The 574,111-nt window shown below is 47.0% G+C and overlaps 2 protein-coding genes across 15 annotated transcripts; one reads left to right on the top strand and one right to left on the bottom strand.

Moving 5' to 3' along the window:
* Positions 1-102,820: 102,820 nt before the first annotated feature.
* TRPM8 (transient receptor potential cation channel subfamily M member 8) lies at positions 102,821-142,597 on the bottom strand. Of its 2 annotated transcripts, XM_077180981.1 has the most exons (26): positions 142,481-142,597; positions 138,418-138,522; positions 137,239-137,312; positions 135,666-135,822; positions 132,111-132,288; positions 130,555-130,727; positions 128,844-129,018; positions 127,847-127,914; positions 124,467-124,664; positions 123,572-123,674; positions 122,497-122,615; positions 121,187-121,477; positions 120,761-120,856; positions 120,055-120,184; positions 118,914-119,059; positions 118,317-118,429; positions 117,505-117,721; positions 114,987-115,078; positions 114,121-114,259; positions 113,196-113,367; positions 112,218-112,395; positions 110,705-110,895; positions 108,911-109,010; positions 107,677-107,710; positions 106,311-106,397; positions 102,821-104,528 (listed from the first exon to the last, which is right to left on the bottom strand). In XM_077180981.1, the coding sequence occupies exons 1-25, from the start codon at positions 142,520-142,522 to the stop codon at positions 106,347-106,349; spliced, it is 3,342 nt and encodes a 1,113-aa protein (XP_077037096.1). In that variant the 5' UTR covers positions 142,523-142,597; the 3' UTR covers positions 102,821-104,528; positions 106,311-106,346. The 2 variants fall into 2 exon arrangements, with proteins under 2 accessions (XP_077037096.1, XP_077037097.1); XM_077180982.1 differs by lacking the exons at positions 118,317-118,429; positions 118,914-119,059; positions 120,055-120,184; ... (10 more) ...; positions 138,418-138,522; positions 142,481-142,597.
* Positions 142,598-234,424: 91,827 nt separating this feature from the next.
* On the top strand, positions 234,425-560,309 carry AGAP1 (ArfGAP with GTPase domain, ankyrin repeat and PH domain 1). Of its 13 annotated transcripts, none has more exons than XM_077180978.1 (20): positions 234,425-235,023; positions 335,437-335,495; positions 339,683-339,770; positions 340,426-340,437; positions 353,857-353,942; positions 357,454-357,595; positions 361,246-361,380; positions 379,037-379,164; positions 385,397-385,552; positions 390,102-390,194; positions 427,630-427,734; positions 439,136-439,304; positions 452,220-452,381; positions 470,545-470,706; positions 501,000-501,077; positions 510,059-510,213; positions 512,317-512,407; positions 518,824-519,046; positions 550,675-550,930; positions 552,550-560,309. In XM_077180978.1, the coding sequence occupies exons 1-20, from the start codon at positions 234,861-234,863 to the stop codon at positions 552,751-552,753; spliced, it is 2,667 nt and encodes an 888-aa protein (XP_077037093.1). In that variant the 5' UTR covers positions 234,425-234,860; the 3' UTR covers positions 552,754-560,309. The 13 variants fall into 13 exon arrangements, with proteins under 13 accessions (XP_077037093.1, XP_077037094.1, XP_077037095.1 ...); XM_077180969.1 differs by lacking the exon at positions 234,425-235,023 and adding an exon at positions 302,415-303,947; XM_077180979.1 differs by lacking the exon at positions 340,426-340,437.
* The last annotated feature ends 13,802 nt before the right edge of the window (positions 560,310-574,111 follow it).

The raw sequence follows: 574,111 nt of genomic DNA, 5'->3' as shown, positions 1-574,111 counted from the left end.
CCTGGCTGAATCTGATGATAGTGGAATTCAAGTGACCAATATTGTTAACCCTGCCTCCCTTCTGCAAGGAAAGTCCAAAGCTGAACCTGTAGTACATGACTGCCTAGAGACCATGGAAGCTGTGGGCTCCAGCCGCCCAGATCCAAAGGAACAGCCGCTCCCAGATGCCGTGAACTGGTTCAGCCATGAACTGCTGCTGTGATGGCAGCAGTTTTGGGAGACAGGGAGTGCGAATGGCGGGCTACGCAGTGAGCACAGTCTCAGAGGTAATCGAGTCAAAGCCATTTCCAGCAGGAACCTCAGCACAAGAGGCTGAGCTGATAGCCCTCCCTCTAGCATTAGAAGTGGCAAAAGGAAGGAAGTTAGTGTTTGGATGGATTCCAAACATGCCTATGGAATTGTTCATGCCCATGGAGCCATATGGAGGGAAAGAGGACTCCTGACTGCACAAAAGAAGATGGTCAAATATGCAGCTGAAATCCTCAGGCTCCCTGAGGCGGTGGAGCTCCCACTGCAAGTGACAACTGTACATTGCTGAGGGCACTCTAAAGGTAACACCCTCCTGGAAGCAGGTGACAGATTTGCAGATTATGAAGCTCAAATCGCTGCTGAAAGAAATGAACCACTTGTGGCAGCTCTAATACCTACTGCAGTATCAACTAAGCAGCCTGTAAAATACCAACCTTCTGATTATAAATGGATTAATGAAAGTAAAGGAAAACTTCAGAAAATGGTTGGGGACAATTAGAAACAGGTCAAGTAATAATACCAGAGAAGTAAATGAGACAGCATGTGAAATCTGAACATGATAAGACTGGCTGGGGAGCAGAACCCAATACCTAAAGGTACAAATTGCAGGCCCAGGCTTGCAGAACACTGTTAAAGAAGGACCATCACAATGTGTGATTTGTTTGAGGAATAATCCAAATCCAACAGTCAGGCTAGAACAAGGGGTTTTGAGCAGAGGAGCTTTTCCTGGAGACTTGTGGCAGATAGACTTTGCTGAACTCCCAAGAAAGGGGGGTTTGCAATGTTTGCTGGTACTTCCTGATACTTTCTCTGGGTGGCCAGAAGCGTTCCCTTGTAGGACAATAAAGCTAGAGAATTGATAAAAGTATTGCTGAATGAGGTCATACCTAGATTTGGTGCACCTGGAGAAATATCCTCTGACAGAGGATCTCATTTCTGTGCCATCTCAAATGGTGCAAGCTGTGTGCAAAGCATGAGGAATCAATGGCAGCTTCACACGCCCTACAGACCACAAGCTGGTGGTCAAGTAGAAAGGCTGAATCATATGATCAAACAGCTAAAATTTGTCAAGAAGTGCATTTATATTGATATCAAACTCTACCTATTGCCTTTATCAGACTCAATAAAATGTAGGTCTAAAGAAAAAGCCCATTTTAAATGCTTTATGGCAGACATTATGGATTGTTATGAATAAGAAGCTTGACTAGGCCAATATTCAAGCAGCAATCAATTTATTATTTAATGTGGTAAAGTATGAGCAATACAGCGCTGGGTACAGTGGGGGAAGTTTTCCCTCCAACTGCACACCGATACTTGAGGGTTACAGGTATTTATAGGGGTACTCATCAGGTGTTTGCTTTTTTTTTAACAGTTTCTATTTCCAATTTTTACTCATCAGCAATTTTTATTCCAAATCATTACATCACAATTCTATACACTATTGTGATTTGAATTTCTCAGGATGTATTTTCAAAGGAGTATCCCCAGATGGTGATGGTCCAGTTTCCGAAAGAAGAAAGACGAATCCCATCTGGTGGAGTCCAGCTCCCCAGATGTGGGTCCACCTTTTAATTGCAGAGACTATAAATCTAATAACAGTGATGTCCAGCTTCCCTTTGGTTGAAACTATAAGTCCTTGAGGTGATGTTCATCTTCCTTTCTCAAACTGTTTTTCTCTGCTTCCATAAGGCGTGAGATAAGCATATTTCCTTTATATATATTCCAAAGCTATAGTTTCAAGGATACAAGTAATATTCTAAAATTATACTTCAAAAGGTTATTACTGCAGAGCTTTTTTTTTAATGGATTAAATGCAAGCAAGAAGCAACATCCTTAACACCTTAATTCCAATGCTCCTAAATCAACTAGGGTTAATTTCAAACAAAAGATAGGTTCAAAGGCCTTTTTCCATGCTTTATTTTCCTCAGTTATTATTAGAATTCACAACTATCCCATTGTCGATGTCCACACATTTCGCATTTGCAAGTACACACTTTGCCTGTTTGTACCTGACATGAAACACAGCTTTGCATCTCACAGTCCCCCCTCTGCTTGTATAAATTTTCATTTATCTTACTCATTCGTGTCTGGGCTTCAAATCTGGCCAAAACTTTGGAAGCTTTCTCTTTTTGGTCTCGTCTCTTTAATTTCATTATTTTGGTTATCTTAGCTCTTTTCTGAAATCGACCAACTTCTCCTGTAGCCAATTCCAAGTCGGTTCCCGCAATCTGCATGCTTTGAATAACTGAGTGGATTCGTTGGATAAAACATGGAATAAGGCAAGGTAGAAACAATAACCTAGCCAATGAGCACAATATCAGGTACCTTATTTTCTTCCACTAAGCTCTTCTTCTAAGCATCTGGTCTCACCATGAGGCTTGAAGAATGGAATTCCATTTTTGGACAGGGACATGAGCCACCCTTTTGATCTCTGCTGCCAAATCCTGGATGGTTTCTCCATAATCATTGAATTTCCCACACACTCCCCCTTCTTCGGCGAGCAAATAGTCCAATGCTATTCGATTCTGATACACAAAAGCCCGCACCTGAGTGTGCTGCCGGCTTAACAAGTCCAGGCCCTCTGAGGAGTGATTCGAGATTACCTCTACCACTGCTTGCAGTCTGATCAACCTATTCAACAGGTAAATTGGGGTCCTATGTCCCCAGCTTCCGTCTTGAGCCCAAGTGGCTGGCCTGTAATAATCTATTATTCTTCTCACCGGCCACTCTTCTTCTCCTTATTTTTGGTCCCCTCCTGCCCTTGGAACTTCCAGTTTCAATTCTCTTTTTTCCCTTTTAAGGTTTTCATATAATGGTGCTCCTAACAGGTTACTCTTGGACTTTGGTAGTACAAAGAAGGAGGGTTGTATAATCCCTAAAGTACAGGATCCTTTCCATCTACGGGGCAGTTCACTGTAAGCTTTTTGCTCACAAATCTAATATTTACCATTTGGGGCTTTCCATGGGTCATTTACAGCTTCAGGTTTTTCCCAGTATATTCTTAGGGTCTCCAGGGATTGGTAAGGGTTAGCTCTAGGACTTTTATGCCAGCACAACTTTGTTTTGTTGTTCCATTCGCAATTTTTCTCTTTATTTAAGCTCCAGTATCTAGCAGGAGGTGTTGGCTGCCAAGTTTTAGCATTATTGTTTGAATTCACAGCTAAAGTAGACGTGCAGGGAGTATACCCTACCACTTCAGTATATTTTCTCCCTTCCCTGCTGATGCAAACTGTCTCAATTATTCGTTGATTCAAAATCCATCCTTCAGGTCACTTCAATGTTTTGGAAATTTGAGTATGGTTCCATTTTAGGAATTGCTCTGGAGCTAGACCCTCACCTCTCTATGGCCACTTTTCGGCTGATTTTAATCTCCCACAAATCTAACAGTTGAATAACTCTAATTTTGTGGCAATTTCTTGCATTAGATCTACAAAAAGGTTCTTATTTGAAGTCAGAAAACCCCAATCACTATATTGCTGTTCTAACTGTTTGTATTTTTCACTCAATTTCTTTAGCTTTTCTTGTTCTGCTCGTTTCTTTTTTGCTGCTGATTCTTGCTTTTGTAATTTTTGAGTAATTTGTTTTATTTTACTCTCTGGGTCTCTTCCTTCTCTGTCCCTTGCTAAACAAAAGAATTTGGCGTATTGCAGACAAATTCGTTCATCATCATCTTTGAGAAGGTTGATTAACATGGGCCCATCCTTGGGAGAAACCTTCAGTCCATGTTTTAAATTTTCTCTAACCCAGTATAATTTTCCACCCATAGTGCACATCTTTAATTGGTTATGGTCATAGCACACTTCACTAACATGGGAATGTGCCATGAACATTGATTCCATTTTTCCCCCGAACCAGACAGTGTGATTGCATTTGTCACAGACAGCTGGAGCAATAGGCTCTGATCCTGCAGCTCACTCGTGGATTTTGTGGAGTTCAGGAGTGAGGCTAAGGCCCATTGCCTGGGAGGCAATGATCAATACAGTGAGAATAATCCTCAGGGGGTTTAACTCTCTACCTCTCTCAAGGCCCCTTGGTTTGCATCCAAGGGCCAAGATGTAGATCTTCTCGGTAGCAGAGTTTATACCTTGGGATTTAGTCACTGATATTTTCTGTTTCATTTTTGCCTTTTGCCTCATGAGCCTTCAGATCTCTATTTATCGTGGTTGTGGTCTGATTCTTTTTAATTTAGGCCAATTGGCCCCTGAGTTCGGGGGATGTGTGACTGCAATAGGGTTGGTGTATGTGCCTCCCCCTCTTCCAGTGATACTTGGCTTCCTGCCACTCTTTTGCTTTAATTTGATATTCGTCCAGTATCCAATTGCCCTTGTCACACTCTACTTTTTCTAATTTGGCCTGTGGTACTTCTTGCAAATCAATTCCTGCTCTTGTTCCGTGTACCCAGGTTCTCCACCAATCTTTATCTCTTGTTTTAATATATCCTTTCCTTACTGCAGCCCACAAAGTTTTATCAGTTTCTCTCTCTATTTCTTTCATACAATTACAGCAGAGAGCATTAGGGATCTGACCCCTTGGTAGGTTTGTATACCAAAATTCTTTACACTCCATACACTTAAAATAACCCCATAGATAGCACTTACAGTTTGGAGTAGCACATTCTACCTCTCGTGAGTACAATTGGTTTTGCAGCTTAAGGTAAGAGTGTTTTCGTGACATCCATCAGTCCCTTTTTAACTTGATTTTCAGTTCTCCTGGGGTAGATGCAATTCTCCACTGGGACTCAGCAGGCGTCTCTGTCGGTGGTTCCGTCTCTGTCGGTGGTTCCACTGGTCCTTTGACCCGCAATGCATGGGTCCAACTTTTTTCCACAGTTCGGACAGCTGTATCAATGGTCAGCAGAGTTAAATATGGACCTTCCCACCTAGGAGACAAACTTTCTTCCTTCCAGCTTTTAATCAGCACCCAGCCACCCAGTTTTATTTGATGTATGCTAAATCCGAGAGGGGCTGATTGAGCAATTACCCCTTTCTCCCTTAGTTCTAGGGCATGTTGTCCCATCTTCTGGATGTATTTTTGAATAGTCATATCGGCTATGACTACTGATGTTTGGGGTACTTCTTGGGAATAAGGCATTCCATAAAGCATCTCATTTGCAGAAAGTACTGTATCTGCATTTGGAAGTGTCCTTATATTAAGCAATGCTAAAGGTAAACATTTTACCCATGACATTTGGGTCTCAATCATTAATTTTGTTAACTGCTGGTTTATAGTTTGGTTCATTCTTTCTACCCTCCCAGAGCTCTGGGGGTGCCAAGGGGTGTGATATTCCCAGGAAATCCCCATGGCTTGTGTTACTCCTTTTATGATGCTGGAAGTAAAGTGGGAGCCTTGATCAGAATCAATGGTCCTGATAACTCCAAATCAAGGAATGATTTGTTCCAACAATATTTTAACCACAAACTTTGCTGTGGCTCGGGCAGCCTGGTAGGCCTCCACCCAATGAGTTAGTTGATCTACTAATACTAACAAGTATTTCCATCTGCCCACCCTTGGTAATTCAGTATAATCCACCTGAACCCTTTCAAATGGTCGGTAGGCTATTTTTCTACCACCGGTTGGAGCTTGTCTCATTACCTTTTTGTTAACCTTTTGACATGTCAAACACCCCTGTGTTATTTGTTTCGCTATTTCAAAAATTCCAATACATCCATAATATTTTAAAAAATGATCACATAAGGCTCTTGTTCCCCAATGAGTACATTGGTGTAACTGGCTTAGAATCTTTCTAGCATAAGCTTTAGGTAAAATCTCTCTCCCATCTGATAGTACCCATTTTCCCAGCTCTTTCTTAGCTTCTCATCTTTTAATAGCTTCCTCCTCTTGAGTACTATAACTTTTTGGCAGCTCCTCTTGAATTTCCGCTATAGTGTTCAGCTGGATAGTTTCTTTTAATTTACAGGCTGCATCTTTAGCAGCTTGGTCAGCTGTGTTGTTTTCTCTTGCTAAGTAGCTTGGCCTTCATTGATGATCTCTTACATGTACTACAGCTATTCTCTTAGGCCCTTTCAGGGCTTCAAGCACTCTGATTATTAACTCCTGATGGATCAGTTTCTTCCCTTGAGTGTTTATCAAACTTCTTTCCATCCAGATTTTTCCAAATGTGTGTACAATTCCAAAAGCATATTTAGAGTCAGTGTAAATAGTCCCCACCTTATCTTTTAAAAGTTCTAAAGCTCAGTATAAAGCAAATAATTCACAAGCCTGAGCTGACCAGCTAGCACTTATTTTTCCTCGTTCTATTACAGACAGATTTTCTCCTTCTACAATAGCGTATCCTGAATTTCTTTTCTCTTCTATCACTCTTGATGAACCATCGATAAAATATTTTTCCCCACTAGATAGCTCTGTCTCACTTAAATATGGTCTCACTTTTGTTTGTAATTTAATTAATTCCACACAGTTATGAGCAAGCTCTTCAGCTGGCTCCCCATAAAGAAATTGAGCGGGGTTCTGAGCCAGAGTGACCTTAAGTTCCAGTTCAGGGGAATGTATCAAGAGAGCTTCATACTTTAAAATCTGGCTATCAGTGAGCCATTTCTCTGCTTTTTGATGCAATATGCTTCTGACATTGTGAGGGGTATATACTGTTAAGGGAGCTCCAGAAGGAACTTTCTTTGCTTCCTCTACCTGAAGGGCTGTTGCTACTATGGCTTGTAAACATATTGGCCATCCCCGACTAACAGGGTCCACTAATTTTGAATAATACGCCACCAGCTTTTTGTCTCCTCCCCAGTCCTGGGTGAGCACTCCATAAGCAGTTTGCTCAGCCGTATTTACAAATAATTGAAAAGGTTTATCTAAGTTAGGTAGGCTGAGTACTGGGGCTTGAATTAGAGCATCTTTCAAATTCTTAAATTGTTTTTCATCCTCCTGGTTCCATTTCATTGTATTGACTGTTAGTTTCTCATACAAAAATTTCACCTTTTGACTATATCCATCTATCCATTGTCTACAATATCCCAATAATCCTAAGAGTTGTCGTACCTCCCTTTTGGTATTAGGTGAAGGTAGACTTAGTATTCCCGATATTCTCTCAGGATCTAATTTCTTTGTTTGTCGGGTTCGGCTGTCTGTCTCTGCCCCGACACGGGTAGGGTGGTCCTTGGGTGGCCCGCGTTTCAAAGGACGAGTCTGGACTCTTCAGCTTTTCGATCTTCAGATTGTTTATTGTTTCTTATCTACACAATTTTCTGTCTGCTCAACAGAGGTCTGACCTGCAAGGCAGCCAAGGGCACTCTGACCACCCACCGGGCGGTCATGTCTTTTTATACTAAAATCTACATACATGATATTTACCTTTATTTTCCAATGCTTTTCACTCATGTTAGCAAGTGCACCTTCACTATAAACCAATCTCCAAGTGCCAACATCACTACAAGAAATAAAAGACAAGAAGAAGAAAGAAAAAAGACGAGACATGCCTTGATCTCTCCATCTTATCTCCATAACTCCCCTATACCAAAAACCTTAAAGTTTATATTTCACTCTATAAATGTGTCCTTTTTACACCCTTCACTCTAAAGTGATTCTCATGTCTTCAAACTGCTGTCACTTCTGTGGATGGATCAAAATCAAGCCGCCAAACACTCTTGGCAACATTCTAGGATTTCTGAGACTCCCAAGGGTTCTCCTGGCATCTCTGGACATCGGGAACGATGTGCTGAGATCCCACATCTCCCCCTTCTGTTTGCACTAAGAAGACTTCTTTGGCAACTTGACTCATGACACGTTGCACACATAAAAAGATGCATGGGACGAGGAGCATGAGGACTAAGAGTATTATTAGAATATAAAATCTCATTTTTAAAAACTTTCTCTATAAGGGAGAAAGATCAAAAAATCTCGCTACATCATCAATCTATGACTCAGTGATTTCGCTTAGTTTCTTTATACTGTCTTTTATTTTTTTGAATACTTTCATGAATTGATCTTGAATGATCTGAGAGATTCATGCAGCACATTCTCTCAAACTCTTCACATTCATGTCCATGAGCAAGCAATAGATAATCGATTGCTGCCCTATTTTGAAGAGTTGCCTCTCTCACACCGCTTATGTCTTTTAACATATCACTCAAAGCGAGAGAGACTGATTGAGCATGCTTGCTCAACCAACAACCCATGTGGTCCAGTTGAGTCAAGGCCACCCCCGACGCTGTCTGAGGTGAGAAAATTGCTGCTGCAATTCTCTTTGCTTTGTCTCAGGTGTATACTTCATCATCACAGTCTGCACTGTAATGTTTCAAGGACTTTTTCTCTTTATGTTTTTGCTCTCTCAATACTTTCAAATCTGGTGATAACATTGAAATCTTCTCAATGCTGCATGGACTTCTCTTGTCATTTGCAGGAATGCCATGCCAAATTCTGTCTCTACAAATTAAAAACAACCTACGTGGCAATTGCACTGGGACTTGGATTGATCTTTTGGCTGTCGTCTTGGTGTGATTGCACTAAGCTGACGCGTTTCTATAAAACTTATGATTTGGAGTGACATCAACGCTTTTGTTTGTCCTTGACACATTCGAAATTTCGAATTTCATGCATAGTTCCATTGTTGTGGACTTGAAAATTTCCAATTCCTGCGGTTCAGTAGAAGCCACAGGTAAAAGATGTGTCTAAGCACACCATTCATTCACAGGATTTTTGATGACTTGCAAAATCTCCATTGGAGAATGCCTTGGAATTGGCCATTCGTCTACTGGCAACTCAACCATGCATGCTGTGAATGGTTTCTCTGGTTTCGAATGTGTCAGGCAGATACTTTCTAAATTCGCTGCCTGGGCTAACGTTTCTCAAACATTTCGTTTTGGTTGATTGATGGGTAGATTTGCTCTATTGCTTAAAGCAACAGATGAAAGCATGAGCATCATGAAGCTTATGACTTCACCCTTATGAAATATCATTGTCATGCTCTCACTCAAAGCCACAAAGGAAAAACCTCCAAAGTTTTTATTCTTTTTGTCTCTCTTCTGAGTCGTTGCTCACAACTTGAGTTTCTTCTTTTGTCTGCGTGCTCGTTTCTCTGCTTCTGGGATCGGTGCTCTCTTGCTCTCTTGTCTGAAATGGCTTCACGTGCCGCGCTGACACTCACTTCAGACCTCGCCCTGTGGAAACACAAGCGAAACCCTTGCCCCAAGTGATTAGTTTGAAAGGACTCTTTAAGAATCATTGACACAAGACATTGAATGTCAAATGGTGTGAAATCATACGTATTGAATGTCTTCTTCAGGAGCTGTTTGAAGAATTGTGAATTCAGACCGTTGTTCTGAATGGCCTTTGATAAGTCTTTGATCACTTCATGACCTAACTTTTCTCACTTTGGATTCTGACCTTGTGCATCATATGTCACTGGCATTATTATGTCTCTTGATCTTCTGATCAGACCCTTTTCTTTTGATAATTCATTTCTAATTTCCTTCTAGTCTATTGGTTCTATCGGTCATTCTTCTTCTTCTGGAAACTCCATTGGCCATTGCTTGCACAATGGAATCGTGGAGGCTCTTGGTGATCTTTCGCTCTATGTTCTTTGACTTGAGGTCTTCGGTCTCGCTCCTAAATCTGAAAAAGAAACTTGAGGTTCTCTTGAACACATTCTTTTTGCTGCATCAAAAGACTGCAGAAGATTTCTTGCTGCTTCTGCTGCTGAAAGCATCTATGCTGGAATTCTCTCTCTTGCTGTAATGTGTATCATTTCTTCTCTTTGAGGCTGTGCTTCATCTGAGCTGTCTTCAACTTCATATAATCTTGAAGTTGATGGAAAATTATCTTTTTGTTGTGTTGTTGTTGTTGTTTTTGTTTTCTTTAATGTGATTTTCTTTTTATATATCGTTGGAAAAAATTGTTGCATTGTTGCAGTTTCGCCAGTAGGTGATGTGGTGGCGCTGTCGAGCAGGTCTGACATGTCCTGCAATGTGGTCGTCCCTCCACGAGGTGGCGCTGTCGCCTGCCTGGACGACTGTGATGACGACACGAACTCGATCGGTTCCTGCTTGTCAGACTGCAACGCTTGCAATCGTGTTTGAGACCGAGTTTGCATGGCTGTTAACTGAGCTGGCATTGAGGGTTGAATACTTGAATGTTTCTTTTGAGTGGAAGAGGTTTGAACCATAGGGATTGAGACTAAAGGCATCAGGACCGGAGAGGGGGTGGAGCTCTGGGATATTGAACTCTGAGTGTGGCCCCTCCTCTTTGCCTGAGACGTCACAGGGGATCGGACCCGCCCCCGTCCTCGCTCCGCACGCACCTCCCGCGCATGCGTGACTTTGGGAACGCCCCCTGCCTCCCCTGTACTGACGTCACTGTCTCCGTCCTGCTCCACCTCCGAAGTCTCCTCCCTATTGTCTGTTCCTGTCCCTCTCTCCTCCTCCTCTGATGCTGTATCCACACCCCCCACCGAAGCGCACGGCCCTCCCCTTGGGGGCACCCTCTTTCGCGACGCAATCTGAGCCGATCTCCGCGTCCAGATTTCCGGGTCTGACATCACCACCGCGCGTCCCCTGCGTCCTCCCACGGTAGCCTGCTGGAGCCCTGCAGCCGCCCCGCCCTTGCTGCCCGTGTCTGACGCTGCCGCGTCAGCTTGACAGCCCTCCCCGGCTGTCCTGCGAGCCTTGCTTGTCACGCGCGCTTTTGGCACCACGCCAGCTGAGGCTGCTGCTGCTCTCGACGCTGTGCTCGCAAAAGCCGCACCAGAACCCGTGTCTCCCATCGCCTCCATGCTCCCCCCGCCAGCCGCTGCCGCGCCTGCCGCGAGAGAGCGCATCTTCCCTTCCCTCTTGTCCTCTTTCAACCCCCCTCCCCGACTCTGCCACTTTTTTCACTTCCTCTCCTTCTGACTCCTGCAAATAGGGACGGTACGCTCCTAAAGAGCGACCTGCCACTTCGATATCACTGGGAGAAAACCTCATTTCATCAGGGAGTGGAATGGTATCATCTGTGTCTGAGTCGGAGCTAGAAACCCCTGCACTCTCTGGGGTCTCAGGACGCTTTGGGATTCCCTTGGGTCTTCAGGATGGTGGGACTGAAGGCAATGACATTTTTCCTTGTCTCCCTTTCTCGGGCACTTTTTCCCCTGGGCCAGTCGGGATCAGAGCCAATCTCTGTTCTGAGCCTTGCTCTGCTCCCTCCTTCCCTGTGGGACTCGCAACAAGTTGTTGCCTGGCTGACCCTCTAAATTGAGTCGAGGTCGCTTCTAACATAATTCTTGCTGAAGACAGCAATTTCAAGGCTGTCTTATCATCATTGGTGGCTAAAAAATATAGGTGTCTATTTACTTCTTGCCAAAAACCTACTTCAAATAACAAACGTGTCTCTGAGTACGGGTAATTACACCACACCCACAACAATAACTCTCTAAGTTTTTTCTTTGGGATCCCCTTAGTGTGTGTGTCTGCCACGCCCTGTAGGTCGGACAGAATCTCTATTTGTTCCTGGGAAAGTGTACCCCCCATGTTCTTAATTCTTGACCTTCTTACTGAATTTTGTCGTCAGAGCAGTCCGAAGGCTCTTGGTCACTGGCCCGCAGATTACAGGAGATGGATTCGGAGGCGCCTTTCCGATTCCGGTCCGGGCTGTTCTGCTACGAACTTTCTTCGGCCGAAGTGGAGTGCGATGTTCTCAGTGGCTGCTGCGTCTCCAAACTCTCCTGGCTGCTTTCTGGCTGCTTTCCCAAGGAGTTATCAGTGCTCTCCTGGGAATGAGTCCAGCTCAGGAGCTGCCCACCCGGCACTTCAAGGCTGCCCCTGTGCAAGAGGTGCACACCAGAGCTCACCGTGACTCAGTGAGTGCCCGCCAGATGCTGCTGGGTCGCCGGTCGCTGCCAAGCAGCCCCCCGGATCGCCCACCGGGTGCCCACCCAGGGACGCCAAATGTCGGGTTCGGCTGTCTGTCTCTGCCCCGACACGGGTAGGGTGGTTCTTGGGTGGCCCGCGTTTCAAAGGACGAGTCTGGACTCTTCAGCTTTTCGGTCTTCAGATTGTTTATTGTTTCTTATCTACACAATTTTCTGTCTGCTCAACAAAAGTCTAATCTGCAAAGCAGCCAAAGACACTCTTGACCACCCACGGGGCGGTCATGTCTTTTTATACTAAAATCTACATACATGATATTTACCTTTATTCTCCAATACTTTTCACTCATGTTAGCAAGTGCACCTTCACTATAAACCAATCTCCAAGTGCCAACATCACTACAAAAAATAAAAGACAAGAAGAAGAAAGAAAAAAGACGAGACATGCCTTGATCTCTCCATCTTATCTCCATAACTCCCCTATACCAAAAACCTTAAAGTTTATATTTCACTCTATAAATGTGTCCTTTTTACACCCTTCACTCTAAAGTGATTCTCATGTCTTCAAACTGCTATCACTTCTGTAGATAAATCAAAATCAAGCTACCAAACATTCTTAACAACATTCTAAAATTTCTGAAACTCCCAAAAGTTCTCCTAGCATCTCTAGACATCGAGAACGATGTGCTGAGTTCCCACATTTGTTCCTTTACTCAGCCAGTGACTTAGATATTTCACTTCTTCTTCAGCAAATTGTAACTTAGCCCTCGAAACTTTTAGGCCTCTCTTTCCCAAGAAATTCAACAGACTGATTGTTGCTTCTCTCACTTGCTCCTGATTCTCTCCTGCAATTAATAGATCATCTACATATTGTACTAGTTTAGTTCCTTCTGGTCTTTCAAAATCCTATAAAATTTGTTCTAAAACCTGACCGAAAAGATTTGGGGATTCAGTAAAGCCCTGTGGAAGTACCGCCCACCTTAATTGTTGTTTTCTCCCTGTGTCTGGATCTTGCCACTCAAAGGCAAAATAGTCTCTGCATCCCTCCTCTAAAGGACAGGACCAAAAGGCATCTTTCAAATCCACTACACTATACCAAGTATAGTCAGAGGAAACCTGACTTAGTAATGTATACGGGTTAGCTACCACAGGAAATCTTGTGGCTGTTCGTTGATTAACAGCCCTTAGGTCTTGGACTAGACGGTAGCTGCCGTCACTTTTCTTCACAGGGATTATGGGAGTATTGTGGGGTGACAGACATTCTTCTAACTTGCTCTGCTTTAAGAATTCTTCAATTACTGGCTCCAGCCCTCGCCTCCCATCTAGTGGAATAGGGTATTGTCTCACTCTTACAGGAAACTCAGGGTTTACAATGGTGATTTTTAAGGGCTCTATATCCAATTTACCGATCTCCCCAGGAGTGGACCAGACATCAGGACATATTTTACTCTCATCCTGCTCTGTCAATTTGTACAGCTGTACCATTAGTTGATCATTTTGGGGTTGGATGCTAATTTTTAATGAAAGAATCAGGTCTCTCCCCAAAAGATTGCATTCTGCTTCTGAAACTTGTAATAGATCACTAAAATCCACTTTTCCCTTTGCTTCAATTAATACTTGTTCAATAATGGGAACCTTAAAGGCTTCCCCTTTTGCTCCAATTACTTGAGCTGTTTTCCTGCTGATTTTGCATCCTTTTAGTAATCTTTGCACTGTTGATCTTTCGGCACTGTATCTACTAAAAAGGTGAATTCTTCACCTTCGGGACCTATTCTTTTATCAAGGGCTCTTGTGATGGTCTGGTCCCTAATAAATAGAGCCCCTGACACCATTAATCCTGGTCAAACAGTTTTTGAGCTGCCTCCTGTTTCTTGCAAAACCTTTTAACATGCTCCTCCTAACCACAGTAAAAGCAGGTAGGTTTTTTAGAACCTTCACTTGCTACTTTTCTCATGGTTTTAGCATTCCCTGAAGATGCACCACCGTTCTGTACCTCCTTTACCGCAGCCACAAAGACCTTAGCTTTGGCTTTGGCCTTTTCTTCATCTCTGCAAATATAAATTCTCTGTGCTTCCCTTAACAATTCTTGCTAACCTCTCTCTTGCCAACCGTCTAACTTTTCAAGTTTTCTTCTTATATCCTCCCAGGACTTCGCCACAAACTGAGTTTTGATTAATGCTTCCCCCACCGCCGTATCAGGATCTAATCCCGAATACATTTGTATACTCTCTTATTTTTTCTAACCAATCTGTGGGTGACTCATCTTTCCCCTGACGTTCCTTCAGGGCCTTGCTAATATTTTGCCCTCTGGGGACTGCTTCTCGGATTCCCTGAATAATTATATTCCTGAGATCCACCATATTCTGCTTGTCCTGGTCATTGTTATGGTCTCAGTTAGGGGCTGCCAGGGGCCATTTCATTTCTCCTGAAGGTCCCTGCTGGTGATCTCTATCCCAAAATCTCATGCCAGCCTGCCTTATCAGCTGCCTCTCCTCTGCTGTAAATAAAATACTTAAAATTGACTGAATCTCCGTCCAGGTGTAAATACTGGGTCCTAGAAACTGATCTAACCTTTCAGACACCCCTAGGGGATCTTCAAGTAACCTCCCCATTTCTTTTTTAAAAGCCTTTACATCTCCGGTGTTCAGTGGTGCTGACACATACCCGATGACTGGTCTCCCTTGATTTCCTACTAATGGTACTTCCCTCAATGGGTACAGCTGCCCTCCCTTCCCTTCTTTATTGCTATCCCCACTGCTTTCTGCTCGTGCCCTTTCCTGGCTTCTTGTTCTGTGTGCTGGTGGTGAATCAAGTACCGGGAGCGGAGCCACCGGGGCTTGTGGCAGCGACAGCATAACCACCGGGGCTTGTGGCAATGGGAGCGGAGCCACCGGGGCTTGTGGCAGCGGCAGTGGAACCCCCGGTGCTTGTGGCAGCAGCAGTGGAACCCCCGGGGCTTGTGGCAGCAGCAGTGGAGCCACCAGTGCTTGTGGCAATGGGAGCGGAGCCACCAGGGCTTGTGGTGCAGGGGGTGCTGGAATGGGTGCAAAGGGTGCCAGGTTAGGTGCTGGATGAGGCACCTCTGCCAGTGCAGCTGGCTGTGGTAGATAAGGGGGGAAGGTTATCTAAGGGGTCCTACTGATCCCTTTTCTTTTTGGTTTTTAATGCATACAGAGGAGTAGGCCAGGACCCATGCCATAAAGCAGTAAAATCACTTTCTTCTTGGTTAATAGGGTCCTTTTTGTTTACATAGGCATTCAAGGCCTTACAGATCCACCCTTCAGATGACCCGTGCATTGGCCAGTATAAATTATCAGGTCGTATCATTTCCTTAGTCCATTCTACCATACAATATTGTATCATTTTCTCTTTACTTTTTCCTCTCCTGGATTCACATTTGTATCACAATTTTAACATTACCCCAAGGGGGCTGTCCTGGGGTATATTTGGCAAAATGCTCCTTCTTTTTCCAGTACTTTCAGTACCTTTATTTTCCTGCTGGTTTATACCAGCTCCTGGGTATTTGCTCTGGCATTGACCCATTTTTCCACCGAACGGATGTACCCTCACTCGCTCTGACCTCACTCGTTCAGACCTTACTCCTTTCTTGTCAGGAATTTCCTTAATAACAAGTCCCTTCTAACGCCTCCCGCCTCTGATCCTCTACCGGGAAAAGAAAACTAATTCCTCTTCGTAACTATTATCTTATCTCACCACCCCCGACCTTTCACATACAGAGAATCCTTTTCCACATGCTTCGTTCCTTCACCTGCCGCTCCCCTCGCGGGGTATTGGGACCGAGGTTAGAAGAACTCCTCACTCGTGTCGTGACTAGGTCACGTCTCATACACACACCATTCACACTCTCACACACCTACACCCACCCGTTCTTATTCCCCAAACCAAGTGATACTCACAGCCTCCTTTTCTCACCTGGGTCTTCGTGCATGAGTTTTTACAGGTGAATTTACTGCAGTCTACTCCAGGAGCTCAAAATTCTTTGCTCATAATTTACCTTATGGGTTTCCTCTTCCCTGAGAGATTCCCCCGTCACTCAGGGCCATCGGAGGCAGAAGCCTCCAAGGTGGGGCGCCTCCCTGAGATTAGGAGTCTCCCTCAATGGATTTGGAAATTTCCTGGCCAACGCACCAAATTTGTTAAGAATAAGAAGCTTGACTAGGCCAATATTCAAGCAGCAATCAATTTATTATTTAATGTGGTAAAGTATGAGCAATACAACACTGGGTACAGTGGGGGAAGTTTTCCCTCCAACTGCACACCGATACTTGAGGGTTACAGGTATTTATAGGGGTACTCATCAGGTGTTTGCTTTTTTTTTAACAGTTTCTATTTCCAATTTTTACTCATCAGCAATTTTTATTCCAAATCATTACATCACAATTCTATACACTATTGTGATTTGAATTTCTCAGGATGTATTTTCAAAGGAGTATCCCCAGATGGTGATGGTCCAGTTTCCGAAAGAAGAAAGACGAATCCCATCTGGTGGAGTCCAGCTCCCCAGATGTGGGTCCACCTTTTAATTGCAGAGACTATAAATCTCATAGCAGCGATGTCCAGCTTCCCTTTGGTCGAAACTATAAGTCCTTGAGGTGATATTCATCTTCCTTTCTCAAACTGTTTTTCTCTGCTTCCATAAGGCGTGAGATAAGCATATTTCCTATATATCTTCTAAAGCTATAGTTTCAAGGATACAAGTAATATTCTAAAATTATACTTCAAAAGGTTATTACTGCAGAGCTTTTTTTTTAATGGATTAAATGCAAGCAAGAAGCAACATCCTTAACACCTTAATTCCAATGCTCCTAAATCAACTAGGGTTAATTTCAAACAAAAGATAGGTTCAAAGGCCTTTTTCCATGCTTTATTTTCCTCAGTTATTATTAGAATTCACAACTATCCCATTGTCGATGTCCACACATTTCGCATTTGCAAGTACACACTTTGCCTGTTTGTACCTGACACGAAACACAGCTTTGCATCTCACATGGATTAAATGTCACTCATGATGAAAATTTGGCTCAAGATGGTAGTCAATATATCCATGACTACTTAAGGCTATAAACAAACAATTGCATCAGAAGTTTAGTACTGTGTTTGAGAATCAATCTAAGCAGCCAGATCATAAATTGCATACAATTGATCCAGGTGGCTGGGTGTGTGTTAAGAATTTTACAGGTGATCCTCTGCAGGAAAAGTGCGATGGACTGTTCCAAGTGCTCCTGACTACCTTTTTCCATCTGAGTAAAGACCTGCCTGGATTCACTACACCCCTTCAATCTTCTTGATTCAAGAAATCACCAACTAAACCCTGGACAACCAAACCTGTTGGGGATCATGGACTAAAACTGAAATTCACTCCTAAACCATTAAATTCATATTGTATTTCACTGTCTTTTTCATTGGTTATACTGTCAGTGCCTTTGATGTTAACACCTGTGTAACACTAATAGGAACCCTAGCTAATTATACAGGACTCAGGGATTGCAGGCTTTGCAGAGAGGTGCAACAATGGAACCTTCCCTTAACAGGGCTACCATCAAGCAATTGGTCAGATTTGAACCCCCACAGCTTCCACAATGCTGGTGCTCAATGTAGACAGGCAGGATCTTCTTGGGAAAGCCCCTTTTCCAGTTACAGCCTCTCAACGAGTCAGTCACAGACACACAGGGCTGAACAAGTCTGGAACAAATCTCGGCAGCGTTTCCGCTAACACAGCTGGGTGGGTCAGTGGCACCCAGCCAGTGAGTGATGATGGAAAAACTGTCTTTTTGACAGACATAGGGGAGACAAGTCAGTGAGAATTACCACCAACTGCCTTCTTCCTGATGCATCTGGGTGCCTTTGTGGGAATGGAATAGCATTAAAACAATTAGCAGGTAACTGGACTGGCCAATGCCCCATGGCATCCCTTATCCCTTGGTTACAGGTATAAATCAAACTCATGAAATTACAGGTATTATTTGAGGACTATGGAAGAACAGGCTCACAAAGAGAACACCCAATAACCCAGTGGTGTGATACAGCAAGAGTTTCCACAGTTTTTTGAGGGCGTTGCTCCCAAATTTTGGAATTGCACAACTGGAAAAGGCAATTTCAGACATCCCAGCCGAAATAGAACTGATTGCTAATTCAACAGCAGATGCCTTGGGAAGACTACAAAGAGAAACAGACTCACTAAAAGAAGTAGTCTTTCAAAACCACAGGGTGTTAGATATGGTAACAGCCAAATGGGGGGAGTTTGTATTCTAATTAATGCCAGTTGTTGCACTGATATAAATCAATCAGGGCAAATAGCAATGGATATCTGTGCCATTTGGCAACAGGCACAAGTACTCCCTGCACTAACCCAAGGCATTACATCTTGGAGCAAATATTTGAGGGAAACTCTGACATCTTGGCTACCTAATCTGAACTGGCCTACACAACTTTTGGTAGGAATCTTAGGAACTGGAATACCATTCTTAGGAACCTGCATGATGAGCCAATGTTTCATATGGTATTGTAAACAAACTGCCACCACGTATCACGAATGGAAGCAAAACAAAATGAGGTAAAGGATTGAAACAGGTAAATATTTTGAGAGCACAACAAGACTATAGTTGCCAAAGAATTTGCAAAGGATAAAAGAAAGGGTGGACTTGATGCCTAGGCAATGAGATAATGCTTGAGCTACACAAAAAGCTGTAGCTCTGCAGAAAGAAGTAGCGACTTTGTAACAGGCTATGTGAATGAAGCACCTTTTGGAAATCAGCAGATTTAGCAGAACAAGCTACCTGCAAAAGCTGACCACTGGCTGTTTGAGCAGACAATCCTATAGAGCATGCACAAGAAGCAGGCATGGAGAGCTCAAGCACGAGGAAGACTTATGAGCCTTCATCCAAAACGACCACCAGAGGCTGATGACCACCTTGTGCAGAAACCGTGCATGTGCTACAAGGGCTTGCATCATCATGGGATTAGAAAATATGTTGCAATATGAAGGTGAGGAAAGTATAATGTGCACATGAAGTAAAAAACGTATAAAAGCTAGAACTGTTCAAAGAATGTATGAGTGAGTTTGTGGTGGAGCAATGCCCCTCACTCCCGGCATTGAATAAATACCTTCTCCATAGGCCTTACACTATGGAGGGCTGTTTTCTTGCCAAGTTTTTGGGCACCAGCAACATAATCACAAAGAAAGAATAGCTTCTCCTCCCAGTTATCCCTATCCACTGCACATCCCCATGTGTCAGCCTTGATGTACACTGGGGAACCTCCCTATTAGTGGCCATCCATTGCCACGCTCAGCAGGGACCCAGTTTTGTTTGAACATGAGCTGCCACAGCCAGACAGAAACAGACCAGAGCATAGAATATAAGAGGCTGAGCAGATTGTTTTTATTTTCCAGAATGCAGGAAAGAGAGCCAGAAAAGCACAACATTCCATTGAAATCTGATTTTCCTGGGAAACTCGGAAACTGATGGTGTTGTGGTGCTACTACCAATGCCTTCCATGAGAAAAACTCAATTTGGGAAGGAGCAGCATCATCTGATGTCAGCGCTGCCCGGGCCCCAGGGCTCAGAGCAGCATTCGTGCCCGGGCCCACACGTTCCCCGTGCGTGTCACACCCGCGGGTTTAGGATGGCCACGGGCCGGGATGTGTCCCAAGGAGGCCGTGCCAGCTTCCCTGGAAGGCCCCGGGCCCTTCCCAGCACGGCTGCATCGGCAGCCCTGGGGGCTCCTTCTGCTGCCCTGAGCCCGCAGAGCAGGGCAGCGTTTGCTGATGCTCTGAGCCCTTCCTAAAGATCCTGTGGGGCTGCCTTAGACACCTAGGGCCAGGCATTCCTTCCAGCCTGGGCCACTTTGGCTGGGCTGGGGGCGGCCCCAGGGCAGGCGGCAATGTGTGCAAGGGCCCTGGGTGGCACGCTGCAGCACGGTCACCGTGTCATGGAACGGAACCCGGTGTCCAAGGGCCCTTTGTGACACGTGAGAAATAGAAGCTTGGCCGGGAACTGGGAACACGCAAGGGGGCACAACGGGACAGAGCAGTGCTGTGAGGAGCCCTTGCACAGTGCACTCGTTCATGTCCCACCCAGAGCTTTTCCGAAGCGTTGTTCCTTTAGCTGAGCTCGAGGCCAGACCACAGGACTTGCTGACCCGTGGTCTCCCCGAGGCTTCTCTTTTGCAGCTGCCCTTGAGGGCAGAGTGTGGGACTTGGTGCCCTGGAGCTTTTCCAAGGCACCTCTCCTGCAAGTAGCTCGTGTCACTGACATGAAGCACAGAACCCCAAGAGTACCCAAGATGGCCTGGGTGAAGGAGGAGGCGGAGGAGGAAGAAGGCCCTGGAGCTGCCCCAGCACAGGAGACCAAGGAGGTGGTGCCATTCCATCCACCGCAGGAGGGTGAGTGGCAGAGCTGGGCCGCAGGAATGGTGCCTGCAGCCAACTTCGCGCCATGCCATGCCATGCCATGCCATGCCATGCCATGCCATGCCATGCCATGCCATGCCATGCCATGCCATGCCATTCGCTGGGGAAATGCCCATGGACAGGACGGAAGAGGGCCCGGGCAGACACCCCACAGTGGCCGTGCTCCATCCCCTGGGGCATCCCGGGGCTCTCCCAGCCTGGGGGGCGCAGGGCAGGGCTGTGTTCTCTGGCCTCTCCCGCAGCCCCTCAGCTCTGGCTGTGCTCGCTCTTTGCCAGATGCAGCCCTGGAGCGTATGCAAGAGCAAGAATCCAGCCGTGGCAGCTTCCGCAGCACAGCGCAGGTACCTGCAGCCACCCCCAGCTGGGCTGGGCCTGCTGTCCCTGCTCAGCCCAGCACCGTGTGTGCAGCACTCCATGCAACATCCCCACCTTCCTGCCCTTCTCCTACAGTTCATCTGCAAATTCATGAAGAGAATTCGCCAGGAAGAGACCATCGCCATGGGCACTGGGCTCAGAGCACATTCAGAGGTCCTCGAATGTGAGACCAGTGCTGCCCTCCTGTCTATGCTTGCAGAGGAAGTTTTTTACAATCCAAAGCAAGTAAGCAGCCTCTGGCCAGGGTTTGATCCTGCCAGGAATTTCTTGGCCTCCCAAGCCACGCATGCTGCTTGCTGTGAGCCTTTGAGGCCACATGGCAGTGCGCAGGGAAGGGAAGCACTTCTCTGGGCAAGCTGGGAACATTGCTCCCTCTGGCAGCTTCCCAAGTCTCCCTGTGCCTTCTCCAGGTGCCCGCCATGGTGAGGTTCATCCACCAGTGGCTCGTGGCCAATGATTGTGCTGAGCCCAGGCTGGTCAAGGCCCTGCTGGATCTCACGGAAGCACAGCCAGATGACGCAGTCCTGACGCTCCTGCGTGTGGCCCCGTCCTGTGACAGGTATGGGGCCCACCTGCCCAGAGGGCTCAGGCCTCCCCAGCCCATCGCCCTGTACAGCCTGCCGCAGGTGTCTGAGCAACAGAGACTTCCAGGGCCCTCTGGCTGCTGCCTTTCCCAGCCCTGGCACGTCAGCCCCTGAGCCTGCTGCCATGCTCCCTCCCTGCCCCTCAGGGCTCTGTCCCCACAGGCCTGGGCTGCCTGGCTGCTGCTGGCCAGGGCCAGTGGGCAGAGGCAGAACTGGCAGCCAGCTCAGCTCCCCCCGGTGCTGTGTCTGAGCCCCCCCTGAGACAGAGCTCTGACCCCGCAGAGCTGCCATGGCCATCTGGAAAACCATCATGGGCTCAGCCAGGACTGCGGAGCTGGCACAGCTGACCCTCCTGGATGTGCTGGGGAGCTGGCCAGAGCACAGCACGTGCACCTCCGATGGGGACCAAACGACTGTCTTTGGCCTGGCTGTGAGTTTCTGCAAGTGGCCTTTGCTGGCCCCAAGGCCGCCTCTCCAGAGCTCTCCATCCTCCTTCCCCCCCTGCATCTGCCTGCCTCAGGCGCTGGCCTGAAACCTGGCCCAGGGGCAGCTTCAGGCCCAGCAGGCCCCATGCTCCCCCTGCCTCTCTCCGGGCCTCTCCCTGCCACGCTCGGGCCCTGCCACATGGACGCCTGGGCACTGAGCGCTGTCCCGGGGGAATTTGTCCTTTGCAGGCAACTGTGGTGATGTGGAAGATCCTGCAGGAGCCCCCTGTCCCACATATATTGAAGGTGTATTTCCCCCGCCTATTTGTGCATCTGCTCTTCCAAGTGTTCCTCAGCACAGAAGAGATGCCAGAGGAGGTCGATGCCTTCTGGAAGGGATGCCAGCAAGAGCACGGCCTTGCCACCAGCCCCAACAGGTGCTCCATCCCACTCCTGCTGTCCCTGCCACGTGGCCTGCCAAGGAGCCAGTGCTGCCAGCGTGACCTGGCCTTTGCTGTGCACACAGGTTTGCAGTGCAGACCCTGAAGTGCCTGCTCTGCCTTCTCCACTGTGAGGATGTGGTGGTGGCAATGGAACGCAGGTGTGGCTGGGACACGCTGCTCTCTCTTGACACCCGCCACTTTGCTGTGGGTCTGCTGGCCAGGTGAGAGCCCCTTCTCCCCACTGCCTCTGACATTTGTGCTCCGTGCCCAGAGTGTCCCACAAACTCCCCACAGTCATGGGCCAGAGGGCCTTGTCACTGAAGGCCAAGCACACTGGAAGAGGCTGGGAGAGGAGGATGGCCAAAAGGAGCCGCCTCTGAAATAGCCCAGGTGCACTTCCAGGCTGCTGGAGAAAGACCTGACCTGTGTGAGTCACTCCTGGGACAGGTTTATTCTCCTGGCTCACAGTCCTGCTGACTTTTTCTCCTGCCAGGGAGATGTCCTGCGTCTCCATACCCTCCTGTTCCCGGATCGCTCACTACCTACTCCGCCTGCTCAGAACACGGGAGCCACGCTGGGATCTGCCCGCCCTGGCGTTCCTTGTGGAGGTGAGCATGGTGGCCAGCGCTGCCTGGCTGAGCTGCCTCCCAGCTCGCTGCCCTCTCGTAGGCACACCTGCCAGGACGGTGCCCATGCCCTGTGCTGCTGCCTAGGCCCAGCCCTGTGCGGTTCCAGGCTCCTGCTGGCCGGCTCCCTGTCACTGCCCTGTGCCTTTCAGGTCCTCGAGTGCCTTGACTTGAGGGAACGAGATGCTGACAGAATCCTGCAAATCTTCTCAAGGTACCTGCAGAGCGAGTGCAGGGAGCAGCGTCGCCTGGTGTTCAAGGCCCTTCTCAAGCTCACTGACGATCCCTTGATGGTGAGAAGGGGGCAGTGGCTGAAGCCGTGCAGGCAGCGTGGGGCTGGGCAAGGCAGTCGCTTGGCCTTGCCTGGGCTTGGGGCGCTGGGGCAGCTGCTCCCAGCTCTCCTGCCTCCCGCTTCAGCTGCCCCAGTGCTTTGGGACAGGCCTTTGGCCTCTGGGCCCTGGGGCAGCAGGCTGGCCTTTCACAAACTTGTGTCCCACACAGACCAAAAAAATGTGGAGCTTGACTAAAAGACTTGTGGGGCTCCTGCGGGATGAAGATGGAGACATAGTTAAGATAACAGTCATGGTACTAAGCTTTATAATCTTGGAGAAGGACACGCCAATACCCAGCTTCATCGCCCTGCAGCTGGCTGAGGGACTCCTGCCCCTCTTTGACCATGTAAGGCTCTGTGCCCCCAGCCACAGCCACTGGCAGCTGCCCGGACACTTGGTGCCCTGTGGAGATGCAGGCCTGCACCCAGGTGAGCTCCTCACAGCCCATGCTGAGATCTTTTCTTCTCTTCATACAGGATAATAGCCAGGTGAAGCAGCTCTCCATATTGCTCTTCAAAACATTGCTGAGTCTTCCACTGGAAAAGAAAGAAAAGGCCCTGAAGATACAAGTGCGCCACAGCCTCCTCCCACTTTTCTTCCACTGCCATGATGGGAATCGGCGTGTGGCACAGGTGAGGACTCGTGGGCTGCTGCTGTGCCCCTGGGAGGGGACTTGGCTGGCTCCTGCTCTGGTCACGTCCTGGGCTGCAGCATCCTGCAGGCTGTGCCACTGGGACACGGGTCCTGCACCCCGTGCTGTGGGGCCATATCCGGGACTGTGCTGCTCTCCAGGTTTCTCGGGAAACACTACATTGTGTGGTCAAGTTCCTGAAGATGAAAGATCTAGAAAAACTCGTGAAGAAGGAGAAACTCTGGATTTTTGCCAATTGCCTGGTAAGAGCAGCCTGCAAACCCCAGCCTCAGCCCGGAGAAGGCCCCTGAGGGCGTAGCTCAGTGTGCGGGGACGGGCAGCTGTGCCCCTGCCCGCTGCTGCAGCCAGAGGCCGCAGGGGCTCTTCTCCAGGCTCCCATGGGCCCCAGCCGGGTGCCCAAGGAGCCCCGGCCCGGCGGGGCTGCGGGGCGGCACCGCGGCTCCCCGGGCAGCAGCCGGCCCTCTGCCCCCTGCCCTCGGGAGCCCTTGGCCAGCGGCTGCTGGCCGCGCCTCAGGCCTGTGCGGCCAGGGGAGGCCAGGGCTGGACGCAGGCAGCACCCGGCCCAGGGGCTGAGCCCGCGCCAACCCTTCCCTCCTGCCGCTCTCTGCAGCTGGCAGAGGACAGGAGCAGAGCGGCCGAGCACCTGCGCCAGACCCTGCCCTACCTGGAGAGCCCACAGGAGCCCCTGCGAGTGGCGGCCGTCAGGTTCATGGGTGAGCCACGAGCCCGGGCTTCCTCCCTGGCCCGGCCTGCCGCAGCTCGGCCCCAGCCCCGCCTGCTGCCCCGGCAGCGCCAGCCGTGCCCGGCGCCGTGGAGCCCCGCCTGGCCTGGGCATTGCTGCTGCCGCCCTCTGGCAGCCGTGCCCTTGGGCGGCAGCGTGCGGCAAGGGCCCGGGCTGAGCCCTGCCGGGCCAGCAGCCCGTGTGGCCACAGCGCCGGCAGCGCCGCCGGCAGGGAGCTGTGCCGCTGGCTCCCTGACAGGCTCTGTGTTCACAGGCATCGCCGGGCGGCGCCTGAGGAGGCAGCAGCAAGAGCTGGAGCTGATCTACGCTGGTGAGTGAGGCCAGCGGGCTGACAGCGGGGGCTGCCGGGGACAGCTGCAAGCCCTGCCCTGGCTGTGGAGCGTTCCGCTCCCTGTGCGGACGAGGGCTGGCCTGGGCAGAGCACACACACAGAGATTTCAGGGCCACGTGGGGGATTCGTGGCTGCTCTTCGGGCTGATCCCCTTGGTCCCTGCTTCCTCCTGGCCATGGCAAGAGCCGGCTGGGATGGCCCTGGCAGGGGGCTCTCCTCAGCTCCCCACAGATCCGGGATCTGACCTTGCCTCTGTTCCTCTCTCTTGCAGCCCTGGAAGACATGGCAAATGACATCAGCCTCTCTGTGAGAAGCCTGACAATTCAAACTTTGCATATTCTCAGGGCAGTACACAGAAATCGATATTTCACCTTTAAGAATCTGCCAGATCTACTTTACAGGTTGTGGAAGACAGGGCCACATCTGCTGGGGCTCGACCGGCTGTGCTGCTGGACCTCTATGGAGAGATGATCCCAGAGGCTCTGTCTGCTGGTGGCACCTGAGCCAGTAGGGATTTTTTCAGTTTGTTCAAGACTGTTGTTTTCTTCTTTTTGCTTTTCTTTGTATGTAAATATAGTATGTGTTATAATAGACAGAATCCCAGAATCTTTCTTTTGCTGCCCAGGGTCCGCAGGGCTTGGGGGAGGAGGATGAAAAGGGTGCTTATGCTCAGCCAGCTGCCCAGGCATGCAGTGGGCAAGGGAAAATGGCCAGAAGCCACTTGGCCTTTGGTGGTTCTGCTGAAGCCTTTGTGCTGCCCACAGAGCAGCTGGGCAGGGGCCAGAGCTGCAGGGATCCCAGCCAGAGCGGTGCCTGGAGATGGCCACAAGGCCTGTGCCAGGCAGGAAGCGCCATCCGTGTCCTCCCGCCCGTGTGCTGCTGCCTGCCTTGCTGAGGGCTCCCAGGTGCCTCTGGATGGGGCTGCTCTGGAGCTGCTGTGGGCCTGGGCGCTGCTGCCGGGCAGCTTGGCCGGGCTGGGGCAGGGCCTGAGGGGCTGGGGCGCTGGCAAGCCCTGAGCAATGGGCTGTCAGAGGCCACAAGCAGCCCCCTGGCAGCCACCTTGCTCCTGACAGCCGGCTGCTCTGGCGCTTCCGCAGTGGGCGGGTTGGAGGGACCCCCTGGAATCAGGTGTGGAACCCTGGTCCCAGCCTTTCAGGGCTGTGAGGGCAGGAGTTGTGGGGCTGGGCGTGTGCCCTCCCTGTGCTCCAGACTGGAGGCCTCCAGCCCTTCAGCCTTAGGCATTGAGCTCCACTGTCTGCTTGCCGAGACTTGTTCCTGTTGCTGTGGGGGAGGCCGAGCTTTGTGGCTTTAGGCCCCATTGAGCCAGAAGAGCAGCAGCTTTGAGCCCAGAGGGGCCACAGAAAGGCCCTCTGGACAAAGGGCATTCCTGGCATTCCCTGGGCAGGAACACATGGGAGTGTGGTGGGCACCTTCAGGGTGCCAAGCTGGCTTTGCACTGGGCCACCTCCCTGGGTGCAGGGCTGGCTCTTTGCTTTGCTGTCCTTGGCCTGTTGCCGTTGTGCTCCTTTGGCTGCCTGCAGCAAGGGGCAGCCCTATGAGGAGGGTGAAAGGCCCTGTCTCCAACATCTCAAGGGGGAAATGGAGCTCACCCGGCCCTCAGCCCATGCTGTAAGCAGAGCAGAGCCTTTTCCCCAGCCCTGGCTTTCTGCTTGCTGCTGGCCCCAGGCCACCATGACCCACTGCACTCGCTCTGAGTCACCCATAGGATGGCTGGTGCCTCTTGATTTGCTGGCGGGACGTGAGGGTCACTGAGGGAAAGGTGGGTGTCCCAATGCTGAGGGCACATGTGGGTCACTGAGCAGACTTGAGGCTTCCCCAGCATGTTGCAGTTGCCTTTCTGTGTCTGAAGGGAATGCAGATGCCCCATGGGTCGCTGAGGTGTCATGACAGTCTCTGAATGGCGTGCAGATGCCCTGCATGCCACTGAGGCCAGCGAGAGTCCCTGAGGGGAGGCGGGTGTCTGTCGTGTCCCCCAGGGTACGTCGCTGTCACTGAGGGAACGTGAGCGTCACTTGAGGGGGACACGGGCACGCCGCGTGTGGCTGAGCGCACGTGCCGCTGGCTGAAGGGACGCCAGGGCCGCTGAGGGGCCGTGGGCTCGCCCTGAGGGACACGGCAGGGCCGGGCCGCTCCCCGCTGCGCCGCCGCCGCCCGCTCCCCGCCGCAGGGAGCGTTTCCCGCCCAGGCGCGGGCGGCCCCGCCCCGCCGCTCCCCTCAGCCGCGGGCGGGAACTCGAACCCGCTGGGGCCGCCCCGCGGGGCCGGGTGCCGGGCGGCCTTCCAGAAGCCCTGGGGGAGCTGCCCTGGGCCTGCCCTGCGCTCATACACACCGAGGAGCATGGGCCAGGCTTGCCTCAGCACCAGGGAGTGTTTCACTTGGCCAGGGGTAAAGCTGCAGTTGCTTCCAGGGAGAGAACTTCCTAGCACAGGAATGCTGGAATTACCTGGTGTCACCTGTAGGGCATGAAATGAACATTTGAGCTTTCAAGGTGAGGTAATCACTGGTAAAATTGAAGGTGATCTGTCGAGTACATGTAGTAGATATTTGAGCAGGAAGATCTGAGGTGATCTCCAGGAGAATAAATTACTTTTGAGGAAAAGTCTGAGTAATTTCTCGAGGGCACATAGAGACCATTTCAAGACAAAACCTGAGGTAAATGTCAGGGTAAAGACAGAACATTTGGGGGGTAAAATCTCAGGTTCTCTGGCTTCCCACTACCTCATCCCATGCCCCAGCAAGGGGAGCTTTGCCCTCCCTGTGCCCAGCCAGCCCAGCCTGGGCACCTCAGGGGTGCCCCCACCCTCCTGCTGAGGCCCGGCCTGGAGGGCTCTGCCGCAGGCCTGGGAGACGCTCTGGGGAAGCGCCAGAGCAGCCGGGTGCCAGGGACAGGGCGGCTGCCTGGGGGCGGCTTGTGCCCTCTGACACCCAGTTCCTCAGGGCTTCCCAGCACCCCGGCTCCTCAGAGGCCTCCTGGTGTTCTGCCAATTGACTGAGGTGATTTAAAGGACACATCACTTGAAATAATGTTCTTCTTTTACTGTGAATATGAAGGAACCACAATGTAAGATGATACACTCAATAAAAAATATGCGCTTGGTTTTAATGACAAGCAACAACATGCAAGGTAGTGCACCGAAATCAGTACCGTAAGAGAGAAAGGAGAGCGATTTAAAAAGAATCATCACCAATTGCCTAAATCGTTTATCATCTTGCAGATCTGCACTTGCCGGGGAGCCCAATTTTACACCAAGGACCTGGGGAAGCATTCCCAGCAATTGGGAAAATCCTAGGTGCTCCATCCACCCATAGATGAGGTCTCCAAATTTGCTCCAAAAGTGGCTCCAGCTTTTATAGGCCAAGAAGAGCAAGTCCAGATGACTTGATGATAGTTTTAGCCCTGAAAGCCCTGCTGCTGATGGCACACTTCACAATCAGCAGGGGATGCAGCTAGGCCAAAACCCAGACCTCTGCTGGGAGCCTTTCTCCTCAAACACCCTTCAAACAAACCTCCATGCAAGTCAGTTGGGAAAGTTTCTTCAAATGAGACATTGCTGCCACCTAACTACATATGGTTATGTGAAAGTTTCTAAAGCAGCTGCTTTGTAGTCAAAGAGCCAGCACTAAGAGTCCTTGTCATCTATTTGTAGCTAAATCACACTTAGGAGGATTTGAAGGAGTTTGGAACGAGATAGAGACCGGACCTCTTTGTTTTTTAGATGATGCCGTTTATTTTTCTTATCTTCTACATAGACAGGAAGGGTGAGTTTGGCTCACATCTCCACTACATAGCTCAGAAGGTCACAAGATTCCTAGTTACAAGATCTTAAAAGGATTTATTGGCCAATAAACTTGCCAACAAGGATATCTATCTTCGTTTGAAAAGACAGGTGTCTGCTAAGGATGGCAGGAGCCTCTCCTGAAATGGAAAATGCGAACCCTCTGCTTCTGAACTGTTATAGGTTTGAAATTAAGGGGCTCTCAGGCAAAGATATGGGAGCAGGAATAACAGTTCTTTAGTAGGGAAGGGAAAAACACCCCAAACCAATGCAGTAATACAAAACAACACTGACAGAGTGAGAATACGGCCTGACTCCCTGTGTGTCAGGGTGTTGGCAGCAGTCCCATTAAAGGGTGGCTGCAGCCCTCCTGCAGAGACAGGTGTGGTTCTGCTGGAGCAGGGATCCTGTAGAAGGGTGGAGTTTTCCTCTGAAGATCCAGTGGTGGGGTAGATTGGTCTGGTCTTCCTCTGGGAATCCAGTGGGAAAGGGCTGCTCCTCTGGGAATCCAGTGGGAAAGGTGCTGTGGTGTTCCAACTGTCAGATTATATCCAGGAAGGAATGCTTGGCTCCTCCCCCTGGGCAGAGCTTCTCCCAATGGGATGATATAATTTTATCAGCCATGCAGTGACACTTGTCATGGTTTGACACTGGCACAATGCCAGTGCCCCCATGAAGATACCTTCTCCCTGGTTTCTGCTGTGAGATGTGACCCGGAATAAGCAAAGCAGGCTCCTACTTAGGGAAAAAAAAGAAAACAAAACTTTATTAACTACACTACAACTACAAAGAAAAGGAACACACATACACAGGGAAAATGAAAACCTCACAAATGCATTTCCTCCTCCCCCCACCAAATTTCAACACAATACATTTGATCCTCAAATCACCAACTCTCAGTCCTGCACCACCCTTCAAACAATCAATCCTCAGTTCATCAAGAGGAGAGGAGTCCTTCTTGTGCCATGGGCTTCCCCTGGAAACACAGCTGAAGCCTCCTGTGTTTCCGTGTCACTCGTGGCACCGCCCGGAGTACATCTGCCGTCGTGACTTCTTCCTTTCATGTCCAGTGCTCTCACCACTGAACACGGACCAGAACTGCTTCTAGGGTTGTCTTTTAAGGATGCTCTGTCCCGATCCAAAAAAGGCACAGTCTCTCCTTTGGGACACCTGTCCCCACAATCTCTCCTTTGGGACACCTGTCCCCCCCATATTTTTTCACCCCCTGGGGCCGAGGGGCATCAACACTGAACCCTCTTGGCTCTGAGGCCATTGCCTCCCCCTAGAATGCAGTCTCTGTGTCACAAGGAACATGGTTCTGTCCATGACTATACAAAAAGAGTCCAGCAAAAGCCACTCCATCATCTCTTCCCACTAGGATTCTTCTCTACTCTTCTACTATCTCTCACTCGCCCAGACCTCTCTCACACTGGCCCATTTCCTTTTTCATCTTCCACTCTATCTTCTAGGAAAGGTCAATGTTCTGTAAAGTTCTCATTTTCCAAAAAGGGGTTAAAAGCTCCTACAAGCGGCCAGCTGAACCTCCCCTTCTTCTCCGTCCCAGCCGTGCTGCCGGCACAGGCCCATGTTTATCAAGCTTCAAGGTCACAGTCTCAGGCAGCGGCTCTTTCTCTCTCTCTCTCTCTCTGTCTCTCAGGGGGGGCACCCGATGGCTCCCGGTGTCTCTCTCTCTCTTTCTCTCTTCCACCCTTCCACCCCGGGGCTCAGGCCTACCTCTCCCGGCCACATGGCTTTTCCCCTCCCCCTGCCCAGCCAGCAGCTGGGCCGGGGGAGAGACCCGAACTCTTTCCCGCCGGAAACCCAAGAGGACCCTCCCAGGGGAGAGCTCTGCTTTTAACCCCGTGTTCTCAGAGGCGTGTCCATGTCTCAATGGCCAGGTTAAATGCCAATATTAAAGTCTGAATATCCATTGGCCAAAAACACAGCATCCCGAAAAAACACATTTCCTGTCAAACCACCACACACTCAATGGCCCATGAACACAAGATATTTCCCCAAGGGAGGACTGGTTGGTGGGAGAGATAAAGAAAACTGCCCTACTTCTGACAGATGGCAAATGGAATACGCACATTATCCTTCAATCCAGGACATTATCCACCCCTTCTTCTATTTCCATCTGCATCACAATGAAACCTTACACACACTTCTCACTTAAGACTGGGTTTCCCTGTGGTACACATCGGCTTTCTCCATCTTTCTGCATTACCCACCAAGTGTAACCGGGTCCTTGAGCAAAACCAATCCCACGGATGGGTTTGTCTTTGCCTGAGGTGGGATTAATCCAAACAGTCTTTCCTAAAATACCTTTCATATGTACCACAGGATCTTGATCTCCATCCACTGTGTGCAGGAGTTCAGACTGGGCAGGACCAGCTCGATTGATGGGCCCTTGGGTGTTGACCATCTAGGTGGCTTTTGCTAAGTTCATTTCCCAATTTCTAAGAATTCCTCCGCCATGAGCCTTCAGGGTAGTCTGAAGTTGTCTGTTACACCATTCAACTTTCCCAGCAGCTGGTGCATGATACGGTATATCCATTCAATACCATGTTCCCTGGCCCAGGTGTTGATAAGGTAATTCTTGAAATGGGTCCCTTTGGCCAACTTAGTTCTCTCATGTCTCCACAGCATTTGCTTTTCCAGGCCTGGGATGGTGTTCAGGCCAGTAGTGTGAAGCACAGGGCAGTTCTCCAACCATCCAGTGGTGGCTTCCACCATTGTGGGCACACAGCGCTTGCCCTGGCGTGTCTGGGGCAGTGTGATGTAGTCTATCTGCCAGGCCTGCCCATACTTGTACTTGGACCACCGCCCACCATACCACAGGGGCTTCACCCGCTGGGCCTGCTTGATGGCAGCACACGTCTCACAGTCATGGATAACCTGAGAAATACTGTCCATGGTTAAATCCACCCCTGGGGCTCGGGCCCACTTACAGGTGGCATCTCTGCCCTGATGCCCTGAGCTATCATGGGCCCATCGAGCTAGGAACAACTCCCCCTCATGTTGCCAATCTAAGTCTGTCTTTGACACCTCTATCTTTGCAGCCTGATCTACCTGCTCATTATTTTGGTGTTCCTCATTAGCCTGACTCTTGGGGACATGGGCATCTACATGATGGACTTTCACAGACAGATTTTCTAGCCAAGAGGCAATGTTTTTCCATTCATCAGCAGCCCAGATTGGTTTTCTTCTATGCTGCTGGTTGGCCTTTATCCACCTTTTCAGCAAGCTCCACAGAGCATTGGCTACCATCGACAAATCAGTATAAAGGTAGAGCTTTGGCCACTTCTCTCTTTCAGCAATGACCAGGGCCAGCTGAACAGCTTTGAGTTCAGCAAGTTGACTTGATCCACCTTCTCCTTCGGTAGCTTGAGCAACCTGTCATGTGGGGCTCCATACGGCTGGTTCCACTTGCAGTTCATACCTACGATGCGACAGGAGCCATCAGTGAAAAGAGCGTAGCGTGTTTCATCTGCTGGTAATTGGTTTTATGGTGGAGCTTCTTCAGTCCCTTGTCGCTTGTTCCTGCTCCTCTTTCTCTGTGAGACTACAGTTTTCACCTTCTGGCCAGTTTGTAATTATTTCCAGAATCCCAGGGCCATTCAGGTTTCCAGTACGGGCGCGCTGTGTGATAACAGCAATCCACTTGCTCCATGTGGCGCTGGTGGCATGGTGCGTAGAGGGAACCTTTGCTTTGAACATCCACCCCAGCACCGGGCTGCCAGGAGGAGTTGTGCTTCCGTGCCTATTACCTCTGAGGCAGCCTGGCCTCCTTCATAGGCAGCCAAGATTTCCTTCTCTGTGGGAATGGAGTTGGCTTTGGACCCTCTGTAACTTTGGCTCCAGAATCTCAGTGGTCGGCCCCGAGTGTCCCCAGGCACCTTCTGCCAAAGGCTCCAGGACGAGCCATTGTACCCATCTGCAGAGTAGAGCACGTTCTTCACCTCTGCTCCTGTCCTGACTGAGCCAAGGGCCACTGCATGAGCGATCTCCTGCTTGATCTGGGCAAAGGCTTGTTGCTGTTCAGGGCCCCAGTGGACATCGTCCTTTTCTGCTGATGACCAGGTAGAGAAGGCTCACAATCTGGCTGTACTTGGGAATGTGCCTTCTCCAACATCTGCGGCACCTAGGGGAGCTGGTGTTTCCTTCTTGCTGGTTGGTGGAGACATCACGGTGATCTCGTTGATGACCTCAGTGGGAATCTGACACCGTCCATCTCGCCCCTTTACTTCCAGGCACTTGATCTCTCGGGCAGGTCTCTTGACTTTGTTCTTCCCAATGGTGAAGTCAGATTCCAGGGGAATCTAGATGATCCTCTCTCCTTTCTCAAATACTTTCACTGCCATGTTCCCCCACACAATGATGTCATCCATGTACTGCAGGTGTTCGGGAGCCTCACCCTTTTCCAGTGCAGCCTGGATCAGTCCATGGCACATGGTGGGGCTGTGCTTCCACCCCTGGGGCAGTCGGTTCCAGGTGTACTGCACACCCCTCCAGGTGAAAGCAAACTGAGGCCAGCATTCTGATGCAAGAGGAATGGAGAGAAACGCGCTAGCAATGCCAACAGTGGCGTACCACTTTGCTGCCTTGGACTCCAGCTCATACTGGAGTTCCAGCATGTCCGGCCCAGCCGTGCTCAGCGGTGGAGTCGCTTCATTCAAGGCACGATAGTCCACAGTCAATCTCCATTCTCTGTCAGAATTGTGCACAGGCCAGATGGGGCTGTTGAAGGGTGAGTGGGTTTTGTTGTCCAGCCCTTGGCTCTCCAGCTCATGGATCATTTTGTGCGCGGGGATCACAGCATCCCGATTTGTTGGATACTGCCGGCGGTGCACCGTCGAGGTGGCAGTCGGCACTCGTTGCTCTGCTACCTTCAGGAGTCCTGATGCAGATGGGTTTTCTGATAGTCCAGGCAAGGTGTTCAACTGCTTCATGTTCTCTGTCTCTACAGCAGCTATTCCAAAAGCCCACCTGAGTCCCTTTGGGTCTTTCTAAAAACCCTTCCAGAGGAAGTCGATGCCCAGACTACACGGGGCCTCTGGGCCAGTCACAATAGGAATTTCTGCCACTCCTTCCCAGTCAGGCTCACCTTGGCTTCCAACAGGATCACCTGCTGCAATCCCCCCGTCACCTCAGCAATGGAAACGGGTCCTGCATCCACATGTCCTGAAGGGATTAGAGTACACTGTGCACCAGTATGGACAAAAGCCTTGTATATCTATGGCTCTGGTGTGCCAGGGATCCACACAGCCCAAAAGACACAATTTTCCCTGGCCTCTACCTGGCTAGAGGCAGGGCCCTGGGCCTATATTCTGGATATTCCTTCAAGGATCTGACATATCATGCTCCTTTCTGCTATACCTGGCAGCTCGGTCACGGGGAGCTGGGGCTGCATTCATTTGGGTGTAAATCCCTCTCTTAGTAGTTTCCTCCTTTAGCTCACATACCCAGGCTGCTAGGACTGAGATGAGTTTTCCATTCCACCCTCTCGTGTCTTGCCCATGTTCATACAGGAAGAACCACAGGCCCACTCGTGGGGTGTACTCCCTCTCCCTAGCTGGGGGATGTTGGGCTCTGACACTGGGGCCTCTGGTTTGCACTGGTGCCACACAGGAACTGTCCTTGCTCATCTCCTTCCTCATCGTCTCTCTGAAATTTTCCTGTTCATCCTTGAGACTCAACCACAGCAGAGACATGAGTGTGCATCAGGCCATGGACGATGGTCTCATCATTCCTGAGTTTGCTTGCTAGAGAACTCACTGTCTCTTGGTTACCCACAAAATGCATCGTTCCCATGAAGCTGGAGTATTCAGATGGACCCTGCTGTCCACAGCTCTACCACATTTGCAGTGTGCACCTGACCATGTCCAGGTCATTATTTTGTCCATCCCTTGCAAAAAGTATCTCCAATACTGCCATTTGTTTTTCAGGTCAGATTTCTTCCATTATTTTTTCTTGGGCAGCACCCAGGCCTCTGCCCCCTCCAGAGCCCAGCCCCAGCGGCTGCTGGCTGCCTCACAGGGCTGTGCGGCCAGGGGAGGCCAGTGCTGGCCAAAGGGAGAGGCTGGCCCAGGGGCTGAGCCTGAGCCTGCAACAACTGCACCCTCCTGGCACTCTCTCCAGCTGGCAGAGGACAGGAGCAGAGCGGCCGAGCACCTGCGCCGGGCCCTGCGCTACCTGCGGAGCCCAAAAGAGCCCCTGCGAGAGGCGGCCATCAGGTTCATGGGTGAGCCACCAGCCCGGGCTCCCTCCCCGGCCCGGCCCGCCGCAGCTCGGCCCCAGCCCCGCCTGCTGCCCCGGCAGCGCCAGCCGTGCCCGGCACCGTGGAGTCCCGCCCGGCCTGGGCATTGCTGCTGCCGCCCTCTGGCAGCCGTGCCCTGGGGCGGCAGTGTGCGGCAAGGGCCCGCGCTGAGCCCTGCCGGGCCAGCAGCCCGTGTGGCCGCAGCGCCGGCAGCGCCGCCGGCAGGGAGCTGTGCCGCTGGGGCCGTGACAGGCTCTGTGTTCACAGAGAGGCATCGCCGGGGAGGCACCTGAGGGGGCAGCAGCAAGAGCTGCAGCTGATCTGCACTGGTGAGTGAGGCCAGCGGGCTGACAGCGGGGGCTGCCGGGGACAGCTGCAAGCCCTGCCCCGGCTGCGGAGGGCTCTGCTCCCGGGGGCAGAGCACACACAGAGATTTCAGGGCCACATGAGCCATTCGTCGCCAAGAGCAGAAGCCCTCGAGGCTGGGACACCACCCCAGCAGGAGGGTGGGGGCACCCCTGAGGTGCCCAGGCTGGGCTGGCTGGGCACAGGGAGGGCAGGGGGCTGCTGCCAGGGCATGGCCACTGGGTGCTGCCAAGAAGGGGCAGGGGGCAGAGGCAGGGCTGGCAGCCAGCCCGGGCCCTGGCGGCTGCCCAGGCCACGGTGTGGTGACCGAGGCCCCCCTGACCCAGAGGTCTGGGCCCGCAGAGCTGCTGCCACCATGGGGAGGGCGGCCGTGTCTCCTCCAGCAGGGCTGCGCAGTCGCTGCTGCCCCCGTGGCTCTGGAGCCCACAGAAACAGCAGCAGAGCAGGCTCAGCAACAGCAGCACCCCGAAGGGCGGCACCTCCTCGGCCGGGCATCCGCACCCGCCGGGATGCCAGACGGGGGGTGCCCGGGGGCACCATGGCCCCTGCTTTGGCAAAAGGCTCAGCAGAGTTGGCCACAATGGCTCTCTCTTGACTTGCCAGCCTCACAGCCACGCTTGGCTGCTTCAGCTGCTGCCTGTGGCCCTGACTGACTTCCATGGCCGGGCTTGAGGGCAGACTCGCCTTCCCCAGGCGGAGTCCCAAGGCAGCGGCATTGGTGCCATGGGCAGAGAGACGCTCTGATGGGGCACCAGCCCTGCCCTGCAGCTGCCCTCCCTCTCCTCCATGCAGGCACCTTAAAGGCACATGCCGCAGCTCTGAAATGAAATCCTGGACTTGCTTGGAACAAAGGAGGCGCTGGGGAAAACCTGGGACTTCCATGGGTCAGTTTTCCTCTCCACTTGGGCAATCACAGAATGCCACAACACTTTGTGTTGCAAAGTATCACAAAGATCATCCAGTTCCCACCACCCTGCCGTGGGCACAGGTGCTGTGCAAGCACAGCTGTCACTAGAACTGGAAGAACACTTTTCCATGTTTAACTTTTCCTCCCCTGCATTTCAAGCTAACATGACAAATTCAGCTGCTTACAGCTGAATAGTGTAGCTCCCAGGATTTGGAATAGGAGTCTCCAGTGGGCCACTGTATGTTCATTCAGCCTTTGTTAGACCATCCAGATGGAGCTCAGCCCTGTGCAGCCCAGGCACAAGCAGCACGCTGGTCCATTTCAGCATCCCTAAGTCTTTGGGGCTTCCTCTGCACCCTGAGACTCCTGAATCCTGTGGATACTGAAAGCCTGGTCAGAGAAAAAGCCAGATAAACTTTCCCAGAAATTGTTCTAGCAAGTTTTGGGAAGGCAGAGAGAAAGAATGAAAACAGTCTTGCAGCTGGTGTTTGAAACAGTTCTTTTCTCATCAGATGGTTTATCAAAGGGTGGTCCCTAATAAATCAACGGGTGACAGGTGTTATTAAGAGCCAGTCAGGTTCTGGGTGAACAATGTTGCTTATAAGTGTCGGGAGATTGTAATAAAGGAAGCATTTCTGCCATCTTAAGATGCATGGAGTGTGTCACTTGTTTCCCCATTCCTTACTCAAGGGTGACAAAAAAGCCATTCTTGAATTCCCAGTTAGTGCTGTGCAGCACATTAGAACACAGGAATGGCCTCTTTGGCTCATTCTTGGCTTTGCTGCTCTTGCCTAAAGTAGTCCTAAGGAATATATGCCAATGGAAAAATTGTAGATGAACACCAGGGAATTTTTCTGTATGGTTTAGAACTAAACTCTTGTGTGACTGTTCCGAGACTCCGAAATCCAGTGTAAAAATGACAGCTTTGGTATTTAAGAATCCCAGAAATGTCTCCATGGGATTTTTCTGGTCAAGGATTTGAATGCTAATGCAGAAATTACAAAACGGTTAAAAGTAGTTTTCATTGGCACCCCTTTGAAATGGCATCAGCACACTTCCAAGGGACAGGGTATGGCACTGGGGACAGTGCTTGGCACTTCATGGCTTCAGATCTGGGAGAGAAATGTTTGGCCCAGTTTCACCCAGGAGTTCAGGTTTTCCCAGGGCTTTGATTGACTGGTCACTGCAGGTAGCTTTCACTAAATGCAAAAGGATGGAACAGCAGAACTTCTGGAGAAGGTGCCCTAGAGATAGGGAGAAAACCTTGAGAATGATCAGCAGGCTCTGGAAAGCATTAAATAAAGAATCAAAAAGAGATGCAGCCCTGTGACTTTTCAGGCTCTTTGGGTCTGGAGGAAATATTTATTTGCCTTGTATCAGCTACAACACAGACAGACGGGGAGCACCTGGAGCATTGAGCATCACAGACTGGGCTAGTGTTTTTCCCAGAAGAACTGACAGAAGATCACATTAAACATGACAGTGCCTCTGTACAATCGAATCGTCCAGGGAAACTCAGCAGCTGATGGTGTTGTGGTGCTACTGCCAATGCCTTTGATGAAAAAATCCTTTCAGGACTGACTAACAGCTTCTGCCTTCTGACAGACAGCAAGTGTTGCCAGCAGTTGCTCCAGGTGCTCCTGCCATCAGCCCCCAATGCAGGTGGGCTTTGGCTCCCTGTGGCACAGAAGCCCCCCGGGGGCACAGGTCCCTGGGGCAGGAGATGGGCACCAGCGCTGCCAGGGCAGCGGGGGCTGGCGGGTCTGCCAGGGCAGGGGCTCTGCCACAGCAGCTGCTGTCAGTGCTGCCCGGGCCCCAGGGCTCAGAGCAGCATTCGTGCCCGGGCCCACACATTCCCCGTGCGTGTCACACCCGCGGGTTTAGGATGGCCACGGGCCGGGACGTGTCCCAAGGAGGCCGTGCCAGCTTCCCTGGAAGGCCCCGGGCCCTTCCCGGCGCGGTTGCATCGGCAGCCCTGGGGGCTCCTTCTGCTGCCCTGAGCCTGCAGAGCAGGGCAGCGTTTGCTGATGCTCTGAGCCCTTCCTAAAGATCCTGTGGGGCTGCCTTAGACACCTGGGGCCAGGCATTCCTTCCAGCCTGGGCCATTTTGGCTGGGCTGGGGGCGGCCCCAGGGCAGGCGGCAGTGTGTGCAAGGGCCCTTTGTGACACGCTGCAGCACGGTCACCGTGTCATGGAATGGGACAGGGTGTCCTTTGTGACACGTGGTGACAAAGGAGCTGGCCTTGACAGGAGCAGGCCACAGTGCTCAGAGCAGGCGACGGGACAGGACAGGACAGAGCAGTGCTGTGAGGAGCCCCCACACAGCACGCTCGTTCTTGTCCTACCCGGAGCTCTTCCGAGTTGTTACTCCTACAGGTGACCTCGTGGAAAGACTGCTGGCCTTGGTGGCCTGTGGCTTTCCCGAGGATTCTCTTTTCCAGGTGCCTGCAAGGCCAGACTTGGTGACTTCAGAACTTTTCTGAGGCATCTCCCATCCCTCTGGCCTGTGCACTCGAGGCGTGACCCTGGGACTTAGTGACCAAAACCGTTTACGAGGTGTCTCCTGTCCTTGTGGCAGGAGGCTTTGAGACCAAAGTGCAGGACTTGCTGTCCTGCAGTCTTCATGAGGCTTCTCTGTCTCAGATGCCTTCAAGGCACAACTAAAGGACTTACTAACTCAGAACTTTCACAAGGCCTGTGTCTTTAAGGTGTCCTCAAGGACAGACTCTGGCATGGCAGGCAGATTTCTCAGCCTGTTTAAAGTCTTCCGGAGGAAAAAAGAGAAAGGCCCTGGAGCTGCCCCAGGAAAACAGCCTGAAGAGCCCAAGCACTTGCAGCCACTGCAGGAGGGTGAGTGGCAGAGCTGGCCCACAGAGCTGATGGTGGCAGCCAGCTTGGCCCCATCCCATCCCATCCCATCCCATCCCATCCCATCCCATCCCATCCCATGCCCTGGGGACATACCCACAGACAGGATGGAACAGGGGCAGGGCAGACACCCCGCAGGGGCCGTGCTCCATCCCCTGGGGCATCCCGGGGCTCTCCCTGCCTGGGGAGCACAGGGCTGGGCTGTGTTCTCCGGCCTCTCCCGCAGCCCCTCAGCTCTGGCTGCGCTCACTCTTTGCCAGATGCAGCCCAGGACAAGACACAAGAGCAGGAACCCGGCCCTGGCCGCTTCCGCAAAACCCTGAAGGTACCTGCAGCCACCCCCACCTGGGCTGGGCCTGCTGTCCCTGCTCAGCCCAGCACCACGCTTGGAGCACGCCATGCAATGTCCCTGCCTTCCCTGTCCTTTGTTCTCCTTTAGAGGTTACGGAAGTTCCTGAGCATTCGGCGTAGGAAGACTGGCACCACAGCAGCTGAGGGCCCAGCCGAGCCTGACTCGGGGCTGACTGAGCTCCAGGCAGAGCCTGATGTCAGCCCAGATTCGGCTAAGCGCTCACAAGACTCTGACGCCTCAGTGACTGAAAGCTGGGCAAAGGCTCTTCTCACATCAATGACCGAGGATGTGGCCATCAAAAACACCAGCCATGGAGAGACTCAGGACATCGCAAATACTGACACCAAACCAGATTCGACTGAGCGCTCAGAAGACACTGAGGCTGCAATGAATTCCAGTGATCACAGGGCAAAGGATGACATGGCAGTGACTGAGGATATCATCACAACCGCCAACACTGGAGAGACTCAGGGAATCACAGATACTGACACCATGCCCGCTCCCACTGTGATTCATGTTCCCACTAAGGATTCTTTTGAAGAGAGTTCTGTTCCTTCTCAGCAGCAGGTAAGCAGCCTGGGGCCAGGCCTGGAGGCCTGCCAGGATCGTGTGTCCCCTCAAGCCCTGGTCACTGGGCCCCCTCAGCCTTTGAGGCCAGCACAGTCTCAAAGGGACCGGAAGGGAAGCACTTCTTGGGGGAAGCTGGGCAAGTTGCTGCCTTGGACAGCGCTCCAAGTCTTCCCCCATGGCTCCTCCAGGTGCCAGCCATTGTAAGGAACATTCACCAGTGGCTGGTGTCCCATGTCGCTCTGGATGCCAGGCTGCAAAGTGACATTGTGAGGCTGGCTGAAGAGCACCCTGTGGACGTGGTGCTGACCCTCCTGCGCTGTGCCCCAACGTGTGACAGGTACGGGGCCCACGTGCCTGCACAGCTCAGGGCTCACCAGCCTTTGGGGCCCATGGTCCTTCACAGCCTGTGCTATGGGCTCTGCCAGACAGGCAGAGAGGTCCAGCACCCTGGGGCCCCTCTGTTTCCCAAGCCTGCTGCCACAATGCTCCCTCCCTGCCCCTCAGTGCACCGGGGCTCTGTCACCTGGGCCCCCACAGCTGCACAGGGCATGGTACTGGGACTGAGATGCCCCTGACACGGAGCTCTGATCCCTCAGAGCTGCTGCAATGATATGGAGAACTATAGGATCATCGGGACCAGCCGTGGAGAAAGTGCTGCCAACACTGCTCTGTGTGATGGAGAATTGGCCACTGCACAGCGCATGCACCTCTGATGGGGACGACAGGGACGTTTTTGCCCTGGCTGTGAGTTTCTGGATTTGGCCTCTGCTTACCCCTCGGTCACCTCCCCAGCAGCTCTCTGTCCTCTCCATGCCTCAGGCGCTGGGCTGAACCCTGGGCTAGGGGCAGGCTCAGGGGGCACCAGGCCCGCTGCTCCTCCGGCATCTGCCCTTGGGCCCTGCCCCATGGACACCTCGGCACTGAGCGCTGTCTTGGGCTGCTTCTTTTGCAGGCAGCTCTGGTGATCTGGGTTATCATGCCTGAGTGCCATGAGGCGATGCTGCTTTACTCCTCCCGCCTGTTTGTGGCTCTGCTCTTCCATGTTGTCCTCACCACACAGCAGATGCCACCAGAGGAAGTTGATAGCTTCTGGAGAGCATGCCAGGAGGAACACCGCCTTCCCAGCAATTCCAACAGGTCCCAGTCCTCCTGTCCTTCCCATGCCCTTGTGGCCAGTGCCATCACTCCCTGTGTGACCTGGGCTTTGCTCTGCACACAGGTTTGCAGTGCAGGCCATGAAGGCTCTGCTCTACCGACTGCACTGTGACAATGAGGTGATGTCTATGGAGCGCAAGTGTGGCTGGGACACGCTGCTGTGTTCTCACACCCAGCACTATGCCGTGGGTCTGCTGGCCAGGTGAGACCCCCTGCTCCCCATTGCCCCTGGAATATGTGCCCTGTGCCCCACTCAGTGCCTGTGGTCACGGGCCAGAGAGCCTCGTGTCACTGAGGGACGGCCAAGGAGACTGGAAAAGGCTGGGAGAGGAGGGTGCCCAGAAGGGGCCACCTCCCACAGCGCTCACATCCCTGCCAGGGCTGCTGGAGAAAGACCAGACCTCTGTGAGTCATTCCTGGCAGAAGTTTGCGCCTCCACCTCATGGTCTTGCTGCCTTTTTTGCCCTTCCAGGAAGATGCGCCGTGTCTCCCTCTCCTTGTGTTCTGGGATTGCTCTACGCCTGCTTGGGCTGCTCGGCAGGGAGGAGCCACACTGGGATCTGCCCGGCCTGGCATTCCTTGTGGAGGTGAGCGTGGTGGCCAGCGCTGCCTGGCTGAGCTGCCTCCCAGCTCTCTGCCCTCTCGTAGGCACAGCTGCCAGGACGGTGCCCATGCCCTGTGCTGCTGCCTGGGCCCAGCCCTGTGCGGTTCTGGGCTCCTGCCGGCCGGCTCCCTGTCACTGCCTGTGCCTTTCAGGTCCTCGAGTGCCTGGATTGGAGTGAAGCTGCTGACAGCACACTGGAGATCATGTCAAGGTACCTGCAGAGCACGTGCAGGGAGAGGCGTCGCCTGGCACTCAGAGGCCTCGTGGTGCTCAGCAAGGATCCCTTGATGGTGAGTTGGGGGCAGCGGCTGAAGCTGCGCTCTGGAAAGCAGCCCCTTGGGCTGGCAGGGCTTCAGGAGCTGAGGCAGCTGCTCCCAGCTCTCCTGCCTCACCTGCCCCAGTGCTTTGGCTCAGGCCTTTGGCCTGTGGGCCCTGCAGTTGCAGGGTGGGCTTGCAGTGCCAGGGCGGTGGTGGCGGTGCAGGCGTCCATGGCTTCCTAGCACAGCCTTGGGTTCCACACAGGCCAAGCGTATATGCAGCGTTTTTCAAAGCCTTCTGGAGCTGCTGAGTGATACAGATGGAGAGGTGGTCAGAATGACGCTCTCTGTGTTGACTAACTTGCTGAAGAACAATGACATCCTGGTATCCGACACCACTGCCCCGAAGCTGGCTGAGGCGCTCCTGCTGCTCTTTGACCACGTAAGGCTCTGTGTCCCCAGCCTTGGGCACGGGTTGCTGCCCAGAAACTTTGGGCCCCGTGGATTTTTGTACTGTTCAGATGGGCTTGGAGTAGCTGGTGCTGACTTTTTTTTCCTTTCCTCTAGGACAACAGCCATGTGCAGCTGCTCTCCCTTAACCTCTTCTTCAAGGTGATGGATTTGGTAGTAGACGAGGGAAAAAAGCCCCTTAAGTCAATTGTGTGCCAGAGCCTACCTCCACTCTTCTTCCACTGCCATGATGAGAATCAGCATGTGGCAGAGGTGAGGAATCATGGGCTGCTGCTGTCCCCCTGGGAGGGTGCTGGGCTGCCTCCTGCCCTGGCACCTTGCGGGCTGCAGCCTCCTCCAGGCTGTGGCACTGGGATGCTCCTGTGCTCTGGCCTGTGGGGCCATCTGTGCCTCTCTGCTGCTCTCCAGGCCTCTCGGGAAACGCTACAATGTGCGGCCGGGTTCCTGAAGAAGAGGGAACTCAAGCAGCTGGTGGAGACAGAGAACCTGTTGACGTTTGCCGAGGTCCTGGTAAGGACAGCCTGGAAGCGCCAGCGTCAGCCTGGAGAAGGCCCTTGAGCACGGTGCTCAGTGTGCGGGGCCGGGCAGCTGTGCCCCTGCCCGCTGCTGCAGCCAGAGGCCGCGGGGGCTCTTCTCCAGGCTCCCGTGGGCCCGAGCCGGGTGCCCAAGGAGCCCCGGCCCAGCGGGGCTGCGGGGCGGCACCGCGGCTCGCCGGGCAGCAGCCGGCCCTCTGCCCCCTGCCCTCGGGAGCCCTTGGCCAGCAGCTGCTGGCCGCGCCTCAGGCCTGTGCGGCCAGGGGAGGCCGGGGCTGGGCGCAGGCAGCGCCCGGCCCAGGGGCTGAGCCCGCGCCAACCCTTCCCTCCTGCCGCTCTCTGCAGCTGGCAGAGGACAGGAGCAGAGCGGCCGAGCACGTGCACCGGGCCCTGCGCTACCTGGAGAGCCCACAGGAGCCCCTGCGAGAGGCGGCCATCAGGTTCATGGGTGAGCCACGAGCCCGGGCTCCCTCCCCGGTCCGGCCCGCCGCAGCTCGGCCCCAGCCCCGCCTGCTGCCCCGGCAGCGCCAGTCGTGCCTGGCGCCGTGGAGTCCCGCTCGGCCTGGGCATTGCTGCTGCCGCCCTCTGACAGCCGTGCCCTGGGCCAGCAGCGTGCGGCAAGGGCCTGGGCTGAGCCCTGCTGGGCCAGCAGCCCGTGTGGCCACAGCGCCGGCAGCGCCGCCGGCAGGGAGCTGTGCCGCTGGCGCCCTGACAGGCTCTGTGTTCACAGGCATCGCCGGGGTGCTCCTCAAGGGGCAGCCAGGAGATCTCCAGGTCATCTGTGAAGGTGAGTGAGGCCAGCGGGCTGACTGCGGGGGCTGGCACAGGGAGCTGCAGAGCCTGAGCAGGGAGCTGCAATCCCTGTCCCGGCTGGGGCCGGCCTCGCTCCTTGTGTGGCTGAAGGGTGGCGTGGGCAGAGCGCACAGAGGTTTCAGGGACGCAGGGGAGTGGATTCGTGGCCAGCAGATCCAGTTGACACCCCCTCTCTTGTGGCCGTGGCAAGAGCTGGGTGGGATGGCCCTCACAGGAAGATCTCCTAGGATTCCCACAGATCCAGGCTCTTACCGTGGCTCTGTTCCTCTCTCTTCCAGCCCTTCTAGCCCTGAGGAGAGATGACAGCCCTTCGCAGACAAACATAGTTGTTCAACAGATATTCAGTGAAAAAGCTGCAGAAGTGGCTCAGAAGAGTGAGTGTTTCTTTAAGACCTCCAAATGCAATGGAAGATGAGACTACCTTGAGAGTAGAAGAGACCAGCTGCAGTTCCAGACACAGCTGATGATTGGCCTGCGGAAAACTTGCATTGCTTCAGCCCTCTCCCTGCTTATAGATAGTTCCCTCCCTCCAGCCCTCGGCCTCTGCCCAGCCCTTCTTTTTCCCTCCACTCTCCCTCCCTGTGGACAACTCTTTCCCTTTAGCCCTCAGCTTCTGCCCAGCCCTTCTTTTTCCCTCCACTCTCCCTCCCTGTGGACAACTCTTTCCCTTTAGCCCTCAGCTTCTGCCCAGCCCTTCTTTTTCCCTCCACTCTCCCTCCCTGTGGACAAGTCTTTCCCTTTAGCCCTCAGCTTCTGCCCAGCCCTTCTTTTTCCCTCCACTCTCCCTCCCTGTGGACAACTCGTTCCCTTTAGCCCTCAGCTTCTGCCGATCCCCTTTTTTCCCTCCCAGCTCATCCCTTTGCTTTGCCTTCCATTAATAAACAGTTTGGCTTCTTCACTTTGCCTGCATCTCTCTGGAGCTGAAGCAAATCCGGGGCCCTGGCACACACAGGTCCCTGCTGCCGTTCTCTGCCACACCGTGTTTTGTGCACAGACAAAGGGGAATGAGGGCAGGTCAGGCTGGAAAGGTCCCTGTGCTGAAGGCGCAGTTCTACAGCACTGTGCAGTTCCACATCTTGCTGAGCACCTCAGAGCCCCTGAATTTTGGAAGAGCCAACCTGAGTATGCTCTGAAGCCAGCTGTGAGGGATTCCATGGCAAGCATCCATGGAGGGCAAAGGAGCTTGGAATGCTGGAAGTTTTCAAGAGTAGCTTCCTGAAAGCACAGCAGTGCTCCATCCCTGCACAGGATGAGGAAGAGGGCAGAGCCAGGGTGCTTAGCAGGGAGCTCTGGGTGTGCCTGAGGGCAAATGAAGCAGCAGCACGGTTCCCAAGACTCAGACATGCGGCCGTGCTGGTGCCCGCAGCGCTGTCAGGCAGTGCCGGGATCCCGGCTGTGCTTCTGCTCCCCACAAGTGAGGAATGGCAGCCCCAGGCTCAGAGCCAGCCAGAAAGCCAACCAAGGGAGAGCAGAGGGAGGGCACCCTTCCAGTCTCTCTTGGGCATGGCCACAAAACAGCCCCCGCTGCTTCTTCCTCCGCCTGTGTTTGGGCTGTGCTGGTGGCAGAGCCAGCCAGGTTGGGCTCTGCGTTCCAAAGCCTGTTGGGAGCGGACGTGAAAAGCGCTGTGTGCACAGCGTCCTGAAAGGTGCTGGCAAGAGCCTCTAAAGTAAATATAGGATCTTTCAGTTCAAATATGTGGTTTCCTTTAGCAACAAACAGCTCCTCTGACTCTGTCAGTGCTTGCTCCCCCAGGGCTTCTGGAAGGCCGCCCGGCGCCCGGCCCCGCGGGGCGGCCCCAGCGGGTTCGAGTTTCCGCCCGCGGCTGAGGGGAGCGGCGGGGCGGGGCCGCCCGCGTCTGGGCGGGAAACGCTCCCTGCGGCGGGGAGCGGGCGGCGGCGGCGCAGCGGGGAGCGGCCCGGCCCTGCCGTGTCCCTCAGGGCGAGCCCACGGCCCCTCAGCGGCCCTGGCGTCCCTTCAGCCAGCGGCACGTGCGCTCAGCCACACGCGGCGTGCCCGTGTCCCCCTCAAGTGACGCTCACGTTCCCTCAGTGACAGCGACGTACCCTGGGGAACACGACAGACACCCGCCTCCCCTCAGGGACTCTCGCTGGCCTCAGTGGCATGCAGGGCATCTGCACGCCATTCAGAGACTGTCATGACACCTCAGCGACCCATGGGGCATCTGCATTCCCTTCAGACACAGAAAGGCACCTGCAACATGCTGGGGAAGCCTCAAGTCTGCTCAGTGACCCCATGTGCCCTCAGCATTGGGACACCCACCTTTCCCTCAGTGACCCTCACGTCCCGCCAGCAAATCAAGAGGCACCAGCCGTCCTGTAGGTGACTCATGCGAGTGCAGTGGGTCATGGTGGCCAGGGGCCAGCAGCAAGCAGAAAGCCAGGGCTGGGGAAAAGGCTCTGCTCTGCTTACAGCATGGGCTGAGGGCCGGGTGAGCTCCATTTCCCCCTTGAGATGTTGGAGACAGGGCCTTTCACCCTCCTTACAGGGCTGCCCCTCACTGCAGGCAGCCAAAGGAGCGTGACGGCAACAGGCCAAGGCAAGCAAAGCAAAGAGCCAGCCCTGCACCCAGGGAGGTGGCCCAGTGCAAAGCCAGCGTGGCACCCTGAAGGTGCCCACCACACTCTCATGTGTCCCTGCCCTGGAAATGCCAGGAATGCCCTTTGTCCAGAGGGCCTTTCTGTGGCCCCTCTGGGCTCAAAGCTGCTGCTCTTCTGGCTCAATGGGGCCTAAAGCCACAGAGCTCGGCCTCCCCCCCAGCAACAGGAACAAGACTCAGAGAGCAGACAGTGGAGCTCAATGCCTAAGGCTGACGGGCTGGGGGCCTCCAGTCTGGAGCACAGGGAGGGCACATGCCCAGCCCCACAACTCCTGCCCTCACAGCCCTGAAAGGCCGGGACCAGGGTTCCACGCCTGATTCCAGAGGGTCCCTCCAACCGCCCACTGCGGAAGCGCCAGAGCAGCTGGCTGTCAGGAGCAAGGCGGCTGCCAGGGGGCTGCTTGTGGCCTCTGACAGCCCATTGCTCAGGGCTTGCCAGCGCCCCAGCCCCTCAGGCCCTGCCCCAGCCCGGCCAAGCTGCCCAGCAGCAGCGCCGCAGCCCCACAGCAGCTCCGGAGCAGCCCCATCCAGAGGCACCTGGGAGCCCTCGGCAAGGCAGGCAGCAGCACACGGGCGGGAGGACACGGATGGCGCTTCCTGCCTGGCACAGGCCTTGTGGCCATCTCCAGGCACCGCTCTGGCAGGGATCCCCGCAGCTCCAGCCCCTGCCCAGCTGCTCTGTGGGCAGCACAAAGGCTTCATGAGAACCACCAAAGGCCAAGGGGCTTCTGGCCATTTCCCCTTGTCCACTGCACGCCTGGGCAGCTGGGTGAGCATAAGCCAGCTGAGATTTCAGGGCCACGTGGGCCATTCGTCGCCAAGAGCTTCATGCTGATCCCCTTGGTCCCTGCTCCCTCCTGGCCATGGCAAGAGCCGGCTGGGATGGCCCTGGCAGGGGGCTCTCCTCGGCTCCCCGCAGAGCTGTAACCTGACCTTGGCTCTGTTCCTCTCTCTTGCAGCCCTTGAAGAAATGGCATATGACAGCAGTCCTGCCACCAGAAAGCTGGCATCTGAATCTTGTTTAGTTCTCCAGGCTGTACAGAGAGCTCCCCACTCCACATGGCGTAAGCTGCGAGATCAATTCCACAGTGCATGGAAGAAACAGCCTCGTCTGTGCAGCAGAGGCTTGCTGTGCTGCTGGAGCTCTGTGGAGAGTTGATCTGGAAGACTCTGTCTGCTGGGGCCACTTGAGCCAGCTGGGGTTTTCTTTTTCTTCAAGATTTTTGATTTCTTAGTTTCATTGTTGTTTAGTACGTAAATATAGAATATCTTACAATACACAGATAGACACCAAGGATCATTCTTCTGCTTCTCAGGACTGGCAGGGAACAGGGAAAGAGGGGGAAAAGGGTGCTTGTACTTAGCATGCTGCCCAGGCGTGCAGTGGACAAGGGGAAATGGCCGGAAGCCCCTTGGCCTTTGGTGGTTCTCATGAAGCCTTTGTGCTGCCCACAGAGCGGCTGGGCAGGGGCCTGAGCTGCGGGGATCCCTGCCAGAGCGGTGCCTGGAGATGGCCACAAGGCCTGTGCCAGGCAGGAAGCGCCATCCGTGTCCTCCCGCCCGTGTGCTGCTGCCTGCCTTGCCGAGGGCTCCCAGGTGCCTCTGGGTGGGGCTGCTCTGGAGCTGCTGTGGGGCTGCGGCGCTGCTGCCGGGCAGCTTGGCCGGGCTGGGGCAGGGCCTGAGGAGACAGGGCCACGAAGGGATGAGGAGCTGCAGAAGCCCTGACAGGACAAGGCAGGGAAGGAACAAGGGGGATGTGTGAGGGAGTGGGTGGCAGGAAGCTACAAGGGGACAGGAGGCTCCTGAGGAGCCGGGGTGCTGGGAAGCCCTGAGGAACTGGGTGTCAGAGGGCACAAGCAGCCCCCAGGCAGCCGCCTTGTCCCTGGCACCCGGCTGCTCTGGCGCTTCCCCAGAGCGTCTCCCAGGCCTGCGGCAGAAGCCCTCGAGGCCTGGACACCACCCCAGCAGGAGGGTGGGGGCACCCTGAGGTGCCCATGCTGGGCTGGCTGGGCACAGGGAGGGCAGGGGGCTGCTGCCAGGGCAAGGCCACTGGGTGCTGCCAAGAAGGGGCAGGGGGCAGAGGCAGGGCTGGCAGCCAGCCCGGGCCCTGGCGGCTGCCCAGGCCACGGTGTGGTGACCGAGGCCCCCCTGACCCAGAGGTCTGGGCCCGCAGAGCTGCTGCCACCATGGGGAGGGCGGCCGTGTCTCCTCCAGCAGGGCTGCACAGTCGCTGCTGCCCCGGCGGCTCTGGAGCCCACAGAAACAGCAGCAGAGCGGGCTCAGCAACAGCAGCACCCCGAAGGGCGGCACCTGCTCGGCCGGGCATCTGCACCTGCCGGGATGCCAGACGGGGGGAGCCCGGGGGCACCATGGCCCCTGCTTTGGCAAAAGGCTCAGCAGAGTTGGCCACAATGGCTCTCTCTTGACTTGCCAGCCTCACAGCCACGCTTGGCTGCTTCAGCTGCTGCCTGTGGCCCTGACTGACTTCCATGGAAGGATGGAACAGCAGAACTTCTGGAGAAGGTGCCCTAGGGATAGGGAGAAAACCTTGAAAATGCTCAGCAGGCTCTGGAAAGCATTAAATAAAGATTCAAAAAGAGATGCAGCCCTGTGACTTTTCAGGCTCTTTGGGTCTGGAGGAGATATTTATTTGCCTTGTATCAGCTACGACACAGACAGACGGGCAGCACCTGGAGCATTGAGCATCACAGACTGGGCTAGTGTTTTTCCCAGAAGAACTGACAGAAGATCACATTAAACATGACACTGCCTCTGTACAATCGAATCGTCCAGGGAAACTCAGCAGCTGATGGTGTTGTGGAGCTACTGCCAATGCCTTCGATGAAAAAATTCTTTCGGGACTGACTAGCAGCTTCTGCCTTCTGACAGAGACCAAGTGTTGCCAGCAGTTGCTCCAGGTGCTCCTGCCATCAGCCCCCAATGCAGGTGGGCTTTGGCTCCCTGTGGCACAGAAGCCCCCCGGGGGCACAGGTCCCTGGGGCAGGAGATGGGCACCAGCGCTGCCAGGGCTCGGGGGGTGGCAGCTCTGCTTGGGCGGGGACTCTGCCACAGCTGCTGCTGTCAGCGCTGCCCGGGCCCCAGGGCTCAGAGCAGCATTTGTGCCTGGGCCCACACATTCCCCGTGCGTGTCACACCCGCGGGTTTAGGATGGCCACGGGCCGGGACGTGTCCCAAGGAGGCCGTGCCAGCTTCCCTGGAAGGCCCCGGGCCCTTTCCGGCGCGGCTGCGTCGGCAGCCCTGGGGGCTCCTTCTGCTGCCCTGAGCCCGCAGAGCAGGGCAGCGTTTGCTGATGCTCTGAGCCCTTCCTAAAGATCCTGTGGGGCTGCCTTAGACACCTGGGGCCAGGCATTCCTTCCAGCCTGGGCCACTTTGGCTGGGATGGGGGCGGCCCCAGGGCAGGCGGCAGTGTGTGCAAGGGCCCTTTGTGACACGCTGCAGCACGGTCACCGTGTCATGGAATGGGACAGGGTGTCCTTTGTGACACGTGGTGACAAAGGAGCTGGCGTTGACAGGAGCAGGCCACAGTGCTCGGAGCAGGCGACGGGACAGGACAGGACGGAGCGGTGCTGTGAGGAGCCCCCACACAGCACGCTCGTTCTTGTCCTACCTGGAGCTCTTCCGAGTTGTTACTCCTACAGGTGACCTCGTGGAAAGACTGCTGGCCTTGGTGGCCTGTGGCTTTCCCGAGGATTCTCTTTTCCAGGTGCCTGCAAGGCCAGACTTGGTGACTTCAGAACTTTTCTGAGGCATCTCCCATCCCTCTGGCCTGTGCACTCGAGGCGTGACCCTGGAACTTAGTGACCAAAACCGTTTACGAGGTGTCTCCTGTCCTTGTGGCAGGAGGCTTCGAGACCAAAGTGCAGGACTTGCTGTCCTGCAGTCTTCATGAGGCTTCTCTGTCTCAGATGCCTTCAAGGCACAACTAAAGGACTTACTAACTCAGAACTTTCACAAGGCCTGTGTCTTTAAGGTGTCCTCAAGGACAGACTCTGGCATGGCAGGCAGATTTCTCAGCCTGTTTAAAGTCTTCCGGAGGAAAAAAGAGAAAGGCCCTGGAGCTGCCCCAGGAAAACAGCCTGAAGAGCCCAAGCACTTGCAGCCACTGCAGGAGGGTGAGTGGCAGAGCTGGCCCACAAAGCTGATGGTGGCAGCCAGCTTGGCCCCATCCCATCCCATCCCATCCCATCCCATCCCATCCCATCCCATCCCATCCCATCCCATCCCATGCCCTGGGGACATACCCACAGACAGGATGGAACAGGGGCAGGGCAGACACCCCGCAGGGGCCATGCTCCATCCCCTGGGGCATCCCGGGGCTCTCCCTGCCTGGGGAGCACAGGGCTGGGCTGTGTTCTCTGGCCTCTCCCGCAGCCCCTCAGCTCTGGCTGCGCTCGCTCTTTGCCAGATGCAGCCCAGGACAAGACACAAGAGCAGGAACCCGGCCCTGGCCGCTTCCGCAAAACCCTGAAGGTACCTGCAGCCACCCCGACCTGGGCTGGGCCTGCTGTCCCTGCTCAGCCCAGCACCACGCTTGGAGCACGCCATGCAACGTCCCTGCCTTCCCTGTCCTTTGTTCTCCTTTAGAGGTTACGGAAGTTCCTGCGCATTCGGCGTAGGAAGACTGGCACCACAGCAGCTGAGGGCCCAGCCCAGCCTGACTCGGGGCTGACCGAGCTCCAGGCAGAGCCTGATGTCAGCCCAGATTCGGCTAAGCGCTCACAAGACTCTGACGCCTCAGTGACTGAAAGCTGGACAAAGGCTCTTCTCACATCAATGACCGAGGATGTGGCCATCAAAAACACCAGCCATGGAGAGACTCAGGACATCGCAAATACTGACACCAAACCAGATTCGACTGAGCGCTCAGAAGACTCTGAGGCTGCAATGAATTCCAGTGATCACAGGGCAAAGGATGACATGGCAGTGACTGAGGATATCATCACAACCACCAACACTGGAGAGACTCGGGGAATCACAGATACTGACACCATGCCTGCTCCCACTGTGATTCATGTTCCCACTAAGGATTCTTTTGAAGAGAGTTCTGTTCCTTCTCAGCAGCAGGTAAGCAGCCTGGGGCCAGGCCTGGAGGCCTGCCAGGATTGTGTGTCCCCTCAAGCCATGGTCACTGGGCCCCCTCAGCCTTTGAGACCAGCACAGTCTCAAAGGGACCGGAAGGGAAGCACTTCTTGGGGTAAAGTGGGCAAGTTGCTGCCTTGGACAGCACTCCAAGTCTTCCCCCATGGCTCCTCCAGGTGCCAGCCATTGTAAGGAACATTCACCAGTGGCTGGTGTCCCATGTCGCTCTGGATGCCAGGCTGCAAAGTGACATTGTGAGGCTGGCTGAAGAGCACCCTGTGGACGTGGTGCTGACCCTCCTGCGCTGTGCCCCAACGTGTGACAGGTACGGGGCCCACGTGCCTGCACAGCTCAGGGCTCACCAGCCTTTGGGGCCCATGGTCCTGCACAGCCTGTGCTATGGGCTCTGCCAGACAGGCAGAGAGGTCCAGCACCCTGGGGCCCCTCTGTTTCCCAAGCCTGCTGCCACAATGCTCCCTCCCTGCCCCTCAGTGCACCGGGGCTCTGTCACCTGGGTCCCCCCAGCTGCACAGGGCATGGTACTGGGACTGAGATGCCCCTGACACGGAGCTCTGATCCCTCAGAGCTGCTGCAATGATATGGAGAACTATAGGATCATCGGGACCAGCCGTGGAGAAAGTGCTGCCAACACTGCTCTGTGTGATGGAGAATTGGCCACTGCACAGCGCATGCACCTCTGATGGGGACGACAGGGACGTTTTTGCCCTGGCTGTGAGTTTCTGGATTTGGCCTCTGCTTACCCCTCGGTCACCTCCCCAGCAGCTCTCTGTCCTCTCCATGCCTCAGGCGCTGGGCTGAACCCTGGGCTAGGGGCAGGCTCAGGGGACACCAGGCCCGCTGCTCCTCCTGCATCTGCCCTTGGGCCCTGCCCCATGGACACCTCGGCACTGAGCGCTGTCTTGGGCTGCTTCTTTTGCAGGCAGCTCTGGTGATCTGGGTTATCATGCCTGAGTGCCATGAGGCGATGCTGCTTTACTCCTCCCGCCTGTTTGTGGCTCTGCTCTTCCATGTTGTCCTCACCACACAGCAGATGCCACCAGAGGAAGTTGATAGCTTCTGGAGAGCATGCCAGGAGGAACACCGCCTTCCCAGCAATTCCAACAGGTCCCAGTCCTCCTGTCCTTCCCATGCCCTTGTGGCCAGTGCCATCACTCCCCGTGTGACCTGGGCTTTGCTCTGCACACAGGTTTGCAGTGCAGGCCATGAAGGCTCTGCTCTACCGACTGCGCTGTGACAATGAGGTGATGTCTATGGAGCGCAAGTGTGGCTGGGACACGCTGCTGTGTTCTCACACCCAGCACTATGCCGTGGGTCTGCTGGCCAGGTGAGAGCCCCTGCTCCCCATTGCCCCTGGAATGTGTGCCCTGTGCCCCACTCAGTGCCTGTGGTCATGGGCCAGAGAGCCTCGTGTCACTGAGGGACGGCCAAGGAGACTGGAAAAGGCTGGGAGAGGAGGGTGCCCAGAAGGGGCCACCTCCCACAGCGCTCACATCCCTGCCAGGGCTGCTGGAGAAAGACCAGACCTCTGTGAGTCATTCCTGGCAGAAGTTTGCGCCTCCACCTCATGGTCTTGCTGCCTTTTTTGCCCTTCCAGGAAGATGCGCCGTGTCTCCCTCTCCTTGTGTTCTGGGATTGCTCTACGCCTGCTTGGGCTGCTCGGCAGGGAGGAGCCACACTGGGATCTGGCCGGCCTGGCATTCCTTGTGGAGGTGAGCATGGTGGCCAGCGCTGCCTGGCTGAGCTGCCTCCCAGCTCTCTGCCCTCTCGTAGGCACAGCTGCCAGGACGGTGCCCATGCCCTGTGCTGCTGCCTGGGCCCAGCCCTGTGCGGTTCTGGGCTCCTGCCGGCCGGCTCCCTGTCACTGCCTGTGCCTTTCAGGTCCTCGAGTGCCTGGATTGGAGTGAAGCTGCTGACAGCACACTGGAGATCATGTCAAGGTACCTGCAGAGCAAGTGCAGGGAGAGGCGTCGCCTGGCACTCAGAGGCCTCGTGGTGCTCAGCAAGGATCCCTTGATGGTGAGTTGGGGGCAGCGGCTGAAGCTGCGCTCTGGAAAGCAGCCCCTTGGGCTGGCAGGGCTTCAGGAGCTGAGGCAGCTGCTCCCAGCTCTCCTGCCTCACCTGCCCCAGTGCTTTGGCTCAGGCCTTTGGCCTGTGGGCCCTGCAGTAGCAGGGTGGGCTTGCAGTGCCAGGGCGGTGGTGGCGGTGCAGGCGTCCATGGCTTCCTAGCACAGCCTTGGGTTCCACACAGGCCAAGCGTATATGCAGCGTTTTTCAAAGCCTTCTGGAGCTGCTGAGTGATACAGATGGAGAGGTGGTCAGAATGACGCTCTCTGTGTTGACTAACTTGCTGAAGAACAATGACATCCTGGTATCCGACACCACTGCCCCGAAGCTGGCTGAGGCGCTCCTGCTGCTCTTTGACCACGTAAGGCTCTGTGTCCCCAGCCTTGGGCACGGGTTGCTGCCCAGAAACTTTGGGCCCCGTGGATTTTTGTACTGTTCAGATGGGCTTGGAGTAGCTGGTGCTGACTTTTTTTTCCTTTCCTCTAGGACAACAGCCATGTGCAGCTGCTCTCCCTTAACCTCTTCTTCAAGGTGATGGATTTGGTAGTAGACGAGGGAAAAAAGCCCCTTAAGTCAATTGTGTGCCAGAGCCTACCTCCACTCTTCTTCCACTGCCATGATGAGAATCAGCATGTGGCAGAGGTGAGGAATCATGGGCTGCTGCTGTCCCCCTGGGAGGGTGCTGGGCTGCCTCCTGCCCTGGCACCTTGCGGGCTGCAGCCTCCTCCAGGCTGTGGCACTGGGATGCTCCTGTGCCCTGGCCTGTGGGGCCATCTGTGCCTCTCTGCTGCTCTCCAGGCCTCTCGGGAAACACTACAATGTGCGGCCGGGTTCCTGAAGAAGAGGGAACTCAAGCAGCTGGTGGAGACAGAGAACCTGTTGACGTTTGCCGAGGTCCTGGTAAGGACAGCCTGGAAGCGCCAGCGTCAGCCTGGAGAAGGCCCTTGAGCGCGGTGCTCAGTGTGCGGGGCCGGGCAGCTGTGCCCCTGCCTGCTGCTGCAGCCAGAGGCCGCGGGGGCTGTTCTCCAGGCTCCCGTGGGCCCGAGCCGGGTGCCCAAGGAGCCCCAGACCGGCGGGGCTGCGGGGCGGCAATGCGGCTCCCCGGGCAGCAGCCGGCCCTCTGCCCCCTGCCCTCGGGAGCCCTTGGCCAGCGGCTGCTGGCCGCGCCTCAGGCCTGTGCGGCCAGGGGAGGCCGGGGCTGGGCGCAGGCAGCGCCCGGCCCAGGGGCTGAGCCCGCGCCAACCCTTCCCTCCTGCCGCTCTCTGCAGCTGGCAGAGGACAGGAGCAGAGCGGCCGAGCACGTGCACCGGGCCCTGCCCTACCTGGAGAGCCCACAGGAGCCCCTGCGAGAGGCGGCCATCAGGTTCATGGGTGAGCCCCGAGCCCGGGCTCCCTCCCCGGACCGGCCCGGCCCGCCGCAGCTCGGCCCCAGCCCGGCCTGCTGCCCCGGCAGCGCCAGCCGTGCCCGGCGCCCTGGAGCCCTGCCCGGCCTGGGCATTGCTGCTGTCGCCCTCTGGCAGCCGTGCCCTGGGCCGGCAGCGTGGGGCAAGGGCCGGGCTGAGCCCTGCCGGGCCAGCAGCCCGTGTGGCCGCAGCGCCGCCGGCAGGGAGCTGTGCCGCTGGGGCCCTGACAGGCTCTGTGTTCACAGGCATCGCAGGGGTGCTCCTCAAGGGGCAGCCAGGAGAGCTCCAGGTCATCTGTGAGGGTGAGTGAGGGCAGTGGGCTGACTGCGGGGGCTGGCACAGGGAGCTGCAGAGCCTGAGCCGGGAGCTGCAATCCCTGTCCCGGCTGGGGCCGGCCTCGCTCCTTGTGTGGCTGAAGGGTGGCGTGGGCAGAGCGCACAGAGGTTTCAGGGACGCAGGGGAGTGGATTCGTGGCCAGCAGATCCAGTTGACACCCCCTCTCTTGTGGCCGTGGCAAGAGCTGGGTGGGATGGCCCTCGCAGGAAGGTCTCCTAGGATTCCCACAGATCCAGGCTCTTACCGTGGCTCTGTTCCTCTCTCTTCCAGCCCTTCTAGCCCTGAGGAGAGATGACAGCCCTTCGCAGACAAACATAGTTGTTCAACAGATATTCAGTGAAAAAGCTGCAGAAGTGGCTCAGAAGAGCGAGTGTTTCTTTAAGACCTCCAAATGCAATGGAAGATGAGACTACCTTGAGAGTAGAAGAGACCAGCTGCAGTTCCAGACACAGCTGATGATTGGCCTGCGGGAAACTTGCATTGCTTCAGCCCTCTCCCTGCTTATAGATAGTTCCCTCCCTCCAGCCCTCGGCCTCTGCCCAGCCCTTCTTTTTCCCTCCACTCTCCCTCCCTATGGACAACTCTTTCCCTTTAGCCCTCAGCTTCTGCCCAGCCCTTCTTTTTCCCTCCACTCTCCCTCCCTGTGGACAACTCTTTCCCTTTAGCCCTCAGCTTCTGCCCAGCCCTTCTTTTTCCCTCCACTCTCCCTCCCTGTGGACAACTCGTTCCCTTTAGCCCTCAGCTTCTGCCGATCCCCTTTTTTCCCTCCCAGCTCATCCCTTTGCTTTGCCTTCCATTAATAAACAGTTTGGCTTCTTCACTTTGCCTGCATCTCTCTGGAGCTGAAGCAAATCCGGGGCCCTGGCACACACAGGTCCCTGCTGCCGTTCTCTGCCACACCGTGTTTTGTGCACAGACAAAGGGGAATGAGGGCAGGTCAGGCTGGAAAGGTCCCTGTGCTGAAGGCGCAGTTCTACAGCACTGTGCAGTTCCACATCTTGCTGAGCACCTCAGAGCCCCTGAATTTTGGAAGAGCCAACCTGAGTATGCTCTGAAGCCAGCTGAGAGGGATTCCATGGCAAGCATCCATGGAGGGCAAAGGAGCTTGGAATGCTGGAAGTTTTCAAGAGTAGCTTCCTGAAAGCACAGCAGTGCTCCATCCCTGCACAGGATGAGGAAGAGGGCAGAGCCAGGGTGCTTAGCAGGGAGCTCTGGGTGTGCCTGAGGGCAAATGAAGCAGCAGCACGGTGCCCAAGACTCAGACATGCGGCCGTGCTGGTGCCCGCAGCGCTGTCAGGCAGTGCCGGGATCCCGGCTGTGCTTCTGCTCCCCACAAGTGAGGAATGGCAGCCCCAGGCTCAGAGCCAGCCAGAAAGCCAACCAAGGGAGAGCAGAGGGAGGGCACCCTTCCAGTCTCTCTTGGCCATGGCCACAAAACAGCCCCTGCTGCTTCTTCCTCCGCCTGTGTTTGGGCTGTGCTGGTGGCAGAGCCAGCCAGGTTGGGCTCTGCGTTCCAAAGCCTGTTGGGAGCGGACGTGAAAAGCGCTGTGTGCACAGCGTCCTGAAAAGTGCTGGCAAGAGCCTCTAAAGTAAATATAGGATCTTTCAGTTCAAATATGTGGTTTCCTTTAGCAACAAACAGCTCCTCTGACTCTGTCAGTGCTTGCTCCCCCAGGGCTTCTGGAAGGCCGCCCGGCGCCCGGCCCCGCGGGGCGGCCCCAGCGGGTTCGAGTTCCCGCCCGCGGCTGAGGGGAGCGGCGGGGCGGGGCCGCCCGCGTCTGGGCGGGAAACGCTCCCTGCGGCGGGGAGCGGGCGGCGGCGGCGCAGCGGGGAGCGGCCCGGCCCTGCCGTGTCCCTCAGGGCGAGCCCACGGCCCCTCAGCGGCCCTGGCGTCCCTTCAGCCAGCGGCACGTGCGCTCAGCCACACGCGGCGTGCCCGTGTCCCCCTCAAGTGACGCTCACGTTCCCTCAGTGACAGCGACGTACCCTGGGGGACACGACAGACACCCGCCTCCCCTCAGGGACTCTCGCTGGCCTCAGTGGCATGCAGGGCATCTGCACGCCATTCAGAGACTGTCATGACACCTCAGCGACCCATGGGGCATCTGCATTCCCTTCAGACACAGAAAGGCACCTGCAACATGCTGGGGAAGCCTCAAGTCTGCTCAGTGACCCCATGTGCCCTCAGCATTGGGACACCCACCTTTCCCTCAGTGACCCTCACGTCCCGCCAGCAAATCAAGAGGCACCAGCCGTCCTGTAGGTGACTCATGCGAGTGCAGTGGGTCATGGTGGCCTGGGGCCAGCAGCAAGCAGAAAGCCAGGGCTGGGGAAAAGGCTCTGCTCTGCTTACAGCATGGGCTGAGGGCCGGGTGAGCTCCATTTCCCACTTGAGATGTTGGAGACAGGGCCTTTCACCCTCCTTACAGGGCTGCCCCTCACTGCAGGCAGCCAAAGGAGCATGACGGCAACAGGCCAAGGCAAGCAAAGCAAAGAGCCAGCCCTGCACCCAGGGAGGTGGCCCAGTGCAAAGCCAGCGTGGCACCCTGAAGGTGCCCACCACACTCTCATGTGTCCCTGCCCTGGAAATGCCAGGAATGCCCTTTGTCCAGAGGGCCTTTCTGTGGCCCCTCTGGGCTCAAAGCTGCTGCTCTTCTGGCTCAATGGGGCCTAAAGCCACAGAGCTCGGCCTCCCCCCCAGCAACAGGAACAAGACTCAGAGAGCAGACAGTGGAGCTCAATGCCTAAGGCTGACGGGCTGGGGGCCTCCAGTCTGGAGCACAGGGAGGGCACATGCCCAGCCCCACAACTCCTGCCCTCACAGCCCTGAAAGGCCGGGACCAGGGTTCCACGCCTGATTCCAGAGGGTCCCTCCAACCGCCCACTGCGGAAGCGCCAGAGCAGCTGGCTGTCAGGAGCAAGGCGGCTGCCAGGGGGCTGCTTGTGGCCTCTGACAGCCCATTGCTCAGGGCTTGCCAGCGCCCCAGCCCCTCAGGCCCTGCCCCAGCCCGGCCAAGCTGCCCAGCAGCAGCGCCGCAGCCCCACAGCAGCTCCGGAGCAGCCCCATCCAGAGGCACCTGGGAGCCCTCGGCAAGGCAGGCAGCAGCACACGGGCGGGAGGACACGGATGGCGCTTCCTGCCTGGCACAGGCCTTGTGGCCATCTCCAGGCACCGCTCTGGCAGGGATCCCCGCAGCTCCAGCCCCTGCCCAGCTGCTCTGTGGGCAGCACAAAGGCTTCATGAGAACCACCAAAGGCCAAGGGGCTTCTGGCCATTTCCCCTTGTCCACTGCACGCCTGGGCAGCTGGGTGAGCATAAGCCAGCTGAGATTTCAGGGCCACGTGGGCCATTCGTCGCCAAGAGCTTCATGCTGATCCCCTTGGTCCCTGCTCCCTCCTGGCCATGGCAAGAGCCGGCTGGGATGGCCCTGGCAGGGGGCTCTCCTCGGCTCCCCGCAGAGCTGTAACCTGACCTTGGCTCTGTTCCTCTCTCTTGCAGCCCTTGAAGAAATGGCATATGACAGCAGTCCTGCCACCAGAAAGCTGGCATCTGAATCTTGTTTAGTTCTCCAGGCTGTACAGAGAGCTCCCCACTCCACATGGCGTAAGCTGCGAGATCAATTCCACAGTGCATGGAAGAAACAGCCTCGTCTGTGCAGCAGAGGCTTGCTGTGCTGCTGGAGCTCTGTGGAGAGTTGATCTGGAAGACTCTGTCTGCTGGGGCCACTTGAGCCAGCTGGGGTTTTCTTTTTCTTCAAGATTTTTGATTTCTTAGTTTCATTGTTGTTTAGTACGTAAATATAGAATATCTTACAATACACAGATAGACACCAAGGATCATTCTTCTGCTTCTCAGGACTGGCAGGGAACAGGGAAAGAGGGGGAAAAGGGTGCTTGTACTTAGCATGCTGCCCAGGTGTGCAGTGGACAAGGGGAAATGGCCGGAAGCCCCTTGGCCTTTGGTGGTTCTCATGAAGCCTTTGTGCTGCCCACAGAGCGGCTGGGCAGGGGCCTGAGCTGCGGGGATCCCTGCCAGAGCGGTGCCTGGAGATGGCCACAAGGCCTGTGCCAGGCAGGAAGCGCCATCCGTGTCCTCCCGCCCGTGTGCTGCTGCCTGCCTTGCTGAGGGCTCCCAGGTGCCTCTGGGTGGGGCTGCTCTGGAGCTGCTGTGGGGCTGCGGCGCTGCTGCCGGGCAGCTTGGCCGGGCTGGGGCAGGGCCTGAGGAGACAGGGCCACGAAGGGATGAGGAGCTGCAGAAGCCCTGACAGGACAAGGCAGGGAAGGAACAAGGGGGATGTGTGAGGGAGTGGGTGGCAGGAAGCTACAAGGGGACAGGAGGCTCCTGAGGAGCCGGGGTGCTGGGAAGCCCTGAGGAACTGGGTGTCAGAGGGCACAAGCAGCCCCCAGGCAGCCGCCTTGTCCCTGGCACCCGGCTGCTCTGGCGCTTCCCCAGAGCGTCTCCCAGGCCTGCGGCAGAAGCCCTCGAGGCCTGGACACCACCCCAGCAGGAGGGTGGGGGCACCCTGAGGTGCCCATGCTGGGCTGGCTGGGCACAGGGAGGGCAGGGGGCTGCTGCCAGGGCAAGGCCACTGGGTGCTGCCAAGAAGGGGCAGGGGGCAGAGGCAGGGCTGGCAGCCAGCCCGGGCCCTGGCGGCTGCCCAGGCCACGGTGCGGTGACCGAGGCCCCCCTGACCCAGAGGTCTGGGCCCGCAGAGCTGCTGCCACCATGGGGAGGGCGGCCGTGTCTCCTCCAGCAGGGCTGCACAGTCGCTGCTGCCCCGGCGGCTCTGGAGCCCACAGAAACAGCAGCAGAGCGGGCTCAGCAACAGCAGCACCCCGAAGGGCAGCACCTGCTCGGCCGGGCATCTGCACCTGCCGGGATGCCAGACGGGGGGAGCCCGGGGGCACCATGGCCCCTGCTTTGGCAAAAGGCTCAGCAGAGTTGGCCACAATGGCTCTCTCTTGACTTGCCAGCCTCACAGCCACGCTTGGCTGCTTCAGCTGCTGCCTGTGGCCCTGACTGACTTCCATGGAAGGATGGAACAGCAGAACTTCTGGAGAAGGTGCCCTAGGGATAGGGAGAAAACCTTGAAAATGCTCAGCAGGCTCTGGAAAGCATTAAATAAAGATTCAAAAAGAGATGCAGCCCTGTGACTTTTCAGGCTCTTTGGGTCTGGAGGAGATATTTATTTGCCTTGTATCAGCTACGACACAGACAGACGGGCAGCACCTGGAGCATTGAGCATCACAGACTGGGCTAGTGTTTTTCCCAGAAGAACTGACAGAAGATCACATTAAACATGACACTGCCTCTGTACAATCGAATCGTCCAGGGAAACTCAGCAGCTGATGGTGTTGTGGAGCTACTGCCAATGCCTTCGATGAAAAAATTCTTTCGGGACTGACTAGCAGCTTCTGCCTTCTGACAGAGACCAAGTGTTGCCAGCAGTTGCTCCAGGTGCTCCTGCCATCAGCCCCCAATGCAGGTGGGCTTTGGCTCCCTGTGGCACAGAAGCCCCCCGGGGGCACAGGTCCCTGGGGCAGGAGATGGGCACCAGCGCTGCCAGGGCTCGGGGGGTGGCAGCTCTGCTTGGGCGGGGACTCTGCCACAGCTGCTGCTGTCAGCGCTGCCCGGGCCCCAGGGCTCAGAGCAGCATTTGTGCCTGGGCCCACACATTCCCCGTGCGTGTCACACCCGCGGGTTTAGGATGGCCACGGGCCGGGACGTGTCCCAAGGAGGCCGTGCCAGCTTCCCTGGAAGGCCCCGGGCCCTTCCCGGCGCGGCTGCGTCGGCAGCCCTGGGGGCTCCTTCTGCTGCCCTGAGCCCGCAGAGCAGGGCAGCGTTTGCTGATGCTCTGAGCCCTTCCTAAAGATCCTGTGGGGCTGCCTTAGACACCTGGGGCCAGGCATTCCTTCCAGCCTGGGCCACTTTGGCTGGGATGGGGGCGGCCCCAGGGCAGGCGGCAGTGTGTGCAAGGGCCCTTTGTGACACGCTGCGCACGGTCACCGTGTCATGGAATGGGACAGGGTGTCCTTTGTGACACGTGGTGACAAAGGAGCTGGCGTTGACAGGAGCAGGCCACAGTGCTCAGAGCAGGCGACGGGACAGGACAGGACAGAGCAGTGCTGTGAGGAGCCCCCACACAGCACGCTCGTTCTTGTCCTACCTGGAGCTCTTCCGAGTTGTTACTCCTACAGGTGACCTCGTGGAAAGACTGCTGGCCTTGGTGGCCTGTGGCTTTCCCGAGGATTCTCTTTTCCAGGTGCCTGCAAGGCCAGACTTGGTGACTTCAGAACTTTTCTGAGGCATCTCCCATCCCTCTGGCCTGTGCACTCGAGGCGTGACCCTGGAACTTAGTGACCAAAACCGTTTACGAGGTGTCTCCTGTCCTTGTGGCAGGAGGCTTCGAGACCAAAGTGCAGGACTTGCTGTCCTGCAGTCTTCATGAGGCTTCTCTATCTCAGATGCCTTCAAGGCACAACTAAAGGACTTACTAACTCAGAACTTTCACAAGGCCTGTGTCTTTAAGGTGTCCTCAAGGACAGACTCTGGCATGGCAGGCAGATTTCTCAGCCTGTTTAAAGTCTTCCGGAGGAAAAAAGAGAAAGGCCCTGGAGCTGCCCCAGGAAAACAGCCTGAAGAGCCCAAGCACTTGCAGCCACTGCAGGAGGGTGAGTGGCAGAGCTGGCCCACAAAGCTGATGGTGGCAGCCAGCTTGGCCCCATCCCATCCCATCCCATCCCATCCCATCCCATCCCATCCCATCCCATCCCATCCCATCCCATCCCATGCCCTGGGGACATACCCACAGACAGGATGGAACAGGGGCAGGGCAGACACCCCGCAGGGGCCATGCTCCATCCCCTGGGGCATCCAGGGGCTCTCCCTGCCTGGGGAGCACAGGGCTGGGCTGTGTTCTCCGGCCTCTCCCGCAGCCCCTCAGCTCTGGCTGCGCTCGCTCTTTGCCAGATGCAGCCCAGGACAAGACACAAGAGCAGGAACCCGGCCCTGGCCGCTTCCGCAAAACCCTGAAGGTACCTGCAGCCACCCCGACCTGGGCTGGGCCTGCTGTCCCTGCTCAGCCCAGCACCACGCTTGGAGCACGCCATGCAACGTCCCTGCCTTCCCTGTCCTTTGTTCTCCTTTAGAGGTTACGGAAGTTCCTGCGCATTCGGCGTAGGAAGACTGGCACCACAGCAGCTGAGGGCCCAGCCCAGCCTGACTCGGGGCTGACCGAGCTCCAGGCAGAGCCTGATGTCAGCCCAGATTCGGCTAAGCGCTCACAAGACTCTGACGCCTCAGTGACTGAAAGCTGGGCAAAGGCTCTTCTCACATCAATGACCGAGGATGTGGCCATCAAAAACACCAGCCATGGAGAGACTCAGGACATCGCAAATACTGACACCAAACCAGATTCGACTGAGCGCTCAGAAGACTCTGAGGCTGCAATGAATTCCAGTGATCACAGGGCAAAGGATGACATGGCAGTGACTGAGGATATCATCACAACCACCAACACTGGAGAGACTTGGGGAATCACAGATACTGACACCATGCCTGCTCCCACTGTGATTCATGTTCCCACTAAGGATTCTTTTGAAGAGAGTTCTGTTCCTTCTCAGCAGCAGGTAAGCAGCCTGGGGCCAGGCCTGGAGGCCTGCCAGGATTGTGTGTCCCCTCAAGCCATGGTCACTGGGCCCCCTCAGCCTTTGAGACCAGCACAGTCTCAAAGGGACCGGAAGGGAAGCACTTCTTGGGGTAAAGTGGGCAAGTTGCTGCCTTGGACAGCACTCCAAGTCTTCCCCCATGGCTCCTCCAGGTGCCAGCCATTGTAAGGAACATTCACCAGTGGCTGGTGTCCCATGTCGCTCTGGATGCCAGGCTGCAAAGTGACATTGTGAGGCTGGCTGAAGAGCACCCTGTGGACGTGGTGCTGACCCTCCTGCGCTGTGCCCCAACGTGTGACAGGTACGGGGCCCACGTGCCTGCACAGCTCAGGGCTCACCAGCCTTTGGGGCCCATGGTCCTGCACAGCCTGTGCTATGGGCTCTGCCAGACAGGCAGAGAGGTCCAGCACCCTGGGGCCCCTCTGTTTCCCAAGCCTGCTGCCACAATGCTCCCTCCCTGCCCCTCAGTGCACCAGGGCTCTGTCACCTGGGTCCCCCCAGCTGCACAGGGCATGGTACTGGGACTGAGATGCCCCTGACACGGAGCTCTGATCCCTCAGAGCTGCTGCAATGATATGGAGAACTATAGGATCATCGGGACCAGCCGTGGAGAAAGTGCTGCCAACACTGCTCTGTGTGATGGAGAATTGGCCACTGCACAGCGCATGCACCTCTGATGGGGACGACAGGGACGTTTTTGCCCTGGCTGTGAGTTTCTGGATTTGGCCTCTGCTTACCCCTCGGTCACCTCCCCAGCAGCTCTCTGTCCTCTCCATGCCTCAGGCGCTGGGCTGAACCCTGGGCTAGGGGCAGGCTCAGGGGACACCAGGCCCGCTGCTCCTCCTGCATCTGCCCTTGGGCCCTGCCCCATGGACACCTCGGCACTGAGCGCTGTCTTGGGCTGCTTCTTTTGCAGGCAGCTCTGGTGATCTGGGTTATCATGCCTGAGTGCCATGAGGCGATGCTGCTTTACTCCTCCCGCCTGTTTGTGGCTCTGCTCTTCCATGTTGTCCTCACCACACAGCAGATGCCACCAGAGGAAGTTGATAGCTTCTGGAGAGCATGCCAGGAGGAACACCGCCTTCCCAGCAATTCCAACAGGTCCCAGTCCTCCTGTCCTTCCCATGCCCTTGTGGCCAGTGCCATCACTCCCCGTGTGACCTGGGCTTTGCTCTGCACACAGGTTTGCAGTGCAGGCCATGAAGGCTCTGCTCTACCGACTGCGCTGTGACAATGAGGTGATGTCTATGGAGCGCAAGTGTGGCTGGGACACGCTGCTGTGTTCTCACACCCAGCACTATGCCGTGGGTCTGCTGGCCAGGTGAGACCCCCTGCTCCCCATTGCCCCTGGAATGTGTGCCCTGTGCCCCACTCAGTGCCTGTGGTCACGGGCCAGAGAGCCTCGTGTCACTGAGGGACGGCCAAGGAGACTGGAAAAGGCTGGGAGAGGAGGGTGCCCAGAAGGGGCCACCTCCCACAGCGCTCACATCCCTGCCAGGGCTGCTGGAGAAAGACCAGACCTCTGTGAGTCATTCCTGGCAGAAGTTTGCGCCTCCACCTCATGGTCTTGCTGCCTTTTTTGCCCTTCCAGGAAGATGCGCCGTGTCTCCCTCTCCTTGTGTTCTGGGATTGCTCTACGCCTGCTTGGGCTGCTCGGCAGGGAGGAGCCACACTGGGATCTGGCCGGCCTGGCATTCCTTGTGGAGGTGAGCGTGGTGGCCAGCGCTGCCTGGCTGAGCTGCCTCCCAGCTCTCTGCCCTCTCGTAGGCACAGCTGCCAGGACGGTGCCCATGCCCTGTGCTGCTGCCTGGGCCCAGCCCTGTGCGGTTCTGGGCTCCTGCCGGCCGGCTCCCTGTCACTGCCTGTGCCTTTCAGGTCCTCGAGTGCCTGGATTGGAGTGAAGCTGCTGACAGCACACTGGAGATCATGTCAAGGTACCTGCAGAGCAAGTGCAGGGAGAGGCGTCGCCTGGCACTCAGAGGCCTCGTGGTGCTCAGCAAGGATCCCTTGATGGTGAGTTGGGGGCAGCGGCTGAAGCTGCGCTCTGGAAAGCAGCCCCTTGGGCTGGCAGGGCTTCAGGAGCTGAGGCAGCTGCTCCCAGCTCTCCTGCCTCACCTGCCCCAGTGCTTTGGCTCAGGCCTTTGGCCTGTGGGCCCTGCAGTAGCAGGGTGGGCTTGCAGTGCCAGGGCGGTGGTGGCGGTGCAGGCGTCCATGGCTTCCTAGCACAGCCTTGGGTTCCACACAGGCCAAGCGTATATGCAGCGTTTTTCAAAGCCTTCTGGAGCTGCTGAGTGATACAGATGGAGAGGTGGTCAGAATGACGCTCTCTGTGTTGACTAACTTGCTGAAGAACAATGACATCCTGGTATCCGACACCACTGCCCCGAAGCTGGCTGAGGCGCTCCTGCTGCTCTTTGACCACGTAAGGCTCTGTGTCCCCAGCCTTGGGCACGGGTTGCTGCCCAGAAACTTTGGGCCCCGTGGATTTTTGTACTGTTCAGATGGGCTTGGAGTAGCTGGTGCTGACTTTTTTTTCCTTTCCTCTAGGACAACAGCCATGTGCAGCTGCTCTCCCTTAACCTCTTCTTCAAGGTGATGGATTTGGTAGTAGACGAGGGAAAAAAGCCCCTTAAGTCAATTGTGTGCCAGAGCCTACCTCCACTCTTCTTCCACTGCCATGATGAGAATCAGCATGTGGCAGAGGTGAGGAATCATGGGCTGCTGCTGTCCCCCTGGGAGGGTGCTGGGCTGCCTCCTGCCCTGGCACCTTGCGGGCTGCAGCCTCCTCCAGGCTGTGGCACTGGGATGCTCCTGTGCCCTGGCCTGTGGGGCCATCTGTGCCTCTCTGCTGCTCTCCAGGCCTCTCGGGAAACACTACAATGTGCGGCCGGGTTCCTGAAGAAGAGGGAACTCAAGCAGCTGGTGGAGACAGAGAACCTGTTGACGTTTGCCGAGGTCCTGGTAAGGACAGCCTGGAAGCGCCAGCGTCAGCCTGGAGAAGGCCCCTGAGCGCGGTGCTCAGTGTGCGGGGCCGGGCAGCTGTGCCCCTGCCTGCTGCTGCAGCCAGAGGCCGCGGGGGCTGTTCTCCAGGCTCCCGTGGGCCCGAGCCGGGTGCCCAAGGAGCCCCAGCCTGGCGGGGCTGCGGGGCGGCACCGCAGCTCCCCGGGCAGAAGCCGGCCCTCTGCCCCCTGCCCTCGGGAGCCCTTGGCCAGCGGCTGCTGGCCGCGCCTCAGGCCTGTGCGGCCAGGGGAGGCCGGGGCTGGGCGCAGGCAGCGCCCGGCCCAGGGGCTGAGCCCGCGCCAACCCTTCCCTCCTGCCGCTCTCTGCAGCTGGCAGAGGACAGGAGCAGAGCGGCTGAGCACGTGCACCGGGCCCTGCCCTACCTGGAGAGCCCACAGGAGCCCCTGCGAGAGGCGGCCATCAGGTTCATGGGTGAGCCCCGAGCCCGGGCTCCCTCCCCGGACCGGCCCGGCCCGCCGCAGCTCGGCCCCAGCCCGGCCTGCTGCCCCGGCAGCGCCAACCGTGCCCGGCGCCCTGGAGCCCTGCCCGGCCTGGGCATTGCTGCTGTCGCCCTCTGGCAGCCGTGCCCTGGGCCGGCAGCGTGCGGCAAGGGCCGGGCTGAGCCCTGCCGGGCCAGCAGCCCGTGTGGCCGCAGCGCCGCCGGCAGGGAGCTGTGCCGCTGGGGCCCTGACAGGCTCTGTGTTCACAGGCATCGCAGGGGTGCTCCTCAAGGGGCAGCCAGGAGAGCTCCAGGTCATCTGTGAGGGTGAGTGAGGGCAGTGGGCTGACTGCGGGGGCTGGCACAGGGAGCTGCAGAGCCTGAGCCGGGAGCTGCAATCCCTGTCCCGGCTGGGGCCGGCCTCGCTCCTTGTGTGGCTGAAGGGTGGCGTGGGCAGAGCGCACAGAGGTTTCAGGGACGCAGGGGAGTGGATTCGTGGCCAGCAGATCCAGTTGACACCCCCTCTCTTGTGGCCGTGGCAAGAGCTGGGTGGGATGGCCCTCACAGGAAGGTCTCCTAGGATTCCCACAGATCCAGGCTCTTACCGTGGCTCTGTTCCTCTCTCTTCCAGCCCTTCTAGCCCTGAGGAGAGATGACAGCCCTTCGCAGACAAACATAGTTGTTCAACAGATATTCAGTGAAAAAGCTACAGAAGTGGCTCAGAAGAGCGAGTGTTTCTTTAAGACCTCCAAATGCAATGGAAGATGAGACTACCTTGAGAGTAGAAGAGACCAGCTGCAGTTCCAGACACAGCTGATGATTGGCCTGCGGGAAACTTGCATTGCTTCAGCCCTCTCCCTGCTTATAGATAGTTCCCTCCCTCCAGCCCTCGGCCTCTGCCCAGCCCTTCTTTTTCCCTCCACTCTCCCTCCCTATGGACAACTCTTTCCCTTTAGCCCTCAGCTTCTGCCCAGCCCTTCTTTTTCCCTCCACTCTCCCTCCCTGTGGACAACTCTTTCCCTTTAGCCCTCAGCTTCTGCCCAGCCCTTCTTTTTCCCTCCACTCTCCCTCCCTGTGGACAACTCGTTCCCTTTAGCCCTCAGCTTCTGCCGATCCCCTTTTTTCCCTCCCAGCTCATCCCTTTGCTTTGCCTTCCATTAATAAACAGTTTGGCTTCTTCACTTTGCCTGCATCTCTCTGGAGATGAAGCAAATCCGGGGCCCTGGCACACACAGGTCCCTGCTGCCGTTCTCTGCCACACCGTGTTTTGTGCACAGACAAAGGGGAATGAGGGCAGGTCAGGCTGGAAAGGTCCCTGTGCTGAAGGTGCAGTTCTACAGCACTGTGCAGTTCCACATCTTGCTGAGCACCTCAGAGCCCCTGAATTTTGGAAGAGCCAACCTGAGTATGCTCTGAAGCCAGCTGAGAGGGATTCCATGGCAAGCATCCATGGAGGGCAAAGGAGCTTGGAATGCTGGAAGTTTTCAAGAGTAGCTTCCTGAAAGCACAGCAGTGCTCCATCCCTGCACAGGATGAGGAAGAGGGCAGAGCCAGGGTGCTTAGCAGGGAGCTCTGGGTGTGCCTGAGGGCAAATGAAGCAGCAGCACGGTTCCCAAGACTCAGACATGCGGCCGTGCCGGTGCCCGCAGCGCTGTCAGGCAGTGCCGGGATCCCGGCTGTGCTTCTGCTCCCCACAAGTGAGGAATGGCAGCCCCAGGCTCAGAGCCAGCCAGAAAGCCAACCAAGGGAGAGCAGAGGGAGGGCACCCTTCCAGTCTCTCTTGGCCATGGCCACAAAACAGCCCCTGCTGCTTCTTCCTCCGCCTGTGTTTGGGCTGTGCTGGTGGCAGAGCCAGCCAGGTTGGGCTCTATGTTCCAAAGCCTGTTGGGAGCGGACGTGAAAAGCGCTGTGTGCACAGCGTCCTGAAAGGTGCTGGCAAGAGCCTCTAAAGTAAATATAGGATCTTTCAGTTCAAATATGTGGTTTCCTTTAGCAACAAACAGCTCCTCTGACTCTGTCAGTGCTTGCTCCCCCAGGGCTTCTGGAAGGCCGCTCGGCGCCCGGCCCCGCGGGGCGGCCCCAGCGGGTTCGAGTTCCCGCCCGCGGCTGAGGGGAGCGGCGGGGCGGGGCCGCCCGCGTCTGGGCGGGAAACGCTCCCTGCGGCGGGGAGCGGGCGGCGGCGGCGCAGCGGGGAGCGGCCCGGCCCTGCCGTGTCCCTCAGGGCGAGCCCACGGCCCCTCAGCGGCCCTGGCGTCCCTTCAGCCAGCGGCACGTGCGCTCAGCCACACGCGGCGTGCCCGTGTCCCCCTCAAGTGACGCTCACGTTCCCTCAGTGACAGCGACGTACCCTGGGGGACACGACAGACACCCGCCTCCCCTCAGGGACTCTCGCTGGCCTCAGTGGCATGCAGGGCATCTGCACGCCATTCAGAGACTGTCATGACACCTCAGCGACCCATGGGGCATCTGCATTCCCTTCAGACACAGAAAGGCACCTGCAACATGCTGGGGAAGCCTCAAGTCTGCTCAGTGACCCCATGTGCCCTCAGCATTGGGACACCCACCTTTCCCTCAGTGACCCTCACGTCCCGCCAGCAAATCAAGAGGCACCAGCTGTCCTGTAGGTGACTCATGCGAGTGCAGTGGGTCATGGTGGCCAGGGGCCAGCAGCAAGCAGAAAGCCAGGGCTGGGGAAAAGGCTCTGCTCTGCTTACAGCATGGGCTGAGGGCCGGGTGAGCTCCATTTCCCCCTTGAGATGTTGGAGACAGGGCCTTTCACCCTCCTTACAGGGCTGCCCCTCACTGCAGGCAGCCAAAGGAGCATGACGGCAACAGGCCAAGGCAAGCAAAGCAAAGAGCCAGCCCTGCACCCAGGGAGGTGGCCCAGTGCAAAGCCAGCGTGGCACCCTGAAGGTGCCCACCACACTCTCATGTGTCCCTGCCCTGGAAATGCCAGGAATGCCCTTTGTCCAGAGGGCCTTTCTGTGGCCCCTCTGGGCTCAAAGCTGCTGCTCTTCTGGCTCAATGGGGCCTAAAGCCACAGAGCTCGGCCTCCCCCCCAGCAACAGGAACAAGACTCAGAGAGCAGACAGTGGAGCTCAATAACTAAGGCTGACGGGCTGGGGGCCTCCAGTCTGGAGCACAGGGAGGGCACATGCCCAGCCCCACAACTCCTGCCCTCACAGCCCTGAAAGGCCGGGACCAGGGTTCCACGCCTGATTCCAGAGGGTCCCTCCAACCGCCCACTGCGGAAGCGCCAGAGCAGCCGGCTGTCAGGAGCAAGGCGGCTGCCAGGGGGCTGCTTGTGGCCTCTGACAGCCCATTGCTCAGGGCTTGCCAGCGCCCCAGCCCCTCAGGCCCTGCCCCAGCCCGGCCAAGCTGCCCGGCAGCAGCGCCGCAGCCCCGCAGCAGCTCCGGAGCAGCCCCATCCAGAGGCACCTGGGAGCCCTCAGCAAGGCAGGCAGCAGCACACGGGCGGGAGGACACGGATGGTGCTTCCTGCCTGGCACAGGGCTTGTGGCAATCTCCAGGCACCACTCTGGCAGGGATCCCTGCAGCTCCGGCCCCTGCCCAGCTGCTCTGTGGGCAGCACAAAGGCTTCATGAGAACCACCAAAGGCCAAGGGGCTTCTGGCCATTTTCCCTTGCCCACTGCACTCCTGGGCAGCTGGCTGAGCATAAGCACCCTTTTCATCCTCCTTCTCTAAGCCCTGCCGATCCTGGCAAGGAAAAGATCCTGGGAGTCTGTCGACTATACATAATTTTTATTTACATACAAAAGAAAAATGAAAATATGAAAACAACAATCTTGAAGAAAAAGAAAATCCCTGCTGGCTCAAGTGGCCCCAGCAGACAGTGTCTTCCAGATCATCTCTCCACAGAGCTCCAGCAGCACAGCAAGGCTCTGCTGCACAGACGAGGCCGTTTCGTCCATGCACTGCAGAATTGAAATCGCAGCTTACGCCATGTGGAGTAGGGAGCTCTCTGTACAGCCCGGAGAACTAAACAAGTTTCAGCTGAAAGATTTCTGATGGCAGGACTGCTGTCATATGCCATTTCTTCAAGGGCTGCAAGAGAGAGGAACAGAGCCAAGGTCAGATCCCAGATCTGCAGGGAGCCGAGGAGAGCCCCCTGCCAGGGCCATCCCAGCCGGCTCTTGCCATGGCCAGGAGGAAGCAGGGACCAAGGGGATCAGCATGAAGCTCTTGGCGACGAATAGCCCAAGTGGCCCTGAAATCTCTGTGTGTGCTCTGCCCCCGGGAGCAGAGCGCTCCACAGCCGGGGCAGGGCTTGCAGCTGTCCCCGGCAGCGCCCGCTGTCAGCCCGCTGGCCTCACTCACCAGTGCAGATCAACTGCAGCTCTTGCTGCTTCCCCCTCAGGTGCCGCCCGGCCATGCCTGTGAACACAGAGCCTGTCACGGCCCCAGCGGCACATCTCCCTGCCGGGGACCGGCCGGGGCAGCAGGCGGGGTGGGGCCGAGCTGCGGCGGGCCGGGCCGGGGAGGGAGCCCGGGCCGGTGGCTCACCCATGAACCTGATGGCCGCCTCTCGCAGGGGCTCCTGTGGGCTCTCCAGGTAGGGCAGGGCCCGGTGCACGTGCTCGGCCGCTCTGCTCCTGTCCTCTGCCAGCTGCAGAGAGCGGCAGGAGGGAAGGGTTGGCGCGGGCTGAGCCAGGCTGCCTGCGCCCAGCCCCGGCCTCCCCTGGCCGCACAGGCCTGAGGCGCGGCCAGCAGCCGCTGGCCAAGGGCTCCCGAGGGCAGGGGGCAGAGGGCCGGCTGCTGCCTGGGGAGCCGCGGTGCCACCCCACAGTTCCGCCAGGCTGGGGCCCACGGGAGCCCGGAGCAGAGCCCGCGTGGCTCTGGCTGCAGCAGCGGGCAGGGGCACAGTTGCCCGGCCCTGCACCTGAGCACCGCCCTCAGGGGCCTTCCGCAGGCTGAGGCTGGGGATTCTCGGCTTCTCTTACCAGGCCCTCTCCAAACCTCCAGGTCTGATCCACCTGTAGCATTTTTTCAATATCCCTCCTTTTCAGGAATCTGGCTGCAGAATGCAGTGTTTCCCAGGAGGCCTGGAGAGCAGCAGAGAGGCACAGATGGCCCCACAGGCCAGGGCACAGGAGCATCCCTGTGCCACAGCCGGGAGGAGGCTGCAGCCCGCATGGTGCCAGGGCAGGAGGCAGCCCAGTCCCCTCCCAAGGGGACAGCAGGTGGCCACAGGTTGTCACCTCCGCAACAATCTGATTCTCATCATGGCAGTGGAAGGAGAGTGGCACCAGGCTCTGGCGCACGTGGGACTTCAGGGCCTTTCTTCCATCTTCTGTTAATAAGTCCAGCATCTCTTGAAAGACACACATTGAGCTCAGCTGCACCTGGATATCACCCTGTATGAAAGGAAGGGCAAAAGACCTCAGCATCAGCTGCTTCAGGCCCCCCAGGGCACAGGCCTGGATCAGCACAGGGCCCCAAGTGTCCGGGCAGCAGCCGGTGGCCGAGGCTGTGGGCACAGAGCCTTACATGGTCAAAGAGTGGCAGGAGCGCCTCAGCCAGCTGCAGGGCAATGGGGCTGGGTATTGGGGCACCATTATCCAGGAGCAAATATCGGACTAGAAGAATGGTCATCTTGATCACGTTGCTATCATTTTCCTGCAGGACCCCCACAAGACTTTCAGTCAGGCTCCACATTTTTTCAGCCTGTGTGGGACACAAGTTTGTGAAAGGCCAGCCTGCTGCCGCAGGGCCCAGAGGCCAAAGGCCTGTCCCAAAGCACTGGGGCAGCTGAAGAGGGAGGCAGGAGAGCTGGGAGCAGCTGCCCCCGCGCCCCAGGCCCAGGCAAGGCCAAGCGACTGCCTTGCCCAGCCCCACGCTGCCTGCATGGCTTCAGCCACTGCCCCCTTCTCACCATCAAGGGATTCCAGCCCAGCACTATGCGGCTTGTGAGTGCCAAGTAACGCCTGGCCCTGCGCTCGCTCTGCAGGTTCTGTGCCATGATCTCCAGAACACTGTCACTGCATTCCCTCAAGTCGAGGCACTCGAGGACCTGAAAGACACAGGGCAGTGGCAGGGAGCCGGCCGGCAGGAGCCCGGAACCGCACAGGGCTGGGCCCAGGCAGCAGCACAGGGCACGGGCACCGTCCTGGCAGCTGTGCCTATGAGAGGGCAGAGAGCTGGGAGGCAGCTCAGTGAGGTAGTGCACCTGTAGAAGGCATGGGGAGACTTGGAAAGCTGCCAGATGGAGCAAAGTTTCCAGCTTCCCCAGAAAAGTGCTTCCCTTCCGTGCACACTGCCATGGCCTCCAAGGCTCCCCAGGGACCAGCAGGCGTGGCTCGGGAAGCCACATGACTCACGCGGGAATTGAAGCCTGGCCACAGGCTGCTTACTTGTTCTGGCCTGGGAACACCCTTCTCCACGAGGAAATGCAGCAGGGTGGCACTGGTCTTATGTTTGAGGAGCTCAGACTGTGCTCTGAGCCCAGTCCCCATAGTGCTGGTGTCTTCCTGCTGAATGCTCTTGATGAATTTCCAGTGGAACTGTAGGAGAAGGGCAGGAAGCCGGCGATGTTGCATGGAGTGCTGCACACACGGTGCTGGGCTGAGCAGGGACAGCAGGCCCAGCCCAGCTGGGGGTGGCTGCAGGTACCTGCGCTGTGCCGCGGAAGCGGCCACGGCTGGATTCCTGCTCTTGTGTCTTGTCCTGGGCTGCATCTGGCAAAGAGCGAGCGCAGCCAGAGCTGAGGGGCTGCGGGAGAGGCCAGGGAACACAGCCCAGCCCTGCGCCCCTCAGGCTGGGACAGCCCCGGGATGCCCCAGGGGATGGAGCACGGCCACTGCGGGGTGTCTGCCCAGGCCCTCTTCTGTCCTGTCCATGGGCATGTCCCCAGGGGATGGCATGGCATGGCATGGCATGGCATGGCATGGCATGGCACGGCGCCAAGTTGGCTGCAGGCACCATTCCTGCGGCCCAGCTCTGGCACTCACCCTCCTGCGGTGGATGGAATGGCACCACCTGTTCAGTATCCTGTGCTGGGGCAGCTCCACGGCCTTCTTCCTCCTCCTCCACCCAGGCCAAGTTTGGCACTCTCAGGGGTCTCTGCTCCATATCTCTGACTGGATTTGTGGCAACTTGCTGTAGAGCTGCCTTGGAAAAGCTCCAAGTCACCAAGTCCTGCAAGTCCAGCCCTTTGGTCTCAAGGGCTCCTTCCACAAGGACAGGAGACTCCTGTCAAGGATTGTGGTCTGGCTTCGAAGGGTCCTGCAGAAGAAAAACCTCAGGGAGATCACAGGTCAGCAAGTCCTGTGGTCTGGCCTCGAGCTCATCTGCAGGAAAAATGCCTCAGAAAAGCTCCGGGTGGGACATGAACGAGCGTGCTGTGTGGCGGCTCCTCACGGCACCGCTCTGTCCCGTCCTGTCCCGTCGCGTGCTCCGAGCACTTTGGCCTGCTCCTGTCACCGCCAGCTCCTTTGTCACCACGTGTCACAAAGGGCCCTTGGACACCGGGTTCCGTTCCATGACACGGTGTCCGTGCTGCAGCGTGTCACAAAGGGCCCTTGCACACACTGCCGCCTGCCCTGGGGCCGTCCCCAGCCCAGCCAAAGTGGCCCAGGCTGGAAGGAATGCCTGGCCCCAGGTGTCTAAGGCAGCCCCACAGGATCTTTAGGAAGGGCTCAGAGCATCAGCAAATGCTGCCCTGCTCTGCGGGCTCAGGGCAGCAGAAGGAGCCCCCAGGGCTGCCGACGCAGCCATGCCGGGAAGGGCCCGGGGCCTTCCAGGGAAGCTGGCACGGCCTCCTTGGGACACGTCCCGGCCCGTGGCCATCCTAAACCCGCGGGTATGACACGCACAGGGAACGTGTGGGCCCAGACACAAATGCTGCTCTGAGCCCTGGGGCCCGGGCAGCGCTGACAGCAGCAGCTGTGGCAGAGTCCCCGCCCAAGCAGAGCTGCCAGCCCCTGAGCCCTGGCAGCGCTGGTGCCCATCTCCTGCCCCAGGGACCTGTGCCCCCGGGGGGCTTCTGTGCCACAGGGAGCCAAAGCCCACCTGCACTGGGGGCTGATGGCAGGAGCACCTGGAGCAACTGCTGGCAACACTTGGTCACTGTCAGAAGGCAGAAGCTGTTAGTCAGTCCTGAAAGGATTTTTTCATCGAAGGCATTGGCAGTAGCACCACAACACCATCAGCTGCTGAGTTTCCCTGGACGATTCGATTGTACAGAGGCAGTGTCATGTTTAATGTGATCTTCTGTCAGTTCTTCTGGGAAAAACACTAGCCCAGTCTGTGATGCTCAATGCTCCAGGTGCTGCCCGTCTGTCTGTGTCGTAGCTGATACAAGGCAAATAAATATCTCCTCCAGACCCAAAGAGCCTGAAAAGTCACAGGGCTGCATCTCTTTTTGAATCTTTATTTAATGCTTTCCAGAGCCTGCTGAGCATTTTCAAGGTTTTCTCCCTATCCCTAGGGCACCTTCTCCAGAAGTTCTGCTGTTCCATCCTTTTGCATTTAGTGAAAGCTACCTGCAGTGACCAGTCGATCAAAGCCCTGGGAAAACCTGAACTCCTGGGTGAAGCCGGGCCAAACATTTCTCTCCCAGATCTGAAGCCATGAAGTGCCAAGCACTGTCCCCAGTGCCATACCCTGTCCCTTGGAAGTGTGCTGATGCCATTTCAAAGGGGTGCCAATGAAAACTACTTTTAACCGTTTTGTAATTTCTGCATTAGCATTCAAATCCTTGACCAGAAAAATCCCATGGAGACATTTCTGGGATTCTTAAATACCAAAGCTGTCATTTTTACACTGGATTTCGGAGTCTCGGAACAGTCACACAAGAGTTTAGTTCTAAACCATACAGAAAAATTCCCTGGTGTTCAGCTACAATTTTTCCATTGGCATATACTCCTTAGGACTACTTTAGGCAAGAGCAGCAAAGCCAAGAATGAGCCAAAGAGGCCATTCCTGTGTTCTAATGTGCTGCACAGCACTAACTGGGAATTCAAGAATGGCTTTTTTGTCACCCTTGAGTAAGGAATGGGGAAACAAGTGACACACTCCATGCATCTTAAGATGGCAGAAATGCTTCCTTTATTACAATCTCCTGACACTTATAAGCAACATTGTTCACCCAGAACCTGACTGGCTCTTAATAACACCTGTCACCCGTTGACTTATTAGGGACCACCCTTTGATAAACCATCTGATGAGAAAAGAACTGTTTCAAACACCAGCTGCAAGACTGCTTTCATTCTTTCTCTCCGCCTTCCCAAAACTTGCTAGAACAATTTCTGGGAAAGTTTACCTGGCTTTTTCTCTGACCAGGCTTTCAGTATCCACAGGATTCAGGAGTCTCAGGGTGCACAGGAAGCCCCAAAGACTTTGGGATGCTGAAATGGACCAGCGTGCTGCTTGTGCCTGGGCTGCACAGGGCTGAGCTCCATCTGGCTGGTCTAACAAAGGCTGAATGGACATACAGTGGCCCACTGGAGACTCCTATTCCAAATCCTGGGAGCAGCTGAATTTGTCATGTTAGCTTGAAATGCAGGGGAGGAAAAGGTAAACATGGAAAAGTGTTCTTCCAGTTCTAGTGACAGCTGTGCTTGCACAGCACCTGTGCCCATGGCAGGGTGGTGGGAACTGGATGATCTTTGTGATACTGTGCAACACAAAGTGTTGTGGCATTCTGTGATTGCCCAAGTGGAGAGGAAAACTGACCCATGGAAGTCCCAGGTTTTCTCCAGCGCCTCCTTTGTTCCAAGCAAGTCCAGGATTTCATTTCAGAGCTGAGGCATGTGCCTTTAAGGTGCCTGCATGGAGGAGAGGGAGGGCAACTGCAGGGCAGGGCTGGTGCCCCATCAGAGCGTCTCTCTGCCCATGGCACCAATGCCGCTGCCTTGGGACGCCGCCTGGGGAAGGCGAGTCTGCCCTCAAGCCCGGCCATGGAAGTCAGTCAGGGCCACAGGCAGCAGCTGAAGCAGCCAAGCGTGGCTGTGAGGCTGGCAAGTCAAGAGAGAGCCATTGTGGCCAACTCTGCTGAGCCTTTTGCCAAAGCAGGGGCCATGGTGCCCCCGGGCACCCCCCGTCTGGCATCCCGGCGGGTGCGGATGCCCGGCCGAGCAGGTGCCACCCTTCGGGGTGCTGCTGTTGCTGAGCCCGCTCTGCTGCTGTTTCTGTGGCCTCCAGAGCCACGGGGGCAGCAGCGACTGCGCAGCCCTGCTGGAGGAGACACGGCCGCCCTCCCCATGGTGGCAGCAGCTCTGCGGGCCCAGAGCTCTGGGTCAGGGGGCCTCGGTCACGGCACCGTGGCCTGGGCAGCCGCCAGCCCTGCCTCTGCCCCCTGCCCCTTCTTGGCAGCACCCAGTGGCCGTGCCCTGGCAGCAGCCCCCTGCCCTCCCTGGGCCCAGCCAGCCCAGCCTGGGCACCTCACGGGTGTCCCCACCCTCCTGCTGAGGCCCGGCCTGGAGAGCTCTGCCGCAGGCCTGGGAGACGCTCTGGGGAAGCGCCAGAGCTGCTGGGTGCCAGGGACAAGGCGGCTGCCTGGGGGCGGCTTGTGCCCTCTGACACCCAATTCCTCAGGGCTTCCCAGCACCCTGGCTCCTCAGGGGCCTCCTGGTGTTCTGCCAATTGAGGACAATTTAAAGGACACATCACTGGAAATAATGTTCTTCTTTTACTGTGAATATGAAGGAACCACAATGCAATATGATACATTCAATAAAATATGTGCGCTTGGTTTTAATGACAAGCAACAACATGCAAGGTAGTGCACCTAAATCAGTACTGTAAGAGAGAAAGGAGAGCGATTTAAAAAGATGCATCACCAATTGCCTAAATCGTTTATCATCTTGCAGATCTGCACTTGCTGGGGAGCCGCATTTTACACCAAGGACCTGGGGAAGCATTCCTAGCAATTGGGAAAATCCTAGGTCATCCATTCACCCATAGATGAGGTCTCCAAATTTGCCCCAAAAGTGGATCCACCTTTTATAGGTTAAAAAGAGCGAGTCAATGTGACTCAATTATATTTTTAGCCCAGAAAGCCCTGCTCCTGATGGCACACTTCACAATCAGCAGGGGACGCAGCTAGGCCAAAGCCCAGACCTCTGCTGGGAGCCTTTCTCCTAAAACACCCTTCAAACAATCCTTCATGCAAGTCAGTTGGGAAAGTTTCTTCAAATGAGACATTGCTGGCACATAACTACATATGGTTATGTGAAAGATTCTAAAGCAGCCGCTTTGTAGTCAAAGAGCCAGCATTAAGAGTCCTTATGATGTATTTGTAGCTAAATCACACTTAGGAGGACTTGAAGGAGTTTGGAATGACTTAGAGACCAGACCTCTTTGTTTTTTAGATGATGCCGTTTATTTTTCTTACCTTCTACACAGACAGGAAGGGTGAGTTTGGCTCACATCTCCACTACATAGCTCAGAAGGTCACAAGATTCCTAGTTACAAGACCTTAAAAGGATTTATTGGCCAATAAACTTGCCAACAAGGATATCTATCTTCGTTTGAAAAGACAGGTGTCTGCTAAGGATGGCAGGAGCCTCTCCTGAAATGGAAAATGTGAACCCTCTGCCTCCGAACTGTTATAGGTTTGAAATTAAGGGGCTCTCAGGCAAAGATATGGGAGCAGGAATAAAAGTTCTTTAGTAGGGAAGGAAAATAAAACCCAAACCAATGCAGTAATACAAAACAACACTGACAGAGTGAAAATATGGCCTGATATTAAATATTAGGCCCTGAATGTTTCGGGGTGTGTCCTGCCTGGCTTCGTCTGGCCTCACTGCTGGACCAAAGGCGGCAGCTGTGGCGTTTTTCACCCCAGAGATGCCTTTGGCTGGCTAGGTGCTGCAGCTGGGCGCTCAGAACAAGTCCAGGCAAAATAGGAACTCAGTTTACCTTTGGTGGAAAAGGTTCAGACGGTGAAGAGAAAAGGAGCGGGTTCTGCCGTGTAGCTTAGATCCAGAGTTTATTGTAGCATGGTAGATTTCTGAATGTGGCAACAGCTCCAGACAGAGCCGGCAGAGACCGAACCACGGCAGAGACCACGGCAGAGACCCCGACCGCATGGTCTCGTGTCCTTTTTAAGCCCCGGGGACAGGGGGAGGGGACGGACAGGTGAGGGCCAAGCAGGTGTGAGCAGGGGAAGGGTCAGGGGATGTGGACACTAGGACAACAACCCAATGAGCCCAGACCTGGGGGGCATCTGCCAATCACATGACGCCTTGCTGCAAGGTGCCAGGCAGGAGGGCAAAGGGGGAGGGTGAAAGGTTGGCATCCTTGAGGGGGATGGCATAGGTGAGACAGGAAATGGCGACACACTGCAACATCTCCCCCTAGTTTTGTTTAGAAAGAAGAGGACTGGGTTTTTGGTGCAGAGTGCTTGCTAATCTATGGTTGGTAAATCGGTTCCTCCTCTACAGGAGGTTCAGTGCTTCCCACTGAGGGTTCTATGTCATTCATTGAAGCACTAAGGGCTCCCAAATAGTAAACTTCAGGAGGGGGAGATGAGCTTGAAATCAGCTTGAGAACCATGCGGTCGACTAGTCCAAAAACAATGCTAACAATTCCAACAACAAAAACTAATACAAACAGTACTAAAACTACAGTTTTCAGAATAGATCCCACCCAGCCCGAGAGTTCCCAGTCTTTGAACAGTCCATTCAGCCAGTCGTCAGTTTCTCTCTTGATGTCTGAGGTCTTCTTCCAAGGTAGTCCATACGTGCTTTGGGCTGAGGGACTATCCAGGAGATCGCTGGTGGGATGATCACGAGTAGGACAAGGAGCAGGCTTGGTCTCATGGCATCTTGAGGCTACACACGAACCGTGGGATCTAAACTGGTACAAGGAAACTTAAGACAAACATATTACAAACTATTCCAGAAAGGAGGCTTCAATGGAATTTCCTCCAGAGAACGCGTGCGGCGTTTCCTTCTCCAGGCAGCATTGGCAACCTGGGGCGCTTCTGTTGATTTCTCTGAGACTTTGGGAACATAGGGCCTTACCCATTTGGAAGGAACCCACTTTAACCCAGAGCGGGTGGACACACAGGCGTATCCACGTCCCCAAGTAACCAATTTGTAAGGTCCCACAGTTTTCCGAGTCTCAGGGTCCTTTACTAAAACCGGAGGCTTTTCTTTCAACATCGTATGACTGCTCCCCCCAAAGTGGCGTAGGATGGGTGGGTTCAGGCTGTCAAAGGAACAATTCAGAAAATTTATTGTGAACAATGCCCTGGACAATCGGATGTGGGGGGGTTCCACCTTCAGAACCTGTTGCTGCTGGTCTAGGACTCTTTTAATATTGCAATGAGTCCTTTCTACAATGGCTTGACCTGTAGGGGAGTAGGGGATGCCAGTTTTGTGCTCTACTCCCCATTGCTGCAGGAAGCTCCTGAACTCCTTGGATTTATAGGCAGGCCCATTATCAGTTTTCAATTCCTTGGGGATGCCCATGAAAGAAAAAGCCTGTAAGAGGTGCTTAATGGCATCATTAGATGACTCTCCTGAGTGGGCAGAAGCATAGACTGCTCCAGAAAAGGTATCTACACTAACATGAACGTATTTCTGCCGTCCAAATGACTCTATGTGTGTAACATCCGTTTGCCACAGTTCACAACTGTTCAACCCCCTAGGGTTTGCTCCCGTACTCACTGTAGGGAGTGCATGTTGTTGGCAATTTGGGCGTGTGGCCACAATCGCTTTGGCCTGTTCTCGATTGATGTGAAACTGATGAACCAGGCCAGGTGCATTTTGGTGGAAAAGCTGGTGGCTGATTTTTGCCTGTTCAACAACATTTGGAAGCGTGGCCATCACTGCAGGTGCAGCAAGAGCATCTGCCCTTCTGTTGCCTTCAGCGATAAACCCTGGCAAGTCAGTGTGTGACCTGATGTGCATCACATAAAATGGTTGCTCCCGGCGAGTGACTAACTTTACAAGTTTTGAGAGCAATTCGAAAAGTGCGATGTTAGACACTTCTTGCAGTATTGCTTGATCTGCCCTGGACACTACTCCTGCCACATATGCAGAATCTGTAATCAGATTGAATGGTTCTGAGAACCTTTCAAAAGCCCTAACAACTGCAGCCAATTCAGCAACCTGAGGTGAACCTTCCACCTCAGCAACGTCTGTCTCCCACTGCTGGGTTTGAGGATCCTTCCAAGTCATAACGGACTTGTGGGACCTCCCGGATGCATCTGTAAAGACAGTCAGAGCCTTTTTTAAAGGTCTCCTACTCAGAGCACTTCTCAATTTCAGAATAAATTGAACATCTTGTTGGAACATTTTGTGGGCAGGCCGGTGGACAGAAATTTGTCCTGAGTAGGAATCCAGAGCAAACTGCAACACTTCATTTTCTCGAAACAATTGTTCTAATATTTGCATAGAATTTTGACCAGATTTTAACTCTATTGGAATGTGAATACACTCAAAGTCACATCCTGCTAACTCCCTGATACGGGTCCTTGCTTTCCGGATCAGTTCTGCTACCAGCTCCTGAGGCTTTGTCATTCTCTTGGACCTTTTGTGACTGAGGAAAACCCATTCTATGATCAAGAGAGGGTCCCTCTTGTCCTGGCCCTTTTTAGGTGTGCCCTTTACCTTAGGAGTTTGTTTTTCCTCCCACTGGAAAATGATTCCATGGAGGTGTGGCGACTTACCTAAGATGATAAATTTGAATGGCAGGTCAGGCCGGCATCGGTGGGCCTGTCTTGTGGACATTGCAATCTGAACCTTTTCTAGAGCTTTCCGTGCCTCTGGGGTAATAGATCTAGGAGCACCTGGGTCCTCTCCCCCTTTCAATAAATTGAAAAGAGGGGCAAGGTCTTCATTAGTTAGACCGAGCCATGGTCTTACCCAATTCAAAGACCCACACAACTTGTGGACATCTGCAAGGGTCTTGATCCTTGGATTGATTTCTAGTTTTTGAGGAACAATGGTCCTATTTCCAATTTCTAGGCCCAAATATTTCCAAGGTGGCATCTTTTGAATTTTCTTTTCCTGGAGCTCGAACCCTGCAACAATCAATGCATTGATCGTTAGGTTAAGCACATGTGTGAGTAAATCATCATTGGGGGCACACACAAGGATATCATCCATATAATGAGAGATGATGGCCTTTTCTGCGGCTGCACGCACTGGGGAAAGCAGGGAAGAGACATACCACTGGCAGATCGCTGGCAAGACTTTAAGGCCCTGAGGGAGAACTGTCCAATGGTACCTTTTCATAGGGGCTTCCATGTTGATGGTGGGGACCGAGAATGCAAAACACGGTGCATCGTCAGGGTGTAGGGGAATATGGAAAAAACAATCTTTGATATCAATGACAGCTAATTTCCAGTCCTGGGGAAGCATTGTTGGAGATGGCATACCAGGATGGGGAGAGCCCATATCTTCAATGACATTATTAATTTGTCGGAGATCGTGGAGGAGCCGCCATCTCTTTTTGTCAGCTTTCTGAATGACAAACACTGGAGAGTTCCACGGGGACGTGGTCTCCACAATGTGACCCTTTTTCAATTGCTCTTCCACTAGCTCCTCAAGTGCCTTTATTTTTTGTTTACTGAGCGGCCACTGTTTCACCTCAACTGGTTTGTCTGTTTTCCACTTCAGTTTTTGGGTGGGGCACTGTTGTTCAATGACCGCTGTACAAAAATCCTGTGGGGAGTCTGGAATATCAATTGTGACACCCCACTGGGCCATTAAATCTCTCCCTAACAAAGGTTCCGAATAATCTAACACAAATGGACGTATATTTGCTAACTGTCCGTTTGGTCCTTCGATTTGGATGATGCTTTTGGATTGTTTTGCCAATTGCAGGCCTCCTACACCTTGAACGTGACTAGCAACGTTTTGCAAAGGCCAATGTGCTGGCCAGTCTTGTGCTGGGATCACTGTGCAGTCTGCACCCGTGTCTACAAGCATCTCAATGCGTTTTGACTCTCCACCCCCACTGACATTACACCATAATTTGGGTTTGTCTCTCCCAATAACTTGGACCCGGGCGTCTGTGGGCCCTTGTTTTTTGGTGCCTTCAGGCAAAAACGGCACAGGGATAGCTTGGGCAACAATTTGACCTTTGGGAAGAAACAGCGGTGGGTGGAAACAGTGCAGCCCGAGAACGAATTGCTCAGGATCTGATGCTGTCATTCCTGGAGCAATTTCAATCTGATGTGGTGTGTGTTTGGTGTCCCCAGTGATGATGTACTTACAGTGAATTCGGTGCCAAGTACCCTTCTGTTCTGGATTGACAGAGACAAAATGCCAGTCAGTGTCTTTCAGGTGGAGTGATTCTGTCAGCTGCAACCTGTAAGGCTCATTGACAGAAGACGTGGTTAACATAGGTTCACTTAAATTATAACAAAGGTTATTTTGTTGAATTTTTAACAGTGGACCAGCAGACGTGGTCTTTGAAGCATCTGCTTCACTTACAGAAACAGTAACATTACCGCGCGCTTGGTTTGTTTTGCTTCCCTTATTCCCTTGGCCTGCTCTTTTTGTGTCTGCACGCCTGGCAGGCCGGCGCTCCCCATTTAGTTTTTTTGTTGTTGTTGACCCCCTGGGAGTGTTTGTAATTTCCCTCCCGTGCCATTTCTAAACTCATCAAATTGCTTTTTCAGGGGGCACTGGTTACTCCAATGCCCAAGGTTGTGGCAAAGCAGGCATGGCTTTGTGGGGTCAACCATTGGTGGTCGTCGCTGCTGCTGAGGGAATGGGCGCAGGGCTGGCAACGGCGACACGCTGAGGTGGTCTTGGCAGCAGCCTTGGTCTGGTGTCTTCAGCAACACTCATCAGAGGCACTTTCCTGTTACAGACTAGAAGCATATCTTTTAGTGTAGGGGGGGGTTCGAGAGGAAGGCTCAAAATTGCCGCTCGACACTGTTCATTTGCATTTGTAAATGCCATTTCCTCTAAAACCTCTTCCCTTGCATTCTCTTTTTTAACTTGGATTTCAATAGCTCTAGTTAACCTTTCAACAAATTTCAGAAAAGGCTCGGATGGCAGCCGCTTGATCTTACTGTAGGGCTCAAAAGGCCCCTCAGGTTGGAGGGAAAAGAATGCTTTTTCAGCAGCTTCTTTTACCTTCTCCAGTGCTACTGCAGGTATTACAGTTGCTTGGATTGTGGCTGCAGACCATTGCCCTTCACCCGAGAGATGCTCAATGGTAATTGGCATGCCATTAGCATCTTTCACTGTGTTTGGATCAGGCTGCAGCCTGGGAGAGCCTCTTTTAACAGTTGTTTCCACGCTAATTCCCATAATTGGAATTCTGTAGATGTCATGAGGCATGAGAAAAGCTGTTTTAAATCATGCGGGACTACTACAGTCCTGCTCAATTCAGAATTTAAAAGGCCACGGAAGTATGGACTGTGTGGGCCATACTCCTTGTGGGATTTACAGATCTCTTTAATCAATTGACGTCCAAAAGAGCTCCAATTAGCAGTTTGAGCAGCTCCCCCTTGAGCTGCAGGCTGATATGAAACAGGGGCGAGTGACAAAGTGGGACCCTGTATTGGGTCCGCAGCTTCCTGCCCTGTATCCCTTGCATTGGAATCAATGGGATCACAGAAGCAGGTTTGGGGACATGCAGTGGGTGTGCCCCCACCGAGGGAACCTGGGGAGTGGACGGGGATGCAATGGGAACAGGGGGCGGAGTCAGGAGGAAGGCAAGGGGCGGGGATACCATGGGAACAGGGGGCGGAGACACCTGGTGACGTCACTTCGGCAGACACCCCCTGGGAGGAGTAGAGGGGTGGAGCTGAGGGTACAGCAGGTAGGGGAGGGGGAGGGAAGGTGTCACGAGGAACAGGAGAGGGGGATGGGAAAGGAATTTTGGGATGCTTAAGGGAATTTTGGGAAGAAGGTGACCAGGTCTGGGAAGGTGCCACGTGGCATCCTCCATCTTGGGTAGCCCCTAGGCACTGGGGGCCATTTTGGGGATCACTGCTCTCCGGAAAGCTTACACGAGCTCTGGGATTTAGAGCGGGGGAAACAAGGTTTTGGGAAGATTTCCACGAGACCTGGCCAGGGCCTTGTGGACAAGGGGACTCAGGCATTTTAACCTGCACTGGGAGTCGACTTCCCAGCGCATGAGCAGGGTTTGCTCTGTTTAAAATACCAAGTTTTGGGGTAAGAGGATCAGGGCTGGAAGGGGAGGACACAGGGAGAGCAGAGGTACATGGCTTAACATTTGGCTTTTTCTCCAATTCCCTTTGTTTGAGCAAAGCAGTCCGAATTTGTAAGCTCCAGAACACAAATTTAGCTGAGGATGTATTCCCAGACTGTCCCAAGGTTATCAATTCATGCCCTACTTTATCCCAAAATTGAATACTGTGGACTTCTTCAGGAGAAGTTTGTGGGAAGTGCAGAAAAAGCCACCTTACAAACTGTTTCAATTTTCCTTTTGAGAACTTTACGTTTGCATTAACTAAAATTCCAATAATATGATAATACACTCCTTTTTGTGCTGTGCCTAATTTCGAGCCCATGTTAGATGTAAATGTCACAGAACAAATTCCCGCCGACCGAATACAAAACCAAAATCAGCTATCGATTTCAAAAAAAAACTACGGTTAAAAGGCGATAACAGACGAAAGCTTTCACAATGCAGCTGTATACATTGCTTTTAAAACTGCCGCGGGCAGGAGCAGCAGGGAGTCGGGACCCGCCCCGGCCGCGTCGAGACAGACAAAGCTCCCCCCGCACCACGTGGCGAGCCGAAACCGGGGCCGCCCTGCGCCAAGAGCCGGGCACGCTGCCGAGCTGGGGGGAGGGTCAGGCAGAGCCGTCCCGCTCCTCCGAGCTGGCGCCAATTCCAAAAGCGGCGAGAACACGCCGCAGAGTTAAAGCTTTACAGAGGGAACAACCTTATCACCGCAGGGCTGCGCAGCCTAAAATGCAAAGAGCAAAAAGGAACTCGTCTCACGGCAAAGACGGGTTTTTGAGCTACTACCTCCCGAAGGAGCAGAAATACTCACCGAAATCGAAGCAGTTCTTGGCAAGGTCAGGCAGGCTGGTCTCTTCACTTGAATAGGACCCCTTGGGCAGGAAGGGCTCCCCTATTCTCCCCTGGAAAATTCGCTCACCAGAAAGGAGCTGTTTTTCCAAAGGCGCAATGCGTTCCTCGAGGCTTTTTGTGGGATCAGAACAGTCCCAAGTCTCTCCGGAGAGCTGTGCAACCACAGCTCTTTCCAGTGGAAGCAAAGCTGCTGTAACGCTTTTCCAAGGTTCTGAGGTTCCTTTTGGGGCTGCAGGTCCGTGCAGCCTCACGTTGGGCGCCACTATATTAAATATTAGGCCCTGAATGTTTCGGGGTGTGTCCTGCCTGGCTTCGTCTGGCCTCACTGCTGGACCAAAGGCGGCAGCTGTGGCGTTTTTCACCCCAGAGATGCCTTTGGCTGGCTAGGTGCTGCAGCTGGGCGCTCAGAACAAGTCCAGGCAAAATAGGAACTCAGTTTACCTTTGGTGGAAAAGGTTCAGACGGTGAAGAGAAAAGGAGCGGGTTCTGCCATGTAGCTTAGATCCAGAGTTTATTGTAGCATGGTAGATTTCTGAATGTGGCAACAGCTCCAGACAGAGCCGGCAGAGACCGAACCACCGCAGAGACCACGGCAGAGACCCCGACCGCATGGTCTCGTGTCCTCGTGCCCCGGGGACAGGGGGAGGGGACGGACAGGTGAGGGCCAAGCAGGTGTGAGCAGGGGAAGGGTCAGGGGATGTGGACACTAGGACAACCCAATGAGCCCAGACCTGGGGGGCATCTGCCAATCACATGACGCCTTGCTGCAAGGTGCCAGGCAGGAGGGCAAAGGGGGAGGGGCATCCTTGAGAGGGATGGCATAGGTAAGACAGGAAATGGCGACACACTGCAACAGCCTGACTCCCTGTGTGTCGGGTGTTGGCGGCAGTCCCATTAAAGGGTGGCTGCAGCCCTCCTGCAGAGACAGGTGTGGTTCTGCTGGAGCAGGGATCCTGTAGAAGGGTGGAGTTTTCCTCTGAAGATCCAGTGGTGGGGTAGATTGGTCTGGTCTTCCTCTGGGAATCCAGTGGGAAAGGTGCTGTGGTGTTCCAACTGTCAGATTATATCCAGGAAGGAATGCTTGGCTCCTCCCCCTGGGCAGAGCTTCTCCCAATGGGATGATATAATTTTATCAGCCATGCAGTGACACTCAATGGCCCATGAACACAAGATATTTCCCCAAGGGAGGACTGGTTTGTGCCCTACTTCTGACAGATGGCAAATGGAATACACACATTATCCTTCAATCCAGGACATTATCCACCCCTTCTTCTATTTCCATCTGCATCACAATGAAACCTTAAACACACTTCTCACTTAAGACTGGGTTTCCCTGTGGTACACATTGGCTTTCTCCATCTTTCTGCATTACCCACCAAGTGTAATTGGGTCCTTGAGCAAAACCAGTCCCACGGATGGGTTTGTCTTTGCCTGAGGTGGGATTAATCCAAACAGTCTTTCCTAAAATACCTTTCATATGTACCACAGGATCTTGATCTCCATCCACTGTGTGCAGGAGTTCAGACTGGGCAGGACCCGCTCGATTGATGGGCCCTTGGGTGTTGACCATCCAGGTGGCTTTTGCTAAGTTCATTTCCCAATTTCTAAGAATTCCCCCGCCATGAGCCTTCAGGGTAGTCTGAAGTAGTCTTTTACACCATTCAACTTTCCCAGCAGCTGGTGCATGATACGGTATATCCATTCAATACCATGTTCCCTGGCCCAGGTGTTGATAAGGCAATTCTTGAAATGGGTCCCTTTGGCCAACTCAGTTCTCTCATGTCTCCACAGGATTTGCTTTTCCAGGCCCGGGATGGTGTTCAGGCCAGTAGTGTGAAGCACAGGGCAGTTCTCCAACCATCCAGTGGTGGCTTCCACCATTGTGGGCACGCAGCGCTTGCCCTGGCGTGTCTGGGGCAGTGTGATGTAGTCTATCTGCCAGGCCTGCCCATACTTGTACTTGGACCACCGCCCACCATACCACAGGGGCTTCACCCGCTGGGCCTGCTTGATGGCAGCACACGTCTCACAGTCATGGATAACCTGAGAAATACTGTCCATGGTTAAATCCACCCCTGGGGCTCGGGCCCACTTACAGGTGGCATCTCTGCCCTGATGCCCTGAGCCATCATGGGCCCATCGAGCTAGGAATGACTCCCCCTCATGTTGCCAATCTAAGTCTATCTTTGACATCTCTATCTTTGCAGCCTTGATCTACCTGCTCATTATTTTGGTGTTCCTCATTAGCCTGACTCTTGGGGACATGGGCATCTACATGATGGACTTTCACAGACAGATTTTCTAGCCAAGAGGCAATGTTTTTCCATTCATCAGCAGCCCAGATTGGTTTTCCTCTATGCTGCTGGTTGGCCTTTATGCACCTTTTCAGCAAGCTTCACAGAGCATTGGCTACCATCCACAAATCAGTATAAAGGTAGAGCTTTGGCCACTTCTCTCTTTCAGCAATGACCAGGGCCAGCTGAGCAGCTTTGAGTTCAGCAAGTTGACTTGATCCACCTTCTCCTTCGGTAGCTTGAGCAACCTGTCATGTGGGGCTCCATACGGCTGCTTTCCACTTGCAGTTCATCCCTACGATGCGACAGGAGCCATCAGTGAAAAGAGCGTAGCGTGTTTCATCTGCTGGTAATTGGTTTTATGGTGGAGCTTCTTCAGTCCCTTGTCGCTTGTTCCTGCTCCTCTTTCTCTGTGAGACTACAGTTTTCACCTTCTGGCCAGTTTGTAATTATTTCCAGAATCCCAGGGCCATTCAGGTTTCCAGTACGGGCGCGCTGTGTGATAACAGCAATCCACTTGCTCCATGTGGCGCTGGTGGCATGGTGCGTAGAGGGAACCTTTGCTTTGAACATCCACCCCAGCACCGGGCTGCCAGGAGGAGTTGTGCTTCCGTGCCTATTACCTCTGAGGCAGCCTGGCCTCCTTCATAGGCAGCCAAGATTTCCCTCTCTGTGGGAATGGAGTTGGCTTTGGACCCTCTGTAACTTTGGCTCCAGAATCTCAGTGGTCGGCCCCGAGTGTCCCCAGGCACCTTCTGCCAAAGGCTCCAGGACGAGCCATTGTACCCAGCTGCAGAGTAGAGCACGTTCTTCACCTCTGCTCCTGTCCTGACTGAGCCAAGGGCCACTGCATGAGCGATCTCCTGCTTGATCTGGGCAAAGGCTTGTTGCTGTTCAGGGCCCCAGTGGAAATCGTTCCTTTTCTGCCGATGACCAGGTAGAAAGGGCTCACAATCTGGCTGTACTCGGAAATGTGCCTTCTCCAACATCTGTGGCACCTAGGGGAGCTGGTGTTTCTTCTTGCTGGTTGGTGAAGACATCACGGTGATCTTATTGATGACCTCAGTGGGAATCTGATGCCGTCCATCTTGCCCCTTTACTTCCAGGCACTGGATCTCTCCGGCAGGTCCCTTGACTTTGTTCTTCCTGATGGTGAAGTCAGATTCCAGGGGAATCTGGATGATTTTCTCTCCTTTCTCAAATACTTTCACTGCCATGTTCCCCCACACAATGATGTCATCCATGTACTGCAGGTGTTCGGGAGCCTCACCCTTTTCCAGTGCAGCCTGGATCAGTCCATGGCACATGGTGGGGCTGTGCTTCCACCCCTGGGGCAGTCGGTTCCAGGTGTACTGCACACCCCTCCAGGTGAAAGCAAACTGAGGCCAGCATTCTGCTGCAAGGGGAATGGAGAGAAACGCGTTAGCAATGCCAACAGTGGCGTACCACTTTGCTGCCTTGGACTCCAGCTCGTACTGCAGTTCCAGCATGTCCGGCCCAGCCGCGCTCAGCGGTGGAGTCGCTTCATTCAAGGCACGATAGTCCACAGTCAATCTCCATTCTCTGTCAGAATTGTGCACAGGCCAGATGGGGCTGTTGAAGGGTGAGTGGGTTTTGTTGTCCAGCCCTTGGCTCTCCAGCTCATGGATCATTTTGTGCATGGGGATCACGGCAAATCCCGATTTGTTGGATACTGCCGGCGGTGCACCGTCGAGGTGGCAGTCGGCACTCGTTGCTCTGCTACCTTCAGGAGTCCTGCTGCAGATGGGTTTTCTGATAGTCCAGGCAAGGTGTTCAACTGCTTCATGTTCTCTGTCTCTACAGCCGCTATTCCAAAAGCCCACCTGAGTCCCTTTGGGTCTTTCTAAAAGCCCTTCCAGAGGAAGTCGATGCCCAGAATACACGGGGCCTCTGGGCCAGTCACAATAGGAATTTCTGCCACTCCTTCCCAGTCAGGCTCACCTTGGCTTCCAACAGGATCACCTGCTGCAATCCCCCCGTCACCCCAGCAATGGAAACGGGTCCTGCACCCACATGTGCTGAAGGGATTAGAGTACACTGTGCACCAGTATGGACAAAAGCCTTGTATATCTATGGCTCTGGCGTGCCAGGCATCCACACAGCCCAAAAGACACAATTTTCCCTGGCCTCTACCTGGCTAGAGGCAGGGCCTCTCTAGTCCTGGCTACCGTTCCCTCCCTGGACATATATTCTGGATATTCTTTCAAGGGGATCTGACATATCATGCTCCTTTCTGCTATACCTGGCAGCTCAGTCACGGGGAGCTGGGGCTGCATTCATTTGGGTGTAAATCCCTCTCTTAGTAGTTTCCTCCTTTAGCTCGCATACCCAGGCTGCTAGGACTGAGATGAGTTTTCCATTCCACCCTCTCGTGTCTTGCCCATGTTCATACAGGAAGAACCACAGGCCCACTCGTGGGGTGTACTCCCTCTCCCTAGCTGGGGGATGTTGGGCTCTGACACTGGGGCCTCTGGTTTGCACTGGTGCCACACGGGACCTTTCCTTGCTCATCTCCTTCCTCATCGTCTCTCTGAATTTTTCCTGATCATCCTTGAGATTCAACCACAGCAGAGACATGAGTGTGCAACAGGCCATGGACAATGGTCTCATCATTCCTGAGTTTGCTAGCTCCAGAACTCACTGTCTCTTGGTTATCCGCAAAATGCATCGTTCCCATGAAGCTGGAGTATTCAGATGACCCCTACTGTGCCCAGCTCTACCACATTTGCAGTGTGCACCTGACATTGTCCAGGTCATTATTTTGTCCATCCCTTGCAAAAAGTATCTCCAATACTGCCATTTGTTTTTCAGGTCAGATTTTTTCCTTTATTTTTTCTTGGGCAGTACCCAGGCCTCTGCCCCCTCCAGAGCCCAGCCCCAGTGGCTGCTGGCTGCCTCACAGGGCTGTGCGGCCAGGGGAGGCCAGTGCTGGCCACAGCGAGAGCCCGGCCCAGGGGCTGAGCCTGAGGGTTCACCAAGTGCACCCTCCTGCCGCTCTACAGCTGGCAGAGGACAGGAGCAGAGCGGCCGAGCACCTGCACCAGGCCCTGCGCTACCTGCGGAGCCCAAAGGAGCCCCTGCGAGAGGCGGCCATCAGGTTCATGGGTGAGCCCCAAGCCCGGGCTCCCTCCCCGGCCCGGCTCGCCGCAGCTCGGCCCCAGCCCCGCCTGCTGCCCCGGCAGCGCCGGCCGGGCCCGGCACCGTGGAGCCCCGCCCGGCCTGGGCATTGCTGCTGCCGCCCTCTGGCAGCCGTGCCCTGGGGCGGCAGCGTGCGGCAAGGGCCGGTGCTGAGCCCTGCCGGGCCAGCAGCCCGTGTGGCCACAGCGCCGACAGCGCCGGCAGCGCCGCCGGCAGGGAGCTGTGCCGCTGGGGCCGTGACAGGCTCTGTGTTCACAGGCATCGCCGGGGTGCTCCTCAAGGGGCAGCCAGGAGATCTCCAGGTCATCTGTGAGGGTGAGTGAGGCCAGCGGGCTGACTGCGGGGGCTGGCACAGGGAGCTGCAGAGCCTGAGCCGGGAGCTGCAATCCCTGTCCCGGCTGGGGCCGGCCTCGCTCCTTGTGTGGCTGAAGGGTGGCGTGGGCAGAGCGCACAGAGGTTTCAGGGACGCAGGGGAGTGGATTCGTGGCCAGCAGAACCAGTTGACACCCCCTCTCTTGTGGCCGTGGCAAGAGCTGGGTGGGATGGCCCTCGCAGGAAGGTCTCCTAGGATTCCCACAGATCCAGGCTCTTACCGTGGCTCTGTTCCTCTCTCTTCCAGCCCTTCTAGCCCTGAGGAGAGATGACAGCCCTTCGCAGACAAACATAGTTGTTCAACAGATATTCAGTGAAAAAGCTGCAGAAGTGGCTCAGAAGAGCGAGTGTTTCTTTAAGACCTCCAAATGCAATGGAAGATGAGACTACCTTGAGAGTAGGAGACACCAGCTGGAGTTCCAGACACAGCTGATGATTGGCCTGCGGGAAACTTGCATTGCTTCAGCCCTCTCCCTGCTTATAGATAGTTCCCTCCCTCCAGCCCTCGGCCTCTGCCCAGCCCTTCTTTTTCCCTCCACTCTCCCTCCCTGTGGACAAGTCTTTCCCTTTAGCCCTCAGCTTCTGCCCAGCCCTTCTTTTTCCCTCCACTCTCCCTCCCTGTGGACAAGTCTTTCCCTTTAGCCCTCAGCTTCTGCCCAGCCCTTCTTTTTCCCTCCACTCTCCCTCCCTGTGGACAACTCGTTCCCTTTAGCCCTCAGCTTCTGCCGATCCCCTTTTTTCCCTCCCAGCTCATCCCTTTGCTTTGCCTTCCATTAATAAACAGTTTGGATTCTTCACTTTGCCTGCATCTCTCTGGAGCTGAAGCAAATCCGGGGCCCTGGCACACACAGGTCCCTGCTGCCGTTCTCTGCCACACCGTGTTTTGTGCACAGACAAAAGGGAATGAGGGCAGGTCAGGCTGGAAAGGTCCCTGTGCTGAAGGTGCAGTTCTACAGCACTGTGCAGTTCCACATCTTGCTGAGCACCTTAGAGCCCCTGAATTTTGGAAGAGCCAACCTGAGTATGCTTTGAACTCAGCTGTGAGGGATTCCATGGCAAGCATCCATGGAGGGCAAAGGAGCTTGGAATGCTAGAAGCTTTCAAGAGTAGCTTCCTGAAAGCACAGCAGTGCTCCATCCCTGCACAGGATGAGGAAGAGGGCAGAACCAGGGTGCTTAGCAGGGAGCTCTGGGTGTGCCTGAGGGCAAATGAAGCAGCAGCACGGTGCCCAAGACTCTGACATGCGGCCGTGCCGGTGCCCGCAGCGCTGTCAGGCAGTGCCCGGATCCCGGCTGTGCTTCTGCTCCCCACAAGTGAGGAATGGCAGCCCCAGGCTCAGAGCCAGCCAGAAAGCCAACCAAGGGAGAGCAGAGGGAGGGCACCCTTCCAGTCTCTCTTGGGCATGGCCACAAAACAGCCCCTGCTGCTTCTTCCTCCGCCTGTGTTTGGGCTGTGCTGGTGGCAGAGCCAGCCAGGTTGGGCTCTGCGTTCCAAAGCCTGTTGGGAGTGGGCATGAAAAGCGCTGTGTGCACAGCACAGAGTCCTGAAAGGTGCTGGCAAGAGCCTCTAAAGTAAATATAGGATCTTTCAGTTCAAATATGTGGTTTCCTTTAGCAACAAACAGCTCCTCTGACTCTGTCAGTGCTTGCTCCCCCAGGGCTTCTGGAAGGCCGCCCGGCGCCCGGCCCCGCGGGGCGGCCCCAGCGGGTTCGAGTTCCCGCCCGCGGCTGAGGGGAGCGGCGGGGCGGGGCCGCCCGCGCCTGGGCGGGAAACGCTCCCTGCGGCGGGGAGCGGGCGGCGGCGGCGCAGCGGGGACCGGCCCGGCCCTGCCGTGTCCCTCAGGGCGAGCCCACGGCCCCTCAGCGGCCCTGGCATCCCTTCAGCCAGCGGCATGTGTGCTCAGCCACACGCGGCGTGCCCGTGTCCCCCTCAAGTGACGCTCACGTTCCCTCAGTGACAGCGACGTACCCTGGGGGACACGACAGACACCCGCCTCCCCTCAGGGACTCTCGCTGGCCTCAGTGGCATGCAGGGCATCTGCACGCCATTCAGAGACTGTCATGACACCTCAGCGACCCATGGGGCATCTGCATTCCCTTCAGTGACAGAAAGGCACCTGCAACATGCTGGGGAAGCCTCAAGTCTGCTCAGTGACCCCATGTGCCCTCAGCATTGGGACACCCACCTTTCCCTCAGTGACCCTCACGTCCCGCCAGCAAATCAAGAGGCACCAGCCATCCTGTAGGTGACTCATGCGAGTGCAGTGGGTCATGGTGGCCTGGGGCCAGCAGCAGGCAGAAAGCCATCAGGCCTGGGGAAAAGGCTCTGCTCTGCTTACAGCATGGGCTGAGGGCCGGGTGAGCTCCATTTCCCCCTTGAGATGTTGGAGACAGGGCCTTTCACCCTCCTTACAGGGCTGCCCCTCGCTGCAGGCAGCCAAAGGAGCACGATGGCAACAGGCCAAGGCAAGCAAAGCGAAGAGCCAGCCCTGCACCCAGGGAGGTGGCCCAGTGCAAAGCCAGCTTGGCACCCTGAAGGTGCCCACCACACTCCCATGTGTTCCTGCCCTGGGAATGCCAGGAATGCCCTTTGTCCAGTGTTGTAGTGCGTTTTTATATTTTGTAATACTTTGAAGTAGTTTTGTTTTGTATTCCCATATTTTTCCCAAATGGTTTATCCCAGACTGTACCCCCCTCCCTTTACCTGTGTAATTCCTCTCCCGGGATGAGATCATCCCCAAACCCCCACCCTGGCTCTCTGTCAATCCTCAGCATCCCATCCCCTCCATCCAGAAGTTTCGGTCCAAGTCGTCGAGTGATTAGCCAGAGGCCAGGGGTCAGCCGCCCAAGCCTTACCCACACGCTGTCCTATATGTCTATTCCCCAGTACCCATCCCTTGGAGTTACTTATTGGTTGGTAAAATGTTATCTGCTTTTGGTTTCCACCTCCCTTTAAATGTGACCTTGGCACATCTCCCGGGGCTCTCGGCAGGAGGCCCCCTGAGGTGCAGGAGCTCCTTCGGGACTCCTAATAAAACCTTGGATTAACCCCTGCTAAGAGTCAGCCCTTTCTCTTCTACCAATGCCTCTGGTGTCTCTTCTGCTGCAAAGGCCCCCAGCCCAGGTGCCCTCAGTACCCTCGGGGCACAGAGAGTGTCTCCCTGCTGTCGGCCGTGTCGGGGCTGCCCTCCCCGGTGTCTGCCGACTCGGGACTGGCCCAGGGTTCCTGAGAGGCTCGCAGAGAGACAGAGACAGTCCAGAGGGCCTTTCTGGGCTCAAGCTGCTGCTCTTCTGGCTCAATGGGGCCTAAAGCCACAGAGCTTGGCCTCCCCCACAGCAACAGGAACAAGACTCAGAGAGCAGATAGTGGAGCTCAATAACTAAGGCTGACGGGCCGGGGGCTCCAATCTGGAGCACAGGAAGGGCACACGCCCAGACCCACAACTCCAGCCCTCACAGCCCTGAAAGGCCGGGACCAGGGTTCCACACCTGATTCCCGAGGGTCCCTCCAACCGCCCACTGCGGAAGCGCCAGAGCAGCCGGCTGTCAGGAGCAAGGCGGCTGCCAGGGGGCTGCTTGTGGCCTCTGACAGCCCATTGCTCAGGGCTTGCCAGCGCCCCAGCCCCTCAGGCCCTGCCCCAGCCTGGCCAAGCTGCCCGGCAGCAGTGCCGCAGCCCCACAGCAGCTCCGGAGCAGCCCCATCCAGAGGCACCTGGGAGCCCTTGGCAAGGCAGGCAGCAGCACACGGGCGGGAGGACACGGATGGCGCTTCCTGCCTGGCACAGGCCTTGTGGCCATCTCCAGGCACCGCTCTGGCCGGGATCCCCGCAGCTCCGGCCCCTGCCCAGCCGCTCTGTGGGCAGCATAAAGGCTTCAGCAGAACCACCAAAGGCCAAGGGGCTTCTGGCCATTTCCCCTTGTCCACTGCACTCCTGGGCAGCTGGCTGAGCACAAGCACCCTTTTCATCCTCCTCCCCTAAGCCCTACAGATCCTGGGTAGCAAAAGAAAGATCCTGGAAGTCTGTCTATTGTAACACATACTATATTTATGTACTAAAGGAAAACAAAAAGAAGAAAAGAACAGTCTTGAATACAAGGAAAATACCCGCTGGCTCTGGTGGTCCCAGCAGTCAGAGCCTCTGGCATCAGATCTCCATAGAGCTCCAGCAGCACAGACGGTCAAGCCCTGAGACACGAAGCCCTGTCTTCCATGCCCTGCGGAGCCGATTTTCCAGGTTCTCCAAGATGGAATATCGAATTGTAGCTTCTGCCCTGAGAATGTGTAAAGTTTGAAGAGCCAGGCTTCTGACGGAAAGGCTGATGTCATTTGCCATTTCTTCAAGGGCTGTAAGAGAGAGGAACAGAGCCCAGGTCAGATCCCAGATCTGCAGGGAGCCGAGGAGAGCCCCCTGCCAGGGCCATCTCAGCCGGCTCTTGCCATGGCCAGGAGGGAGCAGGGACCAAGGGGATCAGCCCGAAGATGCTGGCGACGAATGGCCCATGTGGCCCTGAAATCTCTGTGTGTGCTCTGCCCCCGGGAGCAGAGCGCTCCACAGCCGGGGCAGGGCTTGCAGCTGTCCCCGGCAGCGCCCGCTGTCAGCCCGCTGGCCTCACTCACCAGTGCAGATCAGCTGCAGCTCTTGCTGCTGCCCCCTCAGGCACCGCCCGGCCATGCCTGTGAACACAGAGCCTGTCAGGGCGCCAGCGGCACAGCTCCCTGCCAGCGGCGCTGCCGGCGCTGTGGCCACACGGGCTGCTGGCCCGGCAGGGCTCAGCCCGGGCCCTTGCCGCACGCTGCCGCCCCAGGGCACGGCTGCCAGAGGGCGGCAGCAGCAATGCCCAGGCCGGGCGGGGCTCCACGGCGCCGGGCCCGGCCGGCGCTGCCGGGGCAGCAGGCGGGGCTGGGGCCGAGCTGCGGCGGGCTGGGCCGGGGAGGGAGCCCGGGCTCGTGGCTCACCCATGAACCTGACGGCCGCCACTCGCAGGGGCTCCTGTGGGCTCCGCAGGTAGCGCAGGGCCTGGTGCAGGTGCTCGGCCGCTCTGCTCCTGTCCTCTGCCAGCTGCAGAGAGCGGCAGGAGGGAAGGGTTGGCAGGGGCACAGCTGCCAGCCACACACACTGAGCACCGCCCTCAAGGGCCTTCTCCAGTCTGAGGCTGGGGGTTCTCGGCTGCTCTTACCAGGCTGTTTGTGAACATCCACAGCTTCTTCTTCTTCACCAGTTTGTCAAGGTCCCTCCTCTTCAGGAATTCGGCCACACAAAGCAGCGTTTCCAAAGAAGCCTGGAAAGCAGCAGAGACCCAGAAGTGTCCACACAGCACAGGACCCACATCTCTGTGCCAAGGCCTGGAGGAGGTTGCAGCCCAGGACGTGACCAGAGCAGGAGGCAGCCAGGTCCCCTCCCAGGGGCACACCAGCAGCCCATGAGTCCTCACCTGTGCCACACGCTGATTCCCATCATGGCAGTGGAAGAAGAGTGGTAGAAGGGTGTGGCGCAGTTGTGTCTCCAGGGCCTTTCTTTTCTTTCCTAGTGGAAGAGTCAGCAATGTTCGGAAGAGCAATATGGAGACCAGCTGCACCTGGCTACTATTCTGTATGAAGAGAAGAAAAGAAGACCTCATCAGGGGCTGTGAAGGGTTCACCTGGGTGCAGGCCTGCATCTCCACAGGGCACCAAGTGTCCAGGCAGCAGCCAGTGGCTGTGGCTGGGGGCACAGAGCCTTACATGGTCAAAGAGGGGCAGAAGTCCCTCAGCCAGCTGCAGTGTGATGGGGCTGGGTATTGGCATGTCCTTCTCCAAGATTATAAAGCTTAGTACCATGACTGTTATCTTAACTATGTCTCCATCTTCGTCCCGCAGGAGCCCCACAAGACTTTCAGTCAGGCTCCACATTTTTTCAGCCTGTGTGGGACACAAGTTTGTGAAAGGCCAGCCTGCTGCCGCAGGGCCCAGAGGCCAAAGGCCTGTCCCAAAGCACTGGGGCAGCTGAAGCGGGAGGCAGGAGAGCTGGGAGCAGCTGCCCCAGCACCCCAAGCCCAGGCAAGGCCAAGCGACTGTGTTCCCCAGTGAAGCTTCAGCTGCTGCCCCCTTCTCACCATCAAGGGATCGTCAGTGAGCTTGAGAAGGGCCCTTAGGGCCAGGCGACGCCTCTCCCTGCACTCACTCTGCAGGTACCTTGAGAAGATTTGCAGGACTCTGTCAGCATCTCGTTCCCTCAAGTCCAGGCACTCAAGGACCTGAAAGGCACAGGCAGTGACAGGGAACCGGCTGGCAGGAGCCCAGAACCACACAGGGCTGGGCCCAGGCAGCAGCACAGGGCACGGGCACTGTCCTGGCAGCTGTGCCTACAAGAGGGCAGAGAGCTGGGAGGCAGCTCAGCCAGGCAGCGCTGGCCTTGAGGCTCACCTCCACAAAGAACGCCAGGGCGGGCAGATCCCAGTGTGGCTCCTGTGTGCTGAGCAGCCGGAGCAGGTAGCGAAAGATCCGGGAACAGGAGGGTATGGAGACGCAGGACATCTCCCTGGCAGGAGAAAAAGTCAGCAGGACTGTGAGCCAGGAGAATAAACCTGTCCCAGGAATGACTCACACAGGTCAGGTCTTTCTCCAGTATCCTGCAAGAGGACCTGGGCCATTTGGGAGTTGGTTCCTCATGGGCACCCTCCTCTATCAGACTTTTCCAGTCTGCTTGGCCATCCTTCAGTGACAAGGCCCTCTGGCCCATGACCACGGGGACTGTGTGGGTCACTCTGGGCACAGAGCACAAATGTCAGAGGCAGTGGGGAGAAGGGGCTCTCACCTGGCCAGCAGACCCACAGCAAAGTGGTGGGTGTCAAGAGAGAGCAGCATGTCCCAGCCACACCTGCGTTCCATTGCCACCACCACATCGTTGTACTGCTTTTGGCAGAGCAGGGACTTCAGGGTCCGCACTGCAAACCTGTGTGCACAGCAAAGGCCAGGTCACGCTGGCAGCACTGGCTCCTTGGCAGGCCACATGGCAGGGACAGCAGGAGTGGGATGGAGCACCTGTTGGGGCTGGTGGCAAGGCCATGCTCTTGCTGGCATCCCTTCCAGAAGGCATCGACCTCCTCTGGCATCTCTTCTGTGCTGGAGAACACTTGGAAGAGCAGATGCACAAATAGGCGGGGGAAATACACCTTCAATATACGTGGGACATGGGGCTCCTGCAGGATCTTCCACATCACCACGGTTGCCTGCAAAGGACAAAGCCCCCCGGGACAGCGCTCAGTGCCCAGGCGTCCGTGTGGCAGGGCCCGAGCGTGGCAGGGAGAGGCCCGGAGAGAGGCAGGGGGAGCACGGGGCCTGCTGGGCCTGAAGCTGCCCCTGGGCCAGGTTTCAGGCCAGCGCCTGAGGCAGGCAGATGCAGGGGGGGAAGGAGGATGGAGAGCTCTGGAGAGGCGGCCTTGGGGCCAGCAAAGGCCACTTGCAGAAACTCACAGCCAGGCCAAAGACAGCCGTTTGGTCCCCATCGGAGGTGCACGTGCTGTACTCTGGCCAGCTCCCCAGCACATCCAGGAGGATCAGCTGCACCGGCTTTGCAGTGCTGGGTGAGCCCATGATGGTCTTCCACAAGGCCATGGCAGCTCTGCGGGGTCAGAGCTCTGTCTCAGGGGGGTCTCAGACACAGCACTGGGGGGAGCTGAGCTGGCTGCCAGTTCTGCCTCTGCCCACTGGCCCTGGCCAGCAGCAGCCAGGCAGCCCAGGCCAGTGGGGACAGAGCCCTGAGGGGCAGGGAGGGAGCATGGCAGCAGGCTCAGGGGCTGACGTGCCAGGGCTGGGAAAGGCAGCAGCCAGAGGGCCCTGGAAGTCTCTGTTGCTCAGACACCTGCGGCAGGCTGTACAGGGTGATGGGCTGGGGAGGCCTGAGCTCTCTGGGCAGGTGGGCCCCATACCTGTCACAGGACGGGGCCACACGCAGGAGCGTCATCACTACATCATCTGGGTGTGCTTTGGTGATATCCAGCAGCATCTCATCCAGCCTGTGCTCAGCACAATCATTGGCCATGAGCCACTGGTGGATGAACCTCACCATGGCAGGCACCTGGAGAAGGCACAGGAGACTTGGGAAGCTGCCAGAGGGAGCAATGTTCCCAGCTTGCCCAGAGAAGTGCTTCCCTTCCCACTGCACTGCCATGTGGCCTCAAAGGCTCACAGCAACCAGCATGCGTGGCTTGGGAGGCCAAGCAATTCCTGGGAGGATCAAACCCTGCCCACAGGCTGCTTACTTGGTTTGGATTGTAAACATCTTCTCCAAGCATAGACAGGAGGGCAGTGCTGGTCTTGGTTTTGAAGGTGGGCGAGTATGGTCTGAGCCCAGTGCCCATGGCGATGGTCTTTTCCTCCTGAATTCTCTTCATGAATTTGCAAACGAGTGTTAGGAGAAGAGCAGGAAGGTGGGGATGTTGCATGGAGTGCTGCACACACGGTGCTGGGCTGAGCAGGGACAGCAGGCCCAGCCCAGCTGGGGGTGGCTGCAGGTACCTGCGCTGTGCTGCGGAAGCTGCCACGGCTGGATTCCTGCTCTTGTGTGCGCTCCAGGGCTGCATCTGGCAAAGAGTGAGTGCAGCCAGAGCTGAGGGGCTGCGGGAGAGGCCGAAGAACACATCCCAGCCCTGCGCCCCTCAGGCTGGGACAGCCCCAGGATGCCCTAGGGGATGGAGCGCGGCCACTGTGGGGTGTCTGCCCGGGCCCTCTTCCATTCTGTCCTTGGGCATTTCCCCAGGGGATTGCATGGGATGGGATGCGTGGCGTGGCGTGGCGTGGCGTGGCGTGGCGTGGCGTGGCGTGGCGTGGCGTGGGGTCAAGCTGGCTGCAGGCACCAGTCCTGAGGCCGAGCTCTGCCACTTACTCTCCTGTGGTGGCTGGAATGGCACCACCTCCTCAGTCTCCTGTGCTGGGGCAGCTCCAGGGCCTTCTTCCTCCTCCTCCACCCAGGCCATCTTGAGCACTCTCGGGGCTCTCTGCTCCTTGTTAGTGACTGGAGCTACTTGCAGGAGAGATGTCTGGGAAAATCTCTGGGGCACCAAGTCCCACACTCTGCCCTCGAGGGCAGCTGCAAAAGAGAAGCCTCGGGGAGACCACAGGTCAGCAAGTCCTGTGCTCTGGCCTCAACCTCAGCTAAAGGAACAACGCTTTGGAAAAGCTCTGGGTGGGACACGAACGAGTGCACTGTGCGAGGGCTCCTCACGGCACTGCTCTGTCCCGTTGTGCCCCCTTGCGTGCTCCCAGCTCCCGGGCAAGCTTCTATTTCCCACGTGTCACAAAGGGCCCTTGGACACCGGGTTCCATTCCATGACACAGTGACCGTGCTGCAGCGTGCCACCCAGGGCCCTTGCACACACTGCTGCCTGCCCTGGGGCTGCCCCCAGCCCAGCCAAAGTGGCCCAGGCTGGAAGGAATGCCTGGCCCCAGGTGTCTAAGGCATCCCCACAGGATCTTTAGGAAGGGCTCAGAGCATCAGCAAACGCTGCCCTGCTCTGCGGGCTCAGGGCAGCAGAAGGAGCCCCCAGGGCTGCCAACGCAGCCGCGCCGGGAAGGGCCCGGGGCCTTCTAGGGAAGCTGGCACGGCCTCCTTGGGATACGTCCCGGCCCGTGGCCATCCTAAACCCGCGGGTGTGACACGCACAAGGAACGTGTGGGCCCGGGCACGAATGCTGCTCTGAGCCCTGGGGCCCGGGCAGCGCTGACAGCAGCAGCTGTGGCAGAGTCCCCGCCCAAGCAGAGCTGCCACCCCCCGAGCCCTGGCAGCGCTGGTGCCTGTCTCCTGCCCCAGAGACCTGTGCCCCCGGGGGGCTTCTGTGCCACAGGGAGCCAAAGCCCACCTGCATTGGGGGCTGTGCTCCTTCCTGCAGGGGCTGATGGGCAGAGCACCTGGAGCAACTGCTGGCAACACTTGGTCACTGTCAGATGATGTTGCTCCTTCCTGAAAGGAATTTTCCATAGTAGGGATTAGCAGCTGCACAAAAGCACCAACAGCTACTGCATTTCACAGGATAGAGAGACTCTACAGAGACACAATCATGTCTCTCTGGACTTTTCTGCAAGTTTTTTGTGCCTTCTGGAATAAAAAAACAGTCGAGTTTAAAGTTTATTGCAGCATTGTTTGTGTGTCTGAGGCCAGCATCTAATATCCCATGCGCTGGGAAAGTGCGGAAGACAGGGATAACTCTTGGAGAAGAAAGAGAAGGTGTTCTGTGTCTCTGAGTATGGTGCAAGCACCCTAAAGGAGCAGCCAATGCAAGTGCTGAAAGTAGACTTGCTGTTCTTGTGCTTGTTCCTGAGCCCGCTCTGCTGCTGTTTCTGTGGGCTCCAGAGCCGCCGGGGCAGCAGCGACTGTGCAGCCCTGCTGGAGGAGACACGGCCGCCCTCCCCATGGTGCCAGCAGCTCTGCGGGCCCAGAGCTCTGGGTCAGGGGGGCCTCGGTCACGGCACCGTGGCCTGGGCAGCCGCCAGGGCCCGGGCTGGCCGCCAGCCCTGCCTCTGCCCCCTGCCCCTTCTTGGCAGCACCCAGACAGCAGTCCCTGGAGGGCCCCGTGCCCTCCGTGAAGGTGCTGACACCAAGTACTGGGCACTGGGGGGGTCAGGGCTCCACGGCGCCGGGCCCGGCTGGCGCTGCCGGGGCAGCAGGCCGGGCTGGGGCCGAGCTGCGGCGGGCCGGGCCGGGGAGGGAGCCCGGGCTCGTGGCTCACCCATGAACCTAATGGCCGCCTCTCGCAGGGGCTTCTGTGGGCTCTCCAGGTAGTGCAGGGCCCGGTGCACGTGCTCGGCCGCTCTGCTCCTGTCCTCTGCCAGCTGCAGAGAGCGGCAGGAGGGAAGGGTTGGCGCGGGCTCAGCCCCTGGGCCGGGCGCTGCCTGCGCCCAGCCCCGGCCTCCCCTGGCCGCACAGGCCTGAGGCGCGGCCAGCAGCCGCTGGCCAAGGGCTCCCGAGGGCAGGGGGCAGAGGGCCGGCTGCTGCCCGGGGAGCTGCGGTGCCGGCCTGCAGCCCCGCCGGGCCGGGGCTCCATGGGCACCCGGCTGGGGCCCACGGGAGCCTGGAGAAGAGCCCGCGCGGCCTCTGGGAAGGGAGCGGCGTGTGAAGCGCAGGCTGGTACCCCTGGATGCAGCACTGGACCTGGATTGACTCCAGAATTCAGACCTGACAGAACATGGCTTCACAGTTACATTCACACAGCAACAGATCTCCAGAGCTTCGGGCAGTCACACAGCAGGTTTTTGTTTCCACGTGGCAGCGTGGCAGAAATGCTGCAGCCTTCTTTGAAGCGTCTCCTTCAGACGCCGCTTGGAGCAGGGCCACAAGAGCAGCCATTTCAAGTCCTTGCACACACACACACACACACACACACACACACACACAGAGCACAGCTAGCTCAGCAGAGGAAAGACAGGAAGGGTCTTTGTATGATGTATTCCAGCAAAGGTTTATTGCATCCACCATGCCAAAGGGATCAGGGAGAAAGACCTGGACATATGCTCTGCACCAGGTTATGTAGGGGTCAGTGGGCAAATGGGGGCAGCACAAAGGGCAGTGGCTTTCAGGGAAGACAGGGCTGGCCACCAGGGGTACCCCAACCAATGAGGAAACAGGAAAAGGAAAAAACATGAGAATTTGGGACATATGGGGGAAGGAACAAGGGTGGTTCATAGTGTTGCAAGGCTCCATGGCAGAAGTCCAGAAGTCTTCTCTTTCAGTCTAGGTGGAGACTCTATTGTATATTCTTCCAAGGCAAGGCCCTTGGGATTTCCCTAAAGGGTTCAAAGGATTCCACAGGTTTTATATAGGAAGGGAGTGAACAAAAAGCACAATTTTCACATCCAAGGCAGACAGATGATATAGGAAAAATAATTTCCAGAAAGCAACCTTATCTCAAGAATTTATGATGCAAGCTAACTGCCATGTGAATCAGTGAAAGCCTGGCTCCTTTACTTTTCAGCAGGAAGTATTTCCCCATGTAAACAGATACCAGTGCTATTGTTAGTGCTGGATTCCCCAGGATGGTGTCATGCACAGCATACCGTACAGCTGGGTCATGAGATGCAGGGAGAGAAGGGCAGCAACCTCTCTGAACGTATCATAAGGATATAAAGCTAGCAGAGAGTATCCAAAGAGGGGCATGAAGATGATGAGGGGATGGGAGGGGAAGCTGTATGAGGAACAGCTGAGGTGAATTGGCTTGTTCAGCTTGGAGAGAAGGAGGAGGAGGAGGAGGAGGAGGAGAGAGAGGGAGGAGGTCTCAGCATGGCTGGCAGCTTCCTCCTGAGGGACAGCTCCAATCTCTGCTCTCTGTGACAGAGGCAGCACCTGAGGGAATGGCTGGAGCTGTGGCAGGGCAGGGGCAGGTGGGAGACCAGGAAAAGGTTCTTCCCCCAGAGGGTGCTGGGCACTGCCCAGGCTCCCCAGGGAACGGGCACAGCCCCAGGCTGCCAGAGCCCAAGGAACATTTGAACAATGGTCCCAGGGATGCCCAGGGTGGGGTTGTTGGGGTGTCTGTGCAGGGCCAGGGGTTGGGCTCCATGATCCTTGCAGGTCCTTTCCTCTGGTGAGTCTATGATTCCATGATTCCTAGACCCTGGGAAGGAAGATTGATACAGTGCCCTGTAAATAAATGCTCTTTGTAGTGCCTTCACTTGGCTGTGCTCACAGTTGTACCAAACAAATGTGACAGAATTCAGCTGCTATTTTAGACAGAAAGCACAAAGCGCCACCTCACCATATTGAGCATTGCTCTATTTAAAGGTTCCAACAACCTCTTCTCCATTTCCAGATGGAAACATCAGCAAACACACATTGGAAAAGTCAAATGAGTTCCAACATTCCCAGGATGCAAATTTTCACTAATGAAACCAAGCAAGGTTTGCCCACAAAGCCTTTGGAATCACTTCCAGGTTGAATTAATGTCTCTTCCATGCAGGGCTGTAATAGCTGAACTTCTGCAGTGCTGAAAGGTTTCAGGTAGGGTGGGAACAAGTCCACAATGTTCCTGTACAGTCTGAAATAGGGATGCAGGGTTGGACCAAAGGCTTTCCTCAGGGGGATGATGCCAAAATCCATTGCATTCTGGCACACCAGCATTCCAGACCCCAACAGGTCTGACAGACAGCCTCTGCAAGCAACAAGCAAGATCCAGCTACTACAGGATGGAATGGGAAGGGAGGTGGATTCATTCAGACAAGCAATTAGTGCTTGAAGGAAACCCATGCATAGGTCCCTTTGAGTGAAATGGAAAAGCAAAGGGATTTTGGCAACAGTAGCAGAACTCTTGAAAATAGGAGTGCTTTGCAACAGCAGTTTACAAGGACTAATTGCTGCCACTGGACATCAGGGAAGATGAGAAGAGTTTGGGTAATGCAGGAATCGTGTCAGGAGATAAGCAGTCATCTCCTGTTTCCCCACAACCTTGCAACAAGCAGAAAGGGCTGTTTGATCAACAAAAAAACAAAAATAAAAATAGCAAGAAAATCCTGCTGTCTCCTGCTGAGACAGTGATAGTCTGGTGCCTCTGTTGCCATCTGCCTGGGGGTTACTGCCAGCTCTGAGCAATTGTTCTTCATGAATGGGTACCTGTGTGAGCAACAGAAAGAATTGGAGAGTAGAGCTCCCAGCCCACCTCAAGGCTTTGCTTTCATCCTTTCCACATCAGCTCAGGTGACTGGATGCCTTGTCCAGGGAAGGATGTCCCTGCCCTGGCAGAGGGTGGAACTGGATGAACTTTAAGGTCCCTTCCAACCCAAGCCATTCTGGGATTCTAGGATTCTTCTGAAGACACTATCATCTCTAATGAGAGATCCCTTTCCACAAGCTCCATCATAAGCTGCTGAGCCTTGTCCCAGGCTGGCCCACTGTATCTAATTACAGCCTGTTTTCCAGCCACACTGCAGCTCCCTTTGATCTGTGCTGCCCTAAATGGCCTCCAGAGTTCCACTATCTCTTCTACAGCCTGTTTTTTAGGCCACTTGAAGTCCAGCACCTCCTAGAACCAGCCCAGGAACTGGTGATCCTTGTAGATTTTATTAGGTGGTTGCAAGTCATTAATGTCTAAATGGAACTTGGGTCAAGAGAATATTCAGTTTTCCCAGGAAAACGGTGAGCTGCTGACTGGGGAATGTTTGGCACAGGTTTAAGTTCTCCTGGACAAAACCACTCTGTGGAAGGAGAAGCCAGGCCCTAATGTCCAGGCTGATCAAGTTGTTCCAGATTATCCCATTCAGCAGTTACACTTCTCAACCTGCTGTCTCTAAAGATGACAGTGTTCTCTGCATCCATCAGTGTTCTGTCTGCCTTTCACACCCCACTGTGGGATCCAAGCCAATTCTTCCTTAAAACTGGAGGTGAAAGTACAGAAGCTGATGACCAGACACTCAGCTGGACCAGAGGCTTTGGGTCAGCTCCTCACACTGCAGTTTATTGTACAGGACACAGGAAGGTTAATTCAGCCTAATGCCCCACTTTGATAATGGAAAAATAAACCTTACTCCTGCCCTCACTTCTGTCTTTTCTATTTGGGTTGACTGCTCTTCAGAGTTAAAAGGTACCAAGGGTAGAGGATCCAGCACAGCAGCCCTGCATTTTCTAGAGGCCCTCCAACACAAAGGCAACTAAAATAACCTTGGGTTAGTCACAGTTTTTCAAAGGCAAGTGAGCAAAACAAGGTATTTTAAACAGTGCCAAAAATGGATAGAAACCCCAGATGGAAAACTGTATTTTTTCAGAAAGAAAAACACAAATGAGGAACAGAATTCCAGTCTCCTTTCTTTCCCAGTATCAGACAATATGAATACAAGCATCAACAATTAATACTAGCTCTTCTTCCAAAGACACACCTATTGAACACCATAAATGCTGGTAGGCTTTTTCAAGGCAGAGAATGGATTTAAAGAGGGCTTACCCTGCTCCAGTAGCTGCTCTTGGATTTCAGTTGCACTCATTTAATTTTACTGGAAATCTCTTTCAGAAGGCCTTTCAAATCAGAGAGCTTTAAAAAAAAAGAAGAAGGAGGTTATTTTGGTAAAGTCTGTCTAGCTGAAGGAAAGCAATGCTAATGAGAAAAGGAAGTAATGAGTAATTGCCTCTTCAAGTATTGCACCAAATGCAAGAGTGCTCAAGAAGACACTCCCAATTACAGTGTTCATCAGGGCAATTAATGCAGCCAGCCCTGATGCCTCTGTATTTCAGTGAGTTAACCAGCAGTTAGCAGAAGAGGGAAACAAGAGATGGCTATTTCTTTTCAGGAGAGAATTAAGGTTAGGAGGATCTCCTTTCAGTTTCAAGAGCAGCATCACTAGCCACAGACTCACTCACCACTTCCCTTTCAGTCTTGGGAAGCAAACTATCATTTTGCAATCTAAATTATTTGACAGCAACCAAAATATGTACTCTGAAGTATATGTGGCTCTTTTCACCTGTGAGCTTCTCAAAAGTCTGTGCTTCATACCAAAGCCACTCCCCACTTCAGAGGCCAAACAGATAATTCAGTCAAGCCTCAGAAAATACCCACTGGGAAGGTCTTTTCAACATCACAGTCATAAAAAGATTATTTGTATGGCAATTCTCATAATGTGCTCTCTGGTAGATTGGTAGCTTTCTATTGCTTAATTACCCCATGCCAACAGCACCAGAAGCTAAACTTGACAGACACCTTGGCAAGGGGACATGTCAGGTGTGTGACACCCCTTCTTCCCATTGGTGTTTCATGGGCCTGTTACACAGCTCAATGCTGCAGTTTAAGGTGGAAATTGCTTTTATTTTATTCCATCCCACAAGGAATACTGAGAAACACTCCTCCAGCACTAAGCAAGTGTCTTTCTGTTTCATTTTCCTGCACAATATGAAGCTCTTGTGGCTTGGAAGGGACCTGACAGCTCATTGTATTCCACCCCTGCTGTGGGCAGGGACACAGGCTGCTCCAACCCCATCCAACCTGGCCTTGGACACTTCCAGGGATCCAGGGGCAGCCACAGCTCCTCTGGGAACCCTGTGCCAGGGCCTCCCCACCCTCACAGCCAAGAATTTCTTCCCATTATCCCACCTAATCCTGCTCTATGTTCCAAACCATTCCCTCTTGTCCTAATCAGTACACTCCCTACACATTCCTGTCCATGGAATCAAAACAGCAGGGTAAAATTAAAACGGGGCCCTGGTGACAGTGACAAGGACTGCACACAACTCTGGGAGGCTCATTTTCCTTGCCATGGCACATCCCCTGCTTCACCAGAGAGAATCCCATTGCCCAGAGCAGTCTGGGACAGAAGTACCTTTGCATCCAGCTGTCTGAATCGATGCACCATCCTAGAAGCAGAAGGAGAACATGGAGCAAAGGGATCAGTCTGGGTACCAAGGAAAACTTGGCCAATTACCACACCCCACCTCCCCCCAGGGCTCCATCCTCCCAGGGAAGCAGGGCTGCACATGACTGGCATCATTTTTAGTACAAGTGAATGAACTAACATGGAAATTATTATTATTATTATTAGTAGGATGCTATTCCATTTTCCTTTTCAAGACACTTCTGCTTCCAGTACCAAGGAGATGGTTTTGGTATTTGTTTGGCTTCTTACCCAATGCTGGGTGTCTCTGGGTAGTGTTATCCTAAACACTTATCTGTGGACAGCAATGTTCATGCCCATGGATAGGAAGGATATGGTTTTTCTTGCCCATTCCTATCAGCTCTCTCTGATGAAGGGAAATACTCAGGCTGCCAGAAGTTAGCAAAGTTAAACAATCATGCAGACCAGGTTTTGCTCTCTAGCAGCATTCTGTTTTCTTGCTTTCTTTCTGTTTCTTTTTTCTCTTATATATTACTCTGAAAACAGTGAGACAGATCCCAAAGAGAATGTTTTCATGAGCTGGCAGTCAAAGAAACATCCAAGTCTAAGTGTCCAAGCCCCAAATACCATGATTCTTCTAAAGATCATCTTCCCTCCTCAGAGGTCTTCCCTACTCATGTTATTAAGTACACATCTCCATCTGGATTACTGCTATGGGAATGTCAGAGATTCCAGATCTAATGGCAAACATTCTCTGCTAAATGTATAACCACAGAATTTTCTGGGTTGGAAAAGATTGAGTCCAACCAATTCCACCACTAACTTGTGTCCCCAAGTGCCACATCCACACAGCTTTTAAATGCCCACCCTGAGATGGGGGTGCCACCACTGCCCTGGGCAGTCTGTTCCAGGGCTGGACAGGCTGGACAACCCTTTCCATCAAGAACTTTTTCCTAACATCCAACCTAAACTAATCCTACAACAAGAGTCAGCTGTGGCACTGCTTCCCATGATGAGATCTCAAAACACCATGGGAAGACATTTTCCTCTCTGCAGCAGGCAAAACAAAGCACCATTTCACTTTAGAAATAAAAAGCATGTTTATGCTGAGATTGCTTACTTACTCATTAATTTGTAAACATCTAGAGCTGCTGAAAACTTGCCTTCACTAGAAATGTTCAGAGAAAATTAAGAGAATGAAGACAAAGATGGGCAGGCTTACTCTTCTGATGAATCATTTGCTTTTGTATTGATTTTCACGAGGTAATTTTCCTTCATGACAGCTTCCCATGCCAGGATTTCATTGTCCTCATTTCTTGAGCCTGGCAAATTTATTTGAAGAAAAAAAAAATGCTTAATTTGTCTTTCCAAAGCCAAGGTGCAAAAAGGCTGGGTCAGTGTGTGCATTTCTGAGGTTAATGATTCCCTTCTCCACATCCTGAGCACTCACAGCCCCACTGCCCACCCCTGACAGATATGACACCAACACCTTGCACTGAATGCTCCTGGCAACCAGAGTCACTTAAAAATACAAAATATGAGCAAACATAAAACCCAAAACAGCCAAACAAACAAAAACCACCCCCCATCTTCCCCAACCTTACAAGCTCCAAAAGTCTTTCTGGACTTCTCTGAGTCTTGGTTAACACAGGTGCTTCTGCTTCAACAGGTACAGGACATTCTAGCAAGTTCCCATCTGGGTTTGAGCTTTCCATTTGTTTCTACATTATCCCATATTGGATCATTAGGAGTAACACTTCTAAGAACCACAATATAGGATTTTTCATTGAACTGAAACCCTCCAGAATGATGAACAATTGTCTTCTCTAAGAAGCATTTTGTGGTGGTGCTGTAAATTCAAGAGCTGATACAGAGGATCCCACTTTGAGGCATCAAAGCCTTCCAGGGTAATACTTCAGCATTTTATCATGTTCCAGGAGGATAGGGTAAACCACAGGGATTTAAAGAAAAAAAAAATAAAATTAACTGAGACAAAAGAAGCCCAGGGCTGAAGTCCCTTTCTTCCACCCAGTGCTCCTCTGAGCTCACACACCCTTCAGCTGTTCTCCCACATTCCAACAAGCATTTAAGCACCCAAATCCCAACCATTTCCATAAGAGTTAAATGGGAAGGCAGGATTTTATAACAGTCAATACATCAATGTGCTTCCTCCACAGAGTTCTCAGTTCCCATCATCAGCAAAACCACAATAATTTTCTGGCTCTAATTAACTCTCCCATTCTTTCAGAGCTGCAGCATCCACTGTGCATCATTTGAGCAGGAATATCTGCCATCCAACAGCTTCTGGAATGTGGAAGGAATCCACACAGCAATTTGGACAGCCAAAATGATTTAGTGCTAAGCAATTTTATAGCCAAAGCAGGCTCTTCCTCCTAAACTGGTAACAAATCCAGCTTCTGCTGCACAGCAACAGGCAGGTTGCTGATGGATGGGAGCAGGCCTGTCAATTAACTCAACTTATGCTCTCTCAGCTGAGAAAACACTGCATTTGCTGGAGAGGTGGGGGGAAAGCTTGTTAAAACAAATCCTATCTGTGTCCTCTGACAGAGAAATTAAAGGAGAAATAGCTCAAGAACTGATTTGCCATTTTGGAGGTGGTTTGCTCATTTGGCTACATGGAAACTATTTATTCTCTTTCAGTCACTCCCTAGCAAGCAGAATAAATTACAAAAAACCTTGCAAAGCTGGGAAACAGCACAGGCAGTCTTAAAGAGTTAGGATTAATCTGAAGTCTTAATGATTTACACACACAAGGCAATTCTACATCAAAATGGCTTAGACAAGAGAGCACTGGCTAAATCTCACTTGAAAACTTCAATCTTACTGAAGAGATTTCCAGCAGCACAGTGGATTTGCATGACAGATGTCTACATGGCCCTTGGAAATTTCCCAGCACAGCACAAAATGCCTGGAATAAGCACAGGATGCCATGGAGGCACTACAATGCACCTGCTGCAGAGGTGACTTTTGGGCAACGAGGACAAATCCAACTCACAACAAATGGATGGCTCTTTGCTTTCCTTGTTACAGCAGCACTTGAAGCATTTCCTCAGCACCATGTATATGTAGGCAAAGATGACAAAGGGGAAGGGGATGGTCAGGCGACTGCAGTATTCCTGCACCAGGAAAAAACGCTGGAACTTCCACACCTGGTCATTGTTCTCCTGCACTGATCCAACTGTGTAGCTGGTGGGAAAGAGAGAACACACCCAGCATGAGTTATTCACCAAAGAGCTGCAGCAGAGCCAAGAACAGAGCATTCCTCTACTGTACCAGGCCATGGTTTGATAGCCACAGAATCCCAGAGTGGTTTGGCTTGGGAGTGACCTTAAGCTCATCCCATTCCACCCCTGCCATGGGCAGGGACACCTTCCACTGTCCCAGGTTGCTCCAAGCCCTGTCCAGCCTGGCCTGGGACACTTCCAGGGGCAGCCACAGCTGTGCCAGGGCCTGCCCACCCTGCCAGGGAACAATTCCTAATTCCCAATATCCCATCCCGCCCTGCCCTCTGGCAGTGGGAGCCATTCCCTGTGTCCTGTCCTTCCAACCCTTGTCCCTAGTCCCTCTCCAGCTCTCCTGGAGCCCTTTAGGGCCTGGAGAGGGCTCTGAGGTCTCTCTGGAGTCTTCTCTTCTCCAGGTGAGCACCCCCAGGTCTCCCAGCCTGGCTCCAGAACAGAGGGGCTCCAGCCCTTGGAAAATCTCCTCTGGACTCATCCCAGCAGCTTCTGGTGTTAGGGGCCCCAATCATTCATTTATTGACTAGGAGGTTATTTAGCTTGTTCTCCTTCTTAGTAATTTGCAAATAGGTGGAACTACAACAGTAGGAAAAAAACCCCTTGAAGTTACAAATAAACTGGAAAAAATCTGAATAGGAAGAAAATGCTCCATGTAATTTTACTACCTCAGCTCTAAGCAATCTTCTAGCCTAGACACATGAGAACAGGATGCTTCTTCACAAGATATTGTGTCTAATTAACTGAGCGGATAACTCCCTTCTTAGGAAAACCCCCTCCCCCCCCCAAATCTAAAACTAGAACACTAACAAGAAATTTAAAAGCTCCTAAGATTTGTAGTGGAGGTATTAAGGACACTGCAGGCACAGATTAAACCTGCAGCACAAAGCACTGTGGGAACCCAGCAAAGCAACAACCTTTGGAGGAGCAAGTTCAGGTTAATAAAACCACAGTGTCCTGAAGAGTGAGAACAACTCATTTACTCACTCTAGCAAGGTCACTGGGGCAGCAGCTCACACTGGGCAAGGCTCTGACCCAGCATCAACCCCTGTGTGACCCACGGGGGTTCACACCACGCCCACAGCTCAGAGGATGCTCAGAGATGGAGGCCAAGGACAGGCAGCAATCCCTGCCCAGGACACTGCACCAGCTCCCCCAGGCTGCAGGGACAGCTGCAGAGGGAAGGGGTGGCTTCCTGCTCTTTTCCAGCAGTGCACTCCCTTTCCCAGGGAAATGCCAGTGCTGGGATGGCCGGGAAGCTCCTGGGGTACGCACCCGAACATGGCCACGAGCAGGTTGACCAGGAGGATGTTGGTGGAGAGCATGTAAATGCACACCAGGGGAATGGTGATCCACTCGGGGAAGCGGGGCTGGTTGTTGGCATCCAGCTCCACGCACAGGGGCTTGGACTCATTCCCAGAAAAGGTGCAGTGGTCAAAGTTGTAGGTGGTACCTCAGAGAGAGAGGGGAGAGCAAACAGTGAGCTCCTGTTCTGCTGGGCTCTCCTGGATTGCCAAGCAAATTGTGTTCTGTTTACCATCTGTATGGCACTTGTCTGGGGAGACACCTGCTGATAACAGGCCATTGAATGTCACTGGATGATTGATAAGAACTACAGCATCCCACTGGGAGATGTGAGCCCAGAGGGAAGAGCCAAGCATTCTACCCCGATATAATGTGGAGGTTCTGGAACACCAGCATGGCTTTTCTCTACTGGATTTCTCAGAGGAACAGCTGCTTTCTTCCCCTGGATCTTCAGAGGAAGAATCCATCCTTCTCTACAGGATCCCTGCTCCAACAGAACCAGCCCTGACACTGCACGAAGGCTGAGCCACATTTCCAATGGGACTGCCACCAACACCCTGACCCACAGGGTGTCAGATTGTGTTCTGACTCTGTCAGTGTTGTTCTACTGTACTGCATTGTTTATCTTTTTATCTTCTTCCCTATTAAAGAACTGTTATTTCCTGCTCCCATATTTTTTGCTTGAGATCACCTTAATTTAAAATTTATAGCAATTCAGAAAAGGGAGGGGTGGTTTTCCATTTTCCATTTCAGGGGAGGCTCCTGCCTTCCTTAGCAGACACCCATCTTTCCAAACCCAGACATGGGCCCAGCCCCAGCTCCTGCCCTCATCCCTCCATCCCTGCTCCCCTTTAGACTTGGAGGCAAGGGGCCAGCATGGGGCTGGACAACATTTAGGAGTAGAGAGCCTTGGACCCAGCCAGGAGAGACCCCCCAGAAGGTAAATACCATCAATATCATCAGGGTACTGGCCAAACATGGCCAGGTAGGGCTCGTAGATGACCGAGCGGAAGATCCACTCCCAGCGGTGCTCGTTCTTCCTCAGGATGCCTTGCCTGGCCACACCAAAGGCCACCATCCACACAGCAAAGAGGAAGAGGAAGAAGAAGACATCTATCATCTGAAAAAGGGACAACAGGCATCAATCAGTGCCCCACTGCAGGTCTGGTGCAAGCCACACATGGATGGCTTTTTGCTCCTTGTTTCACCAACACACATGGTAACAAGTGACCACTCCCATTCAGAGAACTTCAAAGGTATTTATGCAACCACAAAAGCAACGCATGTTTTGGAATACAGGATATCCCCCTGGCATCACACAGGCTCCACAAAAGCCAGAACCAGGCAAAAAGGACTGTGGCTCACCTTATCCCTGTGAGATGAAAGCTTCTGGAAATGCCACTCTGGATGGCTTCCAACCAGCATTTACAGCACAGACACTCTGGCCAATGGTCTCAGGAATTTCTAGCACTGTAGGAGAGGATCCTCACCACCCTCTTCCTCAGGTACTCATGTGATGGATGCAGTGGAGGACCAAAATCCTCCTCCTGTACCCTCTATCATCACTGTCTTGTTTGGGGAATACTCATGGGAGCAACAGAAATACCACTGAAACCTTCGAGGTATGGAAGACAAAAGCTACCAGGAAGCAAATTTCCTCTTCTGTTCTTCAGCCTGATCCTTATTCTCTCTCTTGACACAGAAAAATGCCCTGCTCTTAATTAGATCCCATTTAAATCTTAATTCATCCTGTTTAGCAGATTAAACTTGCTGCCATCACCAGAACATGGTGATTTCGCTCTTAAGAGGGAAGGGAAAAAAAAAGTGTCACATCATTTATTTAGACTCTCTTGAATAGCTGCCAGAATCTTACCATCCTCTGCAGCATAATAATTTTAGGTCCTAGATTCCTGCTAACTGTGAAAATGTGGATGAGCCTCAGGGTAAAAACTATGTAGTCCAAACAGAAAATTACTCTCCCGGAATACCAAGAGCTTTCATCAGAGTGAAGCCTGATGGAGACAGCAGAAGAAAACAAAGAGAAGCCTTGGGTGAATCATGCAGAAATCAGGTAAAACCACACAGAAACATTGAAATGGAGAGTGGAAGGTGAGTAATTGGAAAGCAGAGCACAGCTATGCAGGGCCCCATGGTCTCCCCCATCTAATGACAGGTGACAGAGATGGTTAAGGGACACTGATTACATCCTTCCTTCCTGACATGCATCATATCCCTGCTCATTTTTTCTCTTACCCTTAAAGCTATTAACTGCACAGAAATCTGTACCTGGAGCTACTCCCACAGCCCTGTGAAACCACCACAGTGCAACAACTGCTCCACTGCCCTGAGGCAACAAGGACTAAGTTACAGCTGACTGAACAATTCCTTTGGAAAACGTGTTTCCATCATTTCTTTGCCATGGTGTTTAACTGACCCCATCGTGTAGAACAGCTTCTGGGAGATAATGACATTGTTGGGCTGCTGTAGGGACAATCCTAGTCCTCTTAAATAGAACACAAGGCTCAGGTGGTCATACTAAATAGCCAGTAACAGGAGCCACAGAAAATCCTAAAGATCCCCTGACTTTTTTTTTTTTTTTCTGTCAGTATTTGGGGCCTTCATAAAGGGAATTTCATGAACACACTGCTCCCCAAAACTTCATTACAGGTTGTAGTAAAAACCCACCTTAAGGGAGGGAAGCAAAGCTGTAAGATGGACACAAGAGAAGGCACTACTCACCTGAACACAATCCCTGCTATGAAGTAGAAGATTGCAAGGGTATCCATAACATTCCACAAGTCTGAGAAATACTTGCTGCCATTCATGTACCACTGGGAAGGAAAGAGAACAGAAAGTAACCTCCACACAGCACAGTTTCCTTGCCCAGTTAGCTTTTTGTCACACAACAGATAACACCAAGTTCAGATAGCTTTCAATTTCCCCAGAAAGAGGGGTTTAGTGTACCCAGCAATGCCACAAGTGACTGGCAAGCTGGTTTTTTGGGTCTTGGTGTGACCCAGGAAGCACTGCAGAGGGGAGGGGTGTCACAGTTTAGGGGTAGCTGATGCATCCTGGCTTCTCTCCGTTCACAGAGCTCATTCACTGATCTGCCCCCAGCTACATGCACATGCTTTGGATTCAAGATGCAGACTTAATTTATTCTTTTAACTACAGAGCTCTCTATTTCTGAATTGTAAGTCTAGTGAGAATCCCTGCTCATTCCCAGACTGACTGGCACAGCAGCCTGGATCCCAAGTCTGTGCAAGAACCAAGCTCAGGAGTCAATTCAGAGGTGACTCATGAGAACAAGAAGCTTCACCAGGACAAACCTCTGCCAGGCCTGGAGAAATAAACTGCATCCCCAATCATAATTCTTTTTAATTTCAAATTTCACTGAAATAATCAAAGTTTTGGAGAGTACTGCTCAGTGAATCTCTAACTGGCATATCAAAGGAAGGCAATTCTGCCCTTAGTGCTTCTATGGGAAACAATCAGAAATCAAAAGGAGTATTCTCTCTCCTAGGTGCTGTCTCTGCCCAGGAGCTCCCTAAATCAAACAAAACATCTGGGACTGAGGTGCAGTTCTCCAAATTCCAAGCAGTTCCTACTGCTGAGAGGTGAAGTGCACAGAGGTTCTGTCCAGATTCCTCCTCCACAGGAGAAAACAGGGCTCTCCTTCACACCCCACCAGTGCACCCACTCACCTGGCTGGAGGCTACCTCCATGTGCCTAAGGAGACAGCAGGGAAAAGGCCTCTCCAATTTCCCTAGGGCTCTAAACAGGACTGGGAGAGCTCCAGCTACTTACAAATCCCTGGGACCACCAGAAGTGAAAGCAGGGCTAAGCCAGTGGCTTACAGTGCAGAGACTGCTCCAGACCAAGGGCTGATTTCTCTCCAGGACTGGGTATCTGACTGCAACAGCTACATGGGAGCCCAGGCAAGCTGCCCTTACTTGCCTTGGATGTAAAAGCACAATCTGAGATACCCCTCTCTTTTATTTCTTTAAATACAAAGGACACAGACACAATTTTGATGCAGAGTTAGAGCAATGCACACATTGTCTATCTCAGGGGAGGCCAGGGAGGAATTTCCCCAAGAAGTTTAGAGGATTGGGACACTGCTCTGCTTTTGTGTTCCATTTCTCCTCCTCAGGAGCCAGAACACTGTCTGCAGATAACTCGAAATCTTCAATTTTTCCCTTACTAAAGGGAATTGCAGTAGTTCTACTTGCTCAGGGTAGTAAGAAAAAGGGACATTGATAGGAAAATAAGGTTTCTATCCCTAAGGTTTTCCCCAGGACTTTTGCTGGGTACACACAGGACGTCCAGAGGACGCAAGGACAGGTCCAGAGACACCAGAACCTAAATCAGCAGAAACAAACACTCCATTAGTGTTTTCATGGCAAAAATGTCTTTTACTTTTCCCCCATTTTCTTAGCAAGTAAAGGTGCCATAAACACGGCTCCACCTTGACTATTAAAAAGGGAAAACACCACAGTAACAACAGCATCAGAAATGTCATCTGAGCTCAAGTAAAAAAACATTATTGCAGGGTGGGATGATCCAGCAGATCACCCACAAACACTCACAAGGGGGCTCAGACCTTAGAGCAGAGTCAGAAAGCAGCACCAGACCCACACACCCACTGCTCTTCTGACTGCCCCAGCATCCTCCCACTGCTCTGGCCATGGACTGGCAGAGAGCAGCTTGCCCAAAACCCACCAGATTCCATGTGAAGTGAGGAGGAGATACCAGCGAAGTGGCTGGCTACAAAGGCAGCCCCACATCACAGCTGGTCCCTGAGTCTGCACTGAGCCACCAAAAGCTGTACAGATGATCAAAAGCTAAATGGAAATGCATAAAGGTATGCAGCTTACTGGGAAAATAAAAAATAAAGTGGGTGGAATGTAGGAAAGAGAGGCAGGCATGACTTAATCTAAAGCTAATCTAAATGATTAATCTAAAGCTCTGCACCAAGAGAAATGCGCTAAATTTAACCCTTTGTTACCAACTACCTTGGCAAGCCAGGCATTCCTGGGGAACATCTGCACTGGCATCATCATCCCCTTGGTGCACAGACGCTGCAGCTACAGGGGCACAGGCAGGAATGAAACACCAGAGGAAAAAACCCCTCACTGAGCCCTGAGCAGCTCTGCTAGGAAATGGCTCCCCTGAGCACCTGCACTGCCTTGGAGGGGAAAAGCCACGAGGCTGTGGCTCTAACACTAAACTCTCTGGGGTTGCAGGAGCTGCCTACTTGTCTCACTTCATCACAAAGCAGAATGAAGACCAGCACGTAGAGGATGATCTCCAGGGCCGTGGGTTCCTTCTGGAAATCCATCAGAAGCACGTAGGCGAAGAGCAGCAGGAAAGCGATGTAGAAGATGACGTTCCAGGAGAAGACCACAAAGGGGGAGGTGAAGAAAGACACATAATATAAGAAGAGTTTCTTACTCTTCTCCACAGGCTTTTTCCTGAGGAATTGAAAGAGGGAAAAGGTCTCAAAGCATAGCTTTTAATGCCTAGAAACATCTGTGTTCTTAAAGGCGAAAGAGCAAAGGGTGCAAAGTCTAGCTCAGGATGTTACTTCAGAGGTAAAGACATCCTGCACCCACTGCCCTCAGGCACTCCAGCAAACTGGTAATCTTCCAGCTTGGATGGGGCTTGGAGTCACCTGGGATAGTGGAAGGTGTCCCTGCTCATGGCAGGAGTTGGAACAACATAAGCTTTAAGGTGCCTTCCAACCCAAACCATCCTGTGATTCTGTGATCTTAAATCCAAGATCAGAGTGAAACACAAACCGTCAAAAAGCTCATTTGGCTTTTCAATCCCTTTATCTAAGACTGACTGAACACTAGAACAGCTTCCCCAGAGGGGCTGTGGAGTCTCCACCCTTGGAGAGATCCAAAACTGGGCACAGTCCTGGGCAACCTGCTCCAGCTGACCCTGTCTGAGCACAGGGCTGGACTGGATGATCTCCACCCAGCCTGACTTGCCCTAAGATTCTACAATAATTAACTTGCTTTCCCTCTGAAAAATTTTCCCACTAATGAAAAGTCAGTTGATTACCTGAATGAGATGAAACCACAGCCTATTAAAGGGAAAAAGAACAGGCACAATATAATCTTCCAGTTCTTAGTGTCTCTTGAAATCTCTCCATACCACTGCTTGGAGAGGAAATTCTGCAGGGAAGAAGGAAACACCCTCATTTGTGCTTACAGCAACAAAATCACCTAGGAATGCTATGTAGAACATTTGATTTGGTAAAAATAAACCTCAAACTTTGAGATTTCAGTCAAAATACTAGAGATTTCTGTTGCAACAAACCAGAAATGTCTCTGTCTCCTTAGGGCAGCCATGCTCCATCTACACGATGAGGAGTTAAAAATGAGGCTGAGCAGGACTTGACCTTATTGATAAAACACTTCTAAACCACTGCATTATATGCAATGCTCATCCAGGCTGGGCATTACATCCACACTGTGCAAGCCAAGAGCAGAAATCACTTCAGGCAGTCTTTATCACCCAGTCCATTATGATTTATAGCCCCAAGCCAAGATTTTTTTTTTCCCCTCCTGATTAACATTTGTGGGTAGAGGAGCCAGCAGCCCCTGTCAGAGCACAAGAGCTGCAGTGACCTGCACACCTTTCCCTCACTGCCATTACCTGCACACCTGGCTGGGCAATGAACTGCTGGTCTCTGGCCTCCACTGCTAGCTCCAGACAGTTGCTCCCTCCCCAGGCTTCACAGGAATAAGTCAGCAGCTGCTCAGCCAGCTCTTCATCATTGCTGTAGCACTCAGTGAACAGCTCTGGAAGGAAGAAGCAGCTCCAACTTCAATTTCCCACCAACTTGGGTGCAAATATCTTTAGTGTAGTATTTGTAATATCACATTTTCAGCACTGCAGAATGAGTGTGCTGAAATCCCTTTACAACCCCACTTGCACATCTTCAACTTTTGATACAGAGTTTGAGCCTGGATGGAAAACTGTAACACTAAATCACACAGAGAGCATTTAGTTCTGCACTAAAAAATTGAGTAAAAAATGTGAATTTCTCCTTAAATGACTCAGTAAATCCACTTGCTTCATCCTCTTTTCTTAAATTCTGTTTGGCACTGATCTGATGGATTATAGTCAGTCCAAAATTGGCAGTAGGATTGAAATAGTCAGAATCTGATGCTTTTTCACTGGGAAATGCACCGTTCACTCCTTAGTGTCCTGCTAAATCATCAGGCCTGAGGGATGTAGATACCTTTGAAAAAGTCTATTTAAGCAGTTTTTGCTTTGTGGAATAAGAGATACTCTCTGGAAACAAGCAAGATATTTCCAACATGGCCTTGAGCTGGTCCTTATAAAGTCACAGAACCATCAATCTACTTTTTACCTGCAACTTGTTCTCACTCCCCAGAAGTACTCCCACAAATCTGAAGGGTGCTTTTTCCCAACCTGAATCCTACCAGTGTTCATTAGGAAAGTTTCCCCTTTTTCCATATTCTCCTTCCTGTTTGTGAGCATCCTTCTTCAGCCTTGCCAGTGGAGCTAAGTAGCTTTTCTTTCCCATGAAAGAAATTCTCCACCCCAAAAAAAGCCCCACTTCACAACACCCAACTTTTGAAGCCAAGCTCTTAAGACAGGACACAAAATTTCTCCTGGGAACAAATGGTGTGGAAGGAATTTCCAAGCAGTAAAATCACATGTTGACATGAAGGAAAAATGTATTTAATGTTGGATATCTAGGTTTTAATTCCCTGCTCTCTGACCCTTCCCACTAATTTTCTAAAGGACTCACAGAGCAGGCACTTACCTACTGCTCTTGTCTCATACTCGTTAGCCAGTTCCTCTGACTCACCAGCAGCATTTATATCATTCTTCACCTTGGCCATGCTTTTCAGGAGCTTACTGGCCCCCAGGGCTGCCAAAGTGCAGCCTCTGGTCTGTGGAGAGAGAGTGAAGTCATGCACATCCCTCTGAGAAGGGAACATGATCATAGAACCCTGAAACCACAATGATTTGGGTTGGAAAGGACCTTAAAGACCATCTCATCCCAACCCCCTGCCACAGGCAGGGACACCTTCCACTACACCAGGTGGAATCCTTTAAAAATTCTCCTCCCTTTTGCACCTTCTCAGTTCCCAGTCCAGAATGATCTATTTGATTCTACAATCATTAAATTACGTTTTCTAATCCAAATTAGAAGTTGGATTTCGATCAAACACCTGGAATGAGAACCCATCCATGCTGTGGAACAGGTGGGAACTCAGCTTAGGCACAGGTTACAACAGACAGTGGATGTGCACTGCTGACTCACACACAGCCTTAGGAAATCAAAGTATCAAGTCCCCACCCAGACACAGAATGGGCAATATAGAACCTACTGAGAGTCATCTAGCAATCATCTCCTGTGGTGGTGTGTTTGAAGCTGGATGTGGAGCCTTCAAAGGCCAATAAACCAAAGACACAGAACCCCAGTGCATTGCCTGCAAGGAGAAATAAAGGAGAACTCAACTTACTTGCTCCCAAATGACTTTGGACAACTCTTTCTTGTTCTGAAGAACTGACCAGATAAACAGAGCTTGCAATGGGTGCCTTGTGATAGGACACTCCTCCTGAAAGAGAGAGCAAGAATTCAGGCCTGAGCTCACCAAATGTTTTCAACTGGAACAAGTCTGAGCATGGACTCTCCTGTTCTTGTATCTTTGTTTCACAGCCACCTCACCAATCCCTTCTCTCAGCTCTCTGCCACTTGTCACACACTACTGTGAGTTAGGCTATATTTGATGTTTCTATTAAAGCTTTGTATTTGACAAGGAAGAATCAGCCTCTCTGTTTTTCCTGAAGCTGGTACTAAAGAATATTTGTGTAAAAGGCACTTCCTGCTTTAACCACTGCAGCCAGATAACCTCACTCAGAGCAGGATCAAGCTGCTCATCACTCACTGAGAGCTGTATCTCCATCTCATCCTTGCTGTTCTTGTAATATCTTTTGAAACCTCTCCGGAAATCCTCCACCATCTTCCACACGAAGGTGAGGAGGGCATCGTTGTAGGAGTTCTTGGCAATCTGCAGGTTCTTGAACACCAGGCTGCTGAAGTTGTTGGTGTAGAGCTCCCTCAGGACCTCTGTGGTCAGGAACTTGCGCAGATTCAAGCCGTTCTCCAGGAAGAGCCGGACAAATTTGGGCCTGTCTTTCACCAGAGCTGTGAACATCACATCCTGCAGGTCAGCAGACTAGGGAGGAATGGAAAAGCAAATGTTGGGGATCATGTGAGAGTGTACACCTTATCTAAGGCCTGACACGCAGTTACTGTCACATTTTCATCACAATCAGGTTTTTCCCTGTACACAGTTGCCTTGGCTGGGTGGCCCAGAGCATTTCTGGCATGGGCAGATCACCTTTGCAACCACTGATTGTACAAGGGATCATCATGGAATGATGGATTGTCACTGTAGGGCACAAAACAACACAATGCAGACTCGCTGCTCTTTCCAAGGTAAAAGGGGCCTTTTTATTTTCTGACTTCAAGATTTATCAATTTCCAAAAGTGACAGTGGAGGGTGTCAGTGACAAGGAGGGTGACAGTGCCACCTCTCCAATGACACTGGACAAACCAACAGTCCATTAAATTTCTCCTCCTCCATAAAAGAATGCAAAACAATGAGTTATTTACAGAAAGTGTGTGAGAAAGTTCATTACTAGAATGTAAACATCAGAAGGCTTAGAAGAACTTAAAAAATCAGGGCGACAATGGATCATTTTGGAATGATCCAAAATGATCATTTATGGATATGGAATACCCTGAGTTGGAAAGGACCTGCAAGGATCAAGTCTGACACCCTTGGCCCTGCACAGACACCCCAACAACCCCACCCTGTGCATCCCTGGGAGCATTGTTCAAATGTTCCTTGGGCTCTGGCAGCCTGGGGCTGTGCCCATTCCCTGGGGAGCCTGGGCAGTGCCCAGCACCCTCTGGGGGAAGAAAATCCAGCCTGAGCCTCCCCTGACACAGCTCCAGCTGCTCCCTGGGTCCTGTCCCTGTCAGAGCAGAGATGGGAGCTGCCCCTTGGGAGGAAGCAGCAGCTCCCAAGGAGGTCTGACCTCCTCTTCTCCAGGCTGAATGGAATGTGACGATCAATGCAGGAGCAGGAGACCCTCTGAGCACAGAGGCTGAGGTGCTGGGACAGTGGGGCTCCTGTTGGGCTGAGTCCCTCCCCAGAGCCCCCTGCACTCACTCAGGAGGGGGCTGTACCTCCCAGTTTCGGTCGTTGGTGAAGATCTCATCGCTGGCCAGGTCCAGCTGGTTCCACTCCAGCAGCAGCTTCAGCTGCCCATTCCAGTTGTCCCTGTCGTGCTCGTTGGTGCTGAAAGCTGCAGAGCAGGAACAACCTCTGGTCAAGGCCAGGCATAGTTATCATCTCTGCTTCTCACACTACTACTGTATTTGTGGGGTTCCCAGACAAAGGAGGGAATGGTGAATCTGACTCCATGTTCTCAGAAGGCTAATTTATTACTTTATCATACTAAATTCAAAAATACTAAACTAAACTATACTAAAGAATACAGAAAGGATACTTACAGAAGGCTAAAAGGACAATAATGAAAACTCCTGACTCTTTTCAGAGCCTCGACACAGCTTGGCCCTGATTGGCCAAAGAGCCAAAACAATTCACATGAAACCAATGAAACAATCACCTGTTGGATAAACAATCTCCAACCACATTCCACATGTGAGCACAACACAGGAGAAGCAAATGAGATAAGAATTTGTTTTCCTTTCTCTCTGATGCTTGTCAGCTTCCCAGGAGAAAATCCTGATATCAGAAACTGTGACTGTGACACGCCACCAGGACAAGACTCCTTCCAAGGGGCTTTCCCAGACTCATGCACATCTTCCCAGCTGGGAGCTGGAGGATGCTGGAGGCTCAGGGATGTATTTATGGTCCAAGACAGGCCACAAAGGAGCTTCCAGGAGCACGTCATGACCAAGATCACCACAACATTTCCTTCAGGCTCCTCAGAGTCCTGCACTCCCTATACAGGAGAGATCCTGCAGGATTCCCAATGGGGCCCTGTCAGCATCCCCAGGGCTCTCCAAAATGCCTTCCCAATTACCTGGTTTGGATCTTTCCCACCCTGAGAGATCTCATACTGCTGCTGCAGCCTGCCCACACCCCTTCAGGGGAAGGCAGGCTCCACACTGTGGCAGGAGCTTAGCTCTGGAGAGATGGCACTGCTCTAAGCAAACTTCTTCTTGAGAATAAACAGCCATCCTTTTGCCATTTATTTTTAAATCCCCAAACAAACTCAGAAGAACAATTACTTGCCTTTGTACAGGGCAAAGGAAATGGCATTGCTCACAATTTCATCTCCAGCTTCTTCTATTTTGATCACTGTCAGTAAATGAGGGCTCTCAAGGACTTCTTTGATCTACAAAAAAAACAAAAAAGAAAAGAAAAGTTGTGTTTCAAAGCTATCAAGGCTGTTTAGTAGCAGATCTTCTATTAAAAAGAAATTTGTCACCACATCATAGCAAAGCTGCTTCTTATCAGTCCTGGGTTTTAACAAATTTAAACAAACCCAAATAGAAGTAGATAATGAGCTTGATTTTAAAGTCACCAAAGGACAACAATAATTATCCTCTGAACATACAGCAAATAACTGTGATTCCCCTATGCAGATCATCTTTAACAAGAAGATATAATCTCAGTAATTAGAAGTGACTCTTAAAGTAGAAAAGATTGTGACAGCACAAGTTTCAGCTTATGTCAAGCAGCTTGCTAGAGAACAGTCTCTAGCTCTATGTGCTTTGTCAAAACCAGATAATTTCTCCCATAATGAAGCTTTGTAGAGTTCATTTCGTTTTAGCACACAGAAGACAAATAATATTGTCCATTTCTGATGCAGGAGGAGGTGCACTCCAAGGCAGCCCAGCAGAAGCTGTGAGGACAGTGGCCAGACAGGGAACAAACACTGCCTTCAGCAGCTCCACCCTCACACAGGGAAGAGATCCTTCTGGAACCTTCTTAGCTGTCCTGTGACCAGACACCTGCTGACCTGATTGCAGCCCCCCAATGCTTTTGTTCCAATCCCTGTAGATGGAGAATAGCTGTACCATGGCCAGGAGCCCTGCACACCCTGTAGGTATCCCCAGACAGCAACTCCCCTGCCTTGGAAGGCACCAGCTGCTCCCTCCAGCCTCCTCCCACAGCATCAACTCACCCACTTGATCCAGCTCTCAGTCTCCTCCTCGGAGAGCCTGGAGATGGTGCGGGGCAGGAACCTGAGCAAGCTCTCCTTGACACAGGAGGAGGCCAGGGTGCCCTCAGCCTCCAGCAGGCTGGCAATGACATCGGCAATGCGCCCCGAGCCCTCCACCACCACACACGGGATCTTGCTCTTGATGGCCACGTTGATGGACTGAGGACACACAGGGAGAGGAGAGCACTTAAGCATGACAGCTACTGGAGCCTGCTATTGAGTAAGGAAGCCTAGAGAACAACAGAAACCCACAGTCCCCAGCAGTATTTTTATTGTTATCCACTGATGCATTACCAGTGACAACTCTGTAAAGCATCATCATCATCTGATGAGAGAGGGCTGTGAGAGCCCCAGAGAGACTGAGGGTCAGAAATCACCATCTGCCAAGTTTTCACAGAATCACAGAACAATTTGTGTTGGGAGGGATCTCAAAAGCACATCTTGTTCCACCCCTTGCCATGGGCAGGGACACCTTCCACTAGGCCAGGCTGCTCAGCTTGAGTGGATCAGCAGATCAGGACAAGAGCCAAGTGGAAATGGCATTCAGGTCGCACAACAGTGCTGCCCAGCCACAGTCACTGCTGCTTTATGGCACAGCATTGCTCAGCTGAGACCAAGGGCTCTGGATTTATTTGCTGGAGGCAGCAGCAGCAGTGTTTTACAGAGAGATCACTTCTGTAGTATCACAAGAACATCAAACTCTAATGTTACTGAAAGTCTCCAAGTAGCCACTGACATAATTTCTCACACAGCAACATTGTACATGGATTAACAGCAGGACAAACATCTGCTGGAATCGTGCTGGAAGGACCATTAACCCTCCTGGTGCAAAGACCATAGGAGACACTGGTTTCATTTGCATCCCTACACTGAGAACAGAGTCACAGCATGAGCTGGCTGCCAGCACATTGCACAAAGGGAGTCAATGCAAGTTATCACCAAGCACTAGAAAGACAGAACAGCTATTAGGTAAGAGAGTTTCTTGAGAACAACAACAAAAAAATCAATTCAGTCATCAAAACCGTGCACACATTCCTCCTGTCAACTGGAGGAGGTCTCTGACAAAGGCAAGGAGGCTTTTCTTATCAGCTAGATGAAAGGGGTTTTCTAAAGAAGGGTTCAGCTAAAGTGCATGTTTTACATCACAGGGAAATTTCAAACAGGAGCTTGGAGCAGTTTTACCTCTCCCTCACTGATGCTGATTCTTGTCATCATGCACCAGCCACAGAAGCTGAGGAAGAGGGAACCTCTCCTGGCCAGCACTGCCAGGACCAAGGCATGGCAAGGACAGACATCCACAGCATGGGCTCTGCTGAGTCATCTGGGCTGGGCAGAGACTCAATTTACTCCTTGAAAAAAGGCTTCACCTCAGAATAGCTCATTGCACTTCCTACACTGAGAAATAATAATAATAATAATAATGGCATAAACCAGCCTCACGTTGCACCAGGAGAGGTTTAGGTTGGATATCATGGAAAATTCTTCACTGAAAGGGTTATCAAGGATTGGAACAGGCTGCTTAAGGAAGTCACCATCCCTGAAGTGTTCAAAAAATGTGTGGATGTTGCACCTGAGAATATGGTTTGGTGGTGAACATGATAATGGTGCTAGATTGACCACGGAATCTTAAGAGATCTTTTCCAACTTCAATGTTATCATGATTCTATGGAATAGCCAAGAGGGTGGCATGAACCCTTAACTGAACCATCATCCAGGTACTTCCCAGAGGAAACTCTTGCCAGGAATTATGCATTTGATTTAACAAGGCTTTTACTCATTCTGGTTAGGCAGCTACTAAGTCTGTGTTATGTATCACTGCTGAACAGTGGGTTTGAGGTCTCTCCAAAAATTGTGAAATCATAAGTCTGCACAGCTACAGCACCTGGCAGTCAGTCAGCTCCTTTCTCAAACATCAGCAATTTGGAGCTAAAAGGAAATGGACATATTCAACACAACCCTCTGAGCACAGCTTTCCTCTAAAACCTGACAGGATGCTTAATTTCATCTCAGGACCTCTGATTAACACTGCATCTGCATTCATCTACAACTGGGCAAAGACAAAATTCATCATGTGAATAGAACCAAACTCCCAGGAAACATGCAGGGAGGCTGGGATAGCAATCTGGAATTTCACACACTGATTCAAACCAACTGATTAACACCAGCAACAAAGTGGTAGCAGAGATCATGCTCTGAAATCACATTGTTTATCCTCCTGACATGCCAAGGTTGATTAACCTTGACAGTGACAGCACAGCTCTGGTGAGAACAGGAAGTACCAAGATAACACCTACAAAAACAAAATCATAAATATAATGCTGCTTCAACTTATTTTTTCTGCATCCTACTCTACTGCACAATCCAGCCCCTTTCCCAGCTCTCTGGACAGGCTAAACCAGCTCTTCCTGCAGTTGGTCAGAGCTTGTCCTCACTGTTCCTGTTCCCTTGACTCCTGACAGCCTGACTCCACATCCCCTCACTCTGAAAGCCCTGGGTCAGGTCCCTTTGCTCCCTCAGGCCACTCATCCTCACTCTGGCAAGGTGGATGGGCAAGTACCAACCCTGGGTTTTAACCCCAAGAGAGATTTAGAAGTGATCTCCCTTTCCCCCTCCCCTCAGAGTCACTTACACATCCTGTTTCAAGGAATTTCTTTGCTCTGTTCAGCCTCCTCCTGACTGTCATCTGATACCTGGTTCTTCTCCTTGTAGGGGTCAGAGTCAGCAGAGCCCTCCTGCCCTGCTCAGCTGCCAAGACTTAAACCAGGTCTAGATCTAAACTGGACTCCAAAGGTATTTCAAATGCACTTATAAGAAACAGGGAGAGAAACTTTTTACATGGGTAGATAGTGATAGGACAAGAGGGTATGGTTTTAAACTACGAGAGGAGAAATTTATTATTTACATTAGGAGGAAATGATTGACTGTGAGGGTGGGCAGGCCCTGGCACAGGGTGCCCAGAGCAGCTGTGGCTGCTCCTGGATCCCTAGAAGTGTCCAAGGCTGTACTGATGGGGATTGGAGCAATCTGGGATAGTGGAAGGTGTCCCTGCCCATGGAATTGGGTGGTCTTTAATGTCCCTTCACATGCTGGGGTGTGGAAGAACTGAGATCACTGAACTGTCCCAGCCAATACTTTTCCAGGATGTCAGCCCAAGGCAGAAAAAATTTAACAGAAACAAACTTAAATTGCAAACAAGGTCCTTCTGTAGCAAGTGCTAGGCAAGCTTCTGTAAATAACAGCACTCTCTACTTCATCAAGTTTCTTTTGGAGCAATCAGTCTTCACTATCAGAGCAATGCCCCTTTTGTCATTCCTGGAAATAAAAAAAAGAAATGAACTTACTTTCAAAGTCTCCTTCCCACCACCTTGGGCAAAACACACAATTGGGATCTTCCCACCATAATTAGATTCTATGAAATATGCAAAAAGAAAAAAGAAGGAAAAAGATTAAATAATTAATGCAGTTTGAACAATTTTTTTTTCCTGAGTACAATGAAAGAATTTCCAAGCCATTAATGCAAATACTAGTTTGCTGTTGATTTTGCCAGAGTTACTAACAGCTGTTTTTAACAAAAACTCAGTTTTGCCTAACATTCAGACACCCTTCTCTAACAGAAGCTTTCTGTTCTACAAATCCTAATTTTTGCTATCTCTGAAGTCCTTAAAATTGAATTTTATTGTATTTATCCAGTCCTTTGACTATTCTGAGTCTCAGAGAAAGGTTCTTATCACAAAGTCAAGATACAGAACCTCTGAGTTCACATTTCTATCGGAAAAGAAAGGTAAGAATTCTCTAACTCTGGCTGCTAGTGTCTGAGAGACATTCCAAAAAAAAACCACCCAAAACAACCAAACCCAAACAACAACACACCCAAAAGCTTTTTAAGAATTTCCTGCTAAGACCTTTGATTTCTCTTTTTTGTTTGGTAAAGAAGTGGGTGAAAGAGAAATTATTTAGCAGCAGGTTGCAGGCAGCTCAATCACCCTCATAAATAAATATTTTGGGAAAAAGCCTAACTTCAGCTCCCGTGTAATTGTGCTCCAGCTATCTGGAATTCAGTGACAGGGGGATGGATATAGAAGGGCCAGCTTCTAAGAGGAAGGGAGGGAAGGGCTGTGTAGCTGAAACGATGCATTTGCTGTGACAAAAAGGACACACAGAGAGGAAGATGAGGGAAGGTGCTGCTCCTGAAAGAGCTCCAGATGCACTGCAGTTCAGACACGTGGTGTGAACCTTCCAGCTCAGCAGCCACAGGATGCGGCCAGTGCTTTCTTGTTCCAAGGAAATGACTGTGGCTCAGCCCCAAAGCATGCAGAGGCAGCAGGAGGAGGAGGATACCTGGGATAACCCTCTCTGAAATGTACTTCTCCAGCTGGGTGCGCACTTTGGCCTCTGTGGTGGGGTGCCCGTGGGTGCCGTTGTCAACCAGCAGCAGATGGGTGTGGTTGTTATCCAGGCAGTACAGGGGGTCTCTCTTCAGGTCATCCATGATGTAGTGGGCCAAGTAGCTCCCCTAAGGGCACACACAGTGTTTGACAAAGATTCAAGGACACACACACACCTTATTTATGTGGTGGGACAGTTTTTTAGAGGTGTTCTGTTGTGTTTGGTGGACAAGAGACAAGGGGGGGCGACCCCAGAGCTTCTGATAGGAAGGATGGCAGTGACAATGAGGACACAGCCTCAAACTATGTCAGGGAAAGGATAGGTTGGATATTAGGAAAAAATTTTTCACTGGAAGAATAATAAAGTACTGGGATGCTCTTCCCAGGGAGGTGGTGGAATCACCATCTCTGGATGTGTTTAAAAAAAGACTGGACATGGCACTTGGTGCTATAGTCTAGGTGAGGTGTTGGGGCATAGGATGGACTCAATGATCTTAGAGGTCTCTTCCAACCTCATTATTCAGTGATTCTGTGATGAAGATCCTAAACAGCAGCAGCACATACCTACCATGTGCCTTAGCTCATGGGAACCCCTGCTGTGGGGGAGTGCATGGGGAATTCACAGTTGGAATAACCATGGGAGTGGGTTATTCCCTAAAGCAATGCCAGACACAGAGTCAGAGCAGCTGAACTCCCACACAAACATGCCAAAATCTGGCACAGCTGAAATCTCCTCACCAGGCCTGATGTGTGGGACTAACTTGGGCATGAGAACATTTTACTTTTCTCCTGTTCCAGGAAGAGCTCTTGACATTTTGAGGCCAAGCCTCCTCTTTCTTTCCCCACCAACCCATCCATGCAGCACTTGAGGATGTGGTTAAACTGTGAATATGGTGGCAGCACTGGGCTGACAGCTGGACTCTCAGAAGTCCCAGTTTGTCCAACCTTAATTTTAAGCTCATTAATAACCCCATTGTAAGAGCCTAAATGAGATATGTGGGACTCCAGGCAGCTCTCCAAAATGCAGTTTATTCCATCCAAGAGGTTACAGCAGTCCAGGGTGGTGCGTGACAGAGCCTGTGCCTACAGCTGTCAGCTCCAGCTGCAGGCAGGCCTGGAGACCCTTAGTTTAGGTTACAATGCATTATATACTTTTCTTTTGATTACAATTCATTATATACTTTTCTTTGCTGAGCATCTTAATACAGCAGAACCAATCTATACCTTAACTCTTATCTATAGCCTATCATAGTTACTATAATTACCATATTCATGTTACTGTTCTCCAATCACCAATAGTCAGTACATTACAGTTTAAGCTGGAAGTTGTTTTTCAGTTTTCTTGCAGTGGGAAATTCTGAGACCTTTTTTCTACTTGCAACTTTGCTGCCTTGTTTGCCTGTGCTATCTTTCTGCTTGGTAAAAACATCTTCTTGTTTGAGGTGGGTTTATCCCTTGCTCTAAGCCATAAAAACCCCTTCTAACTAACACACCCTTTGCCTCCTTGGTTAGCCAGTAAGACTGGCTCTTCTATATCAAAACTTGCTTTCATTTCTATTCCTTCTTCAGATTCTACATGTAAAAATCTTTCTGCCAAGCACATATATCTGTGAGACTTCCTTGTCAAATGTTCACCCTTCCCACAGCCATGCCCCGCTCCTTACGTCGCTGCTGGCCGTGCGGATCAGTGATTCCCGGTTGGAGATCATGCCCCAGGCGGCGATGCCAATGGCCACCACATTCTCCTCGGAGCTGCGGCTGATGGTGTTGTCCCTGACCACCTCCCCAATGTACTTCATCAGCCCGTAGTGCGTTCCTCCGGTGAAGATCCAGGCTCCTGGAACAACACCCGCTCACCTGGGGGAGCACAGCCAAACACCCACCCTCCCACGGCATCAAAGACATAACCAAACCCCTTCTGTGACCTTGGGGGGTGGCTCTTCAAGTAAGCACAAAAGAGAAGCTACACAACTCACCTTATGCTATCACAGGCACCCCTGACTCCATTCCCCTAAATCCCACTCCTGCTACTTCCAAACCATTAATGTCACATGTGTCCCAAGCGAGACGTAAACTTTAATGAATTTAGGGATTTTACAGGAGCTGAGGTTTTAGTTAGAGATAAGCTTTATAAGAGTTAATCAAAATAAATGGGCAGGCCCTGATGAAGTTAAGTGTCACAGACATGTTTTATGGAAAATCCTTTCCTTAGGATTTTTCCTCCTGAGAAGCTGAGAGGCCTCAGGAACAAAATGTAAACATTGATTATCAGCTGCTGTGGAATGCAACAGGTGCATCTGTGATTGGCCCATGTTGGTTGTTTCTAATTAATGGCCAATCACAGTCCACCTGTCCAGACTGTCTCAGTCAGCCACAAGCCTTTGTTATTCATTCTTTTTCTATTCTCAGCTAGCCTCCTGATGAAATCCTTTCTTCTATTATTTTAGAATAGTTTTAATATAATATATATCATAAAATAATAAATCAAGCCTTCTGAAACATGGAGTCAAGATTCTCATCTCTTCCCTGGTCTTGGGACACCTGCAAACACCATCCCACCATCACCCAGTAGTTAAGTAATAATTGATTGCTTGTCAACATAATGTTTGGTTAGCTGGGTTTCTAATGAAGAATATAGGAACTGATAAACAGCTTTTAGCAACATAAGACAATTGTAGGCCTCCTCTGTTCTGAAACCAATTGAAGATGGGGAATGGGAGTTCTACCAGGGGTTCATTTGTCATATTTGCATTGAAAAGGTAGAAAGGTCAGAACGAGGAAGACTTCATTTATTTCCTCATTTTGGGACCCCTCCCCATTAAAGGGACCACCGACCCATTTCAAGGAACAAACTGCACATGCTTAATGGCTTTTGAACTAATTACCATACAGAGTGGAGAATGAGATGTACCAAAGTTATGAATATGTATTTGTATTCTGGGTATTCAATACTTGTATAGATAAAAGGACTCTGTAATCACCTGTAAATCACAGTGTGTATTTGGGAGCTATCCCACAATAAACACACACTTTCTAACTTTAAACTGCTGGAGAGTCTTTGTCCGTCACAGCTGGATATCAGTACTAGATCAATATCCGTATTTTTCATAAATCACAAGTGCAGCAGCCAGATGAGCCCTCTGTGCCCCCCCAGACCCTTGGAGCTGCTGCCCCTGCAGCCCTGCAGTGAAGTGGCAGAGGCCCAGCAGCAGGTGCTTACCCTTGGACTGGGCGATGTAGATCAGCCTGCTGAAGATCTTGCGCATGCGGGGCTTGAGCGCGAAGTTCTTGGCGCCGCCCGTGACGGAGATGACGAGGTTGGGGGTCTTCAGGTGCCAGTGCTGGGTCATGAGGTCGTAGAGGGTCTCTGAGTCTGTGTCACACGACAGGCGGATGTACTTGGGGAGAGAGAACAGGAGAACAAACATAGAGGAAATAAATCGAGGTGGCTGGGAACAAGCCAGCAATTGCATTTTCTTCTCTGCTGCACAGCCTCGTTCCAGCAGCCAGGAGATGAAAGGCAAGGTGATGATGAAATCCTTGTTTCTTCCTCTGAAGCACCTTTATCCTTCCCCTACAACCAGGCACCCAGCCCAGCTTCCTCTAGAGAAGGTAAGAGCAGTTGTGGCATTCACATTCTCTGATAAAATCCCTTCGCCCAGGAGTTTTCTCCTGGGAAGCTGAGGAGCCTCAGAGAAAAGGAAAACAAGTCTTATCTCATTTGCTTCTCCTGTGCTGTGCTCATGTGGAATGTGTTTGGAGATTGTTTACCCACAGGTAATTGTTCCATTGGAATCTGCTGGGAGTTGTTTTGGCTCTTTGGCCAATCAGGGCCAAGCTATGTCCAGACTCTGGAGTCACAAGTTTTCATTAATAACTTTTTAGCATTCAGTGTTCCTTTCTGTATTCTTTAGTATAGTATAGTATTCTTTAATAGACTATAGTATCATAAAATAATAAGTTAGCCCTTGGAGAACATGGAGTCAGATGCATCATTCCCTCCTTCACTGTGGCATTTCCCAGTAAATACAACAGGCAGTGACCTTGGGCTTCAGAGGAGCTCTGCAAGGATGAACTCACCACCACTACAGCAACTAACTCCAGTGGTGCTATTTAAAGCTTGGATTATGAATCAGAGGCAGCATTGTTGCAAGGGAATTAATAATAATAATAATAATAATAATAGTTGTATTTTGATTACACTATTCAAATAAATTCCAGGCTCCATGTGAGAGGTGTCCCTATCACAACACTTACCTACTCCAGTGCTTCAAGTACAAGACAAAACAAATACATCAAATTTATAGTACAACTTGAGCACTCTACAAAGATGCCAAAAAGCACCTAAGAGAGATAATCTGGCTTCAGGTGGACTTAACATGTCTCCATTTATTTAAAAGCTTCTCTGGCCTTGTCTTGCTTTGCTATTCAAAAGCCCCTTCACAGTTTGCTCACTTTTGGAAGACATCCATGGCTGCACAAGCCAAATCAGGAGATGAAAAGGAGGAGCTTGGACCTGAACCATAGAGGATTTAATATTGATTGCCCAGTACTTGCAGGAGAGCAAAATGAAAGGATTACTCTGCAGAGGAAATGTCTCCACCTAAGAGACACTGAACTTGAATAAAAATATTTATGTGCTCCAAGATAGGTTCCCAGAAGGAGTTAAAGCATTCAGGGCATCACAGAGGATGCTGAGCAGGCTCCAGCAGCTACACAGGAGAGCTAATGGACTCCCACAGCTTCTGCCCTAAGAAACCTCAGTCTCATGAAGCTTTGGGTGTTTTTCTGGAGAGGATCCCCTATAGGAGAGGGGGGAGCTACCAGGAAAAATACCTGGGGGTCAGCCCTGCCCACAGCAAAGGTGTGTCAGCTCCAGTGCAGCCAGTGAACTCCTGGGCTCAGCGCCTCCCTCCTGCGCAGTGCAAGGATGCCATCTCGTGGAGCTGCTGGATGCTGCTCCCAGGCCAGGGCTGGGATTCAGGAAGCCTTTCTGGGGTCTGGGCTCCCAGAACAGTAAATGCAGCGACTGAGATGCTCGTGGATGTTATAGGGTCTGAGCAGCACAGCAGAAATGAAGAGCTCAAAAGCTGGACTTAGAGAGGGTGGGATTTTATAGAATCCCAGAGTGGTTTGGGCTGGAAGGGAGCTTAAAGATGCTTTAGTCTTATCCTTGCCATGAGCACCTTCCACTATTCCAGGCTGCTCCAAGCCCTGTCCAGTCTGGTTGGGGACACTTCCAGGGATCCAGGAGCAGCCACAGCTGCTCTGGGCACCCTGTGCCAGGGCCTCATCACCCTCACAGGGAACAATTCCTAATTCCCAATATCCCATCCAGCCCTGCCCTCTGGCAGTGGGAGCCATTCCCTGTGTCCTGTCCCTCCATGCCTTGTCCCCAGTCCCTCTCCAGCTCTCCTGGAGCCCCTTTAGGCCCTGGAAGGGCTCTGAACTCTCCCCAGAACCTTCTCTCCTCTTCTTCACCCCCAGCTCTCCCAGCCATCCTCAAACCTCTTTATGGGTTTGTTCACATCTCATTTCTGCTCAGAACATTTTAGGACTTGTGTGTCCTAAAAAGCACAATGCAGGGTATAAAACTTCCCATCCCTCACTGGTAATTGGCAGCAATTCTCAGGTCACCCTGAGTTTGAAGTCCTCCCTGCTGTGTTGTGCATCAACCGAAAACACTTGGCAATCTTAGGAGCAGCAGGTGCCTTGCTGTGTAGGGGATAAGAACAGGGAATTGAGATGTGATTCCAGCCAACATTCCAGTGGGATGGACTAGGAGAGCTGTGTGTAGTGTTTGAACAAAGAATGCTCTGAAATATGCACAGCGGCCTTGAGAGTCCACGTGAAACAACTGAGGGCCCATGAATTGATTCCCAGAGTTGGAAGTGGAGAAGACACAACCTAAGGAAAGAACATTTAACCTTTGAGAAGTCTGAAATATTGCAAGAGAGCAAAGCACTTTTTGTTCCAGTACAGTCACACAGCAGCTTACAACAAAGCAGTACAAAGCTAAAACCTGCATAGCAAAAAATACGTGAAGTACATGGATCTGTTTAAGCCTGATTTGAAATTTCCAGTCTCATTTCCCACTCAAGTGCTTCTTATTTCTGCTACTTTGCATAAAACAAACCAAATCATTTACATAGCAGGCTCTGATTTTCCTCATTTGTTTTGATTGTTCCAAGCAACCTGCACTGGTGTTAAATATCAGCCATTTAGAGGAGGCAGATGAGCTCAGCCACATGTGACTCGTCACAAGCATCAGTAAAAATCACCAGAAACAGCAACAGCAGCTATTTTCTTCTTCCCACACCTCCACTGTCCACACTCAGAGCAAAGACACAAGGAAAAAAAACCCAACAAATTGAATCAAACTTCTGAAGTTCCACAGATATCTTACATCCCTCCAGAACTCTCCATCCTGGGAAACATTCAATATGCAATCATTTATAGGCCTGAGCAAGCTGGTTTATGTGGATATAAAATAATTCAGGGATTATTTTCTATCCATTCACTCTCATTCACCCATTCTCCTGCCATGCCTGGAAAGAGAAAATCTCTTTTCACTCCCATAACCAGCCTCACCAACAAGTAACACAGAAGGAATTATCCTTTGTTACCTATTTTCAGGGCTTGAAAAACAAGCTTGTGTCCTTTGTAGCTTCTCTCCTGCCATCAGAATAAAATCAATTTCACCTTCCTTGCTTTTGAGGACCTCCCACTGGTACTCCACAGGGCCCTCATGAATATCCTTAATATTTCCACTTACCTTTCCTCTTTTCCCCAAGTTTTCAAACTGAATGTCCCCGAAGGCATCAGTAGGAAGCTCCTTGGTGTGCTTCTTGTAGTTCCATTTCTCAGTGGTGTTAACCTGGGTGCCCTCTATGTGCTGATTTTCAGGGTATCCACATTTACATAAGTTACCCCTAAAAGAAGAGGGAATAGCCATCCCTGAGGAATCCTGAGCACAGGAAAGTGAGCTCTGCCAGCAAGGACAGCAGCAGGTGGAGCTACAGAACCAGTTGTGTGTGGGGCTCTACTGGGATTTAGCACCTAACAATGCACAGCAGCACCTGATCCTGCTTCCTCCTCCCCAAACCTGCTTCTGCCCAGCACTGGGAAGTGGAACCCAGCTCAGGAACCAGGCTGTGCTGAGGGGTTTCTTCCCCTTTTTCTGCCCTTAACCACACAGGACGAGTTCACTGCATCTCCTCTCCCAGGTAACAAGTGACAGGACAAAAGGAAAAGGCCTCAGGTTGTGCCTGGGGAGGTTCAGATTGGATATCAGGGGAAAAAAAAAGCAGGGAAAGGGGTGTCAGGCATTGGTACAGGCTGCCCAGGGTGGTGGTGCAGCCACCATCCCTAGAAGTATTCCAAAATCACATGGATGTGGCACCTGAGGACATGCTTTAGTGGTGGTGCTGGGCTGGCTTGATTTTAAAGGTCCTCTCCACAGCCCACATTCCTGCTTCCTCACAGGACATGGGGAAGGGGGAATTGCTTGTCTCCTTTAGAAAGGTTTCTTTTACTCTGTTGTACCTTGCAAATGAGACCTGCTTACTTTAAAAATATCTAGACAAAAATAACCCAGCAAGTCCTGCAATCCTCTCCCAGAGGGCTTGCAGGAAGAGAAGCTGATGAGCACCAGCTCCTCCATCCGTTGTTGGTGCCTTGCCAGACATCCCATTTTTGGTGGCAGAGGAGGACCCTGAGCGAGACTTTCTGAAATGAGACTAATTTCCCTCCCAGCTTCAGAGAAGAGTGGTGTCAGAGATCCCTCAGAGCTCAATATCAGGATTTCTGCAGCTGTGTTAGTTTGATCACTTTTCTCCTGAGACAAAAAAAAACCACCCCAAAACCACAAAGCAACATTATGGTCCTCAAACCAGCACTGCACTGGTACCTGTGCCTGAAAATGGAGCCAGTTTAATACCCTGTCTTAAGAGAACATCAACCTGAGCAAAACTTAGTGCCTGTGTAAGGTTTGTGCATGAAATTTGTGATTTGGGTTTAAAAGGAAAATTTAAATTATGCAAACCTCTGATGCATACAGCTTGTCATATACCAGTATCCTTCAAGCATCCTATTACCCCAGTTATGCTTCAAATAGGGAATTTGATATTAAACCCTGTGACAGAGCTGCTGGAAGATGAGATCCCTAGTTTTGCATCAAGTTACTTGTGGAGTAACTCAAACAAGGAGACTGAGGTGAGATTGCACTGCTAGATCCAGGCTCTGAACAAAAAACCCCAAAACTTTTCTCCCTGCCTTTGCAGACAGAAATCCCCTCATGTACCAGCCCCCCATTCTTGAAAAGCAAGAGAAAAATATCTCCTCCTTACATGGACTTGGTGTCTTTTGTAAAAAAGACACATTCTCTCTTCTTGAAGTTTTCTTGGATGAAGTTGGCCAAATCCTGGAAGATAAATTTTATAAGTTTATTTCTGATAACTCACGAAACAGAAGAGACCTAAGTAACATCACAGACATTGTGAACACAAAGATACTGCTTAAAACACTATGGCAAACATTCTTCCCAATGGTAAAAAGAAAAAATAAAGATAAAAAAGAGAACACTGTAACGTTCTTCAGGGTAGGGACTGTTTTAATTCAATACACAGACCCCAGCAGGAGTCCAGAACAACTTCAAGTCTTCCTTTATGGGAGCTCAGTGGAATGTGAAGTCTCTCCAGCTTGTTTAACCATTAACTCTGCTATTAACCTTGAAACTCCCCAGAGAAGCTCTCACACTCAGGGGATGCAAATTCATCTCTCATCTGCCTCTGCAAGCTAAGAAAGCAAAGAGAAATTCTCACGTGCTGATGAAGTGTTGGGGGGGTTTTGTTTGCTTTTAGGTACAGCTTAGATTTGCAGGGCAAGATTTCACCTGGGACACAAAGGGAAGACAGGCAGCCATAGTTCAGTTGTTCGACACAACACTCGTGGTTAAACAGCAGGTAGAAAAAGTTATTCCAAGCAGAAAAAACCATGACAAGCATTATATCCAAAACAAGGAAAATGGAAGGGAATGCATTCAACCAGTAAAAGTCACAACCGTGCAAGACCAAAAAAATAAAAGGAGAGGGAAGCAATTGCTGAAGTCCTAAGAATTGGCCATTAAGGCTTTCTGCTAACCCATCAGGAGCAGGGAATCTGCCACACAGTTGCTGGAGTCAGCAATCTTTCAGGCATGAAAGGATGTTTAACAGAACCATATGTTGGCTGCCTTGGCTATCAAGCTGGGGTGGTTCTTTACACACACAAATTTGCCTCTTGCTGCCACGTGGGATGCGGTTTAAAACCAGAAGTGATGAAGAAAACACAATGAAGAGCTGCAGGGCTCAAAAGGAAGGCAATCCACCCTCAGGGTTTCACCATGCCAGCTGCAGCTTGAAGGTCACTGGTTAGGAAAGTGTCTCCAGAAAGGGGAAAGTGACAAATCCATCCCATCCTGCTCCTGACCTGACCGAATTCCCCACCGTGGGCCCCTCCCAAGGCACCAGCATGTACCAGGTACTCACAGCATCGCTGCAAGCCACGTCTATGCTGCGAGACATGCTGGAATAGAGGAGCCTGGAGCTCTCAAAATTGCCATTCCTTCGGTGTCTCATGCTGCCCATGGAAGCCTGGAAAAGCAGGGTAGAGGGGGAGATGGAGGAGAACCAGACAACAGCAAGGGCACTTTGCACCCTAGCAAGGCAAGGAAGAGAGTATTGGAATCCAGCATAAAGAATTAGGAAGAGGATTATTCCTAAAGTGTGAAACAAAAATTCAGAAAAAATATTTTCTATTATTTCATACCACAAAGAGACTTTCTTTTATCTTTCCCCTCTCCAAAAGAACTCCAAGTCAACATCTTTTGAGAAAGGAACATACCTTAAGTGCCATCTCATTCAGTTCATTCCCATATTTTAACTCTTTTGTCTCTGATAAGAAAGCTCAGGTTTCTATATATGAACAGTCCTTAATCCAATGTGTTTGCAAATTAAAGGGGATATGAAAGAAACACTTCAGGCACAGAGGAAAAAGTGCAGTGATAAAGCAGCTGGCCCAGCAGGACCCCAGGAGCTTGGAGGAGCAGCACCACCCACCACCCACCACTGATCCCACTCCTGGAACAAGGACAGTCCATGTGCAAGCCAAAGAGCAAGTGGATTTAAAGAATATTGGAATATTTAGGAAGTGAGCTATAGAAGCAAACACATTTCAATTGCCCTCCAAAGCAGATCTCTGTGTTGAAGTCGCTGTTTTTGAAAGAGCATCACTGCACTTGCAGCAAAGCACAGAACAAAATCATATTTATTCTAATATAAATATTTCAATTCCCTATGTGCTACTCTGTGAATAATATTGGAAAAGGTCTTTTCCTGAAAGAAAAGCTGTCAGCCAGTGAACATGGGGAGCTCAGAGCCTACTTGTGCTTCCATCACTGTTTTCTCTCCTGCCTGTGTGCTCTGGGTTTGCCCCTGGGGTAACACTGCCACTGCATGGCACACAAAGCACCCCTCCCAGGCACAGCATCACTGAAGCATCACCCTGTAAATACAGAACTCCTGAGAGCCAAGAACCAGCAGGTATGAACATTTCCTTGGGACACTCAACACAGGAGGAATGGCACAGGCAGTGGGAAGCTGCAGCTTCAGTAAACAGAATTGATGGGATGTGATGTGAGCAAGCCCCCAAAGCAGTAAGAAACAGCAACTTTCCACAAAGACACAAATATTTATGTGTTATGGCTATTTTAAAAATCCTTTGAAAAACATTCTGTGTTGAGGGGGAGCATGATTGACTCCGTGTTGTTTACTGTGCATGGCAGAAGCTCTCAGCTACTTCCCCCAAATTCTGCAGCATGCCCAGGAGTCTGTGCCACTCTATCACTGGTAAGTGATGGAAGAGCACAGAAAAAAAGCTCTCCTCCTCCTTCCTAGCTCCTGCACAGAACAGGAATGATTTCAACCCAAGAAAAGGAAAAAAAGGCTGGAAAGTGAATGGCTGGAAGGCTGGGCCCAGAAAGGAGGGAACAGAACTAAATCCAGTTGGGATTGGTCACCAGTGGGGCTCCCCAGGGCTCAGTACTGGGCCCAGCTCTGTTGAGTATTTTGATCTTTATCAGGGATGTGGCTGAGGGGATGGAGGGCATCCTCAGGAAGCTGCAGACACAGAGCTGGTGGGATGTGGATTTGCTGGGGGACAGGAAGGCTCTGCAGAGGGATCCATGGGCCAGCAAGGCCAAGGGCCAGCTCCTTGTGAGCCCATGGGACACTGCAGGCTCAGGGAGGAGCAGCTGGGAAGCTGGAAAAGGCCCTGGCAGTGTTGGTGACAGGGCTGAACACCAGGTCATGGCCCCCAGGCTGTGCCAGCCGTGGTGTGACAGAGGAACACTGAGGGGACACTGGAGAATGGCCAGGGCAGGGAATGGAGCCCCAGGAGGGGCTGAGGGAGCTGGGAAGGGGCTCAGCCTGGAGTAAAGGAGGCTCAGGGGGCCCTTGTGGCTCTGCACAGCTCCTGCCAGGAGGGGACAGCTGGGGGGTCGGGCTGTGCTCCAGGGAACAGGGACAGGAGCAGAGGGAACGGCCTCAGGCTGGGCCAGGGCAGGCTCAGGGTGGATTTTGGGATAAATTTAATCCCTGAAAGGGTTGGCAGGCACCAGAACCAGTGGAGGCATCACCTTCCACAGAGCCCCACCACAGCGATTTGGGATTCTCAGCCCAGAGGAACAATAACTACTGTTAAAAGTAGGTTAGAAACTGTTGTAAAACAGTTGATAATTGTTAAGCATGTACCATTAGTTTGGTTGTTATTCTGTAAAAGGGGTTTTAAAGGGTAGTTATAAGAAATCTGGTACTCAACATTCCATAACACACCTCAGTAAAGTGCACCATCCCCAAGCAAAACCAGCCAGCCTGGACAGAACTGCAATGGGCCAATTAAGGTCTAAAACCTTCATGCAAATGAAGGACCCAAAAGGAAACCAATCCCAAGGGACAAAAAACAGGATCAAAAGGGGCTTCTGACCCACTGAATTTGTACCTCTCCACCTGGAACATCGGGGCCATCGCTACTGAAGAAGCCCCAGTGCCATCCTCGACAGGAGCGCTCCTGCTCAGCCTGAGGGTCCCCTTGCTTTAGGCCTTTTCTTTTTATTATAATAAATGCAGAAATCGCTTTTAGCGCCAGGAGTATGGTCTGGTTTTTAACAACTCCCACCCCCTTTACTCTGAACCCCTTTGTTGGGTGATCTCCTCATCCATGATCCCCAAGTGCCCAAGGGGGAAAACCTGACTGGCAGAGAATAAGGGACCCAAAGCTGGTCAGCAAGAGTAATCGATAACATGGGAATGTTTATTCCAAAACTCTTATCTCTGACAGGGCAGGCTTGTCAAATAGGATAATACAGAAAAGGGGGAGCTATACACAAAATACAGAAGGGCTCAAGGCTGGCACACATCATAGAGACATGAAAGAACACCTTGACAGTCACAGACATCAAGAAACTCCATGAAACTGCAACTTGGTTGAAGGACACAGGCAACTCTGCACTGGGAGATGTATTTCCTAATAACCCAGAAAGCCATTCTTAATATTTCATATGATTAATGTTCAGTGTAAAGATGGTTTTAAAGCTGTAATTCAAGCTAAAAGCTCCACGGAGGGAAATAACATTTAGGTCTGGATCTACACAACTTATTTATTGACAGCTTTACTTTCATTGTTGATTTGCTTAATAAAATTTAACACCAGAAAAGTGACTACGGACATAACTGCACAGTGAGGAGATTAAAAGGAAACAAGAACATTAAATTATTAATTCCAAACACTACAGGATTTCAAGTTTGCCTTGCTGCTTTCGTAAATAATTTATAAGAACAAACAAACAAACTGAAGAAAGTTAGCGAGAGTGCAAAGAGCCCCCCTGAAAACCTGGTATTTAATTTTAAATTCTGAAAAGCCTCATTGATAGCACAGTGTTTAGCTGATACCAGTGAGCAACGCTCATTAACTCGGTGAGTGTTGGAGATAACACAGCAATTATACATATTTTTAAATATGCAACACAGCTGCAGTCCACAGAACAGGCAAACTATTCTTTTGCTAACACATTTCCAACCCATTAAATTAAATATGTAAGATACTCAATGCATTGAAGCGTAACTTTCTTGAAACAACATGTATTGAGAATAATAAGCATTGGATAAACTCCAAAATAATCCTCTAAAGGGTGAGACTATAACTTGCACGGCAATTCAAGGAGCATATCCAAGGAAATCTTCAGCCTGAGGTGACTTTAAAAAAGAGAAAAAAAAGACAAAAAATATCTAGTTCTAAAGAGAGAAATTAAGAAGCTTTTAGAAACTTGCCTGCAATTTAAAAAAGCAATACCAGTTCCATTCTCAGGAAGCTCCCAGATACATGAATCCACTATTTGCATTAACAATTCCCGAAATTGGCTTTACGTGAAAACCTCTCCAGCAGCAGAGGATGCCGCCAAACTTCATCTCCACCCGCTTGCACAACTTCAGCAAATCCAAAGTACATTCACTTAACAACATGAAACCCCACATTTAATCAGCAGCACAGACTCACCACAGTGTCCAGAACGTGCCCCAGGACTCCTTCTGCTATCATGACTCCGAGAGGATGCTCTGAAATACTCGGGCGGGCAAAGCCCCACCTTTATCTGTGTCATGCCTTCCTTTTAAGGGAGGGAGGGATCATGGCCAGGAGCAGCAGAGTTACTCACCAGCTCCTAATGAAGGCTTAATTGCAGCAGGGTGCAGGGATGGCAGCTCAGGTTATTTGTGACAGAGATGTTTGCTGTCCCACCTGCTGCTGCCCAGGGGCTGCAGGGACAGATAACATCACAGCTGCTTTGCACCAGTAAAAAGCCAGGAGTAGAAGAAAATGCTTCTGGGAATAAATAATTAGATTTTAATGTAGCAGATGATAATGAAGCAGCTGTAAAATCAACACCTATTAATCTAATTTACTACAAGGTTGTTGAAGCACTGTTGAGTGCAATAAAGGATTTTAGAAGTGTTTTTACTCAACAAAAATCAGACTCAGTTCCCTAATTTTTTGTTTGACACTTGGCATGGAGTAATCTGGTTTTCTCCTGCCTTTGACTTAAAGCTTTTCCCTCAGGTAAAAGCAATTTCTGTTGCTGTGATATTCAGTGGCTCCATGGAGAAATGGATTGCTCCCAGGCCACCTTCCTTGCAGAAAGCAGTGCTACCCCATTTGCTGCTGGAGAACCTTCTACTGCCTTTTAATCACCCAGTTTGGACCAGTTTAGGCCAGGTTGGATGGGGCTTGGAGCAACCTGGTCTAGTGGAAGGCCCCTGCCCATGGAATGGGGTGGAAAATTTGAGCTTTGAGGTCCCTTCAAACCTAAATAATTTAAGGATTTTAAGTCTCAGAGTCATCTTTCCTTCTGTGATGGAAGGTAGGTTTATTTGTCTTAAATCTCACATTACCTTGGCATGTGCACATCTGCATTTTCATGAATGTGAATTCAATGTGAATTATCACTTAGGGCCTTTACCCCACATGGCAGCATCTAACAGCTCCCTAAAACGTGTGGGTGGAGATCACATCCAGTGATCCACTGCTCCTAAGAAACATAAAGAAAACAGATTTCAAGGACTTGAAGGTAAACCTGAGAAGGAGCTAAATAGCTCCTGTGATTTTCTGGCACCCTGTTTCCCTAAAGCAGCGTTTTCATGGACAGCAGCACCATGGTCATGCAGCAACATTCCTGAAGTACTGAACACAAATCTGTGGTTCATACCTGCAGAGAGTCCCTTAATCACTGCCCTGTGAAACCTGCCTGGCTGGCAACTCTCAAGAAAAATAACTACTCAGTACATAAATGGAGAGCTCAGTTATTCCTTTAAAAATATCAATGCACAGTTGAGGAACAAACCCTTCTGCCTGGTCCTCTTAGGTAGAGCCAACCTGGAAAAGAGACAGATTTTTGGGGCTACTTTACTGTTCTCAAGTAAGAAATTTGGTATCCCAAACATAAGTCAAAAATGCTCCCTGAAAGTTTTTAGAGTAATCAATATTTCCCAAGGACAAGAGCACCTCCGTGGGCAATAATTCACACTTTCCAGCATTCCTGCATTCTTGCTTTGAGAATACACATACAGGCATTCCAAATCTACATGAATATGTTAATATTTACTGTATTCCAGCAAAATCAGGGCTGACTCCAGCAGAGATTTCAGTGAGAATTTGCCAAACTGCACAGCATGTCCTGTCTCTCCCAGTTCACAGAAGTTATGTAACTCTGGGTTTGGATCAGACAGAGCTATTTGTGAACAACCAAAAGGTGTTGTTATGGATCCTGGCCAAAGAGCTCTGTGTCTTTCTGGTGAACAAGCAAAAGCTTTACATCCTCAGGATCAGAATCCTTGTGATCTATGCAGGAATCAAAATGCAGCAAGCACTTGTATTACTAAGAAGTGGGAATTCACATAGATACAAAAATATTTTCCATTGTATTGAGAGCAGTGAAGAGATTGTGAAGAAAAAGCTTCTTCTGAATCTGAATGAGCCTTCTGATTGTTTAAAATGAAGTATAAAGCCAGAGAGCAGCTTTAAGGAAAATGGTGCCTGAAGAGCTACAGGGATTTGAGCCCTGCAGCCCCCACTGTGCACAAAAATAGGTACAATGGGATTTAATTCTGTGGCTGGCAGGAAATCACTTTCTCTCCCAGAAAATGTGAAAGCTTGAGAGGGGCTTTTTGTGGGTGAAAGCAGAATTGACAATGTACCTGTGAAATCAAGCGACATCACAGAATCCCAGAATGGTTTGGGTTGAAAGGGACCTAAGAGCCCATCCCATCCCATCCCATCCCATCCCATCCCATCCCATCCCATCCCATCCCATCCCATCCCACCCCTACCATGGGCAGGGACACCTTCCACTAGCCCAGGCTGCTCCAAGCCCCATCCAACCTGGTCTTGGGCACTGCCAGGGATCCAGGGACAGCCACAGCTGCTCTGGGCACCCTGTGCCAGGGCCTGCCCACCCTCACAGGGGAGAATTTCTTGCTATCATCTCATCTAAATCTCTCTTCTCTTATTTCAAAACCACTTCCCCTTGTCTTATTACTATATCCCTGTGTAATATATATTAACTCTCCTGCAGAGCTCATTTGGGGGGGTGGGAGGGTGGGTTGTGTGTCTTTTTAAAATTAAGTTAGTCTCAGTTCACCCCACCAAGCAACATTTTTAATGCCAAGGAGACCATCACTGGCTGACAGCACTGACATCACCATTACTGGCCATGAAATGCCTTTTTAGGAGCAAGGGGGTTTTGGCTAAGCTTTGGGCACACCTTGTAACAACCTGGTCTAGTGGAAGGTGGCCCTGCCCATGGCAGAGGGTGGAAGAAGATGAGCTTTGAGATCCCTTCCAACCCACACCATTGTGGGATTCTATTATTATTATCCCACTGCTGCAAGGCAGTGTCTTACTGGAGGTTTTTGTGTGGGGTTTCAAAGCTTAGGCTCCACAGAATCCAATAGTTAAAAGAAGGATGGATCAAAAAGGCAAAAAAACCTAATACTTACTCTGTGGAGTGCTAATCATGACCATTCCCTCATCTCAGCTCTCCCCATGGACTGCCAGAGAGAACAAAATGTCAAACACTGTCGTAGAACAGCCAGGGCACTTACTAATTACAGCAGCTCAAACAAAGCTTTACATGGAGATTCACAAAGAACATTTCTATCCCCAAAATCCCTCTGGATTTCTCTTGCTCTGGCTGCAAGCTGTTAACACTGCTCCTGTTTCTGAGCAGGAAACTGGCACTGATGCAGCTGCACACAGAATTTCATTTGCTGTGCATGACCTGCCTTCTGCACCCCTTTATTTCTTTGACAAAAATCCACTTCTCCCCTTTTCATCCAAGCTGCAGAAGCCCACCTTGAACTGGGATAATAGTTGGTGTGTGGCTCCTCACTCCCTTCATGTTGGGATTTTGGATTTATAACCTAAATGGAGACTGTAAGATAACATTTGAGCACTCCTCATCCTCAGTAGCATCTGAAACATAACAAGCATGAGCACAACAAACCTGAGGAGAAATACAGAGAATTATCTGCCATAGTAATACAGGCAATTTGTTGTCCTAATTTTGGGTTATATGGAGGCACAGTAAAATGAGGAGCCACAGAATGTCTTCTTCAGTGCAAGAAAGGTCAATGAAACTCCTCCAACTAGACTGGAGTCCTACCCAAAGCAGAGGTGGGATAACTCCTGTTACACACAAATTTGGCAACAAAAGCACATGTGGAAGAGGTTTTACAGTGACTTCTGTGAGCCAGGGAGAAGTTTGATAAGAGGATCCATGTTTGATAAGAGGATCCATGTTTACCCTTGAAAGAATTTCCTACTAAGGTCATTGACAGAAACCAAGAAAGAAAGAAGGATAAATAGGAGAGTAAATAAGAGAAACCTGCAACTGCCTATTCCAATGAGTACTTTGTCTCTTCTAACCAATGAACAAAGTGTAAACTTATGAGCTTTATAAGAACGTATAAAAAGGATGCATACTAAAATAAAAGAGGGGTTTGAAGCTTTCTGAAAATGGAGTGTGTTGTTTTCTATTGTCTCCATTTCCACTATGACTGTCTCAACTACAACAAGCACAGGCATCACAACTTCTTTGGGGTTTGGGTCTTTAAAAATCTTGGAAAAGCCTAAAGAGCACTTTTCTGTGGTGACAGCTGCTCAAGTTCTGTGTGCAGGCAACATTTTCTGGTTCCTCCTTTCTCCTGCATTCAGGAAGGCAGGTGCACTGCTGGGCACAAACCAAGTTTCACAGAAGATTCCCAGCTCCAGTGACTCTTGCTCATTTTAAATGGCAGATATTGTGGAATGGCATATTTCCATCTGGCTGCTCAAGTCACAGGGATTTTTAATTTAATATTAATTACTGAAAGCAATTTTTAGCCATTTACCTAGGGATGTAACAGAACATTCCATCAAGCCTGCAATGACACACTAAAGGACACACCAAAGACAAAAGAGAACACAAGCTGGTGCAAAATGGCAATATTTTGGCAATTAGTGATGTTGGAACTGTTCAAAAAGGGATTTTTAATGGAATTTAAATCTATTAGAAGCACTTCTGACTAGTCTGAGTGTCAAACTAGTCTAGCTGAAAGACAAAAGTCTCCTGGAAAATTTAAGTGTGACCCTGCAGAGATAAAGACCTAATGCTGTGGAATGCTGAAAATGGGGATACAACAAAGCAGAGAGCTGTGGTCCTGCCCTCCCTCATCACCCATCCTGCTGTCCACAAGCATTTAAAACCCTTTTTCACAATTTACATTCCTAAATGCAGACACTTGTATTTCCTTTCAGTGTGAGAGTGCATTGCATTTGAAGAACAATGAAATCATTCCAATGTGCATGTCAGCCCAGAAAGCTCTGAAAGTGCATTTTGGTGTGAAATATTAATAGGTAGGAACAGAACACTGGCAGATTCTTTCTGTAAAAGCCCTAAAAATAAGGAAAAAAAATCCACCAGAAAGAATTATGTAATTTTCAGCTTATCAGTGTTGAGTGACTTGAAATTGTGCACCTCGGGCTTTTATGCACTTTATTTGATGGAAATGTTCTGAGAAAGTGTTCATCAAGCTTTAAAAATGAGGAGAGGTGAGGAGAGGAGATGAATGCTTGAGATGAGCTTAAAAAGCACCCAAAACCCAAAGAAAAAACAATAAGGAGGCTCTAATCAACACAGTAGTCAACTGGAGACTCACTTCCACCAGTGTCAATGCAGTGGGCTCACATCTTAGCTACAGCCCCATGGATTTCTTAGAATTTAGCCAGGATCGAAATAAAAATGTGCATTAATCCAGAATATTCCAACTGATGACAATCACAGGGAAGTCTCAGCAACAAAAACTTTCAGAACTAAAAAAACTTCAAATTAAAAGCAATAAATAAATGAAACTCTTCTCACTTTTGCATCAAAACTTCATGAAAACCACCTTCTTGAAAAGGAAGGACACATTTCAATAATCAAGTATATTTGAATATGGCTAGAATATTTAAGGAAAATACCGAGTTCATTAATTTTTCAAGGCTCATGATAATATTGTTGCAAGATTCAGAGTATTATCCTTAGTAATAACTGCTGTCACTCATTATTGTAAAGTTCAGAATTCAACCAAACTATATAATCTTTCTGCTTTAAGCGTTTATGCATAATTTCCTGTGCCTATTTTGCATGCACTGAGATCATATACAGAAATCAAAGCCATACAGCACAAAGACAAGTGGTAACACCAAAGAAAAAGCTCTCAAATGTTCGATTAATCTGCAGAAACTCCTCCAGTGAAGAAGTACATCTGTTTCCACAGAGCCATATGACTAAAACACTCTGTCAAATTCATCTGATATTCAGTGAAAATTAACATATGCTTGGGACTATTTCAGTCTCCATTCTCTGGGAGTAACATGCAAACCTTGCACATCCATTCCAATCTCACACCACTGTGTGGATAATGGTGTGTGTCAGCAGCAGGCAGTAGATTATCCCACCCCAAAAAGCTACACTTAATCAAATATCCAAAGATACCTTGGGTAAAATGCCTTTAAGCTACGGAAATCAGAGTTTTCAGAGTAAGTGGGAAGGTACCCTCTAGAGGTCCAAATAAGTCAGAATAAACTACATGCGACTCGAGAGCTCAAGGAACAGAAATCCCACAGTTTCTCCAGATCTTTTCTGGCACTTGAATGTGGCATTCACATCCTCTGGAAAAGCCCTTTGCCCAGGAGTTTTCTTCTGGGAAGCTGAGAGGAGAAAAGGAAAACAATTCTTCTCTCATTTGCTTCTCCTGTGCTGTGCTCACATGTGGAATGTGTTTGGAGATTGTTTACCCACAGGTGATTGTTCCATTGGATTCTGCTGGGAGTTGTTTTGGCTCTTTGGCCAATCAGGGCCAAGGTGTGTCAGACTCTGGAAAGAGTCAGGAGTTTTCATTGTTATCTTTTTAGCATTCAGTATCCTTTCTGTATTCTTTAGTATAATACAGTATTCTTTAATATAATATAATTAATAAAGTAATAAATTAGCCTTCTGAGAACATGGAGTCAGATTCATCATTCCTGCCTTCGTCGGGACATTCCCAGCAAATACAACACTTGAACATCCTCAGATGGATTTTTTTTTCCTATGACAAGAAAATCCCAGAATGGTTAGGGTTGGAAGAGACCTTAAAGTTGATCTCATTCCAAGACCCTGCCCTGAGCAGGGACACCTTTCACTATCGCATTTCTTTCTTCTTTTTCTGCCTGGGTCAGGGTCAGGATTGAAGGGCTTTTGTGTTTGGACTCAAATGTTTCTTAATTCTTATCTATGTAACAGTCTTACAAGTTGTGAGTTCTACAGCATTTCACTAACAAGCTACAAAATAGCCCTGTATCTATCTCTACAAGATCTTTTAAGGATAAACTGTCCAATTAAGAAATGACACCTAAATCACTTTCACTTTTAGCCCAATAACCAACCACCCATGACCCACAATGGGGACTTTTTTATCCAATTACACAAAACCACCCAAACCCATGGAGCAGAGAGTGAAGTAGAAGAAGAAGGACCAGACTCCACCCTAAACCCTCCATCTTAGCTTTATCTATATTACTATATTCTAAACCCTTAAACTCTAAGTTTTCCACCCTGTGATATTACACATTTCCATTAAAACTCCACACCCATAATTTTAGTTTTATCATTCAATTTTGGAAGCCTTCTCCATGGCCTCAAGTCAAATGCAGTGTTCTTTTGGGGGTCAGTGCCTGTCAGCACAGAAAGTCTGAAATTCTCAGCATCCAGGGTCCCAACATTCTACTATTCCAGGTTGCTCTCCTACCTATTCCTTTGTTCCAGCTTGTGCCCAGGGCCCCATTCCTGCACACCTCAGACAGTCCTGGATCCATTTTCTCTCCACATTCCCACATGAGGAAGTTGCAGATACAATGAAGATCCCACAGCACAGCACGTTTCCATCTCAAGCTCTCCTTGGGCACTGGGGTTGGAACTAGATGATATTTAAGGTACTTTCCAACCAGGAAGATTCCAGGATATTTTATTCACCCAGGACAGGATTTACCTGGGAGGGGACCAAAAACATGCAGTCAGGCATTAACAAACCTCTAGCTAAGCTATGGAAAAACCTTTCAGCTTTCAGGAATATGCTGCCTGTTCCCAATCCTGACCAGACTGAGAGATAACCTGTACAAGTCCTGTTGGTTTCTCTTCTCCTGCTGCCACAGAAGAAATAGGCACAGAAATAGTGAATCATCAATCCCATGGAGATAATATAAAACAGTGCCAGGAGAAATGTTCAGCTGGAAAGTGTGGCTGGAAATCAAGTGAGCTGTGACATTCACCCCAGATCACTCTGAACAAAAAAAAAAACAAGGGAATGGGAGGCCAAGGACACCTTTGAGTTTTGAAATGAAAAAGCTGGACTCAGTTGAACTTGCTGAAATAGGAAGCAATGAAAAACAAAGTGTCAGAGCATTCAGAGATGAAAACAACACAAGAACCCTAGCCAAATTCACAGGAAAAAGTAAAACAGCCACACTCCAAGTCTGAAGTAGGAAACCCCAGCTGAATTATCCATTTTGAGTGATCTTCACACAAAAGACCCCACTCCTTAAGGCTCTAAAATGCTTTGCATTACTTAATAATTTGTCCTCAGCACAGCTGCTGCTGGAAAATCAGTTTGAGAAAAGTAGGAGGATGGGAGGAAACTGCTTCCAAGAAATTTAGCTCGGGTCACAGTGGGGAAGAACTGGCTGTCCCCCCTCCACCCCAAGATGGGAATGTGCAGGAAAAGTTTTGAGCTAAAGAGTCTTTAAAAAGGAAGCAGTAAAGGTAGCAGAGTTAGCAGCTCTGACAAGAATTTCAGCACAGAGGGAGAGGCAAGGAGGAAGAGATAGAGTCAATGGAAAAAAAATCCCCTGGAGGCTGAGGTCAGACTGATTAAGATGCTGTTTCAGTCAATATCCGCTGAAAACCATAGCTGAAAGCAAACAAACACTAAATATACTTTTTCAGAGTCTTACAAGGAAAAGACTCTCATGGAAAATGTATGAAGAAGCTTCCAAGTAATTATAGATTGGCAAAGTTGTATTTCTTTCCCTGACCATTATTTTAATTAATTATTAATCAGCTGCTGCTGTCAAGCCTGTGTGCTTGAAAACACCGAGCGGTGCCTTCTTTATAAGGGGTAGTTTATCAACATGATTTTATGTCCATCACACAGCATTAAAATGAAAGATAAGTGATTTAGAGTAAACCATGAATTTGATCCACTCACTTAGACATTTCATTGCTTTCCCAAGCCCACAAGGAGCTTGGTGTCTGGGGAGGCTTTGATTGACTTTGAGGATAAGAACAGCATGAGCCCAAGGTCAGGCACCAAGGGGACGTGCATGACTTGTCTGGAGTCCAACTTCTGGAGAGTTTCTGCTTCTGAGAGACCCCCCAGATTTCACATGCAGCATTGGAGGACACAGAGCATCACTTTGACCCAATCAGAGTCTCCCTGGAGTCACAGCCAGGTGCACAAAGGGCACCACAAACACCTGTCTCACTCTCCCTGCCTAGACAGGTTCCACTGACTCATAAATGTCTCTAGAACCCCTTAATCCTGCTTCCAGAATATCCATTTCTGTAAGGCTTGGACTTTTCCCACTGAAAGTCTCTCATGTTTTGATCCTCTGCTTGCCTTTTTTCCACTATTCTTAGCACAAGAGCAATGCACAGCATTCACTCATTCTTTGCCCAAAACATTTTGTTCACAAGGGTAGAGGCCACTCAAAATCCCAGGAGCAGAAGTTAAGGCCAGCAAGGATGTTTGAGTGTACTTTACTTATTCTGTGCTGTAGCTGTCCTGGCTGGCAGTGAAGCTGGAACAGCTCACTGGGTTCTGTGCTGACACCAGCCTTAGGCCCAGCTGGAAGCACAGCCTGGAAAAAGCAGTGGAAAAATTTATCAGGTGGAAAATGTGACCAAGATGGGGGTTGAAAAAATGCAAATATCTTCATCCCCACAGTGGTCACATCAATTGATGGGGGTGAGAATGTTTACTCCAGCAAGGTTATCTGACTGGGGACTCTGTCAGTTGAGAATTCCAAGGGAAAAAGGGAGAAACCACAAAGAAATGTAGTCACAGACCTGACAAAGCCACCATGGAGACTCTGACAAGGAACAGACCCTGCCAGTCCTGCTGGTGGATGGGCTGCTCAGACACCTCAGGCACCACTTCCAGCAAGATCAGCATCAGGCAGGAATGGTAGGTATCCCTAAAAACCAGCTACTGGGGGAGAATGGGGAGCCTTGGAATAGTGGTGGAGAGGAACAGGCTATAAATAAACCCTACAAAACATGAACAAAATTTTGCCTGGATTAACCACCCTATTTGAAATACCAAGGGTTAAGGCTTTTAGGCTTGGCCTTGGTCTGCCTGTGGGCAGCCTTTGCCTAGAGAGAAATAAGATTTCAAGTTACCTTCCAGGATTTCCAACCCTACAGCAAGTTTGTGAACTCAAAAATGCTTTAAAACGTAGATAAGGCAAGGCTGAAGCTGTCTGGGCTTTTTAAGGCAGAGAGATTTTAAACAGGTGTTTACTGAGGTTCAAAAAGCCCTCTAAGAACATCAAGTCCAACCATCAACCCAGCACCAAATGGTGTCTTTAGCTCCAAGACTGCATTGTTTTGAACACTTCTGGGGATGGTGACTCCACTACTTCCATGGGCAACCTGTTCTAATGCCTGACCAACCTTTCAGGAAGAAATCTTTCCCAATATCCAAACTGAACCTTCCCGGGGCAACCTGAGGGCATTTTCTCCAGTCCTGCCACTTGTTACCTGGGAGAGGAGAGACATTTACCACTTCTAGACTAATTTTAGACAACTATTTCTGAATCAGAGTAATGGTAACACAATGGGGCTTTCTTTACAATTGCAAATCTTTCAAAGATGGCCAAATTTTCCAAGGGTTCACCCTTGCTTCCCTTCAGACATCTAAAGCCAAACCTCCTCTTTACTGCTTCACTGCACTTAGCACCAAACACCCCAGGTTTGGGATTTTCTCACCATCACTACACAAATTTTGCACATCCAGTTCTATGTTGATTAGAGTTTGAGGACCCCAAAGAGATTGTGGAATCTTTAGTTTATGGCAAGAGCTGTGTGCTGTGAAGACTTTAAAGAAAATAATTGGGATTCTAGGTTATTTGGGAAAGCCTAGATCTGACAGCAAGCAGAGCTTTATAGCCACTCTCTGCAAAATGCTGAATTAAGGACAAAACATCCTGATCTATTGCAGGAAGTCCTGCCCAGGCTCAGCAAGAGCCTCCAAAGGAGTGAAGAACCACCCAGCTGCATTCCTGCCACCCCTCCATGTGCTCCATTTATCCCCCTGCTTGCCACTGATGCTGTGGGCTCCACAGGGAGTGGGGTAATTGTGCCAGTTCCTTGTTCCTCCCCATTGGAGAGTGGAAGGTGCAGTAGATGTTGAGATGCAGAGAAATCAAACCTGCCCCTGAACCAAAATCTTGTACCAAAGTCTTGGAGAGAGCAACAGCAGCAGTAACTCTCCAAAAATTTGCAAATCTGCAAGTTATTGGCGCTGGGAAGATTTTTTGGTCTCAGGCTCTCACCAGGACACACCCCCCACAAAGACATGGCCCTGAACTTGATGAATAACTGCAATTATTGCTAATTAACAGGCCTTTAAGAGTCAGATAGAGGAAGGCTGTGAGTACACTGACAGAGGAGGACCAGAGACATTCCAGCCAGAGCTGTGGAAGGAAATGAGAAGGGTATGGAATACTGTTGAAATATGAAAAGGATATTAAAGCCAGCTTCAATTACCTAGACTATAATTGCATATACCATCTGCTAGCAATTTTTTGCATCTCAAAAAGGAGTCTCAATCGAGTCAGCACCATTCAGCTTTTCACACACTGCAAGTGGCAGTATTAGAAAGATCCATTCTGAGCTTCCCCATCATCCCCACCTCTCCAGCTTCTCCAGCCTCCCAGATGGCTGAAACCACAAAAGTAAAGAATGTCTTTGAAACCGCTGCTCCCTGATTTAGGAGGGAACACATTCTTGATCAAATGAAAAAAAAAGAATGAAAACATTTATGATTTCCAGCTTCTCTGAAGCTGCAGAGAAAGGTTTTCACTCTGACAACTTGTATTAGCTGGCCTGGAATCTGCAGGCAGCAACATTTAAGAAGTAATTTGAAACTGAAAGAGTACTTTTGGGGAAAGTGTCTCAAATGTCAGACAGATCTATTAAGACAGCTCTTGACAGACTAATCTTTAAGCCTTTCTTTTTTAGTGTGAGATTTGTATCGATTTTTAAAATAGCAATCCCATTACTACACATTAACAGCATGGATAAACATCTCTCCGAGTATTTAGGATTACAACAGGACAAAGGGAGAATGTGAGGGCAGTAATTTTCCATCACACAGTAGGTGAGTTTAACGCGGTATCTGCAAATCAAGTCCACCTCCAAAGCAAATTTTCGGCACAGCAGGAACTCTGGTGACCTTTTTTGTTACCCAAATCCACGCTGTACTCTGCCACTCTGCTCCCTTCCTGGCAGTCAGCTGAACATCTGAACATCCTGTTACTAACCTTACTGCCTTTCCCACTGCCAGAGCTGGAAATTCCCTTTCTAATGTGTCCAGTTGTCACAATTTCAGGAATGACACAGGAAAACCAGGAGCAAGTATACCTGTGCATGAGGCTCAGTTGGTAGGAATGCAGGAAATGGCTCCATCTCAGAGGTCCTTTCCAGCCTAAGTGATTCTGTGAAAAGAAACATCCCAACAGAAAAGGAGAGGCAGGCAGTTCCCTTCATAGCAGTTTGGATTTCTAGGGCCAGAAAGACCAGACCTGACCCTCCCTGAGCCCAAAGGCTGCTCATGGGCTTGTCCCTTGATCAGACCTATAAGACTGACCAGACTCCCAACAGCACCAGTGTCACAGCCAAAATAAATAAACAAACAAATGCTATTGCAGTAAATCCTGCTATTCTCTGTCCCAGAGAGTCCTTGAGCTCAGCAGGCTGGTGCATGCATCAGCCTCAGAGTAGATCACAAAATCCCAGAATGGTTTGGGTTAGAAGGGTTCTTAAAGCACATCTCATCCCAATCCCTTCTGCCATGGACAGGGACACCTTCCACTAGCCCAGGGTGCTCCAATCTGGCCTTGGACACTTCCAGGGATCCAGGGGCAGCCCCAGCTTCTCTGGGCACCCTGTGCCAGGGCCTGCCCACCCTCCAAGGGAAGAATTTCTTCCCCATCTCCCATCCATCCCTGCCCTGTGGCAGTGGGAAGCCATTCCCCCTGTCCTCTCAGTCCAACCCCTTGTAAAAAGTCTCTCTCCATCTTTCCTGTAGGTTCCCTTCAGGCCTTGGAAGGGTCAGTTATGTTACCCTGGAGCCTTCTCTTCTCCAGGCTGAACAATCCTAATTCTCTCAACCTTTCCTTTTGTCTCCACCAGTTGCCAGAGCTGTGTAACAACAACTTACCTGATTCACTGCTGATTCCAGGTACAGAACAAACTACTGTAAATTCAAGATTTCTCTCAAAACCCAGTGTTTATGCCACTCATTCACTTTCTCCTAAACACACACACACATTTAAGGAGCTCATTTGCAAACGAGGCTTCACAACCATGGTTTGGATGATTTTTAAAGCTGAACTTGCAGATTTACAGGTGCTCCTGGCTATCAGGACATTGGACAACAGGAGGATTGCTCAGAGGGGCACAGCAGTAAGGACTGGAGCCCAAGAATGCTGAGCTGTGTAAAACCTGTGACAATGTGGCTGAACCTGGGTCAGGTCAGGGGCCATAACTTTGGATGTGGAAGAATTAAGTTAGAGATCCATGTGGGGCTGCCTACATTGTTCTTTGGTTTAAAAATTGGATTAATCCAAAACATTCAGAGAGATTGTAAATGAGAAAAATTAGATGTTATCAAAGTGTGGTCTGCAAGTGCTATCTGATCAATGAGGGAGGCAGGGAAAATGGGAATAGAGAGTCTGCAGGGAAATCTCTCTCCTGGCCTGCAGTGGAGGGTACCACCTCTCCAACCCCAGCATTCTTAGTGATAACAGATTCCACATTCTGAGTCAGATAACAGACCTGATAATAGATTCAGCATTCTGAGTGTCTCCAAAATTTCTTGTAGGCCTAGATGGAAGCCTTTAAAGCCACTGGACTTCACTCCTGAAGCCTTCCTGGCCCATGGGAAGGAAGCTCCATGTAAGCCTGCTGCCTCCAGGCACATCTCTTTCCCAGATGCTGTTCCCTCTCTTCTACCTCAGACAACCTCTGCTCATGCCCTGCAATTGCTTTTTCCAAGTCCCCTCTGAGAGAACTGGAAGAGAGCCACAAGAATGGACCAAACTGCTGCTCCAGCTTCTTTTGGGTGGCAAATAGCCTTGAATATCAGTGGAGATGGCTTCTCACATGGGCACAGCTCCAGAGCCTCCCACCTTCTTTCTGCATACTTCAGCAACCAGTGCTAGTAGTGGACTGTAGCATTCACATTCTCTGAACAGAGAGAGACATAATTCTCTCTCCCAGGATTTTTCCTGGACAGGCAGTGAGAAAGCTCAGAGAAAGAAGAAGGAAAACAATTCTTATCTCTACTTGCAGCTCCTGTTGTTTGGCACATGTGGAATGTGTTCTGGAGATTGTTTACCCAAAGTGATTTTGTTAATTAGACTCTGCTGATGGTTGTTTGGACTGGTTGGCCAATTGGGTCAAAGCTGTGTTGTGACTGTCTGGAAAGGGTCATGGGTTTTTCTTTAGTATAGTTTTAGTATGAGTATTTAGTATTTAATATAGTTTTAGTATTCAGTATTTCTTTAGTATAGTTTTAGTATTTAGAGTATAGCTTAGTATAGTTTAATATTTAGCATAGTTTTAGTATTAGTATCATAGTAGTAATAAAATGTAATATAGTACAGCTTAAAGCATTTGTTCAGCCTTTGAATCATGGAGTCAGAGCATGTTCCTCTCATGTTGAGGGCACCTTGCATCAATAGTGGACCTTGGACCACCTCCACCTGGTGCTCAGAAGCAGCACAGCTGACCAAAGGGATAGCCCACACCATGTAGCACCGTGCTCAGCCCAGAAAAAGAAAATATTTGGGGTCTTTATTTAGTTCCCCATTCTGCTGAGGGGGACAGGGAACGAGGGTGGAGCTTGTGGGGTTTGTCACAAGAGAGCATTGCTGGGTCCCAGGTGTCCCACCCTCTCTGAAGATGTCACCCATCATCTCAGAGCCCAGGTGTAACCTGGCTGATTGCAAGGGCTGAGCCATGACCTTCTTCAAACTCTCAGTGCAGAAATGTACTGAGAGAGCTCAGAAATTTCAGCTAATCTTTCCATTAGGGCCCTGCTGCACAAACTCCCAAAACTGAGGGTCAGAGGAGTATCAATTTGCTTTCTGAGTGGATTCTGTGCCCTTAAGGCTACAAATCATAACAGAAAAAGCCCTCAAACAAGCCAAGTACTAGAAAGGTGATAAACCCCACACCATTAAAGCAAGAGATTTAAAGGCAAGTACATATTCTACCTGATGTGATGCTGCTGTGAAATACCCAAGGCTGTTACAGAAGTTCACATTAGTTCTTCCAGCTCCATCAAGAAAGAATGTTTGCATGGGCTTTGCCAAGAAGAGAGGAAAGTTCAGAGAAAAAATAAAAGAGAAAAAGGAAGAACATTCCACAGTTTGCACTATTATTCTTACAGAGCCAGTGGAGTGGGACAGCAGAACAACACCCAGGAAAGCTCATGTTGTGCAAGCTCACTGCCACCCTGAGCCCAGGGCTGCTGCCTTTTAGAAAGCTCCTCTTGCATCCATTATTTGGACTGTGCTGCACCTTTCCCTGGCCTGGAAGGAGGAACACAGAAGGGAAAAGGGAGCTGTTCCATTCCAGGCCATACCCATGAAAAGCCTGAGCTTCTTTCTCCAAAATATTTCTAGCAGAATACATTGAATATCCTGCAGGTGTAGCAAGGTTTGAGCACAACACTTCTTTTTTCCTGCTCCCACCTCACTATTCAGCTGTATTTCCAAATTCAGCCAGCCAGGCTGAGTTCTGCTCTGTCTGCTGGAGAACCTGCACAGTACAATACAACAATGGGATATACCAGACAGAGAAACCATCAAGGGGAAATAAAATGTATGAACAGCTTCTGGAAGGAGCAGCTGGGTGTCATAAATGAGACTCAGGGAAGCTGGAACAGAGAGAGGTGAGCAGGAACAGGGATCAGTCTTGATCAGGGCAAACTTTTCTTGAAGCTATTTCCCAACAGAGCAGCACTAAGGAAAGCAAGTTGCAGTTTGTCCCTGCTGCTCCCACACAAACTGCTTTTGTGACTAAAAGCCAAACCTGTTATTAAATATCAATACTAAAAACCCACACAATTATTTCAGCCTCCAACTATAGCAAAGAAAAAGGTTTCAGTGTCCTTTTTAAAATCAAGAATCACATTTTTAAATATAATTTTGTCTGCCAAGATCCAGTCTCCTTTCTGCCACTAGATGTCCCACAAGTAAGGGGAGAATCCAGATGGGAGCACTATGAGCTAATTGTAATTTGGATTTATTTTCATTTGAGCTGCTTTAAACTCTTAATGTGTTATTCAACTCAGTGAAAGCTTTCTCAAATGTGTAAATACAACAAAAGTCTCTTGCTGGATTGATATATTAATTTAACAGCAATTTTGATGGTGTAATATTAGATGTTAATCCCATATTAAGGTTGTTTCTATGCTTTAGTTCTCTAAATTTTAAATATAATGCAATTCTAGCAGGGAAGCATTATAATGAAGCTACTACCCCATAGGAACAGTTTTTGTTGATGTTTATTTCAGCATTAAAATAAACATCAGAGCGAGAACTGTAAAGTATCAGTGAAAAAGGAGGATATGGTGTGTCCCATCAGCCAGGTAATTAATGACAATCAATAGAATCAATCCCCTGGGTACCTTAGCAGCACCTCCTGTGCAGCTGGGCTTTGTGCCCCTGTTCAGCACCCTCTGGTCACTTGTCCAGCTTTCAGTTTTCCCCACTGGCCACTTCCTTGAGCTGCCCTTTGCCAGCCCCTCTGTCAGGATGGTGTGGGACACAGCACCAAAGGCTTTAGTGAAGTTGAGGTAGACACTGGTCCTCCTTCCTCACCACTGAGTAACTGCATCATGGAAAGCTGCACACAAATAAACACAATTAATTCTGCCTGCAGTGAAGATGTTTTCCTTAGTGGGGAGTGGCAATATCCCGAGCCATGCAAGAAGCTTCTCACCCCTGCCTGGCTATAATATCCCAGGGGCTTCTGTGTGTTTTCCAGGAGGAAAACAGAGGCGAGAAAGGACAGAAAAGAACTCCAGAGACAGCAGAAAACTCAACCCCTGAAGCTTGACTTTTACAAGGCAACAGGATTTCATCCACAGCTGGCACAGCCCCGTGTGCAACAGAGATTTTCTGCTACAAGGGGTGGATCATTTCAGCCCAGTGTGGACACCAAACATTTGACAGCCACATAAATAAACCCTATTTTTGTTTCACAGAACAGTTTCCCAATTTCCTGTCACCACTCATGCCTCAGCACACAAAACCCCTAAGTAAACCAAGGAAGGAGATATTTTATTCATGAGTACAAAGCCCAGCTGAGTTCTGAGAAACCTGAGGTGTCTCCTCTGCAGGCATGGAGCTGTGCAGTGCATCACATGGAAAGTGTCACAAGTCCCAGCACAACAAACTTGGCAGAAGATGCACAGGGAATGGCCAGTGTGTGTGAGAAGAGGCTTCTGTGATCCACTGTCAGGCTGGAATTTGGTCCCATCTCTACTTTGTGCATTCTAGCTGCTTAATCCAATGACAAGAAGTGACCAGCTAAGGATTAGGTAAGAAGGAAGCCAAGGAAGTGACTTTGGCCCAGGACTGAGCTGAAAGATGCCAACTTACACAGTGCAATTCCCTTGGTAAACCTGGATTTATTTCTGCAGCACTTCTCTTCAGCCATTGCAAATGAACAACTCAGCAGCATCTTCAGCTCAGGAGCTTTGCCCTCAAGACTGTCAGAACACAGCTAAACTCAGACCCACCTGCTGCTTCATTAAACTGGGGTGCTGACCTGTGTAAGCCACAGAAAACCTGCTGTTGAATTTGTCCTTGCTGTTCCACATGGGGCTGGGAGCACTGCTTGAGTGTGGAAAGTCAGCAACAGGGATCCATTGACTGTTCAATGTTTACCTGTGGAACATTCCCCATTCTCACAAGTGTGAGGAACAGCAAATGTTCCAACAGTATCAGCACATGGAGATAGGAGATGAAGATGGAGCTGGAGGCAGGAGGCAGCCTGAGTGCAGAGCCAGAGAACCAAAGAAGAACCAGAACCCTGCTAGCACCAAGAGTCCCTCACTGCCCTGAGCAGCCTCTGCCTGCAGTCCTGCTGATGCCCTAAGGAGCTAGAGCAGAGGCTGGATGGGGTTCAGAGCAATAAAGTGGAGATTTATTGAAGTGCCTTCCAAGGTCACACCCTGGCAGTACCATGGCTCAGCCCAGATGGCTCCAAGATGAAGCAAAAGAGGACTTGGTCATGAGATCTCTCATTTTTATAAGTTTTAGTCCATTTGCATATAGGAGCCAATTAACAGCTGTCCAATTAACAGCTTCAAATGATGAAGGTTCATCCTCCTTGCCTGTTTGCCCGTCCTCCTCTTCTCACATTGTTTATGCTTTGGGCCTGAAGTTTGGAGAGCTTGTCCTTGAATCTCCAGCTAGAGTAGGATTGTTTTGTCTTTGCCACCCTGTCAAAAGATCCTAGTGACACTTAATATAAAGCTAAAAGCTGCACACTGAAACAGAACAGAAAAGCTTAAGGCGTCACTGTCAGAGGGTTCAGTGGCTGAACTGCCACTGTTCAGCTCCATGCCTGGCACCAGTCCTGCCCTGAGCTGGAAGGCAGGTGACCCCCTAGACCCATCTGCAGCCTTGCCTGCAGCCCCAATTCCTGCTGCTCCTGTCTGGAGCCCTGCATGGATGCTGCTCCCTCCCCTCGCTTGGGTTGGGGCTTTCCACAGACCCTTTCAGCAGCAGCCAGCTCTGGTGCAGCATCCCCAGGGGCCTGAGGAAAAGGTTTCAAATGGCAAAGCCCAGCCCTGGCTGTGGTTCTGGTGGTGTTGGAGGCACTTTTTTGCTGTCCCAGTGGATGGGTTGCAGAGGGCTCTGGCAGCTGAATTTACCAGCCTGAAGTGCTCACAAGTTTCACAGACAGTTCACAGGCACAGCACCACTGGAGTCAGCCTTCAATGAAGTGAGGCTTCCAAAGGACAGGAAAGAGGTTTCACATGGCTATCAGCACTAGGAAGCCCCTGTTAAGCAATTCTGAGCCCCTCAAGCTTTAATTTTATTGTACAGTCCCTCTAGCAGCTTTTGGTCTCCCCCTACCTCCTTTTCCTGATACTCCTGGCTCTTTGGAGAGCCACAAGGTTCCTCTCACTGGGATTCAGCTGGATGCAGGATTTGGCCCCATTTCTCACACACACAACCCTGCCAGCTTCCAGAGGCACAGGTGAGGACAGCAGCTTCCTGCTGAGATACAAACCTGTTCACTGCCCAGCACCCAGACACTCCTGTGCAGGTGTCACCACCCTGCAAACACCTTGGCTCATGGCCTCAAGGGTCACTTGGTATTTGCCCTCCCAAAGCCAATGGAACTGGGGCAGCTGGACACAAACCCAGCTCTGGGAACACACTGTGGATCCAAATTCCCCCTGTGACCATGTAGGAGCAAGGGACAGGGGACAGGCCAACATCTGGAGCTCCAACATCAGGCTGCAGGACAGCTCCTTGCTGTCACTGTCATATTTTCTGAAAAATCCCTTCGCCAGGATCTCTTCTCCTGGGAAGATGAGAAGCCTCAGAGAAAAAACATTATCTCATTTGCTTCTCCCTGTTTTACTTTGGAATGTGGCCTGGACATTGTTTACCAACTAGTCAATGTTTGATTGGTTTCATGTGAATTGTTTTGACTTAATGACCAATCACCATCAGTTGTGTCGGACTCTGAGGAGTCAGTGACGGGTTTTTCATCATCATTCTTGTGAAGCCTTCTGGTGTATCCTTCTCTTTCTTTAGCATACTTTCAGTAGAATAGAATAGAATAGAATAGAATAGAATAGAATAGAATAGAATAGAATAGAATAGAATAATAAATCAGCCTTCTGAGAACATGGAGTCAGATTCTCATCTCTTCACCTCATCCTGAGGACCTCACAAACTCAACACCTTGGGAACTGGATTTGTCTGAACTGCACATGGAATTGTCTGTCAGCACTAGATCAATGCCTTGCAGACAGAGTAAACCCACTGGTTTGGTAATAAGGAATTTGAGCACATATTTCAGTCTCTTGCCTAGATATATGCCACCTCTGCAAGCTGAAAGGAGAAGCAGGCAATGAATATTTTGACAAATATTCTAAAGGTTGCACCAACACAAGCTGATGGAACACACAAATAGGGGAAAACCCACATACTTTGCATTATTACTTTCTTATGAATTAGCCCAAAAGGCCCACAGATTGCTAGCTGAACTTTTTAGGAATAGCATTACTTAAGTGCTCTAGTCCCATTTCTGATTTACATATATTTAACTCTCCCTTCCCACACAAACTTTGTGTTTTAACAAATAACTGATTTCTTCAATGGATTATTCTCCCTTTAAAGACAGCACTGTTGGTTTGGCAATCTTTAAGCTTAAACCCATTTAACCCACCAGCCCTCAATCTTATTTTTCTGATCTGGCTGCAGGTGGAGCTGTCTGGGTGCATGAGCTGACTGGCCTGTAAAAGCAGATGGTATTTTCCTTCCCAGCTGATACAAAGGCATTCCCAGAGCAATCCAAACCCTTCCACACTGCCATCCTCTGGCAAAATATGCAATCAATATTAATGACAGTTATTTCTGTCCTGTGGCAATTTCAGTCCTAGAAGAAGAGCAGGAATCTTTTCCTAGTTCCTGAAGAATCTTTACTGGAAAAGATCCAGTAAGTCTGATCAAAATTGAAAGTAGATTGGTGTTTTTCCCCCCATCCAAGTGCATCTTTTTTGTATTCCTTCTGCAAAGATGAATATGTAGTTATCCACAAAGGTATCACACTATAACAGGGTATCTAAGGACAAAATTATCAGAGTGCATGCATTTCAAGCTCAGAAGCTACAGGATAAAAAGAAAAAGGTCAAAGCAGACCTAATACAGAAAGGAGTTTGCTCTAGGAATGTCTGCCTAGTCAGATGCTGGATGACTGATCCTGTCTGGGGGTGTCCAGTACATGAATAGCAAAACTCAGTCAGGGCCTGCTGAATTTGCAGTCAGCTTTGGCACTGGCATGGTTACCCAAAGCACCTGGGCTCAAACAAGATCCTGGCACTGCTGGCTGAATTTCCCACCCCTAATCCAGGCTGCCAGCAGGAAAACTACCAGCTGGCAAACAAGGAAAGCAATTCCTCAATCACAGACAAGGAACCAGAGTTTTGTATCAATCCAGCTACAGCAAACATTCTTGAACTCTTCCAGGGATGGGGTAGTCACAGCTTCCCTGGGCAACCTGTGCCAGGGCCTTCCCACCCTCTCAATAATTTCTTCCTAATATAAATCTAAATCTGATGTAAATATCAGTACAGAGCTCTCATGTTAAGAATTCTCACCTTCTGTAATGAAGATGAATTTATCCCAGGACTGTGTGCCCAGGCAATTCTCTCTGCCATGGACCTCAGCCATGAAATGAAAACAGAGCCTACAACAGCAAAGAAAATAAAACTGATCAGTGCCATGACTGTGTGCAGTGAGAATTCTAAAAGTGGCTCCCTTAAATAACCCTTGACAGAAAACAGCAAGCACTCACTGAGACCTCACCTGGAATTAAAAGTTGCTGGGCTTTAAGGAGCACATAGAAGGTACCAGCCCAGGTGTTACAGAACAACAGTGCATGAACTGGAGAGGATGTGCTCCAAAAGGCTGCTGCAGGGGTGTGGAGCAGTGATTGCCTTCTCCTTAACTCTGGCTCTGAGTGCCAGGATTCAGGAGCAGACTGTTGGCCCTCCCCTCCTGCAGTAAGCTGCAGGAACAGGCTGACCAGGAGCTACCCCAGGAGCCTGGAATAGGTTGAAGCCATGAGATGTGGTGGTGTTTCCCAGGATGAGGGAAGAGATGAGAATGTTGACTCCATGTTTCAGAAGGCTGATTTATTCTTTTATTATATATATTACATTAAAACTATACTAAAAGAATAGAAGAAAGGATTTCCTCAGAAGGCTAGCTAAGAATAGAAAAAGAATTATAGCAAAGGCTTGTGATTGACTGAGACAGTCTGGACAGCTGGACTGTGATTGGCCATTAATTAGGAACAATCAACATGGGCCAATCACAGATGCACCTGTTGCATTCCACAGCAGCAGATAATCAATGTTTACATTTTGTTCCTGAGGCCTCTCAGCTTCTCAGGAGGAAAAATCCTAAGGAAAGGCTTTTCCATAAAAGATATCTGTGACAATGAGCTGGACAATTGACACCACCAGAGCCACACTGCCAGCAGTGTCACCCAGCTCTGTGCAGGCCTGGAGCAGCAGGAGCAGCTCTCCTTCCCCCTGGGGGAGAACAGAAGTGTTCCACCAAACACTTGTGCAGACCCTGCACTTCAGTGCAGACCCTGGGGGTTCCCCTGGCTCCCAGCTCAGGTATGAACCCACCTGCAACCACAGCTCTTACCCTGTCCTGCACTGCATAGAGCTTGGGAACCACTCAGGGAAGCATGGACCCCCACACTTACTGTGTACAGCATCCACTTGCAAATTGAGCTGCATTCAAGAGTTGAGACCTTAATTTGGCATTTCAGACTGCTGCATTTGCTTTGGTAGTTTTCCTATTACTGTTGTGAATAGTGTCTGGGCTCCTACATAATTAACAGCAGCATAATGCCTACGAAATGCTTCTAATTTGCTAGGCTGCCTTTTCATGCAAGTGAAAAATATTTAAGCAGACATTAGCACGCAGGAGGCAGAACCCCACACACGCTGCTGGTGGAGGAATCTTGAGTTCCTGCCTTGAGCAAAAACCTGAAATGATGAAATTATCCACCAAAAAAATCTAAAAAGTAAAAACCAACAGACACCAGGTGATTCCTCTGCACTGAAAGGGGCAGTGGATGCTCCATGGCATGAGAGCATGAATGTGGTCCAGCCTTCAGTTTTGAGGCTGAGATACAGAGATGTGCCATTTCCTACAGAGTGAGCTACAGACAGATGTCCTGTCATTTTCTGCCCCACACAGGTCTCTCTGCTACTGTCCAGTGTCTAATACTGATCCAGGCACTGTAGCAAATCCTGTTTTCCCAAATTAAAGAAAAAACCTAACAGAATCAACTTCCCAGCCCTGGGACAGTTCTCTCCCCCAAGTACTCCATACAAAATCTCCCATGAGACAATCTCTTCTTACTTTCCTTCCTCCTGAATCCCTTTAATAAGCCATTCCCTTTTATCAGAATCCTTTCTATCTTTGCTTTTTTTTTTTGACCATCTCTTCTCCCACCCCTCCCCTTTTTTTTTTAACTGCCAGAAAAAAGAAGTTCTCACAGAGTGCAGCTGCATTTAACTAAGGATTTGGAATTCTGCAAGATGCCCTGGGTTGCTGTGGACAGCATACCAACCAAGCCTTAAAAAAGCCAGAGGAAGAACCAGATACAGCCCCTACATCTCAAGTAATTCCCACGTTCCTGTCAGTGCAGCTGATGTTTGGTGCTGCAGTGATTTTCCCTCAGCCTAGGAATGGGAAGCAAGCACTGCTGGGTGTTTATCTTTTGGCAAGTGCTCCTTCCCTTCAGTATCCAACAAGCCTCTTTTTAACTTCCCTGATAACAAGTACATTGTTTACAGCAAACATTCTCACAGAAGAATGTGGCTTGCACCCGAGGTCAGGCTCGGGGAGATGTTTATTAGCACAGCTGGAGGGATGTGCAGCAGGTAATTCTGCCTCTATTTTTCTCAAGTACCAAAGAAGCAATATGGAAGTGTGTGGATTTTTAGATGTGAGGTTTAATGTCCTGTCACAGCCATATTTTCTGAAAAATCCTTTCGCTAGGATTTTTCTCTTGAGAAGCTGAGAAGCCTCAGAAACAAAATGTAAACAATAGTTATCTGCTGCTGTACAATGTGGCAGATGCATCTTTGATTGGTCTCATGTAGTTGTTTTTAATTAATGACCAATCACAAGTCCAGCTGTATTGAGACTCTAAGCAATCAGAAGATTTCCTTTCCTTTCCTTTCCTTTCCTTTCCTTTCCTTTCCTTTCCTTTCCTTTCCTTTCCTTTCCTTTCCTTTCCTTTCCTTTCCTTTCCTTTCCTTTCCTTTCCCTTTTCAGCTTTCTGATGTCTCCTGTCTCTTACTTTGGTACAGTTTTAATATATCATTTTCTTTTAGTATAATATCATAAAATAATAAATCAGCCTTCTGAAACATGGAGTCAAGATTCTCATCTCTTCCCTCGTCCTGAGGACCCTGCAAACACTACCACAATGTCCCTATGAAAATAAGTTTTACCTGCACATCCCGCCCTCCTCCTATTTTCCATTAGCTCCTAATGCTAAGCACAACATCAGAGACTCCCAGAATGGTTTGGGTTGGAAGGGACTTTAAAAGTCATCTCATCCCACCCCCTGCTATGAGCAGTGACACCTTTCACTGTCCCAGGCTGCTCCAAGCCCTGTCCAACCTGGCCTGGGACACTGCCAGGGATCCAGGGGAAGCCTCAGCTCCTCTGGGCACCCTGATGTAATCCTCATGCAGCAGGGATTGTCCCTTTGTTGGTTCAGGTCAGGTGTCCTGGTTGTGCCCTCTCCCTGCTCCTCACTCAACCCCAGCACAGCTCAGCAACAGCCAAAACATCACCAGCACTGCATCAGTCACAAATCCAAACCATCACACAGGCTGCTGTGAGGAAAACTGACTCCATCCCAGCCATGCTAGAACAGCAAGAGAGGCATCATTACCTTCCTGTTACATCCTTTAAAGAAACACAGTCTGTTCCAACCATTATGTTTATCTTTAATCCCTGAGCTTTCCAAATGAATGTTGGTACAACAACCTGAAAAAATTCCAGTTCAGAATAAAATAATAAAAAAAAAAACCCACTAATAATTTTTAGCACATATTTTTCAAGCTTGTTGCCCCGCAGCAGGAATTCCCCTGCATGTCAGTGCTTTCGTGCCGCCCCTTTGGGAATGAGGCTGCTGCTAAAGAACTGAACAGCAGCAGGGACCAACAATCCCTTCCTCACCTGGGGCAGGTCAGTAACCAGAAAAGAATGAGCATTTAGTGCCCTGAGCAGCCCCAGCTGGGACCTCCACCTACAGAGCAGGATCTCCAACCAGGACTGTCACCATCACCATCATATTTTCTGAAAAATCCTCTTTGCCCAGGATTTCTCTCCTGGGAAGCTGGAGAAGCCTCAGAGAAAAAGAAAAACAATAATTATCTCATTTGCTTCTCCTGTCTTTTGCTGCTTGGGAATGTGGTTGGAGATTGTTTATCCAAACAGAGGTTCAGATGATTGTTTCATTGGTTCCATGTGAATTGTTTTAACTTAATGACCACTGTCCAGCTGTATCAGACTCTGAGGAGAGAATCATGAGTTTTCTTTATCTTTTAGCCTTGTCTGTATCCTTTAGTATAGTTTAGTATAGCATAATAAATATGATAGAATAGAATAGAATAGAATAGAATAGAATAGAATAGAATAGAATAGAATAGAATATCCTTCTAAGAACATGGAGTCAGGTTCATCCTTCCTCCCTTTGTCTGGGGGACCTGGCCTGAGTTAGGACACAGGTGTGTCCCAGCAGTGTCTGCAGCCCATCTGCATGAATCTCTTGGACTCTCAGTGTCTCCTCACCTCCAGCCCTGTGGTGCAGCAAGCCAGCTAAACCCTTGGAGCAGTGCTCCTCATGGCTGGGATCAGCTGCCAGTCTAGCAGGGATTTTCCTCCCTGTCTTCCCATCCTGGCAATGCAAGGGCTGTGCCAGGAATGCCCCCAACAGGTTCAGCACGAAGCTTCTCAAACTTTGGCAGCAGGCAACAAAGGAAGGGCTTTCAAGCACTGCAGAGAAGCAGAGCCCACTTCAAGGGGACTCCTTCACCCCCAATCTTATCATAAGAGCTCTTTCATTACACACCTCCTCCTCCAGCAGCTTGAATACTCCTCTGCACTATAGACCAATCCTAAGCCAAATTAAATTCAGTGGCCACAAACCTGTCCTGCTTCAAACAGCATCACTTTTCAATGTGCTCACCCCTGCTCCTCAGCAGCTTTGGGGGAATAGCCATTTCTGTGTCCCTCTTGGCTTTAACATAAGGCTGAGGTAAATTGACATCTGACAGTTGGGAAATATGTAGTGAGCAAGGACACCATTTTTACTAAATTTCTGAGCTCTTTCTACATTTTTATGTGATTCCTCTTATGGGCCTAGGCTGAGCCTGTTTAAAACAATGGAAAAACTCTACTTTAACAGAGGCAGAAGGTTTAAAGAGAATGAGACATAAAAATGAAAACAAGGTTTCCAACTCCAATCTCAAAGATTTAGTGCATAATTGCTTTAAACATTTCAAATAGAGTTTAATCCTGGACTACTGATCCTTGATAATGTTCATCATCCTGTATTTTGATTATCAGTCAATTTAAAAATCTTTCTTTAATATTTTGTGGCTGTTAAGCTTCTCTTAAATTTAGTTTTGATTTTAATGTAAAGATATCTAAATAAGACACCTTAGTAAAAAGTTACCTAAAAGTGGTTTTGACAAAATCTAAATATACAGAAATATATAATTTTTTTCACCTATCTTTCAGGGCCCTGAAGGTCCAGCAGGTCCCAGAGGAATAAGAGGAATACAGGTAAAAGAAAAAAAAAAAAAGAAAAAAAAAGAAAAAGCAAAACAAAAGGAAAACACAAACAATGAAAACATCAATAACTGGTTCCCTGGGATTTAAAGATCTGAAATAATATCATACCAAGGCTGTGCACATTTGAAGCAAGGTCATTGCTCAGCACTCACTCATTCCTGGGAAGAGGATGAAGAGACAAACAGCACGTGACAGATATTTCTCAGTCACCTCACACATTGCTGGGATGGTGCTGGGATACTGCAGCAGCAACACAGCCCGGGATTGCAGGAAACAAACATTCTTCATTTCCTTTCCAAGCTGCAGAAGAGACATTGGGATCTCCAGGACTGCTCTGTGTCCCTGCAGCAGAACCTGACACCAAGGAGAGCAATGTGGAAAATGCCAATCACTTGTTTTTTTCAAATTTTGGAAGTTTAATAGTAATAAAACGGTTATAAAAATAGCAATATAATTAGAGTAATAATAATTTGAACAATTTGGATTAGGACAATATGAGACAATAAAAACAAAGAGTTAAGGATGTCCAGGTACCTTTTTCTGGGCCAAATAAGCCCGAAAAAGGACCCACGTTCACAGAGGATTAACCCTTAAAAACAACAGCCTGTTGCATATTCATACACCTCATCCATGATGCATAAATTCCATTCAAACACAGGATTCTGTCTGGGCAGTGTCAGCCCTTCCTCTGAATCCTCTTCAGGGCTGAGTGAGGTGGGAAGAAGTTTGTTTCTCCTGATAATGGAGCAATAAATTCTCTTTCTCTGAAAGATTCAGGTGTCCTGTGGCTGCTATCTCGACGCGAGTCCTTTCTTTAGGAAAAAAGTATCCTACATAGCATAGTTCCTATTTTAACATTTTGTTATAACCTAAAACTACATTTAACACACTACTTAAGAAAATTATTACAGCACAACTTTCTAACATAACACATATAATATTCATTTGAATATTTGCCAAAAGCCAATCATAAAATAAAAAGCAATTACAGCGAGTCCCCCAAAGTGAGAATGCATCTTCAGCCACTGCACTCATCACCCACCGTGCACGACCCCAAATGCTCCGGCAGGTAATTAATCAGATAAATCACAATCTTCGACGTGGCATGGAAAACAACCCCTCCCCTGCCAAGCTCACAGGCTCCATCAGCCAAATCCCCGGTTTCACAGTGCTGAGGGTGCAGCTTTGGCTGCTCCCCCAGGCTGGGAAGGGCTGGCATACCTTTTTTCACCATTAAGTGTCTACATTTGCAAACAAATCCCGGGCAGAGCTCCGGCGCCCGCTGTGTGATGGCTTTCACTGCAGGCGGGCGGATGGAGCGGAGGGAATTAGCGCCCGGGTTTAACAAAGCCCGGCTACAAAGCAGCTGACACGGGGCTGTCAGCACGCTCGGCAGCCTTCAGAGGGAAGGAACGAGGTTATTCCTGTATTCCGCAGCCTGCTGCGGACTGACTTGAGTGAGGGCTGGGGATAAAGAGAGGATTACAGCTCAAGGGAAGCTGGCACCCCAGCTAGGGAGCAGCCTGAGCTTTCCAGCCATGCTCCATCCCAGCTCAGCATCCCAGAGCTGTGTCCGTGATCTTGTGCCTGTACAATCCCAGAATGGTTTGGGTTGGATGGGATTTTAAAGCTCATCTTGTTCCACCCCCTGCCATGAGCAGGGACACCTCCCACTGTCCCAGGCTGCTCCAAGCCTCATCCAACCTGGCCTTGGGCACTGCCAGGGATCCAGGGGCAGCCACAGCTTCTCTGTGCCAGGGCCTGCCCATCCTCACAAGGAGGAATTCCTTCCTAACTGTGGAAACCCAGGGCACCACTGGGAATATTTCTCTGTCTGCTCTGGGGTGCCCTGACCCCCAGGAGAGCACTGACTTTGCCCCTCATTCATGGAGAAAGTTTCCTAGAGTTCAAGATAGACTGGAATCCACAAAAGTGTGAAATAGATTATAGAGAGTAATGTAGGTGTATCACTTGGTGAGAAATTGAGGTTTTGGGATTTTTAGTATGTTGTGGATGGAAGCAAGATGGAGGGCACAGGGTGTCCTCCTGAGTTTCTTCATGCTTCTTCATGGGTTTGGGTGGCATTTTGGAATTGGGCAGAAGAGTCCCCATTGCAGCTCTTTGGGATCAGTTATTGGGTTAAACGGGAAAATAATCCAGGTGTCAATTCTTAATTAGACAGTTTAGTCTTAAAAGACCTTGTAACAAGAGATTGTTGGCCATTTTGTGCCTTCTGATGAAAAGCTGCCAAACTCATGGTTGTGAGGCTGTTTTACTGATAAGAAATAATGAACACCTGAGTCCAAACAGGAATTACTGCCTCAAGTGCCTTCAATCCAAACCTGGAGAAACCAACAACTGGTACCCCAACACCTAACATCTGCCCTAACTCTGCCCCCTGTCACTTTAAAACCATTACCCCTTGTGCTGTCACTATCTGCCCACCTCCTGTGAAAACATTGGAAGTTGAAACCTCTTGTTTACATTCCAAGCTTGCAAAGTAGATGATGCTTTTAAGCCCAGATCTGGTGCCTTTGTGCATCTGTAGAAATGAGACTTTAAAACCTGTACTGTTCTACCATCCATCCAGAGAGCTTCCTCCTCAGAGCAGGACACAGCAGCTCAGAAATCCAAGCCCCTCCAGGTACAACAGATGTGCCCTTTCATTTTCTGCTAATTCACTTTGTGCTCACTTCCTACTACCTGACAGCTCATTGGCAACCTGGAAGGACCCATGACTATGGAGTATTTGTGACCATCAAGCTTCCAATGTCATCTGGCCCACCAAAGTTGAGAGGCAGAGGACATTCCCAGCCAAACAGGGGGTCTCAGTCTGGAAAGGAGAGCTCTCTTTCTCTTTCAGGCTGTAACAGAGCCCAGCACATTCTGGGCAGTTGTTTGCTCACACACCATCCCATCCCAGAGCCAGCTCAAATTCCTTGTCCAGATCAGTCTGTGCTTGTTCTTTCCTTGTTTGCTTCACAGTTGCCATTGTTTGTTTTCCTTCCCTGAGTCCCTGCTCTTTCAGCCAGTCTCTTCAAGGCTTTTGGAAAATGCTGTCACAGAATCTTTCAATCGCTAAGGCTGAAAAAGAGCCCCAAGATTATCCAGTCCATGCCTTGAGGAGCAGCAAGTCATCATCTGTGCCAAGGTGTTTACTGCTTGAATTCAGAAGCATTGCCAGAAGCCACTCTACCAAGTCCTTCACTTGACAAAGATGTTTTCTTCTCCTCTGAGATCAGCCTGAGTTTTCTGATCCAGAACATAAGACCTACCTAGAAGGAGTCTTCCCTCCCAAGTACCAAATCCTGAGTCAGGGCTGTTTAGCCCTGAAGGAGAACCAGCCCTTTTGTGCCTCCACCTGCCCTGCCTCCAGTGTCCCCCTGGAACACCAGAGCAGATTCTCCCAGGCTTCCTTTGCTTCCCTTGCCCTCTGCTTTCCTTGGAAATCCAATTCCATTTTTCTTTCATATCCCAGTGTTACTATAGGATACGAAATATCGCCACATGGACACCCTGCTCTTTTTAAGGTAAAAGGGACTTTTTAATTTCTGACTCCAACATCTATAAATTTCCAGAAGTGACAGTGCCACCTCTCCAATGACACTGGATAAACCAACAGTCCATCAGCTTTCTCCTCCTCCATAAAAGAATGCAAAACAATAAGTTATTTACAGAAAGTGTGTGAGAAAGTTTGTCACAAGAATGTAAACATCAGAAGGCTTAGAAAATCTTAAAAAATCAAAGAGACATCCCAGGAACCCCAAATGAAAGCCACAACAAATCTGTATGAGCAGCACTCTGGATTTCTTCCTATTCCTTTGTTTTATTCTCAGCCTTTTGGAGGACATAGATGTGCCACCAGATGCACACCACTACCCAAACAGCTTATCCAGCTGGGGCTCCCTCCTCACAGCTCCCCAAGAGCTGAAGAGCAAAACCCTTTCAAATTCCTTCCACCACACCACTAACTGCTCTAATGCTAAGCTTTTACACTTGATCAGAGATGGGAATCCTCCTCAAATGCAGGGCTGGGAGCTCCCCAGCACTTCAGCTGTGAGCTCAAAAAGCAACTTACCTGGAGGAGCAAGAGGCAGAGCCTGAACTGGAGGCAAATTGTCATTTTGTCATTGTCATAGCCACTAAAAACCAAACCTGAAGGAGGACAGCACAGTAGAGCAGTGCCCCAGCTCCTCCAGAATGCCACTGACTTGAGTTACTCCACCAAAACCAGTTATTTTTGCTTAGGCACACTTGGGCACCCTAGTAGAGAGTGCCAAAACACACAAAAGTTTTGGTAGAGGTGTTCTATCCATGTGCTCTGGCAGAAGTGAGGAGTTAAACTCAATTAATTTTTCTACAGGACAAGAGACTAAGACTGACAGTTCATTCCTATTTACAGAAAAGGGATCCAGCTTAAATCTTAGGAACTGAATTAATCAACAGAGGCTGCAAGAGATCCAGCTATTGTCTGTGCTGAAGCACAAAGTCCATTGGGAATGGTCACTGCTGAGCACAGGATGGCCAGGCAGTGCTAAACAGGGCTTGGGTTCCCCTTTTTTCCTTTCTCTTTCTACCTTTTTGTTTTCCTTTAGCCACACATCAAAGTCCCACTGAACACTCTCCTCCTTATCTGCAGGCCAAGGGATTGAGTCCAGTGTATGCCAGGGAAAGGCCTTCATGTCTAGGAGCAGGTTAAAAGTCTCTTCTCTCTGGTTTGTGCACAGCACTACTCAGAGCTCACTCTCCCTACCTCCTTTATCACCCATTAGTGCATGAAAACAAATGTCCACTTTGGTCACCATTATTTATGACAGTTTGGGCCCATAAAAAGTCAAAAAGGAGGGTTTATGCCTGCCTGAGTGAAGAGGTTAAGTGATACAGTACTGAGGCCTACTCAAAATACATCTGAAACAGGGCTTAAAGTATTTTAGTCCTGAACTTCAAATCTGAGCTGTGCCAGTGCTGTCCAAATCCTCCTAAGCCTGTTGGAAGTCAGTCTCTACATTTAGTATTTGGTTAGGAAGGGTTCACAAAATAGTGGGTGCAAGTTCAATGAAACAACACATATGGACTTAAAAATAATGAAAAGCACAAGATCAGATAATTTCATCCCAACAGGGAGAGCTGATAGAATTTAATACTGTTTGTGCTGTTGAAAAGTGAGAGCCTCATCCTTTTTTTGTTGATTTGATGATTCTGATTTAAAATCCACTTAATGAATAAAATTAATGAGACTGCTGGGCAGACTGGATGTGGTTTGGTCAATACTTGCAAGTTATATTTAAATAAAGTGCTCACATCCCCCTGTTTGAGCCAGTTTGGGGTCATGCCTATTAGCACACTGTCAGCCACAGGAACTTATTTGGTATTTAAACAAAAAACCTAAGAGCTGGCAGTTGGTTGGGGTGCAGTGCAATGGAGCAGCTTCTCTTGCTGGATTCATCTGCTCATGGCAGTTAGGGACACTTGTCACCAGTGGTGCCACCTGCTCAGAGCCAAAGGAACCTCACCCCTGAGGTGGCTCTGCTTCAGGAGGGCTCTCCTCAAATCCCTGACCTGGTCCAGCACCACAGGCTGGGAGAGCTGGAGGAGTGGAGAATGGAGGGTTCTAGGGAGAGCTCAGAGCCCCTTCCAGAGCCTAAAGGGGCTCCAGGAGAGCTGGAGAGGGACTGGGGACAAGGGATGGAGAGACAGGACACAGGGAATGGCTCCCACTGCCAGAGGGCAGGGATGGATGGGAGATTGGGAAAAATTTCTCCCTGTCAGGGTGGGGAGGCCCTGGTACTGCCCAGAGCAGCTGTGGCTGCCCCTGGATCCCTGGCAGTGCCCAAGGCCAGGCTGGACACTGGGGCTTGGAGCACCTGGGATAATGGAAGGTGTCCCTGCCCGTGGCAGGGGGTGGAACAAGATGAGCTTTAAGGCCCTTTCCAACCAAACCATTCTGGGATTCTGTATGCACAGCGTGCAGTTACTGGACTATGTGATTAAAGTGCAGCTACTTTGGCTGACAAATCCTGTACATCAGCTCATGAATTCTGTCTATTCCTTATTTTTCTAAATCTCTTGTCTAGATATATAGCTTAAGGGTAATGCTTTTTGTGGGAAAGATGAGCTCAAAATAAATCCCTTCCTTCTCAGTTAAAGAAAAAATATTTCCATAATTCTAATTGAGCTGCATTAACCTCAAATTTTAAACTGCTTCAGATTGCTATTCTTCCACAGGCATCTCATTGACACAGTTATCACCAGACTTCTCCACAGGATCACAGAATCACAGAATGGTTTGGATTGGAAGGGACTTCACAAACCATTTAGTTGCAACCCCTGCATAGGAGGGACACCTTCCCCTTTTGTTTCCTGCCAGCCTGGAAAAATCCTTGCTTAGTTAAATTATACTGTTAATGTTTCCCCAAAAGGTTTTAACTAATTATTTTCAAGGGCAAGAGGAAACAAATAACAAAACTACTCTATTTTAGTGTCAAATACACACAGCTCCTGCTTCAAAACCAACTCACCTCCAGGGAGCAAAGCCCTGGGAATGGAGTGAGACCTAGTTTTTAAATTCACTCCATCAGCAGCTTGTGTTCTGAGCTCATAAAACAGAAACAGTTTTGGGGCAAAACAGATACTCAAGCTCTTTTTTAATGTTTCAATGATTTCTGAGTAACACTTGCAGACTCATCACCCGGGTGCCACATGAATTGCAAATGACTGGAGGAAGGTGAGGGGGAAGGAATATAAATCCCAACTGTTCCAAAGGTGTTCAGCCTCAATTCCCATTGAAGGCTCATAAAAATCTTTTGCTTCAGCTGCACATGACCTATTTGGCATATTTTGATATTTGGGAGCAGAATGGAGGTTTAAATTGGACACCAACACCTGAAAGAACACTGCAGGAACTTTTAGATACTAAGCAAGTGATCAAGGCAGATACAACTGCATCACTGCCGTGTGGAAGGCAGCCAGGAATGATTTCCCAAGGTCAGAAAGGTGCAATCCTGCAGCTGCTCACTATTACACTGATATAAACTGCTGCAACGTGCCATTTAGAGGAGCAGAGGTAAAAAGAAAGCTCTGTTGTAGTGGGTTTACACCAATATTATTCACAGAGTAAGTGGAAGGTTTATTCTAATAACCTGTGTAAGAGAATTTGGGAAAGCTTGATCCTTGCACTGGAGGCAGGAGGTGGAATCAAACAGCAGGATCTAAATGAGCAGGACTGCAAAGCCAGCAGCTGTTCCTTGCTTGCTCCTCTCCTCTGCATTTTTCTTCCCAGGGCAGAAGATGGAGCTGGCACTGGAAAGAGAAGATGCTGAGTGCCAGCAAGGAGCACTGCAGGCTGGAGCCTTGCTCAAGGACAGCTGACCACAGCAGCCAGGTCCCTGCAGTCCCTCCAAGCATTCCCAAACCCCTCTGAAGGCACTGCTGGGCATAGCACAGCACTTACTACAGCAAATGTCCTGTGGGAGGGCTGCTGCTGAAATGAGGCCTTCGGTCTGGAGAGAACAGACAAACGATTGTTTGGGAAAAGCTATCAACCCTCTCTTCCCACCAGCTTCATCCCTGGCTGGAATCTCCCTTTTTCCATCAGCCTGAGCCCACCCCTAAGAGTCTGGACACTGCAGCTGAATGGATCATCTCCTGTTAAAGAGATGCTGGTTCTTGCCACCCCTACACAAACTGACATAATGACAGCACAAAAAGCAGTCAGGAGAGCCTGTGACCATCCCACCACGGGCAGAACATCCAGTCCACAAAGAGATGAATGGGGAAGAGATGATCCTTTCCCAGATTAAAGGACACAGAACTCCAGGTGCAGAGGGGCTCCAGCCGGTTCAAAGTGCTCTTCACCTGAAAAATGCCGCTTCAAAGTCACTTCTGGCAATGGCTCTAATTCATTGTTGCCAATACAACCCCGGAGAGTGTAAATGAGCCCTCTTAGCAGCATTTCACACTTCACATTTCCAGCTTAGCAACAGGACTAGAAGAGGAGTGAAAAATTGGAGATTATTTATTTTCAGGTACTGGGGAAGAGGCTCATGTGTCCTGGTTGTTACTAAGGAGAAAACAGAAAGGCAATAAAATTTCTGAATGGGAAGTGGGGGCAAAAATTTAGTTCCAGTTTGTTCCTATGCTGCTGTATTTTTAACTAGCAATAAATTAAACTTCCCCAAGCCGAGTCTGTTTTGCCCATGACTGATTGGTGAAGGATCTCCTTACCCTTATGTGAACCCACAAGATTTTTTCACCTCGTTTTCTCCCCTGCCCTGCTGCAGAGGTTCATCCCTGCCAGATGAAAAGGAAGCTCTGGCAGATCAGATTTCAGCAATCAGATATTTTGCCTGATGATCAGCTTGGAGAAAGCTGGCTGGTACATTGGCTTAGCAGGGAAGAGGGCAGAGCTCCTACATCTGTAAGGGATTAACCTGCTCATCCTCAGAGGGCAGCACATTGCACAAGAGAAGAGTTTGGCTCCATATGAAAAAGCAGCTGCTCCCCCAGCCTTGGGAGAAGTCCTTGGCTGTTTTGGCAGCTCAGCATCCTATAAAGCTCAGTTCATGTCTCCTGCAAGCCTGGTACCAGAGATGCTGGGTTAGCAAACTGCAGGGGCTGTGCTGTGCCAATGACAACAGACCTGCTGTGCCTGTGTGTGGAGGGGCAGAATCCCACAGACCTGGAAACACACAAGTGTTGAAGAAAAAAAAAGTAATAAAAGGATAAAATTACTTGAGCACTGCTGTCATTTCCAGGGTGGAGGGGAAGATGCAAAACAATGAGTAACCAGCCTGACAAGGGTAAGGTGTGGACTTTTTCTTCACTTGGGTCAACAAATGTGGTGATGTTTGCAGGGGTCCCAGGATGAGGGAAGAGAAGATAACCTTGAGTCCATGTTTCTGGAGGCTGATTTATTATTTTATGATATATATTATATTAAAAGAAAATTATATATATTAAAACTTACTAAAAGAATAGGAGAAAGGATTTCATCAGCGGGCTAGCAAGGAATAGAAAGGAATGGAATGAGAATAAAATCTTGTGACTGACCAGAGAGTTCAAGACAGCTAGACTGTGATTGGCCATTAATTAAAAACAACCACATGAGACCAATCAAAGATGCACCTGTTGCATTCCACAGCAGCAGATAATCATTGTTTACATTTTGTTTCTGAGGCCTCCTTCTTCTCAGGAGAAAAGATCCTAACAAAAGGATTTTTCATAAAATATGTCTGTCACAGTAAGGAGCAGGAAAAGAGTGACCCTGGTTATCATCTACCCTGCTCCAAACATGGCTCTGTGCAGCCTCCAGGACACTGAGCATGGGACTTGCATGGCATCATCTGCCTGAGCTGGGACTACAAACTTACCAAGCCTGCTCTTGCAGGACTGCAGCAAACCCAGGCTCAGCAGAGCCACCGTGTCAGAGCAATTCTGTGTGCTCCTGATGAGCTCTTTGTCCTCTTCACAGCCAGTTTCACCCTTTGTGCAGAGCAGTGAGCCAGAGCCCACAGACAAATTTAATTCAGGATAAAAATGTGTTTGCCAGCACAGTTTAGTCATACTTCACTGCCTCCTGCTTGCTTCCATTGCAAACAGGCAGATGCACTTGAGTTCTGTCCAGTCACTTGGGTTTTGCTAAATTTGGGAATATAACACAGGAGTAGCATTTGTGCATTGGCACAAAACTGAAGATTTATTTTTCCTGATACAGCTTTCATTTGCACAATATGTGCAACAAATCCAGGATGAAAATGTTAATTCCAGGAACTACAGTGTGCTCAGAAAGCCTTTCCCTGACAACTTACAATCACCCATCATAAAGCACTCACTGTACCAGGTCTTGCCAAGTGGGTGCTTCTCCTCTTGGCAGTTTATTTCACCAGCCAGGAATCTCTGGGACTGATTTCCTCTGCTACCACCAGGGCAGCAAGAGCTTCACTGCTGTTTCAGGGACCAGCACTTAAACATAGCCCACAGTTTTTGTTGTTCCCTTAACACAGCCCAAAACTCCTGAAAATGCCTTAAAAAGAAAGGCAAATCCTGTGATAAACCAGAAATTCTGTCACAATGCACGTTTCAGCACGGAGTAAGTTATGAAGAAAAATCCTGGAACAAAAAAGCACCACCACAAGCACATTTAAATTGTGATTGAAGGTTAATGATACACTAATTACTGTGCTCCCAGATTTCCACCTGCAACTGGATGCTGCAGTGCTCAGCACACTCAGCCATCAGTAAGTTCACCACATCAGCTCTGTGCTCAGGTTTCCAGTGCCACAACCCTTCATGGAATCTTCTGGAGTCAGGGATTCAAAACCTTTTCTGTCATCTCTCTGGGGTCATGACCTGTTGATGGCACTAGTTAATACAAAGAATCATGGAATGGTTTGGGGTGGAAAGGACCTTCAAGCCCATCCCATTCCACCCCTGCCACAGACAGGGACACCTTCCACTGTCCCAGGCTGCTCCAAGCTCCATCCAACCTGGCTTTGGACACTTCCAGGGATCCAGGGGCAGCCACAGCTGCTCTGGGCACCCTGTGCCAGGGCCTGCCCACCCTCAGAGGGATGAATTTTTTCCCAATATCAGATCTAAATCAACTCTTTCAGCTTAAAGCCATTCCCCCTTGTCCTCTCATGATGCCAAATTTATTTGTGCACTAGCAAAGTTTGCAAGCATGATGAGGACCATCAAATACCTCACCACAAGCAAGTGCTGTAATTCCCATAGTATTGACTGGATGATGAGTAGCATTATTACAGGAGACCTTAAACACTGGGAAATTCAAACACTGCATGGCTGTGAGAGACTCCTGTCATTAAAGGGCTGTGTGGAGAACATCTATAACACTTTAAAAATATGCTTACATGCCATAAATCACTGCCCCTCAATAATACATGCACATGATATTCATAACAGCATAATTACATGACAATTACCATACAGCAGTAATTAAAGGGAAACCCTGTGTGCCATCCAAGGCAGCTTCTTTGAAACAGACTAAATATACAAGGAAAATATAATTAAGCAACAGAAGGTGAGCTGTTTCCTGATGATAATTACATTACTGGCTGTATTTTCAATTAGGTCACATCTAAAACATCAGATTTGTTCAGGGTTTTGATGTCCACAGGAATCCTGCTGCACAAGAGCCCAGGTGGTCATGGACTTACCTACCAATCTCATTTGTTAAAAGCTTTAATGGCAAGTAGGTTTTGCCCCTTGGCAGACTTTTGGGCAGCTGCCTAATTTCTATAATGGCCTAACACAGACTTCAGCCAAAAGCAGGAGTCATTCTGTATTACTGAAGGAAACATTCACCTCAGTTGAACAATAAATGCAGATTTTTTAGCTGAGGCAAGACCTTGCAGAGGTGAGGAGTAGCTTCAATAAACATTTCTATGCATTTTGGTAAAGCTCTGCCAAGTAAAAGGGCTTGAGGAATGAGGCAGATGAGAGGGGAAGGCTAGGAAAGAATGTGCAGTGCTCACAGAGGGGTTTACACACAGCTCAGGCTGGGAGGATCTGCTGCTGGGGACCCAAGAGCAGCCCAGGAAGCACAGCTGAGCTCTCCCACACTGCCATCAGAGGCACTGAAGAATTTAAGGACTTCATTTGACACAACTCATTTAAATGCCTCAGACTCTCAGCAGCAGCCTAGAGGTGGGGGAATGCAGTAATGAACCCTGAGAGCTCAGGTCATTTCCATTACAGAAGCATTTCAACCTCTTTGGAGAAGCTGCAGCAACTGGTGCATTTCAAAGCTGAGCCTACAGACATATGCTCCGTGGCTAGAGAGGGCTGGCTGCTATTTTTGTACGTGCTTTCCTGGGAAAAGCCAGCATTTCACAAACAAGTTCAGCTAGAGAAATCATTGTATATTCATTCCTTGCTCCCTCAAAGGATACAACTTGCAGGATCCTCCCCAAGAGCAGCTCCAGCAAAGCACAGATGGATGACTCTGGATTTACCCTTCCCAGGCTGAGGCAGTGAGTTACTAAACACGAGTTGTTCTCATCATGATCATAATCTAATGGGTCACAGATGGCACAGAACATTATGGCATCCTGAATTTTGTGCCCATTCATGCTGTTGTTTGTTCAAAGAAATTAATCTCAAAGGTTGCCAACCCCTGTCTTGCTCAGAATCACCTTTTTACCTTCTCACCATCTGCTCTGAGACCTCGAGGGTGAGTCAGTGTGAGTCCAGCCTGAGCTGCAACTCACTGGGTTGCATCAAATTTGAAATCATCCAGCACAAAATGTACCTCATTGCTACTGATCCCTGCAGGACAGGCAGCACTTCCCTGCCCAGGCCACCAGTACCAGGACCACTGCAAAGAGAAAATGTTTTGGAGGTTTGTACCCACAGCCTGAGTCCAGCTACAACACAGCCCCATCCATCAAAATCCTTCTTTAAAATCAGCCAAGCCTGATAATGGATAACATCCACATCCACACTCACCTGGTCCACTGTCTCCTGAAACCTCAGCAGAGCAAACAAGCTGAATTATTCCCTGTTTCTCAACTGTCACCCCTTTGCTAGCATGGATACTTAAAAAAATCCACCTCATTTATTTTGGGCCTTTACAACTTGGAGAGTCACTTCAAATTCTCCTCTGGCCTCCAATATTTTTTTTCCATACCAGTTAGGCCAAAAGGAGACATTTTTTGCAGCTAAACAAACAGAAAAAGGGATGAAAAGAGGAGGTCACAGTCCAGATTTCAGCACTGAACATGTCATACGTGGCCTTTTCTGTACAAAAAGCCCAGATAAAGCCCAAAATCTGATTATGTAGATTATTCTCTCACGTCACACTTTGATACTCTTATGCATTTCAAGGCTTCTAATGTGTTTTTCAGAGAGAAGGGCTTGCATGAGGCCCTTAACAGAGGGCTAGGAAGGAGGGGAAAAAAGTGGATTTATCCTATCATTCAGCAAGGCACCAGAGCCCGAGCAGGAAGGTGGGGGAGCCTGGCATTCTGCCACCAGAGAAAGCCCAAGGAAAGCTGCTCTCTTGTGAGGCAGCCAGATGGAAATGAAGCCTTGAGCTGCAGCATGGTGAAAGCTGCTCCTACAGAGTGGATCTGCTACTCACAGACAAGAAGGGAGTGGGGTGTGTGGGCTCATTGAGCCCACAGAGGATTCAGGATAAACAGCAAGCTCCTCTGAAAACAGAGCTGGTGATCCCAAAGGGGGAAGTGTAAAGCTGCAGATAAAGCCTGCAGCAGCTCCCTTGGAGCTTGCAGAGCTCACCAAGGTGAGGGGCAGGGACACACCTGAAGGATGGGGTCATCCAGAGGGACCTGGGCAAACTCCAGCACTGCGGGCATGGGAATCCCGTGAGGTTTAACAAGACTTGTGTTGCAGTAAGGGAGAAAAATGATAAAGAAAGGCCTCATAAAATCAAGGCTGCTCTCCTAAAACCAATGGCTGGCCTTGTCAAGCTAGCCCTTTGCAAGTTCCCATGTGGAAGCAATCCTGGTGTGAGCAGTTCATTAGCATAGCAATCTATTCCTGGGTGAAAAACAACCAGCACCTGTATGAGCTGCTTTTATACCTCTAGAAAAATGAAAACTATCTCTCACAAAGAGCTTTTCCTCCATGTACACACCAGGGGTTTGAGTGACCAATCAATACAGAACAACAACTTGTTACTAAAGAAAGTAATTGGCAAGAAAGCTGCTGACCAACTGGAGTCACACACACGAGTCTGTAAAACTGTATAAAAGCCAGTTATGTGAATAAAGAATGGGCTTTTTCCACTACGAAGCAAATGGAGACCTGTGTGATTTATTCCCATACACTTGGGTCCAGGCAAGCCCCAGAATTAGAATTAATCCAGGCTGGGATGGAGCAGCCCTGGGAGAAGGACTTGGGGGTGCTGATGGGGTGAGAGCTGGACCTGCCCCAACTCTGAATCCCCCAGTGTGGGGGGCAGGGGAGAGAGGGGTTCTGCCCCTCTGTCCAGGTGAGACCCTACCTGCAGAGCTGCCCCAGCCCTGGCAGAAGGTGTGGAAGTGCTGGAGTGAGTCCAGAAATGATCAGAGGTCTGGAGCACCTCTGCCATGGGGAAAAGCTGGGAGAATTGGGATAGTTCAGCCTGGAAAAGAAAAGGCTTTGGATAACCTAATTGTAGCCTTCCACTACCCAAAGGGAGCCTACAAGAAAGATTTAGCATTTACTGGCTGGCAGAATGAAGCTCAGAGTCACATTAAATTTTGAAAATCTTTGGAAGAAATTTTTGTGTCTTTTCTAGTGAGTCACTGGTCTGTTACCACTGCCAAAGGAAAGAAAGGGTAAGCAAAGCCCTGCTGTAACCCAGGACTACCTAAATAGTTGTGAGTTTGGTAACCAAGGGGAGATACAGCTGCACAGGAGGGGCTGCACTGCAGCCCTGTCCCAGTGGCCACCCTGTTTGCACAACCACTCAGCCCCATAAATCTCAGATAAAAGAGATGTGTCTGTGGTGAGATGCTGGCTGAGGCACAGGGCCCCACACTGAGGGTCTGCTTCAAGCACTGTGGAAAAGCTGAGCCAGCCACTTGTGTGCTCCACCTCCTTCTGGTTCAAAGGGAGCAAGGAATACTCCCTCACTGAGAGGTGAGAGCCATTAGCAACTGCAGGGATCATTGCACCTGCAGTGGTCTGACAAAATGGGACTGCAGAGTAGGTACTGCACTACCCTAAAAGATAAAAACAAAGTTTTTACCCCAATTTTGTTCCATTTCGTACATACTTTCAACTCCCTCCAAGCCTTCAAAGTTGCAGTCAAGTAATTTTTAGCAGATCAAAGAGACCTAAACCTGATACTTTTGCTCGGTACATTTAAAAACTGATTTGTTTACCAAAAGCTGCCTAAAATATGTGGAGTTCAACTTGAATGTGTTAGACTTGGCTAAAAGCCACTCTATCCTCTATTGAAGGCAGGAGTGCTACAGAAAGTAAATACCATCCTATTGTCTCCAGGTTTCTGCTAATCCCTTAGGAAAAAAAATAGGTAAATTAAAAAAAAATGTATTTGACAGTCACAATGCCATGAAATACAGTAACACTTGAGCTGCACTAAGGATTAAAACATATATTGCCAGGGACAGCTTAGAGCACAGTTACACAACCAAAATAAGAATACAATGAAATAAGAGTATCATGCCTGCAGGATTCTCACAGCCCTGTTTAGTATTCTTTGCTTCCTGCATGACACCAAAGACATTTCCAAGTGGCCTTCAGCTATCACAACCCCTTGTTTATTAAAGGCTTGTGTTTGAAGCAGAATTTGGCACTGATTTCACTCACTTCCTCTTTGTACCCCTCACCTTTTTCCTTGGATTGTTACTCCATGTGAAAAATGCCTATTTTATGATTGGCTTTTCACAAATATTCAAATGAATATTACATGTGTTATGTTAGAAAGTTCTGCTGTATTCATTTTCTTAAGTAGTGTGTTACATGTAGTTTTAGGTTATAACAATGTTAAAATAGAAACTATGCTATGTAAGATAGTTTTTTTAAGAGAGGAGCGAGGTGCTCTCACTGAGATAGCAGCCACAGGACACCTGAATCTTTCAGAGAAAGAGAATTTATTGCCCCATTATCAGAAGAAATGAACTTCTTCCCACCTTGCTTAGCCCTGAAGATGCTGTCAGGATTCAGAGGAAGAAGTTGACACTGACCAGACAGAATCCTGTGTTTGAATGGAATTTATGCACCATGGATGAGGTGTATGAATATGCAACAGGCTGTTGCTTTTGTTAATCCACTGTTAACGAGGGTCCTTTTTTGGGCTTATTTTGCCCAGAAAAGGCACCTGGACTGTCCTTAACTCTTTGTTTTTATTGTCTTGTATTGTCGTATTCCAAATTGTCCAAATTTTTATTATTATATTACTATTATATATCTATCTATATATTATATCTATATATCTATAGATATATAATACCTATATATATTATATATGTAATTATATTACTATTTTTATAACCACTTCATTACTATTAAACTTCCAAAATTCTAAAACCAAGTGACTGGCGTTTTTCACACTCCAGGAAGAAGCAGGAGGCTAATCCCTGCCTTTCCAGTGAGTGTGCTCACTCTTTAAACTCCTTGGTCCTCCCCTCCATTCAGCCCCTTGCTCCACGGAGCTCAGCCATCAGTGCCTTTGCTGCTGCTTTCTCATCTTCCCACGCTGCGGGCTGCTATTGCATTTCCCCGGCTGGCTCCTCCTCTCCTCTTCCCACTCTCTTTCCTCTTTAGATTCACTTCAAGGCCAGCTTCCCTTCCTTGCTGCTGGGCTGACACAGCTGGGAGTGTGGTAAGGCAGGGGGAGGGGAGCCGAGCAGGGAGCTTTTATTCAGCTACGCTTCCTTAACCAAGCAGCTGCTTTGAAGCCCCAAGGTCCAATTTCAACTGCTGGAGTTGCCAGTAATAAAAAACAGCTAAATATAACACTGCTTTCAAAAGGCAGGTTTTGAGATGGGGGACTGTTAAAGCTCTCCAGCTGAAACACAATCAGAATGTGTAAATACACAGCTTAGGTGTAACAGCCAGTAAACACTTGCTGGAGTGAATACTTGGACTCTCAGAATGGGTTGGGCTGGAAGGGACCTCAGAGCTCATCTCATTCCATGGGCAGGATCATCTTCCACTGTTCCAGGTTGCTCATCTCATTCCATGGGCAGGAGCATCTTCCACTGTTCCAGGTTGCTCATCTCATTCCATGGGCAGGAGCATCTTCCACTGTTCCAGATTGCTCATCTCAAAGCCCTGGGGATCCAGGGGCAGCCACAGCTTCTCTGGGCACCCTGTGCCAGGGCCTGCCCACCCTCCCAGGGAAGAACTCTGCTGCTCCCATGATAGCAGCTAAATAGAAATTAAAGCCTTGAGGAGGGCAAATTTACATCAGTGCTGTGGAGAGCTGGCAAAGGAAGCAGTAACCAAGAGCCTTGACAAACAAAACTGCCATTCTCTGCATAAAAAATAAATGTTCCACTGATCTTGGTGGTCTGTGTAAAACTTCCCCAGAGCAAAGCCTGAAAGATGCTGGTAGGAAAGCTGTTAAGGGATGGGATGAGTGGCACAGAAAATCACACCAAAGACCAGATTCTGCTCTGCAAAGAAAGTTTGACTGCTATATCTGAGGTACCTACAAAATCATACCTCCAGGTCACTAGAGCCAAAATAACCAATGGAGAAAAAAAAACAAAATACCAAAACCACACCAAACAGGAATAACAAGTCTAAAAATAGCAATATTTAAGTTTACACTTTTGGACAATAGTACTTTCCACCCATTCATTTAGCCAGAACAAATTCTCACTCTTTCCAGTGTCTGAATCTGCAATTCCTCGTGGCCATTTATTCCTGTAGCACTCCTCTTTTCCTGGTGCCCTTTCCCTAGTTATTTTCTCATAAAACAAATGCATTTTGCCCCCCTACAACCCATCACTGCAATGCACACCACTCACAAAATCTATACTCAGTAGTTTCCACTTTCTCCCTCTCTTTTTTTCTTGTACTTTTCTAATACAAGAAGTCTGTGCATGAAAATATTCTTAATTATCCCAGCTGCATTGGAAATAGTACTTTTTACACAACTGTTTGGGGGTTTTTTTGGTTTTTTGTGGGTTTTTGTTTTGTTATTCCTAATGATTATCACGGTTGTAAATTAAAGGCATAGTTTTATTCCTTTTCAGAAGAGACTGAAGGATGGGGAGAGAGGTGACTCTGCCTCTCCACCCAATACTAGGGAAGCTACACCTGGAGGAGTGCTGTTAAATGTGGGTCCCCTCTGTACAAGGCATGGATTTACAGGAGAAAATCCAGCAAAGAACCAAAAGCGGATGAAGGGACTGGAGCATCTTTCACATGAGGAGAGTTTGAGAGAGCAGGGGCTGCTCAGCCTGGACAAGAGGCTCAGGGATGATGTGCCCAGGTACCTTTTGGGAGGGAATGAGGCACAGACACACACATGAAATTCCATCTGAGCAAAAGAAAATCCTTTTTGACCTTGAGACTGGTCACACACTGGAACAGCAGAGAGGTGGTGGAATCTTCAGCTGTGGGGATATCCAGATCCCAACTGGACAGTCCTGGACAGGCTGCTCTCAGTGACCCCACTGCAGCTGCAGGTTTGGGCTGGGTGATCCCTTCCAGCCCAAACAACACCAGTTCAAGGTGAGGATATCTGAGAGATTAGCTAAAACCTGTCACTATGATATTTTCTGAAAAATCCTCTTTGCCCAGGATTTTCTCCTGGGAAGCTGAGAAGCCTCAGAGAGGAATAAAAACAACAATTATCTGATTCCTGCTCCTGTGTTTGCTGCTTTGGAATGTGGCTTGGACATTGTTTACCAACAGGTGAATTATTGATTGGTTCCATGTGAATTGTTTTAATTTAATGGCCAGTTATGGTCCAGCTGTGTTGAAGCTCTGAGGAGTCAGTCACGAGTTTTTATTATTCTTTTCTTTTCTAGCCTTCTGATGTATCCTTTCTCTTTCTTTAGTATAGTTTTAGTATAGCATTCTTTTAATATAATATAAAATAATAAATCAGCCTTCTGAGAACATGGAGTCAAATTCTCATCTCTCACCTCGACCTGGGGACCCTCACAAACCCCACAAAAACCCACATAGTGACACTGCCCCACCAGTTCCAGCCATGGCTCTGAAGTAGGACCAGGGCTGGAATCCAGTTCATGCAGGAAACAGTCCTGCAGCCTCCTTCATTCCCTGACCAGGGGATAGCTGGCAAGCTTCACCCAAACCCTCACCCAAGCCCTTTCTGGGACTCATGGAAATGCCAATAACATGGAGTTTATCTTCTCCTCACTGGAGGGGAATGTTGATTATCTGCAGCTTTTGATGTGCGTTTCTCAGAGCTCAGCTACATCCCTCCCCAAAGAAATGGATAAGCCAGCTTGCCTTGAGCAGCATCTGGATCAGCTTTGGACAAGTGTGTGTGGGCAACAGAGATGATGTTGCACTCTGGCTCAAGTCATAAAAAACGTGATTATCTGTCCAGAAAAAGATGCTGGCCACTTCCACACCCTTGTTTGAAGAGTGAAGATCTTATGCATCTGCAGGAAAAATCCATTTTCATCCCCTTTGTTTCCAAAAGCTGCCTGTGCTGGCTCAGCTCTCCAGCAAAGCAATGATGGATCTATGCCAGATGCCACAGCAAGTAAGTTCAGCACCTGACTTAACTGCAGCTTCCTTAATGCAGGGATCTGACACTTCCAGGGGCCCTGGTTTTATTTCATGAATCTTATCTTAGATGTCCTGACCAGTAGCTTTGACCACAGCTGCATTCTGACACAAGTCACTGCACACCTTGAGTCAGGAGAGCTCACTGAGCTCCTTTTTTCAAGCTGAACAGAGACAGTACAGAAATATCCCCTTTTAGTCAGAGTTGAAATGAAGGCCTTTGTATGCAGTCACAAAGTGCACTCGACTGACTCACAGTTGAAAGAAGAAATAAAACCAATTTGGTTTTCAATCACACTTTAAACCCACTTTTCCCCTAGGAAAGGTTTAAGAACAAAAATTGGACTAATAATACCGCAGGAAACCTCAAGGTAAACAAAAGCTTAATTGTGAGGAACAGAACAAAAGTGGGGTTTGCTGCTGCCAGATGCCTCCTTTCCTAGTGTGTGACTCAGCCAAAGGCCTGACAGCACTGAACTGCCAACAAAGACAACTCCTCTTCACAACTCTTACATAAACACCATCAATCCAAATTATTAATTGCACCCAGCAGATAACACTGAGGTCTGTAAAGCATTGGAACAGGCTGCCCAGGACAGGGATGGAGTAACCATCCCTGGAAGTGCTCAAAAACCATGTGGATGTGGCACTTGAGGACATGGGTTGGTGGTGAATGTGGTGCTGGGTTGATGGCTGGACTTGATGAGCTGAAAGGTCTTTCCCAGCCTTCAGAATTCTGTGGCCATCATGTGGAGCAGAGGAACCTGCACAGAAGTGCTTGTGCTTCTCATCTCTTCACAAGCTTCAGTTCACCTGTCAAGAGCCCATAAGCACAGCTCAAAGCCCTTGGAGATATGATGGAATAAAACCGCATCCCTCTCCAGGCAGAGGATGATGAAGGGCTTTGGCGCAGCCCCAGCCACAGGCTTGGCTTTATGGAAAGATTCTGCAGGAAACCCTGGCAAGAGGGAAAGCAAGGGGAGTTCTATTACAGCAAATCACAGAATCCCAGCCTGGGCTGGGTTGGAAAGGACCTTAAAGCTCCATCTCACTGCACCCCCTGCCATGGGCAGGGACACCTTCCACTAGACCAGTTTGCTCCAAGCCCTGACCCATCTTGAACACTTGAAGGGATGGGGAGCCCCCAACTTTCTGGGCAACAGCAGAACGGGTGAAGTGCCAAGGGAATGCCCCAAGAAGGATGTGTTATCCAGCAGGGACCAAGTTAAACCTCAAGTCAAAAACTCCCTCTCAAATACTTCAGAGCTCCAAGAGTCCCCTTAGGGCCAGGACAATGTCACCTTGCTGGGGAAGGCTGGAAGGACCACCTTTCCTCACACTGTGAGCAGCAGCCACTCTTAAAGCCTTGATATGCTGCTGAGTCTAGAAATAGGAGAGTCAGCTTGTCTTCTCTTCTGCCCATTTCTGTGCAGAGCATGAAAGATTTACTCTGTGCAATAATGAGCACAACCACAGCCCTTACTTCTTTCTTGGCAGCTTTATTAAAACATTGCATTGCTTGATTAGGTTAAACCATTTCATGTCAAGATTTACACCAACCCTAAAATAAGTAATTTTGCTATGTATGGCTTTTTCTTTTCTAAGCTTGGGGGAAATGCTCCCTAACCTCTAAACAAACCTGCAGTAAAGAGCTGAGTGCTTACAGCCTCTGAAAAACAGAAGCTTGGGACTTCCAAGAGCTGGATCTATCTAGAGGTCTGGAAAAGCCACATCATAACAGATTTACTTCTGAAAAGATTATCTGACAAACACTGACAGCTTCTCAGCTTGGCTGTCCCACTGAGCCCTGCTCTGCTCCTTCCTGCCCACCTCCACCACAGGCAGCAGGAAGAACAGGACAATACCACAGCCCCACTCTACATTCCTGCCTCAAAGGTATCCCAGCCACAGAAATCCAAATCCAACCAAGTTTTTGGCTTCAGCATGGTCATGGAATTCTTGGCTAGACAAACTTAAGCCTGGCTCCTGAGGCAAGTGCTGATGGGACATTCCAGGTGCCCAGAAGTCAAGCATTGCCAGCTGGCACTTGGCTCTTCCCTGCATCAAAGGGACCAGCAAAGCGAAACACTGATGGCCAAGGCAAAGACAACTTGTTATTGGAACTTGTTGGATGATTGCACTGCCAGTCCCTTGAGTTCCCATGTGATTATTTTACAAGCCATAACACCCAGGCAGCAATAATTCTCCAAAAACAAACAGAGAGGCCTAGACCCAGCATGAGGAAATGACTTGTTTTCTTAGGCAGTTTCTAAAGGTACAGTCCACCTCCTGCAGGGATCTTTTCTCCACCCCCCCATTGTGCACAGCTCCCTGCAGTTCTGAAGCTCAAGCTGTACTTGTGGATATCTCTGCTCAAGATGTTTCAGGATACTTTACACTGGCAAGACTTTGCTCCTGCCACAAACAAGGAAACAAAGCTTTGAAGTTACAGTTGAAAGGCACAGTTTAAGGACACACCTAAAGTTTTACTGAGCAAAGAACCTTCCAATAAGGAAAGGAATAACCACAAATATTAGTTAGTGATTAACTTATTCAGGAGACAAGGGAACCTTGTTTGTGTGTGGAGTATCCTCCAGAGCAAGAAACATAATGAGTTCTTGTTGGTCCATTGTCACTGCAGAATTCACACAAATGAGGCTGAAGCACCTCTCACTATCATTTCTAAGTTGCAAAGCAATGGATAATTATCTAACTTACTTTCAGAAACAGGAAGTCCACCATAGCACCTATATCCCTCAGTGCACTGATTAAATAGCTGAAAGTTGTTTGCATCAGGTGTTTCATCATTTCAGCAATGCCATACTCACAGCACACAGAGAGGTGGAACAGCTGGAGGATCACAGGAGAAGGAAATCACAGCTCCTGGTAGCCAATTTCCTCAGGTTCCAACGCTGCAGGAGATGCAGTGCCTCCTCTCCCAGGAGTGCATTCCTGAGGAAAGCAGGCAAAAACAAACCACAGTTTTCAATAAAACAGCCTAAACCCCCTACAAGGCATTTTGTGATCTTACAGCACTCAGGCTTAGAGCAGGATGTGTACCTGCCTTCCTGCCTGCACATTTAAGGCAGAATCAGGAACATTAAAGCATCTCCTGGCAGGGTCAGTGGCTTATGACAAAACCCTGCAGCACAGAGAATCACAGGGAGCCTGGCATGGGGCCAAGGGGCCTCCAGCAGCATCCCAGGGCAGCAGGCACACAAAGCCCATCCTGGGAGCCTTGTGTTGCACAGGAGGCAAGGCAAGCTTCTGGCAAACCAGATCTAGATTTGAGGACTTACAGCTTCTCCCCTTTTCTTCTTATCCTACCCAAATGACAGCCCCACACTGCATTTCAGCCTCATTTATAGCCTTGTGAGGAATGAGCACAGCTGAGGCAGAGCCTGTGCCCTCCCAGCTGCCTTCACCCAGACAGCTGCACCTGAGGGAGCTCTCCAGCAGCACAAAGAGCCATCACATCACCATGGCTCCAGCAGGGAAGCGCTGAGAGATAAGGGGAGATTGATAAACAGAGCAGCCACCACAACCACAGCAAGGGAACCCAGGGCAGCTTTGGGTGGGTTGTTTTGTTTGAGCCTCTACTCCACAACTGTGGAACAGCCTGGCAGCAGTCCAGGGCCTGAGGGAATGGCTGAAGCTGTGTCAGGGCATGTTTAGGTTGGATTTTAGAGAAAGGTTCTTCCCCCAGAGGGTGCTGGGCACTGCCCAGGCTCCCCAGGGAATGGGCACAGCCCCAGGCTGCCAGAGCTCCAGGAGCATTTCAACAATGGTCCTAATTCCATCATATGAATAGAGAATTCTGCCTTTCAGACATACTCTGCTCTTGACAACAGCCTCCCATCTTAAGTTTTTGATAGCTTGGATTCCAAGAAGAGCTCATGAAGAGCTATCTTTGGGATTACACTGAGCTATGATATTAACTTTTATTTATTAGATTCCCAATGAGCAGCCCTACTGCAAGTTTCTTTTTATAGCTGATCAAATTAAACATGTATGACCTGTCACCCTGTAGTCAGTCTCAGTGTTATCTCCTTGCTGAGAAACACAACGGAGAACAACAACATTCTCTCTTCCACAGCCAAATAATTTTTAATCACTTCAGCCACAGATCCCCTATTGGTAATCTGTCCTCTGGGCCCTCCTTGTTCTTAAAGCAGAGGCTGCTAGAGAATTCAATTAATGTGTCCCCCAAGGATAACACATTCAATCACAATAAGTGAGGAAAAGCATGCTCAGATGGAAAAGAAACTCCAGCTCCAAAATTCTGTGTCCCAGTGGGCAGAACACCATTAGTCCCATGAAGTAAGGAAGGGCTTTGGGTTTCTGCCTTGGGAACAAAAATCTTTGCTGCTGCTGAATTTCCCCCCTTTTAGGATGATCTGCCATCTTAATCCAGGGAAGCCCAAAGGAGTTTTTGGGGTCAAACCTTCAGAAGATCAGTGTTGGGTCTGTTGTGCTCATTTGGTTTTCCCCATCTGTTAAAGAATATGTAAATCCTATATGCCACCACTTCCACTGCTCAGGTGCCTAAAACATTATCCAGTTAGCAGAGGAAAAAGCATGGATTAAACCCCAACCCTTTTTGAAGGGCAGAATTCTCAAAGGAAAGCTGTATTCTGTCCAAGGCTTTGCCTAGTTGGAACTTTCTGCTGTATTATTTATCACTGAGTCACAGAATCACAGAACTGCCTGAGCTGGAGGGGACCCACAAGGGTCATTGAATCCAACCCCTGGCCCTGCACAGGACACAATCCCACCCTGTGCATCCCTGAGAGCATTGTCCAAATGCTCCTTGGGCTCTGACATGCTTGGGACCATGACCACTGCCTGACCATCAGGCCAGAACATCATCTGGGGAAAGAACTTTTCCTAACATCCTGCCTAAACCTGTCCTGACACAGCTCCAGCCACTTAGCTCAGCTTCTCTGCATCAACCTTCAAACAGAATATTGTGTCCCAGTCACACAGACCTTGAACAAAACCAACCATTGTCTTGCTCAAGCAGGGTAAAGTGTAAAGAATTTCAAGCTCCCTACACATGGCCAAAAATGGTCCAAACCAGCTCAACACAGAACAAACCTGCAGCTCTTAGTGGATTTACTCTCCATGTCATGGGTTGGAACTATATGATCTTTAAGGTCCCTTCCAGCCCAAACCATTCCATGATTCTATGATAAATTTGCTTCCATGGACCTAGAGGCATTCTGCAACTCCAGAGGACTAGAGCTTCAAAAATATACATTTAAAATAAAATTTCCACACATCCTGTCCCACCAACCTAAAATATGCAGGCACTGGGTAGGAACCCAGCTTCCCAAACCATCCTGTTGTCAGCAGCTTCAATGCTGCATAAACATGCCCAGGGACAACTGCTGAGTCACAGCAGCAGCACGAGATTATCCAAGGTTTGAAAAATCTGGATTTCAGAACAGAAACCGCTGTGTTGCTGTCAGTTAGCAGCGAAACAAAACACAGCATTGAGGAGGGGGGGAAAAAGAAAACAAAGCCAAACTGTTGGCTATGTTGGGTAACTTTTCCAGTCTTCTCAGCTTGTGATAGTGGCAGATGGCCCAGTCTGTAAATTAGCAGTTACCAGATGGGCCCCCTAAGTAGCTTTACTGCAGTAAATTGATTTGTTCGTGGATTTGGTATTAAAATGTCCTTCACTGTCTGGGTAGTGTTTGGCCACAGAGCTGCAAATTCCACTTGATTGCAGGGAAGGCCCAAAACCCCAAGCATGCCTGTTGGGAAGCTACTTCCACGTGTGGTGGTTACTGGTGAGTCCCAGTCAGCAGCCAGGTGGGTGTACTGGAGGTACCTGGCTCTGCCAGAGAGGCCAGAGCAGACTCAGGAGACTGATGATCACTTCAAACTGAGGGTATTCTATGACTCTATCCTTTAGTTCTGGCCATGGATGATAAATTCAGACAACTTTGCAGTGAGGAGATGGGAAAGGACACCCTGACCTAGGGAAATATCTGTTGGGTTGACACAGCTATTTCAGGACACAATTCTCATTGTGGGAAGGAATTCAGCTTATCAGATACTTCAGTGCCATCCATCTCTCTCTCCTTCTTCCCTCTGCACCCTTTGCCTCTCCTCCAATGATTTTCACAGAACCACAGAATTCCTCTGGAAATCATCCAGTCCAACTCCCTGGGTCACCTAGAGCTGGTAACACAGGAGTGCATCCAGGTGGGTTTGGGATGCCTCCAGAAAGGGAGACTCCACAGCCTCCCTGGGCAGCTGTTCCAGGGCTCTGCCACCCTCAGTGAACAGAGGTTCTTCCTCATGTTGAGGTGGAACCTCTTGTGGTTTAGTTTATGGCCATTGTTCCTTGTCCTGCCACTGAAAAGAGTCCAGCACTGCCCTCTTGGCACCCACCATGGAGAGATTTGTATGGACTGATGAGATCCCTCTTGGCACCCACCTTGGAGAGATTTGTATGGACTGATGAGATCCCTCTTGGCCCTCACCTTGGAGAGATTTGTATGGACTGATGAGATCCCTCTTAGCACCCACCTTGGAGAGATTCGTATGGACTGATGAGATCCCTCTTAGCACCCACCTTGGAGAGATTTGTATGGACTGATGAGATCCCTCTTATCACCCACCTTGGAGAGATTTGTATGGACTGATGAGATCCCTCTTGGCACTCACCTTGGAGAGATTTGTATGGATTGATGAGATCCCTCTTGGCACTCACCTTAGAGAGATTTGTATGGACTGATGAGATCCCTCTTAGCACCCACCTTGGAGAGATTTGTATGGATTGATGAGAGCCACTCTCAGTCTTCCAGTCTTCTCCAGACTAAACAGGCCCAGCTCATGCAGTTTCTCCTCATCAGAGAGGTGCTCAAGACCCCTCATCATCATTGTGGCCTCTGCTGAACCCTCTCCAGCAGCTCCTTGTCTTTCCTGAACTGTGGAGACCAGAACTGAACACAACACTCTCAGTGTGGCCCCAGCAATTCTGCTGGAGGTGCTAATGAACCACATGTGCAGATTTTGGCCCTCCTCTGTCTCCTTTGCTGCTCAGCTGTGCAGTGAGTTCCCTGTAGCAGGATGTGCTGCCTTGTTATCCAGGGTGAACTTTGGGTGCTGAAAGGCACCTTTATTTTGTACTGCTAACCAGAATTTCTGCTCCTGTGGCAGTATCTCAAAGAGGATGGAATTACTGGAAAGAAAAGAAGGTCAATATGTGATTTTCCTCCATTTCATGGCAGAGGCTGATAGCCAACATTCTCTAGCTTTGGTTGTTATCCTTCCAGAGCTGTGCTCAAGTAAGAGGAAATTGTCTCAGCAGTAGTGAGCCGGAAGCTAGAGATTGACATTTATTGAAGTGAAATACTCCACATTCCTTAGATTTCTTAATAAACCCACAAGTGTTTCCATCTTCCTAGAACTTCTGTGGCATGTCCTGGCATGATATCCCCTAAGACTCAGTCCCAAAAGCCTTTGCATACATTTTAGTTTGTGTCAAAGGCTGGAAACCATGACTTAATGTTCCCAGTGGTCCTTTGCAGCTGCAAGGCCTATAAAGTCACCAGGGAAGAGTGACAAACAAAAAGAAATTTCTCAAATTTCTGCAAGAGTACTGTCACATGATGGTTTATAGTTCTAATATCTGGATATTAGATATATAGCTGGCAAAACAAATCAAAGAGTTTTCCTCCTCAAGCCTGGAGAATTAAATAATTTGTCAACCTGAAAGTTCGTATTTCCTCAAGTTCTGCTGCTGACAACAAACAAATAGGCAATGGAGCATTGTTCCATCTCCCTTTTTTCCTCCATGTCCATTTCTCCCATTGTTTCAGATGAACTCCAGGTTAGATCTCCCACCAGAGGTATAATACATACTATTGTTCCTAATTATTATTAACTTGACTCAAACATCTTCACATGCCCACTTGGTCCTTAAACCAGCACTAAATGATCAAAACCTGATCCTGAAAATGGAAAGAGCACCAATGGCTGGACACTAATGGCTGTGATTAAGATACTTTCTGCTTTACTTCTTAGTGAATGTATCTAGCATTGAGACAGGCAGCATCCAAACCCAAACTGCTGTGCTACAAACCATTACTGCTGAATTTTGTGTTTTTCTGCAGAAAAAGAAGCAACAAGGCCATTTCTAAACCAAGTTTTTGCAGGGGAATGTGTGATTTAAAGGGCTTTGCACTCCAGCTGATGAGACTGTTCAAATTCAGCGAGCTGTAACTATTACACACAAGCTAACACACAACTATTGTTCTCCAAAAGAGCCTGGTTTCAGCAATATCTGTCCAAGGAAGCCATGGGGTGCAAAGCCTGCTGCATTGAGAGCTGGAGGAAGTAAACCCTGGGCTCAAGGGAGTGCTGGGAATGACAAGCAGCTCTCTCCCTCTTCTCCTTCAGCACTTCACCCAGTGGCTGGATATCTGGCACGTCACATTTTCCCCAGAGAACAACTTGTTTTCTTTACTATCCCACCAAGCAGCATCCTACCCTGAGAACCAAGGCAGATATTCCTACTGGAATGCAAAACAATCTGGCATTTTTCAGGATAAGGTTTATTGTTGGAGCTTCATTTCCTGCTGGTCATTCTTCCTTCTCCAGCTCTCCTCCACTGAATCTCAGTTTGTCTTCAGATTTTACCCATGACCTGAGCTGACCTGCCTTTTAACCTCTGTCTCTCAAGCTGCTTGATAGTCCTGTCCTCCTGCTCACAAAACTCATGTCTCTTGGCAGTGAAGCACACAAATTTGCATTTAACAATTTAAAAAGGAGCACAGAAGTCTGTGTTCCAGGAAACCTGTCTCTGCTGCTTGGGGCCCTGTCCCCATCCTCATACAGATGAGACTGCCTGCACTGCTCCTCCAGCTGCCCCTTGGCTTTCTGCTGCCTTCAACACCATCAGTGTCTTTTCCATGGAAACCTGAACTGATTTTTCTAGATACTTTTTCCAGTCAAGTTCCTTATTTGTGTGCTTTTATCAACCTGCCCTGGAGCTGGGGAGGGCAAGCAGTGAGGGGACATGTTCCAGTCCCTCCTCATTGAAACAAAGTTCTGTTTAGCAATAAATGGCTGATACGAGGTGAAAATAAGCAATTACTGTTGAAAAAGGAAAGGCTACCCTTTAGAACTGATCTGCTCACTGCAGTGCAAGTTCTCCCACCTCACTACTAGCAATTGCTTTTTGTTTCCTCCCTCTTCTCAGACACTAAAATCCCAGTATGCCCTTTCCAGCTGTTTTCAGTCACTAATTCCTTCCAGTTCAAGTCCTTGCTGAAGGGACTGAAGCAAAAACCTACTGATAATTTTACAGTCCAGCCTGAGCACTTGGCTTATTCCCATTTTGGTTTCTTCCCTTCATTTACCATCCATTCCACTTTTTTAGTGGCTTCACCCTTGCACCTCCCATTCCTGGTCTGTGTTAGAGATTGTGGCTTGCCTGTCCTGAGAGCAAGGAGAACTCATTTATCCTCCTGTTCCCTGTTTTGTTCTTGGCAAAACCCTTTCTCTCTGCATACAGTACTGTGGGATTTTAGTCCTTAGGAGCATTTTCACTGCAAATCCACAAAGGCAATAATCCCTTAGACACATTCCCAGGATGCACAGACTCCCATTGGAAAGCTGTATTTCACCATTCCTTGCACTTTGAAGTGTGAGTACCAAAAGGTACACAGGGAAATGCTTTCTTCTTCACCCTCATCCTCCTGCAGTAGCTATGAAGAATTGAAAAGCAGGCTTCAGCTTTTGCCAGGTTTTGTGCATTTTCTTTCTTTATCCTTCTCACTGCCAGGCAGGTCAAACAGCTGGGCAGCTGCTGGGCTGTTATTTGTGCCAGGAGTGAGGGCTGTGGAGACTCAGGCACTTCATACACTTGACTGCTAAAGTGCATCACCAGAGCAGGTTACACAAGCACGCCTGGAAAGCCACATATTGTGCACAGCTGGGGAAGGAGATAAAAATAGCTGAACACTGGGACTAGGAACTGGATCAGTAGGGTCACCCTAACCTGAATTGTTCATGGCTCAGCAGCTTCTCTGAAGCCCATGCAGAGAGGCTGGGCTGTAACAAACCCCTTGTGTGATACAGCAGCAGCAGTGCTGTGAGTGCACTGAGAGCCTCCCTGCAGTGCAGAACACCATGGTCTGATAGGCCACTGGAGAACCACAGGATGGTTTGGGGTGGGAAGGACCTCAAAGCTCATCTCATCCCACCCCTGCCAGGGGCAGGGACACCTTCCACTAGTCCAGGGTGCTCCAAGTCCCATCCAACCTGGCCTTGGGCACTTCCAGGCACAGACAGCCACAGCTTCTGTGGGCAACTTTACCCCCTGTCTGTTTTTACAGGTATTTTATGCAATCTGAGCTGACAATGAAAGCCCTTTCCCCTCTTCCCAGGCCACCAGCTCAAACAACTTCAAGCTTGGGAGAAACATTTTTATTTCTCATACTTCATGGAATCACAGAATTATTTAGGTTGGAAAAGACCTCCAAGATCACTGAGTCCAACCTGTGACTGATCCCCTCCCTGTCACCCAGACCAAAGCTCTGAGTGCCACATCCAGGCCTCCCCTGGACACCTCCAGGGATGAACACTCCACACTGCCCCAGGCAGCCCCTGCCAAGGCCTGAGCACCCTCTCTGTGAAGAAATTTCTCCTGATGTCCAACCTGAACACAACCTGAGGCCGCTACCTCTCCTCCTGTCCCTGTTCCCTGGGAACAGAGCCCAGCCTCCCCCCCGGCTGTCCCCTCCTGTCAGGAGTTGTGCAGAGCCAGAAGGTCCCCCCTGGGCTCCTTTTCTCCAGGCTTCCTGTCCTCCTGGCTGGTGCCAGCAATGCCTGGGAGGCTGGAAGCTGGCCAGCCACAGGCAGTCACTCTGCACACCATGTCCCAGCCTTTGGCACAGCTTTGTCCTGCATGGCATCAGTGTCACTCGCACTAGTGAGAACGCTGGAGATTATGCAAATTGTCCCCAAGCTAATGCAGCATTGATCCCATTTAAATATTCATCAACTCATAGTATTTAGGAGTAAAAAAAAAAAAAAAAAGAGTAAAATAACTTACTCTTTTCCTGCACAGCCTATGAAGTGCTTGATTCTTTTCTCTTAATGACAAAAAATGAGTAAATGTAAATCAGTGCATTTCATCTCTGTGGAGGGAAGGGACAAAGCATAAGTTATGAAAGCTATTAAGAAGTTTGTAGTGTACTAAGAACTCCAGCTAAATAGCTCAACTGTTCAGAGCTACATTTCAGCCCATTTTAGAGCACTTTTTTCTCCTTTTTTTTTCTTTCTTTTTTTTTTTTTTTTTTTTTTTTTTGGTTTGGTTTTTTTTTTTTTTTTTGTTTTGAACAGTGAAGCAATCAAGGCTTGAATAAAGCCTGGTCCAACACCAAACTGATTCCCAGAGCCAAAGAACTGACTTCACTCCTAGGTCAGGCACAGATTTGGCTCTGTGCTGTGACAGAGCACTGGGAGCTGGGTCTCAGCCCCCAAGTGCAGATGTTTAAGCACTCTCCACCAGTGATAGAGACACACCAGTGCAAAAAGAGGACTTTGCAGGGACAAGAAATAAAAGCTGCTGTGGAAGGACAAGGAAAGAGCAAGGACAAGCCCACACAGAGAGGTGGTGGTCATGAATCATCATATAAGAAGATCAGAGTATGGTTCTGTCATGTTGGAAAACTGATTCTTGTTACATTTGCCAGCTGCAGATCACTTGGAGACTTTTGAGTACAGAAGCCTTAGTCATTCAGCTTTGCACTTCAAAGCTTATCACTGATAATTGAGAAACACTTAAAACTCTTGTTCTATTCACTAAAGTGACATTTGTATGTCAGCTTTCCCTTTGGAGAATGAAGTTTTCCACAGTGGCCTTCCCTCAGACTGCAAATCTGCAACTAAAAGTTGAAATGTTGAGTTGAGAGTGGAGTGAGTGCTAATCCTTAGCCATGAATACACGACAAGTCCTGTTCAGAGCTGGGAAAAAGGGTCTGCATTACATTTAGTTCCAAGCTTCCCATTTTTTCCAAGGACCAGCTCAGCCAGACAGGGCAAAGCTGCACAGCCAGGATTACACAGGGGCACTAAAGGTTTACTCTGCTAAGTCCAAGTAGGGTAACTTATTACACCAGCTCACATGTTCCAGAAAAAGTGCTGCAAAACTCCCACTGGCTTCAGCCAGCAACCTCTGCCACAGAGGCAGAGGAAGGCTCTTGACTCTGATGATTTAGCTGGAATCAAATAAGGAGACTTTAGTTAGTGACTGGTTTTATTGGCACCCATTAATCAGTTTTTATTCATATTTATTCATTGTTACTTCTATGCATGCTTAGATTGGAACCCTGACTCCATCCCCTTCCAGCAGAAAATATTCTTTCCATGCTGTTTTCTTACAGCCTACAAATAGTTAAGAGCCAATTTTATTAGGCTGCCCTTATCACCTGAAGTGCTACTTTGGCTCCTGGAGGGCCCAGCTAAGCAAACAATTACTTCTCTCCCTCAGAATACTGGGGCAGGCTTAGGGCAGGGCTCTGTTGCAGCACACACCACCTTCTTCCATAGCATTTGAAAGCTGAACAACTTCTGCAGGGAGAAAGGGGACAAACATCTGACTGAACTTCCAGTTCCAACTAAAAAAAAAGGAGCAAAAAAGCACACACAAATGTGGAATTGTAGAGAAGCATCAAAAAGAAGCATCAAAAGCAGCATGGGCAGCAGGGGAGGGGCAGATTGTGCCTCTGTGCCCTGCTCAGGTAAAACCCCCCTGCAGGGCTGCCTCAAGCCCTGTGCTCCCAGCACAGGGAGGATGTGGAGCTGCTGGAGACCACAAAGATGATCAGAAAGATGGAGCAGCTCTGCTCTGAGAAAGGTTGGGAGAGTTGGGATTCTTCAGCTTTGAGAAGCTTCAGGATGACTTAATTGTGGCCTTCCAGTGCTGGAGGGGAGCTCCAAGCAAGACAGAGAGGGATTATTTAGAAGGGGTTGGAGCACTAGGACAAGGGGAAATTGCTTCACAGTGACAGAGGGCAGGGTTAGATGGGATATTGGGAAGGAATTCTTCCCTGTGAGGGTGGCCAGGCCCTGGCACAGGGTGCCCAGAGCAGCTGTGGCTGCCCCTGGATCCCTGGAAGTTTTCCAGGTTAAACAGGGCTTGGAGCAGCCTGGGCTGGTGGAAGGTGTCCCTGCCCGTGTTGGGGTTTAGAATGAGATGGGCTTTAAGGTCCCTTCCAGCCCAACCCATTCTGTGATTCTGGGCTTTCTAGAGGCACAGGATTGTCTGTTCTATCAAACATTGCTCAGTGCCATACAAAGCCAACAAGTTACCCAAGCTGCCAGGCTTTTATCAGCAGGTTTTTCATCCCTGCTGGGTACTGGTTACAAACCCTCAGCTGTCAGTGCAAGCCTGCTCCCTCAGATTGACTGATAAGCAAGCAGTTGCCCTTCAGCCATGTGGATATTCCTCTGCTGACAAGCAGCAGCAGGCAAGAGAGGAGCACTTGACATTTGTGCCCTGACTCCTCCTGCTTTGCACAACTCCTCCTGCTTTGCATGAAGTTGTGCAGCACCCTGGGAGCTCTGACAGGACAGGTCTCAGAACGTGCTCTACATCCACCCAAAGCTTGAACTTCTCAGGGCAAATAATGGTGGCTCTGGAGGTTACCCTGAGATGTTTCTCCCCTGCAGAAGACAGCTAAAGTGTGGATTTATATTTAGTCACACTCTGTTTTTCATTAAAACCCCAACGAGTCTTGGTTTTTTTCTGTCAGATTGAGTAAGAAATACTCTCTGCTTCTTCCAGGCAAATAGTCATGCTGCCAGATTTAAGCTTTTCTTAATCTTCTCTGGGAATGAATTACACTGAGGAACCACTTGAACTCCTCTGAAACTACAATTTCCTTGAGTGGCAAACAGCCCAATTCTATAAAAAGTATCAGTATAAAGACAAATGTATTTGATGAAGGCTCCTGCTGATGTCAACATGAGACACCAGCAAGGATGATGGGTAAAAACCTGCCTGTGCAAAAGAAATAAAGCCAGTTCTATGTGGGATGAGTGTAAAAAACCGTGAAATGCTGCCAGCTCCTGAGTGCTGTTTGCATCAGTTTGGTTTTCCACATAAGGCATTGACATGCTTCATTTCAAAGTGATTTATAGCTGCATTAAAAATTCTCTCACTGCTTTGTTTTGTTTGGAGCTTTTCATTATCAGGGTTGGCACAACATGCTTTTTTTGGGGCTGACAGACATCTCCCTGCATTTAGGAGCTGGGGATGTTTGGGAACACCTGGCAGCAAGTTTCCTTCAGTCTTGAGAGAAAGAACAACCATTGGGACTGATATTAAGTAGACAAATGAAGCTTTGGAGCTTTATTTCTCAGGCTGAGCATCAGAGCGTGTTCTGTCTGGAGTCAGGGAGCCATCAGGGCAGGAATGACAGCAGGGCCTGCCTGTGACAAGGGCTGCTGGTGGCAGGCTGTGCTTCCAGCTGCCCTTTCAGCTGGAAAATCATCTGCAGCTCCAGCTCCCCCTCTGTACCATCAGCTGATGGTCTGTTCATGCTCACACACACTGAAGGTAGCACACAGTCTCCAGTCTGCATCAAACCCAAAATAAATCTGATGAAAAATGGATGCTTTACAGCCCAGGAGTCTGGGGTTTCAGACTTTGGTCAACATTCCAGTGAATCCCATTGCAAATGGAGATATCTCAGGTTCCTGAACCACATTTTGAGAGGTTTGCTGGCACAAAACTCAGGCACTGCAGAGTAGGGTTTAGCTGAACTGCTGTGGTTTAATGAATCATGGTGCTGCCTCATCAACCAAGAAGTCAAGCCAGCCTCAGCTTCCCAAAAGGTTGCTAAAATGCTGTTTAGCATTTTTAATAAAGGCAATATACCCCCTCAAGGGCCCTCAGCAACCATTAGTAACACCCAGTGACAAAAAATGAGTAACATTAGAGAGTTTTTGGTAAAGGAGCTCAATTGATGGCTTTAACCACAGCAGAGAGAGGCTGCTGGGAGCTGGATTTGGTGGGAGCCTGGTATTGGAATTGTCAGTGATTCTGCAGCTGCTAAGGCAGCCCAAGGACTGAGTGATAAACTCTGTGAACTGAGTCAGCATTTACAGCTCCCTGTATGAGGGGGAAAAGGGCACACAGTAAATCACCCATATTTTGACAATAATGAATGATGCAAGGACATCTTAAACCTTGTAAGTCCAATGTGTTTCTTCACCTTCAGGCAGAAGTTTTGTACCTGAGGGTGACTTTAAATGGGTACATTTAAAGCCAGTCTCGTTTGAAACCCTCTTGGCATGACCTCCAGTGACCATCAAGTAACAAATGGTGATGTTGCACCTTGTAAAAAGATCAAGTAACTTCTACTATTCAATAAATTTTGAGTAATTAATATTACTCAAAATGAAAGCTCAATGTTTTTTTTTCATATACTGGCACTGAAAGCTGCTCTAGAAGGACAGCATGTCTCAGAGCCAGTGTCACTGTCACATTTTCTGAAAAATCCCTTTGGCAGGATTTCTTCTCCTGGGAAGCTGAGAAGCCTCAGAAAAAAATGAAAACAAGAATTATCTCACTTGCTTCTCCCATGTTTTGCTGCTTTGGAATGTGGTTGGAGATTGTTTATCCAACATGTGAATTGTTTTGACTTAATGGCCAATCACAGTCAGGCTGTGTTGAGACTCTGGAGAGTCACAAGTTTTTCATTATTATCTTGTTAAGCCTTCTGTCTGTATCCTTTCTCTATTCTTTAGTATAGTTTTAGTATAGCATTCTTTAATATAATATAGATAATAAAATCATAAATTAGCCTTCTAAGAACATGGAGTCAGATGCATCATTTCCTTCCTCCTCTTTCTGGGGACCCCAAAAATACCACAAGCCAGTGCTTGATCTTGAGGCCTTTCTCAGAGTCAGACCCCACAGATAAACCTGAAAGCAGCCTTTCAACATAGACACATACAAGCAGGGTGCTAAATCCAGAATTCAGATGAAAGAGTCAAGCTTTGCTTATTCACAAGGCCTGCCTAGGCTCGATCCTTCCTTTTCCTCATTTCTCACTGTGTCTGCTCTCTGCCCCTTTGCCATTCCCTGAAGGGCATTATCAGCCTCAGAACAGCAGAAACCCTCCCATCATCTGAGCTGCAGCTGCCACTGGTGGCTGCGTGGGAGCATTCCAGCAGCAGCAAGGCAGCCACGTCCACACCACGAGCTCTGACTGTGGGAAGGAACTCCAGAGGATTCTTCACACACAACTTTGTGCACAGAGATCCTTGCTACAGCAGCCTGGAGATCCATCTCCCAGCCCCTGGCAGTGGCAGGAAGCAGGGAGGCTCTGCATGACCATAAACCAAATAAAATCCATCTGGGCATAAGTTCATATTTATTAGCATTTCCAGTGCACAGTGCTACTTTAATTCCCCCATGGCTCCCAGGCTGCTGCATCTCTCTGATGCATAAGCAGCCTTTCTGCTGCTATTATAAAACAAATTACCTCATGCATGAGTGGCCTTAATATCAGTTCATGCTCCAAGCTGTTCTCCTGTGCTGACATATGTACCCCCTGTTCACCCTGTGCTGCTGAAGGCAGATTGGCTTCTGAAACCAGATAGAGCAGGAAAAGGATGATAAAACAGTGTGTACAGCATTAGCTCCAATGCATTCCCCATATTCTGCTCCCTTTGCTGTGGTTTGCTGCTCAGTGTAAAAGGGGTTGCTGGGTGAGCAATAGGGTTTCAACCCCTCCCTTCCTCCTTGGCCATCCCAGCCTCACATGGCAGGTGCTTCTGTGCCTGTCATGGCTGCAGAGCTCTCTCCCCATTGAGGCAGTGGTATCTGCAGTGATACATTTTGACCTGAGCAGCACTGGACACCTCAATGAGTAAATAGCCCTGTCGTGGAAGCACCAGTCACTGAAATGAGAATATTATAAATAGAAATATTCCCCATAAGCGGCTTGTGACTAAGCTCACTTTTGAGCTAATAACTTCCCATGGAGATGAACTCTGCAGGAAAGCTCACAGAGCTATAAATACTCAGAATTCATTAACAGATCTTTTTAGTTGCAAACATTCTTTTCCGGCTGTGCATCATGACACTGGTGCTCCCGACCCTTTCTCCTTTCAAAAGCTGCCATTGTTTAACCCCCAGATCCGGCTACTCTCACAAATCCACAGGAAGAAAACATTGGGACACTTCTGAATATTAAGACCTTATTCCAGTGCCAAAGAAAGAAGATAAAAAAGAAAAATATGACAAGGAACAGATGCCATGTCATGAGCAAGTCTAGAGTTTTATACTCTGTCACCATGATATTTTCTGAAAAATCCCTTTGCCTGGGATTTCTCCTGGGAAGCTGAAAAGCTTCAGCTTCTCCATGTTTTCCTGCTTTGGAATATGATTTGGAGAATTGTTTACCCAGCATGTGAATTGCTTTTAATTAATGACCAATCACAGCCAACTGTGTTGGACTCTCTCAGTCTGTCACGGGTTTTTATTATTCATTCTTTTCTAGCCTTCTGTCTATATTCTTTCTCTATAGTTTAGTATAGTTTTAGTGTATCAATATGATATGATATGATATGATATAATATAATATAATATAATGTGATGTGATGTGATATGATATAATAATATAATATAATATAATATAATATAATATAATATAATATAATATAATATAATATAATATAACATAACATAACATGGTATGGTATGATATGATATGATATGATATGATATGATATGATATAATATAATATATCAGCCTTCTAAGAACTTGGAGTCAGATTCTCATCTCTCACCTCATCCTGGGGACCCAACACTACAACAATACTCTTTGTAAGTTTTAACATTTTGCTGATCTCTGAAGGAAAAAAAGTACATTTTAAGGGCCTATGCTTGTATTGCATGGGTTCTGAGGTGATGAGAATTGTGGATTTGTACTCAATTTCAGTACTTACTGCCCGCCCAGCTGCATTTCCCAGCACTGCTCTGATGAGGAGCATGAACACTGACTGCCCAGGGTCACTGGAGCGGCAGATCCTCCATGGAGAGGTTTTTGTTTCCGTGTGGTTGCCCAGCCCCAGTCAGGGCTGCACATCAGCCATGGGCTTCTGAAAAGGCACTTGTGAACTGCAGCATTATTTGCATCCAAATAGTCTCTCAGGTGCAGATGTTCTCTTGCAACCATGCAGTGATGCTCCCTTGAGGGAGAGTTTAGCTTAAATCCTTTTAATTTCATTACATAGACACGACCCACAAGAGCCTAAAATTTATTTTCTTATGTTGCAAGCTAAAAGCAGAGCAGGCCAGTGTCTTTTCACCTGGCTGTCTAACCACTGTTTAAAGTCACAGAGCAGGATTTTTTGTTGCTGCTTTTTTCTTTAATTCACTTACTGAAGGCTGGCACTGAGACCCAGCCCTGCTGCTCCTGTTGCCATGTAGGTTTTTGGCAACAGCCTCCACACAGGGATTGTGGTACAATATTAATGAGCTCTTTATCACTGAACTATTAAATCAGGAGCTTTATGGATGCTTGACAGCAGAGCAAATCCACAGAACCACAGAATCCCAGAATGGCTAGGGAAAGGCCCTAAAGTCCTAATTCTCCCTACCTTCCACTAAACCAGGTTGCTCCAAATCCTGCTCTTGCTTCAGCCCCTAAGAATAATCCTGGTACAAAAAGAGGGCAGGAGTTCAGCTATGCAAGCCAAACTCTACATGAGTCTCATGGCATCCTAGTATTTGCCCTTTTGTTGCACAGCAAAATGTTTTCTACAGCTGTCTGCTCCAGACAAGACCAGCAGCTGTGGCTTGGCCATTTTCTCAGCTCAGGGAAACAACCTCGACTCTGTCTTGTCCCAGACTCTGTTCCTATTCAGCTGGGCTTTTTCCAGCCAGCTCCATTTGTGGCTTCTAAATTTTGTGGCCCAGAAAGGCCATTGCTCCAGAATTTTAACTTGATCACTTCAGTTTGACCAGGCAGCATGCTGGCACCTAAAGATAAGGACAAGCTCCCAGATATAAGGTTGATTTTCAGGCATCTTCACTCCAATTAAACAGGCCACTGTGCTGTAACAGGATCTGTAAATGTAAATGCATCAGCCAGTCATAAGGCTGACAACCAGAAGCATCCTGGACTGCTGCAGGAAGGGAAATCACAGCGAGGAGAGCGAGCAGCATGCTCCAAGCTGCTGCTTTGTTGAGCTATTACTCACCAAGGAAAGAGCATAATTATTTTTCCACACTTTCATAAAGTGAAGAGAGGATTCTTCAGCCTTATCTAATGCTCATGCCTGCAGTGAGCTCAGACACAGGGACTACCAGGCCTCTGTTCCCTGTGAGACCTTTTCCTTTCATATAGGCAAGTTATTTTAGGATTGCAGGTGTTGAGTAATGCCCATGTTTGCCTGTCACTGTGTATGTGAGCACAACAGTGAACTCACCAGGCAGCACTTACCCTGTACTCTCACTTTGCTCTGCAGAGGACTATCTACTCATTTAATTTCCAATTTTAATTTAATTTCAAACTCCTGGCACTGTTTGCACTCCCATGCCATGGCCCAGGCTTGCAGCACTAGTGCACAGGGCAGGTACCTTGGCAGATGTGTTGCTGCAATTGGCCACAGCTTCTCCTCCAGCCTCTAACTTGCCCCATCATCTTTGAATTCAACCAGGTTTCCTCATCCTGGAAAGAAAAAAAAAAAAGGTCTGTGAAAACAATCTGCTGTTGGAACAGCTAATTTTCAACACTAATGTGGACAGGCTCTACAAAATTACCTCAGCCTCATGTGCCTCTTTGTGCCAACTACAATTATATTGATATTTCTTTTGTATCCTCCCCTCACCAGCAGCCAACTGGTGGTACAACACACATGATTATCCTGATATTTTCTGGTGATCCTTTCAGCAAATGTGTCTAAAGTAAACTGTTAGTTTGGAGGTGCTGTAATCTGCTTTGGATTGCACAATCACTCCTCACATGAGGTACTGTTTTGTTTGCATTATTCTACCTGCTCAGCACACAAACTGCAGTTCAAAAGCCATTGGGGATGGAAAAGAGTTGATTGTTTCAGCTCCTAAAAACGGGGTTTTTCCCGAAAATTTGACTGCTGTTGGCTCTGGGTAAATCTCCTGGCTAAATTCCTGCTCAAGTGGTTCAGAACTCCAAGGGTAGAGAGTTAGCCCAGCTGACTTGTACTTAACTTCCACCAACCCACTTTTATTCCCCATTCTTTTTGGCCTTTAGCTGAAGTTATTAAAGTGTCATTACTTGAATACTGGTTTTACTAAAAATTACTCCCAGTTTCAATAGCCTTCAGCTCACAGCCAGTGCCTCACTGCAGCTATTGACAATCTCTCTGTACTAAATTCAATTTGTCTGTGCCTTTCAGATATTCAAGATTTCACTTCTTAAATCCTGCTCGGCACCGAGGAGAAGAGGATGTTACAGACATTTCTCACTGAAGGTTTAGTTTCAACAAAAGCCCCAATTCTATGAGTTCTCTAATCAGGTTTTTGAAAACTATCTCTCAGAAGTGAGAAGCAGCTCTTTGAATTATCTCTTTCTTACAGTGTGAAGTTAATGAAAGCCCAAAATGTTCCCACTCATTTCATTATAGGAGCCTTCATTTACATTCCATTGAGCTGAATCATAACCAAGCCTTACCCCCACACTGGGCATGCAGCCTGCACAGTTTACATGTGTGTTGGTAAAAGGTGAAGAAAGGGTTTTTTTCAGACAAATTTCCTAATCCATTTCTCACAATCTCTTCCCCAAGTGTCCAGTTTTTACTGGCTAGGCTAAAGGTAAAGGCTAATTTAGAATTACAGCTCACAGAGACTCAGGTTTAATGCAGTCAAATGTGGCTTTTAAAATTATTATTAGATTTTATGGGAAAATAGGCATAACTACCCACTACAATTTTTCAACTAATCATGGAAACACTTTGCAAAAGTGGATGTCTAATTCTGCATGATTTATAACTTTAATTTTCCCCCAGTAACAATCACAGAATCCTAGTCACAGACTGGTTTGGGTTGGGAGGGACCTTAAATCCCATCTTGCCCATGGGCAGGGACATCTTCCACTAGCCCAGGCTGCTCCAAGCCCTGTCCTTGGGCTTGGGCTCCAACCTGGCCTTGGGCACTGCCAGGGATCCAGGGGCAGCCCCAGCTTCTCTGGGCACCCTGTGCCAGGGCCTGCCCACCCTCACAGGGAAGAGTTTCTTCCCAATATCCCATCTAACCTGGCCCATTTAATCTTAAGCCTACTCCAGTAGGGCAGTGATTGCTCAGCTCCAGGTTTCCTACCCAATTTGAGGACCTGAAATGGTTTGCTGCTGTTCCCAGCTCTGCACATAAAATCTCAGCCCCAATATTAAAGAGATAATCATTGTCCCCAGATCCTATAAATATATAGGATATATATATATATATATATAAAAATATCCATGGACAGCAGCCAGCTGGATTGCCACATGAACAGATAGTAATCAAGATGAGCCAGTTTTGAGATGTCCCAGTCCTTTTCCCAAGAGGAATCTTTAAAGATTTCTCTGGAGCTGTTACTCATATTTATGCATCCCAGAAATAGTGATGCCAATTTGTACAGCTGGAGCATCCCTTACTTGGTTTGGAAAATGACAATAATTGAAAATATGTATCAGGCAAGGACTTCAACCTTTCAATTTTGAGCTCAGCCAAGCAAAGCAGATATATGGAGGAATTTGTCAGGAAATAGTCTGGATTTGTGGGCACTCTCAAGGACTTATTTATGGATATGGATTAGAAACAGGTACATGTTACATCCAGTGCTTAAATCTCAACAGGTCAAAGTTCCCTTTTTCTTTACAAGTTTAGCAATATTGGTTCCCCAAGGAAAGAGAAGGAAAGAGAGGCATGGCCCACACCAAGGGCAGAATATCTCTGTTTCTCACCAAATGGGAGAATGAAGCAACTTATGGTTTATGGCTCCTGGAAGTATTCCCTATCTTCCCAAGTTAGCCATGACTGCACTAAATAGCTGCAGGAGTCAGCTCTCAACTATGGTTTAAAACTGAAAACAAATTTATCTTCTACAGTGGCTTTCACTCTTTACTGTTAATTATCAGCCTTTATTATCTCTTTTTTCCCTCCAATAATATCTCCCCCCTCAGCCATGCACAAGGCTTCCCAATCCAGCTCTGGAAAGCCCTTCCAGTCAGGGCTGGCTCACTGGACCACTCATTATTTACAAGCTGCTGATGCCTCATGGAGAGGTTACTAAAGGCCATCTGCCTAAAGAATTCCTGTTTATATTCCTCTTGCTTTATCATTAGGAAAAACAGTTGCATGCAGGCAGAGGTATTTAAAGCTTGACCCATCCTCCCTGGTCCTGCTGGGAGCTGTAATCTGTCTGTGCTATCTCGACTGATATTTGTGTAGCTGATTATGTGGTCCAAACAAGGGATTAGGATCCTGATTTGGGGAGGGAGCAGCACGAACAGAGGGTGTCTGAAGGGACAAGCTTTTTTTTGTTCCCAGTCAGATTCCCTGAACAAAAGGGAGAGAGAAGAAATGCATCTTGTATAAAGGGCAATTGTTTCCCAATGGAACATTTAATGTTTTTCCATTAAGCATGAGCTGCTCTGGTTGTTATGGAATATTTTATGAACAGGTCCGCTAATGCGATGCCCAGCTCCGGCTCTGTCTGCACCAGGAAAACAAAGCCAGCACAGGCCATCCTTTTGTGTTTTGATTTCCTCCTTTCACCCACACAGGGGATGAATCAGAATATTATCTTGGAGTTTTTATGGCTACTGGATGAATATTCCCATGTCTCTTGCCTAAACAACAATTCCTCGTATTAAACTTCTTCATGCAAATAAAGGCTGGGATGTGCCAGGCTTGGCTTCCTGGGCACTGATCCAAGGAATACACTTTGGTCCATGACACAACCTTTGTCACACAACTTTACGGTCTTTGGAAGACCAGACAGATCCAGGGAAACCATTATCTGTAGCTATGGAGTAGGAAAAATAGGGAACATCTACGAAATCCCATGTGACATTCATTTTGTTTCACACAGGGGAGGCAGAAGGCACCCCAGGAACAAGCAGCTTCCAGGAAAGCTGAAGGTGGCAGCTGGCAGCACACACAGGCTGCAGAACAGTTTGCTCCAAAATGATGGGAAGCAGAAGTCTTGATGTTCCAAAAAAAACCCATGGACCAATTCATAGAAGGGAATTAAGAAATGAAGGGCTACTGAATGCAGCCCTGTAGATGTGGTTCAAGAAACCCCACCTGCCACAGGAGGTTTGGAATGGGACAATCACAGGTTACTGTAGGCCAGGAGGGACCTTTGGAGGCCACCTGGGCCAAGGGCCCTCACTCAAGACCAGGCTAATTTCAACATTTGTCCCAGACCAGGCTAACTTCAATGTTTGATCAGATTGCCCAGGACTTTATCTCCTTTGAATTCAGAGCATCTCCAAGGATGGAAATGTCACAGCCTCTCTCAGGAACTTCTTTGAGGCTTCCATTGCTCTCTTCAGGAAGAACTTGTTTCTTTTTCCTGTCCTGATGCTCTTCATAATCTCCAGCTGGTCCATGTCCTGTGGAACTGTATCTCTCTTGATTTCACCAGCAGGCCATCCCAATGGCTCTAACTATGGGAATTTCTAAGGAATTTTAGTCAGGCGCCTCTGTTTCCCCTCAGGAAGGAGATCATATGGGTTGTGGTTAATTCAGACTTGTCTTATGTAATAATGCCAGAAGATTTCAGGCAGGAGTCTTTTAATGCCCTGTATATACTGGCAAATTATACCAAATACTTGCTACAGGAATCAGAGAAACAAGAGATTTTTGACTCTAAATGTGTTCAGTGAGTTCAGTGGTGCAAGTCTGCCTGACAAGCTAAAGTGCAATTCTTACTTACAAAGCATTTCTCTGGAGGTTCACATTACATGATAGCTGATACCAGAAGTATTAGAGAATAAAAGCTGTGTTTTAGAAGTAATGATTTTTTGCCTTGAATGCTAATTAGTGCTATTGTAGACACTGTAGCTCCAAGCTAACAGCAGTCTGTCTCCAGCAGAATCCAATGCAAACTCAGAATTCCTCTCTAGAGTCAGCTGCTGGAATTGCTACCCCAGTGCTTGGGGCATTATCACAACCCCCAAAGTATCAGCTATGCCTACAAAACCTATTTTTCATGGCTTTTCAATTTACCACTCTGGGTCAGAAGGGAGAGAAGCCAAGTGACCATTTCTCAGCTCTGCAAATGGACTCATTTAGGTCTGTTTAAAAACCTTCTCTGATTTTAAGAGGGACCAAACCCATTTCAGGTTTAACCTCACTGAAGCTAAAGTACTTTTGGTACAGAGTAGAGCTGCTAAAGGGGATTATGCCTCATTTCACTGACAAGTCAGACTGGCACATTTCATTGTGCTGGTGACTGAGTCTGTCCATGCACAACCTGAGGGGTTCACAGACTGGCACATTCTGCAGGACTGAAGTGCCCAAATGGCTTATAGAGTGTGAGAGGGAAGGAAACTTTGCAATAAGGGATATTTTGAAGTGAGAAAGAAGCATAACCATGACAGAAAACTAATCAGACTGCCCTGCTGAGGCAGATAAGAAGGAAAATGAACAAAGCTCTTTGGTTAGATATATTTTCATTCCTTCCGAGTCCAAAACTATGCAGCTGAAATTCAAGAAAATAATTTGAAAGAATGAAAATTTCCAGGCCAGGCTGGATGAGGCTGGGAGCAGCCTGGTCTAGTGGAAAGTGTCCTGCTCATGGCAGGGGGTTGGAATTGGATGGGCTTTAAGGTCCCTTCCAACCCAAACCATTCTCTGATCCCATGGTTCTAATGTTTGATCTCAGCTTTAGAAGGCAACAGCCTGCTGAGAGAGGTTGGATTCCTTCTATTTTTTCTGGCAGGAGGATCCCATCATCTTTAGCTCAGGATGGAGGTGTTATTTAACAGGACCATGCCCTGCTGCTCTTATCAAGGGCAAAAGCAGAACATGAGTAAGCAGCACAAGGTGAGTGAGGCATCATCAATGTAGTAAATTTGTACACAGTCTGCAGATATTTATTAAAATATCTACTTTTCACCAGGGAATGATAAAGTTCTCTTTTACAATGCTGGGCTGCAACCAATTTAAGGCTCACCATAACAAGCTTGAATAATTAATTTCTTGTATGCATTGCTAATAGGATGTTGCTAGTCTCAGACACACTACATTACATCCCAGTTAGAAGGATGAACCATGAAAGTCATGGCAAGCTCTTGCCCAAATCCCTTGCATTAGTCACTCCTGATACCTAAATTTATATAATTAGAGTGGAACCAGTGATGCTGGTACTGTCAGCCCCCTCTGGCTTGATCTGCTCTTGTTTTCTTCCTGGTTTTTAATCAATCAGTAGCACAACAATCTGAAAGAAGCTGCACAATTTTGTGTTGCCTTCAGCTAGAGACACTCTTCATGAGCTGAGCTGACAGTGTCTCTGCTTCTGAGAAACCATTTTCAACCCTGGGTTTCCTGTGCTAATGCAACAGGCATGGTCCTGTAATTAAAAGGACATGCTGTCCCCAAACCAAAACCAGTATGTTTGAACTATTAGAAAACCGAGCAGGCCATTTGCACTGGGGATTAAAAACATTGCAGTCGTGGAAAAAAAAATCATCCCTGAGTGTATGTTTGCCTGGAGATCTGAGATTCTGCCTTGTGCAGAATACCCAGCATCAGCATAATCCCCATAAACACAGTTCAGTGGTTGAGCTCACTGCTGGAAGTAGCAACTCTCCACCACATGGTATTAACCCAATGCCTGAAAATGTTATCAAATGAATTGTGAATCCACTGCTACATCCTTGTATTTCCTCTTAGGTTTTTCCATGTTCTTGATTTCACAGGATCTGTCTAATACCCTTGTGTCATGCTTCAGTCTCACAGAATTGCAACAGAATCAATTCCTTGTGAGCCTGACCCAATGTTCCAGCTACAGCCAATGCCAAGGAAACATAAAGGTTTCTTTAGCAAAGGCTTTCTGGAGAAGGGTCTTGGCTCAAATCAGTTGTCCTTGCTTTTTAAGAGCAACTTCTTTTCAGTCTAGAACAAATGCTCCCTTCATCTTTGAGCTCCAACAGCCACGTGACAGAGGGGAACCAGTGGAGCAGAGTTGCCACTGGTGAAGATAATTTGGACAGCACAGTTGATCATAATATAAAAAAACCAGTAATAGGTTCAACAAAGTGCAGTGAAATGAAAGGCATCCACCCATTTAATGCAGGCATTAGGCTGCCCCCATGGCCACTGGGCCACAGCTTCTAAACATGTTTGACAAAGCCCATTTCATGGGGAAAAGCAATGCCTTAACACTGTATCTAATTAGCTGGGAAAGAGGAATGCAAAACTTCTGCCTGCCAAGGTGGGAGAGAAGACTGCAGGGAACACTAAGAGGCAGGCTGGCAAAGCACAGACTGAGACTTGTTGGCCTTGTGCTGCACCATATGCTCAGCCTCCCAGAATAACCAAAAATCAGCTGCTCCTTTTTAGCCAGCAGTGTTCCCTCAGGTCACATTTCAGATGTCACCTCAGCCACCTTTCCTACAGGAAAATGATGCTGTCATGGAACTGCAGATACCAGGCTCTCTACAGCAGCCTGGCATTGTGCAACTTTATTAGAAATCTCAAGGGCTGGCTATGATAAATCAAGCATTTAAGCTATCACAAGATTCAATTCAGCAGTTACAAGAGATGCAGCTGAAAAGATGTGAGCAGATATGATTGTTCTTTTACACTCCAAATATCACAGTCAGGAATACAGGGGAAGTCTTTAGTGAATGCTCAGCACTGAAAAATAGTAATTCTGCTCCCAAGGCAAACCTGCTCCAGCTCCATGGGCTTGAAATTGGAATATGAAGCTAAGACTGAACTTTCAGAAGCATAATCATCCCAAATAGCAGAAAATTGGAAAACAAGTTGTTTATACTGATTAGCAGAATGCAACAACAGGCATCTTATAAAAATGAGCAGCCTTTTCAGCAACAGAAATAGTCACTAATTTGTTGCTGAGCTGGCCTTGATGCATCACTAACACATATGTGCCAGCTATACATTTAACAGTTACTATAGAAGGGATATGAAAAGTTGTGGCTTTCCTGCAGTCAAGTGAAAGCTTTACTCACTAAGGAGATACCACACTTGTACTGAAGCTAATCTTGTCCTTCAAATACATTTCAGTCAAAGTTAAAGCCCTTTTTTGTTCATTTCATTGCAATTCCATCCCATCTGCCCTTAGCTTTATCAGCTTATTTACCTTCATTACTCTAAGGCCACAGAGGGTTCAAGCTCCTTGGTTATGTGAAAGTCGTGGAACAGACTTGTCAGGTGCTGGCACTGAAAGTTTGCAGCGTGCACAGCCACAGCAGGACAGCAGGAAAGAGAGAAGCATCCTGCCTGTGCCCCCCAGGCAGGGCTGAGGCTCAGCCCCATGCCAGGTGAAGTCACTCCCCAGTCCTCACATGTTCTGCTCTGCCTGCTTTACTCTATACTAAATCATATTTTCTCCCTCACTTACTTCTCCCGCTTGTTGCCCCCTTAATTTTAACACACATAATTCCTGGATTTTCCCAACTCAGACTTGGGCCTTCTTGAAGGTTTCCCAAAGAAGCTGTGGCTTCCCCATTCCTAGAAGTGTCCAAGGCCAGGTTGGACAGGCTTTGGAGCAACCTGGGCTAGTGGAAGGTGTCCCTGTCCATGGCAGGGGGTGGAATGAGATGGGATTTAAGTCTCTCCCAACCCAAACCAATCTAGGATTCTGTAAGTCCCAAGCTTTACTCTTTCCAAGAAAGATCTGTGTGTGGATAGCACACTGCATCCTGGCACCAGTTCCATGACTGGATGGTGCCGAGGATGAAGGGAAGAGGGATGGCAAATCCCGCATCCTCCTCCTCAGACACACTTTGCAAAGCCAGCAGCATCTTAACTTTAGAGGGAAATTTCCACCTGGGCCCCAGTTTTGAATTTTGCTTGGTGCCATGCTGTGTGTTTATGATTGCACTGCAGCAGGAGCAGAGGGGAGGGGGAAACCTCAGCATTGCCATGAGGAGCTGATAGCAACCTCCCACCAGCTCCCAGGATCATCTCCCATCCAGAAGGCAGCAGGAAGGAGTGGGCAGAGCAATTTCTTTGTGATGATGAATGACACTGAACAACTTGTTTTGGGGATGTTGTCTTTGCAACCAAGGCTGCACCTCCTGCAGCTTCCCAGGGCCAAAATGCTGGCCCTCAGGAGTTATCAGAAAGCAGCAGTATTTATGATAATCAGCCATATTACACGAAAATCTGGCACCTGGGTCCATCTGCTTTTTAAGCACCAATCACTAAGATCAAAGTGAGAGGATGTTTCTAGAATGCCAGCATTTCCATATGGAGATGGACAGTATACTCCTTTTAATTAAGCCTCGGGAGGAGAGCTGGTAAGCAGCTCTAAGCACAGCTGAAGAGCAGCACTGCTATTTCACTTCTAAAAATCATCATCCATCACGCTGCTGCTCCCTGTAAAAGCATTATGCTTAGCCATAGCTAAACTCATAAAATCCTTAATGGAATCAGCACAAAATGCCTTGTGCCTCTGAGAGAATTCCTTTTCCAGGCTGGTTTGCTTATTCTTTCATTCAAATTTCAACAACACATTTATAATATTGTGCTTTAGGTGTCTGAATCTATCATGCTCAGAAGTTTGTGAAGCTCAATGACATCAAGCAGTGAGTAAACCTTATTATATAGAAAAAATTAGTGTTGCTTTTCCCTAAGTAATACCAGCTTCGGGGGAGTAGCTGCTGGTAACAGTTCAGTCCCATATTTACAGAGCTCTGAGAAGACACTGAAGGTACAACACACCTACTATGAGATGTATTCTTAGAAACCTCCTGCTGCCACCACAGCTACCACTGTGAAAATATTCCTTTCATGTACACACAGCACATAACACTGACAGTCTGAGCCTGACCCCAAAACCTGCACACAAAGATGAATATTAAGGGGAGTTGGTGTGAAAGACTAAACGAAAATATGGGCTGAGTAAACTTATAAAATTCATTGAGCTTTGGCATAATGGCGCTCCCCCACGTCAGCCCTAAACTCATCAGTCAAGGTGGGATAATGCAAATTTGGAAGAAGGGCTCTCCCAGTGTGAGAGTCTCATAACAAACATATGCCTGATGAGATAAAAATATTAAGTGACTTATCTCTGCCTTGAGCCACTGACAGGATGGCTACAGAGCCCAGAGCAGTGTTATGGTACAGCCTTTTGAAAATGAGATGCAGCCATAAGAAACTAAGCAGCACTGGACCCAGGGAATTATGATGCACTTCACTTCCTACATTTGGACCTTCATTACCAAAATTATCGGGGAGTTTCCATCATTTGTCACAGACAAGAATCTCCCTGCTTGTGCCAGGGGCTCATTTCAGCTTTCTTCCTCCTCATGTTGTATCCTTTTAGTGACTGGATTTCTCAGAAAGGAGCTTGCATCTTTTCTGGTGCTGTTACAAATCCGTGCTGTTGTATTTGCTGGGAAAGCACAGGGCAGCTTCTCTGCTGCTCGTGGAAGTGAAAGCCCCTCTGAGAATAGAGGTTAAATCCTCATGACAACCATATGGTTGTGGGAAATGACTTAGAAGTATCTGAAGAGCAGGGAAGAGATTTCAGGCAGGGCTGTCAGCTGTGACCATCCCATTCACCGAGGAGTTGCTGATTCCCAGACAATTAAAAAGACAGCACTCAGGATTTCAGGGGAGAATGGATCAAAAAGACACAATTTTGTGCTTCAAGTCCTCAGTCCATTTCATTCAAAAGGTGTCTTTTTACTGTGTTCAAGAGTGTGTGAGTGAGGTTGTGAGTACATAACTGGCTTCTAAGAATGGCTGTTGTGGTGCACAGCTAGCCTGAAGCTGGCAGGCCCATCCCCAACAAAGTCTGTTAGAAGTGGGTATTGCCAACATCCAGAATAAAAAGGCAACTGCAGTTGGAAACATAGGCTCATCAATGGGAATAACAGATGTGCTCTTGAAACAGGATCATTTCTCAGACAGTTTGGAGTGTTTGAATATATGAGTAGTTTTACTTTCTAATCTGGCTTAACAAGGGAAAGAAACCAGTTCTGGTTAGGACAGGCCTGGCAGCCAGGTTTAAGCTACACTGACAACCACCACAGCATTCCCATCCAGCAGATCAGACTCCCTGCTCACACACCTCCAGCATCTTTACAGAAGATAATGCTGTTTCCTGACTCCCAAGAACAAACATTCCCTCACTTTAAGGAATAAATTCCTGGCTCCCATTGAAGCCAGGGCAGATTTCTACTTGGGATGTTCCCTTATGCATTGATTATTTGGAAATTAATTTCTGGGGTCCCCCCAACCAAAAAAGTGTCTCCTGATGAAAAATCACAGCTGCACTACACATCAGCTCTTCTAGGGAACACAACAGCACTTGAAATGCAAGCTAAAATCCAAACTTGGAAGGGAATGGAAGCAAGGAACAGGGTCAGAGGCTGAAGGAAAAGGTTTTCTTCCTGTGTAGGAACAGTGGAGTAGTTTTGCTTGAACAAATTTCAAGCTAGCATGAAAGCTCATCAGCTAATTATTTCCAGCTCCCAGTAGCCCATCCTGTATTCCAATCTGATGTCTTAACAAACCATAACTGGTGCTCTCTGTCATACCAAACACCTGGGTGCTGTTTGTCTGAGCCTGACATTTCTGCTACTAAACATGTCAGAGTTTGTGCTTTACTGCATCCTATGTCCATGATCCATGCAAGGGAACAATCTTCTGGTGCCAATCAGAAATCCAGTGTTTAAGGTGCAGGAGTGCAGCATGCCTAGGTTTTCCTCATGAATTCTGCAAAGGGCACAGGCACAGAATACTCTGGGACACACAGGAGCATCCCTGCCCATGGCAGGGGGTAGGAACAAGGTGATCTTTAAGGTCCCTTCCAAGCCAAAGCATTCTCTGATGATTCCATGACCTTTCCTGCAGGGGCCATGCAGCACTTTCAGCTGTGGCACCCCAAGGCTGGGCACAACAAACCCCTGGAAAAGCACATTTAAATTTTGCTTTGTGGACTCAGTGGGAGTCACAATCCCGGCTACATCAAAGGAATGTCATAGCCAGGTTTCCATTGGCCGCCCTGCAGGCCATGCCCCACATTAGGGATCAGGATGCAGCTCCATTGTGCTCCCTCAGTGTGGCAGATGGCTTCTTATGAAGGGCTGGGCAGCAAGTTCTCTGTGAGAGCCATCATTACAGACCATTATCAGCTTTCCTTGCCTCTTTGTGAACAGCTTCTTGAGATCCTGCTTCATAGCAAGTGTTAAATCACACACTATGAATTTCCATAGGTCTGATGGGAGCAACTGCTCTGAGCCACAAGCTTGTTATCCATCATATGTCTGCAGTGCTACTGCCTCCTGCTCCATCATATTGTGCCAAATGCTGGTGCTCAATCCAAACACAACTCTTTTCAAGCAGAACAGTGTGAATTACACTGGGTTTCTGTCCTGGAAAGGCTTTCCCCAGCAGCCATCTTTTGAGTTTCAAATACTACAGCTCCAGTCAGGGCTCGGTGGAGTCTGTCAGAAGCAGAAACAAAGCCCTGAGCAAGACTGCAACAGACACACGGCACAGAGAAACATATTGGGGAAGTCTGGTGTTTGCTCTCACACCTAAAAAACACTTCTTCATGCACCAGATTGGTGAAGATTGACATTGACAGCAGAACTGGGGTGGGGGGGAAGGGTGAGACAGAGAGCTGCACAGCCATGAGGGTACTCCCATTTCTCCAGACTCTCATTTCCAATGTAGGATGAGCACTGGGTAAAGCTGAATCTTACCATTTTCCTGAACTCTCCTTCTGTTTTGCTTCTGAGTCCGAGAGCCTGTCTATCAGTACAAGGATCTGGGCTTACAGCTGGCATTCACATTAATCTGCTCAAGTGTTTCATTGCTCCAATACTATTTTCACAACTTCAGCCACCTTTATATTTCATTCATCAGCTTAGAAGCACACCAAACTCACTATCATCGTGGTCAGGGGTACTTTTTACTTTTTTTCAAGGGATTGGAAAACCTCCAAGTCTGTTAGCTATACGATCAATAACTACCAGACAATCTGGGCAGATTGCACTCAAGATAAAGGATGAAATGTTAAAATATCTTGCAGTCAGGGTCTTGAGAAATGAACCTGGCATTTGTCTAGCTGTCTAGACAGCTGGGACAAAAAGAAAAAAAAAAAGCAAAGATTATCCCTTTGCATACGATAAATCCTCTGTCTCCTTCTTTTGCATTTAGCAGTTCTATGCAAGCTGATAATGGCCGAGGTGCTGGGTAAATTGTACTTTATTACTGCCCTCTTTCTCACTTTGGGGGTTCAGCTTTCATAGCTGTGAGCATAATGAGGCCTCTAACAGCACTGGAGAGCAGCTCAGGCTGCTGAGAGGCTGCACTGAGGGCTCAGAGGCTCAGTCCGGGCTGCAGATCTGAGACAGAGCAGTGACAGGGACGTGCAACTGTATCTATCAATTACTGATTAGGTTTCTGCTCACTTGATGTCCTGCTCATTTAGAAATCACTTACAGCTTGAGCTGGAACATGGAGGACTTAGATCCTCTTCCAAGGTAGAGCTGACTCAATTAATTCCCAGGCAAACTTGTGCAAACATTCTACATTTTATATTCCCATTTCTCTCTTGCAAGGCTTGGTTATTACATTATCACACTTTTTGTCAGAGCAATGGGTGGCTGATTGCCTATAAGAACACCAACATTCATTCACCCAGCCTGGATCATAATTATTTAGCTGTCCCAGTCAAAAGAACAAGATAATTAGGAACCAGAGGCCCGGCTCTAAAAGTCTTGAGAAAAAAAAGTGCATTTCTCAAAGGACAGCACCTAATTAAACTCCTGTGGAGATCTTCATGTACAGTGCACCGTTTCCTCAGGGCTCTGTTTTTAGAAGCAGGTTATGAAGCTGAGGCACCTCTCAGTGAGGCAGGAAGAGCTAAGTGCTGCCTCTTCTCAGAGTTTGCTGTAACCTGAGCAGCACCAGACCCTTGCTGAGCCCACTGCGTTCTTCAAGCCAGGCAGTCTCAGTAAATACATGTGGGGTTTGGTTCAGCACAAAAGCCACATGGCATCTTCCATCTTCAGGCCAGCATTACTTAGATCAGGAGCAAGCTAGGGGAGAACCTTCCAGAAGCAGCTCCATGATCTGGATGGCAGGATCCAGGCTGGTGCCCTCTGAAGCTGCAGTGGTCCACGGCACGTTAAGGAATGCAGCCAGCTCCTGGCCTTGTGGCATGGGGGAATCCTGGCTCCAATAGTGGCACTACAGAACCTGGTATCAGTTTAGAAAAGGCACCTGTGGAGGATTCAAGTACCACAAAGCATTAACATCTCTGGAAGGATTTGACAGAAGCACAGATTTTTCTCTGCAAATCCCAGGCCATGCAGCAAACGGAAAGGATGAGTCATACTGACCTCCTACCCAGCATATTAAATATGTTCAGCCAGAGACTGAAAGCTCATTTCTTTTATCCATTCACCCCTCCAGCTGACAAGGTCAGTCAAATGTCACTGTATGCTTCATCAGACAGAATTAGTTTAGCAGAGTGCTGGAGTCTAAGTGTACACTTTTTATACAGTGCATGCTTTTCTCTCTGGATGTGGTTAGAGTTCTGTTTCCAGCAAATTAATACATCCTCCTAATTAGTGAGATGGCAAGCTGCATGTTGGGAAGTTTTAAACTGGCATGGCTGTCTGTTCCCTTGACCAGCCCAAGCTAATCAGCACCCAGCTTAACACTGTGACTGAGAAACTGTCATTGTGCTACAGCCCCTCAGAAGTGCTCAGCAGGATTTCACTGCAGCACCAACCAGAAAAGGTGAGTTCAGTCTGACAGCCCAGACTGGTGTGGCCAAAAGAAGTTGTCTAGCTAAGGACATGGAAAGACTCACACCATGACTCCCCCAGGCACGAGCAGCTTCAGCTTAGGTACAGTTTTTGGTATTTAGTAGCTTACCTAAGAAATCTCTGCTCGAAACAACAACAAAAATAGAAGCAGGTCTCCAGCTTTGCTTTTCCTTCTGAACTCTTCCCATTCCTGCCATTAGACAGATGTGCAATATTCAAATGCACATGGACTACTGACTAATGAAAAGTAGCATAATATTCTGTTCAACTCCCTTTTTGTGTTTGGTCATCACAGAACTCATGTTTCCACACAACTACCCAACAGCTCATTTCAGAATGCTAAATGGTCTGAAGAGAGCTCATTAGACATGAAAATTCAGAGCAGGTAAACACAGGAGGGGACCACACTGACAGATTGATCATGAATAGTGTAGGCTCTTATTTCCTCAGCCTTGTGCCCACATGAACCAACTGCACCTTGGCATTTCTAACAAAAAAAAAAAAGGGGATTCTTCAGTCACTTTGCAGAAAATGTGCAACTGGGCTGCAGCAGTGAGGCTGCCAGTGCTAAGCAGATGAAATGTGACACCTGGTTAAAACCAACAAGAACTTTCACTGACTAAGTTTAGGTGTGTTTACAGAAAACTTTCTCTGGCAAAGTTTCAGCAGTCTCCAGATTGATTGCTTTCAGGCTTGAAATTGTGTCCTCCCGACAGACTTCCTTGCAAGAAAATCTACCGGTAAAAAAACACCTAAGAATGTGAAACTCTCAAATACTTCCCCAGTTATTTTATTTTATTTCCTTTTTTCATCTTTGCAAGGATATTGTACAACCTGCAAGCAGTTTGCATGAGATGAGAAACTATTTGTCCCAGAGCAAGAGCTCATGAAATACTGTGATGTTTTTTTTCTTTCAGCTGAGAGAATTGAAGTCTAAAGTCTAATTCCCAGAGAAAACGATTTGCTTGTAAGAGTTCATCATTAGCTTGGTTAGACCTGATCCAGTCAACTTTTAACACATTTTTATGGTTTATTCTGAGCAGAGAAATGGTGAATATCACCCCCAGGACTCTTCAGAAGGCAGCCTGAAGACAGACACTGGGACTGGTCATATCCACTAAGAATTCCAGGCTCCTTACTTCAAACAGCAGGTTAGAATGATGGAAAGAGACCGGCAGGACACAAAAGCTGCTCTTCCATCATGTCCATGATGCCAAGTTATAACAATTGTTCAGATGATTAATAAAGCCTGAGATCTGTGACAAACTCATCATTCTGTTACATCTTATTGCATCATGGATAGAAACAGGACTAAAAGTGGACCATTACTTTATGCCAGCATCAGTCACGAGCTCTCACAATAACTCTGTTAACCTCAAATGCCAAATGACCTCTTCTTGGAGAATTAAGCTCTTTGGGGCAAAAAGTTCTGTTCAACCACGTCCATAGTGAATTATTCCCCTCCTTGTACCTCTTTGTCACTTTTTCTTGTGTTAAATTCCTTGCGGAGCACACTTTGGCCATTGCTGGGATGATTTTTTGTAGCAATGCCCTGTTTCTGTCACTGTTCCACAGGTACTTTGGGGCAGCTGAGGGAAGCTTAGAGCACTTTTAGCAGGTTCAGCACAGTTCAGCAACAAGACAGATGCACTTCTATCCTGATAGACATCTCAAATTTGGCTCTCCTTATATTTTGGAACACTTTGCAGTGTTTGCCCATTTACACAGGAGGAACCCAGGTGTTACCCAGCTGCCCAAGAGAAGAAGGCAGCCCCTCTTCCAACAGCAAATGTTTGCCCAGTGCTCTGTACCAGTGGCCACAATAGGCCAGACTCCTTTCCCAGGGCATTCGTGTGCCAGGTGATCCCTGAGGTGAGCAGTGGAGGATCATAACCACTGGAATGCTGCAAGCTCATGTGTGCCATGGTTTGTCCTTACAAGCCCCAGACTGACCAATTTATGGAATAGCTTTCATGTCTTTTTTGCTCTGAACACTTCCCAGAAATATTTGAAATTGAAAGGTCTCTAGGTGGACTGTTTAGAGGAACCAACAACTTTACTATGTGTTAGTTTGGGTTACTGCAATAAGAAAAGCTCCAAGTCACTCTAAGAATACTCTCTCTTTCTGTTTCAGAGGGAAATTTTTCTGGGAAGTGACTCCTCACTTCCCTGTATTTCTTTGCAATGCTGTAATGCTGTTTTGGGTATGGAGTTACTTCACTTACTCAGTCCTTTCCAGTGGTTTCCCTATTTTCACTTAGAGGCTCACTTCCTCTTGGCATTATTTTCACAAAATTTAAGATGCAGAGTTACCACATGATGTGTTGTGCTTCAGAAGAACCTAAAAAAGAACAGGCTGACATGAGAACTGTAACATTCAAGGGACTCCAACCACTATCCTAGAGAAAAGATTGGATCCCTCCCTCTGCTTGGAACAGCCAGTTTACTCCCAGAATGCAGAATTCAATGCAACTGTAACCTCCTGAGGCCACTGATCCTTAGGTGCACCCAGCCCAGGTAGAACTTTGACTCCTGTTCCCCAAAGATGGCATCTGGGGCCAAAAAAAATCAATTTTTTCCATCCATGTAAGTTATTCAGAATGGCATCAGCTAACCAAGCTCACAGGCAGGACTGGTACATCCTTGGAGTACGTTCTTAACTGAACTCACAAGTTTATTTGGATGTGAGAGCCATGAAGGAAAGCACTTGATATGTGCAATTTAGCTTGGCATTGAGAACTGGCATCCTGAAGCCCTTTTGCTTGAGGTCTTAACTCTGTTAATTCCAACTGACCACAGCCTGCACCCACAGGATTTGTACCATTCCTAAAAACCAGTAACATTTATATCCTCTAGAGTATGATACTTCTAACAAAAGTATTAGCTTCCAATTAAACCTGTTTCCCTTAAAGAACAAAGCATAAAGATGAAATTAGCTTTTGAGGCTTCTGCCAAGTATTTCATGTTAGGTAACTATTCACCACCCAGATTTCATGTTCTGCAAGGCAACAGCAGTTCCAGGTCTGTTTGGCATGCACAGCTCCAGCAGATGTGCACATGTGTTTGTCAGCTGCACAAGGAATGATGTTTTTATCCTGTTTTCCAGGCTCAGACACAGAATCACTGCTGCAATAGTTTATCTCAGCTTTCCGAGTACTCTACCCCAGGTTCCATATATCTTAACACTACAGGACTCCCAGGATTCTCTAGGGAACATTTAAAAGTCTGCTACACCTTTTTAAAATCAAGTAGTGAGGAGATAAAACACAAATAAGCATTTATAGTTCTCAAGACAGTACACCTGCAGTGCTGCTACTGGAGACTGCAGCAGAATTTTTTTTCCAGTGGCGTTATTGAATTTTACGATGGCTGATTTGACTTTAAACATTTCTGGTGCAACCAAAACTCTTCAGCCTTGTCTGGAGCAGTGAGGAGTCTGCAGTGGTAGCTTTAAACACTCTCCACACAGGTCATCAAAATTCAGCTGAGGGCCCAAGGATAAGGAGGCAGTGGGACTTGTGACAGCTTGGGTGATTGAACAGGAGTGAGTAAGAATCCATGCCATACTTTCATCTCACTCCATCCAGCCTACTCTTGGGAAAATGAGTGCCAAACTCCCCTGGGTTTTGACCCTTGAGACCTGGGTCAATAGCAGGCTCTTGCATCCTGTATTGAACTGAGGCCAAAGGGCAGGGACATGCCTCCATGCCACTTCCCTGCCTGCAAAATGCAGCTCCATCATGCCTGTACTTTCCTCAAGTCGCTGGAGTTCAAGGAGACCTAAGCCTACATTTTATCTTGCATTTCAAAGTAGTGACACAAACTGAAACCGTAGACAAAGCTGAGGCTAAGCTTTGAGGCGTTTCAGCTTGCAGGCTTTGAAAGCCAAGCATTCCTCACTGCAGATCCGAGGTGCTTCTGCTGCTGCTGCTGCCTCGGGAACACTTTCAGGGACACTGGAGCTGTCCTAAAAGTGAGAACTTCTCTTCCTTTGAAGAGTGCTGCAACTCAGTCCTTTGACTTTAAATGAAGTGTTGTGCTTGAAATACCCAAGGCCTCTTTTGAAAGCTACTGAACCACGCCTGACCTTTCTTTTTAACACTGTCCACCTTCAGATGTGGGCCAAGGGACCGGCTTGTCCCGCTCCAGGTGTCAGGAAAGCTGGAACAAATACCTCAAGGGCAGCAGAAGGGATGTAAGCAGCCCCTACAAAGCAGAGGAAATGTTTTTCCATCAGACAAAATACATCTGAGTCCTGGCACCGGTCTGCAGCTGATTATTTTGGGGAAAAATAAAATCTGTATTAATCTTTGGTAACAGAAGGCTTTAAAATCTCATCCTTCAGCTTGCTTCAATGGCAGCACATGAGCTAATGAGCCTCAAGAATTCTGCTGAGGGGCTAGAACTGCATGTAAAGAGAAATTATGTGGTGAGTACTGAAGAGGGGGATATAAATTATGCAGGGGAGGATTCACTGTAACTCCCAGTCACTTGCATCCTTGTGAAGAAGAGCTCTTTACACAAAGGATTTCTGGCCTTTGCTGGAAATTATGTGGATTGAATTGGTCTGCAGTGGTATCAGATGTATAGCTCACCTTGGGTAGGAGCAGCCTCCCCTCCCCAGAGTGCAGCATTTCAGAAAAGCCTTCCCCACTGGCCAGGGCAGGTACCCAGGCTGAGCTCTGGGCCAGCTCCTGGCCTTAGCTCCACATTTCTCAGTGAGCTGGAAGCAAGTGCAGCTGACACAGTTCAGGGCCAGGAAATCCCAAAGGAACCATCACAGGAACTGCAATGCCAAACGAGGTTCCTCTACAATTCACACAGTCAGTAGCTAAGCACATGAATATTTGCTCAAACCTCTTTTTTTTTTTTTTTTTTTTTTTTTTTTACTAAAGCAGTGACATCATTAGGTTTTACAGCAGTCTCCTGCTCTCTCTGCTGAAGATGTGTTATTTAGGTAGCCTTAGCTCAACCAAAAGTTGTCTCTTTGTCAGGCAGTTAGAGCTAAAAATTCTCCCTGTCTCTAATAATTGCTGAACACTCTCCAGGAGCCTCATGGTGTTAAAATTATTATTGGGCATCGAGTTTCAACTCATTATACTTGTTCTCAAATTCTTTTATTTTTTTGCAAGTGGATGGAAAGTTAGACTGGAATGAAAAATCACACCCAGCTTAATAAAAACAATTCCAAGCTTCATTTTGTGCTGTGATAACAGGTCTGCAATGGGTACACAGGAAAGAGATTTTCCAGTTCAGTCTGTACTTAGAAGCAAGCAATTGATGAGCAGAGTCCCATGGTGCTCCTGTGCTATGGAATATAAGTCTGGGGACCATAAGAAGATTGTTCAAAGCTTAGACTCCCAGAGAACATGTTTTTCTATGTTAATGTTATGATACATAGCTGGTGCAGGGCTTTTGAACTGCAATTAATTACTGCAGAGGGAATAGCCAGGCTTTAGCAGCTGGGAACGTTTCCAGGGCTCCACCATTAAGCCCAGTTTATGAACAGAACTAGGTCAGACAAACCTGGTCAAAGCATAAGCAAAATGGGATGGTGGAAATGTGCCAGGAGCCCTTCCTTGTCTCTAGACAAAGAGCCCATGGGGTTTTATTACATTTTTATGAGGAAGCAGCAGTTACAGGAAGGGGGCATGCAAGGTGATGCACACAAGGCATGAGTAGGAGAGCCTTTCCAGGGAATTCTTGCTGGGATCTGCAGTGCAGCCCTGTCTGTGCCACCTCCCTGAGCTGTGTGAGTGTGAGCTGCTCCTGAGCTGTGTGTGAGTTGTTCCCTGAGCTGCTCCCTGAGCTGTGTGTGAGTTGTTCCCTGAGCTGTGTGTGAGCTGCTCCCTGAGCTGTGTGAGTGTGAGTTGCTCCCTGAGCTGTGTGAGTGTGAGTTGTTCCCTGAGCTGTGTGTGAGTTGTTCCCTGAGCTGTGTGAGCTGCTCCCTGAGCTGTGTGTGAGTTGTTCCCTGAGCTGTGTGAGTGTGAGCTGCTCCCTGAGCTGTGTGTGAGTTGTTCCCTGAGCTGTGTGAGTGTGAGCTGCTCCCTGAGCTGTGTGTGAGTTGTTCCCTGAGCTATGTGAGTGTGAGCTGCTCCCTGAGCTGTGTGTGAGTTGTTCCCTGAGCTGTGTGTGAGTTGTTCCCTGAGCTGTGTGAGTGTGACTTGTTCCCTGAGCTGTGTGAGTGTGAGTTGTTCCCTGAGCTGTGTGTGAGTTGCTCCCTGAGCTGTGTGTGAGTTGTTATCAGCGAGCTGTTAAGCGGCTCAAAGAACTGACACAGTGACAGCAAATTCCCCCAGGTGACAGTGTCCTAGATGCCAGCCCTTTGGAGAGCCACTTCTGACACCACAGTGCTCAGGAATACTGTCCACTGGGGTGAGGGGCTGCCTGGGCTGCAAGCCATCCCTGGGGGAATGAACTCCTTACATGGGAAAGCTGAAAGGCTGGCCTTCCTACACCAGCTAAATCTCACTGATTTGGAAGTTAACAGTTCCAAGGAAAGGCAAACTCAGGTGATGCTGATGTCAAACACACACCCAAATAAACACATTCAGTAGAAAACTCAGACCTGTGTGTACCAAACAGCAGGGCTGTACTCCAAGTGCTGCTGCAGGGAGCCCATAACCATTCTGACAGGCACTGAAGTGAACAATTCTGCACAGCCACCACATCTTCCCGCAGAATGTGGTGTTGGTGACAGCACTCTTCTTCTTGGACAGGCTGCCTGTTGCACAGCTGTAGCAGAGTGCCTGTTACTCTCTTCTCCATGGCCAGCAGGACCAGGGCAGGGCCCATCCCTTGGGCTGGCCCTGCTGAGGCCCCTCCCGGGCTGGGGCCAGTTCTGGGCACTCAGAGCCAGAGGGACAATGAGGGGACACTGGAGAATGGCCAGGGCAGGGAATGGAGCCCCAGGAGGGGCTGAGGGAGCTGGGAAGGGGCTCAGCCTGGAGCAAAGGAGGCTCAGGGGGCCCTTGTGGCTCTGCACAGCTCCTGCCAGGAGGGGACAGCCGGGGGGTCGGGCTGTGCTCCAGGGAACAGGGACAGGAGCAGAGGGAACGGCCTCAGGCTGGGCCAGGGCAGGCTCAGGGTGGACAGCAGCAGGAATTTCCCCATGGAAAGGGTGCTCAGGGATTGGAATGCACTGCCCAGGGTGGTGTGGAGTTCCCATCACTGGAGGTGTTCAAGGAATGCCTGGATGTGGCACTCAGTGCTCTGGGCTTGTGACAGTGAAAGGTTGGACTAGATGATCTTTTCCAATTGAAATGATTCTGGGATTCTAAGAAGCTACAGCTACTGCTGGCTGTTTTTGTGATGTCTGCACTCACCTGCACAAGTCTCAAAGGCAAAAAGAACTGGATTTGTCACCTGAAATGTAGGGAAGTACCATGACCAGCCCTGACTACCATCCTCAGCTTTGTTTTCATGCTCTTTTGCATCCCTTCACTGATCAGTAACAGCTCACACTCCTCTTAACACCTAAGAAAATATTTTGTTTTCTTACCAGAGGAACGATTTCAAGTTGCTATTTACACTGTGCAATCCGTCACCAAAAACCTGCATTTCAGGGAGTGCTGGGTTAGCCAGTTGGCCAATGTCATGCTCTTAAAATAAGTCATGTGGGACCTCCACCAGCAAGGGTTTTGCCAGACCTACTTGTTTTGACTTTACTGTAGCAATTTTTTATCCTGTTTCTTAATTCCTTACCACTGGATGTCACAGCATTATGCATAGAACATGTTCTTAAATATTAAGGCAATTGTTCTAAAAGATGAGCTTGAACTAATCTAGAGTGACTTCTCCCATGGTTTTCCTGCATTAAATCAATAGCCTGTGTCTGAAAGTTCCAAGGTAACAACTGAGCCTACAATATTCCATAACTTTTCAAGCCCTTTCAGCATGTCACAGCTGAAGCGAGACTTGAGCTTAACATGGAATTATGTGGCGAATCAAATATTGATTCTCTGTCAAGGAAGTGACAACAGCAACAAGCTTAGAGACACTTTCAGTGTAATCATATTTAGCCATGATAGGAGCTCAATAAAGTGCTGAGTATCTTGGAGCTGGCATATGAAGCTGTCACTGGATTTGCTCTGCTATAAAATTCAGGATGTTGGCTGAGCCCTGACTCAGGGGTACCAATTGAACAATTTTTTTTTATTGTATGTGACTTGAGTCTTTGCTGCAATGAAACTGTTTAAGCTTTGGGTAGCTCGGGTAGAACTTAGGACCTGAAACCTGCCTTGTGTGAAGAAGCCATTTATTTTCACTGAAAACAACTTAAAGCTGGAGCACAGACCATCACCAGCCTGATCAAAGCCACAGCACAACTCCAGATTTGAGCAATGACTTTGGTTTAATGAGGATAGTAGTTCTGCAAATCTGCAAATGCTGTAAATGGTTTTACAGTGAAACTTCGACCAACCAGGAGCCAAAACTCAGGCATTTGAAAAGATGGTTCATTTTAACATTTCAGAAGGTTCCAGGTTAGTGGAAATCCAAGTCCCTGGGGCTAGAATTGAGAAGTGACTCTCAGATTCCTTTCCCCATATGGTGAACACACAGTTTTTGCTAGTTCCCTGCTCTGCAGCTCTGTGCTGGTGTGTGGCTCACTTCTGATTAGCAGACCCCTTCAGCAGGATAATTTGACCTGGCAGCAGGGATTTGATCTGTGCTCCCACCTCCAGAAATGCAGGTTGCTTTTGCCATGCCACCTTTTTTCAGGCAGGTTGGGTAGAGAACAGCATTTTCCCAGGTCTGACAGGAGCACTGGGAATGAGCTACAGCTCCGACAGCCGCTTGTTGTTGCTGCTCCATAATTAGGATTGTTTGAACTAGTTGGCATTTCTCCTGGAACAGATTTCACACTCCCTGAATGAGGTTAATTCATTAGTTACATTTGTTTCAAAGCCTCTTGAGCAATCTAATCACTCCCTAATAGTAACTGACTGACCCAAATATTTACCCAGGAAAATAACAGAATTTCATCCCAATTTGTTAGGAGAGGAAGCTTAACCTATTTAAATTTTTATATTCACTGCAAAGTAGGGTGAAGATCATTCAGGAAAACTTGATGTTTCCATATCTGTTTTTCATAGGGGTTTGACTTCAATCCCTACAGCAATATCAGTAGTAGTAGTAGGCACAAAGATGCATCTCTAAGACTCTGTCTCCTGTGTTTTTCCAGGCACTCCCTGCCTATTAAACAAAACACTGCTCACACCAACAGCAACCCCAGGAACAGCCAGGCTTTAAGATTGTGAGCAGACACAGAAAGAGTCCCAGGCAAGTGAAATGTTGCTTGACAACCATCAGGTGAGATCTCTCTTATAACATCTCCTGGATGGTGCAGGAGTCCTTATGCTCTCAGTTTTTTCAGTTAATCCCTTTCCTGTTAGGTGTACAATGGAGTCCTTGTGTCAAGCTGTCTGTGATGCTTAATTTATGTTAAATTCAGGCACAGTTCAGGATAGGATGCTTGAACACCTTTTAGACATTTTTTTCCCCCAATCAACATTTCAGCTACTGGATTAGTAACTAAAAGCTAGTGCTGCCTAATTCCCATTTCAGCAGCCAGGAAAGCATTAGGGGAATGTACAGACAGGGTTGAAATGAAATTCCTCTAGAGTTCTCCATTTCCAAGATCTGTGCTTAAACATCACCTCAATGGCTCATGAGCCCTGCCTGCAACATCTCTGTGGAACTTTTGTGCAGTGATGTTTCCATTAGGGTGGACATGTCAGGCTCAGTTAGAAAGCAACATGTCACTGTCCCTATGCCTTGAGTCCAAGTGCATCAATTGTGACTCCCCAAAATTCTTTCCTCCACTCTCTGGAGGGCTTGGTGGGCAGACTGGGAACAGCAGGAAGTGGATAAGCCCTGTCATGTGATGGGAGATGGAAGTGCTTGAGCCAGTGATTCAGTGCTGCTTTCCAGTTCCTGGTACCTCCAGGAATAAGGCGTCAAGAGCAGAAGGAAACCATCCAGGCTGGCTTTCTGTAGGCAGGGCAGTGAGTGGATCTGCCAGATGGGGAGGAGGAGGAGGAAGGCAGCACAGATGGAACTTTGTTCCAGCACAGAACCAGCTGCGTGGGAGAGCGGTGGGAAGCTTCACCCCTGGCAAGCTTTCACCCTCAGAAAGGAAAACCAGTGCCAGAAGGGTGACCCACACTGGGACCACTCTGTCCGCTGCACTTACAGCCCCTCCACAATGGTGAAATAGGCTGAGCTTCATCCCCTCCCCAGATGAGCACGCTCACCTTGCCTTTGACAAAACCAGACCCCAAAAAGCTGTGAAGTGCCCACGCTAGCCCTGCTCCCAGAGCAAAGAAAAACAAACCTGAATTCCTTCCTGCTCTCAGCAGAGCTGCCCAAGTCACTCTCTGCCAGCTCACACTGAAGGTTGGTGGAACACTTTGGAAGCCAGACCCTCCAGAGCAGAGTTTGAGAGCAAAGAGAGGGATCCAGCATCTCTCTGTGCACCACCAGCAGCATTTCAGGCCAACCTCAGCTGCAAGCAAAAGCAAAATACTTATTGTTAAGGCCTTCTTCCTCAAGAAATCTATGAAAGCTGCAACAGGGGCTTATATTTTGCTGTGATTTTACAAAGCTTACACAAAAGCTATTATGTAGTAAAAAAATCAGGGTAGCAAAAGCTTCATGGGAGGACTACAGATGAAAATATCACAAAAAGGCTTTCTATTAACACAGGGTTTTAATGCTTCAGTTATTTGTGTGCAGTAGCTGCATTCATTTACAGCTGAGACTACTCTGGGAGTTGTTTTCCATGAATTTTAGAGCTGGAAGAACACAAAGCATATGGCAGCAGTGGAAACAATCAGCCCCACATACAGCAGAGGCTGTTGCCTGACTCTTGGCTCTGCTGCTTGTTTTGGCATTTTCTGAGACACAATGTGAGGTAGTGCCTCTACTCCAGATCATGCTAGAGGGGGGAAAAGGGAAGAATTACAGCTTTCATCCAGATTTCTACATACATTTAGCTTATTCAAACAGTTTAAGGTAAATGAAAGCAAAAATCCTCTTATGTTTCACATGTTTTCATCAGCATCATTAATGCCCTGAGTGGCACTCACTAGTGGAAAGGGAGCTATATTCTTCCTAACTTTTAAATTTATTTCTTTATCCACTCAAGAATTTCCTCCTAGGATTAAAAAATAAAAACGAGAAAGGTGATAAAAATGATGCCAAATTCTGCTGAGAAGGAGGAGGGAAGAAGACACAGGCACCTATGGCAGTATGCCCCTGAACTGTTCAGATGAGCAGAAGACAACTCCTGCAGCAGACATCAACCACTGCTGAGGAAGTTCCAGTCCCAGCAGCATCCAAAGACTCAATCTCATACCACAGCTTCTTTTGTCACCTCTTTAGTTCTTTCTTTTTTGGGGCAAACCATCACATCGAGAGCGGTTTGGGTTGGAAGGGACTTAAAGCTCATTTCATTCCACCCCAGGCCAGAGCTCTATACCCAAAAAAATTCATTTTGGGGGGGAAGTTATCGAAATTACTGTCTTCCTTCCTGTAGTATATGTCACTAGAATGGATGGATACAGTTTTCCTGAGGCTATCCTATACCAAGTTGTCCTTATGCTGTTTCCTACAGCAAAGTTTGCTCCACGTTTCACAGCTTTGGAGCTTAAATCCATAGAATATTGATCACAAAAATGGATTCATCGAGGTCAGTGGCTGACAGGGCACAGCTTGCTTGCCGATATTGCAAATAACCCTGTTTGTGTAATACCAACAGTGCTTCATTACTCCACCAGACAATTCTGATAAGCCATAGAATTATAGGATTGTTTCAGCTGGAAGGAACCTTAAGGATCATCCCATTCCACCCCTGCCATTCCAGGGACAGCTTCCACTATCCCAGGGCGCCCTAAGCCCCAATGTCTGATCTGGCCTGGAACCCTTCCAGGGCTGGGGCTGCCATTCCAGGCGTGAATGGCGGACTTTGGGCACAAACTCCTACTTTCATCACTTTCAGGGCTCCAGCGGCCGCGGGGCCGGACTCACGGTGAGGGGCTCCATCCTGCCCTGCGGGATGAGCGCTGCCGGCCGTTCCTGGGAACGACCCCCGAGTTCTCCGACCAGAGCGGGACCGGGGCGGGTTCGAGACGGGTCTGGGGTCCCTGAGGGGACGCGGAGCGGTGCCACCCCGACCCTCCCTCAGCGCCTCCCTCCGGGACTACATTTCCCAGCGTGCCCGAGGGCGGGGCAGTGCGGGACCTGCGCGATGACGTCACAGGGAGGAGGCGTGGCCTGCGCCAGCGTGAAGCGGGGCTAAGCGGGGAAGGACGCGGGGCGAGCGCGCGGGAGGGCGCGAGGCCGCGGCGGGGCCCTGACCATTGGCTGCTGCGGGGGCGCGCGCCTGCCGGGGGGGACCTGGCCATTGGCTGGGGGGGGCGCGCGCGCCGGGGGCGGCGGCGGCAGCGGCAGGACCGGGAGCGGGAGCCGTGAGGGGCTGAGGAGGCGGCGGGACCGCGACCGGCGGAGCAGGACCGCGACCGGGAGCGGGTCCTTCCTCCCTCCCTCCATGGGGCCGGGGGCGGCCCTGCCCCGCCCCGCCGCCGCCGTCGTGAAGTGACAGCGCGCTGCGAGGCCAAGGCGCTGCTGCCGGCCCGGCACGGGGCGGGGGGGGGTGTCCGGTGAGTGAGGCGGCGGCGGCGGCCCGGGCTCGCCCCCGCCGCCGCCCGGGGGTCTCGGCGTGAAGGGGCCGGAGCGGAGCGGCCGCGCCATGAACTACCAGCAGCAGCTGGCGAACTCGGCAGCCATCCGGGCCGAGATCCAGCGCTTCGAGTCGGTGCACCCCAACATCTACTCCATCTACGAGCTGCTGGAGCGGGTGGAGGAGCCCGTGCTGCAGAACCAGATCCGCGAGCATGTCATCGCCATCGAAGGTGAGACGGCGGCCCCGGCACGGCGGGGAGAGGGAGCGAGCGGCGCAGGGTGCCCCAAAACCTCCCCGAGCCCCTGGCCCTACACCCCCCAAAACCTCCCCCAGCCCATGGCCCTGCACTCCCCAAAACCTCCCCCCAACCCCTGGCCCTGCACCCCCCAAAACCTCCCCCAGCCCATGGCCCTGCACCCCCCAAAACCTCCGCCAACCCCTGGCCCTGCACCCCCCGAAGCTTACCCAGGCCATGGCCCTGCGCCCCGAAACCCTCCCGCAGCCCACTGCTCTGCTCCCCCGCACCAAGCGTCCGCCAGTCCTGTTCTCCGTCTCAAGCCTCCCCCAGCGCATGGCTCTGTTTATCCATCCCCCCCCGTCCCTTCTCCAAGACCACGGCTCTGTTTATCCATCCTCCCTCAGCCCATGGCTCTGTTTCTTACCCTTCCCTCCCTACTCCCCTTCTTCCCCCCTACCATTGCCACCCCGTAAATAGCCCTGTCCCCTCCGCTCCGCCTCCTCCATGGCCCTGCTCCCCCTCATCTCCCAAGCCCATGGTCCTGCTCCCCACTTCCCTCCATCTCCCCCTTTCCCCGTGCCCCCCAGCCCGCGGATCCGGGCTGCCTGTCCTTCCTTCCTCCACCCCTCGTGGCTGGCGTTTTCAGGGAGCAGGAGGTGTTCCCGCTTGGTCCCCATCATTTCCTCGGCGCTGCATGCCCCGGGTGGCCCCTCTGCTGGGATTTGTGGGGTTTAGAAGTTACTCGTGCTACTCGTCTGCCGCTGCTGTGCGGGAGAGCAGCGGGCTCCTTCGGGCTGGGGTACGGTGGGAAGGGTGATGCTCGCTTTGCCTGCAGAAGGGTTCGGGAAAATGAAATTTTCTCCGGCGCTCCCTGCAGCATGTGATGGAGACAGTGTGGGGCTGTGGTTTGGTGGTGTGAAGCGGGTAAACAAGACGTGCAGCTGGGTTACAGAGCGGTGTCGGTCTGTGCAGTAGTGTAAAAACAGGTCGGGAGGCAAGATGGAGATAACAGCCCTCTAAGCTTAGATTTATGTGCATCTATCCCCGCAGGAGCACTACACAGGCTTGAACTGCTTAGGATGCACAAAATAAGGAAAGAAATCACCAGCGTAGGGAAGTCTGCAGATATTTTTTCTTAACTGTCGGTGGAGTTAAAAAGAGCAAACGGTATTGGCTAGGAATATGTATTTTGTGGAGAAATTTATGACTTATTTTGCATGATAACTTGCTGAGCTTCACATCGTGTGCTTTTCCAACTGGAGTATCCTGTCGCTGTTTTGGAAGGGATTCAAGGTAGCAGAGTGTGATGTACAGCAGCTGAGATAGAGCTGCCTAAAACCGTCTTGTGCTGGTGGCCTAGCTGCTCTTTAAATGATATGCAATCAAAACGTCCCGATGGAGAAGCTGCTATTGAGATTGCTGCCTGAAAGATTTATTTGTGTGCCTCTGGAGCAGTGGAGCTTGAATAGACAGAAATCCTGGTTCTTGCAGTTAACATTTTGGGGTTAGTGTGTTGTGTGGCACAGGAGGGAGGCTGGCAGTGCCTGTCACTTATTACAGAGCAGTCCCCAACTCACATCTACATCTGACCAAGTGTGTGCCGGAGATTTGTGCATATTCTCTGCTTTAGCAGTCACTACTGAGACTATGATGTGGGGCTATCCCCTCCTGAGGGTGCTTTGCCTTTTCTTTCCTCTCCTGAGCAGTTTAAAACTTATTAATACATCTGGTGGGAAGCACTGTCCCCTTCTCCGTGCTGCTGCTGTTTGGATTTCTGTGGGATGGATGATGCCTGCAGCAGAGCGTTTTTTCAAGTGGTAATTAATACATGTTTCTGTGGTATAAACGTGTTTGTGAATAAGATGCTTGGGCTCCAGTGATGTGCCAGGCTTGTGTGGAAGTGGGAGGAGGATGTGGAGCACTGGATGTAGTTATCTCCTTAGCATGTGACTCGTGATAGTCTTTTCATGTATTAATGATTTCTGTTACCTAACTGTGGCTCAGCTCATTTGTCAATCACAAAAGACTTGAAAACCAAAATAGCAGTCTAAAAACATGTTTCAAGAGCTGAGAGGATGAGTAAAACCTTCACAGATAATTTGCTGTCTAACTTTTATTGGACACTGAGTCATGAGAGCAGTAGCTCTGATAGCTGGGAATGATTTCTCTAGAAAATGAATGTATTGTATGTCTTCTGAGGGCTCTTCAGCTAGCTCTTAAATATTTAAAAATGGAATAGTTGCAGAGTTAGAGATAAAACAACAACTCCTCACCCCTTTGGATTACAACTCCACCAGGCTGTATTTTTGGGTAAACCTCCTTTAGCTAACTCTTTCTCACTGATAGCAGCTTTTAAATCCGTGTGGTAGTGCCATGTGTTGCATGTAGGAAAAACAGACATTTGGCTTGTGGTGGTTGCCTTCCAATTTTGCTGCAAAGAGCTTAGTGTTGTACTGATAACTCCCCAAATCACAAAATCCTTTAACCTCAGGGTACTTGAGGTTCACTGACAGGAATTGTGGTGTGCTTGGCATGTGGCTGCTGTGAGAAAATACCAAGTGACTTCCTGGAAGAGTTCCTTCCACTGCAAGGAGAACTGTACCCTGTAAAGAGAAGAGTATAGTCTTGTTAAGTTCAGGCTGCTTTAAACATCAACTCCAGCCTACATGTGCTCCTTGAACTGCTCATTTAATACTCTCCTGCTCAAGAGAGGTTTGACAGCTCTGGAGAAGAACATGCTTGGAATTTTAAGCAATTTGGGACTTTCAGTGAAGTAGAGTTCCTATTACTGATTCCTAGAGTTTTCTTTCCTATGTAGAGTGGCACTGTCTTTCCAGCACTTCAGGTTTTATTGGCAGTGTAAACCCTCTTCCTTTTTACATTTGGAGTTCCTCTTACATTTGGAGTTCATAGGGGTGTCTAGGCATACTTGCTGGACCAAAGACTGTTGAAATAATCTGAGATTCGAATTCTCCTTCAGCAGCAGTTGTTTATATTCAAGTGCAAGAGTGCTATCTAATATGAAGGGAGCAAGTGCTAAACTGGGTCCTGAATTGATTTGTCCTTCCTTTTTTGCAGAGATTTCTTGCCTTGTGTTATTCTAAGTTACATGTGATACTGGATAAAACAGTTCTGGGTGACAATACTTCATGACTTTTTCCTCAGTGGATAAAGGTGCTGAAATAAAAGTGGGCTGCTTCCAGGTTCTTGCATGTCTCACAGTTGCAGAGCCAACAGTTGAAAAGCATTTGTTCTGTATTTTTTGTAGGAAGTTCATGCTAAGTAGCCAATCAGTTTTACAGTAACTTAGACTGTTATATTACTTTAATGACGGTGTAATTAATATTATTAATCTGTTACACAGACTTTACCATAGTAAAATCTGCCTTCCCATGTTCTGTAGTTCACAGCACCGCTGCTTGGTCAACATTAAACATTCCTTATAGCAAGGATGTTGTGTGCTTAGAAACAGGGAGAGAAAATATGAATTGCTTTCAGTGGTCTTTGGGGTACTGAAAATATTCTGAGGTTTCACAGTGTGGTGATCTGCAAGGGTAGGTAACAGCTGAATATGTCAGTTCCAGTTTCTCACCATCCAGGCTCAGACTAGCACTCTATTTTTATAAACTTTAGCAAGATGGAAAACCAAGGAAAGATGGTGAAAAATCTAATTTTTAATGCTTCATAAAAAGGCTTTAAAACACTTTAGCCAAGATGATGTAGACTATTATTAATAGTCTATAAAAATATTAATATACTTAGTACTAACATGCTGATGCAGCAGGTGTTGAGCATCTCAAGTAGCTTTTATTTATTTATTTATTTATTTATTTATTTAAGGGGAAATTATTGCTTTAATTGGTAAGAATACCATACCAGACATCATGTAGGTATGTATTGCTGTGTTCCAGAGCATTTTGTGGTCTTTATTCTAGTTTTTCTGTTAAAAGTAAATTTTTAAAAAGCATGTTGTAAATGCAAATTTTAATTTTGAAATGATGATTATTAAGTGATTGTGAAGAAATAATTGAAGTCTTAGGGGAAATGAGATTGTACATTGGAAATAACTTGCTCAAGACAGTGCAAAGATACACTGGCAAGTGTGTGGGTGGGAGAAAATGGGAGAAGGTACAAACCTTGCTTTATTTTTTTCCTTCTGGTCACTTTTAAAAGTACTGTTTGCTGAAAATAAAGTAATTCAGGGTGGAGCTAAAACTCTTGAAGTACCTGAGCCTTAGAGGCATCTGATTGTTGTAGCCCTCCAACTTTGCAGCCCCTTGGATGCTGGCATTGAGTCTGTTGAGAGCAATGTTACAGCAGGAGCCATACTCAGTGCTGAGTTGAGGCAGCAGTGGTGTCTAAACACTTCTGCTGCTATTGAAGGCTGAGACAAATGATTGAAAAATGCATGTGCTGCAAAAGCATCGCTCTCTCTAGGGAAATAGAACTGTTCCAGGCCAGCTTAGACAGGGCTTGGAGCAGGCTGGGATAGTGGAAGGTGTCCCTGCCCATGGCAGGGGGTGGAATGGGATGGGCTTTAAGGTCCCTTCCAGCCCAAACCATTCTGGGAGTCTCTGGGTACTTGTTCCATTATTTCAATACATCTAGGGAATGGTGGCATAGTTCAGCTATTTAGGTATCACTGACCAAAGCTGAAGAAACCTTTCTCAGATATCTGATGAAACAACTGCATCTAGAAACCACAATAGCAATTGGCCTCTTTGAGCTTTTGTTATGTTTGCATCTTGGAACTGTGGCTCAAACTGTGTGATTTGTCAGATCAATCTGATTCTCCCAACAGCCATCTTGTTTCAGATTGCTGGGTGAGCACAGCAGAGCATGGCAATGTGCTGTTTTTGTTGGTTTGCTGGGGGATTAAATCCAGGTGATTCAGGTGTGGGGAATCTGCCCACAGAGCGGGTGAGTAAGTGTATCCAGGTGGATTCTGAGCTTGCACAAACACAGTGAGCATTGGCTTGGCTGAGGATTGTTTCCTGTCACAACCAGGGCAATGTGCTGGGGGCAAGTCTCTTAATGCCCTTTTCTGCTGATTGTGCACCTTTGTGTCCTGAGCTGTTAACCTGCCTCAAAGGTAACATTCAGAGGGTGCTGAGGCCCTGGCACAGGGTTCCCAGAGCAGCTGTGGCTGCCCCTGGATCCCTGGAAGTGTCCAAGGCCAGGTTGGACATGGCTTGGAGCAGCCTGGGATAGTGAGATAGTCCCTGCCCATGGCAGGGGGTGGAATTGGATGATCTTGAAGGTCCCTTCCAAACCAAACCATTCTGTGATCTACTCTTGTTGTCTGTAGACCTCCAGTGTGAAGAAGTTGGTGAGATGCAGCACGTTTTGCTGTTTGTGTAGCTCATATGCAAATGGAAAGATATTTCTTTTTAATGCTGAAGATGTCAGACTCCAGCATGTAGGTAAATGAGAAGATTCAAATGTGCGATATTAACTGTACTTGCAGGGTAAACTAAAAACTAGTTTTGATAGCTGTGTCTGAAGTTCCTGGAATGTCTTATTCTGGCTTTAAATTATACGCTTCACTGCTGTTCTCTGCAAAAGCTGCATGATTAAATATCAGCTGCTTTTGAGCAAGCGCAGAAGACTTCCAGATCAGGAGGAAAGCCTTAAACCATTAACTGCTGAGGATAACTTCTTTCCCCGGGGCACAAAAGGAGACCTGCTGTGGATCAGCTGATGTTGGTGGAGCAAACGTGTAGTGAGGCTTTGGAGTTTTCAGGGAGTGTGCCGGGCCTTCTCCCACCGTTTGCTTTGGGGGATTAGTTGAAAGCAGCAGGCAATAATGCTGATACAAGGGTTCGTGCTGCTGTGTATACATACCACTGTTTTTATTTCTATTTAAATTGGCAAATGAGTCCTGCTTCCCGAGAGGGGCACTCGGCAGCGCAGCAGACAGGACATTGGATTTGCTTTTGCTCAGCTCGGGCTCTTGGGAAAAGGAAACACTTTGGAAGCTGGGTTGCTGTGTTTGTGTTCTGCATTGTACTGAGCACTAACAAATGGCAGTTGTGGTTTCCGGGAGGTGACACCGGTGCTCAAGCTAAGTGTCTTCACAGGACTTATCTTCCAATTAGGAGAAGTGCTTCTTTTCCAGCACTCGAAGCAGCCGTGAGCTTAGCCTGAACTTTGCCACCTGAAGGAATAGGTTTGTTTCTTTGATCATGCTGTGAAACTTTGTATTCCCACCTCAGTTATGTCATTAATTGCTAATATTTAAGGGATGCAGTTATAACTGTAAGGCTGCAGTATGTTTGTAAGTGAAATTAAAAAGTCCCACATTCTTTTTGGCTAATGAGAGAGGCTTGGAGTAGTGCCAGGCAGTTGAACAACTCCCCAGACTTCAGGAATACTCTGTTCTCCACTGCGTCACCACTGGGATTGGTTTTGTCCTTACCAATGAGCAAGGTGAATGGTAGTATTGATATTTTTAGCAAATCTTTGAAGAAAAGGTAATGTAAGCTCCAGAAAAATCTCAGAACTCAGTTGCATCTCAACTGTGTGACCTTTTGCTGACAGTGCAATTCAAACATCCCTTTCTGCAATTGTTAGTTTTTATGTGAGGGGTTTTTTGTGTGACCTTCGTACACACGGCTTTATATCAGTTGTGGAACAAATCCAAAATGATTGCTTAGTAATCCACAGTGGATAAAGTTTTCTGTTCTGAGACAGCAAGTGGTATATTCAATAGTTTTGATAATCCTGATGTCTCTGGCAGTAAGAGATTTGTCTTCTGTTATATTAGTTTTTGTCCTTGACTGCCTTCAAGCACTGTTTGTACTTTGAGTCACCTGTACTGAGGGAGAACTGTGGCTCAGCTTCTCTTTTGTGTACCTGCCTGTCCTCACACCATGAAACAGAGCAAAGGCAGTGCCAGATGTGGACAAGTTGGGATGCTGCTGATTTTTGATATTTGACTTTTGTGATTTCTGTACCAATGGAGACTGAAAAGGAGGGTGATTTTAACCTAGTGTCTGTAAGGAGAGACTTTTCAACCACTTCCTAGTAGGTTTTGATCTGAAGTTGTTTGCAGTTAATTGTGATTCTCTTGTAATTGTGCTAAGGTTATAAATGCAGCATAAATCTTGTGATCTGTGTTAGAAATAAGGTAATGTCTCACTTACATGTATTTTGGCTACCAGGCATCTGTGATTTCTTAGAAAGTTTGTTTTAAATCTTAGTCCCAAGGTGGAAATGGTGAGGATGTCAGGTTTTCTTGGTGGTGGTGAGTCCATTGTGGGCAGCTGGCAATTCCAAAGCCCTCTGGAAGTATTTAATCATTTTTTTCTTAAGTGGGTAGAAGCAGATGTGTTACTTAATCAGTATGTGCACATTCAGCCTCATTAATGCAATTTCAGGATCCTGACTAATCTATTTGGATCCTGCATAGTGGTACAGATGACAGGGTGTTAAGATAGTGGTGCATTTCTAAACCAGAGAATGACTTGTTCTTTTACTTTTCTTTCTTACTGCTTAAAGAAGCTTCAGTTAACCACCTCAGGAAGCCAGAGCTAAAACCACAGGGTTGATCTGTGTGAAAGATGTAATTTCAGTGTTTCCTTTGTAGCTTTACTAGTTTACATGGTTGGATAATGAATGTAAACCCAATGATGAGGCAGTTACTTTGTTTGGTAATTTCCCCTTTTATCCCAAAGAAAGATACAGGCAAGCAAAGAGACTCTGGGGAGCACTGGAATTGAATCTATAGCTTTGTGTGTATTGCTTTGTGTTTGTCTGTGAGAAGCTTAAATTTTCAATTTTTTTTCATTGCTTAAAGGGATTGAGAAACTGTTTATAGCTTAAACCAAATCAATGCTCAACATGACTTAACTCAAAACCTCGACTTGGTAGTGCTTACATTTTCTATTAAACTAAAACCACAGATGTTGTTCCTTTTAGTAAATTCCTTATTAATTCTCCCACTGTCTCTATAATTTACAACTGCCTTCTCCAGTTCCCTAACCAGAGGGAGGAATGACACAGCCAGGCAGTCACTGTGGCAGGGTTTTGTAGCATCAGGACTGGGTTATACAGATACAGCAGGTTCGAATGTGAGAGATCCTTATCTTTGTTTGAGCTTCTCATGCTCAGGACAGCAGCCAGGACGCCTGTCTTTTTGGTATCACAGCAACTGTGCTCTCCAGAGGAAATATGCTAAAAGCATGGCACTGGAATGCCCAGACAGCAATCATTTAAATGGATCCTATTTAACCTGGCAAGTGCTGCTGTGTCTGAGTTAACCCCTTGTGTGCCAGGAGCTGTTTGCATCACTTGGACAACATCCCAGCTCGGGTGCCTGGCACGTGAATTTAGAGATGGCCAGTGGACAAATGAGGAATTTTCTGCCTGGTTAGAATCATCTTGGACTTGAAAGTTTTAGTGTTGAAGAGATGTTACTTCTCCTGTTTTTCTTTTTTTCCCCCCCTAAATTCTCCCCCAGTATCTGTGGAACCCTTTGTTAGAGCATCTCTAACAGCACGAAGCTGTGTTGGGGATGTTTGGGTCAGATTTTAGGAAAAGATTCTTCCCCCAGAGGGTGCTGGGCACTGCCCATGCTCCCCAGGCAATGGGCACAGCCCCAAGGCTGCCAGAGCTCCAGGAGGGTTTGGACAATGGTCCCAGGGATGCCCAGGGTGGGATTGTTGGGGTGTCTGTGCAGGGACAGGGGTTGGATCAATGATCCTTGTGGATCAGGATTATTCCAGCTCAGGAGATTCTGTGGTTCTGGAGGGTGACCTTGCTGTGCAAGATCAGACAGTGTTTGGACAGCTGCTGTTTTTCATCCAGCAGTGAATTTCCTCAAAGATACACCAGCCAAACTCAGGGAAATGCTCCATAACTAGGGAGGTGAGGAAGGAGATTGAAATGTTTTAAGGCTGTGGATGGATTGATAAACATGAAGTGGAAATACATGTCCAGGTCCAGGAAACAATCTTAAGTAGGCTTGCCTAGAAACTTAGGGAGGATAGTTTAGAGCTATGTAAATTCATTGTGGAAAGGATCTAGGAGGGTTCTCACAGCATAAAAATGATTGTGGCTTTGCAGTTTAAGTCTGCTGCTCTGAACTAGGTTAGCAGGTACCAATTGATGGAATGGTCCTTTCCCCACCTGCTTTCTGTACTGCTACAGTCAGAATTACTCATTCAGTGAAATTGCTTGAGGTGGCTTGAACGTTTATAGTAATTTTCATGTCTCCAAGGCAAAAATCAGGTCATCCCTCAGCCTTCCTGTGGCAGCTGTAGCACATGAATGCAGGCAAGAAATCCATAAAGCCAATTTATGGCAGGAACCAATGGCACTTCTTGTCATAGACTTGGCCTAAGAAATTACCTGTGTTGCTTTCAAAAAGTTGATCTGACTGCAGGGTGCAAAGGATCTCTTGGAAACTCATTTCATCCATTTAGTAATGCTGGAATAGTAAGAGGGAGTAATTGAGCTGCCATTGGATTCCTAGGTTAGAATATTGATGTCTTTTCTTTTGTAAATTTTATGTAATGGTCTGAGTTAGGCTTCAGTGACTGAGTTGTTCCCGATGTGGAAAGAGAAAACATTAATTAATATTAGGTCATAGTAAACTGTTCCAGACATAGTACAGCTCATGGAGAGGCCTAGTAGGTGTTTATATTTAGGTGAGGTGATGTGGCATGACAAATTTGGCCTGGTAAGAAATAATCAAAAGTCAGAGATAGGCACTTACTATCACTGAAGTGACATACAGCTTAATATCTACTGCTGTGGGAGGCAGGTTATGGAGGAGGTATGGAGAGAGAAAAAGATGGGCTGTAAATCTCTGATTTGGATCACTGTTGAGCACTAAAACTAGAATGATAGCTTGGAAAGTCTTAAGAGATGTGAGTATTTGATTGTGAGGATTCTGATAATAAAAATCACTTTGTCATGAATTGCATGCACTACCTCTGTTTCTGGCCAGAAGGTGTTATTGCTTGTGCTGCCAAGGGTACAATTGTCAACTATCAAATATAATAAATAATGACAATGAAGGAAAATAATGTACCATTGCTGTCATGAACATAAAATCAATGATGTAGCAGAGTTTAAAGTGCTTTTGTAGTAAAGCTTTGTTCATATTTTCAATACATGCTAAAGAATTAATAGGATTATTTTCTTTCCACTGTGAATAAAGCCGAGTAATAGTTTTCCTGCCTAAAATCAGTTTTGGATTGCTGTTCAGGCTTGGGGTTGAAAGATCTCTGGGAGTCCCTGGGCCAGCTTCTGAGCCCCTGCACGGGGTGGTGACATGAATGATGGATGATGAGACTGTAAGAATTGACAATTGTGCTGGTATGTTCTGAATACAGCAAAATCTATAACTGCAGCCTGAGTGCAGGTGGGACCTTGCTGGGGTGGTTTATCATTTTCCCATGGCAGTTCTGCTACTTGAATGGCAAGCTGTAGTTCCACCCTTGGAGCTGAGTAAATGAAAGCAAGGAGGAGCAGAAACAAGCTGAGGAAAACGATTCCTATACCCTGAGGCAACTCATCCATTTAGTCCCCTTTCATTATTTTTCTCATGCAAAATAAGAGTCTAATTTTAACCTGCATTAATTAAGCTTCAAAAATGCCTCACCGCTATGAGGCTGTGGCATTTTAGAGCATCTGGATGTACAACAGTACATCAGTTAATGGATGGAAGGATCTGGCTGTTGGCTTATTTGAAAATGAACTTTAGGTAGGGTTGGGCACAGCAAAGGCTGGGCTGAGTACCGGTGGAGGATGGGTGTGGGTGTTGGGTGCCAGGTGATCAGTACCTACAGCAGACACCTGCCTGGATAGCTGCCTAAGAGCTGATAAAAGTGGGATTGGAGCTGAGCTCAGGAGCCCTAGGTGCCTTCCAGGAAGACATCACTTCTCTGGGAATATTTTGCTTGCAGGAACATCTTGCTTCCCGCATAATAGGCTTCAGTCAGAGGGATGCTGGTTTGATTTATGGTGGTAATTGGCGTGGTAGTTGATGTGAACTGCATGTACTAATTGCTCACTTGCTACTCCTCTCCAAATTATCTGACAAAAGCTTTTAGGATGGAGCATTACATGTGTTTTAAAACTGGTCTGCAGACAAATGTAAACAATTGTTTTGCTTTAAATGCCGAATTCAAGTGCTGGTCCATTTTAGTCACTGTAATGTTAAATGAGAAATTCAGTGGCTTTCATGTAGTCTCGTTGTTGTTCTTTGTGGGATTTAAACAACAGCTGAAAAAATATTCCAGAACATGCTTCCCCTCCCCTTTAAGCTGGAAAATTGCCATCATCTATGTGGTAATAGTTTTTGTGTGTTATCTATATGGTGAAGGCAGAGCATGTCTGTCTGTGCAGCTTTATGTAATGGAAAACACGGTGTGCCTTTTGAGGTGGTGGTGCTGATGTCAGTGCAGCAAAAACTGCAGTGGGAAAACATAAGGAAGATAAAATGGAGATATTCATGCAATGTTGGGATAATGAAGGTATTTTGGCTGTGATTCTAGTAGAGGATATGTGCTTTGACTATTTTGCTGTGTAAACCAATGAAGTTTAATATAAACCAGAGAGATTTTGTATTTCCAGGCTGATAGGGAAAATCCTGATTTTAGATTATGGGATGCAGTAGTCTAAAGAGATGACTTTTACCTTTTCTTAAATAAGGCAAGAGCTGTTTCAGGAGGGAGCTGATTCTTCAGACTGAGAATTGTACAGGCTGCTCTGTGTGAATGGGGAGGATTGCTGTGCTTCTGTAACATATTGGATTAAAGTGGGTGTTTGACAAAATGAGCATTAATCTATCTCAAACTTAATATTTCAAGGTGATTTAGACACTTCAATCATATCAAATTTTCTAATTTGAGCCTGACTGGCTTGCTCTCACAGCAAGCACTGAAATGAGATTACAGACAGCTGAAAGAAATTAGTCAATTTGGAAGCAAAAAGCATTTAAATACAGGTGTTTGGCTGTGATTTGAATATAGCCTGTCAACAGCAAGAGGCAAAATACCTCAGTGACCTAAAAAGTGCAAATATGTCCCTTTAGGGATTACTTGTTGTTAGGTAATGACATGTTATTAAAATTAAAGCTCACATTTATATCCCTTGATTTGCTAAGTAGGCCAATAGCTTTTTAAAATCCTGGTTGATAAATGGGGAAAATGAATTTTGTCAGAATTCGTAGGGACGCAGGTAACTACTGCTGGTGTTTTGGATGATTATTTTTTAAATTAATATGTAAATAAGGTGGTGTACTCAGGCTGAACCAGCTACCTGCTAGAAGCTTGAATACAAATGCCATCATCTTGGAGGAAAGCAGCACTGGAGTGTTTTAGAAGTTGTCTGGTATTCCTGAATTCCAGTGGAAAGTGCTGTCAGAGGGACCTGTGTTACCATGCAACATGGAGACATTTCTCCTCCTTGCCTGACATTCTGCAGCTGCTTTTGTGTTGTTCTCATACTGTTTCTGTACTCAGTAGGTGGAAATATTGCCTGCTAGGTAAGTGGTGATATTTGATAAAAGCTGGTGAGTGATGCCACATTAGGGAAATGAAATATGGATAAATTACAATTACAGATGGGATTAGATCTTATTCAAACAAGATCATTGAGGATGTAAGTAAAAAAAAAAAATCCAAAATAACAAGCTGCTACAAACAGCAGTGAACACAGTTGTGTAATTCTGTGTTCTTCCTGAGAATGAACAGTGTCTGTTATTTCAGCATCTGTCTCTTGTTTGCCTCTGTGAACTTGATGCCATCAATAAAAAGGCTGTTCCTAGCTAGGTATGCCAGCAGAGACTGGACATTTATTGTCCTCAGGGTAATATATTCCCTGGACAGGGATTAAGGTGCAGGTTTCAGTGGGAATAGTGTGTGGAGAACACTACAGAGTGCCAGAAAAACCCTCTGCTACCCTGTGACTCTTTGTATGGGTTGGTGTCTGTTATAATCACTCTTGGGTCCTTGGCTTGTGTGATGGGTCTGCTCTGAGGATCACCTCTGGATTGAGGAAAATTGTTACCTGTGGGTGTAACAGGCACTTCTTACACATTCAGGAGTTAAAAACTAAAATCAAGAACAAGTGTAGTGGGCTTGAACTTGAAGATACCTGATTGAAATTTAGATAAAGGTCTAGAAAAGCAGCAGTGATGGCAACAGGGTAATACTGATTATGAACTGTCCTCCAGATTGTGTATAGCCAAATTGTTGTTGTATTACCATCCTATACAGACTCAAATAGTAAAAAAGCAAAGAATTAGACAAGACTAATTTTAGTCCAGTTTTTCAAGCATAATGTAAAACCTGAGTCTTAGGAGATAGTACAGTAAGCATCTGGAAAATGTTGCCTCTGTAGTAGTGACAGTGGCTCATCTCTTGGCATCCACGGTGGGTTTTGTGTTTTGGGTGCTGTGGCCAAGCTACTGCAGGAGCAATTCCACATTGAGCAGAGGGAACTGAAAGCTCAGTGTGGTTGCTGCTGGCCCTGGAGCTTGAATCAATTGCTAAAAATGTACATGCAGATGTGTCTGTCTGCAACCCAGAACACCTGAGGGAAGAGCAATGGACTTGGAAAGCCTGGGAGCTGTGTATGGAGAGCTCAGTTTGGTTTGATGTCCTCAGGAATGTGGGCAAGTGGAAGCTCTGATGCTGCTGAGGGATGTGACCATCATGGGGAGAGAGTGTGAGATTTGATTTCTAGCTGTAATAGCTTATAAGTAATTCCTGTGGAGCTGTAAAAATGGATTTGAATGGTCAAGATAGATGTATATGCTTGAGCTGTGGGATAGTGAGTGGTTTCCTCACTTGCAAAGGAGCATTTTTTGCTCAGAGTTTGCCTCCAAGCAGGACAAACAGGCCATTGAACATAGGTGGTGGCTGGAATGCAGCAGCTTCAGTGTACATTGCTTTTACTCTCCCAAACTTCTTGAGTGCTTGCAGGCTGTTGGCTTCTGGAAGCAAAAAGAAGCCAAATTCTTGTAATAGTCAAGGACAAACAGCTGTTCTGGGAGACTTTGAGATAGGAACTAAAATGACATAACTTGAGAGAATTTTGAAGGCTTCTGGATTATCACTTTAGTGTGCTTGCATGTTGTGAAGGGATTTGCTGGATCCAGTTCTGCTTCTGGTCCCTGTGATTGCCAACTTTCTGACCAATTTCTGTATTTAGACATTTATATGTGCTATGTGATAATGAGCAGCTGATGTGAAAGCAAATATTTTTAACTGCTTGGCACTTGTTTAATTTGGATCCTAGGTCCACTTGTCAGCAAATGTATGAATTTGGAGTTAACTTTTACCTGTTTAAAATGAAACCCAGTGTGTTAATTCCTTTAAAAGAGCAGTAAATCAAATTACTTGTATTTGTGTTGCATTCAAGTGGGAGGTGACGGGGAGTATTTCTAAGAAGGAATAGATGAGGGCTAATGACAAATTGTGGTACAAGATGGAAATAACTGAGATTGAAAATCAGATCTGTTCTCTGTAATATGTTTTTCATCCAGGGGCTGACTTGCATAAAAGGCAATAAACTGTTTGAGCTTCTGCTCTTTGTTTACTCTTGAGGAGGTGGAAGCTTTATGTAGGGAAAAGGACTCAGAATTTGTTGTCTTCTTATAACATGTGGCTGATTGCTAATCTTATGGAAATGATGTATTGAGCAGATGAGACCTGATTAATAATAAATAAAGATGCTGAGAGTGATTTGGGTGGGGGGGAATTAAGCTTTTCTTTTAATTCTTGTTAAACCCCCACAGAGTAAAGCCTCTTTACGCTAGTCAGGTAAGCATAGTCTGTAACCTGAGGATTATATTACTCTGCTCCTTTGTGCCTTAGAGTTACTACAACCTCCATTCAACTTGAATTCAAAATGAGGTGATGTGCTGCTTGATTCCCAGGTTGGATTTAGCTGAAAATAATACTAGAAATGTGCAAGACTTGTGGTAAAGTTGAGCAGCAGAATATAAACTTGCTAAAAACAGATGCAGATCTTCACGGCCCTCTGAGAGCGTAGTTGAAGAGTGGGTGAGCCTGTGATATTTAATTTAATTTGCTGCTGCAGAGCTGGTGGGCTGGTGGAGGGCTCTGGGCTCTGTTTGGTGAATTGCTGTCTTACACCTAAATGTGCTTTTCCTCAAGGAGCAGAGCAGGGTAGGATGCTGCGCAGAAACTTGCTGCTGAACACCTCAGTGTAAAATAACTTCCAGGCCCTAACAAACTGGAACCTGTTTCTCTGGGAGAGAAGGTCCTTCCAACCCAAACCATGTTAAGGAAAGGAAATCTAGTCTTCATTCCAAATGTTTGATTAACCTTGACTATGCAGAGTTGTTGCTTTTTTGTAGAATGGTCAGGTTGTCTGCTAGACTTGTGAGTGAAAGTTACAGTTTGTTACCATCTCAACACCCCCTGTAGTGGAGAACAAAGGATTTCTCTAACTTGGAAAATCTGGATCCTAGGTTTGAGTGAAATCAGGAGCGTGTTCCTGAAGTCAAGTAATGCTAATGCTGCTCCGGTGTTGGCTACTTTGTATGGTGTAATCTAAGTAATTTTGTAATTAATGCGTGACTGTGGTAATCCCTTAATGGTGAGATAATTGCAGTACTTAGAGGAGCAACTGTTGGCCAAAATACACAATTAAGTTTTGCATTGGGTTGCTTGAATTTTGTGGAAAATGATGATTTATCCCCAAGTTCATGAGTGCTTGAGTCCCAAGTACATTTGACTCACTCAGTCTCTCTTCCCTGCTACAAAATCAGAGGGTTCTGTAGCGGATTCCCTCTGTCAGTGACTCTGGGAAACCACAGAGTGCTGTGGAGATGAGAATTCTGCCAATCTAAACTTTCCATGGAAACATTTATCAGGAAATTTAATTGAATGAAAAAATAAACTAACAGGCCAGCCTAGATCAGCCTTCTCATGTTGTCCTAATGCTTCCTTTTTGCTGGCTGACCTGATACTGAGGTGTTTGAGTAGTCTGATAATGGATGAGTGCAGATAGAGCCCAGTCAGAGCAGTAACCCTGCTCAGAACATACATCGCCAGCTTTTCAGAAATGTCATCTTGTATTGCAGTGAAAAACACAGGGTTCATGTCTTCAGGTTTTTAGTACACGTTAAATTTGCATCACAAGTTACAAAGCTTTAGTGAAAGATTCTCAGCATTGCTGAACAATCATCCTTACAATTTTCACCTTTTATGCTGAAGATATGATACCAGGGGTTAGGAACTTGAAGCATTAAGTGTTTGTGAGCAGAAAGCACAGTTCACAGGATTTCAGGGTAAATCAATGAGTTTTCTTTGCTGTTGTACTCACAGTAAAGCTAGGAGTGTTGGAAGTTTCATTTACATTCTTTTCTAAATACTCAGCATTCAGATCATGTGTTGAGAATTTTTTTTTTAATTGTAAAAGTACTGAGTGGAGATAAATGGTCTCACTAACTGTAATATGTCTGTTACAAATACTGTGCTGCATTTCTGTGCAATTTCTTTCCCTCTACTTGTTCTAAAACCTTTCCTATAACCTGTGATTCTCATATTGATACTCTCAAATTCTAAAATCTAAACTTGCAGAAAAATGTTGCAATGATGTAAGAGTTGCAAATTTTGAACAGTGTTGCCAAATTCAAGGCAATCTGATTTCTAATGTGTCACTCTTGAATATTCAGAGTATGCAAACAGGAGGAAGTTTTCTCTTACAAAGTTGGTCCTTTGGGGAGTGAGAGACATCTGAGACAAATCTGTTGATATAATGTTACTGAATTTCTGCTAGATAGCTATTAGTTAAGCTGTATAACTTTTTGTTTGTTTGTTTAAAAACAGATTTCAAGTTGTTAATATGTATTTTCCACTTTATATTGGTTTTTTTTTTTTGCCTGGAGATGGAAGAATGGCTTGGAGGTGTGAGTAAAACACCAGATCTAGTGCTTTGGCAGTGGCAGGGAGGTCTCACTGCAGAGGTAGCTTTGTCAGTCAGTGTGAATCTTTACTGATGAGTGTTGTTAGACACCTCAGCATTCAGTAAAGAATGCTCATCCCCATTAAACTCAAGCACCTTCCAGATGACTTGGATCTTAATTTCTAGGTGAGGTCTAATGAAAACACATTTTGACTTACTGCTAGGAGCGTTGGCCTTTTTAAAATGCGTGCTGCTTGCAGCTTCTGCTAATTTTAGCTCCTGTGTTCTTGAAATGCCACTAGTAGCTACATACTTAATAACACTGAAAATAAAGGGACTTTTCACTCCCTGGAAGATGTGTAAGAAGCCATGGTGGCATGCAGCAGTTTTGTGTTGAATTTTCCAGTGTGGTTGAAGCTTAGGAGTTCTCCGCTGACTAGCCCTCGGGTTTCTCTTCAGTTTCAGGTAATTGCCCAGGCTGTGCAAACTTCAGGCACTGTAGCTGTGCCAGAATGTGTATTAAATGCAAGTCCTGATCCTGTGGGACAAGGGTCAACATGTTGGGAGTGACCCCTGTGTTGCATCCAGATGAAAACCTAGCAGGAATTAATCTAACAAGTGCATTTCTCCTGGAAGCTGAACCACTTCACTGAAAGCTTATTTCAGTTTGCAATAATTCACTGTTTGCCTAAGAGAATTAGAACTTTCATTTGTCATGAACCAGAGTGAAGAATTATATAGCAGGTTGCTACTGGTTTATGTCTGAAAATAATTTTGAATAATTCCTGCTTGGGCTCAGGCAGTGTTAGTGTGAAACCTGGCTGAAAACAACCATTGCCTGTGTTACTGCAGTTGCAGAACCTTCCAGCTTTGTGGGGGGAGTGTTTGCCAACACCTGGTGATAATTCCCTGTTGTCCTATACTGAGAGGAATAAAAGCTTTGGAAATGACATCCTTTTTCTGATGGCAGGAGCTGAGGTGCCAATGTTTGTCCTGGTTTAAATGTGGGCTGGGTGCTGCTCCTCAGAGCCACTGCTTTGATAATTTTAATTATTTCCTGTATAATTCAAGGTAAGTTTTTCCTCAAGTTACCTAGAAAGAAACACTCACTATTCAGAACTGGTTTTTATCCCTCTCTGTCTAGGACAACACGGGATTATCACCAGGTGTTTGTAAATAGACAGACAGTGTGTATTGAACACTTAAATCTGATCAAGAGCTTGATCCTGTAATCGCTCGCAGTGATTATCTTTACAAACAAATCTGCAAAATACTGCTTTATTTCCTAGAAATACATAGCAAGTCAGTAGGGCTTTGTTTGTCAACAGGAAGTGTTTTCTGGTGGAAATGTTTCATTTGGCTCTGGAAGTGGGGCTCGTTGAGGTTTGTTTGTGGGCTCAGCCAGATGGCCAGGGCCAAGCATTGAAGTAAGAGTTGTTTCTTTTCTGGCTGAGCTGTAACACTGCAGAAGTGGCCAGTCTCTGTCGTTTCAGACCATAACTGAGTTGGACACCTTCAGTTTGTGCAGAAAGCAGAGCTGTGATCTGTGTGCTGATCAGGGGCACCAATCGATTTGCCTTGGCTGCTGGCTGCTACTCACAGCTAATTTTTATTTCAGTTTTGTGGATCTGCAGATTCCTTCGCTCTTGAGTCATGTCTCACATTGATTGGGACTGAGGCACTTGGAGAAGGTTTTAAGCAAAACAATGATACTTTTTAGGACTTGGTCAGATGCTTACTTGGCTGTAGCTGTTGCAAGATGATAACTGCAATAATAAATATTGCAAAGAAATTGGATCTTATTGCATTCTCTGAGCAGTTATGAGAAGGACTTAATTAGAGTTCTGGGAAAGAGATGAAGATCAGCCTGATGTGGCTGAACTGGGAAGAAAGCATTTTGACTTTGGCCTAGTAACTGTGCAGTGAAAAGAATTTATATTGACTTTGAGCAACTGAAGTGAAATATAAAAAGTCACAATACTAGGGGAGTCTGGTACTACTGTAATGAATTGGGACTTGGCTGGGTTTATTTGTTTGTTTTTCTTTAGAAATGACAGAATCAGGCTAATAATTATTAAACCATTGCCTCGGAGCAGTGAAATTGCTATGGAAGGATCTCAGATGCTTCTTTTTAAATAGCGGTAAATACAGTATAAGAACCAAGCCAAGAGGCTGATACTCAGCTCTGAATTAGTGTTTTATAATTAGTATATTATGCTTATAACTGAAAAAAGAGTGCACATGCATGTTAAAAGGTCAGTACAAATTTGATTTCTTTGCTTGCTTTAAGACTCAGCTATAAGAGCTTTTTACCTTTTGCTTCATTAGAAATATTGACTTGGTGATGTTAAAGGCATTTGCTTGGAAAATAACTTTGCTTATTGGTTTACAGATCAGCTGTTTGATTTTTGATCTGAAATTCAAATTCAGGCAGTGGCTGAAATGGAAACAAGTGAAGGGGGCCCAGCTTGCTGCCCATGTGTTGGAACAGGGAGAATCCCAGGCAGGAAGGAAAAAGGAGTGTGAGTGTTAAATAACTGAGGGCCACTGCCTTGATGATTACCCTCTACTTCTTGGAAGAACCTTCTAATGAGGATCCTTGTGAGATGCCTCCTTTGTGCTAACAGCTAATGATGGAGATGGGCTGTGGTTCTCCACAAGATCTTTGGGAGGTTTCAGGTTTTATGAGTGTTTATTTGCATGGGAGGGCAGATGATAAGCAGGGAGCTGAAAAGGGAGGTGGGCGGCTGTCCAAGCTAATAAACACACTCAGAGAAGTAATTAGGGCTTGTATGGAAGGGGAAAAGTGAGGAGCATCTGCAGCCACTGGCTCAGGAGTTTATTAGTGTGAGAGATGAATTATTGAAGGCAGATGTTCCCAGAGCGTTCTCCAGCCCTGTGCTAATGGAAAAGGTGATGATTAGCCTGAGTTGGTTGATGGCTGAGGAGGAAATGCAGAAAACATCAACTACCAGGAATTGCTGCTCTTTAGAGTAGATTCCAGTGAGGGGTGACTTCAGTTCAACCTCAACTTACCTTAAATTGAACTACCTGGTTGAATTCAGGCTGTCCTTGAATTCTTGTCCCTTTCATGGTTTTTTTCTTTTAATTTTAATTGGCAAATTTGTCATTCCAAAATAAAGATGCCATGAAATGAATCCCATGTCTTCTCCATCAATGAACTCTGTTACAAGGGAATTCCCCACGTTTATGGAGTGTGGGCTGTGAGTTGGCTGTGCCAAATGTAATATGGATCAATTAAATAAAATAATTAATTTCAAAATAATTTTTCTAGCAGATTCCTGAATTTCAGTAGGCCTTGCAAATAGCTTAATTTCCTATGTTTCATAAAAATCTAGATCTGTCTCACTGACTTGTTCTCATATTGAAAAAAATGAAATGACATCAACTACTTTTTCAATCTCTCTTTGTTCGTGTTGGGGGTGAATTTCTTTGACAGGCTGCTTTGAGTGAGACATGCTCTGGCAGACAACTTCAAAAATAGAGCTCTGCTAACACCTAGGTTTTAGCATAACAATGGCTGACGATGAAAACTGTTGAAATATTGATGTGAAGTGTAAGCCAGGATGGTGACAAAAGGATCTATAGTATGTATAGGTACAAACCTAAAAAGTATGTAAAATGTAAAGCAAAATCATTCCATTTTGGAATAACACACAAAGAAATATCTGTTTGCCACCCCTGTTAAGTAGGATATCAGAAGCTTTTAAAAGGTCAGATTGGAGCTTTGTAATGAAAAGATAAATACACAGAATGGATTGTGCTGACCATTTGCCCAAGACTTGCTGCTGCTAGGGGCTCATTTTTGCCCACGTAGTTGGTTTAGGTCACTCTGAAAGCCTGCAGTATTTTGAGGATAAGCTGCTCAGTTCCTGAGTGAGCATTCTGTGGTTTGCCTCACATCCAAGGCATCTGTGGGAAGTGCTGGTTGGATGTGGTGGCTACAAATGCACTTGGAAAGCAGATCTGCAGACAAGCCCGTGGTTTAGTTCTGCCTGACCTCTGGGGCTAAAGCAGCCAAGGGCAGCTGCCTGTTCTCTGCAACTGTGTTGAATAGCAGGAGCACAGCTGATGTGTAGGAGCAAGATAATTTAAGGCTTGAAATTGCTGGTCCAGAATTGTTCCCTGTGAGGGTGGGCAGGCCCTGGCACAGGGTGCCCAGAGCAGCTGTGGCTGCCCCTGGATCCCTGGCAGTGTCCAAGGCCAGGCTGGACAGGGCTTGGAGCAGCCTGGGACGGTGGGAGGTGTCCCTGCTCATGCCAGGGGGTGGAACAAGGTGGACTTTCGTGGCCCTTCCAGCCAAACCATTCCATGATAAATTGTTTGCCATGTCTTGTGTATGGAAAAGAGTAAAGCAAACTTTGCTGTGAGCATGGGGCATGTGCAAGAGCTGAAGTTGTTGCTCGAGGATTAGCCCTGCAGGTGTTTTCCTGTAGCTTAAACCAAGCCTCTGCTGCATCAACAAAGGGCAGCAAACAGCCAAAGCAGTGAATAAACAGTGCTGTGTAATGGCTGAATTACATTTATCAGATGATAATAATGGGAAGGCCTTTTAAAGAATGCTGAGGAGTTAATGCCGTTGGGTTGGCTGGTGCTGTAACGTTCTGATGATCAGCTATAAAATAATTCCAGTGAGGGGGAATCGGCTTCCTTAACTGAAAACTCATAAATAATGCTAGAGGAAATCACTACCTCCTACCTGGGAAGGTATACTGAAGTAACAGATATAACTGAAAAAGTGTGTGGAGTGTTTAGCCCTAGATAATTATCTATAAAACGGAAATAAAATCTTCTGTGGTTGATCATGACTGCTTTAAAGACATTAAGCAACACTCTCATGATGTAACACTTGCTAAAGGGTTCAAAATTAACCAAATGGTGATAATTGAAGAGTAAAGTGAAATGACAGAATTTTGAACATGTTTTCTGCTAGAAAAAAGTAGTAGCTCAGAGTCATTAAATCTCTTTACATGGCTCTTATACTACAGAAACTAAAAAACCAGACTTGAACCAATAACACCTGGATAAGTAGAAACTGAATAGAGGAACAAGACTGAAGAACTGATTGAACTAGCTTTCCTCTGTAGGTTGGTGTATTAAATTTCATCTAATTTAATTTAACAAATATAAAGCTATTATGTGTGTCTTGTACAAAGGATGGACGGTAACAAGAGTATTTGTTGGCTTGTATATTTTTAAAAAATACTGTAAAAGGAGATTACAATCAGAGTTCTATTGAATAAAGTTGGTTACATTGAAAAGAATCTGTGGGGCATTTGTAATCTGAGGAGTGAATAGCCAGAAGGCCAAGTTCTGTAGGATCCTTTTATTAATTTTTCTGACTTAAACAGCTAGGTATCTTATAGCCTATATACTATTGTAAGTAACTGAGGTCCAATTTTGCTTCCTTGCTGCCTATTATGAAACTAGTTAAGGTACAATGCATACACTTTATTTGAGCTGAAATCTGCCTGAGCACCATTCTGAGAATAGAGGGAGAAAGGAATAAAAGAAGGGACATACACAAGGGATTTTTGTAAGGAATAAGAGAAGTGGTTTCTGCTTCAGGTTGTATTGTGCCTCTCCAATGTGTTGCAGTTTGTGCTTCTGATCCTCTCTGTTCTGTTTTAAACCATCTGAGGTGTGCATTGGTTAAAACCAGAAAGATGGAAGGTGCAGTGATCAAGTTCTCTCTGTCAAGGAAGGTACAAGTGGAGAAACTTGTGAATCATGACAAGATTCAGCTTGATCTGCATTTTATAGTTAGACCAGTCAGTGGTGAATGTTAATGGAGCATCCCTGTTGCAGCTGGGATAGACTGGCTGATCCACAGCAAGCCTCAGTGATCCTGACTTCATGTCCCTCCTCCAATTTGCTCTTGGTAAAACTGGAAGTCCCAATCCTGGCTTGCCCTTCAGTGCTTTGGAAATTGGAGGCTTTGCAAATATCAGTAGCTGTTTCCAGTAAGAAAGAGGCTGTAATTACTTGAACAAAACTTGACTGACATATGAACAAGATTTATCTGCTGAGGGCTCACAGCCAAGCGTGGATTTGTACTAAAGCGGATGTAATTGCATGGACTTTGTACTGGATTGTTTGACAGATTAAATTTCTGTGATAGTGTGAGATAACAGGAGGTCACAGTCCAAGAATAAGGTTCTGAAGTGTATGTATTCACAGCTGGGGTGCTAATCTGATTAATTGAAAGCTGATTCAATTCATAATAAATTCATGTCGTTGGATCCAAGAGTGTCAGTGCCAATTGTCAGTGCCAGTTATGCGTGAGGTCTGTGCATTGAGAACGGTCTTTTGCACTTGTGCTGGGAAAATCTGAGCAGGGTCTCCACTTGGTAGCATCTAAAGCCTGAAGTAACCACAGCTGGCATGCAAGGTTATGCTAAAAAAAGGTTTGTTTGGGTTTTTTACCCTGGTTATCAGGCTGAGAACCACATTGATATCAGGCAGCCTATCACTGTCAGATACAGAGTGCAATATAAATCTGTCTGCCTGTGGCATTAAGGAAATGGGACGTCTAAGATGTGGTCGGTGGTGCTGGGTATCAGCACACAGGCTCTGATAGCAGCTGGTGTTCTATTTTTAGAAGCCCTGAGGAGCAGAGATCCCAAAGTGTTGATTTGCTGCCTCTTAGGTCAGTGCATGGGAGAGCTGGGCCTGGCACGGGGCATCCACAGTCTCTTCCTGCAGTGCCAGCCCCGTGCTGCAAACGGGGGCACCTGGGAGCTCTGCTCTTATGTAAGAGCAGGAAATGATTGCCTGGATGATGCAAAAGGAGCTGGGGAGCTCTGGGTGGCTGAAGGTGGCACCTCAGAGAGCTCTGTCCTTCACTGACCGAAGCCTTGGTGATGTGTTTCAATCAGCATAGGGGCATCTAAGCAGTGCACAGGCTGATTTCTGCAATTGCTGCTTTGGAAAGGATGTTATTTGCTGCAAAGGAACTGGAAGAAGATGGCATTTCGAATATAGGTATGATGTTTTTCAGCTTTCAGTCCAGTTTCTGTTCTGGAATAATGTCTTTGAGCAGGTTTCCTATTTAGAAACAGACTGATTTTTAAGTAATGCCCTAATGAAGGATTGCTTGGAACACAAACAAGTTGATCTTGCCAGAATTACTCAGGCAGGTACCTTGCTGCTGGATCTGATGAAAATTCAGTACTCTCTGTAGGTATTCAGCTCATGTCATGTGACAGGGAGATGTGTTTGGTGGAGAGAAATTTAATTTAAGAAAGCCCATTAAGTGGATTGTGGGGTAGATGCAGTAATTCAATAAGCTGAAGTGATTCATATGCATTCCTGATAATTTTCAAGAGGCTGTTTTTGCATTGCAGGTAATTTTGTATTTGTACTTAAGGTTTTTGCTTGTGCAAGTGGTAACCTGGAGATGTGGCTGATAGCAGAGGCTTTCTGAAAATCAGGGAGCTGCAACTATTGCCTTAGGTTGGGCAGAAAGCAGTAAGGTTCTGTGAATTCTTCTGAAAGCCTGAATAAACAAACAGTGGTACAGTTAGAGAGAAGTTCTGCAATGAAAACCCTGGAGGAACAGACTAATTTTGTATTAAAAACGTCTGAAGAAAGGTAATGATCTGTACAAGTGGAATGTTTGGAAATAGTTAATTGAATTAATTAATGTGTCCTCTTTGCTCATCTGAAAGAAGCTTTTAAAAAGGACTGCAGACATCTGCAGTGCTTTTTAATATTTGATGGGCTTCTACAATTCTCCTTACAGAAAATTCATGACCTGCTCTATTTCTGTGAGGCTGCTTCAGTGAGAGCATGATGGAGATAAGTCAGATGGTTTCCTTATCTTCCTGTTGAGACACCAAATCTTCTGCTGCAGACTTACTTAGTGTTTCCTTCTTGTGTTTGTGAGCTCTCAACCAATAGGTAATTTTTTGGGATCTGAAACTGAATTACTTGCCCAGGGTGCTGCTTCAGCTGGTGTCTGGAATGAGTACTTTGGTCAGGCAGAGCTTCACTGCCTGCTGCTGTTAGGATTCTTATTGCAAAGAAGATATTGTGAGGGTTTAGCACAAACCTGAATTGCAGCTCAGCATGACTTGTGTATAGAGGGAATGCAGTGCAAGTAGATGCAAGAGAATGAATGCTGAATGTAACAGGCTTCAAAACATAATGAGAAAGTCATGGAAACCTGAACTCCTGTCAGTCTGTGGGGCCTGTAATCCTCCTCAGTGATGTGCTTCCCTTGGCTTTCCTTACTCTCTGGCACAGGAAACCTCACTGACATTTGATTTCTCCTCCTCACCTTGAAAACTTACATTTGATTTGTCCTCCTCACCTTGAAAACTTCCAGAGAAGCCTCTGAAGGCATTTTTGGTGATAATGGTTAGTTAAAGGAAAAGATACACTATTTCTGAAATGTTTAAAAGAACTGCTTATTCATAGATTTTTTGGTTTTTTTTTTGTTTTTTTTTGCTGAGTGAGAAAAATAAGAAGTTTACACAGTAAAACCCCCACTGCTCAAAGCTGTTTACTTTTTTTCAAAGCCTTCTTAGAGATACTTTGTATATACTATAGCCACCAGATGGAATCAAGTTTTAGTTGTGGGGAATGTGAAGTTTTGGCATTTCACATGACTGTGATATTCACAATTTTAGACTACCCAGAATCTTGCTGGCCTGAATTCTGTAGCTGATGAAGTCAGTTTTCCAGTGCTTGAGCATAGTCTGTTATGGAGGAGATTAAAAACTGGTTGTTTCTCATCAGGCCAAGGTTTGGAAATGTCAGTTGGGTGTTACTGGAGTGGTTCAGGTAAAGGCATTTATGGAGTCATTGCAGAATCCTTCACTTTGGTTTGGGATGGAAGGGGCCTTTGAACATCATCCAGTGCCACTCCTGCCATGGCAGGGACACCTCCCACTATCCCAGGGTGCTCCAAACCCCATCCAGCCTGGCCTTGGGCACTGCCAGGGATCCAGGGGCAGCCACAGCTGCTCTGGGCAGTGCCAGGGCCTGCCCACCCTGACAGGGAACAATTCCTAATTCCCAATATCCCATCCATCCCTGCCAGGGAACAATTCCTAATTCCCAATATCCCATCCATCCCTGCCAGGGAACAATTCCTAATTCCCAATATCCCATCCATCCCTGTCAGGGAACAATTCCTAATTCCCAATATCCCATCCATGCCTGCCCTCTGGCAGTGGGAGCCATTCCCTGTGTCCTGTCCCTCCATGCCTTGTCCCCAGTCCCTCTCCAGCTCTCCTGGAGCCCCTTTAGGCTCTGGGAGGGGCTCTGAGGTGTCCTCCTCTCCTTTTCCTCAGGCTTAAGACACCCATTGTAAAACAAATCCTTGAAATCTGAGTGTATGGATTCATGGCACAGCTGTAATGGTAGCAGGTTCTTCCCCTGGTAGAGCCAAAATGAGCACATGGAGTACATCACAATCTGGGAAATGTAATTTTTTAGGGGGGTGGGAGTTTGGGAGGGTTTAGAAGGTTAAATAAAAAGAATGAAATAATTCTTTATAGCAGAGTTTCAGTATTTGCACTGAAGAGTTCAAGTGTCTGATGTAAGCAACTCAGTTCAAGTGTGCTGTAAGCAACTCAGAGTTACTTTATTATCCTTATATTTTATCTTCAGGTAGTTAAAAAATAGCAAAATGAAACTTTTGGCTGGCAGAACTCAGAGTGCTGTGGTTTCACTGTTCCTCAACATGGAATCATTAAGGTTGGAAAAGGCCTCCAGGACCAGCAAGTTCAGCCTTTGGCCACCACCTTGTTAAGCAGACCAGAACCTGAGTGTCCCATCCAGAGACAATCCTGCAGTGACATTAATTTGAGCTTCTTTTCAGAAACATTTCATATGAAGAACATCTTAAAACATAGTGGCAGCAGTTAAGACTCAGTTAATGTCTGCAGAGGGATTTGAATGTTAAATTAGGGGATAATAATGAAAATGTGATGTGACAGAAAGTTTGTCATTAATGATGAATAAACTTCATATGTATAACACAAAAATTGATGCCTGTGCTTTTAAGGGTCTTAACTTCAGGTTTTTTTTTTCCTTTAGGGAGTATCCACATTAAGAAATGCCTTTTTTGGGGAGTTCAGAGGTATTGTAAGCCTCAGGCATATTGTTGGTATCCCAGGAGCAACAGGTCCAAGTAAATGCAAAGATGGTGATAATGAGCAGTGCTCCTTGCCTGCTGAGGGAGCTGATAATACACAGAATTCATGACTTTGCTTCGAGCAGTCTCTTTGGGAAGACAAAAATATGGAAACCTCTTAAAAACCCCCAATATAGTAGCAACAACAGCAGCAAAAAATACTGCTACATAAATCCCATCCCCAAACTGTTCAATTTTCTGCTTTTGGAATTAAGCACTAATTAACTTCTGCCCCATATGAACTCATCTAAGCTTGGTGCCTGTCAAAAGAACATGCTAATTGTATAAAATTAATAACACAAAAAAAAAATTGGGCTTTTGGTAAATATAAATACATGCTGGTGGTATTTACTGTATTTGGAACTGCAGCTAATATGATCCAGTGTCAGCTTTTATTAAAAATGAGAAGTGAGGCTCTGGAGGATTTGCCTGATGCTCATCAGGCTCTTGTCAATTGAACTCTTGGCAGCATCAGGGCCTGCTTGGATCTTGCATCCTGGACATCCTGGTAGTGACCAAGTTCAACCACATGGTTTGAAAAATGGATAGCAGGGAATTCTCTTAACTTTCAGAATTTTAGGTGCTAGGAAAGGAAATAAGAGTTTTTTAGAGTGGGTTTTTTAAAAATTTGTCCTTTTATATATAAGTGATAAGTCCCTTCCAAGCCAGGATTTAACAGAGGCAGACTTAACATGAGGTCTTAAATTGTGCCTGCCCTGGAATGTTCCAGGCCAGATTGGATGGGGCTTGGAGCAGCCTGGGAGAGTGGAAAGAGGTAAAACTGGATGAGCTTTAAGGTCCCTTCCAACCCAAAGCAGTGTGAGATTCTGTAAGTAGCAGTTACAAATGAATTTGAAGTTCTTATGAAGTCTTCTGTACCAAAGTAATATTGTCAAGCCTCTAAAATCATCCTGACTCTGGAAATGGGAAAGAGGAATTTGGATAAATTTCTGAAGGCCCAGGCTATGCAGAATAAATGGAGCATTTCAGTTTTGCAGGGACTTCAGTGATTAATTGAAAGTGCTCAGGTGCTGGGAACTGTGCAGTGAACTAAAGAAAGAGGAGGGGCTCTGCAACCAGACAAAGAACCTTCCAGTTCATCAAGGTGTTTTTAATAAGTGTGCCTAATCTCTAAAAAAAAAAAAAAAATTAAAATTCTCAGTGTTTGTGTGAGTAGAGATGAAACAGTGCACTAAGGACAGAACAAGATTGTTTTACTGTGATTAGCAATATTCATAATCTTAAAATATTGGAAAGTAATTGTTGGATTGATGGATGCTTTTTTTTAACCAGACAATATTTATGTTACTATATTTATGTGTCTATTGGAGAACAGAGCAGCAAGATAAATACTGTGGGCAGATCATTCTTGATCAGTGGGTTGTACCTGTGCAGAGGAGATGCAGATGTTCTCATGACCTCTGAAGGTGAAATATTGCTTCCCATCCTGAATCCTCTCTTCCATGAGGAAGCATTGTGTTAGTTTGAGTAGCTTTGCCTAAGCAGTATTTACCACTGCCTCATCAGGACCTCTTCTGATAACCTGTTAAAAAAGGGAACACTTGGCCTTATTCTGGGTTTATTTTCAGTTATTTTGTGGAGTTTTGCCATTCCAGAATCATCAGCTATCACCATCTATAAATTGGCATATAGCAAAGTAATTAACATTCATAACTGGTATATGAATAAAAGCAGAATTGATTGGTACATGAGGAACTCAAACACCAGTAATTCAGGTGACTTTTGGAAGCAGAAGGATGTTGAGCTGAGAGTTTGCTGTGATGTCAGTCCAGTGACAGTCCAAAGACTACTGGCAAGTGAGGCTAAAATCTTGCAGGAACATGGTGTTGGAGACTAATTTGCTAATGAGTATCCAGGGGTTTGGAATCCCTTAAACCTCTAATACTGGCTCTAGGCCTTGCAGGTCTTGGTTTGATGGGAAATATTTCATTTTAAATGTAGTCAGTTTTCTCTAGCTGGAACAGGATGTATAATATGCTGAAGGGAAACAGTATAAATATGTGCTGTGTATATGGGAAGAAACAATCTGAATTATGATCATGTTAAAAGAGTGCTTTTTTGAGAAAATGGCAATGTTGGTACTTGAGTAGATGGACAAATGAAAAACATCATACAATCCTGGCAGAGGAGTAAGAATACAAATGACTTTCAACTTAATAAAAAGCCTCTATCAATATTGATGTCTGACTCAGTATAATACTCTCAGTATTTCTAGATCTGGTTATTTGCTTATTGACAGGGATGAGTGCAGGAGAAACCTGAAGCAAGAAGAGGATGGTGTGTGCTCTGTTGTCATGAAGTAGGAGACTGCAGAACTAATTATATATTTATTTTTTTCACAATAAGATAAATCAAAAGCTTTTTTATTAACAAACACTTGTCCCACCTTCTAAATTTTAAGTCTGTGTGAATATTTTGCTTAAAGCAGCTACTGCACAGGAAGTGCAGTTCTGGGAAAACATCTGAGGGGGATCATGCACACACAAAACTGTTTGATCTTGGCTCAGGAGCTTTTTGGTTCACGATCTTTCATTCCCTTAAACAGCTGCCTAATTAGTCAGCCTTAAGGGCCAGTTTATCTGGACATACTGGAAAAAAATGTGACATTTCTTGTCCCAAACTCTTGGTATTTGGGAGTTAGTACAAAAGGGCACTTAGGGTTCCTTTTCCTCCTAGATAACTGGGGAAAGATCAGCCTAGGACTGCATATTTAAATCAGTATTAGTAAATCACTGTGGCCTTTCCACTTCTTCTGTGATTAATTTTTACTCCTTTTTTGCTTACTTTTCTGTCACAAAATTTTGACCTTTTTTCCCCCACAGATGAAGCTAACTTATGAAGTAAAATTTGGTTGTTTTAAAATTTCTTTATGTCATAGCTTGAAAATATTTTATTGTATTTTAAAACTCAAAACATCTGTAAAACCATGGGGAATTTAAATTACATCAGCCTGACTTAAACAGTGAGTACTTAGTTCTCATGGAAACTGGGCTGAAATCTTGAAGGATTCTGATACAGAATGCCAAGCATCTTCATCCTTACACCCAAATCAATCCCAGTTGGGAATATTCTGTTTTCAGGCAGGGATTAGTGCTGGATGCCTTCATGTGCTGGTTCCTTATGGGGTTCCTCACAGCCAGCACCAAGCTGGAGCAGGTAAAGTTAGAGCAGGTTTGATCAAGCACAGTATGAACAAACTCATAAACACAGGTTCATTCTCAAGTGTAAACTGTGCCAGGCATTGAGGAACAACTAAAAAATCAGATTTAACAGCAATACACTTCTTAAAGATTAAATGAATGCAGCCTGTTGGTATCCATGTAAGGAAAAACAAACCTCTGGGTGAATCCCAGATTTAACTTTGATTGAGGGCATTCAGATTCTTTCTTGAAACTGTTTTTCCATGGTAACATTTCTCTCTCAGTCCCCAAATTGAAATTTACTATTTAAAACCCAAAGGAGTTTTTTTGCCACGTTTCTGCACGGTGTTTTTGTGGATGTTGCTCACTCTTGAAGAGGCATCACCATAGCAGCAGTCTCTTAGAGAATTTTGTGCCTCTGCTTGTGGATCAGTGAGCAGCACTGTCTTGGATGGATCAGAGCATGTTTTGCTCACTGAATTTCAAAGAATAACTGAATCTGTGTTATTTATCATGAGATGAAAAGGTTTTGCATTTCCCTTAAGTGAATCATTTATTGTGAAAGTTAAGTAAGTTGCATGAAAAAAGGAACATGTGCACGCTGAGTGTATTTTAGGAACATGGGGTGGTAAATAGTCAGAAATGCTTCAGAAAAGGTCTCATTTTTAAATTGACTGCATAAAATAATACAAATTAACAGTAGTGTGTCTGCAGAACAGTTTTGCTTGGGCTGAAGCATCATGATGCTGCAGTGCTGATGGGAAAGTAATTCTCTGCTTACAAAAATCTTCTGATCAAATCACTCAGTGGAGATCTTGGATCTGTAGAAAGAGGAAATGGAAATTTTATATCGTGTAACAGTGATAAGTGAGGAGCTTTGGGACAACCTGGTGCTTTTTGGTAAGACTAAGCATGGCCCAGTGCTCTGCAGCTGATGGAACTGGTTGTGGTTTGACATAATATTTCAAATGTTGCCCTCTTCTGGTTGCTGACAACTGTGAGAGTTGGGGATGACGAGCAGTACAATAAATAACATTAAAAAGTCTGGGAAAAAGGAATGCATGCATTTTATTTTGCTTTAGAACAGATAGTTTTGATGTCTTAAAATAATCTAATACTTTACAGAGAACAGCTGAATATAAGGAGAATTTCCAGGCACATTTGAGGATCCCCAATAATAAGGGATTAATGGGATCCCTTAATAAGGGTAAATGTAGGGGAAGCAGGATTGTAGAGACCACCAGCCTTCATTAGTGTTAAAAATATGTTTTGATGGGCCTGAATTGTAGTGTGTTATTTATTTTGTTGTTGACTTGTTTTGAAGAACTGGTTTGCAGATGAGCTATGCCTTTGTGTAGGAGTAGAGGCCGGGAGTGTGATTGCCTTGAGATGTTTGTGCTAGTCCAGGAATTCTTTTAAATAGGAGCTGTTCTTGCTTCTGTTCTCTTCTGCCCTACCCCTGGCAGTGCCCAAGGCCAGGCTGGACAGGGCTTGGAGCAGCCTGGGACAGTGGAAAGTGTCCCTGCCCATGGCAGGGGTGGGATGAGTTTGGCTATGAGGTCCCTTCCAACCCAAACCACTCCAGGATTTTCTGATTTTATGTCTAATGTGTTACCAGTAAAGGCTGTGAAGTTTAATGGGAAATCACATTAATATTTCAAATGGACTCTTGGGCTGTGGCTCCTGCTCTTGATTTTCAACCCAAAGATATTTTTTTTTTTTTGTACACTGGTATAGAGGAATAAATTCTAGACAACAGAAAAAAAAGTGGTGTGAGGTCTACAAGTTGGCCTGTACCTTCAGGTAGTTTGGAATTGAATTGTTTGTATTCTTCTTTCTCACTTATTTAATTATCAGTATTTCTGAAATTAGGGTTTTTAAAAAGAATTAAGTATGAGCTATGTCTGGAGGGGGTTTATAAGCCAGGAGCAGCTCTTGCCAGTAGATGGAGGTAATGAGATACAGAAGTCAAACTGGATTCTCCACTCCTTTGAAGATGGGATGAAAGCCAAGTGATATGTAGGAAAAAGGAGAACCTGTAGTTTGTTTTTGCATTTTGTTGGACTTGCAGAAGAAATTAAGAAAGCCAGTTTAAAACAGGACTGGGACTCAAAATGCTGCTGTACAAGTGTTCCTGCATCAGGGGGATTTTCCTGTTTTTTCTCTATTTTCTGCAGGGTTTATGCAAGTAATTAGTATTCTTTCTGTAAGGGTGTTTTGGGGCTCTTCTAGCAGTGTGAGTCACAATGAGAATTGATTCTCTCCCAGCAGTTTTCTAGTTTGCCTTTTGGTTTATAACATTTCACCCTGTTGTTTAAAATGAGATGAAGGAAGGAGGCTGGATTAGCTGAATGCAGGCTCTGAGGGTGTGAGTGTCCAAGTTCTGTGAGGGTTTATCTTGTGGGACAAGACCCAGAGACTTGTTCACAGTATCAAATCCTCCTGTTAACCTCAGAACCTACAAGTCAATCCCCTTTTTGATAGTTACATGTATTTAACCTCACTGAGGGTAGTAGTTGCAGCAGCACAGTGCTGCCTTTGCCTAAAGAGTAGTAGGACAGTTTTTAAAGTCAGTTTTGAGGATGCCCCCATAAATTGTTTCTATGTTGCCATTCCCACCTGCTCTATGTATAAAGAAATACTTGCAGTCAGTCCTCTAAAGGAAGAATTTTAATTTGCATCATTTTGAGAGAGCCTTCAGAGGACAGTACAACAACTTGGTGCACAGTAACTTCCATGTGCTGCATGCTGCTTTGGTTTGGAAACCTTGAGATTATTCCACTCTCACCTTATCTTGCTTCTTCACAGGATGAAACTGAAGCCTCTGAACCTCTCAGCTACTTGCTTTAATTAGAAAATTGCCCAGAGGTGTCCAGAGTAATGGTATTAAATAAATACCTGTTATGGGACTTGTGCTTCATGCTCAGCTCTTGCTTTGGAGAGAGAGCTCACATCCCTGTGCTTCAACTTTGAAATCTCTTTCTATGGGAAGAGTTATGGGAGGTGTGGCTGACACTGAGAGTTCACAGGCCAAGGTTAAACAAAACCAAAACAGAAACCCAGAGCTGAGAGATTTCAGGCAGCACGAGAGCAGTTTGAACATTCCCAGCATGTTTTTGCTTAGTGAGATATGTATGACTGTGAGTTCAGAGGTTCTTTTTTTAAAGGAAAAGTGCCTAAGGAGATGTAATTTTTCTTAGCACTGTCACAAATTTTATAGGTGTTGGCACTAACTCTTTTTCCCTCATAGGCAAAAGTAGAACTCTCCAGAAATTGGCTGTCAGCTTTGTGGAAAGTTACCACTCATGGTGAACTGTTTTATGACAATTATGCACTGTCCATAGAATAAATGAACTTAATAGAAGCAATTTATGGGTCTGTGTTTTTCCTTTCCTCCTGTTTTACAGCAGTGAGAATAACTATGAGCTTTCTAGAAGCTTGTTTGTGCAGGACCATATGGAAAACAATGCCCTGGAAGGAGTGCTTGCTGATATGGAAATAGCACCTGGAGTCATTAGTTTGTGTGAGTAACCTTCCCAAAAGAGGTAATTCAGACTTTAGGATGTACTTCTGTGTGTGTCAGGGTGCTGTGGGTGTCTGGGGATGCTGTTCCAAGGATTTCTGGAGCAAATAAATGTACTGGGAGTTGAGAATGAGAGTGTCTCCCAGGCTGGGGTAAGGGTGAAAGGAATATTTAAACGTCCAGGGTTCACACCTAGGGAGAGCAGAGAAAGAATGAATGTGTTAAAGAAGGGATTAAGGATTGGGTATGTGGAATTCTGATTGTGGATATCTCAGGAATCTTCCTTGCTTAAAGGTTTGTGAGCTGGCACAGAGGCAGCTGAATAATGTAAGGCTGAAGGGTGGTGGGCACTACCCAGGCTCCCCAGGGATTGATCACAGTCCCAAGGGTGCCTGAGCTCCAGCAGGGTTTGGATAACTCTGTCAGGCCCAGAGTGGCATTGTTGGGGTGTCCATGCAGGGCCAGCAGTTGGACTGATGATCCCTAGGGGTCCCTTCCCACTTAGGATATTCTGTCCTTCTGTGAGATAACAGAACTAAAACAATTCATAAACAATTCACAAAACACAGTGCCAAGTCTTTCCTCTTCTAGTGTTGTATGAGCCTGTGCACACAGGAGTAGAGTTCAATCCATGGAAGCTTCCTAAATCTCCTAATTCAGTGTTAGTGTGTAAGGCATGGCATAGAAATTCTGACTGCAAGTTATCATTGCTTTATTTGATTAGGGCAGCTTTTCCTGTGCATTCTCAGTTCAGGTCTTATGTTTAGGGTGGTGGGTTTACTGCTGCTAGGAAAAAGCTAGCCCCTGGCTGTGGCAAAGGAAGACCTGGAATTTCAGGTAACTCTGGACTGTTGTTCTAAAACCTGACATTTTGGGGCACCTTTGGTGACTGTTCCTGTTTCTGTGCTCCTGCCATTCAGTTCAAGGGGTTAATTAGTGCCTAACTTTCCTCTTTACATCAAAACCCACAGCTGAAATCTATAATCAAAATAACCTCAGCTTTCATATTTTGTACTTGGCTCCAGGTTAAAATATTCTAGCGCCAGTAATTTATCTATTACACTTGTGTGTTTATACTACTTATTGAATCTACTTGTAAATTTGCAGTGATAAATTAGGAATGTGGGGCATGTTGGCCATTAATCTGGGGCTAAGCTTGGCAGCAAACTGTATTTCTCAGTGCTGCTAAATAATGCTGAGGAGCTCATTGAAATGGTTGCCTGCATTTTAAACCCCCACTCTCTGATTCAGACAAGGCCAGCAGTGAGCTGTAAAGATGCAGCTCTGGACAGATGCAGGAGCTGAGCTCAATAGTTCCCTTCTCCTGCCTGCAGAGCCAGCAGAGGGATGGGCAGTGCCTGCCATGGGAACAGTTGTGCCAATGAAGCCTCCAGATCCGGGGCTCCCAGAGCCTGCTGTGTGTGGGGATTGTTCCCTGCATGTGCAGGCTCCTTTCTGCTTCCAGCTGAGGGGGGAAAGCCTGGCAACACAACTGGGGACTGTTGCAAGACAGGATGTAATAGGAGAATCTGTAATAGGAGAATCTGAATTTGGCACTGTGCTGTTAGAGGAAGGCTGGTGTTTTGGGGAGGGGCTGGAGTATGCCAGTGGTGGGAATGAGAAGATTTGGAAGACAGAAGGCAAAAGGAGGAAGGATTTGGGTCACTGGCATTGGTCTCAAGTGCAGCTACCAGTTTTAGATGTATTTGGTAGCAGAGCAGAGACCTTGGTTTATTCTGACCAGATAGAAAACGTTATTTCACTTATGTTTGCAAACTCACATTCTTTTGTATTTCTTTGGAATGTGAACATGGATCTGCATGGTTTAGGAGAAAATCAGTCTTAACCCTGAGCACTGGGAGGTGATCTGGCAGGGGTCAGTGCTGCTTTGCTTTCAGGTGCTAACACTGTTCCCTGCCCTCAGCACCGGCAGGAGGTAACCTGGGCTGTTACTCCCTGGCCGGATCCTGTTTCTCTCTGGCTGATACTCTCAGCCTGTGGGTAGCTTTCCAGAAGGGCTTGTGGACATCAAATCCCTCTGCTTTTAAAAGTTCCCCTTTGAGATGTCTGCTTTGGTGGTTAAAATTAACAGTGTAGGATGCTTACAGATCCCCTGAGGACGTTTCTGTGCCTTGTTGGCCTGGTAATTGCTCCGTCCTTTGTTCTGCTTGTCAATATCTCCAAGCTGATAAGGGAGAGGTGCTGTAAACAGATGTTCCTCCTTGACCAGGGTTAAACCACAGCAAGACCAATCCCCTTGACTTTTCTCTCTAAGAAAAAGTCCAGGTAGTTGCTGTAAAGAGCAGTGGGAACAAATTTAAACGCATGCACTGAATGTATCTAAGTGTTCAGGAGTGGAGTTGTACTTAAAAAGAGGTGTTGGGAGCTGAGCTGTTTTTTGTGTACATTACACCTGTGATTTCTGCCTTCAGGTCACGGTCTGGTTGATTAAACAAGGGGAATAAAGACTTGGAGCACAAGGAAGAAGAGTTCCCTGTATAGGAGCAAGGAGTTTATGTTATATATATGAAAGCTGTCTTAAATCAGCCTAATGAAGTGCTGGGAATGAGCCCCCCAATACTGAGGTGATAATTGCTGTCTGTTTTCCATCAGCAAAGCCTGTTGTATTCATACATGCTTAGGCTGCTTTTCAGACTAGTGTTACAAATATTCTAAATTCTGTTACATGAAAATAATGATTCTGCATAAAGATAAGACTAGATTTAACACTGAAATGGAAGATACCACTCTACCTGCTCTGCAGGCACTTTCATGGCTGTCAGAGGCATCAGTGTCAAAATACCTGTTGAGTTGGATGTTAATGGAATGGAAGTAGGAAATTATTGTGTTGTGGTGTGGTCCTAAAAAAGAAGCAAGTGAGGCTTCTCTCTATTTTGATGAAGCTGTGAGCAGGCAACCCACTTAGGGCTGCTTTCTGGGGATCAAAGAAGGAGAAGAAATGGGGGAAACCCCATGGTCAGAGTTTGGATGCTGCAATCCACAAGCTGTTGGTCTCTAGTATGAGTAATAGATTTTCTTCTGAAATTGCACTGTAGAGGATAGAAACAGGTCTGAAACACATGAGGGGAATGAGAAGGAGTGTGTCTGTGTCTCCCTGTGTGCTGTCTCTCAGATAACTGAAATGGATCACCTTGTGCTTTGGGTACAGGTGAGTAAGACCAAGAATTTCCTTTCTGTCAAGGTGTAAAAAAGAAAAGGAAGAAAAATGCCTGTATTCTCCAGGCTGCTATGATTTACCTTTGGGTTGTATTGCAAACATCTGTGTACTATCACTTGTGGTGGGTAAACTTACCAGCCAAGAGCATCACCTTGTTTTCTGGAATGAATGTTAGATTTTAGCTGTTTCTGGCTTTGTCTCCACGTGGTGCTTTAAAACTGGGGCACAGATGTACCTTCAGCATATAATGCATATGCATAATCAAAAACACTGGTTTGCAGTAAATAATTCATGTCAGCTGGGGCACTTGGTTCTGATAATGAGATCTCAGGGGCTTGGCTCTTTCCAGATGATATATGAAATATTTGCTGTTAGTCATTCACACTGACAACTACTTAGTTGCTAATAGGATTTGTGTGTTGAGGGGAAGGAAATTCCTGAAGTTTTTTGGTTGTTCCTATCCTTTCTTGATATCTCTTTTCCCTGTCTGCCTGGGCTTTGAGCAGCTCTGACTGATAAGACTTGGAAGGACAAATGACTACCACCCCTGAGTGCAAACCTCTAGGAATTGACATAGGTAGGGATATAAATCTCTATTATGCTGTTATTGACAACCTGCTCTGTACAAAATCCATATGGAAATTGTCTTTGAAAGGGTGGAAAATTGATAGGCAGAGAGGTGTTGGTATTTCTATACTTTGAGGGTCACAAAAATGTCGATGGAAATAAAAAACATCTATTTACATACACATTAAACTTCTTGGGAATATGGAGATTTGGGTAGCTTTATCCCTCCCTTTAGGCAAACTTTAGCAGGACAAAGTCATTCGTGTTCTGTCCCCCAGCTGATGGGATGCTGAGGCAAGAAATTGTGAGGTAAGCTTTTATTTTCACCTGCTGGCATTTTTCTTACCAACTTATGTGTGAGAAAAGTGATGAGTGACAGCATTTGCTCAAAACCTGGTGATGCTCTTGAGCTTTCAAGTCAGCAGTTCAAAACTGGGGTAAAGGTGACTGATAGAAAACACAATTATGTGGGAGCAGGAGGCAGTAAATGTCCCCCCATGGCAATGGGGGAGGGAATGAAATGATCTTTAATGTCTCTTCCAACCCAGACCAGTCTGGGATTCCACCCTACACCAGCAAGGATTGTGTTTAGCACTGGTGCTGATGCCTTGCACATGGAATGTCAGATTTTGTGTGTGTAGTAGCAAACACAATGACTCTATGTTCTTCACCCTTTGGTCACTGGAAATGCTACATTTTTATCCAAAACTTTATTAATCAGAAACCTTCCTTAAGGGCTGTGCTTTCTGGCAGCCTTCCTCAGTGCACTGTGCTGCAGTAATCATGACAGCTTCTGTAATTAATAGCAAATTAGCATATGACAGTGGTTCTGCTAAACCTTGAACCATCTGCTCATGGCACTTGGCTTGTCAGTCTTCTGTGCAGGGATCTGCTGAGGATATTGAAGATGAGTTCTTGGTTCTTCCCTTCCAGAAGGTTTAAAATCCACACCTCATAATTGGGCAAGGAAGAGGTGGGGTTTTTGTAACTTTAAAATAATTGTCACCTGCTTTGTGCACTTGGGTGTGCTCCCTCCATAACAGAAAGGGAGAAGGAATCTGCTGGGAAGCCTTGTGCTTCTCCTCTGCTGTTAGTCCTGCTGATGTCTGCCAGCCTTTTGTTTAATGCCATCCCTCTTAGGAATAGAGCTGGAGTGTGTGTGGAAGTGCAGCTCTCCACAGCCCTTGGGTGCAGGTTGTTACAGTGCGTGCTGTGACTTTCTCTAGGCTAACTCTTGGCAGTGCACTTCCAGGACAGTGGTGTTTGTGCATATGTAGTGAAACCACAGATTCATGGATTGCTTTGGGCTGGAAAGGGCCTTCAAGACCATTCTGTTCCACAGAAGAAGAGCTGGACCCAAGGAGGGTAATTTGGTGGTTCTTGTAGATCAGGTGTCTGTGGCTGCTGGGGCTTCAAGTCAGCTGGGGTCAGCCTGGGGAAAGCAGCTCTGGTGTTTGACCTCAGAGAAAGGGTGAGGCTCTTAAGGCTTCTAAGAGAGAGAAGACAAGAATGGATTGGTTACAGAGGCCCAGAGTTACAGAGAAGCTGGGGCTTCCCCTGCATCCCTGGGAGTGTCCAAGGCCAGGTTGGATGGAGCTTGGAGCAACCTAGAGTAGTACAAAGTGTCCCTGCCCATGGCAGGGGGTGACACTGGATGTGCTTTAAGGTCCCTTCCAACCCAACCATTCTCTCAGAGGGCTGACTCTCAGTCTCTTGACTCTTCTCAGTGTCTGGAACTTGAAGGAGAAAAATTGAAAATATGCTTGATATGTCCAAATCACCTCTGCCATAAAAAGGCATTGCTCTTTCTGAATCTGGAAATAGTTTATGAGCAACTCTGCTTGTAGGCAGGTGTCTGTTTGGTGTTGCCCTTATAATGCTAAAAAATCAGCTGGAGGATGGGTTGCCTTAGGAATAAAGACAAAGCAGGATGTGAAGGGATAGTTCAATATATGTAAATAACTGGCCTTTATTCTCATAATTCTGTTATCCTGATGAGCTTCTGTATTCTCCAAAGCCTTTTCAGTATTCCATGTGTATGCTGATGATTATTCACTGTAAGTGGTGCTTTTGCAGCAGAGTAAGCCTGGTGGGAACGATACAGGCACTGCTGCTACAGTGAGGATTTTATCTAAGCTTCTTGCTTGAAAAATTCCTGATTTCCTTTTTTTTTAAATTCCACTTCCTCCCAGTAAGACCATGCTATGGTACTTGTCTGAAAAGAATAATATTTTAAAAGAAATATAATTTTTTCACCGGGGTGAACTCTGGTGAGCGTGTATGGCAAGTGAAGTGAGTTGAAAATCCCTTTGGTTCAGCTGTTTTCTGCAGAGAATAAATTAACAGAACAGGAGCATGGTCTGCCTTCGTGTGAGCTTAACACAGAATGGTCATATGGGCTCCTGCAGAAGTGGGTCAAAGCTATTTTTGCTCTTTGCCTCCAGCCATTAAGAAGAAAAAATGGACACCTGGCTCTGCACTATGCCAGGCGTTTTATGTCTATTTTAGCATGCCTTCACCACAAGAAAATAAAAGCCCTTTCAGCTCCTGTTCTCTCCCTTGGAGGAAGCACAGCTTTAAAAATGGATGGACACGTGCTCGGTTAATGATGAAAATAAATGTTACTCCTAAGAGAGAAGTGCTAATTGAATACATGGGTATTTTAGCTGAGGCTAGAAAAGCGTTCCAGGGATTTGGAAGTGGTATTTAAATTTCCCATACAGCTGTGCTTACAGAGCAGGCACCCTATGGAATATACACACAACCTGAAAGCAGAGCTAGGAGGATCTAAGCAAAATCATGTCAAGACTGAGATAAGAGATGGCTTGAATTTTGCCATTGTAAGTTAAAATACAGCACAAGACACTTGACTTTTGGCCATTCAGATTGATGGAGACCAAATTCATCATCATTGTGGTCAGCTGTGGTTTGGAAAGGCAGTGAGGGATAACAGCACTTCAGAAGCAAATGAAAATGAAATATACCTGGCATGTGTGATGAGTATCCTAAAAGATTCCTACTTGTTACTGTAGGACACAAAATAACATGACAGAGACATGCAGCTCTCTTAAGGTAAAAAAAAGAATATTTAATTTCTGATTCTAACATTTATCGATTTCCAGAAGTGACCGTGGACTGAAGGGTGACAGTGCCACCTCTCCAATGATACTGGACAAACCAACAGTCCATCAAATTTCTCCTCCTCCATAAAAGAATGCAAAACAATGAGTTATTTACATGAAGCGTGTGAGAAAGTTCATTACAAGAATGTAAACATCAGAAGGCTTAGAAAATGTTAAAAAATCAAGGTGACACCTACTAGATTCCTGTTTTGTTGTGTTTCCCTCTTCTTTTGGAACGATCTCACTGCTCTGCATGGTTACCTAATTCATATGCTGCAGCAGTGTAGAGTCATGGAATCATTAAGGCTGGAAAAGACCTCTAAGATTGAGTCCAAGCATCCCCCAGCACTGACCCTGGGCTCCTGGCAGCCTGGGGCTCTGACCATTTCCTGGGGAGCTTGTTCAGTGCCCAGCCACCCTCTGGGAGAAGAACCTTTTCCTTTTAGCCCCCCTAAACCTTCCCTGGCAGAGCTGTGGCTGTTCCATGGCTCCTGTCCCTGGCTGGAGAGATGGGAGCTGTCCCTCATGAGGAAGCTGCAGCCCCCAGGGGGGTGTGACCCCAATTTCCTCCAGGAGAACAAGCCAGTTTAGCTCAGCTGTTCCTCATTCAGCTTTCCCTCTGGGCCCTTTGGCATCTCTGTGTCCTTCCCTTGGATGCTCTCAGCAGCTTTAGATCACTCTGATGCTGTGGTGCCCAAAACTGTCCCAAATGCAGAGCAGAGAGGGACAATGCCCTCCTGCAGGCCCTGACCTGCCTGCAGCCTGAATATGAATCTGCTTCTGTAGTAAAAGGACTTGGGTTTTCCAGGTCTGGTTTATCAGTTGATGTTTATCTCCCTTGAAAGTCTCCTTCCTTTTGATAAGGTCATACACAGTGGTAATTGAAAAGGAAAAATAGTTCTGTGGTGGTTCAGGTCTTCTCTTCTATTTGTGAGGTACCTGCAGTTGGCCTCACTGACCTTCCAGACCACAAGGTACTTTTGACTTCTTTTTTGTGTCAAGTTGTAAGACCTGTAGCAAGCAGACTGGGAGATCTTGGCTCTGAGAGAAAGCTTTTGACCTTTGCAAGGTTGTGGTGATTTTTATTCCACTGAGCAGATAGAACAGCAGTTCTGTAGGGTCCCCGAAGTCTGCTTGGTTTGAAGCTGGTGATAGCCAACTGCTTGGACCATGCCAGGAAAAGTTCCTTTGTGTTCAAATCTCCCTTGCATGCCTGTGGGGAGAATATATATATACTTTATATTTTAAATTAAAAATGTGTTGGTGCTACCTGTGCAGTTTTAATTCCACATTTTTTATCACTGTTTGAATTAAGAAGGGATTTTGGTTTTCACTGTTTTTCATGGAGCAACTCTATCATCTGTTGTTTTCTGTGTGACCATTTCAAATCATTTCAGGAAGGAATTGGTCTGGACCACAATTCCTTTGTTCTGTAGCAGGTACTAATTCCTGCATTTTCCACAGCGGGAAATGCTTTAGCAGTATTAGGATGGGGGTATGTGTATTTAAATCCCATCTGGTGCTGAGCTGAGAGTCCTCAGGAAGGTCATCCTAGGTAACCCCACACATGCATCCTATGTAGGATAAATGGTGCTGCTGACATGTTTTTTCCCTGTTGATAGTCCTGTATCCTGGAAAGATGAGGGTCATTTTTATCTGGAAAGTGAAAGCACGTAAATGGCTGAGCTCCAAGGACAATTACAGCTGCAGAGGCATCTTGTTTTGCCAGCAGAATGAAATATTAGGAAGTCACATTTCTTTTGTGAGTTGACCTCAGTTTGTTGGTTTTTAAGGAGTCTCTGCTCCAAGTGTGCTGTGCTGTGGAGGTTGGGAGGGGGAGAGGGACTCCAAGGGGAGCCGTGTCGCACTGCGGAATTATTGCAGGTACAGAGATAAGGTTTGACGGGCTGGCTTTTATAATTTATGGGGTTTTAGCTCTCCAGTGGAGGATGGCTGGCTGTAAACAGTGATTTGCCACAGTGCTGGCAGAAAATTGAGAGCAGTATGTGAAGGCTGGATCCTTCAAATGCTGTTGGTATCCCAGAAGAGTTAGTGGGTATCAGCTGAAGCTAATGAGGGGCTGGCAGAATATCTGGGGCCCCTGCAAAGCAGAGGTTTGGAGTAATAGGCTTTTTCTTGCCTAGAAAACAGTTAAAAGTACCAAATACAACCTTTTCTAATGAGGTTAATGGACACTTTCCAAACCAGGAGGCTAAATTCTCCTGGAGCACACGTGGATGTTTTGTGTCACGCGCTTTGGACAGCCATAGCTCACTGAACTAAGGCTGCGCCTAAATTTTACACGAAATTGCTGTTGTGTCAGTGCAAGACAAGTGGCCTTTTGGAGTCAGGGTCTGTTACTTGAGAGTTATCCATGATTTGGCAGTGAGTGCTGAAGTGCAGTGTTTTCTTTCCCCTCTCTGAGTGCACGTGCTTGCTCTGCCCGTAGTGCCCCCGATGTTAATGCTGGCTGTGTTTGCAGCCTTGTTTGGGGATTGTAAATAATTTGGAAGCAGCAGGAGTGACCTAGTTCTTAGAAGCATTTGCCTTCTGGCTGTTTCGTGGGTTCTGTGGATTCCCAGATCCCTTCCATGGGAAGGCAATCTTCTTGCAGGTTTAATGCCATACAAATGTGAAGAGAAGTATAATTTGGAATGGTATGCAACTAGAATACAGCTTGTTTGTACAGTTATTGTTGAATTTCCTGAAAGGTGTTCAGCATTCAGCACAGAAGCAATAGGTGGCATAACAACTGTGTGAATACTTTCTGGAGTACAGGGAATAATTATGAGCAAAATCTTCTTTGATTAAGTTTTTTTTTTAACTGATGTTTTAGGTCACTCCCAGTTCTCTTTAGGAATAGTGAGTTTCTGTTCTTTGCTTATTTGATTTCAACTTTGCCAACACCAGATTTCATGAAGCAGATTTATGACTTACCTGTGCTGGGTTGTCATAAAATACAGTTTTGGGTAATGTGTGATTCCCTTTTATGTCTAGCTCTTCTCCTCTCCCCCTGCAGTAGTTCCTCTTTGCTTATCACTTCTTCCTGAGTTCATGTCATTATTTCTGGGGACATTTTGCTCTGTGTCATGTTTTAATTTGAATTTAGATGCATTCTTCCCGGTGGGTTTAAGGGCATAACAAAATCCTGGCGGGGTCACCCTTCTCTTCCACAACATTTTTGTCGGACAATGTGGATATTTGTTGAGTTGGAGAAGCTTGTATTTTAAGAAGAACAACATTTTTTGCTAAGAATGTCATTTACCAGGTTAAACCAATGTAAGGAATGGAATGAGGACAGAGTGAAGTGTGTTGACAAATGTAAAGCAGAGGAGTTGAGGCAGAAATTCATGGCATACTAAAGGTTTAATTATACAGTAAAGAAATGGAAAATGTTCAGTAGCCCTCGGGGGACTGAGGTACATGACTGAAATGGTGAAGTTATCCTAAACAAGTCTCAAAGGGATAATTGTTTTTACTTTAAGACTGCTGCAAAATGTTGGATTAAACCTCAAACCATCACCTGGAAGCAGAAGACAAGGGAAGAGACCTGGCTTTGTTATCAAACCAGCTAAATCAGCAGCAAGTCTGTGCCTTGGCTGTGGTTAAATTGGTTTTCCAAACTGTTGGGCATTAGAAAACATCTACTTCCAGACTGCAGTGGGAATGATGCCTTTGTTCAAGTGTCTTGGAAGAGCTGTGGATGTCTTAAGGAGAGGGAAGGCCCTTGTTCTGGGTTTGCTGCAGCCATCCCTGCCATCTCTTGGGTTTTCTGGGACCAGAGGTGTTCTGTTTTGCACAGCCCTGTGACATTCCCACTGCCCCAGAGGGAGGACAGGAGCAGCTCTCCTGCTGGAGGAGTCACATCCTTTTCCCAGCTCTTCCAGGAGGATGGAATCCTTCCAGACAGGGAAGCTCCCTGGATTACAGTGATGATTTTGATTTCTGAAATCGTGTGTTCCTGTACTTTCCATGGGTTTAAAGTGGGTCTGTTTACTCAGATTGCTTCCAAAACTTGAATCCCAATCTCACCTTGTCCCCCTGGATGGGGGAACAGGAACATGAATTTTCTCTCCTTTCAGGAGTGGAGTTTGAAGCTGGTTTTATAGCCTGGCCTCTGGGCTGAACCTGTCTCCGTAGATGTTCAGTCCTGGTTTTAAAGATGTTCTTTATTAGGCTGAAAGCTGGAGTGGCTTCAACTTCTGGGGGCAGGAGGCTGATCTTATCAGGCCTGTTGTGCTTCCTTCCCTCCCATCCCATCCCATCCCCTGGGGGCTGGCTGAGCCCAGGCTTTCCCTGGCAGCTCCTCCTTGTTTGTAATTCAGTGGCTGAGGCACAATTTGTGTTGCTCTGCTTTGCAATTCCTCCAGTGGCTTCCTCCTCTCCTTCCTCACCGGGCTGGCATTTTCTCCAATCAGCAGGGTGAAAATCCATTTCTCCAGTTTTTGGTGAGTGCTGTTGCCTGGTGGCTCAGACCTGCCCTTGGAATTGATCTGGTTTGTGTTTTGTCACGTAATTTTAACACTTTGATCTTTGCTGGGCAGAACATCTCAAATCCTGGAATGTGACCAGTATTGTATTTGTTGGGACCCTTGTGGCAGGAAGGAATGATGGATCTGACTCCATGTTCTCAGAAGGCTAATTTATTATTTTATAATACTATATTATATTAAAGAATACTCCACTATACTAAAGAATACAGCAAGGACACTTACAGAAGGCTAAAAAGATAACAGTGAAAACTCCTGACTCTCTCCAGTGACACAGCTTGGCCCTGATTGGCCAAAGAGCCAAAACAACTCCCAGCAGAATCCAATGGAACAATCACCTGTGGGTAAACAATCTCCAAACACATTCCACATGAGCACAGCACAGGAGAAGCAAATGAGAGAAGAATTGTTTTCCTTTTCTCTGAGGCTCCTCAGCTTCCCAGGAGGAAAATCCTGGGTGAAGGGATTTTCCAAAAAATGTGAATGCCACATAACCAGACCTAAGGTGTGGTTCCCTCACTGCTGTAGGAATATCTGGGGCTCTTTTCCATTGTTCAGCACCTGATCTTGCCCTCTATGTGTGGCCATGGGCACTGTTAATCTTTATTTTGGCCGACAGATCCTCAGATTTGCCTTCTAGCACAAGTGCATGGCTTCTGCAAGCTGTGTATTCCTGTTCAGTGTTTATCAACAGACATCAAATTCAATTGGCTTGCCTGTAGACAATGGAAATGTCACTTTTGTCCCTTGTGACTGGAAAAGGAGGTTTTTATAGGCTACTGGAGTGAATAAAAAAACCCTACACAATGTTATTTTTGGTTTGGGTTTTTTTTTCCATTTGAACATTTTGATCATTGAAAAAGGTATTTTTCCTGCAGTTTGTTTTCTTCCTCTGAAATTGCTTTGAAAAAGTTGGGAAAGCAGCCATGTAGGCCTTGGGAAAAACCTGATTGTTGTTTTAGGTGACCATTTCTCTTCTCTCAGGGTATTGTGAACAAAATGGGAAGCCATTCCAATAAACTTCTCCAAGATAGCTGAATTAACTTAGTTTTAAGGAAGGGAACCTACAAATGTTCCCTGCATTCACTGTAGCAGAAGAGGTGCCTGAAGAGCTGGCAGGAAGGACAGAAAAAAAATAGTGAATTTAGCAGAAAATTCTTAAAATACCTGAAAATGAAATGAATGCTCCTGGACTGGGAAGCAGATGAGGAAGTGAGGAATTGGTTTCTGTTTGACTGATGGGTAAGGAGCTGAGAAAGTAATTTTAAGTAGCTGATACATCCACCTGAACTGTGGGATAATCACAAAACAGACTTGTAAAGCAGCTTTGGGTGGGAAGGTCACAGCACTCTTTGGTATTCCAGCAGGCACATCAGTGCCATCTTCCCTGTCCCTCATGTTGGCTGTAGCAGTGAGGGAACTGAAGGAGAATCCCAATTACCTGCAGTGTTCTCCTATTGCTGAAACCTGCCTTGAAGGGCTGATGGTAAAAAAAAATAAATAAAATATAAATGGCTTTTCTTGCCTGGTTTTAAAAAAATCATGTAAGACTGGAAATATTCCCCTGTACCTGTAAGTGAGTGCATGCATTTCAACACAGTCCTCAGGATGCTGGGTAAAATCATTAATTTTGCAAAAGAAATGAGGGTCAGGTGGCAGCACGTGGCTGTGACAGCCTGAGGAGAGATGGCTGAAGTGAATATTAGAGGAAAATACAGCTGTGGGAGTTGCCTGGGTGAGGCAGTAGGTGAACCAGCTGGGAAATGGACTTGTACAGCTTTAACCAAATGGCTGTATTATGTCCTAGAGATTGCCTGGGGAAGCAGGCAGGCAGGCAGGGGTTGTACCTCTCACATCAATTGCTCCCAATCCTTGCTGCTGGGAAACTCCTGATGGAAAATACAAAATAGAAGCATTCTTGCCTTGGCAGGTGTACTTCCAATTTGAAGAACATTGATGCTTAGGTTGAAGCAGATCCTTACTAAAGGCCTTTCAGTCTGTATCAAAGAGTGGAAGCATTTCTTGCAGTGGCTTTGCTGGTAGATGAGCACACCTCATGGTAGTTTGATGTTGCTTTGCTTGTAGAACCTGCAATATTTGTAGATATGCAAATCTGCTCTGGTGCTGGTTTAATGTTTGGACTCAGTCTTGGAGGTCTTTTCCAACCTTAATGATTCAATAATTATCTCATGTAAGGCTTGGAAAGGGCTGTGGATTTTCAGGTGACACCTAAAATATGTTGGTGTGCTTTTCCAAATGAAATATTTGTCAGGTTTATTTCGTTATGGCTGGAGCATTTCAGAAAGGTCAAGGCATAAGATTTACACTCCAAGATGTGGCTTGGTTGATATATTTTCCTGTCTTAATCAATAGTTGTATTATTAGCAACCTTAAGCTACTCAGGAGGCTGTTGAAAAATACTTGTCAGGTGAGTAAAATCATCATTCCTTGGTATGATAATACAGCTTCCCTATATCTTATTTATTAGGTGCTTGTTGAAATGTTTCAGCCAAGACATGTCCTGCTCTGGTGGATTTATACAGCTTGGAGCTGCCATGCTCTGCCCAAAAACAGTCCAGAAAAAAGCCAAAATGCAGCTGAATCTTTTGGGTAGATTTCTCCTGATGACCATAATGCCATTTGATTTGTGTTCAAAGCCTGTGCAAGGTTGTGGTTGTCCCCAAAATGCAGTGTTGGAGCAGAAAAGTCTTATGAAGATTTAGTCAAATAAAGCTCTCATGAGAGTAGTGTGGGGATCCAGGGTTGGTTTTCTTAGCCAATAAAAATTATATTTTCAGCCTCCTTAACACCTTTCTTTTCTGTTTTAAATTATTCTGCAAATAATTTCTGTTTTTAAGGAACTTTGCAATGGGATCCTGGCTAGTGGAAGGGAAGGAGGTGAGCACAGATTGTGTAATTCGCCATAAACTTCCCTTTGTGCTGTTTGTGTTCTGCCCTCTTCACTCACAGGGACCTGGGGAGGGGCTTTTCTGTCCTGCTGGGTTGCAGAATAGCTTAAAGATATCTTAGGACATGTTGGGGCCACAGGGGGATTTAGGATTGGTTTAGAGGGCATCCCATCGTTAGCAGGATCTGGATTTAATATGAAAACCCCTAAATGAATATCTAATCCTCTTCTTTCTGGGGATAGATGTTTTATCCTCATTTTGAAACAGGGCCTTGCACTGTTGCAAGTAACTGAAAATCTCTGAGCATCTGCAGCTGGCTGCTTGCCAGGCCAGACACAGGGATACACATGGATATCCACTGCATTTTGGCAACTGGGGAATGCTGAGCTCCAGCCAGGGAGGCTTGCTGGTGTTTGGGAGTCAGCAGTGTGTGCTGTGATAATGGCTTGTTCCTGTGGCTTTACCTACATGGGTGTCTTGGTTTGAAAAGACAGGTGTCTGCTAAGGAAGGCAGAGCCTCCCCTGAAATGGAAAATGTGAACCCTCTGGCTCTAAATTGTTATAGGTTTGAAATTAAGGGGCTCTCAGGCAAAGATATGGGAGCAGGAATAACAGTTCTTTAGTAGGGAAGGAAGAAAAAACCCAAACCAATGCAGTAATACAAAACAACACTGACAGAGTGAGAATATGGCCTGACTCCTTGTGGGTCAGGTGTTGGCAGCAGTCCCATTAAAGGGTGGCTGCAGCCCTCCTGCAGTGTCAGGGGTGGCTCTGCTGGAGCAGGGATCCTGTAGAAGGGTGCAGTCTCTTCCTCTGAAGATCCAGTGGAAGAAGAGGCAGCTGCTGTTCCTCTGGGGAGTCCAGTGGAAAAGCTGTGCTGGTGTTCCAGAATCTCCAGATTATATCCAGGTAGCAATGCTTGGCTCCTCCCCCTGGGCTCACATCTCCCAGTGGGATGCTGTAGTTCTTATCAGCCATGCAGTGACATTGAATAGCTGTTATCAGCAGGTGTCTCCCTGGAGGGAGGAGTGGGTGTGGAAGAGATAAGGAAGCTGCCCACTGAACAGTGGAAAGCTGCCATCCAGATGGTAATAGAATACAGTTTGCTTGGCAATCCAGGACAGTGAGGGTTTTGGTTTATTGCTCATGCTGAGGGAAACAAGATGTGCCAAGAAGAAGAGGTTAAATTCAGCAGGACCTAAAACTCTCCTGGTTACAAGAAGTGTGTGTGGCAGCCCATGCTAAGCCTGTCCTTAGCCTGGCCTCAGCCCTGGGTTCCCTATTCCTAATGATTCCCGTGGCTTTAAGGAGTGAAAGGCACAATTTTGTTGTTGCCAGCAGGCAGGGTTGCGTGGGATATTGGGAATTAGGAATTGTTCCTGTCAGGGTGGGCAGGCCCTGGCACAGGGTGCCCAGGGAAGCTGTGGCTGCCCCTGGATCCCTGGCAGTGCCCGAGGCCAGGTTGGGCGGGGCTTGGAACAGCCTGGGACAGTGGAAAGGGATGGAATGGGATGGGCTTTGATGTCCCATCCCACCCAAAGCAGACTATGATAGGATTCCTTTTCTGAAGGAAGGCTGAAGCACAGAGAGGGAGCTGATCCTTCCTCTGGACTCCTACTGTTCATTGTGGGCTGCTTTGTAAAAGCAAGATATGGATTTACTGGAGCAAATCTGGTGAGGACTGAAAGATGATGAAGGGATGGAGTGAGGAGAGGCTGAGAGCTGGGACTGCTCATCCTGGAGAAGAAAAGACTCAGCCAGCTTATCCACTGGTGTTAAACTGACCTGTGAAATGTTCTGCTGGTGAGAACCCACAGCAATGCTCTGTTTGTCATTTAAAACAGCCCCAAGGCTCAGATTTTAGAGAATTAACAGTTCCTTGTGAAGCTTGTAACAAGAATCATGATGTTGACAGGAGCTGTGTGTGCTTGGTGTGATGCTCACCTGAATGCTTCAGAACTTTGAGTGCTCCATGTGCTTGCCAGGTCTGTGCTGGAGCCCTCAGAGTTGGTGTTTCTGCTCTGTACATGGTTAACTTGGAGGCTGAGTCACAGTTATTCCCAGTTGGATACATGTGGTGGGAAATTCTGTGGGCTGGAGCAGCTTGGAGAGACAGACTTCCTGGGTATCTCCTCTTGAGAAAAATTTCCTTCTGACTGAACATCTGGTCCTTGTCTCAAGATTAACCTTTAGCATTAGATTTGCTGAACAGTTAAGTATGAATACATGCAAAACTGTGTGAGGGTTTGTTTTTTTTTTATTATTCTTTCCATTGTGGATAGAAATACTTAAAGCAGTAAAAGAGCAGGGTTCTAATTTGCTGTAAAGTAGGAATATACATTTTCAATAACATTTGGAGCCCTAACTGTATGTCTTGGAAAAGACAAGAGCTCTTGAAGTGAGTAATGAACACTTCATGAGGTGTTTTTAGCACCTGCATGAAACCCCTCATGAATTAAGTTTTTCATCTACATGAAGCATTTCCAATTTGTGATCATGCCAGTTGTGAGCAGCACCTTTTGCTCTGTCAGTGGCTCACTGAGGCCTGGGTGAAGAGCAAACCCTTTGTGTTAAACAGAAAGTTCAGTTTTTAGGAGTAACTCTGAGTTTCTCCCAGAAGTTGTCTTTGAATCTTGCTCTGATTGGACTAAGTGCTAGAAAATCCTAACCTCATCTGTTTTTTTTTTTTTTAATGAAAACGTCTTGTGGCATCCTTACAGAACAATGGTGTACAGGGGGAATGACCTGAAAGTGCTGGTGGTTGTATAAAGATGATTTTTATTGTATGGTTATGATTGAACTGTAATTCACAGTTTGTGTTTTACTTGGAAAGCACTTGAAATTTCAGCTATTTAAAGAAAACTGTCATGGAACTTATGCAGAGAGAAAAACTTGGCAGTCCCTGCAGTGGGAGTTTTGGTGATCCATACATTAGGGTAACTAATTTTGCTAATGGATAAGTTATGTCTTGGAATTTCATCTTGTGTGATAGGACTGAAGCTGCTTTTTATGGAAGGATGAATCTTTTAATGCTCCTATTACCTGGTGTTTAAACAAGCCAGTACATCTTGTGGGAGTGTTCAGATGTTTTTGCAGAAAATGGTGCAGCTGAGTAATTAGGCTTTTTTATAGGCAAATAAAAAGGAGGCATTAGAAGAGGGAGGCTGCTTTGAGGCATGAAGGGATGGATCCCTGTGCTCCATGTTAAATGAAACCCAGGAAAGGAGAGAGAGCAGTGCCTGCAGTGATAGGAAGAGAACTGGGAACTGGAAAGGTTTTGGGCTGAGTGTTTCCTCTACCAAAGCACTCAGGGCTTTGTCCATAGGTAAGGACGAAGTTTTCCCTCTCTCCCTGGGAGGTGCTGGGAGCTGAGCCCAGGAGCCTTTCCCAGGGGAGCACATCCTGGGGTGGCCTCTGATAGCTGCTGTTGGGGTAAAGCCCCTTTCCTTCTGCTACCCTGCACTTGTTTGGTTTTGCTTTAAAATATTTCAAGAAGACGGTTCAGTGTCTTTAAAGAATGTTGTTTTGGATATGGTTCTTCTCTTCTGTAAGTGATATTCCAGTCTAAAATCTGATTTAGGGTTATTAATATATGATTACTTGTGTCAGGAAGCATTGTTGCCATATTGCTATGGATTTAATGAGATTTTTTTTTCATGTAACATGAATATGTTATGATTAGGGTTTTTTTGTTTTCTTAAGCTTGAACCTTCATCATTTGTGTGTGCTTGTTATGAGGGGGAAAATCCCCCCAATTGCTTTATTCTCCCACTTTGTTATACCACACAGAATGTTATGAAAGGGATAGATAGGAGTTTGCTTTCCTTAGAGAAATACTCAATTTTTAAAGTGTTTTCATTTGACATGAAACTTAATATAGCAAAATCATGTTTGAGCAGTTTTAAAGCCTTTACCTGTGCAGGAAAATTCAGGCTGGGGAGACCACAGGTGGTCATCTAATCTCATCTCCTGCACAAGGCAAGGTCAGGCCAAAACCTGTGTAAAACCTGTCTGGTGTGTGACCTGGGAAAAAAAAACAACCAAAAACCCCTGCATTCCCCATGTTTGACAAAACTTTCTGGAAGTATTTCCCATTCTCTGGCTCTCCTCTGCTCTCCCCCCAAGTCCAGGTAATAGGAGCATGTAAAACACCCAGCTCTGGGGTTTTGTAAGTGTTTCAGGTAGATTTCTGTGCTGTGGCTTCCCCTCCTGTGTGTAAGCAGAGATATCCATGGAAACTGAGGCTGGAGAGGAGTGAAACCCACATGAGGTTGTTGCAATGTATTTGCAGGGTTAGGCCATTGTGTGCACCAGCCAGCCTGCTGCTAAGTGTGTTAGCAAAGCCTCAGAACTCACCCAGACTTCTGAAACAGAAATTGTGCTAAATTAAGGAAGAAGAGGCTGAGAAACTGAATACCAAGACAGCAAGAAGTAAATAACAGAGGACTGGGAAACAGCTAGAATGTAACCAATCACACACTCTGAGAAATGCAGGCAGAAAAGGGGTGAACAAGACAAAGGCACCAACCAAGAAGTGAGTACTTAGCAGTTGGTAGAAGCTAGAAATAAATATGTGTGTAAGGTGAACAATAAATGGCTTCTGCTCAATCCTATTGATGAGTTGTCCAGGAGTCCTGGATTCCCACATCAGCTCCAGCTGGCCCAGGAAAGGGCTGAGCTGTAGCTTTGGCAATAAATGATTGCCAAGGTACCTGTCTGGGTGTGTTTCCTGACTGCTTTGAAGGTGATCCTGATCTCTGGGGACAGTAGCTGGAGGCAAACACACAAAGATTGCTGCTGGTTGTCCAGCCTTGTCTTCCCCAGGTTCCCAGGAGCTCCAGGAAAAGCCACCTCTGCCTGGTGGAGGGTGACAGGGACAGGGTGACAGCAGAGCCTCAGCTCCACCTGTGGCTCCAAGCCAGCACATCTAACCCAGCACATCTAACTCAATGCTGTGCCTTCAAAATCTGCTGAGGTTGTTTGCAACTGGGACCTGCCAGATTGGGTAAAATTCAGTGCAGAAGCTGCAGCCTGTTTTCCCAAAATTCCCTCATGCTGGCTGGCTGAAGGGCCAGAGATTTGTCACTGTGTGATTTCTGAGGCCAGGCTTTGCACTGCCCTGTGCTTTGGTGAATCCTGATGATTCACTCACTGGTTTTGTGTCCTTTGGGGCCCTTCAGAGGTTTGGGTGGTCTCCTGTGGTATTTTCAAGGTCCCCCGTGGCAGGCAGGAAATGATGAATCTGACTCCATGTTCTTAGAAGGCTGATTTATTATTTTATGATCTATATTCTATCAAAGAATGCTATAGTAAAACTATACTAAAGAATACAGAAAGGATACAGACAGAAGGCTTAACAAGATAATAAGGAAAAACTTGTGACTCTCTCTAGAGTCCTGGCACAGCCTGACAGTGATTGGTCATTAAGTAAAAACAATTCACATTAAACCAATCAAACAATCACTTGTTGGATAAACAATCTCCAAACCACATTCCAAAGCAGCAAAACACAGGAGAAGCAAATAAGGTAATATTGTTTTCCTTTTTCTCTGAGGCTTCTCAGCTTCCCAGGAAAAGAAATCCTGGCAAAGGGATTTTTCCAGAAAATGTGACAGTGACAGTCTTCAGTCAGAGGAACTGCAGTCACCAACCTGGGGGTAAAATCCAAATTTTGGATCAGTCAGTTCCTCTTGGGGTTCTCACCCTCTCGTGGTCACATAATGATTTTAATTGCAAGGACAGGTTTACTTCACTTTCTTGCCTGGTGAAGAAAGGCAGAGAAGATGTAAGGTGGGTAAAGAATTTTGCACTCAAGTGCTTCTTACCAAGGTGCAGTTGGCAGCCATCTGTGGCCTCACTCCTTCCTCTTGGACAGAAGGACATCATTCAGTTAGGTGTCTTATTACTGCATAAAACCTGGATTGTTTTAACTTGTGAAAAATCCCAGCTCCAGCTGGAACTCTTCACCTGGCAGTTTTCTCCTTGAGGTGCTCGTTGGGTGGAACAACAAATACTCAGCCTTTCTCTCCTGTGGATATTCCTTGTGCTGTGAGCATCCCAATTTCAGTGAACAAGGGAAAGGCACAGGTCAGAATGATTTATGTTAATTGCTCAGCAAGCTCTGTGTTCTGGGATTCAGTATTTCTTCAGAAGATCTGTGCCTTCTACTTTAATAATAATTCCCCCAGTTCACTGAATTTCAAATCACTTCACAGCTTGAATCAAGATGAGCTTTTCCCAGGTAAAACATGCTTTTAAATACACCTCTGATAACCTTTGTTGTGACATTTGGGTCCTAATTAAACATTATTCAAGAGCGTTCTGATTGTACAATTCATAATGTTGCAAGTTAATTGAAGTACCAAACACCTTAAAAGTGCCTAAATCTTCATATAATAAAAGAAATCTTCATATGAATTTACTCAATTAATATACTTCTTTCACTGCAGTAAGGTATAATTCTGGGAACTTGAGCTGTATAATAAAAAAAGGGAATCATGGTGCCAGCAATTGTGTGTGATTTAACATTTCTACAGAATTGTTGTTAGAATCAAGAGGGTGTAATTCATCCAATTAAGAATTTCCTTTTACAGTCAATAACTGTCAGTATTTAGTTTCACTTGTGCCAAGAGCAAACTATTTAACTTGTACATAAAAGCCATAATAAAAGTTGAAGGAGCATACTTGAAAATCCATTCCTGATAAGAAGGGAGGAGAAAATAAAGACATTCATTGTTCTTCAAGGTGGACAAGACTTGAATTCTTGAATGAATTTTTGATATAGTGCATGCATTCTCTCCACTCAGGAAGGCAAATACATTATCTGCTCAGCTTTCATGTGTTGTAAATAATCTTAATTTTAAAGCAGCCTTTTAGTCTTCAGCTTCAAAACCTGTGTTCTCTTTATTTTCTTGTGTTTGCCAGGATCCTCAGGACTCTTGTTCACAAAGCTTATTCCACGCTGAAGTCATTAATTTGAGAGATTCTAAGACAAAACTTAATTTCTGCTAAGTAATCCAGACCATTAGCAATTGCTGTGGCTTGGAGCTGAAAGAACAGTTCAAATTAGGAGCAGCAGGGGGCTTAAGTTTTCTGTAATTATTTGCTTTTATAAGAAATGTACTCAACCCCCCTGTCTGGGGTATAAACAGAAGGATGCAGAGCATCATCCTCGTGCAGCAATTTATTTGAGCCAGGCTTCAAATACACATTGGGGGCAGTGTTTTGAGGTGCCAGAAATGGATAATAGTGGTTATTAATATGTTTTTCTGTTCATGGTGGAGTCACAGAATGATGAAGGTTGTAGCTTCTTTGTATCTTGGGGATGTTGGGGTGAGGAGGGAAAAGAAGAGGTTCTTGAGGGTGTTCTTCTGTTTTATTTACACTGTACCCTGAGGGTTGGTTGTTCATTTTTCGTTTTCTCTTTCCTGTAGAGGTACAGGGTTTTTGAATGAAGTGGCCTCTTTTTGGGAACATTTCAGTAACTAAAGACACATGAGAGCAGATACTAAAGAAATTAAGAGCTTCAGATACTGTCAAATGGGATATCTCAGAGCTAAATTCCATGAGATGATTATGGTCAACACAGTTAAGAGAAAAAATAAGAAAAAACCAGCAAAAATTGCTTATTTCAACTTAGTGATGGAGGAATATAGAATTTGCAGGGACAGCCTCAGTTCACAGTGTCCTCCTGTATGCTGCAAGTTCTGAACTGTCACATGATGAAGGCCACCAAAGGTTCTTTAAAGGAAATAAGGAAGAATCCAAATGATTTGCTTGGAAAAGGAGCTGAACAGGCAGCTACATTCCATCTGTTGATGCAAGGAAGAGCAGACTTGCTGCAGATACTTACTTCAGAGTGGCACAGCATTATGGAAATGCAGGGAAAAAAAACCATAAACAAACCAATCTGTTGCACCAGGACATGTGAAACCTGGTATAAAACCCCAGAATGGTTTGAGTTGGATGGGACTTCAAAGCTCACCCAGTTCCACCCCTTGCCATGGGCAGGGACACCTTCCACTATCCCAGGTTGCTCCAAGTTCTGACATTTCCTCCTTGTGGCTGTAGGAGAGCCCTGAGCAACTCTGGCATGGTCAAAGTGTTCATCAGTGTCAGCTGATGAGGAGAAACCTCTGTGGGGTTCAAGTATTCACAGCAAAACAGGCTGAGGTTGTCCTTAAAAAGAGTCAATGTTCTTTGTGTGTTGTCAGCAAATGTGTCAGTGAAAAGAATCCAGGATGAAATCAGTCACAAAATGAGCAGGCTTTGCTGTTTGGAAAGAAGGAATCTTGAGCTACAACTTCTTTTCCCCCCCCTCTTCATTTGAATAAATCACTGGAATAAATGCAATACCTAGAGAACAGTCATGTTGTGTCAGGTGTTAATAACAAATAATAGCTCCTGGCTTCCTGGTGAAATTCCTCTAATTCAGGTATTTTTTTCTGTGATTTCTATTTTTTTTTCCTTTTCTTTTGGAAGTAATTTTGATCATGTGCCTGAGTTTTGAAAGATGAAGTTGTTCAACATGGCTGAGAAGTATTTCGTAAGGGCCTTTGATTGCTGGCCTGCTTGCAGCATGTGAAATTTTTGACAGCAATCTCGATTGATTCTTCCATGTTCAATAATGTGTTCATTCCAATGGTATTTCCTGAGCAGCTGGGCTTGCTTAGCTTTGGAGCTAAAACAGCAAAAGCAAGGAAGTGAATTTTCCAGCCCCCTCCCCACCCCCCACCCTTTTTTTAATTTTTTTTTTTTGGCATGTTAGAAAATTATGTTAATTTTTTTTTTATCCTGCTAATGAAATGGCATGGAAACCATTGGAATAACAGGGGGGAGGGCAGGAGCAGAAGTGGAGGACCAGGAGGAAATGGCACATTTTATAGCCCTGTGCATGGTGAAAGGGCTGGCTTCAGGAATTAGCTTCTCCTTTCAGAGCCAGTCTAATCAAAATTCATATAGAGCTGTGTTTCCTGCTGGTCTCTGCCTTAATGAGTGCTTCTGTTTCAGGCAGATCTTCTGAAGTGCTAAAGGATGAGTTTTCTGCATTAGAACTAATGCTGGGTCTGCAGATAACAGGCAGATTGTCCATTGAAATGGGATGTACAACGTGGGATGTGAGATGTGAAGGGGGAATGTGTGTTGTAGTGCATTGAGGCAAATCTATATATTAGAAATTATTGCTAAGAAATGTACATCGTCGATGGGAAATGCTGTTCTTCAGATTTTGATCTTTTGTTCAAGTGGTATCTTTGTCTATTGATTAGAGACAGGCTGAACATCTAGAAATTTGGCAAACAGAAGGAATTACTCTTTGGGAGGGTGGGACACAGGGTGTCAAGGTAGCTGTGGCTGCCCCTGGATCCCTGGCAGTGCCCAAGGCCAGGCTGGACAGGGCTTGGAGCAACATGGGATGGTGGGAAGTGTCCCTGGAATGGCAGGGGGTGGAATGGGATGAGCTTTGAGGTCCCTCCCAACCCAAACCACTCTGATTTTACAATTCCAAATCTGTTGGAAGCACTGCAGTGCTGCTGTTAAATAGCATTTCCCAGCTGATCCAGGCTGGTGTTTTGGATCTCTGCCTCCTGCCACTGTTGAACATTCCTGCAAAGCTGGAGGGAAGCAGCCCAGCCCCTCCAGAGCAGCTTCCCTGGCTGCTCTCTCACATTGCACCTCCTGAGTTTGCTTGTACACCCCAATTATCCTCCTAAGGATAATCTCTGGTCTAAATGGAGCCTCCCCTTCTCTTCCCCCTGCCCAGTGGTCCCTCCATTCCCAAGGAGGTGTGCAGGTGTGGCTGCTGGGCTGGGACAGACTCGAGGAAGCTGTGCAGGAGTTGAACCTGTTTGGCTTTGCTGCTTTGCATGGTTCATTTTAGCAGCCTGTCTGTGTCCTTCAGTGCCCCTTGGGTCAGTGCATGCTTTGCACAAAAGTGCCTTACCCAGACCCACTCTCTTTGTGTTTTTAGAACCTTTTTGGCTTCTTAGCTCGAGGCTGGCTTGAAAACACAGCCACTCAAGCTGATTTGACATCACATTTTCTTTGCTGCTGTACTTGGTTTATAAAGAGAGAAGCTTTTTAAAGAGTTTGGGTGATTGTTGGAAGCTTTTACAGACGTCATGGTGTGTTCAGTGGCAGAAAGGCATCGAGCAGGCTCTCAATGCAGGCCTTGCATAACAGTGGGGTGGCTTCACTGAGGGCAGCACCTGCAGGGCCAAGGCTGGCAGCAGCTCCCATCTGCTCTGTCCTCAGCCACAAGGCCATGGTTGTGTAACCCACACAAAGCTGTGTACCCACAAAATACCCTGCAGAGACAGAGGAGTGGTGCTGTACAACCACAGGGTGGTTTGGGTTGGAAGGACCTCAGAGGCCATGGAAGGCCCACATCCCTCTATCCCAGGCTGCTCCAAACCCCATCCAACCTGGCCTTTGAGACTTCCAGGGATCCAGGGGCAGCCACAGCTTCTCTGGGCATCCTGTGCCAGGGCCTGCCCACCCTGACAGGAACAATTCCTTCCCAATATCCCATCCATCCTTGCCCTCCTTTTGTTTAAAGGCATTCCCCCTTGTCCTGTCCTACCAACCCTTGTGAAATGTTGCTCTGCAGCCTTGTTCTAAGCCCCCTTCGTGTGCCCTCAGATCTCCCTGAAACCTGTGGGGAAAGCCACAGTCAATTTCTGAGGTTGTAAAAGGGAGTGTGAAGTTGTGAGTGCACCCCAAGCCTCTGTTCCCTGAGGTAGGTCCAGTCTGAGCCTGTGGAATGTCTGTATCCAGAATGGAACATCATAGCTGAGAGTCCTTCTGCCATCTCCTTGTAGATGAGCCCAGACCTCCCTCCCCATCCCATTCCTGCTCCTTGCTTCATTTTCTTGCCTGCAGTTAAAAAATCCAGAGTCAGTCTGTGCTGTGTGCTGTGCCACTTGGCTTTGCAGGGAAGTGCTGGGTAGTGGCAGCAGTTGAATAACCAGGCTCCCAAAGAGTGGCACTGCTCAGGCTGTGGCAGGAGCAGTGTCACAGTACATCCTCCCTCTTCCTTACACTCATGCATGTCACCTTAATATTTCCTAAAAAATCCCTTTGCCAGGATTTCTTCTCCTGGGAAGATGAGAAGCCTCAGCTTCTCCATGTTTGACTCCTCTAGAATGTAGTCTGCAGGTTGCTTATCTAAACATATGAATTGTTTTTAATTAATAGCCAATCACAGCCAGCTGTGTTGGACTGAGTCAGTAATGAGTTTTTATTATTCATTCTTTTATAACCTTCTGATGTCTCTCTTTAGTATAGTTTTAGTATATAATTTCTTTTAATATAATATCATAAAATAATAAATCAGCCTTCTAAAAACATAAAGTCAAATTCTCATCTCTCACCTTGTCCTGAAAACCTCACAACACCACTGATGGATCCAAGCCTGTGCTTCTGGAATAATCCTTTTCCATAAACACACAGCCCTCTGTCTTCATGGCCCTTCAGAGCCTGCCCAGGCTTTGTCAGATCATCCTGTGCCTGAGTGCTCACCAGATCCTTGGTAGTGACAAGTTCACCTGCTTCCATTAGTTGGGAGCTGAAATTTAGCCAAAAGTGCTTTCTTGAGTTCTCTTTGCCTTGCTGCAGTGCAGTTTGAGTGTCTGGGTGATTTGAGGTGAAAAACAACCTGCCTAAAAAAATGAGGAGCACTGAGTAGCTGGCAGGCATCTGGAAATCCTCCTGTTTGTGAGAGGTACTGAAATACCACAAGTAATAAGCAAAAGGTGCAGTCCTGAGTTACAGCTGATGCTGCCTGTCACAATATTTTACTGTGCCAGGGAGGGGATTAAAGGAAATGTATGATAGCCTGAGTTAAAAAGCATTTTCCTTCTAAAAGAAAGGCCTGAGATCCAAAATGAGGTAAGAGATTTGAGATTTGCAGTGTTTCTTGTGGAGACAAACATGGCTTTTCATGAATGCATTATCTGTTAATAATACCTGTATTTAAAGTGAGATCCCAAAGCAGCGGTGTGCACAAACCTGGGCTGTCAGCAGCCCCCTCAGGGAAGGCTGGCTGTGCAGGAAGATGAGTTTTCTTACAGTTTATTCTTGGCAGCTTTGCCTGCCAGCACCTGGGAGGGCAGGCAGGTGACAGGAGCAGCCCTTTGGAGCTGGATCAGCTGATGCTTTCCCCAGCATCCCTGGGATGGCCGAGCTGCCCTGCTGGCTGTCTGTCTGTCTGTCTGCTGGCTCAGGAGATGAAAGGAGCAGCAAGCAGGGCTCCTGGCTGGCACTGGCAGCCTGCTTAGAAGCAAATTAAAGTCACAGAATTCTCATTTCTATGGTCACCTCTGTGAATAAAAGCAGATCTGTGCTGGCAGCTGGGATTGAAGTGGAAGCAGAGTCTTGGGATGCCCTGTGGGAGTGGCTTTAGCATTGGCTGCTCCATCCCCAAGGCCTTGGGGAATGGCAGAATGATAAACCAAGTTTATAGAAGTGGAAATCAACTTTTGTGTCTATAATTCAACAATGTAGCTATCAGGACAACAAGCTTTAGTGTCTAAGCTTGAAGTATTAGTGTGTAGCTTCTATGACCTCTTTCATTTTTCCTGTTTTATTTTTGCTGCTTCAGTTAAATACAACAGAGGATACAACTCCTCTGTCAGGTGATGTGATGTAAAAAACCCTTTATTTAAAATGGGCAAGTGAATCTCACACTTAATTCTCTGGATGCCTCTTTGTTCAGTGAGAAGATAAGTGAGGACTACCCTGGTTTATTCAGTGAAAATCCAGCTGCAGTCAGGTGTGTTGTTTTGGTTTTAAGCTGATGGATGGGCACAATATATTAATTTTAACAGCTCCATCAGCTTGGGGGCAGAAATCAAAAGGATGATCTCAGTCATGCAGAAGAATTCAAGAGGTTTTGTACTCTTTCCCTTTAAAAAAGGGGGGTTTATTCTGCTCTTTTAAGTAAATTGCAGGGATCAAACCTGCTATGCCTGGACATCAGAAATTTTATGGAATTTGCTTGAAGATAATTAAAAAAAAAATAATGCTAGCATGTGTCGTGGTTTAAAAAAATCATAACTGACTTAGCTTCATTTTTCTCCATTTCACATAAAGATGAGTGATCCCTACCCTCATCTTTAATGAATGAATGTGAGTCAAAGGTATTTCATTATTCTATTTATAAAATAATGTAGTCTTATGAAGCAAGAGCCTTTTAGACTATGAAGTACATAAGAGGCATAATTGATGTGAAAGGAAGCACCATCATCCACGCTGAGACATGAAAATGAAAATTGTTGTGACTTTTATTATCCCATGTGGTGGAATGTCCCTGGCAATAAGGCATGGTCTTCCAGGAGAAGCAATGCCAAACATTTTACCTCTTTCCTGGTGAGACAAACGATTGATGTGCATTTTTACTGTGCATCCCACGTGTCACTGTCACATTTTCTGAAAAATCCCTTTGCCAGGATTTTCTCCTGGGAAGCTGAGAAGCCTCAGAGAGGAATGGAAACAACAATTATCTGATTGCTGCTCCTGTGTTTGCTGCTTTGGAATGTGGCTTGGACATTGTTGACCAACAGGTGAATGCTTGATTGGTTCCATGTGAATTGTTTTAATTTAATGGCCAATCATGGTCCAGCTGTGTTGAGGCTCTGAGGAGTCAGACACGAGTTTTTAGTATTCATTCTTGTTAAGCCTTCTGTCAGTGTCCTTTCTGTATTCTTTAGTATAGTTTTAGTATAACATAATAAATATGATATATGATATGATATAATATATGATATGATATGATATGATATGATATATAATATAATATAATATAATATAATATAATATAATATAATATAAGCCTTCTGAGAACATGGAGTCAGATTCCTCACCTTGTCCTGGGGACCTCACAAACTCAACACCCATGCTCCTTACTCCCTTTCCTGCTCAGCATGAAGTGTTTTTAGGGCAGGAATGTGCTTTCCTTGTGCTGGCAGTAGGATCATTATTGGTGCCAAGTGCTGCCTTTGTGCTGGCAGCCCCTGCTCTCTGCTTTGTTGTGAGATGTCTCTGTTCTTCACGTGAGCAGAGCATTGCCTGCAGTGACCTCAGGCCCGTTTAATGGACAAGTGCAGAGTGACAGGAGAGCACAGCTCAGTGCCCTAATGTAGAGCCCCTGAGCCTGGGCTCTGTGCTGCTGCTCCCCTGCAGCACAATGTTGTTCTGGTCCAGATGCCTTCTCCTGTGTGCTGCGTGGGCACTGATCCGTGCTGACAAACAGCGGCTGCAGCGCCGCCTCTCCGGGAGACAAACGGGGAATCCTGGCCAAATTGCTCCTCAGAATTGCTCAGGTGACCCAATTTTGCCTTCCACAATCAATTTGTCAAAGGAACCACTACTTGGAGTGTTCTGTAGTGTGATGGTGTTTGCAGGGGTTATAGGATGAGGGAAGAGATGAGAATGTTGACTCCATGTTTCAGAAGGCTTGATTTATTATTTTATGATATATATTACATTAAAACTATACTAAAAGAATAGAAGAAAGGGTTTCATCAGAAGGCTGGCTAAGAATAGAAAAAGAATGATAATAAAATCTTGTGACTGACTGAGACAGTCTGGACAGCTGGACTGTGACTGGCCATTAATTAGAAACAACCACATGAGACCAATCCCAGATCCACCTGTTGCATTCCACAGCAGCAGATAATCAGTGTTTACATTTTGTTCCTGAGGCCTCTCAGCTCCTCAGGAGAAAAAAATCCTAAGGAAAGGATTTTTCATAAAACATGTCTGTGACACTATAGTTGAACCTGCAGTCTGCAAAAAAATGGTAACATTTAGGGCTGCTTTTCTTACCAAAGAAAAAAAAAGACAAGGCAGTGAAGTGTCCAATAAAATCCAAAACATGGGCATGCAAACAAGCAGCTTCACAGGACTTGTGTGAAGGCTTTGACAAACCTGTCCAGTCTGTCTCAGCATGGAAATGTTCATTCTGAGATGCTGCTGGTTTATATGAGGCATTTTACAGAATCCCAGAATTGTTCAGGTTGGAAAAGACATTTCAGATCAGCAAGTCCAACTGCTCTTTCTCTGTGTCTGGGCTTTTACATTTGTAAATTGGCAGATTGTGTTAGATCTGCTGGCAGAATGTGAAACACCTGTAAGGAATTAAGAACAAGGAATCAAAGAATGATGATTATAATTATTTTTGCAAAGAGCTCTTGGGAAAAGAGAAAATGCAACACCTATTTTGCATCACTTGGAGGGACACAAGAAGTGTTGGCTTTATAAAGTCAGTAGCAGCAGTGTTTGCTGCTCACAGTGACCTTGCTGTGCAGCTGTTGGAGAGCAGGAATGCTCCTCCTGCCAGCAGGGTCATCTCTGCAGTTGTTGATGGAGAGCAGGCAGTGAGTGCTGGGGATGTGAAACTCAGCTCCAGAACATCACCCGGGCTGGGCATCAGTGGATGGAGTGTTCAGAGAGCTCCCTCTGCACTCACTCTGAGCACACCAGATTTGCTTGAGGCTTTCTGAGGATGTGTTTGAGACACCTGTGTTTCACTGATTGAAAAGAAATTCTCATTGCTGAGAACTGTGAAACTCCAAATTCTGGTGGAGAGCTTATCCTGCGTGGGAGATGGCAGAGGTGCCTTTTCCTGGCTGCATGGCATGGAGGGTTTCCATGGTTCTACTTTCCAGTGTGACCGCACTGGAGGGACAGCAGGACCTTGCCAAGCAGTCCTCTGGGGGTTTTCTGTGATCTTGGCAGAGGGTCAGGGAGCAGTTTGCAGTGCTGGAACGCTGTGGGATGAATGGAGGGCGTAACCCCCTGTGCCCCAGCCCCCGGAGAGGCTGGCACCCTGCAGAGCTCGGTGTTTGTGGAGCCCGTGCGTCCTGCTCTGCTCCCGCGCACCCGTGCAATGATGAAAGGTGAGCGGGAGCGGCTGCCGAGGGCCCTTCAGGACACACGGCGCAGGCTGTGAGCCAAAGGCCTTGTTTGGCTTGGCTGCCGTGCCTCCTGGCTGCTCCTGTCCCGGGGCCTGAGGGACTTCTCCCGTTCTGGGAGCGGATCTGTGCTGATTGCGGGCCCGGACGAGCGGCGGGGGCCGGGCTCGGGGTGCTGCACTCGGGACAGCATCCCCTGGCTCTGTACAGCATCCCCTGGCTCGGGACAGCATCCCCCGGCTCGGGACAGCATCCCCTGGCTCGGGACAGCATCCCCAGGCTCTGTACAGCATCCCCCGGCTCTGTACAGCATGCCCCGGCTCCGTACAGCATCCCCCGGCTCTGTACAGCACCCCCCGGCTCGGGACAGCATCCCCCGGCTGGGGCAGCTTGGGGCTCGTCCGGAATATTCTACATGACATCCCTTGCCCCGTGAATGAGCTCCCTGCTCTGAGATAACCCGCTGTTAAAGCAGATTCCTGTAGTTGGTCTGGCCGCGGTGAAGGGGGATGGTAGGACCACCAGGTGATGGTGGGCTTTGCACCAGCGGCTGCAAAACAGCCCGTCCTGTTTACAGGAAGCCTTACAAGAAGTTGCACGGTGGTAAGTTGTGATGAGTAGCAGCAGAGCAACCTTGGAGTACCACTTAGTGCCCGTAGGAAGAGCTGCTGCAGCAGCATCCCCAGGGATGATGGATGTCGGCGTTCCCGCCCCGGTGCGAGCGGAGCGGGATGCGGGGAGCAGGGGGGTGCGGGATGCTCCGGAGAGGGCTGCAGGAATGTGCCGGCTATTTGTGTGCGCCTAAAGTGGTTCCTCTGGAGGGGTCTGTCACGCCGGGAGGATGAAAAATGGTTGATCCCGCTCCGGGTGAGGAGGCTGCGCTGCCCGCGCGGCGCGCTGCAAAGCGCGGCCTGGAGCCGGAGCCGGGATCAGCCCCGGCAGCCCGGCACGCTCCAGCTCTGCTGGATCTACATATCTTCCTCAAGATCTGGATCTTGAGGAAAAGATATGCAATTTTTCACTCTTAGGCTCATATTTTATAACAGGTCTTTCCTTCCCCTGTCTCTTTCCTTTCTTTTTTTTTTTTTTTCCCTTTGGAAATACCCGTTGGAAGTGGCATTTTGGGTGTCAGAGAAATGGAGAAATGTGCCATCATTCTATGGCAGCAAACAACATTTAGAAGCGACTGGAAATTTGTTTTCGGGCTGGCCAAGGGAGACCTCTTAGAATCCCAGGGGCATTAAATATCACCTTGTTCCAGCTCTCTGCCAAGGGAAGGGACACCTTCCACTAGAGCAGGCTACTCCAAGCCCCTGGTCTTGAATCCTTGTCTGCTAAAGATACAGGTGCTGCTCTATTCCATGGTGAACAGAGCTAAGAGGAATAATCAGTGTTAATTAGTCAGCATTAAAGACAACACTGATACCCGGAGAAATGAGCTAAATCAGGAATTCTCTGTGTTAACACAGTAGCAGTGTGTGTTGTGGGATGGCAGTGTCCCCAATAAATGGCTGTGTGTAGAGGCTGGGAGCAGAGCATCCCTGATTCCTGAGTCAGAGTCCAGCCTCCCCCTGGAGCTGCTGCTGGGGCTGTACCCTCCCCAGATGTGCCTCCAGGTCTGTTCCTCACTCAAAGGGAGGCCAGGCCCTGGCACAGCTGCCCGGGCAGTGGTGGAGCCCCCATCCCTGGGGGATTTAATACCCGTAGAGGTGGCTCTTGGGGTTTAGTGGTGGAAGTGGCAATGCTTTCCTTCCTTTTTATTGCTTTTGACCCTCACTGGCATTGGTGAGGGATGTTTTGATTGTAGACATGGGAGGGAGGTGCAAGGCAGCTGCAGGTGCTTTTTCAAGCCTGACTTTTTATGGGATGTAAGGCATGGAACCTAAAAACATTTTTCCTAAGGTTGTGTAACTTTTTTTTTTTTCCTGCCATCCTGGTTTGCGAGTGACTAAGAGTGGGCATTTACTGGTTGTTAATGACCTCAGCATCCCTGCAAAGGCACTGGCAAGTGGGTGTGAAAGGGGGTGTGTGTGACACGCCCTGCTCCAGCTGTGCACCAGAGCCAGGTTCTGATGAAACCGCTGCTTGGGAAGGGTTTCTGCATGACTAACCACTCTAGTAATGGGGCTTGGTAATCATGCAGAGCGTTGCTGTGAACAAACATTTATTAAGGAGGGTCACAGATAAAAAAAGAAATCGGTTCTGGGTCGTTTTGACTGTTTTTGAGGAGGAAGTGTTGTCTCGGATGCAGAATGAGCCAAGATCTGAGCTCACAGTGTGGTCCAAGCTGAGCACCACACGCCTTGCCCCTTTTATGGGCCTGGATAAATCCTGGGTCCCATTAACGCCTATAATTATCCCAAAAGGAAGGTGATGGCAGACTTTGCAGTGGCATCCAGCCTGCAGGATGAGGAGCAATGGCCATAAACCACGAGAAGTTTCACACCAACACGAGAGAGAACTTCAGTATATTGAGGATAGAAACAGGCTGCTCTCACCAACACGAGGAATAACTTCAGTATATTGAGGATGGGAACAGGCTGCTCACACTAACACAAGAGAGAACTTCAGTATACTAAGGATAGGAACAGGCTGCTCTCACCAACACGAGGAATAACTTCAGTATATTGAAGATAGGAACAGGCTGCTCACACTAACACAAGAGAGAACTTCAGTATATTGAGGATGGGAACAGGCTGCTCACATCAACACAAGGAATAACTTCAGTATATTGAGGATGGGAACAGGCTGCTCACATCAACACAAGGAATAACTTCAGTATATTGAGGATGGGAACAGGCTGCTCACACTAACACAAGAGAGAACTTCAGTATATTGAGGATGGGAACAGGCTGCTCACATCAACACAAGGAATAACTTCAGTATATTGAGGATGGGAACAGGCTGCTCACACCAACACGAGGAATAACTTCAGTATATTGAGGATGGGAACAGGCTGCTCACATCAACACAAGGAATAACTTCAGTATATTGAGGATGGGAACAGGCTGCTCACACCAACACGAGGAATAACTTCAGTATATTGAGGATGGGAACAGGCTGCTCGGGGAGGCTGAGGAGTCTCCCTCTCTGGAGCCGTTCCAGCCTCACCTGGATGTGCTCCTGTGAGAACACAAGCATGTTCTAGGTAACCCTGCCTGGCCAGGGGCTTGCACTGGCTGACCTGCAGAGGACAATTCCGTGCTTCTGCCTTGCTCGTGCTGCTGGCAGGGAAGCGTGATGTGCATCCCGTTCCCGAGAGGAGCTGGCCCAGGCAATCCTGGTGCTGCTGGCAGGGAAGTGTGATGTGCATCCCTTTCCCAAGAGGATCCTGCTGAGGGAATGCTGGCGCTCTCTGCCGCCGCTCCGGGCGGGCGGGATCCACGCCGTCTCTTAGCGGCTGCCGGTGCCGCGCTCGGGCCCCGCCGCTCCGCTGCGCGCTGCCCGCCCCGGGGCGTGCGCCGGGCTCCGGCACCGCCGGCTCCGCTCCCGCCGGCCCTTCCCGCGCCCGCCGGACCCGCCGCGGATGCTAATCGGATTTACCCGGCCGAGAGGGCAGAGAGAAACCCGGCCGGGTCCGCAGCCGTGCGGCCGCGCTGTAAACAATGAGCTGGGAAGCGGCTGCTGCGGCTGCCGTGCCGTGAGGAGCGGAGCGGGACTCCGCGGGAGGAGGATGCGTGCCGTGCCGTGGATGTGAGCCGTGCCTCGGTGCCTCTCCGGGATGCCGCTGCCATGGACGCCGGCCGCCGGCGGGGAGCGCGGCCGGAGCCCAGCCTGACCCCGCCGCAGAGCGGGGTGTGACACCGGAGCATTTTTTTTTTAATTACTATTTATTTATTTCATTATTTTTTTAAACCGGGTTGCAGTGGATTGTGGCTGTGCGTTTCCAGCGATTCTCCATCCGTCCATCCATCCATCCATCCGTCCGTCCGTCCGTCCGTCCATCTCGGCGCCGATGCCCGCCTGAAGGGCAGAGCCATCATGTACCTCCTGGACAGCAGCGAGCCGCCGGCCGCCGCCTCCTCCCCCGAGAGGATGCAGCGGGGCACCCCGCAGAGGAAGACCGTGTACCGCATCTCCGTGACCATGGTGAAGAAGGAGCTGCTGGGGCCCGAGAGCGACCGCGCCGGCCCCGAGCTGCCCCGGCGCGGGCGGAGCCGCCCGCCGGGCTCCTCCAGCCTCACCAGGGCCGGGCTGCTGCTGCTGGAGGAGGAGGAGGGCGAGGAGGAAGGCGAGGAGCGGGACAGGGTGCCCAGCCCCTGCGGCTTGCGCACCTTCCGGACGCTGAGCACGGGGCAGCTGGAGCTGGGCCGCCTCAAGGTGCCCCGGAGAGCGGGGCCGCCCCCGCCCGGGGCGCCGCGGGGCAGCGCCGGACCCGGAGCAGCCGCGGCCGCCGCCGCATCCCCGCCCGGGCAGGAGGAGGACGAAGCCGGGGGGCCCGGGGAGGAGCCGGCCCCGGCGGAGCGGGGCCACAGCCCGCGGCGGCACTCGGGGCTGCTGCGGCGCAGCTTCAGCTTCAGGCATTGGAGCGGCGGCGGCGGCGTTGCGGAGCCGGCCCGGGTGCGGCGGCACAGCAGCTCCGGCTGCCTGCCCGGGCCGCCGCCGCCCTCGCCGCCCGCCGCGCTGCCCGCCGAGCCCCCCGAGAAGCGCAACACGCTGGACGTGGGCGAGGTGCTGAGCCAGGCCGAGCCGCTGTCCCGGCTGGAGCGCTGGGAGCGCAGCAAGAGCAAGAACCGGACCCTGGATAACAGCGACCTGCAGCGGCTCTCGGAGCGCCTCGGCCGGGAGGGCCCCGCGGCCGGCAGCGAGCACCGGCTGCTGCGCTTCTTCAGCGGCATCTTCGCCCGCAGGGACGGGCCCGCCGCTCTCTTCGGCAGCCCCCACGGGCGCTCCCCCCGCAGCAGCTTCTCCAGGTCCAGGGCTTATTTCAGCAGCCTCAGGAGAGGCGCCGTGGAGATGCAGTCCAGCTCCGAGAGCATCAACGGGTCCCCCCAGAAAGGTGCCCGTGCTTGTCGCCTCTGGGTGCTTGGCGTCGGTGCTGGGGGATGGACGGTGGGGTCAGGGGGCTGCTGGGTGCGAGGAGAGGGAGATGCTGCACTGGGCTACATCAGGGTGCTGAGGCACACACAGAGAAGCTCTGGCTGCCCCTGGATCCCTGGAAGTGTCCAAGGCCAGGCTGGATGGAGCTTGGAGCAGCCTGGGCTACTGGAAGGTGTCCCTGCCCATGTCAAGGGACATGGAATGAGATGATGTTTAAGGTCTCTTTCAGTCCACACCATTCCTAATTCTATGGATACAGCGTGCTTTGAAGCACATGGTAGTGCATCTGTGCGGAGTGCAGGTCAGGCTGTGTGTCCTCCTGAACCAAAAATCCCTCTCTGGGGTGATTGGCTGTGCATTCTAGGACAGATGAGTGAGGCAAGTGTGGCTTGTTTAATTATGGAATAGAAGCTGGAGTGCTGCTGTATATAGGTCACTGGGTGGCCCAGTGCTGCACAGCACTGACACTTTCTCCTTTTGGAAAGGCTTCTGTAATCTGAAGGATGGGTTGTGTTGGTTAGAAATGGGCACTGCTGGAGAAGTGAGTGAATACTGGTGCAAATGTCTCATAAATCCTAAATATTCATTGTAATAAAAGAGCTTGAACTGAGTTAGGTATTTTTGAAAAACACAGGACAGACTCAGAAGCCACACTCTTTGAATTATTATATTATTTGAGTCATTTTATATAGCTGTGTACAAATTGGCCAGAACGTTTCTAGTCTAGGTGGAAATCAGATAGGGAGTTCTGGGGGTTTGTGAATCCCTCAGATACAAGAAAAACTTGAAGAAGAACCTTGGCTGTGGGATGGAGGTACCTTGCTGCGGGGTGGCAGGGAAGAGCTGACGAGCTGCTTTCTGTGAGGACCTGCAAGCATCCTGGTATCGCTGGCTGGGACGTGCCAAACCAGAAATGCTGGTTGTGGAGCTTCATTGTGAGCCAGTGCTTTCTTCCAGCTGTGCTTTCAGATCTTTAATAAGTATCTGTGATGAAACATTTAACCAGCAATTACAGTCCCCTTTGAGCACCAAAGTGCTTATCAGGTGGCAAATGATCTCTGAGTTGCTGCTTTTCTGAAAAACACAATTCTCAATTAGATTAAGCTTTCCTAAAGGCCCAGGTACGGCAGAGGATGGTGTGGAGTTGGGCCCAGGTGGTTTATTTTGGGGAAAGCAATAACCAGCTGCCAGCCCCTTCCCTATGCAGAGCTCCTGCTGCGAGTGGAGTGTGCCCAGAGTCTGAGGAATCAGGAGCAGAGCCAAATATTTCGACCTGGTAGCTGAGGACTGTAAGGTTTTATTGATGTGGCGGCATTCATGTGGGCTTGGAATAATCTTGACGGAAATTGTGGGCTGACCTTGGTTAAAGTTCAAGGTAACCACAACAGGGAATTACTTCATTGGGCTCTTGGTGCCTGTCCTGTGCCAGCACCCTCCAGCTCCTGCTCTCCTCGTGTTCTGGGAGCACAGTCCTGCCAGCCTGGGAGGAGACCTCAGTTAATCAATAAACTCTTGGTAAACAGCACTGAGATGTTCCAGAGAGGTTCTTCTGTGCGTGCCACCACCAAATCTGTCTGGGGCAATGAATCCTTGTGCAAAAAAACGAGTCCCAGTGGTGTGGCTGCAGTAGGCAGCAGTGTGGCAGCCTTGTGTTATGGGTTAGCAGGCCTGGTGTGCTCTATTTCCTTCCCTTTTTCCATAAAATTGCAGCTTGGGAAAAAAGCTTGTGTACAGCTCCAGCTGTTGCTCATTGGTGGCTGCTAGAAAGCTGAACTTGAACTAATTTGTCTTTAATTTCTCCTACTGTGTGTTAAGAAATACATTTAATTAGTTATTACTAGTTAGCATGCCAAATATATTTTCATATTTTAAGGTTGGAACAAGCTGCTATTTGGCCAGAAGTTGTTTCTTGCCTCTTTTAGTTGATGTGGAGTTGGTGTGCTCCTGAAAGTCCTGTGCACAGATTCTGGACTAACTGCAGACACCCAGGTGGAACCTCAATTTCAGTGTGGGTTTTATTCCCAGAAACTTGAGGAAATTCTTGGCTGTGAGGGTGGACAGGCCCTGGCACAGGGTGCCCAGAGCAGCTGTGGCTGCCCCTGGATCCCTGGCAGTGCCCAAGGCCAGGCTGGATGGAGCTTGGAGCAGCCTGGGCTACTGGAAGGTGTCCCTGCCCATGGCAGGGGGTGGGATGAGATGGGCTTTAAGGTCCTTCCCAAGCCAAACCAGGCTGTAATTTTATGATTTTACCGTTGTTTCCCTTGTGGCCTTGGTATTCTCTGTGTTTGCTGCTGTGAATGAGTTATTTGATTTTTTTTACTTGAAACAAAAAGCCTGCCCAGGGTTTTAAGAGAAAGTAGAAGTTTAAAGAAATGTAGCTTGTTGGCATTTTTAGCTTCAAATATTCACCTGGGCACTGCAATATCTGCTTGGATGATATTTCCTGAAAAATACCTTACTTTACCTACCACAGTCAGGTGTAACATAGTTTTGGACAAGTTTTTAAGCAGAAGAGTCAAGAATTTTTAAATCTACATGTTTTTGATGTTACTGAGTTTGACTTAGCTGTGGAGTCAGTAAAGGTTGATTTTTGGCTGGGATCAGTCTAGAGTCTCAGTAGTTATTCAGGCTGTCACTAAAGAGCCCTTGAGACTCAAAAGCCTTTTCCTTTCCTACCTGCAAACCCCATTTGCTCTGATATTGTTGGCCTCAAATCCTATGCAAGTAACAATTCCCAAAACTCTTGCAAGGGGAAACAGGGGATCCATTTATTTGAAGGAAGAAAAGTTTTCTATGTGCATGACCACTATCCCCAGAGGCAGAAAGAGAAACTCCCATAAACTTCAAGCCAGAGGAGTTATTTTTGCCTTAAACCATTTAGAAGAAGTCCTTAAGGGGAATGTCATTCCTCATGTAAACTTTTTTTCTCCTTGAAGTTTTCATTATTCTTTCCTGGTGAGAGGAACCCTCTCTGCTGTGGAGGAAGAGGAGGAGGATGGCTCTGAGGCTGAGGGCATGGGGGGCGGTGTTAAAATAGTTCCTTTTTCAGTGGTTCTCACTTGCTGCTTTTGGTCTGAGATAAGTTTGTTTGAATAACCTCTCTTTGGGATACACTAAGCAGATTTGGGTATCAAAATTGTTGACTATCAAAAAGAATATCATCGTAATATAATAAACTGCTCTTTTGAGGGTTTTTCCCCTGAGGTTTTAGAGGAGTTAGTTTTAAGCTCTTATCTCAAATTCTGTGCAGCTTAGAGTCGTGGGAAGCAGGGGGAAGCTGCTGAGTGATTTCTGTTGGAAGCCTCCAGCCTCTTCCTTGCAAAGCTCCACTTGAGATAATTCCTGTTAGTTCTGTGTCATCTCCTTGCTGCCCTGGTCACTGCTCTGCTGTGCTGCTGGCATTCCCATTGTGTGCATGGATGGCTGGGCACAGACCTGGAGCACATGGGATTGAGCAGGGGGATGCAAATGCACTGGAACTGGTGCTCTGTGCCTCCCTGGGCTGGAGCTGCAGGTTTGTGGGGCTCTGCTGGCATCAGCATAATCTTTTTCAGCACTGGAGAGTCCCTGATTTCATGAAGTAAAAGCCTCCAGCACTCTTTCAGCTGTTTCAGTTCTAGTGAGTGTTGTCTAGAGGCTGTTATGAAAATAAAACCCAGCAGATAAATGGATTGTAGTTGGGGTCAAGCATTTTCAAGCATTGTCTAAGAGTTTTTTTATTTTATTACTTATTGGGTAGGTCTTGTGTCAAGCAAAATGAATGCCAGCTGCACTGATAGAGGCAGGTGATTAAGAACTGAACTGGTATTAAGGTCACTGGCTGAATTAGAGAATGAGATGGATTAATGTGTGCACAATATTGAAGGATGTGCCAGCTGCTAGCAGCCATGGTCTTTGTTTTTCTCTTAAAATTGAAAAGAAATGTAGAATTTTAATGCCTCTCCCATAAAGTTGGCAGTTAAATACCTTATGGCAGTAATGGGTAACTTTGTTGGGGCAGATCAGTGAATATTTCTGCAAAGGGTTGTGCAGGTATTCATCTCCATTCCCTCCCAAACTGAGCCTTGTAAATTGAATTAGTGCTCTGTTGTTTTGCCAGAGATCTGCCTGTTCCTTGTTTACCACTCCAGGTAACCATGTGTGGTCTCATGCAGATGACCACAGCACAGCTTGCATAGGGAAAAGAAACATTCAGAACACAAAATTCCTTTTCCTTTCCTCCTAATTCCTTAACCCGAGGTTGCTCAGTGTGAGGAGAAGCCAAGTGCCAGGTCCTGTCCCTGCAGCCCCCCAGGCTCAGGGAAGGGTGCCAGGAAAGGTTCCTTAAGGAAAGGACCTGGAGCTGAAAGTGAGCCCAGGTGGGCCAGTGGCCCCTGGGCTGTGCCAGCCATGGTGTGACACCCCCAGGGCAGGGATTGTCCCCAGGGCTGGCCCTGCTGAGGCCCCTCCAGCCAGGGCCGTGTCCAGCCCTGGGGGCAATCCCCACCGACACTGAGGGGACACTGGAGAATGTCCAGGGAAGGGAATGGAGCCCCAGGAGGGGCTGAGGGAGCTGGGAAGGGGCTCAGCCTGGAGAAAAGGAGGATCCAGAGGGGTCTTTTCCCTCTCTGGAATTCCCTGCCAGGAGGGAGGGGGGGGGTCGGGGTGTGCTCCAGGGAACAGGGACAGGAGCAGGGGGAACGGCCTCAGGCTGGGCCAGGGCAGGCTCAAGGTGGACACCAGCAGGAATTTCTGCATGGAAAGGGTGCTCAGGGATTGGCAGAGGCTGCCCAGGGAGGTTTGGAGTCCACATTCCAGGAGGTGTCCAAGGAAAATTGGATGTGGCACTCAAGAGCACAAGGTGGGCATCAGGCACAGGTTCAACTCAATGGCACTGGAGGGCTTTTCCAACCTAGAGGATTCTGTGATTCTGAGGAGCATGGGGCTCCTCTGGAACTCTCTGCTCCTCCTGGTGAGTCTGCAGTTTCTGGTTTTTCAGAGGTGGAGTCTGTATGTGAGGTGGCAGATGAGCTTTTTCCTGAGACCAGTGGGAAGTTTGTAGTTGCTCATAGTTGCTGCATGACCTGACTGCAGTTCTGTACTGGATGTAAATGGTCATTTTGCCCTGTAAAATGAAATCACTGGTACCAGATGCTGAACCCTTCCTCTAGTGAAGCAGCCAGAACCTGCCATCACTCCCATTTCACAGAATAGAATTTCAGAGCAGTGTAAGATCATCAGCAGGGCTGCATCCAGGTCTTGGATTCCTAGATCACCACTGAAGAACCACTTGGGTGTATTTGAAGGAGCAGTTTGGCTCTCTGCTGCAGAGCAGAGCTAGTTTTGATCCCACAGAGCTGATGACCAGCAGTAGTTGAGCACTGATTGCCCAAGTTCAACTCTGCAGTCACTATAATGAGTGTAAAACCATGGCAGGTGTGGGGTTTTCTTTGGCATGGCCATAACCTCGGGAATCGGTGTTTGGAAAGCAGAGAGCAAATGTTTTAAATGCCTGAATATTCCTTTGCACTTTGGGCTGCCTAGGATGTAACAAGAAATCATTAATGCAGACTGTTAATGTGCTGGTGTTACTTTTGATAAGTGGTGTTGGGATTTCCCCATGGCAACTGCAGTAAACACACAGTGAGAGGCCCTTTCTGCCAAAAACCACAGAATGGCTTTTTTCATGTGTGAGGAGAAAGAAATGTCACTATATTGAACCCTATCATCTATTTTGCTCATGAAAAGCATCCAGCATAAAGCTATTATCTTGATGGGAGTTGAAAAAGGGGTGTTGGATGAGTTTGGATGGTTCAGGCTGCTACATAATGACAGTGTGTGACAAATACTTGCGCTTTATTGACAAAATAGTACCAAATGTTGCTCCAAAGCAAAGCAGGCGGGGAATGCCAGCGAGAGAATAAGCAAACAGCACGCTGCAGCTTTCTGCAGGCTCTTTTTGATCATCACAGGCAGCATTAATGGTTTGCCTTGCTATTTGTTGAGGTTTCCTTTGGGAACAAGAAGGGAAGCAAGGCAGAGAGAGACCTGCAGTGCAGCTGTTGGGTTGCAGGAGCAGCTGGAAGGGCTTTGGAGCAGGCAGGGACTGGTGTTTGCCATCAGGGTCACTTGGTCAGGAGGTCTCGTTTGGAGGGGTGTTTGTGAAGTGGCTTCACTTCAGTCATCGTTTAACCTCGTGCTCGTGGTTTGGGTTCTGCTCAGGCTGCCCAGATGAAGCTGTAAAGGTCACTTGTCTGAAGTGATAACCCAGAGTAATCTCTCCATGCATTGAGATGTTACAGCAAGGGCTTTGTGAGGAGCCCTGCAGGATCTGGCTGTAATGCCAGTCCAGCCCTGGGATTTAGGCAGGCAAGTCTGTGTTTCCTGGCTGTAAATGTTCCACGTGGGTGGTGCTCCAAGTCTGTCTCCTTGCTTTCAGAAATGTTCCCTCTGTATTGCCTGACACCCCTTATTTGTACCTTTATTTCCACTAGCCTATAGATAGAGCTGTTGAATTAAAGATTCAGCAGTGTCACTTCTGGTTGTATCAAGCAACTTTGATTTTTAAATGAATTGATGATGTGACTCAACTGCTGAGCTTGGGGAAGTTCACTGCAGTCTTGAAGGTACTTAATAAGAAATAAATTCAAAGTTTCTTGGGAAAATCCCAGTGTTAGTAGAGGGTTCTTGTTCTTCCCAGCTCCCATTTTGTGAATGAAGCCTCCCAGCAGATCTTTCCTACTTGGAAGGATTAGATGCTGCTGTTTTGCTACTTAGATATGAAGGGGAGCTCAAACACTGTGCTGAGTGCTGCCAGCTCCTGCTGCTTCCAAGTGATTTATAATCCCTCTTTGTTTGCATGTGTTTGTCAGTCAGCTTGTCTGGCTCCTCTGACAGAGAATCTGGATTCCTGAAAATGCTGGTTTAGGACTTGGTGTGTATATACAAATACATATACATGTGTGGGGTTTGAGAACAGGCTTCTGTACCCCTGATGAGAGATTTTTTTTCCCTCTTATTCCCCTGCAAACAGTTGCCTGACAGCAGTGCCAATGTATTAAACATAAGGGAAAACTTGCAAAAGTGGGTGCTGAACCACTCAGTGCAGCTGGATTGATTTGATTTGTAGGGATGTGTGAGGCATTTATGGAGCTGCCTCCCTCCTTAGTTTCTCTGCTGCTTCTGGGGGTGCAGGTGTTATTTGGGTGTTAAAAGCACAAAATTTCACCTTAATGAGTTATTGTTTGTCCTCTCTGCTAAGTGGCACTCCTTTGCTTAGGCTGAGCCCTGAGAAATCAGTAGTGGCCTTTAACCTTGCTAGTTATTATCTATCTATCTATCTATCTATCTATCTATCTATCTATCTATCTATCTATCTATCTATCTATCTATCTATCTATCTATCATCTATCTATATCTATCTATCTATCTATCTATCTATCTATCTATCTATCTAGTTCGTTAGAATGCTCTTCTGGGCATTCCTGCAGAGCTGATGCTCTCCCTGCTCCCAGAACTAAGGCTCCCAAACCCCTAAGCTTTCTTTAGGGTGAGTGTCACAATGACAGAATGCCTGAGACATCCCCTGCTCTCCAGGGCTCCTGTTGTGTTCCTGTCTGGGGTTAAATGCCTGGGAAGCTGGGATGTTGACCCAACTGGTCTTTATGTAACATCCTAATTCAGAAGCTCCTCTGGTCACAGATACAGAAATATTTATGTTGGCAAGGCAACAGCTTTTGTGCCTCGACCTCTGTGTCCTGCAGGGAAAAATCTGATGTTGTGCTCATGGAGGAGACAAGGTTTAACTTTTCTCCAGTTTAATTACTGAAGCTGTTAAAATTGACCATGTGTTGCTCTTCACAGATTTCAGGGGATTGTGCTCAGGCTTTGGAGAGAAATTAAAATTTTGTCTTCTCTACCCTGAGTTGAATTGAAAATTCACCTGTTTTGCCTCATCCCTGGTGCAGATTGTTGCTTTCCTTGCTCCCAGGATGGCAGATCCTCCCTGGCTGTCACTGGTACCCTGTCACTGTGTGTGTCCTCTTGTCCCCTCCCCATGAAGAGCCCATCCAGTGCCACTCCTGCCATGGCAGGGAGACCTTCCACTGTCCCAGGCTGCTCCAAGCCCTGTCCAACCTGGCCTTGGGCACTTCCAGGGATGCAGGGGCAGCCACAGCTGCTCTGGGCACCCTGTGCCAGGGCCTCAGCATCCTCTGAATAAAGAATTTATTCCCAATATCTCATCTAAATATTTGACTTTAACACAGCTCCCCCTTGTCCTGTCACTGTATGCCCATGTGTAAAGCCCCTTTGGGTACCCGAAGTCCACAGAGAGTTTTCCCCAGAGCCTTCTTACACCCTTAACAATTAACTTTGTCAATGAAGGGTTTGTTTTAATAAAAAGAGGCTAATTTCTGCCCTCAGGTGAAGGTGTTATCGCTGGTTTTGTGCTGTTGGCCAGGAATTTCCTCATTTCCAGCATGGTGTTGAGCAGCCTTGTGCTATTCAAGAGTTAACCAGAGATGTTTTTAATTCCATGTAGATTTGTGCATAGCAGGGTTGTTTCCCAAGGGTCAGAGGAAGAAGAGGGCAACACTAAAGGGCTCTTTCTGAAAAAAAGATGTTTTAAAAGCAGTGTTCAGAAGTCCCTGGGAGTGAGGGGCCTCTTTCAGCTCCCCTTTGCAGGGCACTGTCTCTGTGGGGTCACCTGGGTGCTGGTGAAATGCCTTTGAGTGTGAGCAGTTCTGGCCAAAATATGTTATTTTTGTATCTGATTCTAATCTCTCCGAAATATCTTAGCATGTCTTAAGTCTTCAGAATTCCTGGCTATTTCTGAGTTAGCTGCAAAGTCACTGCTCAGGGCAGATGATGATGGTATTTGAGATTAGAAGGTTGCTGTGAATGAAGAGCTGAACTTCAGGTTCTGGGTGAGGTGGGGATGGGGCCTTCAAGGAGGGGAACCGAAGTTCTCAGGAAAAAAAATTCCTTTATTTCCAGTTTAGGTATCTGCAGAGCTTCCCAGGTGACTCAGGGTGAGGTTATTTGAGAATGACAGGCTCTGAAAAAAGCAGGTTGGGATCAGATAAGAGAGATGTGTGTTTGGCTGTGCATAAAGATGTGCAAACAGCTTGGTTATTTCTGTGTGTGTGCACCAGAGGCATGGAAATGCCGGGAGTCTCTTTGGCTGCCTTGCAAACTCGTGGGAATCCTTCCCTTTTGCCCCTTCTTATCTCTTGCTCTTGTGAACACAAAGGGTGGGGAGTGAAAAGCGAAATCCTGCCCTTGGTTTGCTTTGTGGTGGGGTTTGAGCATTCCTGAGGTTATGGCCAGGTTTTACTGCTGCCACCTGGGGAGGCCCTGCGAGGCTCAGGTGTGTCCTGGCCACTGAGTCACTGCTGGTGCCCTGAGCTGCAGCCCTTGGAACCGAGTCTGTTTTTAACCCAAAGATGGAGGAGAACTCACCCTGAGCAGGGGCTGATCACACAGCACTGCAGGCAGATAAAGGCTTGGTTGTGCTCTCACTGCCCTCTTCCTTCAGGAAACACAGCTGCTAGGGTGGGAGAACTTGTTCTGAAAAGCACTTGGAGGGATGCCCAAGTTAAAACAAATAAATATATATATGTATATAAACTGTATAAATAAAAATGACATATTTTCATATCCAAAGTTTTAAAGCCTTCAGGTTCTTTGAGGGTTTTTTTAGTGTTTGATTTGTTTATATTTTATATACATATATTATATTAAAATATTAAAAAACTTAAAAGAAATAATAATAAATAATCTGTATTATTATAAATAATATAATATATTAAAATAAACATATAATAAATAAAATATATATTAAAATATATATAAAAATAAAATATATATAAAAAGAAAAATAGATAAAAATAATTATATTAAAATATATAGAAATATATCACATAATATATAATATATAATGATTTTATATTTATATAATTATATATTATATTTTTATGTACTCCTATTTTTATATTTATTTTCATATTTATATACACAATACAAAATATTTATATTTATATAATATATAACATATTATATTGTAAAATTATATAGTAAAATGCAACATTATATATTATATATAAAATATTATATTATATAGATATATAATATAATCTATATAATATAATTATATATTATATTTCATATTATAGATTATATAAATATTTCTAATAAGAAATGAAATATAAATAAATTATACATTATAGAGTATATATTTATATTTATATTTTGGAATATATATTTTCATATATATGTTTAGTCATGGAATCTGACAGTTTTTCAGTTCAGTTGTGGCTGTAAAGTAGAAACATGATGGCTACTATTTTCTATGAAGGCTGCAGAGCTTTGTTTTCCAGTTTGGCAGATGGTTTCATTCAGTTTAGCTCTGATTAAGATGTCACAGTCCCGGGCAGATGTGCTATTTCTGTCCTCAGGTGGATGTGCAGTGTGTCCTTGCCCTGCTTCTGTGCATTTCTGCCACAGTGCCAGGTCACACTTCAGTGGTGAAGCTAAAAGCCAAGAGCAGCCCTTTCCAGGAGCTCTCCCAGGCTGTGTAAGAGCAGTTCCCAGCCCAGGTGCCCTTCCCAGTGTGGCAGGAACAAATCAGTGCAGGGCAGAGGCTGTCCCTGGGCATTCTGTGCTCCTGGATCTCCACAGAGGCTTCTGCCCTACAGCATTCCTGAGCCAGCTCCTCCTGCAGATGGTGTCAGGACCACTCAGCTCTTGTTCCCACCTAAATCCCAGCCAGAGCAGCAGCAGGATTTGTATTATCCTTTGTTTCAAACAGGGAACCTTCCTGTTGGGTGGCTTTGGCTGGCAGTTCTCATCTGATCCCTTTGGAACCCATCCTGATTTGGGGTGTTGAAATAGCAGTGCTTGATTTTGAGGGACCTTTGTGTCCCTTCTGAATGAAGTGTGGTGTCACCATCATATTTTCTGGAAAAATCCCTTTGCCAAGATTTCTTCTCCTGGGAAGCTGAGAAGCCTCAGAGAAAAATGAAATCAAGATTATCTCATTTGCTTCTCCTGTGTTTTGCTGCTTTGGAATGTGGTTTGGAGATTGTTTATCCAACAGGTGATTGTTTGATTGGTGTCATGTGAATTGTTTTAACTTAATGACCAATGTCCAGCTGTGTTGGGACTCTGGAGGCAGTCACAAGTTTTTCATTATTATCTTTTTAGCCTTCTGTCTGTATCCTTTCTGTGTTCTTTAGTATAGTTTAGTATAGCATTCTTTGATATAATATAGTATCATAAAATAATAAATTAGCCTTCTAAGAACATGGAGTCAGATTCATTCCTTCCTGCCACAAGAAACCCCAGAAAATGCCCCAGTGTGAGGGTCTGCAAGGAAGCATCTGGGAAGCAGGGCTTTCCTGGGGTTGCTTTTTCTGCAACAGAAAGCTGCATTTAAAATAAAGGACTCCAGAACAAAGTGGGATTTATTTGCTGTGTTAATCACAGTTTTGTTCTAGGTAACTGTTAAATGATGCTGTTGATGATTAGGTGTCTTTTGCCATGAAATTGGAAGCTCTGATTTCCTTGTGGATTATGGATGGCAGTCCCAGATGTTTAATTTCACACTGTACCATTGGAACTTGTGTGTGAAATCCCTGCAGCTCCTGAATGTGTGTCTGGGCACCTTGTGGGCTTCCACCTGGGAATGCTGGCTTGGAAAAGAAATGAGCCCACTGAGGGAATTGTTCTTGGAGTCCCTCTTGGGGGTTCCTGTGGCAGGAGGAGCCCAGGCCATGCCTGTGGAGGTGCTGCAGTAACCAGGCAGAGGTGTTAAGGTGCAGCTCCTCTTTACACTCACAGGCAATATTCCTGTCACAGCTTGCCTTAACCTCTACCCTTGCAAAGTATGCCAGGAATTGGCTGATAACAAATCCCTTTCCATCCCCAAATAAAGAAGACATGGAGTGTGATCTGAGTGTGCCTGCTCTGTATTTTTAGGGTTGAGAATCAGCTGTATCAGTGAGATGTTGCCCATAAATAGTGGGGGTGAAGTATGGAGACAGGTAGTTTTTGTGTGGAAAACCAGTTTGGATGGAAAACCAGTTTGGTGTTGGGGGCTTGGCAGCATTTAGTGGCTCATGGAGCTGGTTATGTGTCACTGTCATATATTCTGAAAATATGACAATCCTTTGCCAGGATTTCTTCTCCTGGGAAGCTGAAACGCCTCAGAGAAAATGAAAACAATAATTACCCTATTTGCTTCTCCTGTGTTTTGCTGCTTTGGAATGTGGTCTGGAGATTGTTTATCCAACAGGTGATTGTTTGATTGGTTTCATGTGAATTGTTTTGACTTAATGGCCAATCCCAGCCAGCTGTGTCAGACTCTGAGGTGTCAGGCATGAGTTTTTAGTTAGTATCTTGTGAAGCCTTCTGATGTATCCTTTCTCTATTATTTAGTATAGTTTTAGTATAGTATTAATATAACATAACATAATATAATAGATACCATAAAATAATAAATTAGCCTTCTAAGAACATGGAGTCAGGTCCTCAATTCCTCCTTCATCCTGGGGACCCAGCAAATACCACAGTTATGGTGTAGCAATGATTTATAAAACATGTCTGTTCCCACAAGCACAGGGCTTCACACAGCTTTGCTGCAGCTGGATGCCAGCTCAGTGCCCTGTCCCCAAACAGCCACTGCTGGTGGCTTCTGGGGTGGCCCTGTTGGCTTTTGCAGCCTCCTTGCCCAGCCCCTGCTAACCCCGAGGTTGGAGTTGAGTTCCCCAGCCGAGCTGCAGAGAGCTCTGCGAATTAGGGATGGAGAATTCCTGCTCCCACTCCTCCTGTGCATTCCACTGCTGCAGCAGGGTTGTGTGGTTCACACTCCAAATAAAAAGCTGATTTCTTTCTGGATCCAAGCTGAGTTCCTTTCCTGCAGAATAATCCCAGGAATGTGTCACTGCAGTCATCACAAACACTGCTGGCCTTTGCTGTTTACATCTGCTGTCCCTGTCCCCAGCAGCTCCTCGGGGAGGAGGAAGGAACGGGTTTGTGCAGTAAAAACTGAACAAAAATCACAGCAAAAACATAAAACTGGTTTTTTCCCCCTGCTAAGATTAATACAAATGGATTTCTGTGCATTTTTTCAGTCATTCAGATGATGAGCTTTGATTAATACTTGACCAACAAGCAGTGGGTGCTGGATGAGAGCCCAAGGAGCCCCATGGAACCTCCACAAAGGCTTCCCAGATAAACCAAGGCTAAATTTGGGCTCACACCACTGGAGTTCAGCTTATCTTGTCAGCTCCTGTACCCTTTTCAGCCAGAGGAATTTTTTTTTTCTTAATTCCCTTTTTTTCAATGGCATGGCATTTTGGGGAGATTACATATTATTTATTTACATATATAAATACACAGATATAATACATATATATATGTATATATACACACTTTTTTAATATATATAATGTATAAATCCATGTCCAGTGGAGTTTGCTTGCAATGCCTTTATTTCAGGCACATTTAAATTAAATTATATTTAATAATTTTATGGCTGTGGCTGAGCTGGTGAGCTGTGTGATAGGAGTTTGGAGTCAGGCTGTGTCCTTGCTCTCTGGGCTGGGAATTTTTGAGTAATAAAGGCACTTGTGTTCAACTCCAACTCATGAAATCACTTCAAGTGAATTTTACCACCTTTATTTCTTCATGTTTGTTTAGTGGAATATGCACCCAGCAGGCCAAACCTAGGAAAAAGTGATGGCAGAACCAATAAAATCAGCTGGGTGTTGAAATAAGCAGTTTTGCAGCATTCTCACTTGTATTTTTTTCCTTCATTTCAATGTCATGTTTTTTTCCAGTGAATGACTTGTGCTTAAAACCTTGGGCCTCAAAGTGGTTGTGAGGCTTTTTTTTGGTTTAGTTTTGTTTGTGGTTTTTTTAAATTTTTTTTTTTTTTTTTTTTTGTGTGTGTGTGTGTTTGTTTGTTTTGGTTTTTGTTTGTTTTTGGGGTTTTTTGTGTTTTGTTTTGGTGGGGTTTTTTTTGGTTGGTTTTTGGTTTTTTGGTTGTTTTTGGTTTGGTTTGGTTTGTTTTTTTTTTTTTTTTTGTTTTGTTTTGTTTTGTTGGGGGTTTTAAGGGCATTTTTACTGATTCTGTCACAGATTTTGGCAGCATTTTTGAGGAGCATTTCCAGGATGCTAATTGATCCATGGAGTGGGAGCCAGTTTGTGTAAATGCAGCTTGAATTACAGCACAGCTTTTGAAGTCTTGAGTCTTTGAGGTTCTGGTCACCTGAGTTTTCAGGAAGGAGTGTGGCCTTTAATTCCTACAGCAGATTTTTGAGCTGGAAACTCTGTGACTGTTTATATTCAAGTGAGATTTCAGTATAGGATTTTCTTGGAAAATACCAATAAGGGCTGGGGGATCAATTCAAAAACCCCAAAGGTCAAGTTTGCAGTAGACTCTTGTGCTGTTGGCAGCTTTGGTCCCTGGGCATGTTATAAACCACTTCTGGAAATAATTTGGGAATTCCTGAGAAGAAACCTCCTGTGCTGGAGCAGCCTGGGAAGGAGGGCATCACATTTCTCCTTTATTGCTGCTGCTGTTGGGGGCAGCCAGGGGATTTGTGTGCTTTGGGGCTCCCCAGCTCAGGTTTGGGTTTTGTTCTCTTGATAAAGGAGCTGCTTCCAGCTCCAGGGGCTCTCCCTCCCCAGCAGTTTTTGGTCTGGGTGGTGAGATTTATTCCCTGGAGTGTTGTGGTGTGGTTAAGGTGGGTGTCATGGCTTGGGGTAAATCAGTGAATTTCTGAGGCTCTGATTGCCAAATGCTTCATTATAGCTTCAAAATGCTTCATGCTCACTGTGTGCCTGAGTACAGGCTGGCAAATACAGTCTCAAAGCATTGGAAATTTATATTGCTTATTCTTTGGTTTCTGCAGAAAATCTCATAATTCCTCATGGACATTTCACTCCCCAGGTATCAGCTGGGGAATGTCAGCTTTCCATTGCTCGTGCTGTGATTTCCAATTTTTGAAATTCAGCATATTTCACCCCCCCTCCTTTTTTTTTTTTTAACAATAAGGATTGTGATGACATCTCTATTTAATTTCAAAGATAAATGTCTGACTCTGGGGAGTTCAGCTGTCTGAAAACACCTTTAAAATCACGGGAGGTTTTTTCCCTCCAGGTACAAATGCTCCTTTGCTTTGTTGGAAGTGGGGATGAGGGAGGCAGGTTGTGCATTCTGGGGAAGGATAGAGGGACAGCCTTGGGGACACTCCAGTGGCAGAGCAAAGCCTTGGGAACAGGCAGCTCATGGATATTTTTGGGTGCAGGGCTGATGAGAGCAGCCAGGGCTTTGCAGTGCTTGGTGCCAGGTGCAATCCTGAGCAGGGGTTTCATTCAGAGGAACCAATTCTCAGCCTGAAATCCTTGGTGGGTTTTTTAGTGCATTTATCTCAGGCTTTTCCTTCCTTTGGAGACTGGTCTGTGCAGAGATTTCTTCATCCAGTGACTCTCTGCCTGCCTTTTTAATGGGGAAAAACTCATCTAATGCTTCCCTAGATCATTTTGTTCATTCTTCTTGTGTATTACGGTGCCTAAAGCAATTTAATAGGTAACATAGTTTGAGATTTTTCTTTATTTTTTTTGGTATAATTCACCATGATAATTGCTTTAGAGCTTTACAGATGACAAACATGTCTGGTTGTAGGCACACACCTGGTTTAGCTGCTTGCACTTGATCTTGGAGCTCTTCTCCACCCTGAATTTCCTGTGTTTTAACAGGGACACAGGCACTTCCTGATGTGTGTCCACAGTGCTTGGGATAGAGCAGGGCATGTTGAGGATGCTCAGCTGTGAGGCTGGGCATCACAGTGACTTTTTAAAGAAAATCCCCTCACAAGAAGCACCTGGGCAGCATTTCCTCCAAGGGAGGCAGGATTAAGGGGCCTGGAAGCACCTCTGGAAGCAGGGATGCAAATGTTTCATTGGAGAGGGCAGTTTGAGCCCATGCAAGGTAATATTTTCAGTTTGCATTGTCTGCTGTCCAGCTTTTTTATCAAAACAGTTTTTTTCCTGCTATAAAAGCTGTAGGTTTGCATGCAGCCTTTAATTTTGTCATGCAGCCTGGTCAGGTGATGCTGCTTAAAACTGCTCTGAGCCTTTTGTGAGCCTCCTGTGGGTCCTGCCAGAGGGAAGGGCAGCAGGATGTGATCCTCCCACTCTTTTAGGCTCCATGATAAACTGGGAAATGGCCAGTCCTGAAATGATCTGTAAATATTCTGCTCTTGCTGTGGAGGCTGGCAGCGAGGCAGATAAAGGGAGCAAATTGTCCTGAGATATTCATTTTATGGTCTGGATAAGGGGAGAATGAGTTGGGCAAGAGGGATTTATTGTCTGAAATCTGTGTTCTGTGCCTCTTCTTGGAGTGCACAGGATGAGTGGAGCCCAGAGCAGCTCTGGTGGGAGCTGTCCCTGCCCATGGCAGTAGAGGATCTTTTAAGGCCCTTTCCAAGCCAAATGATTCCATGATTTTTAATAAGTGGAAGTATGTTTTTACATAAAAAGCAGGAGCTGCTAGAACTGTTCACCCTGCTTTTATTGAATGGGGAATATTTTATTGAATGGGGAGTATTCTGGTGCACATCCAGGTGGGTCTTGTCAACTCCCTCACTGTGCTCTCCTCATCTCCCTGAGCTGGTTGTAATTTGCAGAAGGTGGTAGAGCACCACCTTTAAAAGTTGATGAATGTTTGTGTGAGTCAGTGGGGACATGAATGGTGGGTGGTTCTCAGCTTCTCAGCCCACCAGGAAATGCTTCCAGAGCTGATAAAGGTGAGGTGTTTAACTGGGGCCAGCTGGTACAGCTGGCATTGCCTTTGCCTTCTGTTAAAATGGGCTGGAGACTTGGATTTCAGCGTTGGGGGTCACCCAAACTGCTGTTATGAAATGAGCTGGGTTTTCTTGTTGGTGTTTAGGATAAAATTGTTTATCCATGAACATGGAAAAACCTCAGGGTTTTGTGGAATGAAGAGATTTCATTGCTGGGGTTGCTTTACCACCATATATAAAGGTTTGTCCCCACATTGTCTTGCATATATGGATAATAAACACATCTACTGAATCTGAATTAATTTTTCAGATTTCTGTATTTAACCAGCTTTGGATTTCCCTAAACAGAACACTCAGAGCAGGAGGCACCTCACTTTTCCAGCTCTGCTTCCATCAGGTACAGCTTGATGCCACTTCTGTAATCCTGGGGTTAGATGTCTTGAGCAGTCAAGAGAAAAAAATCTGGAATGTGGTTGGAACAACCTTAGAGCCGTGGTTTGGGACCAAGTTACAAGTGGAAACTTGTTGGCTTGTTAGAAAAGCTGTGGACTTGCACTGGGAAAGTGAGATTTTCATATGTCATGCCTTTGGGAGCAGTTTTCTTGTGCCATGATTTCCAATAGTCCCTTTTTAAAATTCAGCATATTTCCTTTTTTTTTTTTTTAACAATAAGGATTGTGGTGACACCTCTGTTTAATTTGAAAGATAAATGTCTGACTCTGGGGAGTTCAGCTGTCTGCAAACACCTTTAAAGTCACATCAGGTTTTTCTCCTTCCTTTGTTGGAAGTGGGAATGGAGAGGCTCAGTTTTCTAAAGGTAGATGTAGACAGTAAATTTGGCAATGCTTGTTTTTCCTTTGCTTTCAAACCTATGCCTATCACTGGTAAGTTCAGTCTTTTATCTTATAAATAATATTATTTGTTGGCAGTGTGACCTGCAGTATGGTAAGCCCCCATCACTGCTGTGAATTAAATGGAAAGGCCAGCAAGGGCAATTAAAAATGTGCCAGAATTATTAAATAAAATATTTGTTGAAATTGCTGCATCCCTGGAAGTGTTCCAGGCCAGGTTGGATGAGCTTGGAGCATCCTGGTCCAGTGGAAGGTGGTGGTGAAAATGGTAGGGGTGAAATGAGATGGGGAAATGAAATGAGAAACCAAACCAAACCATTCTCTGGGTGGCTGTCAAAATCCACTGGATCCATGACAGGGAATGAAAATGGGGATGCTGGAGAGGAAATTCCACTATTGCTGGGATTCAGCTTATGCAAATATCTTGTGGCATTTCAAATAAATTTAAGGGGGGGGAAAAAAAAAACCCTTCCTAGATAGAGCTTCTGAGGATGCTACAGGGGCAGTCAGGCTCTGGTTTCCCTGCACAGCCTCCATAAAAATGCTGGAAGGGACTGAGTGCTAAAAATACATCCTTAACCCCACAGCAGTGGTTTGTGTTGGCCTTCCTGGAGGAAAGAATCCCTTTAATTAGTAAGAGAGTGAAGTTTATTTTGGGGTTTGCTTTGTTTTCATTCTGGGATGTGAACTCTGATGCACTGCAACTTAAAACAAATCCAGAATGCTGTAGCTGTGCTGGGGTCTGCTCCAGCTGCTGGCAGCAGCTTGCACTGCTCTCCTCATCCTCATCCTCCCCCTGCCTCTGCCTGGGAAAAAACAAATCCCTTCCCGTGGGAGGAGCAGCCAGAGGTGGTTTTGATGTGCCCCAGAAGCTGCCTTGATGTGCTGAGCACATTCTGTGTGTGAGAGAGCCCAAGGACAGGGCTCCCTGGCTCTGGTCCCTGTGGTTCTGCAATGTGCATTCAGTGGCACACCTTCTGTGCTGTTTTTGGGGGGATCTTTGGGGATTTGGAGACTGTTTCCCCCCCTGTCCTGCTCCCAAGTGGCTGCTCTTCATTCAAGATTTAAGGCTGCACTTGATTGTGTTAATTATTTTCTGAACAGTGAGTGCTGGTGGTGTTGCTGGAGTAGAGGCTGACACCCTTCTTGTTGGCTTTGAACTACATTTTAGATCTTTAGGTGCGTTTTTGGCACCTTTTTTTTCCCTGAACATGAAAAGAATTTTTTAATAATGAATTTCAGTGGCTGATGGGGTCGAGTTTACCTGAGGAAGTGGCACAGAGGTGACAAAGAATAGAAACTGGCCCCCAGCTTTCTTTTCTCAGCTCATAGAAAGGAAATAGGTTATAGGATTAGTAGGGAACAGAATTTGAAGGGAGAATTTCAAGTGTTTGGGTGCAGGGTTTTAGCAAGGGCTCAGTTTACAGTGTGGTTTGCCAGAGCACATTATAGGTCAAGATGCAGCAAGAGGGCTTGTGCAAAAATAGCTCATTTCTCCCAAATTATCCTTTAACAGGCCTCATTTGCATGTTGTAAAATAGCAAGTGTGAAAAACATCAGGGCCAACACTTTAAGGACAGAGGGGTTTGGTCTCTTAAGTGAACAAAATTGGTTTCTGATTACTGAGCTCTGCATGGGCTCCTTTAAAGATATCATTTCTAGTGCAGGGCTTTGAGTTTAAAGTATGTGCCTGAGGTGATGGGAGCCTGCTGGAGCTTGGAAAACACACTTGAGTTTTTTGGTTCACCCAGGAAACACAAATAGCCAGAGGGCAGGATTTTTGCAGAGACCCACAACAGTCTGATTTCCTGGATGAGTACTTTTTTTAAAAATATGTCATATTACCAGTTCTGGCAAAGTAAACATTCAGCTCTATAAGCCTCAAATGGAGAAGGATTAATAAGTGGATATTTGCAGTGGTTCTGTGTTGATTTAGATCTCAGGCACTGCAAGAATTCCCCAGGTGCTGTGTGGAAGGGGAGCCACAGGAATGGTAGGGAATGGACCTTGGCATCCTGGTGCTTTTTCCTTCCTTCTGGCTTCCTCCAAAGCTGCAGCTTTATCTGCAGGGAGAGCTGAGAGAGCCTTTGTGTTGCAGCCTCTGAGTCTAAAGTTCATGTGAGCAATGGTTTGGGTTTCCAAAATCAAGACTTGGGACTTGCACGGGTCCTGTGTTTTCCAAAAGGCCTGGTTGGTAGCCGGTGCTTTTTAAATAGGCAGCTGTGGAAGGAAACTCTTTCCTAATGGAGCTTTTAGTCACAGATTATCTTTTTCTGACTGTTCTTAACTGGTTTTAAGCACTTTTCAGGCAAGAGGTGCTGGCTGACCCAAGCCCTTCCCTGCTTGATTGGCTTTGTGCTGGCTTGAGGATGCAGCCCTGGCTCAGCTGTGCTAATTCCCAGGTTTTTAGTGCTGGTTTCATGTCCTGGTGGCTTCACAGGCAGCAGGGAAATGAAATGGGGTAAGTGGGTATCAGCCTTGTTGCAGGAAGATAAAAAGCAGTTGTGCAGCTGAGGTGAGGGTGCTGCCAGAGCAGAGCTCCCAGGGCAGGGAGAGCATCCAGGGCACTGCCTGTGCTGGGAACCTTTATGGGGCCTTCTCCTCTCCCCATCAGGTCAGGGAGATGCTCCCATGCACACAGGGCATGTGTTCCCCAGCCCACTTTTTAGGAAATCAGCCTTTTTCTCCCAGTGGATCTCTGTGCAAGCCAAGGAGAATGGGCCCCTTTGCACTGTTTCCCTGTTGCTGTAACCAAGGCTTTTGCTCTGCTTCCAGATCAGCATTAATTCCCTTTGAGACCATGCCTTGGATTGCATCAACTCTCTTTCTTTTGTTTTTTTTTTTGACATTTGACAAAAGCTTTGTTTAAACAAAGTGAGATGTGCATCAGGCTAATAACTATAAACCCAGTCAGATTATCCCTGCTGGGCTGTTCTCTGGAGAACAGTGTCTCATTTGTGTGTTTTCCACTAATCATCTCCAAATCTTGCATGGGTGATATCAAGTTAGGGAAAGTGGATTTAGGATTACATATGGTGCAGTCAGGGAAAAAGAGGCTCTGTTTTGACAACCAGCATAGCAATGTGGGAGACATGACTCCAGTTCTAAAAAATGTTTTCAGAAATGTGTTGCATAAACAAGTCATCATTTCCCTGGTGGAGAGGGGAAATGTTTTTCTAGATGTGTTTCTGCACAAACCTCCTGTAGCCTCAGCTAAAGGCACTGGAAAAGGTCAGATGATGTCAGAGCACAGGTTTGGGTGCACAGGCAAGGAAAATGGGCTGATTTGGGATTGAATTGTGCCAATCTGCAGGGTTTGGGTGCTGTCACTGCAGCACCAGGGCAACAGAAGGATGAGGAATCCTCCATGGCAGCATCACTCCTCTGCAGGTGCCTGGAGAGTGCAGGGGCATTTTGGGGTGGAAAGAGTGCAGGCTCAGCTGGGTTGTAGGAGTTTGTGTAGGTTCAGCTGGATTATAGGGGGCTTTGGAGGTTCAGTTGTGTTGTAGGAGTTTGTGTAAGTTCAACTGGGTTGTAGGAGTTTCTATAGGTTCAGCTGTGTTGTAGGAGTTGCTGTAGGTTCAGCTGGGTTTGGGTTGTAGGAGTTGTTGTGGGTTCAGCTGGGCTGTAGGGGTTTGTGTAGGTTCAGTTGGGCTGTAGGAGTTTGTGTAGGTTCAGCTGGGCTGTAGGAGTTGTTGTGGGTTCAGCTGGGTTATAGGGGTTTTTGTAGGTTCAACTGGGTTGTAGGAATTGTTGTAGGTTCACCTGGGTTTGGGTTGTAGGGGTTTTTGTAGGAGTTTTTGCTGGGTTTGGGTTGTAGGAGTTGTAGGTTCAAGCTGGCTTGTAGGAGTTTCTGTGGGTTCAGCTGGGCTGTAGGAGTTCTTGTAGGAGTTGTTGTGGGTTCAGCTGGGCGGTAGGAGTTTCTGTGGGTTCAGCTGGGCTGTAGGAGTTTTTGGGGGTTCAGTTGGATTATAGGAGTTTCTGTAGGCTCAGCTGGGTTGTAGGAGTTTTTGTGGTTCAGTTGGATTATAGGAGTTCCTGTAGGCTCAGGTGGCTGTAGGATCACACCCACTAAAACACCTTGACTCCATCCTGGGTGTGACAAGGGCAGAATTTGCTTCTGTGTGCATTGATCACCCTCAGAGTGCAACCAGAGTTGGATCTGAGAGTGGGGTCTGTAGGGGATGGATAAATGAGATACTGGGGTAGGGCAGACTTGGCTTTTATGGGGAAATCACAGCTCACATTTACTTGTAGGGAAGGACAAGGGAAATCTTTCATTTAATTGCTTTTGTTCAAGGCTTGAGCTGAGCTGCCTTGTTCAAGGCTTGAGCTGAGCAGGTAAGAGGCAGGGTCCTCTTGTGCATGGAAGTTTTTAAAAGTAGGAAATCATGTCTAGGAATAAATAATTGAGTTCTTTTTTTCCATGTTGAAAAGACCCAGCAGCAAATCCTGGAGGAATCAGCTGCAGCCTTTTCAGGTTAAGGTTCTGATGACTGCCAGGGAAAGCAAAAACCCAGGAGCTGGCTGTGCACAGCTACAGAAGAACCTGGTGGTGGTTGGTGCCGGATGTTCTGGTGGCTGGAGCTTGCTGTGGGTCAGTGTGGGGAGAGAAAAAGGAAGGTGAAGTTGGTCCAGGCAAGAGCAACCCCCCTGAGGAGTGGGGCAGCCAGGGGGGATCAGAGTGAGGGAGGAGGGGGAGCTAAAGATGGAGTCACTCTTGTTCCTCCCTGCTTACTTAAGGGTTAAAGAGCACATAGTGAAACTGGGAAGAGGCAGATTACAACCCAGCCCAGCAGTTTTCCCTTCTGTTGTAATCCCAAAGACAATGGAGCTGTGGGTGCCTGCAGACCTGGCAGTGTCCTCAGCAGAGATGCACAGCTGTGAGTGGCTGTGGAGAGAGGCTGCCTCTGCCTGAGCTGCTTGTTCACAGAATCTCAGCATGGATTGGGCTGGAAGGGAGCTCAAAGTTCATCCCATCCCACCCCTGCCATGGCAGGGACACCTTCCACTGTCCCAGGCTGCTCCCAGCCCCATCCAGCCTGGCCTTGGGCACTGCCAGGGATGCAGGGGCAGCCACAGCTGCTCTGGGCACCCTGTGCCAGGGCCTGCCCACCCTGCCAGGGAACAATTCCTAATTCCCAGTATCCCATCTATGCCTGCCCTCCTTTTGTTTAAAGCCATTCCCTGTGTCCTGGCACTCCAGGCCCCTGCCAATTTTTAGTCTGGGATTTGGTGTTAAACACTCTCAGGTGTTTGTACTTCTGTTCCATTAAGCCTGTCTTGATATTCCCATTCTCTCCTTCCTCCTAGACCTTTTTCCCCCCAAGGCTGCTGTGGTTTTGCTCATTTACTGCCATCTGCTCCATGTTCTGCTGCTTAAATGTTGGTGATGATCAGGTGTTACCCAGAACAAACTCCCCTGTGCAATGCCAGGGCTGGGAATCCTGGGCAGGCTGCCTTACTGTGTGCTGGGTTTTACTTAGCATTGCTTCTAGAGCTGTGTCAGGGGGGTTTAGGTTGCATTTTAGAGAAAGGTTCTTTCTCCAGAGGGTGCTGGGCACTGCCCAGGCTCCCCAGGCAATGGGCACAGCCCCAAGGCTGGCACAGCTGCAGGAGTGTTTGGACAATGCTCCAGGGATGCCCAGGGTGGGATTGCTGGGATTCTGTGCAGGGCCAGGGCTTGGACTGGATGGTCCTTGTGGGTCCCTTCCAGCTCAGGATATTCCATGATTCCATTTTCTTCTCTATCAAGTAGTCACCAAGTTCCCCTTTTCTTTTTACTTGTTTTTTGAGTTGCAGCCATTTTTACCTATCTGAAAATTAAAAGCTAAAAGTCTCTGCAGCCTGCCCTCCCTTTTGTGTTGTTGGTTTATTTTTTTTGTTTTTTGGTTTTTTTTTTTTTTTTTTTTGCATCTCTATTGGGACTTTCTTCTTGCCAGATAAATCTGTTCATATATTCTTTCAAAATGCTCTTTTCCCCCCACTTCATCTCTTTTAATTTCTCCTTTCATGTCGATTTTTCTCGTGCCAACTGCAGAAGCTGTCCCTTTTCATCTTTGATGCTTCTCAGGGAGGTTCCTCATTAATATTCAGATTGGAATAAGAAAGGCTGATTCCTAGTTTGTGTCTGTAGTCAGGAGAGGCAGCCCAGGCTGTGGCTTTTAAAGGGTCTCACTTTGGGTGCTTTGGACATCCTTGCTCCTTGGGACATGGATTTAGTTGGGGGTTTTCCCTCCTGCCTGTCTCAAGTCAAAACTTTATCTCCAGCTTTTCACTGAGCTCCCTGTGGGATCCTCTTTCCTGTGCTGGCACTGCCCTTCCCCTGAGGCAGGAGATGGGAGAAAACTGATCTCACCTCTCAGCCTGCCCTGATTTTGGGCAGACACAACAAAATAAAGCATTTAGCAACCATTCCCTCTCCAGTGCCTTCTTTTCCCGCTTTCCACTCTTTCCACTCTTTTCCTGCTGTGGTTCTGTGTTTAGCTGAATTTCTGTGGGGATTTGGCCCTTAGGAAATATTCTTTATTGCCTGAAATCAGAGATGTTGCTGCACTGCAGAGATGATCATTTCCCTTCCCAGTTTTATTGGAGCAGGGAGCAGTTGTGCTCCAGGGCTGCTTTCATTTTCTCTTTGTCTGCTCTTTATGTTCCTTTCAGCCTCTTGGTGGGGTTGTCATTGCCTGCTGGAAAAGGGGCTGGCCCAGCTTCCCAGTGCCACATTTCTGTAAGGGATGTGTTGGGAAATGTGCATTTGATTGGAATGATGTTCCTGACACTCCTCACCCACAACATCCCCTGCTCTGTGCTTCTCCCACAGCAGAAAACTCTGCTTTCATCTGGGGGATTTTAATTTCTCTTACACTAACTGTGTGTGCCAACTCCAGGACCCAACCCAACTGGGAAAATACAGGGAATGGGAAGTTGTCCTTGTTAAGTATGTAATTTATTTTTTCTTGTAAAAAGCCTGCAGCCAAAATATCTGCTCTGTTTGGTTTTGGGATTTGTTTTGTGGGCTGGGGAGGCTTAGGATGAATAGTCAGGCTTGGAGCTGCTTTATATTTAAGGGCAAAACAAATAATTTGGTGATGTTGGATGTAAAACTTTGTGCATGAGATTGGCTTTGGGAATGTACTTAGGTCCAGTATCCCTCATTCCTTTTGTAGGAAGCACAGCATTATCCTTAAGGAGGTTACACCTCTTTCAGCACCCAGCAGAAAGCTGTGAGGAGTGAGAGAGGGGGAATATTAACAGCAGCAAAAAACCTTTTGGTTGGAACAATTAGAAAATTGAAGCCAAAACCCAAATACTGTGCAGAGAGCCAAGTGCTCCCCAGCTCCCAAGCCCAAAGCATATTTTGGGAAAGGCTGAGCTGGGGAGCTTGTGCAGCTCTCTGCATCCCTGGTCCTCCTTTTGTTTCCATGGCAGCACAAAGGATAACACTGCTGCTGCAGCTGCCAGATGCTGCTGGAGCAGAGATTACAGCTTTGACCTAAATATCTCTTTAATACAGTTCTCAGTTACTGGGAGAGGCTTTTCAGATGTCAGAGATAAGGGAGGCTCTGATGAGCACGGGCTGGGATTCCTGGTGCCTGAACTGCTCAAAGCTCAGCCTCGTTCTCCTGTTTGTAATTAGGAATTGGGCATGGCCAGAGATAAATCTGCCCAATATCAAACATTTCTGCTGGAGCTGGTGGGGTTTTATCCATCCTGACAGGGATGGCAGGGGATGGGAGGAGCCCTGAACTGCCAGCTCCTGAAATCCCTCTGGTTTTAGGGCTGGGATTGAATTCTCTATGGCACTTTGGTGGTTTGCTCTGCAGTGTGGGCACTGGAGCTGTTGGTGAGGTGTCAATAAAGCTTTGTCCTGCCTGGGATGGCATTCCCAGAGCCTGGCTGGAGCTCCCACCCACAGAAGGAGCAGGGCAGGGAGCTGCAATGCTGCTCTCTGCCTAAACTGCCTGAGAATTATAAATTACACATCTGCAGCTCAGGAAGGAAAAAAGGGACTGCTTGGAGCTGGGTGGTTGCAGCAGTAATTCCATAGAATCCATGATTCTGTCACACTGAGCAGGGAGGAAATAAAACCTTAAATCATCCTGGTGGGTTTTCTAAAGGTTTTATTTGTTACTGCTTTGTAGTTATTGTTTGGTGTAATGGAACAGGGTGAACAAGCAGAGAGGACTCATATAAAAAACTGATTTGAAAAACCCAAACACAACAGGTATAAAAATTCATAGAATTCCAGGGTGATTTGTGTTGGAAGGGACCTTAAAGCCCAACCAGTTCCACCCCCTGCCATGGGCAGGAACACCTGCCACCCATAAAGGGTGCTCAGAGCCCCATAAAACATAGAAAAAGAACCTTTTGAAACATGACACGATCTTCCAAATAATATTTTATGCAAAGCTTAGAAATCAACATGTCAGGATGGTTTTCTGCTGTTTTCTGTTGGAACTGACTCAATGCTTTGACCCGAAGTGCTGGGGGCTGGGTTGGAGAGGATGTGCTGTGAGATTAACCCCCCTGAAAAATGCATGTTTTAGGAGGATCACAGGTCTCAACCCAAAAGCTGCACATTTCCCTCTTTGCTCAGAAAATCAGCACAGGAGCTTTGGGAAATACATCCTGAAAGTGCTGCTTTGATACAGCTCCAAGAGAGCCATGTGTGGCCTTACCTGCATCCTTGTGGGCAAGTGGGAGCTTGTAGGAATATTTTCTGTACCAGTTCACTCTCAGGTTTTTATTTCAAAGCAGAAGAAACTCTAAATATTGCTTGTAATGCAGGAATTATTGAAGAGGGAGAGCAGCACGTGATGTGGCTGTTGGTGCTTTTAATTCATCCCCGTGTTTTTGAGGGCTCTTGTTCTTAGCAAAAAGCATCTTTAGCTGAAGGTTTCCAGAGAAACTCCTTGGCTTTTCCATATTTATTTACAGCTTTTCCTTGTTCAGAGGGACAGCAAAGTAATGTTGGGATTGCCTGAGGGAAGATTTTGCTGAGAAACTTTGCAAGAATTATGAAATATTTAAGTCCTTTCATCCTGCAGAGGTATCTGCCCACCTTTCCCTCACCACTCCTTTTGCCACTGGCTTGCTATCTGGATCAGAGGAAGAGAAAGCTCTGAGCTTCTCAGCTTGCTTGTAAAGGGTGAGAGACTTGGGTGAAAAAAGGGCAGAACAAGGGCAGTGGAACAAGGCTGGTGATGGGCAGGCTGCTGTGCTGGCACTGCCCAGGGCTGGGTTAATATTGGGGCTGCCCAGGCTCTCCTAAAATAATAATAATAATAATAATAATAATAATAATAATAATAATAATAATAATAATAATAATAATAATAATAATAATAATAATAATAATAATAATAATCAGCCAAACTGCTCTGGCTGCTGGGGTTTATCTGCAGGCATGGTCCCAGAGGGTGGAGAGGGTGCTGTAAATCTGACTGGCCCCAGCTTTTAGAATCTTTTTCTCAGAGCTCCCATCGGCTGCCTTGCTGCTGCTGATTAATTCAATTTACTGCCATGATTCCATGACAGTAAATGGAGTTAATTTAGGAGAAGGTTTCCAGTGTGAAAACTCAGGGATGGGATGAGCCAGAGTGCTGGACTCAGGACAGCCAGGCCCTTGCTGGGGTCACTGCTGGGAAACATTTCTGATTTTCATGCCTTCCGTCCCCTCTTCTGACCCATGGATGCTGGGATTGGCCTTGACCCTGTGTTCTCTCATTAGCATTGCTTTGCTGATATTTATTTTGGTTTTAGTGGTCATTCCTGCATTTGAAGAAGGAGATTTTTCTGTTGGGAAATTCTAAGCAGGGCTTTTAAATATGGAATATTGGAACAGCCAGGCCTTGGGGTCAGCTGCTCTCCTGTGCCATGGGGTGCATGGACCTGGGCAAGAGTGGCCACCAAAGCCCTGGATTCCACCCCAGGAGGTGCTGCCCCATCCCTGGAAGTGTCCAGGGCCAGTTTGGACAGAGCTCCTGGGATATTGGAGCTGTCCCTGCTCATGGTGGAGTGGATGGGCTTTAAGGTTGCTTCCAACCCCAAACTACACAGTGACCCTAAAACCCCTAAAGTGACCCCAAAACAGCAAACCCAAACCCCTAAACTGACCCCAAACCCCACATGGGGGGTCCCAAACTGACCCCAAAACACCAAATTTAAACCTCAAACTGACCCCAAACCCGTCATGGGGGTCTGGGATTCATGTGGTGGAACCAACATCTCATTCTTAATACTGGAATTAAGAAGGTTCCTCTGGATGGGGCTGAGTTACTAAACTGAGGTTTTAAAACAGGTGAGGATCCTCTTGGAGTTCTTGCTTTACTGTAGTGGTAGAAATCAAAACAGAAGAATTGAGGAAAAAAAAAGAAGAAGACTTCTGTTGTGGCAGAGTCAACTTTGGGAAGGAAATGCAGCTTAAATGATCTTGGTGCACGTTTTAAAAAGGCACCAGTGACACCATGAATATTTGAAGCTTTTGATCAGTGGTGCAGAAATGAAAGGAGCAGCAGATGCAACTGTGATTAATTATTGCCAAAAGCCATTTCTTGCACATGTGGAGGTTGAGTTCACTGGAATTCCAGGGCTGGGCAGTAATGCAAACAAGACCCCAGCTTCATCCATGTGGTTCTGTTTATTATGCAAATCTCTTCCAATGAGTTTAATCAACATGTGCTGCTGGGGGGTGGCAGCTTCAGCTTCAGAGGATTTTTGTGGGCTGGACAATTTGGGCTCTGCCTGCTCCAGTTTGATGGATCCAATGGTTCATGCTGTAGCTCTAAGTCAGTTTTCTTTATTTAGGAAAATAACCTGTTTGCCATGTTCTGTCTGTGAGTGTTTGACCTTTTCACCTTGACTTCTAGGAATAAATCAGTTTTTCCTGAGGTATTCCCAGAAGGAATTGGGCAGAGGCTGCTTCCAAGTCCATCCCAATGATGGCACACAAACCTCACACTGCAGAATAGACCAGGTGCTGTTTTATGCCATGGTCTGTGTTTAGCTGTGGTAATTCCTTCTAAACATGCCAGTGTAGAGCAATCTCATGGATCTCCTAGCAGAAATAAGTTGGTTTTATTTTTTTTAAAGGGCACTGGGAGACCTTATGTAAATTAATTGCAACTTGGGGATAATAGAAGTGGGAGATTTTAGTTTAAATCTAAATTAGTTGGGTGGAGGTCAAGGTGTTTGGGTTTTTGGTGTGAGGGTAGTTTTTGTTTGTTTGTTTGTTTGGGGTTTTTTGGGCTTTTTTGTTTGGTTGGTTTTGTTTGTTTGTTTGTTTAACAGGCATATTTTGCCAATAAAATGGAATTTCAACCATTCCCAAGTATTTTGGATGCTCAAAACCTGTGTGGGGGCAGACTTTAGTAAAAAAGGGGAAGGTAGCTTTGTGAAGAACTCCAGCACCTTGTCAAGTGAATTTTATTTTATTTCTTATATTGGTAATTGGGCCTAAAATGCACATACTGCCCACACTGAGGGTCCTTGAGATCTGATAGAGTTTTGGAAGGTCCTGGTGTGGGGTTTTGGTGCATTTTTATGAAGGAAGAACCAAGCAGGAGGAATAAATTCAAGTCCTTGGGCTGGGTCATCCTCCCTTTCTGCAGCTGCCCACCTTCTGCTTTGTCTTTTGGCCTCTGTGCTTTTTGGGATTTCAGCTTTCATTGCCTCCCTGGTTTGTCCTTTTGGAAAGCACAGGTGTTCCAAAACAATATTTTAAGGTTTTTACAGGATTTGTGATGTTCTTTTACCCTTGTGCAGCTCCCCTTTGGCTTGGCAGGTTTTTGTTTTTGCAGTTCTCCGAGTCAGCAGCAGTGATTTGCTCACTCACCTTGTTTTAATCTTCCATGATGATAAAATCCAGTGGTTCTCCTGTATGGAAGCTTGTTGACATTTAATGGGGAGCTCACCCAGTTTGTTTCACACACCTAAACCTCCACAAGTCAGGGCTAAGAGGCTCCTGATGGTTTTCCTTGACTCCTGAGAGTCTGGAGCTGAGCTGAAACCTCCTCATCCCCTTCAGCCTTGGCTGCTCCTTCCCAAATCCACAGCAAACCATGGGAGTTGATGGTTTCCTGTTAGGGCAGGGACATTTTTCCCCCAATACCCACTCTAAAGCTCCCATCCCATTGCTCCCTGTCTGGGCAAACATTCCTCCCTCCCAGGAAGGCAGGAAAACATCCCAGACCAGCTGTGCTCCCTTTGGAATGCCTCGATCATTCCCATTTCCCAAATGGAAACTGCTGCTGGTTCTGTCTCCATCTCAAGTTCTGGGTGTGCCTCAGAAAGGTTTTCCTGGGGGTTTTGATCCACTGGGAATTCAGGCCATGGAACAGGAGCTGCATGAGCACAGTGTCTTCTCTTGCACCTGCAATGCCAAAGGTTGAACCCAATTTCACTCTGAGCCTTTGCTTTTCCTTCCCCTGCCCGTGAGTGTGTGGGAGGCAGCACCTACCTGTCCCAAAATGCTGATTATTTTCCCTGTGTTCTCATACAGATACACACAGGATTTATTCACAGCTGGAATCCAAAGGGATGTGTTAGGTAAAACTGCAGAAGGTTTCCTAATTCCTGGCTAAGAGGTCTTTTTGGCCTATTGAGGCAAAAGCAATATATTTAATGGAGATAGACTAGAAAACACCAAGTTTGCTTTGTGATTGTTTTTAGGTGGGTGCTGGGAGAGCTTGGATGGTTTCTGGAGTCAGTGAGGGTCACATCTGGAGTAGGAAATTGCCTCCAATTTCTTTCCTCTCCAGATGAAAAAAATCAAATGGAGCAGCCTTCTCCTGCTGCTGATGGGTGCATTGGAGGGGAAGCAGTGGCTGGCAGGACCCTGAGAGGTTTGTTTAAAACCAGGGTGGTTTTAACCTTGCAGCTCTTATCTCCTGTGGCCTCAGGGACTGATTGGAGCACCAGGAATCTCAGTGCTGCTCCATTTCTCTGGGCTTGGAGCTGATCTGCTCAGCTGGAGCATCCTGTGCAGCACAGGTTGTGCAGGAGTTAAATCAGCATCCACGCTGGGTTTGTAACACAAACATCACTCTCTGTCTGCTTACAGCTGACCAGGCCTTTATGGAAGGAACAATATGACAAATGTTTTTAAATACAGAAAAATGGAGCCTTATTTTTGTTCTTTGGTGTGGAATTGTCAGTGAGGTAGGAGCCAGGTGCAGCCCAAGAGCTTAACTTCTGTGATAAACCTGCCTTTCTTCAAGGAATCAACCCCTGCCACAAGCACTTTTTAATTAATATTGTAGTAAATGGCTCTGTGGTTTATTTCTGCCTAGATTATGCTCCTGAAAAAATGATGTGTTTGAGGAATAAAAAGAGATTTTCCCCTGCCTGAGCAGGGCTGCTCCCACTGACTCTGGCTGCTGCAATTGCTGACATGAAGTGTGATGTGCAGCAGAAAATAGCATGTTTCAAAGCCAGCAGATTTCCTTACTTACCCTGGTGGAGAAGTGACTGCAGCTGCAGTGGTGACATGAATGTGACAAACCCAGGGCTTTTCCTGTGGATGGGAAATGGCTTAAGCAGGTACACACTGGGAGAGCCTTTGCTCTAACTGGAGTGAGTTGGAGCTCTGGGATGATGTGGGAGCACCTGCTGCTGGGAGCAGATCCATGCAGAATGGGAATTTTGGGGATTTTTTGTACAATTTCCCTGCTTTTTGTCATGTTGGACTGTCAACCTCCCAAGAATCGGACCTTTGGTCTCACATTTCCAAAGCTGTGGCATGAAATTGTGTGCAGCAGAGCATGAAATGTCATTATCCTGATGTTGGGAATGTTCTCCTCTTCCACAGATGCCTTTGTGAACAGCCAGGAATGGACACTGAGCCGCTCTGTGCCCGAGCTGAAAGTGGTGAGTTGGTGTTTGCTCCTGCCTGGGACACGCTGGGAATGTCACACACCACTGGGGACCTCCCAGGCTTCACTCCAGCTGCTGCTGGGGGAATGTGGAGAGCAGTTTAATAAGGAAAGGATTTTCCCTTTCCAGGTCTATTATAGACTCACAGGAGGGTTTGGATTGGGAGGGACCTCAAAGCTCATCCCATTCCAGGGACACCTCCCACTGTCCCAGGCTGCTCCAAGCCCCCTCCAACCTGACCCTGAACACTTCCAGAGCTGAGGCTACCTTTATGTATATTCAATATTCATTTTGCTCATACTTCAAAGATCTCTCAGGGTTTTATTGCTGCTGGAGTTTGTTCTGCTCCATGAACCAGCTTCCAAGGGGGATCCTCTCAGCAGGGAAGTCTTAGGAGGGCAGTGGAAGTTAGCAGCTGACATGTAAAGCTCATTTTATCTCCCCATTTTAAGTTTCCATGATTTCAAGGAGCAAATGTCTGTTCTCCCTCTCTTTAAAGAATTTAAAGCTTTTCCCAAAATCTGAGTTGACAGTAGTGTTTTGTGGAAGTGAGAGAATCTGCAAGGCCACACTTAGCAGGGTAAATGCACTTTTAATAAAGGCATTTTAATGGCAGCAGCATCCTCACAACTACAGTTCTGTGGCTGCTTTGATTTTAGCAGTGCTCAAGGTGAGTGCAGGAAAAACCTGGCAGTCAGTGGATGTAATTCCCTAGTGCAGGAAGGGTCACCAGGTTTTGTTAAACAGATAGTGTCATTAGGAAGGCCCCAAATACCTCACACAATGAAAAACCAGGAATTCAGGACTGGAAGGTATTGGTTGAGTAGGATTCCAGCACTGTGAGCTGGCTTATCCTGGGTTTCCTTGCCCATCCCTTCCCCTCCTCTGAGCCCTGCTAATTCACAGCACCCCCCAAGAAAACTGGGAATTGCAGGAGAGAGCAGAGCTGCAGGCACCCCATGCTGGGGTTCAGGGCACAAACTATTGCTGAGCACCAGCTGATGGTCTCAGGGTACATTTTTCTCTTTTGCCAGCCTGGCTGCACCATGGGAGAGTTACCTTGGGTGTCCTGCCCCTGATTTGACTGAAGCAGGGCTGGGAAATTTCAGATTTCAGCTGTGTGGCTGCTGCAGAGAATGGATTTGCAGTGGTCAGCGTGCCACAGGAGCTGCCCAAGGGGAAAAGCACAACTGCTGCTGTTACAAAAATAATAATTTGATTATAGCCCTGCAAATGATGGAAGCCAGCAGCACCAGCTGTGCCTGTGAACTTGTGCTCCAAGAGGAAGGGTAAATTAGGAAGCCCAGCTGAAATCTGCTCTGCCTTTCCTGCACATCTGCCCTGTGTGTCCCCCCCGCCATTCCCTTACTTCAGCCTCATCCTAGGTGCTCCTGGGGCTGAGGAACAGCAGGGCCATGTAGAAGGGAGAGGTTGTCCCCTTGCACAGGCTGGGAGGTCCTTAATTGGATTATTGTTGTTATTTATCTTTGATTTATTTCTAGAGCGGCTGTGTTGTACCCTTTTCTTTAAAGGGAACAGAAACTGGCTCTGGGAGAGCAGAGAGAGCCCCCAGGGCTGCAATAAAGGAAGGAGGTCTTTCTCAGTGTGCCTCTGAGGAAAGGACAGCAGTCTTTGCCTCCTTTCTTTAGCTTGGTTTCCTTCCAGTGCTCAGAAGGACATTCAGGGCCACCTTGGAGGGGTTTGGAGCAGCCTGGGATAGTGGGAGGTGTCCCTGTCCATGGCAGGAGGAGGGATGGGATGGGCTTGGAGGTCCCTTCCAGCCCAAAGCAGTCTGGGATTCTGTAACTGGTTCCCTGCTGATCCAGTACTTGGGTTTTACTTACGGATTTTGATGCTTTCATTGTGGTCAAGATCTTGGTGAGACCTCTGCCTTTGGTGTTCCTGGGCCCTCTTTGTTCAAATGTTAAATGAGGATGTGTTAGGCAGAATAAACATGAGAGATTGCTGGATAAAATCACCAAATTTCCTGCAAAAAAAATCTGCCAAGTGCAGCCAGGCTCCTCTCCTGGCCAGCTTTAAAATGCCAAGTGCCATCAATACAGTTTCTGATTTTCCCCACCAGGCTTTAGGAGGCGTGGGCAAAGTGGCTGGGGTTTGTTTTACAGCATGTCTGGCACATGGAAATAAATGATTCAGTGTTGCACAAGTCAGAACTGAAAAGAGCAGTGAGTTGTAGCTGAATTTTCTCCTCCCTGAACTGGGTTAGGGTGGTATTTTTGTTCTCTAACGTGCTTGTCATAACTTGGTGCATTTCAGACATATCCATAAATAAATGGAGATGACTGGGATTGTTTGTGTGTAAAGCAGGGGAGAGAGGAATATGACTGCTGTGAAAACAGGCTGGCATTTTTGTCATGCTGTGGGGGATCAGCCTTAAAGCAAATATTAATGTTGACAAACAGAGAAACTGTATCAGAAGCCAGATTTCCCCTCCTCTGTGTAAAATTTATTGTTCCTATTTTGTAGGAATGTGTCAGAGAACCTGAAGTGCTGTCAAATGGTGTAACCTGGTGTGACCTTTGGGATATTTTTAAAAAAATTATTTTATAAAATTGTGTTCTTGAATCTTGATGTCTTTTAAATTTTGAGGGTGTCTGGATAGAATAGGACATCCCAGCCATGGGGTGTTGCCTCTGACTGGACCCCCAGGTTAATGCTTTTCTGTTCTCCCTGGCAGTTACAGTTTTGGCATGAGTGTACTAGAAAACAAAATTAATTTCCATCCACACAAGGCTAATCATTTTAAGTGAAGGTTTCACTGGAAAATTGTTGTCTTGGCCACATGTGTAGACCATGAAAAATACAGTTCAGCTTTCACACACTAAAATAACTATTTTTCAGTGGTGAATCCTGAATGGGGGGGACTTTGTACATTGTTGTAGGCAAAAAAAAAAGGAAAAAAAAAAAGGAAGGAGCTTCTCCTTGGGGAGCTTTGTGTGGAAGGGGAGATGGTGTCACTTTGGGGACGAGAGGAGGTGCCAGGGCCAAGCTGTTTGCTCACAAGGCTCCCTCAGCTCTCAGTGGGTTTGTGGTGTGAGTGGGAGTAGACAAATGTACTGCAGCTCATGGGCATGTAATGGAGGGAAAAGGCATTAATTGGAGAGATTGCTGCATGTTCTGGGGGTGAGTGACACGTGTTGGAGATGTCATTTTCTTCCCGTGACTCATCCCAGCATCCATCCCTCCTCTGCTGCCCACGCTGTGGGATCAGCCTCAGGCAGGGGGGAATTTGGGGTGCCAGCACACCTGGCTGAGTCCCACCAAGCCAGTTTTGATCAGGAGGGTGCTGTCCTGCCAGCTGGGGCTGAGAAGATGGGGTAGGGAATGTGCAGCTCGTGGCTGCTGCCTCGGCCCCTTTGGCAATCCAGGCAGATCAGCAGAGTTCATCTTCTCTCCAGGGACCTTCTGTTCTGAACCACTGGTGAGGGTCAAGTAAACAGGAGAGAGCAGAGCAGGCTGGGTTTGTTTCAACGGGGAAGAGAAGCTTCCATCACCTCCCTCCCCCAAGAAGGGAGCACGGTGTCCTCAGCTCTGTGCTCCCCTTTAAAGCCTCCAGCCCCTAATCTCCTCAAGCCCGTGGGCAGTTGAGCACCTCCAGGAAGAAAACTCTGTGGGGTTGGGCTGAAATATTTCCCTGGGAGGGTGGGGAGGCCCTGGCACAGGGTGGCCCATCCCTGGCAGTGTCCAAGGCCAGGTTGGGCAGGGTTTGGAGCACCCTGGGATGGTGGAACAAGATGATCTCTCAGGTCCCTCCCACCCCAAACCACTGCTCTTCATAACCTCACCCTCATTAAACCCTACACTCCTAACCATCCTGGCTATCTTCTCAGTGGCCCTAGGAGAATGAATAGGACTCAACCAAACACAAATTTGAAAAATCCTAGCTTTTTCTTCCATCTCCCACCTAGGCTGAATAGCAATCATTATTATCTACAACCCTAAACTTACCCTCCTCAACTTCTCCCTATACCCTATAATAACTGCAGCCGGTTTCCTCACACTAAATACAATCAAAGTTCATTTATCTCTTGGCACATTTTGCTCCCTGTCTGTTCCTTGGGGTGTTATTCCACGTGTAGATTTTGCTTGAAGACACAGCTTTTTGCAGGGGTGGCTTGCAGCTGAGTTTTTTGTTGCTTTCTTTCCGTGTTGCACGTCAGGGGATCGTGGGGAACCTGGCGAGCGGGAAGTCGGCGCTGGTGCACCGCTACCTGACCGGCACCTATGTCCAGGAGGAGTCACCTGAAGGTAGGTGCATCCACAGCTCCCACCCTGCTTTCCCCCCACAAACCACATCCTTGCTCATTTTTGATCATGCAGAAATGATAAAAAAAAATCCCACGTGCTATTCAAAATGCATGGGGATTTTTGCTTTGACGTTCTCCAGAGCAGGCTAAGTATGTACAATAAAATTGTGGGTTTTCCATCCTTTAAATACTTTGCTTTGCATCCTTTAAATACTTTGGCCCCCAGTGAGTGTCCATATGGGAATTAGTCCTGATGGAGGAGGAGTTGGCTGCTCTCAGTAGTGCTGCTGATTTCACTTGGGCTGTTGAAAGCCACAGTTACTGTCTGTAGTGGTGGGTTTCTTGTTAGGAGAATAAAAATCTTCACCTAAAAATGTGTAACTTGCTTATTGTTTAATATATTAAATATTTGTGGTTTTTTTAAAAATGTTTTTATGGCATAGAAAATTAATTTGTTCGCTGTAGTGTTTAACATTAATCCAGTTTATAGCTTGAAATCAAAAATTATCACAGTACCTTATCAAGGTTTATCTTACAGTAAATACTTTTTTGATTATTTTTCTTTATCTGTTCTCCTTATGAACTTTTAAATCCAACTCTGAGACACTGAATTTCTGGTTCCTTCTTTCCCTTACTGGCTGTTCCCTTCTTTGCAGATATGGATGCAGGTAACTATACATTGTCTTCATGGCAGCTCTGGTTTTGAAGGACCAGATGGTGGTTTCTGTACTAGAGCGTTTTCCCCCCTTGTTTTGTGTATCATTTTGAGTTGTTCCCTTTTGATTTCAAGTCTTTAGTGCATCTCACTGTTGTTGTCTCTTGCTGTAGTTGTCTCTTCAGCAGTAGTTTGTAGTTTCATGCATCTCTGATAACATTTGTTTCCAATTAACTCTTACCACAGGAAGCTGGTTCAGCTTGGTAGTTGACATTTTAACAGCCTGGGATTGGAGTTAAAATGGGAGGAGAGGGGAAGGGAGGGATGGACAAGGAATTTTCCTGTGGAACTGCACTGACACTGAGGTCCTGCAGTTTGTAAGTTTGCCCTGAATGCTTTTGCTGGTTTGTAGCTAGGGCTGACAGTAATAATTGATGGTAGCAATTGAGCCTGTGCACAGAAGTGTGTGTGGATCATCTTGTGGCAGCTGATAGTGAGAAATGCTGACAGAGGCTGCAGAGGCACTGAGTGCAGCAAATCTTCAGCAAAAATCACTGTCTTGACAGATCTCTTCCTCCACTTCATGAACAGAGGATATTTGGTTACGTTTTTGGGTTTTTTTTTCTCTTGGAAGATTCAAATCTCCTGACTGTTGACAGGGCTACCCTCCTCTCCTCCTAAAGGATGAATATTTTAGGTGATATTCCTTGGGAGTGTTGCCATCTGTCCTCTTTGTCTTGAAGGATTTTTATTTACAGTGCTGGAGTGACGTTGGGACTGTTTTTCCTGCAAGGATTAGATGACAAAAGCAGTGTCAAATCATTTCTGTGCACATAAGTGTGCCTGACAAGCCTCACTAATGACACTGTTGCATTTCATTAACAGGAGGAAAACTGGAATAATTAAGAGCTCTGATTTGCCTTGTGAGAGATCAGGTCAAGGTTTCCAATCAAGTCAGCATGAAAGGAAATTCAACCCATATAAATTACCCTCAGTAAACATCTGCAGGGGGGATTTGTGTTTTACTTCTCTGTCAGAGAATCACAGAAGCACAGAGAGGTTTGGGTTGGAATGGCCTTTAAAGCTTACCCTGTTCCACCCCTGCCATGGGCAGGGACACTTTCCATTATCCCAGGGTGCTCCAAGCCCCCTCCAACCTGGTCTTGAGCACTTTTAGGTCCTTCAAACAAGTCCCTAGAAAATCCTTCATGCTGGAGACCCTTGTGGATCCTCCCCTCGCTCCTTTCCTGAGGGACTATAAATGTGTCAGACTGTTAAATTTGATAAAGAAGAGGATGCATGTCGGATGTGAAGGTGTCAGCTGCTTGATCAGTTAAGGAAAACCTGAGTTTACTGGCTTGGAATGGCTTCCTAACAGCTAAATTTAACAGGCATCATAAAATCAGTGCCTAATGGGTGAAGTGATGGATATTTGCTTCATGTGGAAGTGGTGATTAGGGCCAGGGGCTGCTATTTCTGCTCTCCTCTGCCTCTAAATGGCTGCAATTACCAGGAAACCTGCCCTGCATCCTCATCTCCTGCAGGCCTTGAGGGCTCCAGCATCCCAGGAAATGAATTTGAGCCATGTAAAGATGGTTTCAGGTTTCCTTCAGCTCTCTCAGTGAGAGATTTCTCTCTGCCCATCACCACCTCCCTGCCAGGAGGAGGAACCCTGCACTTCACCCTGCGCTTCTCTCTCACTGCCTGCCCCAGTTCTTATTTCTGCTCTGAACTTTTCAGTCCCTCCTGTGTTTGCAACTTGCAAACCTTTGTTTTCTCAAAGAATAAGTTTTTATTAGGAAGAAAAACGGCCTTGAGAGTTTTCCTTTGCATATTTAACATCCACTCAGCTGTGCTGCTGAGTGACACATTTTAAATCAGATGTAAGAAAAGCAGCAATGTGTTACCCTGCTGTCAGGGGGGAATTTCAGTACTCTGGGACTTTTCCATTTTTTTTCTGTGATGATACAAGAAGGAAATTGTTATAGATACGTATTTTAATACTGGCTTTTTGCAAATATTAAAGTGGATTCTATATGTGTGATGTTAAAGTAACTTTGTTATGAAGATCTAGTTTTTATTTCTGTTGTTAATTAAGCTTAGCCATAGTAGTGAAATAGCTGATATAAGTTAAAATACCTACTTAGATAACATCTAATAAACATTTAAAACCTACTACAAATATGCCAACTATCAACATTCAATGTCTGAAGGCAGTGTAGACCAAAGCCCAAAAACTGGAGGTGATAAGAGCAGACAAAAACCATAACCAAAGAATACACATGCTCTAAAAAAAGACCCAAAAAGAAGATTTACTAAACAGTTCTTAGAACATGTGAACTGATTTAAAGAAAAGTTTGCTATGCAGAGGAGCCTATGAATATAGAACAAGCTGATATAAAAGTATTTAAAGAGTATCCCCAAAGATAACAGTGTACTCTTAGCTGTAATAACCTTTACTCTATAATCCTTGTCTCCTATTATCCTTTATTAGACTTTTTAAATTTTCACCAGAGAGTAAATGTGTTTTTCACAGAAATGATGGGAGATAAGGGATCCTAGGGATTTGTAATCTTCTAAGGACCTTCAAAGCAATATGGAATAAAAACTGCCACTGCTGGGTGCTTTACCTGCTGAAACATCAAGTGACCTGTGGGAAATGTTGTGGCTTGATTTCCCCCATCTAGAATTGAATTCTGCCTGTAGGAGTCAAGTGAGATGTGTGCTGTATGTGGAATTTGAGACTGAATTCTTTGCAGACCAAGGTGAACTGAAGTTTACAGGAGTAGTGAGTGGCAGGAGGATTCTGTTACTTGTTTAGGTTTTGTTTCCAAAAAGCCACAGAGGTGTGAAACATGACTTAAAGGCTTTTCCACATCTCTGGCATGTCTGTGAATATTTTAAGTCATGTCATGATTATTTCAGTACTTAGTTTTCCAGTGAGTCTAATAAAACAAAACAAAAAAAGACAAGCTGTGGCCCAGGCTGGGATGACAAAAAAGGAATTTTTTTCCTCTATGTACTCTGGGATATATTTAAGAGTTATTTATTCATTTCATGTGGAGTAATTATTTTTAGTGTTTTAAAAAGCATAAAAGCATCCACCATCCCAACTTGAGGTAGCAAGTAGCTGTTGCAGTCAGTGGCAGTTTCATCTCTCTTTGTGAAGGAACTTATGCTAGAAATCAAATTTCCTCCAGTAAAAGATACAGAATAAAGCCTTTAATGTGTTTTTCAGAAAGCTGTGATCATTTACTCTCTTTCCAAATTTGACCTAAAGATATTTTTTACTGTTTCAGCCTTCACCACAGAACTTTTTCAGTGCCACAGTGAGCAGTGTGTCACTTGAGTGGCAGCAATGGTCATGTTTAATATTAAAATACCAAATGAAGTGTCACCCTCAGCCTTCCCTTTGAAGCATATCATGAAAATAAGTTGCCAGCCTGTAACAAAAGCATGCACTGATGATCTTCAAGCCTTTTCCAACGTAAAGGATTCTGATTCTGTGTAGAGAATTCCATCTTGAGGGATGCATGTCCATGTTTTTCAGTTTATCTCGAGTAACTATTCCTGCCTGCTGCTTCCTCAGCAAAGGGTAATTATGCAAGGAGGATTGAGGAAGAGTGCTTTCAAAATTCAGCTGCTTTGTTCACATCCTCTTAAGAGATTTGCTCCTGGCCACAGACCCTTACACAATATGGATGCAGAAAGTTCAGCCATAATCTATGAACTGGGATGACCTGCCAGGTGTCTTCATTCAGCTCTGAGCCTGGCCTGCAGCCAAGAGTGTGGACCTGCTTCACCTGGGAAAAAAAAAGTAAAAAAAGGGATAAAAACACTGCCCCATGGCTGGATGTGTTCAAGGCCAGGTTTGGGGCACTCTGGGGTAGTGGAAGGTGTGGGGTGGAATGGGATGGGCTTTAAAGGCCCTTCCAGCCCAAACCACTCTGGGGTCTTTCTTTGCTTGCTGGGGTTGTGCTGGGAGATCTATCCTTAGGTTGGGGTCAGGGTTTGTGTTTTGGGTTGAACAGAACATGGGGGCTGCAGCAGAACTGGACAATTTGTCCCCTCTGCAGCCCTGGGGCTCCTGTCCCCTTTTCCACATGATTCATGCAGTTCTGCCTGCTGTGAACAATCAGGTTCCTGAGGCTCCCACTCCCTTTACAGAAGCCATTGCTATTTTTATCCAGTTAATATTTCTCAAATACGTAGGAAGACCATATTTACTGAACACCCAAATTTGATCTTTGATGAATAAAGGGAGGATGTGTCCCAGACTAATCTGTGAGCTCTGTTCTCAGTGAGCAGCTGGCTGCAATGTAAATGAAGAGCACAGAAATGTGTCCTGTGAGGATGCACTTGGTGCTTTCCCTGCAATCACTCGTGCCTTTTCCTTCAGCATTTTCTGGAATGCCAGAAAATCCCCATCATACATGTAAGAATTTACACAGGGAGGCTTTGCAAGAATGCCAACATGAGTTTTAAAAAGCCGCATAAACCTTAAACCATTTTGTGGTTCTTGGGCTGCAAAACCCCCGAGGAAGCTGAAATTTTCTGTGTTGGTTTAAAATCCTTGGTGCAGTTTTCACGAGCCCCCTCAGCACTTTGGGGCAGATGAAGGTTTTTTTTTTGGCCTGCAAACCCACAGGCAGGCTCTGTCTCATGTTCAGAAGCCAGTGATGACTTGGGACATGTGTTTCAAAATTACCTCTTTCCAGTTCTTTGTCTGTGATTATTTTTATTTGGCATTTCACGCTGACACCCAGCTATAAACCAACACTTGTCTCTTTTTTGATCCCTTTAAAGCACTGCTGCAGAGGGTTCTCTTGGGCTTTTGGAGCCTTTCAGGCTCAGTATAAAAGAGGGTGTTTATGCATTCTACCCTCTCCCCTCTGGAGCCCTTCCCTCTCCACACCCTCCTGGGATTGCCTGTGTGGGTTAGAGAAAAAAAAATCCCTTTGAAAACCTCTCTGTTCCAGCTGTCAGCTTGGGGACTGCTTCAAGTGTCACACAAATAAGGAGCTCTGTTAATTAAAGGAAAAAACTCAAGTATTTGCTCTTTAGGAGGTGCTGAGGAAGCAGATTGCCAGAAGAGCTTCCCTTTTAGGTTGTGTTCCCTGAGGGTCCTCAAGGTGTTCTCTTTACCACCTTGAATGGCCAGGGATTTTTGGGAAATAATGTCTGCAGCATTGGTGTGCTTCTCTGAAGGTTGTGTCTCAGGGAAAATCTGTAGTAAAGCAGATTTATAGAACTTCTGTTACAAATTTAGGCTTTTCACAGGAGTAAAAGTGACTTTTCCCAATAGTGGGTGATGCTGCAAGAGGAAATGGCCTAGAGTTGTGTCCAGGGAGGTTTAGGTCAGGTATGAAGGAAAAGTTTTTCCCCAAAAAGGTTGTCAGGCATTGGAGCAGGCTCTTCAGGGCAGTGAGGGAATCACTGGAAGTGTTCCAAAAAGCCATGTGGATGTGCCAGGGGTTAGAGGTGGTCCTGGCAGTGCTGGGTGGGGTCACACTGGTGATGTGAGAGGGCTTTTCCAGCCCAAACTCCTCTGGCATTCCATGGCTTTGAGTCCCCACTGCTCTCTGCTGCTTTTGAAGCCACTTTGGAGCGGCTCCTGCTGGACCTGCCTTTGCTTTTATTTCTCAAATATTTCTCAAATTCTCCTTCTGGATGGATTTCTAAATCACAGCCCACTGTTTCACTCTTGATCTCAAAGCCAGGTTTTAATATTTTTCTTTGAGCATGTTCCTAGTTCAGCTTGTATTTGATTTCTTATTGTGAGCTTGTTTGTTTTCCCCCCCTTCACTCAATCTGTTGTTGTTATGTGAGGTTGTATCAAAAAGAAACACTCACAATATTTTGAATTCTCAACAGACCCCTCAATTTGCTGCCACAGCTGGCTGTCACCAGGGGTTTGTTCCCATTAAAACATGGTAAAAACATGGGTAAAATTATGATTATGGTGTAATCACTGCTAAGTCCAGTTTTAACTTCAGTTGCTATTTGTGATGTAAAAGTGCAATGAAAGGACAGGTATTAGGGAAGCTGGCTGGGTATAAAAAGCAGAGGGGTGTTTGGAAAGGCAAGAGAGGTAAGAAAAAGCCTGAGATCTCTGCATCAGTGCTTACATTTTGGGCTATCTTGGTGAGCTGTTTTGGGTTTGTTAGTGCACATTGGGATTTTACAATTATGTTGGAAGCTTGTGAGGTCAAGCAGAAATTTTGAGCAGTTGAATTTGGTGTTAGATTGAAAGCTGGGATGGGTTTGCCTGGAAGATGAAATGCCTGAGAAGCCAACTTAGAAGGAGCTGCAGCAAAAATAAAGGATGATATTTTAAATCATGGGGCTGGCTTTGTGAGGAGCTCTGTTTGGAAAGTGGTGTTTTGGGCTGTAAGTGTTTAAAACTGGAAAAGACTGGTGGTGGAAAAGGTAGGAGTGTGCTAAAGTGATATCACATCCTGCATGAAGGAGCTGACTCGCTGGGTTTTTTTTGTCTCTGACTGCTTTGATAAAAATAAGCTTTTAAAATTAGACTTGTATATATAGACTTGTGTATATACAATGAGTGGGTGTGAGGTGTAAGCAACTCTCTGCACCTGCTATCAGTAAAATAAACCAAGAGAAGGAAATTAAAAAAAAAAAAAAAAAAAAGTGAAAAATGGGAGCAGTGACTGAATTGTAGGTCCTTGTCAGCTTGTGTCTGACAATATTCCCTGATATTGGGGAGGTTGGGTGGCTCTGAGGGCCCTGGGGGGGTTTCAGAGGAGGGGCCTCCCCACAGGTTCCAGGGGGTTGTTTTTCCTGCCCTTTAATCTGTCAGAAACGCTTCTGAACTAGGAGAGCACACAACATGTTCAGCTTTTTCATGCTCAGTGCCACAATTTTTGCAGTGGGTGTCTGATAAAGATGGGTTCCTGCTTCATGTTGGACTGAGGGGTGTCTGAACACAAGGGTTAGCCCTGGAATGGGGATTTAGTGCTTTGTATGTCTGCTCCCACTTGATATTCTTGCCTGTTTACCTGGGACCATAACAATTAATAACTGGAAAGATGGGAAAAGTATTTCTCTTGCCCTAAAATGGGATCAGCAGTTTATTTCTTAGTAAGAACTCACACCTCTTCTCCCTTCCTAGTCTGTTCTCCTAAATAACCAGGGTGCACATGTTTATTTTTCTGCCTGGGTGTTTTGTAGGCAGGTTTTGGTCCTTATCTGCCATGGATGCCCTATCCAGATCAGCACAGGCCGAGGCTGGCATGGTGACACGGGCTAGGACAAGCTGTCCCGTTCTCTGCACTCTGCAGGAATTCCCAGCTGATTTTCTCTCTTCTGCCAGAGGTTTTTGCCATCCTGCCCCATCTTTCCACAGCTGCCTTGTCCCCACTTTTGTCCCTGTGATGCTGCTTTTATTTTTCTCCTCTATTTCTCGAGCTCGTTACAGTCATCTTGAAGTACAATCCAATTTTCTACCATAATTGCAGTCCCTCCTGCTTCATTATCTAGAAACTAAATAGCCTGTTACTTCCATCTTCTAGGTTATTAATAAAGTGGGTGCAGGAGGGTTGAAACTGCTGCAGAAACTTGGATTACTATCGTGCTGCTTCTTTCAGATGAGTCATTTGATGGGGACAGAGTGTGCCTTACCTCTCTGGCTGCACTCACATTACAGTGATTTTTTTAAGACTGGCCCTCTCTAATTGGCTTAGCCCAGTCTGCTCTGGCTGTCAGGAGCTTTGCAGTGAAAGTAGAACATGCTCTGCTCCTGAGTGAGCCCTGTCCCTGGCTAATGAGGGAAACTTAATTGCTCAGAGGCTGCCTCTGGTTGGTTCCCATTTATCTTGGTGGTTAATCAATCACCTTCCTCTCCTGCTGCTTGAGATAAAACACTGGATCTAGCTCAGCCTGTTTATCATGGAATCCCAGCATGGTTTGGCTTGGGAGGGACCTTTAAGCTCATTCCATTCCACCTTCCACTGTCCCAGGTATCTCCAAGCCCCATCCAGCCTGGCCTTGGGCACTGCCAGGGATCCAGGGGCAGCCAGAGGTTCTCTGGGCACCCTGTGCCAGGGCCTGCCCAGCCTCACAGTTTTTTCCCACTGTCCTATCCAACCCTGGAGCTTCTATGCAGCTTGAGGTAATTTTTATATATTTTTGAAGGGTAAGCTTTTTTCCTAAATAGTTAAAACCCTAAAATTCCATTGATCTCCCTTCAAATCACAGCCAGGTTTTGGGAACCCATTGCATCTGCCCTTCTGGAGAGGCACTGCAAATACATCAGTGAGTGCATCTCAGAATTCAGTTGTTAAATGTCATTGCAGCTGCTACTAATATTCCAGCAGTGAACCCTCTTTCCATGGAGTTGTGAGATCATGGATTAGTGCTTCCTTGCCAGTTTTTAGGTAAAGATCAGATTGTAAGATGCAATGTTGCATTTATATATGGTCCCTGGGGGGGTACCTTGCTGTAATTGGGTATGTTTTGATACTTCCAGGACCTCTCCATGGATTTCCTGGACTATATCTTAAACCTGTTGAGAAAAGCAGATGGTGGGGGTTGAAAAGCTCAGTCTAGGCTGCTTTTGTTGGCTTTTGGGGTTTGTTTTACCCAGGTAGTCTTTGGGAAGGGAGTCCAGGGCTCCTCTAGCAGCTTCAGTCTTGTGTGGCAGCAATGGTTCCTTGGTCCTTGATCCTTGACCCAGCTCAGCTGCTCACAGTTTCTGAATTGTTGTTTAGCACAGTGGTTGTATTCAGGAAATGCCCAAAATCATAGAATCATGGAATATCCTGAGCTGGAAGGATCATTGATCCAACACAGACACCCCAGCAATCCCACCCTGTGCATCCCTGAGAGCGTTGTCCAAACCCTCCTGGAGCTTTGGCAGGATTGAGGCTGTTCCCATTCCCTGAGGAGCCTGGGCAGTGCCCAGCACCCTCTGGGGGAAGAACCTTTTCCTTCTTTAAATTTTTTTTTTTCCTTTTAAGGCAATGCTGCGAAAAACATTTTAAAATTAGTTTATTTAAATAAAAAAAACATGAGTAGCAAACCAGAAGACCACTATGTGGCCATCTGTTTGAACAGAGAATTTTTGAACGTGTTTCCCTGAAGAGGAGCCAGGTTCTTGGCACTGATGTGGGGGAAAAAAAGGGAGAGAACGTGCATGTGTGAGCCAACTGGCTGCTGTTGTCAAAATGCACATGTCACTGGGAATATCAAATCCAGGAGCTGCCTGACTCCTTTAGAGCTGCCTCAGTCCTCCCTTCTGTCTTGCCCTGCCACAGTAGACGTTCAGCTGCTGCCTGTGCTTGTCGTGTGGCCGGCCCCCCGAATTTATCCTTCTCACATGGCTAAATAACTTCATCCCCGTGGCAATTTGCTTGAATAAAGAGCCTGGTGAGCACAGTGGAGCCTGGGGATGCAGCAGCAAAATCAGCGGCTGCTCCGCTGAGCAATTACGCGCTGCAACGGCTCTGGGCGAGAGGAGGGGGTGGCCAGGCTGTCAGAGCCTGGATTAAAGCCTCCATGCCCAGAATTCCCCATGTAATACCCAGCTTTTGTTACAGAGAGCACCTCTGATTGCAAATGTGTGCAGTGTTTAAATTTCATTCCAATTTTCGCTGGTTAATTTCTGCGTCGCCGCCGCCGATTCCGCACGCTCACCTTACGGAGGGTCGTGCATGACAATGAGATCAGGAAGCTGTGCTTGATCCCCCCCTCTTCCAATTTGTGCTGGCTCTTCAGCCAGGGTTGTGAATTGCTGATGCACAGCATTTATTTAGCTTTGTGTTGGTCAGAGCTGTGTATTCACGTGGGGCATTTTACAGCAGGAGTGTGGCCAGGTGCACCTGGGAGAGCCGGGGTGGTTTGGGGGCTGCTTCACGACTTTGGGCACAGACAGGAGTATTTGTCACCTGCAAAAATTCTGTGCTCATCTGACAATGAGCCTGTGGCAATGGGTACTGTTCTAGCCCTGGAAAACTGGGAATAACTGCCTTGAGGTGCCTGTGGTGCCCCATCCTTTGGCCACCAGTCGTCCCCTCCCCTGGCAGGTACATGTGGGAGCTGAGGAGCTCCCTCATTAAAAAGCTGCATGTGTCATAATCCTGATGGGACCAGAGCAAAGCCAGCCACCTCCCCTGGGAGTGGTGCTGTGGGTTTTGAGCTCGTTCTCTATATTATGAAGGTCATTTCTTTGTTCTCAGTGCTGTTGGTTTAGACAGTAATTCCTGCCTCTGTCACATAGGCAGATATTTAGGAAAATAGGGGGTATTTTGGAGCCCTGGGAGAGTGTTTGGCTTCCTCATGGTTTGCTGTAGTCCAATATTTGAACTGGCCGAGCTCTGTAATTCCTCTTTGCCTGTGCTTCTTTACAAACCCCTGGATATATTAAAAAAAAAAAAAAAAGAAAAAGAACGTGGTGCTGTCCAAGCTGAAGCACCCCAAAATTGCTGCCCTTGCCCAAAGTGCTCCTGGATCTCATCAAGGCTCATCAAATCAAAGGAAAAGCAGTTTATTGTTTGTTTGCCTTAATCACTACAACCACAGATACCTGCAGGGTACAGCCTTGCTCTTTCCATTCTTCACTGTTTATGCTTTTGTTTGTATAAATTCTTGATATTAAGGTAGGTTTTCTTAATCTCTGTCCTGTGCAGCACCTAATTTTGTGCTGTGCTCATGATAAGGGCTCCTTAATGGTGTAGAAGCACAAGTTGTTAGGGATGAGTCCTGCTGTGAGCTGAGATTTGCATAAAATAATTCTTACTCAAGGGATGAGCGTGAGTTTGCTGTTCCATTTCTGAGCCTTCAGATTTGTTTTGAAATATTTAGTACAGCTTGGAAATGCAGGGCATTCTTTGAAACAGTTTGGTTGGAGGGGTGTTAAATTCAAACTGTTTGTCATGAAATACTTACATCCACACAAAAATCAAGGATTGTGAGGATGTGCCTATTCCAGCTAATGAGCACATCCTGCTTTTAAGGGTGAAGAAGGCACTTGAGCAGATTTGAGCTGACTGTGGCTGTTGGCTGCAGCAGGGTGACAGCCCTCGGTGGAGTGGGACAGCACGTCAGGATGTGAATTTAATACTGGAAATAACAATAATTGCACTGAGCTCCATGCCCAGTGGTTTTGGGGAAGGCAAGGAGCAGGTCCCCAAGGTGATCATTTAGTGTGGATTCACATAGGAAAAGAGCTGCTGACTAACTTGCACTGCATTTATTAAATTTAATACCCTTTTCCAAGCTGCTCTCAACAGTCAAATCATGAAGAGTAAATCTCATAGGGCTCATGTTTGTGAGCTGGACACTCAAATATTTTTTTTTTTAGTTTTCAATTCTCTGCTTAAGCTTTTTAATCCACCCTGTCTGTACCTTCTTTGTGCCTCTGAGGACTGTTTGAAGGTACAGTGAGACTGGCAAGGCATCCTGTTGACCATGGGAATAATGAGTTGGCTCCCAAACGCATTCGGTGTGTGGTATTTTGTAATTAGCTGGGGGAACTTGCAGTGTTTAAAAAAAAAAAAAGGAAATAGGAAATGGCAATTAGGCAGAACTTTCCCTCTCTGATCAGGCATACAGTGTATTTCCATTGTTAGTTACAGCTTTAAAGCCCCTCTCTGGAGGGCTCTGTGTTAAGTAATTCATCTTAGTTAACACTTCATTGGGAAGCACATTTAATCGACAGCGTATAGAAATAATGGCCTGATTAATAGAAATCCAGTTCCTGAGAGCTGAGGCTGTTTCCTTTACAAGTTCTACACTTGTTTGGGATTGTTCTTTTTAGGTTCAGTAATGATAGATATCTATCTGCCACTTGATCTGTGAGGGTAGGATTGAAATCCACTTTGTGAGCGAGATAATGAAAATCCATTCGTGGCTCTTCTGCTCCTTCTGTGCCATTAAACAACCAGAAATGTGATAGTCTTCATTGCTGCATGTTTAATACTGCTAATAGGATAAATTTATAAAGAAAAGATTTTAAAAAACCCAAACAAAAAACCCCAGCACAAACCCACAAAAACCTCTTAATTCTTACATCTTTTATTAAACACAAAATGTGTTTAAACATGCTTAAGTGTTGCACAGAGCTGAGCTGTGGAGTAATCTTGGTTTGAAGGCTGCTGTTGTGGTTGGGCTGGGGGGGAATGGTGGGTCTAAGCCAGCATTGGGTTCCCTTAAGGCAGCAATTTTTGTGCAGATTGTTGTGTTTTGAGCATCAGCATTAGCCTGGGAGTGCTGACTTACTTGCTTAGGGAGCTTGTTTGGAGAGCAAGGCAGAGCTGTTCGCTCTCTACCACTGGTTTCTGTGGAATGGCACATTTTGGAGCTGAGAAATAGGGTTCAAATCAGAACTAATTCCAGTTTTTAAAAATAGGATAAAGAGAGAAGTTTAGGGTGTGTTAATGGATGTGTTTTATCTCAGCATGGTAAGCTCAGCTGTGAGGGTGGGTGATGCAGAGCTGGAGGCCTTGGGGGCTTTGGGACTTAGGTGGGGAGATAAGAGTGGGTTTGCTCCAGGAGAGGAGCCTAAATGCCTCCCCTGTGCTTAGGCCAAGCTTGCTAATCCTGGCTTAGGCTCTGTCACACCAGAAGCCCTAAATGGGATTTGTCATTTCTGAGAGAGGCAGCAGAGTGCCCAAAATATGCTTTTAGCCCCAAAAGAAGCAGTCCCAGCCCTGCCCTGGGGTGGTGGCTGAGTCCCTGTGAGCCAGTCAGTGACAGAGCAGCTGCTGGGCTTGGATCCTCCTTGGTGGCCCCAGGCACCCCTTGTTCTGCACCCCCTGGAAATCCAGGAGCAGGAGTAGGATGTGGTTGGAGGCTATGGCTGCCCTCTCTTTATCCAGGTGTGCAGAGCAGGTGTGGGATTCATCCCAAGCCAGCAGCACAGGCTTCTCTGCTAGCTTAGCACATCTCTCCAGAGGCAGCACCATCGTAGCTTTTTTGTCTAACATGTGTGTGGTACCTTCCCCTAACTGTGGTGTGTGAGTGTGGAGCTCTCATTCCCATAACATCCCACTCTTGTGTGCTCTGAGAACTGGGCTTCCCTTGGGGAAATGCTGGATGCCACAGGAAACTGGTTTTGGTGAGGAGACACGATGTTTGTGTGCACTTTGCCTTCCTTACAGACACTTCTTTCCCAATTATTAAAAACAAAGGTGACACATACAGGGTTTTAATTGTATGCATCAACCCAAGGACACCTAGTGTGGGTTGTAATGCAATTCCTGGTTTTTCCCACTATATATTTATATAAATATATATAAATATAAGGCAAGTACATGCCTTAATTTGAAGTAATTCCCATGTATGTGCATCTGAACCTCAGTAACATTCCAGCTGCTGGTTAATTTGCAAAGAGCTTTCTTTTCCACAAGCGAAGCCTTTTTCTGCTGTGTGTTCTGTACCTCTGCTGTCTGTAACCAGCTGCTTTGTGTGGCAGGTGGGAGATTCAAGAAGGAGATAGTGGTTGATGGACAGAGCTACCTGCTGCTGATCAGAGATGAAGGAGGCCCTCCAGAGGCACAGGTGAGCCCAAAGCCTCGCTTCCCTTGTTTTTCAAAAGTTCCTTTCAAAGAACTGGCTCTGCTTTGTTCTGCCCTGGCTCCTTCTCATCTTCCTGCCAGGAGAATTCCAGCATCACCCTCAGGTGAAAAAGATTTTGTCCAGCAAATGGTTGGGATTTCAGTTACAATGGATGGATGAGTGTGTGTAGCAAATATTTGGGATTCTGACTGAGACTGTGCAAGTCAGGATATCCAGCTCATTTATACTGAATTCCCAAGCATTGTGCTTCCCCTAGTCACACATCAGGATTTCATAGAAGCACAGGATGGTTTGGATTGGCAGGGACCTTAAAGCTCATCTCACTCCCACCCTCTGCCATGGGCAGAGACACCTTCCACTATCCCAGGCTGCTCCAAGCCCCATCCAGCCTGGCCTTGGGCACTGCCAGGGATCTGGGCACCCTGTGCCAGGGCCTGCCCACCCTCCTCCTAGGGAGGAATTCCTTCCCACCATCCCATTTAACCCTGCCCTGTGGCAGTGGGAAGCCATTCCCTGTGTCCTGCCCTACTCCAGGCCCTTGTCCCAAGTCCCTCTCCAGCCCTCTGGAAGGAGCTCTGAGGTCTCCCTGGATCCTTCTCTTCTCCAGGTTGAACACCCCCAGCTCCCCCAGCCTGGCCAAGCCCCTGGCTGTGGAGAAGACACTTGGGGGTTTGAGTGCTTGACCATTTCTCTGTTGAGCAAGAGTTTGCTCATGTGCTGCTTAAATCACCTCAGATTAAAGCATCTGTGCTGCCTGCAGGCAGCATCCTTGTCTTGGACATCCTCCTCCTCCTCCACCTCTCCTCACCTGGGCACTGGCAGGATTTCCTGAGTGTTGGCTGCTGCTGGCCTGGCTTTGCCAGGCTCTTCCGGGAGGGATCAGCTTCCAAACAAGCAATAATTGAGCATCAGGAGCTGCCAAACAGCTGAGGGGGAGCAGTGCCAGCAGCAGCAGCTTGGGTTTCAATGCAGCAGCACAGCTCCAGGAGGGTGAGAGCGTGGGGGAAGGTGCCAGGACAAAGGGGAAGAGAAAGGACGAGGAGGAAATGGAGGCGGAGAGAGACATCCTGGAAGGAAGGAAGTCACAGGACAGAATAAAGCACTGGCACATCTGGCAGCAGGAGCAACAAGGACAGCTCTGTCTGGGGCTGGGAGGGATTTGGCTGGAGCAGCCCCTAATGCTTAGAGAACACTCACTCATCTAAGAATGTGAATAGTGGAGGTACAAAGGTACATGCAGCAATCTGAGATGGGTTTGTGCCTGGCTTTGCAGAGCTCACAGGAGCTGGCTGCAGACTGATGAACAGCACAGGGTGTGCTCCTGGGATGTGCCAGGTGAATTTGGGGCTTTGTGCAGTGAAAGGTGTCCCTGCCCATGGCAGGGGGCTGGTATGAGATGAGCTTTAAGGTCCCTCCAATCCAGACCACTCTGGGATTCTGTGGTGGCTGAGATTTGTTCTCCGTCCTCGTGATTTGCTGAAGAGGTCTGAGGTGTCAGTGCTGTCTCACCTTTCAGCACGAGGCTTTCCTGTAAATTCCCTTTGGAGTTTTTGGGTGTAATTTCAAGTTACATGTCTATTAAAAATCTTTAATCTGTTCATTAATTCCTGCAATGAAAAGTTTGCTTGTGTGTTCATGAATAATTGGGATTGAATTCCACCTGCAGTAAGGAAGGAGCTGACATGTGGAGTTGTGGCACTGGGTCATGGGTATTCCCCAGGTTACTGTCCCCTTCTTTTTGGCAGGAAGTGAGAAAAAACAAACTGCCCTTAATAATCTTTTTGTGGGTCTATGATCTCTCCTTTCTTTGCCTAAGATAAAATTGTTCAAAGATGAAAATAATTCAATTTCCTATTGTAAAACCAAATTAACCTGGTAGCTGACCTACAATGAGCTGCTGCATGCAGTTTTTAAATTTAAAACATTTTTTACAATATGCTTTTGGGCTTGCCTTGAGCTAACACCTCTGCTCATTCACAGTAATAAGTCTGAGAATGGATTTCTATACCAGCAGCTGATTTGTCCTTGTTTCAAGCCATTTCCTGCACAGTACTCTGGATGAGACATCCAGGGTTTCCAGACCTTGTGTTTCCTAAAATTCCTTTGGTTTTCTGTACCACAGGTCTGATACCCACAAAGATTAAGCTTCATTTCAATATGAAAAGTGAAATAAGGAATTGCTGGAAATGTTTTGTGTCTGCTGGAACTGCACAGTGTAAATCTGTGGAGTGTTTTAAAATGATCTTTATTAGAAGGCTGCTGTACACACTGCTCAAACATTCAGAGGCTTTAGAGAGACTGTTGGCTTCCAAATGGATGCCTTAAGGACATTCCCAGTTGTTGGGAAGAGTCCTTGGCATGATGCTGCTGAGTTCAGTCAACAAAAACCATTTTATAATGAGACCCAAGCCCACATCTCCCAGATTAATGATGCTGTCTCCAGTTCCTGTGGTTTCATCTTCTGGTTTGAACAGTTTAACAGTGTGGTGGTTGACCTTATTCTGGCAGTGACTCTGCTGTGTGTTAACCAGTCCTCTCCTTCCCCTCTGGAAGATTGTCCTCCTGACTGTCTTGAAAACCTCAAAACAATTATTTGGTCTATTTTTACCCCATAACAGCCCAGACAGTGTTTGGTTTCAATACAATCATCATAAATATGCAGAGCCTTTCCCCAGTGAACCTCTGTGTTCAGTGTGTCCCCTGGCACATTGTAGTAATAATATAACAAAGCATGAAAATCCCCTTGGCTGAAGCTTGTTTCCATTGCTCTGAATTTGGGTAGGAATGGAGTCACTTAGGGAAAAATAAAGGCAGTGAAGTAAGCTGGAGTTTCTTCTTGATGTCCTGTTCATGTTCACTGTTGAGTTAAATGTCTTAACTCACTTGTGAGCTAAAAGCTTCTCACTTGCATGGTCACTGAGGAGCACCTGCATGTCTCTCAGCAGGTTCCTGATGCCAAGAGAGAGCAGTTTGCTCTTCCACTGAAAGCACAGCGAGGCACTTGGTGCTGCTGGCTCAGCTCAGAGTGTCTGTATGGTGGAGAACTGCAAGTCTCAAATTAATGGGGTTGAGATGTGAGAATTCCTAGCAATGCCCGTCCTGGCATGCATGCAAATGGCAGCATGGGGGCTCAGTGAGCACTGCAGATGAGTGTTGCTCCTTTCAAATGCACAGAGACAGCAACCTCAGCCTGCTGTGTTTTCTGGGAATCAAACCCAGTGTGCACTGACAGTAGCTGCTTACACACCCCAGTGAAGCAGGGCTGCCCATGTGGGGAAATCCCTTGTGTATCCCAGATCCTCATGGTGTGCAGGGTGATGAGATTCATCATTTTAGCAACTGATCCTAACCCTGTTGAGGCCTTTTTTGTGTGTGAGTTTTTCTGGTGTGTATTTCCCTTGCAGGAAGGTAAGAACGTTTCTCTCTTGCTTTTCCTTCTTCCCCCTCCTCGCTGCTCTTCTCACAGTTGGCCTTTCCCATTTTTATCCTGCAGTTTGCCATGTGGGTGGATGCTGTTATCTTTGTGTTCAGCTTGGAGGATGAGGTCAGCTTCCAGACCGTTTACCACTACTACAGCCGCATGGCCAGCTATCGCAACACCAGCGAGATCCCCATGGTCCTGGTGGGCACCCAGGGTAAGTGCAGCCCTCATTCCCAGCTGCAATGCTCTCAGCTGGGCCTTGGAGACCACATGGGCTCCTCCAAGCTGGCAAAGCCATGTCCTGTCCTTTGCCCTTTGCTACAGAGCTGTGGCATTGCAAGGACAGTATTTGAGGTGAGAAAAAAATGTCCTGGCAGTTCGCTTGGAGAGGGAGAGTGTAGGACCTCAGCAGTGAAGAAAGAGGGGAAGTTTAGGTCAGATATGCACAAGAAATTCTTCACTCTGAGGGTGGGCAGGCCCTGCAGAGGTTGTCCAGAGCAGCTGTGGCTGCCCCTGGATCCCTGAAGTGTCCAAGGCCAGGGTGGATGGGGCTTGGAGCAACCTGGGATAGTGGAAGGTGTCCCTGCCCATGGCAGGGGGTGGAACACAATGAGCTTTAAGGTCCCTTCCAACTCAGACCATTCCAGGATTCTATGGCTTGCAAGGAAATTTAAAATAATATTTTCAATGCTGGTGGTGGTGGTTTTCTTGCCCAGCAGGGGGATGCCCTGATTGAATCTGGGCACGTAAATCAGTTGTGTGGGGAAGTTCTGCAGCCAGACCAGTTTCCATGAGCTTGGCAGTCTGGAAGGGTTCAACACCCTGGCATTGCTGAGAGGCAGCAGGGTAGAAGGCAGAGGTGAAGCCTGGCCTCAGGCTGTGCCTCTGGGAGACCTCTGTAAATCAAGTAAAAATGCAGCTTTTTGCCACCTGAGCCAACCTATCCCCCCAGTTTTTCCTTCTGAAATAGCAGCTGTCCTGAAGGGAAATATGGTAAGGGAAAGGTACCCAAAATATTTCAGTTTCTTTGGCATTTGAGTGGTTTTTTGAATATTCTCTGCTGCCTTGTGCCAGCATAGCCCAGTAACATTTCACCAGTTTCCCATCCTGATTGGTTTGCTGCATTGGTGGAGCTGAGGCTGTTCTGTTCCTGACCACGGGATCATGAAGGTTGGAAAAAAACTTTTAAATCACCAAATCCAGCTGTTCCCTCAGCACTGCCAAGGCCAGCATTAAACCATGTCCCCAGGTGCCACACCCACACAACTTCTATGTCCTTCCAGGGGTGGTGACTCCAGCACTGCCCTGGGCAGCTGTGCCAGGGCTGGACAACCCTTTGGGCACAATTTGAGGCCATTTCTCCTCGTTCTGTCCCTTGTTCCTTGGGTACAGAGCCCACATGGCTGCACCCTCCTGGCAGGAGTTGTGCAGAGCCAGAAGGTCCCCCCTGAGCCTCCTTTTCTCCAGGCTGAGCCTCACCAGGTTGCTGTTGTGTGTTAGAGGCAGAACACAGGTGTTGTGAATTGTTCTTGGCTCAGTTTTGGGCATCCTCCTTGTTAGTATGTCCCAGTGGTTGTGGTGGTGTTGGAGCTTTTTGGTGTTTTTTCAGCCACATGGTCAGGGAGCATTTGGCCTTCCCCTGCCTCCTGCCCAGGGGTGACAGCAGAGAGGGGATGTGTGGGCAGCAGGGAAGGAGGAATCACAGCCCAGCTGGAGGGAGGAAACAGATGATAAGAAGGAAAAGGAGAAGTAGGAACAGAAAAAGTCTTAGGACAGCAGAAACTCCACCAAAAAGCAGAAAGGAGCTGCTTTGAAGGGCCATGTTTTGGGCTTGAAGCTGGAGTTGAGAAGGTGAAGGGGAAACATTTCTCCAACCTTTTTTTTTCTTTGTGCCCTTCTGACCCCCTTCTGGGCTATGGTTTGGGGTATGGTTTTCCATCTCCTTCCTGTTACTTCCAGTAAAAGAAAAGTTAATTTTCTGTTGCAGCACCGATGCAAAGGGGATTTTTTTAAAAGATGGAAATAATGCTAACTCTATTCATAAGCATCAGGAAAAAGCAGAGTTTTTGGTCTGTGTTTTACAATGAAATAAAATATATGAATACCTAAATTCACTTGTTAAAATACATATTTGAAATAAACCTTTCATATCATAGAATCCCAGAATGGTTTGGGATGGAGAGCACCTTAAAGCTCATTTAATTCCAACCCCGTGCCATGGGCATGGGCATCTTCTACTAGTCCAGGTTGCTCCAAGCCCTGTCCAACCTGGACTTCTTGGTTGTGTCAGGTATTCCTGAAATGCAATGTGAAATGAAATCTTTCCCACAACAGTGGCACTTCCAGATGTTCTCCCCTGGCTTCCAAGGGCAGCTCAGTGCCCCAGCCTGACCCACCTGGGCACAAGGAGGCAAACTCTGGGGAGTTGTGGTGTTCTGGAGCTGAACCCTCTCGGTTCCTTCCTGGGCATATGCTACCAGCGCCCTCTGCTGATAAAAAACGGGCTCCTGCTTTTCTTAATTGCTGCTCTATTTTTGTTAATTGGATCTGATGAGGAGGTAATGACAGCATCAGTTGAGGTCTGGTCCTGCCGTGCCCGGGGGGGCAGAGCCTCACACACAGCGTTGCAAGAGGCACTGAGTTCATGTTTAGGGTTTTTTTTTTAATGCTTTTTTCCCAAAGAACAAATCTGTTTTGCTGCTGTGGGTGGTTACAGATTTTAAGGAAGGCTTTCTGGGCAGCTGTAAATGCTGAAATTATTGCCTGTTGTAGAATCCCAGAATGGTTTGGGCTGAAAGGGACCTTGAAGATCATCCAGTGCCACCCCCTGCCATGGGCAGGGACACCTCCCACTCACTGTACCAGGTTGTTCCAAGCCCCATCCAGCCTGGCCTGGAACACTTCCAGGGATGGGGCAGAAGAGTAACACAATACTCCTGGGGAAAAAAAAATTCCTTTTCAAGGTCTGTTAATAAGATTATCACTTCAGATAGTATCACCTTTGTATACAGAGTTCATCACTATGATGGAGTAGCAAGAAAGAAGCTTCTCCTTCGTCTATTCTGGTGTGAGGCTTTTTCAGCTCCTCTGGATAAGCTCTAGAAACTGCAATTTCAGCTTCCATGAGAAGAAGCTCTTGGAGAGAATTACCAAGTATGATGGTATAGAAAAAGACAATTTTTATCAGCTTTGCAGTATGTTCCCACAACATCTCTGGGTGCCTTTACGGCAGTTTGAGAAAGTAATTTACAATTAAGTTCTATTTCTTTAAAATACATCATGTTTAATATTTCATACTCTATAGTCACTGATACTTACAGAGATGTAAGAACCATTTGACATGTTTGTACTAATCACCCACTTGTTTCCCTAAATATGTTTTACATCAGAGCTCATGCTCTTTCATGTGATTGTGTACCAACTGAGCTCAATATATGTATTTAAGGAAAGCAAAAAGCCTTGGAGGTTTTCCTCCTGGCTTTTAGAATCAGTGTACTGGTAATTTTAATAAGGAGATGTAAATCAGAGTGATGTACACCCTGTTTCATGGTTTGTATTTAAACTCACTGCTTGGTATTGATCAATATGAGAGGAGCTGGCCTGAAGTTGCACCAGGGGAGGCTCAGGTTGGATATTAGGGAAAATGTCCTCACAGAAGGGGCTGTCAAGCTGGAACCATCCCTGGAAGTGCTCCAAACCCACGTGGATGGGGCACTAAGGGTCAGTGGTGACTGTGGGTTGTTGTTACACTCGGTGATCTCAGAAGTCTTTCCCGACTTCCACACCCCTCCTGTGACTCTGTGAGTCCCAAGCTGGTGTTTGCAAGTGACCATTAATGGATGTTTTCCCCCTGTGGCTCTGCAGATGCCATCAGCTCCACCAACCCCCGTGTCATCGACGATGCCAGAGCCAGGAAGTTGTCCAATGACCTCAAGAGATGCACTTACTACGAGACCTGCGCGACCTACGGGCTCAACGTGGAGAGAGTCTTCCATGACGGTACAGCTGCCCTTTGGCACCCAGCACATCACCCCACCCTCTAGCTGTCCTTTCTGAGTAATGACCCTTTGGGATAGCTCACATATTTGCCTGCTCAGTTCAAGAAAATGCTGTTTTTTGGCTATTTTTGTTGTGTTTTCTAAGACGGCTCCTTAACTTTCTAAGATGACTCCTTAACACATCGTATGTGCACTGATGTGTTCTCCACCAGCACCTTTAGTCTCAAGCATCTTAAGCTATTTTTAGTCTTTGCCTAATTTTCAGTTTTCTTTGCTGCTGCTTTATTGTAACAAAGTTTTCTCTGCTTTGGTTCTAGCGTTAGTGGAGAGGCTGAGGGGCTGTTTGTGCAGAGGAGCTGAAAATGCGACTTTCGAGCACCGTAATGTTCATGGGGTGTTAAAAATGGAGAGCTAGGTTGGATGTTGGGAAGGAATTGTTCCTGTTAGGTTCCACAGCCAGGCCCTGGCACAGGTTTCCCAGAGCAGCTGTGGCTGCCCCTGGATCCCTGGAAGTGCCCAAGGCCAGGTTGGACAGGGCTCGGAGCAGCCTGGGACAGTGGAAGGTGTCCCTGCCCATGCAGGGGTAACACAGGGTGAGCTTTAAGCTCCTTTTCAACCCAAACCATTCTGGGACTCTCTGAGAGTCCTTTGTAGGGGTTTTGATCCTTGTGGGTCCCTCTCAGATCAGGATATTTTATAATTCCATGGTCCTGGAGTTGTATGAGATGGGATGTGTGCTCCCTCTAGTGGAATTTCAACCAAGTGTCCTGGGGCTTAGCTGGCTTCTCGTCTCGCCATGCTCCTCTCGTGGCTGAATGTGTCAGTCTCTCATCACAGCAGTTTTCTGTGTCTGAAAACCTTTTTAATTAATTAAATGTTAATGCTTCTCAGAGCCCCTAGTTCTGGGGCCTTCTGTTGCCAGCTTCTCGTTGCAAAGTCCTGCTCTGCCTGTGCTTACATAAGGCAGTGTCACATCAGCACCTTGCAATAGGGTGTGAAAAGATGCTTCAAATTTAAAAAAAAGGCAAAAATACCAAATTTTTGCGTGGAATAAAAAGGAGATATAAAAAGGAGATACATTCTAATGTTTACATTCAAAACAAAAAAGGTGGCAATTTTTGCATGGGATAAAAAGAGTCAAAAAATTTGTACATTTTTTGTGGAAAATACTGACTTGCATCCTTTTTTAACCCATGGTGTTGGTCAGATTTCAGAGAAGAGCATTTGAAGCTGCATCTTCTTGCTTTGCTCCCTGTTTTCTGTTGAACCAGTTGCAAAAATTACTGTTTTGACTGCCTAGATTTTCTATATTGATTAGGAGTTTCAAAGAGCCATTAGGGGGTTTTGTTTAGCACATTTATTTTGGAGTGCTGGCTATAGTTAGATTGTTAATTATATATTCCAAGTCCTGGTGTTTGTGGCTCTGTCTGCAGCCTCCTTCTTGGTTTTTTTTTTCCCTTTTCTCATAGATTTGGAGAGAAGTCTCTTGGCACAAAGCTAGTGTGATAAACTTGTAAGCTTTCAGGGGGCTCATTTGTCTCTCTTTGGTGGTAAGAAAGAATTGACAGGGCTCATGTGTTTTAAGAAATATCAGGGTGTTGTTTTGCCCTCGTGGCAGCCAACCAACTCTTTAATATTTGCCAGCTAATAGGATTAGAAATGCTTCTGTATGAATGGGTTACACTTGCCAGACACGTCTGGGACCGAATCCAATTCCTGATAATTTTTGCTGTTTGTTTCAGCAGGAAACAAAGCAACTTCTTAACCCCATTAAATGGGGGGGTGTGAATGAGCAGTGCAAGCTGTTAATAGGGAGCACTTGATTAAATGTCCCTTGGTTTGTGCTGCTCTGGGGTGTTCAGGTTCAGCATAGCTTTAATGGGTTTTTTTGTGGCTTCTTCAGAGGGTTCACATTAGTGGGGTAGTGGAAGGTGTCCCTGCCCTGGCAGGGGTTGGAACAAGATGAGCTTTAACGTCCCTTCCACTCCAAACCATTCTGGGATTCTCTGATAAAAAAAAGAAATAAAATTCACCTGAGGATGTTCCAGCCTACAGACTTTTCTTCCACACACACCTGGTGGGTTTTGACACCAGTTCCTGGTTTGGGCTGCTTTGTTTGCAAGCTTATTTTAAAATCTCTTTTCTTGTTTCTGTGTTGTGCCTGGCTGTGATGTAGACATACCTTTTGGAGGAAGAAATTGGAAATGGCATTGAAGAGCTTTTTACTCCTTCATTGCACACACTTTAGAAATTAAATTTCAAATTTGTCCCCTGCAAGCAGCTACTGAACTTAGTGGTCATCTGTTATGATTCTTCTGTGATAACTCATTTCCCATTTTCTCCACAGCTGAGTGGGAAAATAATTTAACTTGAATGATTATTGTTATTATGAAAATGCTACTTTATTCTCGAGTTAAATCCAAATACCTCGTTTCCAGCGCTTCATTACAGCTGATAAGCTCACCATTGATTGTAACAGAGATGGAATCATAGAATCACTTGGGTTGGAAAAGGCCCTTAAGATCATCAAGTCCATTGGTTCATATTTTGTGAGAGGAAAGCTAAGTAAAGTGAAAGCCAAAATTGTCCTTCACATTCTGCTGGTTTCTAACCTTCAACCATGTCCCACTGAGGTTTAAAACATACTGTTGGGAAGTAAAACCTGAATTTCAGGCTGAAATAAAAAAGAGGAGTTCCGTGTTTCAAGGGTTTAGTTTAGTAATGTGCCCAACGATGGAGGATAATAAATCCTTTCTTATTTTTTTGCTATTTTGAATAGTTGAACAAGGGAATTGCATTTTAAAAATTAGATAAATGCTAATAAGATCCATTTTGCTTCATATTCCCAATTAAGAATTAGGGAATTTTTCCCCCTGCTTATCAGAACAGATTCTATCAATGACAGTGAAAATGATTATTTTAATACTTCTTGTCAGCACAGTATTGTAATGACTGTGTACTGCCCCAGGATGCCTTTTTAATGGTTTTAGCCTTCTTGAATTAGCTTGATGTACCATTAATGCATGAGAATTGCTTTTATTTCTGTTCATGGTGTATTCAGAACCACACATCTTGCCCTGCTTTATGTTTGGATTTTCCCTGACCCATTTAGCTGTGGGCCATGCGAGTCTCTGACACCACAAAGGAGCAAATGTTCAAATATTTAGAGGATAAAATTTTACTATCACAGGGTATGAAACAAAAGGGTTTGAGTCTAACTTAGGTTCAGAGTTGAATCTGTGTCTGTAGCTCAGCAGTTCAACCAAGGGGGTTTTACCTCATCTAGATGGCTGTAACACCCAGATTTTGATCTAAATACTGCCCAAAATAACAATATAACCCTGTGAATATTGAGGCAGGAGTTGCAGGTATGTGGTGGCAGAGGCCACTGCTGCCTCACAATTTGCACTTTGCTCTGGTGCTGCCAGTATTTTTGGATGCTTTATTTGCAAATTAACTAGTCTTTTATTAAAGAGCGTGTCTACTCTGTGTAAAAAAATCTACCAGGAGTATTTCATTTCCAGATCCAAATAGTATTTCCCACGTGGTGTTGAACAAAGGTGTCTTAAAAGGAGAACTTCAAAGCACCATTTCTCTGTTAAGGGATGGGAGATGACAAATTATTCCTGCTCCAGCCTCATCGAGGGGAAGGGCTGTCACTTGCCATCAGCATTACCAAGTCAGCTTTTATAGATGTGTTTTCATTAGGAAATGTTCATCAGCCTAATGGGAAGTAAACAAAAAGGAAGTAAATGGGTCCCATCCCGACAGCTGGTTTGGGAAGATCAATGTGCACTTTGGCACTGGATGTGGCCTGAGGGATTCTCTGCTTGGGCTGGGCTGGTGGGGACCCAATGTAGGGCAGGATGAGCAGCGGTTCCTTCAGCTCGGGATTTCCTTGGGTTTCCTTGGATTGCTTTGGATTTCCTTGGGTTTCCTTGGATTGCTTTGGATTTCCTTGGATTTCCTTGGATTGCTTTGGATTTCCTTGGGTTTCCTTGGGTTTCCTTGGGTTTCCTTGGGTTTCCTTGGAGTTGGGCTGAGGCCTCCAGGAACATGGTGTGTGATGAGCTTCAGGATGGTCACACATGGTCTGGATCAACCTACTGACTCTTCCATGCTTCACAAATCGATGTTTTGGCCGGTTAGATATTTGTATCTTCCTGGTTTGTTCGTTTCAGGTTTTTTCTAACGAGAAAGTGACATGAGGGAGTCAATTTATTTTCCTCGATATCATGGCTTAGCCTGGAGCAACAAATGCTCAAGCCGAGTTCATTTTAAACCCCCCCTGTTCATTTTAAGTCGTTTCAGTTTTAAGTTCGTTTTAAGGCGTTTGTTTTAACGTAAAATTAACCTTTTGATTGTATTAATGCACGTTTTGATTTTATTAATCCGGGGGAATAACGGAGCGCGGCGGGAGCGGCCGCCAGGGGGCGCCGGAGCCGCGGCGTGAGGGGCCCGTGATGGCGGCGGCGGCGCCGCGGAGCCCCTCGGGGACGTTCAAACGTTCCGGCAGCCAAAATCGGCCGGAAAAAAATATATATAAACGCAAAAATCTGGTCACCCTCGTCTTGTGAGGTGTTTCTGTTTGTGTTTTATTCTGAACTTGCTTCAGCTTCACTCTTGCTCATGCTTTGCCCTTACACTTCACTTTATCCTTCCTGCCTGTAACTCTTACGGGCCATTAATAAATGGGAAGATTTAGTTTGGAAACAAGAATTTCACTCCACCTGTAACTCTTATGGGCCATTGAACAAGGAGAAGATTTAATTTGGAAATAAGCATTTAATTCCCCTGTTCTTTGGGGTTTTTTGGTGGCTGTTTTTCTTTGCATAGAGGTTTCTTCTGGTTTCCAGGTAATCCCTCAGCCCCATTCAGCAGATGACAAGTTCTGGTGCCATAAATCAGACTGCACGTTTTTGTAGGAAGGTGAACTAGCAGGATATTAACCAATATCCAGATATTAACCAATATCCAAACTTGATATAACCCAGGCTTGAAATGAGCTGTGTGAATTGAGCATTGCCTGGTGAACCAGGTGTGAAGAAGCCTTCATGCTGGGGAGCAGTTGGCATCAGTAGGATTGGGCTGGAAAATGGATCCAAGTCCTTGGATTTATATTTTCTGACTGATTACCAAATTTCACACTTTACACATTACTTTCTTTTTCTGTTGTCCCCAAGAACTTAGGGGGTCTCTGTGCAGTTCCCCTCATGCTTGGTGCTGTCCAGTTTTGCTGCCATGCTGTTTGGTGGGCACAGACTTCACCTTTTTGGCCAATTTTTGGGTGAAAATTGCAGCAATTTTGCAGGCATTGGGGACTTGGAGACTGGTACTGCTCTATCAGGTTTTTCAACACCGCACCTGGATCCACAAATGTGTGAAGGAAAGAAAAGAGCTCTTCCAGTGACTCGTCTGCATGCAGTTTTTCAAGCTTGGAATCAAATAATGGGATGAGGAGCTGTACTCCAGGGCATGGAATTTTAAAAGTGCTACAATGAGCATGGAGGAATAGAATGATTTAATGCCAGTAAAAGTTCCAGAGAGGTTTTGATTTTAGCTCTGATGTGTCATTCAGTAGGTGACTCGTAGAAAACCATAATGTCTTGCAGAACTTTTTATGTGACTTTTAATTTTATAGTGGTTATTTCGTGGCACTTCCTTTAAGTCTTAATTTGAAATGTATGCAGTGAGGCAGGTTACTCAAAACCTAGAGCAGAGCTGCTGGTTCTGTACAATAGGTGACAGCTGTTAAATTTTTTGGAGAGCACAATAAATGCAAGACCTAGTTCAACATTGATGAATTCTTCATTAAATGGCAGCAAGAATGTTGATCAACATCTCTTCAAAATGCAAAATAATTTAGGTTTTCAGTAGTGAAGATTCAGAATTAGTCCAGTAAAGTCATATTCTATAATGTAAACTCTAATTGAAATCCTGGGGCAGGAAACAAGGTGGTTGTTTGGGGGTAAATTGCCTTTTTTTAAAAATTTTACATGAGAGTAAGAGGCAGAATCAGTGTGTTTGACAGACTCATGTGTGTTGTGCTTGGCAGATAAAGTGTTATAAACACATTTGTGGAGTGTCTGGCAAGCACGTAGGAAATTGTTTCCTAGAAACAGGAGCAAGAAATTCTGGAAGAAGGAGGAAGTTTGAAAATTCCTTATTTTTCAAACCCCTCCTTTTCTCAGTAAAGACACCAGGAAAGGCAGAACAGAAATAAGCCAATAAATAAATGTTGTCATGCTGCAGTTCCTGGCGGAGCTGAAAGCAGCAGTGACAATTTCTGCCATTCTTTTTGAGCCAAGTGAGCTGAACAGCAAACTGACAGCACAGCAGAGATGCTGGCAGGGCTCAGTCACGGGCTGTGTCCAGAGGGGAGGCTTTAAAAACAAATAAAATGAAATTCTGCTTGGTGATACCTGTTAGAGTGAGGATGCTTTGGCTGCTGCAGAGGAAGTGACCACAAGGTTAGGTGAGGGCCAGGAGGGGCTTCAGCAGAGCATGACATCCTCAAAGTGCCTGTGTATATTTGCTTTATCTCAGCCAGAACCTTTTTCTTCCTCATATCTGCTTGATTTCTGAGTGTTCTGTGTAAACTGTGCCTCATTTGCTGCATTTTGGGGGATGCTCTGCCTTGCCCAGCATATCTCTGCCTCTCTTCCTACTGCTGTGCTCTTTGTTACACTTCTGTGATTGTGGTTTGATCATTTAATCTGACATTTTCTTCTTAATTTTTTATTGACAAATCTTAAAACCCATACACCTCATCTGCCACTTTGTTTTCTACACCTTCTCCAGCAAGCCTTCACATGCAGAGGGCAGCATGAAATATCTAAAGCTTGATTTTTCAATTTTTTTCGTTATCCTCAATATGTCTTCCCTTGGCTGTTGGTTTTAACTGTCCTTTGTGGATTTCTCTTTAAATTTGCTTGCAAAAAAAAAACCCAAAAAAACCAAAACAAAACAACCTTTGTTGGCTTAATATTGATGAATGGAAGATTAAGAGCTAACCCAGGAGATGTGTTGTGTGAAGACAGAAAGGGAAGGCAGAATGCCCTTTCTGTAACTTCATTCTGTTCTGGACGTGTTTAGGAGCATTTATTAAAGAGAAGATCCCGCTTTGCCCCCTTATGATAAAGAGATGCTTTTGTCTGAGCTATCAAACGTTTAAAACTGGTGTAATAAACATAATCCTTTTGTAACCTCCTCTGTTGTGCAACAAACACATTTTCAACATCAAAGTTGATTATTAGCATAGCTGGTTCCTCAAAAGCCACTTCGGAAGCGCATTGCAAATCGCTGTCTTTCAGCTAATCCGTATGCATATGCAAATCCCATTGAGCTGTTTGCAGCGTGGATTCAGCTTTAAAAGCCTCCCTGGATGCGGGGGGTGGAGTGTGGAGCAGGGCACAGTGCTGGCATTCCCCTCGGAATTCCTGCACCAGCAAACTCCCAGCGCTGCTGCTGCTGCTGCCAAATTGAGGAGATGCATTTTTCCTTCCTCCCTCTCTATAGAGAATCTTTAATTGTGTATAATGAACTTGGACATGGAGGGTTAGGTCTGATGAGGTGGTGCTGCACAAGGCAGCTTGTGCCCATCAAAGCTGAGGCTTCTTCCTCTTCCTCTAGAAGAAAAGCATTGTGTGATTTTGGTCAAATGTCAGTGCAGCTTTATCTGTAAGTTATCTGTAAGCTCCTCCTTTCATTTCAGTTTCTGTTGTTGGCCAGTCTTGAACATTGAGACTGCTGTTCTCTGCATCAAACTCTTCCCTTTTCACTCTTCCTTCTCTTTCACTCTTCCTTTCCTCTTTACTGGAGTTCTGTGTGAGCCAGACACAGCAAGGTCAGGTCCTGCCTGCTGCAGGATCTGGTCAATACTTTGTGGAAAAGACAAAATCCAGCCCAACATCATTCTGTACAACTCAAGAGATGAATCTGCAGCACAGAGCTGTTTTTGAATAGTCTCTGTAGATTTTGGGTACTTCTTTAGCTTGGTCTTTGCAGGGGTACCAGTCTGGGATCCGTGTGGACTTGTTTCAGCTGTGCATGCTGCATTTTGGTTAGGAAGTAAGCTCAAATCAGGGAGGAAAATTAGCTGGCAGATGGATGGGACTGCATGGGTTGCTTCAATTATGAAAATGATCCCAAATATTAAATTTTACCCCTGATCACAGGGGCTCAACATATTTTATTAAAGGGTTAGGAAAACTGGGGGACTCTTACACTTCTTGATGTGGCACTTGGAGATGTGGTTAGTGGTGGCCTTGGCAGTGCTGGGGTAGTGCTTGGACTTTATTTTAGAGGGCTTTTCCAGCCTAAAGGGCCCTGTGATTCCTGTGATCCCTGACAGTTCCCACATGTGACTTCACTTCATTATTTCCTGCAACTTTCAAAACGTCAAATTAAATTTTTAATAAATTCTAACTCTGATAGAAAACATTTTTTGGAACATATTTGTCATCTGTGACAAGTGCATTCCCTCAGCAACCTCTGTGGAGTGCTGACTTATGATCTTTAGTTCACATATTATTATAAAGCTGGTACATGACTAAAAATTGAATAGTTTTGTTAATAAATGTGTGAATGTTTGTTCCTTTTAGTTTCAGCACAAGAGCCTTTTGTGTCAGGTAACTTCTGCACTGTCTCAACTTTGGAAAGGCTTAAAGTGGCTTTCAGAGCCACAGAACCAATTTTAATTTAAGGCAGAGGTTTGTTTTTCTTCAAGCTCTATCTGCACTTAATGAAAGAACGTTATTGGCAGATGTTGAAGAAATATTTTTTCCCATAGAAAATTGGATTTGGGGCATAAAACTTGTTAATGTTAATAAAGACAGGTCATTACTGGTCTCAAGTCAGATATGCAAACTGCAGGAGATGGAGTGCTGCTGGTGGCACTTGTGCTGCTGCTCCTTGGGTGTGACAAAAGCCCTGGTGAGGAGTAAATCAGCCGGAGTTGAGCGCACACACAATGGCCTCACTCCCATCATTTATGCCCCTCCTGATGCCTGATGCACTCACTTGTGTCTTAGGCCTGGTAATTTACAGTCTCCCAGAAAGGTATGTTTAGATTTAAGCTGTGCAATAGTGTAACTAATGAGAAATAGAGGGGAATTTATAGCACTTGCTGATTGATTGGCCAAGTACCTCGACATTAATTGAAATCTGAGGACTCCCAGCTGTCTTTCAGTTAAAAAAAATTAAATAGGGGGATAAAAAAAGTGGTTTTGGAGTAGTGAAACTATTGCTTTGTAACATTTATGGAGAACATGGCTGGGGTGAAAAGGTGGGATTCCCTAAAGAATGGAAGGGCTGTTTCCTAATCACCTGCAGGCACTGGCTGATCTGCACCCCTGGCACTATCACTCAGCTTTTACAGTCCCACTGTGACTCCAGTTGTCTTTCCCTTGGAGTTTGGCCCCAGTTCCATCTGGGAACTTGGCTGTGGAGTCAGCACTTTGTGCTGCTCTGCCCTAACAGAGGCACTCAGGCCTAACTGTTGTGTGACAAATTATCAGGATAAATACTTGGCGTTCATCTCTCGCTTCATAGCGCCGCTGTTTAACCAGAGCACACAGCTCTCTCCTCTGCTGTCATCCTCTAAATGCACCATTCTTGCTGCAGCTTAGTCTTGTGAAAATGTCTAAATTTTCCCATTAAGTGCTTAAAAAGTAATAAAACTAAAGCCATTAGCCTTCACTCGTCAGATCTGTATCAAGAGAAATATTCTTGGGCGCCATAAATCTGATCAAGTGTTCGACATTTATATCATTCGGCTTCATTCTCTGGAAATGGACCTTTGAAGGTAAATTGCATTAAGTAGGGCAGTTTAAATTTTTAATACAATCTTATTGTAACTGTTAGCAAATGATTAAAGTGCAAAGGGGGGGCTTATGTGTTTTGGGAGATTTATGTGAAATGCTCATGAGGCTTCTGCTCTGGCAGGGAACTGCTTTTGTGACAGCTGGATGTGCATAAACCCACATACCCAGAGGATTTTTAGCTTGTAGTGGTGGAGGAGATGACTTCCTATGTGCTGCTGGATTTCTGGAGGGTGTTTTGGGAGCAGGATTTTTTCCACCTGCACTGTGGTGTTGTAACACAGCTTAACTCTTTTTCCAGCAGGCCTCTGTGTGCCTGAGAGGGGATTGTGATGGCTCAGTGGGCAGCGAGCTCATGGACTGAGGTGGTTTGTTTAATCTTATTTAGGTGCTTGGTGCTTTGTTTTGAGGGTGGTATTTCTTTAAAGGACAAGAACATTCTCTAGCTTGGGTTTGGTGAGCAGCATGGATAAGCTGTGCTTCAGAAGCAGTGATGTGTTGATGCACCTTTTTTTGCTGTTGCTGTCATAAACCTGGTTGCTCTTTCCTGAGGAGAATGCTCACATCTTGAGGAATAATATCTGTGAATATTTAATGTGAAAAAAGTGGTATTTGTTCAAAGTATTAGGTGACTATAACTTTTTTCTTAGATACCCCAGCAGTCATGGCCCTTGTTTTGGAACCAGCTGTGCCCCGTCTGGATGTAGCTGTGTGATTTCATGGTGTAGTTACACCTCTGACTTCAGCCTTTGAGTTGCTAGGTAGCAATTTTGTGTCATTTTGGCAGTTGCAAAAAGAAAACCATTGATTATTCTTGGTTTTTTTTTTTGGCGAGCTTTTTCTTTAAGTTGAGTTAATAGGACTGTCTGGATGAGGTATGACTTAAGTTGAATGTGATTTAGTAAATGTGATTAGATTATTTCTTTCTAGAGAGTTGGATGCATCTGAGATGCAGTGCCACAACCAGCAGCTTTCTGTCACTGTGTCCTTCTCTGTGCTCTGTTAGTGAGCTCATTGGGTGTCCATGACTCTTCAGACAGCAGAAATGTTCTCTATGACAGCAGTTATTTGGTGGTGTGTGCCCCAAAGTGGGCTTTTCATGAAGCTGCCTCAAAATGGGAGTAGGAAATGACTCACTAAGGTGGTAAAATCCTGAAGTATCGTATAATTTTCTGTTACTTAAACCTATGGTTTGATATGATGTAAAAGCAATTTTATGTTTTGACATAGAATTAAAAACATACAATGATTATTGCATACAATGTAATTATTACATACAATGTTATCCTTAGGAATGTTATTCTTAAAGGGTAATTAACAAGTCAGTTGTATCCTTTATGGACATTTTACAAAACACATCCATTTGACAACATTCTCTTTGAGTTTTTTTTTTTGTTTCAACATTTTTCAACATTTAAACTTTTTTTTCTTGTTTCAACATTTTTTAATCTTTGCATTTAAAATCAAAACTCTGTGTGGGATCTAACAGGATTTATGACTTTATTCTGCCCTCATGGAAAGGTCAGCAGAGCTCCAGGAGGTCCTGGTAAGGTAAATCCATGTGCAGGAGACTTTACCTGTGTGTCTGGCACAATGTTCCCCTTAAATCCTCAAGTTGTGTGCTTCTGCTTGCAGAAGTTGAAGCAGTGAAGAAAACATGGGTTTATTTTTTAAATTGCTTCAGATGCCAGATTGTTTCCAGTGGATTTATTGACATATTTGCTTACCTAGTCTTGGAAGGCAGTGATTTGCATGGAAGTTGGGAATAAGTGATGTGCAGTGTTAATTAGAGTTACCTGTGGAGGAAAAAAATATGTGTTGGCATTGATGAAAGATATTTAATACTGAGCCTGATTTACAGCTGTATTTTCATATCTTGTAAGACAAGGTTTAAGAAGCAAAGATTTGTTAACCAAGCACTTTGTCCTATACAACTTCCTAATGCTTTTGGTGCCTTGCACTACAGATTTGTATCTTTTTGGTCAATTTGGACTTTTTTTTTTGGTCATTGAGGTTTCTCCCAGCAAGTCTCAGCACAGGCTGTCAGAGAGAGCATGGAGGGGGTTTATGCTCAGTGCAGAGCAGGAGCTCCTTTCCCTGGTGTGGCTTCACAGTGGCACCACTTCTTCAGGGCAAAGTAACTTCAGGCATTTCTGGCTGCACCTGGCCAGGAATTAGCTGGATAAATTGCCATTTCCAAACCCCAGCTTTAGAATTGTCCAGCACTCATTTCTCTATTACACATGACACGTGGGATGCCAAGCTCTCCTTTTAAACAGAAGAATATAAAGGTTGTTTAGCCTAGAAAATTGATTGAATTTAAAATAACAGGCACAATGGCCTTAATAGTGGCTACTTACATTAATGTTTCCCATTTGGAAGCATTTGTGGTTAAGGCTTGCTCTGGTAGTTATTACTGCCTCTCCTGCAATATGTAATTGTGGAATAAATTTGCTTTTATTGAACCCTTACTTATCCTGTAAACATGGAATATTAAGCTAAAAGGCAGCTGCTGTAAAAATGTAAGCTGCTCTATATCTTAACATCTTTCACTTGTGTTTTTTAAGGTAAAAGCAAATACTTGCTCACCCAAAAACCCCAATTTTACAATGTTATTTTCCCCCAAGTAGTTAAAACAGGTATTTATTTAAACAAGTGTTTATCTCTGCTGATATTTTTCACTCAGCTGTCAGCATTCCAGCTTCAACTGAAGGCCATTTTCTGTCTGTTCATTGGTGAAGGAAAATTTCCTGCATTCCCATCTTTTGTACAAGTGGCAGGTTTTAACTGAACCTGCTGTTTACTCCTTCTTGGACATGCAGAGGAGATGGATGGTCTTACACAGGTTTTGATGAGAAACCAGTTTTGATTTAAATTAGTGGTAATTGGAGAAGAGTGTTTGCATCTCCTAAAATATGCAGCACCCCTGCACTGTGATCACTAAGAAGAGAAATGGCACCACATGTTATAGGTCTCTATGTCTGGAGTCTGCCCTTTTAATATTCCAAGCTTTCCTTGGCTGAGCAATTTAAATGTATAAAAAAGAGCACAGGAAGAGCTGTATTCCCTGCTTCTTGGGAATGAAAAGTGATCAGACTGCTGGTACCTTTGGGTGTTTTCCAGGATCCATGTTAGGAGCAGGGAGACATCAGGTCTCAGCCTGAATGAGGTTTCCCTCAACTCTCTGGGGTGCTGCAGAGTGTTCTCAGTTTTCTGAGATGTGGGGCTGGAGCAGACTCTCACCTTGTGCCTTGAGCTCCTCCTAGGGAGTATTTTCCTCTGAAGTCTCTGCCTTTCTCATCCTTGTCCTTGGATGGAGCTGTGCTGATGAGGTCGATGCCTCAGGTTTTAGCTTTTCTGTTTTTCAGACTCTGTACTGCTTTAGTGTGAGCTTCCATTAGGGGATGCTGAGCTCTCTTCACAGAGCAGGGAGACAAAACAATTCCTTCTCTAGCTGGGGACCAAGGACAAATGATCCAAATCTCAGCCCAAGAGCACAAACAACGTGGGCTGGAGAGAGAAAAAACAAGCAGGATGGGACTGGATGGGCTAAAGCTGGAATGGGACAATGAACTCCAATATGCAAATGGATCAGAACTGATCAAAGTGAGAGACCCTGTGACCAGTTGTCCATTTTGTGACCATTTTGGTTCATCTTGGGTGCAGCCCTGGCTGGGCTCTTGTGCTGCCCAAGGTGGATCCATGGAGGAGATCCTTTTAATAAATCCCTACTTTACTCTGTCTGGCCTCTGTTCTAGGGCAGCCTGCACAAGGCATCAAGGTCGAGTAGGAGCTGATGTGTGAGCAGCCCTTTGAACCAGGGCAGCTCCTCTGGCACCAGCACTCGTTCCTAAAGGGGATGAGCTCCCAAACAGAGCACCAGGAGGAGCCAGTTCCTTATGGAGGCACCACCCTGGTCCTCCCCCAGGGAATTCAGTCCTCTGCTCCTCATCCCTGAGGGAATTCAGTCCTCTGCTCCTCAGCCCCAAGGGAATTCAGTCCTCTGCTCCTCATGCCCGAGGGAATTCAGTCCTGTGCTTGTCATGCCCCAGGGAATTCAGTCCTGTGCTTGTCATGCCCCAGGGAATTCAGTCCTGTGCTCGTCATGCCCCAGGGAATTCAGTCCTGTGCTCGTCATGCCCCAGGGAATTCAGTCCTGTGCTCCTCATCCCCCCGGGAATTCAGTCCTGTGCTCCTCATGCCCGAGGGAATTCAGTCCTGTGCTCGTCATGCCCCAGGGAATTCAGTCCTGTGCTCGTCATGCCCCAGGGAATTCAGTCCTGTGCTCATCATGCCCCAGGGAATTCAGTCCTCTGCTCCTCATCCCCCAGGGAATTCAGTCCTCTGCTCCTCATGCCCCAGGGAATTCAGTCCTCTGCTCCTCATCCCCCAGGGAATTCAGTCCTGTGCTCCTCAGCCCCAAGGGAATTCAGTCCTCTGCTCCTCATCCCCCAGGGAATTCAATCCTGTGCTCCTCAGCCCCAAGGGAATTCAGTCCTCTGCTCCTCAGCTTTGCCTGGGGAAATGAGCTGTGCTCACCGTTTTCCTCTGGAAAACGTGGTTTATGTGGAGATCCTCAGAGTTCCATGTGCAGCTCCAAGCTCTCCTGCTCAGGGCTCCCTTAAAACCCCGTGGGCAGGCAGGGAGCAGGAGATGCTGAGGAATGAGTGGGTTTTTGCCTAACAAAAAGCAGCGTTTGAGATGGAAGTGGCAGGGGGTGGGAAGGTTAATTTTGTTGTGGTGAGCTAGGTCAGGCATGGAAGGAGAGGCATTCAAGCCAGGAGCTTTCCCTCCCAACTCAGAGTGGGAATTTCACATGCTTTTAATTATCAATGCCTTCAAGCAGAATACAACTCCCAGTCATTCTGGCTCATGGAATTAAATTTAAATGTATAAAAAATAAGCATCAGTCCCCCTCCAAGGCCAAATTTTGCTAAATATCAGTTTCTCTTTGTTTACAACTCTTAAGTATCCATGGCATATCCCTGTTTATTTGCAGAAGAGTTCTTGACTTTGCACATAAATTTTGTATAGCTTTTCATACTACTGATATATTACAATAAAACCTGTCCCCAGCTGATAAATTTAGTATATAAAAGTACAGACAATTCAACTGATTCCTAAAATGAGTTTAAATGCTTCTCACTCTCTGGATTATTTTGATATCTGGCCTAGATAAAGTTGGTATTCATCTGTTTTAAAAATATTTTTTAGAGAGTATTAAATTCAAATATTGTGTTCAGAAGCAGCTTCGGACAACAATATTTCTGCTTTCTTGAATTTTTTATTCACTTTATAGAACATCATTGTTCTGATGGAGCGAGGAGCTAAGAAATTTGGGGTGAAGAATGGTCTATTTTGACCCCACCTGTGTCCAGTTTGGGGCCCCCAGCATAATGATGTGGAGTTGCTGGAGTGAGTCCAGAGGAGGCCATGGGGATGCTCCAAGGGCTGGAGCCAGGCTGGGAGAGCTGGGGGTGCTCACCTGGAGAGGAGAAGACTCCAGGGACACCTCAGAGCCCTTCCAGTGCCTAAAGGGGCTCCAGGAGAGCTGGAGAGGGACTGGGGACAAGGGATGGAGGGACAGGACACAGGGAATGGCTCCCAGTGCCAGAGGGCAGGGATGGATGGGAGATTGGGAATTAGGAATTGTTCCCTGTCAGGGTGGGCAGGCCCTGGCACTGCCCAGAGCAGCTGTGGCTGCCCCTGGATCCCTGGCAGTGCCCAAGGCCAGGTTGGACATTGGGGCTGGGAGCAGCCTGGTGCTTTGCTCATGTTCAGGTCGTGTGTTTGAGTCGCTGAGTTCAGACTGTCCTGGGCTTCTTCCCCTGCTCCTTCCCCTTCCTTGCCCAGACTGTGCTGTGTGTGCCAATGCTGCCAAAACCCCTGTAGCCACATTGCAGGGAAGAGGTAAATATATTCCTTGGCTAATTATCTCTGCCATGTGAGAGCAGGAGCTTTTGCAGATGAGGTGGTTTTCATTCATGTGTGGTTTTTGTTCAGTTTGGGTCTTAATTTAGGTCTGTACCACATAGGATGAAGACAAATCCATGTGCATATGTTAAAGTCTGACCTTTGGTTTGCTCTCTTCACTTGCTAATGTGTTTTAAAATATTTTAATATGTAGCTTCCCAGGCCCCAGATCAATAACCCAATGGGTCTGAAATGACAGAGTGCTACGATATTCCCCTTTAATTTAAACATTATTAGCTGATGAAGGTTATGATCAATATGCTAGGGGAAGATAAATTAATTGATATCATCCTTTCAGGATGATAAGAGGCCTATTGGAGGTGGGATGTAACTAATGAAGCTGCTTCTTCATATATATGAGCCATTCTTTATCCAATGTATTCTCACTAAATCTTGGTTATGCCATCATTCATTTACATGAAAAACATAAGCCACAGACCAGTTTGTTATTAAAATTGCATTCATTTGAGAAGAAACTATGCTTACACTGTCCCTGCCTGTGTTGTAATGTAGTGAGGGAAAATAATCTTGGAATTTACATAATTGTCTTTTTGTGTTTGCTGAACAAGACAGACTGGGTTCTGTTGGCTTAATTCCAAGGAGTTTCTGGGGAACTTTTTAAGGAGATGCTAGTAAATGTCACTGGCTTTGGTGGAGGTGCTGCAAGTGACTTCAGATTCCTTGGCACAAGTTTCGTGAAGTGCTTCCCTTCATGAAGAAAACTGCATGCAAGGAAGCTGAATTTAGTTAGTGGCATTTTTGATTAGCCACTACACAAGTACCTATTTCCAAAGACTGAAATTTTGATTGTTTTTTAATTTGTGACTCAAAAGGTAGCAATACATTTTATTTTTATGTATTTATGACATAAAAAGAGCTCTTTCCAAAGGCTTTAGCTGAATTAGCAGCATGAGCTCAAGTTCCAGTGTGTGATGGGATGAATTTCTGAAATGGTTTGAGTTGTTTAAATTGAAAGATTGTAGGAGAGGTTTGGAAGTTGCTGCATTCCACATCAGTTCTGTTTGATCTTTTTTATTATGGGTCTGCCAAGCTGTGTATAGAGATGTTAATGGCTCTGATCCCTGTATCTGTTTGATAAATGCTGCTTCTCCTTCCATGCTGAAGAGAATGTCTTAATAAATTGCAAAAAAAAAAAAAAAAAAAAAAAAAAAAGGCATTTTTCCAGCTGTGCTGCTGCTGTGAAGGAATAAAAGCTAAAATTAGAAATAATGATACAGCTTCTTTCCATAAAGAATTTCACTGGGATGTGTGGTACCACCAATCCAGGTATTTATTGGCTGTCATGAACCCTTTATCGGTTCTAATATTCCAGTTCTCTTTGGTTTGGGCTCCACAGTGGATTCCCCTGGTGCAATGGCTGATAAAAAAAGGGAAATCCATCTTATTCCTTGGCAGCAGAGACCATGTATCTCCTGTCTGCCAGGAGAATATCCCAAAGAAGAATGGAAAATATTTGCTACCATGAGCTTTTATGAAAAACATAAGCCTCAGATGAGTCTCTCTCATCTAAGACTGATGAGCTTTGTTAGTGTGGGGTCACAAACACAGAGAGGACTCAGTACAGCATTCCTGGTATTGCTTTTTGTCATTTTTTCCCTGAGTCCTCTGGTGCTCACCTGGTGGAATGAGACTTCTGGAGTCACATTTTCCATGTGGAGAACCCAGCTGGAGTCTCCCTTGGAGCGCTGTGGAAAACCAGCACCCTTCCCCTTCCCTGCAACCCACTCAGCTTTTGGAGCAGGCTTTGGTGGTGTCCCCCCCAGTTTGTGTGTGTTGTTCACTGTGTGTTTTCTCCCTCTGTGTGCCCTGCCTGACCTGCCTGGCTGTTCTGTCTCCCCTCAGTTGCCCAGAAGATCGTTTCCACCAAGAAGAAGCAGCAGCTCTCAATCGGACCCTGCAAATCTCTGCCCAACTCTCCGAGCCACTCCTCCGTGTGTTCTGCCCAGGTTTCTGCCGTACATATCAGCCAGGTACAGACAAAATCAATGCTTGGGAAAGGAGCTGATAAGCTGCTTTTCATCTCTGATGTGTTTCCTGCCATTTCAAGTGCTCTCCTTGCTGCTCGAGAGGTAGTTGCCATTTTATTAATGCTGTCAGTGGTTATAGTTTGAAGTGATATTTGGATTTTTTCTTTAAGAAACAAAGTAGCAAAGCAGAATAATTTGGCTTTAAAGCCTGCTTGGAATTGATAAGCCTGCTTTGATCATTCTCGTTGATACCCAGCAGCCTGCAGGTCTGGGTAGGCCAGTCATTACAGTTGCAGGATTTGCTGTGCTGTGGTTCAACATCCCCTTGCTGTGTTTTTGGTGGTTACTCTCGTGCTGAGCTGGTGTATCCCAGTGGTTAGAGTGGTGGAATTTTACACTTGATGGTATTTTGAGAAATATATGGTTAATACCAACATTATGGTTAATACCAACTTTTACCCATGTGCATTGCAGGCTCCCCTGTGTTTTCCTGACAATGCCCTTCCTCAGTGTCTTTGTTTTCTAGTGTCAACTGATCATCTCTGGGCTTGTCCCCAGCTGGGATGGATATAAACTGAATGATGTCAGGTACCCACAGCCATTCTGGTGTGGCTTTCAGTCTAAACTCAATAATGCACAGGTTATTTTGCAGTCCTGAGCCAGCCACGTGAGGATTTGTTTTGCTGTGGACCTTTATCCCACAGAGTGCCTGCTTTTTGGCAGAAGGGAGTAACTTGTCCCACTGGGTTATCACCCTAAAGATGCAGGTGCCAGTTTAGTCTTCAGAGTTCTCTGCTGTGACTTACTGAGTCCTGATCTGACCACAGTCACTGTGGCTTTTGCTGATGAGCCCAAAGAGAATGCTGGAGTTCAGACCCCCCTTTCTAAAGCAGGTGCTGACTGAGGTGTGTTGCTCCTCAGAAGAGCCCTGGCACCTTCTGGTGAAGGACAAGTTCTCCCATGGGAGAGGCTCTCCCCTTCCAGGTTTTCTCTGACCAGTTCATGGCCACAGGCCCTTGGAACTCGCCCTCTCTGGGGGCATTTTTTGTTAATGAAGCTTTTTTTGATGAAGGAAATAAAATATCTGGGGGCTCACTGGCTTCCTACCCAAATCTGGTTTGAAGGTCAACAGCAAACACCAAATTCTAGACCAGTACCATCACCTATGCAGCAAACTTCTTGCCAGTGATAAGAGCTGTTTGGGAAAATCAAGGCAAGGTAGCTTTTGTGATAAGGCTCCCTAGATTCCGTTTCAATAAAAGTGAAATAATGTTCTTTACTGCCTTTGGCAGGTGTCATAATTACCTAAAGGGGCAATTGCATCACCAGTCAAAGATGTCTCTCTTCTGAGACTGATGTCATGCCTAAAAGTAGAGGCCAGCAATCTGTTTCATGTCTTATCTCCTTTGTGCTACACTTAAAGGCAGTATGACCTTGTTTAAGGGAAGGAAGCTGAATCCTTATCCCAGACTTAAAAGAACTTTGCAACTGCAATTCCAAGTTTAAGATGATCTGGGGCAAGATTTGCCATCTCTGATCTTGGCTGGAAGACTGGCTGGTGTCTTGCCCTTTGGAACGTCTCTCTTGGCATAATGATGTTCCTCTGAAGATTTCCTCCATGAATCAACCCCGTTAGCGGTGCAGTGCCCTGCCACTTGCATTCTCCACAGGAGCAGAGGCCTTCAGAGGCAGTGCTTGCACACAGCACTTCAGCTCAAGTCAGATATTGTTCCATCTCTGGTTGGATCATCCCGGGGATTGAACTCCTGCAAACTCTCCAGATGACTCTGCAGTCAAAAGCTTAGGCTTTAGAGAGAGAGAAAAAGAAAGGTATTGAGTGTCACCTTAACCAGAGTAGTCCTTAGCATACCTTGGGGGGAATTCTAAGGCTCAGCACCATCCAGGGCTTCTGTGGTTTCAGTCTGCCACGTTGGACAGGGCTTGCAGCAGTCTGGTCTGGTGGAAGGTGTCCCTGCCCATGGCAGAGTGTTGGAATGGCATCAGCCTTGAGGTCCCTTCCAACCCAAACCACTCTGGGATTCTGTGGCAGACTCGTCTGTGTGTGTGGGTGCTTCTCCATCTCTATGTCCAGGAGTCTGAGGTGGTGCCTGCCTCAGTAAGATCCCTTCAGAAAATGCTCTCAGGAGTAGCTATAGTTATGTATTTCCTGAGGCCTGTCCCACACAGTAAGATGCTTCCTATTCCAAAGACAAAATCTACTTTTCTTTGTAGTAGATGCTGCTTAATTCTCCTTCTGACTTAGTTTTTAGCATGTATGTCAGTCAAGGGGAAGGTTTTCCTTGAAAACCCTTTCAAGTACCTCAGGTACTTCTGTTGGCTTTCAGGGCAGCACAGAACACATGGAAAGAATTTTATTCTCAAATCCAAGGATTATCATTCATGAGCATGATGGACAGAGCTGTTGTATACTCTGTCAACAAGAGGGATGGTGGAACATTGCTTGCATTCATGTATTCCAGTCACAGCCCACTGTCTGGCTTTTTGGAACACTTCAAGAGGTAGACTGAGCTGTTTAGAGGGAAAGAAATGTTGTGCAGTGGATTGAAGGCCTTTTATTGGCCACAGGGCATCTTGGAATAGGTCTTTAATTTACTTTTTACAAGTACAGACCAGTCACTTCAGGATCTCTCTACTCTGCATATCTATCCCACTTTTCATTCCCACATTCCCCTACGCCTTGACAATCTTCTTAGGCATGATATGCTTCTATACCATGCTAAGTCTAATTTCAAAGAAGAATGAGTTCCCTTTTCCCTCACAAAACTCCACAGAGCCATTCCTTTTCCCTAAATTCATCCTGCTGCTAGAGGAGTTGCTTGTCCTTTATAGCTAACATATCAGGTGTAAGACATTAAGACATTAACTTAGCAGAATAGTGCCAATAAAAACAGTTCCAAAGGGCTGTTTCCTCTGCCCAGCCCCTGGAAGTGGAGATCATCTGCTTCCCAAACCATGAGGCTGCTCAGCCTCACCTTTGGTCCTCAGTGCCTCTGTGTGGGGGCTGAATAACCTGCTCAGGAGTTACCTGCAGCTGGGCTGGGCATTGCACTGTTGTAAAAACAGCTGGAAAAGCCTCTGGCACAACAGCTGCTGTTGCTGTTTGTGTGGAAGGCTCCAGGCCCCTCTCCAGACAAATGGATGTGCAGATTCCAGCCAGGAATCCCCAGCAGTGAGCTGCAGGTTTGAAGGTAGAGATGGAAAGATTGTTTTACCAGTGACAATAATTCCTAGAAATCTGCAGTCTGGATATGTTTTCACACTGGCTGCCTTTCCTGGAATTCAGCTGTTACATTCTGCTGTGCGAGGAGATTGGAAATGGCACCATGTTTCCATGTCTGCCTGGTCTCTGTGCATTCCTCTAGGACAGAGGGACTTTAGTCACCCTTTGGTGAAGGAATTTTCCTTGATATCCAATCTGAACCTCTGTTCTGTCTGCTCCTGTCCCTGTTCCCTGGAGCACAGCCCGACCCCCCGGCTGTCCCCTCCTGGCAGGAGCTGTGCTGAGCCACAAGGGCCCCCTGAGCCTCCTTTGCTCCAGGCTGAGCCCTTCCCAGCTCCCTCAGCCCCTCCTGGGGCTCCATTCCCTGCCCTGGCCATTCTCCAGTGTCCCCTCAGTGTCCATCCCTGTGGACTGCAGTACCAAGAGTTGTGTTTCCTGGTCAGCAGTGTCATTCTCCAAGGAGATTTGCATTATTCCTGGGAAGGTCTGGAGCTTAACATCCACTACAAAGCTGCAGCTCAGGTGTGGCTGTCACACAAGCTCTTTCCTTACTACCTATTGTAAATCTGTAGTGAGGCATTATTCATGTTTGCACAATGCCTTCAGACAGTTTTTACTACAACATGATTGTCCAAAAATTTGAATTAAATTACTAAAAGCAAAGTGCAGTCAGCTTGGTCATCCATTATTTCATTCTATGTGAGACCTGATTATTGTTAAGCTTTTTAGAAATTTTCTGGAATGTCAAAACTAAAACTAAACAAGGAATTATAATGTATTTAATGCCACATATTTCACAATCCTTTTGTATTTACAGGGTTGTTTCTAAGTAACCTAATATTTATCTAGAACAAGCATTTTAGATACCTCCCTGTGAGGGTGGGCAGGCCCTGGCACAGGGTGCCCAGAGCAGCTGTGGCTGCCCCTGGATCCCTGGAAGTGCCCAAGGCCAGGCTGGACACTGGGGCTTGGAGCAGCCTGGGACAGTGGAAGGTGTCCCTGCCCATGGCAAGGAGTTGGAATTAGATGATCCTTGGGGTCCATTTCAACCCAAACCATTCTATGGTTTTTGCAGCCATTCTCTCTGGTTGTGTTTTTCATTGTTCCAGCCAGTGGCTTATTTTGAAATCACCTCAGAGTTTTATTTACAAAGTTGGAAATCCCCTGGGCTTGGTGTGTGAGCAGAGAAACATTGCCTGCAGGAGTTCTTTTATAGAAACTCTCTCTGTGTCTTAGGGGAATAGAATATCCAACAGGTTTGTGTTTTCCTTTAGGAGTTACTTATAAATCACTTAGAAATCCACGAGACAGCTGCAAAAAGTGTAAAATGATGCTATAAAATGATGAAGGATTTAAAAGGTAAAATTTTAGGGAATCCTTTATGTTCTACACCTGCAAAGTAGGCTCTTATGGCATAAATCTCAATTTTGTTAATTTCAATTTTAAAAAAATTAGATTTCCTTGCCACCCTTCTCATCTCCAACACATCCAGTGCTTTGGGAACAAGCTGCTACAGAGACAGGAAAAGCAAATGTGGGGTAATTGAGGCCACTTCTTCCCAGCTTGTCCTGCTCATCTGTGCAGTGTTACCAATCTCCATGAGGACACTAGAAGTGATCATTCCTGTTACATCATTTCATCTCCTTTGTTTTGTACACATCTCCCAGTTCTGCTGCCGCTGCCTCTGGCACTTGAGAGTGTTGCAGGAAATGTCTCTGGCCCTGCCCTTGCAGAGCCTTCACCTCTGCTCCCTGCTTTGGGAAAGCTGCAGGAACCAGAAGAGAACTTGGAACATGCAGAGATTTCAGCTGGGGGCTGTGAGGGATTGTCTCCTGCTTTTCCATCCTCACTGGTTACAGCTTCAGATCGCCATCCCCAAGGAGCATGGGGGAAGTCCCAATAGGCATCTTTCTCCTCAGGAATTCTGGAAATACTCTCTTACCACCTTTCCTCACTTCCTCCAGGAATCTTGACTGCTTTAAAGATGGCCTTTCCCCCTTCTCTGTGCATCCCAGACATTTCTTTTCCCTCCAGAATTACCTGTGAGTTATTGCCCAGCCCCTTCATCCACTGCTGCTCCTCTGCTGAGTTTTCCATCCCCAGCAGGCAGAATGTTCCCTGTTCCCCTGCCTCAGTCCCCCATCAGCACCCAGAGCATCTCCTCCTTCAGTGGTGTTTTTAGTACTTTAGTGCTTTTTTATGTCTTTCAAAGAAAAAAAATAATACTTTTTTCTTAATCACCTTTAGATCCTTTCCATTCTGTCTGGTTTCCTCACCTTCCTCCTTTCAGGAATTTGCTACCTCTGTTCATTTATTTGTTTTATGGGCTCAAAACTTTATTTCTTTCAGGACTAGGATGTAACATCACAGTTTTGGCTGCTTCAAATACATTGAAATATCTTACTCACAAGTTTTGTATCTTTGCACCAGTGGCTTCAGCAAATCCTGTGCAGGGCCAGGAGCTGGACTTGATTGTCCTCGTGGGAGAGCCTGTGATGCTTGGAATATGTTGGGATTTACTCAACCTCTTGGTAGCCATTTTACAACCCTGAATTATTTTCATTTTCTTGATCAGCTCTCAATAATCTGGTATCTTCAGAGTAGGTTTAACTCCATGGCACTGGGTATTTACAATTTAGTTTAGTAGAAATCCAGATTTGGAAGGTTTTCCCCAATGTTTTGTTTACTCATACACTAGAAAACAAATGAAACTGTTGCTACCCAGTTAAGGTTGTACTGTGTAGAATGAAAATGTGCCTGCTGTATAAACAGAGCTATCTGAGTATTCAAAAAATAATGGTGGGGGAGATGTCCAAAGGCTTGGAATAGAAATGTGTGGAAAAGTGGCAGTAGGGCAGCCCTGCTGAGCCCCTGAGCCCTGGCTGCACTTCTGCATAAATCTGGAGTAAATCAGGAGTAAATAAGATACAGCTGTGGATTGTCATTGCTTGAAAGCAGCCTGCCACTGTTTAAAACTCCCTTTAATCCTTGCAGACCAGTAATGGAGGAGGGAGTTTAAGTGATTATTCCTCCTCTGTCCCATCAACTCCAAGCACCAGCCAGAAGGAGCTGCGGATTGATGTTCCTCCCACTGCCAACACTCCAACTCCTGTCCGTAAACAGTCCAAGCGCCGCTCCAACCTCTTCACGGTGAGTGAGTCAGCCAGGGGCTCTGCCACCCTGGGGACACTGAGCCAGGGGCTCTGCCACCCTGGGGACAGCCTCAGCCAGGGGCTCTGCTGCCCTGGGGACAGCCTCAGCACCTGCCACCCTGGGGACACTGAGCCTCAGTCCCAGCTGCCCTGGGGACAGCCTGAGCCTCAGCCAGGGGCTCTGCTGCCCTGGGGACACTGAGCCTCAGCCCCTGCCACCCTGGGGACACTGAGCCTCAGCCCCAGCTGCCCTGGGGACAGCCTGAGCCTCAGCCCCAGCTGTGGCTGCCCCTAGATCCCTGGCAGTGCCCAAGGCCAGGCTGGACAGGGCTTGGAGCAGCCTGGGATAGTGGAAGGTGTCCCTGCCCATGGCAGGGGTGGCACTGGGTGGGCTTTGAGGTCCTTCCCAAACCAAACTGTTCCATAACTACCCCATTCTACTTTTACTACTATATTGAATCAGTTCACTTTTTTCTTCTCCAGGGCTTAAAAAGATGATGGAGATTAAAGCAAATATTTTTCTTTCCAAACCTCCTGTTTTTTGCTTCACTGAGAGGCCAAAAAACCCAAAATTAAACAAAAATAATCAAATAGAAAGCTGCCTGGTGCAATTTGACAGGTCTTTGTTATGCAGAAGTAGTTTGGGAGATGCTAATGAAGCCCTGAGTGAAGGTTTCCTTGGTTTAAGCCTCTTGCTGAAAGCTCTGGGATCTGTTGCAGGTGTAATTGTGGTTTGTAAGCAGTTTTTTGACAGGTCACACATGTCACAGCAAGCTCAGAATGGCTCTGGGCTCTCGTGTAACTCCCTTGGGGGTTGTAGCTACATGTTAGTTGTGTTTAGGAGCCCACAGCTTTCCTGTCAACATGGAGAATTTATATATTTTATTCCAAAGGTGATATCATGCTCACTTCCCACATACAAACCCGTAAAAACCATTTCCTGAGACTGAGGGAAATCTGAGCTCTCCACCTTCATCAAGTGGAGCATTTTGTCACCATTTTGGAGCTCTGAGTGACAGCACAGAGCCCCAGGGATCTGTGTCCCTCCCAACAGAGGTATTTTGATTTAAACCCAGATCTCCCAGTCCTGTGAAGGAGAGGAAATCAAGCATTTGTGTTTGGGTGCAAATGAGTGACCTGGGAAGAAGAGTCCCAGCTTTGACACTGATATTTGATAACAGCTGTGCAGATTTCTTCCCATTGGTGGGAATAAGCTGGAGCTGGGTGGGAGAATTGCAGAGTTCCCAGCCCCACTAGATGTCAGTGTCAGCCCAGAAACCAGCAGCAGTCAGAGTTTGGGAAACAGGGCTGGATTGCTGCTGCATCCCTGAAAACATCACCCTTAATCCATGGCTGGGCTGAAGGATGTGTGAGGGGCTGCCAGGGCTCTGCAGGTGCTCTTGGCATTTGGGAAACTGGGAATGGTTCAGTTTGGAGCAGCTGTAAATTTGAGAAAGGGAGGAGAGAAAAACAGACCCATCTACAGTCACAGGAAAGGCTGGAGAAGAATGTTAAGTCAGCTGTAAACAGGCTAAAGCTCTGGTTTGTGATAATTAGTGAGAGCCATATTTACTGACATGAGAGGGTGTTGATAGTTGTCTTAATGTCTGCTAACTGGGAAAAATAATAATAATTTGCCTTTGCAGATTTAGTTGTGTCTTTTAAGGTGGGTGTAGTGAGATTGTTTAATGAGTGGCCCTGTAATCTATGTGGTGAAGTACTTAACACCCACTCTGCTGTAACCCAGCTTCTGTGCCAAGTTACAACCTGGAATTATTTAATTGAATAAATAGATAACTACCCAGAAAATGCTGGTTATGAACACAGTGTGTAATTAAAGTATTTTACTGTTTAGCTCTGGGTTTCTTGCTGTGCTTCCCTTCCCAGTCACTTATGCCTTTATCTCTTACAGAATCAGATATATTTCTGTTTAATAATTGCAAATTACCCCTTGTTATCTAGCACAAGTAATCTGTTTAGTGATCTTTAGATATTCTGTTGTTGGAAGAGGACTGGGCTAAGTAGAAAAGATTTGATTCCTCTTAATTACAGTTTTTGAGTTGGAATAGGGATGAGAATTTTTAAACATGTTCAGTGCATTAAATGCAGTATCTCATCTTTTTACATTGAGTATTAATGTAAATTAATTGTTGTAAAGCTGTTGTTGCAGCAGCTGATTTTCCCCTTAAGTGATAAGATAGATGAAATATTAGAAGAGTTTATATCCTTTGTTTGAACAGTGTGATAACAGGGACCACCAAATAATCTTGTATAGGGCAGGTGAGGATTTGAAATGCATTTATGAGGTTCACTGAGCTGATTCTGACTATGTCTGATCCCACACTAGGTGAGGGAATTTCTGGCATAGAAAGGTGCATCACCTTTCCCACATTCAGAGTTACCTGTTTTACATATTTACAGAATTCCAAGGGAGTTTTTCAGACTTAAAATGAGCTCCATGTCTCAGTATCTACTGTTAAAGATGAGTATTTTATTTTTGGGGTGCTCAGCACTGCTGATCTGGGTCTGGTTGTGCCCAAACTCAGATGTGACATCTTGGCCCAAGTTTTATGTGCATTAAGTCTGTGAGTGACTCGCAGTGCAACGGGGAAATCACTCCAATGATATTTGTGCAGGTGCTTTCATTTTTCCAGACCTTTTTTGGTTTGCTGGAACCAAGTTTAAAATAGAACCATTTATTGTGTAGATGTGCCATCAGAAAAAGTCCTGGGAAGTGTTGCTCCAGCATGGTCTGGAGTGGATTTTTTTTCTGCTAGAATATAAGACATATTGTGTGTGTCATAGGTACAAAAGCATAAAAGATCAGATTTCTGTTTCACTGCACAATTTATCTTTATAAATAGCAGAGCGCGCGAAGATTCTCCCCTGGAAAACGTTAGGGATTCTGTGACTGCGAGCAGCCAGAAGGGAATCTGCAGCTAGAAGGGAATTTGCCCAGCAGAAATCCCTACATTTCTGTACTTTTGGCATTTACCAGTGTTTTGCACATAGGCATTTCCCTTTCACGTGCAGCCTGTGATTTCCAGCTGCAGTAACTTTTAGGGAATGGTGATGATTTAAAACCAGAAATGAAAAACAGCGCGTAGATATTCAGCCTGCATTTCAGAGGCAGGCTTCTTTCTCTAAAAAAAGTCAGATAAAAAAGAAACATTCAAGTTGACAACTCCCCTCCCAGGGATTTGGGCACCTTCACTGAGTTTCTTTACAATGTCACTTACGGGCGCCTTGCCCCATTGAAGCTTTGTTTTGCCTCGTATTCTTGGGAAGTGGCACTTTCAGAGGCAGAAATCTGTCTTGAAGGACGAGGAACAATAGTTATCCTGCACGCTGGATTTCACCCCTCCCACTTGTTTTGCTTGCTTTCATTTGTTCTTTGTTTAATTCCCCGGCACGCCATTCCATTGCCCCCAACCATAGTAACTGGCCATCGCAGCCCGTTCCCGGCAGCGCGGCATCCCCGCTGTGCGAATGTGCTGCTCTTACTTGCACTCCTCCCTCCCCTCACTCCCCAGGGCAGCTGCTCCTGGGTTTTATCCTTCCTCCCACCCCTTTGTGGCACGGGGGAAAGGGGCATTAGCGATCCACGCTCCTGCTTCTCTCCTGATTTCGGCGTCTCTTCCCGCCGCAGCGGGCTCTGGCGTGGCCGCGGTTTGAAAAGCACGCGGAACTGTTTTCCCATTTCCCATATTGTGTGAGTAATGTTCCCATTGGAAAGTAATGGAGTGAAGTTGTCACTTGTCAGCGCAGTTATTAAGGAGGATGACTCTCAGGTCTTCTTTTTGTAATAAAATAAATCCGTCAAAATCACCGCTGCGCCCGTGCGTTCTGTCGCAATAACGGGCTGCGATCTGAATAACTTCTTCACATTCCCATAGAACTTGATCAAGTCATGAAGGGAGTGCTGTGACCTCACTCCTTCCAGCCTTGGAGGAAGCCAGGATAAAGCAACTCGGGTTTTAGACACTGGTAAAATTCTCCTCATGCTAATTTTTCCACACTGTGTTCAGATAACTTTTTCCAGTCATTGGCTTTTCTCACAGTTGCAACTTTCTGACTGTCCCAAAGCAGAAAAAAAATAGTAAGTTGTAGTCCATATGGTCAAATCCAGCATTATAAAATCATATTTTTAAATAGTTGCTGACATTTTTAAGAGCCACACAGGTGTGAATTAAATGTATGCATGGCTATATTAAATTTTTTTAATGAGGAGATGGCACATTCATTCCCCTTTGGAGCTGCTGTTGGAAACTTCAGAAACGTGTCCTCTGATGTTATGGGTCTTCAGGCAGAGAAGCTGAAACTCTTTAAACGCAAATGCACTTCAAGCTAGTGGATGGTTGAAATTTATGGGTGATGGATGGGAAATTTATTCATTTTTAGGATGGTTGTGTACTTGTGTAGATTCGATTTTGAGCCTATATCTACCTGCCAAAGTATTTTTTAATTGCACCGAAAGAAAAAAAGTCAAATAAAAGCATCCTCTGTGTGCATTTAATAGAGCACAAACTTTTCTTTTCGCTCTGCAGTCTCGGAAAGGGAGTGACCCAGACAAAGAGAAGAAGGTCCTGGAGAGCAGAACAGACAGCATTGGAAGCGGCCGTGCAATCCCAATTAAACAGGTAATGCCGAAATAGTTGTATTTTTTTTTTCCTCTTCCCTGCTTTCCATAGTTGGGAGACAAGACACACACCTCGGGTCCGGGCACGGCGGTGGCGGGGCCGAGCGCCCGAGCGGCGTTTGATGTGCGCCGGTGATGAATGTGGAAGTCACTCACTTGACATCAATTAGGAGAGGTTCCTATGTGTATTAAAATAGGATCATTAGAATAAGAAGAGGGAAAATGTGACAACAGGCCTAATGAAGTGCAGTCTGCCGGCCTGCATATGGAGCGGGTTTCTAGGCTGTGCTGGCTTCAAAGCTGCCTTTGTAGAGGGGGCTTTGATTGGGCCGAGTGCTGCCAGGCGCAGGGTAAATCAGATCGCTCGACAAGAGCCCCTTGTGATGGCAGGAATAGCCTGATGTGGCCCTAATTTGCTACCACAGACGGACATCTGAACACAGTTTCAGGCTGCTCCCTAACAACGAGGCAATTAGTTGTGATAATCATGGCCGGTGTGTCAGCTGCGCGCTCTTGTTTGTAATTTGCTAATGAAGGAATTGTAACTTTGATTAGGTTCAGTTTCATTTAGACCTTATTATATAAGAGAACGTTTACAGCTGTAATGTGTGGCCTTAATTAAACTTTCTCATTACACAACAGGACTTGAAGCCGAGGATTTGTTTTGGTCTGTTTTTACTAGCCTAGATGCACTTTCATTAGCCTGGAAACTCGATGCTAAATTGTAGCTGGGAACACTCCTTTGAAAGGCAAAAGCAGTGCCAGCCTTGGATGGGAAGTGTTTGGGGAATGAGATGATTTACTTGCTCAAATGAAATGGCACTGGATCCATGTGGTTGAGATCTCCACATTCCCATGGAATGCTTCTCACACAGTTTCTCTGTCAGTGTTTCCAAGTGTTTACTCACATGTTAGAGTTGCCTTGCTAGAGATAAGCTTCCTTTCTTTTCCACTTATTTTCTTTCCAGTTGTTTTCGTGCCTTTCCTGCCCTCCAGAGGCTCACTGGCCTCTCCTGATCTTCCCTCAGCCTGTGCCTTATCTGCCAGGTAGCCCTGGATGTCCTGTGTGGAGCTGGGTTTGCATATTTTGGGGTGTTTTGTGGTTTTCCTCTGTTTCTGGGTGTGAGGAGGAGTAGATTTTGTTCCCTTAACTATTAGCTGTGATTCTTCTTCCTGAAGTCGTTCTGAAAGACCTTTTGGGACCATCAGGCAGCAAAAATGCTGTGGTGTGTGAATCTCTAGTAGGCAAATTTTAATCAAGCACGCTGCAATCCAGAAGAGCAGTTTGAAAGCAGAGGAGTTCAGTATTTGGCTCTGCATTCAGGGGAGGAGATTCCAGGCATTTAAAGCAAGCTGCAATTTTATTTTCCTACAGCTTTTGTATGGTACAGGATGGGTTAGACCGGCTGCAATCCTTTTGGGTAATGCTAATTAAACAAAAGTGCAGCTGAGAATGTAAAACTGAGGAATAGATGTGCCAGTGTTTATTCCAGGCATACGTACTGTTCTTTCCTAAAATGCTGTTGTATGGAATCAATTTGACTAAAAATACACTCATAGGAAGAGCATTGTAAGGTAAACATTGTGAGTGTGATTGTGCCACAGCGTGTTGTAAAGAAATATCCCTTACAATATCTGGAATTTCTGTATGGAAAAGCTCTCCTTGCAGCCTGCTTGTGTACCAAATATGACCAATCTTTTGGGAATGTGTCCTCCTTGTTACTAAGCCCAAGTATGGTAATTTCATTTTGTCACCTACAGGCCATTACCCACAAACCCTTGATGTGCATCCTCAGCAGGTCCATCCTGTTCTTTGGGGTGGGAGTTGGGAGGTTTTTGCAGTGCTGCAGGGGTGGCTGCTCCCAGTGGGATTTCACATCACTCTTAGGTGTCAGGAGGAGAGATTTTGGAGGTCTGGTCAGTAGGGGTGGCTCCAGGTTCAGTTGCTGATACAGTCCCACGTTCTTGGGGGCTCGACAGGTGCCAGGTGCTTGGAGCTTGATGAGTTTGTGAGGTCCCCAGGAGGAGGTGAGAGATGAGGAATCTGACTCCATGTTCTCAGAAGGCTGATTTATTATTTTATGATATTATATCACAGAATGCTATACGAAAACTCTACTAAAGAAAGAGAAAGGATACACACAGAAGGCTTAGCAAGAATGAATAATAAAAACTGGTGACTGACTCCTCAGAGTCTGATACTGAGGTGATTGGTCAAAAACAATTGGTCAAAACAATTCACATGGAACCAATCAAACATTCACCTGTTGGTCAACAATGTCCAGACCACATTCCAAAGCAGCAAACACAGGAGCAGCAATCAGATAATTACTGCTTTCATTCCTCTCTGAGGCTTCTCAGCTTCCCAGGAGAAGAAATCCTGGCAAAGGGATTTTTCAGAAAATGTGGCAGTGACAGGAGCTCTCTGAGGCAGAGGAAATTCCTGCTGGGAAAGTTGGTGCCTTTTATTTCATGCCTTAACTGGGAATAAGACAGATGTGGAAGGGAGCTTCTGGGCCTAAAAATCTTTGTGGTGCTGTTCTTCTTAAGATGAGAAACCCCTTCCATCATGATGTTTTCTGTGGCAAATGGAGTCACAGAGCCATAAAGGTTGGTAAAGCCCTATAAGATCACCAAGTCCAGTGTTGAAACAAGCACTGCCAAGGCCATCCTTAACCCATGTACCCAAGCACCACATCCTCATGGATTTTAAATCCACTGCCCTGGGCAGCTCTGTGAAAAAATTTTTCCAAACAGCCAACCTGAACCTTCCCTAGTGCAACTTGAGGCTGTTTCTTCTTGTCCTGTCTCTTGTTGCTTGGGATACTTGGGATAGAAGCAGAAATCTGATTTCAGGCTGCAGCATTACCAGAAGAGAATGCTGTGGGAGAACAAAACTAAACAATAACAACAACAACAAAAGCTTTACCAAAAAAACCCAAGCAAACAACCAAACCAAACCACACCCCACAAACAAATGATAAAACCTCCAGCCAAAACAAGTTCCTTGGAGGCTGGAAATGTTCTGGTTTTGAGGAAAAAATGGAATCTGTCCCAGCACTATGGAAGAGTTGCTGATCATTCTGGGCCCCAGGGATGGACCTGCACAGCTGCCAGTGGGTTTGGGTCAAAAGAAGGCAGGAGTTGCAACCTGCTCCTGCATTCCTGTTCTTGGTGCCTGAATCCCTGTGGGTTTGAGGGAAATCCCTGAGAGTTTGGGAGAATTTGGATGGAGCAACCTGGTCTAGGGGAAGGTGTCCCTGCCCATGGCAGGGTGTTGGAATGAGATGGGCTGTAAAGGCCATTCCAACCCAAACCATTCCAGGATTCCAATAGGAGGTAAAGTTGTGAATAGCCTGTTTCCTTCCAAGGAAACACCTCATTCCTCCAGAGCTTTATCCTTAACTCAGAGCAGCCTGGTCAAAAAGAGTTAATGTTCTTATTCTCTGTGTCCTTTCTACGTGGTAAAGCTGATTTTTCACTGCAGTGCTAAATTTGGTTTTATTGGGCTAAGCCATATAAAACTGTCCTGATGACCCTTACTGCTCCCAACAAAAATCCAAAATGTAGGCAATGAAAAACAGGCTTGTTTCTAGAGGGTGCCGGCTTGCTCCTGCCAAAATATTCTTATAGTGAGTGAAATTTTGGGAAGGCAGATTTCCTGGGGAGGTACCAGTTTTGTGCATGCACAGCCACATCAGCATGTCTTAAATCCTGGACTTTTAGCAGCTGCTGAGAACTGGGAATGTCAGAAATTTTTTAAAATTATACAAAATTTCACTTGTGTGCTATTTAAAAATATTGTGCAAATCAGAGTCAGAAAAGGAGCAATCAGAGAAATCAGAAAAAGAGAAATCAGAGCAATATTGGCTTCAAGTTAAAATCCACAGGAAGTTCTGTACTTCTGAGAAAGAGGTGCTTAAACTAAGAATATTTAAGCTATTTTCTGTAGCATTGCTAATAAGACTCTTAAAGTGAGTGGATTGCTATGGTTGGAGAATTCTCCTTCCAAACCCATTTAGTCTGGAAAAGAAATCTTGTTCCTGGTAGCCTGAGTGAATTTTTTGAAGAATATTTTGAAGCACACATTGGGCTGCCCACTTTTGAGGAATTGACTTTCTGGGATGGGAGGTTTTGTAGCGTTTTGGGAAAATTACTTTGGTTTTTGTGGGTTTGGGAAATCTTTATCAGTAGGGCATATTCAAATTAAAAAAAAATGCACACAACAAGAAAAATAAAAGCAAGAAGCTCAGCTCAGCGGTGAGGGGGCTTGTCATGTATTAATTTTTCATTGCTGTGGAGAATTGTACATACATAATCACTTGATTGCAGTGGGAGTTAGCGAGCTCCTATGGTGTCATTTGCATAAATCTTGTTAAGTCAATGGCAGTTAATGAAGTACAAATGAGCCTGGAGAAGGTGACATGCAAATCGTGGGTGGCAGATGGGAGGTCTGTTTTTGGGATGGCAGCTGTGTGCTCTTTCTTTTTTTTTTTTTTTTTTTTTTTCTTTTTTTTTTTTTAATTTTTATTATTTTTTTTCCTCTGTCCTGCCCCCATCCCCCCCCCCCAGACTGGAGTGTAAATAAATACGTAAGAGCTGGCCTTGACTTTCTGCTCCCAGCCCTTCTTCTCTTTGCCCTTTGCACTTAATCACAGATGCTCACATCATTATATACTCCAGCCATATAACCTTGGCTGTTCTTTTACCAAAAACTGGCCAAAATCAGTGTTTGCCACGTTGCCTCCACCCTTGGCTTACTCTGGGAGGTGCTGCCCCTTTCATGCCCCCAAATTGCTGCATCATTTAGGGATGACAAACTGGAAGCCTGGATTAGAAATAAATGTTCTAATGGTTAGTGCTGTATTGATGACACAGGGAAAAATTTGCCATCCATGACTTGCAAAGGTGAACTTCAGAATCCATTCCCTTCCCTCAGTTTGCAAATGGCTGGATTAATGGAGAAAGTGGAATATCTTATTCAGGCTTTACTTTTAGGTGATATTTCAAATGACCTTCTTTGCCTGCCAGCTTGGCATATTTAAGTACATTAAAGTAATCTTAATGAAATTAGGTATTTTGTCTTTTTTTTTTTTTCCCTTTACTCTGACCTAAAAATGGCAAATATTTTTTATGTCAAGGCACAGGGGTGGCATCACTGATTTGCTGTTCATGAAGAAGAGTTTGGTTCCTTGATGTACAAGTTACAGTTTTTCCTTAGGATGGGCATAAACAAAACTGCCACTTCCCAATGTACATTTTAATTTTATTTTAAAAATCATTAAACTCAGCAAAGGTAACTTTGAAGATGCTCTCATCAAATGTCAAACCTGGCATAAAAAACCTGTCACTTCTGCTCAGCTCCTTGCAGGTGTAGGTCAGTGTTGCCTCTTTTTTAGTAGTGATTTTCTACTTCCTCTGCTTCAGTACTGATTTCCTAACCTCATTTTTGAGTAAGCTGCTCCCTAACCTCATTTTTGTTCATTTTTAGCCCTAGCTGGGATGTGTAAGCACCAGTTACACAAATCTAGCATGGAATAGCACACAACACTCTTGTTATGTTGCTCTTTCCCTTGAAGCAGAGAGATCATGCTACCTGGAGCCTTAAAATACCCACAGCTGTCTGTCCAGCTGTGGGAGCATTTCAGCAGGCACAGCAGTGTCTGGGAAATGGCTTCTGGAAAGGGATCATCTGCCACATCTGCTCAGTCAGAGTGATGTCCTTAGTCATCCTCACTCCCACAAGAGCACCCCAGTGCTCCAGGCAAGTGTCACATCCAAGACTGGCTGTCCTCACAAGCAGCAAATGCTCTTTGCTCTTTCCTGGCTGCAAATGTTTACTTGGAGTCCACCAGAAGAGAGAACAAACAAGCAGTGATCTTAGCAGCTCTTCCTGCTTAATTCATCTGACTTGACAGGGTGAAAAAAAACCATCTAGAGGAGCAGGACAGACAGATGATGCTACAGCCATTGTTGCCAGGGCTTATCTGATGGCTTCTCTCTGAGTTCACCAGCAGGTTGTGCTTTGAAATAAAAGTGGCTCATGCAGGTAAGGGCCAAAAGCATTTCAGGAGGAGGATGGCAGCAAACATGTGGAGGGACAGAGAGCCCAGGATCTGCTTCCATTCCTTACAGCTGTGTGTTTGTGCACTGAACCCCCTGTTCCACTGCACACAGACACAGCCCCCTGTGCTGGTGCTTCTGCTCCAAAACACAGAATCCCAGAATGGTTTGGTCTGGGAGGGCCTTAAAGCCCATCCAGTCCCACCCCCTGGGCAGGGACACCTTCCACTGTCCCAGGCTGCTCCAAGCCCCAGTGTCCAGCCTGGCCTTGGGCACTGCCAGGGATCCAGGGGCAGCCACAGCTGCTCTGGGCACCCTGTGCCAGGGCCTGCCCACCCTCACAGGGAGCAATCCCTAATTCCCAATATCCCATCCAGCCCTGCCCTCTGCCAATGTGAATCCCCTCCCCCTTGTCCTGGCACTCCAGGCCCTTGTGAAAAGTCTCTCTCCAACTTTCTCCCTTCAGCTCCTGGAAGGAGCCTTCTCCAAAACTGCTCCTGTTTGTGTGTTTCCTTCCTGGTGGTGCTCAGGTAGGTTTGTGGAGTGTTGTTTGCAAGCCAGGCTTGGGAGTCTCCAAGGAGCAGCTCTGCCAAAGTCAGAGCTGCTGTGATTTCCAAGGAACTGGCAGATGACATGGTTTGATTTATTTATCTCCAGCGTGAGGTGTAATTTCCTCTGTCACACGTCTGTCTAATCACAGTAATCAGTCTCCAGATCAGCTTGTACAAACACCAGGGTATGGTTTTGAGCCAAATACTCTTAGTGCTGAAATCTTCTGTGTAATTCCTCTGCAATTGTTTATAATCAGAACATACACATTTTTGCTGCCTTTTTTTTTTTTAATTAGCTGATTACCAGTTATAAAATGTTTTGTACTCACCGTGGTTCTGTAAATTGTTAACTGGTTGCTACCAGTATAATTAAATATTTCAGAGCACTTGGCTATGGTTGCATTGAACTGTGAAGAAATAATGTTATATAGCCAATCAAAAAGAGATACTTGTAAACTCATTTAAAGCGTCAGAGTGTGTTAGGACTATCATGGTGATGCTTATTGCAGGAGAAATTAAAGATACAGTTTTGTGCTAAGAGGCAATACAGAAATTAGTTCCTGAATTAGTTGTTAATTGATTTGGTAATTCCCTGGGGTCTGCATGCTCTTTTTTCCTTTTTCGTTGTTGCATTCAGTTAACAGTGACTATTCCCAGTGCACTTGAAATATTTTTTCCAATTAGATCAAATGTGCCCTTACATCAGAAGAATGGCTTCAGCTCCATGTACCTGCCTGGAATAATGTTTAATTTGACTGTGAAAGCCAGATTTGTGGGTTTTTCCACTTGATGAGTTGCAGATACCATCCCAAGAAAAGCTGTAGTCCTTAGAATTTACAATAAAATAACAGTGAAAATCTCTCTTGGGCATCTGGAGCTGGGAGCTCCTGGTGTTAAACCCTTCCCTTGGCCAAGGATGTGGTTTCCAGTCCAAGGGCATGGCCCCTTCTGCCCCTTGGCCACAGCAGGCAGAGCTGGGCACGAGCCTCAGCCTCTCTGATGGAGATAATTCCTCTTTTTCCTCATGCATCCCTTTGTCCTGCTGGATCCCCTCCCATCTGCTCCCTCCTGCTTTCTGGGGTTCACTGGTTTCCCTTCCTGGCATGTCTGAGGGTTGCAGGAAGGAGCTGGAGTTTGGCTTATCAAGATTGAATTTCTAGTATGTTTCTTGTAATTAGTCTCTTAATTTTTCAGAGTCCCTAAAACATGGGTTTTCTGTTTCACATCTGATAAAATGTTGTTATTTTATCTCTAAATGCTTAAAATACCCAGGACTGTCATACAGTGATAGTCCCAGCCATTGTTAGAGCAAGGTGAGCCTGCTACAGCTGTTCCACAGGTGCACTTAAGGGTCCATAAATGAAACATTATCAATGGACTTCTCAGAGAAATTAACTTTCTGTCATGTTTTTTAACTTGCCATGGCTGTGACCTGGAGCCAAGTGTGTATTTAAATGTTTATTAGTGTTGATTTGGGTAGGGGGCACACCATTTCAAACACAATATTCCATTTATTTGTGTGACCCTGCCTCAAAGTGAGCAAAGGAGAACAGTGCCTTGTAAGGCAATGATGGAAAGTAGCCAGATCACCAACTTTAAAAACAGAGGGAAATTTTGTGTTTTATAAATGTGTTTCCTAAATTTTTATATGTTAATGCTATAAGAGGTCATAGATTGCTTATGACTGCCAATAAGGAATGTTCAACTCCATCCTCTTTATTTATTTAATTATTTACTTCAAATCCTGTCCAAATGTAATGCTCTTGATGTTTTGTGAAAGAGACAGGGACAAACCTGTGGGTTTGAGTAGCAGCTGATGATTTCCTAGCTGGCACATCAGGGGTGATTGTAGCTCTTGCTCATCCTTAAGATTCAAGAGGAGACATTCCAGCTTTTGTTTGGAATAGAGTGTTGATCAGGTTGAGCATCCTTGGAGAGGCTGTGGAAGGAGAATGGAAGCAGGCAGGAGGAGAGTGCCAGGGGATCATCAGCCTCTGCAGAAATAGTAAGGAAAGAGTTTCCCTTACCTGAATTTTTTTTTAAGGGGGGGAAGATCCCTATTGTAGAAAAGGAGCAGGTGCTGCTCTTCAGTATAAACCAGTCAGGATCTGTTTTCCAGTGTTTATAAGAGAAGGGAGAGAGTATTTGTATTTTTCTGAGGCTCTACCCTGAATATGCTCCCCTTGTGCCTGGTGCTGCATTCCAGCAGAGAACAGGCTTCCCCAAATTCCAGGATTTTGGATCCACTACCAATGCAGTGAGTAGGGCTGGAGCCTAGAGGAAGCAAGCCAAGCAGTCTCTCTGGTGAGACTATGGAGGATTTAATACATTTGGGATGTTCTCATGCAAATCCTGGAATGTCCATGGGACAGAACATGGGGAAGAGGTGTCAGAGTGCTTTGGTAGAGAGGAGGGAATGAGCAAAAGCAACGGAGGTGTAAAAGAGAACATCAATAAAAAAAGCTGTAATATGACTTTAAAAAATTTATTGGAATTTTCCAGTGCTGAAATGGTGTAATATATCAGGGTGGCCTGTCAGTGTGACATGCAGAGTGACAGCAGTGAGGGCACTGAGGGATCTTCACTGTTGCCCTGAGGGTCTCAGCTGGCCCCTGGCCAAAAGACTGTGACTAGAGGTGGTGCTTCAGCAGCTGCATCTAGAAAATGCTTTACAAGATGCAATCTCTTTATTTGAGCCATCTTCATCGACCCAGGCAATCAAAGAAACCCCACAAAACAATGGTATCAGTCAGTGCCTGAGTGCATGAGTTTATAACCACAGAATCAGAATATCCAGAGCTGGAAGGGACCCACAGGGGTCATGGATCCAACCCCTGGCTGTGCACAGACACCCCAACAATCCCACCTTGGGCATCCCTGGCAGTGCTGTCCAAACCCCCCTGGAGCTCTGGGGAGCCTGGGCAGTGCCCAGCACCCTCTGGGGGAAGAACCTTTCCCTGGTATCCAGCCTAAAGCCCGTCTGGGCTGCCAGAACCCTCTGCAATCCCTTGTGTCAGCAGCAGCTCAGCCCTGGCATGGGGGGACATCCCCAAATCAGCCAGGAGAGCAGGAAGAACTGGCCTTACTTGTTTTCAGTGGATGAGATCAGGAATCAGAATGGGTTGGGTTGGAAGGGATCTTTAAAGATCACCTGGAGCCAAACCCCAGGTGAGCAGGGTGCCCATGCCCTGGGCCAGGTGCCATCCAGCACGATGGGCTCGCTCAGGGAGGCAGTGGGAAAACACCTTTGTTCTGAGGAGAATCCATGCACATCTGGGCTGCCTTTGGTGGCTGCAGCTCTTCCTCCCAGGGCATGAGGAATTAGTCCTGAGAAGTGACACCAGAAGATTAAGTAGGAGGCTTCTGACAGTTAGCAAGTGAGGCTGCCCAATAGACTGGGGTTGACACAAGGATTATTAATATGTTGGAAAGATGTTTTGGGGATTCCACCATATTTGTATGGTTGCCAGCAAAACGTTGACAGTTGCATTGTGGTTAATAAATTCATTTAGATTTATAAGCATTGTTTACAGAACCTGTTCGCCTGCTGAAACTCTAACAGCATCTGTTCCTTCGTACTAATTAACTGCTAATTACGAATGAGCTTTGTGTGTTTGTCAGTATAACTGGCTCATGCATTTTGTAAGGAACATTAACAAATTGATTTACATAGTGGTAAAGCAATCAAAAGAGTAAACTGAACAGCACGCAGTTAAAGCCCTTTAGCCTAATTTTTTGAATAAAGCAAACTTTGGGCATTCTGAGTATTTTCATGATTCTTTTGCTCCCATTTAATTGTGTGGTAATTGTGTGTGGATCTGGATTGGGGGTGTTGGCCCAGCATCCCTAGTTTCCTGTTTTATTTTGTGGGTTTGTGTTTGTATTTTATTTTCAAGCGTTGGCACTTCAGTGTGTGTAATGTGTGAGGAAGTATTTTCCCAGAGCATGGTGAAGAATGGCAAATTAAAACCAATAAATGCCATGAAAAAGGAATATTGCTTGGGGGGGAGCAGGGAGTGTTTGAAACATGGGTACTCTAACTGGTTTAGATATTGGAAATATGTGTGGAAGTCCTTGCACTTTGGTTTAAATACTGTTTTCTCTAAACCTGCTTTAAAAAAGAATCCTGTTACTACTGTAATTATCAGCACATCTTTAGAACAGTCTCAGCAGCCAGGCCAGATGTTGGTACTTGAATATTTTGAATTTAAAGGGAATGATTGGCACAGATTGCCCAGAGAAGCTGTGGATGCCCTATCCCTGGAAATGTTCCAGGTCAGGTTGGAGGGGTCTTGGAGCAACCTGAGATAGTGGAAGGTGTCCCTGCCCATGGAATTTGTATGGTCTTTAAGGTCCCTTCCAACCCAAGCCTCTCAAGGATTCTATAATCAAAGTGCAATTCTTACAAATAAAATCTCAGATTATTTTGCATGGGTTAAAACGGGGAGAAAAAAATCTTATAATTTAGTGTTTATTGTAAAGGATCCTTTGCATGGTGATAAATTGGGAATGAGTGTCATGATCAGATGACCTGGATATATTTCACTCACAGACGTCCTAAAAGCTGTAAAGCTTGAAATGAACTTTGTTACTACTGTTAGAGAGAAGGCAAAAGTAATGCAAACACACACTTTGGGGTTTAGTTTTCCTGACCAGAAGCTATTCCAATGAGGAACAGACAGAGTGGTTTTATACAGACTAAAACCTGCCAGGAAAACTCAATTGGATTTTTGATGGAATTTCCAACTAAGTGCATGAAGCAAACATAGCAGATGTAAAATGTTTTGTTACAGCCTCAGTACGTCTTAATTGAGAGTTTATCCAAATGTGTTTGGCTAAAAGCTGCCATGTGGGTTGGATCTGGTCTGTGGGGGCTGTAAACAAGCCCTAAAGCCAGAGTGTGGTCTGGGCTGGCTGGAAGGGGACTAAAGTTGGCCCAGCTCTGGGGACAGGGCCATGTGTCTGCTTGAAAAGTGTATTTTCATCCTTGTTTAAAAGAAGCAGGAAAACAAGGGCAGTGTGGGAAAATGACCTGGAATGGAACCTGGACTAAAAACCACTCACCCTTCAGCTGCTTTAACCCAAATTTGGAAAGTTGGATGGAGAGGGACCTGCAGTCTGGGGCAGTGCTGGGTCTGTAGGTTGGGCTGTGTAGGGTGTGTAGGTTGGGTGGAGAAGGAGCTGTGGGTTGAGATGGTGTCAGACCTGTGGGTTTGCTGGAGAAGGACCTGTATGCAGCTTTTGCTTTTGTGTGCTTGGGCTACCTCACCAAGACACTTCTCCAGTGACCCCAGGGTCACTGTCCCTGGAATCAAGGCCAGGACCTGACATGAGCCTCAAACGTGCTGTGGCTGCCCCTGGGACCCTGCAAGTGTCCAAGGCCACGTTGGACAGGGCTTGGAGCAACCTGGGACAGTGGAAGGTGTCCCTGCCCATGCAAGGGTGGGGCTTTAGGGTCCCTTCTAACCCAAACCAGCCTGGGATTGCGTGGTTTCAGGATTAATGCTACAGGAGGAAGCTGCTGACCTCCGGGGGCTGTCAGACCATGGAACGTTCTCTACCAGGAAAATAAAAGCTTAGTGATTTCGGTTTGCTTTAAGGAAGAGGGTGTGGATTTTCTTTTAAAGAAGGGGAGAGGCTGTTGAGCAGTGAGATGATGTAGGTAGATCTGAGCTCTGAGTGCATTTCTTCCCCCTTTATAACTAATATGAGTCTTTGTCACAAAAGAAAAATACCAAGACGTACCATTTGCAAAAGGGTTTATAGTACAGTATATCACCCTATTATGAATGACAGCATTTAAATGGTTGGGTAGAGAAGTGCAGAACTGCTACAAATCAAGGAGCTAGATTAACATCTCATGCTCTCTTCTCTGTGAGTATTTTGGGGGGAGGGAAATTAAGAAATCCTCAAGTGCGGGAGGTATTGGAAAGAAAAATCAACTAAAATTACCAAAGTGGTTGAATTGTTTAGAAATTATGCTGTCTGAAGTGAGCAATACATTGGAATGGAGGAGAATTGAAGAGCAGGGATTGTTTAAGGTGGCAGGTATCATCGCTGTAGGAATCAAAATTGTACAGGCTGTTTCATGGCCAAATTAAAAAAAAAAAAAAACAATTTTATGTGGAGGGAGAGATGCACTGGAAATCATTGACTAAAAGCTGAGCTTTGAGCAAACTGGATGAAAACTCTTCTTGAAGATGCAAACTGAGTAAGTGCAAAGATATGTATGATTGGTGCGTTTCATGTTAAACAAATACTCAAGCCTGAGTCTGAAGATCTGGAATTCTATGTGTATGTTGACTTTTTGTGTGAGCCAGATCTCCTGAAGGACACAGATTTTCAGATTTCCTGTGCTGTGTCAGGCAGGTGAGCTGCACAACCCTTTCCTGCTGTGGCAGGAGAGATGTGCATCCCTCCAGTGCTGAAGTGTGCCCAGCATTCTGAGCATTGACATTTTGTGTTTGCTTAAGCTGATGCAAGGCAAGGAACTACTTGGGATCATTTTATGAATTTGCCCTTCGTGCAGCAAATGCTGCTGGGAGTTGGGAATTCATGGCAATGCTGTATTTGTAGCTGAGAAATAATAGGTGCACAATCACTGCTGTTGGTGCTCTAATCTTGCAGCACAGTGATTGCTCTGAGTAATTCCTGCTACAGATTAAGTCACACTTAGCTCCAATTAAGTGACACTTTTTAATGTTGATGTGGTGTTTTAAATGAAGCAAGAGGTTTCTTGCCTGTTTGTGCAGCACAGGGATTCCAAGCTCCCTGAAGCAGACAAACACAAGGGGCTTGGGTGGTAAGAGAAGAGGGGACAATGACATTGGGATGGAAAACAGAACTGGAGGGACAGAGCTCAAATGGAAACTTGTGCTGCTGTGAGAAGCAAAATCTGTACTGAACAGGTGAGAGAGAGGAGGGAAAATATTGACCAAAGACTCTGAAGGAGATGGGAAGTGAGAATAAAAACCAGGTGATGCTCTCAGTAACATCAGGAATCCTGAGGGTCTCTGAGAAAGTGGCCCAGCAGTCCCCAGAGGGGCTGGCTCCAAGCAGGAAACACCATGATTGATTCCTGGGTGCCTCTGGAGCTCCTTGTTGGTGCCTGGAGCTGGTTCCAGCTGATCACTCCTGGAGCTCTGGTCTGTAGAGCTCAGGAATTCCCCTGGAGCTGATGCATTCATGCTGTCAAACTGCTGAGCTTCCCTCTGCTGGAGGCAAGGCATCAGTGGTGGTCCAGAGTGGTTCTGGAGGTGTTAAAAAGTTTGCCTGAAATAGGGTGGGAATTTGAAACCACAGAGAGTAAAGAAAGAGGAAATTAGGAGAGGCAGCATTTCTGCCTGGAGTGTGGAAGGACCTGCACGGGCTGGGGATGACTGCAGGGCAGGACCAGTCTCAGACATGCTTGGAGAAGGGGTCTGGTGAGCTGGGTGCTGCTGGACAGAAGCTCCAGGGAGCACCAAACTTTCCTGTGTAACACATGTGTGTGTGTGCTTGGAGAACCTGGATGCCAGGGAAACCCCATTCCTGAGCTCTCAGCATGGACAGGAACTTCTAAAATCAGGTTTGCTCTTTGGCCAAAAATGCTTTTTTGCATAGGTAATTTCTCCTCCAGCCTCTCTGAATGGTGCTGGTGTCCTGTCCCAAAGAGCTCTGGAGTGGCATCAGCAGTGGTGGCACAGGAGTTTTGCTGTTCTACCACTCTGCAGTGTTCAGTGCCTGCTTGGCTTCCCTTGGCTCCTGCTCTCTCCTTTTCCCACCCCAGCATGGACACAAGGATGGAGGTGAAGCTTCAGCATGGAGGTGAAGGATGGCTGAGGCTTGGGGCAACCCCTCCAGTGGAAGGTGTTCACAAATTCTGCTCTGTGGTTCTCCTTTTGTCTGCTTTTAGTTGTTATAGGTAGGGTTTGTAGATTTACATTTGGAGTTTTAAATGTAAATTTGTTTTTTTTGAAGGTCAGTGAGCATCTCAGGTTTTTCTGTTAAAAACAGAAGTCAGACATAGAATCACAGAATGGATTGGGCTGGAAGGGACCTTAAAGCTCATCTCATTCCACCCCCTGGAACACTTTCCACTAGAAAGATAAATTGCATGAGTTTTTTTTACCCTGCCTCACCTGTGAGATAGAAACAATGTGTGCTATGCTGGTACCAAGTGCAGGTGGGCTCCTGCTCCATCCTCCAGCACAATATTCCAGCTGCAGTCTGTTTACCACAGGGATTTTCAGTCTTGAAAGCACATATGAAACTTCACCAAACCTGCCAGAACACCCCCTTGGTGTTCCTGCCCCTCCATCAAACTTGGTTGATGTTGAACTTAAAGCTCTGAAAGGTTGCAAAGGTGACTTGAGGTGGTGTCTCTCAGAAACCTGTTGGAAATGCAAGCAGAAGCACCATTTTTTAACCATTTTTGTTGGTGTAGGACTGATGACAGATCTGAAATGATTGCTAAAGTGAGGAAACGATCAGCCCTTTTGATAACAGGGGCTTTCTCTCTCCCTGCACCTTTTCCTTGCTGACTCCTGATGTACCTTGACTCTGTTCCCTGGAGATGGAGAAACGTGCTGTAGGAAAAACAATCCTTGGGTTACATGCAGAAAAGTGAGATCATTCACTTGAGATGAAAGCTTTATTTACATTTACCTTGGGTTTATTGGGTTTTTATAGCCAGGGCTGTGGGACTCTTTCTGCTGTCCAGGCACTCAGGTATCTCCCTTTCTTTGAGTGGGGATGAGCACTTTGCCATTCTTCTCCTCAGCCTCTGTTTCCACATAACAAGACTTCCATGTAAGTGCAGAGAAGGGGTTTGTTCCTTCTACAACTAGGGTTAAATAAAATTCTATAATAAGAATAATTTAAGGCAATTTAAAAAATAGGTGGTGTGGGGATGAGACACCAACCTATGCAGAGCAAATCTCTCTCCTGAGCCCCAAAAATCTGTGTGTGTCCAACAGCCTGACAGGCTGGAGGAGTGTGTTGGGAAGAGTCCTTGACTGTGGGAGCTCCTGCTCAGAGCTCAGAGGGGCATCCATCCTTCCCTCCAGGCAGGGAGGGTGGCCTGGGCTGCTGTGCAGGGAGGAGGCACCTCCTGTGCCCTGTGCCAGAGGTTTGGAAGGACAGGAGTAGGAGATGGAAGTGGCTGGTGGCACCTGCTTTCCCTTTCCTTTAATTATCTGCCCACAGTGTGTCTGTCCCTCATTAATGGGGATTGTGTCTCGTGCTGCCTGCAAAGAGCTGGCCCCATTAAACCAGTTATAATAGCAACAAATTAATGCTCCCCTGCCCTTTTTCCTGGGCTGGGTAAAGGATAATACATCAGCACAAACTACTTGGACATAGCACAATTTAAATATTTTAGCGATGCCTTTCTGTACCTATCTGACCAATTTTCTCCCAGCTTCTTGGCAGTGTTGGTTTTTTAACATTGCTGCCCAAGAAACGTGGCTTTCCTGGTTATTTGGATTTGAGGTTGGTTCCCTTTCAGCTGAAAGGGATCCCAGCAGTAGTGGCTCCAAGTAAAAATGACTTTGTTCTCTGCTATGTTAAATTGGCTGGTTAATTCTGGTGTTATTTACCCTGTAATTCATTAGTTTTACTCTACCATTGGCAGCTGACAGGCTGTAATTTCATGCCTTGCAATAAAAGATGTCTCATAATCTGCTTCATTTAGCAGCAAGAGAATTTAATGAAATTAACTGCAGTCCTAATTATGCCAGTGAATACTAAAGACTGCTATCAAGTTTCCTCAGAAAAGGACAAGGTCCACCTTATGAAGGATTTAGAATATAATTTCCTGGGAAAAGTTGCAAATGTCTCCTTCTATTGGCCAACAAGGGCCAATTACAAGTGCTGATACGAGTTTAATGAACTAGTTTGTTCTGAGGATATCTCACAAGGAATAATAATTTTTTATTTTCAAGCGAGTTTTTAGAGGTTTCTCTCCTTAGAACAGCTGATCCCTGAGAATTTGGTGCTTTGCTTCTGTTTTGAAGCCTTTTGCCCTGTCCTTTGTGAGGGTTAGGAAGTGAGGAGGAGGCAGCTCATGTGTGGGGTGAGGGATTTGGAGAACCTAACCCAGAGGACATCAGGGAATTTGTCGTCCCATGCTGTGATTCCCTGGAAGTTCTGGGCTGAGAAAACTCAGGAGGGAACACAGGAAGGCTGGGCTGGATGGGGCTTGGAGCAGCCTGGTCTGGTGGGAGGTGTCCCTGCCCATGGCAGGAGAGTGGAACCAGATGAACTTTGGGGTCCTTTCCAATCCAGACCACTCCAGGAGTTAGTTCTGACACTGCCCGGAAGGAGAAGGATTGATCTGAGGAGCATTCCAAGCACTGAGGCACCTCTCTGTGATTTTCTCAAGGCTTCCTACTGATCCACCTTTTATGATTATTTTTGTGGTGCACACTCCTGACTCTGCACTGAAAAAGTGTTTCTATGTTGGCTGGCAGGCTTTCCCTGACTGCCATCCCAGTGTGTTGGTGGATGTCTTTGCCAAATGTGCTCTGCCTGCCTCCTGAGCACCGCCACACTCCGACAACAACGATGGGAGATGGAACCGCCGCTTTATGGCTTCAGTGGTGTTAAATGTAGTTAATTGGAAAAACTTTTAACTGCAGAGAATTTCCCTGTGAATAGCCTTCATAATAACCAGCTCACTATAAAAGGCAAAATGCTTTGCTCACAAGGACAACGGGACTATAAAGGTGAAGTGTATTGATCAAATTACCTGAGATAATAAACTTCGGATGAATAACTCCTCTATTGATGAATGGGACAAGTCTTCCTTTTTTTCCCTAATCCTCTTGGTGTTATGGGAAGGCAGTTGAGAGGACAGTTTTTGCAGAGTGTGGGGTTGTTTCAAGCCTAGTTTATATTTTTAAGTTAAGGAGCTGCGTGGAATTGTTGATGGAAAACGGCATTGAGTTTTTTTAATGTTCCTGTTTCTTTCTTTTAAGCTGTAATTTGTTGAAAGTACAATCATCTTCCTTTAGATAAAAAGTTATAGGAGTACATAAAAGTGAATATGTATAGGGGAAGAGACTCAAAATGGTCATTATTTGTAGCAAAGCTGGATAAAGAGGGAGCAGTGAACTCCTCCATAGACGTTGCTGAGGAGGGAGGTCAGAGCACAGCTGGACTTGTGCTCGTGTCAAAACAGGGAAGAGTTACAGCCCCAGAAAAGAGGGAGAAGGGTGGTGGAAGGCAGCTTGGAAGCAAATGAGACCTTCTGATTTGTGGCTTGGTGCACCCTCATTCCTTTGCTGTAGGGATTTCATGGCATTGTTCCAATTATGGGAAACAAAGGGAAGGGGATGGGTGAATCTGCCTTTCCCAGCAGCTAGAGTTTGGGATTTGACCAGAGGTGTCAGCTATCTTGGCAACCTCAGATAAAAACTCCAAATAAAGCCAGTGCAGACTTTCTTCTTAATATTTCAGAATGCAAACAGAAAACTTTATTTTTATTCAAGGCATACTAATCACCTGTAATTGCATTTATTGGGTGAAGGATTAAGTGAGAGCTGCAGGGAATAGGATTGATCTAAAAGCTTTGTTAATGGAGCAAGGGAGTTGGAAGGAGATGATCTTTAAGATCCCTTTGAACCCAAACCATTCCGTGATTTTGGAATATCTTCAGAATTGTTGGTCAGAGGGGGTAGAGACAACACAGGGTGATTCAGATGTGGGTAATGTTGCAGTGTGGTGTGTGCTGCCAAGGAAGTTCAAAAGAAGTTCAGAAGACCACAGGGATCTATCAGGAAATTTTAGTGGGAAGAACTCAACCATAAAAGCATGGCATAAGCCTTCCAACTTAATGGAAAAGGGGAGCAAGGAAGTGAATATGAATTTGATTTGGAATTGGTTGTGGTGAGGGAAGGTATGGAGTTGATATTCAGAATAGTACAGGAGCTCAGGGTGGGTGATATTATTATTTGTCATGTTACCTAGAAGATCAACAAAGATGAGTTGTCTGCTCCATGAGGTTATGGTGTTTAAGAATTTTTATTTTCAGATTTTGAAAGGCTCCATCAAAGTGGACAGCCTTTAATTATAGCTGAATTTGTCTTTGTGATACACTTTAAAATCATGAGACAAAAGTTGTTAAATTACAGAGTGACAAAGTCTCTCTGTAAAGTTTGTATAACAACATATTTTTATCTTCTTTGGGAAGTCTTGAAAGATGGAGCTGAGCAAGGTGGGATGTAAGGAAGGCCTGGGGTATCAGCAGGACAAAGGAGAAAGGGAACCAAATGCTGGAACAGGTTTCAGAAAAGCACTGCCACACCTAAGCATCACAGGAGTGAAGTGAACCATTGGACCACATCACTGAAGTCCAAAACCCTGAGTGTTAGTAAAATAAATCCTGTTGAATAAGGTAATAACCAAGACCATATACTAAGACTGAATAACAATAATAATCATAATAGAGGCCAAAATATAATAGTAATAATAATAATAATAATAATAATAATAATAATAATAATAATAATAATAATAATAATAATAATAATAATAATGTCTTTGCTGTGAAGGGCTTAAATAATGTATGTTGCTCAGCCTGATTATTTAACTGTGTTGTCTTATTTCATTTGGTGCATATAAATTATGGAAAAGTGACCTAAAAGGCCACACACCATGAATGAACCAAAATCTAGGGTCATTAATACACTTTACAGGGATTTGAAGCAGGACTAAATGTGAGAAACGGACCCAGAGCTGGGATCCCTTGTTCTACAGAGTGGAAGAAATTATTCTTTAAAAAGTTTTGATGTGAGTGTCATCACCTTGTTGTTTCATATAAATATGGATAATTATGGATATACACACACACATATAGATGAGACCTCTCTCTTTAAAATAGGTGAGTAAAGAACATTATCCTGTAAAAATGGAAAAGCCAGAGCAAAGGGCAGCCAAAGAAAAACGTGGATTTGAGAATATCCGTGGATTCAAAAGGTGGGAGCAAGACAGGTCTGCAGCTTTGGAAAGAGATTAAGAGGAGCCTTCCTTTAATGGGCAGCATTGATTCCACAGGGATGTTTGAGCCTGTGTCAAGCACGAGGCATGGGGGCAAGAACTCGAGCTGGAGGAGAGGCCAAGCACGGCAGGAACACGGCTGGAATCTGAGCAGTGATAGAACAGACATTTTTGTTACCTTACATGCAAAATTCAGCTCGTGTTATTAGCAAGCCTCAGCTTGGCTGAGGGGTTTTAGAGTTCATGGTTCTCATTTTCGTGGGTACCTTCAAACTTTGGAAGAATCACGTTCAGTTGATGCTGCTGAGCTGCTCCACCAAGCTTCTAGCACCCAAAATTAAAAGCTCAGCTGGAAATGTGAAGCAGATCAGAAGCCAGGGGAGGCAGCAGGGAGTTGGTGTGAAAAGGGGGCTTTGATGTCCCTAATGCCCATTGTTTAATGCCAGGGCTTTGCTTTTAAATGCCAATGCACAGCATGGAGGCCTGGCCCTCCCATGGCGCCACAGAGGGTGCCTTGGGTGGCAGGGAGGAAGGAAAGAAAGGAGGAATCTTCCATCCTGCCAGCACAAAGTTGACAGACAGGGACAAGGCTTTTGCAGAGCTTTTTGAAGGAATCGTGGGGCAAAGGGTGCAAACCCGAATCCGGCGTGCTGTGCGTGCGGGTGTGCAAGGGAAAGTTAGCAGTCAGTCAGGTTTTATCTCTTAATGAATAGAGACTGCTGAAGTAAGGGTTAGGTAATTGAGTTTATAATTAATTAGCCATAACCCTCATCAGATAAAGCAGTTGTCGAGGTTTTTTTTTATCTCCTTTCTCTCCCCAGGGCCTGCCCTTCTTTGTCCTTGCGCTGACAGCCAGCACTTATCTCAGGCCTTCTCCATGGCGTGCCCGTCAGCCCCTCCTCCCCTGGGCTGGGCTTTGGTGGTCAGCCTGGGCCTGTATTGTCCTGCCAGGATCCCAATCAGCCGGGCTGTCGTGGTGGGATGATGAATTAGCCGTAGGAGTTAACGTGGAGGTGAGCTCCAGATCGGAGCCCCGATAGCTCCCGCCCGGCTTCTGTGCGCCCGTCACCCTGCCCGGCGCTGATCCGCCACTGACACTTCCCAACAAAGAGCTTACAAAGGTGGATTTAGTCACAGGAATGGGGCATTTCTCCAGAAAGTTGGGATGCTGACAAAGGACCCTTAATTTCTTCTGCCATCTAATTCACCTTGACAATACCGGGAAGATAAATTAGGTTTTGCTCTGTTTTCTTTTGGTGGCCTTATCACCTTTATGTTGTGGGCTGAGCTGGTTTGCTTGCAGTAGGGGAGAAACTTTAGCCACGTATCTTAAAAGCATCAGGATTGTAAAAGGTGTTGAGTTCCTGCCTGTTGAGGTGGATGGAGGGTGTCAGAAGCCAGGACATCCCTCTGGCTGCCCTGGAGGACTCCAGACCCTGGCAGGGGGCTCAGAGACCTTGGCACAGAGTCACAAACACCTGTGCCTTGGATTTTAGCCCATGGAAACAATTACCAACTTTGTGTGAGGAGTTACAAACCACAAGAGTTTGAGTAGAATGTTAATGAATTTATCACAGGGTGAAAATGTAGAATTTTGGAGTTTTTAGAATGGGGAGGCAAGATGGAGGAATCTGGGCATGTCCTGTCCTTCTTCTCCTTCTTCTTCTTCTTGTCCTCCATCTTCTGCTGTCATGGTGGCACTTTTGAATTGGTTTAGAGTAGAGACAGACTGTCTAACATAGGTGATAGGTATTGGAAAATTATTGCAAATAAAGTACACATAGGTTTTAGTATAAAAAGTTAACACCGCCCCAAGGCGGTCACTGTGCCACAACCCAACCTGCTGGACAGATCTCAGCAGGTCAGAGAAAGAATGTTACAGATAACAGAAAGTAAACAACCTTGAGAACAAGAGTCAAGGAATTCTGTCTTCTTCTTTGGTCTCAGGGCTGGGAAAAAGAGACTTTCTAACACCTCGGGGTCATATTGACACCAGAGACCCCATCAGAAGGGGACTGGGATGTCAGATTTATCCTCCCTCAAAGCTGTGTCCTTCTCTGGCTGCACTGGGGAGAGGAACTTCCTTGCTGTGTTTACAGTAGGCTCGTGGCACTGGGGTGGGTTTGTAGACAGGTTTGGCTGCTGCAGGAGAACAAGGCTCCCCAGCAAGTCTCTGTGTTTTGCCTTCCTCTGGAGTGTTTGAATTGGAGATGAAGACTCCTGTGTCTTACGGCATCAACTCCAGCTTGGAATGAGCTCTGGTTCTCCTTAATCTCAGTGTCAGCACTAGGAAATGGAACTCAGGTTTCTCAGTGCCAGAAAGGCTTGATTCTTATTGAAAATACATAAAGCATTATTCTTCTGTGGTCTCTTTAATAGCCTGGTAAAGTTTTCCTCTTTCTTTGGCATTTCAGCAGCAATATACATTTTTAGTTTGGCTACAATTCTTTAGGGATTCAAGTTTCTGTGTGCACACCTACCCTGTTCTAGGATCTTCCTGGAAGTTGAATTAGTAACATATGAGTTAAGATGGCACAGTGTAACTGCATAAAAGACATTGCTGATGGCAGAATGAAGCTGTTCCAGTTTGGAATAACTTCTAGGTTGTCCAAGTGGGTCACAGAGCCCTGCAGCTGCTGTGCTGTGATGGTTGTGGTTGGTGAAGCTCCTCAGTTGTGCAGGATGTGCACCTCATCCCAGCACAGGAAGGCAAATTCTTGTGTACCTCCCTGCTAATTGATAGGAAGGATGGAGGAAGGTAGTCTGTGACACGTTTGGGACAGGAGAAATTCCAATTAGAGATGCAGAAAAGTGTTATTTCCCACCAGGTTCCAGTATTGGAGCAAATATCTGAAGGGGCTGTGAAATCTCCACCTCTGGAGGTGGCTCCAAGGGGACATGGAGCTCCTCAGAGTTTTGGGTTTGCACCTTGCCACTGGAGGTGATCCAGAGGGAGCAAAGAGACACTCAGTTGTGCGTTCTGTGAGTGAGGGAAGCCAAGCATGAATGCAGTGGAAGGAAAGAACATAATTATCATCCCTGATGTAAGAACTGTGCCAAAATGTTTTCCAGGTTGAGGATTTATATTGCAAACGAACATCAACCTTGGATGGTGTTACCTCATGCAGAAGGGTAACTAAAAGCACATTATTTTTATTCTAGGAAACAGTGGAGGGAAAAAGCTTTTGCTTTGAATTTGCCTCTGAAATGTAAGAGATGAGGCAATTCTATCCCTGAATTTTTTTTTTTTAAAGCAAAGCTGGCAGTGTCCTCTGGAAAACATGTGTGGATTAATGGGATGGATTCAGCTGGGTTTGTCTCGTGTTTACATGTTTGGTTTTCTGATAGAAGAAAATTCTTCTTGTTTAATTGTTGCTGGATTTTTTATTTAATCAACAGTATATTGCAAATAGAGATAGAAAAAACTATCATTTAAATAGAGACTAACAAATATATGTTAGTGTAGTTGTAGTTTTAAGTTTTTCTTTTGAAAATGCATTTTTTTCCCCTTAATGCCCATTTTGCTATAAGTATTAGAGAAAACTTGGTATAGTAGATGAAATTTTCAGGCTTTTTAATTGCTTTTGGTAAAGGAAATGATGTGCTTTGTACCTAAAGGAATGTTTAAATCAGGTTTTAGCTGTGATCTTCAAGTGTTCAGATCTTCAGAAGCAAGTGCAGTATGTTACAGGACAAGTTAAAGAATATCCATATTTAAATCAATACTAAGATTTACTGATGCTAAATAGAGAATTAAGGTGGAAAGAGATAAATATTGTAGCCTTTTAAAACTTAGGAAACAGGCTCATAGGTTGGGATAAGGGTAGGGAGAGACCCTTCACCATCTGGTCCCTTTATCCATGGGGTCAGTCCTGTAGGATCTCTCCAGTGTGGGTCCCTTTATCCATGGGGTCAGTCCTGTAGGATCTCTCCAGTGTGGGTCCCTTTATCCATGGGGTCAGTCCTTCAGGATCTCTCCAGTGTGGGTCCCTTTATCCATGGGGTCAGTCCTGTAGGATCTCTCCAGTGTGGGTCCCTTTATCCATGGGGTCAGTCCTGTAGGATCTCTCCAGTGTGGGTCCCTTTATCCATGGGGTCAGTCCTGTAGGATCTCTCCAGTGTGGGTCCCTTTATCCATGGGGTCAGTCCTGTAGGATCTCTCCAGTGTGGGTCCCTTTATCCATGGGGTCAGTCCTTCAGGATCTCTCCAGGGTGATCTCCTCTCTCCATGGATCCTGCCAGGACCCTGCTCCAGCAGGAGTTTCCCATGGGGCAGAGGTTCCTTTGGGCATCTCCCTGCTCTGGTGTGGGGTTTTCTGTGGGATTCAGGTGGATCTCAGCCCCACCATGGCCTACAGGGCACAGCTGCTTCACCCTGGGCTCCACCACAGGTGGTGGAAGCAGAAAAGGCTTGAGATGGGTGGTGTAACCTCATTTTCTTTGCTGTTTTAACACAGGGGTTTTCTTGGGATGTTTTGTATCATTGTTTGAGGTATGTGAAGGTGGGAAGCAGGAGAACCTTTCTGAAAGGCTGGGCAAGAGTTTCAGGAAAATAAAGCTGGAATGAAAGAACTGGACTCTGATACTCGTGGGTCCCTTCCAGCTCAGAATATTCTGTGTTTCTGTGACTCCTTGCATTTAGGAATTTCAGGGCATTTCAGGCCTTCAGACTTGCAGAGAAGCAGTTTAAGGGCAGTGAGAAGAGAGTAAAACCTTCCCTTTCAGGCAGCCTGGGTAAAGTTGCAGGGTTAATTTCAATTATGGAGTATTTGAAAATGTGTCCTGCTTGTAGGGAACAAAGAGATGGGGATTTTTCCTTGGAAGGTGTCCTGGAAAGCTGTGATTCCCCAGGCCACACCAGTGCTTTTTTTTCCCCCACTCCAGTGATTTCAGAGCAGGGATTGATGGGCCCCTGTTCCTTAACGAGTTTGCTGAATTGATTTTATCATTGCTTTTTGTCACTTTCCTAGAACTAACATGGAAATGACCAAAAAAAATCAAAAAAGGTCCGGCTGACACCACCCAGGCACAGGGTGTTAAAGTTGGTAGGACCTGGGATCATCAGCAGCCATAATTGACAAATAATACCCCTCATAAATACTGCCAGTCTTTTCAATTAGTTTTCATCTCAAATTCGGGATGCAAAATGATGGCCTGTCAAGTGACAATGGATGACAAAAATTAATAAATTGTCTTCTAAATAGTATGGACACTTAAGAAAAATTGGGCAGCCAATTTAGCACAGCATGAACCGGGGGGAACCTTTTGTACTGTTGCCGTGCCACTAATGTTGTCTGGGTCTTTATTAATGGTGCTTGGCTGCTGCTGACAGTTTTGTTGCTACTGGCAACTTTCTTCATTAAAATTAAAGCCAGCGTCAAATCCCATTAGCTGCACTCTGGGTACCTTGCGTTTTTATTTATATATATATATTTATTTCATTTTCTTGTCTTTACAAACATGTTCTTTATCTATAGGAAGTTGGGAAAGGTGGTTAAAAATTAGTCTTTCGTCTGGTCCACGGCTGATCACTTAATAAATAATGGATTCTATTGGGTTTTTTTTTTTGAGGGAGATTGTCTCCAACATTTTACAGCTTGCCTAGTGCACAGCCAAGTAACTGCAGAGAGAAATCCATAAATGAGCTTTATAAATTACCTTTTCTGAACGTGGTGTTTGTCTGTGTTGCCTGCAAGCCACTTGGATCTGGGTTACTCTGTCGTAAAACAACCGTAGCCTCTGGAGCAGCTTCTGCTCTTGTTGTTTCTCCCTCTGAAATATTAATGAGGTTAAAACTGAGGGATCAACATGTGTGTGAGACCACTCTTCAAAGGGAAATAAAGTGTGCATCTTTACATGATTTTGGGAAGGAACAAATATCTTTGTTTGTGGAAACATCTTTGAGTTTTTCTGCTTTAACAACTTATGGATTGACTCCTTAAGCTGAAGGAGGGCAGGGATGGATGGGATATTGGGAAGGAATTGTTCCCTGTGAGGGTGGGCAGGGTGGCACAGAGAATGGCACAGGGTGCCCAGAGCAGCTGTGGCTGCTCCTGGATCCCTGGCAGTGCCCAAGGCCAGGTTGGATGGGGCTCTAAGCAACCTGGGACAGTGGAAGGTGCCCCTGCCATGGCAGGGGGTGGGACAGGGTGAGCTTTAATCCCATTCTGCGATTCTGTGACTCCTTTAAATAAGTCTTAATAAACAGAGGAATAAATCTTAATAAACAGATAGTCTTAATAAATAGATGAATAAGTCCTAATAAACAGATAGCATGTAATGACAGTCTTTGCCATATCTGCTGTCACTGCTGAATATTCTAAAACATTAAAAAGCTGAGTGACCAGTGCATTAAATTCCCAGGGCAACCTGTGTTCTGCCTTACAGATCACACATGATAAAATTCAAGGCTTTGCAGGGAGAAATGTGGGGAAATCAGGGAAAAATTTCTTCCAGAAGCATCTCCCAGGTGTCCTTCCAGGAATGCTCAGAGTGGAACGTGGTCTGTCACTCTTTGTGGTGCATCACACTTGGCCACTGAACTATAGCTCAGCTTTCTCTAGGAGTAGAGATTTCCAAGTGGGTTTAGTTGTTTACAAAGATGTTTACAAGATGTTTACAAGATGTTTACAACATCCTGTTAATTCTGCTGCTCTGGACTTGGGGGCCAGATCTCCCTGGCTGGTGTCACACTGTGTTCCTGACATCATTTGGGTACAAGCCAGTGATCCAAAATCGTGTCCCTAGGCTTCGGAGAGATGGAAATTCCTCATGAAGTGCAAAATATGGCTTGGGTTCACATCTCTTGGAAGGGTTGGAAGTAGATGGTGTTTAAGGACCCTTCCAAGCCAAAGCATTCCAGGATTCTGCATCCCTCTGATGGGGATTGGACAGAGAGAGGTAAAGTCTTCTGATGAGAGCTTTATTTTGCTGCTGTCACCATGGAAATGCCTTTTGATGCAGGAATGGGATGGTTTGGCTTCTGTCCCAGGGGTGGCCCCATGAAACTGCAGGTGGAGCCAGGCTGAAGGCAGTGCCAGTGGGGTCCTTGCAGAAAACCACAAGTGCCGAGTCCAAAACCCCATTTAAACATTGGCTGTGTTTGGGAACGATCTCGTGTGGTAAGTGATAAACAATTAACAGTTCAAATGGGCTTTTAAACTGGTGCACTTCTGCAGCAATTTTTGGGCTGAAAGATGTGCTCAAATCTGAGTTTCAGTTCATCTGAAATGTAGGTTGAGTGACCCTATAATTCACAAGAATGGATACTTGATAGAAATGAAATAAACTGGTGACATCAAATTAGCATCCATCTAATAAATCCAAGCTGTGCTTTTAGCTCTTCTGCTAAATCTTCTTGGTTTAAAAAAATAAATAAATAAAGGTGTCAGTAGTTAATTGTTGACTGAAGCTTAATATCTGTTGAAGCAAATGAGCCATGAAATACACTACACAGGAAGTATTGTATCTGGAGTGATTTTAACATTAAAACAATATTACAATTTTTAACTTGCTGACACAATATGCAGAATCCTTTATTTTGAAATTGCCCTGATTAATGCTAAGCTCGGGAAGTGGGGGAGAGGAGGAGTGAGTGCTGTATATAAAGCAAGGCAGGCCAGGACAAAAACCTTTTCTTCTCAGAAGAAGAATATTAAATAACAAAAACCAAATTTTGGGGTGTCTCAGGTTATTACTTCAGGAATCCTGATAATAACCTTGTCAAAAGCATTGATTTGTAATTTCTCAGAAAAGTTCTTGCAGTTGACTGGCACTGGCAATGTCTCATGTTTTATTAACTCTAATTTCTGTAACAACTTCTGTGGTAAAAATGGGTGAGTTCTGCTTCTCACAGCAGTCACTTTGCCTTTTTGCTGTAACAATTTAAGAACACAGGGTGAAGAACCTGTACTTGAAAGCTGCCTTTAGGTTGTACCCTTAAATCCTGGGAAATGGCCTTGGATAGGTTTTCCCTGGGTTCAGGGAGGTGTTGGAGATGTGGAGATGCCTTGGTGTGAAAGAAGCATCAAATCACAGAATATTCTGAGCTGGAAGGGATCCATGAGGATCATTCAGCCCAAATCCTGACCCTGCACAGACACCCCAACCAGCTGAGGTGGTGTGGGGGTGGTTTTTGAGCCAAATTTTACACCCTGCCAAAGGTCTTCTCCAGTGTGACTCAAGTCATGGTCCTTGGCCAAGACCAGAAGGCTTTTGAGTGAATTAGCTGCACATTTTTCTGTATTCCCAGCTGAAGCCAAAATGATTTTGTATTTAGATGATAAAGTACTGACTGATTCGTAAGAAGAGCAAACAGTTGTGTATGTTGTGAAGAGTTGTTTAAAAAGTTGTGTCTCTGCTGCAGCAGTAGGCAAATCATCATTTTTCTAGTCTCTCTGGCTCCATGACTGCTCACACACTCAGCAAGCAGCAGAGGGATGTGCTTGTAGCTCTCTTCATGCAGTTGTCCTGTGTGTCTTGGCATGTTCTACATTTCTTAAAGCATTTCCCTCATGTTAAAGATGGAATTTACATTTTTTGCAGCCTCTTTTGAGAATGTGAAACATGATTTCATGAACTCCAGGAAGCAGGATCCAGTAGGAAAAGCATTTTTCCTCACTAGGTTCCTGATTTGTTTCCTGCTATAATGATGAGAAGACAGTGCCCAGCATACATTGAGTGCATCTCTGAAGGACCATCACACCTTCATTCCTCTGGGGGAGCTGCACATCCCAGGAACACCACCAGGAATGCCTATTTCATCTGTTTTCCTTTTTTTCTCTTAGTCTTGGGAGAGATTGGAGGAAAGGGAGCAGGCTGTGTGGATGGAAGAGTGCTGGAGCATCCTGATGGGCCCTGCTCACCCACTCTGGCCTAGTGCAAGGTGTCACTGCCCATGGCAGGCACGAGATGAGGTTTAAGGTCCCTTCCAGCTCAAACCATTCTGGGATTCTGTGATCTCTGCAGTGTTGAACCAGTTCAGTGTGTCCTGGCAGACCTTTCTTTGGTGGGGTCATTGATGCTGATGGTCCTTGACCAGAGGACGAGGTGTAAAAGTAGAAAAATGGAGCAATCAGGAAATATTGTTAATCAGAATTATGAAGAAGGTGGCCTTCTAATGCAGATTTTTTTTTTTTTAAAAAGGATATTTATTCTCCTACCCCTACAAAAGTTTGAGGACCAGAGGTATAACTGTTCAGCAAAAATTATTTTTCAAGGAGGATGCTCCTTTTGATTAAGAAAAATTTAAAATAAATTTCAAAATCACATTACGGAGCAGAGTTTCTGAGGTTGGTTGTTGAAGGCCTTTTTGGTCCCAAAATTTCCTGACACGAAGTGTGAATCCTTTCTGTACAATAACATGTAACACAGTTTAAGGAAAAAAAAGAACACACACGCACACACTTTTTTTTTTTTTCCTGCCAGCATTCTTGGGTTTGTTATTCAGCCGATGCTGTATTAAATTGGATTTTGTGTCCATCATTATTAAAATGTGAAGTGTGTCGGTCACAAAGCATACATTTCAGGGCAGTTAGCTGAATAATTCTTTTCTTTATTATCCCAAATTACTGCTGAGCTCTGGAGAGGTGAGCAGTTTAGCCAATTATTGCCATTTGAGCTGGATTTGTGGGTGATTAGCTCCTGGTCGAATTCAGTCCTGGCAAGGGCTTTGAAGCCTTTCCTTGTGTGATTTTCACAGCGGTGAGGTAGGAATAGACGAGGCTAATGACAGGAAGGTCGCCTGGGTGAGGTGACCTGTGGGGGGGGGGGCCCGGGTTTAGCAAATAGGGCATCCACAATAACAAGTGTGTCACTAACCCCGCCGTGCATAATCGGAGTTTTATAGGATTGTTGGAGATGCTGACAGCTCAATTAAAGTGTAACCCTTTGTACCATCCAGCCCCGGCAGAACGACAGAAATATTACCAACAAAAAAGGGAGGGGACCACAAGGGAACTGGTTAAAGATCCTGGCTTCTTTTTCTTTTTTTTCCCCCCCTTTTCCATCGGAGCCTGCACAGAACGGGGCTGCAGAAAGCATCCATTTGTGAAATAATAGGTTGGCCAAGGGAGGGGTATGGTGCCAAACATGGCTACAAAAAAAAAAAAAAAAAGCTGCTCTTAAGTGGTCTTCCTGATGTTTCTATGGAAACACTATAGTGTCAGGAGAGAAAGTTAAAATTGGGTTTTAAGCTTTTCATGGCTTTTCTCCCTTTTCCGCTCCCCCAGCCAAATCCCTACTTTATATAAAACATGATAAAGAGAATTTTGGGGAGTGCTCCTGTGAGGAAAAGCAGATCCTCCGCCTAGGAGTGGTCATGCCTGCACGAGGAGTCCCTGTTTTCCTCCACCCACCCAAGGCTGTTTGTTTCTTGAGAGAAGTCAATGTTTTGGGGCTCCCTTTTCATGCCTGCCCCTTCAGCCATTCCCAGAGCCTTTCCCACAGTGGTGTTTGCTCTCTTCCCAACGCTGCTTTTCCTTTGCCCAAGGTAATGATTTGCATCCAAGTGCATTTCACTGGTGTCAGGGAAACCACAGCTGCCAGTGCCAAGGGGTTAATAAACCAACTACTGGAGATTATTAAGGGCTGGGATTCCTTTTTTTCCTATTTTTTTAGCAGTCCAGAGTAAGCAGAATAAGTCTTAGAAGGCAACAGAGGCAGAAACTACTGCGAGGCAGGAAAATAATGTGATTTTCTTGTACTGTGTCCTGTTCAGAGAGGTAAACTGGGGTTAGAATGAAAGATGTGTGTGGCATTCACATTCTCTGATAAAATTCCTTCGCCCAGGGTTTTTCTCCTGGGAAGCTGAGGAGCCTCAGAGAAAAGGAAAACAATTCTTCTCTCCTTTGCTTCTCCTGTGTTGTGCTCACATGTGGAATGTGTTTGGAGATTGTTTACCCACAGGTGATTGTTCCATTGGATTCTGCTGGGAGTTGTTTTCACTCATTGGCCAATCAGGGCCAAGCTGTGTCAGGACTCTGGAGAGAGTCACGAGTTTGCATTATTATTATTATTTTCATTTTTAGCATTCAGTAAGTGTCCTTTCTGTATTCTTTAGTATAGTATAATATTCTTTAATATAATATAGTATAATAAAATAATAAATTAGCCTTCTGGGAACATGGAGTCAGAGTCATCATTCCTGCCTGGGGCATTCCCAGCAAATACAATGGATGTGCCAGTCCCTTAAAAACCTGATTGCATTTTGTAACACACTTGGATGTTCAGCTCCACAGGAAGGTGGTAAAATGGCTGTAACTGTAGAGTTTGCAATGTGCTGTTGACTTTAGTCTCATTTTAGAAATAGTCATAAAGAAGGGCTAAGGAAAGAGTCCCAAAGCTGCCAGCTGAAGGAGAACTCAAGAAGAGTTGGAGGAATTTGTGAATCACCTGTGCTGGCAAGATCCAGAGGCTGAAATACTGGAGCAGCCAGGTTGGATGGAGCTTGGAGCAGCCTGGCACCATGTAGGGTGTCCCTGCCCATGGCAGGGGGTGGAATGAGATGGTCTTTCAGCTCCCTTCCAGCCATTCTGGGATTAAAAATAAAGATGCAGTAACAGTGAGATGCAGCTAAGTTTGTTCTTCCATTGAGTTTGTCCTTAGTGCTGCTATTCCTTGCAGGAATTTGGGGGCTGTCCTTTGGTGGCAGTCTTCCTTGCTGGTGCTGTGATGAACTGTAAGAGTTGCTTAATCAGCACTGGGGTTTTTTTCAGTACATCTTTCTAATTTTCTTTCGTAGCTTGTGTGCAGAGAGCTTGGAAAATAACGAGTTGCAGGTTGATTGTCCTTCAAGTTTAAGCAAAGCCATTATCTTCTGCTCCCCAAGTCAGGTGATAGATCCTCTCTGTTCTTTGTCTTCAAATGGAAATCGTGGCTGATGAGCCCCAGCATTAGGTAACCATTCATGGAGTAATTACCTGCTGTGCAGTCACTGCCTGGTGTTTAGGGAGTGTTAGAAGAGAATTGGGTGCAATGTTCTGATTTCATTTCCTCCTAAAGGCGCAGAACATAAATTTGAATAGTTTCTGCAGTGTGGGAGCATCTTTGTAGCAAAACTCTGCTGCTGCTGCTGTGCCAGTTTTTAAGGGAGGTGGGAGGGGTTTTCCTTGTGCATAACTGTAGTAAGAACACACAAGGTTTTGGAGGGCTTTTTTTGCAATGTTATTGTTAGATACTGAAGCTGGAGAACGTTTGAGCTCTCCTGTTTTCAGAACTCTTCAGAGCCACTCCATGCTCTTCTAACCTTTTTTGGGGTTTTTTGGGGTGTTTTTTTTTTTGCTTGGTTTTTTTTTTTTTTTTTTTTTTTTTTTTTTTTTTTTGGCTTGGGTTGGTTTTTTTTTTTTTTTTTTTTTTTGGTTTGTTGTTGTTTTTTTGTTTTTTTTTTGTGGTTCAGTTGGTCCCCAGTTGTGCTCTGCTACTGTAAGAGGTCATAGAATCCCAAAATAGTTTGGGGTGGAAGGGACCTCATAGCTCACCCCATCCCACCCCCTGCCATGGGCAGGGACACCTTCCACTGACCCAGGCTGCTCCAAGCCCCATCCAGCCTGGCCTTGGGCATTTCCAGGGATCCAGGGCAGCCACAGCTGCTCTGGGCACCCTGTGTCAGGGCCTGCCCACCCTCACAGGAACAATTCCTTCCCAATATCCCATTTATCCCAATTTCCCTCTGGCAGTGTGAATCCATTCCCCTTGTCCTGGCACTCCAGGCCCTTATCCCAAGTTCCTCTCCCTCTTTTTTATAAGCCCCCTTTAAGTATCAGAAGGTTGCTACAGGTTTCCAAGCATAAAAACTTAAACCAGCTTCATGTCTCATTGACCAAAAGACCAAGCAGCATTCCCTTAAATTCCTGAGGGGAAAAAAGATTTAAGTTTGGGAAGCTGAAAAAACAAGTTACATTTTTATGGAAGGATTCCCCATACACTGGGAATCTTCAACAGTTTATTTCCTAGAAGATTTTAGGTTTAAAGACAGAACAACCTGGTCTAGTGGAAGGTGTCCCTGCCCATGATAGGGGATAGAATGAGATGAAATTTAAAGTCTCTTCCAGCCCAAACCATTCTGGGATTCTCTGACTCTCTATGAATCAATGATTCAGTCATTACCAAAAGCTTCATTTGGCATGCAGGTATTGTTTGGGGGTGAAACAGTTTGAGCTGCTGAGGAATGGACTTTACCACCAGAAACCTGTTACAACTAAATCTTCAGGAGGCAAAAAATATCACTGAAAAATGAATCCCTTGTTTATTATCAGGTGATGTTGGACAGACTGTGCAGAGCTGGCTGGTCACTGAATCCTGGGGGTTTCACCTGCATTTATTCTCCACATTAATAGATTCACAGGAGTGGGTGTTTTATTGGCCAGAATTAGTATGTAACAATTAGTTTGTGATCCTGACTGAGTGGCTGCCTTCAGAGTTATTTGAAGGAGGAGGTTTTTCATGGCTGAGAGTTCTTCTTTTCTGAGCAGGTAGCACAGGAGCTGTAGAAAATTCCTAGCAGTGCTAGCTGCTAATCATGGCTGTGGGAGCTACAGACCTGAGTGGAAAATTAGGAATTTATGTTGTCAATGATGAAGTGTGAGATTACCTGTTTCATTCTGTCAGAACAGCATCAGGGAAACAATATGGGGTCAGCTAAAAATTAGGGAGGAGAGGAAACAAAAGGCTGGCAGAAGTTTGCACCTCAGCCATGGCAGTGGGGTAAATTTCTGAAAGGAAATAGAACCCAAAGTGGAATCATGGAATGGTTTGGGTTGGATGGGATCCTGAAGCTCATCTAGTTCCAACCCCTGCCTTGTAGGTACCACATTTCCTTTTCCAGAAGGTCCAATCTTGGCTCTGCTGACTTAAAAAAACATTTTTAAGGCTTCTCACCTGCCAGCATCTTCAATGCAGCATTTAGCAACTTCAAGGGGTCACTTTTTGAAATGCTGATAATTTGCTATTTAAAACCTAAAATATTTCAGTAGAACAAATTGATTGTTTCACCACTGAGTTATTTAAGCAAGCAAGGTTTGGAGCTCACAGAGGGCACCCAGAGCAGCCAGATTTTGCTGCTTGCTGTGTATTCAGGTGAGCTGGGTGTTCCACATGCCCTGGTCCCTTCACCAGTGCTGGGTGTGTTGTTTTCTTTCCACCTTGGCTCCAATCAATCCGGGGCTGGTGGTTTTTCATTAGCTGCTCCTGCTCCCACGGTAATGTTGGGATTGCAGAGCCTGCTGGCAGTCTGTAACTTCCCCAGGTGCCCTGGAGCTCAGCAGCCTAAGCTGATTGACTCAGTTAGGGCCCCAGTCCCTAACAGCAAATGCAATCAATAAATCTTTGTTGGTAAATAATTGCTATCGAACAGAGTTTTAATATAAATTTATGAGTGGTGTTTTATCACAGCTTGAGGCTACAGCAAGCCACTGAGTGATGGATTTCAGATCACACTTGCATTCATTACATTAACTTTGTAAGTTATTTAAAGCTTGTACACTTAACATTGCTTTTGGCTTGCAATGACCTCCTGGGAGTAGATGTAGCACACACATTACTAATGGAGAGCCGGCTCTGTTCACTCCCTGGATCCTCCAGCAAAACCCAGGGACTGAGCTCCGTGCACTCCACTTGGAGCCTTTTTCCTCCAGCTGCTTCAAACCACAAGCTGGAGGACTCACCATTCCTCCCTTCAACACAGAATTGCAGTTTTGGAGGGAAGGTGGTAAAAAAAAAAAAAAAAAAAATTGAAAAGCTATTGGAGGTGTGAAGTTCTTCTTGGTTTGTGTGGAAATCAGAGGTGTTAAATTCTTAGTGTTGAGTCTGGAGGCTCTGGAGCTGCACCCAACTGCCCATGGAGGGCTGTGAGAAATTAAAGATTTCGTAGAAATTAGGGAAAATAGCATCATCCAATTAATAATTGTTTGAGGCAGGGATTATTTAGAGCCAAAAAATTGGTATTTGGAGTAGAAGATTTATGTAGGCTCTTACTGTCCAGCCTGGGGACTGAAATGGGATTTTTCCAGTGTGCTGTGTGTACATGGGGACCTGTTTGGCAGTGACTGGGGACGTGCCCAAGCTGCCTCTGAATTGCCTTGGAGGTATCAGGGGTCAGCAGGAACCCCTGGATCTCATTTCCTCAGTACAGGATCTGATGTGACTGAAATGTAACCACAATGTGACTGAAGCAAGGGGATTTTTTTTTTCTTTTAAATAACATTTCCTGTCATGTGGGCCATTTTTTTTACGTGTAGTTAACGTTAAAGTGCATTTATAACTGATCTAAACTCTGATTCTAAGACCATTTCTCCAGACCATTCTATAAAATTACCACAAAGTGGTGGCCTTGGGGATAAAAACTGTGGTTTATATGGGCTGCTTTGCTTTATAGCGCTTTAAGTTAGCTCCTTGTATTCACAGCAGTTTGCTCTCCAGGTACTTCAAGATACTTTTAATTATCACATAATGTGAAAATGATTCTGTTTGCCAAAGGAATGCCTGAAGAAAATGGATTGGGAAGTCTGGTTTGTTGGCTAGGCACAAATAGGTCCATCATCCCTATTCAGTTCTGAGCTGGGCGGATTGGTTTTTGTTTGGTTTTTTTTTTTACATCAAAGCACAGAGTTCTGCTTTAAAAACATGGTAAAACCTCATTTTGAATAATTTTCTTCATTTAGATCCAAAACTAGAATGTCATAATTCATACTTAGATAGCAGCAAAACTTTAAGTAGTAAAAATCATGATGGTCATAGATTTTTTACTCTTTATTGAGATTTTAATTGACACAAATTGAAAATTATGTAAGTAATAACATGTTTTCTGTATAGCAAAGGGACAGTTAAAAGGTTATGAAATATGTACATTTTACTGGCTTCAAAACTTGAAAAAAGAAGGTAAAGGGAAAAAAAAATTCCCCATTGTGATCCTTACTGCTTTTTCCCCATTAGAGGGTCTGAAGAACAAACCAGTGCAGGGAAACAGTAATTTTTGATCCCCTCGGCACAGCACTAACTAGAATTGGGTCCCCCTAAACACCAGTGCTGTGCTGCAGGTGAGGTATGAAAGATGAGAAAGGTGAAGAGACAGATCACCTCCTATAGACAAACAGGAGAGTCAAAGGCAGAAATAAGCTTTCATTTTTTAATAGAAGAAAACAACGTCTCCAGGCGCCGGCAGGCAGTAATTGGGATGAGCAGGAGCTTTTGTGAGGAGGCGTTTCAGAAGCCCCGTTCTCCTTGAAAAAGTTTGAGTTCTAGCAAGGAGCAGAACAAAAAAAAAAAAAAAAAAAAAACAGACATGTGACCCACAGGCAGGCAGAAAGTTGGGAATTTGGATCCCTGTGCTGTTCATTGTCCAGCAGAACTTTTCTTTGTGGTCCCACCGTAGAGTGTGTTGGGAAGGGTTCTCCTCTGAAGTTCTGCTCCAGCTGTGTGGCCAGGAGCAGGGCTTCTGCTTGAGTGGAGCTGACCTGTGTCCCCTCCTGGCTTTGGGATAGGGTCTGCAGAGGGATCACTTCATAAAGCTGCAAGTTGAATGGGAAAACAAACAGTGGAACTCATTTTCAAGGCTTAAACCACTGTTAACAACTCCATGGGAGTTGGAAGCGCCGTGCTTGGTAGGGCATCTTTCTATGTTCTGTTTTCTCTTTGTTTTAATTGCCTTGTACCATGAGAAGGGAAAAACTTGTTTTAGAGGGATTAGGGAGCTGAAGTTGGTGTGGGGTGGATTCCTGATTGGGATTTATTGAAATGGATATGTGTCTGCTTTGCACAGAGCTTGATCTGTGACAGCAGTCACTGTGTCCCTGTGGTGGGTACGGAGCATGGGATCTCCACTGGACATTCCAGTAAGGCTTTGCACAACCACAACACTGTCTGGATCCATTAGGAACTGCCTTCTGGCTTGGGTTGAAAATAAAAATTTCCTAAGGAAATGCATCCTTCATTTGCTACCTGGAGTGTTCTACAGCACACAGTATTTTACTTTTCAAAGTGAATTTTGGTTTTGCAGCTGAGAACAGGCCAATGTACAGTAGCAGTTCCTGTCTGTTTGTCTGCTGGAGGAACACAATGATGACTTTTAATCTTTGCTGTTGATGAGAAGTTGTGGCTGCACCATCCCTGGAAGTGTTCCAGGACAGGTTGGACAGGGCTTGGAGCCACCTGATCCAGTGGAAGGTGTCCCTGCCCATGCTGGGGGTTGGAACTAGATTTTAATGTCCCTTCCAACCCAAACCATTCTGGGATTCTGTGATTGTTGTCCTTCATCCTTGACTGAATATTGTGGAAAGGAGATTCACTTTGCCCACCTCCTTTCTTCTCCAGTCACACCGCTGTCATTAAATTATCCAGGATTTACTTGAAACACTTTGTATTTGCTCTGGTTCTGTTTTGTTACTCTTGCCTGGGATTGAGGTTTCTTTTGCTGCAGTGAGGGGTTTCCATGGTGGTGTCACCTTTGTGCAGAGGGAATGAGAACATAGATGTGTGCTCTTGTGTGGGCATGGAATCCCCAGGAGATGCTGGAGGGAGAGGCCACACAATAGCAGGGTCCTCCTCAACCTGGGCTCATCATTTATTTTAGAGGATAAGGAAATGCAGAACATGGTGTCTTCATCAGCTAGGAATCCTTGTGGGTCACACTAAAATGTGCTTTCCTGAGGCATGGAATTCAAGGAAAAAGAGGGTTTTTCTACCCACTGGACAAAGCCAGTGGAGGGAGTGTGCATTGTGGGAGAGTCAGGAGAAAGCCTGTCTGAAAATGCTCATCTGGAAAGGCAGTTCCTCTTCTCTCTGTCTGTGTCTTAGGCAGTTGTGTGTGGTTTGTGTTGTCATTACACCTTCTCCCTCTCTGTGCCCCACCAGGGGATGCTGCTGAAGCGGAGTGGCAAGTCCCTGAACAAGGAGTGGAAGAAGAAGTACGTGACACTGTGTGACAACGGCGTGCTGACCTACCACCCCAGCCTGCATGTGAGTACCCCCTGCCCTGGGAGCCCCAGCCCTTCAGCAGGGTCAGCCAGGCCTGGGTGGGACCTCTGTGCTCAGGGAGCTTCCTCCTCTCTCCTCATTCCCCTCCCTCTCAGGGAATCATCGCCTGAGGTCTGAGCGCACTCCAGTTCCTCTGACTCCACTGGGACTGGGGCTTCCCTGCATCCCAAGAGGCTGCTGGAACTGTTTAAAGCCTTTATTTCCTGCTTTATTTTCTGTTTTATTTTCTTTCATAGCCTTGTTGTTGATCCCAGGGTTAAAAAACAAGTGTTTCACAAGGAAAAGTTTTCTAGGGGTAGTAAAGAGTGAGGAGAGGTCTTTGTCAGTGTGCAGGGCTTGTGGTTTATCCAGGAGTAATTCTGAGCAGCTCTTTGGAAGTGGCATAGCCATTAAAATATGTTCCATACAACTTTTCCATGTTGAGGCATCTATCCCTGTCCCAAGGATGCTGTCTGCCCCTCAGAGTGTGTGGCACAATTCTTAGTATGGATTTGGGGGTGGAAGGAGCACAGACATCCCACTCAGGACTAGCCCACCCCAGAAATCATGGTGTGACCCTCACCAAGGTAAAATATATATTATACATATATATAAACAGAGATAGATAGATAGATAGATAGATAGATAGATAGATAGATAGATAGATCGATCTAGATGTGAGATATATGGATATTAGATATATAGGTATATAGAAATATCCACCTACTTATATAAATATATAAAAATAAATACAAGTATATAAATATATATATAAATATATGCATGTATGTGTGGTTTTATATAATACCTAATCTTCTATTTTATCATCATCCCACATGCAAATCAGAGGGTTGCCACTTGTAATGTTTTTAGGGCCAGTTGTTTCTAAGCCTATTGGTGGCATCTTGAGCTCCTGGTCACTTTTTCATTAAGGAGTGAAAATCAAGGTTTTGATGGATTTTCTATAAATTCTGGGGTTTACAGACCTGCACCTGGAACTGGCAGGAAACTTCTGCTGTAGCTTGGTGGTGTCTGAGGAGCATGGAACCCTAGAATCATTAAGGTTGGAAAGCACTCTAAGATCATCCAGCCCAGCACTAAACCACGTCCCCAAGTGCCACATCCATGTCTGACCTCGCTGATGCTGTGCTTGCCCCCATTTGCTGTTCCCTGTCTGTGGCATATTAGCACTTTTCCCCTGCCTTGACACAAGATTTTATGGTCTCAGGTCCTGCCATAATGATGCTTTGCTCTGGTTTCTGATGTGATGTCCATGTCTCTTACACATTATGTGGTAAATTAGATGACAAGTAGCTTCCAGGCATTGCTGCTTCCCATCAGAAACCTTGTCCCTCAGCCCTGGTGTTCTGGAGCAGGGTTTTCACTGCTCCTTTGTGTGATGGAGTTCATGTCTTTCTGCCCAATTTTAGTGCCTCTAAATGTGCCTAATTCTGCTGTGAAGCAGCCCTGAAACACCCAGATTTGTGTGTTGGCATTGCTCCCAGAAGGGAAGCATGGACTCTGCTGTCCCCGTGGAGCTGCCACCTGAGTGGGCATTAGATTGTGCTGCTCACCAGGCGAGGTGGAGGCTGTTGTGTGTGCCCTGGCCCCTTCCTGGCTGCTGGAAAAGGCTCTATTGTTCCTGGCAGGGCCGTGCACGTGTGAGTTTTCCATTGCTCTGGCAGACAATGGAGAAACTTCTCCTCTGCAGGCTCCCCCGGAGCTGCAGCGTCGCCCCCAGAGTGAGAATCCACTGAGGTTACACGTAATTACTTTGAGATTAGAGGTAAATCCATCGGAGATTAGAGGGAATCCATTTAAAGAAGAAGTAATTACCAGCCTGTAATTGTTTCCCTCTGTCCTCCACTGTGCCCCCCCCACCTCAAGAAGAAGGTGCTGGGCTCGGTGTTGCCTTTTCCTCCTTGTGTGGATCAGAAGGGTTTGTGAGGGAACCACAAATATTTTCAGTCACACTCCCAGTACACTTTGTACTAAACTTTGTTGGCAGGAATGTCACAATTTGGGAATTGTCAGGTGAGAGGGTCTTCCCCCAACCAGAGCTCTGATACTGTGTTTCTGGTTTGGTTTTGCGAGTTTCTGTTTGTCAGTAATTTTTTTGTTCCTTTTTTTTCACAAGAAAGTGATGAATTTTTAATGCTGTGCTTGCATTGCTGTCTGGGATAATTTCTTACATTGTTTTGAAAAATCAGGGCCTTATTCCTACCAAGTTTCCCATTAAGCAGCAGTGAAGAAAAGAGCTTTTGTTTGCTGTCTAAAGTCAGTTTCCTAAACTTGTGCAAAGCCTAGCTTTAATCAGATTGAGGTTGTTTCAAATGTGCAGATCATTTCAGTTCATCAAAATGTTGCCCTTTTAATTCTGGAGTGAATTTTTAATTGCAGTCAAATGTGGGCTGGCCTCTAGTGGTGGCAGAAAAAGGAAATAGAGGGGATCATTTGGTCTGTCCAGCCTGTGGTTTGAGTCAGAGCCTAACACCTTGGTGTTTGAAGGGCCAATTACAATGTTTAGTGGCTGATAGTGAGCACTGTGTTAAATACTGCTCGAGGTTTGGCCACAGGTGGATCAGTTGTCTCTGCCAGATGCATTCGGTAGCAGCTCGGGCACGAAGCAGTGGTTTAAACACAGAAAATAGGTACTGCAGAATCCAGCCCTGACATCCTCCTTGAAAGCATTGCCTGCACAATGAAAGGTTTTGGGGTGGGGAGGGAAAAAAATCAAATTAGGCCCTTTCTTGCAGAAGAGGTGTCCCTGGGAGGGTCAGGCCTGTTTGGCAGGGCAGCGTGCGGAAACGAGCGCGGCATTGTGCCAGGCACACGAGTGACTCCTGGTGCCACCAGGTTGATGTTTGACACAATAGCAAAATCCCTCTCGTTTCTTTTCAAGAAAGTGGGGGGAGAGGGAAACGGGGGAAGAAAAATATGTGTACATAAGCACCCTACTGTTTCCTGACTTGGTCGTGTCAGGTTTTTTCAAGAGCCTCAAACCTTCCCGTCCCTTGGGACGCCGAGGAGCTGCGCAGATAGAAAATGGTTGGGGATAATGAGAGAGAACTTTGACCCTCAGGCTTCAAAGTTCACCAGAGCTCCCTATTCATCTTGGGCTTCTGGAGCAGAGCTATGGAGTGGATCACTAAAATTCTGGCCGGCAAATTCCATGTCAGCCTCCCCAAAGGGCCCCGGGGGAATTTGCCGAGGCATCTCCTGGCTTTTTAATGGAGGGATGCTCCCGGAATGCATTCACCAGGATACCTGCTGGGCAGCACTGCTTTATCTGAGCCTTCTCCTGATGAATAGCTGATGATGGCTCACCACTGGCTGCCTGCCACAGGGCTGCCAGCGTGCCACGGGTCAGCACGTGACACAGCTTTAGCTGTGGATGTCCCTTCTCTGCTCTCGTATCTTCACCATCGCTGCGCCTCGGTTATGAAAAGAAGGAAAAAGGAAAAAAAAGGCTGAAAACAGCTATTTTTTGGTAAGGGCAGTTTTCCCCTTTTATGTTTAGTTTGGTCTAGATTTGATTTCAGTGCTGGGGCACCTTATGGGGGAAGAAGAGCTTCTTAAATACGTGAGAAGGAAGGTGTGATGCCCACCTAGAACACAGCAGGTACACAAACCCCATGTGCACAGCAAGGTTGGTGTTTGCTGGCTGCAGCCTTTAACCTTCATCTTCACTGGTCTAGTGTGATGACCTGGGGATTGTAAATGTGATTGAGGGGGGGAAAATCTGGCTTTATCTCCATGAAAGAGGTGTGGATTCACCTGGTTTGCTCAATTCATGTGACAGGAGCCACAGTTCCAAATTCTCCCTTAAATACAGTGTGGCTGGCTGAGCAGCCTATGTGAACATTATCAGTGTTGTTCTATCCTCAAATATATTGGATTGTTTTTTTAAAAAGGGCAACATTTCAGCCTGATAGAGAGTCAGATCCAACACTAGGCTAAACTTGGCACAAGAGCTTCAGCAGTACATTATGTGGACACGTTCTCTGGGAAGACCCTACAAAGATGTTAAAATTCCTTAAGGCTTGAGGTGTTGTTTCTCTGCCTGGTCATTTCCTCCAGAAAAAGTGAAGCAGGAGGCTTTAGAGCCTCTGTGTTGGTATCTGGAAGTGTTGTAGCTCCATGCATTTTTCTCAGGTCCCAGCATTTCTCTCAGAGCTGCAGTTGAAATTTTTGCTACCAGCTCTTGTGATTTTCCTGAACTATTTGGAAACAAAAAGGCTGCTTGAAAATGCAGGATCCCATCTCCCCTCATCCTTGAGAGCAGTGTGCCCCCAGAGTCTGGTGCTGCTCCAGCCAAGGAACCGTGCTTCCCTTCCCATTAGGAATATCCCCCACAGCCATCATTGCAGCTCAGCCTTATTTCCAGGTTGTTGCCTCAGGCAGTTCAATAGCTCTGAAGTGTGTTGTTTGTGTTGCTTTAATAAAAATATTCATGCTCATATATTTCTAAAATACCATCATGTATGTCCATTTTTTCCCCCTTTGTTTTTGCTCTGAAGGAATGTAAAGCTGGATATTGGCTGGCTCTGAAGGGCCTTTCAACTGGCATTTCCTATCAACAGCTAATCCTCAAATCAGCCTTTGGTAAAGAGAGACTGAGAGTCACAAAAGGACCCTGGAAGTGCTGAAGGCTGGGCTGGAGAGGCTTTGGAGCAACCTGGGATAGTGGAAGGTCCCTGTCCATGGCAGGGGTGGAACAGGGTGGGCTTTAAGGTCTGCTCCAACCCAAACCATTCTGGGATTCTGTGGTACCTTTCACGTGTGATGTGGCTCTCCCTCCTGAGAGAGCAGTGATCAAAACACATCCTGCAGCTTGAGTATTGATGAATATAAATCAGAGGCTTTATTTTAGTTACTATTGCATCAACTAGCATGCCTAAAACATTGGTTAGGATAGAAGAAAATTAATGATAGGAACAGTTAAACACGAGTATAGTAATTCCTGATTTTTATAAAGTGCTGTAGCTGTACAGATCACTCAGTCACTTTTGAGCTTCTTGGAGAATTTCTTTATTGTCTTAATCTGAAAGATGTAATGGAGTGAAGATAAATTTGGGAGGAAGATATAAAACTGAAGATTACAGCAGCACAGAATATCCTGGGTGGGAAGTGACCCACAAGGATCTGTCCAGGCCTCCGTGCCCTCGAGGGAGTCGACACTCAGTAGTGTGGCAAACACAATTGTGCTTTGGCAGAGCTGCACAAGGCTGGAGCAAACACACATTTCAGTATCTGTCTGCTCCTTCTGAAAGCCAAAGGTAATTCTGAGGATCAGAATAAGTTGCAATGTAAAAGGCAAAAGCCAAGCTAATAATTAATCAGGGGGCTTTATAAAATTAGAGCTTCCTGTCTAGCCGAGCTAACTGCTGTGGGTATAAATGCTTCATAAATTACTCAGGATGGTAAAACTCTGGTTTGTCTTTTACAGCAGCTCTCATTACAAAGGCTGAATGAGAAGTGAAGTGCAAGGGGAAGAGTTTTCTTAAGATTTTGTGCAAATAAGGGAACCATTTACAGGAGGACCAACATTTTGTTGTTGTTGTGTTCCTGGTCTTGCCCTGACTTCCTCCCCTGCTCCTGCAACACTGATGGAGCTGATTAACACCACACTATAGATATAGCCAGTGTTTTTTATCACTAAAATTTAATGTTCTTGATTCCCAACGTGAAGCAAACAGATTCATGATGCCTTTCCTTTTGTCAGGATAGAGCGCTTTGGGGCGATCAGTGTTTTCCAGAACGCGTTCCCATTCCTCTGTTCTCCTCAGAAAATAACATTTCATGGCTCTCCTTAAGATTAACTGTGTATTATGAAGCTGAATGACATTATGGCCGTGTTTATATGCGAGAGGGGGGGGGACAGCTAATTCCCCAGGACCATTTGATGAATTTATTCCACTGTGGCTCATATCCCGATGCTCCATCCACAGCTCAGGCCCTTCCTGGGAAAAGGCTGAGCACTTGGGGAGACTTGTGGGGCTTTTTTTGTTGCTGTTCCTTCTTAGGTGTGCCCGTGGCCCCACACGGAAACCAATCAAGGAGCGATTTATGTTCATTAAGGGCTTGTCAAAACTGAAAAATTTTCTAATCAACGGCGATGTGGCGGCAGCCCCTCCATGGCTGGGAGTGTCGCCTCGGCGGCAGCGGCTCCGTGCCTGTTACAACTCTAGGCTAGGAATCTGCTGATGATTACATTAGGCTAAGCTGCGAAGTAAATGAACCATGGCTTATTTAGGTGCAACTAGCTCCAGTGTAGTCCTGCCCCGCAGGGCACTTTATAGCGTTTTATGGCTTTAAAATTAGTGTAGCTTCCCATTTGCTGCAGGGTGCTGCATGTTATGCCTTTGAACTCAATAAGCAAAGGGAAGGGGGCCTTTTGTTTTTTTTCTCTTTCTCCCCCCCCTCCCTCCTTTTCTTCTTTTTGCAGTTTAGCAATTTTGTTTTGCATCTTTTCCAGACGGCGTTTTGCAATAAAAATGTCTGACTGCCACGGAGAGGCACAAAAGTCAGGGCTCCATCCAATTTCCCGGGCTGCTCTTGGTTTGGGGGGAAGAGGATTTGGTTGTTGCTGAGGGTGAACAATAGGTTTTGTGCCTCCAATAGGTCAGCTCACAAAATTGGAATTGTCTTTCAAAAAATACGCTGCACACAGTCTTTAAAATGTCATCCAGAGGTGCAACCATAAACTTCCTTTTCCATAATAATTTTTATTACGCCTCAGATCAGGAAACACTATTTCAACCTCAGTAAGTGGAGCCTTAGGAGTGTTACATCTGATTGAACAGTGGGGGAAACTGCCACAAAATGAAGGTGTTTTTTATGGAATGGTTTGGGTTGGAAGGGACCTTGAAGCTCATCTTGTTCCACCTCCCTGCCATGTCTTCCACTATCCCAGGTTGTTCACAGCCCCATCCAACCTGGCCTTGGACACTACCAGGGATAGGTTAGAAGCTCATCATCTCTCAGTGGAAACCAGGCAGAGATCTGGGGAGGATTCTTAGCCTGGACCTATTCCCAGTGATGGAAAAACAGGCTTTTGAGAGATTGGAATAGCTGAAAAGGACAAAAAAAGTGTGATATTCATACCTGTATACCATTATAGCCTTGGAAAGTCACTGCTCTTGGAGAGTCTCTCATTTCATATGTGGTGCACTGGAAAAGGGTGGCAGTGGAACAGATGGAAGAAAGATGGCGAGACCTCGAGGAAGGAGCAGATATTATTTTACATTTTAGTGTTGTGACACATAGCTTATCCCAAGGTGAGTGATTTCAATGTGAGCTTGGAAACCCCTTTGCCCAGTGTAAAACTATAACCCCTGTGAAGGGCTTTCTCCCTATCCACCACTCTTGTATTATTTGAAAACCCTCAAACTCTGTAATGTTTTTTATATTCATGTTTTTGATTATCTGAGCCATGTCTTTAACTTAAGGATGGCTCTAGAGCACAAGGACAAGGGGGAATGGCTTTAAGCTGAAGGAGAGTGGATTCAGATTGGATGTTGGGAAGGACCTGCTCCCTGTGAGGGTGGGGAGGCCCTTGCCCAGAGAAGCTGTGGCTGCCCCATCCCTGGAAGTGCTCCTGGCTAGCTTGGACATAGGCATCAAGCTGGAGCCACACATAGCCTGGCTTCAGCTTGTGGCCCTTGGTGGAGTGGCTCTGAAGTCATTGTGATGTGCAGCTGTAAATTCAACAACTGCTGGCATTCAAAATCCAAAGAGATCCCCCAAAAACGGGGGTGTCACTTTTTGGGTAGGCCTGTTTAGAAAACATGATCATGTCCGTTTGCTCAATTTGCATGTCTGAAAGGCTCCTGCTCAGTTAATTGGTTAAATTAATTTCTGCTGTTGTAAACAGAGAGCTGCTGTATGAAGAGCAGGACTAAAGTAATTTTACTTTACATTATTCTGTGTCATGGCGCATCGTTCCTTTCTTACTCAAGGCAATTCATTTTGTGGGGCTGTCGGGTAATATTTGGCGTCATCTTCAGTCAATGCAGCTTTTTTGATTTCCCCCTGATATTTTAACAGTTTATTTAGTCCTGTAGATAATGGTCAATGGCCTTGAGTAGTCAAATTAACACCTCGGTGGCGCCGCAGCGGAGCGGTAACCCGGGGAGGAGAAGGGATGAGAATCGATGCGGGGAGCGCATTTTGGGGGATTATGGATTGATGGATGCCGAGGCAGCATCGCCCTGCTCTGACTAAGATGGAGCTGCCAGTTAGTGCTGACTGCAGGCCATGGCCTGCCTGGTGTCTCACAGCTCTGAGCCAGGATGGAGACCTTGGGTAGCCCTCAGATCCCGGGATCAGCGGAACGTTCCGGCAGCCACCGGAACCGCAGACGGCGCCCGTTGGATTCAATGGAACGGCGCCCGTTGGATTCAATCCTGTGATTCCTGCATTCAATCCTGTGATTCCTGCATTCAGCCCTGTAGGGATCTCTCTGGGACATGGCTGCTGTCCCCCCTGCCCTGGGAGTGGGGGGAGCCGTGTTAAGCCGTGCCGCTGCTGCCAGCGAGCTGCGAGCCCCGGGTCCCCCCTGCCACAACTCTCAATTGCTAGCAGGTTTCTCTCACCGCACCTCATTTGCATCTGGGACATCAATTAGCATGTTTGTTGAGGCTAATTGAATGAAACTCAATCATAGCTCTTAATTGCTTGACTATGTGAAAAGAAATCACATTAATGCAGCTAATTAAGTGTATGGCAATAGATGCAACATAATTAGGAGCGAAATGTAAAAAACAAGCGGCGGCGGAGGTGCGAGCGCAGGGCGTGGGGGATCGGGGCGCCCGCGTCTCCTCTGTGCCACGTGTTTGGGGAGGGGTCCCTCTGCTTTGCTGCTGCCTTTAATTTTTATTTTTTTTTATTATTTTTTCCCCCTGCCTTGCCGAATGATGAACGCGGACAAGTTGAGAAGAAAAATGCAAATGGATTCGCAATTACTACTTTTTCAAGCTGTTGAGGGGCAGAAGATGGCACGTCTGGGGTGGCCCACTGTTGAGTGGGCTCTAGGGACTTGTTAAGTGCTGTTTAAAAGTACTTGGCTTTGAATTACCCTCATGCCTTGTTAAAGGGTTTTTTTTCCCCTTTTTTCTCGGATCAGCATTTTCTACAACTAACATCTTGGGGAGTTATCCCTGTACCATTTGCATATCAAAATCCAGCTTGCTGTCTTCTCTTTAACACAGCATATTCCAGATGACAGCAAGACCCTCATCTGTTCTAATCTGATCAAACCCTCCATTGCTCTTCTGAAGCCCCGGCGTCATTTTGTAGTTTGAACTTTCATTCCCCGAGCGAGCTGAGGATCTGAGGGGGCTGGGAACGCTCTCCTTGCCCTCCCCTCCTCGGGGAGACCTGCAGATTATCGCCCTGCACCCTGCCCACGATGAAAGGGCCTTTATTATTTACATTTGATATATCCCCATAAATATTTAAGCTGACATTAATACCTACCCAGCATCTGTTGTGGTTCGGGCGCTTTGCTCCGACGGCGGCCACTCATTGGTTTTGTGTTTGCCAACACTCCCCGGCTTCCTCAAGTGGTTTTGTGGCTCACGTCAGCCTGCTTTGCACCCAGCTAAAAGGCCTTTAACAGCACCCTGCCACATCTCAAGTTGGGAAATCACACCCAGCCTTCATCTGAACTGGATCCAAAACCCCCTTCTCCAGTTTAAGTTGGTTGTACGTTAAATAAAACTGTTGGAAAAGGGTACCGGCCAGCCGAGGTTTAGTCACTCCCTGATTAAACCTCACTTTACAGCCCACAAGCAATGAATGCTCAATTATCTTATGCTTATTGTATTTTAATTTGTGAAGAAGTGACACCCAAATAAGAAAGTTCTGCCGAGTTCATGATTTATGGATGAAAGGTGTTTGCTCTCCAGCACCTAGTAAAGGAATTTTCCTGAGTGGTTTGCCTTTGTTTTTCTCTTGGCAGCAGAGCTCTGTGTCCTCTCCCCATTAATTGTTCAGACACCACCTTTTCCTGTTAATACTTCTCAGCTTAGGAAAAATAAGCTGCTGTGATGGCTTAGTTTGAGGGTTTTATCACTGATTTCTGTTAACTATGAAGAAATTATTGCTGGTCCAGATTTTTGATTATTTTTGAGCAGAATAAATCATTTGTGTTGTAAAAACTGCTGAAGGTGAAAGAATCTTGATGAGGGAGCAATCAGCTCCCTGGATTGTGGCAGCAGTGATAGAGAATTTGGGTAAATTCAGGAAATCTCTTGTGAAGTGGGAGCCCAGATCTTCTCCCAGCCACAGCAAATCGCTGTTTTTCTCTCAGGGTCCTTAATCCCAGAGTCCTGGAGTGGTTTGGGTTGGAAGGGACCCCAAAGCTCATGCCATTCCATCCCTGCCATGGGCAGGGACACCTTCCACTAGCCCAGGTAACTCCAAGCCCCAATGTCCAACCTGGCCTTGGACACTTCCAGGGATTCAGGGGCAGCCCCAGCTTCTCTGGGCAGCCCAGGTATCTTTTTGTGCAGTGCTCTTGCCCCTTTTCACCCCTGATTTTCCTCTCCTGTGCTGCCCCTCTTGCATGTCCTCTTTAAGAGAGTGTCTCTTTTGTTGTCCCTGTAGTTGTTCCAGTTTCAATTATTTTTGTTTGGAATGTGAGTGACCACAGCCCTGTGTACCAGGAGATGAGAACTCTGGTGTCTTGTGTGCTGGCTTTAACATTCACCACCTGTCCTGGAAATAGCTGTGCTGGTCTATCCCAGGATCAATTTTCCATCTGATAAAAACACCCATGTCCATTTGCTTTTCTGTTTATTTCCCCTTTGTGGGCTTTCCAAGCAAGAATTAGCAAAATCCTTTTCCACTTCTGGCTCCCAGTGTTTGCTCTAATCAGATATAATTTGCATGATTTTTTTTCCCCTTTGATGATATTTTCTGTGGGTGCAGGAAGGGTCATATTGTAAGGAAACAATGTTGGAATTGCTGAGACCTTCCCTGCTAGTGCCCTTTTGTAACTTTGGTGCCTGCTGACCCATTCCATCTAAATTGGAGGGAGAAGGAGATGAGGGCATGAAGCACTGGCAGAGAGGAGACACAAGTGAATGTGGGGCACTCAGCCTGGTCTTCTGCTCATGTTTGAGACCTTTAGCTGGTGAATTCCCACACGTGGCTGTGTAGTGAATTACCTCTTACCCAGCTGGATGTTGGAGGATCTGTGAGAAAGCTCCAGACTTCTGGAGTTAATTGTGAGAAGTGTGGAAGGGATTATCAGGAACATGGAAGGGGAAAACCCTGTGGTGGGTGTGGGTAGAGGGTGTAGGGCCAGAGCCTTGTGAAACCAGGTTTGTTAGTTCTGTTAATTCTTACAGAACTCCCTGTCTGATGTTGTGTTTGGGGTTTTCTCCTCTCTCTGCAGGATTACATGCAGAATGTTCATGGCAAAGAGATTGACTTGCTGAGAACCACTGTGAAGGTCCCTGGCAAGAGGCCACCCCGAGCCACCTCAGCCTGTGCCCCCATCTCCAGCCCCAAAACCAACGGCCTCTCCAAAGACATGAGCAGTTTACACATCTCGCCAAATTCAGGTAAGGGAGCACCTTGCTAGGGGAAAAAGTGGCAGAAAATCTGCATTTCCAGTGTCTGTAGGGAATTACCATGAACAGCTGGGATAGGGATGGATATCTCTCCATAACTGGAGGGGTTCCAGGCCAGGCTGGTGGTGCTCAGAGCAGCCTGGTGTTGTGGAAGGTCCCCCTCCCCATGGTAGGGGGTGGAATTAGTTGAACTGTAGGATCCCTCCCAACCCAAACTATTTTGGGATTTACAAACCCACTGATGTGGAAGTTTTTAAGCCCTGACTGCTGATCTGTCCCCCACAGGATATTCTGAGTTTCTGGGTAGCCTTCAGTGTCTGTTTTTGTGTATTTGTTACCCTGTACTTGCCAAAGCCCTACATAATTTCACAGTCATTAACATATGGGAGGAATCTATGATCTCTTATCTAATACATAGTGAAAGGGCTTTTTATGGCCTCCTGGTGAGACCCACAGCCCTTCTTTCCACTTTTGGAAAGTTCAGTATTATGCATTCTTCTAACAGCAAGATTCTTCTGTGGAAAGCTTTTTAATTTATTGGTGGAAGTGGTTTATAGCTCCTTCTGAGCTCTAAACAAAGATGTTTATTGTTTGCTGAAGTACTTGTCCATACAGCTAAGTGGATTTTAAAAAATTGCATTAAGGGAAAACGTTTGAGACAGTTTATCTTGTAAAATGCACAGCTTGTACAAAACTCATAATGGGCTAGTGGAAGTTCTGTCAGCATGTTTGGGATGACATCCATAAAGTGCCAAGTGCCTTCTGCATTTATGGGTAATGTAGACACCTCCTGCATGTGCCAGCAAAACCATACCCACACTCCTGTCCCTGTGCAAAACCCACTGGGATGAGCAGCCCTGGCATTCCTGGATATTCAGGTGTCTTCTCTTGTATAATAATAATAATCATTATCTGTCTCATGCTTCATAGGATCAGGCTGGTTTGGGTTGGAAGGGACCTTAAATAGCATCTAATTCCGAACCTCAGTCCTTCAAGCCAAGGTGTAATTTCCTGCATTTTTGAGACATTTCCATTTATTGGGAGAAAACTGAGAAGTGTTTTTTCCCCTTCCAACTCTGAATGGTGCTGTTTGAGATGGTTTTTAAAGTGGTGCCACTGAGCAGAAATTCCTGGAGATCCCAGGCTGGGCCCTGAGGTGTCTGAAGCCATGATTTCATCAAACCCTTCTTCAGGTTTTGACCTGGCAGAGCTCATAGGAGAAAATTATTCATGGTTGGGTTGGTTTTTTCCAGTTTACTATATAATTTAGATGACCAGGTGTGAGGAGGTCTTTGGTTTTCACTATACTTCCTAATTTAGGGAAGAAAAGTGTTGGGCTGAGTCAATAAACTGCAGGGGAGATGTTTAAATAAAGAGATTTCAGCTTTTAGCACATTTGAACACAGTCAGAAATTACTTGATAGCTGCAGAAAAAGCAAGTTTCTGGAAACATATTTAGAGATATGTAAGAATTTAAGGTTTGTAGCATGGAATTTACATATTTTGGCATCTACTTGGTTTGCCAGGTCAGAGGGAAACTTTCCCTGAGAGTTTGCAGCAGGCAGCTCTCATTGTGTGTGTGTGTGTCCTGCCAGCCTGAGGTTTGATCACACAGAAAGAAGTCAATTATGCCAGCAATTCCAAATGCTGGGAAATTCAGATAGTGAATTTCAAATAACACTGTGGGAATAGTTGGAGCTTCTCTCCTCCCTCTTGGCTTCCTCATCCTCTTGCTTAGAAATACTGAAAGATTTTGCTGTTGTTGGTGTCTGGGCAGCATCTGCTGCTTGTTATGGGCTTAAAAGCAAACATAAAAAGGAGCTGCTGATCAGTTAAGAATTACTAAAAAGAAAGAAAAGAAAGAAAAGAAGGGCATTGTCCCAAGCTGTGCCTGCCTTCTTCATCTGAACTCTGATGAGGTACTCAGGGCTGAGTTCTGGAATGGCAGAAGGACCCCTGGAATATCTGCAGTTATCTGTCACACAGCTCAGAACACCTGGGAATCATCCCTTGCAGGCTGTGCTGCTGCCTCAGAGCTCCCCCTCACCTTGGTAGTGGGGTCTTGAGCCTGTGTGGTGCCTCAAAATGGATCACAGGGCCGAGCTTGTCACCTACTGCTTGTCACTGGCAGGGTTTTGTACATGGCTCTGCCATGTGGAGGAGGTTTGGACCAGACAGGAAGAGTCAGGACTTCCTATTTGGATTTTTAGGCCTGTAAATTCACTGTATTTTCTCTGCTTCACATTACCTCATCCCCAAATGTTAAATACTGCTTGGTTTGGTTGGTGTCTTCATTTGACACTTCAGCACTGCTTGGAAGTGCCCCTTAAGGATGGATTTCCATGCCAACTTTGCCAAGAAATCTATGGATTAAATGTCCATTTGATTACCTGTAACTGGTATTTTAAGTTCATATTTCAGCAAATAGTTTTCTCTGAGTGTAATTTCTTGTGATTCAACCACTCTTCTGCTCCCACCATGGTCTGTGAGCAGCTCAAGCTCCTCCTTTTCCTCATCCCCTTCCCTCTCTGAAGCCTTTTTGGACCTCAGTGATGGATCAGACACCTTGAATTTCTTCCCACATGGGGAGGTTCTTTCCCAAGGTGCTTCCCATAACAGTGCTGTGAGCAGAATAGAGGGAATGAGGCTGATCAGGGCAATATTGGGAATTCAGGAAGGACAAACTCAGTTCTTTGGCACAAACTCAGTTCCAGTCCTTGAGAGTTTCCATTTTAGAGATGTAAAAAAAAAAAAAAAAAAAGAAAAAAAGAAAAAAACCCACCTTTATGAAAATATATGAGTTTAAAAAAGTCTGGATTACTCTTCCGTGCTGGGTTTCCACTGGCACAAGGGCTTGGGAAAAACAAAAAACCAATTTTCCCTTAACATCAAGTCACAGTCCATTGTCACAGTCATGGTGGGACAGTGAACAAACTGGAAGTGAAACAGCAGCAGGAAAAAGGAATATTTTCTGTGCTGTCAGAAAGCAGGGAAAGGAGTAGAAGGTTGGGCTGCTCCTGCTGTTGCAAAGCCAAGCACCTTGCCTGGAAAAAGGTTTACTTTGATTTGAAAACTGGTCCCTTCTTGGGTTCTTTGGGGTTTATTGTGTAAGAACTGGGATTCTGTGTGGCAGCTTCTCCCAGAAAATACAAAGAGATGCTGTGTTGTTATTTATGTTGTTTAGGCTTTAAATAACAGGTTGTTAACTGTGGCTTCAGGGAAGGTGCTCACACTTGTAAGCTAACTTGGTAGGAAACTGTGAGCTGGGGGAAATGGATGTTTACTCCCTTCAATCCAAAATTATGTCACTTCTGTGGTATTTTCAATCCAAGCTGACAAACAATGGTGAAGTAAATGAAATTGAAATTAAATTTACATGGCACTGAGCATCATTCTGTTGATGCAGCTCAGTCAGAAGTCCTTCAGAAAAGGGTAATTCTTGGACTTGCTCAGTTCCAGCTTTCTCTAAGAGCTGGGAGCAGGGCCAGAGTCCTGTCCTGTCCATCTCACAGTCCTGTCCATCCCACTGGCCAGTCTCTCTGCCCTTTAGGAGCTGGCTCAGCCTGACTTTGGAGCCAGGAGTGGGTCCAGGTTTCATTCACTCCTGAATTGGGTTGGATTTGAGCTGCTTGACCTGAAGGTGAACTTATTCCTGAAATCTCTCCCAGGAGTCATTTATTTCTTCTCCTTTCCAAACAACCCAAAGCCTGAGCTGTAGCAAGAGCCACTGATGTAGAAAGTTCACGACTAAAAATAGCTTATGGTGTAGAGATAAATTGTTTCCTGATTAACACTTCATTTCAATAATTTGGTGCTATTAAATTTCCTTAAAATGGTGACTGTACAGTATGTGAAGTATCCCAAAATGTGTTAGTGCCATCGTTAAGTGTGCTGAAGGTTCTTATCTGCTAACTGCTTGTGACATTTCAGATGCTGCAGGAATGGCAGCTCCACCTTCTTACCACTGTGAGTTTCCTGTCTGTCATTAATTGTGATCATCTGTCAAATCCTTGGTGTTTTTTGCAGATCATGTAATAATCTTTTTTAACTGGGGGGTCACTGTTAGGATTCAGATGTTACAATGAGCCTGGTGATGAGTAAAAATATTTATCAAGCCAAGAGCTCAGAAGCATGGGCAGTTTTCCCAAAGCCTTGGGTGGATCGTGGGTGCCTTTGCAAATAGATGCTGGACTGAGCCCTAAATTCCGGAACCTGCTCTGAATTCCCTGCTTGGAGGGGGCTGATGGTGGCCTGGTGTGGTTGTTGGGAGCTGTCCCTAACTCTGCAGTCGGGCGCAGAACACTTTCTGCACTTCAGCTCCAGCTCCACTTTCATGCACTTGCCACAGATCACAAATGCAAGTTTGGGACTTACTTTTGTCATCAATCACCCCAGTCAATTTTCCATCTGGGTGGCTCTGCTGTTGGCTCAGTGATATACAGCTGCAGCAATGGGAAGGAGAAGTTGGCAGTTTGTTCGTTTCAAAGGAAAAAAGCCCAATTTCAAGTGCATCCAAGATTTCCCTTTCATCCCACTAGAGGGGGATCCCTCAAGGTCATTTTCTCTGCTTCCTCTGGACTAGGATTTGCCCTTTCCAGAACTAGAGAAATACAAGCTTTCATTTAGTTAGTATGCTATATCCCTTATTAATGGGAGAAAAGGAGCAGGGCACAATAATGAAATAAATATTTGATAAAATAATTGCGTTAGTTAAATATTGAGAAAGATGAGTTTGCTGAGATTTTTCTCTTCAGGGAAAAAAAAAAAGGGGGAAAACGAGCTGTGTGAGGATCCTTTCTGGAGGAGGGCAAACCCCTGATGCTGATGAGGTGGATAAAGGGTGGGGATGTGTCACAGGCAGGTGACTGGAGCCTGCAGTTGGTGCCTGTTTCCCTCTGGATGATTTTCATGGCTCCGTATCCTGGATAAAATCCCAGATCTGCCCTGTCCACCCGATGACATCCCGGTGTCCTGAGGGTCACAGGGTGCAGCACAAGCTGGTTGGGTGTTCAGACCTTGGCAGGTGATGAGTAAAAAAAGGTGATGTCTGTGCTTTTCCCCCCAGTGATTTTAAGGTATTAAAGCCATCGAGAGGGTTGAAGCTGATTTACCAAACGGGGGAGGGAAAAAAAAAAAATTCACAAATGTGTTTGGAGTATTGAACTGCGTTGACATCTAAAGTCCCAACCATGCTGTTTTCCTCCACACTCCAGCAATCAGGACATCCAGCAAACCCATAAAAAACCAAACTAATAGCATGAATATTCAGTGACCTAGAATACTAATTATTGTCATGAATATTAATGTGATCGGACTTGCTTTTTCCTCTTCTCTTTCTCTCTGGCTAGGGTTTGTTGTGGTTTTTTTTTTATTATTTTTTCCCCTCTTTTTTTTTTTTAATTTTTTTTTTTTTTTCCACTCAGCCGGCTCTAAAGATGGACCATAATGAGAGCATTTAAGAGAGAGAGCGCTCTCCGGCGTGACAGGGACCGGGGTAATAAGGAGAGCTTGATTAACGTGGTGCACTTGGGGGAGAGATGAGAAGATTCACGTGGGCCTGTTGTGGGGGAGGCAATGAGGCACCGGCGGCTGTGTTGCTGCTCCCTCAGATTAATGAGGCCTAAGAGTGCATTAGGAACAGTGACAAAGGTTTGATCTAATGGGCTCAGTCATTTTTCCTTTGAGTGACAGACGCACAGAAGTAATTGGCTGTGCAGAATGGCAGCTCATTGGCAGTACTTAAGGATACATTATCCCCGTTGTGTGGCCCGCAGAGGCTGTTTATCAAAACTGCTCACACTGCAGACATGCATTCACTTAGCTGCTGTTACAGTGGCAATAGCTATTAAAAAGAGGGGGGAGAAAAAAAAAAAAGGGAAAAAGTCATCTCGCGTTGGTATCTATTGTCTCTTTTGCGAAAATAAAGTTTCTTTGTTCTGTTTCCTGGAGAGGCGGTGAATGCCAGCAGTGGTCCCTCCCCACCCCAGGAGGCTCCGGCAGGGTTTGGGGAGGGCTGGAGCCCGTGGGAAGCTCCCAAAGTTAGCCCAGTTCATCTCAGCAGTCGGGATGCAGTGTGCAGGTAGGACCTGCCACCCCCTCTCCCGTTCCATTATTGATAATTTCCACAGACAGTCGAAGGGATTGGGAAGCATTTTACATCCTTTGCCTCAGGGCCTGCACATGCCCTGCTGTACCTGCCTCGGAATGGTTCGGATCTCTGCTGTTATTTTACACAAAGTTAAATCCACGGTTCCTGTCGGGATTCACAGCCAAATGAGAGCAACAAAAAGCAGAGTTTTTGCCAGCAAAACACTCACCCCTGGGTCTTAAAGCTGCACTCCCTGAACAAGCAGGTAGCCTCAATCAGGACTTGCCCAGAAAGCCAAGCATATCTTATTTATTACTGTTATTTGTTAAAACTACAGAAAAATAATAATAATCTGCCTGCCAGGGAAGGAAAGCAGGCTTTGATCCCAGCAGAATAAATAGTGGGGGATCTCGAGCAGAAGCCCGCGGTGAAGATCTTGGGTTTAACTTTCTTTTAGAAGAGATGTCTCCTCTGATGACTTAATTTTCCTCCACACTTGCTGTGTTGCTTTGGCATGTTCTGAGAATAATAGCTTTCCTCGTTATACTCCCAGCACCACGTCCTTCACTGCCAGGATATTTCTTGGCACTGCCTTGTTTGTTCATTAGTACTGACCCCGCTCGGTCTGCGCGCTGCCGATCGAGCCCAGTCCGGCAGGGATGGAGATGGAAGGGCTTCCTCTAGGAATAGCTGCTTGTTCTTAGGAATTTTGTTGAGTAAATAAATGCTTCTGGAAGAAAGAAGTCTTAAAACTAAGTTAAACTCACAAGCAAGTTTGCTGCTGCAGTGCTGAAAGTGATTATCAGCGTGTTGGGGGAGAGTTGCAGCGCTGGAACCAGTGTGGTTTGGAAAGATTTTTGTCATAGAGTCACAAGGGTTTGGGTTGGGAGGGACCTCAAAGATCATCTGTGTCCAACCCTGCCCCTCACTCCTTCTTGTTTTATGTGTGAGGAGCCTCAGGTAATTTCAGGTGCCTGATGAAGCAGGGCAGGGACCTTGTGCTGCTTGCACACTGCTGTTGGGATGGAACAGAATCCATGGTAGTACTTGAGGGAATTCCACCCCCCTGAAGAACCTGGCTCTGAAATTTAGAGCTCTTCAGGTCCCACAGTCTCCTCAGAACACAGCCAGACACCTGGGCAATGCCTCCCTTCCCAGCATGGGGCTCTCCTCAGTGGGAGAGGCAAGGAGAGGCAAGGAGCTGTTTCCTCGGATTTCGGTGGAGTGCACAATCTCCAGAGTGAGCACAGGATGCACCTGGAAAAGATGGATGCTGAGGCAGCAAACTAATGGAACCCAGGAGAGCATCCCCAAATGTTCCTGGTCCCAAGGTTCACATCTGTGGGTGAGGGAGAGGCAGGAAGCAACGCTGGGATGGTCAGACACTTCTCAGGAGAGGTTTGCCCACTGGAAAGGTTTCTGCTCACCTCTGGGAAATCATTCTGGGTGTGCTGCAGAGCTGAGGATGGGAAAGAAATGCTGGGATGGTCAGACACTTCTCAGGAGAGGTTTGCCCACTGGAAAGGTTTCTGCTCACCTCTGGGAATTCATTCTGGGTGTGCTGCAGAGCTGAGGATGGGAAGGGAATGCTTCCCATCTTTCTGCAGCCAGCAGTGGGGCTTCTCCCTTTCCACCCTGAAGAGACTCCAGGGAGCAGTGTGGGTTTGGAAGGGGCATCCACAGCCAATCTAACCTACTTGACAGTGCCTGGTACTGAATTAGAGGGCATTTCAAGAATAGGCAGAATTCCTGCAACACAAATTGACCCAACATGATTTGAAACAATTAACCCTCTGATATCAAGAGTCAGGATTTCCTGACCCACAACTCTAATGTATTTTTCATTAGTTCTAACAGCTGGTGAGCGCAGCCCTCTGGCCTTAAGAGGTTTATTTCCTCCTCTTTTTTTTTCTGGAAGAGAAACTCGTCATGAGCATGAGGAGCTTGGCACAAATGAAACATGGTGCAAGCAGAGCAGTAGGGCTGCAGTTTATCTGATTCAGTCTTTCTGTGCAGCCCCCTGCGAGTCTCACACGCTGCTGCTTCATGGAAAAATACAGTTCTGCTTCACAACTCCTGCTCTGGCTGCTCATCTCATAAATCCAGGAGTGTATTAGTTGCACTTGTGAATGTAGCTTCTGGTAACTGATTTGTTTGGAGGAAATGTGTCTGCAGCAGGGAATGGAAATCACTTGTGCCCAGTATCTTGTGTCTCTCTTCTCAGGGTCTGCTTGTGAATTGTATTCCTTCTGCATTTGGAATTAGTGGGTGGTGTAGTTGGTGAAGGCTTGAACTGATGTGTCTGTTCCACTAACCTGTGATGATTCACAGGGTTATTAAGTTAAAAATCATCAAATGTGGGATTGCAGACATGCTGTCCCTCATACTGTTCCATTACAGGAGCAAACAAGACCAAAACCATGAGTGCTTTATTTTTTGTTGGACCACATATGTAACCCAGCATTTATATTAATCTTAATTGCATATTTTAATACCATTTTTATAATAGACCTTTTGGCTTTTACCTGTTAGACTCACACTGTTCACATCTTGCCAAGCCCCCTGTTGGGGTGGATCCTGGTTATTTTAATTTCATTTCTAAGTCTTGCATTTCTGCTCTGTTGTTTTGGAAGTCTGAAGGGCTGTGTGTGAGGAGCCAGAGTGACTCCCTTGTTCTGCTTCTGCCCCCGTGTGTGTTTCCCTCAGCTTCTCCACTCTCCTTGGCTTCATTCCTCGTGCTCTTTGCAGCGTTTTACACTGAATAAATGGGCATTTAAATGGGATTTTGTGTGAGCACGCTCACTCTTCTTAGGGGCTGCTCTGCTGAGCAGTGGCCAAACCTGGAAATTACCTTGAATCTTAATTTGGATGGGTTTTGTGGGGCTTAATTGTTTGAACGTTTTGTAAGCGCGGCTGTAACGGGGTGTTTTATAACATCAGAAAAGATAGTTTTAATAAAGCTGTCTAGAGCTAGAAAGAGGAACTCTTTCTTTGATGCTCCTTTGGTAGATGAAAACATTTTTGTTCAATAGGAGAGCAGCATCTTTTTTTTTGCTCATTTGAGACAAGTTCTGGCAACATACTGATATTCATTCAAATATAAATGCCATATTCCCTTTGAAATGCAAATTGTTTAAAGAAAAATAGCATATGGTAGAGGTAAGTACCTTTTCAAATCAGCTCCCACACTTTAGGGATGTGAGTACAGCTAAAATTATTCTTTGGAAAGAATCTGGAGCCTTTGACACATTGAAGCTTGAACTAATCAAGGCTTCCCAGTAAGCATATACACATATCCATATCAAGGAAACAGTGCTGAGAATACATGGATTAGCATAGTAATTTAACTGCCCCCTGCTAATCAACTTAAGCAACCAGCTGATGCATGCAGGATGCATTTGAAGAGGCAACTCTTTCACAGCTCCAGCCTGGGCCAGGTAGCAGAGCAGGAGCCTGGGGTCGGTGTGAAGATGGGAATCTGTCCTTGGCTGGGGGGACAAAAGGTGCAGGATGTAAAGCCTGACCCAACATACAGGCTTTGCTGGTCATGGATCAGGGAACCACAGAATGGTTTGGGCTGGAATGACCCTTAAACCTCATCTGGTCCAACCCCCCTGCCCTGGGTAGGGACATCTTCAGCATTTTCACTGAGTACTGCTGTCCTCCTCTTCTTCACTGTCTCCTGCTTCTCTGCTGAAAGGCTGAACTGGTCTCTGCTGTCCAGGCTCTATCCATGAGGAAAATTAAAGGAGTTTTGCCAGGTCTGGTTTGGGGTTTGCCCATTGTAGATGGGAAGAACTGTGGGACTCTGTTGGAGAAGCTCTGGCCAGAGCAGCAGTCCTTGTTTTGGGGTGGCAGCTTTAGTGCCCATTGTGGGATTCATGTCCTGCAGTTGGACTGAGAAGTGGGAAAATCAGAGCTGGATTGGGAAAGAATGATTTTAATACAAGGTTTTAAGTAACAAGTTTGTGGTAGAGCTGAGCATATCAAGGAGGGGAACAGGAAAGGAAAGGCACACTATTTTCTGTAGTCTGGCACTTCTGATGTCTACTCAGGGATGCTGGTTTGATGGTCTGATTTGTCTTAAAAATACATACCTTGCAGCACCTGGACAAAGTGGGATTTAATCCATGATGAATTGATAAATAAATATTATCATAAAAATTGCAGGATAAAGGTTGCCAGGCTGTGGCAGTAGGAAAGAAGGAGCTGGGCTGGGTTCATCACAGTTCACTCAAGTGTCACATGAATGCACTTGGCACCTGTTTTGTGCTAGCAACCTTTGAGAGAGGTGCAGTGGAAGAAAAATTCTGCTTTGTTTCCCAGAACAAGTCACTTCTGAACAGGTTCATGTCACAGCGTGGGGTTGGAGCTTCCACAGATGGCATTAAGGGGAGAGGAGAGCTTTTGGTGCTGACATGATGACACAGAAACCTTGATGGTCTCTTCTCCAGGTGTTGGTTTTGCATCATGGTCAGAAGGTGATGGGACACTTGTGTTCAAAAGCTTGTGGGCTAGGTAGAAGATGTCAGCACAAAAATATCACTGCTTGTGTTGTGTCTGTGCTGGCCTGAATCTCGAGTTGGTAGAACCAACTCGGAGTTGGTTGAACTCCATCTCAAACTCTTGTCACTCACATCAGCCATTCCCTGTAATTTGGTGGATCATCAAATCAATTTATTAATATTCATCATTTTTCTGGGTTGTGAAAAGCAGAGGAAAAGGGGATTTCACAGTAAGCATCACAGAAGCTGATTTGGAAGGAGAGATTTCTTTTAAGGCAGCCAAAATACAGCTTTGGTCAGCTCATGTTTTCATCTTCTGTTGTGGTTTTAAAATACTGAATTGCAGTTTAGTCCTCTGCTTTGTAGTCTCATGCCTTGGGTGGTCCCACCATGGTTCCAAAACCCACCTTAGACTAATGAAACAAATGAGTTTTCATGTCTATATATTTCATGTCTGCAAAGCAGGGATTGCCAGGCAGAAGTTCTAGAGGGCTGAGTAAGTACATTGAAGACACAGATACTGTGATGGATCTGTGTTAAGGACTAAAGAGGAGATTTTGTCTTGGGAAAGGGGAGGAGAGAAAGGGACAATTATGCCAACTCTAATAAACACAAAGTAGTTCACTAAGCTCTGCTGTCTTCCCAAAGGCTGCTCTGGGAAAAGACATAATGATAGAACTGGGAGTCAGGAGATCTGGGTTTTATTTTCAAGTCTGCCACAATCTTCCTTTGTGGCCCTGGGTCATTTAACCTCTGAAAAATGGGGGAAATGATAGCAGATAATTAACAACCTCACAGGAGCATTGAAAATTAATTCATTAATTTTTCTGAACTCATCAGTAGAAGGTGCAATGGAAATGCAAAGTGTGAGGGTGCGTTATAACACTGCGTCTGTTCCTTTCCCTTTGCATGTGTTTTTTAAGAGTGTTCTTCAATCCAGAGAGGACCTGTGGGGCACCTTTAGAGAGCCTGCCATGAGGAATGAAACTGTAAATTCTTTGTGGCTTTATGATATGCAAGGCCTGTTGCTAGGAATGGAGTAAAATGTGCTCAGAGCCCAAAACCATGGGGCAGGTTTTGGCCCATAGCAAGTTGTGAGTAAGACCATCAGAAACCTGAGTTTCTGGAAAGGTTTTAATTGTTTCTGCTCTAAAATGTATTCAACCTAATCCCACTTGTCCTGTTTTATGGTGAGAAACCTGTCCCTGTCACTCCCCCTTGCACACAGCTCCCAGCATTTTAATGTCCTAGGCCTCAGTGATTGTGAAAATACAGAAGTGTTTACTGAGTAAAGGCTGTTCTTTGTGTGTCCCCTTTTGTGTCACATTCCTGGGAGCAGCCCCAGGAATGATACTTGCAGTCAGTCCAATGTCTGCTTTGTGTTCACAATGTTGTTTTAAGATTAAATGTCCAAGAATTTTTTTTTTTCTCCCTTGGTCTCTCAGTGCTGGAAGTCCTTTGCTCCCCATCAGTGTGTTCTTGGGGGACATACCTGTGTCAGGTCTTATTAAGAGGTGGATTGATTTAAACTCTTGGAGTTGGCTCAGTTGTATAAACAGTGGCTTTTAGGAATAAACTGATGTAGCATTCACATTCTCTGAAAATATCCCTTTGCCCAGGGTTTTTCTCCTGGGAAGCTGAGGAGCCTCAGAGAAAAGGAAAACAAGTCTTATCTCATTTGCTTCTCCTGTGCTGTGCTCATGTGGAATGTGTTTGGAGATTGTTTACCCACAGGTGATTGTTCCATTGGATTCTGCTAGGAGTTGTTTTGGCTCTTTGGCCAATCAGGGCCAAGCTGTGTCAGACTCTGGAGAGAGCCAGGAGTTTTCATTGTTATCTTTTTAGCATTCTGTAAGTGTCCTTTCTGTATTCTTTAGTATAGTATAGCATTCTTTAATATAATATAGTATTATAAAGTACTAAATTAGCCTTCTGAGAACATGGAGTCAGATCCATCATTCCTGCCTTCATTGGGACATTTCCCAGCAAATACAATAAAATGGATTTTCTGTGCCCAGTCTAACAAGCAGAGAAGCTCCAGAGAGTGTGCCTGGTAGCAGAGTGGTGGAAGATCATGTTTCCCAGAAGGTGAATGAACAGAATGAGGTGATACCATGAAAAACTTGGCTTTTTTTGTCTTCTTAGCTGGATTTGAACCGGTCTCAGGACCGTCAGCTCCGGCGCTTCAGGGATGGTCATTGTGTGGCTGAAGTAACCCCTTCTTTCTGCTCATTAAGCTCCCTCCCATCCATCCTGACACGAAATCCCTCCTGTGCTCTCTATTGACACGATTTGTTTTCCCTTTGTGCCTAGGGAACGTGACTACTAGCACATCTGTGTCTCAGATGGCCAGTGGGATCAGTCTGGTGTCCTTCAACAGCCGCCCGGACGGTTTGCACCAGCGCTCCTACTCGGTCTCCAGTGCAGATCAGTGGAGTGAGGCCACAGTCATTGCCAACTCTGGCATTAGCAGTGGTAAGAAACCTGCAGCTCTGGGGGGTTCACATGCCTCGGGGTGAAGGGGGACTCTGGTGCTCTTGGCTTTTTCCAAAAGGGAAAAAAAAAGGAAACAAAATGGCGCCCACCGTGTTGTGGTGTTGGGTGCTGAACTGGCTGAGTCTGAGGGGAAAATTGGAATTAGAAAAAGGGAATGGATTAACTTTAACTTTTTTTGTGTGACAGGGCAAGGGGAAATGGCTTAAACTGAAGGAGAGGAGGTTTAGCTTGGATATTAGGGAGCAATCCTTCCCTGAGAGGATGGTGGCATTAGCAGTGGTAAGAAACCTGCAGCTTTGGGGGGCTGAACAGGGACTTTGGTGCTCTTGGTTTTTTTTCAAAAGGGAAAAAAGGAATGAAATGTACCCACCCTATTGTGGTGTTGGGTGCTAAACTTGCAGAGGGAAAAATTGGAATTAGAAAGAAGGGAATGGATTAACATTAACTTTTTGTGTGTGACAGGGCAAGGGGGAATGGCTTTAAACTGAAAGAGAGGAGGTTTAGCTTGGATATCAGGGAGCAATCCTTCCTTGAGAAGATGGTGGCATTAGCAGCTCTGCTCTGGTGGGGCACGTACCTTGGGGTGAAGGGGGACTTTGGTGCTCTTGGTTTTTTCCAAAAGGGAAAAAAAAAGGAAACAAAATGGCGCCCACCGTGTTGTGGTGTTGGGTACTGAACTGGCTGAGTCCGAGGGGAAAATTGGAATTAGAAAAAGGGAATGGATTAACATTAACTTTTTTTTGTGTGACAGGGCAAGAGGGAATGGCTTTAAACTGAAAGAGAGGAGGTTTGGCTTGGATATTAGGGAGCAATCCTTCCTTGAGAGGATGGTGGCATTAGCAGCTCTGGTGGGGCATGTAGGATGAAGGGGGATTTTGCTGCTCTTGGTTTTTTTCAAAAGGGAAAAAAAAGGAAGTGAAACAGTGCTCACTGGGTTGTGGTGTTGGGTCCTGAACTGGCAGAGTCTGAGGGGGAAACTGGAATTAGAAAAAGGGAATGGATTAACTTTCAACATTGACTTTTTTATGTGGACAAGGGGAAATGGCTTTAAACTGGAAGAGAGGAGGTTTAACTTGGATATCAGGGAGCAATCCTTCCCTGAGAGGATGGTGGCATTAGCAGTGGTAAGAAACCTGCAGTTTTGTGGGGGTGAAGAGGGACTTTGGTGCTCTTGGTTTTTTCCAAAAGGGAAAAAAAAGGGAATGAAATGTGCCCACCCCATTGTGGTGTTGGGTGCTGAGGGAAAAATTGGAAACTTGCAGAGGGAAAATTTGGAATTAGAAAAAAGGAAATGGATTAACTTTAAACACTGACTTTTTTATGTGACAGGGCAAGGGGAAATGGCTTTAAACTGAAAGAGAGGAGGTTTATCTTGGATATTAGGGAGAAATCCTTCCCTGAGAGGATGGTGAGGCCCTGCAGAGGTTGCCCAGAGAAGCTGTGGCTGCCCTGGAAGTGTCCAAGGCCAGGCTGGATGGGACTTGGAACAGCCTGAGAGCATTCTGGGATACTTTTTTCAACATGAAGAGTTAATGTAGTTGCAATACTGCTTAATTTTAATTTCAGGTACATAATCATAGGATCCCAGAATGATCTGGGTTGGAAGGGACCTTCAAGCCCATCTTCCCCTGCCATGGGCAGGGACACTTTCCACTATCCCAGGTTGCTCCAAGCCCCATCCAGCCTGGCCCTGGACACTCCCAAGGATGGAGCAGCCACATAATGTGTGTTGTTTGCTTGATACTCAGATTCCTTGCCCTGTGTGATGGATATTAGCAGTAAGTGACCCTCCAGATCCTCTCCTCAGTGTGTCCTTTCTCTGCTGTGCTCTTGCTCCATTGCCTGCACACTCCTGGCACACTCTTAGTGTTTCCTCTGTGGAGCATTTAACAGCATTAAAAGGAGCAGGCACTATTCCTGGTGGTGTTTTGGAATTATTAGGTTGTAGCAATGATTGTTTTTAAAGGGTAGATGTGATATTTGCTACCAGACCAGGGTGAACAGGTCAGGAGAAAGGGAGGAATGCTGTTTCTGATGGCTGCCCCTAAAATGGGAGCAGTTAGGGGAATATGGGAACTATTTCACATGTCCCACATATATCTCTGTGTCTGTGAAAGGTCTGAACCTGAGTATAGTCCTGAGAGCATCTCTGGGCAGGTTTTTAGTGCCACCTTAGGAGAGCAGAGGGTTTAAAATCATGACCACCGTGTTTCAGAGTGACATTAACTATCAAATTCACACTTAGCACAGCACAGACCTTTTCCTGGAGCTGTAAACATGGGGGCAGCACCTTCAGGAGAATTTGCATTCAAATGGTCCAGATGTTGCCTAAGAGTTTTCTGAGTGAGCCTTGCAGGAAGGCAGGGATGTTGTGAAGCAGCACAGTGAAACAAATGCTCCAGCCCTGTTCTCCTCTGTGTCCACCCAGCTCACCCACTCCTGGTGAAGCTTTTAGGGGAGGCAGCATTGCCCTGCACGGATGCTGAGCTGGTTTCCATCTTCAAATCACACATTTTCTGCCTCCTTTTCCTGAACTTGCTTGGTCATTTTAATCCACCCCAGCTCCACCTCCCTTCTGAAAGGTTAGACCAAAGTTTGGGCTTTTTTTGCCTTTTATCCTGTGGCTTTTCTAAGGCAAGGTGAAGAATGTTGAGTGCTGGCTGTAGGGGGAAAGCAGGGGCTGTAGGCTGCAGTGCTGTGCACCCTGACACACCTGCAGGCAGGTGAGCAGGTGCCATCCCCGTGCCACATGTCCCAAGTGAGGCTGCTGGGGAGGAAAACCTCCAAAATTCAGTGAACTCCTACACTGGAGTGGAAATAGAATCTTAAAAAGTAGAAATATCCCCTGAATTCCTGCCTTTGCCATCACCTTGACTTCAGAATGCTGGGCTTGCTGGACTTGCCTTTTGCTCCTGCTGCTCATCCCGAGCTGGTTTGCAACTCCTGGTGAAGGGAACCTTCTCTCCCACCCCAGCCCTGCACTCTCCCATATGTGCAGTACCTGTTTCTGACTTGACATTCATGTGGGATTACTTCTGGCTCAAAAGAGATGACAGCCAGAATTACCTATGAAATCCTTATTTTGAAATTGCAGGTGACTGGTGGGTACTTGTGAAGAAGCCTACCTCAAATAATTTCTTGCAGATGTTCTAATATTTAAAAAAAATTTTTTGAGGGATTGTTTTTCCATAAATATGGAGGGAAAACTGGATTAAAAATGAGTTTTAGGCAACTAAGGGTCAGCAGACTCAGAAGTATTGCACTAAAACTCCTACAAAACCTCAAGAATAATTGATTGCTCTGAGTGTATCATCTTTGGGTAAGCTCAGAGATGTGTCCTTTATGTTGGCAAGTTGACGCATGAAAAACCCTTTTTAATTTCTGGGGGTTTTTTCTCCATTAAAAGATTTTTGAATTTTAGTCATAAAAAGCTAATACTGTGAAAGCAGCAGGTATGGCAAGAAGCTAAGCATCTTTTGGAATTCAAATGCCAATGTACTGGAGAATATGCCTGCTTATTGTCACGTGGTTTTATTGTAGACAAAATAACATATTGGGATTCAATTTTTCTCTGCACCTTTTTTTCACATTAAATTAATACTTTGTGTGGCTCCAGAGAACTTTTCAAAGTCTTCCAAACCAGACCTTTGGTTTCCTGGGGCTTCTGTCTTTCAAGCAGCTGTGAACATCTCCTAATTAGATAAATTACTTTGTAGTGGGCAGAGCCACAAAACAGGAGGTGCTGGTTAAATTAAAGGGGAAAAATAGAAAAATCCATTCTCTGAAATGGAATGCCCCACTGCTTTATGACTATTACTGTTGTAAGGTTTTACATTTAAGTACCTGAGGTTTAAAATTAAATGTCTAATATAATTTGGTGCTGGTAACATGAAGCCTGTGCCTGCCCTGGGAGAAAATCTCGACAGCTTAGTTTGGTGTTTCAAATTGCTGCGTGCTGGATAGTGAGCAGCTCGTGCTGCTGGCTCACTATTTAGCTCACTCCCACCTGCTGTTCAGCATCATTTCCAATGCAGGAACATATTTGCCTTAAAAACTCCCGAAATTTCAAAAGGCTGTTCCAGCAGCACATGAAAAATTAATTCTTTTTTTGCCTTTTTTCCTCTTTTTCTTTTTTTTTTTCCTCCCTCCTTCTCCTCCGTGCTCTTGTAAGTGCTTGACAGAAGTAATTTTAGCAGCAAGAGAGAATAAAAACTGGGGGCAGTAAATCCCTGTCCAGGAACCTCTTGTGTAGATTCTTTATGGAGCCAGAATTGATCTGCGTGTCAGATCCTGATGTAGTTTCAACTGTTTATCACCCTAATGGTGGTAGAGAGACCATGAACATCAACTTATAATCCCCCATGAAAGAAATTGGTGTTTGCAGTCAATGAAGGAGCAGCTCAGCTTTATTGATAGATTTGGAACAATTACTGCTGCTCCAGCTATTGGCCCAGAGGTTTTCCTGGATCCCACTGGAAGCCTGCGATGTTTTTTCCTCTGATAAATCTCCTCCTTGATGTTTTGTTGGGTTTTTTTTTTTTATTTTATCACCCAGAATTATCTGTAGTTGCTCATTGCTGGGGCACAGGAGGGTTTCTGGTCTCAGGGGAGCCATTTGTGATCTGTTTGGGTGTTAAAGTTCTGCTCTGGATTGTTCATGCCACAATTCCTCCTGTGTAAATCCAGCTGTTGTTTTCATAAAATCACAACATTTTTACAGTTGGAAAAACCCTCAAATATCATCAAGTCCAACCCTTAACCCAGCACTACCAAGGCCATCACTAATCCCTGTCCCTAAGTACCAAATCCAAACATTCTGTGAACACTTCCAGGGATGATGGAATGTTCCACCCTTTCCCTGGGCACCCTGTGCCAGTGAGGAAATTTTCCTGCCAGGAGGGGACAGCCGGGGGGTCGGGCTGTGCTCCAGGGAACAGGGACAGGAGCAGAGGGAACGGCCTCAGGCTGGGCCAGGGCAGGCTCAGGGTGGACAGCAGCAGGAATTTCCCCATGGAGAGGGTGCTCAGGGATTGGAATGCACTGCCCAGGGTGGTGTGGAGTGCCCATCCCTGGAGGTGTCCAAGGATCTCCTGGATGTGGCACTCAGTGCTCTGGGCTGGGGACAGTGACAGGGTGGACTCAGTGGTCCTGGAGGCTTTTCTAATTCCATGATTTTAGAGGTGCTGATGTCCCTAAAGAGCTCAGTCTATCTGCTCTCCAGTCTTCAGTTTGTGCATCTCTGAGGAACCTGACAGACAGACAGACACCCCCCCCCCCCCCAGTTTGCCATCAGAAGTTTTTGTGGTGCCAGGAACCACAGGCAGCTGCCTTGCAGAAGTGAGATTTGTGAGCCATCACTCTGAGAAGACCAAGGGTGTCATTTCCTACCTGGGGATGAAGCAGCAGCTTGGTTCATTCTCTTTTTCAGTGTCCTGTTCTCTCATTTGGCTTCTGTGCCCTGAGACCATCAGAGGCAAGGATTCAGCCTTCAGCTCTCCTGACAGAGCCCTGCAAACAGCACTGTGCCTGGGACAGGGATTTCTGCTCTCTGCACTTGGAAATTGTCATTTGAATTCCAGCATGATGTAAAATTCTGCAGTAAATCAAATATCTGTTTAAATATCATCCACTTAGGCTTTATCACTGTACAATTGCTTGTACGGGCCATTTGAGCTCGGCTGTAATTTATGGGAGTTGTAATACCTGGTGTCTTCTGAGTTTCTAACAGTTTGGTCTTAGGGTTTATTAATGTAAAATTGAGTTCTCACTGTGCCATGGGGTGTGAGAGGTCGCTGGAGTGTTGATATTAATGCAGACCTTGCAACTTGCCTTCCTTGTCTGATCCTAAGTGCTGGGAATGATTAAATGATGGAGCCTTCTGCTCTGCCTTGGGAGAGGAAATGGTTCAACCTGACATCAGAAAATACCATTTAGAGCTGTTGGAATTCCATAGGCAAGCTCTTGACCAGATCAATTATATAATTTCAACTAGATTTGTAGAATTTTGGAATTGGTTTTGGTCGGTGTATACAGATGGTTTAGGTCAGAAGAGCTTTTTCCTCCTTTTTAAATATGGAAATTTTAACTGAAAAGCAAGTACAGATTCATTTTGTCCCCCCTTTTTTTTTTCTAGCTGCTTTAGAGCTACTCTGGGATTTTCTGTAGTTCTTACTACTTAATGTAATAAAATTCACCATGCATCGTATGTGCACATAGTTTACATTATTTTACACAGGATGGGAAAGGAAACATTCTTCTCCTTTTCATACCTTTTTGTGATCCACAAATTGCTTTTGGCAAAATATTTCCAGAGGGAAACTATAGCAGTTGAGCAGGGTAAACTCTCCTAGTAGCAACTTATTATTTCCTTTGTTTTCTCAGCATACCTTGAGGAAACTTGGCTTATAAAGCACTATTTTCTAACAATTTCTGCAAAGCCATCCCCTTTCAGCATGAGGTTGTGTGCTGAGAAACTTACAGTATTTAAATTTACCTGGCATTCTTGACAAGCTCTCACCTGAAAAAGCCCAGTCAGCCAGAAATATGAAAAAACTCTGTGTAGCAGAGGAAACTGGTAAGTTTTTGGATTTGCTGATCCTGCAGGACTTGAGGCTTCAAACTGGTTTTAATTCAGGCAGGGGACGATGGGGTTTTGCAACCTGTGGTTCCCCAAAGTAATGTAAGGCCTGGAGGGCAGTGGTGATAAATAAGTGCTCTGGAAAGGGGTTTGGAGCATTCATCCAGCTGGTGCTGCCTGCCTGGGGTTTTTGGGAGTGTGACGGCCTCTGGAAGCAGCAGCACCCAGTGCTTACCCCTCCTGTTCTGCAGACCATGGGGAATCTCAGCTGGGTGGGAAACCTTGGGCTCACCATCCCTGGAAGTGTTGAAAACTCTGTGGCACTTAGGAACATGTGCTGGGTTAGGGGCTGGGCCCAAGGGTCTCAGAGGGCTTTTCCACCCTAAATCATGCTGGGGGTCTGTGCCTCTCTCCTGCCCAGCCAGGCCCTGGGTGGCAGCTCAGTGACACCAAACTGGAGATGAGCTGTTGCCATCTGGGCCTGGTGTCCAGCAGAGAGGTGACATCAAAGAGTGAAAGGTGTGAAAGCTGCTCTTCACTTTGTGTCTCTGGTGGCACCAAGAGCCCTCTGAGGTTTGAACTCTGCCATGATGTTGGTTTAGGGAGGACTTTGGGCATTTCTGCACAGCTTGGCTGAGTTTCAGCTGCTTCTCCATTTATCCAGTGCTGCTGCTTAAATCCTTTTTGCAATTCTCCATCTGCTTTTCTTGTTGAAGATCTTCTTCTTTCTGCTTTCCCCTTGATTAAAACACAAAGAATTGTTGCATTCAGCAATTAAATCCTGCTCTTGATTCCAAGACACATGATTTTGCATCCTCAGGTAATTTGACATTGGCAACCTGATGGTGATCTTAATGTTGCTCACAGCCTGGAGTGCCAAATGTCTGTCAGTAAATTGTTCATGGGACTAAATTAACTTCTTGACTGAACTATAAAGCTCTGGGTTTTCCCAGCATTTACTCATGAATGTTTAAATACAGATTTTGCATTTAGTTTGGCTTAGGATTTACACTGAAGTAAAAATGCAAGTAGCATGTTCTTTATAACAGGGGGAAAGGGTGATTTATTCCTGGTTACTGATGTTGATTAATCTGATTTGTTTGTCTGGCAGTGTTCAGTAAATCAGTGCTTTTTCTGCCTGTAGCTGGGCTTGGTTGTCACACATTCTCTGTTATCCCCACTCAGGAGAAAAAAAAAAGAGGGAAAAGCCCTCGAGACAAAGCACTTTACTTTTATTCCTGGAGTTTAGTCTTTAACCTGACAGGATAGTGAGGAGGGTGAATGTTGTCTTCATCAGCTCTTCAAGCTCCTGTCCAAGAAACACTTCCCAAAAGTCAGGGCTTCTCCAGGAAGGCAGCTGGATACCCAGCATGGATGTGTATAGCTCAGACATGTGACATTTGACAGACACAGCCCTTAGAGTCTGCAAAATGTATTCTCTTCTCTGGTTTTGTATTAGAACCATTCTTTTGGATCATTACATAAAAACATTTTAATGTAAGGTGTAAGACTGGAGATGATCATACCTCTGGACAAGGGAATTCTTCATCACCGAGGCTGTCTTGTAATCTCATTTGTATTTAGAAGAGTGTAAGTTTTAAAGGTTTTTATTTTGCATGTTTGCAGTTTTAAGTTTGCTTTAATCTGAAATGTTTGCAGTAATTGCAGGGAATTAAATACATGAGCTAGATTCACACAATATCCTGCAGGAGGTTATGGACTTTGAAAATAAAATCACGTTTGCAGAGAACATTATAAATCGAGAGACACACTCTCAAGTAAACATAGAGGAAAGACATAATACTGCAAGAGCAGAATGTGACATTTTATAAACTCTTTGATTCAAGTAGTGTGCCTTACAAATTTCATAAGCCCACTGAATTCTGTATTTAAGGGCTTTATAAGGAAGACTTAAGGAGGGAAATAAATAAACTTCTCAAATCAGTGAGCTTTTATTTTTCCTTCATCTTTTTATCTTAGTGTAAATAAGCTCCGTTTTTCTAATAGTGTAAATTCTAAATTTATTTTAAGCGTTGTAAAGGTTTAAACACAAAGCTGAGAAAGCAAAATGTTCATGTCCCATGGGAGCAGTTCCTGATTTGAGGATTTCTTCTTTGCACATCCACATTTCACAAGTTCCAGCAGATGCTTCTAACAGTTACATCCTTGTTTAATGTTACATTCTTGTTCGATGTGCAGCCAGGAGTGCAGTGCTTTGTTTTGTAGGGTCTGGAGGAAGAGTGTGCAAGAAGCACACTCAGTGCTTTTATCCCTTGTTGGGCCTTAATGAAGTTTCTGTTCCAATTAAGAGCAGAGCGGTTGCCTCCTCAAGCGTGGCTGCTGCCAGGCTGGGTTTCTCCCCAGCCCACATCAGAGCAGTGGGGTTTTTAGGGATGTTGTGTATTCCTTACCTATGGAACCCAACACTTCAAAGCTTGGGTTTTTTAGGGATGTTGTCTATTCCTTACCTATGGAATCCAACACTTCAAAGCCACCTCAGAGCGCTCGCGGCTCAGGGAGTGAAAGAAGCCTCTGTGCAGGGCCCTGGCCACAGCCTGGGGATTGTTGGGGGCCAGCTGGAGCTCAGAGTTTCCCTTCCTGCAGGTGGGAGAGCTTCCCCTCCCTTTCAAGTGCCCGGGCCCTTCATTTGTCACAGTTGATCTCATCCCTTCATGCAGCTGGGCTGTGAGGAGTATCCAGTGCACTGGGGGCTTCTTTGAGGAAGGGCCCCCACTTATTTATCCCAGAGCTAGAAAGAGGGCTTGATTAAAATTGGAAATGAATACAAAAAGTTTGTGGATGGTAGTTATGCCACCTGACACCTCTGAAAGACAGAGCTTTGTGTTTTAAGAGCTTTGCTTTTCAGCTCTGGGTGTCTACGATAGGAAAATGTTTGATTTTGCCTTTGATTAAGAGCAGGCTTGGTGTTGCTGCCATTATTTCTCTTCCTTTCTGACAGTGCTGCTCATGGCATACATTACCAGGAAAGCCTTAGCTTTTTCCTGCCTAGCATGATGCAATTAACAGCCAATTTGCTATACAGCAATTATTCAGCTTTAATTGGAAAATGTTAATAGTGAAAGTCCCTTGATTTATTTTTTTTTCCCCTCCAAAACGCTGATATTAGGGCTTGTCACTGAAGTCTCGTGGACTGACAGTGGAGAGTTTCCTAACCTCTTCTCAATTACCACAGAGTGGGTTTGAAGCTTGAAGTTATCCACAGGTTATACAGACGGAAGGTTAAAGTACAGGAGTAGAGACGAGACATCTTTCTGGCTCTGAGCATCCTTTGAAGAGACTCAGTTCTTCCTCTCTGTCTTACTTTGCCTATCTTGAAACACAAGGTAAATATTTTAGTAGGAAGTGATTCAGTAAGCCATGGATTCATTATTTTCCAAGTGCCTGCTGACCTGCAGGCTCTATTTCAAAGGAAAATGTTGTTAAATGAGGATTTTTTTTATGCAATGAGAAGACAGCGCTGATGGTTAGATCAGGGTGGAGCTCTGCCCCCCTCTGTGTAATTAAGGTGAATTTAAATGCATCTCATTTTGTCTAAAATAGAATTTGTCACACACTTGTATGTACCTGATTATGATGGAGCTTGTTCACCCAAAATGTGTTATTTTAGTGTGCTCCAAGTGTCTGTTTGTTCCCCATCACCATTCCTGGGGATGGTCCTGGTGGATTTGCCACATCCAGGGTGCTGCAGTTGGCAGCTGTTCTTGAGGTGCCTGATGATCTACCTGGCTTCAGAAGGGGGAGATAGAAACCACTTAGAGCATGAATAATAGAATCACAAATGTGTGAATAATAGAATCACAAAACAAAATGGTTTGGGTTGGAAGGGCCCTAAAGACCCTCCTCTCCAACTTCCCACTTGGACCAGGCTGCTCCAAGCCCCATCCAGACTGGCCCAGACAGACCAAGATGTGACCGGGAATTGAACCAGGAGCTTCTGCCCTGAGGTAGGTGTGTCTTCAAAAGAGCCACCCATCTCCTTTCTCCTACATGGGGAGGGAGCAAATTCCCTGAAATGAGCAGGGAATTAGTTACCTGCAGTGAACCCCCAGAATTTCTGCCTTCTGTGCTGTTTCCCCCTTTCTGTTCCACACCCCAGCTGATGGCCGGGGGAAGCAGTGACACCCACAGCCTTGCACACCCTCTTGGCAGCAATTCAGGGTGACACCACACAGGGCTCACAGGGCTACTGCTGCCCAGTGAAAACCTCCTGCCAGAAGAATGAGGGATGTTCCCTGTACATCTCCACTGCAGATCTGTTCAGCAGGAGCCACCAAGTTACTTTGCCTAGGGTGTGGTGGCATCCTGCAGCATCCCAGACTGGCTTCTCTTTCCTGCTTTGTTGTCCTTATGTGTTCAAACAACTTGTCAGGCTTGATCTTTCCACAGGGCATCCAGAGCAGAGGAGGGGAGTGCAGGGATGTGTCTGTGTAATGGGGGATGAGATAAATTAACAAACCCTGCTCGCTCAGGGAGCAGTTTGTATCATCCCTGCCCCTGACCTAAACCTGCTGCAGGCAAGATGTGTGGAGGAAGATTAGGATCTCATCCCCAGTTCATGTTCTGAGGTTGTAGGTCCTCTAAAACACAGTCTGTGCTTTGCTTGTCACCATCCTGGCAGCACAGGAGAGAATTGTGGAGGAATAGTTGTGTGCTCTCCTTGTGGGAGCTGGTGAATTCTTCCTGGAAATGAGGAGCTTCCTTTGAAAGGGAGCTTCTTTTCTTCCTAGCCATCCTTCAAGTTCCAGGGAGCAGGATGCTGTTTTGCCAGCACTCTAATGTGTTGCTCCTTAGGAGGGAAAATGTACTTTTGTGGGGTTTTTTTAAGCTCTATTGTTGCATTTTCTGCTCTCGTGCTTCCTTTATGATGGCCCAACATTGTGCATTGCTAGGGAATGAGATAGAGGTGATGTGTCTTCCCTTTAGATAAGGGAGATGGTAATGAGGGTCTTTCCAAAATTACTGAAGCCTTCCAGTATCTGTGCCTGAGCATCCTGAGGCTGAGTGTCTCTCCCAAGGCTGTGGATGCTGTCCCTCCCTTGTCACAAAGCAGAAGGGATGCTCATGCCCTGGGCTCTGGAGGTGCAAGAGCCAGACCCTCCAAAAGCAGGCAGATCCCTCTCCTGCTGCCTAGAAGGAAGTTTTGTTTTCCTTGTTTAATGGAATTTGCTCTTAGAGGAAGGGAGTTGTTCAGTGGGGCTTCCTGAGGATGACAGGACAGCTTTGAGATTTGCAGGCTCTGGGCACAAGGCTGCAGAAATGGGAGATGCCATGGAAAGGGAAGGCTCCCAAGGCTCTTTGATGTCCATCCAGAGCCTCCTTTAATTTCCTTCAGTGCAGCAGGTTAATTTAAGCCCTCCATAGCTTGAGTGCCTGAGCTGGGCTCAGCTCAGCAATGACCAGATGCACCTGATTCCTCCAAAGGTGTGAGCTCTCTGTACCTGACAAATATTTGCCTTTTCTTTTTCATCTTGGAGGCTGCAGTCTCGTGCCACCCCTTCTCCCCCACTCCCAAGTGTTTATTACAGCCAGGGACTTGTGCCAAGCTGCAGTTCTGACAGGATTTTAATGTCAGTCCTGTGCATCTGCACTGTGAGATTGCTGCATCCCTTCACTTCGGTCTGAGGCAGAGGAGGAAGATAAAGAACTTGATAGAACATTTATGGTAATAGCTGTAAAGGGAAGCTGGAGAGCAGTGGATTTCACAGCCAGAAAAATCTCAGCTCAGGGAAATGGGTCTGAAATACAAACTACAGATAGTTATAGTCTCTGTTTAAATAAAAGGATTGCTTTTCTCACCTTTATTTAAAACACATGTGTGGAAGATGAAAGTGTCCAGCTATTTTTTTATTATTCAGTCCACCAGCTACCGACATCTTTGCCTTATTTCATTTCAGCACTAATGGCACAGTGAAAGTTCTGAAACACCCTCTTTGGATTCAGCCTTCCTTGGGTCTCAGCAAAGATTCCTGCTGCAGGCAGAGCTGTTGCTGTTGTTTTCGTCATCAGCCCTTTCTCTCTGCTCCTGAACCCGGTGCTATTAATTGTGTTGCTGCTTCTGCTCTTTAATTGATCCCATTCACCGCTCCCGCTTTTGTAACGTCTGACTTCTTGTCACTTGGGCAAATCAAAAACCCAAATTAATCAATCTCCAGCCACTTGAGAATAAGGCCGTGTTGGGGAGCTGGGCTTGACAAAAAAGTCTAATTTCACTTTGAAAGCCTGTTGGAAAATTTTAACAAGAAGATGCAAGAAAAATGTAAACCAGATCAAGCTCGACTTTGGTCTGCGGAGAATAGCGTCACCTGTTGAGTTTGTTTCAAGTTTTTGTAAATAGGTGATTTGACAAAAATATGAAATAAATCAAAAGGCACGGGGATAGAAGGGGTCAGAATATGCTTGGTTCCTCTGCAGATGGTTACACAGGAGAGAGGGTTGTGTGTGTGACACAGAGAATAGCAGCCGTGGGCCAACGACGAAGCTCCGCTCTGGGACTTTTGTGTCCCAGCCTTTGTGCTGTGCTATTCCCGTCCCTCACACCTTGCCTCTTTTCCTGCTTTTCCCACCCCCAGCTCCTTTACCCTGGCCTGGGGTGCTAAGCCTGGCTGATTGTCCCTCATTTCCTTGGCCTCCTTGGTTCCTGTGCTGGCATCTCCTGCACCTCTGCTGCAGGTGCTGAAGGAGTAGTATCTCAGATGGGTTTGGTGAGGGGCTTGGGAATTTGGGATGCAAGGTAGTTGTTTTTCTGTTCTAGGGGCACCAGGAAGCACAGTCTGGGTTTGGATTGAGTTTCAGACAGCTCAGAATTGGGAGTGTTCATCTGGTGAAGAGGAGGCTCCAGGGAGAGCTCAGAGCCCTTCCAGGGCCTAAAGGGGCTCCAGGAGAGCTGGAGAGGGACTGGGGACAAGGCATGGACGGACAGGACACAGGGAATGGCTCCCACTGCCAGAGGGCAGGGCTGGATGGGATATTGGGAATTAGGAATTGTTCCCTGGGAGGTGGTGAGGCCCTGGCACTGCCCAGAGCAGCTGTGGCTGCCCCTGGATCCCTGGCAGTGCCCAAGGCCAAGCTGGACAGGGTTGGAGCACCTTGGGCTAGTGGAAGGTATCCCTGCCCATGGCAGGGGTGGGATGAGATGGTCTATTGGGTCACTTCCAGTCCTGTGATTCAGTGATGATTCTGTTAATTTTCCACCCTTTTCAAATCCAGGAGGACACTCACAAAGTCCTTAGGGGGCACAAATGGAGTTGTCTTTGAGACCCATTTGTCCATCACCTCCAGCTTCCAAATAGCAAAATAATAGAAAAGATAGGAAGTGGGAATTGTTACCTTTTACAAAATATTTGTAACACTGGGAGAGGATATGAAATTGTTTCAAACAGCAAATAAAGCCCAGTACAACACAAGAGCACAGCTCTTGACTCTTCTGAGGATTGGTGTTCATTTAATGTTCTGTGTCTTGACTCTGGGTTGTAGTTGTAGACAAAGTGTTTCTTCTGTTCCACCCCTCCTTTCTTCTACCACAGTTTGTCATACTTGAAAGGAGTTTCTCTCATGACCATAATTGCAAAATGGATCTTGGAGAGAGGCAGACATGGCACTTGCCTTGTGGAGTAAAAGCTGCATTGTCTTTTTTGTTTTGTTTGGTAAATTCTCACGAATGAGGGTTGGACTTGCACAAGCAGAACAGTCTCTGTCTTAATCCACAGGTCCTGCACCTGTAGAGAAAAATGACCATGTGAAGAGCAGAGGGGTGGGGTTTTTATGTCCCATCTCTGCATTACTCGAGGGGTATTTGGTCACCAAGGGTCACCTGTTGCTTTTGGGCATGGAGTGAGATACCACACATACTTACACACCTGCCACCACCTTGGAAGTGTCCAAGGCCAGGCTGGGCAGGGCTTGGAGTAACCTGGGACAGGGGAAGGTGTCCCATGGCAGGAGTTGGGGTGTAAGGTCCCTTCCAAGCCAAATAATTCCATGCTGTGGCTGTGTCAGCTGTCCCTTCCAGCTGAAGGAGTTAATCATGGCGCTGGGGAGGGATGGAGGGCACGAGGAAGGCTCCTGGCAGCTGGGACAGAGCGTGGGCATCTCTGCCTCACTCCTGGAGGTTGCAGCAGCAGCAGGCGTGGGCTGAAACACGAGGATGCTCCACTTGGGGGGAGAAAGCATTTTCCAGCAGCGCTTTGCTGCTCATCACTTCAAAACAGTCACAAAAAACGAGGCTGTGCCGGTCAGGACAACCCCAGCTCCGTGGCAAGGGGAGAGTTTTGTCCTCGGTGTGGTGTCATGGAGCTGTGCACCCTGCAAATGATGACCATCATCAAGGGAAGCTGTGCCCCTGCAGTCCATCAAGAGGCACAGAGCTAATGATGGGCTGGGCAGATAATCGGGGGAGAGTTAATTGTAAGGTTCGATATGGCATCTTGTCAGCAGAGATAAGTTGTCACGTTTTCCACTTGAGCTGAAACTAAATGATTGTAAAATAAGTTATGAGTGTCCTTGGGCCTGTCTGCCAGAATGATGGCTAAGAATACATTCCTGGCCCATCAGTCTCAAGCAGCCCGCTTGATATTTATGCGAACTGAATGTTATTTTATTCCCCCTCTAGTCATGCTTGTCAGCTTCCCGAGTGAAAAGTGAAACTGCTGCTTTGACTCATACTTCAAGTATTGAAGCTCGGAGAGGCTGCAGATTGTTATTATTATTACCAGTATTATATATTTTTTCGGGTGTGTGTTGAACATTGATGCCCGATTGGGAAGAACTAATGGCTGACATTGAGCGTGCGGGATGGCTGCAAAACAGCCCATCCCAGCCCAGTGGAACGCAGCTTATGAGTTCCAGTGCCTCTGTCAAAGCTGCTTGAGATGGGGAGTAATGAGGCGCTTGCTTTTTTAATTTGCCATGCCTTTATCCTTGCCTTTTTCCCCCCCCCACCACCTTTTTTTTTTCTTTTTTCTTTTTTTTTTTAAATATATATTTAATAGTGCCAGCAGTGGTCGTCTGTTCTCAGGCGTGGTAATTGATACCAAATAAAATGCATTATTTGTATTCAGTCAGGAGGATGAAATTGCATTCAGCGGGCTGAAGCCTGAACTCATTTACAGTTTCCCCAAGCCCGAGCTTTCAGGAGCCCTCTTTTCAATTTGAAGAATACCTTGTCAGGCACGAGAAGGAGTGGGAAATGGGAGAGCACAGCGTGGAAGCCCAGTGCCTTTTGATTGCTCATATTTTAAACCAGGGCAATGTTCAATAACTCCCATCCTCAAAGGGTGGGCTCGGAAGCCGGGGATCCGGGGCAGCGGCGCGCCGGCGATACCAACTCGGCTCCCTTCATGAGGGACCAACCTTCCCTTGCTGCTCGAGGGGGAGGGAGAGCTCCAGGCTCCCACTTGAGAGCAGTTTGACCCAAGGACAGCAGGTTATTACCTGGAAGGGGCTGGGGATGACGAGGATTTACCACGGGAGGTTAATTCTTCAGCTCTGCGACGCCAGGCGTCAGCCCCGTACGTCCCTCATTTTTCAGAGCTCTCCAGCAGGTTTTGTTGGGGGGATTTACGGCCTGGAAATTAGACAGAGCTGCCACCAGTGTGTGGATGTAGCCTGATGGGTTTTAACAGGATGTATTCTGTAGTGCTGCCTCAGGATTGTGGGGTTTTTTCACCGTTTGATGGGTGCAGGGCATGGTGGTTGATGCTGCGGGTGCAGAACTCGGATAGGTTTGATTGTTTCAAAGTGAAAGCTGGGAATGAGGTGGGGGAGAAGTGAAGCATTTTGAATCATAGGATCCCAGAAAGGTGTGGGTTGGAAGGAACATTAAGCATCACCTGGTTCTAACACGTCAGAGAGGGACACCTTCCACTGTCCCAGGTTGTTCCAAGCCCCTTCCAGCTGGGCTTGGGACACTCCCAGGGATAGGGCATCCACGGCTTCTCTGGGCAACCTGGGGGTTTTCTCCTTCTGTTGAAGTATCAGCATTGGAAACCTCCAGAGTCAAGCTGGAGATCACTACTGGGGGCTGGCAGAAACCCCAGTGCATCTGTGCTCATGCCTTTGTGTTTCTGGCACCCTCTTCTGCACCTTCTTTCTGTGCCATGGATCCAAAGGGATCTCTGTCCCCTTGGCTGAGAGAATTCCCACCAGGATTTTCACCTGGATTTGCCTCCCTCCTCTCCTGGAGAGACAGCAAACTCTGCCACTTGCACCAGTTGTGGGGCAAATCCTTAAAATATCCTACACTGATACAGAGTAAATACATCCCCATGATTCCCTTTTGGGGTTAAATTCTTGGGAACTGGTTTCAAGCTAGTGGATGCAGGGAAAAGAACAGAAATCCTTAATATCAAGATTAATGTTTGGTTTGGTCTCTCTTGCCAGGCAATTAGCTACATAATTTATCCCCCACTAATAACTTAGAGCACAACTGTGCTTAGGGGGTAATTAGTAAATAAACTTTATTAGGAGGAAAAAGAAAGCAAAATAAGTTGGCTTTTGTCAAACAGGCAGTTCTGTGGGAATTTAACTATGCAAAAAGAATCAAAAGCTATTTTTTTAATAATCTTTGGCTTGATATTTTTCTGACATATTAAGTTAAATGCACTCCTGTTATTACACATAAGCTTTATAATAAGGATTTTTGTTCTTTTTCCCTGTGTCTGCTATTCTGAAACCAATCACCAAGTATTTAACCCCAAAAGGCAATCATGGGAATGTATTTGCTGAAAATCTGTCTGGGAGATTTTAAGGATATGGCACATAAATGCAGTCCTGATACTGCACTAAGGTGCAATATGGTATTTAAGCAAGGTTCTGGAAATGGCTTCACTTTCCATAATAGCAAGCACTTTCCTTTAAGTGTAGGTTTTATGTGGAATTTTATAATTAAAATCCAAACCAAGCCAGTAATTAAACAAAAATCATATTACCAACCTTGGGGGGAAATCCTGGATTAAGGTTACTTGAATATTTACTATGTGGAAGGACCCAAGTTCTTAAAATTGTTGGAGTTAATAAAGCAGGAAACTGAGCAGAGTAACATGGGATTATTTATTTTCCTTGGGAGCAGGTAGGAAGTGAGGAGCAGGTAGGAATTTGTCACACAGTTATTACCTGTACCAGGTGCACATTACCTACCTTATTTTCCACATTTATTGCCATCACCAGCTTTTCAGTGGGTGTCTGTCTGATATTAATGACAGCCGAGAACATCCAGAGGATCCAGAGATATCTCTGTTTATGTATTAAAATGTCCAAGTGCTACACAAATTAATTTGAGGCTAGGGAAGATCTTTGGAGGAATTGGAAGCAATAAAGTGCTTTCCCATTGTTTTTGTGCATTCCAGCTGGCCTGCCCCTAAAATTGCTGCTGAGTCCTGTTAATCTAAGAGGACTTGAATCAGTTTTCTGGAAAAAACAACGGACATTGTTTGGAGAGTCTCCTTAAGGAGCTCAAGAACGTATCTGCCGACAGCCAGGGCTTGTAAGCTTGGATTCTAACAATCACCTCCTTTCAATCTCACAGCATTTTGATCTTTTCTGCTGCAGACACGGGCCTGGGAGATTCAGTGTGCTCCAGCCCCAGCATCTCCAGCACCACCAGCCCCAAGCTGGACCCCCCTCCTTCCCCCCACGCCAACAGAAAGAAGCACCGCCGGAAGAAAAGCACAAGCAACTTCAAAGCTGATGGCATCTCGGGCACGGCTGAGGGTAGGTCCCACCTCAAAATCCAAGGCTGAATTCTGAACATTTTGCCATTCCAAGGAGTGTTGTTAGCTCAGCACCTGTCACTGTAGGACACGAAATAACATGACACACACATACAGCTCTTCCAAGGAAAAAGAGAATTTTTTCATTTTTTGACCCCAACGTTTATAGATTTCCAAAAGTGACAGTGGATTGGAGGGTGACAGTGCCACCTCTCCAATGACACTGGACAAACCAACAGTCCATCAAATTTCTCCTCCTCCATAAAAGAATGCAAAACAATGAGTTATTTACAGAAAGTGTAAATAACTTATTGTTTTGTATTCTTTTATGGAGGAGAAATGTAAACATGAGAAGGCTTAGAAAATCCTAAAAAATCAGGGTGACAAGCACCAGCCTCAGCTCTGAATGCACAGGGGAAAGGAAATTGTGAGAAATTGAAGCGTGAGCTTGTGAGGATGGAGCTGAAGCAGCTGAGGCATCACAGTGGTGAATTCAGCTGCCTGCAATGTGTTTAGAACCCTTTTTTTTTTTTTTTTTAATAAATCAGAGTCCCCAAGTTAATATGGAGCATCGTTAGGTGTTGAGGTAAGGAAGAGGCACACTTGGAAGGTTAACAAGGAGGAAAAATTCAGATTCACTCCCTAGCCCACAGATCACGTCAGAACTTGTGTATTTTTTTCAGTATTATTAAATCTTGTGTTATCACATCTCCTCAGGCACATCCTGAGCTCTAGAATGGCCAACACTTCTGATGCCTCTCATTGTTTGAATATTCAGCTGCTTGTGGAAAGCTTGTGTTATTTGAGGATAAAAGGGAAAAGGGGAGAGTTTAAATGTTTGGGTTCTTTTTTTTTATGAGCCAGAAAGCAAAAGCCAAAAAGAACTTCTTTTTCTCCCTTAGTTTAGCTTACTATTGCCACAGTGCTGTAGCTGTTCAATGCCCTTCTGAAGGGGTAACAATGTGTACAGGAGCCAGGTATGATATAAAACATGCTTGCAGCTTTAGAAAAGAAGAAAAGAAACATGCTAGGATTCAACCAAAAGAGCTCCAGAAAAAGAAAGATGAACAAGGGTGGTTGGAGGGCTCAGAAACTGGGGAGTCAACACATAAGGAGAGATGAAAAAGGGAGACAATGGAATAACATTGTGGGAAAAGGGGAGTGTTGAGTAAGAAAAAGATGTGGTTGTAAGCATGAGAGAGTAAAAAACAGCTAATTCAGTATCAAAGAATGTTGGAACAAGTTCTGAAAAAAGGATGACAATTGCAGACAGCTGAAGAGACATTAAAAATAGATGTGATAATAGTATACAACTGAGAAGGGGCATGTTAACTACTACTTAGTCATCCTTATTTTCCATTTATTTAATTTCTCAATTGCACTTCTATCACATCCGGAATTTATTTCTCCAGCTATCTATACAAATCCTTTTTTAAAAAGCCATCAGCTTTTTTTCATAACAGCTCCTGTTGTGTTCTCTTTCCAGTCATTTAACTATCTTTGCTGTTAGTTTCCCCCTAGTTTATGGCCCGAAGCCAAATTTTAGTTCAACCTTTCGTTTTTAATTTGTCCTTTTCTTTTTATTTTTCTTTTAAAGAAACCCTTTTACACCACTTATTTTCAAACCTCAATGGCAAATTACAGAGGGGATTTTTCAGAGCTTTCACCATTGGCCCAAGAATATTTTGTTGAAGTCAAAATGAATCAAGACCAGCTGGATATCGAGAGCCTTTGAAAAATCTCTCTCTGAGCAGTTAATAGGTGTATGTTTTCTTTCTCCTGGGGAGATTGTTTTCACAAGGCATTGGAGCCTGTGTGGTCCTGGGCTGCAGGCACAGACCCAGAGGGAGCAGTTTGCACGTGGCTCTCTTGTCCCTGATGTCCCTGTTCTGATTGCAGAGTCCGTCCTTCATCCTCCTCTGTTTCCTCTTCCTCTCCTTCTCCTCCTCTTCCAGCATCACACCGTGTTACCTGAAATCCTCTTGCTATAACTCAAAAACTGTCCCCTCTCATGGAAATGCGATCAGTGTGCTTCCAGAAAGGCAGGAGGTTGTTGGCAAGCAGCAGCTCAGTAACACCCAGGGAGCTCAAAGGGAGTAGAAGCATTTAGGGTGGAAAAGCTCTCTGAGATCATCCAGTCCAACTGTTCCCCCAGCACTACCAAGGCCACCACTCATCCCTATCCCCAGGTGCCACTAAATCCCTCCTGGGATGGGGACTCCCCCACTGCCCTGGGCAGCTGTGCCAGGGCTGGACAGCCCCTTCTGTGAAGAAATATTCCCCAGTGTCCACCCTGAGCCTGCCCTGGCCCAGCCTGAGGCCGTTCCCTCTGCTCCTCTCCCTGTTCCCTGGAGCACAGCCCGACCCCCTGGCTGTGCCCTCCTGGCAGGAGCTGTGCAGAGCCACAAGGGCCCCCTTGAGCCTCCTTTGCTCCAGGCTGAGCCCTTCCGAGCTCCCTCAGCCCCTCCTGGGGCTCCAGCCCCTTCCCCAGCTCCATCCCGTCCTCTGGACACTCTCCAACAGTGCCACCCCCTCCTTTACAGTGTTTGTACCTCTGCATGAACCCATCAGCTTCCTGTCACCTGCCTCTTCTCACATGTCTTCTGAGGCAGAAGGTTCACTCTTCTGTGTGAAGAGAAGGGTGTTCTATTCTGTTCAGGACTTGCCAGTTGTGTCTCAGGAGTATCATAAAATGCAGGTGCACCAATGAGGGCAGGAATGATGCATCTGATTCCATCTTACTAGAAGGCTAATTATGACTTTATTATACTATATTATATTAAAGAATACTATACCATACTAAAGAATACAGAAAGGATACTTACAGAATGCTAAAAAGATAACAATGAAAACTCCTGACTCTGTCCAGAGTCTGACACAGCTTGGCCCTGATTGGCCAAGGAGCCAAAACAACTCCCAGCAGAATCCAATGGAACAATCACCTGTGGGTAAACAATCTCCAAACACATTCCACATGTGAACCCAGCACAGGAGAAGCAAATGAGAGAAGAATTGTTTTCCTTTTCTCTGAGGCCTCTCTCGCTGCTTTTCAGCTTCCCAGGAGAACAACACTGGGTGAAGGGATTTTTTCAGAGGATGTGAATGGCACACAGGAGGGCCTCTGTGGCTGTTAAATTCTTTAGTTTCTCACCATCTCTCTCAAGCACAGCCCTGCTGCTGAAAAGCAGCACTTTGGCCACAAGAGCAGAGTGAGGAGTTTCCTGTGGGCATGCCAGGGCTCTGGGCAGCCTTCAGCAGACAGTTAATCTGGCTGGTCCTTGAATCCTGGAATCCTTGGCGGGGCTGGGAGGGGATGGCTGACAGCGAGGCCAGGCAGCCTCGTCCGTCAGCGCGAGCTGAAGGAGAAGCAATGAGGCGTGCTCCAGCTCCCTGTCCTTTTAGGAGAAGGGCATCTCACAAAGAGTGATAGTGGCTGGAGATTGCCTCTAAGGACATCCTAGCAAGACTCAGAAAGGCTGGGGGGGGGCTGCTCTGCCCAAATCCTGGCAGCCTTTGGGTTTTCTGGGAGTTGTGTTGGTACAAGGCAGAGCCACCGAATCGTTGAGGTTGGAAAAGGCCTCAAGGATCCTCGACTCCAGCCAGGTTCAGGCTGTTCTGGGTGTTCTCTCCAAGCAGTTGAATGTCAGAGGAGTTTAGGTTGGATCTCAGGGAAAGGTTCTTCCCCCAGAGGGTGCAGGGAATGGTCCCAGCCCCAAGGCTGCCAGAGCTCCAGGAGGGTTTGGGTACCACTCCCAGGGTGAGATTGTTGGGATGTCTGTGCAGGGCTAGGAGTTGGATCAGTGATCTTTGTGGGTGCCTTGCAGCTCTGGATATCCCATGATTCTATGGTTTCCACATCTGTCTTGCACTTCAAAGCTGTTTTCACTTCTAGTTATTTCCTTGTTCTCCAGTACTTGGCTACAAATCTGTCCAGTGACCTAAAAAATTCCCTTGGGGATTTTTCTCCCCCCACCATAACGTAGATTTGCACCCTCAGAGGATTACTGCACTTTTGAAGACCAAAAATCCAAAATAGGCCATCAAAGGTGTTCTGGGAGATGCAAACACTTTGATCAAAGTGTTTGAGATGCTGCAAATTGGCTCCAGAAGCCTGTGGTGGGAATTGTGGGAGAACCCATGGTCTTCCTTCCTTCCTCCTGGAAATCCTGGGCTCCTTGTGCAGAGGAGGAGGAGGAGGATCCTCCTGCAGTCGCTGTTCCCAGGCAGGTACAATGGATCAGAGTTAAATGGTGTGGGTCATTCTAGATTTTGTGTTGCCTTCCTTTGGTTCCAGGCACGTTTCAAGTGTCAGCTTTCAAACAGGAATTCTGAATTCCTTCATTTTCGTCTGCACCAAAGCTGAGGTGTTCAATGAGGTTTAAATCTGGTCTTCAGCAAACTGGAGCATTTTTGCTGCACTTTGCAGGGCTTTTTTCCCCTCCTTGAACGTGCCTGCTTTGATCATTGACCTCTGCCCAAGTATTCAGATATCATGATGATGGACACTGAGCTCAGGCTGGTTCACCAATTCCAAGGCCTGATGCTCATCCCTTTTATGCCCTTCCATAAAGGTCATGCTGATTCTTCTCTCTCCACACTATCTGCACATGCACAGCCCTCTCTTTCTGGGATGGGTTCTTTCATCTCACTTGGTTTATCTTCCTGCAGCTTTTCTGAGACAATGCTCACAGCAACACAAATGCTGAAGCACCTGCACTGCGCTTGGAGGAAAATTAAAATTCCATTCCTATCTCAGAAAATCAGATTCTTGTGATTTTTTTTTTCCCAGGGAGAAGTTTTTCAGTTCTCTGTGCTGAACTTGTCACTGAAAAAAAAATCCCTTGGTGTTTTTGAGGGTAGCAGCAGGAATGCTTACATTAGGCAAGGTGCCAGCAAGCAGCAGTTTTTTCCTCACCATGCTGCCTGAAGTTGCTCAGAGCAGGATTAGGCAGAGCTGTGTTTCAAAGAGGAATGGCTGCTCAGAGCCTCATCTGTTTGGGTCCCCTTGTGCTGCTGCACTTCCTGGAACAGCCAGAGATAATAGGAAGGCTTTTCAGCTGGAAAACAAGCAGAAAAATTAAAAAGCTTTCTTGGAAATGCTCTTCACAGAAAGATCTTTCCCAGTGTTTATTTTTCTTACTCTTGTTAGTTTAAAAGCTTGATGCCTGTGCCAGCTTGAGCCTGCCTCCCCTCCATCCATCTCTGGGATTTTAGGAAAGCCCCAGGCTGCCTTTCAGCACTGGGACCATCCCTGCTCTCCAAGGTTTTCATTAACAGGAGATCCAGCCAGTGTGTGCTGTAGGGCCAGCACCACCACATCCCAGCGGGATGGGTACATCCGCTCCTTCCCTTGGGAAAACCAAAGGATCATGGACTGGGCTGGGTTGGAAGGGACCTCAAAGCCCATCCTGGGGTGGGACACGGGCAGGGACACCTTCCACTATCCCAGGCTGCTCCAAGCCCCATCCAACCTGGCCTTGGGCACTGCCAGGGGTCCAGGAGCAGCCACAGCTGCTCTGGGCACCCTGTGCCAGCCTCTCCCCACCCTCCCAAGGAAGAGAATTCATCATTTCCTGTCTCAGCATCCTGGGGCAAACCCCCCCAGCTCTGCTCCGTGGGCGCAGCTGGAGCTGGGAAGCGGCACCTGAGGAGCAGCAAGGGTGAGCAGCAACTGCAGGGAGACTTTCCAAACTCTCTGAAAGCCATGTTCTTCTTCATCATTTGGTTCTAAAGAGGTTTTGAAGGACAAAGAAGGACCTTTTATGTTTCTTCTCAGAACTGTTTTGTTAGCACAAAGGTATTTGTTCTCTGCCCCTTGTGCAGTAATTGCTTTTCCTGGTGCTCTGTGCAGTCCAGCCCCAACTCCAGGTTTACACTTTCTGGCTTTTAGCTAAAGGATGAACCCCACTTTACTGAGAAATCCTATATTTTTTATTTTCCTTGGGTAAACTGGTAAAGATCTTTTAAAAACCCTTGTTTTTTAAAAACACACGTTATGTGTCACTGTGTGTTGAAAATGAGCCCTGGTTACGCAGGAAATTAAAATATATTCATTTGTTTTCTGTGGAAAAGGTTTAGTGACACCTCTCATTTGTTCTTTTAGCAATAAGCAAAACCATCAGTGCTTTCAGCTGGTGTCTCCCTGTGTCCCTTTCAGCCACCCCACAACCAGAATGACAAGGTGAATTAGAGAAATGCAGTTCTCTGTATAACACCTGAAATTTTGCTTCTTTTAAGTGAAAAGACCAGAAGCAATACAGGGGTCACTGAAATGCATGGAAAAGCTGTGGGTATTTCCCCTGCAGCCTCCCACCCTAAGCTTTCCTGAGCATCCTGGTGATTTGCCTGCTGGCATCATACCCGGAGGTGATTTAAATGTTCTTGGTACCACATTGTGGTGTCCTCCACACAATTTTAACAAACATTTCCTTGGGTGCAGTGTTTAGGAAGTGTGGTGGCCACGCTGAACTAAAAAATTCTATCTCTCTAAGCATGTTAAAAAAAAAAAAGTCATCTGGGATTTTTGGAAGTTTAGTGGAAACAACTCAAGAAGCAAAAGTGGGAGAGCAAATTCCTCCTTTGACAGATGAACTTGACATTTTTAATGCTAATACTTACTTATCATGCACTGAATTAAGCACCATGATGAAGGAGGGTATTTTTACTTGCTGCTCTTAGATATATTTTTTTTTTCTTTTTTTTTTTTTTTTTTTGCTTTTTTTTTTTTTTTTTTTTTTGCTTTTTATGGTCTGGAAGAAACCTTCTGACATTGTCAGAGGACAGCATGTTCACAAACCTTTCCAGCACAAAAAGCCACAGCGTCGTCACTGCCTTTTCTCTGAAATGTAATATCTTGACCTGCAGCTGCAGCAAGGGCAAAAGCACTCACCTATTAAAGAGTTTGTAACCTTTGGAATCCAATCCATTGGATGTGGAGGTCCTTGGATGGATTGTGTTGCTTGAAGTGATGCCCAGAACTGAGCTGCCACCAAAACTTCTTCAAGGAAAGAGTTTGCAGTCCATTAGAGGGTAATTAAATGTACAGCAAACAGGTGTTGCCCATGAAGGAATGCCACAAAAATTATTCCTGGTGATATTGCCATCCTAATTATTTTAGCTGGTCCCTATATATCAGCTATCAATAATTACAGCCTGCTGTGTGTGATTGGGGTACAGCAACAACACAAAGTCTGGGCATGAATCAGGAGGGGAAAATAGTAATTCCTTAATAATACCCTATTTTTTTTTTCAGTTATACTCTCCTTAAAATGATAAGAGGTATCTTAAGCTTTCCCCCTCTAAAAACTAAAGACATAAATATAACATTTAAAATAAAATCCCAAATGCAGACCCAAATCATACAGAAGAGGAGTATGTTCCCATCCTGTTGTGCAGTATTTCTGTGCACTTTCTGATAAAGGGTTTAGTGACAGCAGGTTTTGCTTCTATTTCTGGCCTCTTTAAGTGCCTGAAGTTTTAGGAAGTAAATGTTCATAGTTTTAAAAAATATTCAGGGCTTAAGGAGAGAGGGATACAAAAGTGGCATTTTTTCTGCAAATGCTGAATGAAGAAAAGAAGCATTTATTTGGAACTGGGGGGGTTGGCAGGATGAGCAGATTCCTAGGAAGTTTGGGGGTTTAAATAGGTTTGTAATGCATTTAGGGTTACTGCTGAATTCTCTTTGTGTACAGTTTGTTGGTCACCGTGTCATTTGTGTGGTCTTCCTGTACATGAAACATTTCAGCAACTTCAGCAAATGACATTTTGCTGAATTTCATATTGGACACAAAAAAGCCCCACTTTCTAAACCTGGGCTTTAATGAGTTTGCTTTCAGTGAGATTTTAGGAGCATGTTTGGTTAAGTATTTGCATCCTTATTTTGTAGATTATCTCAAAAGAGTTGTAAGCCTCCCTGACCAACTATTCTCTACTCTAGCTGTTTTTTAGGAAGCAATTTCTTTAAAAACCTCCCAAAACAAAGCAGGTCTTAGGCTTTAGCTGGCATTACAAATGAGCAAAATGCCTAGCTGTGTTTTTCCTGCCTGCAAGAGAACTTCAAGAAGAAGAAGCCCCAGCAGTGTGTGCCCATATCTGCTGTCTGTAATGCCAGACACTCGTTTGGGCATCTGTGAGTTTATCACCTCTTCCTGTCAAAACACTCCTGGGCTCTAATTCCACCCAGCAGCTGGGACTTCACCCCCAGGAAGCTCAGTCCTGGCAGAGGGCTGTGCAGGAGGAGGCAGGAGGGCAGAAATTAAAAAATCCAGCCCGAATCTTCAGAGCCTGGCTTTCAACCAAGGCAGAAAGGTCACTGCTTGGGAATCCTCGAGCCTCGGCTGCCACAGCCTCCCTGACATGAAAGGGCTGCTGCTGCTGCAAGGCACTTATGTTGATGCTGAGGAGTGAAAGACAAGGGAGGTGAAGCTCATCTATTGTTTTAACCCACTTCATTGCAGGCTAAACAAGTTGAAAGATTCCTGCTTCCCTTCAGAAGCCGGGGTCGGTGGAGGCGGCCAGTTCCGCCCACCTGGTTGAAAGGAAAAGTGTCACAGTGGTGGTCAGCAGGAAAAGGGATTCTGGAGAGGATGAGGCCTGGGATGAATTGGTGGTGGTTGCACACACTGGCACATCTGGAGAGAGAGAAAATTCATTTTTATTTTATTGAACTTTATTTTCTTTTCAAAGTTTCCCTAAAAATTAGTCCCGTTTTGAGCACTGCGACAGCGGAAAGCCCGCTGGGTATCCAGTGCCATGCTGGGATTTGGCCTGATTTTTTGGGGAAGGAAGAAGTTTTGAGCAGCTTTGTAACTGAATAAAAACAAGTGACACCTTAGCATTTCTCTGGCTTTGGTTAATTAGTGTCCTCAGCAACATGCTGCCAGCTTCACACAGTACCACAAACACATGGTGCTGCCCCTTGGTTATGAAAACGGTTCCTCATGTCCACAAGGTGATGTTTGCAGAGGTAGCAATGAGTGTTTGTGAAATGTTAATCCTGCTAGAGAGGTTGGTAGTTCTGTTCCTTAAATAAAAATGTCTGTTCTTCAAGTGCCTTCCAGTTTTTCTGGAGTGTAGGGCAATTGCATTTTGTTATGAGCATATATACCTAAATTAAAATATCATAAAATTGGGTGATCATGTATGATAAAGCTACAGCCAGTGAAAAGGCTAAAACCAGGTGCTCAGTATAACTTTGTCCTCCTGTTCATCTCTCAAGGCAAATTGTCACAATTTCAATAAAGAGGGTATTGTGGTGTAGAAGGAAGATCTAGTTCTTGAAGGATGCCTGTGCACTTTGGCTCATCAGCTTGTTGGAACTGTCCCACCAGTGGGAAACAGCTTTCTTTAAAGGGTGCAAGTCCTAAATAATTCCCTGCAGAAGCCCTGCTTGTGGAGGATTGCCATGGATAGCTCAGTCCTGGAATTCAAGGGGGATTGTGTCATGTCTGATCTACCCAAGGCTTATTAAACATATCAGCACTTGGCTGATAAGAGCTCGTAATCAAGAGGTACACACAGAACAATAACAGGTCATTAATTCCTTTTTAGTTGCAAACCCCTACATTTTAGTCAATTAAGGATTTAGTATGGGTCAAGAAATATTTACCTGTAAATCAAGAAATATTTGTGCTCCTTATTGTTTTGATTCCTTGTCAAAGTGTTTGTGACATCTTTTTAAAAGCACGTCCAAAACTGAGGAGAGTGATGATAAATATGAACAATTGTACTAAATATATGGCTGAATATGCATATATTGGCTTGCAGACTGAAAGGGTAAGTTCAGGTCAGATGATGGGAAGGAATTCTCCACTCTGAGGGGAGAAGGGTGCCCAGAGAAGCTGTGGCTGCCCCTGCATCCCTGGAAGTGTTGGACAGGGCTTGGAGCAGCCTGGGCTAGTGGAAGGTGTCCCTGCCCATGGCAGGGGTGGCGCTGGATGGGCTTTGAGATCCCCTCCAAACCCAAACTGTTCTGGGATTCAACCTTCATGCAAAGGGTAGGTTGGAGGAGCAGTGTGCCAGTGGAATGTGTTTGAAAGGGCACAAATCCATGAGGATGGGTTCTCCATAGGAACACCAAGTGGAAAATGACGTGGAATGGGATTTAATCTGCTGGAGATGATGGGAGGTGCCAGGCCTGGAGGAGGTGATGGAGGTGCTGTAGGTGGGAGTTGCTGGAGATGTGGGCAGGGTGGACTTTCCCTTCCCCTTCAGCAATTGTCCCACCCCTGGAGCCTTCTCCAGTTCAAAGGCACGACTGGAGCTGTTCCAGTTCCCATCCTTTGTGGTACTGATGTCATCCCTGCAGCAGTAATGCTGAGCTCTTTATTTCCAGCCCCTGGCCTGTCAGTCATTTCAAACCCACGTTGTTTTGTCAAGTTTTAAGCCTTACATCAGCTGAAGTCCTCACTGTAGATGTACATGCCCTGTGTGAGGTTTCAGTGCTGAGCTTGCTGTTATGTTTATTTTATACCCTGTGCTTTAATCTCCTGTTTTCTGTCCCTCCACCTTTCTCTTTACAGACCAGTTACTTGTGATAGATGTTATGCATCATATGTGGTGTGTAACTCCAGGAAGCAGTAGGTAAAAAGGGAAACTTGAACAGGCCTCATCATTGACATTTTCCACCAGTTCTCCCCCCCGACTCTAAAAAAGAAAAAAAAAATTAATAAAGGTTTCTTTTGTGAGCGTGAGCTGGAGAAAATTGGCCATTTGTCTGTGAGGTAATAGGCTTTGGGATAATATGAAAATCTATCAAATGATTAAATTCAATGACATTAAATCACAATTCATGAAAGGAGAATACTGCACAGTCTAATTCTATTTAATTTTTGAGGGGGGAAAAGAAAAAGCCCTTAAAAAAAAAAATTTGTTTGAGTTTCTCTTAAGCTGATTTCTCTGTGCTCTTTCTTAAAAGTGCCTTTCTAGTTGCCACACAGTGATGTGATCATTATCTGTCACCTCGTCGCCTTGCTGCCTCAACACGCAGTAAAATACAAAAAAAAAAAAAAAAAAAAAAAAAAAAAAAAGAGGGAGAGGGGGAGAAAAAATAAAAAAAAAAAAAGAAGACCAGAGGAGCTTGTGAAGTATGACTTCCTATCCCAAGACTCATTGGCTGCGATTGGTAGCGCTTGACAGTAATGATCTTATTACAGTACTCTGGACCTTGAAGAGATTTCATGAGGAGAGCGGCCGAGGCCGCGCTGCCGTGTAATCAAGTGGCGCTGAATATTCCACACGGCTCTGATCACACACTGATTGGGCACAGTTTTAGCCCATCTTCCAGTCAATTATGCATGGCCCCTCGTGCTCCTGTGATAGTCAGAAACATTGATGGCTGTTGGCTGGGGCTGGGGAGGGGGAGGCTGGCAGCCAGCCAGGGGTTTGAAGTGCAGTCATTGCGGGAGAAGTGCTTTTTAGTTGGAATTGATTACCTTTCTTTGGGTTTTTGCTTAATGGCAAAACTGGATTGGAGAGGGCTTCAGGTGAAAAATGGCCGTATTAGCCATTTAGAGGAGCTGAACTCCTAGTCAATTTTTAGCTTTCCCCTGTTTCCATCTAATTTCTATTTAATGATGTAGCGTTTGATAATATTTAAGATATTTCATTCCCAGTTGCTGCTGAGCACACATGTTGAGCACATGTTAAATGACAGCAGATCAGCATTCAGCTTTTAGGGATTCGTGCAGTTTCACCTCCAGGCTGCCAGAACGTGGCTCTGCTTTGGCCCCCGTGCCAGCAGACGTAGGGAGGTGCGAAGCCAAGGACGTTCCTGTGCTGGTTTTATCCCCTAATGAGGATAAATCCCTGGCCTTTAAAACAGGCAGAGGGGCACTGGCCAGCTCCTTCATTCAGATCCTCGTGTCTCAGAGGCTGATTAGGCTGCTGTTTGTTTCTCCCCTATGAAAATGTCACTTCTTCCTTCGTTCAGAGCCCTTCAAATGAAAATAAAATTGTTTAATCCGTGCCTGTGGAACTCCAGGTGCCAGAGGAGGGAATTGATTGTCAGTGATGCTCCTTGCTCAGTGCCACCACTCTGCTTTCTCCCATTTGAATATCCTGCAATTCCTAATTTTTGGATGCATGTGTGGCTCAGAGATGAGCTTTATAGCTTTTTACTTTATAGTAAGCTGGAGTATAATGCTGTATTATCCATGCATCAAATCAAGAGCTTATGTTTGGGATGTGCCAGGGGATGGAAAAATGCAATTAAAACTCTGCTCTGGTATCACCCCAAATTTTTATTGCCATTAATCAGTACAATTTTTCTCCATCTGCCTGGAATTCTTGTAGTTCTGTAAATTCCCAGCCTTTCCTGAAGGTGTTTCTGCCACTAAATGCCCCCCTCGTGGTATTGCCCCTCTTCTACTGCTTCCCTTTTATTTGGATTGTTTATTTAGTTTCGTTTTTTTCCCTAAAACTAAGCTCAAATTGACCAGCCCCATCCCTAAAAAAGCAGCTTTAATTTATTTTTTAAATTTTTTTATCTTCTTTAAATCAGTTCTCACATCCCACATAAGGGCCAGAGCAGAAATCACAGCAAAAAAAAAAAAAAAGTTACCTTGGTGGGTTTTTTCTCTTTGAAACAGAGCTGTTGGGTTTTGTTCCAATGAATTTGGGTTCAGCTATTGTCTGAAACTCCAGATCCTGGTTTTGGGGGGATTTGTGCCTATTTTGAGGTATTTGCTGAGCTGTGTGTGCTCATCCCTGTGCCAGCAGCCAGGGTTTGCCCACCCTGAGAGAGGAGAGCTTTGGCTCTGGTGCATCTTTGGTGCCCAAGTCATCACAAACCTGAAGGGCAGCTCTACATTTTCCATCTTGGTCTCCATCAGGGAGGTAAAACCCTTGGAAAAGTCAGCTTTTCAAGGGGAGGAATTCTCCCTCATTGGTTCTCTTGACTCTGTTGCAGTGTGGGCTCTGTTGGAGCTGCTGCCTGTGGGAATCTGTGGTTTTGCTCACCTGAGGGCTGGGAAGAGGCAATCAGGGAACAGATTCTGTGGTGACACCCCCTGCTCAGCAGGGACATGACAAGGACATCACAGCTCATGGCAAATCTCCCATGGGAGTGGGATGTTGGATATGGGATGTGGGAAACAGCTGTAGGATTTTTACAGAAAGGATGTTCTGGGTTGTCCCCAGGCAGGTTCATCCCATGAGAGGTGCTGTGGCCCTGCTGGCCCCCCTAGGCTCTCCAGGCACTGACATGGCTTTGGTTCCTCCCCCACTGCTCCCAATCCATGTCCTGCTCTCCCTGGGGATGGATGACACAGCCAGGCTGGAGAGGTTCTGTCCCTGCTTCCTTTGACAAGGAATTGGCAGCTCCAAGACAGATTCTGTCTTGGAGAGGTTCTGTCCCTGCTTCCTTTGACAAGGAATTGGCAGCTCCAAGACAGATTCCCACAGGCAGCAGCTCCAACAGAGCCCACACTGCAGCAGAGTCAACAGAACCAATGAGGGAGAATTCCTCCCCTTGAAAAGCTGACTTTTCCAAGGGTTTTACCTCCCTGATGGAGACCAAGATGGAAAATGTAGAGCTGCCCTTCAGGTTTGTTATGACTTGGGCACCAAAGATGCACCAGAGCCAAAGCTCTCCTCTCTCAGGGTGGGCAAACCCTGGCTGCTGGCACAGGGATGAGCACACACAGCTCAGCAAATACCTCAAAATAGGCACAAATCCCCCCAAAACCAGGATCTGGAGTTTCAGACAATAGCTGAACCCAAATTCATTGGAACAAAACCCAACAGCTCTGTTTCAAAGAGAAAAAAATTTAGAGCTGCCCTTGAGGTTTGTTATGACTTGGCTACCAAATATGCACCAGAGCCAAAGCTCCCCCCTCTCAGGGTGGGCAAACCCTGGCTGCTGGCACAGGGATGAGCACACACAGCTCAGCAAATACAGACTCAGAGCAGCTTCTCTTCCAAAGGAAGGCAAAAAGAGATCCTCATGTCCTGAATCCATGTCCTGCCCTCCCTGGGGATGGATGACACAGCCAGGCTGGAGTGGTTCTGCCTCTGCTTCCCTTGACAAGGAATTGGCAGCTCCAAGACTCTTTTTTGGCTCCCTCTTCCTTCTGCTCCTCCCTTTGGGACTCCAGTGCCTGCATGAACAGTGTGCAGGGGTCCTGCAAGCTTTTCAAGGGGAAAATGTTTTTTAAAGAAGGATATTTTTGTATTTAAGTCCTCATTTGAAAGTTGTTGGTGATGCTGGTTTGTGATGATCATAAACACAGGGGCTTTTCAAAAAACAAAACACCAAAGGATCCAGTCCCTTTCCAGACAACTTCCAGCTTGAACCAACATATTTATACATAAAAGGGCAGCTCATGGTTTACTTAACCTTAAAATTGGAAGCAATATTATTACTTTGGGCTCACATCAGCATTGTCACACACATAATCACTTCTTGGTTGGCTGACCACCGTTCAGTGCATGGCTCTGAGTGGGCAGTCAGAAATAACTGCTTGCTTTTTCTTTTTTATTGTAAATAAACACCATTTTATGGTGAGACCTGGTGTTTATCACACAGGAGTGACCCAACAATCTGAGCCTGGAAAGGTGGTTGTGGGGAAGGAAGTCTGGCAGTACTTACCCAGTGACTAAATGTACATTTTCATCCTGAAACTAAGCTCTCATCTGGGGTAATAGTTCCCATTTGGAGATCTCTGAAATATCACTGAGGATTCCTGAAAAATTATTTTCAGAAAGACCCCACTTGCCAGGCAACATATCTGAGCTTCATAGAATACTTAAGAGGCCTCAGTGTTTAATTAAATTAGAACAAACCTAGTTGTAATAAATCATAGATTAACATGTGCTTAATGTTTTTAATAATAAGGTAAAATGTAAGTTAATGCTCACCAGATTACCTGAAGACTGATGTGAGGATCCATAGTGATTAGAAGGAGAATGTGAGAATTGATTAATTTTTTGTGATTTGTCAGCTATAATCTTTATTTCTCAGTCTCTCTGTGTACAGTTAGACACTGGTTTGTCCACACAAACTCGATAATTTGGTCACCACTGCTTATGATTAAACTTTGGATCCCAGATGTGAAGTGAGGAGCTGAGCTTTGGTAACCTGTGGAGGAATGGGATGTACTGGAATGATGGGGAGGTTTCCCTCTGTGGAAGAGGAGACCTGGGCTTCAATTTATGGTATGATCTTAGACATGATTTTATTTTATTTTACTTTATCTTAGTTTAGTTTAGTTTTGTTTTGTTTTGTTTTATTTTTTAAGAGTGGACTAACAGAGCAGGTCTGCATAGAATCCCAGAGTCACAGAACATCAGGATCTGCTTCCACAGAATTCCATGTACACAAGGTTTTAAGTGCAGCCCTGTCATTTATTACTAACTAAAGAGTACAGGGTATGCCCAGAGCTGTTATGACATGTAAAAATAACTGTGGAGGAGGTTGGAAATAGGTCTTTGCTTTTCTCTTAAACATATTGATGATTACCTGCTGCCTTTAGTAATAAAAATATCAATACAGCTCATCATTCTTTCTTTAAGTTGTGGATATTATTGAAAAGCTATTCCCAGGGGAACAGCTGACAGCCCATTGGAAATACTTGTAAATAATCCATTAATAATGAACTCCTGAGTCATGAATAATCTGCTCATAATGAACCTTGCTGCTTCCCCACATGGTTCTGAGGTTTTTTTGTTGGGTTTTTTTTGGCCAGGAATGCTTCTTTCAGTCTTTTGATTTCCTCCCCAGCCTCTGAGTGGAGGAGATGTTCCTTTTCTATATCATCAGGCCCCATAATTTGTCATAATGCTACTCAATAGCTCATGTAAAAAATGTGAAGGGACTCTGTCAGGGTTGTTAGGCACAAAGTTTAACCTGCAACACTTCTGGGAGAAAAAAAAAAAAAGAAGAAGAAAAGATTGACATAAACTGTCCCCCAGAGCCAGAATAAAATCCAAGAGGGTTTTTTGAGCAGCAAAGGAGGCAGCACATTGGATCTCTTTGAGAATTGTGCTGGGCTTTGGTCCTGCTTGGAGGAGGATGTTGAATATACAAGGAACATTCAGAGGATTCTTGTTCATTCCACTTATCCTTCCAGGGAGAAGTAGATCCTGGACACCCTGTGAAACACAAAGGGGTTTTGTCATTTGAAGGCAGTGCCACACTCACACATGTTGGAATTGTCACCTTCTGGCTCTTAGTCCCTACTGGGTGCTCAGTTTTTTGTGGGTCTGTCCTAACACATCAACTCCAGTTTGATGGGCAAATTGAACATGAATTTTTTTTTAATCATCTCCTTTTTTTTTTGTTTTTCTCCTAAAGAGCTTTGTGGAAAGACATGATGGATATTTTAATCTGCAAGTAAAAGGTACTGCCAGGCACCTCCATGCTGGCAATTTTAGTCAGAAGTCCAGCCACTTCTGCAAGAGGGTGGGAGGGATGGACTAGGCTGAAATGGGAGCTGTGGGCATGCTGGGAGATAGAGAGGTGGAAGAAATTCCCTCCAAGTGCCTGTTTCTGTCCCAGCTGTGCATCTCTGGGGACAGGGTTCATGATTTCCCCTCCATTTTTGGGGTGGATTTGCTTCCCTGTGCTGCACCAATCAATGAGGAGAGGTTCTCCTCTTTGCCACTCACAGTAGCTCCAGAGCATAAATTGATTACTCACAAGTTTTCAGCGCATCCAGTTTATTTCCATCCCAAGCAGGAAAAGCTGACTGTATTTGGCATAGCATTTTTAAGGGGTTTTTATCCTCTCAGTGACATTACAGCTCACCTGGGGACAAAGTTCTGCCACTCTGGGGGAAGCCAGGGGTGCAGTGTCTGGCTGATAACTCTGATTTCCTCATGAAAATTCTCTTTTGATTGCACCTTGTTTTACCTGGTTTTTCATGCTCACTTTCTATACCAGACCCATTTGTTCTTGCCCACCAAGCAAGTCCAGCTATGCCCACTGAAGGAAATAATCTGTATCAAGCTTTATTACATTTGATTGCACAGTGTTTTGGCAGTCCTTTTGTATTGGTGTTTTGTGGGGTTTTTTGGTGCCATTTCTGTACCTGCAAGTTAACTCCACGTGGAAAGGTCATAGAATTTTGAAGGGATCTTGTAGCTGTGAGAATGTTACAGAGGACTGGAAAAATCCCAAAAGGATATTACTGGAGTTGGAAATTTGGAAAGAGGGAAGGGATCCTGAAGAATCTGTGTGTTATTTAACCTCACACTGATCCAGTGTGAAATCCTGGGAAGGCTGATGTGTAATCTGCCTAGAAACTTAATTTCCATTGGCACAGTAACAGAGTTGTCCAAGTCTCTCACAGGAGATTGTCAGGGGATAAGAAGCTGAGCAATTTTTAATGCCACATTATAACAAGTATCTTTCAAGAGCAAATACACCGAGTTAGACCTGAGATCACAAGAAGCAGTTGTGAAGGGGGATTTTTTCCTTGCTTCCCATGGAATCAGTCATCTTCACACTCCATCTGCATTTCTCCTGCTACTGGGAGTGCAGCCTGTGGGGTTTTTACCACTCCAGAGATCTTTTAGGCCTTCTGAAGAAAATTTTTGCTGCTTCTTCTTTATCAGGTCCTCTTATCCCCCTCTCTTGAATGTTCTCCTGAGCTCTTATCTTTCTGTGGCCAACCCAGAGATTCATCTGCTGGGGCTTTCTGTTCTCTGTCCAGGTTTAGGTGGGATATTGGGAGTAACTCTTCACTGGGATGATGCTGAGACCCTGGCCCAGGGTGCCCAGAGCAGCTATGGCTGCCCCTGCATCCCTGGAAGTGTCCAAGGCTGGGTTGGACATTGGGGCTTGGAGCAGCCTGGGATGGTGAAAGGTGTCCCCTGCACATGGCAGGGGCTGGCATGATTTCTATAGATGTGGAAATGATGTTTTTGAATGAGAAAAATGGCAGATTTGGGGTGCAAAGCTGAAAAGCAACCTAAGAGAATAATGCAGACTCCTGGCAGCTCAGCACTCTGAGGGGTTTGCTGCTTTTGAAGGAGTGGATGATAAAATAGGTCTGACTTCTACAGGGAGCAGGATGCTGCTGATACAACCAGTGAGATAAAGCTGCTGGTGATGTGCTGCTTGTAAATTTTCAACTCCGTTCATTTCTCAAGGTGGGGAAATCCTGGCCTATTCTGCCTCAAAAGCAGCTGAGGGCAAGGTGGGATTTGCAGCTCTCACTGATACTACACTGCAACATTACAGCCTTGACAGCAAGGTGGGATTTGCAGCTCCCAGTGATGTTACACTGCCACATAACAGCCTGGACAGCTGTGGGTGGTGCTGCAGCTCAGCTTTGGCCATCAGAAGAATCCATGGAGGATCTGGAGCCTCCTGAGATCTCTGATGCCTCCCTGGTGTTTGTGATTTAATCTCTGCACTGCAGGAGCGGGGCTGCTCTCCCCAGCTGCACCTTGCTGCTTTTACAGGATACTCCTCATCCCAGCCATGCTCTGCCTGCCCCAGCAGCCCCAAAAATAAAATAAGATCCTCTGGGTGCATTGGTTTGGGGCTCATGCTGGGTGCAATGCCAGCATTCAGCCCCTCCCAGCAGCGTGGCTCTGTTCTTAGCTGGGCCTGATCATTTGGCTGCCACATCTGAGCTGGAGCTGTGTGGAGATTAACTGGTGTCTGTCCAACCATTTGTCACACAAATAACAGTGCCAGTGGAGTGAAATCCTATAAATCATTTTTTTCCAGGATTGAAACCTTTTATCAGTTGTGTCACTTCCATTATTCAATAAGTGATCAGTAACAGGCATTGGGGTTGAGCCAGTCAGTGGTGAACAGCTCAGAGCTGTGGCTTGTGAGGGAGCCTGTGTCACCAGCAGCTGATGGAAATTCAGGATTTCATGTTTCTCTTTAATGTTTATCTGAGTTGGTACTCGGGGTTTTGCTGGAAAGGTGAAAGGCAGCACAACGTTGGCACAAGTCTCTTAATTCATGGCTTGGTCCCTTGTGGTGTTTGTGTGGGCCCTGCCTAATGTTCAAAACATCCAAACAGCAAATCCCATCCTCCTTTTCTCAACTTCATTCCAGCACTAACCACAGCAGCTCCCCTGGGATTTCCAGCAACCACAGTTTTTGGGAAAAAAAGTCAAATTACAAAAGTCAAATTACAGGGATGACAACCTTCATGTAAGAGCAGCCACAGCCCTGAGCTGGATGGATCTGGGCAGATGCTGAGGAATAGCAAATCACAAACATTTTCCACCTAATGATTTTTACATTTTTCTCTGGTATTGTGCAAATTAACACCAAATCTGAGGAGCCCCACCCAAGGCAGCCATAGGTGATAGCAACGCCAGTGAGGGAAGCCCTTGGAAATGCAGGCTATGGAGAGGAGACAAAATGTTTTCTCTGCCCTTGGAAAGATTTTTTCTGTTCCCATGGGATGTCTCAGTACTGAATTTCTCCCTAGGAAGAGAGCTGGGTCAAGACTCCTTCCCCAAAGAGATGGAGACTGTGCAGTAAGCATTGCTTGGGGAGATCAGCTGGAAGTTTGTCAACTCCTTGTGAGAATTCCATGCTGCTTTGTCCCATTTGAGGTGGCTGTGAGGTTTACCTGTGCAGGCTCTGAGGAGTTCTAAAATGCAAATTAATAGATTTAGCCTAAAATAGTTTGGTTTGGTTTGGAGTTTAAAGCCCATCCAGTGCCACCCCTGCCATGGCAGGGACACCTTCCACTATCCCAGGGTGCTCCAAGCCCTGCCCAACTTGGCCTTGGGCACTGCCAGGGATGCAGGGGCAGCCACAGCTGCTCTGGGCACCCTGGGCCAGGGCCTGCCCACCTGCACAGGGAGGAATTCCTTCCCAATATCCCAATTTCCCTCTGTTTTAAAGCATTCCCCCATGTCCTGTCCAATTTCCTGCTGACACAGCCAAGCCTGTGGGTGCCGTGGCTGCACTCCTGGGTAGGAACTTCTGCCAAACTCAGAGTTCCAGTGAACCCTCCATGCTCAGGTTATCCTCCTCATACTGAAGGACCCAACACCTGCAGGTCTGTGGTTTCCAGTTTAGCCAAGGCAAGGGACTGGGAGTCTCCTGCTCTGTCAGTGCAAGGTGATGTGGAAGCTCAGGCACAAAGGGAGATGGTCAGAAAGGTCTTTTCCAGCCTAAATCATTCCCCTGTCTTTGCATGATCATTCAGGTTTGTAGAGAAATAATCATCACATGTGGCTGAGCACTTTGTGGGGGAAGTAAGCACAGGGAATAGCTCCAAGCAGGATTTTTCCAGTGAGGAATCCCTACTCTCACAGGAGATGTTGCACCACAAGCAGGGTGGTGCTGAACAATTAACACCCAACTCTGGCAGGTTGGCTCCTGATCATTTTCACAAGTGGTGCAAAGTCACAAAGAACTGATTTTTATGTTAGATATACACAAATTTGGAGTTTGTGTGTTGTGTGTGCCTCAGTTTTTATTTACCTGTGGCAGTCACATTTTCTGATAAAATCCCTTCACCCAGGATTGTTCTCCTGGGAAGCTGAGAAGCCTCAGAGAACAGGAAAACAATTCTTCTCTCATTTGCTTCTCCTGTGCTGTGCTCATGTGGAATGTGTTTGGAGATTGTTTACCCACAGGTGATTGTTCCATTGCATTCTGCTGGGAGTTGTTTTGGCTCTTTGACCAATCAGGGCCCAGCTGTGTCAGGACTCTGGAAAGAGGAGTTTTCATTGTTATCTTTTTATTTATTATTATGATATATTATTATTTATTTTTATTATTATTTTTATTATTATTAGCATTCAGTAAGTATCTTTTCTCTATTCTTTATTATAGTTAGTATAGTATTCTTTAATATAATATAGTATTATAAAATAATAAATTAGCCTTCCTGCCTTTGTCAGGGCATTCCCTGCAAATCCAATATTTACCTTGTGTGAACTTCCCTTCTGCAGTGGGGTGGATGATGTGGATTAAAGGTGAGCAAAATGGGAGGTGGTAACAATAATTCTGATTTCTGTTCAGTAGTTCACATTTCAGGGTAAGTCAGAGCTGGAATATCAAAGTGACACTGACCGGGGCATTGGGAAAATCAAATTCTTCATCACTTATATCTACAAAAAATCTCCAGGAAATGAGAGCTGGAAGAATTCCATAAATATTGGTGCTCAGTCTTGACTTGCTTTCTGTAACACACCTTGGCAGAAGTTCCCTGGATTCTTCCCCCAAATTCTACTTCCTCTTCAGCCTTTTTTCCTCATCTCCTTCAAGTGGGCTTTAGTGAAGGTGCATTTTGTGTTCCAGAATTGTTCTTGCAGGGAGCTTGGGCTGGGTGACCCTTCCAGCCAGAGCCATTCCTTTGCCAGGAGGGCTCTCCAAACCCTGCTGGTTTTTGTAGCATTCACATTCTCTGAAAAAATTCCTTCACCCAAAATTTTTCTCCTAAAAAGCCTCAAAAAAAAAAATTCTTATCTCATTTACTTCTCCCCTGTTTTACTCATAAAAAATGTATTTAAAAATGGTTTACCCACAAGTAATTATTTCACTAAATTCTAATGTGAGTTGTTTTAACTCTTTAACCACTCAAAACCAAACTGTGTCAAGACTCTTAAGAAGAGTCACGAGTTTTCATTGTTAACTTTTTAACATTAAATAAGTATCCTTTCTGTATTCTTTAATATAATATTCTTTAATATAATATAATATATCATAAAATAATAAATTAACCTTCTAAAAACATAAAATCAAATTCATCATTCCCGCCTTTGTCAGAACTTTCCCAACAAACCCAACAGGTTTTGGTGTCCCATCAAGCAGGGTTTTTGTCATAGGTGTCTCTCCTGCCAGGTGTGGTGTCCCTGGGTGTCCCCTTTGATCCCAGAGTGCCCCAAGGTGCGGAGCTGGCAGGGGCAGCTCCCCCACCGTGTCTGGTTTCCAGTGCCACCCCAGTGCTGGTGTCACCTGAGCTCCCATGGTCCTGGTGACAGGCGTGACACTGACCCCAGGATCAAGGCAATTGGGTAGAAATGTGAATATCTTTGAGATTCCAGAGGGTCCAATATCTTACAGGCTGCCCAGGGTAGTGGGGGGAGTCAGCATCCCTGGAAGTGCTCAGAAAATGAATATTTGTGGCACTTTGCTGTTGGGCTTTGTGACATCTAGTCAAGACTTGATAATCTTGAAAGTCTTTTCCAAACTTTGTGATTCTGTGAAATCTAGCTGAGTAGCTAAAAAAAAAAAAAAACCCAGGAATTTGGTACAACAGAAAAATAGAAGTTAATATTTAGAGTGGAGGCTCAGATGTAATGGCACAAACTGCTCTGTTGTAAATTAAAAATAAGCCAAGGTGCACTGTACACTTCTGTACAGCTGCTTTAATTAATGCCTGATGATTGCATGTTACTCCAGTCATATTTCCAGTTGTAATATACATGAGAAAAGCAATGGAATGGAGTCAGAAGCTCTGCTTGCTCACAGCTTCACTCACCTGGAGTAAATTTTTAAAATATATTTAAATTATTTTTATATATTTAAATTAACACAGATTCCTTTCAATAAAAATATTAAAATGCATTTAAGACAGATTTTCAATAAGCACATTTTGGGGAGGGGGTGTTTTACATTTGAATTGCTAGAGTGGGGCAGCTGGGCTTTACAGAAAACTGTCATGTAGCATTAAAAGTGAATGGAAAAAAAATCAGTTATGATCTTGACAAATCCCATTTTGTCAGGGAAATATTTTCCTTTCCTCTGCAGGAAAACCTCTTATGGTTTTTTTGTGGGGTTTTTTTGTTTTTTTTTTTTTAGTCCAGTTGTGTACAAAGAAAGCAGTGAAATTCCCTTAATTCCATAATAGCTCAGCTGGCCTGGTGAAGTCACCCCAAACTGGAGGAGCTTCCCCTGGGAATGGGTGGCTGGAATGCTCCAGAGCTGGAGCTGGGGCTGTGCTGATCACAGCCATGCCATTCCAGCCCTGCTACATAGCAGCAGTCAGAGTCATTAAATAATTATACCTTTGATTAGCTGCTTTAACTGTTCATTGCCTTTGAAATATGATAGTATAATTTAAAGCTTTTATTAAAAGACAATTTTTCTAGGTGGTTGAAAAGGATTTTTTTGTGTGTGTGTGTAGAAAAGAGCCATAATTTTCTGCTTCAGATAATGAAAAACTGAGAAAAATGTTTCCAATTACCATTTCCTTTTTGTCAATTGGAATCTTGTATGTTTATAGTGCATTGGAAAGGCACTGAAATCATTTAGTGGCTCCTTTACCTACTGCAGAAGTTTGGGTGGAGAAATATTGCAAGGGGAGGAGGGGAAAAAAAAAGAACTAAAAACATTTTTTAGAAATGTTTAATTAAAGTAACTTTTTTCCCCTGTCACCAGCAGAAGTATGAATGTGTTTTCATTTTTTTCCCCCTTCATTTGAAATGTTCAAAGCTGAGGAGAAGGCAAACGTAATTAACTATTCATATGATTTGAAGTATTGCTTTTAGAGTGTTTGCTGGGTCTAAAATAGAGCATGGGAAAGGATTTCAGTGGCACAGGAAAGAGTTGGGGTTTTTGTACCATAAAGTTTGAGTTGGATTTGGGGAAATTTCTGTAACTCAGCACTTTTAATAATTTACTTTACATCAGCCTGTTTTTTCTCAGTCTTCTGGAGTCCAAAAAGGGCATAGTAAGAGCTGTTGCCACATGAAATATCTTCTGTCTCCCCCTCTTTTTGTTTTGTCTTTTGGGATATGCATCCTGATAATCCCTCCTGCTCCAAACAGCAATGTTGGGAAACTTCAGAGTCACCTTCAGGCGTTTAAAGATGGTTCATTGTGGAAATCTGGTTGAATAAATCGAAAAATAGGGCATTGTATAAGTATTAAAATATTTAAATAATGGAATAATATTTATTATAGTATTTATTATAATATTTATGACAATATTTATAATGATATTTTAAAATAGGGGTTGCAACCAGATCTTTAGGGGTCTTTAAGGTCCCATCCAACCCAAACCATTTCACGAGTCTGTGTTTTGATAAGATCCATGCAGTTTGTGGCATTTTTTCATTTTAAAATGTAGTGTTGGACAGATCTTGAAGTGCAATATCATTTTACTTCCTATTTATGTACAGATCTAGATTAGATAGGTCTGGGGTTTGTTTTGATGGTTTTTTAACCCTTTCGTGAGGAATTTTTGTCATTTCTGCTTTCACATAGGATAAGACAATGTCCAGCCCCTTCACAGTCACAGAGACAAATTTGCATGCAAATTTGCATCTGAGAATTTGCAAATTTGCAAATTGGCATGATCTGAGAATGTCCTGAGCTGCCTCTCAATGAGATCATTTCAATCCTCTGACAAGAGGGTGGGGTCTGCTTGGACAAGCTGCTCCCCCAGAAGAGAGGAGACTCCCCAGGCTGCCCCTGCTGGAACCACGTGTGGTGCAGGAGAACTCCAGGAAGAGCAGGGGGAGGGCTGAAGTTTATCCCTAAATATTCAGCTTTGCCTGCCTTCCTCCTCTCAGAAATCCATTTTCCTGGGCAGGTGTTACCTGGACAAGCTGCCCTGTGCTGTGGGAGGAGGATTTTCCTCATTTGCCATGCCTCAGTGTGGAATTGCAGTGCTGGGGTGCCTGGCTGGTTTTATTTCTGGCACTGGGCACTGGGAGGATGCTCTGGGAAGCACCTGACACTGCAGCCCCCTTCCCCCAGCCTGGGTGCAGAGATCCTATTATTTCTGATAATTGATGCTGAGGGCTGTGGCGTGCCTCATTTAATCAGCCCTGCTCAGCACACTCCAGGGATGTAATTCATGTAATTCCTCCTCCACCATGGCTGCCCAGGCTCGGACACAAAGCCCAGCAGCCACAGCAGCTTTTAATCAGCTGGCTGAGGACTGTTTGTCTAATCAGCCAGCAGCTCTGTCACAGCTACACCAGAGGTGACATTAGCACATCTGGAATGCCCGGCGGCAGCACTGGAGTGAGGTATCTGTGCATGTGAACACTCTGCCAGGAATAAAAGTGTGTTTCTGCTTATCAGAATGGGAAAAGAGCTGAATTGGAGCAGGTTGGAAAGGGTTAATGCAGGGTTTTGTTGACTGTAGTATCCTGAGCATCCTTAGAGAACTTGCCAGGTAACAAACAGATGTGTCCTCAGATCACACATGGGTTTAAATTTAAACCCTTCCTACAAACCCCTCCTGCTTTTGGGAACAATGCTAGGTGATGGTGGTGGGAAGGGGGAATTGTGGGAATCCTTAAAATCAGAGGGTTTTTGGACAGCTACAAAAGGCAGGCCTCAGAGAGAGCAGAAGTGGGATTAGAATTAAGCTGTAGCCATAAATTTGTCAGCAGAAAAATTATGTAAAAAGTAGAAAAGTAAGGACAAATAGAACCATGCTCTGTGTATTAGTGCTTGGCTAGAGTAACTCCCTAAGCTACAGAAAAGTTTATCTAGCAAGATATTAGGAAGTTCTCAGCTTAATAATGGAGCTCTGTGCATTGTATTTTAATGCTTACAAGCAGGTATCGTATCCAAAATAAGTGAGCATTGTTTGACCAAAGGTACGTGTGCTTACAGTGTTTGGATAGAACTACTGTCAATCTGCTTTTGCTTTGTGTGATTGGTCAAAAACTTTTAAAGGAAGTTGTAGCATGCAGTTCTTTGTCTGCTGCCGGGGATGTGAGCTGCTGGCATCTTCCCATTGCCATAACCATGTAATGAGACTGATGCTGGAAGAAAAACAGCTCAAGGCACATTCTTAGCAGTCCCATCCCGTTGGTGATTTGTACAGAGACCCCAGGCAGTGATATTGGAGCAGGTTGGAAAGGGTTAACGCAGGGTTTTGTTGGCTGCAGCATCCTGAGCATCCTTAGAGAACTTGCCAGGTAACAAACAGATGTGTCCTCAGATCACACATGGGCTTAAACCCTTCCTACAAACCCCTCCTGCTTTTGGGAGCAATGCTAGGTGATGGTGGTGGCAGTAAACGCATTTGGTGCAGAACCTGGCTAATCAAAACTGGGCAGGACAAGCAGCTGCATTAGCAGAGGAGAAATAGCAGCCCTATTAAAGAAGGCAAACACAGAAATTTTGGCTGCTCACAGCTGTAAAGTTATGGCCTGAGGAGATACAAAGAGAGGTGGTAATTGGGAGTGATTAAGTTTAATTGATTCCCAGTTCCTCCATATCTTTACAAAAGGCTGGCCTGGAGCTTGGTTTCTTCCTTCCTGTTCCAGCATAGCTCTTCTCACTCTGATGTGCAGGTGTAAAAGGTTTTCCTACACCCCTGGGGGTAGTTCAGCTCACAGGGAGCACCCAGAGGCACCAGCCAAGGGCTGGTCTGTGTCCCCACATCCTGCTGTGTGCTGCCACCCTCCCTGCTCAGGGACAAGGACAATTCCTGCTCTGAAAGGTGCCCAGGCAGTGCTGGAGTCACCATGCCTGGAGTGTTCAGAATGGGGGTAAATGGGGCACTTTGGGGTGTTTGTTCAAATGTTGGGTTTGGTCTGGATGGGGCAGCCATAGCTTCCCTGGATCCTCAATATCCCAGGGCCAGTGCTGTTTGCCACTTCAGGAAAAGTCAAATTAAATGCTGGAAAGTTGTCAACTTCATTCCAGATGTTTGAGAAGGCTTGCCTGGTTGTTTTTTTTTTTCCTGGAATCTTTAGTTGGAAACACTTCTTGGTGGCATTTTTGGAGGAAAACACACTTCCAGAAATTGCTTCAAAATCAATCTGTCTTAAAGATTATTTTTATTTTTAATTTGAGTTTTTTTGTTAGATAATGAAGTATTTCTTACTTCATTATCTGGTTATTGATAACCAGTTGGAGTTTTTTGATTAAGCATATATGTATTTTATGTACATATTATATATAAATATAGATATATATAGATAGATAGATATGAGATAGATGGGTAGATATATCATATATTGGTTTCCAACCCAAATCATATATATATATGAAATATATATATATTTCAGTCATATATATATTAAATATATCCAAATCTATATTTATATCATATATATATTATAAAATATATATTTTCTATATACATGATATAGAAAAAGATTTGGATAATAGATAGCTATATAGCTATATAGCTATATAGCTATATATAATATGGTTTATATAGATATGGGGATAGATAGATATAATACTTTTTATATATTTATATATAAAATATACTTGTTTCTAACCCAAATCATATATATATATATATATAGATATAGATATATGAGATAGATATAGATAGATAGATAGATAGATAGATAGATATATAGATATATGAGATAGATAGATAGATATATCATATATTGGTTTCCAACCCCAATCACATATATATATATGACATATATATAATTCAATCATATATATATGAAATATATCCAAATCTATATTCTATATCACATATATAGAAAACTATACAGATATATAGCTATATATAATATGGTTTCTATAGATACAGAGATAGATAGATATAATATTTTTATAAATATTTATATATAAAATATACTGATTTGCAACCCCAACCCTAATTATATATATTTTATGAAATATAATATAATATAATATAATATAATATAATATAATATAATATAATATAATATATAGAAAAATATATATAATCTTGAAATATATAGAAAGAAAATAGATTTGGATAATAGACATAGATATGTCTATATATAGATTATATGGATTATATAGATAAAGGGATGTAGATATAGCTATAGATATTTGAGATAGATAGATAGATAGATAGATAGATAGATAGATAGATACATCATATATTGGTTTCCAACCCAAATCATATATATATATATATATATGAAATATATATATTTCAATCATATATATATGAAATATATCCAAATCTATATTCTATATCATGTATATATATAAAATGTATATTTTCTATATACATATGATATAGAAAATGATTTGGATAATAGACATAGTTATGTATATGTATAGATTATATGGATGATATAAATATAGATAGATAGATAGATAGATAGATAGATAGATAGATAGATAGATAGATAGATAGATTGATTATATGGATGATATAGATATAGATAGATATAGATATAGATATAGATATAGATATAGATATAGATATATATCTCTGGAGCTGGCAACAGAGCTTTTGTTGGGTTTACTCTGGGGACCAGGAAGTGAAGCCAGAGCAGACCAACGGAATATCCTGGGAGATAATTGAAAGACAAAGCAGGCAGCTAATGAGCTGCAGGGCCTGTTGCAGCCTGGCTGTGGGTACCAGCAGTGTGTAATTCCAGAGGCAGGCAGGCTGGGATGGCTCTGCTCTCCTGGCGCATCAATCACCCTGCAGAGCCTTTGCTTGGCAGTGTCCAAAGCATTACTGAATCCTTAAAGGCACCTGGAGGAAGCAGGCAGGAGCCCAGTGGATGCCAAAGGATGCATGTGGAGGTGTCAGGACCTCAGCATCTCAGTGGGAAAAGTCCATTTGTTGAAAGGGAAGGGAAAGGCCTGACACTTAACACATTAAAATGGATTATTTCATCAATAGGTTAATAGAAAAGCAGGCTGCAGGTTCAGTCCTGCACACAAAACGTGCCATTAAAGTGTGAAAAATGGGAAAGGCTCTGGGAAAGGATCTCTGTGCACTGGAGACCATCTTCCCTTTCAGAGGGGTGCCAAACCTCGATTTTGCCTATTTATATGTAAATGTTTCAGAGGAAAAACAAGTTTTCTGCAGGGCAATTGTGCCTCTCTAGTGCAGAGACTTCTTAAACAGGTCTTTAAATGAAAGGGTCCTTCCAGCTTGAAGGATGCACCCAATGGAAACACTTTTAGATTTGGTGATGTCACTCAGAATGTGTCCTCCTCTTCAGTATGGAGCATTAAAACCTGCAGATGGCTTTATTCAAATCATACCTGGCCTAACAGACAGTGCTCTTCCAGCTTTAATTCTTCAGCTGAAAATGGAGCTTTCTGTTAAAGCCTGGAATGACTTTGTGGCACTGTTCCTTCTCCCTGTCAGCAGCTGTTTGGTCTGAGTTCCCTGGGGCGTTACAGAAATTCCTGCATAAATATTGAAGGGAATTTTTTAAATTATTGTATCCTGAAACTGGCTGTGTTGTGGGGTGTGGATGACATCCTAAAGGGTGAGGGACATCTCTGGTGGTGGGAGGGAGAAGGGTCTGAGGTCCCTTAGGGGACTTCTTGAGTTCAACCACCAACTCATCACTGCTAAACCCTGTCCCACGTCCAAATGCCATTTACACACTTCCAGACAGGGCAATTCCAGCACTTCCCTGTTCTTCCAGTGGCTCTCAGGTGTCCTGATCTACTCAGATGTTTCATCTGGTTCCTGTGTGAGGAAACCCAGCCTAACTTCAAGATTCTAAAGAGGGTGACAATGTGCTCTCCCCTAATGAGCGTGGGAGCAGGGTCCTTTTGAGCCAGATATTCTGCTCCTTGTGAAGCAGCAGCTCAGAGGATCTCAAAGTTTGGGTCAATTCTAATAAAGCAAAGGTGTTGCTATTCTATGTAAAAAATGGACTTTTTTTTCCCCTCCTTTCCAAATGAACACTTAGAGTTTGCAGTGGGGGAGGAATTTTGGAGCAGCCTAGGATAGTGGAAAGTATCCCTGCCCATGGCAGGGGGTGGAACAAGATGGGCTTTGAGGTCCCTTCCAACCCAAACCATTCTGGGATTTATTTTATGGTTCTGCTTCCTCTGAGCTCAGTGCTACAAAGAACATTTGCTGGGATGAGGGTTTTAGGTCATTACATCATCACCTCAGTTGCTAAAGGTGGTGATGTAAAAAGGAGGTTTAAGGGTGAACTCTGGGCACCAAGTGATCCCCACAGGCTTTTGGAGGAAAAGGAGCTCTTGTCTGGCTGTGTTTTGTCATGAAGTAAATCACATTTTACTGTAGCTGTTTTGTCCAGTCCTGTATCTTCTGCACAAATACTTCCTGCCTTTTTTTTTTTGCCTTTTTTTTTTCTTTTTTTTTTTGACTTCTACTGGTCTGTTTTTGTCTATTCCAATAGCAGCTCCATTTAATCTTGTCAAATCGTGTCATGTTGTGGTGAGTGAAAGAAGAATCACTCTGAATATGAGGTTTTCCACACTGGCCATGGATTGCAGGGGCTGAGTGGTCCTTGTGTGCATTTTCTGTGTGTAGCTCTTCACGTGTGAACAGGCTCGTGCTTGGATTTTACTTCACATGCTTTTCGATGGTTCTTTTCTCCCCTTTTTCATTGAAAAAAAAAAAACAACCAAATTTTTTTTTCTTCCTTCCCCTTCTTTTTTTCTTTATTTTTATTCTCTTTTTTATTATTATTTTTTTTTCTCTCTTCCCCTCCTGCTCTCTGGACGCAGCCAAACGCAAAGCTTGGAAACTAAACCGTGTTGGTAGCCTGCGAAATATTTACAGCAGCAGCAGCACCAACACCGAAGGTAACAACCCCACCTGTCCCAGACAAACACCTCCTCTCTCCCCCCCTTTTTTTAACCCACCCCTGCAGAATTTCACCCTCCTTGCCCCTCTCCCTCTGCCCCTGGAGATGAGATTTGCCCCAAGCATGCGTGTTTGTTTCCACCCCGTGTTTGCAGAGTCATTCCACTTGGTCTTTTCATCTTTCTCTTCGTGCCTTTTGTTTTGCCATTCATGTTCCTTTCAGCTTACTTAAATTTTGACCTTTCCCTCTAGTCGTGGAGTGGTGATGTTTAAATTACTTCAGGAACCCATTTTCTCCTTTTATTTATTTATTTTTTTTTAAGAGATACATATATATATATTTTCCCTTTCTCCATGTGGGCACTCAATGTAATATTTCCCAAGTTATTACGGTTTTTAAAAGTGTTAGTATCAGGTGTAATGATCTGTAGCCAAATACAATAGTGTGCCATGACATTTAAGTAACAATCTTAATTTGTTTTGTGCAAGCCTTCTCCATAATGTTCTTTGCAGCTCTAATCCAGAGGCGAGACAGTGCCGGGTCATTTGCATGTGCTACTCTTGCTTGTAAATTCTGGATATTGTTGTATTTCTAAAGGTCACCCAGTGCCAAAGTTCACAAATTGACTTACATTGCTTTTTTTTTTCCCCCACCCAAGGCACCCATCATGCCTTCTGTATAATAGCACATGGAATTTTATGTATTTATTTCCACCCCCCCTCCCCTCTCCACCTTCAAACAACACAATTACAAGCTTACTTTTTTTTTTTAATATATATATATATTTTTATTATTATTACAAATGTCAAAGGTCAGAACGACTCGCAAACCAAGCAAGGAGGAGGGGAGGGGGAGAAAAAAACCCACCAGCACCATCTCCAGCAGCATGGAAGAGGGATGGTGTGAGGAACAGGGAATGCAAAATAGGTCACAACTCAGTAATCTCGCTATAAGGGAGGGGGATTTTTTTTTTTCTCTTCACTTAAGTGCGAACCAAATGGGTCAAGTAATCGCCAGCTCATGCCCTAACACTAATTGACTTATTTTGGAATGATTAGAACTGTAATATTTTTCTTAATGTCACTGTTTTCTGGGCTGTTGATTTTAGTGATTGCCAAGCGGTGGCATTAAATCTCTTGTAAATTTTAAATTGCATGCTATTTCTGTAAACAAGTCCCTCTGTTCACATCCTGATCATTAACCTTTGGTGATTTATATCACCAGCCTTTTTTTGCACAATTACAGCCCAGGCTGCTGCTGGGGGCCTGGCTCTCCCTGCCAAAGTGTGCACAGGAAACAGAAGTGGGGTTTTATTCCAGCTTGTTAAGGCAGCCTTTTTTTTTTTTTTTTTGAGCTATAATTTTATTTCATTTCTCAGCCCAAGTGTAAAATTATTGTCTTTCAGAGCTGCTAAACTGGCTGGTTTGATCCTTTCATTGTCTTTTCATATAAATATGAAAAGACAGAGAGTGACTGTCAGATATTCATAAGTCTTGGGGTTGTCTTTTTTCCACAAAGACACTTTAATAATTTTCAATTTTCTATTTGCTGTTTATACCTCCCAGCCCCATTTTTCCTCTGATCAGGTGTGTTTGTTGCTACAGGTTTAGTGCTTGAGAAGCTTGTGAGTTTTTATTTACCTGTTCATAAACTGCAGCAGAGGAACAAATATATGGAATTCCCTTGTGTTTTACAGATCAAGGTTTTGTAGGGCCTGTCTAATTTGAGGAATCTTTTATCTTACTGATCAAATTGAGTACTGAAGGCACCTTGGTATGGAAACACAGTTCTGCTGGCCATGGCCCAGAAACTTTTGAGACACAGCATCAAAATGAAATTCTAAAATTGGGCAAATGTATCATTTTTTGGATGTTTGATCCCCCCCAAAAGCTGGAGGTTCAATGTTCTTAGCTGTGAGCTGGTTCTGTGTGAGAGCTGGAATGGTGAGACATGCAAATGTGGAGTTAATGAGCATTGTAAGTATTAAAAACCACATGTTTGGATAATTATGCCTTCAAAAAAGAGAACAATGATGGGAAATGACAGTCCAGAATAACAAATCTGCTTTGCTCCTTGGCACATGCTTGCTCAGTGGCACTCACACCTATTCACACACCAAAAACATTTCCCTCAGCTTCAGCCCTGCTTTGGAAAGCTCTGCAATCATTTTTAGCTCCCTGCTGGTGTTTTTAGGTGCTCTGGGTGTGCTGCCAGGTGGGCAGAGCTCAGCTGGAGCTGGGGGAAGCTGCAGTCCAGGTGCTGCTCTGGGTAGCTCCTGGTGATTTTTGTGCTACCTAAAGGCCAGACAGAATTAAGGGAATAAAAACCAGTTGTATTTCTTGAAGGGTCTTCAGGGGATACACCCAAAAAATGGACAAAGGTTTTCATACTTTTATAAGTTTGGGCCATTTACATATTGGGGGTTAATCTCCCCATTACAGCTGCAGGTAATGAAGTCATTTCAGTTTGTTCCCCCAAGTTACTTTTGTTTCCATCTCTCAGGGTGTCCTTGATTCCCAGGCCTGGAGGGGAATTGTGTCTGACCAAAATGGGAAAGCAGTAGGGAACACTTTATATGGAGTTTAGAGTTGTACACTAAAGAGTTGCAGGATTACAAATACAGGAAAAATAGAAAAGCTGAAATCCTAAGGCCTCAATAATCCCCAGCATGGGGGGGACTTTGTGCTTGGGCTTCCCCATCAGAGGGGCTGCTCTCTCCTGGCTGTTTCACAGCAAAAATAAGGTTTGGGGTGGGATTTTCCCCAGCTGTGGGATCCCAGCTGAAGGACTCAACCTTCTGAGGGTGTTACAGAATCACTGAGGTTGGCAAAGCCCTCCCAGCCCATCGAGTCCAGCTGTGCCTGATGCCCACCTTGTCCCCAGCCCAGAGCACTGAGTGCCACCTCCAGGCCTTCCTTGGACACCTCCAGGGATGAGGACTGCACTCCAAGCCCTGAGCACCCTTTCCACGCAGAAATTCCTGCTGCTGTCCACCCTGAGCCTCCCCTGGCCCAACCTTGGCCATTCCCTCCCCTCCTGTCCCTGTTCCCTGGAAGCAGAGCCCAACCCCTGCCTTGTCCCAAAATTGCAGAGTAACCTCCTCCATCAGATCTGTCTCATTACAAGAAATCTTCCTTTCATTCATGGTAGAGTTTGCCTAAACTCTTTAGCTGTCAGATTTTGGGTGGTTTTCCATAGGAAGCCAAATGAGAGAGTCCCATGTGCTCCCTGTTGCAGGCAGCCAGGCTTGAAGCAATCCTTTGCTTCTTTAGGGGGGCAAATAGGTAGTATTATATAAATAGCAGTGAGTATATGATATTATATACTAGTATACAGTATATAATAGTATATTATATAAATAGCAGTGAGTATATAATATTTATATAGCATATAAATAGCAGGGAGTTCTGCTTCAAACAAACCCCACTCTGGTTTTAAGGGTACCTTGTACCTGTTATCATGGCAGTGTTATTAAAATACAGAATAATTTCTCCTGTACCAACAGATTTCAGGCCAGGTTGGACAGGGCTTGGAGCATCCTGGGATAGTGGAAGGTGTCCCATGACAGGGGGTGGAGCGGGGTGAGCTTTGTGGTCTCTTCCAGCTCAAACCAACCTGTGATTCTATGATTTTGCAGCACAGCAGGAAGGATTATCTTTAAGGAACTAAAAACCTGTACTCTGCATGGATAAAGATATAAAATCCTGATTTTTCCCCTCCTTACTGTTGCATGATTTTGGTTGGATTTGTTGGGCACGGAGGGAAAACTTTTTTGTTTGGGTACTCATACTTGGCAGTCCCAAGCTACTTTTGGTTTTAAAGTAATGCTGTTGCTGCCATGCAGGAAGTTACATGTAAACTGGAATTTTTTTTAAATTTTTCTGTCTGATCTGAATTTTTAAAAATTTTTCATCTTGGGTTGTCTTGGCACCCAAATAAAACATCGAGCCCAAGAGGGAGAGGGCTTCAATGCCTTCAGCCTTTCTCCACCACTCAGAGAAATGTGATTTAAACCAGAATAAAACTCTTCCAGTGGAACACAACCTTTACCAAGAGCTGTGGGCAAGCGACAGCAGAGCTCCCTTGTCCTGATGGGGTTGATTTTCAAAACTAATTAGATTTAGACACTGGGTTTGGAAAGGGGAGAGAAGTATTAGCATAGCCATGCCCAGTGGGACATGGCACAAATATTTCCTTAATTGAGGCTGCTAATAAACATACTTATCTGCCAAGTGAGGGGGGTGATTCTCACTGAGTGGCAGAGGTAACTGACCCAACCCACGTGGGACATAAATAACACAATTGTTGTAAACAAACCGTGCTTGTAAACAACTCCTGTTGCTTCCCAGGGCACCCCAGCAGCTCTTCCCTCTCCTCCTTTTGAAAGGATGAAGGGTTATGGTGCTTGAGCAGAAGAGATTTTCAGGAGAGATGAAAAAGGAGCTGAAATAGGTCTGGGTGTTACTTGAGGCAGGCTTGGCTGGGATTCAGGCTGCAACCTCAGCTCTTGAAGGTGCTTCAGGAGCATTTGAAACACACCCTCGAGGGGGTTTGGTGCTGCACTTGACTTCTTCCTGGGAAGTGTTTCCTGTGTGAGTGGCACCACCCTCCAGGTGTGCATGATGAGTTACTGTTAATTAGCAGCAGCACCAGCATCCTCTGCTGTCACACAGCTGTGCTGGGCAGAGATACAAATGCACACCCTGGTTGGCCTGGAAGCCAGAAAATCCAGTCTTATTCTGGAAAAATACTCATAAATGCCTCTTAGATGTACCTTCATATGTATTTATTTAAAAGCCACCTTCTAGGATGGGTGTGATTCCTGCACAGCAGAAAGGAGCCCTTGCCTTGCTGAAAGGTTGGACCAAGTGATCCTTGAGGTCCCTCCCCACCTGATCTTCTAGGATTTTGTGACTTGGAATTGTGTCACTCACTGGTGGTGCAAGGTGTTATTTATGCAGTTCTTAAGAGTGAGAGTAAAATAGGAGGGGAGTGGAGATGGAGACCAAGTGATTTGTGCACATTATTCAGAGCCACTCCTGAGAGACACCAGGAGGTGTGAGTGCTCCTGGACATGTGTTTTCCCTACATTCCACAGACTAAAAGTGGAGTTCTCTGGAACAAGTTATGGACTAATTGTATCCTGTGGTAATTTTCAGTGTGGGTTTCTAAACCTGATCCCAGTCCCACATCCCAAACACGTGGCGTGGGGAAGGCAGGGGGGCCATGCCCTGAACTTTTGTTTTTTCTTCCACAATCCATTGCTCCTGAGAAATTTTCTCTCTTTGTTTTCCAGAAGTGGGTGGGCTGTGGCAGTGTCTGGCTTTTGGCAGAGCAAAATAAATTGTGATGTTCACCAGAATTTTGTGCAAAATAAATTGTGAACCTGGGTTAAATGCAGTTGGCTGTGGAGGGATGATGGTGAGAAGTGTCCCTGGAACCCCAGAATGATTTGATTTGGAAGGGACCTTAAAGCCCATCCCATCCCACCCCTGTTATGAGCAGGGACACCTCCCACTATCCCAGGCTGCTCCAAGCCCCATCCAACCTGGCTTGGAACATTTCCAAGGATGGGGCAGCCACATCTGGGCACCCTAAAATTCACTGATTCCATGTGGGCTTCCACTAAAAGAAAAAACCTCCTGTGCTTTTCCCTCCATATCATCACAATCTCACAGTTTTGGTTCATTTCCCATCCTCCCCTCCCAGCCACCCTTCTCTCTTCAAAAACAAAACAAAACAAAAGGCAAAACAAACAACAACAGCATTTTAGACATCTCCTGTTGATGATAATAACTTCCAAATGGAAGTCAGTGGCAGCTGGTTCTTCACACTTTAACCCTTCCTCTGCTGCCCTTCCAGGAAATAATTGATGACTGATTGGCCCATTAACCTTTTTTTCTTTTAAAAAAAAAAAAAAGTTTGACAGCCTGAACTTGTGTAATGAGGAGGGATTCCTGGTGAAATCAGGCTGATGGCTGAGTTGCTTGCCCCTGAGGATGCAAAATTAGCCCCGTGGGACCTCGTCTGCATAGAAACTGGACACAATTAGTGTAATATCCGGTGTTATTAATGTAGTTTGGAGTAATTGGGCAGGTTGATTTCGACAGGTTGATGGTGCTAAAATACTATTATAGTGGACCTTTCCATGAATAACTGTTAAACATGGAAAACTGTTTAATAAAATTTTGTGATTGGGCTCACAGGGATTTAAATAGCACAAGCTATAATTTGGCTGAAGAGTAAAAAGTGAACAACTTCATCCTCCTGCCTGGATTTTCCTGTTCCTGTGTGCTGTGCTTAAGGACATACAGGAACAGGTTTGTTCCTTGTCTTCTGAAGGAAATGCCCTGGGGCTGATGTGGAGCAGGCACTGCTGCTTTGTTTCACAGTTGAGTTTGGGGAAAAACAAAATATTGGCATGTTTAAGCAGAAAAAATTAAGGAGGATGCCTTCAACCAGCACAGCTTTTTGGGGAATAAATCTGAAGCTTCAGTGGATATTGAATCATGGAATTATTGAGATAAGAAAAGACCTACAAGATCATCAAGTGCAGCAGTTAATCCAGCACTGCCACGTTCACCACTAATCCATGTCCCTAAGTGTCACATTTAAAAATTTTTTAAAGACTCCAAACCTCCCTGGGCAGCCCCTTCAATCCCTGAGCACCCTTTCCATGGGGAAATTCCTGCTGCTGTCCACCCTGAGCCTGCCCTGGCCCAGCCTGAGGCCGTTCCCTCTGCTCCTGTCCCTGTTCCCTGGAGCACAGCCCGACCCCCCGGCTGTCCCCTCCTGGCAGGAGCTGTGCAGAGCCACAAGGGCCTCCTGAGCCTCCTTTGCTCCAGGCTGAGCCCCTGCCCAGCTCCCTCAGCCCCTCCTGGGGCTCTAGCCCCTTCCCCAGCTCCATTTTCTTCTTTGGACCTCAAAATGTCCTTCCAGCCCCACCTGAAAAGGTGCTGCAGCTCTCCTGGGCTTATTTCTCCTGGGCAAACCAGCTCCAAGTGTGTGTGATCAGCATTCTTAAAGAGGAGATCAGAGGAGTCAGTGGTGCTGCAGAGACTTTAACTCCTGTGTTGTCCTACAGGAGCCAGTGCACAGGGCTGAATGTGACTTCATTTCTTGTGGAGTAGTTCCTCTTAGATCTTCCTCAGGAAACCCTGAAAGCTCTGCTTGATAAACGAGGCTTTGGCCATGATTAATTCATGGCATTTTGGGTAATGCCTCTACCTGTTTGTCTGGAACAGTGTGTTGCTAAAGTGGAACACTTGTAGCTGTGCATCATTCATCTTTGACCCAGGTGAATGACATGGAGCTGTGCCAGGGGGGTTTAGGTGGGATTTTAGGAAAAGGTTCTTCCCCCACAGGGTGCTGGGCACTGCCCAGGCTCCCCAGGGTTTGGGCACAGCCCCAGGGCTGCCAGAGCTCCAGGAGGGTTTGGACACCACTCCAGGGATGGACAGGGTGAGATTGTTGGGGGTCTGATCCTTCTGGATCCCTTCCAACTCTGGATATTCCATGTTTTCTTTTCCCACTTTTCCCACTTCCCATGCACTGTTTTCCAGTAAATTAACTGGACTTTCAGGTACCTCCCTGCACCTGAAAATGATATTCAGCTCTGTGTTTATCCCCACCTGGAGGTGCCAAGTCACCTCCTGCTGCCTTTGAGGCATCCTTACAGCATGACATGGAGTTCATCCAAGAAAAGCCCTTGTCCCCCAGCTTGGGAACACAGCTGCCAGCAGTGCTGTCCTTAAATCTGCTGCTGGATTTGTCCCTGATCTTTGCATGTTTATAGATGATGAGGGAACACAGTAGTGCCATGGCTCTGAATATATAATCAGTCATTATCAGACAAAATGTTCTTTCTGAAGCTCGTTATGGCTGATGTTCACCAGAATTTTGTGCTCTATTATTCTTTTCCTTTCATGCTTCATGCCAGCCCGCCCCAATTGCACTTAGCTCTGTTTCAGCTTCCTTGATTTTCTTTTTTTTTAATTTGGCATTGGTGTCCCATGTGTAGGTGGGGTGTGTGTCCATTTATTTCAGTGCTGCTGGTATTTCCATGTGCTGCTCCTCTGGCCTGAATACTTGTCCTCCTCCTCCAGCAGCCCTAAGGATATTTCAGTGACCCTCTCTCCTGGCTTCTCAGATCATTTTCTCATCTCCCATGTCACATGTGGATGTTGAATAGGTTGAACTGATTTTAAGCCTGTATTGTAGCCCAGTAATTATTATTATTATTATCCCAGTATTTGTGCTGTAGAGGAGAAAATGTCCACATCTGCTTTAATATATCTGTGCTTGTAAAAACTGCTTGAAAGAAGAGGGTAAATTGTTACATATTCTGTATTGTCAGCTCTTTGTGGTCCATTCATCTTTTATTTTGTGGTACCCTTTGATTTTTACATTATGCAGCTTTTAGCACCTCAGGTTTAAATCTGAATGATGCTTGTTGGCCACTTTATGTTTGATTAAGGCACAGACTCAATTCCAAGCTCACAAACACAGGGACTGAGTATTTACCCAAACCACTGCTTTATCTGCACAGCAAAGAGTGGATCCTGGTTGTTTCCTGGTGCACTGTGCAGGGCAGGATCCAGACCTGCACTCACAGAATTTGCACAATCCCAGAATGGTTTGGACTGGAAGGGACCTTCAAAATTATCCAGTGCCACCCCCTGCAATGGGCAGGGACACCTTCCACTGTCCCAGATTGATCCAAACCCTATCTAAGCTGGCCTTGGACACTTCCAGGGATCCAGGGGCAGCCACAGCTGCTCTGGGCACCCTGGGCCAGGGCCTCCCCACCCTCACAGGGAAGAATTTCTCCCCAGTATCTCATCCAAATCTACCCTCCTTCAGCTTAAAACCATTGAGTAACACAAGTTCTTACCAACCAAGATTGTTCTTTTCACTGTCCTTAACTTAATCTTTTCTTCCTATTACATTTATTTTTTTTCTTTTTTTTTTTTTTTCCAGAGCAAGAAGAGAACTTTGAGTTTATCATTGTCTCTCTCACGGGCCAGACTTGGCACTTTGAAGCAACCACCTATGAAGAGAGGGATGCATGGGTCCAAGCCATAGAGAGCCAGATCCTGGCCAGTTTACAGTCCTGTGAGAGCAGCAAGAACAAGGTATGGGGCACACAGCAATGCTGGCAATAAGCCATGGGTCAGGGGATCATCAGGATGGCAGCAAATTCTGGATTTTAAGCCCTTACTCCTCGAGCTGTGTGTGTTCCCCCCACGGCAGAGCAGGGTTGGAGCTCTCTGAACGTGGCCTGGGAGGAGCAGCTTTCCCCCTTGGAATGCATTCCTTTGGTGACAGAAGGAATCTGCTCACCTTTCCTGTCAAAACAAATGTTTAAAATCTGAGATGTCTTCAGCCAATGGTCATTTTGGGAGAACTTGTGTGTCTGGAGGGCAATTGTCTGTAAACACTTCACAGGAGAGAGCAAGGTGCTGAGTGGTGATTGAGGGACAGAAATGGCCAATGATTGTTGGTCATTTCAGTCCAGAACTGTAGTTCCTTTAATATTACCCACCTAACAGTTGTCTTTCATGATTTTATACTGCAAGGGAGACTCATATTTTTAAATGAATGCCTGCCTTCATTGCCCTGGTGTGACAGACTGGATCAAACACCAGTAATTACCATCATCATAACACAATTTGCTTCCCGTTTTGTGTTAAAAAATGGGTTTTTATCAACATATATTCCTGAGATGGAGGAAAATCACAGCTTACATGTTTCTTGCTTAGCATGGGTTCACACATTCTGAAATGAATGCGTGTTACCAGAGCACAGAAGGGGAAGTTTGTACATTAACACCTACCTAAAAAGATGAATACAAAAGGATAGAGAGTGGCTGGGTAATGGCTCAGAGAGGTTTTTCTCACTGGGTTCCCAAAGCATCTCAGGAGAACTGGCTGGAACAGCAAAGGGCAGTTGGGTGGACAGGTTTAGCAGGTGTCCCATGGCAGTTGTGTCTCCAGGTGGACATCCACAAGTCCTACTTGGTGTCTTGGTTTGAAAAGCCAGGTGTCTGCTAAGGAAGGCAGAGCCTCTCCTGAAATGGAAAATGTGAACCCCCTGCCTCTGAACTGTTATAGGTTTGAAATTAAGGGGCTCTCAGGCAAAGATATGGGAGCAGGAATAACAGTTCTTTAGTAGGGAAGGAAAAAAAACCCAAACCAATGCAGTAATACAAAACAACACTGACAGAGTGAGAATATGGCCTGACTCCCTGTGTGTCAGGGTGTTGGCGGCAGTCCCGTTAAAGGGTGGCTGCAGCCCTCCTGCAGAGACAGGTATGGTTCTGCTGGAGCAGGGATCCTGTAGAAGGGTGGAGTTTTCCTCTGAAGATCCAGTGGTGGAGTAGATTGGTCTGGTCTTCCTCTGGGAATCCAGTGGGAAAGGGCTGTTCCTCTGGGAATCCAGTGGGAAAGGTGCTGTGGTGTTCCAACTGTCAGATTATATCCAGGAAGGAATGCTTGGCTCCTCCCTCTGGGCAGAGCTTCTCCCAATGGGATGATGTAATTTTATCAGTCATTTATCAGTGACACTCAATGGCCCATGAACACACGATATTTCCCCGAGGGAGGACTGGTTTGTGGGAGAGATAAAGAAAACTGCCCAATGAACAGAAGAGAACTGCCCCAGCTCTAACAGACACAGAATAGAATTCACACCCCCAGGCACATCTTGCATTTCCAGCCTAAGACAGTTGGCTAGAGCTAATCTGCCTGTACATCAGGAGAGTCTCCCCCAGCAGAGGTCATGGGCAGGTCATCATGGGGAGCATTTAAAGGGGAGCCATGGGGTGAAATCTGACCTTTGGATGATGAAAAAGTTCCAGCCCCTTCTGCAAACCGTCCCTTAGTCTTCATTAGCACAAGCACACACATCAATAAAAGAAATTGATCTTGTAAAATAATATTCTTGTCTCATTTATCTCAAGAAGCAAGCCTACAGTGTGGCTGCTGCTCTTGGGAAGAGCAGGGTTCATTCCCAAGCTCCATTTCCCTCTGTTAGAATCCAGGCTGGAGACCCTAAAAGTCTGGGAGGTGCCAAGGGACCATTGTTCCTTGAGAGGCAACTCAAGACTTGAGGTTCCTTGACTGTATTAATTTGACCTTGGTCTGAGCTTTGGGGTTGGCTGCTCATTCAGCTGACAGTGGTGTCATTGGGGTTTTTCTGGGTTCCTGCTGCTCACCGGTGTCTCTGGCTCCCTGCAGTCGCGTCTGACCAGTCAGAACGAGGCCATGGCCCTGCAGTCCATCAGGAACATCAGAGGCAACTCCCACTGCGTGGACTGCGAGGCACAGAGTGAGTACAGCACCTGACTGCACCTCTGACCCCTCCTCCCTGGCCAGGCCCTGGCAGCACCCAGCCCTGCCTCCCTGGGGGGGGGTTCAGCTGTTGGTTTCTCTGGGTTTGGATTGAAGGCACTCCAGACAGTCATTCCTGTTTGGACTCGGGTGTTTGTTATTTCTTATCAGTAAAACAGTCTCACAGCCATGAGTTCAGCAGCTTTTCATCAGAAAGCACAAAATGGCCAACAATCTCTTGTTACAAGGTCTTTTAAAGCTAAATTATTCAATTAAGAATTTACACTTAGATTTCCCCTTTTAACCCAATAACTGTCCCAAAGAGCTGCAATGCAGATTTTTCCACCCAATTACAAAATGCCACCCAAACCCATGGAGAAGGAGGAAGAAGAAGCATGAAGAAGAAACCCAGGAGGACACCCTGTGCCCTCCATCTTGCTGCCGTCCACTACATACTAAAAATCCCAAAACCTAAATCTCTCACCAAGTGATACACCTACACTGCTGTCTACAATCTACTTCACATTTTTGTGGATAATAGTCTATCTAGTCTATCTTCCTATCTTTAGGAAACTTTCTCCATGAATGAGGGGCAAAGTCAGTGCTGCCCTGGGGGTCAGGGCACCCCAGAGCAGACAGAGAAATATTCCTGGTGTCCTGGGTTTCCACAGCTCCCTGCTGTGGCATCCCCTCCCTTGTTTGCACATCTCTGCTTCGTGAAGGATTTGCTTAACCAGACTTGTTTGATCTTAATTTATGCTCAATATCTGCCACATCAAGTGCATCCTGATTTTTCCCCCTCGTTGTTTCACGTTGAATGTCAGCATTTCTGTACTTCCCTTCAAAGAAAAGGCAGAAAGTTTGCTGTTTGACACCAGTCCTTGCCATTTCCCTCCTGTTTTGTGTGGTGAGAGCACACGTGCCATGGTAATATTTTCGAAGAGGTAGAGCTTGATTGCTGCTTTTTTGGTTTGGTTTTTCAGGCTTGCTTGTCAGAAGAAACCAAAGTCATTGCTCATTATATCTGGATACTAGAAAACTGATTTTGGATTTTTTTTTTTCTTCCCCTTTGTGTTTCTTCTCCCCCTTTTTTTTTTATTTTTTGAAACATATGCTTAGTGTTCAGAAGAGTGTTCTCAGGAATACTTTGAGCTGTGCTTCACCTCACTAACCCCGACTGAGGCCATTATTCTGGTGCTCTTTAGTTCCAGGGGTTTGCAACAAAGCCACAGAAAGGAAGTTCTCTTGCTCTAAAGCAATTAGTTGTAGGAGCTAAAGGACTGAGAACTTGTGCATTTTTATTTCTTTGATATTTGGAAGTCAGAACTTTCCTTGCCATTTTGACACATGCTTAAAATGGAAAAATATTCGCTTACTTTTCTTCAGGTGTGATTTTTATTTTTAAAGATTGGCTGCTCGGGATTCTGACTCCTGGCCTAAGCCATTCTGACCCCCCAGTGTAAAAGGAACATTTGTACACTATTGCAGGTGCTTTTGCACCAATAATTTGGTCCCTGCTTTGACTTTAAGTGATCCAGCACATGCTAAACCAGGGAAAAGCTTGGTTTGAGTGGTGTTTTAGCATCTGGGGCCCAAAGCAAGTCTTATTTATTGGTGTTCTTTCATAGTGACCTGGCAGCCATTGAGATTTCCCCCAAAGCTTTGATGCAGCTCAGGAGGAAAGCAGGAAGGGTGTGTGCTGTGGATGAGTAGGGGGTCTGGGAGTGACCTGCATGGATATTTAGCTCATTTATGGATATTTAGCTCATTTGAAGCACTCACTGCTGCCTCTGAGCAGCCCATGGTGGGAGTGGTGCTGGGTCCTGCTCCACTGGGAGTGGCCTAGCCTTGATTTTCCTAGCCTTGATAACTAGATATATATTTATAAAATATACAAATATATTTAATATATATATTTATGGTAGGTTATATTATATATCCATAAGATGCAATCCCTTCAGTGCAGACAACTTTCACACCCAACATCCTTCTAATCCACCTCAGCCCTACCCAGACTCCACACTTCTAGCCTTGCTAACTGCATATTTATTTATAAAATATACAAACATATTCCATTTATATATATATATATTTATGGGGTTTATATTATGTATTTTTAAGATACAATCCCTTCAGTGCAGACAACTTCCACATCATCTGATCCACCTCAGCTCTACCCAGACTCCACACTCCTAGCCTTGCTAACTAGATACTTATTTATAAAATATACAAACATATTCTATTGTTTTTATAGTTATTTATTTATTTATTTATGGGATGTTATATAATATATCCATAAGATGCAGTCCCTTCAGTGCAGACAATTTCCACAGCATCCTTCTGATCCACCTCAGCCCTACCCACACTCCACACTCCTAGCCTTGCTAACTAGATATGTATTTATAAAATATACAATTACATTTTTATTTATATATTTTGGGAGGTTATATTATGTATCTATAAGATGCAATCCCTTCAGTGCAGACAACTTCTACAACATCCTTCTGATCCACCTCAGCTCTGCCCAGACTGTCCCCAAGGCTGGTGTTTCTCTCCCCAACCATGCACTTATCCCAGGATTTATGCAGCCAGGATGAATGCTTCATCAAGAAAATGCTTGTGCAAGAAAACAGCATTTTTTTTACCCTTTTTGGGGTTTTTTTCCCCCCACCCAATCTGGTTCTCAGCCAGATTGCTCATGGGTCAAGCTGGCCCCGGTGCCTGGTGCCAGCAGCAGGGATGTGCCAGGAGCTCGTTGCTGGGAGAGGGCAGAGTGGGACAGCCCATTCTGGCAACACTCTGTTATGTGGCTTTTATGGGGGGATGACTTTGGAATCTCAGCTGGACTTGTTTGGATTCTCACAGATGATTTATACCCTCTTTGACTCCTCTTGCTGTTTGACCTTCCTGATTTTAAGGCCACTGTCGTTCCTTGGAAAAATGTGAGCTATTTCCAAAGCTGTGGATCTTAAAGTGTAAACACACACACAGGGAGGAGGTGAACCTCAGCCTGCTACTTTTTCTGCAGGGCTTTGCTTTATTCCCTTGCCTCCCTTGCTGCGGAGGTCCTTACCCCCAGAGCACTTAACATCACAACCCAGGCACTCGGTGGAAGCCTCACGCTGTTTGCATTTCCACAGAGCCAGATGTTAGGGGGCACAGGAGTGTGAGATGTTGCCATCCCTCAGCTCTATTCAGGAGCCATCAATCTTCCACTTCAGAAGTCTCATTCTCCCTCTTTCTGGAGCTCTTTGCCTTTTGAGCACTTTGTTTCACCAGGGAATTCTGCCTTGTTGGGTGTTAATCCAGCAGCTGTGTTCCACCAGCATCCCTGCCCTTTGGCAGCCTCCAGCTAAAGTTATTCAATATTCTCCTGCCAACATTCCCATCCCAGAGCAAGAGAAGAGGCAAAGTTCTCTTTAGGAGCTGGAGTTTGTGCCCAGGAAATGATTTAATGTTTCAAAAGGAAGCTGGTGTTGCCTTTTCCAAAGCAGCAGAGTCCCGGTGCTGACTCTCTCTGGAAAAGCCACCCAAGGTGATCCAATAGTTCAGGCAAACCCAGCTGAATTCTGGATTTTGGCTCAGCAGAGGATAAATAGCAGTCACCTCTTCCAAGATACCTGGAGAAGATGGAGCATCAGGTCTTTGCTGTTGTAGAAGAAAACAGGGAGGGTTTAAAAAACATGGATTCTCATCATGAGTTTTCCATTCCAGGAGTCTGATCATATACTCTGGTGTAGTTTGTATTTGAAAGCCAAACATTGAGATAATAATTTGGACAATCTTGTCCCACTCATCACAAAATTCAGTTTTTCATGCAGAATAGGAAAAAAAAAAAGAATAGGAGAGTTGCAAACTTCTCTCCCCCTTCTGCAGCTACTGGATATGCCTTCACCCCTGCTTCTTCTTTCCCTGGCTCTTCTGCTCCTCCTTCCAGCAATTCCTGCTGCTCAGCCCAGGGATATCTCACAGCTGCTGACCTCAGGAAGGTTCAGCCATTCATCAGAATCCAAAGGGATGAAGGAGACAGTGGGGATGGGTTATTCTCCTTAGGGAGTGTTCACCTCCAAAGGGTGAAGCTGATTGAGGTGAGAGTCAGAGTGGGGAAGAATTTTCAGGGAAGGAGTGAGCTGAGCATTTTTGAGGCTATGAACAGCTGAAAATTGTAATCTGGATGTATTCAGTGGTGCTAAAAAGCTCATTTTTTGTTTGACCAATTCTAAGTAAAGCACTTCTAGCTGCACTGAGTGGGCTTTTTCTTCCTTTTGCTGTCAAGCCTTGATGCCCACACCTGCTCAAACCTTGATGCCCACACCTGCCACATGTTTGTGAACATCCTCCAATTCAGAGTTACTCTCACCATCAGCAGGAAAAGGGAGCTGGGTTTGCATCATCTTTAAAGTTAAAGAAACCCCAACCTTGAATAATTACAGCTTTCTAACCACTTGTGGTGTGCATTGGTGAAAATAATTTTTATTTCTGTAACAAGTTCAGCCCTTGCCTTGCCTCGTTTGCCACATTCCCACCCAGCTCTGTGTTGTCAGATTGTTGAAATTGAAAATAATATCTTGCTAAAATTTCATGGAACCTCCTGGTGGTTGTTTTGGGGGACTCCTTCAGTCCTAGCAGTGCTGGCAACTGAGAGGCTCTTCCAACCCAAACCATTCTGTGATGCTCTGAAGCAGGGGAGTATTTAAAGAATTTTTTCTGTATGAGATGCACTACATGTGCTTCAAGTGGAGAGGTGTTTGGGAGGGAGGTCAGGTCCTTAACTCCAGTTCTGTCAGAATAATTGGAATAATGTGAGTTGGTATTCCATTCTCCTGCTTCATTCTGAGTTCATGCCTCTTAGAGCTCATTGCACTTTGGATTTTTGTGAGGATAACCCTGGCCTTTGCAGGTCAGGGGTTTCATCCGAGTCACAGTTTGCAAATTCCAAATTATTACTTGCTGTGTTCAAATTTATACCAACAAATTGAGATTTTGAGGGATTTTTAATATGTTTCAGGTACACCACTGGTACCCTCACTGGCAAAACAACAGTGGAGGTATATGAAGAATTATGGAATTGAAAGAGTTTGTTGTAGTTGTTGTACCAAAAGCTTGGAAAGCATGGCAGGAGTTTTGTTTCACCTGATTTTTTTGAGATCTGAAATGTTGTATATTTATAATGTGGATATTAAATTATGTATAATATAGGACTTGGTATGAACAGGAACTTCTAAACAAAAGATGTGCTTTTCTGCTCAAGTGGAATAAGACGGGGGATTTTTCTTTTTGATTGCATTTTTAGATTTCAATGGACTCGTTGAAAAATGTCAGTCAGTGCCTTCAGTGAAATGTGGGACTTCACAATTAAAATTATTTCCTTTCCTATTTTTTGTCCAAACATGACATGGGAAAGAACTAGAAAATGTTTTGTTTCTACATATTTTGGCTGCCAGAAATAGCTTTTCAGTTGTGGGTTACACAAAGTCGAGACGAGACTTTGGATGAATTTTTCACAACAGAAGGAAACACTGGAAATTCATTTTCTATCAGCTCCTAATCTTGTTTAGATAGGAACAAGAATTGCCTGCCCTCTTAATTTATCCCCATTTTCCTGCATGGCATTTGGGGTAGTTCTTTGGGATGCACAGAATGAGGCATGAAGAAAAGATCTGGTTAGGAAAAAACCAACCAAAATTCCTCTCATGTGTCTTCAGTTGCATTTGTTAAGGTGAATGTTTGTTGGGAGAGAAGGCAATCCATACAAATCTAGATTTGAATTACACAGTACAGTGGCAAAAGAGCTTTGAACCATGTTGGGAAATGGGCTTTCCCATCCTGTGTCAGGTTTGTCCCAGTGTCACCCTGTGTGGGGTTGTTTTGGGTGGGTGCAATCCTTCTGGCTCGTGCCCTGGAACTGGGGGTGTTCCAGGTGGGACATTTCCACCTTGGTGTTTATCTCCCTGATGCTGGAGATGGAAGAAGAGTGAGATGGAAGGGCCACACATAGCTGCTGGTGTGTGTGGTTATTGATGGAGTTAGCAGGAGATAATTGTTTCTAGGCTTTGTTTTTTTCTCCTTTTCCCCTTTCAGCTGACTACAAGCAGCTCTGGGTTCCCAGGGAGGGACTTTCTTCACTGCTCCATCATCCTTTACCCACCACCATGGTTATATTGCCTCTGTTTCTCCTTTCCCCTCTAGTTCATTGGGGTTTTTTGGCTGGAGGTGGAGTGATGCATCCTTTGAGACACCACATTTCATTTTTCTGTACCCTTGAATCGTTGGCATCTCCACTGACCCTGGACAACCTCCCAGCTGCTCCATAGGACAAGACACCTCTAGAACCAAAACCTTCATGCACAACCACCAGCTGGGAAGTTCTGTGGGGTGTTCCCTTGTCCTAACTGCTGTGTCCTTGCCCTGCAGACCCCGACTGGGCCAGCCTCAACCTGGGAGCCCTCATCTGCATCGAATGCTCAGGTATCCACCGCAACCTCGGCACGCACCTGTCCCGCGTGCGCTCCCTGGACCTGGACGACTGGCCCATCGAGCTCATCAAGGTCATGTCAGCCATTGGCAACGAGCTGGCCAACAGTGTGTGGGAGGAGAACAGCCAAGGCCACGTGAAGCCTTCCCCAGACTCCACCAGGTGGGTTCGTGCTCGCCGCGCCTCGCCCGGCGCGCGCCACCACCGCTTTGGAGCTCTCCCTTGTGGGAAAGTCGTGATTTATAACCTCACCTTGTTTATAACCTCACCTTGTTTATAGCCTCACTGTGTGCCCAGGGAGAACGTGTGTCAAAGTGGGAGGTGGCAAAATTTGAGTGACCTCATTGCTTTCTCGCTCTTGTGGAGGTTTGCTCAGCAGCTCTGCAGTTTTCTGTTCAGGGGGAGATGCAAACCTCCCACCTGCTTCTTCCTCCATCCAAACTGTCCTGTCATGTGCTCCTTTGTCTCAGTGGGCCACCAAGTTCCTGCCTTTTGGACTGTTAGTTTGTCATTAACAATCTCCCTTCAGAGTTTCAGGGGATTTGTACCCGGCTGTCAGGTCTTTGGATGAATTTTTCACAACAATCTGCTCAGGGGTGTTCCAAGTCCTGCTGGCCATGTGTGGTGTTTTCAGGGGCTCCCATGGCAGGAAGGAAAGATGAATCTGACTCCATGTTCTCAGAAGGCTGATTTATTATTTTATGATATTATATTATATTAAAGAATACTATACTAAACTATACTAAAGAATAGAGAAAGGATACAGACAGAAGGCTTAACAAGATACTAATGAAAAACTCATGACTCTTCAGAGTTTGACACAGCCTAGCTGTGATTGGTCATTGAGTAAAAGCAATTCACCTGTTGGATAAACAATCTCCAGCCACATTCCAAAGCAGCAAAACACAGGAGAAGCAAATGAGATAATTATTGTTTTCCTTTTTCTCTGAGGCTTCTCAGCTTCCCAGAGGAAGAAATCCTGGCAAAGGGATTTTTCCAGGAAATATGATGGTGACAGCCATGGACTTGTTGACTTTCTTTGGGTGTGATCTATGTGAAACCATGAGCTGCTGGGGGGCTGTCTCCTTTGAGAACAGCTCTTTACCTGCCTCTCATAGCTCCACACAGTGAAAATCTTCCTGTGAGGTGTTGTCCTACCTAAAACTGGGAGGTTTTAATGCTGAATTAATCTGATCGGTGTCAAAGACAGATCTTTTGAGAATACTTTTTCCGGTTTTGGATCAGGTGGAAGGATCACTGTGCCTGGGCCAGCTCCTGCAGCAGAGGGCTGGGTTTGTGCTCTTGTGTGTAGAAAAGTCAACTGTTCCTTCTTGCGTTATTTCGTTAGCCCTGAAAAATGAATTTGTGGTGCCACCTTTGGTTCATCTTCGAGAATGAAGCCACTGCATTAATCAGGCTGCTTAGATGAATGGCTGTGCATCTAAAAGTGCTCAGGGAGCCCCAAAGAGAGGTTTTGTTCAGGCACAAATGGGGTGGCTGCTCTATACCTGTGTATTATTGGGCACAATGATTTCGTCGGGTAGATTGAAATGAACTTTCAATCATTGCTATCACTTCAGTACAGAGATTTTATATTCTTGCACCTCACAAAGATATGTTGCTCCTTACTGCTGAGGTGAGTAGTTCTAAACAGCTGAAAGGAAAATGCTTGCACTCAATTGGAATGCTATTAAAAAAAAAATCACATTATTTCAGTAGTCATATAATAATCATCATGAAAAATCTAAAATCCATGTGACTGTGATGAAAAGAGCACCATCCATTTCAATTAATAATTCACTCAGAGTTGAATTTTACTTCTAGAAAATCAACTTTTTTCTCTTAGTATTTCATACACAGGGCTTATTTTAATTCTCCCACTTTGTTTCTGTGCATCTTCATGGTTATATTCAGCTGATTCTGATTGTCACTGATATCACTGCACTTTCTCTCCTGCACTGCAACATTTTTGGACAAAAAGATTCATTTTATAGATAGGATTTTCTAGCTCTGTGTCCAGGTTCACGCTTCTGTGATAGAAGAGGTGCTAGAAAAAGCAGAATTAGGATGATGTGGAAATTTTCCCACAAAGCAATTGCAGTCTTGCTTTGCTGCTCCCATTCCTCTGCTGTTTGCAGCAGGGACTGAAATGCAATTTTTTACATAAATACCAGAGAGTTCTGCTTTTTCCAACTGTCTGCCTGCTTTTGTGCTTCCCTTTGGTCTCTGCCAGCATCACAATCCTTCTGTCCAAGCTGTGGTGATAAAATAAATCCAGGTTCTTCAGGTAGAGGCTCTACTCCCCATGTTCCCACTGCTGTTTGGAGTTTTGCATGAGGAATTCTATTGGAAGCAGCTGAAATGGCCCTGAAAGGAGGGTTAAACAAACCTTTTGTTGTTGTGGAGGGACTGAAGGGGGAAGAGGCAACTCCAGGAGAGCTGCAGAGGGACTGGGGACAAGGCATGGAGGGACAGGACACAGGGAATGGCTCCCACTGCCAGAGGGCAGGGATGGATGGGAGATTGGGAATTAGGAATTGTTCCCTGGGAGGGTGGGCAGGCCGTGGCACTGCCCAGAGCAGCTGGGGCTGCCCTTGGATCCCTGGCAGTGCCCAAGGCCAGGCTGGAACACCCTGGGACAGTGGAAGGTGTCCTTGCCCATGGCAGGGGTGGCACTGGATGGTCCTGAAGGTCCCTTCCAGCCCAAACCATTCTGGGAATCTGATTCTGTGATGGGCCCTCAATAGACACTTCTAGAGGGGATCAGGTGGGATTCACCTGTTCATGTTGTGTCTTTCTGTTGAGGATGAAGCCATCAGTGGAAACCCACAGATTTCTAGGGACACCAAAAAAAAAGTAGTAATGAGCTGCTCCACAAATACTGAGTTGTTGGGCTGGGAGGCTCAAGGAGTGTTCCCAGGCTGGACTAAAAGGAACCTGAAAGTCTTGATGTGGCTTTCAAAGCAGTCCCTTCAGCCTGGGAGAGGTTTGGCACTGATCACTGTATGCTGGCAGTGGCATCCTGTGTGTTTCTGTGGAGTGGAGGAAAGGGGTGGAGGATTCATGGAGATGGTTTCTGACAGGAGGAATTGCCACATGGCTACCCCAAGTCATGGCATAATGAAGGAGTCTTACCCAGGAAAATGTCACCATTATTTCTGAAAGCAGATCTGTGAGTACAGCTTCCCTTCAGTCATTTTGCACACTCAGAAATAAGATACCAAATTCAAGAGCTTATCATGGCCTGCACCTTCCTTATGAGGGACAGCTCCAATCTCTGCTCTCTGTGACAGGGACAGAACCCAGGGAATGGCTGGAGCTGTGTTGGGGATGTTTAGGTTGGATTTTAGGAAAAGATTCTCCTCCCAGAGGGTGCTGGGCACTGCTCAGGCTCCCCAGGCAATGGGCACAGCCCCAGGGAATGCCAGAGCTCCAGGAGGGTTTGGACAATGCTCCCAGGGATGCCCAGGGTGGGATTGTTGGGGTGTCTGTGCAGGCCAGGGGTTGGATCAGTGATCCCTGTGGGTCCCTTCCAGCTCAGGAGATTCCGTGATTAAACCATGTGAAATGCTGCTCTCCTTTTCTAGCCCACTCAAATGCACTTCAGATTCTTCATCCAGGCAAATCATGGGAAAAGATCAACCTGGACACTTCCTTTGAAGGCCAGAAAGGTTCTGAGATTGGGAGGGTGTGTAAAATCAAAGCCTTCAGCAAAAGGTATTATCCTTCCTGCACTGGTCAGGGATGTTGCCCAGCTATATCCTTTAATATTGATATTTTCCAGCTCACATCCACCTGGTGTAGAGGAAGGTGCCCCATGGCAGGGGTGGGATGAGATGGGCTTTAGGGCCCATTCCAACCCAGAGCATCCTGCAGTGTCCAGGTCAGTCAGTGCCCCTGTCAGTGAAAAGCAGCAGCCAGGATGGCCTCTGGCCCTGAACTGGAAGGCTTTGGGAGCACAGGTGTGCTGGGATCCCCAAGGAAGTGGCTGAGGCAGGGCTGAGGGTGTCCCTGGGATTTTGGGAGGAAGGAGGAATAAACACAAGCTCTGCTGAGCACAGAAAGTTGGGGAAATGGTGGAAAACCCAAACAGTGGAGTGTGAAAGGGAGCAGGGAGCAGCTGGCCCATGCTGTGGTGTCCGTGGGTCCCTGATTAGGTCAGTAATTGGTTCCAGCAATTACCAGCAGCCCCGAGAAGGCCGCTCCAACTTGGGGAGGCCTGTGACAAATTGAAGCTGACTGCTGCTGAAGGAGTATCGACTTCCCATTCCTAAACAGGGGCATCATTAGTCAAGAAAAGCATCTTTTAATTACTCCCAGGAAGAAAAAAAAAAGAGAAAGAGCAAAAAAAAAGGAAAAAGATCTTTGGGTATGGATCCTGCAACAACTGCCAGGTTTTTTTTCCAAGTGTATTCAATATGAAATTTATTGTCTCTGAGGGGAGGGGGCAAGCAGGGGGAGCTTGCCTGCAGTCCCTCCTTGGGTAATGCGGGTTTAATTTGGAGTGAGAAGTCAAATTAGAGTAAATCAATGTTGCAACAATTAACTGGGGCTGGGGATGGGATCAGGATTTTCCCTCTAATTGCTATTGATACTGTTTGAGCACACTCTCACAATGCTGCTTTGGAGTGCTGCAGCACTGGAGGAGCCCTGTGGGGCTGAGCAGCTCCATGGAGGAATGTTGGAGATGTGGGGAAGCCAGCTTGGGAATTCTTTGCCTATTGCACTGGGGTGTCCATCCTCTACCAGATATTTAGCTTTTTCTGGACACAGCTCACCTGTTTTGCTTTGTCCTCATGCTTGTGTGGCTTCTGGTTTGCAGACTCATTTGACTTCTCAAAGTGGTGTTGGCCTTTTCCAAAGGAGACAAGCTGCCCCCATCCCTCTGCCCACTCCAGGAGATGGTTATTTATGTGCTCCCTCACCCTGCTTCCCCGAGCTCCATCTCTGTTTCCCTGGGTCTATTGGAATGGATGTGCCACCTCCACCAGCTGGAGCTTGCCAGGCAAGCCGAGGGAAGGCAGACTCATGTCCAGGCACCATCCCAGCCACACTGGGATGTTGTTCTGCTGCTCAGACAATGCCAAATATCTGCACTGGCTGCACACAGACAGGGCTTCACCATTCCAGCATCTCCTTGAGAGTATTCACAAGCAGGCGGAATTTCTGACTCTGTTAAAACTGTGGTTTTGAATTGAGGGGTGAGTGGATTGCAGAGTTTTAAGCTCTGTAAGTGGGGCTTGGAGCAGCAGTTGTGCTCAGCTCTGTCTACTCAGCACTCTCTGTTTATCCTGGGTACCAAGGGTTACAGGAAAATCCAGCACTGGCTGAGCTGGGAGCTGGCGGTGCTGGGAATCGACTCTCCCCTTCCAAGGGAAGATCCACTTTGATCCTTGCTCATAATGAACTCACGTTAATGGTGTCAGGGACAGCATTTTGCAGCTGCTCTGCATTGAGCTGAGTTTTACAGTGCTGCACCAAAGCCTGGCTCGTGCTGCTCCAAGGAGAGTGGCCGTGACACCGGGCTGATCGCTGGGAGTGACTTGGATGAAAAATACCAAAATGGAAAATAAAACACCCATGCCTTCCATGAAAATATTCATCCTTTTCTTGGTAAAAATAATTAATGCTTCATCACAGATGAAAGGTGAGCCCAGGGAAACGGAGCACCTCAGATCCCTCTCTGCATCCTGTAGGGCTGCTGTGTTCCCCCCCTGCCTCAGCCCCTGCTCCTTTTGGCCAGCAGTTTGTGCTGCTGCTGGTCCTAATTCCTGGCAGAGGGAATGCATGGGGCCTGGGGGAGCACAGGTACCTCTCTAGCCCTGATTATCAGCTCTGGCTCCGTGGCAGATCTTGGCCTGATGAGGTCAGTGTTTTGTGCCTTTTCAGTGCTCCTCCACGCCTGACACCTTTCCAGTTCCAGGGCTGGGGGAAGGGGGGTTTTAAAAATAAATTAAAAAAAAAAAAGAAAGAAAGAAGAAGGGAAAAAAAAAAAAAAAAGATTTTATTGTGAAGGGCTGACCAGAACCCATCTGCAGTTGGGTGGCATCTGCTCCCCACATGTCACTTCCCTCATTAACAAGCAATTGAATTAATTAAATGCTACTCAGAACACGCATAACAAGCTACCGGCAGTGTCCAAATTAGCACTGATAATCAAGGATGATTTCCTTTATTATCCTGCTAAGTGGTGTGCAGGCTCTGATCTCCCTGTCTGCCCTCATCTATTTACATACCCCCAGCTTCTGCCTTTAGAAGCTGAGGTTATCTTACCTAGTTAATTTGCCACGATCACCAAGCATGGCGGATTGATATTCCTGCCTCTGCTGAAGCAAACCCCCTCCTTTCTCCCCCTTTTCCTTCCTCCCCAAGCCTGGTCCTTTGTATCTCAAGCTCACTGATAAATTAAAAGCCACCCCTGTGGTCTCTCAAGTGAGTAATAGAGGCAGAAATTTCATTTTGCAACTGGCTGATTTAATGATCCAAAGGGTAATTAATGGCCTGATTATCTTAATGTTAAATATGTCCGGCAGCAATTACTGTGACCTCCCGCTTGTCAAGGTCCAGGCTATGCTCTTCTTTCAATTAAGTTCTCTGGGGCTTAATGGTATGAATAAACTCCTCTGATTCTATCATTCCGGACTCGGAGATTTAAGCGAGCTGGGGGCTCGTTTGGAGTTTTAATCAGCCCGTCTTCTACTTGAGCGATCAGAGTTAACAATTATAACAAGGACAGTTTAACTTTCTTTCTTTCTATCCCCCCCCTCCCCTTTCCATTTCTTTATATATATTTTTTTTTATATTTTTTTTTTTCCTGAAGCGCTCGGAGGGGATTTTGTTGGCGGCGGCGGCAGCAGCAGCGGCAAAGCCGGGCCAGTCTCTCCCGATATAAATTATCATGTGAATGCCGCTGTTTTTCCATTTGACAGGCTTAATTAATTGGCAGGAGGGCCCGAAAATGACAGTGCCACTAATTGCAACTCCAAGCCCATCTCTGTCACGGCGTGCTGTGCTTGTCAGCGGCCGTGCCCCGCTCCGGACTCTGTTGACGTTTCCCATTCCGGTTTTCACATCTCGTCTGGAGGGGAACGTGATGGGATGTGATAGCCCAAGATGTGCCTTTGGCTCTGCCAGGCACGCAGCTCCTGTGTGCAAGGATGACATTTGCTGCCAATAAAGTTTAGACAGCTGGGCTGCTGCCGGCCCAACAGCTGTTCTGGGACTGCATCTTAGGCTTAAGGTTTGGCTTAAGGTTTGGCTTAAGGTTTCCAGCTTGGACTTGAGGATTAGTAAAAACTCGCTCCTGCCCTTCCTGGTGGCTGAACTCCACTGAGCAGCACAACTCCCAGCGAGCTGGAGTTCTATTAGCTGTGTTTTGGACAGCAGATATTTCACGGAGATAATGAGGAAAATGGATAAATTATTGGTTGCGGCGGCATCGCGTCCTCAAACGCAGACATAAATAAAGAGACTGATTCAGTGCTGCCAGGAAACTCTGGGATACAGCTGGAGGAGTGAGCCCTTCGTGTGCTTCCACGTTGAGCTGGTTTGCAATTAAATTTAAGCAAAAAAATGAAATTGTCACTCACCAGTAGCTTCCAGGAAATGCCTCTGACAGGAAGAGCTGAGTGAGGTGAGTGAACATCAGCTTGGGTGGCTGCTGCTCAGACTTCAGTCCTTTGGAGGCCTTGGAAGCTCAGATACAATACTCCAAAGATGAAAGGTGGTAGCAGTAGTAGTAATATTGTGTTTTATTGTCCTTGCAGCTGCTTGGCAGCCCTTGTCACCCAGGAGCTGATCCGGTGCAACACCGGTGCCTGTACGGCAGCCTGGGAGATGCCTGGATGATTAAAAATCAAAACAAAACAACCACAACACCCTCGACCCTGCTTGTCCAAGTTAATGAGTGCTTTAGATGAAATGCTCCCTGGCTCAGCTGCACCTTTCCTGTGTGCAAAGCTGCCTCTGATAAAAGCTCAGCCTCTGGGTAAACAGGAGCCTGGTTTGCAATAATTATTACAATTGTTATTTTCTTCCTTGGTGGTGGTGAAAGAGAAACCTGAAAAGGAAGTGCTGCTGTCTCCTTCTGCAGGTTAGGAAAGCATTTATTAAAGAGCCACTGTGCTGTTCCTCTTTTCAATCTAAATAGCATCAGTACCACTTCATTGAGTCCCTGGAAGTGTCCAAGACCAGCCTGGACAGGCCTTGGAGCAACACTCAGCTCCAGGTACCTTTATTCTGGTGAGATCCTTGACAAATTTGGATTCTCCTTCTTTGTGGATTTGCCTGCCCTGCTGAAGAATACCAAGTTAAGGCTGAAATTTCCTAGAAAAAGAAGCTAATGAGCTGCTAAACTTGGAGAAATCTAGGATTTGAGTTCAGGACTCAAACAAAGGGGATTTTCTGGGGAAAGGAGTGTCTGTAAGTTGATAATCAGCAACAGAAAATAGTTTTTGTTTTGTTTTTTCATTTGATTTGGTTTTTTGGTTGCTGGAATAAGAACCCATCTGGTGGGTGGGTGAGTGCCTGTCCTGAAGGTCTCAAAACTGTGTAGGATCTTGGCTTCAAGTTTAATTTTCTGTTTGGATACAGACTGATTATTTCTCTTTTTGTGTTAGTTCTCTCCCAGACACCTACCAGACTAGAGAGGTTTGAAGACCAGTGTGTTTTCAGTGGACTTCACATCAGCTTGGCCAAAAAGCCCCTTGAAAAGGCCAACTCAGAGCTCACTAACAGAGAGAAAACCACATCAGTGTTTATTAGAAACTGCTCAGGCCAGTGTGGAACTACAGCAGAGGAATGAAAGAGGCTAATTAGAACAAAATTTTAATTTCAGATGGGGAAAATGGATGGTGAATTTATAACTTGAGGGGAAACATGGCTTACATCAGGCTGATGGCCAGGGTCACTGAAAAGGAATCAGATGGAAACCACTGTGGGTTAGTTTTTCCTCAGAAAATTCCTTGGCATCGTTAACACCGGCATTAAATTGCACACCACATGTGTGGATGCACATATCTGCTACTCCACAGCACCTGAGGAATACATATGGGGAGTTTCATCTTAAATATGGCAAGCTAAAAGCAACTGGAAAATGAAGTTTGCTGTCTAAAGCATTGGGCAAAGGTTCTTTTTCACCAGTTACTCATCAGTTACTTCTTAAAGGAAAAGCATTGGACACTTGGTTTTTCTGGAAATTCAGCTGTTTGCAAGGCTGAAACTTGTAATAATAGTAAAACATTTAATAATAAAAAACATTTTAATAAAAAACAAGGAATAATAGTAAAGCCATTGAGTTAAAAAACATGTTAATAAAAAACATGTCATAATAGCAAAGCAATTGAGTTAAAAAATGGCAGTGCCAAGCATCAGCTATTATGAGGTGCCCAGGTCAGATGCAAAGGCTCACCTGAGAGTATTTTGGGAAGTGCCGTGAGTCAAGCACTTGGGGAAACACCCAGCAGATTGGAAAATACCCATTCTGTTAGAAAGAAAACTTATGCAAAATGTTTTCTTTTTATTTGCACCTTTTCTGTGTGGTTGAGGTTTAACCTGTTCCTTTCATTCCTCCTGCCCTGAGGTCCCATCTGCCTCTGTGCACAGTTGAGCCAAACAGAATTCCAATTGCTTTCTGAGCTAAAGCCACTTCGGTCCTGGTTTGTGCTGGGGGAGCTTTGCTGTGTAAATTCCTTCTGCTCTTTCTGCATTTTCTGCTGTTAAAGAGCTACATGAACTGGTTGTGGGTAAGTCTGAGGAGAGGGAGGGTGGGACGTGCTATCCCCAGGATTCTGTTTTCCATGGGTGGGATGTCACAGGAAGGTCGTGGCACGAGCTCTCGGCGCCTGTCACCGGTGATGGTGGCTGTGTTCCTCCTGTGCTTTCTGCCTCTTCCAGCCATTTGGATGGATCTGTTCCAGCTCCTGGGCCAGCAGAGCGTGGCTGAAGGCAGTGGTGGGATGCTTTGAAGGCAGGCAGTGCCTGTGTGTGCTCCTGGTGGCTTTGCTGGCCGGTGACACGAGGCACAGAGGCAGCAGCATCCCCTCGCTTTGGTCCTGCCTACAGAACCTGCAGGGCTCCCTAACAGTAACTGTGACCAACTTTCTTTTGTGCTTTTTTCCCTTTTTTCCCCCCTTTGTTTAAGACTGAGCTTTGTTTCTGGCTCTGCAGGAAGCTGGTAGCCTATGGCAAGGGACTGGGGAGATAAGACTTCAGTAAGATAACTAAATGAAAAGGGCAGCAATGAAAAGATGGTGCTGGCTTTTGACTGGACTGAAACTTGATATACACAGCAGCCCAAATGCAGGTTCCCCACAGCTCTCAAATATTCTCTGTTCATCTGGGATCATGCTCTTCCAGCTGCATTTTTCCATGTGTGGGTGCTGGAGTAGGGGGCAGCAGCAAAGCCCCAGCAGAAATGAGTGACCAGAAGAAAGCAGAGCAGCTCTGGAGTAATTAAAGTGCTGAGGAGAGCACAGGTGAGGAATTAGAGGGAGATGAAATCCCTGCCTGTGCCTATTAAGCAGATTGTGCAGACAGAGCAAAGTCCTGTGGCTGAGGCATTTTTTGTGTGAGAATTTGGGGAGCGAGGAGAAGCCGTGTCCTGGTAATTGGTGAACCTCAAAGGTGTGCATGGGCCCAGCTTCAAAAAGCCTTCATGCTGCACAGATGATTATGTCATGGCCTAGAAATCTTCCTGCTAACTTGGCTTTTCCTCCAAAAGATTTACATTTGCCTGGTTTCATCCGGGTCACAATTTCCAAAGGGATGTTTTGATTTTATTTTCACTTGTCTGTGCAGCAGCAGCCAGGCTTGGAAAGCTGAATTAAATCACAAGCCCAGGAGTGCTTGTGAGGCTCCTCTGCAAGTGGAAAGAACAGGATTTGTCACTGTATGCTGAAACTGAAGGCTCTCTTATGAAAAGATGATATTCAGAAGTTGACTTTTTTACTTGTTCATCTCAAGAAGCCAAAATGTGCAGCTTTAATCCTTTGCTAGGGACATGTGTGTGCTCCTGGCTGAGCCTTTCCAGACCACATCTGCTTTGGCCACTTGTCCTCCCACAGCTCAGACCTGTCCTAAATGGATTCCTGAGTTTGCTTGGGTTCACCTGTTGCATTCAGGCAAAAAGGTGAAAAATAAAGAATCAACCACAGAAAATAATCAGGATTACTTGTTCGGACTTGTGGTCAAGGAGAAAAGTTAAATTATTCTTTAAAACTTTATTATTATCTAAAACAGTGTTTAAAATAAGTGTTATTATTTGAAATGCTGCTGCAATTGCAATTTTGAGTGGTGGAGCTCCAGTTTGGGTTGGTGTAGGTGCTCCCAGCTCTGGACACCATCTCACAAAATTTCTTTGGAGGCTTGATAAACTCAGCAGCCGCAGGACCCTTTGAAATGCAGAGATTTTTTTTGTTAGAAATCAGTCACTAACATTTTAAATGGTTTTTTTTAAGTCATGGTGTGTTTTACAAGGGGTGTTTGGGAGGTGTGAAGGAGCACACAAGGTTTAGGGATGTGCAGGATGCATGGTGGGAATGCTCCAAGTGAAATGAGAGATGAGGATGGCTCTTCTGACAAAGTTTTGGGACTTCTGAACTTCATACATGTCCAAAGCTGATTTTTAGCTGGTGTTTGTTGCCACATTTGCATTTTTGTGGAATCACACAGCTCGTTTGACACCAATGTGTGTGGCAGAGGAGAACATGGGATGCCTCAGAAGCAGAAGGAAAATAGCCTCCAATGTCAAATGTGGTGTTTTGTGAGAGCCAAGTGCATTTGGCATCCTGGGGGGAGAGGTTTGGTTTGCATTTTTTACAGCCACACCAATAATGGGACATGCAGGAAACAGCCCAGCTTACAGGGAAGGCTCTCAGGGCACCCCAAAAATTGTGTTGTCAGCCAGGAGTGATGAAGTAGATAAAAATGAGCTGGTTTTGTGATTCCCCACATTTTCAGAAAGAAATGGGAAAGCAGAGCAGGACTTGGGTGTTCACAATTAAATGTTGTGCTGTTGTTTTTTTGTGGAATTGTAAATTTTTTTTGTACTGGTGTGCCCTGGTGAGGAGGGTTTGATGGCCAAGTAGGTGCCAATATCCACAGGAGTGTTCAGGTCTGGAGCAGGAGAGGCCACAAATTTGGTTCAGGGGATGATTCTGGTCCACACAAAGGGGATTCCCTTTGGAGAAACATAATTATCAGGTAAATATCATATGGTCAGGCATATATTTTATATTTATCAAGAATTTATCAAGCATATGGATAATATCCTTGATAAATTCAAGATGATGTATAAAAATAGAAATAAAATAGACAAAACATGAAATAATCTTATGTATGTGAATATAGTGCACTTTACTCAACACTCAGGAAAATTGGTTTCACTGCTTTAAAACAATGAAAATTAAATATTTCCTGGATCATGCAGTTTTTGTGCAAGAGTACATTGGACAGCAGTTTGAGAAGCATGGAAATAAATCTTGGCTCATTTTGGGATTTGAGGGGTTGCATTTCAGGCCACAGTTTAAAAATCTGAGCTTTCTTTAAGCCAGAACTCAGCTGCAGTGGAACAGGGATGAGACTCCAGCAATCCAACGTGATGCAGCATTGAGGTGGGTACATAACTTGCCAAAATAGAGAATTTTGGAGAAGAATGGTAAGAAATATTTCAAGTCTTCAGTGAGTAGCAGGAGATGCTTAAGGGAGTTAATAAAATGTTAATGATTTAGAGGCGGATGGAGGGGTTTGCAGACATTTGGAGGTGATCTCCTTGGAAAAATGGGGTCTTGTAGTTCAACAAAGTGCTCCTAAGAGCAGGAGTGGGGGATGGAGGGTGTAGGAGCAGGGAGGAACTGTTAGGACTGGGTATTTCTCCAGCTGTGCAGTCTTTTCCCAAGGAAAGCAGTGATTCCCTCCACTAAGAAACACGGGAGCAAGGCAGGAGATGGAATGATCTCAGTGCCTTTTGCTGTCTGGATTCACCAAAGCTCTGCTAAGGAATCTCACAGCATTCCAATTTTCAAATATTTCTTCCTGTTTCACCTTGAGTCCTCTTAGCACTGCAGAAATCAGCTGAGCTCAGGATTTAATTCCAGTGCTCTTTCCTCCCTGTCCCCTGCTCCCCTCCTGCATTGCTGGATGTCCATTTCTGTAAGTTTTCCCTTCAGAACAAACCTATCATTTTTCACCACAGGATATTTACAGCTTCAATCAGTGCCAAATTCAATTGGCTTCTGATCTCATGGCTGGAAGTTATAGATGCAGATATTATTTGCACTGTGGTTAATTATGGAGCAATCAAACTTTGGCTTTTCCACTGTAATTTCCTCTGCCAGCTAATTTAATTAATCACCCCCAGCTCAGCTCTTCCAGCTGCGACCGGCAGGGTCATTAATTAGACATGTGGTGGTAGCTCACAGACCAGTTCCTGTGAAGGGGCTGCTGCCCACTTGAGCTCTGAGGGAGCTGCAGCTTTTTTTTCCAAGCATCCAGGCAGGATTGGAGGTGGCTGCCAGGTTGTTGGATCCCTCAGAAGCCGTTCCCAAAAGACAGACCATAAGCAAACATCAGCATTGCAGGGACTGCTGGCACTCAGCTCACAGGGATTGGGATCAGATGCCCACCAAGATGTAATTTGGGGTCTCACCCAGCAGTTCTCATTCTGGGCTCATCCAGGAGCTAAAAAACAAATGCTCAGGAATTCTACAGAGCTCCTTCTGACTGCTGCTGTTTGTCAGATGGAAGATATTTTAATTGCCAGATCACATCAGCAATAGCAATATTTTTTTCCCATTATAAAAGCTGTGCAAAATACCCAGCAAAGTCTGTCACATGGTTTAGATCTCAGAATAATCATTAATTCCTTCAGGGTGGAAGAATATTTTACAGTAAACAAAATGAGTTGATACAGCTTAGGAGTCTCATCCTAAGCATTATCAGCAGAGGGCAAGTGATTTGGGATATGGGATGGCCCTGGAAAGTCCAAGCATTTTGCAGGGAAGGCAGCAGGTCCTTGGTGTTTGTTCTGTTTGGATAGCTGGGAATACACACCCTGCCTTAGGGTTGTGCTTTGCATCTAAAACATCATGGATTTATGGAATGGGTAAAGTTGGGAAAGCCCTCCAAGATCATGGAGTGCAGCCCTTGACCCAGCACTGCCAGGTCCCTAAATATCACATCATAGAATCCTCCAAATCCACCATGTTTCACACTGGGGGCTTTAAGCACCCTTTGTTTTACCACCAGGATCTTCTTTGTCCTCCTTGGAGTGCCACCAAAGCCACTGGTGTTCCCATGCTGGCTCTTGGAGTAGGAAAAGCTGAAAATCTTTAGGATGCTTGTAGCAAACACACACAGGCAGGGTGGTTTTACTGCACTTGGTTTTCAGCTGAAAATCTTCAGGATGCTTGTAGCAAACACACACAGACAGGCAGGGTGGTTTTCCTGCACTTGGGTTTCAGACCTGTTGCAAAGCTGTCGTGTCTGATCAGTGCCTGTGTCTGCCAGCAGTGCTTTGCTGATGGATTGGTTGGAGTCTCCCCCACTTCTTTTCACAAGAGACAAACTCAGCTCAAGACAACTGTTTTAATCATGCTGGCTCACAAAGCCTCCTTTCAGCCTCTTCTGTCCAAAACATCCATCAACCCCGCCCAGAAATAGCAAACTGAAAATAAAAAAAATCTGTTCTCTTCACTGCTTAACTGCAAGTGCCTTTTTTAATAGCAGAACAGCCCTGTGGGCTCAGGTGAGCTCCCCTCTCTGAAGGAGAAGGTGCTGCTGGTCCAACCCTCCATTCAAATGCATCATGCTCTCCTCTGGTGGCTTTTTTCCTGCCTTGTCTCTCTCAGAAAGTTCCTTCAGTCTGAACTGTTTTGGGGAAGATGCTTTTAGTACAAAGCCCCTCTCTCAGGGAGAGTTTTAGGGATTCTCACAGAGACACAGCTCAGCAGAGTTCCAGAGTGAAAGGGTCACATCTGCCTCTGCCAGCATAGGGAGATTGTTGACAATAACATTGCTGGGGAAGCCCTGAAAAAGAGGGATTTGTGACTGAGGAGAGAGCAGTTCTTCCCTTCACAGGGGCTCTCTCTACACCTTGCTGTGGAGCACTGTGTTAGGGATGCTCCTTTGGGAACTCCTCAGTCTCACAGCTGGAAAAGCTGCTGCTGCTGGAAGGGAGTGGGGCCCAGGGAATGTGTGTGCATGTAGAGAGAGAGAAAATCATAGAATTATTAAGGTTGGGAAGAACCTCCATGATCACCAAGTCACACCTTATATATTTTATATGTATTACAGCTTTATGGGATGGATGGATGGATGGATGGATGGATGGATGGATGGATGGATGGATGGATGGATGGATGGATGGATGGAGAGATAGACAGATAGATAGATAGATAGATAGATAGATAGATAGATAGATAGATAGATAGATAGATAAAAATATATCTATTATCACTTTATCTTAAGAATGTACTGCTAAATAATTTGACAGCCAAAAGTAGAACAGCTGCCAGCATTAACTGGATGATAATCCACCATAAAGACCTGGCACTGAAACAACCCCATTGCTCCTGAAGAAAGCCAGCATCCAAAATTCCCAAAATAACCATCAGTGTTCTGTAGGCAAGCTGGAGAATTAGTTTTGTTTTTTTTTTTTTCTGCTCTGCAAAAAAAAAAAAAAAAATTGGAATTGCACTTGGTCTTGATCAGCAGATTGTAATCACCCAGTGCTACTTCACCTACTCGTGTCACTTGGTTTTGTTTTATTTGAGCAATAAATACCTTAAATCTCCTCAGAGTTATTGCATGTCTTCTGTGGGGACTCATCACAGTCCTGCCAGGCATTCATCAAGGCTCCCAATGAGCCACCACATGAAGTATTCCTCTGCTCCTTATCAATCAGTTTGCTTATAACTTTACTTTTTGCTCCTGAAGTAATCAAAATTTGATATTCTGCAGATTGCAGAAAATTGTCACTGCTGTATCCTGTGCTAATCCATCATGGGAAACAGGGATAATTTGGGCATCAGAAGAGCATTAAATGTTTAAATAAGCAAGAGAGTCCATTTACTGCTCCAGATGACAGGGCAGAAAAATGTTTGGATCCCAGGTACGTTGGGAATGGCACGCAGAGCTCACAGAGCAGTGGGGCATCCGCACTCTGCAGCAGGCACCAGGTTTGCTCTGTTCTTCATGATATCTCTCAAATAGTCAAAAGAAATGCTGGAGCCCAGAGAGTGAAATGGATTTTTTCAGTTTAAGCTCTGTTGTGAAGTTCTTTCAGCTTTTTGTAAAACATATTCCACATGGTTAAAGTATCCATCACTTTCTTGTAGCCTTGTTTTTCTCTGTACAAACAACTTCTACTGATAATGAGAGAGGGGGAGAAAATGTCACTTTGTGCTGTAGGCTTGACATAAAAACATGTACCTTTGCCATCTTCAGCTCTTGCAACAGCTGCTCTGATGGTAAATGGGATCATCAGACCAGCTCTGTGTGTGTGAGGTGTTCCATGGGGCTCTGAGCACCCTGGGATGCTGGAAGGTGTCCCTTCCCATGGCACAGGGGTTGGAATGAGATGGTCTTGAAGGTCCCTTCCAACCCAAGCCATTCTGATACTGAAAATGCAGAGGGTGGCTGCTCTTGTTACTTTATGAAACAGCAATTCCACTGGATTGTGGAGAAAATTCTCCACAGAGAGGGTGGGATGTGCCTTTATTCTATAGCAAGGAGCCAATCCCTGAGTCTCCTTGGTGGAGCAGTGATGGTTTTCTGGCCAGCTTCATGATCCTGTTGTGGTTTGACAGAGCATCAGCAGAGCAGATGTTGAGTCTGGCTGGATCATGGTTTGTGTACTCACAGCCCCCCAGTTTTGTCCCCTCCTTTTTGAGTCAAGTGGTGTTTTAAACCAGTTCCCCCTTCTGGCAGTAGTTGTGTCTGTCCCATTTCTGTTTGCATGGTGCCACAAAGCAGTACCAGGGCATTGTGCACTAACCAGGGGCACATCTTCCTTCCCAGTAACCAAACACCCTTTGACATTAGAGTGTGAAGCTTCCTTTTAAAGGGTGGCTGGCCAGGGGAATCACCAAGACTGGAGACAGTCACTGGGAGCCAGTGCAAAGAGCAGATCAAGTCCTTACGAGGTTCATTTGCAAGGAGTCTGTCTGTTTTGATGAGATCATAATATGCAGTTTATTTAAAAATGTGATTCCTTTTTGAGTCAAGTGGTGTTTTAAACCAGTTTCCCCTTCTGGCAGTAGTTGTGTCTGTCCCATTTCTCTTTGCACGCTGCCACAAAGCAGCACCTTGGCTTTCCAAGGGAATAAATGCCATGTGCAATCCATGGGCAGCACCAGGGTGTTGTGCACCAACCAGGGGCACATCTTCCCTTCCCAGTAACCAAACACCCTTTGACATTAGAGTGTGAAGCTTCCTTTTAAAGGGTGGCTGGCCAGGGGAATCACCAAGACTGGAGACAGTCACTGGGAGCCAGTGCAAAGAGCAGATGGAGCTGTCCCTGCCAATATCCCAGAGGAAGGTGCCCCAGGAGCCAGGGAAGGTGCTGATTGTGGTTGTCAGTTTCTCTGCTGTTTTCAGCTCTCCTGCTACAAACACAGCCCAGCCACCCTGGCCTTGAAAGGATCCTCAAGCCTTCCCTTTCCCCGCCTCCACCGCTTCAAAAACACAGCGGCTGACAGTCCAAATGTTTGAAATAATTGGATTCTGCATTCTAATTCATCTGTAAAGTATTCGTTGATTAAATTAGCCTAATAGATATTATTTCTTACATGACTGCATAATTTCATCCTGATTGGATCACTATGGCACTAACGAGTCCCCCCATTTACTATTGACTCGAGAATCACAGAAGGCTGCAGATAACTATCATCTTGTTTCCATTTTTTTTTCCCTTTCCCAGGCTAAAAGTTAAACTGATTTATACTAAAAAGGCACACAGCCAATGCCCAGGTACATCTGTATTTTAGTCTTCGAGACCAGTGTTAGAATAGGAAAAAAAATCTTGGTTTATATAATCTTGAGCCCTCTTTTATTTACTCAGTGGGTTGTTTCTGAAGCAGAAAGATTAACTGACCATTTAAATTCCTTTGGGGGGGGTGGAAATGGAGATATTTTTAAATAAAATGCATTTTATTATCTCATCAAAACAGATAGACTCATTGCAAATGAACCTCGTAAGGACTGCACACACTTAGGGAAATGGAAATTCTCCTCTCAAGATAATGTTCCAACCAAAGTGGTTTTAGCCTCTATTAGTAAGATTTTTTTCCTCTGAGCTGCAATTTGAGTTTGTAACCAAGAGAGAGGAAGAGGAAAACAAAACTGCCTTTAGTTTCATGCTAAATGAGAGCAGACCCTGCTCTTTAAGGAAGAGGGAGCTACGGGCTCCAGGTCCCCGGGCTTTTGTTGGGAAGGGGTTAACAGCAGGATTGGCTTCTCCCCCTGCCCCAGTGGCTGGAAACAGCTGGTGGGTTTTGTGTTGGGCCGCTGAACTGAGCAGCCCAAAGAAGTTTTTGGCAAACCCTGGGCCTGGGCAGGACAAGGAGAGGTGGGTCAGCTCAGGAAGCCGTTTCCAGGAGCCACAATGGGGGGAACAATGCCCCGCTCAGCAGGGACACAAGGGACACCCGCTCCCAATGAATAGCTCCCCAAAAAAACCCAAAGGGCTCAAAAGGAGCCAGGCCCATTCGCTGCTGGGAATGCAATAAATTGTTTCAGGAAGTGGGAGTCTGTCCCGGCTAATGGAGCCCTGATTGACAGGAGGTTCTCATTACAGAGCCCATCAGGGGACAAAGTGAATTCCAATGTTATTTAAGAGGTTAAGTAGAAATAAGATGCAGGTGACAGCCCAAGGCTTGGGGCATCAGGCACTGCTCTTCCTAGGCTGAGGTTTTTTTGTGAAGAGACTCCATAAAAATTTAGAATGACTGGGGGCAGGGGAGGTTTAGGAAGTAAAATTTGGTCCTGCCATAACTCAAGGGGACCTTGCCTGGATGAGAAGCGGGGAAGTGAAGGTTGCTTTGGGAATTCTTGCGTTAGGAGATCCTTGTTCTTTAAGTCCACCCAACATGGATTGTTCATCTGTAACCCCACCTAGGCTTGGGTCAGGTTGGGTTGGTCACAGCCCCAAGGAACATTTGCAGGAGCTCAAGGAACATTTGGATATCACACTCAGGGATAAAGAGGGTGGGATTGTTGGGGTGACTTGATGATCCTTGTGGGTCCCTTCCAGCTCAGGATATTCTCTGATAGGTTCCTGCATGTGCTTCTCCAAGGTCTGTACCCAGCTTGAGAAGGAAAAGAAAAGGAAAATGCATTCCTGGTGACTCAGGCTGCCCTGTGTTCCTGAGCAGGAGGCACCTCCGTGCTGCCATAGGTTACAAAGCTAAAACTAAAGGCTGTTTCTGGCCTTGTTCAGCAAAAATGAAGCAAAGAAGAGCATCCAAAGTGCAGTGTTGCTTGCACAGAGGAAAAGCTGTGATTCAAGCTGTGACCAGAGGTTTAAAGCAGATGCTAAACCTTACAGAGTATTTATTGGTGTATTTTTCCTCTCTCTGAATTCCCAAATGACACTTGTGGATGTCACAGGGTGGGAAGCTGAGGGAGCTGCTGATTGCTGGTATTGACAGAGCCTTGCATGGTGCATGGTCAGGTACAAGGATGTAATTTAAGCACGGGGTTCACGGCTGGCTTGCGAGTGACGGCGAAACTCCCGCGTGTGACGCGTGTAATAAATCTGCTCCGGCGCAGGATTAATGTGCTATTCAAAGTGATTATTTACCATTTGAAGTTGAGACGTGGCTGTGCACCAGGAGGAGCAAAATAGCTGAGCACAAGGCATCAGGGAAGGGTGCTCTGAGGGGAGAAGGAGAATACCTGCCTGCATTGTTTCACCAGTGCGGTCCCGGGTAACGCTAATGAAAATTGCACTTGAAATGCAGGATTGATTTGTGATGAGCTCAGCCCTAAAGAGTACATTTGTGGAATGATAACCTGATTGGTGGTGCTGCCTCTTGAAGGGCTGAGGGGGTCTAATTGGCATATAACGCACTATAAATTTATTAGCAGCCTCTGCTTCCCCATTGGTGGGCCTTCTCCTGCTAACCACCAGGAAATTACCAATTTTCAGGAGTTACTCACTCAAGTCGTGCTGTGTCTGGGTTTTACAAAGAAATCTCCATTGCTGCTCTCTCATAAATCCTGGCTCAGAGCTCCTGCAGCTGGAAGGGGTCACTTGTGCAGTGGACAGCTTGGACACCTCGTGTTGGCCACTCAGCTTGGGACTCCTTGGCTCGTGCTGACTCGCCACAAGCCCAAGGTGCACAAAGACCATTAGGAGGGAACGAGTCTGTTTGGCAATCCCTGGGCTGGGAGCAGAAATTACAGTTTTTTAGCAGTCCATGTCCAGGGCTTTGATGGTTCTTATTGATACATTCAGCCCAAAGGCATCTAGGGCAGTAGAGGATATACCCACTGTTCGTTTTTGGATTTATTTTTTTTTCAGGAGCACAATAGGAATATTCAGGAGTCAGTGTAATTATTTCAGTGAGTTCACTTTTGAGTCACAAATTAGAAAATAATATTCACATGTTTCTCCTAATTGGTAACAGATTAGGGTTATTTTATCTTTTTAAAATAATTTCCAAATGTGGCCTGAAGAGAGATATGCTGGGAGAGAGACAGAGAGAGAGAGAGAGAGAGCACTTACGCACCAGGAACACTTGCACAAGAGGCTTTAATTCCTCAATTCTAGCTTTAATTCAGCCTTTAGATCCCTGCACAGCTCTCTCTGAGTCGCTCTCCAAGTGGAACTTGCTGTCACTTTTGGTAGGTGTCCCCGGTGCAGATTTTCTTTGCTGTCTCTGGGTTTCCCACTGTCAAACATCCACCTTATGGCTTGTAAATCATAAAAGCCCAAAGCTTTGCAAGTGATTAATAGGCAGAGGTGCATTGGGAAAGCTTCAGCAGGATCTGAGCAGTTCCATGTCTTCTGAAAGCCACATCCATCTCTAGTGTCACCTTTTTGGGGACACATTTGGGCGACCCCAGTGTTGCACATCCCATTGTTGGAAATGCACAAACAAAAAAAAATCATTGAGATTTCAGTTTTTTAGTCAGAGGGACCTCATGGATTTCTCTGGGTGTTTACTGCTGAGGATTCTCAAGGCTTCATCCCTTTTTATTCCAAGGAAATTCTTCATCCACTTTGCTTTTCCAGAAACAAGAGCAGGTCTACCAATGGCCTTTTTTTTAACTAATTATGATTTATGGTTTGAGAAGGGCATCAAACACCTGCAATCCACTAAAACTGAGGTGGAAGGAAATCCCATCACTTGCTGAACAGTGGGAATACTTTGGGATCTCTGCCTTGCCAAAAAAGGCATCATTTTTCTAAATAAAAACAGCCATTAATAAGGGAGACTGATGGAAGGGTCTGATGACATCAACAATTTCTGTCCTTGGCAGGGACACCTTCCACTGTCTAGAGTCCTTGGCATCAGTGAGATGGTTCAGGTTGGATATTAGGGAAATTTCTTCACTGAGAGAGTGGTTAAGCATTGGAAGGGCTTCCCAGGGGGATGGAGGAGCCACCATCCCTGGAAATGTTCAAGGAATGAGCAGACACAGAAATAAGTGCCTTGGGCACCATGGTGATTGGTTGAAGGTTGGACTCGATCTTGGAGGTCTTTTCCAGACTTCAGGATTCTGTAGTACTTGGGATGCAAATGAGGAGACATCAGAAGGTGAGGGGAGCAGAAGGGAGAGCTCCAAGTTACTTGGGAAGAGTTGGACAGCAGAGAGGTCCCTGCAGCATCTCTGGAATGTGGATCCCAGAAATGCTGCCCACGGGGATCATCCAGCTGCTTCCAGCCCCTGGACCTTCCCCTCCAAGCTTGCCTGCCTCCCACTGCTGACATGTGCAGAGCAAGCAGTTGGTTTTATTTGCTTGCTGCTCCAAATGTGTTTTTCTTCAGAGTCTGTGCTCAAATACAATGTTTATTACTTGTATTTTCTCTTTTATGTCTTACATAAATTCAGTGTAATGGTTGGAGGGTGTTTTTCTTTCCCAAATACTCCAAAGAGCATCATCTTACTGCTTCTACTGGAATTAAGATGCCATTAAAGCCCCGTGAAAGGACTTTTGTTTCTCCTTGCAAACCAAACTGTAGGAGTTACTGTTAACAAAGAATTGAGAAACATTTCTGAAGGTCTTTGTGAAGCTTTGCAATTAGACCATCTTCTTCCAGTTTTTGATCCTCTGGTAAACATTGGGTTCTCCTGGAGCCCACATGTTTTTACCATTTTGGATCAGTTGGACTAGATGATCCTAGAGGTCTTGTCCCACCTTACTGATGCTATGATGGAAGCCTCAAGCAAACTCTCACTTGAGATTTCTTTCTACTCATTTGAGATCTCTTTCTATCACTGCCTGGGGGTCTCTGCACAAATCACTAAGGGGATGGGACTGCTGGGGAATGTGTCTTGAGCTGTTTAACTTCCAGCATCAGTCTCTTTACATGGTTATGGCAATGGGAAGATGCCAGCAGCTCACATCCCCGGCAGCAGACAAAGAACTGCATGCTACAACTTCCTTTAAAAGTTTTTGACCAATCACACAAAGCAAAAGCAGATTGACAGTACTTCTATCCAACCACTCTAAGCACACGTACCTTTGGTTAAACAATGCTCGCTTATTTTGGATAGAATACCTGCTTGTAAGCATTAAAATACAATGCACAGAGCTCCATTATTAAGCTTAGAACTTCCTAATATCTTGGTAGATAAACTTTTCTGTAGCTTAGGGAGTTATTCTAGCCAAGCGTTAGTACACAGACTGTTGTTCTATTTTTCTTACTTTTCTACTTTTTGCATAATTTTTCTGCTGACATATTTTATGGCTATTGCTTAGCTCTGTTCTGCTGTCTCTGAGGCCTGCCTTTTGCAGTTTTCCCAAAACCCTCTGATTTTATGGATTCCCACATCTTTCTGCTCTGGAAGTCTGTCAGCCCCCTCCAAGTGGTTTTTTTCCCCTTCCCTCATTATTTATAAGGCACTCTCCGTTCTGCTGCTCCTCCACTTTGCAGCAGGGCGAGCAGAGGAGAAGCTCCATTTCTCTGCCTCGCTGTGTTTGCCACAGGATGCGTTCCAGAGCCACTCACATCAGGCACTGTTGTGGTATCCCTAATGCTGTGTGATGGCAGGAGCACAGCCCTGCTGCACACGCTGCTCAGCCATGGGGACACTCACACAGCCACCTCGCTCCATCTCCCACCTGGCACACACCATTGAGATTTATGCCTTGCAATATTTGTGTGTCGCTCCCCGTCCGCCACCCTGGAGAAGTGTCACCGTCATATTTTCAGGAAAAATCCCTTTGCCCAGGATTCTTCTCCTGGGAAGCTGAGAAGCCTCAGAGAAAAATGAAAACAAGAATTATCTGATTTGCTTCTCCTGTGTTTGGCTGCTTTGGAATGTGTTTGGACATGGTTTACCAACAGGTAGTTGTTTCATTGGTTTCTGCTGTGAATTGTTTTTACTTATTGGTCAATTATGGCCAAGCTGTGTTGGACTCTGAGGAGAGAGTCAGGAGTTTTTCATTAGTATCTTTCTAGCCTTCTGTCTGTATCCTTTCTGTATTCTTTAGTATAGTTTTAGTATAGCAATCTTGAATATAATATAGATCATAAAATAATAAATTAGCCTTCTAAGAACATGGAGTCAGATTCATCGTTTCCTTCCAACGTCGAGGCACCCCAAAAATAAAAAAAATTTCCTTTTTCTTTTTTTTTTTTAATAAGTAATGGTTTCCCAAGCTCCACTTAAAACACTGCTGCATTGAGCAAGACCTTGCTGTAGGAGAAAATTAGTGTTAACAAATTGGAGATTAATGGAATCTTCTGACCTGAGTGACTGTATATCAAATGGAAAATTGAAATTTCCAGTCTGTGTTTAGGTACTGGCACAATGCAGTTTGATTTATACACTTAAGACATCAGGTTAAGTGTGGTTACACACGAGTAATGAAATGCATTAGGTACGTGTTTCCAATTACTATTCCCTGCATATATATATATATTTATTTATTACTGAAAACAGGCAAGAAGCAAATATACTTCTTGGTTTTCGCATTTCTATGCAACTGTTGCAGGCTTTTTTAGGTAATATTTGTGGTGTGCCCAAGTGTTGAGGTTGACCACCCAATAAATGGAAAACACTTTACTTGTGTGTAGAGCCACACAGTGATAACTCATTTATCAGCCTTTTTTTTGGGTAGCCATCATAGTGATATGGTTTGGGTTAAATTTTGTGTGGATGTTTACCTTGATACTGATGTGCCAGTATATAAAAGGAATCAGATCCTGAACTTAGGAGCTTTCCTGTTGTTCAGCAGAGGGTGGGTGTGAGGGAGCTGCTGTTCCTGGGTTTTGCATTCCAGATTCTTGAGAAGTCTCTCCTTAGACACCCAAGGAGAAATCCATCCCCCTCTACTCTTCATGGTGCTTTTTAAATTATTTTCACTGATCTGTGTGTTTAAAATCACAGTCACAGAATGGTTTGGGTTGGAAAAGATCTTAAAGCTCATCCAATTCCACCCCTGCCATAGCAGGGACACCTTCCTGTCCCAGGCTGCTCCAAGCCTCATCCAACCTGGCCCTGGGCACTTCCAGGGATCCAGGGGCAGCCACAGCTGCTCTGGGCACCCTGGGCCAGGGCCTGCCCACCCTCACAGGGAGGAATTCCTTCCCAATATCCCATCTAACCCCACTCTCTGTCAGTTTAAACTCATTCCCCCTTGTCCTGTCACTCCAGACCCTTGTAAATATCTCTCCCCATTTTTGTTGCTGACTCCCTTCAGGAACTGGCAGGCCACAATTAGGTCCCCCCTGGGCTTTCTCTTTTCCAGGCTGAACGTTCCCAATTCTCTCAGCCTTTCCTTGTAGCAGAGGTGTTCCAGACTTCTAATAGTCTTTGTGGTCTCAGGACTGTGGTGAGCTCTAAATCCTTAGAGTTTACCATTGTTAGGGTTTTTCCTTCTGAAATGTCACTGGCAATGCTGTTTCAAAAAATTCTGTGGCTTTTGGGGTTAGAGGAAAAGGACAACTTGTGGCTTCTTCAAGGTTTTTATTAAATCTCTAGGGACTGTTTTCATTTCACATAATGGTACAGAACAAAGAAAAAACCTGGATTTTTATTGAGAAAAGATTTAAACAACTTGCAGAGCTTACAGTTGTCACCCTTAGGATCTTTATTCTCAACTTAATAAGCCTTATCTTAGTACCCACAGTATCCCCTGCTGTTGTATGTCACAGTTTTTGCTTAACTTTACACGGAGTAAACCTCAGGTGTGATATATTTTATTGAGTAAACCTTAAAAATTATTAGATGGAGTGCCGTGCAATGAAAACAGAAGTTGGCTGCAATTTTCTGTGATAAATCAGAGCCCACAATTGAAGAGTATTTATCTGAAAGGCCTGAAGTCAGTAAACCTTGATGTCTTGGCCAGGCTGGTTGTTAATGTTGGGCAGTGATAAATCCTGTGGGTGTATTAATGCTTCAAGGAGGGCTGCTGCTTACTCCATGGAGGGGTAACCCACAAGTGCAGAAATAGCAGCTGGTTTGGAGCCCTGTGTAGGGGAATGCTGTCAGGAGAGAGGGAAAAAGGTGGAGAGCTCCACCGAATCCAAGTAATGATGATCCTGGTAAGTGCCAGGCAAGCCATGATTAATTTGAGAAGCACGTTGAGCTCTGCACAAATGAGTGATCTCTGTCCCTCACACACAGCAGGGCCTTTTTTTTTTTCCCTGAAACACACTGCTGTGAAAGGAAAACTGAAAAATTGAATAGGAGAGTTAATGGTGGAGAAGGTCCAGAGCTGGGGGCCTCAGGAAACGAGTCCCTGACAGTGCGAGGTGCTGCTGGTGGGAAACCGCCCTCATTTCATAGAATCCTGGAATGGTGAGGGTTGGAAAGGACCAAGATCATCTCCTTCCAACCTCCTGCCATGGGCAGGGACACCTTCCAGCATCCCAGGGTGCTCAGATCCTGGCCTTGAACTCTTCCAGGGATTTGTGCCATTTGGTTTGGTTGAAAAGGACTGAGAGTAGAAGTAACCTGAATTTGGCATGACTTTGCAGCACTGAATTGTCTGTCTCCTGGACCAAAATTTGAAGAGTGGGTTGAACACAGTCCTCAGGCAGATAAGTTGCCCATCAGACAGCAACTAAATAATTTCCAGGCTGGGTTACCACACTGCTCACTTGGACCAGAGTCCAAGGCAAGACACGGGCTGGCTGATCCACAGCTTTCCTATGGGGCTGCCCTTCGTCCGTCGGGGATGTTTAACTTGTGTGAAGTAATAAGCTTAATAGATAGACTTTATTTAATTATTAATGATCCCTTTCTGTCCTTACAGCTCATAAAACACCCTGTAGGTTGGCAAAACACTCATAATATTGATCAGGAGCCAGAGAGATATTTATTTCCTCTTTGCCCCGGCGCGCATAAATCGCGCTCCGTTCCCTGGGCGGGCGGGATTTACAGTGGGCCCGTTTCTTCAAAGCTCTCAGTAATTAAGGGATAAATACCCATCGGTCTTTGTTTGCTGTCTGGAGCCCTCTTGTTTGCCAGGGACCTGGATATTCCCGGTGGGCTCGTGCCTTCCCCCTTAGCAACGCGGCCGGGCGGGGAGGCATGCGGGGCACGGAGCCGCTCAGCTGCTCAGCGCTGCCTTTGCAATGCAGCAGAGGGGTCTTCTCCTGCAGAGAGAGAGGAAGCCCCTGTGTTTTCTCAGCATATTGTTCCCAGCCCCTCTTCCATGCCTCTCCTCCCAGTTCCTGCTTTGCTCGGGGCAGGAAGGCACTTTGGAAATTCCTTGCTGCTAGCCCCTTTCTTCTCACCCTCTCTTCTTCTCCCCGCTTTTGCTGTTGCAATTAAAAGCATCATTTTAATTGCATTTAACCTTTCTCCAACATTTCAATCCTGCCCCCACCCTCAGTGTTTTTCTTTCATCCATCCCAGCACTGCATCACCAGCCCTGTCCAAAGCAGTGCCATTTTTTGGGATCATGTTTAATGGGGAAGCCCCGGCACATGCAGCTGCCCGGTGCCGGTCATTAGGTGATATGTGCTCCTTGTGTGCTGGACCACGAAGCTAATGACACATCCTGGGGCTCTTCCAGGAGTTTGGGAGGTGCAGTGGGTTAGATTTACTTCATTTTCTTGGAAGAGACACATTAACCTTGTCAGCTGGCCAACAGGAGAGGAAATTTGGCAGAGCTCTTGCTGAGCTGGCCAGGTTACCACGGCGTTAAAGGGTTGTACTTCAGTGAGCAACCAGAAATGGCAACACACGGGCACAGCACCTGCACAGCCACCGTGGAGACACCACTGAGAGGCCTCCTCTCTTACAGAATTAGTTCCTGTAGCAGGAGAGAAGAAAGGATGAAAAAAAATCAGGAGCTTTTCAGTGTTGTCAGAGGTGTGGAGGATAAAACTTCACTTCAAAGCGCCTGTAAGGAGCCTGCTCTCATTTCTGGTGGTGGGAAATCAATGCTGTGCCATGGTAAATACCTGCTGTCCACTGTCTTTCCAATTCAACCTTCAGAATTCGTTCCAGCTTTTTAACAAGTGGTGAGTAACTCTGGATAACGACATGACATTTTAGTCATCCTTTTAGTCATGCTTTGGGAAGAGCAAGGCTGCTCTTGCTCTGGAGCTGTGGAATTCTGATGGCAAGTTCCCAGGCTCTCCAGCCATATGCTGTTGCCCACTCAGGCAGTTCTGGGTCACTGCATGAGCACCACTTCTTTTCCCACCCTGCACATCCTCTTCTTGTTTGCCTGCTGATGTGACTCCACCAAATATCTGTGAGGGACAAGTGGAGGTGAAGGCAGAGGTGAATGGGAGCGAGGAGGAGTCAGGATGGAGAGTGGGTACCAACAGGAGGAGGCTTCTGATGGCATTGGTAGGGTGGAAAACCCAGTGCAGCACATGATGGGGCTGAGCTGTGTGGGATGTGGGCTCCTCAAGGAGCATCTCCAGTGCAAGCCCACGGCTGGGGAACACAGGGCAGCTCCTGGAGCGAGGCTGTGCTGGAAGCAAATCTGCTTTTCCTCTCCTCTGATTCTCCCTGCTTACCCTTCCCCCTTCCAGTGCCCAGTATTTATGTTTCCACATAATAATGATGTGATGTGGCTGGCAGAGTAATTTAAATAATTGGACATTATCTTGAGAAGCAAGCACCTAATTAGATCAAAATAAACCAAGAACTGAAATTTTCATCTGTTTCTAATAACCTTTTACCTGTGTACAGTGCTGCTGCTGCAGCAGGGATTTTGTTATTCACACTACTGTGTGTTCTCGGGGTTCACGAGTGATGAAGGCTGCTGCAGGAGCAGAGAGCTTGGTGGCACTTTCTGGACAAGATTGGTGACTCATTCCTGCTTCTGTGGAGTGTTTTGCAGTGATTCTCTGCTGTATGTGCCCCTTGTGTGAGGGGCAAACACAGTAAGGTTTGCACCAGCAGATACAGATCAGGGTTTGAACACAGATATTTAGAGAGAAAAGGCTCAAAGAACTTCTGACCTTAGGGCTCTGTTGTTCATTTCTCTAAGTTTATCTAGGAACTTATAATCTGTTCATTTTGCTGCATATGAGGAAGAGGTAGCTCAGACCTTCTCCAGTGTTTGGTGTCATTGGGACCATCAGAGCACATGAAGATGTTCCTTCTACAGCACAGCAGCTTTGATTTGTTCCTGAGACAAGGACTCCACTGCTGAAAGTTCACTGAAAGAGTCTTGGTTTGGCTTTGACAACTACAGCTGGAAGTGTCTGCTATGGAGAGGGTCATTTAGAATTGGCAGGCTTGCAATTAAGGGAGGAAAAGAGGGCAATATTTACTAGCCTTTATTTTAGGGACTGGTTCAGTGTCTTTCTCCTGATGAGTTGCTCTCCCTCACACTTCCTCGTGCTCTTCTTCAGTTGATTTATTTAAAGGTATGTCAGTGCTGGCTGAAATGAAACACTGTGCCTCCTCTTCCTGCTTATTGCTGACCGCTCCAATAATTCATTTTTTAGCTCATTAACTAACAGGGGATGTGAGCAGTGGTCCTCCGGGGAGCTGCAATGAGGTTAAGTGATCTACTGCTGACAACTCTGCTCTTGGACTGGCCTTCCTTGGGGGAAATGAAACCTCAACCAAGACAAGCTGTGGATCCCAGAAGTGAAATTGGGGCATCAGAGCAACAATTGCAGTATTTATGTCTTGTTGTCAGGGTTTCTGAGATGAATGCCAGCGGCGGAGCTGCAGCTGTCTCCCAGGAAAGTCCCCAGGACTTCCCATCCAAATGAAAGGGTTTGTGCCAGAGATGGAGGCAGGATGTTTGTGGACATGCTCATTGGAAAGCAGTCCCTTGTGTGTTGTGGCTGTCCATGAGGTGTAGTCCAGTGTGCTTTTCCTCCCACCTCTGATGAGGTTTTGTTTTCATCCCTAACATCCAAATCTTCCTTGTGCCCAGTTTGTACTGTTGAAAAAGACTTGAATCTCACTCCATACTGATGTCAGTGACATGCTGCTCCAAACGTCTGAGGACTCTGAAACACCTTTATTTTGATTTATAGCTCCACCACGACCCTTGATGTGACTCCAGAGGTGGAACTGGACCTTACTGAGTGAATTCATTTGTGCCCAGGCAGGTGGCAGCACATTCCCTTTCCTGTGACATTGGCTTCTAAAGAGTTTCCTCTTCTTTCCCCAGCCTTTTGAGGCAGTAGGACAAAGCTGAGCGGGGCTGAGGCATCCCTATCTCTCTTTCTTGCATCCTTCCAGGAGCATCAGGGTTGTGAAAATGTGCAGAGCAAATGTGAAATTGGTGCTGATAGGTTTGTGAACCTGCCAGCCTCAAGCTTGGAGAGCCTCTGCCTGAACTGAGCAGTTATTCTCTCCTTTTGGCCTCACTGTTACAGTTTAGGCTGAATGGTGATTGGAAGTAGGCAATTTGTGTCAAACAGCTTTTTTTCTCAATAGAAAGTAAATTTTTCTTGAACAACCAGTGCTCTGATAGGAGTCAAAAGTTTCTCTCACTCCAAAGATGGTCTGGGGGAGAGAGAGATTAATTTACAGACTCTTGATTAAGCTAAAAAATACTACTTACATATCTGAGGAGTATTTTGCCTTTAGGATGTATGGACATACGAAAAATAAATTCCCAGAGCCCTGGTGTGTGTTACTGGGGGTGAACAGCACAGGTTGAATCACCTCATTTTCCAGTCTGGCACGTTTTAAACATGGATGTGTTGGTTATACTCTCAATAACCCTGTGTGAGTTTAAAAATAATCTGAGATCTTTGCTAACATCCTTGAAGATAATCTAGCTGGATACTGGGAGTAGAGCCTTTCCAAGAATGCCCATTTTATTGTAGATAATTGTGTGTTACTTTATCCCTTTCGTGGCACTGGTTCTAGTTTGGCTTTTTACCTTAAAAAAATGTAATTAGAAAAACCATAAATTAAAGATTCTGATAACAGAACTTCTTTTCTTCCTCCTCTCCATCTGGAATACCTGCAGCCATACTGCATTTATCAGATCCTGCCATCAAAGGTTAATTTGCAACTGCCCAAATGGGTTGTGGAGGGGTTTTTTTTGGTGTGTCTTAGTTTGCAGGAGCCATTCAGAGGCTTGAGGTAAAAGAAGCACTCTCTGTGCTAATTTTCTGTTTGAACTTTTGCTCTGAAGAAAAGGCCTGGCTCTGTTTGTGGGGCAAACTGTGGCCAGGGCAGGGAAGCTGTGCCTACTTTGGGAAGCTGGGCCTGAAAGCATCCAGGCAGGTCACAGCAAGGTCACTCCACATGTCCCAGGAAATGATGCAAAACTAATCCAGATTTGCTGGTGGAAGGAGATGTTTACATAAGTATTTAAAAACAGATTAGGGCTAACCTGACACTAGATTACTGGGAGCAGTGTAAACACGGCTGAAAGGCGTAAACAGAGCTTGGCCTTTTGTACTCCAGAGGAGAGAATCTGTCACCAGGACCCAGTTGCCTGGCTCAGGTGATGTTTGTGGTTTTCACAGGCTGAGCAGATTACCTGAGGGACCTCTAAATGGGACTTTTTTTGTCTGGGGCTGCTGCTCTCAGATCATGTAATTGTATGGTAATTTTTAAAACGGGGCGAGTGAAGGGCCTTGTTTGTAGTCCTTGTTCTGCTGTAACCTGATAGCACCAGAAAGCTTCTGATGGTTCTTTGATAAATCAGGAGGAAAAGGTACTTCAAAGCACTGGTTTGAATTTTGGCAAAACAAGAGGAAATCATCCTTATGCCTTTGGGAGCATTACTCAGTTTGGAGGGGGACAAAGCCCCCATTTGGTTACTTCTGGTGTGGGATACAGAAACAGGGTGCATTTTTTTGCAGTGTGTTTTCCAGCCTTGAAGTGGAACCTGGCTCCTTGTTGTATCTTTGTGACCAAAGTGAGGGCTCTTGCCCTGACCTCTTGCTGGCCCAGAGCTTTTTAAGACCTCCTGGCTGTTGTGATCCTCCAGCCCCATGGGCACAGCATCCATCAAGGAGGATCCTGAGCACTGGAACAGCAGGATGGACAACACAAATATTGCTAAAAATACAAGGTTTGGGTGAAGTTCTCCTAAGGTTTGACTGAACTGTTCCTGTGAGGGCTTTCTTGACATAAATTTGAAAGGGGAAACGACCTCCTTGTTGGTTGAGCACTGTTGGCTGCGACACCAGCTGAGAGTGACCTGTCCCCTCTGGCTTCCCTAGGGAAGAAAAAGAGCTCTGGATACGCGCCAAGTACGAGCAGAAGCTCTTCCTCGCCCCTCTGCAGTGCCTGGAGCTCTCTCTGGGCCAGCACCTCCTGAGGGCCACGGCTGAGGAGGACTTGAGGACGGTGATCCTGCTGCTGGCCCACGGCACGCGGGACGAGGTCAACGAGACCTGCGGCGACGGCGACGGGCGCACGGCCCTGCACCTGGCCTGCCGCAAGGGCAACGTGGTGCTGCTGCAGCTCCTCATCTGGGTAAGGGCTCCTGCAGGGCTGGGTCCCTTGGGAGGGTGGGCCAGGGCTGCTCCCCAAGGGCTTCAGGACACCATGGCCTCAGGGTGGTGCTGCTGGAGCTCCTCATCTGGGCAAGGACTTGCTGCCCTCCCTCAGCAGGATGGACCAGAGCTGCTCCTGGAGGGCTTCATGGCCTCCTCATGTAGGTAAGGACTCACTGCCCTCCCTTAGCAGGATGGGTCAGAGGTGCTCTTGGAGGGGTTCAGGGCACCATGGCCTCAGGGTGGTGCTGCTGCAGCTCCTCACCTGGGCAAGGACTCCTGCCATGGGCTGTGTCCCTCAGGAGGACGGGCTAGAGCTGGTCCTGGAGGGCTTCACAGCACCTTGGCCTCAGGGTGGTGCTGCTGGAGCTCCTCATCTGGGTAAGGACTCGCTGTCCTCCCTCAGCAGGATGGACCAGAGCTGCTCCTGGAGAGCTTCATGGCCTCCTCATGTAGGTAAGGACTCACTGCCCTCCCTTAGCAGGATGGGTCAGAGGTGCTCTTGGAGGGGTTCAAGGCACCATGGCCTAAGGGTGGTGCTGCTGCAGCTCCTCATGTGGGTGTGAAAAACGCCAATCACTTGGGTTTTTTTTTAATTTTAAAAGTTTAATAGTAATAAAATGGTTATACAAATAGTCATACAATTAGAGTAATAATAATTTGGACAATTTGAATTAGGACAATATGACTCAATAGAACCAAAGAGTTACAGATGTCCGGGTACCTTTTTCTGGGCAGCACAAGCTTGAAAAAGGACCCACGTTAACAAAGGAATAACCCTTAAAAGCAACAGCCTGTTGCATATTCATACACTTCATAGATGATGCATAAATTCCATTCAAATACAGGATTCTGTCTGGTCAGTGTCAACTTCTTCCTCTGAATCCTAACAGTGCCTTCGAGGCAGGAAGAAGTTTGTTTCTTATGATAAGAGGGCAATAAATTCTTTTTCTCTGAAAGATTTAGATGTCCTGTGGCTGCTATCTCAGTGCAAGTCCTTTCTTTAAAAAAAGTATCCTACATAGCATAGTTTCTATTTTGACATTTTTTTATAACCTAAAACTAGATTTAACACACTACTTAAAAGAATTAATACAGCATTGCTTTCTAACACAACACATATAATATTCATTTTAATATTTGCCAAAAGCCAATCATAAAATACATGCATTTTTCACATGGGTAAGGACTCGCTGCCCTCCCTCAGCAGGATGGGCCAGAGCTGTTCCTGGAGGATTCAGGGCACCATGGCCTCAGGGTGGCTGTTCCTCATTACACACATTCAGAGGGTGGTGGGAAAGCATGTTTCTGCTCTCTGCTGCTTGTTGGAAAGGAAGGAAAAGCATGGGAAATGAGGAAGGAGAGATTCCCTTAGCTTGGAGTCTGCTAGGGCAGATTTTGTCCCACACGATTTTGTCCCTCCCTCAGAAACATTTTTTCCGTACGTGGCTCAGCACCGCCATTCTCGTGTTGCCGGGCTGCTCCCTCGCCCTCCCTTACCTCCAATCCCAAACCTCCTCTGGAAATTGTCACAGCACAGCTCCCAACAGCTCAGGTGAGGTTTGTGGTTTGTGATTCCCCCCTCTTGTCGCCCCGCAGTACGGCGTGGACGTGATGGCGCGCGACGCCCACGGGAACACGGCGCTGGCCTACGCCCGGCAGGCCTCCAGCCAGGAGTGCATCGACGTGCTGCTGCAGTACGGCTGCCCCGACGAGCGCTTCGCCCTCATGGCCACCCCAAACCTGTCCAGGAAGAACAACAACCGCAACAACAGCGGCGGGAGGATGCCCACCATCATCTGAGGGGAGCGCCTTGGCTGAGCCCGGCGGCAGCCGCAGCCTCACATTCCTCCATCGCCATCGCAGCTCCGTTCTGTGAGTCCGCTGCCTCTCCTCCTCCTCCTCCCTTTTCCCTGCGGTCCATCCCGAGTGCCAGCGGAGCGCGGGGGGCCCGGGAGGAGCGCGGGGGCTGCGGGCGGGCCCTTGGTTTGGGGGCCATGCCAGGCGGGCCGCGCGTGGCACCGGCACCGCGGGGCAGAGGCGAGCCGGAGCAGAAGGAAGGAAGGAAAGAAAGAAGGAAGGAGAGACGGTGACTTTCCCTAAGTGACAGTGAAGCACATCAGAACATTTCACCTCTGCGGCGCCTGGATTTCCATTCTCTTCTCCCGAAGAGCTTGACGGCATAAATCAGAAGCAAGCACAGAGTTTGTCAGGTTTGAAGCTCCTATGATGGTATGTGTCAAATCAGTTGTAGCTAATCTGTCCGGGGAGAATACTGGCTTCATTACACTTGTATAGTTGAGTTCTTCCAGCATTACTGCTGTTTAATAGAACATGATTAGTCATCACGGAGAAAAAAGCATATTAGCTGAGGAGGTAGTTACATGGCACGCTTCGGTGATTGCTTGGATGTGATTGCAATATTCTTAGAAGCATCATATTATCTCAGACATGTTCTTTCGAGCCCTTGGAGCCCTCCTTTCTAAATTCACTGTCATAATTTAGTATCTGTTTAATTTTTCAGTCCAAAGAGAGGAAATGAGTTGCTGAGTGTTATTTGACTGCAGTCTCCTTGGTGTAAAAACAAAATGGAAAAAATAAATAAGAGTAAGCCTGAAACACAAAAAGGAATAATGAATACCGCTGTGGAAAACAACATTTCAAGTACATTTGGTGAAATTAATAAATGCATTAAAGGCTAATTTTTTTTTTTTTTGGTTATATTTTCAGCCAGCAGAAATAGGTTCTGTCATTTTGCCAAGGTAAATCGTGTTGAGTTTTTTGGTCACTCCTGTGATGCATTGCCTAACTTATACAGATTTTTGTATTGTGTCTCTAGATTCTATGTATTTAAAATCTATTTGAATAAAAAAAAGGACCGTAAATATACATTGATTTTTTTTTTGTACAGAAAATGACATCTCTGTTAATTTATAAACTGTAATGGATGTGAACTAAATAATGTGCAACTAGTTAGGATCTGTGGGTTACAGATCATTATTGTACATTGATAATATTCCCAGCAGTGAACTCTTCTGTCCAAAGCCTGTGAGGAACAACATATCAAAAGGAGATCAGGGAAGGGAAAAAAAAATCATGTGAGACCTTTTAGGAAGGAGAAAAGAGGCTGTTCCTCAGCGCTGTAAATATATTTTACTCCAGAAGTCAGGAAGCTTTCACAAGCCAAGACAAAAAGGCCCATTCTGGCTGGGGGAAGATCAGATTTGATTAAGTTCAGAATTGATAGCCTTCAGCAGGGCAGGCAGGGCTCCCTCCCAGCCCGCTGCTTTCGATGAGAAAAATGGCTTGTGCAAGTGCCCTGGACAGTTCCTTTCAATTCCAAGTTTGAATACCTGATTGGGTCATTTTGATCTTGCATCCCAGCTTCTCCTGCTTCTCACTAGCAGGATTCTGGCGTGGGGAAGCAGAGGTTTTGGCAGGCAGAAAAGTGATATTTTTTTTGTTTGTTTGTTTTTCTTTTTTCTTTAGAAGTGGCTTATGGCAATGTGGAGATGGGGGCATGGTTTATCGTGGAGAAAGTTGAAAACTTAAGTGAATTGGATGGCAAATGAGCAATTATGTGAAGGCAGGGAGGTGCACACAGCAGAGTAATTTGCAGATCTACCTGCTCCTGTGTATTTTCCAGACCTTCAGAGATGCTCTTCCTCAGGGCTCTGGGTTTCACTCAGCACACAAATGGGAGGAGCAGTTGCTAAATAAACTGAATGTGGACAAAATGCAAAGGAAGAAATGCCATGTGGCTATCTTAAAGAAAACCAAAAAAAATCAAAAATTATGGATTTGAGGCAAAATTGTGGCTGAAAAATGAGCCTTGAGGTAGAAGCACAGGGATATTGACCAGCTTCTCCTCTTTGGTGGTGTTCTCCTTCTGTACTTTGTTGTTTTCTAGACCTTTGAGTATCTGAGGGAGGGAATCTTTCTCCAGCCAGCCTAGGCTGACTGCACCAGACACAGCTGATTCCCTTCCCACTGGGATACTTCTAAATATTTGAATTTATTTTATTTTTTTTTAAATTCAGAAAAGGTGTCTGTCTGAACTGCCATTTCTCCACCATTCCTGACATTTGGTACTTAGAGGTGGTCCCTCAGGGAGGGGACAGCCCAGCTGATGTGCAGCTGAAGGGGATGCTGTGAAACCCCCTCTGTGTGCTGGTGCTCAGGAGCTTTGCCACAGCAGGGATTCAGGAATGGCAATCCCAGAGGTGCTAGAGCTCCCCCCAGGAGCATCCAGGGCATTTGTATCCCAAAAACCAAGTCCAGTGTTTCAAACCCAGGGTTCAAAGTGCACATTCCTTTTCAGAGCTGGGTTTTATTTTTCTTTAATTGAGATTATTTTCTGTACATTGTTTAATGCTCTCTTTGGGCCACCTCCCTCTGACAAGGCTGAGGGTGATGTTTGAGAAACAAGGGCAACCAGGCAGATTGCAGATGGACAAATTTCGTGGTCCTTTCCTAAAAACCTTCTGAGGCCAACCCTTGAAAAAGCACAGAATATTTTTAGGAGAGGAAATTCCAGTCTGTTACAGGAAAAATTATGCATCCAGGCAAGCCAAGTGCTGCTTTAATTAAGTGGTAGCATGGTTGCTTTTAACCTAAATGTGATTTTCCCCTAAGTGTTGGCATAACTGTGTTGAAGCAGTGTGGACTGGGGGTCTGTGGGGAGGATTCCCAGCCCTGCAGGTGGCAGAGCTCCCTTGGAAGGTCAGGAGATCCCAGAATATCCTGAGCTGGAAGGGACCTGCTGGGTGAGGTCACCCAGGGCCCTTGTCACCAAGTCACTCCTTGCAGGGTGGAGGACAGGGGGGAAAGGCAGAGGGTGCAGGAGGCTCTATTGGCTGGATCATGCTGGGGCTTGGCTTGGAGAGCTCCACAGGGCTGTCAGGGGATGTGTTTGCACTTTGCAGAGGCTGCCCCTGGAGCCATCCAGGTGCAGAACCAGGCAAGATCTCCTGGCACTTGGAGATCCCACAGGAATCATGGTTCCTGATGCTTTCACTCCATTCTCTCACCCCTTTCCTGCTCCTTGGCTCGTGTTTAGCCACTCTTGTTGCTTTTTTGGAATCCTCACACCCTTGGAGCATGTTGGGAGCAAAACAAGCCCTAGCTGTGACCCAGTCCATGAGAAATTCCAGCAGAAACCCAGCAGCCAGAGCTGTTTTCTCTGGAGGCTGTGACAGTGGTTGGCATTGCACCAAACCCTTCCCCTTCATCCCAGATACCTTGAAATCCCCCTTCCTCTGCACTTTATCCATGACTAAAACACTAGGAGCAGGTCAGCCACTGGTATTTCCCCATTTCCTCCTCCCTTTGGCTAATTGCTGTGGAATTCAGTCGGGTGTGTCACAGCTGAACCTGGAAATTGCCAGGACAGTTCCCTTCTCCTTGCTCTTCATAAAGGAAAAAGACCCAACCTTGGGAAAATTCAGGGTCCTGCCCTGAATGCAGAGATTTGGCCAAGGGCTCCCATTACCAGATTTCCAGTTTTGGTTGGTTAAAAAAGGAGCAGGGAAAAGAAAGAAAGCTTGGAGAACCTTGGTGCTGTTGGGAAAGCCAGGTGAGCTCCTGGAAGGTGGAGAGGATTTTGAAGCATTTGGGTGCAGTGTAAAATAACTGTGTAAACATTGTTTCATTCACTGTCTTGTCCCCCTTCCCTTAAATTAATGTGTGTTAGTGCAAGAAAAAGAAAAAGCTTTAGCTGCACTTGGAGATTTCCCTGGGCCAGAGAAGGCCGAGTCACGTGGGGAGAGGAGTCGAGGTGGGAGCGCAGGTCCGGGTCTGGAAGTGATCTCCGGCACTGTAATGTAGAAAAATTAGATTCTATGGGGTTGGAATAGCTTCAGCTTTTATATTTGTATGGAGATGGGGAGAAATGAAGTAATTTGTAGTTTCTAGTACAGAGTAGTGGTAGTGGAGACAAGCACAGATTTCACAAGGGGGTCCCCAAGGGGCCCTTCCCAAACGTCTCGGGGAGCCGCCTTTGCACCTTAACAGGGATGGTTTTTGGGGTTTGTTGTTGGTGAAATGGTCATTTCATGTTTGGTTACGTGGTTATTGTCAGAGGGGGGGCTCGAGGGGAGCGTTGGGGACCAAACTTTGGGGCAGCTTGGCTGGAGAGGAGGTAACTTCCCCATCCTCATCTCAGCACCAGGCATTTTCCTTCCCCCTCCAGGGGCTGCTGCAGCAATCCTATCCTTAGGTGGGATCTCTGCCTGTGGGCCTGGACCCTCAGTTCCACACCTTCCATCCTGGATGGTTTGTGGGTAAAATTGACTGCATAGAAAAGCCAGGTTTGGATGTTCTTGTGTTTGCTGCACAAGAGGGGAAAAAGCCCAAAACTGCTCCGTAGTAAAGTTCTTTTCAAGGGAAAAAAGAAACACTGAACTACCCCAAGTTAAGAGGTTCTGCAGTGAGTTTTGAGTTCTAAGCTACCAAAAAAAAAGGAAGGTTGGCTTGAATGGTTTTATTGGAAAATAATAATAGAGGTCGTAGAGCAAAACATCCAGAGCTGTAGATGGGTGGATTTGTTGGTTTAGGATATTTGTAGGTTTTGCTTTGTTGTTTAGCATGGGCCAGTTTTTACAGTAAATATTGGGACAGTTTACCTTGACTGAGTCTGGCCCACACTTTAAAGGGAGGTTTGAGGGCTTTTGGCCAGGATTGTCAGGAGCTGTGAATAGTTCACGTTTAGAGAGGGGAATTGCATGATTTCTGAGAAGTAAAAGGTCAGTTTGGGGTTTTTTTAGGGCCATCTTCAGCCTCAAATTGCCAAGCATGTTTCTGGCCCCATGTTTCATTTCAGGGTGACAGCAAGATGTGGGTGAATGAACTCCCATCGTTTCCTACCATGTTCAGGGGGGAGAATTTTGCTTGTGGGTGGATAAAATAAAGATGTCTTTGTGCATTTCAGCAGTTTTAACCTCTTCATCTCCCCGTGCCTGCCTGCATCCCAAACCCCTGTGGCACATTGGGTTCTGTTGGCAGGCAGAGCCTCAACTTCCCCTCAGCCATGGATTTTCTGGATGTGGTTTATTTTAGCTTCCAGTGCTAAGGCCTGGCTGTTTGGCAGTGCTTCAGAGCTACTCATTTTTCCATCTGTGTGTTGTGTACAGAATGTGAGGGGGGTGGGTGGGGGACACCTCAGAGGTCTCATGGCATGCCTTGGGGACAGTGGCACCTTGCTTGCTGGCACTGAACGCTCCCTGCTCTTCCCCTCTTTCCAGAACTGATCCATGTGGGGTTTTTGTACTTCCTGAAGTAGCTGAAAACACTTCCCTGGTGTTCAGGAATTGCAGGGTACGAGGAGGAAGACCCCTCACAGAGAGAGCTCCTCCCCATCTCCTCTGTGCCCCACACCCCAGACTCGTCCTGCAGGGCCCAAGAAGGATTTTGGTGCTGGGTGTGGGGATTTTTGGCATCTGCATCCCAAATGTAAGGGTTGAGCTGAGTTGAACCGGTGGGTGAAGTGCAGCCAGAGTGTCCTGAGCCCTCAGGTGTCACCTGGAGGTCACTTTGCACTTGCTGTGTGTGTGTGCTGGTGCCACACTGCTGTCAGGGACTGTGGGAATGCTCCAATCACCACCAGGAGCTGGAGCCAGCCTCTGGATGGGTGTTTATCCCAGCTGGACTCAGACCAGCTGCTTCCAGGGTGGGGGACACTGGCTGGAGGGATGGAGAGGTGCAGGGAGATGAGCTCCAGGCTTGCTGCAGCCTCAGAGGTTTTCCAAAAATCCATCTCCTTCAGGCAGCAGCACTCAGCTTGAGAAAACCTTGAGCTTGGCCTGCAGGGCTGGAGGGGAGACATCCTTCCCTTGCTGGAGAGGGGAAACCCCTCTGGCCAGCCCTGGGGGTGGGAAGCTCCAGGCAAGGAGATTCTGAAGGTAGAAAGGACAGAGTCTTGCATTTCAGAGGCTCTTTTTAATACCAATTTTCTTGAGACTCATCCTTCTGGCTGAACCTGAGTGTGGGACCAGTGAGCTGTCAGGGATTCAGTGGCCCTTGGGGTCCGGCTGCCTTTTGGGGCTTTTGAGGAGATGTTTGCAAGGGAGATGTTCTAAGAGCTGGGTTCTTCCCCAAGGGCAGCTCCTCATCCCTCCCTCCAGGTGTCCTTGGCCACAACTGGCCCCAAAATCTTGCAGTGGGGGTGCCACAAACCTGGGGTGCTGCAGGCTGGGAAGAGCTGAGCCAGCCTTGCTGCCACCATCTCTACCCTGGCTTTGCTTTCTTGTCCTCCCAGGGGAAATCCACAGGGAGAGGGCAGGAAGGAGCTGTGAGGAAGGCCATGGAAAAATGGGAGGACCTTGGAAACAATGGGAGGATCTTGCCTTTCCCACTCCCTCAGTTCCTTGGAAGTGCTGTTGAAACCCCCCCAGTGTTTTTTCCTGAGGTAAGCAGGGACTCAGCTGGATTCTCCATGGAATCTGCTGAGGAGAAGAGGATGTGCCCATCCTCTGCTAGCCCCAGGTGTCCCTCTTGGCTGTGTCACTCTCAGGAGCACCTTTCACTGGTAGCTGCATGTGGGTGCACAGGCTGAGGGGGATTTGGGGCAGGAGTGTCCCCTAAAACACCAGGGACTCCTTTTGTGATGCTCCTGACTCTTGGAACGGCCAAGAGCTCAGACCTGCAGCTCCTGCTGCCTTAAAACCCCTGGGCTTCAGCAGGATTTGAGCATCTCCCAAAAGCTTGGCCCAGCCTGCAGGGTCTGGATGTTGTGTTCAGCCCCCAAATCTTCCAGGTCTTTCTGCTTTGTGGTGTTTGTCTGTCCAGCTGAGTAGGGAGGGAGCCCAGGTGAGCAGGGTACCCCTGCCTGGGGTAGAGGCAGGAGATACCTGGCACATGGCAGGCTTCATAGCAAGGTTTGGGTTGTTGGGGTTTGGGTTTATTTTTGTTTGTTTTCTGTTTCTGTAAATAATAATGTATAAATGATGATGAGACAGTGTGGAAATTCTAAAAAAAAAAAAAAAAAAGGCAAAAAAAAGGTCTTTTGTTGTTGTTTTTATATTACCTCATCCAGCAAGTTTGTTTTACAATGACTCGATGATGCTTTATTTATATTGTTTGTACTGTAATTAAACCAATTGACAAACATTTCACTTTGCTTGTTGTTTCCTATTATTTGGGTTTGATTAAGTATGCCAGTTTGTATTATGTTCCCCCTTCCTCTCTCTCTCTCTCTCTACACGTCGAGATTTTTTGTGTCAGCTGTACAGTATTCTGAATAATTAAAAATAAAAGTAAAAATTAAAAAAAAAGGAACAAAAAAGCTGTAAAGTACTGCAGAGAGAGGCTGCTATATTGTATAGGTCTCTTTCTAATAAAGACAAGAAAACTTGTTGGTTGCAGCTTGTTCTTTGCCTGAGTCTTCGTGGTCCCACCTGCCTCCTTTTCCTGCTCAGCTCCTGTCACTCTTTGCCAGCCATAAAGATGAGGGATTGTCCAGGAGCTGGGATGGCAGAATTGCCAGTAATGGTGCAAATTGATAAATTAAAAAGCAATAAGTCAGCCAGGCCATAATGGGTGTATATCTAAGAGTTCTGAGAGTGCACGTGGAGTGTGAGTGACAGATCTGCCAGCCAAAAATATGGGAGCTTCCATTAAAAACAGTGCTTCTCCCCCAGGAAGGGAGCTGTGAGTGTTGCACCTTGGCTTTAAGACTCTCTGGAGGGGATCCAAGGAATTAGGCTGGGAATGGTTACATCTGTATCTGCTAAATTGCTCCAAATGATCATTTAAAGTAAGAATAATGAAACATCTCTAAGGTCAGGATGTGGCATGGCCTAATCCCTTCTTTGGAGGGAAATGGTGCCTCTCCACGAGGCTTCTCTGAACCAGCTAGCTCGAATCTCTGAGCAATGGGCAGGTAATTGACATTTATTTACAGTTTTAGAGGTCTTGTCCTGAGTACAGCTCCAGGAGAACTCAGGAATCTGAGCAGGCTCAAGGAGAAGCCAAGCAGGAGGTGATGGAGAGGGAAGCAGGAGGTGATGGGTTTCCACCAGGCCAGACTGAGAACCCACTGGAAGGGTCCCTGCAGGAAAAAATTACATAAAGCTGGGAGAGCTGTGTGGTCCTTGGAGAGCAGCAGGAAAGATTCCATAAAAGTGCATGGAAATGGGGGGAAATGATGATTTAAAGATGATTTAAACCACCCTGGAGTGAAGAATGAAACGAGGCATTTAGGATCTACAAGGGCACCACAGAGAGAGAACCAGTGCTGTGGTTTGCCCAGTCTGTGCTTGTCTCACAGAGAAATCAGGGGTGCTCAGAGATGAGGGAAGGTGGGAAAAGTGGGGGATTTCCCTCCAAAAGAGGGAGAAGCAGCAGATTGGGGTTGGCTCTTTTCCTGACCTTGCAGTCCTGCTGACCTCAAAGCCACCCCAGGAGGGACAAGGTGCCCCAGAGGGCACCAGTGCAGATCCTGCTCCAGAGAAAACCTGGCCAGGGCTGGAGAGGTGAAATTGTATCCTCATGCTCTGAGTGGGGCTGCCACAGCCTGGGTTTTGGGGGTTTGGGGTTTATCCTCTCAGCCTGCTGTGCCCTGACCGAAATCTGTCATTGCCCATCCAGCCTCCCACCTCTCCTTTCCCACTGGGATTTGGGGGAACTTTGTGTTTCCTTCCCTGCTCTTCCTTCCCAAGTGCTCCAGGGAGGCTCCAGCAGCACTGTGAGGGATGAAAAGCTGCAGGACTACTCGTGGATGTTCCTTTTCCCCCCTTTTTTGGGCTCACATGGCTGGTTTGTCAGGCAGCAGCTGCTCCCCTTTGTTCCTGCAAGGTTTCCCCACCCTGCTGAACCCCCCAGCACCCAGGCAGGAGGTGCTGCTTTGTGCTCTCCCCTCCTGGATTTGAAATGTGAACTTCAAGCCTGGCAGAACTCTGTTTGGCTTCCCCCTGGGTGTAAAGCTGTAGTAGTGCTCCTTTTTTTAGGAGCCATCTGTCCCTCCCCTCCTTTGCTCTCCTGAAGGGATGTGGGTTTTGATTTCGTGATGGGCACGGCCGGCTGCTCTCACTCCCTCACAAGCCTCCTAAGATCTGGAGGTGGAAGATCCAGGTGCTCAGGGATGGTGGAGCAGATTCAAGGATGCCTTTCATGCCCACCTTCCTCACCTTACCCCCAGCCCACCCCTGTGTACCCCTGGAACGCTCCCAGCTGGTGGCATTCACTGATGCCTGGGGAAAAAAGAAAACATCCTACAGCAGAGCAACGGGGGGCAGGAGGAGGTTGGGAAGGAAAACTCTTGATTCCCATAATGGGAGTGGGGGAAACATCCCCTTTTTTTTGCCTTTTTTTTTTCCTTTTTTTTTAAGAGAAAAAAAAATAATTCCTAAAGAGCCCAAACTGATGCTTTGCCATCAGGGCCTTGCTGTGCATTTCCACCCTTGCCTCCAAAGGATTCACTCTGGTGGATGCTGGGAGCACCAGCTCAGGGAAGCTCCTCCAGAGCCCAGAAGATTCTCACTCTGTAGGCACCACCTGCTTTTAGCCCTCATCCAGGACATTCCCTGGGCACTTCTGCTGGCTTTTATTTGGGTTTTTTTTAAATACAAATCCAAACTGGATTTGGGTTCCTGATTTCTGGTGAGGGGAGCAATGGGATGGGCACGTTTTTTCCTGCAGGGACCCTTCCAGTGTGTTCCCAGTCTGGCCTGGTGGAAACCCATCACCTCCTGCTTGAGCCTGCTCAGATTCCTGATTTCTGGTGAGGGGAGCGATGGGATGAGCACAGGAAGCTCAGAGATGGTGGGATGGGGCTGACTCTCCCTGATAACAGCTTTGTTTTCCAGAAGAGACCCAGATCCATCTGGTGTCTCAAAACAAAATGTCAACAAAACATTTTGTGCTCTGTGGAGGTCAGGTAAGAGTGACCTTAAAGAGCCAGGTCCTTATTTCTCCACCAGTGGCCAAAAACCAGAGCTGGAGGTGTCTGAAATCTGATTTTGTGGGGGTTTTGCCTTGAGTTTCCTCAGCCTGGAACTTGAAAATTCAGGGACTTCCGAGTCACCTGTTTCCAGTGAGTTTAGTAACCCTCAGTGGATTTTTCTTCCATCAGTTTCTCAATCCTCAGTGGATTCCATCTCTTCCATCGGTTTGGCTGATGCCAGAACCCCTGGAAAGCTCTGAGCACCTGCAGCATCCCACATCCAGGCCATGGGATGGTTTGGCTTGGAAGGGACCTGGAAGCTCCTCTGGTTCCCACCTCCCACTGGAATTTGGGAGAAGCCCAGCCAAAATTTGAGCTCTTCTGAGCCCGGGGTTTGAGCTCATCCCTTTTCCCTCTGTTTCTGGGGTGGATCTCAGGCAGGAATTGAGCTTTTTCCACAATGAAACCTCGCAATTCCCACCTGGGCAATGCCCAGAAGGTGACTTTGGAAAACCATTTAGGCTGGGAAAAACCTTTCAGGTGCTCAAATCCAACCCTAAAGGCAGAGCACAACCTGTGGGGGTGACCAGGAGGGAAACGTGGCCGTTCCTGGTGGAACCACTCCAAGTGCAGAGGGAAAGCCAGGCTGGGGATCCCACCAGGCAGTCACTGATCTCTCCTAATGTCCAGTAAAGCCTTTAATTGCCCAATAAATGCTCTGGCAGTAACCATTTGACGCCCAGCGCCAGCAATTAGCACTTATTTATTATTGCACTTATTTATTTGTGATCGCCCGGCACCAGATGGGTTTGTTTGGAGATTCCCTGGGTTCAGGGGGAGGATGAGGAGCTCTGGAGCGGTGGGAGAGGAGAGGTGATGCTGTGAAAAATGCCAAGCACTCGTTTTTAAAACTTTAAAAGTTTAATAGTAATAAAATGGTTATAAAAATAAGAATATCATTAGAGTAATAAAAATTGGGACAATTTGGATTAGGACAATATGAGACAATAAAAACAAAGAGTTACAGACAGTCCAGGTACCTTTTCTGGGCAAAATAAGCCTGAAAAAGGACCCACGTTAACAGAGGATTAACCCTTAAAAGCAACAGCCTGTTGCATATTCATACAGCTCATCCATGGTGCATAAATTCCATTCAAACACAGGATTCTGTCTGGGCAGTGTCAGCTTCTTCCTCTGAATCCTGACAGCATCTTCAGGGCTAAGCAAGGTGGGAAGAAGTTCATTTCTTCTGATAATGGAGCAATAAATTCTCTTCCTCTGAAAGATTTTGGTGTCCTGTGGCTGCTATCTGGCTGTGAGTCCTTTTTTTAAAAAAAAGTATCCTACATAGCATAGTTTCTATTTTAACCTTATGTTATAACGTAAAACTACATTTAACACACTACTTAAGAAAATTAACACAGCATCACTTTCTAACACAACACAAATAATATTCATTTTAATGTTTGCCAAAAGCCAATCACAAAATACACATTTTTCACACTGCCATTCCATGGAGCTTTGCCGCTGCTCAGGGATCGACCTTGGGCTTCCAGGGAATGCACAAATATCCCTGGAGTTTGCTTCAGCCTTTCAGGAATTGGTGCTGCTGCCACTCAAGGCTCCTTGCTCAGCTGAGGAAAATCTCCTGGTCACCTTTTACAGTAAAAAATGCTCATTTATTGCTGATTTGGTGCAGAGCAAACACTGGCATCGTTTGGGAGGATGAGTGGGAATCCAAGGCCGGGAATGTGGATGTAAGGAAGGAAAGGCTGGGATCTGCAGCAGCCCCGAGCTGCCAGAGGAAGGAGGAGGAGGAGAGAAGAGCTCCCTGCCTGATGCCCACTGGCAGCAGGGGGGACGAAAGGGCTTCCCAAATGTGAGAAATAGCTGCTCACTTCTCATAGTTCAGGAAGGTTTGTTAAACCTTATCAAAAATATAACAGAAGAATGAATAAAGAAAAAAGATTACGTCACTGGGAGCAAAGGATTTTCCCCGCCATGTGCTCAGCTCCCTCACAATGCAAGTTTCACCCTTTTTAACCCTTTAACCCCTCCCAAAGTTCTGTCCATCATCCCCTTCTTTGCTGTCCAATGGTGGAGATCTCAAATCCTGATTGGAGTTCAGTGTCACCACAGTGACAAGCCAGCACTCCCAGCTGTCCCTTGATAACCACATGAGGGGATACAGCAGAACTATAAATTATAAATCTTTTCTTAACCTATGTACATGATATTTGTCCATTAATGGTGAGAGTCAATCATGGCATTCCTCATTTATCACACCAGAACACCTCACCCTGCAGTGCTGCCAGCTCTGGATGGACACCACCAGCTTGGAAATCCCAGCTCAGCTTTGGGCCAGCCCAAGGAAGCTGGAGCTGCCTTGGAGGGGTTGGGACCCAGGGAATTCCTTGGGCTGCCCTGCAGGACTCGAGACCCTGGCAAGGGGCTCAGAGACCTTGGCATAGAGCCCAAGACCCCTGTGACTTTGATTTAGCCCTTGGAAAAAACAATTCCCAACCTTGTATGAATAATGACAAGCCACAAAATGATAGTGAATTTAGCACAGAGTGGAAAAATAGATTTTGGGGGTTTTTAGAATGGGGCTTCAGGGGGCAAGATGGAGCAATCTGGGCATGTCCAGCCTTTCTCCTTCTTCTTCTTGGCCTCCGTCTTCTGCTGTGATGTTGTCACTTTTCGATTGGTTTAGAGTAGAAGCTCACTGTCTAACGTAGATGATAGGTATTGGAAAGGAATTGTAAACATTGTACAGGTAGTTGTTTTTAGTATAAGAAGATAACACCACCCTGAGGCTGGGCAGTGTGCCATGGACTGACCTGCTGAATGGACCTCAGCAGGTCAGGAAAAGAATGTTAGAGATAACAAATGTTATAGATAACAGCAAATAAACAACCTTGAGAAGCAGAACAGAAGAGTCCTGATTCCTTTGGTTGCCAGGCTGGGAAAAGAGACTCTGACACATCTCAGGGTCATCCTGACCACAGAGATCCCCGAGATGGAGGGAAATGAACCCCCCAGAGGGGGATGGAGATGTCCCTCAGCATCCCCTGAGCCTCCCCAGCTGCTGCCTGGCAAGAGCCAGGAGCAAAGGGATGGGGCAGAACGGGAAATTCCCATGGGGAGCAGCCTTGGCCCGGCCAGGAAATCCACTACACCCCCCAGCCCTGGTTTTACCCTTTTCTGTGGGGCACCCTGCAGTTTTGGGGAGCTGTGGGGCATCCCCAATATCACTGCCTGGGCTCTTTGCACAAATCACCAACGGGACGGGACTGCTGGGGAACGCGTCTCGAGCTGTTTATCTTCCAGCATCAGTCTCATTACATGGTTATGGCAATGGGAAGATGCCACCAGCTCACATCACCGTCAGCAGACAAAGAACTGCAGGTTACAACTTCCCTTAAAAGTTTTTGATCAATCACAAAAGCAGAAGCAGATTGACAGTACTTCTATCCAAACACTGTAAGCACACGTACCTTTGGTTAAACAATGTTCGCTTATTTTGGATACAATACCTGCTTGTAAGCATTAAAATACAATGCACAGAGCTCCATCATTAAGCTCAGAACTTCCTAATATCTCAGTAAATTTACCTTTCTGTAGCTTAGGGAGGTATTCTAGCCAAGTGTTAATACCCAGATCATTGTTCTATTTGTCCTTACTTTTCTACTTCTTATAAAAACTTTCTGCTGACAAATCTTATGGCTACAGCTAAACTCTAATCCCAGTTCTGCTCTCTCTGAGGCCTGCCTTTTGTAGCATTCCTAAAACCCTCTGATTGTAAGGATTCCCACACCCGGGATGGATGAGCCTCTCGGAACTGCTGCTGGGGAAAGCGGATTGGGCAGCACCTTCCTCCTCACCCCCCTCCTCTTCCTCCTCCTGCTCCTGCCCTGCTCTCCCCAGCAGAGAGAGGAGCACCATCCCCATCTCCCGCTCTGCGGATCCAACTGGTAATGGCCGGGCTGATTGACCGCAGATTTCCCCGTAACTGAGCTTAATTAGCGAGCTAATCAGCTCTGGAGATGGTTCCAATTTATTTACTGCCTGGTGGCTGCCACTTAATGGGGCCCGGCCAGTTCACGCTGGCATTGCCGAGCTTTTGTGCCAGGTGAGGAATAATCGGGGGTTTCATCCATCCCAGAATCCCCTCCCTGCGAGCTGAGGGAAGGGTTGAGCTCCGTGCCAGGCTCTGCATCAGCACGGGGATGGGTTTTGCAGGCAGGGAGAGAAAAGCAGCGTTGAGTTCTTTGCACTCAAACACCCAAAAAAGTCCTTGGAGCAGGGGTGAGGCAGCCAAAGGCAGCGTGGTCCCTGGGTCACCCCATCTGAAGGTGACCCAGAGCAAGGCTCTTACAACTTGTGCTTCTAATTCACTCCAGCAGTGCAGAAGGGATTTCAAAGAGAAATTTATTTTGCCTTTTTTTTTTAGGAGGTAATTTTTTCCTGGATTTTCCTTTTCCACTGGAATTACTGGGAAAGTGGCGTTAGAATTCCCTGGGTGCTGGGTGAGACATCTCTGGGCTGATGCTCTTGGAGTGGAGGCCCGGAAGAAAGGGGAGCACTGCTGGTGGGGCACACAGAATCCAGAGAGAATCTCTCTCCCAAGTGTTGGGGAGCCAGGGAAGCAGGATTTGCAGCATGGGAAAAACCTCCCAGCCTTGGCTCCTGGCTCTCCAGATGTTCCACCAGCCTCTGGATGAGGGATGACAGCAAGAAAAGGAGAGAAGGGAAGGGGATTTCCACACCTTCGTTCCCTGTTGCACAGAGGAAGCAGAGGGAAGAGAGGAAGGATGGAAAGGGAGGAAAACATCTGGAGAAGGCACCTGCAAACTCATCAATGCCCTGAAGGCATCCAGTCTCCGGCTGAAGACCTGGAGAAGATGGAGAGAGACCCCCCACACCTTGTTAGTTGGCTCTGATCTGGAATGGATCCATATTTTAAGCAAAAAAAAAATTAAGGGGAAAAGGCCTTGCTGCTCGCTGCTGGATTCATTCTCCTCCTGTTGATCCCAGGGCCCTTCAGTGCTGGTGTTTTCTCCTGTGAAGACACTTTTGGGCAGTAATCAGTAATAATTGAGTTAATTGGTAATAATTGAGTCATTTCCCCTCTCTCTGCCAAGCCAGGAGGTGGGTGGGGGTCAGGACCTGGCACTCTGGGGACAGGGGGTGACAATGCCAGGGGGGACGTCCCCATCGTTCCCTCCCCTCTGGGATGCCAAGCTCATCCCTGGAAGTGTCCCAGGCCAGGCTGGGCAGGGCCTGGAGCCACCTGGGCTGGTGGGAGGCTGGAATGAGATGAACTTTGAGGTGTCTCCCAACCCAAACCTTCCTGTGAGTCCTGCAGGATCCTGCAGGACATCCTGGAGCTGAGCCACAGCAGGCAGGGAGGTGGGAGCTGGATAAACCCAGGGAGATGGGGGATTGAGAGATGGATGAACCCAGGGAGATGTGGATTGGGAGCTGGATGGACCCAGGGAGATGAGGGGACTGGGAGGTGGATGAATCCAGGGAGAAGAGGGATTGGGAGTTGGATAAATCCAGGGAAATGGGGGGACTAGGAGGTGGATGAATACAGGGAGATGGGGATTGGGAGGTGGATAAAACCAGGGAGGTGGGGATTGGGAGCTGGATGGACCCAGGAAGATGAGGGGACTGGGAGGTGGATGAATGCAGGGAGAAGAGGGGTTGGGAGTTGGATAAATCCAGAGAAATGGGGGGACTGGGAGGTGGATGAATACAGGGAGATGAGAGATTGGGAGCTGGATAAATCCAGGGAAATGGGGATTGGGAGATGGATAAATAGAGGGAAATGGGGATTGGGAGCTGGATAAATCCAGGGAAATGGGGATTGGGAGATGGATAAATCAAGGGAAATGAGGATTGGGAGCTGGATGGACCCAGGGAGGAGGGGATTGGGAGCTGGATAAATCCAGGGAAGTGAAGGACTGGGAGTTGGATAAATCCAGGGAGATGAGGGATTGGGAGCTGGATAAATCCAGGGAAATTGGGGATTGGGAGATGGATAAACCCAGGGAGATGGGGATTGGAAGCTGGATAAATCCAGGGAAATGGGGATTGGGAGTTGGATGGACCCAGGGAGATGAGGGGACTGGGAGGTGGATGAATCCAGGGAAATGGGGAATTGGGACCTGGATGGAGCCAGGGAGGTGGGGGATTAGGAGTTGGATAAATCCAGGGAGATGAGGGGATTGGGACCTGGATAAACCCAGGGAAATGGGGATTTGGAGATGGATAAATAGAGGGAAATGGGGATTGGGAGCTGGATAAATCCAGGGAGGTGGAGGATTGGGAGCTGGATAAACCCAGGGAAATGGGGATTGGGAGCTGGATAAATCCAGAGACCCCTGGGAGAAGCAGGGGATGCTCCTGGCACCAAGGGAGCAGAGGGTTCCTGGCTGCAGCTCTGGAATCTCTCCTGGAGAGGGTCATTAGAGGGAGTAATTGGGATCACCTCACTTTACAAATGTTACTTTGCAGCACCAGGCAGGAAGACAGATCGATCTCAACTATTATTCATTAAGGAAAGTCCTTTATAAATCCCAAATTAACAATTTCTCTCGGAGAGAGCCTTGCCATTACCCTCCTTTGGCGGGGACTTATTGCCTCTCTGGAAATGGGGAAATCTGAAAATAATTGGGGAGGGGGCAGAAATAGCAGCTGTGGGCTTAGGAGCCCAGCATCTGGCTGGGAAAAAAATACAGATGTGTGTCTTAAAAATGGCCATGAGCCTGATTCAGAGGGAATGGGGACAGAAAGCTGCTCCCACTAGGGAACTCTCTGCACTGGTAATTTGTTTAACCCATTCCCATGGCTGCTTTTGGCTGTTCTGGGAATGCCAGCAAGGGATGCAGATTCTTAAAGGGCTTTTGGGGCCAAACTCACCTTTTCCCACAACATTCCCAAGTATGGATGCTTTTGCAGCAAAACCAAAAATCTTGAAGAGGATCAAAACAGGGAGGAAAACAGTAAAAAATTCTGTTTATACTCAAGCAGTTGCAATTTTTATCACTTCAGGTAGCATCAAGACGTGCTAACTTAAAAAAATTTAAAAATCGCTGCAAATGGCCCTTTTGGGGAGGCCATTTTTGGGGTCTTTTAGAGAAGCTTGGGAGCCCCAGGCAGGTGGCACCACACAGTCGGTAACACTCTCCTGCAAAACGATAACCGGGAATCCCCGGCTTGTCTTTTGCTGGGTTAATTAATAGGATGTGAGCACTAAAAGCCGGCGATGGGCCCCTTTGCCACTCGGGGCTGAAATACCCATTTCCAGCGTGGTTTTAGGGCTCTGACTCAATGCAGCCACCCCGGCAGCTCAGCTGAAAACAGCCCCGGTTCCACCGCCCGCTCAGCCGAGCCCCCTGCCCGGAGATCATTGCCCCGGGGCATCAATTCCCGTTCCCCCGCAGGTGCTGGCACGGAGCATCCTGGGAGCATCCCGGGAACATCCTGAGAGCATCCTGAGAGCATCCCGGGAGCATCCCCAGCAGAACCCGGGGCTGCCCCGCTCCGCTCCTGCCGCAGGTCCCGGGAGCAGCCGGGACTCGCTCCATGCCCGGGGGATGCTCCGGGGATGCCCCCAGGGATGCGGGATGTGCATCCCCAGGGTTTTCCCCACGCTGGGTTGTCTGAAAAAGGCAGAACGCTGCGCCCAGCATCCCCTCAAAGGAGGGTTTTGCTCGGAGGGCTTCAATCTGTACGAATGCCTCAGAATTCCGTAGGGTGGTTTTTGGTTTTTGCTAAAATCGCCCTGTACGGGTTTAACTCAATCTCCTGCCAGAGCCGGCAGTCGGTACACCGAGGAAATGCCGCCTTTTAGTTCGGAGCCCGAGATTCTGGGAGGTGAAGCGCGGGTTTAAAATCCACGTGGCTCCGTTAGGGGAAAAAAAATAAATAAAAAAAAGAGCAACAAGCCAAGAAAGCAGGAGCAGCCTCCATCCCTGCATCCTTCCATCCTTGCTCCATCGGGCCTGCTCGGAGGGGCGGCCTTTGGCTTCCCCCTCTCGCCCGGGGAAAGTTGGGCGAGTGAAGTTGGTGGGGCCGGAGGGAGGGAGGGAAGGAGGGCGGCACAGAGCGACGGGCGAGTTTAATAGGATCAGGTCAGTGTAATCCTGTTTCAGCCATTGTCATTCCGGCAGCCAAGGAGACCTCAAACTATAGGGGAAGGGGCTTTTAAACCCTCCGCGCTGCTGCCACAAAGCCAGAGGCTGGGGCCGGGACAAAAGCGGCCGAGAGGATGAAGTGGCTCGAAATAAACAGATTAAGGCTCTCTATGGGCCGGGCGTAGCGGGAGGGAGAAAAGAGCAAGCGAGGGGCGGGCGAGCATCCCGCGGCGGCGGGAGGGGACGGAAGGGAGCCGGCACCCCCGGGGACACGGGGGGACACGGGGGGACACGGGGGGACACGGGCGCGGCGCCCCCTCCGCGCTGCCCAAGGCTTTGGGATGAGCGATCCATTTTCACGGAGCGGTTTGTAATTCACACAGGTTGTCCCCGCGCACACGGCGCTGCTCTGGTGCGCCAGGGTGCCGAGTGCTTCATGGCACCGGGATTCGTGGGACAGAGGGGACACAGCCCCCGGGACGCCTCGGGGATGGGGGTCCCTCCCCAGGGGCATCGGAGGATGCTCGGTCCCTCGGGAGGGGATTCCGGCCCCGGGCACTCTCCCCGCGGGTGTTGCGGTGCCCCCCGCAGACCGGCCGGGCACAGCCGGGTCCTGGCACATTCCCGGGGCAGGGAAAAGGCAGGAAAAGCCGGAGCCGGCTGAGATAATGAGAGCAATTAATGCGGGACACACAGAACCGAGCTGCGCTGGGTGCGGGGGGCTGCGGGCAGCGCCGGCTCACGGCGGTGAGCGGGGGGGATTTAAAGGCAATGATGTCTTATTTAACATCCCAGCGCCATCCCAGCCCTGCTGCCGAGCCTTAAAAAATCCCCATTTGTGGCTAAACCTAAAGCCAGGCTTTGCAGCAGAGAGAGGAGAGGAGCTCCCCGTCCCCTCCGAGTTCGGGTTTGCCGCCGCCGCCGCCGCGCTCCCCGAGCCCCGCGATTATTTGATCTGCAGATGTAAGAGGAATTTATTGTAACAACAAATATAGTGATGTCAAAGCCCAGCCTTGGATTAAAGCCGGCAGCCAAAGGGGAAGTGTATTAATTTCAAACAGCATCAGAGGCCAGTGCCTATTAGGACGAGCTATTCTTCAGACCCCCCCATCAGAATTAATCATTGGGAGTTAATTTGAAGCTCAGACAAGTTGCTGTTAATTTAGTGCAGGGAGGACGGGATGGAATAAAAAGCTGAGGTGCTGGCCGGGCCTCCTGGGTCTCATTAATCAGCGAGCTGAGACGGCCTGGCTTGATTACAATTTGCAAAAAAATTCATTAGAGCCCGGGCGATTGACAATTTTTCTCTCTGCCTGTGATCTGACTCATTAGGCAGCCAAATGAAAGCCATGATGATGGTGATGATGACAGCTATCAACCCCCTCGCTTGTTTATCTCCTTCTCCTCCGGCCCCCGGCCCGGGGCTTCCCCCTCCGGCCCCGCTCCGGCTTAGGGGGGGCAGGGGGGACCCCGGCCCGGGGCTGGCACCGGGAGGGATCCCCGGAGGGAACGGGGCTGAGCAGCAGCTGCTGCTCCCCAAAACCCCGCACTCGCAGCCCCGGCAGGGGCACGGCCCCGTTTGGGGGGCACGGCCCAGTTTGGGGTCATACCCCGGGTTAGGGGGGCACAGCCCGATTTGGAGCGCATCCCCCGGTTTGGGAGCACACCTCGGTTTGGAGGTGCATCCCCCAGTTTTAGGGGCACAGCCTGGTTTGGGGTGCATCCCCCGGTTTGTGGATGCATCCCCCGGTTCGGGGTGCATCCCCTGGTTTGGGGTGCATCCCCCGGTTTGGGGTGCATCCCCCGGTTTGGGATCACAGCCGAGCGTGCTGCAGGCTCCGCGCTGGCCGGACAGCACCGGGATCCGGCCGGGATCAATCCCAGCAATTCCAGAGATGATTTTTTGTTTTTAGCAGCAGCGGCGGCGGGGGTGGCGCGGGGGGTTTGTCCCACGCGTGTCCCGCGGCTCCCGGCGAACCCCCCAAAAATATTATCGTCATTATAATGAATATTCCAGGTTTTTAAAAAGCTTTTTGAAGCTTTTTAAAGTAGGCTGGAACTGCGCGTGTTTTCCCGCGTGTCCGCGGCTGCCCGTGGGGCGATGCTGGCCGGGGTTGTGCCTTTTTGGGGAGCGACTGGTGGGGATGGGGATCCCCCCCCCCGTGCACCCCCGGAGCCACGGCCAACCCCCTCAGACCCAAACAAAACCATATTAACAGCATTAATTATAATAATTATAATAAATAAGTGATGAAGCGCGAGCGGTGTGAGGCGGCCGAGCCTGGGAGCCTGTCCCGGGACAGAACGAACCCCCCCCCTCCTTCCCAGATTTAATTATTTCATTTGAATAGACCTCACCACCCCAAAACCCCCCCGGCGCTCCGTTTTCCTGGGGAAAATTTCATTTTTAATTCCAAATCGCCGCCGCCGATGTCACAGCACGGATGGAGCCGGGATAATGGGGAGGGGAAAAAAAAAAAAAAAAGGAGGGGGTGGGGATGAAAAGGATGCGGGAAGGGAAGAGGGGGACGCGGGACCCTTCGGCCCCGACCCCTCCCAGCCCCGATCCGGCCCCGCCGCAACGGGAACGGGCGCGGGGCTGGGGGCAGCGGCTGCACCCCCCAAAAAACCCCAAAAATGGGGCTGGGGGAGGCAGCGGAGCCCCAAAGCCCCGGCTGGGGGTGGGAGGGAGAGGCGGCGGCACCCCCCGAACACGGGGCGGGGGCTGCACCCCCGGGCAGGGCTCAGAGCCGGGGGTGCTCTGCCCCCCGCCCGCGGCCAGCCCCGAGCACGCACAGCCAAACAGATTGTTTGGGGTTTTTGCAGCTTGCACATCCCTCAAAATAAGGGGAACAGGAAAAAAAACAAAACAAAACAAAACAAAAAAATACCAAAAAAAGAGAAAGTTTTCCACCCGGCTCCCCCCTCCCCGGCAATAAATGTGGCTACAAAAATATGAAAAACAAACACAAAAGCAGAAAATCGAAAATACAGGCGAGAGCAGCATCACTCCACTCCGGCAGCGCAGGAGGGGAAAGGAAAATCAGCTCAACGCCAAATCCTGGACAGAACAGCCGGGGGCTCGAGGGCTTTTTTTTGGCTTTTTTTTTTTTTTTTTTTTTGTCTTTAAAGTCTTTTC

This window comes from Agelaius phoeniceus, chromosome 7 (genome assembly GCF_051311805.1).
Source record: "Agelaius phoeniceus isolate bAgePho1 chromosome 7, bAgePho1.hap1, whole genome shotgun sequence".
NCBI classification, from domain to species: domain Eukaryota; kingdom Metazoa; phylum Chordata; class Aves; order Passeriformes; family Icteridae; genus Agelaius; species Agelaius phoeniceus.
Note: the sequence above shows the minus strand (reverse complement) of the source record. Positions and strands in the feature narration are given on the sequence as shown.

Coding starts and splice junctions, on each gene's coding strand:
- TRPM8 (XM_077180981.1), bottom strand. CDS start 142,522: ATGATAGCAGAAGGAGTCCTGGGGCACGTTCTGGACACTGTG. Junction 137,313..138,417: donor ACGTGGCTTGCAGCGATGCT/GTGAGTACCTGG, acceptor TTTATCTTCCAG/GATTTGGCCAACTTCATCCA. Junction 122,616..123,571: donor TTCCTTTGCCCTGTACAAAG/GCAAGTAATTGT, acceptor CCTGCTCTGCAG/CTTTCAGCACCAACGAGCAC.
- AGAP1 (XM_077180969.1), top strand. CDS start 302,930: ATGTACCTCCTGGACAGCAGCGAGCCGCCGGCCGCCGCCTCCTCCCCC. Junction 390,195..427,629: donor GTGCAATCCCAATTAAACAG/GTAATGCCGAAA, acceptor GTGCCCCACCAG/GGGATGCTGCTGAAGCGGAG. Junction 427,735..439,135: donor CCTACCACCCCAGCCTGCAT/GTGAGTACCCCC, acceptor CTCTCTCTGCAG/GATTACATGCAGAATGTTCA.